Genomic DNA, 564,637 nt, shown 5'->3' on the forward strand with positions numbered 1-564,637 from the left:
TAGGAAAAATATGTTCTCTGCTCTTCACTTGGCCTGAAAGCTGCTCAGGAACATAGCAGTGAGGGCATGGAGAAAAATGTCTGTCCCCACTATTTCTGCAGGCACACGTGAAGGTGATCAACCCATCCTCTGAGTTGTGTGGGAGCTATGAATCCACATGAGTGTGATGCTGCTCCCTGACTAACTCACCTGGTCACTCATCTGGCCTCAACTGCTCATGCTGGCTGCCACAGCTTCCAGTTTGGAGCTCCCTCTAGTACCAGAGAGCAGGTCAGCTCCACCACACTGGTGTCTGAAAAAATGAAATCCTTTCTCAGATCTGTTTCTCTGACAAAGAAAACAAATTTAAAATGGCATAAACCCCAAGATGAGCAAGCTACCACTCAGGGGCTTGACTGTGACATGGTATCAGCACATCAGGGTTTCAGAGGCACAGAGCACCTTGCAGCCCCATCACACAGAGAGTTTGGAAAGCACTTAGTGTATCCAGTCATGGGACTACATCTGCTCTCAGCATGTCAGCACGGCCGTCTGGAGACTCAGCCCATGCTCCCTGCCTGGCCACAGGTAGTGAGAAGAGCTTTTTAAGGAGAACATGTTCAAGGAAAAGTTAGATATCAAACTGAGAAGGCTCATTTAGCACTTCTGCTCTGTTGCTTTGTGTCTTCTTTTTATGTGCTCTTATTTTATCACCATATTCTTAACTAGGAAAGTAACTTAAAAAAAAATCACTTCCAAAATTTTTTTCCTTTTGCTTGGAGCCCTACAGGATTTCAGAACTTGCAAAATGCTATTTCTTAGAAAAGCACGGACGATTTCTGCAACAGAGAAAAAACTTTTCAGATACTTCATTACCTAGTGCTTAAAAATATGGCATTTAATTTGTTGAGGCATCTGTTCTTTCATTACTTAAGGCATCTCTCAGAAAGACTTCTTTGAGAACACATAATTCAAGAGCAAATGCTGGAAACGTCAAAGATAAATGACATAATTTATTCATGGTACATTATCCTTTCTGTCAAGGAGGAATTCATGACTCTAGAGTGAAGCTGAAAGTCCTGTTGCTTTTGGTTATCACTAACTGATCTCAGTCAAGGCACTGCCCTATGGAGATGGGCCCTTCAGGAACATACTGTAAAAACACAAGCCTTGTTCAGAAATAAAGGTAATCTGTGGCAATAGTGAGGAGGCAATAATGGCACTTTAACAAAAGAAACAGCAGCAAGCTCTGGGGCGAGTGAGCACAGAGTGAAGCGCTTGCCCAGCACAAGCCACACACACACCTTTAATGAGCTTCAACACAATGGCTGGCCAGCAGATTACCAGCTTGACTGCTGCCATAGGAAAGCTTATTTTGGACACCACAAGCAAGAGCAACATCAGGAAGCTTGTCATGGAGCAGCAGGTTTACCAATTGCTTCTAGCCATGCCACTGGATGAAAAGCAGTTTCTCCATTTCAAGTGGGTTGGTATTTCTTGGAGGATAGGACTGGGAGAACAGAAGCCATTCAGGACAGTATCATCTGCTCTGGTTTCACTCCAGCTAAAGCTCCGGTGGTTGTAGAGTCAGTGCAAGGGTTTTTCACTTTCATAACCTTTCATAAATTTGATACTACAATTGGAAAATTGTATATGTCTAACAATGAAACAGGTGTGTGGTGAGACTTGTACTGCAATACCTAGAGGAAACTGGTGTTTCCTGCCTGTTTCCCTTTTGTGTTATTGAGCTCAAAGCAAAAAAGAGCAAGTGTTTTTATTAGTGAAACTATAGAAAAAGTTTCTTTAAAAACCACTGGCAAGATCTTTCCCCTTAGGACAAACTGAAGAAACTGCGACATTTCATGCTGCTTCAAAAATAACTAGAAAGGTAGTATGCTTTAGTCTGAAAATCTGAAACATCCGTTCCCTGTCCCAGCTCCTTTTCAGTGAATTTAGAAGTCCAGTAATGTTTCAGAGTTAGCCTGTCTCTTCAGTCACTTCACAGACACAAAGAATTGTAATCACAAATCACATTATGCTGTGCTCAGCTTCCAACAAAAGAGGAACAATTCTACTTGCATTTAAACAGTGTCTCCCAAGCATACATCTCAGCTGTCCCTTGTTTTCAAAGCCATCCCTCAGCTCTTTCTCAAATGTACTCACTTCTCCCAAATGTGATGACTCTGATGTTTTAGTGTTGAACAGCAGAAATTTAAGAACTATTGACTATATTTTTTTTTCCTGTGCAGTGCCAGGTCCCAGTCCTGTACAGGCTGGTGCCCTTTTTGAACTCCATATCCACTGTGAGTAGTTCCACTCACTAGAACTGATAGCCTGGATTAAGCTAACCATATGTGTAAATCTTCCTAGAAGAGGGATTTTATTTTTGCTGCAACAGCAGGCCTGGTTTCCTTCATGAGTTTCTCCTCACCCTTAGCATAAAGACACTGTTATTGAGCAATAGGAAAAGAAGTTTGGTAGGAATGGACAACATTCATGTTTTCTAAAAGAATCCTTTTCTTATGTGCCACCTTTCAGTTGCGGACTATGTCTGGGGCTGAAAGCTAAGACACCCATATGATTTCATGATTCTATATATACACTCAGCTCCATGGACATCAATTACTTTCATTTTAAAAACAATTGCAATGTTACCAACTCTTGCAATTTTGTTGTAAATCCCACAAAATTTGATATCTTTCGAAAAGCCATAGCTCCCAGAACCTTATGACATTTCGACACAGCAACAAGCATGGATTTCTCTCTGGCACATGTATCAAAACAAAAGCTATCAGAGGTTAGACACTGACATTTTAAATTCACTTCCTGCAAGTTACTGATAGAGATTAAAAGTATGCCCTATGGGTGTTTTCATCAATTTGTGCCTGTTTCTGACCAGATAAACCTTAAGATCCTAGCCCTGCAAGCCCTTGTGCCTGCTCAGAATCCCACCTGGAATGCAAACAAACTTTTCCTGAAATTCCGGTGGTGCAGGTTCACAGAGTCACAAGCTGTGATGCTGGCAGTGTGCTGGCCATCATGGGGAAGACCATAGCCCATGTGGATCATTTGTCATTGTAAATCTCTGCCTGAACTTCAGCAAATTTTCATGGCCTGTATTTTTGGAAAGATCATCTCCAATTGCTATGAATAGTCTGGGTTTGAGTTAGTCACTGAAGACGGGACAGTCACCAAAGAAAGGGAGCAGGTCACCCACAGTAGGCAACAGGGAGCCAGAAAGATACTCCAAGGATGTGGGACAAATGCAGTAAATGGCAGGGCATGTTAAGGAAGAGGGAGCTAGCAGGACTTCCCCATGCTATGAAAGGCTGGTTTCCTTCCCCCCTTTAGGGCTGTGGTGTGATCAGTGCTGATATATGCAATGTCTTTGGGCTGAAAGACAGAGAGCTGCATCCTAAATGTATGCCCTCTGACAGCAATTCAGGCTTGTTGGCTTCTGAGATCTGCCTCCTCACCTCCTCTCATGTGGTTAGTAGCTGCCATGGTATAGTAGGGCAGCTGTCTCCCTTGCCACTTGGGAAGCAAAGGAATTAGCATAGTGGCTCCTGAACTCTTCCTTGGGGAACGGGTATTAGACAGCTCCAGGGCAAAACCCTCTTGCTGGCCTGACCTGTATTGTGTATTTGCTTCTAGGCCCTCACCTAATAGGAGCCAGCACACAAGTGTCCAAATTTTAGACTCCATGGGGTGTCTTGATGTGCCAATGGGCTGCCAGACTCCTGACAAAAACTTCGAAGAGCTGAGGGGAGAAGAAATTCCAGGACTTCCTCATAGTTGGGAACGTATGCAGTGGGGCCCTGCCATGCCATTGTGTAGTTGTGGGCTCCTGTGGTCATCCAGGAATACCCAACTCAGCTGCTTATGGGTGTGCCTTTGCCAGCAGCCTCCACACCACCTCTGTGAACATCGTAGCCCTGGTAAAAGATCCACACACCAGATGTGAAGTGTCAGCTGTCCCACACTATGGGGGCACAAGGTGAGATTCTCTGTCCCTTCTCCCACCCCAGGGCAGCAGTGTGACAGGGTCTCACGGAACCCTTTCCCAGGAGGCTCCTGTTGTGGCACAGGCAGGATGTGGTGACCAGCCAGGAATGGCCAGGCAGGTGTGTGGGGCAGTCAGGTCACTGTGACACCCCCTGTGACAGAAACACCCCAGGCATGGTGTGCCGAGCCCACTCTGAAGGGGAAGGAAGCACACCAAATTTGTCAATGATTTTGTTCGAAAGGAATAACTACAGTCAGAGGGTTGGCAGACAGTGCAGTTGAATTGCAGACACACTAACTCACACCAACAATTAAACCCGTTTGAGAGACCAAGATGGGTTACATGACATCTGCTGTTGTCCTACCTCTTGTATTATGTATGGGCCAATTTTCCAGATTTCTGGTGTCGTTGTTCAAGGGATGTTCCGTATTTGCTTAGCTGTTGTTGGCAAGCGTAGTTTGGTTATTTTTGGGAACTACCATATTAAGTTTGGATGTTAAGCTAACCCGTGTTCCATTTCTGCCGGAGACACTACAGTAACAGGTTCAACCAGGAAAAGATGGACAGGGTGACAAGGTGACAGGGCACGGTGGAGGCGAAGGGGCGCAGCCATGGGTCCTGAGGGGCGGCGGGCACGGTAGGACGGGCCTCGAACGTGCCTTTGACCCCGGGTCTCGCTTGGCCCTTGCGTGGGAGACGCGCCCTCGGATCCCCATTAGAACGCGACTGAGCTCGACCAGCGCCGGCGGCCTCTCTGGGCACGGCCCAACACAGGCTCCCCCGACAGAGCCCGGGCACGTCCACAGAGCCCAGGCACGTCCACAGAGCCCAAGCACGTCCACAGAGCCGCGATCCCTCCGCCAGTGCCGCCCGTCTTCCTCCGCCGCCCCGGGGACGCGGTTTGGCCCGCGCGGGCCGCCGTACCGCGGCCGGGGCCGGGGCCGGGGCCGGGGCGGGCGAACGGGCGGCGCGCCCCTGCGCTGGCGGGCTCGGCGGGCGAGTCCCGGCCTGGCCCCGGCGCCTGGCCCGCACCTGGCACTGCGGAGGCGCCCCCTCGCTGCCGCCCCCTCCCTGCCGCCACCGCCCAGGGGACGGCCCCCGCCCCGCCCGCGGGGGCGGCCCGCGCCGCGGCCCCTCCTCGGGGCAGGCCGGCTGCATGGGCAGGCGCTGCGGGGCACCGCGGGCGCCGGGATCGCCGTTCCTGGGCGCCAGGTAGGAGACGTTCTACGCGGCGGGGCGCGCTGGGGCGGCGGGAGGAGGCGCGGCCCCTCACCCGCAGTGCTGCCGCCGCAGGGAGGAGGCTGCCGGCTGTGCTGGCTTGGACGTTTCTCTCTTCGCGCTTCTGTCTCCCCTTCTCTCTGTCTCTCTTTTTCTTCCCCCCGCCCCCATTTTGCACAGAAGCCGGGAGGATAATTCACTGCAGGCTCTGACTGCATCCCTCTTTCCTCCGGCCACCACCGGCTACTTCGGGAAAGGTGAAGGTGTTGGCCGGGGGTCTGTAATCCTTGGCAGCAGCTATAGTGCCTCCTTGGTTCACTTTATAAATAGGGGTGGGGGGACGTGGAAACATCGAATGCCTTTATTATCTGATATCACACACTATGTAATCGTGTGGACTTAAAGCAGAGATAGATTTGTGAGAGTTAAAAACTCCCCCGTGTGTATTCTCGAGGTTTTTCTGCGAATCGCTGTTTAATAGTCAAGTACAGCATTGTGCTTTCCAGGCTGTGAAGCATAAGGTGGAATGGACATGTAAGGAGCTAAAGCAAGGGGGGGGAATATTTGTCTTTGTCATAAGATGATATTGAAGTGCAAAATCTAAATTTTGGATTTGGGAATTGGTGTAGGTGTGTTAATTGATACTAAATAGATGATAATTTGTGTGGAAACCTCTGAAAATAGTAATGCTGCCTCCATCTCTGTAAGCGCTTGCATTCGTATTTCTTGCAAAGAATGAGGCTAGAATTCAATTTACTGTGAATATCATATTGCCTCACGGTGCATCTTTCAGTTTAGATTGCTGTTGATTTGGTCCTCTGGAATCTGCAAAAGGAAAGTCTGCCAGCCTCTGTGAATAGCTTTGCAGTGTAACAGGAGTGGAGTTCCCGAGCAGAATTGCCGAGAGATATGTGAATGCGTGGGAACCAAGCTGAGCACATCGGTGTTTCTGCCTCAAACCTGGGCTCATTCCCCAGGCACAGCCTGTGTGTGGGGTGAACACCTCCGTGGCACCTGGAGATGATGTCAGTCGAAGGGTCTACGATAACGAGTCGGATCAAAAATCTCCTTCGCTCCCCTTCCATTAAGCTGAGGAGAAGCAAGCCTGGGAACAAGCGAGAAGATATAGGCAGCAAGGTGAGTGCTGTGTGGTGCAGCAGTGTGCTTTAACTTTGTTGTATGACTTTCCATCTGTACTGGTGATGCTGCTTTGGGAGACTTGGTATAGCTGTAGAGTGATGCAGAAGAACTAACTGATCTGTGACTGGTCTGTCTTTTAGTTGGGATCCTTGCTCTGCTGCAGATCCTTCCTAAAGCTTGTGCCCCTCTTTTGAAGTATTCTTTTTGCTTGTGTGATATAAACCCAGTCTGTATCAGAAAGCTTTTGGGATTTCCCACACGGTGGTGTGTGGAGTTATTACAGATGACTGACAGGAGGAATGCAGTGCTGCCTCTTCCTCCATGTTACCAGCTGCTAATCTGCATTACTGGGAGCTGAAGATACAGAAACACCTCTTGTGTGTAGCAATTGCTCTCACCCTGCTAAGGAGAGTTCTGTGAGCATGTGGGGAAGGGAAGGATGATATGAAAGATGTGAAACATGTCTTGGAGGTATCTGTTCAGATAGCATCTGTGTTCTACAGATTGGGATTTGCTTTCCTCTGTGTGCCTCAGACCTCCTTTCCTTGGGGTTATCTTCTGTTGGGTATAATTGGTTCTTAAAATCCATCATTCTTCTTGGTGTTTTGGAGAATTCCTGACAGGCACTCACTGACTGGGAATTGACTGGTGTCATGAGGAGAGGATGACTTAAGCCTGGTTTCAGCGAGTGCAAGAGCTGGGTGGCATTGCCTTGTGCTGACAGCAGGTACCTCTGAGTCAGGGCACCTTGTTCTGTCCCTACCACTGATTCACCTGTGACCCTGGGCAAATCACTCAGCCTTTGTGTAGCTCTCTGTCTCCATAAATAGAAAACTTAATCCCTCCCCTTTTGTGAAGACTTGCTAATAAATAAGAAATGCTTGTAATACATGTCTGAAAAGTGTATTCATTGGTCTCAAAACAGTAATGTTTCAAAATTTCTCTCTTGAAGCGAAGAGCGTACCTAAAATTTCAGGGGAAATAAATGACACTGTACCTAAAAATGGTCTTTTCTCAGCATGACATCCTGTTCTCAGAACTCTGGTTCAGGTCAGAGTTTCCCTTAGATGGCTCTTTAATATCAAGGAACACAGTATTCTTCTCTTGCCAAGCAAGAGAAAAACCTGCCTGGCTTCCTCAAAGTTGTCTAGGGGAAAGTCCTTGGTGCTTGTGCTTGACCTCAGTGTGTGCATGTGCATGTATGTACATTTCATGCAGCCTGTGGACTGCTGGTGAAATGTGCTTTGTTAGTGTTTGTTGGTCTGTATTCTGCAGTGACTTCTCCTGGAAGAGACAAAAGCCACTTGTGCTCTCACATATGGTGGGCATTTGATTTTGGCTCTGTGGTCTGCACACTTCTTTTCAGGGCTGGGACCTGCTGCTATATACCCTGGGTATTCTGTGGTACATGTTTCATTTTGCTTTCCTTACATGTGCCTTTTGGGAGAGCTCCATTTTATCCTTCATGCTCTCTCCCAGTGTGCAGCCAGGGCTGTCTGAACCCCTGGGGAGGGATATCATGGATTCATTCTGCATGATCAAATTTGGGTTTCAGGGCTGGATTTTGTCAATCTTATTAGTGAGAGCCGTTAATCAGTGAGGTGCAAAGGAACTGATGGGGAGTTTGCTGGTAGAATGGGTTTGGCTGGCAGAATCAGTTTGGCATTATGAGGAGTTAGGTGCAGGTGTTGGTTTCCTGAAGTGATCTGCTCTGAATTAGCTCAGATGAGTTAGGGTCTGCCATCGGTGGGCCAGCTGGAGGAGCCAAGGTGAAAGGGAGTGTGCCCTTTATCAAAGATCTTACAGGTGTTGGGTATCTGTGGAGACACTCCCTCTGCTACATGTGTGCTCCTCTGCTTTCCAAGGTGAGAAGCAGTTCTGTTTTTCTAAAATAACAGAAACAGCTTTCAGTCTGCTATTTGGTGTGTGTAAAAACCCCTGGGACTAACGGTGACCATCATACACATCATTCCTGAAGGATCTTTTCTGACCTGCAGGAAGGAGTCTTTGAGGCATCTTTGTCTCTTGGACTTTATGAGAAATAACTGCTCCAAGAGCTGTATGAAACTGGTCAGGTGGAAGCATGGAAGGGCCAGTGAAGTTGGTAATCACAGCTGGACGCTGCTTGGTTACATAGGATGGAGCTGGATGGACTGTTGCCCTAAATTAAAGCCTGAAAGATGATATTGTGCTTTGCATATGCAGATGTAGGTGAAGACCCAGCCCTCAACAGCCCTTTGAGTGCCTCAACGTTTTATTGCAACCACGTGCTCGATTTAAGGTGGACAAGCACCCTCGGTGGCGCTACTTAAACTTCCATGAACTGTGGTGGTTTGAGTTTTTTCCCCTCCAGTGGGAAGTGTCCCAGCTCTTTCCTAAAGAACCCTTTGGGTGTGGGAGGCTTGCCAAGCTGTCTCAGTGGTTAGGGCCAGACCCCTCGGGCAGTTTGTCATGCTGAAGAGAAGGCCTGTGAAATTGCCTCCTTTCAGTGAAGCAGCCGTGTACTGCTGGGCTGGCCGTGGGCAGTCTGTGGGAGGCTGGCTCTGCAGAGACCTGTTTGTGCATTGCTGTGGAAGGGGGAGTGTGGGTAAGGAGAGATATTTTGCATGATGGCTGTGCAGGACATGCAGTGTGTTACTTGGGATCTGTACAAGAGAGAACTTGTTTTGTGACTTTGACTAGGACTAATTTCTTGCTGTAATTAATGCATGGTTTTACTGTAGAGCTCCAGGAGATCTCTACAGAAGTAAAACTAGGGAGCCAATAGATGATCATGGACTTTTAAAAAAAGGAAAAGGGAGGGATGAATGGGAGCTCTAAGTAAAGCTTGTTGACAAATGGGATATAGTGTTTGGTTTTGTCACTGCTTTTTGAAAACAGCTTTTGTTTAGTGGGAGACCTGATTTTTGTTGCTGCCTGACTAGCTTTTGTGGTTAGACTTCTCCTTTTTTTGTGTGTGTCTTCTTTTCATGTTCATGGCTTGAATCCACTTTTGCTGTGCTCTCCAGATCTCAAATTTTCGTGTTGAACCGATATAGACCTAGAGTACTGTGACTTAAGTCTAAGTCTTGTTGACTGTTGGGATTTGTAATGTATTGGTGTGGCGGTTGGAAGCTAAAATTTCCTCAGATAAGTTGATTGGCCTGCATTCAATTTCTAGAGGATTACTAGCCCTGCCAGAAATTCAGCCGTGCATCTGGTCACCGTGCTTGTGATTCCAGTAGAGACACGGGGTTAAAAGCTGGGCGCTAAGTGCCTTTGAATCAGCCTGCAGAGCAGCACCATCAGGACAGAGGGAAAGCTCAGGCCTGACCCATCTCCCGTTGTTAAAATGTCCTAGTTGCTGTAGTACCCTGTTCACAGAAGTAATGTACCTAAGCAAGTACAGTTCCTGCAGGGGTTGTTTGTATTGTTGAGCTCTACACTCGTAAATATGAACCTCTTTTTAACTGATGTAGCAGTGCCATGTAGCAGTGCCTGTTTCAGGGGGGATGGTGTGTGCAGGTATCCTTAGTCAAATCAGACTGTGAATGTCAATGTAGAAACAAATTGCTACAAAACCTGCTACAGGCTTTCCCTGAAACAGGAAGCCAGTGAATCAAAGAAACACATTTGGAATTTGCTGCTGTTTTCTTTGATCTCTGCTGTTTTTTCTAAGCCAGAAATATTTCAAGTTGTCTGTTTAAAAGAGTGCTTTGACTAAAACCTGAATTCCTCAGCAGGAAGTCATCCAGCAGAGAGCTGTTGTGTTGTGGTCTCTCCCCTCTCCAAGTGGCATGCAAACATGTGCAGCTGGAGTGCCTGTTCCTGCCCCATGATGCTGAGTTGGACTGGGTGGCTCTGCAAAAACTTACTGAGAGCTTTAGTTCTGAAAATGAGCCCTGACTAAGTTGCTCCTAGTGGGACAGGGTTTCCTGTCCTCCTTTGGTGAGGCATGGTCTGTTCTTACTGCCAGCTAGTAGAAACAAGTACTTCTATGTACTTCTGTGTCCTGCCAGTGAGCTTGCACGGATTTAAGAGGAAAGCAAATCCATGGAAGCTTCAGACCCCTCATGTCTTATCATTCCCAACAGAGTTCTCCAGCTTCTTAATCCCCTGACATCTCAGCAGGGACCACAGGCTGTCCTGGACACAGGAGATTGTAGTCATGTTTCTGGCTTGACTGTAGCTTCCTGCCTTCAGCACACAGTCCTTTTTGTTTGAAAATATTGTGGCTTCCAGCATGAATTGTGTCAGACCACTGCTGGTGGTCTGGATCAGCTGAGAATTGCTGAACCTGAACTGTAACAGAACCAGAAACCAGACAAGTTTAGTTCACTGATATAAATGCACCAAAAATCATCACCTCTTATTAAATCACTTCAGGTGCAGCTAAGGCTTGCTGCAGAGTGTGATTCTTTTAAGTCTTTGGGAACTTGGTCCTGCAGCAGCAGAACCTGCTGGGTTCCCAGGGAGCTGGATGCAGGGCTGAGAAGCCTGACTGTGAGGGTGAGGCAGGGAGCAGCCTGTCTGCTTTTCTTTTGGCAGGATTTGGAAGGGTCTTTTACAAAATGATGGCGCTTTTGAGGAGCTAGTCAGTGCAGTATTGCCCCATTCATGCTTTTCATTCCACTGCAGTCTGAGCAGTGCTCAGCCCATCTCTGGGACCAGTGCAGCCAGGGGCACAGCTGAGGGAGTGCCTGTAACCTTGATCTGGATGTCTGCTACTGTGCCTGTTCTGCTTCAGCATCCATGAATATTGCTTGACCCCAGGTGTAGCTGGGGATCTCTCTCACAGCTCTGCACTGCTCAGTCTAAATGCAGCCAATTGCTTCAACAGTTTAGGGCCTGCTGTTCAGACATAGAAGGGGTTTCATGTCTGTCTCTGGTCAGGCTTAAAGCACAGGACAAAGGCTGGTTGGGTTCTCCATAGCCAGACCTGCATTTCAGTTGCATGTTTATGTATCTGTAGATAGAGTCTGTGGAACAGGTGAGAGTGTCATAGCTCAGGGGTTGAATGCTTCCCTGCTTGGTTCCCTGCTCTGGTCCTCCCTATTCTACCCTTGGATATGTGGTGCTCAGGGTGCCTCTTTGTTTGTGAATAGTTTAACACACAGCATTTTCTTGTTCCAGTCTTCAATCTGTGAATGAGATGCCTTGTCCTGAAACTACAGGGTGATCTGGCTAGCTCCCATGGTATAAACATGAGTGTCAAATGTGACTTACAGAGCATATCAAAGCCAGAGTTTTTCTGCTGGTGAACTACAGTGCCAGTTGACTTTGGGTCTTGAAGTATAATGGATAAAAAAGAATTCAGCATATTTGGTCTTGTAGCCTGCAGTTGTATGCATAAAACACTGTGATACTTTTTGCCAGTCTTGAAGCAAGATTGCTGGCAAGATCCATTCTTCTAGCCACCCCTAAGTCACATGCTGTCTTGACTGTGAAAGACAGCAGGAAAACGTCTCCATGGCAGGAGGAGCATGATGAGGTGCTGGGGTGAAGTCAGCATGAATAACACAAACCAGGTCATCTGCCTCAGAGGTTTTAATAGTTCTTGCTTCCTGTGGATGGTCATAGACTGCTTACCTGTATAACCTTTCAGAGCTGCTGTGGTCCTGCCTTGAATGTTGTTCTTCACCTCCTTCAGATGAGCTGGGCCCTCTGAGAGGGCACACGGGACTTGGCTAACCTGACTGGGGAGGCTCATAGGCAGGTTTCACACTGCTGTCCCTGCTGTGCTGGGTGAGCTGTGCACAGAATCCCCCCTTTTGTCCATGGGCTGTGAAGCGTGTAGTGTAGTGTTTGCCAAAGACCTGGCTGGGATAGTAAGATGGCAGAGATCAGGGCTGGTCAGAGATGTTGCAGGTGGTACATTTGCTGCTTGCTAGTCAGAGCTGTTGTTCACTGTGGTGCTGAGGGGGCTGGTGGAGAAAGGCATCCTCAGACACAGTGGAAAGAGACCTCCTTCAGAGTGTACCATCTGTTCCACTAGCTGCATGCTTAGCTCTCCCTGTGGTGTATCACCTCATGTGTTTCAGAAGGGACAGAGCAATTAAAGTTGATTGGGAGTCAGACCAGGCTGGGCCAATATTTGATTTTCCATCATCAGTGTTCTGTAAGCACCTGTGAAATGACTTGTATATTATTTTACTGTCCTCTGTGTCTAGTGGAAAGTAACTACAGTGCACCACCTCCATTTTTGACTGAGAAAGTGGTGGTCAGCATTTTGATGGCCTGGAATATTGAAGTAGATATTTGGTTTCCTGTTGATCAGGTCCTGGGGAGAAGTTGCTTGATAAGCCTTGGTACAATTTTCTTTGTAAGTGAAAGCAAACAACATATACTAGCTACTCTTTGGCTTTTTTCAAAGGTTTTGATGTTCGGTGCCAGGAATGGTGCTTACATGGCACTCAAACAGGGCTTAGCCCTGACATTAGTGCTGAGTGATCCCAGCTAAGGACTGAATAATTAACTATCACCAAGCCCAGTTTCAGTTACTTCAGGCTTGTGTTTGTGCCTCACAGACCTGCCTCTGCATAGCTGGAAGTTTCTGAGGGCTCTGGTATGTGCACAGCAGGGTTGCAGCATGCTTGCTGCTCTGGTTCCCAGCTCCAGATGTGGGCTGGTCCCTGTGCCCAAAACCCTGCAGGCTCTGCTGAGGTTGTACCCACCAAAGGGTGGCTACTGCAATTTGGAAAACCCTCCTACTATTTCCCTTCACCACAGGGCTGCTTATCCTTGCCCTGAGCATGTTTGTGTGTTGTGCAAGGAAAATGCAACTGAGGCCTGCAGCTGTTGTAATCAGCTGTGCTGTGTGATCTGTATTCAAAATTATCAATGCAAATGTGACTCGTTGCTAGTATTTGTATGACCATAGACTGCAGGAGCATCCCATCTCTCAACCTTGCTTTGATGAGCACTGGACAGATGGGATAAAGTAAACCCAGACCAGAGGAGCTTCAGGTTTAAAAAACTAAAGGGATGGAAGGAATGGAACATGCTTTTTCTATACAGATGTGGTTCCGAACTCCCACAGGAAGTCTGAGGCAGACCTAGAAACTGAGTCTTGATCCTCTAAGGCCAAGTCCTAGCCTTAGTGACAAAGCCCAACCTCTTGGAGATTACCAGGGATGTTTCTCATCTCTCCCATGTGAGGGGGACTTGTGTGCATTTAAGATTATTTGCTTAAAAGTCCACAAACTGTGCTGTTGTAGATGCTGACTTGGTCCTATTGTCACTAACAATTTTAGTAGCTCTGGTGATGATGACTTTCCAACAAGCTCAAGCAGATTAAACACCATAAGAATTAGAGCTGTGGAAACCCCAGTAAGCCTTGTAAATTTGCTAGTGTCCCAGGAGACCAGTACTGTTGTTAGTTACTGTGAGGAAACTGATTGAAAATAGTACTGTAGAGGACTATGAACTACTGGTGTATTCAGAGTTTCCAAGTCAATAGCAATAAAAGTCAGACCTGCTTGTTCTCCCAAATACAGTATTAAAATTCACAGTTGGTCAAGATAGCTAATGTGATATAACATCTAATATGAGATTTCTTACCCAATGAAATTTTAACAATGCCATTGCTTCCTTACAGTGATGCTTTTTAAATTTCTTTATCTTCCTGACACTTTGCACAATTAGTCTGAAATTTCCCCCATCGTGGACTTGAGAGACACTTTTCTCAGGAAAAAGGTAGATTATCTGAGGTTGTGTCATAGTAGAGAGTCATAACATTAAACAAATGTCTTGAGAGCAGGTAGATCAAGGAGTTTCTGAAAGGAGAAAACAACTAAAAGGCAGTGCCCATGGATTCAAGGATATAGAGTTGTAAAGCTTTCTGCTCCTGTTTTTTCTCCCAAGTAGGCACTGTGAAAAGCAGTGCTGCCTCTGCAGAAACCCTTCCCTATTGACAGACAGGCCCAGCACGGGGCAGCTGTTTGAAGTGCCAGTATTGAAATGTTAGCTGCCTCTCCTGTGCTCAGAGTGGTAGCCTTTGAGGTCTCCCAAGGGCTTTGGAACTGGCTGCTCACCTTTGAGTAGCACATAAGGGGCTGCTTGCCTTTGAAGTCTTGTTTGTACTAGGGATGCTTTCATTTACAAAAAAAAAAAGCACCATTGCTCAGGCCAGTCTTTGTACCAAAGGAGCCTGAGCTTGTTGCACAGTCCCTAATGCAATCTAGATGCTGGAGATGCTGCTGAAACATAGAATAAGACTGAGGGTGAAAGAAGTGTCTGCAAGACCTCCCTACTTATTTGGTGGCAGGTCTTGGTGTTCAGAAGCTCGCTGTGCTCTGTGCTTTGGCCACAGCCATGGTGTGACTGGAACCATGAGGGGATTGGGATGGATTCAGAGGTATCTTGAGAGGGCATGAGTGTCAGGGTGTACTTGGTTAAGCACTTGCCTGTGCTAGAAAGAATTAGCAAGCTGAGATCCAAAACCAAGCTGTCTTTATGGTAACACAGTATCAAAAGAGTCTGTTATGTTTCATCAATACTAGTCTTTTCTTCAAGAGTTTCGTGTGGGCTAAGACTGATGTTTTTCATGCTCTTAACCAGTGTTTCTTTGCTGCTGAATTATATAAAGGTAGAGTGAACCTTGAAATAGAGCTCTGTAATTTTCTTTTAAAATGAAGTTAAAGTTTTTGGGTTCTGTGCTCTGCTCTTCAGACTGTCTTTGAGCCTCTTCTTTCCCTCAGTGTAAAACAGACAGGGATACTTTTCCACTTTGTGCAAAGTGTCCCAGCGTCCAGGGCTTTAAAACAGCTGCATAACTCCTTGTGTTTGGCTTTCTCCCAGTGTTGAACTAGATATAATGGTTCTGAGCACAGTTGTTTCAAACCTGCTTTGGGGGTGTCATCCTTCTTGAGCAGCTGGGTCCAAAAGCATTGCTGACTGTAAACTGGAACTGACAAATTTGGGATCTGCTTTTTTTGCTTAAGCCCATCTTGTCCCAACTCATCTAGTTTTCTTGGACTGAATCATGGCCAGATAGGCTTTAGATATGGTTCTGTGTACCTTTCCAAACTATGAGGGCTGGCTGGAGAGTGTTTGCCCAGTGTGTGCCCCAAACTCTGCTATGGGAGTGGTGGTTGAGTGCAATGGATACAAGATGACAGAAAGTGCTCTTAATGAAATGCATGAAAAAATATTTCTGAGTCTGTGGTAGGCCTCAATGAACGTAGCTGTTTCTAGAAGCCTGAGCAGCTTTTGAGGCTGGAATTGGGATTCTACTGTCCTCTGCACCAGGAAGATAATCTTCCTCCCTGATAATCTGTGGTTTGTGCTGCCTGTCTCTGCAGGCTTGCCGAGCTAAGCTGTTGAGATGTATTAACACGCAATCAGCAGCGTGAATAACTGGTGCTGGGGGAGGATGAGGGTGAGGTGCTCTGGGTGAGAGGCAGCTTCCTTCAGCTTCCTTGCCACTGCCTGCTTTGGCTGTAACTTCTGAGAGAACAGGTCTCCTGCATCACTGTTGTGGTGAGTGGGTTATGGACACTTGCTTTGTGAAGTTCTCAGCCCATTTTGTGTAGCAAGCTGCAAATAAGCTTTTTTATGTCTGAGACCTGAAAAAAATACTTTTCTGATGGAGCCATCAATGGAAAAATGAGTGTGGTGCTGGGGGAGAAGGTGCAGTGCCTGGACTATCTCTGCTGTGCGTCGAAGCTGCTCCAGGCCCTTGGAATGAACATCTCTGCCCAGGAGAGTCAGTGTGTAAACACAGCTGTTCATAAAATGGCCAGGGGGCTGATTAATGAATTTCTACACGGCCTGCTGGAGCTGGGGTGAGAGCCAGTGGGCCATGCAGCACCCAGGCCACAATTGCATGGCCTGGTCTGCCTGCTGGCTGGCAGTTTCATGGCTTCTGCCCTGGCTTCTTCCAGGTGCTGCAGCCTCCTGTGGCTGTGGACATGCTGTGGTGTGCTTGGGAAGGGGCACTCTGACCCTGCCTATGGCTCTGTGGGTATCTGGTGCCTGGGGAGGGCCCTGCACTGCCAGGGGCCTCTGGCCCTTGGTAAGCCTACAAAGCTTAGTTTAAACATATGTTTGGGAAAAGGAGACAGCCAAGCTCTCAGTCTATAATATAATAACCCTCTATAATATGCTCAGAGTCTGTGTTGTTTCAGACAGTGCCTGAACCTTCATGGTATAACTCTGGTGACCAAAGTTCTAGGCTGACCATCAAGGCTGGGAAAGGCCACCAGGTTGCTGTGTGTAGTAACATTGCCCTCCATGGTAGGGGATATGGTGCACTGGGCAGCTTCTGGCTTTGCATTTCTGCCAGGGAAACTGAATTGTCTCATTCGTTTGGAAAAATCTGCCTCTTTGGTGAAAGAGAAGTGTTTTACAGGGCACCTGGGGACCTCTGAGGTTACCAGGGGTTGAGAAATACTGCTTGCTGTGGACATTCATGTGATGTTTCCCTGGGAAGAGTGCTTGTTGCAATAAGGCATTTAGTTTTGCTGTCAGTATTTTCCAGAGGTTTAAAACAATTGGGAACACTCATCACCTACTGCCTAAAGGTTTGTTGGCAAGCAAAATAATCTCTTTCTTTCTGCTCCTAGTTTTTTCTGGCACTTAGGGCCTGTTGTACTGGGAAGAGCAACCCGGCCCTCCTTAGCCGGCAGCCCTGGCTGAGGAGAGGAGGAGGCTGTGCAGAGTACTATAACTGTCCAGACAGAGATGGGTTGGTATTCCTGCCCTGGATTGTGGGGAGGGGAGTTGGGGGCCTGAAACATACTTGTGTAGCATTTGGGATTAGTTGAGTTGAGGAGCTCTCATACAGAAGAGATGGCAGAACTATAAATCATCAGTGATCTCTGTAGCTGCAGAAGCAGTTAGGACAGAAAGAAGGGCTTGGAAACAAAATCCATCATAGAATGTCAAAGTGGGTGGTTTCCCTTGCTGGGGAGAGGGTCTTGTCTCTGGACAGCAAAGGGAATGCTGCCTATGCATTGCAGCCATCTCTCTGGTAGAAGAATTTACTTCCAGGTCTGCTGCCTGTGTTTTGTCCCATGTCCTGCTCTCCCACTCTCTACTGCAATTTCATTTGGATGCTTTTCTCAGATCCCCAGAAAGGAAAGTACTGTAAAGAGCTGCCAAGCAGGGTTTTGCCTTGTAGAGTGTACTGAAATGCTGAGGCCTGGTTGGATGATGGTATGATTGTGTTTCTATTTTTCTGTGTGTGTGTGTTTAATACGAAGACCATACTCTGTTCTGGTTCAGTGTACGTTACTTTTCTTAGTGTGCCTGTTAGTACTGTAACTTACAGCCTGATCTTTTCCCCTGCTTATAAAGTGACAGTGGTATTATGTTGCAGCTGTAATGTACACAGTCTTACACAACTCTTTGTAGTGTTTCTAGAGTTGTGATGACCTTGAAAGGTTTAAAAGAAAACTGAATGCAAACTCTGGCACCATTCCTGTGGGTGCTTCAGCATGTGCTTAACTTTGTGTGGTGAGGTAGTATGAGTGTGAGTGGTTCGTTTTACCCAATGGATGTAAAGTTAAGTGTCTCTGTGGCTGATTGCAAGATCAGAGTCTCTGTGGGATGATTCATTTAATGCACGTAACTGTATCTGTGTGCATGCCTTATATGTATATCATGCAGTTGTCTTCATCATGTTTTGACCAGCTCAGCTGCACTTTGTCCAATAATCCATATTTCCTGAATGTGTTGCTTACCAGTCCTGTGAAACATGGAATAGAGACTGTTTCTCTTTCCCTGTTTCACATCCTCCAAATAAGCAGTTGACCAGAGAAATTCCATTTTTATTTCCCCCCTGAAATTGGTTTCCCTTTTTCTCCCCATCTAGAAGCTCTCTGACAGAGTGACAGAGCCTCCTCTGATCTAAGCAAGATGCTAACCTGGCATGTTCAGGAAGGGCAGTTCCATCCCTAAAGTTACAAACAGGTTTATGCAGGATAAAGCTAGGTTATTTATACCCCAGGAGAAGAGACGCCTGTCTTTCCAGAGGCCTGAGATGGTGGTCATTAACTTTTCCACTTCCCATAACCAAAAGTGCTGTGCCTTTTTAGATACTTGTGAAGTGTTGATTATGCTTTTCTCCTCTTTAAAGCTTAGTTCCATTGGGTTCAGGCAAAAGAAAGGCAAGCTTTTTTTAAGAACATGTAAATCACATATCTGTCCCCCCTGTCCACCCTCCCAGTATTTAGCTATTGCAGAGAAAAATGTGATGAAATGTGATTGTTTTTACGTGTGTTGGGAAGACTGACAGAGCTGTATTTGAAGCCTGTGAGAGGGGCAGTCTGGTGAAAGGCATGGTAATTATCATCTCTTGCTTTTTTTGCAGGTGGGCTGCTGTTTGCAGCTTGGCTCACCTGAGGTCATGTCGAAGCCTAGGCTCAGCACTGGCATCAGTCACCTATTAGCTTTCTAGCAAGTGTCTTCCTTGTCTAAGTGTCACTGAGACCCCTGCAACCAGTGCTGAGGTAACAACCTTCAGGTGTTGGGCCAGGGCTCCTGCCCCTTGTCATTCTTGTTTCTTTTCAGTGTGTGAGCTTATGGGTACTGGATTCAAGTCAGATTCATCAAAATATAGTAGCACTGCTGGCATTTTCAGTAGAGGGTTTACAAATAGAGCTGTGCACATCTAACTATCTTCTGTTTGTCCACTCTTAAGTTTACAAAATGCAAGTGGATACTGGCAGATGCTCTGTGTATTGCATGTCTGCCCTTATGCTGGCCCACACCCATGTCACCTCCATGTGGTGTCTTGGCAGTCAGACACTGTATCTTGATGTGACAAGAGCTGGCTGTTAACTTACAGCTATTAATCTGTTGGGGCTACAGTGGAGGTCTGTCAGTGCTGTGCAGGTGGCAGCTGGCTTATTTAGCTTCTGGGTGGATAACATCTAATTTTTTTTTCCTATCATGGTTTGTATTTCTGCAGTTGTAGAGCCTGTTCTGGTTACAGTGGATCAGCAGTTAACAGAGTTTATGGGACATTGTTTCCAATTGCTGTGGTCTAAACATATGTACACCAGCATTGAGTTACTTCTGCCTGGAAATAAGCCACAGAGCTATATTTAAAATATGTTTGAACTGGTGCAATAATGTTGTTGGTATAAATAGAAGAAAGTGGTAGACCCAGGGCTTCCCTTCCTTACAGCTGATTCAAGAAGACTTTCCAGATACTCTATCTCCAGTGGAAAAGGCTGTGGAAGGTGGCTGAAAGCAACAACAAAATGCCATATGGCATGCCTTCAGGGAAGAGCATAAGTGCTTGGGTCTGGAGCATTGGCTTCCTGCTTGAAAATTGCTCGGCTCTTTTCTCTTGTGTTGAAACATCAACATCTGTCAGAAATCCCAGGATTCAGTTTCAACAACCTGGTGGCCCAACACCACAGAGTTTGGTCTGTGACAATCGTAGTTTTTTCTGACTCCAGAACTGTTGCTGAGTTTGCTTGAACTGTCGGACTTTTTCCTCTCAAACTGTTAGACAGGTACTGTGGGTACTTGTGGAGCTACCTTGATCATCATGATGTCACACGTGGTAGGGAGCAGTATTTTGGAGTGGCATCATGTGGGGTTTCGTGGGTGCATCGGGGTGCTGCTATCATCTTTTGAACCATGGAGACTATGCATAGGACTTCTCCCAGGCAGCGCTTGTGAACATAACTCTTGCAATTTAAAAGTAGCTTTCTGGTTCTTTGTTGAGATTGTTTAGTGCAAGTATTTGCTCAGTCAGCTTGGCTGCTGTGGCAGATTGTGCCAGTTTTTGTGGTCCTTTCTGTCACTAATAGATTTGTATCTCACCTAAAGGAAATGTAGGAAATGACCTCTGTAGAAATAGCAGAAAGTACTGATAAGCACTGAGCAGCCAGTTTTAGTCTTTGCTTGTGGATGATATTAATTCCATCATTGAATTCTAAATACTTCTTTTGTCTTTGGCTAATTTTTAAGCAGAGACAGTAACACAGTATTGTCTCCTAAGTGCTCTATTGAAGATATCAACCTGCAGACACGTTTGCAGGTCTTTCCTTAAACAGACTGATGTACTTAGAAGAGAGACAAGACAGTGTACGTGTGGAAATGTTTTTGGGTTTCAGTGCTCCAACAAACAATTCTACAGTCATTTCTTTCTGCGTTTTTGTTTAAGAATGCAAATCATCAGCTGCATTCATTCAGCTCTGGCAGGCCATCAGCTCTGTTTCATCCAACACCTCTTCTCTGGTCGGTGATGGGAATTGCAGCCTGGATTCATGCAGGAGCCAGTTCTGGTGCAGGGGTGACAGCAAATCTTGTATCTAGCAGTTGCCCACTACCTCTCTGCCAGTGTACCACAGCAGGGAGTGGACACAAGCTGCATAGAAGCTTTACAGCTCTCTTTTTACTGGAGAAAAATACAGTTTGACCAGGGTTAGCATGGTGGTCCAGCATAAATGTCAGTCAATAGGGATGTTCTCTCTTGTGCTGCTTTGCTCTTCAAGTGTTTGCCTGGTTATTATCTCCCTTGTTTAAACTGCAGAAATGTACTTAGTTCAGGTATTTCTGAACTACATGTGCCACTCAAAGTTATTTCTTATCCAGACAGACTCTGCTAAATGCTTCTAAGTAGGTGAATGTGTCTAAAGCTATTTACCAGGAAATTAGGAGGGTTGCCCCCCTCCTAATTACGGAAGACTGGAGTTCCATAATCTCTACTTTTGCTTTCTACTTTTTACAACAGCAATTTTTGCTAAGAACTAAGAATGTAAAAGCAGCAGTGCTTTGTCAAGTGTTGGAGCAACAAGAGTTGGTTGTGCCCTGGATCTAGGGCTTTCTGAATTTCTAAACAAGAGCAGTAAAGAAATGGTGTTTGTTGCAAAGGTTTGCTTTCTTGAAATGTGACAGAAACCACATGGTAACAAAACCAAGAGTTTTTAAAGTATGTGGATGAAAATTGTTTCCTCTGAGTATGGTGTTACTTCCTCAGTTCTCACATTTGGTAATTCTACTAGTTATCCATGTTCCTGAACCTAAATGCAAGTTAGAGGAGACTTCTTTTCCTGAGCTACTCCCTCTTTTAGGGTTTTAAGGGACTTAGATGGCTTTTTTTTTTTCTGTTAAGTCACTTTAACAGCTACTCAAATATATCATCTTATCTTGGACTACTGTACCCCTCCTTTACAGACTTTGGTTCCTTCAGGAAAATAAACTGAAAAGGTCCTTGGGGAAAATCACAGGAAGAAGTGACTTAGGGGCAGAGTAAGTGAAGACTGAAAGCAAGTTGAATGAATGACTTAATGAGTTTGTTTAGGATTGCTTTGTAGTTACCTTTATAACCTTTTGTCTCTCTGTGGTTTATTTAGTTGTGATTTCGTCTGTGTGTGTGCACGCAAAAGTGTGGGGATCAATGGTGTTTCTTGCTGCTGTCTTAGAGGAAGAGCATTCAGGTCTTTGGGATGCTGGGTCTATGTCATAAAACTTGTAAGAAAATTGAACTATTTGGAAAAGAGTAAATTGAATTCTGCATCTGCTGTGACTGTTGGATGATGATTGCTTCTCCTGAAGCACCACTTTGCATCTTTGCAGCAGAAGGATGGCTCAGTGGTGTGTACCTGGGTGAGCACATATGAGTTTGCTGGAGTTGTCTGTGCTGGTGACTGAGCAGCATGGGCACGTGACAGGGACACCAGGGATACCATGTTACAGGTGAAGGGCTTCCCTCTGTACTGGAACAGGAGGGGAAGTGGCAGCAGGGTTGTTGAGGAGATGGTGGAAGTCAGTGCTTGTGCTGTTCTCTTCAGTTTGCTTTCTCAGTCTTTGGCCCATGTTCCTCTGTATCAATTCCCCTGAGGGATGTGGTCTCCTTTCTGGCTGACAGGACAAATCTCTTGGGTGCTCAATATGCATGTTGATGGACAGATGTGAAGAGCTTCTTAATTCCAGGACTCACAAAGGGCAAGATGCTGATAAAGTCTATTCTGTAAGAAGCTTATTCTTTGGGGCAGAGGGCAGGGAAGAGTGCAGGAAGGGATTGCCTAGTGCTAGGCAGTGAGTCTTGGCAGGGGGCAGGCAGGAAGCTTAGATGTCTCCTCCTGTACATACTGGTTGGCTTGAGCAAAAGAGAGAATTCTCTTATGCTTTCTTTTGATTAATTTTTAAGCTTTCTTTAAAAATACTGTCCTTGGCCTCAAGCAGGAGAGAAGTACAGGAGTGGTGCAGCATGATCTATGCAATAGATAGCTGCTGAAATTTGTGAGGGAGTAAGATTATTCCCAGTTCTGTTGCTGATTTGTTGCATGTTTAAGACATTTAACCTCAGTGTTTGTGTGGTATTGCCACCTAGTCCTCTTACTTGGTTGTAGATTGCCAGCTGTGTGAGAGTACATGTTGCTGCCTGCTGTGAGTACAGGAGGGCTTTGTGTTTGTTCGGACTTCTTGAAAGTACTGTAAAACTAATAATAAATAGTTCAGACAATGTTTAGGGAGAGATGGAATACTAATCTCTTCACCTCCTGCCTCTTTCCATAGGGATGTTGTCTGTATGATAAATGCTTTGCTCTTACTCTGTCCTTCCTGTTGTATTTATTCCCATCTTAGCATCTTTTAAATTGTTGATATGTAATTTTTTAACATAATTTAAATCAGCTTACAACAAAACCATTTTCTCATTCCCTGAGGATGCAAGTATGTGCTTTCCCCCATAACATCACTGAAATCTTAGGGAGATGCATGCATGGGAGGACAAGGTGTCTTATCCTGGAGCGGTTCAGGAGTTACAGGCGAGATCCTTCAGGTGACAGGAGAGGTGAGCTCTGAGATACCTGCTCTGTGGAGGGAATCTGGGCATGAAAAGGTGGGGCTTTTACATACAGAGTCTCTTTAAGACACTACTTACAGTCTCTTTAAGACTTCCTACAGTTATGCTCTTCTCTAGAAGGCATAGTTGCTTTTATGACAATGTGAGGTGAGTAAGGTAGGGATGAGATATGGCAGTTGAAGACTTTTAGGGCAGAATGGCTGTGTAAATCACTGGTGAAGGATGAAAATTAATTGATTTGGCATGGGGTCATGGGTGAATAAAGAAATTACAAACAAATTATGTGTGTTGCCTCAGGCAGGCTGATCAAAAGGCTTTTCTTCATGCTGTGTAGCTCTGTGTTTCTACTCTTGGACTCAAGACGAACCACTATGTTCCGCCCCCAAGCCTTGTCAAACAGTTCACAGATCCGTTTATACCAAAAATAAGCCCCAGAGAAGAAATTAAGGGGAAGGAGATTGTAACATGATGCTTTTCTTGAAGTGCTGAGTTGTGGCTTTCCTTCTGTGGCTCCCCTCAGCAGGGTTGACTGTGGGGAAGATGTTCTGCTCCCTCTCTTTCTTCCCTGTGTCCAAGTTTAGCTTGAATGTATGTGTTGTTTATAGAGTTCAGCAGGAGGTGATTTAGGAGGGAGTCCTTGCCATGGTGGTATCAGTGTTAGCTGTGTTATGGCCCCTGTGTTTGCTTCAGAGTCAAGAATTATGCGGTGCTGCCACGGTTTCCTTGGAGCGTGTGCCCGAGAAGCTGTGGACTTTAACTGTTGCCTGTTTGCATTTAGGAGCAGGCTCAGCTTAGGGCTGGGACCAAGAGGAGGGCCTTCAACATAGCCACAGAGGGAGCAACCTTGCCAGCCTGTGGCCCACATTCCTATTTGGCTCTTTTTCTTGTCTCTTGCTTTTTGTGAGTGCTAAAGCCTGGGCAAAACAGAGGGGAAGGAGCCTTTCCTATCTGGGAAGTGATGATTAATGATGATGAACAGTGACCCTTATGCTGAGAGAACCGTTTGTTCCTGCTTGATTTCAAACCCTTATATGAGTAACTGAAACTCTGCCCAAGGGAGCTGTATTGGTTTGGTTTTTTTTTTTTTTTTTTTTTTTTTTTTTTTTGCTACTTCTTCTCACTGAAGCACTTTCCTTGCCTATATTCCGGGCCCCGTGCCAGAAAGTCAGAAGTTGCTTCCACTGATCTCCAGTGTTGCAAGTTTGCATTTGTACCTAAAACTTGTATAGGTAGTTCTTGATGCAGGGGAAGGTGAATTGGCTTCATCTTCTACTACAAAGAAAAAAAAAATCACTGGACAAATTGCATATATAGGAGGGCAAAAGCATACCCTATGTAAAGTCTGGTGTCTTGTCTGCTCTCTTTCCTTATGAAAAAGTAATGCACATTTGCAAAGTGGAAAAATCTGGTTCTTGTGAAGGAGTGATCCTGCAGAATTCCAGGTCCCAAGAGCTCAAGGAAGGGTTTCTTTGAAGCCTGCCCACACAAAGGTGTCTCTGTTGTGTTCAATGGGGCTTAACTGCCTGTGGAGCTGGTCCGATTGACTCCATGTGCAGATGCTTAGTCTGGAACAAATCAGGATTGACTCTTTATGTACCAGGAATACCTGTAGCCTGTTTGATGTCACTTTTTCTTTTTGCATTCATTTCATGCATTCATTGTACAGTCTTCACAAACTTTGCTTATACCAACAAAAAAGAATTTCCCATATCAAAGTCACAATAGCATCATGACAACACTGACAATGGTGGACAATTTACACACACTTTTCCCTGTCCCTTCACCACACTTGTATCTCTGAAGCTCAGATTTTCTGAAAGTTTGGCCAATTTCATGCAAGTCTGAGCTGGTGTTGCTTTTAGAGTGAGAATCATGACTGAATGGTAGAAGGAGGAGAAACTGCTGCTTGTCTTGCCTTTGGCTGGAGTTGGTAAGGTTACATGGACCTCTCCTCATCCCTGCAATATTTAGGAAGAAATTGAACTTAGTGTGGGAGTGAGGAAGAGAAAATTAGTGGTCCAGGCTGTTGTTAAATGAAGAAACAGAAGATCATTGAATGATGGCTAGGTTGTGCTGTAGAAGCTGGTAGGAAATTAATCCTCTACATGTCCTCTTTGCAGCCTGCAGGAACACTTGCAGGTGTGTTCTTCTGTTCTAAGTTCTCTCACTATGGTTGCTGGTAGAGGTGCTTTTAATAGCCTCCCACCCACTCCCTGGAGCTGTGCAATGGTATTTATGGCCTGCCTGGGACTGCCTTTCTTCAGGTGCGTGAAGAAGAAGGCAGAGTGCAGATTCAGCACGTAGGCCCCGACAGCTGGGGCTGATGGGTCAGGAATGCAGCCCTGACAGCTGGAATTGGACTGAAGGCGGCCAGCACAGTGAGGAGGCCAGGAGGGGAGAGCAGGCAAGAGAGGCTCTGTGGAGAGATGGACAAATGCACGCACACTGTGGAAAGACAGCCTGTGGAGACCCTGGGTTGCCTGTGTTCCGTTTCTCCCACCTTCATCCCTGATTTGCTCTGTTTGTCTAAATGTCTGGATAATTTTTAATAAATGTGTGCACACCCCAGTTGCAACCCCTGTGCAACACACCTGGCAGAGGCATTAGAGCTGAGACTCAGCACTTCCATTGGAATACCCCCATCCCACCTCTGCTATTATGCAGGTTTACTAATGTAATGTTATGCTCCCCATAACTCAGTGATTCAAAACCTTTTAGCAAGTCAGTTTCTGCTCTTGCCACTCTTGTGCCAAGGAGTGCCATTCATAACTTGTGTTGTGGGAGATTGTTCCCTGATGATCTTAAAGTGGTTATCTTGAAATCAAATTGCATCAAATTGGCAATCGCTTGTGTCATACTATGATGGTCTGGTCAGGTGTTTTTCTGTTTTGTTTTGCTTTGTGGGTTTTTTTCCTCTTTCACTTTATTTTTTTAATTGGTTAATTGTGAGGGCCTGCTTATAGCTATCAATCCTTTTTCCCCATGAATACTGCCTTTAAACTGGATATTGGCTGGAAACACCTTAAATATCAGAGCATATCTGATATCAGAACATATCTGTGTAGTGGATTGCATGAAACCAGTTTCAGGGTCTTGCAGTAGTTCCTGGAGGGTCAATTGGGCAGTTGGTGTAGGTGGGCAATGGTGGCTGTGAGCAAGGCTTAGGAAGCTTACAGTGAGAGAAATGGAGACTGCTGTGTCAGCCGGAGACCTCCTGAATGAGTCGTGTGTTGGAGCTTGGCTTGCTACTGTTGCCTTTTGCAGGTGGAATATTTTCAGTCTTCAGGCTTGTCAAGACATTACTCTTTCCTAGCACTGGTCGCTGCAGGAAGAAAGACCGGCTGGAGAAGTGGGAGAGGATAGAAAAACCTCTTAAAAAATATAAAATACTTACATGTAAAAGAAATTTAGAAGTGCATATTCTGTATATATATATTCATATACAAAAGCAGGGGATCACACTGGGTAGGTGAGGGGCAGAAACCAGCTATGGAGCTGAGTAGTTTTGTTGTTTGTGTGCTTTTGTAAGTCAAAGATCTCCTGCAGTTAATTTTATCCACCCATCTTCAGCCCTTCCCCTGCCAGACCAACAATAAAAACCCTAACTCCCCCCCCCTCCAAAAAAAAAAAATCAGGCAGGGGAACCTGGTCCAAAGCCAGACCTTTGCATGTTAAGCTGAAGTGCAAAATGAATATTTCACAGCTGTGTTATAAAGCCCTGAAATGAAGGCTTTGCAGTGGAAATGCTGACAGCCCCTTAAGTAGAACAGTATGCTGTAATTAGTGCTCTGTGTTTTATGTGCCAAACGAAGCTCAGCAGAACTAAATGTAAAACTTCAAGCCTTTGTTTTTCTGCAGCAGTAAGAGGCCATCAGACAGTGTGTTCAGACGATGGATTAGTGCCTACAACGTGTGCACTGCTCCCTGGAGGTTGGACGTGCTTTTTTGCGGTGGGGCTTGGGGGCAGCAGCAGGGATGTACAAACAGGGCCAGCTGTGAGATTTGGCGCTCTGTATCGAATTTCACTTATGTAAGATAGACAGCTTTCTTAAATGCTGACACTGACAATGTACAGCTACATTTTCACGTATTGGATGCCAGAGTGCATTGATACGACTTTGCTGTGTAGCAGCATGGAAAACACGTCGGAGTGCATGCAGAGGTGCTGAAAACTCTGGGAGCAGAATGTAGAGAGACAGACGTGCAAACCACGGTGCTGCTGTGAAACTCAGGCCTGATGTTGGAGCTCCCTGTGTCAGTGTATTGAACCAAAGAGCGTTGGGGTCTCAAGACTGGGGTCTCAGGTTGATCAGTAAAGGTTTTTTTTTCTTTTCTTTTTTTTTTTTTTTTAAAGACAAAAGCCCAGATGATTATGTAACCACTTCCCTCCCTTCCCCCACCCCCCAAGATTGTTACTTAGTTACAACTGATTAAGTGCTAGGGAAGGCTTTTCGAAGTAGCCCTCGTGGGTCATGTATCTCCGGGATTTCTGTGTCCTTTGCTTTTTCAGGAGCCCGTGGCTTTGCACATGCATTATTAATATGCCTATTTTCAATCAGGAGGGGGATGAGGGCAGGCACATTGTGCAGTGGATGGTAGATGAACTCTGATGGATGTTGTCTTGTCATGCTGACTCGATGCCGCCACTTAATTAAATGGGTTCAAATGTTAAATGTGTTATACATAGGCCCATGGGAAGGCTTTTAAAATAGAAATTGTCTGCTTGTGGACATTTACTAAAGTAGCCATTCTGGAGTGGATTGGAATAGCTGTGCTGCAAGAACTCTGTCTGAGGACGCTCTTGATCATAAATGCTCACAACGGCATGGAGAGAAAGGGGCGCATTGAAATCAAACTATTAATTCACGAATAGGATTTCCCATTCCATAGGGCAGCAGACAGGACAGAATGGGGGATACGTTTCCAAATGCAAAGCAGCAGCAGGTCTTACCTGTGACTTTGTTGAGCAGAGTGACCTCTTTGTTGTTCTCTGTAAATGATCTTAGATCTCAGAAAGGCAGATTGAGAGTAAGGGAGAAAAATGGAAACCAAAACAAAGCAGTATTATCCTGCTCTGTAAACGCTTGCTGTGGCCATGCCTGGAAAGCTGCATGTGGTCTTGGTGTTTGCCCTTTGTCTCAGGAAGAATGTAGGGAACATAGAAGGGGCTTCACAGAAGAGCTGATAAAGAAAATGAAATGGCTTTCAGAAGAGCCATAAAGTGACTTCAAGAAGACTCTTGTACTTGGAACACAGATGACTTGAGGTGATAGTATAGCTCCTTACAAAATCATGAACCACCTAAAGCTGGTGGATAGGGACTGACTGTTCACTGTCTATTCCCATACAAAGATTGAGGCATGTCAAATAAAACTATTAGAAGTGAGGTTTAAAACAAATAATGACAGATGGTTCATCTTGCAATATACCAGACTGGTGGAATTCCTTGCCAAAAGATGTGGTGAATGCTAAGCTTTTATAGACAAAGTGGATAAGCTCATGGTGAAGAACTCTACTGAAATAAGTTAAAAATGGAGAATATCTATTTTGAGACTGGAAGACTGACAGGATGTGAGAAAGAATCAAATTTGTTTTCCTTGATCTTAACCTTTATCCATACATTTCTTTATACTATTCTTTCTGACCTTTCTCCTTTGCTTTTGGCTGCAAATGGAAAAAGAAACCAGGGCTAGATATTGGTCTCTGATCCAAGGTGGCTGATCTCCTGAAGTCTGGAACAGACATATCTGCTTGCTGGACATGGTTTTCTCAGGCTGTAGCCTCCTGCCTAATGCTGTAGGTGTTGGAGTGTGTGGGCAGCCCTGTACAGTAACATCAGTTTTCTCCACTTGGTTGTTATTTTGAGCACTGGAGTGTAGCACAGATCCTTTCAAATACTTTGCTTTTTTTGTTTCCATGCTTAAATAAATTGTGCTTGTAGTGAACAATGAGAATTTGGGCCCAAAAGAGAATGAAGATAGCATAAGAAGGCAGGAAGTGAGATAATCAAGTCAGAAAACTCTAATTTCTTTAGCATATGAGTGTGAGGATGAGGAGCTCAAATACTGTTGAACTCCTAACTTAGTCTTTTGCTGGCCTGGGGAGAATGGTGGTGTGAGTGGCAGCAGGCTATTATTCACCCTGCAGTCAAAACTCTTTGAGGGATGCCTGGTGGCCTAATGCCTAAAGATGGCTTTATCTTGAAAATGTCTCTTTCTCTCTTTTAAGATGAAGGCAGACCTCAGAAATGTGCTGTTGTGCAAACAGGCACAGATACAGGAGCTCCTACCCAGGGGTTCAGTAGTGAAAGAGTGTAGCTGTAGGCAGAGTGCCTGCAGGTCAGGCAGGACTGACAGTGTGACAAACTGTCCCTTTTGGCACCCGTTCTGGTGGAAGTCATTGCTGTGCTGGGTGTGTTTACTACTGCTTTCTAACAGAGTCCTGGCTGGATGTGCAGGCCACAGGGCTCCTGTACTCCCCTGTGGCTTTGCAAGTGTAGATGGTCCCAAAGGAATGCAAATGATGGGAAAGAGGAAAGTGTTTGCAGGTGGGGGTTAAGTTGGGCTGATCCTTCAAGGATTTCTGTGTTGTCCTTATAGCATATGGAAGCAATTGTTTGTGATAACTTCCTCAAAACAACAGAAAGAGCTCACGCAAATACAAAACTCACTTTGAGACCTGGGTGCAGCTGGTCAGACATGGAGTTTTCTGAGAAGCCAGATGAGGCTGGCTGGGGCTGTTCAGATCAGTCTTTCTGAAATGATTGTCTGCACCTCAGTAGGAAGGCAGAGATGACATGGCTTCTTTCCCCAAGCATGGGCTTGCCCCATGCACTGTGTGGGACTGTGCCTGATGGAAGCAAGGGCTGCTGTCAGATATGCCCTTTGACTTCAGGTGGGATTGGGCTGCAGTGAGACCCCTCTTTCTGGGAAGGTCCTGCTGCTGTGAATACCTGTTGGTGCCTTGAGTCCTGCAATTCGGGACTCTGCTGGTTTGGTCCTACCTATCTGATGGTGTTGGGATTTGATGTGGAAGGAACAGGGTGAGGGATCTGCTTAGGCACAAAAATTTCTTTATACACATTTCTGCAGTTCCAACTCACCAAATTTTTGTAAAATGGCTGAATATCAGACTTTGCAAGACAGTTGTTAGCTGCACAGGTTTTGGTGCCTAAGAGTGTATATTGAGCATTGACATTTGAGTAAAAGTTGACCTTAAAGGAAAAGAGATGGGATGGTTTCAGATAGCAAAGTGGCAGTGCAAAATGAGCTGCAGAAGTGTTTTGTGCGTGGATCAATTCAACAGCTCTTGCAAGTCGCACAGAGAATGTTGACTGAAAGTGTCAATTATGCTATTAATAGAAGCCTCAAGATGAAGTAACAAATGCAGCTTGTCAGCCTCCTCTGCTGCCTCTAATTTAGGTACAAGTGGCAGGTTTAATCATGCAGTTGTTTCCAGGTTTGGATGGGGGTGTTGAGGTGGCCCATTAGCTGCCTGTGAAGACCTGAGCAAGCAGTGACATGTCTGACAACTGTAGGATTCAAACTGGGAAAGCACAGGACCTGTTGGTAATGAGCAGTGTCTCAAATCTGCAGGGGAACTCTCCAGGTCCTGTGGCTAGCTCGGATCAGACTCGGGAAGGTGTGCAAAATAATGCATTTCAGACTGGGATGTGCTGAAGTACTGCTTGGGAGACTTGTATGAATGGCAGTGTTTATGGATGTGTAGGGCTGGGAGACTGCCCTTACCACAGGAGGAAGTGGTAACTTCAGAGGTGGATAGTGCAGACCTGTATCGACTGATCTGCCCTTTGCTGACAAATCTTAATACCAGATTAGGAAGTTAAAGTTGATGTATTTTTGCCCTAATTAACCATATTAAGAATTCATTTGTTTTAGCTGGCAAATTGAGAAGAATCCTGTGTTATCTCTTGTTTTTTCTCTCTGAAATGTTTTTAATTTTCAAGTTTTTTGACAAAGTGACTATTTCTTGCCCCTGTGTTACCTAGTCTGGAAGCTGGTCATGGGGAAAAAACTGGTGTATTGTGGGTAGGTTGGTGGAAGTGGAGCTCACAAGTCTCATAAGATCACATTTGGTTACATTTTAAATTTATATGCGTACTTTTTGATGCAAGTTGGTTTTAATACTCAAGTATTATCAAGTAGAGGTGCTGCCTTTGGATAGGCTTTGTGGGGTTGCCTTTCAAGTTCTTTACACTAGAAAGTTTTTGAAGTTAAGACTGGGAACAAAGAAGGGGAAGCCTTTTTTAGAAAGTTAGTTGTGAATCTTTAGTCTAGAGGCAGTTATCTATTTCTGTAGCACTTTTTCTGTCAATATCAGAGGTATGGCCTTGACAGTTGCTTTTTTTCTAAAGGAACAGATGGTCTGTTGGAGGCCAGAAGATACTTGCTGGCAGTAAAATAATTCGACTGGAAGACTGAGCTACTCCTTTTATGTCAAGCTGTGTGCTGACCGTATGAGAAAGGTAGACTTTCCACATCCAAGCATAAAGTCTCTTGGCAAAGCAGCAGGGGACCTCCACTGACTTTAGAGTGAGAGAGGAGGCTGGAGTAAGGGTGACATTGTGGTACTGGTGAGGTGAGGGTGTCAAGGCAAATCAGGTAGTGTTCCTGTTTGGTTTCTATTCTTTTTAAAGACTTGTAGGGGTCAGATTGGGCTTTGGATGTGCAGCTAGATTGATCCAGTTGCCAGGGAAAGGTATGTTTGTTTTAGGGTTTTTTTTTCCTGAATTTGGTCTGATCTTCCTGTGGGTTTCCCCAGGCTGGCAAACAGAAAACAAACAGAAAATTACAAATAGAACATGGTTTTCTGCTGGTTTGGCCTTCTGGACATGTAATTGCCATGCCAGGGCTGTCTGGAGGGGGATATCACTGGGCTGAGTAGGATGAGGGAGGAAGGAGCTGTTCCCTGCAAGACAGGCTCCTGTAAGGTCAGCTCAGCTGTGGTGTAAGACTGCACACTGAGAGGCTCAGTAAATGTCCTTGCAGAGCAAAAACATACCTGTTGGTGAAAGTAGGTTGCTGAATTGCTGCTGAATATCTGCATAGCCAAGGTCAAGCAGTGCCTTTTAGGATAGTGGCAATTACAGCCAGACTGAACTAAAGCCTGCAATGAGCAGTGTAATCACAGCATTGCTAAATTGATGTTTGCTGACAGAATCAAGTAATTGGTGCCTTATCTAGATGGAACTACTTGAATGGCGCATGTCTCTTCCACTTCCTCCTTTGCTGTCAAGAATGCATTTTCTGTACTAATTCAAACCTCTTCTAGTTTGGAAACTGCTGATATTAGCCAGAATCTCAGCAGCAGAAGCAGTGAGTTCTTTCTGCATGTTTTTCAGCTGCTTTAAAAAGATTTGTTTTGAAGTATTGTTAACAAATCTGGAAGAGTAGATATCCTCCTGGCCTTTCCTACTCCTCTCCCCAACCTTGTTCCAATATTAAGTTGAAACAAAACTAGTTCCTCTCTTTATCAGTGGGTTTGTAACTACATTTTTATTTGCATGTTCTTTCTTAACAAAAATCCAGTGGAGTTTTGTAAAAGCCATGTTTTCAGAGATTCTCACTTTGCAAGAGAAGGGGAGAATTTGGTAGTTTCTCATAATGTCTTAAAGTACCTGGGGTATATTATTAATAAGAGGGGAAAAAAAGACTAAGTTGCTCCAGAGATTGGAAAATGAAATCTTCCACTTTCCATGTCACTGTTTGAAGGCAGGCCAAATTTGAACTAACTGAAAGCATGGATGGCTCATGTTAAGTGGTGGCACCTCAGCTCTGTTTTACCTGCTGAATCAAGGTGATTCTCTGTGTGGGGTTATTTCTGGCCCCTTACCTAGTAACCTGAGCCTTGAGCTCAGTGAGACCTTGTGTCTCACCCTGCAGCCAAACTCCTCAGGTCTGGTAAGGTGTGTGGTCAGGGTGGCGTGGGAAACCTGCCCCGCCCCTGCCTTTTGTGCTCCACCTCGGTATAAATGCAAGATGTTCATCTTCAGGGCAGCTATTAAAGTCAGTAGTAATTATTACAATAGTAACTTCTGATGCTGTGTCCATGCCCCTAAGGCCTTAACCAAATATGACTTAGATGATGATAATTAAAAACAGAAGACTGTGACCCAGTGAAATCCTTGAGTTTGGCACAGACAGCAATGCTGAGGAAGAATGTATGCATCAAATATATAATAAATAAAATGAAGCTGTGCAAATGTAAAGGAAAGAGAATAATTTTGTGTCAGTCAAAATAACCCCAGGGCTGAGAACTGCTTTGTGCTCAGAGGTTGAGTCCTTTCATGCCACAAACCAGATTTTGTGCAGTGTAATCCCACTGCAGCCTTTTGCTTTGGGGTAATTGCTGAATCTCCCTGGCCTTCTCTGCTCCTGAAACATTGTATCATGTCCATTTGTCACCTGTCCTTCCCGTTTTGGTGGTGTTTTTTTTTGTTTTTTTTTTCTTTTATCAGCTTCTTACCACAGAGGCCTTTATATCTTCCAAGTAGCTCTTCCCAGTTGCATTTCTTTTCTTTTCTTAAAAATAGTGGAGATGTTTGCCTGAGGGGAGTATGGGGACATTTAGATAACAGGGTCTCTTGCAAGGGTCATTGGTATGCAGCAGGCTTGTGAATGTTTATGGTGTTCTATTTCACACTTCTGGCAAGGGATACCCTCGACCACTCGTTGTGATTTCCACCTCCAGAACCATAGGAAAAATGGACTATTCAGTTCCTAGGAATACAAGGGTGAGAGCAGGCTGAACCACTTGCTACTGGAAGTGTCAACCTGGAAACTGTTTTCAGGAAAGAGCCAAGCTCTAGAGACAGTGGTATGTTGCTCTTACTGGAAGGATGAGAATCTGTGGCCAATGAATGTGCATCCCAGCTTTTCACCAGTACTGTCTGCTGCTTGCAACCCTCTGTTTGCAATGCTCTGGCATAGAGAAAGTAATAAGTGGGTTGATAATGCCTTCTCTGTACCCCAGCAGTATTTTCCTGTGCCTATACTGAAAGTTGAATGGGGTTGCTTTTGTACCTGGTGCTTCTCAGTGGATTTCTAGGAACCAGTGTGAACCAGACCATCAGCATCTGTGTTATGGGTCTATTTGAACTGCACTCACATTTCATGGTACTTCCTGTTTTCTTTCTTGTATGCTCTAGGTGACTTTGGAGAAGGTCTTGGGCATAACCGTGTCGGGAGGCAGAGGACTAGCCTGCGACCCCAGAACTGGCCTCGTTGCTTATCCAGCTGGGTGAGTTACTAACCATATTCCTCAAAGCTAAAATAAACCATGACTGATGCATTAACATAAAGATTCAGGGTGTTTCCACTATCATCTTCTATAGGAAGCCTATTTACTGCTCTTTAAACACCAGAGAATGATGAGACTCAGCACTGTTAGTTTAATTGGCAGGGGAGAGGAGTTGCATTATAAAATTTTAATGAGATCCCTTTTAATGGAACTAGTCTCATTCCTCTTGCTCTAAGCTGGGAGTTAAATACATTTTGTGGACTTTTCACTGTGTTCTGTAGTGTGATGAACATAGGCATAACTCAGTGTGATTCTCAATCCAATAAAAACCTAATGGAGCAAATGATTCTTTCAATGAATTGACAGAAGCCTTCTTGTAGATGTCCTGCAATTTATGACTTGCCATGTTCCTCAGCCAAACGTGAGGAAATATTTCAGGCTAACAGCCTGAAACTGCTTATGTGTGAGTTCTTTGGACTGAAACACATCTGTCAATTGTAGTCTAAGTTCAAATAGAGGTATCCAGAAGGAGACTTTGATGGAAAGCAAAAGAGCTACCTACAGGTACATGGGTGAGGGCTGGAGAGGTCTGCTGCAATGCAGGAATCAATATGAGTTTGTCTCTCCTTTGAGCTTTTTCTGCTGTCAGCAAGCTAAAAGAGAAGACAAAGGACATGACTCCAGGTCATATTGCATGGACATACTCTTAAGACATGAAAGCTGGAATTAGAATTCAAGAACTTCCACATCGGTTGTAGATTATGTTTTCAAGAGTACCATAAATGTGCTAGCAGCATTTAAAGATTCTGTGTTTCTGCCTAAAATGGGAGATGGAGTCAGTGAAACTGGCTAGAAATTTTTGCTTGTCCTGGTGATATCCTAGTTAACCAAATCACAACATTGCTGTGGCTGGGGGAGCCTCTTGAGATCATCTAGTCAACCCTCATGCTCAGTCAGGGTCACCTCTAGCAGGTTGCCCAGGACTATGGCTAGACAGCTTTTGAATATCTCTAGAGATGGAGATCCCACCATCTCTGGGCACCATGTTCCAGTGTTTGACTACTCTCATAGTAATACCAACAAAATAAAAACATAAAAAGAAAGGGTTTTAAAAACAATTTTATGATTTAAATTATGCCTATTGCCTCTTTTTCTGTCAGTGAGCAGTCTGTTAATCTGCAGACAATTTGAGGCCCACATCATTGCTCAGCAGCATCTGTTATGCTTGAACTCTTTGGAGCCAGGCAAATATATTCTGGTGTGTTTTGTCTCTTCCTGTGTATCTTTTCTGATACTGAATATGCTCACACTTGAAATCAGCAAAGAGAGAAGAAAATGAGTGCAGTAAACTCATTTTGGGCTCTTGCATAGCTGAAGGTAGGTTAGCTTTGTTAATAGCAACGTCCTTTGATGAGCATGCCTGACATTGATTTAATCAAGTGTGAATACACCTGGGGTTTCTTTTGGCTAATTAAAAGGTTATGTGGTTCCTTAGGGCTTTACAGGGGAATTCCTGTCCTTACTTGTTGGTGGTAACGTTTAATGGCCTGGGCAGGAATATACTAGGTGTGTGTTCTGAAAGTTTAAAGGCTTGTATGACTTGCTGCTTCTGTGCCATGGCTGGCCTGATACTGTTGTGATTTGCTGCAGTCATACGGTCTCAAGCTAACAATCTAATAATCTTGTTCAGTTTGGGTTTTGTTGGTTTTTGTGGTGTTTTTTAGTTTGGTTGTTTGTTTTTGTGGGTTTTTTTCCCCATTGTGATTTGCAGTGAATGTCTCTTGCTTAGGAAGAATCCTGGCCTTTTTGGTACACTGGCTTCATTTTGTGTATTTTTGTTTCTATTTGAATTAAACAGACTCACAGAGTAGGTAGGGCTGGAAGGGACCACACTGGGTCATTCTGTGCAACCTCCCTGCTCAAGCAGGGTCATCCTAGTGCACATGGCACAGGATTACATCCAGATGGTTCTTGAATATCTCCGGTGAGGGCAACTCCACAGCCTCTCTGAGCAACCTGTTTAGTAAAGAACTGAACTGTCACCTGCACCGTAAAGAAGCTTTTCCTCATATTCAGGTGGAACTTCCTGTGCATCAGTTTCTTCCCTTTGCCTCTTGTCTCGTTGCTTGACACCACTGCAGAGCCTGGCTCCATCCTCTGACACCCTCCCTTGAGATACTGATAGACACTGACTCTCCATTGTTTCTTCCCAAGGCTGAGCAGGCCCAGCTTCCTCAGCCTTTCCTGGTAAGAGAGGTGCTCCAGTCTCTTAATTATCTTCCTAGCCCTTTGCTGGACCCACTCCAGGAGCTCCATGTCTCTCTTGTACTGAGGAGCCCAGAACTGAACACAGCACTCCAGATATGCCCTCACCAGGGCTGAGCAGAGGGGCAGGATCACCTCCCTGGACCTGCTGGCAGTGCTCTTCCTGATGAACTCCAGGTTCCCACTGGCCTTCTTGGCCACAAGGGCACTGCTGGCTCAGTCGTTGTCCACCCTGAACCCCCAGGTTCCTGGCAGAGCTGCTCTCCAGCAGGTCAGCCCCAGCCTGTGCTGGTGCCTGGGGTTATTCTTCCCAGGTGCAGGACCCTGCACTTGCCTTTGTTGGATTTCTGACAGTTCTTCCCTGCCCATCTCTCCAGCCTGTCGAGGTCCTTCTCAAGGGCTGCACAGCCCTCTGGGGTATCAGCCACTCCTCCCAGCTTTGTGTCATCAGTGAACTTGCTGAGGAGGCATCTGCTCCTTCATCCAAGTCACTGATGAACAAGTTAAACAACACTGGGCCCAGTACTGAACCTTGGGGGACAGCACTGGTGACAGGACTCCAACCAGACCCTGTGACAGTGATTATGACTATCTGGGTTCTGTTGCTCAGACAGAACTGTGCATTTACTGGACACCAAACTACTTACATGAGTCTGATGTAGCAGACTGGGCATGGCTCATGCACAGTTGTTTCATGACCTGTTCATGTAACTTGGTCATCCTGAGTTGTAGTCCAGTGATTTCCCCATCCCACTGCTCGTGTAGGGAGGTTTTGCAATGCTGACATGCAGATGCTTTGCTCCTCCAGTCCCACCCCTAAAAGCTGAATTTATGTAACATCGTAACAGCTGAATTTTCCTAAGAACACTTTCAACATACCTAGATTGATTTGGTTGAGATCAAAACAGTTGCCCCAGGCACTGTGACTTCATCCAAGTCAGGTATGCAAGCAGCTATGTGAATGAGCTTTGGCATTCTTTGAGCATAATCTTAATTTGGGTCTTTGGTTTGCCTAAAATAGTTTTTTTTAAAAGATGTGATTGTTTTTCTCAGTTTTCTCTTTCCTGGAGTTTCTGAATCTCCCGGGAAGTTTCTTAAACTGATGAAAGAAGCAATTCCCAATGCAACAAAACTCATTCCAACTCCACTGTTGTGCCAAAGAGCTGAGTATTACATTATTTTTTCCTTCCCAATGTCTTTTGCATATATTATCCTTTCTCTGCTTTGACCCTAATGGGGCTCCCTCTCTGGCAGTGTGAGACAGCAGCTGTGCTGATCCTGGTATGTTTTTTGTGGGATGCTTGTATTATAGGAGACCTTTTCTTCATGTCAGCGGTAAAGGGCTAAAGGCACTGAGTGCTGCAGATATTCCAGGCTACCACTTTGATGTAAGGCCCTTGTCTTGGGAGATAAGACAACATAAAGAGAGAAAATTGTATCCTCTGCAAAGGTCTTGCATCTGCTGCCTGTGGTCACCTGTTTTTATGTTGTTAGTGAAACAAACCCAAAGTTGCTTAATTGGATCTTTGTTTGGGTTTTGCAGTGAGTAACAAAGTTGTTCTTGTGAGGGGAGTACAGAAATGTACCCTTTTTTTTTACCTCTTGTGGTAGGACCATTGCTCTGGCCTTTTTTTGTTTCAATTCCCCTGCTTTACATTTTCCCTGCTCTTCTCAATTTATTCTCTTTTGAGTTTGTTGGGTTTTTTTTGGGGTTTTTTTTTTTTTCAGTAGCTAGTTGAGGCTCTGTTTCCTAGAAACAAGAAGAGAAACAAAACTAAGAAAATCCTCTGAGGATGACTAACATTAAAAAGGAAAAAATGGGTGTGTGAAATGTCTATCATTTAAATTCTAGACCAGCTGCTAAGATAGCTTTAGTCAGCTTATCTGGTTTTGGTGTTTTGTTTACTATTTTTTTTAAGCCTTGTAGGTTGGTGTGACTGATTGATTTTACTTCTCATTGTTCTTCTTTTCTTGGCTCTCAGTTGATCCTGATATCTGGTTGGGAACCTGATCTTCTGGTGAGACGCCTGCTTGAGGAAGCATCCTGTGCTTTTTCTTCTGAGGAGCAGGAACGTAGCACTTTGTGCTTTTAGTGTGCAATGCCTTTTAAACACTATGCTGTCATGCTCTGGTCAGCTTAAGCATCTCTTCAGCTCTGCTCATCAACTTGGAGCCACTCTGATAGATTTCAGGAATTTTTTACATTAGTGTTCCTTGATGGGAAAACTGGTATTTCATACATAGCACGTATGCTGAGTTGATCAGTCTCAACCTGCATATTCTTTTATTCTTTCCTCCTTTCAGCTCTTGAATGGTTCTTTACATACAGCAGCTCCTGCTGTATATAAGGCAGATATGTGTTTAATATAGAAAATTCTCTCTGAGACATAGTCAAAGGAGTTTCTCTGGCTTTCTTTCAGAAATTACTGTAGACAGTACAGACATAGGTCCCTGGCTAGCTCTGTGTGTGTGCACAGTACATTTGCTGAACACATGATTTGGATGCCCCTTTATTCTGACCCATTTCAGAATGAACATCCTTATTTGTAGATAGGAAGGGAGGGACAATAGGAGATGGATGATCAAAGTTAAAATGAAGATACTGAGTCTTTTATCCTGCTACTTTTTGCTGCATGATCTGATTGAAGAGTTAGACTTGTTCCTTCTTCAGCTTTATCACCTTGGGGTTTTAGTTTGTTTGTGGTTTTGTTCTGTTTTTTTGGAGATAGGACAAGTAATATTCCAAAATAAACAATTGTATGAGTGTTCAAATCAGAAAACTGCACAGTTCTGGGTCAAATTTTATTTTAATGCAATTGTGCTGTGCATGCTGCATGTCAGTACAGCAGCTTCTCATGTGGCTGCCTGCACTACAGCAACATCCAGCCACAGTCTCTTTTCACTGTGTCTTCCCCTCTTGCATTCCTCATCCTCAGCTGATTTGCAGAATGGAGTGGAAGCCACTGAACTCCTCAGCCCTTCTGAGTCATATCCCTCCTGGCTGTCAGGTCCTGCACTGACTGGCAGTGATGATGGTCTCTATCACAGCAAAGGGAGGAAGGGGATGAACGGGAAATGAGTGAATTGGTTTTAATCCATCTAGGAGCCTGCTCAACACATGTGTAGCTGTCTCACATAGCTCAGTGGTAAGTCCCACTGGAAGCTGAAAGAATGGAGATTTTTCTTTTCCAGAAGTGATTGTTGGTTTGCTCTCAAATACTTCTTTCCAGTTCCAGTAGATAGGCTGTACGGCTGAGTGGTTTCCAACCCATCCACATGTGGATGGAAAACTTTCTCTTGGAAAGTTTTAGTCATAATTTTCCATCATCATATACATAGATTATTGCACAAGGTAATAAATTATCAGTTTAGAACAATTTTCCTTTACCTTAAGCTGTATATAACCCACAATGGAAAAATAACATTTAGGATAAACATTGTGTAACTTGAGCAGGTATGATGTTGCCTTGCTCATTCTTTCTTACTTAAAGTGGAAAGTTTTGGTCAGTGAGGTACAGTAACAAATTTTGAGAGGCAAATCTTACAGGTGACTGATGGTGAATGAGGCAGAATGCTGTTCTGAATGGGGATCTTTCCAAGACTGATGACCAATTTGGCCAGGTTAGAATTAGTGGTGACATGGACAGTGAAATCCTAATTTGTAAGTTAACGAGTATTCCTGCATTATTTCAGTGCCTGTTTTTATTAATTAATTGATCACATTGCTTGGGTGTCACAATGGGAGTTGCCTTTAGAAAACTCTAGGTGCACAGAAGGAATCCGCTTCCTTATAGAGCCAGTACATGGTACATGTGCAGTTTGAGCATAGCTCTACTGCTCTGTGAAGGTACAATTCTTCACTAATTTTGCTTAGCATAAACACTAATGCTATTGGGCTGTATCCCAAATGCAGCCTGAATTGGTACAGGGATTTTGAAATACTTGGGCTGCTGGGTTGCCAGTAGATAAATCCACTTCTACTGGTGCTGTCTCCTACAAGTTTACTTACCGAAAGCTCTGAAGGCGGAGCTCTGTGGTTTCTTTTTATGATCTTTTGTAAAGGAGAATCCTGTGGTGTTGTAAAGATGTAGAAACCTACAATAAAATGAAGAAAAGTTCTTGTGTATGTTCCAAAGCAGATTTCAGCATCTTTGGTCCCATCAGAGGCAGCTTGCTTTGTCGTCTTTGAAACAGGACAGTTGCCTTTCAAGAGTTGGACCTCTTTCCCCTCATCATGTTCCAGGAATCTGGAGTGTTGTTAATACCTTTCTTCTGTGAGGCTACTGTGCTTAACATGCCATCTGGGGAGATTTTCCAGCTGGCACAATTGTGATGATGGGCTCAGAGATGAAGATAAGAAAATCCCCTTAAGTGAGATCGTTAAACATGATTAGAATCTGTATTGCAGAATGGTTTGAGTAGGGCCACTTCAACCAAACTTGAGCAAAACTTTCTGTGTCAAAAGTGAACAACACTGGGTTTCAAACAGATCTGTTCAAAAAGATGATAAAAAGTAGCCAAGCCCTTCCTTCCCTTTCCTTCCCCAGCAGCAGCAGATTTCTCAGAAAGAAGCAGGGATACTTTGTGTCTCAAATCTTCCTGTGTTAAATACCCACTGGAGAGAAAGGAAGGTATCTGCACTGGGGCATGAAGACCGAGGCATAACAAGACTTTGTTCACTACTTGCTTTTATTAATGCAGATTGGGAGGAGGGGAGGGTTTAGCTGAAGAAATAGCTGTAGAGGAGGGTGGGCTGAAGAAGGCTGATGCAGTCTTAGTTTCTGGCAAGAGAGTGAAGTCTGTACTTGGGACAAAACAATGGAGATACACTTTGCAACAGTGCTTTATTCTCAGGCCAAATAATTGTAACTGATATTTAAATTATCAGAGGTGGATTTAAGGGGGCTATGGCCTATTTAAGGGGGCTATGGCCTCTCTTTTGTTCTCTTGCAGTTGACCCATGACATTCACAAGTAAGTCATGCAGTTTGGAGTAATCTCTCTTCAAATCTACGTAGCAGCTGGATCCAGTTCTGAATCCCCATCATTGCACTTCAGACAGAAAAGGCTCTGCCTGCTGGAGTAGGGGCAGTCTTTCTTGTGTGAGCTGTTTCCACATGTCCATAACAGTTAGACAGGAATTTTTACCTTGTGTTTTTCTTGGTCTCCCTTTTTGGTCTCTCCTTTCTTGGTCTCTCCAGTATGTACTGGAGACTCTTCCACACTGAATCCATGTCTCTAATAAAACTGCTCCTAAAGAGTAGAATTGTTTGCTGAGCAGTTGTGTATTTATCAGTTCAGCTGTAACCTTGCTTGGATTGGCAGAAGAGAAGACAAATAAGCAAACGAAGCAGTACTAGCAATCACCTGGAGCTGTAGGCCAACTCCCCTGGTTTTAGACTTTATCAGAATTGGAGTCAAATCTGTTAAATTGACTTCCAGGCAGTTTTCATCAGCCAGTCCCCTAGTGTGTGTGTGGTTGCTTTTGGTCTCTTGCTTTATTAATTAAAATTCTTTACCTTTGACAACCAGTGGAGAACATAACATTTGGTAGAATCTTAAATAATGAAGTAGCAATGAAGATTCAGACCTTCAGCTAACCTGTTGCCCAGCAGAAAAGGGAGAAAAATAGGACAAAACCTCAAAATAGCTGGGCAGAAAAGCTTCTTACTAAACCGGAGGGAGACTTAGTCAAGTCTGCCAAAAGTACTGCAGCATATATTGAAGACTGCAGCAACTGGGGTGCTGTCAGACAGCTGGAGGGAATGTGTTGGGAGCTGAGCTGCTGAGTCTGAGAACTCAGCTGCTGAATGGGGAGTTGGTTAATGCCATCTTTGCCAGCTGTGGAGTAGCTCTTGAGGTGGACAGTGGGAATCTTGTGGAGTGCTTGGCTTCAGACCTTGCGTGACTTCTACATTGTGCCACTCTTGTTCTTGAAAGATGAGTCAGGGCAGTGCTGATGTTTGGTGTTGCCAGGTCCCTTTGAGGCAAGCTGCTGTTGTGCTGTACACAAGGTGCTGTTCCCCTATGCGCAGAGCTTCTGGGTCCTTGTCCTGAGTGCCACATGCTAATCCAGCCTTCAGGTTACAAGGGAGGGGTTGCTGCTCTGTAGCCAGCCACTACACCTTGGGACAGATAGAGATGTAATGCGATGCTTTATCCTACAGTTACTATTTGAGCATCTGGCATCAGCAATAGGTCTGATATGGCATCCTCCTTAAAGCCTCCAGGTACCAATGTATCTGTTTATTCCCTGTCTTTCAAGAGAAGCCACGTGATATGAGCCCTGTCTCCCAAAAATTTCTTTGTGTACCCCATGCTATCTGGGATCAGCCTGTGCTCATCCATGCTTTTGTAATTCCTCCTTTCTGTCAGGCAGCTGGAAAAGGCTGGATTTTGCAGCTGAGCTCAATGTAGGAGCACACTGCTCCCTCCCTGTCTGGCTACACAACCTCCTGTCACAGAAGGAGCACAGTCTGTGCCCCCTCTTGCAGCCCTCCCAGTGCCAGGACCTGTGACAGGTAGTACCCACTCTCTGCACTCAGGGTGAATCAAAGCTGAAGTCTGGTGGCCCTTGGTAAAAGTTTGCTGCTGTTTGTAAAAGCAAAACAACACAATCCAGAAAACCTCAACCAACCCCAACCAGAGCCCCAAAAGCCACAACAGGAAGCCTTGACTTGTTTAGACTGGCAGATAGTTTTTGATATCTAGATTGAATTGAGAATTTTTCAAGGGAATGATCCAATTTAAATGAAACATTCTGGGTCATGTTTCACAAATATGTTCACAGGAAATCTGTAGAGAAAGGGAATATATGAGAGGAGGCAGATGCCTTTCCCCAGAAAGGGCAGCCTGAGGATCTCCTTTGGATGTGGGAACCCTGCTTTGAGTTGAACACAAAACTGAGTTCAGTTCAGAGGTGACCTGGTAACTCTATTCTTCCTTCCCATTCTCACCTTCAAATATGCAGGGTTGGGTACAGGAAAGTCATAGGATGATAGAATTTGGGTTGGAAAGGGATGTTTAGAGGCCATCTAGTCCAACCCACCCTGCAGTGAACAGACGCATCTTCAACTAAATCAGTTTGCTCATCTATCACCCCTCTGAACAACTTATTACAGTGCTTCAACACAATACTTTTTTTGTTGTAAAAAAAAAAAAATCTAATTTGGATCTATTCTCTTTTAGCTTAAAGCCATTTCCCCCATTTCCTACTACAACAGGCTCTACTAAAAAGTTTGTCCCCATCTTTCTTGTAAGTCACTGTTAAGTATTGAAAAGCCACAGTAAGGTCTCCTGCAGCCTTTTTGTCTCTAGGCTCAGCTCTCAGCCTGTCCTCACATGAGAGGTGTTCCAGTCCTCTGGTCATTTTTGTGGTTTTTCTCTGGACCTGCTCTAACAGGTTCATGTCTTTTCTGTCCTGAGGATTCCACACCTGGATGCAGTACATCAGGTGGTGTCTCACTAGAAGTGTGTTGTTCTGTCTTCTTTATGTTGCTCTATATTTGGAATGATACTGAGGGTTTGTCCAAAGGACAGGATGACTTTTCTGAAAAAAGCCAGCGATAGAGAAGAGCCAGTGTATTGTAGGGCATGGGGAACAGACTTCTTTTCTTTATATTTATAGCCTGTCATGGGACTGGATGATAGAGAAAATCACTTTGTTTCTCTCAGCTTGCACTGTTTTCTAAAAAGTAACAGTTTTCTATTTTCTCCCTTATAGATAATAGGAGTTGGGAATTAAATAAGGACTATATTAAAAAAGGAAAAAAAAAGAGATAATGGGAAAGATGCTGTGTTGTACACCAATCCTTCCCTGTGCTAGTTTGGACACTCTTCTCCCAAGACCACACAGTAACCTTCTCTCAAGGTGGTGAAGCCCACAGAGACACATGGTGCTGCCTTTCAGAGCCTCTGCAGTGCCATGCTCCTGCTCAAAGTCTCACAGCTGGTTCCACGAAGGGGACACGAGCTCAGCTGGCACTGTGGTATGTGCACACACACAAAGTTAAGGACGTGATTATGGCAAAAACCACCAGATGCTACTGGCTCCACTCCTTCTGTGTCCTTGTTTTCTAAGTGCTGAGCAAGACTGGCTCTCAGAGAGAGGATACAAAATGGGGCAGTGGTGGAAAGAAGTGCTCTCAGAATGGTTTGTGGAAGGAAATGGGATGGAGTTTGTGTAAGCATTCCTTCAGTGCTATGTTTTACATTTTCCTTTTTTTTTTTTTAAACATCAGAATACTATTACATGCAAATTCTTTGATTATTAATTACCTTTGGACTCTGACCCTTCAGTGCCACAGCATGACATACAATTGTGTTAACTATAAGAAACTTTTGAGCTTAACTGATGGTGAAGTTGAGGATGGTTTTTAGTGTAAGAATTAATTGTAGGACTCTTACCATGGATCAAAGAAGGCTCCTTGCTTGCACTGTCTGTGTAGGCAGTGTGCATGTGCTCTTCCCACCAGTGATGGAAAATCTTGGAGAGGGGTTTTGTTTTGTATGTGGTGCTGCAGTGGTGTGAGTGAGCTGTAAATGAAGCTGGGTACTGTGGGTAGGGCAATAGTTGGGTATCTTCTGTCCCACACTGTCCCACAGAACTGGTGTGGCAGGTCCAGGCACTGCCTGTGCAATGTTTCTTAGGGGGCCAACAGTATTAGCTGAGTCCTCAAGAACATTAATGTTAGTGTGGATTCTTGCTGTTGCCAAAAATGTTAGTGATGAAGAAAGTGAGAGCAAGGAAATGGGAATGCTGTTATCTTTGCAAGGCTGCAATCAAAATTCTTGTCACAGCAAAAGCACTTAACTGTCCTTGAAATTTCCCTGTGCTGGATTCCCAAGGCTGTGAGCAGGGAAAGGTAGGGCTTTTTGGAGCAGTCCTGCAAGTTTGTTGCTGTTTGGATTGCCTCACAAACCATATTAAGGAAAACTACGTAGTACTTGCTTCTTACTGCTGCCCTCCTAGTTCCAGGGCAAATATTCCAGTTCCCTCCAAAGGAAAGTGCCATCACGCCTGTCACAATATCTACAGCAGTTGCTGTTTCAATGATTGTATTGGTCATTTCTGATTTTAACCTGCCTTAAGAGAAACCCTGACTGTCCTCAATCCTAGAGTGTCAATTGGATTTTTAAATTGGGAGCAAGCTGGTAATAATCCCATGTAGATGGTTGGTTTGTTACTTTGTGCTTTGGTCTCATTAACCAGCACGCGAACTAAAGGTAAGTTGCTATTGAAAAGGAAAACAAAAATGGGAGAGGCTGGGGAAGCAGTCCCGTGGTGAGGGTCATAAACTTGCAGTTTATGTGCAAAGAAATGGAAGCAAGAGAATAAGCATGACTGCTTTATTTGATAACAGAGTTAAACACTCAGGTAGAGCTCTGCAAGTGGGAAGCTTTGACAGGTTTGGAAAGCTCTTGCATGCTAGTGCAATAGGGAAGAGGAGTGTTGCAAAGCTCTCAGTACCTCAGCTATTTTGGAACATAGCCTTTTCTCAGCTTGAGGCTCTGCAACCAGCTGGGGTTTGCCCATTAGCTGAGAAAGGAGGGGGATGGCAGAGAGCACGAGTGCCCAAAAGCCTGTGTACCTGCAGGTAGCAGCCTGCTCTCTGCTCTACCTGCTCTGTGTCTCTCCAGTTACACCTCCTAGCAACCAGTGCCTTGGTGCAGCAACACCACTGGCCTGTGAGCCAAGTCCTGAGCTTGCATAAGAGCAAGGGGGGGGAGTGGGGACTGAATAGCAAAGTCTGGGATGAAAATGAGATACCAGCCGCCTCAGCTGAGCTCCACCCTTTCTAAGAATCTCAAAACAGGCACTGTCTCCTAGCAACCTCGACACAAATCACAGAGTTTAAGTTAAAAGAAGTACAGACAGTCCAAAGGACATATCCCATCACCAGGTGTGAACAACAGGGAGTCACTTCTTTTCCTCTTTCTGGAAAACCTGGCACTGTAGATTGACTTGGGTTTCACTCAGTGTCAGAAGGCAGCAGGTTACAGGTGAATGAGCATCATGTTAGGATAGCTAAGAAGTGCTAAGAAAATGGTGTATTTTGTTTATTGTAAGCATGCCCTGACTATTGCTTAGGAACCAGATGTAGGACTTGGCTCCCTCCCTGCTGCACTGGAAGATGTGCCCTGCAATGCATGCACACATTGGCTTGTTGTGCCCCTGAACCTGCTTCTTTCACCTGGCAGCCAAGGACTGACAGAGCTTATACCAGCCAGTTTCTTGCCTTTGGAGTCAGTTGTTATGCTTTTGCAATGCTGACCCAATACTTTTTAGGAGGTACTCTTAGTCTTGGACTCTAACCTGACAACATTTCTCTGTGACAGGAAATGTAGATATACAAGAAAGCAAAACTGAGTTTTATAATGATTGCTTCTCCTTCTAGGAAAGCTGTCTTTTCAGATCTCCTGACAACTGATGCTCATTAACTCCTCTGAAGAAAAATTGCAGTGCATTTAAAATGCTATGTATTATGCTGAGATAGAGGTAAAGCAGAAGTAAATGTTCATCTTTTTTTAAAGGCAGAGCTGTCACAAGGCTTCTAAAAAAATAACATGGCAGAATTTAACTTTGCCAATCTGGCAAGGTCTGAGCTGTTCCTTCTGTGAGAAGTGGCAAGGCTGGGAGAGGGAACTGGCATGAGCTGAGGATGTTTGGGCCTGGGAGCTGCAGCAGGCTTCCTGTGCATTGTGGTGTGGACAGTTGTGGGGAGAAACAGGCCCCCCCTGCCCCTTCTTTCAGTATCTGCCAGCCTGACCTTGTAGGGTGCTGAGTAGGCAAGGCTGGCAGGCTTTAGTGCCTTTTTGTGGATCAGGCAGCCTGATGCCCAAGGCAACTGTGAGCTTTGCTCCTGCCCAGAGAAGTGGAAAACAACTGGCCATTTGAGCAAGTGATTCTTTAATTTCATGCTTTCCAAGAAACATTTCTTTTTCTGTGTGTTTGGTGTGTTGTTTTGTTTGTTGTGGTGGGTTTTTGTTTGTTTGGTCGGTTTTCTTTTTTTTTTTTTTTTGTTTGACACTCTTGCAGAGATATGGCCTGGATTATGCTTACTGAAGCATTCAAGGGGAAAAGCTGCTCCAGTTTCTTTGCCGCAGTGGGGGCTTTTGCTGCCTACTCTGGAATGCAGGAGAGATCAATAATGGGTCAATGGACCCTGGAGGGGTCTGCCAGTACCTTACACCAGGTGTGACCATCCAGGGAGATGGTGATGGAGAGGGGGCTGGCAGACAAGGTTAAATTTCATTGCTTTTTTTGTTTTGTTCCTTTGACTGATGCCATTTTAATATTGATGCACTTTGTACTCATGGTAAAACAGTTAAAGCCCTGAGGCATCAGCCATGAGCTGTCATGTTGGTCTGCCCCAGATGATTAGTTTGATGTATGGATCTTTCTCCCTGCTCTTGAGTTGCTCAGGCACAATGAGGGAATACTCTGGCTGTGCATGCTGCTGGAAACAGAGGTGTTAGCCAACTGCTTGAAAGCAGGATATATTTTTCCTTTGGGACTTGGTTTTAAAGCAAGACCCATATTCAGCTTTTGAGGCTTCATGGCATGGTGTCAACTGCTCTTGCAGGGAAGTTGGTGCAAACCTGAAGTGTAGAGCCAGATTTCTCTGTATAATCCCAGCTGGGTCTGCAAATCTCTGCAAGGAGCTGCTTGATCCCAGGAGGGTACCTTCAGAGAGCTCCCATCTTCTCTTGTTATACCATTGGGCTGGAAAGCTGAATTTGCTCAGCACGTGATGGCAGATTTGATTATTCAGCTGTAATTTTATTGTAAACTTTGCTTCTCTTTATCTTTTTCTTGCCTTTCCCTCTAAATGGCTCTTTGTCTGTTTTTTAAATTTTTTAGATTTTTTTTCTTGAACTTGTCTTTCATTGCTTTCTCTTCCCTGGCATGTGTGTTTTTTCTCTGAGGCAATTGCTTGGCCTTTGTTATTCATTGGCAAAGAGGAAGCACCCCTTATATATGGGCTGTGTATGTGCATAAATAAAAAAAGACAGGAATTTATTGTTGATATAACTACATAACACTCAAATTAATGAATCAATTTACTTTACCACTAATTATGACAGATAAAAGAAGGACTAATAATGCATTAAGGTAATTCTATATAAAAATATCTCAATAATTGGGATAGTGCAATTAAAACTGTAATACATTTCTTTGTTTCTGTTTGGTTTTTCTGATGTTATGCTCACCCTTATGCTTCTCCTCTGGATTTTAGTCAGTTGTTGAGGGTAAATCTTTGTAGCCCTTCTCTGGGAAGAGTATGATGTGGGTTTTACTGGATTCTTCCTTATTCCAGGGTTCATCTGAGTAATTTTTAATATGTTTGCTAATACACTTGCAAATCTTGCACTTGTACAACTCCACAATGCTTCTAGAATTCACTATATATGATGTCTTTAATGCATGTTGGATAGTTTTTCTTTGTTTTATTTGCTATCCCTAAAAGCTGGGTTTTTTTCAGCTCCAGGTCTGTATGGTTTTTAACAGATAGCATGTGAATTGTTTGCAGTGGTTTGGTCTCCAATGGCAAGCATGTGCCTCCTCTCTTATCCCATTCCTGTACTCCTTTGCACTGTGTCCTGCTTCTCCACTTCTCAAGGCCTCTGCTCTCATACCATGCCTGCATTTTTCTCCACAATGCAGTCATTAGTTGTAAATATCTCAGGCTACATAAAATAGCTGTTGGTCAACGTTGTTTATATAAAACTATGGTTGTACTCCACAAAAGATAAACAGAAGTAAAACAAATCATCTATAGACACCTGGTCAGTTACAGAAATTGCTGTCACAGCTTAACCAAGTAAAACAGAGCTACAAGCAGGTCAACAAAAGTTCAGAGCACACAAACCCAGGCAGCTCAAGGCCTTTGAGACTCAGTAAAAAGTTAGTGGCTTGTTGCTGAAAATGGCAAATCTGGGGCTGTCAGCCAGATACTGATTGAAGAGGGACTGGATCTTGAGAGCAAGTGGAGGGGTGGAGCACAACTGGGGAGCAAGACATCCCCAAAGCAGGTGTCTTGGCTGGTCTGTCAGGACAGCTAGTTGTTCTTTTCTCCTTCTTGATGTTCCTGGGACAGCTGTAACTTTGGGAGATCTCAGCGTATGGAAATAGGTATTTTCCCAAGAATTAACATAGAATTAACTACTGTGATTCTATAGTGTTCATCCTGGAAAAAGTTGCATTCTCTGTCTTGCATGTGAAGCTCTTCAGGTTTTTAGCCATGTTCTGGCTGTTTGTTTCATCTCTCTTGGTCACACCTGGAACCAGCCAGGTGCTGCTTAAGGCTCCATTTCCTAGTGCTTCTCAGTCTTTCTTGTCTGTCTGATCAGCACATTTTCTGGTCATTAACTATCTCAGTGATCCTTTTGTTCCTCCAGTCTACCCATCATCAGTTGCCAATTGCTCGAACCCCTGGGACTGCTGCTCTTCTGCAGTATTCCGTGGGTGTTTGCCAACAGTGCTGAAATAAAATGCAGCTCTGCAACTCCTAGCCCAGTTGATTTGATACTTCGTGTAGGTGTACTGCTGGCATTGCTTCCCTGCCCCTAGGCAAGTGAGTGAGAGAGAGGGAGAGAGAAATGTGCACTCTCTATGTGCGTGTAAATGTTATAGTCAGCCGTGAGCCATATGTATGCATGTGTCTGTGTATATACCTACAAATATATGTGTGTGTGTCTGTACAGGCATTTGTCATCAGTGCCCTGTCTCTTTTGAAGCTTGTCAGATGACCCGACTGACAGACATTTCAGTCTGTGTAAGTACAGCTGCTGCTTTGCATGGCTTCATTTTTCTACCTACCTTTGCTGCAGGCTGGAGGACAGGTGGAATATTCTGCTATGCAGCAGAGATGGCCGGTCCCTGGTTCTGCTAGGACAGGGTTTTATTCCTGGTTTCTCATTCATGAGGATTTTTTTTCCTTCTCCTGGCTTTGACTTGTTTTGAAGGGAATGGTGTTGTTTTGAAGGAGAAGTTCCTGCTGAATCACTGGTGACTAGGTAGCTGTGAGCCATAACAATTAACTGGAAACATTTTCATCTTCCTTGCAACTGTAATGATTCCCAGTTAGTAAGCTGGTTTAAATTTCATGGTTTTCCTCTGAGGCCTTTTTTCTCCTCTGCTTTCCCTACATGCACTTCTTGCCCAAGTCTTTCACAATGTATGTCTGGCTTAGCTCTTTGCCTCCCAGGAAAGGTGCCTCCTTATTGTGCAGCTCTGTAAAGAGCCAGCACTCTCCTGAGGGCACTACTACCATGTCTCTGGCTCCAGTGTGGCTCCTCTGGAGTTGTGTACAACTTGTCCAGTGGGAGACGGGACCCAGGCTGTGTTTCCTCTCTGCATCCATTTCATGTGAAGTGTTTTCCTGAGTCATCACCCTGCTTTGTATTTGCCCAGTGTCAGAAGGGTTGCTAATTTAAAAAATCCTCCTCCTCTTCTGCTCTGCTTCCTTAAAAATAGACCTTGAAATAGCATGGAAACCTCCAACAGTAGGTTAAGGATTTCCACATGCAGTAGTTGCAGGGGGGTGAGGATATGTTGCAGTGAGATCAGCTGGACCTGCTAGAAATCACTGTAGCCAGCCCATGAGGATGGGCAGCACCTTCACTCTAGGAGGAGGCAGGAAGGAAAACTTCTGCAATTTCTCATCTGTGGTCCTGGTAAAGCTGAAACTTCAGTGGTGCCTTGTGTAGGAGAGAAGAGAGGCCCTGATTGATGTTATAGTCACAATCTCTGCTTGTTATTGGATCTTTTTAACTGTTCATGTGTTGAGCTTTTTTAAAGTATTTTTAAAGTGTTTTGGGTGCCATTTCAGATCTGTGCATCTGTTCTCTGCCATCTGCAGCTTGAGGTTAGAGTCACAGCTGGTTGTTTTAAAGATGTAGTCTGTAGAAGCACGTGTAAAGGGCCTGCTGAGAGCAACCAGTGGAAGCTGTCAACTGTGCATGGCAGGAGTTGGTGTTGGCCCTCCCTGTGCAGGGCAGGAGCTGAGGAGAAGCTTTCTGGGCACTCAGCCCTGTCCCCTCATCTGAAGCAGGGCCTGTTCAGGTAGACAGGCACAAACCACATTGGCAGCAGAAGATCATGAGGATGGCAGCATCCCTGTCAGGTGACAGGGAGAGAAAGCTGCCTGTTTTTCTGGATGTCATCAGATCACATAGGTATTGGTGGAGATTTTGCAGGGCTCTCAGCTTTGAGGCTCACTTAGTGTAATGGACAAGGTGAATTCAGTAGGCTGAAATGGTGCTGAGACCAGAGGCTGCCGTTGTCTGTTTGGGGATTATCCCTATAAATCCTTGTCAGTTCAGCTCTGCTGCAATTTCCTCTGCTGCTCTCTCTCCTCTCAGTGTGGGTGCACACTGTTTTAAGATATCTCTGAAAGTCAAATTTCTGGAGGCTGAGGAAAGAGTATCTTAAAATATGACCTGTTCTTCCCTAGGACTGGGCTATTGGAGGCAAGAAATTGGACTTCAGTTTGTCACATTTCTTCCTGTGTTTTTTTGGAGCAGAGCCTATTGTGTGATGTGTTTGAGCTCCCACTCCTGCAGATTTGAGGTGCCATGCAGCCTTTTAAATAGAGCAAGTGTGGTTGGCAATCAGAAATTTCTGCCCTATTAGTTTAGTGACACTAAATATATCACTGACTTACTTTTTCACAGTGGGTTTCTTGTTCAGTATTCATGGCTTTTCATTAGCCTGCGTTGGTTTCTGAAACATGAATTTTGCTGCACTTCTCAGGCTCCCACCTTTTTAGTTCTCTCTATCACAGATTGGTACAGGGAGCTCTGGAGGCTTTTCTGCTCAGGCAGTGACACCCAGCTCTTAACCTCTCAACAGATAGTTCTTTCTTCTCAGCATGCATGTAATTAATACAGTTTGCTTGAAAATACCTATTCAGTTACATAGTCAGTGTGCACATCCTCTCATCACTGCTAACCCACTCCCAGTACTGGCTATGAATTAAAGAAGCTTTTTGGCAGGAAGAATTGCCACATAGAAAATTAACACCAGCTTCTGTAGACACTGCTTTGCTCTGATCAAGCTTGCCATGGCAACCAATGCAGTGTAAAGAAGATTTTGTTCTTATCAAAGTCTTTTTTTCCTCATGCATTTAGTGCATAGGAAGCTTTTGCACTCTCATTTGAATAGCTTTGGGTGAGGGGAAGAGAGCAAGGTATGAGCCAGAAATTGAGAAATGGACCAATTTTGAAGGGATGGGACTGTTAACTCTTTTCATTTATTCTTGCAGTGGCATGAAAGGAGTATATTGTGGGGGAGAAAAAAAGAAAGAAAGCTAATGTTTGTTTTCATGTCTTAATGGAGTTTTCTTTCCTCTGTACAGCATCCTCTTCATAGCATAGGCTCCATGCATTTGGGAGAAGAGGGCTTGGCACATGAGCTTTCCCTACAGTCATGTGTCCCACAAGATAAAGCAACACTGAGTTGGTTTGTAGCTTGGAAAGGAATACTACTGCAGCCTTTTAATTTTCCCAAACACCTTGCAAGGGGAACCTGTAGAGGAAGGAAAAGGGAAAACACACTTCTGCAGAAATTTGATTTGTGTCAGCTTGCTGAGGAAGGAGTTGGCTGGGGTAAGGCAGCTGTTAATAGAGGGATGTTGTGGGAAACAGGAGGACAATGAGAAGAGTAAAATGCCCAGAAACTATAATTTGGTAAGTACAGAAGTGAAGCCAGTAGAAGAAAAGTCAGAAGTAAAGGTGGAGTGACCCACTGCCACTGACTTAGTGAGTCAGATACTTTGTGTAAATGTGATACTGACATCTGATTCCTCTTCACTCCTTATATGATATTTAGCCTAGGAAAATTACTCATTTTTTATATTTTGTGAGTCTTTTTGCTTTTGCTGGAGCCAGTGGAAATTACTGTGACATTCCATGCCTACCTTCTCCTTTCCTCTCCCTCTCCCCCCTCCCTCCCTGTTTTTCATCTGCATATATGATGCACAGTTGTGAAGATACAACCTCCATGGAGGTTTGGAAAGCTCTGCAAGGAACCTTTCTTGTTGGCTGATAGAAATGAGCTCCCTGATGGACAATGCTCATGTTGTTGGTAAAAACCTTTCACACTGCTGTGAGAGCTAATTCTGTCCTTCCCTTGTGTTCTTGTGTCCCTGGATGTCCCACAAGAAAGCGGCATACTGGGAAGGATTGCTCAGCTGAGCTGTTTATAAAAGCTGCTTGCATCAGGGAGGTTTGCTTAATGGATGTGAGGTGGCACCATAGCCCTAGAAATAATGCCTTTCAATATGTATGCCATTGCCTACAGCCTCTGCAGAAACCAGCAAAACAAACAGGACACTTGATCCCAGCTGGCTGATGTATGGTTTGTACAGCAGTAATCCATACAGCAGTGAATAATTTCTATAAATGTCTTGGACGTCAGAATCTACTTGTGGATTAGAAAGGTGCTGTGATCATCAAGCCTTGTGTGCAGCTGCAGAGGAGATAGGGTTTGTGCTGAAACAAGAGGGCTAACAATGTTGATGCTCTCAACAGCTGATGTGTGCCAGGCTCTGTAGGTCTCCTGAGGTGTTTCTGGAGCTAGCCTTAGTTTGCATGTTGGCACTAGCATTCAAAAATATCTCTTCAGACAAAGGTGTCTTGAGCACTTGAATTTGTTTTGAAAGCTTCAGTTTGGGAATGGGGTGGAGTGTGTGGAACAGGTGATGTGTCGATTGTGGAACTTTGGGTTTGAAGTACTTTGCTTTGTCTACATGCACAGTTGGAAGCTGTGAATAAAAAGATCAGTGCTCTCTTACCATTCATCCTTTCCTATCCCTCTGGCTGTAAAATACTGAATGCAACCTTATAGAGAAGTAAAGGTGGAGCATGGTTATATGGGTGTATGCTCTTTGATGCAACTAATTTTCCATGGTAGTTATATTTATTATTTTAACTAGTGTAAGATTAAAGCAAGCATAAATGGAAAGGAGTAGATATATTGACTCTCTTAAGGGCTTGATAGCCTTACTGGATAGGAGGCAGTGTGGAGTACGTGGATCAGCAACCTGATAATTCAGTGTCTCCATTCAGTTTATTTTGCTAGACTGATTTCCTTTGCTAAAATGGAGCATGGCCAGAGTATTAATGGGCTCTGAAATACTTTATTTAGGAAGCTGCTGCAGGTTCTGCTGGACTGAGCTGAGATGTGAGTGTCTGAACAGGCAGTGAAGGCCACCCTGTGTCACTGAGCAGCTTAGGTTGTAAAAGAACCTCCGATCATGGACCGTTAACCTAACACTGCCAAGCCACCACTAAACCATGCCCCTGTGTGCCTCATCTTCACATATTTTAAATACCTCTGGGGATGTCAACTTCTTTGGGCAGCCTGTTCCAGTGCTTGACAAGCTTTTCTGTGAAAAAATATTTCCTAATATCCAGTCTAAACCTTTCTGATGCAACTTGAGGCTGTTTCCTAACACTCTGAGGAGATTAAAGAACTGGAAATAGTTTTTGCCTGTTGTGGAAATGTGTTCTTTAGGATGGAATGGACTAGAAACCTTCCCAAGCATTTTGAGAAGGAGCTAGTTTACAAACTTGCATGCTCCTGACTCTCAGAACAGGATCTGTGCCCCACTGTATGATTGATGGTTTGAGGTTTCCCATCTTGCTTAATAGGGTGTCCTTGGAGTTGGCTGAAGTCTTTGTTGCCCTTGTGTGTGGCAGAGAGGAGAGGAATGGCGGAAAATCAGCATGGGACAGCATTGCAGTAGGGTAGCTTTTGTTGGGTAGCAGTTAATTTAAGAAGACAAGTTCAGAAGACTAATTAATCCTGGCTAAATGGCTTTGTTGGCAAGAAGGTCATAACTAATTACTAAGTTATGTTAATTATTAACTGACAAATCAAAATATCTTCTTTTGCTGAGCTTATGAGTTAAAATTACTACTTTGTGCTATAAATTAGTGCTTGCTCACCTGTGAGGAGATACTGTGATTTATCCCCCTGCCCCTCCAGTTAGTGTTTATTAATTATGGGTCAAACTCAGTGAATCAAGTATAGTTGTCTTAAGACAAAGTTAAAATATCTACATTTGTGATAGCTGCTCTGGCATTAGGAGCCTTGTGGCTCTTGAAATGGTCTGTTGATTTGCCTTGGTGTGTGAGCTGGGTGGTGCTCTTACCACCCCTGTTGGCTCTGGATTTGGCCAAGGTCTGGAGAGGGTGGGGGAAGCCTGCTGGCACACCGGCTGTTCTGGGGTGCCACTATGCTAAAATTCATGATTGTAAGTGGCCAAAAGTTCAGCCCTATAGGTTAATAATGGCAAAACCCTGGACCTTTGTGGTCCACTACACTATTCTAGGAAGTGGCTTGTTTGCTTGCCTGGTTTGAAGATCGTGGATTATATTTTCTATCTTTCCTTTGTTTTTTAAACTGTGTTCACTTCTCTGAAGTCCTGTTTCTCTGCTGAGTAGCTCACAAAACAGAAACTTGACTTTAAGAGCTGCATAAGAAAGTCTTTCTGAAGATTTCATGTCTTCCTTTTATTCTTTCTGGTTTTCTGAGGCTTATTTTAAGCACAATTCATCCCTATTTTAACTCTGCAGGATTTTGGTCCATTAACCCTATCCAACCATTATGGGGTTTTTGTTTTACTTTTCTGATTAGCTGGAAGCTCAGGATTAGATAGATTTTCACATCTGCTAACTTCCTATTTCATATCTTGTGATTTGCAAGGCTTAACCTTCCCTGACTTGTTAATGGAACACAAACCACCTGCTTCTTTGCACTAATCCCTGAGAAATATGTAGCATGGCTTTGACTTGAAACACTCCAGTTTGATTCCCCAGGGTAAAAAGGATCAATTCTCGTTTGAACAAACTGCTTATCTACACTTTCTCTGCTCTTCCACAAGGCTACATCTCCAACCATGGCTATCTGCCCTTTAACTGTCAAGAAAGTTTGGTGCCTTTATTACCTTGGCCTTCAGGGTAAGATATGAGTGGATAGGGGTGTGTGAAATGGCATGGCTGGAGAGTAGAGTAGTCTAAAGGAGGGGAGGGCATATCCTGTGCTCCCTTGGTGCTTTGGATGCTGGCTTTGACCTAGCAATGTTAATGGAGTGTGGAAGGTCCAGCCAAGGACTCTCAGCTTTAAAGTATTGGTGTGTCACTCCTCTTTTCTGCCCTCTTTTCAAAATTGACACTCCTTGTGGCAGTGTAGCCTGGTCAGACCAAAGACCAAAGCTGCCAGGACTAGGTGAGGGGATGCCAGAGGCATTGCAGGGCCCTGTCTCCCCTGAGCTATGCCTGTAGCACTCCTGGCCCTGCCTGCTGCTGGGGATGTGCAGCGGGGCCTGGAAGGATGCGGCTTTCGTTCCAGGCAGCGTGGTGCCAGGGTGTGCTTTGTCCTGGATGTGAGTGTGCGCTGCCTGAATTGAAATGTTGGTGAGCTCTGTAGGTGAGGTTCTGCAGAGGATTTCTGGGGTGCCTCAGCTTTTTGCCCTTCTGTTTGGCTGTTTCAGGCCAAGTCCTCTACTCCCTTAGTCCAGGCCAACTCCTCTACTTCTCCTGTGTGTCCTGCATGTTTCTCCCAGTGATTGATGTCTGTAGCCTGGCTTGTGTTGCCCATGATGGTGATGTGAGTGAAATCCTCAGTGCAGCAAAGGCTGCTGGCAGTGAGCAGGGACATCCTGCAGTGCTCCCCCAACACTGCAGTGGAGGAGGAGCTGGGACTCTCCAAACTCCAGCAGTGTTCTTGAAGAGGGACAGACAAACTCCACAGTTTCTAGTTTAGATGTGGAGTGAAAAATACGGCACAAGGTCATCAGAGCAATTGTTCCTCTATCTTTTTATTCCCATAACAGCATTTTCTGTTGCTGGTTCTTACTGTGCTCTGCTGCAAGACAAATGCTGTTACATGAAGATTTAAAAATGGTGTATAGGATGTTTGTAGAGAATGGGGAAGGCTGCAGTATCTGTGACAGCTGTAGGTTTAGTTGTGGTGGGCTGAGGCATGGAGGCAATGTGCTATGGACAAGAATAGTGGGAGATGGGGTCTCTTTTCCTTCCTTCCCCCCCATGTCAGCAATAGAGGTGTTTTGCTCACAGTGGAGGTGATTATATTGCTTACCAGGAGCTTAGTATTGCTTGCTTTAGCAGTTCATCTTACTGAGGGATATCTGCAAGGCCCCTGAGCAAGCTGTTTATGCAGATAGACTTCTTAGGTCAATACTTTTTTGGCATCGTATGTCTCACTTCTCAACCGGCCAGTCCCTTCTTGTGCTATACTCAGTGGTTTGTGTCCTGTCTATTGTTAAGGTCAGGCACAGAAATTTAGTGCCTTTAACTTCCCAAATATTTTCCAAAAGATCCCGTCTTTCCTTCTTCCCTATTGTCTTACTCTTACACCAGACACACTGCTTTGGTGCCCAGCACACAGGGTCACTTTTATGGCAGGGGACATAATCCATTAGGGCTTTGCGCAGGTTTTCATGGTCAACCTTTCTGTTCAGCTTGAACAATCAATCTCGGGGCTCCTGGAGGGTGGAAAGGTAATTATTTATGGTACTAGCAAATGGTATTCCTCAACATGAGAGAGATGTGATTTCCCTCTGCATTGTTCTTTTGCTTTCTGTTTTTTAGTTAACCTCAGTTCAGTCTGAGATTAGGGGATAAAGCAGCTTTTTGGGACTACTTTTGCTGCTCTTTTTAATTTTTTTTTTAACTTTTCCAGCAAGGATAGCTCTTTGGTTATCTTTATGCATGTGGTGATGTAATCTCTTTGTTTTTGTGTTTCCTTTGTCTAGGTGTGTTGTTGTGCTGTTCAACCCTAGAAAAAATAAGCAACACCATATTCTAAACAGCTCCAGGTGAGTAAAGTTTTAAGCTGGACTTGCTTTCTGTGAGGTGAATTCAAGACTTTTATGGCTTGACTGAAGTGCAGGAGCTGTTGTTGCTCCAGGCTAAATCCCCTTGGTTAGAGTTGCCTTGGGGACAGGCTGCCTGCAGCTTTGACTCCAGCTCCTTCTCACATGAGGTGCTATTGCTGACAAAGTACCACCTCATAAACATTGGATCCCAAGAGGAACTGGTAATAGTCATGACATGGAGGGGATCTTACTACAGTTGCATGGTATCTGACTTTTTTTTTCTCCACCTAAAATGATGACCTCATTATTGAAGCCAGCAGTGTGACATGGTCCTGCACCTGGAATAAAGGTGCAGCAATGAACCTCAACTTCTGGAGCTTTTCTGCTGCTGTAAGCTGCTGTTTGAGACTTGGGCAGCAGGGAATCCCCATGGCAAAGCAAAACCATTATGTCAGGCTATTATGGACGACTTCAGCATTTTTTTGAGTTCGTCCCAACCTACTCCCCAGTCATGATGTATTGAAATGAAATCACATGTTGGAAATGTTTCTCAGTGTTATTTTCTCTCTTTTAGGAAAACAATTACAGCACTTGCTTTCTCTCCAGATGGAAAATATTTGGTTACAGGAGAGGTAAGTGTGAGAGGAGAGAAGGGTGCACCTTGTCTATCGCATTTTGAAGCAGGGCAGAGGGACTTAGAAGAAACAGGCTGTTTTCGCACAAAGGAGTTCCAGTGTTGCCTCATTGTTCAGTGGACCTGCTGGCTTATGGGTGGCACTGGGTGCTCCAGCTGGGAGTTTTTTAACATGTCAGCTTTGGGGATGGATCTTCTGGGGTGTCATCTGTGGGCTGAAGGTAGAGTGAAAATAAGCAAGAGGACACACAGCATCGTTCTACTCTAGCATCAATGAAGAGTACTTGGATGGTCCAGAATATTGGCCTGAGCTTAGCACTGTCCCTTCAGAATTTCAGGAAGTAACTGAAGCCAGAAACAGTGTTGCAGGAAAAAAGAAAAGTGCACCTGGAGTGGAGTTTTAGGAATAGTCACAGAAGATGCTGGTGCCTGTGGTTTGGCATTGTTTGTTTGGCTGGGAGCAGCAATTGCTTTCTCTTTCCCAACATGCCCAAGGGGGAGAATAAGGATGACTATGCTGTGTGTCTGTTCTGCATTAGAAGCTCAAGACACATGCTGTGTCATGAGCCTGAAATTACTGGATGTTAAAAATTTACAGAAATGCTGACCTTCATATGGTTGGGCTTAGTTTGCTCTTGTGTGTGATTAATGGCAGTTTACCACTAGTCCCTGTGCCTCTGTAAGAGATGGGGAAGGAGCATGTGTGAGACAGGTCCTCTCCTGAGCCTCAGCCACAGGGAGGAGAAGTGTGTCACTGTCCTGTGGTTGAGCTGTCGAGGTGGAGACTGTTCTCTCCAGAGGTCCCTAGTGTGGTCACTGTGATGACAGCTGTCATGTCCCTAGGTGGCTCCAATCCTGGACCTGAATCCTGGATGGATCAGACCAAGGGTAGAAACAACAGTGGGTTTTTTTAGATGGAGGCTACCATGACAGAGAAAAAGTTAGCATTAATTTTCCATCATAGATGTTGTGATTAGGGCTTTTTTGTGAAAACATGAGGTTTCATAGCTCATGGTATTCAGTTCTGATGATTCTGGTGCCTTCTTTTATTTTCCTTTTTTTTTAATTTCTGGTGCTCGATGCTTTTCATTAGGAGTAAGAAAAATGGTAAAAAATGAAGTGGGAACTTTTCTTACTAGCAAACTTTTCTGTTTGAAAATTTATTGGGGTAAATGGCAAATTAACATTATTAAAAAAAAAGCTGTTCCAGTTATACTGGAATTTGTAGGGCTTTTGTTGTTATTCTTGTTGTTGTAGCAGAGTTTTTTGGGATTTTGTGGGGGTTTTTTTGTTGGGTTTTTTTTTTCCCCTTGTTGCAAAACATGTCTCCTCTTGCCCTATTCTAAAACCATTTTTTTTTTCAGTATCCTCGCTCGTGTCGGACATTTGAATTATTGCTTAGTGTAGCAGTGTCCCCTGCTGGTATCAGCAGTTGTGTCTTAGTTCATCCCCTGTCCCACAGGGAAATGCTTTCTGACTTCACTTTCTCAAGCTCCCTTGTAGCTGCATTATGCTAATTCTGCCTAATAACACCTTAGTTTTCTGTATGGCTGGCTTTTCAGGGAGGAGAGCATGGAGGTTAGTCCTTGGCTGCCATACATATTAAATGTCTTTTACATATTTCAAATTCATAAGAAAACTCTTTTTTTTCCTCTTTTTAATTATTATTTTTTATTTCTCCTCATGGAGATGTAGAGTCCATGGGGGTCACACAGAGCTGCCTTTTGGTGAGAATTTCTTAAAAGATGAAATGCAAATTCAGTTTGTTAAGGTCCTGGGGTGTATGCTAAGATACTGGGAAATAGTTATATATATGTATGTGCTTAATTATAGCAGTTGTTTTGAAGAGCAGCTGATTCAGCTCATTGTAATATCTTGCCAGCCACCTTGAGACCTGAGCTCTGCGTTGCAGGAGGGAGAGCTGTACCAACTGCAGTTAAATCTGACCATGGCATTTTTCCAGGCCACAAGCAGTTGCTTAGCAGAGCTTTTGAACAAGGCAATTAAAGCATGCACAATTTTAAACTTTTAAAGCTTCAACTTCTACTTGTGATGAGAGTTGCCTCTCCCACACAATCAAATGACTACCTTAAAACCAATCAAAAAGGTACCATTCTGCCATGTTGCCATGGATATGTTATCTTACAAGCTGCTGTTTTGACAGACTTCAATATGGAATCATGAGCAGTTACTTGAGGAAGATTTGCCCATCAAGCACATTTTTTGGCCAGCATTTCAGCTCATCTTGTGTGCCTTGTTTTAATTTGGTTTAATAACAAAAAATTAAACAAAAGAATAGATTTGTCTGGCAGAAAGTGCTGAATTGGCATTTCTGTTTCTCTGGAGAGCCAACATTAAAGCAGAGGCTCTGTTCCCGCCATGTCTTTTTCTCTGACATTACCCTGCCCGCACTCTTTCGGGTGGAACGTGTCTGTGCGTTACCTTGTGACAGAAATGATGCTGCTAGCTTCTCAGAGGCTTCCCTCAGATGGTGTGTGTGAGTTCCCACAACAGCCATGTCATGGTTTTGTATGGCATGACCTGGTTTGATATCTCAGATGTCTGTGTTGTGTTAGGAGCAGAGGATGGGAGGGCTTTTCATTCACTGGGCCTAGGGACAACAATCTATTATAATCCTTTTCACAAGCAGGCTGTAAATTCCCATTACAAACACCAGGGATGTGCATCAAAATTATTGTTCTAGTCCCTGGCTAGAACAGTAGCATTTTGTGAGTAGCATAAGAAGAGGTTTAAAGCAGGAGAGGTGGTATTAATTTGCACAGCTGTTGAAATGCATATACTCCTTAGGTTGTTGGTCTCAACCTGGGCTTTAAAGAATCAGAGGAACTGCTAAACCTATTGGTGCACCTATGGTGAGTGCACCATGTAGGCATCTTTTTCCAAGCTCCTGCACATTTACATGCTTGAATGTGTCAGGACTGATTTTGGGGTTACCCCTCCTGTTCTGTGTCTGTTCCTGTCCCTTCCAGAGCGGACACATGCCAGCAGTTCGGGTGTGGGATGTGGCTGAGCGAACCCAGGTGGCAGAGCTCCAGGAGCACAAGTATGGTGTGGCCTGTGTGGCCTTCTCCCCCAGCTCCAAGTACATTGTGTCTGTGGGGTACCAGCATGACATGATTGTCAACGTGTGGTCATGGAAGGTAAGTTTTCTAGGAGGTTGGGTTGACCACGTGGTGTTGCTAAATCAGAAAGAGCTTCTGGTCTGACTGTAAACTACTTCAGTTTCCATCTTGCTTTCTGTTTTTTTTAAATTCTGTAGTTATTGTTTGGCTTTTGACATTCATAGACACAGACAAATTTGGACAAGAGAGAAAGCTATGGTCCCTTAGGGAAGGTCTAAGTCATTTCCATGAAGGGATATTCTTTATGCTTGGGAATGTGTTACATTTTTCTGTCCAGCCAGAAAAGCCTGGACTTTGAAACCTTGCCAAACCATGGTGTTTTTTAGAGGCTTATTAAAAACTAATTTATGAGGTTAAGGAAGGAAACTCTCATCAGCCAGAGATTTCTTTTGTAGTGTAGTGGATACTCTTGGCTTGTTTTGATTTTTTTATGTCAGAGTTTGTGATACTCTGGTCCCATCCCTGATGGCTGAGAAGGGGAATATAGAGAATTCATAATGGGTGAAAGCTGATGAAAGTTGCTCTACCTGTCACTGGATTGAGGCAACTCTTGGTAGAAACAAAGCCTGTGTCTTATCCTCTAGTAAACATTTAAGCATTTGGTTTTTGTAGATAAGAAAGAAACATTTATTTTTAGTAGACTAGGAATCTTTTGTATTAATAGATGTTCCTGCTACTTCTTCAAGTGCTGTAACCCTCTCTAAAAGAAATATCATTTAAGAAAAAAAAAATCAATGCATCTGTTAAATCTCGCAGGATCATAGAATCATAGAATGGTTTGGGTTGGAAGGAACCCTAAAAATTGCCTAGTTCCAATTCCTCTGCCATTGGGCAGGATTACCTCCCATTAGACCAAGTCGAAACCCCATCACAGCCCTGTCCAATCTGGCCTTGAACATTTCTGGGGATGGGGCATCCTCAACTTCTCTGGGCAGGCTGCTCCAGTGCCTCACCACCTTCACAGTAAAGAATTTCTTCCCAATAGCTAATATAAATCTACCTTCTTTCAGTTTAAAACCATTACTGCTTGTCCTATCATTATACTTCCTGATGAAAAATCCCTCCCCATGTTTCCTGTAGGCCTCCTTTAGGTACTCAGAGCCTCCTCTTCTCTTGTAGCTTCTAAGCCCACACTCATTTAGTATGTTACTGTCATCATGAAATTTAGTCTAATTTAGTCTTCATCACATGTGCTGTAATTTAAGATCTCACTGTTATCTTCTGTGTGAGCTGAAGTTTGTCATTGCTATTTTTTCATATAGCTAAATACTGTGTGTAGTGAGAGAACCTAAGCGTGTTTGTCTGTGTTGCAAATTGAGTGCTCATTCTTTGGATTATTTCTAGTTATACAAATGAAAGTAGTGACTTGGACAGGGTCACAATGCATGGGAGATGTATGAAACAGTACAAGTAGTTTTGCTTTCCCTTGCTTATCTGGGTTTTTCTGTTCACTGTATAATTGTGGGCATGAGAACTTCTGAGGTAAGAATTGTCTGACTCTTTCCTGCTGAAGAACACACACTTTAAGCTTATGCTCCAAACTGGGATGGGAGCTCTAGCTGGCCTTTACTTTGCAGGCTGGACACCAAAACTAGAGATACTTTACCTGACCAAAGTGAATAAAGACTGAGAATACAGGTCTCCTGAAGTGTTTTCCTTCACTTTTAACCACAACCCTTCTATCCTCTGTGCTGCTGCTTTTATTTCCCTATTTTTCCTGACTGGTAGACCTAGTCATTTGACTGTGATGGAAAAGAAAATCCATGTTGTCTGTAGGATTCCCTTGCTTCCCTAAATAAAGACCACAGCAATGATCCAGATGTTGAGGTCTGCAAGGGTCCTAAGCTTTTCTCTGTCCATTGTCTTGAAAGAAGTTATGATAATTGCTGCCTTTCCTTCATTCTGGGTTGGAGGATCCTCCATGGTGATGGTGCAGCAGGCTAGGCTCCCCTTGTGCTGGTTTCTTCATTTCTGCCAGCAGTTTCTTCAATTCTCCCCACAGTCCTGTGGGGTCCTTGGAGTGATGTGGTTTCTGTGCTAGGGCATTGTGCCTGGAAGACTGGGAGCAGCTGAATCCCTGAAAAGAAGGGTAAAGGAAACACAGCAAGAATGAAAAGGGATGCACTGTTGTCAGCTGTGTGCTGCATGCTTGCAAATCCACAACAGACAAAGCAGAAAACTTGTTTATTCTCACTTCTAACTGGGGAAAGGCAGGGAGAGGAAAACTGAGCAATGGTGCTGTGTGATGTTGCTATCTGACCATTCTGCTTGAGCAGTGTCCGTCCTGTTTTCTGTCCCTGCATCTTTTTCCTCCTTTCCCAAACATTGCCATTTTGAGGTGCACATTTGAGGTATAATAGATTTTGCTTTTTCACTTCTAGTACAGGGATGGTCTTTGTGTATTTTGAGTCTTTTGATAAAGTATAACGTGTTTCAAGAGAAAGAAGAATTCATGGAAGAACCAGTACAGTTTTCTCTGTGAAAAGTACCATTTCCTCATCTTGAGTGCAATGGCCTCATTGCTGCCTGGGGGCTGGGGGAGTTCTTCCTTGTGCTGACCTACATGTGCATTTGCTGTTTAGGAAGGGAAATGGGTTTGCTCTGAGCTTCTGGTGATTGTGAAACCCACATGTTTGTCATGGCTCACATACCAAGTTCCTGCAGGCACTAGTGCCTGCTGATTTGTTCTTGATCATAGTTAATGTAGAATGTGAATATAAATTTGAATTTTTAATATAAATGTGAATTAAAATAAATATGAATATAATAATATTAATTTGATATAAATGTGAATTATACTATCTGCCAAATCAATGTTCCCAGCTAATGCTGGGGAGGTTGTATATGGAGGTGAATGGGGAATAGTTTGGGTTACATCTTTTTCCTGCTGCACTGTTTGTACTGGATATGTGCCTGTAATTGAAATTAGTTTCCTTTGCTTCTGAGCAAAGAAATTAAGCAATGTAAACAATTGTGTTTCCAGAAAAACATCGTAGTGGCAGCCAACAAAGTCTCAAGTAAGGTGACAGCAGTGTCATTCTCAGAGGACTGCAGTTACTTTGTCACTGCTGGAAATCGACATATCAAGTTCTGGTACCTGGATGACAGCAAAACCTCCAAGGTGAGAGAGAGTGCATGAAGGCCAACCTGTAAACAGGCATTTCTGTCTTAAAGCAGGGTGGATTTTGCCCCAGTGAGCTGTGGGAAGTGGGAAATTTTTTATTTTTCTGGGATGCAAGGATAGCCTTCCACACATGGCTCTCAAGTGTCATGGGCTGATAGCACCAAAAGCTTGTCTTGCACTGATGTAGGGATGTCACTCATGGAGTTGCATAGCAGCATGCTTATTCTTTAGTAGTCACATATACTGAAGAACAAATAAGCTAGAAAAGAGCTGCAGTAATTTAACTCCTTGGAGCACAGAGGTGGGGAGAGCTCTTTGACATTGGTATGAGCATCTCGAAAGGTTGTGAGTATAATTTTGAAGCATCAGCCAAAGTGTTCAACAGTTTTAGCTGTTGTGTTATTCTCTGGGAGGCAGAATCCACCTATGGTGATTTTTCTGTGTTCTCATGAACAGTTGTAAACATGAACAGCAAGTAAAAGCTCTCCTTGTACGCTATTTACAGTTCTTTCTTTGAATCGCTTCAGCACTCAGGGGTTGATGGTCTAAAAAATCACTGTCTGCCTGAAGTGCCTTGCTGTATTTGTAGCAAACTGTTTTCTGTTGCTAGGTCAATGCCACTGTCCCCTTGCTGGGTCGCTCGGGATTGCTTGGAGAACTGAGGAACAACTTCTTTGCGGACGTGGCTTGTGGAAGGGGCAAAAAAGCTGACAGCACTTTTTGTATCACATCCTCAGGCCTGCTCTGTGAATTCAATGAAAAAAGGCTGCTAGACAAGTGGGTGGAGCTGAGGGTGAGTTTTACATCCTCCTATTCTGCTCAAGCAGAGCAGGAAGAGCAAATAATAAGTGCACTCAGAGGTACAAGCTGACCACAAGCAGTGAAAATAATTGTGCGTCTGCAACCCTGTGATTTACTCTGGAAGGCTGGGCAAGAATAGTGTTATTTCTTGTCAAAGAGATTTTAGTGGTTGTTGAGCCTCTTTCATTCTCACACTCCAGCATTACAGGGACTGCTCTTCTGGCAAAGCAATGTCCTTATGGCAACTCCTGTATGGTCCCTCCTGGCTTGGCTGGGGCAAGTAGGAATTTTAGAAGAACTCTGGTTTCTATCCACTCTGCAATGTCTTACTTGGCTTGTGCATCTCAAATGCAGGTTCCCAAGGTGCTAGTTGATTTGTCTATTCTAAACCACCAGGTCTGCCCATAGTTAAGAATTTGATCACACTTGTTTTCCTTTGAATTGAATGTAACGTGCCCACCTGCAAGGATCCTGTGTATTAAAATCAAGGGAAAAAGTCTGTCCACGCTTTCACTCAAGTGAAATGCCTCTTCTTTTCTTTCCTTTCCTTTCCTCTCTAAAATCTGCCTTTCACTCTCGCTCAGAATACAGACAGCTTCACAGTAAGTTGAAAAAACTTTTTGCATTGAACTCATCCCCTTTTCACCACATTCCATTTTGTGCCATTTTCTGCCATTTGTACAGATCCCAAAGGGACGGGAAGAAAATCCATTTTGTTCTGTTTCTTATCCCCTCCTGACTGGTAATGTGTTGGTGTGCTAGTACAGGGTGAGGTGCTGCTTGCCTGCCAGTGTCGTTGAATGTCACAGAAATAAAAGCAGTGTTCAGAGTAGGACTCAGCTGGAGCAAATGCGTAGCTCTGCTGGCTTCCCATCATAGTGGGTGGCAGAGAAACTGGGCTTTTTTCTAACTGCTTGGGATCTGCAGTGGACCTTGGCTGGAAAGTTCTTCAGAAAGGAAAGATGGATTTTTAGGCTTTTCCTTACTCCCAGGGCTCGACTTCACTGCAGCTCTTCTGACCATGACTCCTTTGTCTGTCAATTCGCTGTTCTCCCTGACGTGTGTCTGGTGACCTTTGACGTGAGAGCACATTTCTCATTTGCTGTCTCTTGTGCTGTGTCCTCCTCAGACCACTGTGGCAAACTGCATCTCTGTGAATCATGACTACATCTTCTGTGGCTGTGCTGACGGCACCGTGCGGATTTTTAACCCTCTAAACCTTCACTTTGTCACTACTCTGCCGAAGCCACACTTCCTGGGAACTGACATCGCAAGTGTGACTGAGGCCAGGTACTGTGGAGAAGGATGGAAGGGAGCGAGGGAAGCTTGTGGGGGTTAGAACTATTCCTCAGACCTTTGCCATCTGGAGCATGCTCTTTTTATGGATTAAAGTTGGCAGTCTGCTGCAGAACTCTCTGAGCTGTTGCAGGCTTGCCCTGTATGACTGGACTACATTTGGATGGCAAGGAGGGACTTTTGCCATGGGACTTTGAGGCTTCTTTTGGGACTTTGGTTGTTCAAGAGACAGGTCTTCCTGGCCAGCTACTCTCTCTACCTATAGATGCCTTTGTTCGTCTCAACAGCGCCCCATGGAGAATCTGAGCTCTCCTGTTTGAGCATTGCCCCAGCTCCTGGAGAAAGCACAAGTTAACCAGGCTGTTGTTCTCTCTTTGTGCAGCCGTCTTTTCTCTGGTGTGGCTGATGCGAAGTATCCTGACACCATTGCCTTGACCTTTGACCCCACCAACCAGTGGCTTTCCTGTGTATACAATGACCACAGCCTATATGTGTGGGATGTCAAAGATCCGAAGAAAGTGGGCAAGGTGTACTCTGCTTTGTATCACTCTTCCTGTGTGTGGAACATTGAGGTACGTTGTTTGCAGACACAGGTGTAGGGTTGTGAGTTGCAGCTGAGAAAGTCATCAGATGAGCTGCCAAATTTGAATGCAAATGCTGACTGTAGAGGGAATTGACTCAGTTTTTCACCTGTGGTTAGTGCATTTGCTACTGGGCCTGGGAACAGTTTTTGGCTGCACTGCAATGGCTGACCGAATGTGTGGTGCTACTGGGAAAGAAAAATCTCACCATTAAAAGGTGAGAGGTGGGAGAGGAAGCAGAATTAAACAAACCTGAATACAGAGCATCCTTTTAGAAAACGCACAAGAGTTTATTGCTGACCTCAAAAAAACTGCTTGAGATCTTTGGTGAGTAATTGCTTCTAAGTCAAAAATATGAAATAGTGATAAAATAGTGAACTCTGGTCCTTCTTAACATATTTACCTGAACATGTGGAAATAGCCTCTCAAGTGTCTGTCATCTTGCGGTCTATCAAGTTGGTTTTCCCTCAGAGGGAAGGAAAGGAAGTATAGGAAACAATGGAGTTGTTAATATGTTGAAATATGTCTAACACTGGTTAGGAGAGGGGAAAGTGGAATGAAAGTTGGAAGAGGTTGAGAACTCTCTTTTTATTTATTAATTGCATCTCACCCTTTCCTTCTGAGTTATAAACTGACAGTAGTAGATGAAAGCTGCAAACAGTGCAAGGTGGTTATTGCATGATCATTGTTTGGGATTTGAGGTGCTCTCTTTGAACTATTAGAAACAAAAGATACTGGTTTGTTGCATGCTTCTTAAGGAGGTTTTCTGTGACGAGGGAAGCTCAGTGAACATTTGTTTGAAGTCAGTCTGAAGCTCTGGTCTGCAAATAGGTTTTTGTCAGAACTGTCTGGCTTTCACCTTTAGAAAACAGAGAGGACACCCCCTTTTGTCTCATTTTGTTTTGAAACTTGCTACCAGTGTCTAGGGTGCCAGATGCCAGGCAATATTATTCAGGCATTGATTTTACTTGCCCTTAGATGTATCCAGAGGTGAAGGACAACAATCAGCCCTGCCTCCCCCCTGGTTCCTTCATTACCTGCTCTTCTGACAACACCATTCGTCTGTGGAACACTGAAAGCTCCAACATCCATGGCACAGCCCTGCACCGCAACATCCTCAGCAATGTAAGATCCTACGTTTGGATCACCTCCTTGTCCTTGGGGTTGCTCTTCTTCACACACAGATTCCCAAGTTAAGGCCTAAATTTTTTTGTATCTCCAAGTCAACCTAGGTTTCTGTAAACTGAGCACAAATCTAGTTAAATATATGAACCTGAAGAAACACAAAAGGAGTACTGGGCAGAAGGACAGGTTGTCTGAAATGGTCCTGGGGATTATTGCTGTTTTCATAAACCATTCAAAGATTCATCAAGCTTAGTCTTTTCCATAAGGGCCATATGTTTCAGGAGAGCTGGTTCTCTTTTTCTGCATCTCTGTGGTGTGTAACCACTTATAAGATTTGTTTGGAAAAGGTGCATTAAATGAAGCAGAGGTTTGGGAAATTGAATGTAAAAGTTTGCACTCACTTCATCTATATAAGAGGGAAGCTAATCATACAGAGCAGTGATTACATATGGACATTAGCTTCTGTTCTCATCTGAGTTGGAAGATCTCTGGACACAGCAGCCCTGACCTCAGGAATCAGGTGGAAAAAATTGCTTTTTCTGTCAGTACTGAGACTGCTGACTTAGATTATCACTAGAAGTCTTTCCTACTCCTGCTGTGTGCCCTAATATGTTGTAATCACTAATCCCAGAGCTTGTCAGTAGCAAAAGAGATGCTGCTAGTTTCTAGCTTGAATCTTTTGAAAGGGGTGATTGTCAGACACAACTGTGAAACTTTCATCCTACAGACTGTAGGGGCTTAGTGCTTGCTCCTAACTAAAAGGTCCTACCAATTACAGCATTGTTGCCAATAAAATATTTATGTTGGCTAGGAGCTCAGTTTCTAAGGCAGATGCTTTGCTTTAATATTTTGTAACCAGTAAATATTTCTGGGTGTATTGTGTCCCCAGGACTTGATGAAAATCATCTATGTAGATGACAACACTCAGGTACTTCTGGACACTGATTACAACTCAGCAGGAAGTGCAGACAAAGCTGATGCACAAGTGCTGGATACAAAGGTGGGGATACGCACTGTCTGTGTGAGTCCCAGCGGGGAGCACCTGGCCTCAGGGGACAGGATAGGCACTCTCAGGTAATCCCATAAAGCTTCTAATGCAGATTGCAGACTGGTCAGGCATGAGAAAATAACCAGGTCTTGCTAATTTTATTAAACATACTGAAATGAGCCATGTTATATCCTAGAATATATGAGTTGCAGTCTCTGAAGGAAATGCTGAAGGTGGAAGCCCATGACTCAGAGATCCTATGTCTGGAATACTCCAAACCTGACACAGGTAAATGCAATTGAGCTTCCTCCCCTTTGCCTATGAATGTAATGTTGAGCAAGTCAAAATGTCCACTATGGTATGTTAGAATTGTCATGCTGAACTACTCATGGATTTCAAATGAGGCTTCAGGTATTGGGCTAGTAGAGCCAGGCTTTGAAAAAGTCTTCCTTCTCTTACTTTTTATTAGAATATTGTATGTTGAGATTGCAGCTTGTTCTGTTTATTATTGTAATGCAAAATTCAGGTGTGTTGCTTTGTGTCCATATATGCAGTTAGCTGCAGTATAATGTTTTGTCTCCAAGAAGACTTGGGAAGCTGTTTTAAAAATGACTTTTTAAGTCATGATCTTGCAGTCTTTTTCAATTTCTAACAGGTTTAAAGCTCTTAGCCTCAGCCAGTCGGGATAGATTGATTCATGTCTTGGATGCTGGGAAGGACTATAGCCTGCAGCAAACCCTGGATGAACATTCTTCTTCCATCACTGCAGTGAAATTTGCAGGTAGCAAATCATGGCCTCCCACCAAAGCTGGATTTGAGCACTGCTATTGTCCCCTTATGGCTGTAATTTTATCTGCTTTTATCTGCTGGACTAGGTCAATTTGAAGCTGCAGCTGGGTCATCTTTTGGTCATCTTTTTCAGTTGCAGTCTTAACAGAAGGTGATACTTGCCTTCTTTTCTGTTTTTGCTTTAATTTTCTCTCCTTCCTCCCTCCTAAGAGAATCTTTCCTCATAATTTCTTTGGAAAACTGTTTTCTGTAATGATTTATTCCCACTAACTAATTTCAGAGAGAACTAATTTAGGAGAACTCTGAACAGTCATTGTTCAAAATAAAATCACACAAAACACACACAGAAAAATAAGTTTTGGGTAAAGTAATTTGTGATTGTAAACCACTGTAAGGCTTTGCATTCTTGGTAATGGAGCACATTTTATCCCTAGCACTCAGTTGCTGCCAATGGTCAGACACCAGTCAGAGCAGCAAGAACTGGCTGTTCTGCCAGGGAAAGGCAGTAGCCAGGGGGGACAGGAAGGCAGGCAAAGGTAGTGGCCTTTTCCACTGGCTGTGGGAAAGTACCACAGGACATGAGCAGGAACAGATCAGGTCTAGATACAGCCAGTAGTCCAGGTCACCAGGCGAATCCATAGTGATAAGACCATGGATTCAAGCAATTCAAGGTCTTGATCAGTCTGGAGTGGTCAGGGTTAAGCTATAATTCAGTGCCTGCCAGGCAAGTCCATAGTAGCAAGGCAAGATGGAGTTCAGATCAGGAAGGTGAATCCATGGATTGGGTCAGGCTTTGGCTCAGTGGGGGTGCATGTCCAGGCACAAGTGTGGCTGCAATGCTGCTGCAGTGTAGCTCAGTTGGGACTCAAGGATGAGAACTCAGCTTGAAAACCACTCCCAGGTGAAGAGACTCACTGAAGCAGGGGCTCCCCAAAGCAACTGTGTGGCTTTTTCAATTTTTTTTTTCTGGAGGATCTCAAAGTCCAGCAGCAGTTTCTCTGACAGATCTGCCTTATCAGTGAGCTGGCCTTGAATGCAACAAGCTGAACTCCCAGGAGATGAGGAAAGTGGGCTCAAGGCCTGGCAACTAAGGCCTTTATGCTCGTCTATGAGCCAAGTGCTGGCATGCTCTAAGTGGGTGCAGTTCAAGGACTTGTGTGGTGTTGGATGCGTTGTCATTACTTGGAGTTTTATTGGGTGTTGCTTTGCTGAAGGAGCTGCTTGGTTATGGAAGAGTCCTAAGGGAAGAAGGAAAGCCTGACCCTGCAGTAAGAAAGGGCAGCAAGAAAGATGTGTCCAGCTCTAAGGTCTGAAAAGTGCCTATTGCCTGTTTTCAGCTTCTACTGTCAATGTGCCATGTTGCCAGAGTGCTGTGGCACACAGAGATATGAGCATATTGGTGAGGGAGAAGACAGAATTGCATCCTAATCTGTTCTGAAAAGCCTCTGTGTTGGAGCTTCATGCTCTCTGAGCATGAAAGACAAGTGCTGTCCCTGAGAAGGGGCTTCTGTTTTGCTGCTTGGGGAGGGGTCTGTCTTAACTAATCAGGACTGGAATAAATGAGCAGTGGTATAAATTGAAACATTTCCTCCACCTTGTATATGTGTTTATCTTTTGTCTCCTGCCTTTTTATTCCAGCCAACGATGGGAAAGTGCGGATGATAAGCTGTGGGGCAGACAAGAGCATCTATTTCCGCACTGCGCAGAAGGTAACCTTATCACAGCTTTTTGTACGCTTCTAATTTATAACCTCTCCACAAAGGAGTTACTTCAAAGAATGATATCAGAGTTTCTGTATGAGCTTGTTGCTATTTCAGCCTCAGTGCCTCTCACTGACTTGATGGAAGAGATTGCATTCAGACAAATAGTTTTGTGAAGCATGCAGCTACTCCCAGCCTGACCTCTCACAGCAGAAATAGAGACCTGTTAGGATATCTGCTTTTCCTTCACTGTCAGAGCTATTGTGAAAACTGGTGAAAGAGTGTGGGCTGGAGGGAAGAGTTTCTTGTGCCTCCAGTCCCAGCTGCTCCCAGCAGCCCCCTGGGAAGGATTGTTTTGTGCTGGCTGTGTGAGAAGACTCATCTGTATTAACTTGCTTTTAATAATGGATTAACGACTTGATTTTGACACAGTTGTTACCCATATGTTTAGACAGGAGAAGGGGTCCAGTTTACCCGAACACATCACATTGTTAGAAAAACCACACTTTATGACATGGATGTGGACCCCAGCTGGAAATATGCAGCTATTGGATGCCAGGATCGTAACATCAGGTTAGTTTCCTTCTCAACTTGAAAATATTTTTTCCAGTCATAAATGAAGCAGCCCCATGTCCATCATTATTCCTCTAAGTTCTTTAATACAGCATTTTCAGACAGATCTGAGGCGCTGTGAGGCTGAACTCTGCCTTTCCTCTCACTGATAAAGAGCTGTGTATGTGTGCAATTCCCATGGGACTTGTGGCTTCTCACTGGGTTGCTCTGCAGAGCAAAGGCTTTCTACTGAGGGAGCAAGCGTGCCTTCCTTGGCACATCATTGAACTGTGGGGCAAAAACTTCTGCACTGTGGTAATTTTTGGTTTTGAAGGTACTTAGTTAACAGCTGTGGGGTCTTGTGGAATACCTGGGACTGTGGGAACCTAAAACGGAAATAGATGTGACTGTCATTGAACAAGTGGAGCCCAGTCTCTATTTCTATCCATTTCTCCAATCTGTCTGCTTGAAAGCAAAGGAGTCTCTCTGTAGTTGTGTCTCTCCTCGTATTGTAGCTGTGTGAGATGTTAAGAGTTTTGGTGATAGCTAAATATCACTACTGGATGTAATTTGTTTTAGCATAAAGTGTCTTGCTCTCTTAATACTTTGCTCTAGTATGAAGGAGCCCAGGTATTTTTACAGCAGTGAGGACTGATTGTTTATTGGCTTGAGAATAAAGCCTTGATTTTAATTCAGATAATCTGCCTTTGCATTACTTTTGGGGTTATTTCTTGAACTATTTAAATGACTGGTGATAATATTTCATGGAGATAATTTCTCCACTTCCTGTAGTTTGGCCCTATTTCCTGTATTTTATATGGAATGAGGAACAGGGAGAGAAAAGGATCCTGGTGACAGCAGCCCCAGAGTAGTACCTGGGCACAATGAGCCATGCTATCTTATGTCATCCCCTCAGGGTTTTCAACATAAGCAGTGGGAAGCAGAAGAAGCTTTACAAGGGATCCCAAGGTGAAGACGGCACCCTTATCAAAGTAAGCTGTTTTCCTTCCTTTTTCAATTTTCAGCTTTTCTGAATGCAGCTCAGGGACAGGAAAATGAAATTCAAATCTGACTACAGTAATTTCTTTTTTCTTTTTCCTTCTTTTTTTTCTTGCTCCATACTTTGTCCTTTACCCTGCTGCTGCTTCCTCCTACTTCCACCTTTAAGGGCTGGTAATATATTTGGGTTTCATCAGGCTAAAACAGGAAGGGAGTCAATGAATGCTGAAGTTGATCTTTGATTTTTCTCTCTGTCCTGTTTCTGAAGTGAGTCACAAGACCGTGCTGTAAAAACAAGTAGAACTGCACCAATATCTGTCAGGAGATGATTTAATCCATTTAATTTAATCCTTTGCTTTCTGCTCCAGAGAGCTCATTCTGGTTTTCTTGACTGGTTTTGTTAGGATTTTTGAAGGGGAAATACCTGTTGATCAGTGTTTGTGAAGTGGATTTCAGAGGGCAAATACAAGGGAAACTGTTTGAGTTGATAAAATAAAATAGTATTGGGCCTGAAAAGCCTGGGTCTTGGAATTCTGGACAAGCATGGTACTGTTTAGGGAGAGTCTGTTCAAGTTTCCCTCTGCGGAGTGCATCCAGGCCTTGGGCCAGGGTAGCACACCTGCTTCTGCCACTCTGCAGGGCTTACCTTGGTAAATCAGGTGTGTTTGAGATTCACAGTGGAGTGGAAGAACTGCATTCTTGTCTATAAAGGGGGAAAGCCAGATGACAAAATCAAAATATCTCTAAAGTTGCCAAACAAGCTTCTTCATGATATTTTTTTTCACTGATAATTTTCTACTGCTGCACAGGTCAGCAGTATTATTTATTATTAGGGACTGGAAGGAATGTCCTATGAGGAGCAGCTGGAGGATTTAGGGCTTATCTAGTTTGGAGAGGAAGAGACTGAAGGGTGACTGCATTGCTCTCTACAGCTTCCTGAGGAGAGGACACACAGGGGGAGGTGCTGAGTGCTTCTCCCTGGGATCTGGTGACAGGATATGTGGGAATGGTTCAAAGCTGCACCAGGGACATTAGGAGGAAGCATTTCTTTACTGAGAGTGTGGTCAAACACTGGAACAGGAGTCCTGGAGAGGTGGTCAATACTCCAAGCCTGACAGTGTTGAAGATGCATTTGATCAATGCATTTAATAACAAACTTTAAACATGTGGCCCTTATGGAGGAGACTAAGCTTGATGAATCTTTGGTCAACTCTGAATTGGTCAGGCAGGAGTAGATGATATTTGTAGCTCCCTTCTAGGTGAAACTATTGATAGGTGTAAATAACTGGGTAAAAAGGGAAGGGGGAAACTAAGTTTTGTTCAGTGTCAGCTCTTCTGTTTTACAGAGAAAGATCTTTCTCTTTGCCTATTATAATTCCCACAATTTTTTTGTAAGCCAGAGCAAAGAAAGTGAAAAACTGATGCTACACTTCAAACTGCTGATAAGCTTAGGTGCTTGATTAGATTTTTCTCAGACAAAAAACCATGAAATGTTCTGGGAGCTGAATTTTTTGTTTTTAATATCCTTTTTGTTTTTTGGTGGGTTTTTCTTTTAATGTGTATCTCAAGTGGGGAATCTCAATTACTTTTACTGTTGCATTGCTCACTTTTAAGACAATTATGTAACCAAGGGATTATGGTTGTTTCTGGAATTTAAACTTTCTTGGCATGTTATTCTGAGATCATTATACACATTGCAGTTTAATGAGCAGAACTCAAACAGTGACACTGGAAGCAAACATCAACAAAATAAACATAACAAACCAGAAGAGCCTTAACAAGAGCCATAACAAACAAAAAGAATTACCATTATTTAATTACCACGTCTCCTTTGAAAAACACAGTTTATCCTCTCAGTTCCTTGAAATTCTCTAAATTGGTGACAGTAACTGTATTTGCTGTGTAGTGCTGCTTTAGATGTGGTGAGGCATTTGCAAGGGATTTTATATTTGATCCAAGATAAAGCAACAAATAGGTGCACATGAAGAAGCAAACAACAAACAAAATAGCTGAAAAATGGGAGTTGCCAATACTGCAGATGTGATAGCATCATTATCAAAGACAGTTTCTTGGCAGCATTGAGTTCTTTTTTGCTTTCACTCCTGAAGACTTGAATCCTTTAATATTTCCCTTAACTCTGTCAGCTCTGATGTTTTTTATTTTTTTATGGTGCGTGTGTTTTGGGGTGGGAGTTTCTTGTTGTTTTGTCTTGATCTTAACATAGAAGAAAGTAAGACCCCAATGGTTAAAAGAAAGTAGGAGAGAAGTAGAAATTTGTCCATTGGTGGCAATATTTTCACAGTCATGAGAGCATTTAATTTAAGTGCCTTCAGTCTCTGATTAGGTTGGAGATAGTCTTAAAAGTCTGGTCAGGTTGGAGATTTTTCCTGGGATACTGGATAGGCTGGTACTCAACTGGACTCCTGTGGGGGTTACTTGCATTTTAGTCTGACTGTCTTGGGTATTCTTCATTATTTTTATGCAGTTTGAAGGTAGCTTCTCACCAGATCTTTGCATTCCTCTGGTCTCCTAAACCAGGTGCAAACAGATCCTTCTGGTCTTTATATTGCAACCAGTTGTTCTGACAAGAACCTCTCCATCTTTGATTTCTATTCTGGCGAGTGTGTTGCAACCATGTATGGACACTCAGGTAAGGCTTATAAACTTCTGGAAATATTTTTTTCTGCTGATGACTATATAGTAGGGTCTGATACTAGTCAAAGCTTTCTGAAGATTTCTCCCCGCCAAAGTTTACCTAATGGGTATTTTTGAATAGATTGTAGTTGGATGAAGTTGTCATATTTTATTGCAAGTTCAATTTTTGCATTTTGCACACAAGCACACACACACACATACCCACCTGTCAAGTCATGTCTTTATCTACGCAGTTTTTCTAATAGCCTATAAAGTAGTCTGTGGGGTTTTTTTCAGTGTATATTTAGTTTCATTATGATATGCCCTCAGCTCCTACCATGCAGGAGCTCTTCTATTATAGGCAAAAAGAGAATTCAGTCTTCATGTATATTTTGCCATGGAGTACCTCTTCCATGTCAAGCCTAGATTCTTGGTTAAATGGTTATGGTAATTGGGGCATATTGATCTGTGAAGTGTGAATTACTGAGTGCAGACAGGCTATTTGGCTAATTATGTCTTCTGTCCATTTGAATAATTCAGGGAAGATATTTTTTTTGTGCTTTATATCTCACAGAGATTGTAACTGGGATGAAATTCAGTAATGACTGCAAACATCTGATCTCTGTTTCTGGTGACAGGTAAGAGGTTTTGCTCATTTGTGGTACTGGCTTATGCCATTTCATACTAGATGTAACATGTCCTTAGGAAAGGTAGATTTTTTTTTTTCAGAGGTGTTTTATGAATTCCAAATAAATCTCAGAGCTTTCTGAATCCTGAATGTGTGCTGTTGGCAAAGCTCACAGACCGTATGCTATCATTTCATGGAATGGGACCCATGTGAAGTATTTCCCTTTTCTGGGAGTAAATACTGTGCTGGAAAGGAGACAGACATGTGACCTGTTTCCTGACCAGCCTTCAGGCCTGTAATAAAAGGCATCTTGGGCTATTTCTGCTAGTAGTGCCAAAACTTTTTCCTGCAATACTCCTGTTGATGAGGTTTCACCAGGTGTAAGAGTCTGTTTAGCAGCAAAAGGGACAGACCTGTCCTCACTTTTTGGTCCTGTCCATAGGGTCCTTTTCCCACTCCCCTGAGTCAGCAGTGGTGCAGCTGACCCCTCATTCAGCTAAATCAGGTCACTACATCAGTACTCCCCTGAGATGAGTTTTCTGTACATTTAGTGAGCTAAATCAGTTCACTAAAAGCTTAAGTAGTCACCAGACTGAGCCCAAGGAAAAAGAGAGAATACATGCCTAATATGATGGTTGTACAGGTGAGTGGAGCCACTATTTCTGGAATCAGTGAATGCTTAAATTCAGCTGAACTGAATAAAATTTTTCCTATGAGAAAGATGGCTCCTGGAGTGCTATTGCAAGTTCAGAGCAACCCAGATTCTCTGTCTCCTTTTTTTCAAATTAATAAATCACAATTGAATTGAAAGAGTGTTTTAGAGGATGAGTTGCTATAGAACATACAATATATCATCTTATATCTCATCACAGAATCACAGAATAATGAGGTTGGAAGAGACATCTAAGATCATCGAGTCTAACCTATGCCCTAACACCTCAACTAGACTATAGCACCAAGTGCCATGTCCAGTCTTTTGTTAAACACATTCAGAGATGGTGATTCTACCAGCTCCCTGGGAAGAGCATTCCAGTACTTTATTATTCTTTTGGTGAAAAACTTTTTCCTAATATCCAACCTATACCTTCCCTGACATAGCTTGTGTCCTCTTGTTCTGTCAGTTGCTGCCCGGTGGAAGAGACCGACCCCCACCTGTCTACAACCTCTCTTCAGTTGGTTGTTTCTGTCTTTCAGTAATAAATAAATAATTTAGTTTTCCTCTTTTGTGTGTTTAAATAGATTAGGGACAAAAGTTGTAAGAGAGAGAGTCCTTTTGTTGTGAACTTCTGACATATTCCAGAAACATGGAAGGTTTGAAGTCCCCAGTGATCCTTGTGATTTACTGCAACATTCTTTTTTGACATTTTCATGAGAAAAAGGGTCATTTTCTTCATTGAGGGTATGAAGGAGGTGGATGAGAAATGAGGAAAGGATTCCTGAAGAAGATTGCTGTGAGGATATGAGAAAGCATCTTTTTCAAAGGAGAGCAGGGAACATAGTCTGTTCACACATAGCAACATGTGCAAAGAGTAGACCTGAGAATAGAGAGAAAAACGGGGATGAGAAAGGGCACAAGGACTGTGAGATTCATGTGAGGCAAGTAATGCAAGGTAAGAAAAAACAAAACAGAATCCCCACCCCAACCCCAGCAAAAGGGGTAGGTGGGTGCTTGCTTTGGCAGAGTTTGTGTTGGATGCTAATGTATTCACAGGCTTGGGCTGTTTGCTGCTTATCTCTAGGTTTGATAACTGTGGGGGTGGGATAATGAACAAGCCAAATTTGCTTTTAGAGTTTTGTTTCCTCTGTTTCAGTATTTTTTCAGCAGCAGATTATGGTTGCTGTTACTTGGAGAGAGCTGCTCCTTGAGAGGAAACAGCTGGCTGTCTTGGGTTGCCATGGTTCCCAGACACAGTGCCTCACCCCTTTCTCCTGATTGAAAAGCTCCAGTGGGAGGATGAGAGTGTGTTCACTGGCAATGCAGTGTCTGTATGTGATTTCAGTAGCTGGGAGTGATGCTCCTGAGCGTGGCACTGGGGACAAGAAGGGAATTTTTAGTTTTGCCTTAAAATCTCCACAGACTGCAAAGATGATATTATGGGGTTTTTTTTGGTGTGATATGGAAATTTAAACCTTTTAAATTGTTTTTTCATGAGAGAGAAAAAATGAAGATTCAGGTATTCAGGGTCCTGACACTTTTGACATTTGCCTCAGGTCAGGGAGACCAAAGTTCATGGTCATTGCTCAAAATGGCAAAGCAAATTAATGTTTACATGCTAAGAAGAAAGATGGAAAAGCCAGTCCTTAAAAAATCTTCTGTGTATTGGAGTACCCATGAGTATACTTGCACTGATGGGTCTTGAAGAACTGAATTAAATCCTCTTTGGATTACAAAGTAGGATGCAAGATTTTATAACTGATAGCCAAAGCACCATCTCTGTTTCTACATCAGTGTAGGTATACCCAGCTAGACAGGAAAGATGACTGAGATGAAAAGAATTAGTTAGCACTGAGGTTAAATTTCAAAGACAGTGCTGGTCATTTTACTTTCTAATAGCTGAAGATGAGATACAGTATTCTTTAATGTGATGAGGAATATTTATTTAAACTGAATTTCTGACGAAATTATTGAAATGAGACCGCATTGTTGGTTTCTTTCTCTCTTGAGTTCACCTACCAAATTCAGTCAAATGTCACAGAATACTTCACAGAACATTCTGAATTGGAAGGGGCCTACAAGGATCATCAAACCCAGTTTTGAAATGAGTGGCCCATGCAGGAATTGAACCCATGGCCTTGGTGTTATTAGCACTGTGCTCTGACCAGCTGAGCTAATGGCTATGTAAATTCTGTGCAAGTGTCCCTACTCACTGTAGGGAGTCCCAGGTTAAATATTAGAAGCACCCTGCTGCAAAAAGTACTCCCACATGAGCTTAACTGCTAATACTGCACAGAGACTCCATGGGATGGTGGGCTTTAGGAAGGCCTTGCCTTTGAGGGTAGGGGCAGTCAGAGACTTCAGCTTATCCACTGTTAGAGGATGCAAGGGACATCTGTAGGCTCCACTTATCCTGCTGACCATGGAGTGACTTGTTAGAGCATTTCCTTCAGCAGCTGGCCAGACAGTCAAAAAAGGTATAGGATCAGAGATGAGTCTGTGTAAATATCTCTGCAGTTGCTCTCGCTCACAGGGAGGCTTTGACAGGCAGATTTAACCCTTTCATCATGAGGCTTGTGATGGGATTGAGTTTCTGTGAAGCTGTTTCTACGTTGCCTCTGCCACAGACAGAAGGGCTCTTGTTTGTCTCTGCAGTAGGAATTAGTATCAATAAACTGAACTGAGACTTGATTCCAGTCTCGCCTTTCTCTCTTTCAGCTGCATCTTCATCTGGCGTCTGAGCTCAGAGATGACCATCAACATGCGGCAGCGACTGTCAGACATGAAACAGAGAGGGAAGCAGGCAGAGAAGTCTCCTCCTCACAAGGCAGCTGGACTCATGAGGTGAGCAGAGCAGACTGAGAACAGGTGGCTGGCTGTGTAGGGTGCAATGTGAAAGTGTGGCACTGGGATTCAACTGTAAGGTTTTTGCTGTCTTCACTGATAGTGTTCTTCCAAAAGTTCTCTTATTTCTCTTTTGAATTTGGTTTTGTGCCCCCCTTCTTTGGATATAGAAACCAAACTGGCATCTTCCAGACAAACTTAGTGTGCTTCACTGATTGCAATATGTATGCAATGCTTCTTGTATCTTAATTTAGTTTAATGATGTGGTCAGAAACTTTATTAAGCAGTTCACCTAGGAATACTGAGGATGGTACACAGAATTCCAGCAGGGAAGCTGTGATCCTTCATGAGTAAAGTTCTTTAGATCTAAGCTGAATGCAACTTGAAGGCTGTTTTCTGTGGTGTCAGTACTGAACTATACCTGTGAGCTCTATGAGTTGGCTATGTTGATCATGATTCTAAAAAAGTCCTTACACTTTTGCTGTTTCTTTGTTAACTATTTTCTGGAGGCTGTGAAAAACTCAGCTAAAATAATTATAATATGACTAATAAATACAAAAATAAATTAAATGAGAAATGCTTCTTGCTAGCTGAATAATATTATTATTTTTTGCTAGGTAAACAACATATCTCAAAACAGATTACTGCAGCCTACAAGTGGAATAGATCTAAATTTATCTAGTGACCTTTCTTTTAAAAGTGGTGCTTCTGTTTTTAAACAGAACAAGATGACAAGGTATTTTTGATTATTAGTCTAATGTGTTTGATTTTCCTATAGTTTGTAAGTAACTGAGACTAGTTGGACTGTAAGTAATGCAGGGGAGAGTCCTGACCAACCTGTTATGAGATCACAGTGGGGGAAAAAAGGGTAAATGCAGATATTTTTGTTCCTATGTCCCAAATGACTACATATGGAGTTCTGGATATAAAAGTACCAAGGCACTGGAGGAATTACCACACTGTTTTTGAGTGTCACGAGGAGTTTCCCACTCCCTTTGGGAGGAAGCAATGTTGTAACAAGTCTGTCTACATAGTTTTGTTTTGGAAAGTCTTGATCTGCTCATTCCTGAAGCGAGTCTTGTCTGGTAAATGCTTTTAGTAACAATACTGGGAAAACTCAGGAAGCCTTTTTTCTAGCCAAAGTTCTGGATATGTCAAGCAATGTGCTTTTTATAGCAGTCTTTCTATTATTCCAGCAGCTGCAGCCTTACCCTACCAAGGCTCAGCCTGTGACAGCTAATCCCAGCCCTGTTCCTGTGAGGTGATACTTGTTTCCATCACAGACGCTGGCTGAAGGGCGGTGCTAGGGCCACGCCAAGCCCAGAACTTCAGTAAACTTGTTTGGTAGCCTCTTTGCAAGCCTGCAGTCTACTTGTCAGCTCTGAAAGCTTGTTTTCAGTTTTGATTGTCTGCTGTGGTCATTGGAGATCAGCAAGACATAATTCCCAGAGCATTTTGGATTGGTACTGACAATGGAAGAAGAGCCTAGTGGACCAGCATTATTGAGGTGGGAGAAGAAAAATTAATGAACTTGAGTGAGATTTGTTTTCTAGGTGTCCTTGATTGTACCTGTTCTGATTGTTTCCAAAACCTGTCTGTATAGATTACAGTAAAGAGCTGAGTTGCAACTTGTGGTGTAAAATTGTTGTCTCAAAAGACTGGCAGTAGTATGAGAAAGCTGCCTGCCTTGTGATAAGTCATTTGTTCTACTAGATCTTCTTTAGAACAGTCTTGCTAGAATTTGGTGGGGGAAGTAACACATTCTGCTAGTATCATGGTATGGGTGTATTACAGGATGAATAATCAAAATAGTGCTGGGGTAACAAAATTGGTCTGAGGAGACAATGGGAGATGAAGATTTCCAATTCAGGATAGTCCATCCAGTTGCAACTGTCAGGGCAGGAATTGACACAGGTGAGTAACATCAGCAGTGTAAACACACAGAAGATGCCTTTTTGGGTCAAACCGGTGCTCCACAAAGCCCAGCATTCTGCCTGGGACCCTGGAAGATGCTATTTAGTGAGAAACACTGTGGGCCCTGCTGTACGAACCTTTGTGGTCTATTTGCTTCATGCTCCATTTTTACATTAGGGATGTTAGGAGGTACATTTCTACCTTTTTCCTTTACTATCTGCACATGAACCAATTGTCCACTGAGTTTGTATAAATTCTTTTTGAGCTTCATAATATTGTCTGCCTCTGCAGCCTCCTTTGGTGACAAGTTCCTAGAGTTCACTGTTCTCTGTGGAAAGAAGGACTTTTTTTGTCTCTGTTAAAGCACATTCCTACTAGTTTTCATGAAACTCTGAAGTTTGCTTCTGAATATTGTGAGTTCTGGTGATCTTTTGTTCTGCAGCCAGCTATTGGTAGTGCCCATGGTTTTGTAAACCTTTTTCATAACCTCTCTTTATCCAACCTGTTCTCTGAACTGAAGAGTCACAGCATTTTCAGTCCCTCCAATAGTTTTTAGAGACTAAAGTGTCTCCTCTGAATGATTTCTCTGACTCACCTTTATGAGACATTGTATTACTTGGAATTGCTCTGACCTGTTAGACCCACAGTTCTCCATAGTGTGCCTGAGAGCCTTTGAGTTCTACCTTTGGTTGTGGTAATTGCAGATGTGTGCTTTTTTTCCTGAACATGGGGAGCTTTGATAGTCTGGGATAATAGAACTTGTACTCAGTTGATATTGCTGGTACTTTTTGGTTTTAAGGCTTTTATATTTTCAGTGAAGGAATCTTGTAAAGGCCATTTAGTAGGGTTTTGGTTTTGATCCAAGTATGCATTTATAGTTTAGAAAATCTTGTCTCAAGTTTTAAGATGATTTTACTGTGGAATGTTTGCAGGGCTTATAGTCATGTTTTAAAAATCACTTTATCTGTGGCTTTCTTTGACTCTTTAGTATAAATAGCAGGAGAAAAAAAGTTATCCAAATTAAATTGTCTAAAAGTTATATGTGTACACTGAAGAAATACTGTGTGCTGTCAGATATATTTGGAAAGAAGAGCTCCTTATCAAATTCTTGGTGGGTCTTGTCCACTCCAGGAAAGCTGTGTTGTTTCCAGAGCTTAGAATGGGGCAGGGTCTTGATGCCTTATCAGAAATGGTGCCTTAGTCTGTGGTGAACTAGTGCAATTATAACATTCGGGAAACTCTGAAGTCAGTGCACTGGGATCCTTCTGTGGGGAAAAGCAGAACAACTTTCCTTTTAAAACACTTCAGCATTTGAGGGGGAAGCAGGAGGATATAATCTGTTGGTGATACCTACCACCCAGGATATTACAGTTTCATAAATACATCCCTAAAGCTGAGGGTTTAAGTAGCACAAGATCAGAGTGGGAATGCTGATGACATACCTCTTTAAATGGATAGTTGCCATTCTTGTCTGCTTTGTTTTGTTTTGAGAAAGCAAAACAGGGTTGGGTTCAGGTCCTACAAAAGCATACAGAGTACCTATTATCAGATGTCTGAATACTAGCACTCCATAATGACGTGTGGCACTTTTAAGTCTATACTGTGTACTGAAGACTTTCTAATTTAAGGTCCTTCCCTTCCATTCACCCTGTACTGTCTGACCCTTCAAAAACTGGGAGCTGAAGAGCAACTGGCACTGCTGACCTGAATAGAACAAGATCCAGGTTGTGGTGAGCTGGGAGTTTTCCTCTTCTCCCAGGCAACTAGCAATAGAACACAGGAAAATGACCTCCAGTTGTGCCAAGGAAAGTTCATGTTGGACATTAGGAAAAGTTTCTTCACTGAAAGAGTGGTTAAGCATTGGAACAGGGTCCCAAGGGAAAATTGTTGAGTCACCACCCCTGGAAGTGTTAAAAAATGAATACCCATGACACTCCATGATATGCTTTAATTGGGCATGGTAATACTAAGTCAAATGTTGGGCTTGATGATCTTGGAGGTCTTTTCCAACCTTAATGATTCTGTGATTCTATGATACTAGAATGGGATATTTCCTCAGCAAAGATGAACGATTACAATTGAAACACTTGCTCTGAGTCACGTGGATCTTGAGAATTGGACATGTCTGTACATGCTATTCTGGAATAGCTGCTCTCAAACATTCATTTTGGTATAATGATGCTTTAGGGTTTGGCTCTTGGGAGGAATTCAGCAAACCCCAGAAGTCTTACTCCTTAATTTTCAAAATGCTCTCATGTTATGCTTATTTGGAAACAGCTTCTGTGCTTGAAAACTCACTGTACATTACACTGACTCCCATTGAAGCATGAAAAAGAACTGAGGAAGAGTATTGAGGAGATGTGTGCAACAGGGAGCTTAGGAGAAAATCCACAGTACATGAGGGAAGGCAGGGAAAGAAAGGAGAATTAATGAAGTCTGAATAGAAGGGTTGACTTGGGCAAGAACAACAGTTAAAACACTCAAGACCTTGTGAAGCTAGTTTTCATTTCAGGAGTATCTCAGTTTCAAGTCAGGGACCTAGGATCATTTTGAAAATATCATTCATTCATCTGTCTCCCTTCAAGTTACAGAACTGAGTTTGAAAAGTATACTTGAGTTGTAAAAAAAAAGGATGTGGAAGAGGGGCATGAATTTTTGCTGGGATAATGCAAGATGACCTTATGTTTATATCAAATACGTTACTTCTTAACTTGTTTATCACTTCCTGTGAAGTATGAAAAAACCCATCTGACTTCCAAATATGTTTTGCATTCTCTTATTCTGCTACTTTAAGGACACTGGAACATACTATTCCCCTCTCCCCTCACCAATTTTTTCAGTCACCATCTTATGGAAAGGGGCCATCTTTCTATTTGTAACATGAACCACACAGATGGCAATCCTCCCTTCTCCATTTAAACCAACGACAGTACACATAGGAGCTTGGCAAACCCATAATCTTGCCTTGCCATATCATCTCATCATTGTGAGGTATTCAACCAGCTAGATGTTTAAAGGTCTAATAATCCAATCCATTTGTCCTAATAAACTCCTCAAACAACCATGATGAACACAAGCAGAAGGATGCTATCAAAGTTACTGATACGAAGTCAATATTGCCTACCATGAATAAATGTAATTAATATATATCATAGGATGAAACATGGCATAACCTCAGACATACTGGGGTGCTTGGGCTTTGTCAGGATTCCCTGCTTAGACACAAGAACCTGAGAGTGACATGATGAGCATACAAGGAGACAGTAGAAAAGATGAAGAGACTGACAAACTCAAATTTCAAAAGTAGATATGGATGACTAAAATGAAGCTTCTTCACTTGCAAAGTCTGCAGGCTACAGTCAGTTTCACTTTTCTTTTTGCCAGAACACTTCAAAGCTCATCTGAAATGGTTATTACTCATAATGAAATGGAAATTGTTGTTCTGCCATTACACAGGAAGAGAAAAGATTAAAATACTTTAACTGCTTCTTAGCATGTTTTAATACTGCCTGTGATCTGTCAGCTGCAGGAGAAGTTGATCCCTGGCCAGACTGCTCTGTATTTGGTGGATGAGCTATTTTTATTTCATGAATAATGCTTGGCACTCAACACTCACCAGTGATATCCTATAAATGTCACTTATGATGAGTTTGGCACTCTAGCTCAAGGCCATGGAGTGGGGGCTACTCAAGTGTATTTGTTGGGGATTCTTCTTTCTTCAATTATTGTCTAAAAGTTTATTTGTTCATTTGATTCAGTGGACTGAAGGAGTGAGCACAGGAAAGGGAAGAGGAGAAGAAAGAGGGAGAGTGAAATTTGATGTTATTGAGTGTCCTTGATTGGTGGTGGCAGTTCTATGCTGGAAGTGCCTCTGAGGTGTGTGTGGTAAAACTTGCCTTGATCGACTTAAACCAAAGATCGGCGCAAGATACGTTTTACATGATCCTTGTGCTTGAAAGTTAAAATAGTCAGCATGGTGCTCTTACAGTGTATGGGCTGTGCCTTCAGGGTCTGCCTGGAGCAATCCTGGAAATGAACCTGTCTCTTATGGGATAATTTGCCATAAATCAAATTCCTTTCAAACAGAGCCTATCTCTGATATTTTTGATGTGTAAATCAGTTCCAGAGAAGAAATGCTTTAGGGTGGGAAAATATTTGCCTTTCAAATATAATCTACCATCTTGACCTTATCAATTGGCAGTGTCCGAAATGGAAGGCCCAGTTTCATTCCATTTGGCTTTCTCACACTTGTTTACTTCTGATTTCTGTCAACCTTCCACGTGTATGAGAACATTGTTGTGGCAGGGTCTGCAAATCTCTGTGCAGGGTTTAGCTTGCCCTCTTTCTCAGAGGTGGGCTGTGCTAGAGCAAGGGCTCTTTGAGAGAGTTGAGGCAGGCCTCCTGAATATGGATGGAGATAAGGTGGAGAACTGGTGTAAGGATTGAAATGGTGGGCAGTTTGTGCATGAACCATAATACTCCTTCTAATTCCTGCCTTCCAGGCATGAGTCCATCTCTGCCCTGTCCTCTGTGCCTGCACTCTCATCAGACAGTGATAAGGATGGTGAAGATGAAGGCAATGATGAAGATGAGTTACGAGGGCTGCAGTCTTTCCATATTCAGTCCAACTGCAACACTGAGAGAGACTCAGGTATAAATGCTAGAGGGACATGAGCAGAGCTGGAGGAAAATGGCATGGATGTGAAGGGAGGACAAGATGAGAGACACTGGCTTAGGGATAAAAAGGTATGGGTAGAAAGAGAGAGGCCAAAGCAGAAGCATATGGATAGATACCAATGGGTAATGTGGAGCTGCTCATTCCTGCATCTGAAGAGGTGTGCAATTCAGAGTTCTCTGTCTAGAAATTCAGTTGTTAAATTGGCAAGTTTCTTGCTAGCTCCAACTGGCTAAAGAAATTTTGAATTAGTTTAGTGTGCTGGGGTCTACAAGCTATTAAAATTCTGCAGAAACCAAAAGAGATTGCCTCAAAAGAGAGGATTTTAGAGATGTCTGATAAAACTTACAGTAGAGATTGCTGTTATTAATTTGATGTATTTTTACCACAGATGGCACAGTGTATTGGAGCAGATTTTTTTTTCCCCAAGCTTTTGGGAGGGCACTGCACTGTGGCAAGTGTTCTGCAGTGGTCTGCTGATTCAATGGAAATCTTACATAAAACTGTATGTCTCTATTAAAATTTTGGTACAATGATTTGGGTAGTCAATGGGAAAGCATCTGTTGACAGTGGTTCAAAAGGCGTAGGAAAGATGAAGTAAGGGGTTGTTAAAAGTGGGACTGCTGGCCAGGATGTCAACTAGGTGCATATCTCTTTACCTTTGCAGATCCAGACCTTACCCTCTCAAGAAGCCTTTCCCACTGGGAAATGAGGAGGGTGAGTTACTAAACCTTCAGACTGTATTTCTTGTTACAAGGAAACTGAAGGAGAAATTCCCAGAGAGATTAAAATCTGCATTTGCACGTGTGGGAAAGGTGCAGCTGTGGTGGGAAACTACTGAGAAGCTTCTCTCTGAAGAATGATTTAGAGATGGTAAAATAGAGCCCAGTTTAAGAGACTAAAGTGTTTGGAGTCTAGAGCTGCGCTTGGGATTTTTATATCAGACTTCTTCCATCAGATGTTATGCTTTTGTCTTTTCATTTTTGATCTGAATCTCATGTGGTGCTGAAGCTGTTCATATACTTTGATCTGAGCAAGACATTTAACTGTTCAACTGTGCAAGAAGCAGCAACAAAAGTATCATTTTCACTTGATGCTTTATGATTAAAGGTGCCTTTCAGGCTGTCTTTTAGACAGTTTTGAGGCTTTTATTGAGATGGACATAAATATATTTTTCTGTGTTTCTTGTGGTTTTTTATCCTGTTTTTCCATCAGCCAAGCTCAGTCTCTAAGAAAGTCTGTGTTTTAATTTCCCTCAGGCCAAAGAGATAGCAGCAATCCAGCGCTCAGAGGCACCGATGAGCAAGGTGCCCCGGCAGCGTGGCCGCTGGTCCCAGCCCAGCAGCAGCATAGAGATGACAGTGAAATCCATGCTCGACCTGCGGCAGCTGGAGTCCTTCTCTGTTTCCCGTTCTCCAAGCCGAGACTCGCTGTCCCAAAACAGCAATGGGGACGACAGAGAAGAGCACACTGACCTTCCTGTGCATGTCAACAAAGTAAGGGCAGTACTGCTCTGAGGAGGGGAACCCACTCTGAGTGCATCTGTCCTGCATCTAGTTGTTATTACGTACATTTATTACTACCTGAGGCCACTCTTTTTATTGTTAAAGGTCTTCTAATGACTTTTGAGGTACCTTATTAGATAACTGTATTGTAATTCATACTCCTGCAATGTGTGATTCTGCTGTCTTATCGCAGAGATCGTATGGGGTCAAGGTTTCCCTTCAATGGCAGGAAGACCTCATGTTTTCTTTTAGCTCTTTGAATATTTATGTCAAAAACAAGCTGAGAAGTTGAGCTTGGAGATACAGGTGTGTAAGAATCTGTGTCTCTCGGGCTGTTGTATGAGTCCAGCCCAGCTAGCTAGGACCCTGGCCCACACCGTCTTACATGGACAAAGTAAAAGACAAGAAGTGCTCTTCTCCACGTGGGGATGAGTGTCCTGTTTATTGGCTTGGGAAGGGACACTTCTGGTTCCAGCGACCACCCATGTGGGACAGAGCAGGTGCCCTTCTTGCAGTGGACTTTTATACCCAAGGAGGGGGCGGGGAAAGAGGACCACGGCCAATGGGATACTATTGAGGAAGGGCGAGGGGAGGGGTAACCAGGGGCCAGACCACCAGGGGATATAGCAGAGGGGTGCATGAGGGAAAGACCATGTGATGGGAGAGGGGAAATAACAATCTACGTGATATAACATACTCAGCACAAATTTCCCATCACCCAATGCAAAACAAACAACTAAATAAACTATTTAGTGCAATACAACACAGGTGTGTAAAAACTTGGTAACCTGTGACCTCACTCTGCTGGAATGCAGTTTCTTGACTCCAGTAACCACTGCAATGTGGCTCACATGAAGCCCTTAGGTGTTGGCTGTGCTAGATGTGTAAATTCTCTTTGATCTTTGTATTGATGGGTCGCAGCAAGTAATGAGTGCTCATCCTCAGAAAGCTAGTGCCTATTTTCCAGTAGCAGTCTGTCCGGTGCCTAGCTTCATTAGAAGTTTTGCCTCCCCTATAACTGTGTGACTGAGAAGAGGATTCAGATTGTTGTGTGCAGTAATTCAGTTTTTGAGCTGAAATGGCCCAGTTTTGTGAATTGTCCAATCAATCTATAGAAAGTAATGGAAGAACCTTCTGCCACATGACTTACACTCCTGATGTGTGATCAAAGAGTACTTTACCAAAGAACTTTAGGGAATTGCAAATAGGAAACAAACCAGAAAAGTACAGCAGTAGTCTGACGAGTTTAGTAAATAAGGAACAGAAAAGACGTAGGATTGCTGTGTTTTCTGATCTCAGATTACTGAACATATTCTGTGCTATAATGCATACTTTCTAGCCCTGCACAGCACTTGCTGATGTAAGGTAAAACACTGGTAATATCTAGTTTTCTCTTTTTAATTAAACCAGGTTGGCAGCTCAATACCTCCCCAAGATAATGGGTCTTGTGCACGACCCCAGGTGATTCGTCTTGTGTCTTGTGAAGAGGGGATTTTCTCTCAGGAACTGGAACCTTCTGAGAGTGAGGAATGTGTAATCTACCCTGAGCAAGATGAAATCCATCCCGCAGACTCTAGCAGGTTAAAAATAAGCTCTCTGCTGTGCATGGCTCAGATGTTTCTGTTCTGGTTTTCTTGCAGCTTGTGTGGTAACTTTGATGACTTGACTTACTGCCTAATTGATGTCAGACATGTTTAGTTGAGAGTTTTGTGTCAGATGGATGCTAGAGGAATATGAAACTAAGAAGGCACCATTAAAATAATTTTCCTCTGAGGGAACTGCACATTAGCAGTCTCCTCCAAGTTTTTTTTTGTTGAGTAAACAACTTGAGAGTAGCCTTTTTGCTTTCTGCCTTATCTGGGTTGAAAATAGCAAGGGAAAACTTGGAAGCTGGAAAACTCACTAGCGACACATATGTGGCAGTGAAATGCCTACCCAGCAGAAATGACAGGACACTTATTTATGAAAATTGGGCAAGAATTTAGTAAACGTAGTGTGTGATTACTCTTATGTGGGAAATAGACTGAATTGCTCAATACAGATGGAATTGAAAAGGACATTGGAGACAGTGGAGACCTTTTTTATTCCTCTGCTGTTTCTTCTGTTTTAATATTACATAATTTAATTTTTCTGTGCTCCCTTTTATTTTTCTTCCCTGAATTTTGTTCTTCCCTTCCCCTCTTAACCTGATGCTAGTAGCTGCTTAATTTCCTTTGTTTTCTGTCATGTTACAGAGGCAGGGCTGATAGCTTTAGACAGATATTCAAACAAGAGTGCATGCCAAGATTTTGCAGTTTAAGCTGCAAGGTTTCGCCTAGCTTATTTTTCATTTTTAACTTTGTGATGATAACATTTGGACAGAGTAGACTCGTGTGCTGCTCCATCATGTAAGAAAGGGAGACCCTCCAGTGATGTTGGATACAGACTGGACGCATGGCAATGTTTACAGCGTATGGGAGCTGCCAGGAGCAGTTGCCATTCAGTTCTGCTGATTGACTTCTGCATCCTAACTTGCCTTGGAGTACGTTTGAAACCAAAGTATTCCAAAAAGTGGAAAATGGAAGTCCTTAGGCATCAGGCAAAAGAACAGTGCTGGTGACATTTGACAAAATAAGTTCCATGAAATCACAACAGAAATCAGTAACCCTTTCATACAAGATTGTATTTTTGTATGATGTTCTTCAGTAAATTAGTCTTTCTCAAAGCCAGAATCTTGTATATTTTGCATCACAGAATTTGCCCAAAGAAGCAGGTCATGAACATAGGAAAAAAAGTGTATTAGAGCTTAAATCTATGGCAGACTGGAGTTTCTCTCCTGTAGGTGTAGGCCTGGTTTTAGTCCCTTTTTCATCATGTAAACTTCTACATTTTTTCCTCACCTGTGCTAGAAATCAAGCCAGAGCAGAGTGCTGCTGGTGCCTGGTAATCATGGGAACTGACAACACCCAGAAAATCAGACAGTCCCCTTGGGACTTCCATGTCCAAGCTTAATGAAATGCAAAAAATATACTGTATTATGATGAGAGAAATCAACTTCTCTTTCTCTTTAAAGCCTTACATTTGTAATAGAAGGTGTTACTAATACAGGTAAGGCCTTATTAAAGTTAAAATGTGCTTCTTTACATGTAAACAAATATGTCTTCTAGTGTTGTATCTTCCTGTCTCTCTTGTAGTGAGTTCCAGGTAAAAGCATTGCCCCATGGGAAACTATGTAGAGGTTATCAGAGTAATGGATGCCCAGACAAACACAGTCCAGACAGTGCCTGCTCTGTAGATTACAGCAGCAGTCGTCTGTCCAGCCCAGACCATCCAAATGAAGGTAAGATGCAAAGCCATTATAAATGTATTTATTTATATGTGAGCTCTTAGTGAGCTGATCTGAGGTCACACTATTAGTCACACTGGCACTGCTGTACAGACTCAAGGGCATTTGAACAGACACCCCAACGAAGCCACTGTAGAAGCAGGAGTTGGTGGACTTTCCTTCTTTCCTTGTGCACCTTTGGCTTTCTCTTACCTCACTAGCCAAGGAGGCAGGTTTAGTACTGATTATGCCATTGGCTAAGCTGTTTGTAAGATACAGTACATTAGAGAATTACTGCATGTAATGCTGACCGACTTTAACATTCTAGGTTCAATTTAGCATCTTTGTTGGTGTGTTTTTTTAAAATTTGGCTAATGTTACTCTGATTTAGTTTTTACAGCACTGGGTTTTTTTTGCCTTTTCCCAGATTCAGAGGGCACTGAGCCTCTAAGCGTAGATGGTGTTTCAGACCTGGAGGGAGAAGAAGGAGAGGAGGATGTGAGTACTAGCATGCCTGAGGGAGAAATTCCTCAGATACCTGATCAAGAAAAGTTCCTCAAGGAGCATTTTGGGACCCTGAGCAACACTGATGGAAAAGGTACATCTCTATATTTTCAGGGGGGAGACTTGTAGGGTCACTCCTGACTTTTGCCCTGTATAAACCAAAACAGGCTTTAAGTTCCACTAGGCTTTCATGGATGTGTGTATATATGGGAAGAGGGGAAAAAATGGAAAACAGTGTAAGAGGCTGAAAGAAGAGTTAATATCTGTTAACTTCATCGGCCTATGTGTTAATTTCTGTAGATGAGATTGGGCTCTGTGTCAGTTTGTATTAAGTATTGTCCCTGGAATCCTACAGAGCTGTTACATTGCTCCCGGACTGGTTTTTCCTGTAGTAAAGGAAGGTACTGACGGCGCGTTCGCCCCGCATAGGTGACACGCAGTGGCCTCTAGTGGTGCATCCAGGCATAGCCAGTGTCACAAAAGAAAAGGCTGAAAAGCTGGGTGGAGAGAGAGAATAAGAGGAGACATCAGAGTGGCAAAGGAGCTGGTTTGTCTTTATCAACCAACTCCAGAATAAAGCATATCTTTTTAGAATTGATAATGGTTACAGGCAGCAATAGCTATGTGAGTTTTTCGGGTTCTTTTTTTTTTCTTTTTCTTTTTTTCTTTTATTTTTTTTCCTCTTTGATGGGTTTGTTTTCTGCTTCATGCCAGTGCCTCACAGTCCTATAGGCAGGATAGGACACAAAGGAAAGCAAAAAAGGAGGAGGCGTACCCTTAGGGAGAGTAGCAGCTTAAGGCAGAGTAATCTAAGTAGAACACTAAAGGCAAAGGAAATACAATTATTTCATTCTCTGTGGCTTTAGCTTAAAAAAAATACCCTTGGATATCAAGGAACACTTTATAGTCTCTATGATAAGAAAATTTACAGAGAATGCTCTGTAAATAAACTGCTCATTTTTCTTTCTCCTCTAACCAAAATTTTTAGGTGGCTCATGTAGGAATCTGGAAAGAACCGAAACCCTCAGCATTTCCTCTCGCTTTCTTTCCCAGTCCCCGGCTCTCAGGTATGGCTCTGCTTGTTTTGAGTGTTTCTGTCTGTGTATTTATACTAATATGAGTAGGTCTCATGCTAGGTTCTGGGTGAAAATAGCTGAACAAACTTCTGGCCTTGGTGTGCCTTGGCACAGCAAAGTGTTAGCACAGCCCTTGGCAGGCTGCTTGCAGACTCTTGTGATTTGGACAGGTTATCCTGGATCACTTTAGCTGTTTTATTTATTCTAATGTAACACTATTGTTTGTTCTTTTCCCTCTTTCAACAACGTGCTTAATTGTTTCATGATTAATGCCTTGGTTGATTAAGTTGGAGGAATTACTAATAATCTAATTTTCTCTTCACTGTTTATGCTCTGTTTATTCTTTTGCATTTCATTCAGCTTGGACAATGAAAGTAGATTTGTCAACTTTTCCTTTGTTTTACAGTCCTTTCTTACTCAGCTTTTTTTCTTGGTCCCATGCCTTCACAGGGTGTTCTGGTGTCTCGCAAAAAGCCTCACTGGGATATTATTCTTCCCTCAACCCTAAAAGGCCTCTGCAAGCTGTTTCCTTTGTTATTAAAAAAAAATCCCAACAAAACAAATAAATTAAAAAAAATTAAAGCATTAGATCAATGTTTTTGTTGATTTGGGTTCATAAATTTTTAAAACACACAAATACTCGTATATTCCTCTAAAATGACAACCTAAAGTCTTAGTTCAAAGGAATTTCATCATATAGGACTAAGCAGATTTGAATACATCTTCTAAGGTTCACCAACTGTGTCCAGATTCAGCATGGTAGGGAAATTTGTTTGTTATTGCTGTATTCAGTTGCTGTAGCTGCTGTCAGGAATGCTTCTTAGTCTGATTCATGTGTATTTGGGAAGAAAACCAATGGTAACTATTGTGTAAGCTTCTGGAGAGCTGCAGTGATGAGCGAAGGAAGTCACTGGTGCTGTAAAGATGTAACAGGGGAGGTAGTTTTGGGGCTTTGAATCTGTTCAGCTGTTTAAACATGCCAGATTGGAAGTTGCCTCCTTTCTGAAGTAAGCCCACTGTGTTTGTCTGAAATGGAGAGGAAGAGGAAATTAAGCTTTCCTCTTTAAGATACTGACCAGCTTTCCTAGTCATTATGCTTTCATAATGTTAGGAAAGCATATTTACTTCCTCTTAGGGTTATCTCAGAATTGAAAAGATTTAAATTTTAGTAAGGTGAGCTGAGAGAAAAGACCTGACTTTGCCCAGTCTTTCCTATGCCTGGAATTTTTCCTTCTCTTTTGTCTTCACTTTTTATGATGTCCTCCCTGGAAACAGCAACCCAATGCTATCTGTGATTGCAGTCTCTAGTCAAGTGCCTGAAGATCAGAGCTTGCAGGGTTGAATAGAATTAGGTGGTAACAGCTTAGGGCATTTTTGACTCAAAAAAGTCCAGACAGGGAGGAGTTCTTAATTCCAGAGAAACTTAATGCATGTTCCTCTCTATCCAAGGGAACACACTTACTTGTTTTAACTGGGATTTCTTTATTGTGTTCTTTAGACAACTGTCACTCTCTTCATCCAATCTGACACTGGTTTCAAAGCCCATCGAGCCACCAACCCAGACCAGTCAGTTTACATCAAACCTGTTGAAAAATGACAGCAGCCATCCTGGTGACGCATCGGAGAGCAGCCAGCTCCTGGAGAATGTAAATTCAAATCGAGCTGCCTGTATGCAGAAGAAGCGCAGATCAGCTTTGGAGCCCAGCAGAGTTGGTATGGCTCCTGGACGGGTTATTGCCTCCTTTCCAGAAGGGCCTGTGAATGCAGTCATGAGGAAGGCACAGTCAGTGCATGACCTCGTGCATGAGGGTAAGCACACACATTGGAATGATGGTACCTGAGAATGAAATGGGGACATCTCAGTGGAGGTTTTAAATTTAGCTTGTCTTTCTGCATTCTGAGCTACAGGCTTTACATGTCTTCTAAATCCTAGGCTGTCAAGGGAAAATATTTTAAATATTATTAATTAAAATATTATTTAATATTTTTAATTTGTCATGCAGATGCTGGTCTTCTAATTATCAGTGTCTGATATTTGTTTGACATATGTGGGAGAAGCACTGGCAAGGGTGAAATAAAGTATTAGCAAAAATATTCTCCCTTGCTGTGGGTGGTTGCTCCAAGCTAAGACTGAAGGGTGGGGAGGAGAGAAAGAGGGAAGAGGCAGTAACTGAGAGCTTACTGTATCCATGCCCACTGTGTGAAATAACTCTATTTTTGAAACAAGTAACTCACTAACTGTTAATAAGTTTGTTTAAAAAACCAAAAAAAAACCCCACATGATCACCACAACAGCATGTATCAGTTTTTGCCTGCTTCTTCTGGCCTCTGTCTTAACAGTCACAGTGGTCCAAGGTCTTCTGACCATACATGTTAAGGACAAATCTCTCTCATGAGGAAATCAGAATTGTCTGAGCAGGATGAGGGATGGCAAAAAAAGAAAGCTGTTGAGGCTTGGTGATACTAACCTGAACACGTCTCACAGGGGCTGAGCTGAGCCATGTTAAATTCCAATTTAGGAATTCACTGCAGGCTCTTGTCTATTTTTGGTATGTTTATCTGTTTAATTTTCACAGATAAGGGGCCAGGAGTGATATCCTCTGCCAAGCAGCGTCCTCAGACTCTTTTGGTGGTTGAGAAGGATCCCAGACCTAACAATTGCAGGGTGTTATCAGCCAGTATGTTGAAGATGGATGGATCTGGAACTCTGCTGGCCAAAGATGTCAGGGCTGCAAAACCAAAGTCCTACATGAACCCCACAACCAGCTTCCGAGCTAAGATGTCAAGGAGCATATCTGTAGGGGAAAATCTGTACCTTGGTTGCTCCACTGAAATGTTGACTGATGGGAGGACTAGCCCTCCAGTGACAGAGAAAATGCAATTTAGTTCCACATCAGATGCTGAGAAGATTAAGCTGCCAGTGAAAGAAAACGTTCCAGTGAAACCTGCACTCCAGCCAGTTGTAAACTGCTCATCTCCCAAGTCCTTCCACAGCAAGTTGGCATCATCAAACCGAGCACATCTGATTCTTGACATTCCCAAGCCATTGCCTGATAGACCCACACTGGCCTCCTTCTCACCCACTACCAAAGCAAAAACCCTGCTTGAGCCACAGTCTCCACAGTCACCTGCTGGGGCCTCCAAAAAGAAACCCTCTTTTCCTGAGGTCCGAACCTCCAAGAGGGAGAATCAAGCTGCTGGGTTTCTCGTTCCTGGTAGAGAGGTCTCAACAGGGCTTGTTAAGGAGAGCCCAGTGGATTATCCAGTCTCGAGGACAGATTGCCAGGATGAGCCAGGGGTCACTAGTCTAAAACTGAGGGAAGTGTCAGAGGGCCAGCAGCTAAGGTCTCCTGAGAGCACACTGCCCAGGGGCAGGGAGCGGATCACCGGCATCGCATGTGTGCTAGACAGCCAACCTGGACTTTGCCCACTAGACCCCATCAGGCCCAGGTCTCCTACAGCTATAACTGCCTCGGCACAGGTCTCAGGTGTGCATGGATACCCATCTCTTATCTTCCCCCTTCTGTCTCCTGTCTTTGTGAACCGCCTCACGATCCCATCACATTTCTTTACGTCCAGCTTCTGGCCTGTCTCGTCCTGTCTGCACCTGTCTCGTTCCATAAACCATCCCCTCAATGGTGAGACACTTCTTCAATCTAACATCTTTTTCTCAGTCTTTAGTTTCCATTTCCTCTGGGTCTTATGTCTGACAGTCCTTCTTACCTGGTTTTGTAGAGCTCAGAATTGTCATGATTTTAGTGATTTAGCTGTACAACTACCTCTAGGGGCTCGAACCTCTTTGTGGTGAATGCTGAAAGCTCATATGCTGGGAATCCCCTGAAGTATGTAGGTCACATTCCTCACCCTCCTCTTGGAGCACGTTTGGCCAGCAAATGAAGGTACAGGCCAACATGTGCTAACAGAACCAAGCAAGCACAAGTAGTACTGGCAGTGAAGCTATGCCAGGCAGCTCGAAGTTTCCTTTGTTAATATGCAAGTGTGCAGGGTCCAGAAAGGTTTGCATACAATTTTCTCCCATGAGATAAAGTTCATGAAAGTGAGCTCCTTGCTGTAGCTACCTGTGAGAGCAAGCAGGTTTTTGTGCTGTTATCACTCTGCTTTGAGGACATGTCTGCAAACTGAGTATGTGCAGGGTTTGAACATAAAAAATGTGCATTAATTTTTGGATTATCTCTAGTTTGGAGAAAAAGATACAAGATGAAAAACTTTCATCTGCTGAAAACAGCTCTAAGAGCTCTTACAGGTCTCAGTTTAAGGTAATTCAGTCAAATGAAAACTAGCAGATAAGTTCAAATTGAAGCAGGAATCTATCCTGCCCTCCAAGGCAGGAAAACCTCCAGAGTTTGGGGCGCTGTTTAGTTCCACATCATCTCCTGAGGTTTTTCTTTTGTGTCACAATCAGAAAGGAAATAAACCTTTCTGAGCTGTGTATTAGAAAGCTGAATGTTAACCACTGCACTGATAGCTTCTACCTTAAGGGGCTATACAGCTTTTATCCCTTTTGTTATGCTGTTCTTACTCATATCTGAGAAGGGATAGCTCTGTAATCCTGTGATAGTTGCCTTCTGTGGTGCCAGGCTGTTACACCATTCATTGGAATGGTGCAACACAATATGGTTAAGCACAATATTTATGCACCAAATCATTGCAGAAGGTTTAATCTGGTTTTGATGCACTGTTATTTTTCTTTTTGCATTTCTAGAGAGATCAAACACCTTAAGATTGAAGCACTATTATGTAAAACAGGAAATGTGATATTTTGTCAAGGGACCTGCAGTTATCATACCATTGCTGCTCTGAAGAATAGTGAGTGCAACTGAAATTTTCAGACCCTCCCCCTACAGGGGTGAGATTTTTTCTAGCTCCAGATGCAACCTGAAGCTGTGGAATCACATTCTACAGCAGAATTTTACTTGTCTGTGCTCTTTAGGCTGAGTTTTCTCTTCTAGATTTGCGAATCAGGCTACATAGCAAATGGTTTTTGGTCAGTTTGCAGAATTAACACAGGTAGCACAGATAAAGATTTTCAGTATTGATTTTATTTTTTTTTAACAACTCCCAAGACATAGCACACCCTGACAGAATATTTAACATATTTAACAGCATCCTTTAGTGAGTTAGAATGATATAGCACTGTGGATCGCAATTTTTTTTTTTCTCAGTAGGCAGCTGTCAGCCTTAAGCTTCTTGCAGACCACATTTCCCAAATTTTTAGTGGTAGATGCTGGAAAAGCTGTTTAGATCCAAGTTGGCTATTGCTGTGAACAACTCACTGTGGCTCCTGGGAATCACGTGGCAGTTTAGATGAAAACTGTAGGGTTGATAGAGACTTGTTCTGCTTCTGACTTGCACTGCTACTTTGGATTTCCACCTAATTTTTCTGTCCTTCAACTTCCCGCTTGTATAACAGCTGCAAATAAAAAGACTTCATTGTACTTATTAAAGTGTTTTGACATCTACAGTTAAGATGCTGTAGATGTGCTTAGTACTGTTGCTGTGTTTAATATTCTCTGCTGATTTCTGAAGAGCTCTGCTCTGCACACCCGAGAGGCAGAAAATGCCTGTTACTTAAGCATTTATATTAGGTTTTGTGATCTTTCTCCTGACTGGAGCCTCCCAGAGCTGGAGACCAGCATAAAACAATGATCAGAGGAGAAATCCAGAAAAGAGAAATGAGAAGAAACAGCTGGGTTTCAAACATAAAGAGGAAAGGAGGGGGGCAGAAATCAAGAATCTTGGATTGCACTGAAGCCCACTGTCCTCAGACTCCATGGGTGATTTAGGATCAAAGGATGCAGATGGAAGGATTTGTTCTTGCCCTTTTGTTCTTTGTGGATGTTTTTTGTTTATATATAAGTAGTTGTTTTTCTAGCTGTATTTGTTCATGCATCATCGAGATGTATTAATAAAATTAGCTTAGGTCCTCTTCAGTCTTTTCAAAGATGGTGTTCTTAGAATTGCAGACATTACAGTGCTAATGTGATGAAATTTTTGACTTGGGTAACTGAAGAAAGTTGAATGTCCTTTGTCCAGGCCTTTGCAAATTGAAGATTGTGTTTGTGTGTCTATGTCTTTGTTCATGGTTTATGTATAACTCGTGAAAGTGTTTATTGTAAAAAGATTGCAGGCCTTCAACTCATGTTTTGGAGATCATATCTGATGGGGACAGGCAGAAGATGCTGTCCTTCAGTTGCTTGCTTTTATTTTTTAGATTTGGATTGTGGTCTATCCCCAGTGTATGTTATGTGTTGCTCAGCAATGCAATTCTGTTCTGAGTTTGCTTGTCACAGCTCCTGTGGAACTCAGTCCTCACTAGAGAAAATTGCAATAATTCAGTATAATCCATCATGCTCTGTGCTTTTAATACACTGTGCAGAAGGATGTGTGAGGGGAAGCTTGTAGATTTCTAACTAAGTAGAAGCTAAATTAGAGGCTCTTTGGATCAGGCCCTCATGCCTCTGGAAGCCCTCATGCAAACATGGTTTTAATTGTAATTGGAAATCACATGGGTAATCTGTGACTGTAAAAAAAAATGTGCAATTTGAGGAAAAACATTGCTGACTTTGGAGAGTCTAAAGACTGGAAAAATAGGGGTGTTTGAAGCAAGCAGCATGTCTAGTTAGTATGAAGGAAAGTTCATACAGAATGTGCCTATTTAATAATTTGCTCAAACCAGCCCTAAATATTGAATGATAAGTTGTGTGTGTGTGATGTTTCAGATATGCATTAAAAAGCCTGTTTTCTTACCAAACTGTGAGGTTGTGGATAGTGGAGTGTCTGTGCCTTACCTTGTGCTTTTATGTTTTCTTCCCTCCAGAGTTGGGCATCAGCATAGAGCAGTGTGAGCACGTGGTGTCCGAGCTCCAGGACAGCATGCGCAGAGCCCTTCACCTCTACCGCAGGGTGAGTGACTGAGTGACCTCACACACGGACTCTGCTATGGTAGCTGGGCTTTACAGCCCACAGGCATTTTATGCTGATGTAAGTGCTTGCTGCCTCAAGGTGTTCTCTTGACTGTGTGTTCAGTGACGCAAGCTGCCTGGCTGTCCACTTGACTGCACCTTCAACTTGAACCAGGAGCTCCTGATTTCCAGTTCTTGGGTTTTCCAATGGTTTGTTATGATACTCTGAGCAAATCAATTAGGTTTCCAGTCTGTTTAGCCTATCTGTAAACTGAAGATTACAGTATGCTCTTTTTCAAAGGGGTATTAGGGAATTAATTAATGGTTATACACTATTTCAGGGATATGAACTATTACAGGAGCTTTGAGTTTTATTACCCCATCTGTTCTTTGTCTTTGATGCCTGGGAAAAGGATTAGCAAATGTGGGATACCATGGGAATCCAGCTGTGAGAAGAACATGCAGCTGTTCACATGTCCCTCTCACCTCTATACCAGAGCTACATGCAGAGCAATATAACAGCTCTTTGTTCCTTTTCTTACCACTGATCTGTCAGGTCTCCTGCAATGAGTGTGAGACTTTGATGGTGAGCATCTTCCACATGGGCCTCTGCAGCTCTGGCCACAGCACTTGCATTAGCTCTCTGACCTTGCTCTGTTCCTGGGACCAGCTGCATTTGGCAGACAGGAGGGACTGGAGACTGTGGCCCTGTGCTGCCGCTGGGAAACACATTACCTCCTTAAGCCCACTATAAGGGGAACACTGCCCAAAAATGTGCTTCCCATCTCTGTCCTATTGGACTAATGCCTGTGGATTTTGTGCAGCTAGGGAGTATTGGATGCATGTCCTGCTATATGTCTAAATAGGCAGTCTCAAATGTTGAAGAAAAGTAGACTTGATTGGTTGGCAAGTCTTTATGGCTTTACTTCCCTCAAGGGCTCAAATTGCTTACTTGGTGCTCTACCTGAACCCCAATGCATTCCTTGTTTTCCCCTCCTCTTTGTTTTCAGGTACTAAATGATACGGAATCTTCTACTGACAAAGATAAAATAGCAAGCCTCCTGACAGAAACATTCTCTTCCATGAAGAAAGAGTTGGACTCTCTGAAGGATGCAGAAGAGCTTCCAAAAGACAAGGAGGCACTGGTGAAGCCACAAGATAACACTAGCCCACTGAATGAGGGATGCGGTGCCAATCTACCGAGTCCCAAGAGTTTGGGCGATGAGCAGACACTCGCTTTGTTGGAACAGTACTCGGAGCTGTTGCTGCAAGCTGTGGAACGACGCATGGACAAAAAACTCTAAGAGGGGTGGCTTTCAGGTGTTTGTGAATACACAGAAATAATTGCAAGAAGAGGACCACAGAGAGAGCTTCAGACCAATGCTACCATCAGCTGGTCTAGGGCTGGTGGAGATACCTTTATAAATTGATTTCCTCAGGCTCCAACAACTTGTTCCAATTCTTAGCAATGTGCTGGCCACAGTTTTAATATTTGTTTCCCAATGGTCTTCAACTTCCAAGACTTCTAAACAAAGTCTTGAAAGAGGAGTTTGGAGAAATTGCCTTGAAATTTCTTCATAGCCAGGAGGTCAGGATGTTTGACATCTAAAAATACAGGGAAAATCCAGTTTATCCAAGAAATTCTGAACTGCTGACTAAAAGCAAAGGTTGATGTGAAGCCAATCCCTTCCTCTCCAAGACTTCATAAGAATCAAGAATCAGACTTTTTATGGGTTTATTTATTAATTTATTTCTCTTGACTGTTGCTCTATGCCACGTTTGTGGCTGTTACCTTTGTCCTTTAAAAAAACTGTCAGTCCCTTTGCCATATCCCAGCGAGAAACAATCTCTGTATTATAAATCCCCAACAGGGAGACAGGCTGGAGTGTCTGTGCAATTAATGAACTGTTCTCTGCTTAGGTCTTTTCTTGCTGTTCTTGCTTTTCCTCCCTTGGTTTTGTTCCTTCAAGTAATCCTGCTGTTGTTATGACAACCCTGTCTGCTTTCCTATTGTGTCAAAATAGTCCCCACACTGTATCTTATCTGCATTCACCTCCAGGGAAAGGCTGTGTATCCCTTGGGCCATGCTTTGGAGATTACTTTATGAATTCATCAATGGTATTTTTAATCTGGAATCTAAATACTTCAGACTGGGTTTTCTGCAGACATTTTAAAAATTTGATTTAGATACAATACAAAAGTTTATTTCAGCCAGTTTTCATGATTAGGAATTGGATATTGACTTTGTTACTATTTATTTTTGGAGAAGTGACATGGAAAAGCTGGTTTCTATCTCATACAGTGTCACTATGGGATTGAGAGATCTTCAGTGCCACGGCTCATCTGTGTCATTTGTTCATTTCACTGTGATAGGAAAATGTTTTCTCCTTGCCTTTACATGAAAACAGAACATTTACATCACAAGAAAGCTGGGATTCTTTTACCTTTTGTAAAGCTATTTCAAATCCCCTCACAAAATTATTTCCTAAGAACTTCAAATGAGATATTTTGGGGTGTGATGACCTCCATTTCCCCTGCCTCTAGCCCCTTTGCTTTTAATGAATTTCTGGTCTGAGAAACAGAATCTTCTCTTCTTGCATTTGTATGTGCAATATTCTTCTTGCCCTGTGGAGCTTCTCTAAACCCATGCTAACTTGTGTCTATTGTGGCTTAAAATTGTCCAGTGATGTTTTTTAGGTCAATGATATAAGCTAAGAAAAACAATTTTAAACCAATGAAATTCTTCAGCACCTTCTCCCTTACTCCCACTCCTTTCAACAACAGGGGAAAATACGCAAAATGTTTTATTTCTTGCATCTCCAGTCTGTCTTGCATTTATTTTAAGGCAGAGCAGTGTAATCTGAGTTCATAAAACTAATGCAAGCAACAAGAATTTGATGGGAGAGAGACTGCTACTATCTGTGGAAGTCAGTCAGAGGCAGCCAGACTGCATCACTTCGTTACAGAGGTTACAGGGTGGAAGCAGGTTTTTTCATTTTACTGTCCTGGCTGCTGTTTCTCTGAAACCCTGTGGCACTTGGAAATGTGGTCTGTTGACTTCTCTTTCTGTGACTGCAGATCTGCGGTGCAGCCTTTTTTCTGCTGGTCTGGCCAGACTGGCATAGGACAACCTGTTTCTCCTGAGTAACTGTAGGGCTGATAATCTGCAGTTCTGTCTCTCCCCTAACAGGTTTGCTGCCTGATCACTGCTGTGTGCTTCAGGACATGGCAGTGTGGGAAACATTTTGAGAGCTTTCGAGCTCCTTCTGCCTGTAATTGAAATCTGCTTAATCATGTTTCAGGTGTTCTTGCTAACCTTTCCTTCCATGGGCTTGTACTGAAACTTTAAAGGGGTTATTTTCTAGTCCCTTCTCTGCACTGTATTCTGCTGAATCAGCTGGTGTGCTCAGTCCCATGGGCAGCTTCTCTTGCACAGACAGGTTTTGCAAAGGAAGGCAAATTGGAAACCAGAGAGGAAATTTCTGGCAGTGCAAAGGTGAGCTGGAGATGCCATGAGTGGAATGTGTGATTACAGTCATGTTGGGTCTGTGATGGGAGTTAGTGTGGGTCAAGCTTGCTTTTGAGGTGACCAGTACCTCCACTTTCAGACTGTGAACATATGTCCTGGTATACAGGGAATTTCTTGCTGTACTGGGGCCACAAGACACTCAGGAAAAATAGCAGCCCCTTCAACCCAGTTATATTTTGGTACTGTTGATAATGGTTTGAGGGTCCTTTATAGTACTTCCTTGTGCAATTTTTTACCATTTTATTATTTAAACATTGAGGTAGTGACAAAAAGGTCAGAGATGATACAGAAGAGCCAAGTGGTGAGAATGAAATGACCATGAAAGTAAAGGACAACAACCAGCAAACCTGGCATAGAGATATGAAACAAAGCTCCTTGGAAATAAGTTGTGTGAAGCAAATCTGATTTTTAAGCTGATCAGAGTGGGTTTTGTTTCCTGGAATGGATTTTACTTTGGATCATGGCTGTATACAGGAAACCAGAGGTAAAATCTGATCAGAATGATGGCGAGAAAAGTGTTGGGTAAGTAGATCAGTTGGAGAATGGTTGTGTAGTTTAACATAAATTTAGAACAGTGTATGTAGGAGACTCGGGAAAACAGTAGAAGTAGAGATGATCTTGGTCTGTAGAACACCATTTGGCCAATACCTGTGAATGATACAATACCAAAAGGCTTCAGGAAAGTAGATATAGGACTTGGAGATGGTGATCTGTAATTGAAGGATGAATGGGAAGGAGTTGGTTTTTAAATATGTTCTGTTGAGCCTCTTGCTTCTTCTCTTGCAACTGTTCTCTAAGCAACTATTTGTTTTCTTAAATGGCAAAGTCCTGAGCTGCTTGTTCAAGGCTTTGATACTTTGAATTGATTAGAAGCCCAGTAAAGGAGATGCTGGTGCCACAAGTTTGTTGCTGAGACGGGTGTGGGGATAGTGTTGCTCTTTTTAATTTAAGACTGATCTAACTAATTTTTCCCTGCTAACTTCCTATTGCTGGCAGTAGGAAATATTCCTAAAACCTCTAGTTAACAGAACAAAAAGAGCATAAATGCTTTGCATTTGCACCTTGTGAACATGTTTCACTACAGGCTGTCCATTGGGCCAGGTAGAGAAATAATGAATGGTAACTGCCTGGGAAGTCAAGAGGCTTGTCGGAGGAGGTAATAAATTTTAGTCTATCCCTCTTAATGGTTTGTGATCCCTCTTACTGGTTTATGTGGGTGTTAGCATAGGCACAGCAAGATACCTGTATTACGATAAGTTATTTGTTTAACATAAAGCCTGAAAAAATAATTTGGATCTACCTATTCTCTTTACATATATTTTCCCTTCTTCAACCCAACATTCCTGGTCAAAATGAGAAGTTTTAGGTTTCTTTTCCATCTTGCAAATAGTACTGCTTTGCCTGTGGAGCCCCTCAGTTTGTTTAAGGGCTCTCTTGAATTGGGACAGTAGGAAGGGCTGCAACCTGAAAGGGCAGCAAACTGTTGTATTTCCTGCTGCAAGCAGGTAACACCTTCATCCTCCCCATTCCTCAGCAGCACTCAGGAGCTGTGTGTATGGGCATCCACCTTTCTTCCACCTCCTCTCTCAGGTTGTCCTCTCCTTTCCCATGCCACCTCCCAGGTGATGACTGGGGCATGGCCTTACAGCAGCCCCCTCCCCAGCCTACCTGTTTTTCAGACTTCATCATGACTCAGAGGAATTGGGACGTTTCTTTCTGGGAGTAGAAACATACCAACTTAATTTTTTAAGAAGAACAAATATGTATATACTTATATATAAGGAAAAGAAAGAAAGAAATACAGGTATTTAAACACCCTTGGTAAATTCATGCATGTATACAGTGTCTTCTCCCCAGCCCGTTGGATGTGCAGCATCCAGGACACTAAATGACAAAAACCTCATGAAATGATAGACAGGTCTTCTAGCAGCCCCCCGAGAGAGCAGGTGGTTCCTTCTCTGGGTAACTGTGGCGTGTCCCATGTTTCAGGTCGTGCGTATGAAGGACATGGGGCGGCTGGGGCTGTGCTCGTGTCACACGGGGACCCGCGCGGGGCAGCCGCGCTCGGAACAAGCCATGTGCGCCCCGCGCGTCCTCCTGCGCCCGCGCTTCGGGCAGGGCAGGCATCTCCTCACCCCTGTCCCCCTCCTGCACTGCCCTTTTCCTTCATTCCTCTGAAACACAAACAAAAAACCCTTCCTGCTTTATTTATAAATGCGTGTTTTTATACTTTCGGCTTTAGGCAAAATAATACTTTGTCTTTTTTTTTTAATTATTATTTCGGAAAAGAATTTAAAATTCCATTTGTTGGTTGGGTTTTTTTTGGTTGTTTTTTATTTTGGTTTTTTTTTGTTTTGTTTTGTTTTGTTTTGTTTTGTTTTGTTTTTTGCACTGTGAGGCTCCCCCGGGAGCTGTTTTTAACTCTGTATCCATTTGTACTTCGTGTCTTAAACTGTTTCAATAAAAACGTGACCATTTGTTACTGAGCTGCGCGACTCACTGGGGCATTGCGCCCGCGGTTCGTTTTCCGGGGGAAGGGGCGGGCTCGGGGCGGGAGCAGGCGGGGCGGTTGCTGCGGGGCCGGGCTGTGCATGGCGGAGGGCGCGGCGCTGCGGGCCGTGAGGGGCTGCCTGGCCGCCTTCCCGCGGGAGGCCCGCGGTGAGCGCCGGAGCGCGGAGCGGGGCGGGGGAGGCCGCGGTGACCCCGCCCGGGGCGGGCAGTGGTGCTGGGCCGGCCCCGCCGCCGCCCCGGGGCCCGGCCCGCCCGGTGCTGCCGCCTCGGCGAGCGGCAGCGGCGTGGGGCCGTCAGCGGCACCCACTGCGCTGCCGGCATGTGGTGGTTCCGAGGTCAAGGTCAAGCAGAAAGGCCCCGGCAAGAAGAAAGCGAAACTCGAGAAAACGGTCCTTTAATGGTTGTTTCTCTTTGTATAAAGTAGCAAAACAAAGCACTATTCCAGCTTCCAAAATATCATTCTGTGGTATCGCCTCTGTATGGGAGGTGCACTTCCTATGGCACAGGCCCTTTGGCCCTTTATCCTCAGGCGCTGGCCTAAGGTTTCCATCCGGCTCTGAAAGCGCCCTAACACTCCCTGGGCTTTAGCAGAGGGATTCTGGATCCGTGGAAAGCGCTGCTTGGTCTCAGCGTGGTGAGGCGCGTGAAGCCCGTGTGCTGGAAGGAGGCGCTTGTCCCGGGATGCTCAGTAACAGTGTTTATTGTTTGCCTGGACAGAGCTGGGCTGGCCGGAGTCCGTGCCCTATCTTGATAGGCCTCCGTCCCCGCTGGAGTTCTATCGAGAGTGGGTGAGTCCGAATAAACCCTGCGTAATCCGCAACGCCATCAGCCACTGGCCAGCTCTGAAGAAATGGACCTCAGCATACCTCAGGTATGAGCGAGCTGTGGAGCAGGACTGGTGTTCAGTTTTGGGTGACCTCACCAAAAACCCCTTGGTTAATCTTTGCTTTTATTTGCAAGTTTAGCCCAGATTCCTTCCTGTTTCTGGCTGAAGGTTCTCAGTCTTCCCAAGGTCAGGTGTGTCTTCCTTGCACACACACTGCCCTCCCAGTTCTGATGCAGCCAGGAGGGTGGATGATGTGGCTGTGTGCAGCCAACAGACTCAGGCTATTAAAACCCACACAGCTGGAGTGGGGCTGTAATGCTCTAAGAACAGACTGACTTGTTTGTGACTGAGCACACCTTGTTTTCTTCAAAAAACTAAAGGGTGAGCATTTTAATAATGACTGAAATTTCAACAAAAAGTCTCCTTTTAAGAGAGGATTTGTGGTTAGACCTAGTATCTGTGAGTCAGATTCTGTGGGGTTTTAAGGTAAATATCTCATGGAACTAAGGACTATTAGCCTCATGGGGTGTGTATCTATCAGTTTCTGTCCACCCCTTCTCCCTGCTCAGATGCTTTTGAACATGTGAACCCGTGGATTTGGCTGAGTTTAACAGCTACAATAATATCAAGCTCTGCCGTGACTGGTGAAAAGAAGTGGCCAAAGAGGACCACTGCATGGAGGAAAAGGGAGATCCCTTGTGAGCGTACCTGTTAGGAGAGAATTCAGAGAGGAAAAAGAAACTAGAGTTGCCTTGACTGCAGGGAGCAGTTGGAGCAGAATGCTGGAGTCATTACCACATAGCAGAAAATCTGATCTAGAGACACCCATCCATGGAATGATAGGCATCTTATTTTTGCTGCCCTTGAAGCATGTTTTTAAAATAACCAGTATGTTATATGAGAACTAATTGCAGGCCTGGGTATAAACCTTTTGATTTGTTTTGCAGGGAGGTGGTAGGTCCCAAGGTGGTGAGTGTGGCAGTGACACCAAATGGTTATGCAGATGCAGTGTTTCAGGACCGTTTTGTCATGCCAGAGGAGCGCCAAATGCCTTTCATGGACTTTTTGGACATTGTGGAGAAGAAAGTGACCTCTCCCAATGTATTCTATGTGCAGAAGCAGTGTTCAAACCTCACTGAGGAGTTCCCTGAACTTGTATGTGATGTGCAGCCTGACATACCATGGATGAGTGAGGCACTGGGTAAACCCTCAATTTCTCTCATATTCAGTAAATATTTTGCATGGAGCTTTAAAGCAATCACACACATTTAAAACAATTCACTACATGGAGAATACTTGTTCTCTTTCTGAATGCCACAGCTCAGTTTGGTTTCATCCTCTTAGAAAGCAGAAGTGGTAAAATACCTAATAGAGTAATCCAAGTTTTGGGGTTGGATTACTCTGAAATCAGTATGTCTGTTGTGTAATGGGACCCTCACAGCTGAAAAGAGGTTGTGTAACACTTTACATTGAGTGGCTTTTCTTTGATCTAGAGTTATGTTTTGGCTTAGTGTTCACAGTGTAGAAGGAGGTTGCTGTTGTTCACAGAGTGCTATTTGCCATGAAATCTGTCATAGTTATGAAGGAAGTTATAGGACAGAATTTTTTAAAAAAGGATGATTTGTTATTGTCACCATATTTCTTCTCTCTAACTATACAGGGAAGAAGCCTGATGCTGTGAATTTCTGGCTTGGGGAGTCAGCTGCTGTGACATCTTGTACGTATCCTATGGCAGTGTAAATCTTCTGGTGATTTCAGCACAAATTTAAGCTGGCTTGTTTTGAGTTAGTGGCTCAGGAGAATGGTGTGGTTTTTCTGACAGGGCAGTGCTATTTTAACTTAAATGCTTTTTTTTGCATTCCTTATTCTGCCCTTCTGCAGCCTCCTGCTGCAGTGTCTCTGGATGCATCTACCTGACATTGTGTCAGGCAAAGCACTGACATTTTGCTTCATTGAATGCATTTGCTACAGCATGATATTGTGACTTTCCACTGGCTGCAAGAGGAAGAAGCAGTCTGATAATAATAGGGAAATAATAGGGAAAGCTGATAACTTTCAGTTTACTGTAGTTTCTGCTGCAGAGAAGGAAATAGCTATGTTATTCTGTCTTTCTCCCCATTTCTCTTTTTTTTCTCAATCCTAGTACATAAAGATCATTATGAGAACTTGTACTGTGTAGTATCTGGAGAGAAATATTTTCTGCTGCATCCACCAAGTGACCGTCCCTTCATCCCATATGGTACATCATTTTGCTGTGCAATGTGTCTGAAGGCTGGAAGGAGGACAGACTAAAACACTGAGAGATGTGAAAAAAGGAAACAGTGGTAACATTTTGATGTTTATGCAGTGTTATGCTTTCAAGTGTGAACAGAAATCTCTTCTACTTCAAGCTGCAGGTAGTTTGTAATACAAATGTTATTCTGAAGCCAGGTTTTCCAGTCCAGTAAAGTAATGAGCTCATTGGTTCACATCTTGATCCTGTGTCCAGTTCTGGGCCACTCAGTTCAGGCAGGACATTTAGATACTGAAGCGAGGCAAGGGAAGGGCATTAAAGCTGGTGAAGGTTCCAGAGAGTAACTCCTATGAGGAGCAACTGAGGGAGCTGGCCTTTTTTAGCCTGGAGAAAAGGAGACTCGGGGGGAACATATGACTCTCTAGAACTCCTGGAAAGGAGGTTGTACCCAGATGGGGGTCAGGATCTTTTGCCAGGCAACCAGTGACAGAAGGAGAGGTAATGGTCTCAAGTTGTGGCCAGAGGAGGTTTAGATTTGACTTTGGGAGGAATTTCTTCACATAAATGTGATTAGATATTGAAATGGACTGCCCAGGGGAGTGGTGAAGTCATGTGCCTGGAGGTGATTTAGGAAAGACTGGATGTGGCACTTAGTGCCGTGGTTTAGTTGATAAGGTGGTGTTCAGTCATACCTCAGACTTGATGATCTCAGATGATCTCAGATCTCATATCTTGATGTCTTTGCCAATCTAATTGATACTTGTGGCAGTCTCTTCAGCTTTAGAATATTTAAATTTTTTAAGTATATTGTCAGTGTTGTAGCATGTCATCTTTGTCTTTGTACAGGTTTGGATTCTGCTTACCTGCTTTTCTCTAGAAAAAAAAAAAAACAGGAAGCTAAAATATTACTTGTATTGAAATATCCAAGTTACTAACTGAATCTCTGAAAACTGAGAAATGAAGAAAGAGATTCTTATGGTGGTGTTGCTTCACACTGCCTATTTTCTGTTTCTTTATGTGCACAGCAGTAGTTATTGTTACAGTGTCATCTAAAAGACAGACAGCTTAACTATACCTCATAAGACTTAATTTTCCCATTCCTTGGCTTTCAAACCATCAGACTAAGTGAATGCAGAGTGCTCTATGATGGAAATATAATTTTGGCTAGATGTGTGCTGCTACAATATTTTATTTATACTGTTTTTATTTTGTTTACAACCTTGAAGTCATAGAATCATAGAATGGTTTGGGTTGGAAGGGACCTTCAAGATCATGAGTCAATGCCCCTGCCATTCAAGAGACCAAATCACTCAAAGCTCCATCCAGCCTGACCTTGAATACTTCCAGGGACAGGGCATCCACAACTTCTCTGGGCAATCTGTTCCAGTGCCTCATGACCCTCATTGTTCAAAAATTCTTCCTAATATATATAATCTAAATCTACCCTGTCTCAGTTTGATACCATTAACCCTTGTCCTGGCCTTGGTAAAAAGTTCTTCTCTGTCTTTCTTATAAGCCCTTTTTAGGTACTGGAAGTCCAAAGTGTGGTTTCCTCAGCCTCCTGTCTTCTCCAGGCTGAACAACCCCATCTCAGCCTTTCTTGGACAGGTGGTGTTGTATGTATGTGAATGTATGAAATATATGTGTGTTATAGGAGTCCTACTTTGTAAAACAAATTACTGTTAAAACACAGAACAGAGATAATGCTTACATTTCATAGTGTGTAGTAAAAAGAGAATTCCATATTTTTGAGCATTAGGTTAATTAATAGAGAGAAACTGTCTGAAGGGAGGGCTTAGAAAACCACATGTGCTGAAGCAATGAAAGAAAAACAACCAACAGTATCTGAAGCAATTGATGAGCCCTGTCAATTAAAATTAGAAATGAAAGACTGGCCACAAGTTACTAATAACTCTTGTGAGTGCTTCTTTGGTAGACTGACCTAAGATGAAACACCTAACTATAGAATGATGTGTAAGTCAGGGGTGCATTTATGCCTTCTGAAAAGGAAAGAAAACAGTTACTGGAACATAATAGGACTGGGATACAAATGGGCTTGGAGGAGAATCAGTATTATTCAGACTGACTGCAAAAAAACTATATTAAAAACTGGATAAAATTTGAAATGGAAAAAGAGAAGGATAGTAAAATTTGAAAGTGGTTTTGTCTTAATTTTTCTTGATGAAAGTGTGACATGCGCTGCTGTTTGGTTCTCTGAATTGTCATTTAATTCTTTGATCTGGTTCCAGAGCTCTATCAGCCAGCAACCTACCACGTATCAGAAGATGGTTCATTTGAAATTGTGGATGAAACTACTGCAGAGAAGGTAAAAAATTTATAGAGAATGCAATTAATACAGTAGAGAGAGTCTGGGACATTGCTGAGCCCTCAAACTCAGCATATTGATTGATATTTAGAAATCCTTCATTATTGGAAAGCAAATGCCCAGATATTTCACTTGTATTTTACTATTTGCAAAGGATACCCAGCTTCCAGAAAAATCTTTTACTGCACACCTGAAACGATTAATATAATTAAGTGTTGCATGGCACCAGACTTTAATAGATCCACTAAAGAACTTTTGAATGCATTGACAACAAAGGAATTGATTTCATGATACCTGAAATAGACCCCTCTACATTCACTTTCTTTTGGCCCTCTACTCAGGTCCACAGTAGTATCACTCAGTGCAGTAGAACATACCTGTCTGAATTAATAAGTTGTATTTTCTTAGTAGTAGCAATATTTATTTGATTAAAATGTTTAGATCTGGAAGCACTTTACAAATCTCAGTAGAATATTAAGCCCTTGCCTTTTGCCTCTGCAAAGTGTGAGTAATGTTACAACAGAACTTGAACTGGGGCTTGTTCTCTGTTTCCAGAGTGGTGTGCATGGAATCTCATTCCTGTAATTCAGAAAGGTTGGAATGCTGAAGTTTATAATTCTGTAGGGCAGAGAAAGAATTATTGCAGGCATGAGGGACTTCTCAGAGAGGAAGGATGTTTCAGCTGCTGGGAGTAAAAATTACACCAGAGAGCCTAAGAAGAAGAAAGGAATTTCTAAAGAGTGCTGCAGATAAAGTATTCAAGTGCTGAATGTAGGGGGAACAAGCAACTTCAGGGGCTGGAGGTGTTTTGAAAGTATGCCACGAGACTGCAGTTTCATGGATGACATTTATTGCCTTTTTCTAAATAGAAATGCATCACCGAAGGAGGCACATCTTTGCATCCTTGACCTATTCCCAATTGCATGTGGAAAGCTGTGTAGCTGTACATGTTTTGCTAGACAAAGTACATGTTTTGTAACCTAGTGAGTTTGATTATCAGTTGTTTTTCTGGAAGCTTGCTGGAATTTTTTGCCAGGGTCAGTACGATATGCACACTCTTTTTCCTTTAGGTGCCCTGGATCCCTCTGGACCCCTTGAACCCTGATCTGGAACTGTATCCAGAGTATGCTCAGGCAAAGCCTTTGAAGTGTACAGTGAAAGCTGGTGAGATGTTATATCTACCTTCTCTCTGGTTCCATCATGTTCAGCAGTCACATGGCTGTATTGCAGGTAAAATAGACAGTATTTCCAGATACATTTTTGAACTATGATGGGTGTGCAGGTAGATATCCCACAGCAAAGCACCAGTGGAAGCAAAAGTTCCTTTAAGGTTTTCTACCTCTCTACAGGAGGGAATAACAATCTTGACAGATCCCATGGGGCTGCCTCCTTGCAGCCTGTTTTGCTTATAATTCGTAGCTTTGTTGACACAACATGGAAGATACTCTGTTTTCTTATGAGCTGAAATCTGTTTTGACCCAGTCTCTTACCGTGCTAATAGAGTTGTGTTTGTGTTACTGTTCCCCTGCACTTACCAAAAGTCTTTGTCATCGCTTTCTTTGTAGGATTTATCATAATCTCTCTATCCCTTTTTTTCTTCTCTCCCCAAGTGAATTCCAGAATTTTGATCGGTGCTCATTTGGTACATGTGGAGGGGTGGGGATGGTGCAAGGTATTATTGTTATGTTGTGCAAGTTTTGCAAGGTTTGAGGAAGAGAATTTTGTAAATCATTACATTCTAGACTTAAAATGTTTTTCCCTTTTCTTGTCTCCTCAGTGAATTATTGGTATGACATGGAATATGACATTAAGTACAGCTATTATCAACTACTAGATTGTCTCACAAAAGCTGTGAAAATGCCATAGCAAAGGTGGGAGACTCGAGCCTGTGATGTCTGTTTCTGATGTGATGCAATCATCAACATCTGTGACTGGAGTACAAATGTGATTCCCCCAAAAAGAACTGAACATTAAATTATGGTCAACAATGCCTGCTGAACACATCATGGATATTTTTCTTGATTTCAGAGTCCAGACCAATTGGCCAGATATTTTGGCTTGTAAGGAGAACTTTGATAATAGGATTTTTAGGCCTTTGCATGTTGCCTTGGTGATGGTGAGCAAAATAAAATGTGAAGGGAGATAATCCAGGTTTTGAAAATCTCAAAATGGAAGCCCTGACTGTTTGTTCAGATCTACAGATTGTTTTCATTACAACTCAAGTGGACAAGGGAGGATCTGCTCTATGCATCAGGCTGCAACAGTCCAGTCTATGCATTCTGCTTAAGGCAAAAGTCTGTCCTGTTGTAATTAATTAAGTTCAGTGGCTGTGGTGTTTTGATGGTGAGAAACTACAATTTCTGCAATAAATAGGTCAGTTTAAACCTTATTTCTGTAATAATTTACTTTTTTTTTTCCAAAGTAAACAATGGCTGAAGGACATCTAGGAGGACATGCAAAAGTCAATCTTGGCTATTTTCCAATAAAAAGCTACACATTTTTAGTGCTGTTTTTTATTTCCTTTCACTGTTGTTTTTAAACATAACTGCATTCTCTTGCATCCTGAGGGATGATTTTAGAGTTGCTCTGCCATATCTGCAGTCAATCTGCATATCACCTGTGGTCTCATGGCATGAGGTGTGATTCTACAGCTTGTAAGCTCACTGATTGTTTCATTCCTTTGCCATTAATTGCTGCTTAGAGTATGGTCAGGCAAGTTGTTTGTACCAGGGGCCTGGTTCAAACAGCCCTAATTCCCATTTTTATTTCCACAGAGTAGGATGGGACTACTCACGGTTCTGAGACCCCTAGGGTAAGACAAGAAGTCTTTTAAATACGCAGACATTGCAAAAATGTAGTATTGTTGTTTATGAAAACCAAAAGCTGGTGTTTATTGTTAGATCTTCAAACAGATCCTTAGAAACATTTTTAATACAGGGGAAATTAATTACTGGGAAGGAAAAAAATTGTACTTGTTTGACTCTGTTTCTTTTGCTTTTTAAAAGAAACATAGTTATAGCATAAAGTTTCATTTTAACTTGCGGTGCTTGTCCAAAAATGGCAGGAAGGTCAAGAGGGATCAAGAGCAGGCTTTGTTTCGTGGTGAGACTAAGATGTCATGCTGCTTAGGCTTTGCAGCTTGTCTGTGTTTACTGTTCCCTGGCAAAGTCTCCCAAGCCTTCCAAATCTGGGATTTCCTGCAGCTGGGGGGGGCGCAGCAATTTCGATATCTCTTTTTGCTGCTTTGGGGTTTTTAATTTAGTTTCTCTCTGTAATCAAAAATAAAAGCACTGGCCAAGAACAAGTGACAGCTTGTGCCCGTGCAAGCGGCCGGTGTCACCGTGCCACCCGAGCCGGAGAGTCTGGCGGGAGGCGTGCTCTGAACTACGGCTCCCAGCAGCCCGTGCCGGCCGAGTAAAGGAAGTGCTCACGATGATTCCTCCTGGACTTTGAGCAGAGATTTTAATCCCGAGAAGGGACAGGTTGCTGAGGCTCGTGTCTCACGCCGTTCAGGCGGTCGGAGCCTCGCCCCAGGCAGGGCCACAGCTCTCAGTCCGGCCAGCCGGGATGGCGGTGCGTCTGTCTGTCCTGCCTTCCCTCCGGTGCCTGTTCGATGAGCCCGTGCAGATCCGTGTGGCCGGACTGCAGCCGCAGCAGGCGGTCACCCTCCGGGCCAGCCTGGTGGACGAGAGCGGGGAAGTTTTCCAATCCCACGCTCTCTACAGGGCTGGGAGCAGCGGGGAGCTGGACCTCAGCCGCTCCCCAGCGCTGGGGGGCAGCTATTTGGGAGTGGAGCCCATGGGGCTGCTCTGGGCTCTGCGGTCCAAAACACCCTATAAGCGGCTGGCAAAGAGGAATGTCCTGACCCCTTTCTGTGTGGACTTGGAAGTGTACGAGGGCCATGGGGACACGAGCCACTTGCTGGGAAAATGCACCAACGAACGATGGTTTTTAGGAGAGGGGGTGAAGAGGATTTCGGTCAGAGAAGGTCGTCTCAGAGCAACCCTCTTCCTTCCTCCTGGTGAGTTTAATTTCATTCTGTTTTTCTAGGTATGTCTGACACCAGGTATTATGCCCCGTGGTCCCTGAATGCACTCGGCAACCCAGAGCAAAGCCTCAGCTAACGCTTCTCTCAGCCTGTGCCTGGCACAGGTACCTGGATCATCACAGCAGAGCAAACAGGAGCAGGTGTTGCCCAGGCGGGGCAGGGGTATGGTGGTGCAGAGAGGGCAGCATTGGTAACACAAGGTGTCTCCTGGTTGTTCCAGTTGAGTGTCTTGACCTCTCTTGCGGCGAGAGCTTTGTCAAACAGCGTGTTTATTTCTTAGCTTTTCTGTTTAGCTGACAGGACAAAGAGGCCCCGGTCCTTGGCAGAGCTGTGATGCGTGACAGCTCTGGCTGTGGGGTGAAGAATGACAAGGCATGTGGGAGCACTGGACTCAGGCTGCAGCCAGCCTAGGCTGAAGAACAATGCCCTCAGCAGCTCCTACAGATCTTCCTGCAGGTTCTGGACCTGTCTCTCTGTGTCTCTAGCTAAGGAAAAGCCAAAGAAAGAAGTCTCTTCCTGACTGGGCAGCTGAACTGCATGGGTTACTTAGGGAGATGGGAGACAAATGGGAAAAGCAAGGTCTTGAATTAAACAGGTGCCATATTTTACAACTCTGTACACAGACAGTGCTGAGAATGGATCCTGTGCAAAGCTGCTTTAAGCCTGAAGTGTTTCTGTTCCTTGAATGCCACTTAAACATGGCTGTCTTGCTCTGTAATTAACAAACAGTCCCTTGCAGCTGCAGCAACACCACATCTTGTAAGGGAAATCTGGCTGTGAGAATGGGCAGACCAGCATCAGGAAAGGAAGGTCCTATTGCTGCAGGAGAACTGAGGAGTTCAGGGGCAGTTACTCAGATCTTACTGATGCCTGAATTGGCACAGGTCAGTTCTGGCATTTGTGAGTATTTCATAACCCCAGTATTTCATAACCCAAGTATTCCCTTCATGGCATGCCTGCTAGCATAGTGCCTAAGGAAGAGCCACTCCTGCAGTAATACTGTTTCTTCATTGATCCTCAATGGCCTGAGGGCTTGTAGGCCAATGCCAGCTCAAATTCAGGAAGAGAGAAGGATGTCCAACATGTGAACACGAGTTCCTAAGAGAAAAGAAATGTGCAAATTCACGTCCTTACAGTCATTTTATGTGTTCCTGAGAATGACACCCATCATGGAAAGCTTCAGAGGATGATTTTCTGATATCTGCTGTCCTTATGTGTGCTGAGGAGACACCACAAAAGGAACATGTAGAGGAATTTTCTTTTGGTTATGTATACACCCTCCTTTCATTGCAGGACCTGGCCCATTCCCTGGACTTATTGATTTGTATGGATCTGGAGGAGGTCTTATTGAATACAGAGCAAGTCTCCTGGCTAGCAGAGGCTTTGTGACTCTGGCTCTTGCTTACATGTCCTTTGAAGACATCCCTGCTATGCCAAAGATCCTTGAACTGAGCTATTTTGAGGAGGCTGTGAACTTTTTGCGTAAGCAGCAGCAGGTAAGAGATGAATTATGGTGCTCTTCCTAAAACTATTTTCCAGTTTGATAATTGGTTCCTAGACTAGAAATATTAAATTGCTTAAGCAGGAAACAGTAATTTTGTACTAGTTTTGCATATTTTAAGATTTTAGAAGGGAAAAAAAATCCATTGGCTTTTTTTTACTGTTTCTGAGATATTACAGGCTTTTGATTCTGAGTAAGTTTTGCAGGACAGTAATAAAACACTCTAACAACAGAATCCTTTACAGTTGTAGCATTGGAGGTGTGACATATCTTAAGAAGCTGAGGCTGTATTTGAACAAGTGTGTGGGACAAGAAAGACATTTTATGGCAATGTATCATCATACTTAACCCAAAAGTGACCAAGAGAAATCAAGTAGCATATAAATTTTTAATGCAATGCTACTTAATGTGTATTTGTTTTGCAAAGTTATTTACTTTCTATCACATGGACACCAGGATTGTAGGCAGTGTGAGAGCAGAATTCAGCCTTGCTTCTTTGTCTTGTTCCTCAGAAAGCTCTGAAACATCTAGAATTCAGTGTGAAGGGCCTTCACTAGCAATAAGTTGATTTAAACAGCTATTGGGCTCACTTAGCCTCAGGTGCAATGAACATTATGAAATTATGTCAGCTGTAGGGGAGAAGAAACTGCATGAAGAAATTCAATGCAAGTAAACCTGGGAAAAAGTGGCTTGGAGAGAGGAGCAGTAAAGACGCTGTACTGAGAGCAGGCTGAGCTGGGATGTGGAGGGAGCAAGGACAATTCGTCTATGCAGGTCACCAGGAGGCAAATGTGTTACAGGAAGAGAAATGCTGAGGATCTGTAGAATTTGTAGTCACTCTTTTGAAGGCTCAGCAGAGAGGGATAGATGAAGGAGTAATATAACCTGAACAGAGAGAGGGAAGGGGCAAAATATGAGTGGCTGTAGTTGGATGAGTGAGAAAGCAGAACTGGAGAGGTTGTGTCAGCTCAGGAAATAAAGAGTAATTAATATTACTGTTTTCATAATTCTGTTTCAGGTGAAAGATACTGGCATTGGTGTTTTGGGCTTGTCTAAAGGAGGTGATCTAGCCCTTTCCATGGCCACATTTCTACCTGGCATCAAGGCAGCTGTCAGCATATCTGGAAGTAGTTTTAATTCCTTTATTCCCCTGAAGGGGGATGGCTTCACTATTCCTGTCCACCCATATGACTTGGGGAGGGTGAAGATTAGTGATGAGTCTGGAATAGTAGATTTTTCAGGTGTCTTAGACGATCACATGGACCCAGCAACTTGGGATTGTCGCATACCTGTGGAGCGGTCCTTAGCCAAGTTCCTCTTCCTGTCTGGACTGGATGACATGAACTGGAAAAGTGACCTCTATTGCCAGGATGCTGTTCAGCGCCTTCGGCAACATGGCCGAGAAGTGGAGTTCTACTCCTATGCTGGAGCAGGGCACCTCCTGGAGCCACCATACTTGCCTCTGTGCAAAGTTTCAATCCACAGGGTGCTTGGGATGTTGATGCATTGGGGAGGGCAGTGGAGAGAGCATGCTAAAGCCCAAGAAGATGCATGGCGCAGGATACAGGCCTTTTTCTGGCAACATTTGATGGACTCAGACATCCCTAAGAGCAAGCTGTAGTGGAAACTGTCATAGATGCTGGCCAGGGATGGTATTTCAGCACTCACTGGATCTTGGAAACTCACCAGAAGTTTCCTGGACTGCCTTCCTCTAAACTCCACTGTTGCATAGTTGTTTATTTTCATTCCCCAAATAATTTCCCATTTTTAGTTGAATTTCAGTTGACTTCTGACCCCAGCTTCACAGTAGATTGGCACCATCTGTGCTGTAGCCTAAAAACAACCCAGCATCCCATCATCTAAATCACATTTGTGCTGAGCTATCTTTGCCCTCAATCTGCCACCATCTCCTTTCATAAGCAGAAATACTCTTACAGGAGGAGTTATCCATGGAATGGTTTAGTCTTGCACCTTTAACTAACATAGATATAAACAGCAATTTTGTTGGACAACACTGTATTGCACTCATCTTTCCTCCTGGTATATTGTTTTCTCCCATTTCGTAGTAAAAAGGTTGCAGTAGTTCTGATCTCAGCTAAGGGAAGAGGCACTCTTCTGGCTTAATCTGAAGTGCTGTAATAATATTTTTTTTTCCTAGTACCTCAAAACCCAGAAGTGAATCTTACCCAGGTTACCCTGGTTGTATCTCCTGCTGACTCCATATAAGTTCCATATTAGGGTAAAGTTTTTGCTGCACCACTCAGTGAGTGCAATGTGCAGTGTATCTGTGTTTGCACAGTTTGCTTGAGATTATCTGGATGAAGCCTTCAATCATCTGTGCACCTGCCAATACATTAAGGAACAATCCTGGTGTGGCCACAAGCTGTTCCTTCACTCGATTGAAGAGGTCATGAGCAGAAGTCCTCACCTCCTGTTGGGAAGACAAGTGATGAAGTCTGTGGTTTTGCACAGGGGTGATACAGATGTGCCAAGTACTTGCTCTCATATGGTGAAAGTTAGTTTGTCTCCATTTTGGGGGGAACAGTAAAGCCACTGCTGCTGAGTTCCCAGGAGCCCAGTGAGGTGGGCTGCCTCAGTGGTCCTGCACTATAGCAGACAGCTGTGGGCTCAGTGACAGCTAAGAAATGCCACTCTTCAAGAGAGGACTGACCTCACCTTCTGGGAAGAATGGGCATTTTCTTACCCTTTACCAATGTCCAAACCTGCCAAGGTGGGGCTGGAATCTACCTTGTGCATTTGTGGGATAGTGGCCAACAGCAGCTACATATCAAATGGCACCAGTGGAGCAGATTCTCCCTCCTGGAGCAGTCAAGACTCACACCCGGGCAGCAGAAGCAAGCAGGAGGTAGAAGTCTCTGCATTGCACTGAGGTAGAAAAATCTTGCCTTTGACAGTGTAGTCCCTGGTTTCCAGTTCCTGCTGAGACAAAAGCCCTGTAGGAGCCTGGATCCTGCTGAGGGAGGAATCATGCCCTTAGTTTTCTTGCTTCAGGGAGGCAATGGTCACTCAAAATGAGCACATTGGGCCTCAGAGGGGTGGGGACTCTCTCATACAATATATTCAGCACAGACTGTCCCTTCAGGTACTTCTGGTTTTCCTGAACCCCCTGTTCCTCAGACTGGTAGATGTGTACCCTGTAGCTGAAGGTGTTGAGTAGTTAGAGTGGGGACATCTCTCTCCGGCTCACCCATACTGGTCATCCATCAAGTTTTATGCTGTTGCCCCTACTTGATTTCTGTTTGGCCCTTGTGTGCCTATGTCCTGCATGGACTGTGATTGTTCCAGATGTTCAGCGAGTGGGTGGGACCTGGCAGCAGAGTAACATGTAACAGCAAGGAAAGTCAAACACATTTAAGCAGTTCCATCTGAGTAAGGAACATTTTCTTTTCCCTAATTTTTCTGTGTTATTGAAGCATTCAGAAAACCCTGGGCTGCTGATCCACATTTTCCTCAGACTCAGGGCTTTAGGCTGTGAGGTTCTCTGTCGTATGAGTAATTAAGTTATTTTATTTTTAATGAACACAGTGGGGTTTATACAAAGCAGTGTGTTGGTTTCCAGCCTGTGGGATAACTCACATTTATTTTAATACCTTCTGAGGGGAAACTAGCTTTCCCAGCCTTCAATGAGCAGTTCAAACATCTATACTTTGATTTACAAAATTGTGACCTTCTGAGAAAATATATTATCTATAGGAAACTACCATTCCAAATAAAAATGCTTTCCATCGGTAAATCAACAGTGTGGTCAGTGATGCTTTCATCCAGTTTTTATGTTGTCACATTTGGCAGTCAGGTTCTTGGAAAACAGTGTTCAAAGTAGAGGACGAAGGGAGCTGACTGGTGACTCAATTGATGACAACAGCACATAGGACCTCTTTCTTTTGTTGCTCTGGAATGACAGCTTTGCTACCCACTTAAGAGCCCTTTATCATTTGGATGACATCTGACAAGAAAGACTGAAAAAGCTGATGTAGCTGAGCATCTCTGTGCCACGTACAGGAAAATATTCAAGGCGACTCAGTTGCATTGAGAATACTTTTAAAATTAAACTCAAAATTGAAACTTATTTTCAGGAAACAGAAACTGGAAACTGATGTCAGACTAATACAAAATAACTGGAAATGGCTTAATTTCAGTAACACACTTCTGCCTGTTCTTAAGAATGTTCTTCAGCACTTTGCTGAAGATTTCGACTGCTTAATGTTTCTTCTGCTGAAGAGATGGTTTAGACCAGTAGGGCTAAGATCACAGGTTTTTTCAAGACAATAATCTACTAATTGCAGGCTGTTGAGTCAAAGTTCTTCATATAGTCTCTCCAGGCCTGCTGAATACAGACAACATTATTCAAGAACAATGTGAAAGTTATTATTTAATTAAAGATAATGGACCTTTAGCTGCAAGAGATCCTCTGCCAAGCACAACTGATAAATCTAATAGAAGTTGGAGGGGAAACTCTGTTCTTGTAATCTGCTTAATTGAAAAGTGCTTCAGATAAAATAGAGTATCAAAGGACTAGCTTGAACTGAAGGATCTTGTCTTTATTCTTAGTCACCCACTGTTTAGCTCTGCACTACATTTCTATTTTGAGAATAAGAAAAGCTTGTGACAAGCCTCTTAAGAATTGAGAATATCCCCACATATAAGCTGCTATGAACAAGTTTACTATAAGAGAACAGTATGTCTTGCAATGCTTTTTTAGGGTAGGATGATTTCCCCAGCTGTCATGGATTCAGGCAACAATGGAGAGTGCTGATTTGCCCAATACATTCTTAAGATTTTCCATCTTTGCATTGAAGACTGACCCTGAAGCATTTTGATACATATACAGTATAATTTGAAGGAAACTGCAGAATGAAAGTAGAAAAAAGGCCTTTATTAGCAAAAAGTGAACCACAGGTGCAGAGGAGGTGAAACATCTTTGAGAAAGTGGCTGTCTCTGCAGAAGTAGTGGGTATTTGAGGCTTCAATGGAATTTTAATAAGGATTATGCTGAGCAAAGGGATTTCAATGCAAATGTGCTTCTCTAAGCCTTGAGCTTCTTCAGGTGAAGCAGTGTCTCTGGGTGGCTTCTGCAAGTGAGGTTTCATGGCCACAGAACAGGAATGAAATGAAAGATGAGAATATATGTTGTGTGGTGTAATTTAGGAGTCACTTTTCTCCATTTCTGGTTTATATTCCCTGTGTGTATTTGAAAGTCTAAAGATATAGTTTTTTTTTTTTAAATTCAAAGCTTAGTTCTGTAATACATTACTAGATGATTTGTTATCAAGCTGAAAGATAAGACCAGTGTTTAATGACAAAATACAAATAGTAATTTTTTTTTTCTATATTTTGCTAAAAAAATTATAATTCTACCATTTCATTAAAAAAACCCTACTATGCTGCACTTTTTAGTGCTATGTACATATTATTCAGAAATGGAGTCTGGAATGGAATCTGATCCAAATGTAGTATTAAGCACAGAGAAAGTGATTCTTTGTTTAAGTTTGGGAAGCAGAAAGATTAATATTTCCAATGAACTAGTGCTCCTTGCAGCATTTACTGTGATATATCCCTGCTATTTTTCATTGTTGAGGACAAAAATTAGAAATTCTGAGTCTTAAAAAATTATCTGTGCAAAATTTGCACAAAACCTAAAAATGTCTGTACCTGACTCTGGATAGTACTTAGAGAAAAATTAGTAAATAAGTTACATTCTATTTCTTTAGGATTGTATCTTTTCAATTACCTAAGCTGCTGAACTTTCAATATTTTGTGTTTAGACTGGGAAGGTATGTTTACATTAAAATCACTTCAGTAAAAGGTGTGGTTTTACATTTTTTTAACTCTTAAAAGAGTACTTAAAAACTCTTGCTGCCCAGAGGGACAGTCATGCATTTTTTCTGGTTAGTGATCTAAGAGGTAATCCTGTGGAAAACAAAACAGAACAAAAAGGAGATTAAAATATTCTGCTGCATCAAAGAAGGAAACAGCAGGAACATGTATGGGGTTATCAGGAGAAGCAGGGGTGAGCCATACCGTGCCAAGATAAGTAAGAAACTAGTACAGTTTTTAGTTATGTCTGTAACAACTAGTCCAGCTGATTGTAAATCATGAATCCATTTCTGTATCCAGTGAAGTGAGTGCTTGGTGGCTCATTGTGTGCTGCCCCTGTTTGCAGTGGATCTGGTCCTGAAGCAGTGAGCTATTTGGCAGTAGTGAGAAAATTGTGAAATATGGATGTCAGATAAGAGATAAGCTGGATAGATAGTTCAAAGGAAATGTCCTGGATAGGAACAGAGCATGTGTTTATCTCTGCTTTCATCTAGAAGAGGAAGTTCTAATACCCTGCTATCATTTTAATATGCTATGAATTCAGCAAGGTAGTTTTGAATCAAGAATCCTGTGCTATCTACACGAGTCTGTCCCTGGACAGTGTCATTCTGACATCCTCAAACATCCAGCACTAGCTCAAAATGGATTATTTTTGGCTGCACACTGCTCTGACTCCAGCCATTCTCCCATCTCTGGGTTATTTCAGATCAGAGATATGTCATCTTGACACAAGAAAACTACTTTGATAACTAATGACATCACTACTGTTGTAGTGGAAGAAAAGGAGGTCAGTGGTCTGTACTTTTTGGTGGAAATATCATCAAATCACTAAAGAGCTCAGCACTTACTGCTTCCATGGCAGTCTGTATACCACTCCCTGTAAAGCTGAGACCTCCTAGGCTCCATTTAGATCAGCACTGTGCTGGGGCACTTCTGCTCTTTGAAGCTTTCTGGGGAATCTTGTTCTTTCTGTGGCTGCCTTCCCTCACCTGAGGATATAATGTCTGCTTCCTTTTTTTCCCCCTATCTTTAACAGTTTCGCTTCTGTCCCACTGACCATGAACCAGGCCATTCCACTTCCAGGGCACCCAAAATCAAAATTGTAACCCAGCTAGACAAATAAAAAATTAACCAAAATAGAGGTATAAATTGTACATAAATTATGCATACAAAGAAAAGAAAGTTAGTGTGCATTCAAGGAGTATCAGTTGTTAAATTTCTCCCCCTCATCAAGGGAAGTATGTGAGTGTGTGGGCATATATAAATGTCTGTTGGAAAGGAAGTGAGGAATGGGGAGTGAAAAGCAAAGGAAAACCAAAAGATTACGGGTCACTTCCAAGTAGAGATATTATATGATTTAAAAATTCTGTTTTCTGTTTTGTAATAACTTGGGGGTTTTCATTTTTTTTTTTGTCCTCTTTTTTTTCTCTGTAGAATGTAGGTTCTCCAGCAGAAATCTCCCTCTGGCAGAAGACAGACATGTACAAGTGAAAGTACCATGGCTCATGTCCACAAATCAGATGGTTTCACTGTGCAGTGCCAGAGGTGAGTGTATAGTGAACCCTGCCTGCTCCAGGATTCCAGGGCTCTGCACAGTGCCCATTACTCAGCCACAGGGTGAATCCTAACACAGGACACAGGATCTACTTGCAAACAAGTCACTGAAATCTGTATTTTGTTTGCTTTCTCAACTAAGGGGTTTTGCAATCAGTCATTATTAGTACACTTACTGTCATTGAGAACGAATGCTTTTATGGAGAGGTAATAAATACTTTCCATTACTGTAGCTCTAGTGACAAGTTATAGATATTTTCTCAAGCTCCTTCATGTTGAGGTCAATGTAGAAACAGAGGAACAAATTTTATTTATTTTAACTCTTGTTGATTCCATTCAGATTTTCCAGTCACTCATCAGACTTGCAAATAATGTAGTTTTTTGTTCTCTAATTGCTAGAGAGTTCTGATGTAAGAAATAGGTTTTCTCCCACTGGGGAGATTAGCATTTAGTTGAGTAACTCTGTTTTATGCTCTTAGGGACTAATGGTAAAAGTCTCCTTGAAATAACCATTAACCTAAAAGCTGGGGTTCTCCATGGGGTTTAAAAGGCTGAAGCTCATGCTTTGGCTTTGCCTGAGAAGGTTCTCCCATTTCCCAGATTTGTGTTCTGGTCAGCAGGTTGCTGTTTATTGGTACATTAGTGCTTATGGTGGGTTCAGGAAAAAGGCTTAAATTTTATTCCTCATTAGACCAATAGGTTTTGAAGTACTGTTGTTTTTCTCATGAGATGGGAGCTTTATTTTACCAAGAGTTACCTTTCACATAATAGAAAGCAAAATTAGTCATTTGGTAATTAACTTCCTTAGGATATATGGCTTAAGCTGTGCCTTGTCTGTGTCTCCCTTGATTCATCTGGAACACTGTGCCCAAAAGAGGAGGGAGGAAGAGCAGATATAAACATAACCTTTCTCTCTTTTTTTTCCAGTTGTCTCTGGCTACTAAGGTGTGTTTTGTATAGCCTAAAAAATACTGTCCACTAGCAGAAGAACTGCTTGGAAAAAGCCAAACCCATTCATCTCCTTACATGGCCTGAGAAAATACTGGTGCCTAATAGTTACCACCCAGTGAGAGTTCAGTCATACTCAGGCCAGAGCTGTCTTCTCTCTCTGCTTCATTTGCTGCTTGTTCCATTTGCTTTCTGGTATTTTTATAATTTCTGTCTGCCTTATTAGCCTTATAACAGACACCACACAGAGGATGATGATGGGCTGAGGCAGGTAATACCTCTCTGCCTTTCAAAATCACACGTTTAAGAAAGATAGCTTTGACTTTTTAAGTAATTTGCTCCCAGTACTTGGCATGTGCAGGTTCTCCCTTCAGCTGGGTGGAGAGGAGAGTAGAAGTTTTTAAGACTGTTGTTATCCTTCTTCATTCCTCTCAGTTCCCCAACCTAAGGCTATTTGGCTTTCCAGTGCTTTTGCTTTGCTTTTCTTCTCCCTGCAGAAGAACATAATTTTGCATTATTAATGAACATCAGTCCAGATCTGAAAGGAATGCAATTTCCTGGGCTCTGGGGGAATCCAGAGGTTAGTCTCATAAATCCTGTGTATACTCTGCAGCTCTTCCAGCTCCTAGCCAGGTTTGACAACAGGGTCATTTCATGTAGTGCTCACGTAGTAAAACACATTGCTTTTGTGGCCTCTCAGCAGTCTGTTCAGGGTAAATCAGTGCACATAGGGTTGTTACTTGAGCAGTGCCTGTGCATGTCTCAGCTGCTTTCCTGCTACTCTGTCTGTAGAACAGTGCAGAATTCTCCTCATGAGGTGGTGTTCCTGGAGGACAGAGCCTCCTGCTACACCCAAAAAACAGAGTGATTTTTCTGAGGGTCACCACATGTACAAATCCCAGAGTCCAGGACATTCTAGACAGAATGTTACTTAGTGTGTGAAATACAGCTCTTCTGGGAGCAGAGGAGTGTTTGTGGATGGTAATGATGGTTTCTCCTCCTGTGGTCCCCAATTCTCCAGTGCGAGATTCCACGTGGAGACAGTCAGGAATACTTTTATCTTTGCAAGATTTTTCTTGAAGGGTTTTAGATTTTCATTGAAGAGGTGTGAAAACTGAAAGCATATCTAAGGATGTTTTCAATATTTTTATGCCTCTGAAAGTGGTAGCAGCAGCCTCAGCTCTGTCTTCTGCCAGTACCATAGAAACAGCAGGCATAGCAGGTACCTACTTTCAGGCAAGAGCCACAGACCAAACCAAAATTCTCTTCTGCAGTTGCCCCCAGACTACCAGAGGTCTGAGCTTCTGCAGTTTATCGCTTCCTGATCCTTTGTTTTATTCTCCACCTATTTTAGTTTGTTTTCCTCCATTAGGTTTCCTGAATTCTGCTTTTCTTTCTTTCTTTCCTCTTGTCTCTCTTTAGAAGAATTCCAGCCTTATGTTGAGTTCTTATTCTCAACAAACTTTGCAAAATGAATTCTGTATCTCTTGTAATACAGATGGTCAGATTGTTGTGATGAGGTATGTTGAAAGGAAATTTATTAATGATCAGATCTCAGGTTTTTGTGTGATTAGTAACGTTTCAAACGACAACATACTTAGCACTGATATGGACTTTATTCCTCTGTTAATCCACTGACTATTTGGACTGCTGCTGCAACCTGAATCCATTCTGGGAGCAGACTGTATCAGAAAAGGAAGAGCCTGATATATTACTGCAAGAGAGAGGAGATTATAAAGATTGTATTTGCTTCAGGGCAGAAGGGCTTGCTCAATGCTTCTGGTAGCTCTTGAGCCTTCATTGTGAAATGAGGAAGAAATGGCAGACCCAGCACAAACTCTTGTTGCAGAGGTGGATTATATCTAAAAATGAAATAAAATAAAATATCTGATATGTCTGGAATTGGGCTTTAAGAATATGGAGATGCAAATGCTGATATGACAAGGATTTCTATAGGGAAATATTACCTCTTTCACTAATATGTGGTTGTACATTTCTGTATGTAGATTAAGTTTGCAAGAGAAAAAGGATATATCCTTGCCAGCCATGGATTTCCAATGTATCCTTGACTTACTGCCATAGGACTAAAAACATCAGCAATCCCTGAACATGGTCTGGATTTGTAAAGGTTTTCTGACAGTGGAATACCTTCTGCTGTCTTAAGCTGGTCTTCTACCCCTGTCAGAAGAAAGGAAGGATCTCTTCAGCACTCTCTCTCTGCTCTAAACACTTCTTGTTTTAGCTCACTAGGTGGCGTCCTGAACACTGTCGCCAGGACTTTTGACCATGAGATTACTATGAGAAAAAATAGCACATATCCTGAAGGACCTCAGATTGTTATCAGTGGGATTTTACACATCTGCAAGTATTAGATTGGTGACAAAGTGATCAACATGTTACAGAAATGGATGCTGGGTGAGTATAGAGGTTCATTTTTCCTCTTTCCATATTCTAGAATCATGATTGACTGTATGGGTAAACATAACCTTCAGTAGCTAGTTGGGAGCTCTTGTTCTGCTATGCCATATCCTGAAGAAAATACAGTATGTCCTGGAAACTCTGATCAGAAACTGAGTGCAGGATGCTTTGGTTTCCTTTGGCAAGCAAAAATTTGAAAGGAAATATGATTTGGGTGTGTAATGGTGGTTGAGGCTTTGGTAGAGAGGAAAGACTGATGGTTTGTCTCCAGATAGAGGTGTAGAGGGAACCTTTTAGCTGTGCATGCTGTCTATGGGCTCTCCCAAAATGTATCTGAGCTCAGAGCAGCTGCCTTGCTGGCTCAGAGCCCTCAAACCTGCTTGTTCCTGGTATGTGCCTGCTCCTGCCTTGCCATGCATTTCGTATTGCCAGCAGTTCAAGACTTGATTTTGTGTCTTCAGTTCAAAAGTGCTGTGGGAGTATACACTGATGGAGGCACATGTGGTTGGGGTATAAGGAAAGAACGAGGCGTCACTAGGAGACGGGATCCCAGCTTGCCTTTCAATGTGATTGCAGCCACACTAACCTTTTTACAGGTATTTCAAAATGCTGGGTAAGCAGTCATTGCACAGCTGAAGCCTGTATTGTTCAGGGAACAGCATATCCATTTGACATACAGCCATTTTATTTAATGTGGCCAGATGGAACAACCCTATTTAGATTCAGAATACAGTGAATTGTAACACTGTTTTTTTCAAGGAAGAAAAATGTTACCATAAATATACAAACTTTACACTCGAGAAGATGGAGAGGAAAATTTTATCCTCAATACATAAAACTATGTAATAATTTATAATAATGCTTCCCAGCTGTAATGGGATATTACAGAATGTATATTTTTAAATTTTTTTTCAGAGTGTACTGTAATTCTCAGCTGCTGGCTAAATGTGTGCTTTGCTTTCCAGGACATATGATTATCTTGGCAGCAGAGAGAGGTTCTTTAGCTTTTATTACAAACCTCTAGTCCTTTAAACTGTGGGCTTCATCCCCTCTGTAGGGTCACCTCTACTCTGGCCTGTCCATGGACAGCACTTCCTTTAGCAACCATGCTGACATTGAAGGGTGCAGTCCATGGGAGACAGATAAGAAAGCTAAGCAGAGACAATGTGGGTGTGAATATAAAAGAAGGCTCGGCTGCTCAAAGCATCATTACTGCACCTCTGTACCAGGGAGATCCTGTACTCTGTCCTCCCAGTCTAGGGGAAAAAGTCTGTCACCTGCGGCTGAGTAAAATTTACAGGTCACAAGATGGCGGCATAATCTCACCAGTCAGGGTGACAAAATTTGAAGGGTCAGGCCAGTAATCTTCCTCAGCTCAAATTCCTGTTTTGAACAGTCAAAGTCCTGTATCTAATTAGCTGGTGCTTCCTAGGCTCTAACTGCTATGTATATAGGTGAAACTATTATATATGTAGGTGAAAATCCTTTGAGAACACCTTTCAAACTAACCTATTTCATTTACATTCAGATGCACTGTGATAGCTTTGACATAAATTGCTCACCAGGAATTCAGTATGGAATAGAAAAAATGACACCAGCATTTAATCTAATTAATCAGCAAAAAAGACAACATTGATAGCACACTGACTTTGCAAAGCCTGTGCAACTGGGAGTCATACTGTTGTATTTTCACTTCCTCTCTGCCCTTGAGAGCAAGGTGCTCTGAATGCTGCCTCAAAATACACATTTCTTAATGAGCATTAGTACTACTGAGTGAATATATTCCCTGTGAAGAGCTAATTAATATATTTTTCTCCTTCTGTTTGAGGGGTATTCTGTATTCAGTTTTCATCTGCTTCTTTGCCTGCCTCTGTGTGTGTCTGTCTTTCAAAGAGATCTGCCCATTCGAACCATTTGTTGTGAGCTGAACCTTTCCAATATGCAGCACCTCATATGGAAAAAAGGACTGTGCTAGGGAGAGATCATTCATCACATCAGTCATCATATTATATAATGCAGAGTGATAACAAACCTACTGAGAACATTCCTAGCAGGAATATTCCCACTTGTGGCTTTAAATACTTAGTGCAGAAATATCTGTAAAGATAAGTGGGGGTGACTGTATCTATTTGGAAGAAAAACAAGCCATGAGAGCAAGGCAAATATATCTCCATTCTCAAAATTAATTGCAAGTTTTGTGATACTACTGCAGAATTAAACCATGGATATTTAGGTGCAACTTCCAGATGCACTTTTTTGAGAATGTTGAATCATAGTTCTACAAGTAGCTTGCATCTGCCAAGTGAATATGATGTTTTGACATATGTGCAAACTGTTCTTATGGGTATTTACTTGCGGAATTTAGACATAGGTTTTACTGGACAATTTTGCAAACTTGAGACTTCTGAACATATGCTGAAATCCAAACTGATCATTTGCTTTGGCTTTGTTTACCTGTCCAGATGAGCAAACTACTAGTTTGCTCTCAGTAGTTAATATAGTTTCAAGCATGCCTAAGACAAATTCAATAAAGCCAAAATGAGAAAATGGTACACTGCCCTTTCCATCAGCGCGTTGTTTCCATTTTGAGCTATTTGCCACATGGTGTCACTGTGTTTTAAGGCACCAAACCCTCTAGCACTCAAGCCTAGCCATTCCAAGTTTTCAAAGTATCCCAACCATGTCGTATTATCTAAGGAGACACTTCAGCAGAAGTGACAAGGTCCCAAAAGCGTCACATAGGACAGCTTTAGGAAGATATTTTACACAAAACATCTGTTTCTCAGCTTCCGTTACCTTCCCTGGAATAAGTCAGAACATTTTTAGCCCAGAAACACTTTTCTCCAAATGTCTGCATTTTGGAACATGCTTGTATAGAAAGCTTTATCTTAAATTGTTGCAAGTTGGAAACTTAAAAATTCATCTGTGCTGAACTCGTCCTAAACTTCAGTTATAGTTCTTTTCTCCTTCTGTCTTTGTGTATCTGAATTTGCAACAGCCTTTGGCTCTGCTGAATAGAGCAAACTTGGCCTTATGGTGCTCAGAGCAATATAAACTGCATCTCCTGGGACCCACAAAATGCTGTTTAATCCCTGCTAGCTCTGAAGAATGCATTGCACAACACACCTGCTCAAGAGAGCTGTGCCAAAAACTGATGTATTGCGTATTTGAGGAGTTTCATAATGTACAGCTATAGCAACAGTGAGAGCAACAGTTGTGTACAGATACAGTACAAGCCTTAGCCAAGGAGATGATATCTGGCTCAGGGTGTGTCAAAAGGCTGCAAAATCTCATGCAGTGCTAAGTATTGGGGTGCACTGTTTCTTTTGTGAGTGGCAAGTGAGCCTGGGGTAGCAGGCCCTGTGCTAACACCTTGGTAGACCACGTAGGTTGGATGATTGTTTTATAGGAAGCATACATGTGGCTTAACACCCACGGAGGGTGCATGGTGCTTTGTTTTGCTGGTTAGCACATTAGGTAATGTGCAATGCTTTCCCTAAGCCAGCTGCTCTGCTTTGTATGGAGCTTACTCTCTGCAGAGCTGCTGAGCGTGACAGCTCTGGTTTAAGATGTGTATTTCTTAGTGATAGTTTCACTATCAATTCTGTTTGGACCAGGAATTCGCTTGTAATATGTCTGTTTTGAGAGCCATGTCTTCGATTTAATTGCACAGTCAAGTCATACTTAGAATTATTAGGTCTACAAAGCATGGTGATCTGAAAATTCAGGTGCCTCAGAATTTCAGTGCAATGGTATGAATTGAGGAATTAGCTGTGTTAGCTGGCCTTGAATGTGACCTGAGATTAAATGCTAAATAAAACCTGGACTGTCAGATCTCACAAGTTACAGTGGAGCTGAGATGCCCTGTTCCTTGCAGAGGCAGCAACAGTGCAATGGGAGGGCTTGGGAGGCTGTTTGTGAGTCCATTGTGTGTACATTTGTGAATAGCAGATTATTTTGTGCTTCCTCTTGCTACTTGTAATGCAAATCCAGCTTAGAAGTGTGTTCCACTGATGGTGATTTAGAAAAACTTACTCAGATATGATTTTGGCCTACGATTTCTTCTATTTCCCCCTCACCCTTGCTTCTGTGGTTATCTTAACTGGAAGAATTTTCCGTTTGCCTCTGTGCTGGTGTGGCCTTCAGTATTGGAACTTCTGAAGAGGATAAAACATGGTATGATTCATCCTGGAGGAAGACCCTAAAGGTGAAGGTATAAACAGTAATGCAGAAGGGCAGATGGGGTCTCCTGTAGGGGAAGGTGGTAGGTCAAGCTTGGGAGTAAGTTGGGCATATTGCCAAAACAATTTGTCCTTGTTCTGGAGATCTTGGAAATTGCTGACCTCATTATCTAAGACACAAAGCGTCTCCTGGTAGTGTGCAGGGGAGTCCTAACGTAACTATAATTATCCTAATGGCACTGCTGCCATGAGGGCATATAAACTATAAACAGGAAAGACTGAAACGCTCTGACACAAATGAGATGCAAATGAGGGGTTGGTACCTCTGCTATAGGAATACCAATAAGAAATGGAAACTGGCTGAGGAAATCCTTCTTCAGTTTGTCTCCAGGAACTGCCTTCAAAATGTTTGCTCAGGGAAGAAAGCTGTGAAACAGGGGAAGGATGGGTGTTTCCTTCCTTTGTGGTTTTATGAACCTCAGACCCTGAAACCAAGGATCCTTCTGAGGAAGCATTTATGTGCTGTCTTGTGCAAGGTATTATCTGGGAATCTCTAGTACTCCATATTTTTGGAAGAGGTGCACTGTATATCAGTGCCAAGGGCATTTCAATGTTAGTTTCTAACACTGTTAGATTAAAAAGCGAGTCTTTTTGAAATAAGGAGCAGCTTGTCTGAAGCTTTTTATGAAGCACAGAGACCATCACTATCTATGGATATAGGTAAAATACAGGTTTCTAAAATATGTTTGATATATAAGGAAAATATTGAATATGGAAAAAAAAAGATTTTAAAACCAAAAACCACCTATGAATATTTAGTTGGACCTACCCAATGTATGCATTTTTCCCAGTAACGCCTGAATCAAGTTCCTCGTGTTTGATTGAGCTACACCTAAAAGAGAATCATCCAGTTTTAATTTAAATTTAGTTATCACATGGGGGGGAAATGTGATGTGGAGGCTGAGAAAAGTCAGGGGTCACCATGTGAAAGGAAGGTGTAGGAGGGAAGATACATAGTTTAGCTTTAACACAGGTTTCAAGACCAGAAATAGAATTTATTGACATTTGTGGCACTGTGGCACTGCGAAAAGGCAAGAGAGAAGTAATTTGTTAAAAGTGATAGAAGTTCTCAGAAAAGCTTTAGACCTTGCTCCAAAAAAGATCTGTAGTCTAAATAGAATGCATGAACACCAACACAAACACCAACACATACGAAAAAATACGAGGAACAGGAGTTTAACAATAATTAAACCTAGGAAAAAATGTGATACATTTGGTTTTCTCAGGGAGCAGAGAGGGGGAAACAGGCTGATGTTTTCTGTATATTTCTTTGTCTGTTTGGTTGTGCTCCAGTTCATTAACTACTGGTGCATCTGAGGTGGCACTTTACTTGTGAATTATCCTATTAATATCAATTAGACTGTTCCTGAGAGGAATGTCTGCAAGTGTCTAAGAAGATCAAAGCTTTTGGCTTTTTAAATGCATATGTTAACTCCTAAATGGATAGCAGAAAAGCTGGAATTGTCTAAGCACAAGACCTACTAGTGAATTACCAGAAGCTGCAGATGAGGAAGATGTCTCCTACTCTTTTTGCACATCTTTTCCAACAGCAAAGACATGGCTTTGAATTTTACTGTGGGTTGTTTTTTGACTGGCTGAATTTTGACTAGATCCCCTCAGTAATCTGGAGTGGTGAGGGACAGGAGACAGAGTGTAAGGAATGAGGGTTTTACTTCTGCTGAGCTCTATACAGCTAGCAATAAAAACTCCAAGATGCTCCATTGTTAGAATGTTTTTCATTAAACCCTGTCCTGACACAGACAGACCACATAATGGCAGTGACTACACATATCAGAAGGAAGGAAGTGGAGCTCAAATTATCATGACCAGAACTAGAATTAAGATATCAAATAGATATATCTATCATAAGAGTCTGAAATGGACTTGCATGTATTCACCTCTACAGTTCTTCTTTCAATTGATGGGGATGAAAGGGGCTGTTAATAGCTGTTAATATCTACTCCTATTTAGGAGAGCATCAAATTGTTTTACAGTATCTTGGTTTCTTGGTTTTGCAATGGAGACCATAGTATCTTCTGTTTGAGTTACCAATAGAGACTACCTAGTACATGAGTATATTGAATGAAAATTAAGGTGCCCTGCTCACTGCTTCTTGCAGACTGTCCCCGGTGCCATGTGAAACCCTTAATTAACTTTTTGGCTTCCAGGTTATTCCCCCCAGAGCTGAAGAATGTTTTGCTTGGGACAAGTGAACAGCATTTAGCTGCATCTGTAATAATGTAATGCAACCATTCATTTAATTTGATTCAGCCATTCATTTAATTTGATTCAGAGCCACATAAGGTTAAACAATGTGGAACAAGAAGCACCTCAAAGCATTAATTCAGAGGGTGGGACACATTTCTGATCTACACCATGACTAGTGGACCTTTTGGTGCTCCCTGGACCTTGGGTAAACTGATGTCTTCCAAAATATAGACACTTGATGGGGAATATACTCAATTTCTCGGTATACAATGTTTGTGTTCATAAATGGAATGTGTATTCTACAACAACAGAATATTTTTTTTTCTTTCCAATATTTGTTTGTCTTTCCTTTGGCTTGCAGCAGTTTCTGTGATCTCAGGTGAACTGGCTGTTGCTACTTCCATTTCACAACAAATTTCTCACTAACTTGCCTAAGATGTACAAAGGATTTATGATGGGGTCAAAGAGCAGGGGGTACATTACCATTTTAAATCTTACTTCCTTTCTTCTCTTTTTACTGTAAGCAAGTTGTTGCACAAGGCATTCCATGCTCCACATATCTGTCCATGTTGTCAGCTGTTTGTGTATGAGACCTGAGGAGGAGGAGGAAATATGCAGTGTGTTATCAGCAGTCAGGTCCTCGCCATTCCCAGATGCAGCGTATGTGAGGAAGCGGTGTCTGATGAGCAGAGCCCATCATACTTTTCTGATGCAACCCTTCCCTGTTTGAAAATGGTGATTGGGTTCTGTACTGCTGGGCTGGCTGGTTCTCCTGCTTCATGGAAACCTGCTTGGAAAGCTGTCGTGCTTTCATATGCCTTGCTGACCCACCTGGCCTGTTCCTCTGGCTACCCATCACTCTGTGATGACAGGACATGCTGGCTTCTCTCACTCACCAGGGGCTACCCCCTAGGCTGGTCAGCAGGTGAATGAGATGCCCATTAGATGTTCTTAGGCTGTTGGTCAATTCCTTTGCTTCCATCTTCCTAGATCTCTTAGCTGTGAAGCTCCCAGCATGCCCAGGGGGCTGCTGAGCCTAAACAGCTGAGCCTAAACAGCTGGCATGTCAGCTGAGACATCAACCCAGAAATATTTCAAAATCTTTCTTATATATGGGAGTGAAATCTTTTTAGGGAGGTGTGCCAACATGATTTCCTCTGTGGAATGAACATTCCAGTTCCCAGCAGGAACATTTGTGCAGGACATTTTACCTTTTTGTGGTTCAGTTTGCTTGCTACTACTTGGCTGACAAATGCATTCAGTATGTGTGTAACTACACAGGAGGGAAGACCAACAATTAGTGGATTTGAATCATACAAAGCAAGGGTCTCTGCCACTTTGCAATGTGTCTATTGGGTGGAGAAGGGTTGCAGAGTACAAATTGTGCGTGTTGCAGGGAGGGCACCAGCAGTGGTTTGTGCTCTGCTGCGTTGGCAGGCTATGGGTGAGCTTCCTGGAGCTGTTTATGGGAGAGGTGATCATCTGAAATCTTGTCTTCCATCAGATCTCTGCCCCTGGAAGCTAGAGTCTCTGAGTGACTGTATCTCCCCCAGCTCAGACTCTTCCTGGCTAGAGCCAGGAGATCTAATTTTGGGCCTTTGGCACATTGATCTGGAATCCTCTGCCAAATGAGGCAGTGCAGGTAGCTTAATTTAATGTTCTGCTCTAAACAGACTCAATGCTTTTCATGGCCTACTCAAAAATTTTTGCTATTGTTGGCCATGTCATGCCTTACCTGCCACATAGACCATGAATGTGGGAGGCCTACAGTTAAAAACACCCTAGTTCCTTGAGATGCTGAAGGCTATACATTTCTCTTGGCCTTAGTATGATTTTCTATTCTAGGTTCTCAGGTTTCAAGAAGCACTTTGTAAAAATCTTCAGAGTTTCAGAATTCCCAAGGTATCATATAAGTTAAGAGGTTAAATAAGATTTGTGCCTGTAAAAATATTTTTTCTACTAGACCAAAAGCATTTAAAATTGCAGTGTTATGCAAGTGTCATGTTTTATGTGCTGCTGAAACAGAGGAATTAACCCTGACCTAATATGCATACACAGAGAGATTCAGAGATAATATCAGGCTCTGTGGATGACTCTGCCTTGGCACAGGTTAAAGCAGCTTTCCTGAGACCAGCTGAGATGCTCACTGTGTTTCAAGTGCCAGGCTGTGCTCACACTTGCCTGCCTTCCCTGCTGGCTTAAGCGGAGCAGGTGTCAGAAAGCTGCTTTCATACCACTGGAATTAAGATGAGAGTGCTCCCAGCAAGACAAATTCCTATTTGCTGTATTAGGAAAATTTTGACTTCTTTTTGTCACAGAAATATTACAAGTTGAGTGGAAGAATAGAAACACACCTAAGCGAGAAATTTTTCTCATCAGAAATATTTTCTACAGGGATAAGCATCAATGCTGAAGGAACTTTTGTATTCAAATCCTCTGTAGAACCCCTGAAGTTGTCTTCTGGTGTCAGAAGTTATAATTCACCAGAAGTGAGTCACAGGGCTTTTAATTGCTGTAAATAAGCTTGCAAGGCTCATAATAACTCTAATGACTAAGTCAAACTCTGGTTATTTTATTATAAATTGTTCATATAGCTTGGTTGATGTCTAGAGTTTTTGTATTAAAAAAAGGGACATAAGTGAAGAAAGGAAAAAATTCAGTTTTTGAATTTGACAGTCTTTCAGTAAACTTAGAAGACCTACACTACCTACGGAGAGGTGGTGAAAAGCCCTGTGACTTTCTGGTAGTGGGATCAGTGGAGCATAATGATCCACTTGCAGGAATGTGCACTGAATTGTCTAATGTGTTTTCCACCTCTGATACTCATTTCCCTTGCAGTTCTGATGATTTAGACAGCTCTCATGGATAATGCTGCTTGTCCATGGTCACATTACCTCTACTGAGCTCAAGCTGAGGTAATGGCTGCATGCCACTACAGAAGGGCAGCCCTGGAAATTGCTCAGGAAAAGGAGAAGAGTAGTTTTCTGTTGCTTCAGCCCCTCAAATGAGCTCAGCATTTTGCCAGAGGAGTTCAGAGCCAGTACTGTGAAGTAGGAGCAGGGCTTTCTAACCTTGGGGGTTGACTGGAGTAAACCCTCCTGTTTTAGCAGCAGCTAGCTCTTAGATTTCCTGCTGCAACATGAAATTTTGCCATTAGGTATTTTTAAGACTTGAACATTTTTGGATATTTACCGAGGACTCTGTGTCAGCATTCACTTGTTAGTGATCAGTGTGCCTGCTATAAAGGCACTTTGCAGGTATTTCCAGAGCTAGTCATGATAAACTTGAATGCATTCAGTTCTCCCTGAACTGGCTGTTTCCATATTTCTTTGCCTTGCCTCTATGCTTGGTTCAGTGGTTTTCTTACATTTGCACTTCATTAAAATCTTCCAGATTACCTAGGCCAGGACTAGCTTTGGCTGGTTGGCTGATGCTAGCTTTAGTTAAGAAGCCTACCCACTGGCAATACCAACCTACAGAATAGCACAGTGAGGATGCCTGCTACTGTTTTAGTCTTGCTATTTTTGAAGGTCTTCTGAGACAATAAGGTACTGGTAGGAATGCATTAGTTGAACCCTTAATGACTTCTGTATTATTTGAAATAAATTATTGTATATCTTTTATTTCTTTCTCAGCCAACATCTAAGGGCTGTGCTCAGGTAAAGGTTGGACCTTGAAAAACCCACATACAGAGTTGAAAGAGAATTAGACAGAAACAGAAAGGAAATGATGCTGTATGTGTCAAACAATCACTGCAACCTTTGTGTTTTAATTACTCTTGCCCAGTATAATAACTTTCAGTAGCAAACATGTCCTTAGTAGACCCTGCCCCAAAGAACAGTCAGTCATAGAGGCTGAAAAACAATAACAGAAAGCAAGAGTTACTCTCTTGATTCTAAAAAAGCGACTATTAAATAAATACAAGAGGTAAGTGGCAACCCTACCTCTTGAAGGAAACCCTTCTTGTGATAATTTGAAGCTGAATACCATAACCATAAGTCAAGTGTTCCTGTCAGCCAAGTGGTGAAGTGTAATACTTACCTAACTCTTCTGAGGTCTTTGCACAAGCAATTTTATACTGACATCAGTGTCAGACTATTTGAATAAGATCTAAAGATAAAGGTTTCAGAAACTGGCTTGAGCGGAATGACATTGAAATATCTTACTCAATTATTATTTCAGTTAGGTGCTCTGCAATCGCTTGGTTTAAAATAAAAGAACAATTTCTAAACATAAACACAGTAGGTTTCAATGTGTGGCTCTACATTGACGTGTCTTGGAAAGGTAACACTGCAGTCCTCAGATACCCCAGGTAAGTAATAAGCAGCTTCCTCCTGTGGTGAAGCTGCAAAGATCACTATCTTGCCATATTTACAACCACACCTGCAAAGCACCTAAGGAAATTAGTAGCTCCCTTACTCTGGCCAGGAAAAAGAGCCAGTGATACTGGATTTACTGTATAAAGTCTTTGTTTAAGATAACAGTGGTTCAGGAGATAGGGAAGAGGATATAACACCTTTTACTTTTCTGAAACAGGGCTGGATGTTGATAGCCAGAAGGACAGTTCATTTACAAATGTTATCACCTGATTGCTGCTCAGATAGACAACCTGTAGTTTTGTTCTAATTAACAGCAGGTTCTGAAAATTGTTGTTTGGAAAGTATTTAAAGTTCTAAAATAATTTCAGAATGGCTATGTTGTTTGCTCAGAATGGGGCAAGGGGAAAACAATGAAAAATTAGCTTTTATTTCACAATTAAATTTTACATGTTTAAATGTGGCATTTCTGAAGCTTGCTTTATAGCTCCTAGTTTCACGTGGTAATTTTGAATTGAAAAATTGAGATATACTTTAATAAACTTTTTGTTGTTGTTTGGATTATTTTTCCAGTAGTTAAAGAAAACAAGTATGGAAAAAATCTTTTGGTGATGAGCTAGTGAAAAAATTACTTTTTTCCCTCAATTTCTGAGAACATTTAAAAAAATGTAGTTTGAATTTGACTATACACATTTCTTTTCCTAGATAAATATAATTTTCCTAATCTAGTCACTGAGTTGAACAAGCTACAGACTGACTTATGAGGCAAAAAGAAAGTGACTGTTATCTCCCATTGTCTGTGTCTGGCAAAAAAATACATCTCCTCAAAATGCAGTCTTCCACCTCCACCTCCTCAGTGGTGTGGCTGCATCTAGCCCTAGAAAGAGCCATCACTTATTTCTATTTAAAATGGGGATGAATGAAATTAAGGGATGAATGAAAAACTTTTCTGAAACAAAGTTATGGGAGGTTTATAGGAGTGTGCTCTGGTAACTGCCATCCTTCCTCACGAAGCTGCTGGGACCAAGGATGGAAGGACTCTGAAGACAGTGCCTCAGTGAGGGCAGTTTTTGTACACCAAAGCTGAGTTTGAAATTTTGCAGGGCCATTGCTGGGGCAAATGATGATCTCCACTAAGTGAAACTTCTGTATCTTTTGTAGGTTCTGTCCCTGTTAGCTTTACAGCTTATGCCACCAGTAGGATAGTCCAGTTCACAATCATTTGGAGTTGCTGCCACTCTACTGCTTGGTTTTTGGCAGCTTAGTAGCTTCCTGCAAGGGGCAGTTAGTGAGCAGCCCACTAGGTAAATTGTATGTAGCTGAATGCTATATTAATTGACTTTTATTTCTTTCGTGCTGAGCTTGCAGCATGGGCTTGCATTCCTTCCATTCTGATTTTGTTTCACACAGTCTCCTGTGTGCATTATCCAAATGCCAACAGGTAGCGTATGAACCAATTTAACCTCGTTGTAATTTGATATGTCTTTTTATCTCTTCCCCCACCCCAGCTTATTTCCAAGTACTTTCTTAATAGTAGTTTGGAAAAGAAGTAAGATTCGGTCACAAATGTGGAATGAGACTCTCCTAATTAACAAGTAAAATCTTTCTAGAATATCTCTTCTCTTAATCTTCTGAACTGTCTTTTACAATCTGCTGCTGCAGGTACAGTATTGTATTTTCTGAGCCTAACTCCACTAGTATAAGCCTGGCATGACTGTCCTCCCTCTAAAAAGGGGAGGGGGAGGACTTTCTGTACCATCTTGAGGTTGTTTCCTGGTTATTATCTAGTTCACTGACATATTCTGATGTGCCCTCTTTGGTTCAGGTTTACCCTTTAGGTTTTGTTGTTCCTTCCTTACGCAGCTGACTTTGTCTTACTTTCCACATGCTGTACATTTTTAATGTCTGCAGCAAGCCCTGATATCACATAGCCCATCTCCTGATGTCCGGGAGAAAATGGATTTAGTAGTTGTCAGTGTGCTTGTTGACAAGAAACACAAAACGTTTTATGTATTTTGGCCATGCTGATTTACTGGAAACATTAAGTTCTTGGAGGGGTTATTGGAAAAATTAGTTCCATAGCTCTCCAAAATAACTTTTGCACCTTGATTGAAAGCATTTTGGGAGCTTTTTTTTCTTCTTTCCTGTTCCATTAAGACATGGGCCTCCCTGCATTAAAACAGCTGTTTTGTTTTAATACGTTGCTCTATTTCCAGGCAGACATACCACTCTTTGAGTGGAGTTCATTGTTCTCTGGCTGGTTTTCCACTTGCCTTCTGTTTAGGAGGTAAATTTGTCAATGTACTACTTTGGTCTCTCAGTTCACTATAGCAGCAGACTGTCTGATCAAAGCTGCAACAGCAGTTCAAAAGTGGAAAACCAAGACTCCTCTCTGAATAGTGCTCTTTTCCTTTATTCTCTGCTTTTTCCTTGTCTTTGGAAATGGGATGTTACAGACTCCTGTGTTCATGGAAGAAAGATGAGTGTATGCACTGCAGTCTTAACTGGTCCTATAAAAATGCCCAAGTGAGGCTGTTAAAGCAGTGTTACTGCAGGAGTCCTGCAGGCTTGCACAGTTAATTGCTCTGAACTCCACATTGCTTTCAAATGAGTTTTGGTTGATTTTTCTGTGAGCTTTGTTACTGCCCTTTGATATACTGCATGTAAACACCAGATCTTTATTTGAGATATTTTTCTTCTTAGTATTTCAAAGATTTCAACCTAGTACATCTAGTCCTCCCTGGTGGTGAGCACAGTGCTACTTTCCAAAGCAGAGTCTGCAAAATGTTAATTGGAGTGGTTGGTTGTCACTTGCAGAAGCCCAGGAGCATCTGCCTAAAACTGATTTTAACTGGTGTCAGTTTTTTGTGGAAAATATTTTACAAAGTGGATGATCCATAGTGTGTTTCTGACTTTCATGAAAAATCTGAAGCCAAGATTTTAGGTAAACCTATTTTCCTAACAATCTATTGTGATTATAATTAATTTTTTTTTCACTTGTCAAAAACCAAATTCATACTCTTTGATGAAAATTAACTCTTGACATTCTCCATTAGTTTAAGGTGTCCACTGGCTGTTTTGTGAGGCTTGATCCTGTCTGGAATTACTATGCCTCAGTGAGTACATACCTTACTGAAAACTTATGGTGGCCTCCAGGCCTTTTCCAAGTCTGGGTCTGTACACCATGAAATTGCAAGTGTGGATAAAGGTACAGACAGAGCTGATTGCCTGGAGCAATGTCCTGACAGGAACCCTGTCAGCAGGTCATGGTAGACATGGGAGAAGTGGAGGAAGCCCTGCCTCTGCCATCTTTAGGGATGCCTTAGGACCCAGCCATCTTCAGGGAGGCCCTGTTGACCCAGCACTGTCAACAGCAAGTTGATGAGGGAACAGGATGGGAAGTTGGGAAATGTCAAGTTATCATATTCATATAAGTAGCAGGTAGAGGGAAAAAGGCCAGAAGGCATGCAGCTTTCCCTTTCTCTGTCAATATTTATCTCAATTTCACCAGCATCTCTGCCTTGGCCAGGTGATCAGCCAGTAGGTATTTCCAGCTGAGGACTCGTGACTTACTGGTTGTCAGAAGGATTCCCAAAAATGTATTTGGAATATATTGAGTCCCTATTGTAGGAAAAGTTGAAAAGAGCACTTGGAAGTGGGTTGGTCTCCCACCAGAGATTGTAATAGGTGAGATTTGGTTGTCCATTCCCTTTGACTTTTTCTTTTTCGTGGAGTATTTGTGGAAGAACTTAAAAGCTACTGAAAATTAATCTTCTGCCTAGATTTGTGGAAGAGGTGAGAGTGAAGGAAGACTTTCTGAACATGTCAGAATCAACCCAAAACCTGTTGGGAGGATGTTGGGGCAATAGCAAATTGTGAGAAATACAAAAAGTGTCAGCCTTTCTGCTCACCTCTGACATTGCAGATCTTTCCCTCTCAGATGTAGGCAGGCTCTCCTCCACACAGAGGAGGCAGAGGGTGGAGCTCGGCGCCTGTATAAATTATATGTGTCCTTCAGGTTACTTCAGCAGCAGCAGCAGCAGCAGCACAACAAGCTGCCAACCTGTTTGTCAGCTGACAAATCTGTTAACCAAATTGGGGTTTCAGTCGCTGCCGCCATCTTCGGCGCCATGGGGAGCCCACCAGCCAAGGTAAGAGAGCGGAGCCACGCGCGTCGCCGTGGCCGGGCTCCTTGCTCTCGGGCCTCTCTGCTCCAGCTCTCCCTGCCAACTCCCTCCTCCCTGCATCTGCTGGGATGCAGAGGCTGCTGTGGTGGGGCAGGGGCATCCCGAGCTTTGCAGCCTCTCTGCTCTCCTCTTTTCCCTCCCAGTAACTGATATGTCAGCGAGCTTCAGTGGAAGCACAGAGCAAATGGGATACTTTGCTTTGTCCTTGGTGTACATGCCAGAGTGAAGTCCCTGAAGGAAGAGGAGGCTGCTCTTGAAGAGTTTACCTTTCCGTAAAATGAAAGTGCTTTAGCCCTCCTAGGTGCTTTTCTTTGGATAGCACATGTTCATTGCTTGCCCCAGCTGAAACAAACCAACCGCCTTATCTAGCAACAAAGCATAATCTATATTACTTTAGCTGCAGGGGAGACATCTAATGACCTGTTTGACCTGTTTAGATCTAACTATTTTTAACGTACTGTTTACAGCTTTTGCAATTCTTGTGGAAGTATTTCATGTCTGGACTTGAGTTTTCTTATTGTAAGTTCCATTCAGAGATTTTAACTGATGGCGCTTAGTATAAGTCAACAGAACTATTAGCTGAAAATGCTTTTCCCATGTGTATCTTAAAAAAAATTGACATGGTGTCAGAATGCAAGGCATGAATTACTTACAGATAATCATTCTTTATGTATCAAATCCTTCATCAAATTTTGCAACAAATAAAAGATATATGGACATTCAAGGGCTTAAAATATAGTAAAAAACAATGTTACATGCTACAGCCTATAGAGATCATTAATGGTGCCATGGTAATATGTACAGACAAATATTAGAAAAATACCAGTAGCTTGAACAGATGGCTTAATGGATAGATTAAAATTATACAAGCATTCAGGAAGAGAAAATGAGTTGTAAATGCCATGTACTTTCTGGATAAAATTTGTATCTAGTCCATCTACCAGTTAGACCCAGACATATCTCTCTTTTTTAGATATGAATATTATCTGTCAGTTTTAAAGATCAGTGTTGTATCTAGTAAGACAGTTCTGGAGCTGATACATGGGTAGATAGCTCAGGTATAATTTTATCTAGAAAGTTTAATGACAAAGTTCTTGTATTTCATCCCAGTGCTGCAACTGATGTTCCATGAGTACAGACAGACTCCTGGTAAATAGGCACCACTGCCAAAAGGTTTGAGTGCAAGCATAGTTTCAGGTCAGAAAGCTTCTGTTCCCAAGGAAAGAGATTAATTCAGTACTGCAGGTAGCTCTGCTGTTGTGTCAGGCAAGCCTGTGTTTCAGTGTGTATAAGGTGGTAAATAGATATGGAAATAAGAATAGAGGGTTTTTTTTTCTTTTACATGAAAAAACCCACATGTTTAGAAATATGTGGATACTTGCAACTATCTAGGAAGATCTCCTAACCTCCCAGTTAGTTTTTTGCACTTTAGGAGAGCTACCAAATTGACACGGAAGTGATTGTCAGTATTAATTTACTACTTATATTTGTAGCAATGTCTTCTGCTCAGACAAGAATAATCCCTCCTTAGAAATTTTATTTTGCAGACTATGGAATAATTTTCGTCTGGCAAAAATACTCAGAAATTTTGTCAATACAAAGCCCTGAGGGACCCATTCACACATATAAAGAGGTGACTGATATATATGAACAGGAGATACATCTCAAATCCTTAATGATTCTTAAAGTAATCCATCAGTGATTACATGAAATTACAGTATATGTTTATAAGGTGAATTAGATTTCCTCACTAATTGTTCAACTTCCAATGATAAAATTTGGGACAACTGTGATTCCCAAGCAAAATGAGACTTTCATAATTTTCTATATTTCTTCAGTCAGTCACTTCTTTTTCCACTAGAACTTTTCATCCCTTTAATTTTAATGAAAGTAGGCAGCTGGTTGGAAAGACAAATTTCTAGCAGTGTTCTCACTGATGGAAGGGCCAATAGCCCATACTAGATGTTAGAGGATCTATTGGAAGAAAGTGCTTTAGAACCAGGCTGGTAATTAAGCATTAAGCTTTCTTATAGTTTATACATTTATAGATTTAATCTCAACTTGGTAAATTGTCAAATTGTTGTTAGACCAAATCCTCAGTATCTAACATAAAATAATGGTAAGAATATGCCAAATAATTACATTTGGTGTGAGATCTTGTAGGCAAGATATTCTACAGCTTCTAGTACACCACTGGAAGAAGAAGTAATCCATGAAAGAAATTATTATTCATGTCTGAAACATATGTATAAAGTTGAGTGACAAATCCTACAGCTATTATCCAAATGCCAGAAGACAGCAAAATCCTCATCTAAAGCTTAATATAATTTGGTGTTATCCTATGGTAATAACTCTGCTCAGAGAGCTGTCTAAGCTTGGTGCAGGGAGAGTGAAACACTGACATTCCAATCAGCCTTCCAACATGTACAAACCAAGGACTTATTTAAAAAAAAAGAGAACAGGGAATTATGGGATGAAGTTCCCAGACTGCAAAAACTTCCCTAGAATACTGACTTTGTAGTGAAGGTGGCCTTGTGATCTTCTTCTAGTAGCAGCATGGAGGGGCAATAAAGACTGAAATTAAACATATAAGCTCTTGGTAGGTTTTTCTTCTTTTACTGCCATCCACAGATTGTTTTGGTAGGCTCCTCAATATTTATGAGCTTTAAGATTTCATATACTCAAAGTTGTCTTTTTGGAATGAAGCCTTAAGTGACTAACTGCCTGTAAACAAAAGATTTATGTGCCCTTCCAGAGCTGATCAACATTCCTATGGAAGGAAATCAGTGAGCATGTTTTGTTACAATCAAGGAGATGGTGGCAACAGATGTGAATTTTCATGTGTTAAGGTTTGATACAGCTGTGGCAATTCTGACAGGCTAGTTTTATCTCCTGATTACTGACTCTTCTGTATTTTAAACAGAAATTACTCCCTCAAAGCTTGGTTTGAGACTACAGAAATATAGTTTAATGCTAAGTACTGTCAAGTGAAAAGAAGTCTGTTCGTTTCTTTTTTTTTCCCCAAGTTTTAGCCTTCCCTTTGGTACTCTGGAGATGCTACTATTTATTGGCCTGGGGTGTAATTGCTTAGGATGCAACAATACACAGGTAGCTGAACCCTGCGCTGTGTTGTTGGCCCCAGTGTCACACTAGTAATTTCCCAGCAGAAATAGGATGATGTGCTTCTGGGAAAGCTGCCTTTGTCTCTGGATGTTTACAGAGGGGTTTTGTTAGTCTCTGCATGCCTGTACAAGAAACAATGTTTCTCCCAAGGAAGTGAACTAAAACCAACAAGACCAATACTGCTGCAAGTCTGTCCACGGCTGTCTGGATAGGGTGTCTGCACTCATCAAATTGCATTAATTGTGAAATTACATGTTGCTTTTCATATTATGAAACTAGCAAATGGTACCTCTAACTGTAATTATTTTTTCTAGAAGGGTATTCTGGTGTACCAGCACTTTCAGACAAAGATGTTGTTTTACAACATCCAAATCAGACCCTAGGGGGTCTGCTCTGGACTGTTATTGAAGAAAATTAGCTCTGTCTTTATCTGATGAAAAAAGGAATTAGCTGGCTTCTGAATGGTTATCACAGGTTGGAGAAACTGCAGTTTTGGGAGAGGGATGGTTTCTGGCTTCCTTGTGGGATTTACAGAGCCCTCAGGGTTTATTATGGCCACATTTTCCTATCTGAATCTGTTTGCTTTTTATCCTGCAATCACACCAGGACTAAGCTGCACCGAATCAGGAGGAGTGAAAAATCCCCTTTGATGTTTCCATCATTTGGCAAATGTTGACATGCTTAAGGAAGGTGAATGCTGTTGGAAGGGGAAGGGAGAAGGAGTGAGGCACTCTGGCTGTAGTGGCAGAGGACGAAAACACAACATCTGTCACATCTGAGAGTACTCTGAAGATGACCTGCAGATACACCATTTTTATAAGTAGGAAATTTTCATCACGAAACGTTTCAAAGCAAAAATTATGCCAACATGTATTTCTTCAGTGAAGGCAGATTCTGTGAATGGTTTGGGCTTCTGTTGAGCAAGGGAGAAGTTGATTACAAAATGACTAAGAATTAATATATTAATTAAAACTCGTCACCTCTGTAATTGTCTACATAATCCAATAATTCACGTAAATGAAAACCACTAAGAATGCTGAGTGAGTGTTCCAGCTGGTAGTTCTATGATAAATAACTATTTGCACAGGAATATTGAAGTCAAATTCTTTCAGCAGGCAACTGGAATAATATGGAAGTGTCCCAATTAGAACTTGTAATGTCCACAATGCATTAAACTAAGGAAGTTTTAAATATGTCAGTTTTAAATTTGGAGGAAAACATACTAGAAAGAGTTCTTGTCACACAAAACCAAATTTGCTTTGCAATTTTATACAAGCCAAGAGACAGAATAAAGTGATTTTATAGATTTAACAAGGGTTTCTCTGGTCAGAGCAGCTCTTAAATATAAATCTGAATTTTAAAAGTATGTAACTTTAAGTGACATAATAAAATTTAATATTAGGCCTTTATTTGAACATGCTAATTCACAGTTCAGATGATATGCATCTTATGTAACGTAATTTACCTCTAAACAAGCCAGAATGAAGCTGAATGCAGGCTATTCTCACCTCTAATAAACATGTCCAATAATAGTCTCCACCTCATTTTAAAAGAATTTCAGATTAACTGTAGTAAGTGACTCTTTCTGTAGAGAGGTTCCTCCTTCCCAACAGTTTGTATCTACAGTGTTAATAATTTCCTTGTCAGGAAAATTAGTCATGTTGCTAACTTTCAAAATAAAATTATCAAATTATTTAGTGATGGTGTAATGAGATTCCCTGTTTAGGCAAATAGAAGTATTTCAGTTGGTAGTTTAAGCTTTAATTTTAATTTATTAGTGGTAGTGGGACTGTAATAACTGCATGTTATTATTTCCTAATATTGCTGACAAGTCATGCTAGTATGGCATGCAGAAAAACTGAAAAAACCTAGCAGAAAATTAAAAGGAAATTTAAATGTATCAATTTGAAAAAAAAATAAAGTATTTTCCCTGCTTCTGTTATTAAGATTGTTACATTTATATATGTGTTCATTCATGCTTCTCAGAACGTCTTTTGAAAATGGCAAGTATTTTCTGAACAGCTTAGCCTGGAAAGCTTTAACTGTTAAGAATCAGGAACAAGTAACTTGAAGTAGTGTTAAAATGATAGCCTGCCTGTGATAGAAATAAATCTCATGTCTGGAAGGCAAGTGCTTCCATTCCCATTATGTATTTTCAGGATGCATAATGATATGGAATTCTGTGATATCATACCTGCAAAGCAGAGCACTTTTTATTTTGTCTGAAGGGTCTCTGCTGGGCCTGTGGTCTGATCCCTCAAAGTCAGCAGGGCCACTTGGTGAGCTTGCCCTATTTACAAGCATCACAGAAATTTAATCTTAGCTCAGATAAAAAGTCAGGTGTTTATAGCATATTTTGGTAAGTACCATGTCCTAGCTTAGGTAGGTCAGCTGTGCCATGACCTGGGCAGGCAGCTGCAATTCCTAATATCCCCTTCCAAAGGCCCCATTCTGAGCTATGGGTGGCACAAGACCCTTGGGGTGCTGGCAGTACAACCATCACTATGGCCATACACACATCAGGTTGCCTGAAAGCAAGTGCCTCTGGGGTGATAAAGAAAGCTTTCCATACCACTGTCTGAGCCTGTGTTTTCTCTCTGTCTTCATTTCCTCGAGCTCCTTAGCAAACAGCCCAGTGTGCTGCTGTGTTTTCATCTCAGTGTGGTGTACTGCCACTTGAAGGTGGTCACCTCACTTCAAACAGACATGGGCAGACTGTCCCCTGTACTGTTCAAAATACATCTTGTTTTTGCATTCTGAGCTGATCAAATTATTACATTTGTTTTCTCTGCAGGTGAAGTTTTGCCCCATCCACATGCTTTCTGTAAGAATCATACAAGCTAAGAACATCAAGTCAAGAGACCTGTGTGAGTTGTGGTTTGATTGTGTTTTTAGTCACCTGCCGAGTTTACACAGTGAGCAATATTCTTTAGTTCTGAAGGTATGCAAGCAACGTATGCAAAGCACAGCAATATAAATACTAATGCCAGGGCTATAATTAGATCAAATGTCTCAGGTATCATTAGATTGGAGTACATCTCTAGTGGCATTTCAGGGAACTGGTGAAAAACAAGACGCCCAGATTAATATTCTGGGCCAAGAAGGGAAGGTAGACTTCATTAGGACACTGCAATCTATGAATCTCCATGGGCAGGAATTTTGCCACGCAGGCTGTGAATTTAGGGACCTTTTATCGAAATGTACCAATTATACACAATAATCAAACATAAATTAGAGAATTTCAAGCCTTCTAAAATACTTTATCTTTCAGGGTATTTGTTGACCAGTCACAATAAACTATATTGATAGTTTTGTTTAAGGACGACCTCTGCAGATCCAGTTCTAAGCCCATGCTGAGCATGCAGACAAAACAGACTTTGCTGTGTACTTTTGTGTTCAAGTGTCTTAATTCATTATCTCCCCTTCACAGCCTCCTATGCCTCCTACTCCAGGTGTGCTGTGGACCAGCTATTCAGCTGCCATTTTTGCAGAGGTCTCCAATGAGTTCCTCAGTTAGGACAGAGGCATTGAGCTGCCTTTTGTCAGTTTTGAAACTTCTGGCCTGTGTATTCCTCTAGTGAAAAATGACTCAGCAAAAAAAAATACCCCATCGCTTTGCAATGATTTACTCGAGTTACAGCTGAGACCATCCATGCCTTGCCATGTAGGACCAAGCCTGGATGTGAGGGAGACCAGAGGGAGTGGTGAATCTCCTGTTGGTTGAATAACTGCCTGCCAAAAACTTCCTGTTCTCCAGTGGCAAGTGCCACATAGCATCATCCAGAGGTGGACACTAGAAAGGTGTTAGTGTGACAAGGCCTGTATTTCTGAGTTTCAATGACCTCTTCTATCTACTCTATTGAAGGGACAGTTCCACTTTCGTGCCAAAACCTTGCGGGGCAATGTTATTCACTGCTTGATACCAGTCTGAAGTATTTAGGCATCTCGGGCTGCAGTGGAAATCTTCCGTCAAGTCCTGACTCCAGCTCTGAAAGACATCATCTGGGAGATTTCCTTTCACACCGTTGCCAAGCCTCACAAAGTAAATGCGCTTCCCCACCCTGGCTCTCCCCAAAGGATGGCTGCTCGAGGCACTGCCTGCACTAACCATAAGGAATAGATATAGGATGGAAGTGAAATGAAGATTTCCAACTTGCTTGTGCCCTCCAGTTCTTGGGCCCATGCTGGTCTTGAGCTGCAACAGATCATCCTGCCTAGTGCCTAACACCTCTCGACAGCCATTATGTCCCCTCCTCATGCTTGTGTGACTCAACTGAGCAAGCCAGACTCTGATCTTGCTGTAATATGCATTCTTCTTTCCTGTAATCATCCTAACAGCCCTTTGTGGAACCAGCTGTAGTTTCAGTTTAACTTTTTAACATCATGGACTGGAATTGTAAGGACTATGCCTGAGGAATGGTCAGTCAGCATAGTCCACTTTCCTCTTTCTCTTCACATGGGAAACGTGGTTCTTAGTGTACCTTGTGTGTGCATGTGTACATTTGCAGTTTGTAGTTACTCAGTAATTAGATGGTTTTCCTTGGTTGTTTCCAAGTGGTGATCTCTTTACTAATTAAAAAAAAAAAGTAGTAATATTTATTAATCTCCAGGATTATGGCCTAGCCCTACTGTTCCTCTATAACATTGGCATCAGGTTTTTAATTTTTCTCTGCTGCAGTGACAGCATCAGACTGCTATGTACGCTTGTGGCTGCCATCTGCTTCACCTGGAAAGCTTCAGACCAAAACCATCAGGAATTCTGACAACCCTGTCTGGAATGAGACTTTCTACTTTAGGATCCAGAGAGAAGTTGAGGTAGTAAAAAAATAGAATTTTCACCAATTTGAATAGCTCAGAATCCCCAGTAGACACCATGTTGATTCTCTGTGCTAAATAACTTAAGAAAATGCTTGCTTAACAGACTGGTTTGCACAGAACAGTAGACAGAAGAAGCAGTACTTTGCTCAGCTATTTACAGACATTGCTGATGTAAATGCCTGTATCTAAGCTAGTCCAGACTCCCTTTGTTGTCACCTGAGTAAAATAAGCACTACTGTGGCATACTTCGGTGCTATATGGGCATGGCTAACTTTGAAAGAGCTTTCTCTCCACTGGTTCTAAGGGAAGAGTAGAGAAGTTGCTGTGGTGTTGACAATAAATTTAATCCTTCCCTAAATTGTGGAATTTGGAGAACTTTGGGAATGAAGAAACTAAGTCTGTTCTTTGGGTGGGTTATCAGTGGGGTGCAGAGCACTGGCATCTTTTCTGTCTCAGGAGAGCGGGAACCTCTGTTATGAGTAGTTGTTTTCTATTTCACAAGTTTCCCAAGACTGGGTGTAATAATATTCTACATTAGCAGACTACTGAAGAAAAGGACATGCTTTTTTATTCTTACTGCTCTGCTAGTGAAACGGTTGCAAAAATAATTTATACTGATTTTTTTCTATAATAATATTTTGTTTCTGCCTAACAGAAGCTCAATAAGTGTTCTTACTTATTTTTTCTACTTCCAGAATATTTTAGAATTGGCAGTGTGTGATGAAGATGCACTCACCAAAGATGACATGCAGTTCACAGTTCTTTTTAATGTTGCTAGAATCAGACCTGGGGAGACAATCCGCGAGATTTTTGCTTTGAAACCAGAGGTAAGGGCTGAAAACACAGGGAGAGATTGACAAGACCTCATTGTCCACATTGTCTTCCATGTTAGGTAGGGTTTGGATCTTCATGAACAGGTAGCCTTATATATCATTATCAATACCTCATCAAAACAGATATAGTTTTGCTTTATTTTTGTGACTTCATTAATTTCTTTTTACAAATTCAGAAAATGAAGCTGCTTCTGTCTCATGCTATCTGAGGGAAACATATTTTAACAGGAAGCATTTGCAAATAATAATTTTGTATCTTTTAGAATCTGACAAAATACTTGCTTACCTTTCAGCTTTATCCCACTTTTGCCATGCTTGGGGGAAATTTCTTCATAAATGGCAACTTATTTATTAAAAACATGAAAACAATTCACTCATCACTTGAACCAAATGGTTCTTTCAGGCTTTTTTCCCCGTTGGTGTTCATGCTGGTTTCCTCCTAGTTGATTCAGGTTTCTCTAGCCCATAGTAAAGGAACGTCTGTCCTGCTAACATCTTTGGTATTTTATTAAGGAGACCATGAAAGAGAGTTGTCCAGTAAACAAAGCTGGGATAGGTCTCTGACAACTCCTGGGCTTGTCTGAGCTATTGCTGAGGTGTTGCTACACACTCATTACAGGAGGGAGACAGCCCATAAAAACAGCTACTTCCCACATGCTGAAAGCTGTTAACATGGATTTTCCTTGTGACCCTGCTGGCTGGTGCTGTGCGCTTCTCAGCCAGTGGGTGAGTCACTGGGAAATACAATGATTCAATAACCACTTCAGTCATTTGCCCAGTTCGTCTCTTCTGGATTCAGCTCAAATGTGCTTTAAATGGTTTGTATGTGAAAATGTCTCTGGTCTTAGTGACATTTCTTGCTGGGCTTTAATGCTTTTCCCCCATGCACATTATCTTGCAGAGAGCCATCATATTTCCTTTTCAATCTAGCTCTCCCTCTCAATCAGAGAGGGAAATATGTATAATTCTACATATCACACAATGGGAGATTATTAATCTTATGTGCCAGACTTTCACAAGTCTGTGGTTTCTGTGGCAATTTCTGCTTTGGAAAGACACAAAACCAAACTATTTTTGGTAATATTAACAGAAGAGATGTCAGGTCTTGAAGTGCTTTTTAGGTGTATCTGTGCTGCCAAATTCTTGCAGCCTTCAATAATCTGTATTTGTTTTACCCATTTCTTTTTAGACAGAGAGGTGCTTTAAGAAATGGGAAAGTTTGGAAGTGGAATTCTGGATGGAAAGAGTGTGAGTAAAACTCCAAAGCTAAAAGGTATAGATCTGCCAGGGAGTAATGATACCTCTGAGGATGAGAAACTTAGAAACTTCTTCCAGCTCTTTCCCCCAGCAGTAAACCTAAATTACAGTTTAAAACTTTTTTTTTTTTTTTTACCTTTTTTAGCTAATTCCACCTTTCAGTATATTTCATACAAATCTTAAACTTTTGTTGAATATGTATATCTAGATCCCGGAGATGTAATAAAATTGTCACAATGTGATAACTTTTACACAAGATGGATGTGAAACTTAACATGAGTGCTCTTCAAATTGTTGTTATTAATTGAACAATGCCTAGAACATTGTGGAATTTCTCAGAGATCATAAGACCTGTCTTGTATTATTATAACAATGTATACATGGAGTTATGTAGACAGTACCAGAAAAGTCACCCATTTAGCAATAGCTTAGCTAAACTGAAATAACATAAAATCAACAAATAATGAAAATAAGACCATCCCCCTCAAAGTGGTAATCAGCATTGTCTGCAGGAGAACAAGTCCCATAAGATAAACTTTATCTGTCTTTTAAATTCTATCACAGGCTTGGGTGAAGAGAACACCCTAAACTACACATTCTGAAATATTTGAGTTTAGCATTAGCCAAAAAGAAAAACAAAAGAAAAAAAAGTAGTCCAGTGAAAACTGGCTAACTTGTGTGATCAGGAGAAGGAACTGTAAGTAAGACAAATAAGACTTCTTATTCTTAAACATGAGGAAACTGCAGAAAAAAATAATTTGTGTTCTTGGTTAATTTCTCCCACAGTGAAACTCAAAATGTATTTAATTTACCTGTGAGAGCTGCCTTTAGAGATGGTATCATATATGATGATGGTAATCATCTCCTGCAACTGTGGAAGCAGTCAGAGTTAGAGACAAGAAAGGTCAGAATGAGAAGCAGTGCTTGGGAACTGGATTCAGACTAGAAATAAGAGGAGCATCTTTCTCCATTCAAGTTATAAGGCATTTGGATGATGACCATCCTTAGGAATCAAACCTAGTTATTTAAATACATTTTACAGTTGAAATAGAAGTTTTAAGCCTGGAAATGGTGTTTGGTGAAATAACCTGGACATACAAAGGTTATGTACTACATAATTTCAGTGGCTCTCTCAGGTATATGAAAGCATTTATGAATGTGTGTAACATAGAGGTGTTGGAATATTTGCCTTAGTGAAAGATGCTCTTAGTAGACTCTACAGAATACTCATGTAATTAAATAACCACATCCATTCAATGACAGACCAAGGTCTTGAAAGGTAAAATATCTGGGACAAAGACTTTTTATTGCTCACCTCTGTGTTTTGCAGTTATACATATATGGCACAGTGGGAGCTAATTCTTATTTGCCATTCATTTGTGATCAGCCATAAGTTATAATATGAACTAGTCAGAAATGTCTTTCCTAATAAATGTTTGCAGAACACATTAATAGTAGTCTTTGCTTTCCCCAAGTCATATGGTCACTTATTAATAGTGGGACATGATTCCACATATACCAATATGCCTTTGTTCTGCTGTAACTTAGCACATAGTTTTAAGCATTAGGATTTTTATGAGCTTTCCTGTCTGTCTTTTTGTTTGGCTGCTGTATTTTGGTTCACATGCTTAGCACAGGATCATGTATTTTGCCTTTTAGAAAACAAATTGTGATAACTTACTATATTCAAGTGGGAAAGGTCGTATAACTGCTATTTAAAAAAACTAAACAAAACACACCAAATCCATCTATTCACACAGTTTTTTTTGTTTCTCACTTGTTTTTATCTTTTCAGTCCTGGCCCTCCAGAGCATCTCATTACCAATGATGTCCTAGTGGTAAGGTTCACATAAGAATTTTTCTTGGAGTGATATCTGCTTCATTTTGGTCCTCTCCTCTTCCCCCCATTTTGTAGAAAGAACACAACCTACCATGATAAATAAGAGCATGGTGTGCATTTTAAAGTCAGAATTATGGGACAGTGCCCTTGTGTTACAGCTCAACTGTTGCCCTCTCAAGAAAAAAACCCAGCAGCTGTGCATCCTTAAAGTCCTCAGCTATTACAGATGTCAATACGTTGCCAAGCTGTGGTTTGTTACTCTTGCAGAACCCCATATTTATTGGTGTTCAAAGTGAAAACTGATTGTGTTTGTCGTAACCCAGCATGGCACTTGGCAGGAAAAACAAAGGTTATAAAAGGTCTGTAGAAGACAATAGTAGGTGTTCAGTGTGCTTATGACTGGAAGGGTATCTAATGTAACAGCTTTTTGGGAAATGAGTTTTTTAATAAAGAGTTATTTTAGCTGTTGAAACACAGAGCTCTGTTTTGTTGTTAGTCAGCATGTGGTACATTACCTGTCTCCTCGGGCTGGCCCAGCAGCTAAGGAGTACCTGGAACTTCATGCCAACTCCTCCAAGCCTGTCATGGTTCCCAGATGCTAGCCCTTGATACCTCTGAGGCAAAGTAACACATATTGTATTCTTTCCCCTTCATTTTCTGTGTGAGGCACAAGAGTTGCAATGACTGGCATGCATTGTTCCTGAAATGACTTGGAAAACTGTCCTGGCATGAGTTATTAAAGGTGAACTGGAGTGACTCAGGTGGAGGGTAGGGTGGAATAAATTCATGATTTCCCTACATCAGGGCCAATAAGAAGATGCTTTGTAGGCTAATCACTGCCACAATACACAGAAACTCATCATCAGGTATTTTCACGCACCCTTCCTAAATAATTGTTAGATATATGTGTTTGGGCACCAGTGTGTTGTACAGAGTTTCCTGATTTTGGGGTAATTTGAATGTGTTAACTGCCTCTGACAATGCACCACTGTATTGACACTCTGACACAGTGCAACTTGGTCTACTATCCTGGAATACTGAGCTCTGAATTTTCTCTTGGATCACTCCCAGCACTGAGACCAGTTCAGCTGGCTCAGTATGGTGGTGGTTGTCTACCTGATGTTTCATTATTTGCACGCAGATATGTTATTTGCTTTCTTCACCCTTTTCCATTTCTTTTACAGTCTCGTGAGGTTTGCTGCTTGGAAGTACATGTGGACATTAATGAAAGCAGGAAATACTTGAAAGGTATGGCAATTTCTCTGTGAACTTAGGACGTGACCAAACCAACCCTATTATAGTCTGAATGAGGGAGGCATTTTAGAGTACAGAGACAAATAAGAATGCTCTAAATTATATATAGGTAGTGATATATGATCTAAATAATAAAATGCAATGCATTGGAATGCCCTGAACTGCCCTGGACTGGTTTCTGTGTCTTTTCCTTGGAGCTATCAAGTTTGGACACTTCCACTTGCTGGTGGAAGTAAGAGAGGATACTGACTCTGAGAGCACTCCAAGCTATGGGGGTAGAGGCAGGAGTTCCAGGTCCTGTGCTGGAGGAGACTTGCTGGTGGGATAGTTTACAGAGGAGCTACCACAGAAAATTACACCACCAGAAAGTTTGCCAACTTTGCTAGCTCTTTTGCCTGAACAGCAGTATTATTCTCTAAACAAACCTGTTTTTACTAGAGGGCAAAAATCTCGTGCTTACGGTGCCTGCATCCCATGAGAGAACCCAGAAGACGACAGAGGACACCGATACTTTCTACTTCCACTGCGTGAAGGCTTGGGAGCCAGTTCTAAAAGTCAGGCTGCAGGTAACGGGCACCACACACTGCTGCTGTTCATACTGCTTGCTTACTTCTGGTGTGACCAAAACAGTAAAGAACTGCACTGTTTCTGCTCTGTGAATACAACCTATGCTTCTTGTTTTTTTATAGAAAGTTTCTGATAAGGAAGATGACAACAGCAATTTAAGTGACACCTTAACAGTACCACTGAAATTTCTCCCTGTTGGACATAAAGTGAAAGTAACCCTTCCCATAAGACATGTAAGTGTTTCATAATTTGTGTCTGGAAAGAAGCGTAGAATAACCCTCACTATTTAACACATTAATATTTAAAAAAACAAACCCCAAAACAACAGCCAAAAAGTATGCAGGGTGGCAGTGGTGGGACTTTTCAGGAGGCGCTGAAAATCTGGATTCAAAACTTCTCTTTTCCCTCCACTCATGTTCCTGCTATCATCTCTTTGTTTACAGAATGTACCACTACAGTTGTACCTCCAACTAAATGCTTGGTAAGAGGACTGGTTTGTTTTTTCTTTTCTCTGAAGGTTTTATTGCTCTTTGAACTGTGAAATCTAGAACAGAGGATCCTTTATTTAGATATAAGGAATGCACAAGACTAGGGGCAAAATGGGACAATATTTGTCATCATTAAAGAGTCACCACAACAGTTCAAAGCTAAATATCCTTGGGGCAAATGAGTCCCACCAAGATGCAAAAAAATTGTGAGAGTTTCAAATGGTGAGGGACTTAGTCACTGGGTATCCTTTGCATTAAAGAATCAAAAACTAAGACTAGAGGCTTCTTCAAAAGGGGCACAGAAAAAAAGGCAGAGTGAAAAGAGAATTTGAAATAATGAAACATCAGAGTCCATGTATTACCCAAATGGCACATGTTCTCTTAAGAAAATGGACTTGTGGCTCTGGTGATATCAAGACAAAGAGGTATAAACTAGGGAAGATGAAATGTTGCATTGTAAAATAATGTGTCAGACAAGAAACAAACAAAAATTATTTTAATATCTTTTTCATTGTACAGTTTCTGTATAAATCTGCAGTACAAATGCTCATGAAAGACTTTGTTAGGTTGAAGTCATCCTTTGCTGAGAAATCGTATGAAGCAGAAATAGAAAGGATTCGGCTTACAAAGCTACTGAAAGTCAAAGAAGCCCTTCTTTGTTTTGCATATTTATTAACCTTAGCTGACAGTAAATCTTACACTGAAACAATAAAGAGACTATGTAGAAGCAAAGAAGTTGATTTCTTTGCAAATGAAAGATACATTTCTGTAAAAATCAGAACAAAGAATCAAGATTTTTAATGAATTCATTAGATTGCAGTTGCTGGAAATAAATCCATATACATTTTAAACACCAGTCCTGTGCCTCTGAATTTATTTGTTGCAGCACAGAAAAACTAGATGTGCGCTTAGGGTACGATCTGTGCCAAGGCGAGCAGGAGTTCCTGCATAAGAGGAAGAGAGTCGTTGCTGGTGCCCTGAAAAGGGTTCTTCACCTGGAAAGAGATCTACATGGACATGAGGTCTGTGCTTTGGAATCTAAGCATGGGGTGTGGGTCTACTGAATTAGGATTGGCACAACTCCCCTTGAAATTTCTAGTAATATTTGCATGTTGCTAACAAACCCATTGATTTGAATGGCACCAGAGCAGAGGTTCTCAGTGTGGCATACCCCAGACTCATGTAAAATTTCAGCTCAAGTATTCATCCCTCCAATCTTTTCAATGGACCAAAAACAAGGATGTAATAATACCACTCTTCAAACACAGTTTCCAACAGTATGGTGCTGCAAGTCGGCAAGGCATGAGGCATTGTGTATGATACAGCCTAGTAAGACAACCCAAACCAATAGGAAAACAAGAGTATTGGAAATTCACCTCACAAAAATACTTATAAAATCAGTGTAATGTCACTTATTTAGACTTACTTTTTTTCTTTCTTCATTCTCAGAACACTTCTTACAAAAAGTAAACATTTTTTCTGGTGAACATTAGAACTTTTTATAACAAGCTGAAGTATGTTTTGTCGCCAAGATACAGGGTGACTTTTTAAGGGAAAACTTATTATCTTACTGGAATTGTATTTGTTAAATGAACACTGTCCAAAGAATCAGCAGCATTCAAAAAACTTCCTTAATCCATTTTAACTGCATTTATTGCAATTTGTTGTTGTTTATAACGAAATCATGCAATTATCTACTTTTAATCATTGCAATTCCCATTATAGGGAGCAAAGGTAAGAAGGAAGGTTAAAATGGCTGCATATTCAAACTCATCCAAGCATTGAGGTTAAGAGTCTCTGGAGGTTAATTTCAGTAGGGTACTGGTAAAGATTGGCTAAGTGGTGATTTAATTCATTGTCCTCCAATGAATCTGCTGAAGAAATTCTGAGAGCTGTAATTAGACTTTTCCAAGTAGCAAGGGAGTAACTTTCTGAGAATAATCCTTGTGTTTTGGACAGGTCCCAGTAATAGCTGTTATGGCAACAGGTGGAGGTCTCAGAGCAATGTCAGCTATGTTTGGCCACCTCTTAGCTCTTCAGAAGCTAAATCTGTTGGACTGTGTCACCTACCTCACTGGGGCTTCTGGCTCAACATGGTATGTATAGAAAATGAGATTGGATTTGGAATGACTGTGACTACTTTTCCACACAGTAGGAGATGAATCTGTTTCAGACTTACATTGTTAACAAGTGAACATAATTCCCTCATGAAGCTCTTACTGTTGGCTCTCAATTATGAATTCAGTTTAAAGAAAATCAGGCTCACTGAGTCTCTTTAATTGATTGAAGTAATTGTGTAAATGTATCAATATTCCAATATCATCTAAATAAATGGATGATTTTCTAACATTTCTGCTTCTTAGGACCCTAGCAGACCTGTATGAGCATGCTGACTGGTCACAGAAGTGTCTTGAGGGGCCACTTAAAGCAGTAAAAGAACAAGTGACAAAATGCAAACTCAACCTTATGTCTATAGACCATCTGAAGTATTATCACAAGGAACTTGCTGAAAGGGCAAAAGCAGGACATGTGCCATCTTTTACAACTCTGTGGTCACTTGTTCAGGAGATGTTCTTGCATGAACGGGTAGGTACATGGTCTTGCCACACATCTGGGAAACACCACTTTCCTTAGAGCCTTACTCTTTGAGGGCACGATGTAATGTGTGTAATAAATCCAAAGAGACTGAGCCATCCCAATGTGGTTTGTAAACTATAACAGAGGGTCTTGTAGTCAGGATTTTTCAGAGTAGATAATCATTTGAAGGTGCCTCTGTCCTAGGATGCCCAACAGCTAGTGACTTCAGTAGGCAAACTCCCAGAAAGAACTGAGGAATTGCCAGCCGCCACTCTCCCTGAAAAGTCAGATTTTTAAAGTCTGCTTCTAGTTTGACATTTGAAAGTTAGAGTAATGTGTCCTGATGTGAATATTAATCTCAACTTTAATAAAGATCCATGGGATGCAGGCAGTCAAGGCACTTGTATATTCTAATGAAGAAGTTACTGGGTACCCAAAAGGCAGCCAGGAAGGAAAGTGCAGGAACATGAAGGAAAAGGTCTCTTAAGAAAACATGACTTACAGATTCCTCTGTGTTGTAAAATATCTGTTATCAATCTTTAAATTTTTACTTGGGTAGATTATGCCAGTGTTATGCTTTTACAGAGGTTTACTGTGATTTTTTTATCTCACTGATTAGCCAAGAAAGTACAAACTCACAGACCAGCGCAAGGCACTGGAGCATGGACAAAACCCACTGCCTTTCTATGCAGTCCTCAATGTGAAAGAGGAGAAGTTTGGTACTTTCAAATTTAGAGGTAGGTGTTCAGGGAGTTTCTTCTGATTCTGGGTATGGATTAAAGAGGATTTGGAGGGAGGTGTCTATGTGGGGACAAAAAAGGGGGAATACATCAGTTGCTTGCCCTCACTCAGTATTCATCTTTTAATAAAATGTTTGTCTTTTTGCAAACTGCTTGGTTAGAAAGAGCATGTCTGCTGGATAGCATCCTAAGCCATAAACAGGACATTAATTAAAAATCAGTGAACTACTATTTTTGCAACAGACACTGTGAGTGAGTGTGGGCAAATCATCTGATCTTTTCCTGCCATGCCTATAAAATGGCTTTGAGGCTTCCTTAGTTTCTAGGGGTGCTGTGAAATGTAATTGTCACTTCCTAAATATGGCACTGATGAGGGTATGAGAATGGAGCGGAATATGATTGCTGTGGTGGGTGTGATATGACATCCTTTGACTGGATACAGGCCACATTCAACAAAAGGTGTTAAAAGCAGTAGGTACTGGAAAGAAAGAAGAATTAATCCCTATATTTATTTATGTTTATAACTACTGTTCTACTGTAATGCCTGTGCAGGACAGCTTGAGCCAGGAAACTGCACATCCATGCCACACTGTAATTTCTAGTGTGATGTTGATGTGTCTTCAGGCTGCTTTGTTTTATCTTGTAGGCTGGCAGTTTTGGGTTAATAGAGCTTTCATGCCAGTCACTCCTTGCAATTCACACAACTCTTGCATGAAGTACAGTTGGTGCTCTTGATTTAGAGAGGCAAGTGTGATCCCAGAATCTTTATACAGAAATAAATATCTAAGCATTTGAACCGAATGTTAGAGCTTTTCTGAGTTGAAAAAGCTGGTTCCTTTGGGTTGTAAATAATATCTCAATTTTTAGGGAAGTAGACAATGGAGCTTGCAGTACAAAAGTGCAGATAGTACAGAGCTGCTGAGACAAGCAAGATCTTTGGGAAGGTTTGGGGGTTTTATTTTTATTGCAGCAAACATGCCTCATGTAAATTCTTTGTAGAGTGGGCAAATTTCTCTCCTTACGAAGTGGCCATACCAAAATATGGAGTCTCCATTCCTTCCGAATATTTTGACAGCGAGTTCTTCATGGGAAGGAGAGTGAAGAAGCTGCCAGAATCTCGGATCTGCTATCTGGAAGGTGACATAGCAGTGCTATGTAGTTAATCACAGCCTTGTAGAAAGTGTGGTATTTGCTAGTCACAGGCACAACACTCCTTGCCAGCACTTCTGCTTTGGGTCTTAAATCAATGGGCTTTTTACCCTTTCATACACTTGTGGTTTTGTGTATCTTCTTTCCTTCTGTCCTCCCTTTTCACCTGGGTAGATTTGGAAAAGTTGCAGCATAGTTCCTGTTCCATTGTCTAAACCAAACAAGATGGTGGAAAAGGCAAGTTGAGGAAATAGTAAGTGTTCCTTCCCTGATCAGTCTCCAACTCTTCAACTTCATAAACTGTAATTCTAGATGAAGCATTACTGGGGTAGAATTGGAAGGAGCTGAGAATAAAACATGTCATCTAGAACAAGTCACATCCTCAAGCTTTGTGGCTTGAGGATGTCACTAACCTTCTCTGCCCATAAGGATGAAGGAGGGCCTTTTGACCTCCAACAACTACTTTGACTGGCCATTTTGCCACCAAAGGCAAAGAAAAAGCAGCTAGCAGAGGAACCTATCTGTCTCAGGCAGATTTTAAGTCCTTATAAGTGTTTTAGTTTTGATACCAAACACAAGGGTAGAGGATAAAAGCCCCATATTTATCTCAGTGTGTAGTCTGATAGAGATTCAATTTCAATGTACGTACCTGGCATAGAGCTTAATGAGGAAGGATAGTTCTTTTCCAAAAGCAGACTCACAGATGGAGCCAATTCTATTTTGAACCTGGACCAGCTGCACTCCACAGAAACAAAACATGCCTGGAAGGAAGAAAATGAGTCTTAGATCAGTTTAAATAATAAATCAGTTTAAAGAAGGCCTTTATGCTTACATGGCTTCACCATGCTTTCAAATCCTACTTTCTCTCATAGGTACACAGGAAACTTTCTACAACATCTTTTGGGTGACTGATACCTCTTATTTTGTTACTCTGTACTATGCAGTGAATGTTCTGTGTGTAGTTACCTCCTGAGAATTAGCACTGAAGTGCTTACACCACAATGTTTGAACTCTCTGAGAACTGCTGCTTAAGTTGTGTCATGATGGGGTCAGGTTGGGTGGGTTAATAATGTGTAGCATGGATATTTACAATAGTCAGTGGTTAACATGTGGTAGTACAGTACTTTTCCCATGTGTTTTAACTTGCAGGTCTTTGGACAAACATCTTTACTAGGAATTTGCTGGATGGCTTGTACTGGTCCTCAAATTCAAATGAATTCTGGGAACGATGGTCCCAAGATATGGTAGATATAGGTAAGAGTTTCTAAAGTGTTGCCTCATTGTGGATCTTCCAGCATGATTTTAATCTCTATCACAATGATTGCTATGTCCTTTTCTCTTCTCTCTTTTCCCCAGAGGCATGCTTCATGTTATTACAAATGTTTTTCATTTAAAGTTTCCTCATGGTCTGCTAAATGGCTCTGCCTGTTACTGCAAATAAGAAGCTTGGCTTTTACTTGTGGGCAAAAGTACAAAGCCAGTGTGTCATTTGAAAGAGTAAAACACAAAAACTGTGCCTGCTTTAAAGAAAACTAAATACCTCTTTGGTGAATGGCATGGGTCATGTGCACATGTTTTCCAGCAGCCTGCAAGAAGCAGGGATGAGAGTGACCCACAGGAAGACAACAAGGGCAGCTAGCCAGCAGAGGTGTCTGACAAGGGCAGATTGCTGTTGTTTTTTTCTCTATTTCATGGTTTCTTCTCTATTTCAGAAAAACATTCTCCTGAGGAAGACGTTACTGTTATTGAGCCTCCATCTTGCTTGTCAGGAAAGTTGTATGAAATGTTTCAGGACATCATGACCAAGCGTCCACTGCTGGGAAAGTCTCATAACTTCCTGAGAGGCTTAGAGTTTCACAAGGATTATATCCATCAGAAAAAATTTATTGAATGGAAAGGTAACTGCAACAAAGAGTTAGCTGCACTGTGCAGGTAACATCTCAGATTTTGATTTTTAGACTTTGGAAAACTCATGTTTGTTTCAGGAAATTGGCTGAGTTGGACCTATATTCACGGTATCTGTTTCTTTAGGGTAACAGGTTAAAATTAACTAGTCCATGGACTGCTCTTTCACTTCCAGAAGATACCTGTAATTTGGGTCAAGAAGTGCTTTTCTACAGGAATTTTGTCACTCTACATAGGTACACTAGTCAAAAGATTTAGGAAGGGCAGAATCTTTTGAGGTCAAGAAACAAAGGGAACACCAGAAGTATAAAATAGCAGGTTATTATGTGGATCAGATGAAGGAAAGGACTAGTTGCAAGCATGTGGTTTTCCATATATTTGGTGTTTCTGCCTGATGAATTTACCATCCAGATACCTCTCTTTAACCCCTCAGAAACACCAAAATCCAGCTACAGAAATTTAACATAGGTTTAGACTTTAAATGTTAAAAGAACAGATATATAGACTTGATTTAAAAATTGAAGAGCCATTTTCTATGGCCTTTGCTCTTTAGGCAGGCAGCAATAGTTTTATCTCAAAACCTATGAAATAGTCTGTGAAATGATAGCAAGGTGATGGAGCTGAGGTTTTCTGCATCATAAATCTTCCTATAATCCCAGCATCTTTATATATTCCATGAACATGTAGCAATGTGGGAGTACCCCACATTATTGAGGTTAATCTGACTTCAGCAAGAAAGCACACGTTCTCTGCCTTCTCTGAGCCCTCCTCTTTGGCAAATTGCATTTTCTCTCCCATTTTAGGCAAGTTACAATGTGTTTTGTCCCTCTCTGCCCTTGCTACACAGTTTGCTGACAATGTGGAGAGATGGTGGTGCATTTCTGTGGGTTAAGGCAGAGCCCACAGTGTGCTATCTTCTTTTAAAATGTTCAGTAAGCAAAATGTCTGTGTCCTAAAAGGGTCTGCACTAAGAAAACAAATGAAAGAAGGTGAAAAAACAAGTAACATAAGAAGAGTGGGTGAGAGAAGGAACAAGAAAGTAGCTTCAGAAGGTGGATGAAGGATGAAATTGACAGTCAGTAAATGTTAAAAAACATAACTGTCCTTATATTTGCTGTCAATTTTGTAAAGACACATGGGTAGAAGCAGATTTCAATAAGGATGTTGAGTAAGTTAGCATAGGAACACTAATGACTATCTCAAGATAGATATTCTACAAATAAAGTAAAATATGTGGAAAGCATGAAATCCAGAGTAGGAAAAGGGAAACTGAAAGTCTGGAGTGGGAAAAATTATCAGGTTTTCCATCTTCTTTTTGCTGCTTGTGTAAGATCAAGCTAAACCCAGGTATGGATCCATGTCTAGGAGTAAGAGGAGATGCCAGGTCTATGTGCAGAAATGAATCTTGTGGTAGATGAAGTCTTAAGAATAGAGCTTTGTTTTAGAGGCTTCCCTGAAGCTCTGGTTATCTGACATATTAAAATAAGACTTTCCTTGCCTAATTTTCTTAATGAGAAATTGAACTAATAATCTGGATTTAGCTTAATGTCTTTTCAGTGGCATTCAGGCTTCAAAGGATATTTCTGAGACAAGATTTCTTGAAAATCTCTATTTGGATGTGGGATGAAAAAGGGGATTCTCACAAGAAAAGTGTCTACTTGTAGTTCACATACACAGTCATGAATAAATGCTGCGAAGTTCCATCTCTGTGATAAGAAAACAGGGGTAATGGAATTTAATCTAAAAATGTTCACCAGGCCAAATAAAACTAAAAAGTGTGCTCTGTTTCTTCTGTGAGGGACTGCAAGCAAATGTCTCTTATTACAGTTGAATCTCTGAATTCTCAGCAGCCTTGAATGCTAAAATAAGCACATTTTGTAAAGACTTGACAGGGAGGGAATGGAAAAATTATGAATTATTACTTCAAGATGGTGTGAAACATTCCAGGCTATGGAACAAGCTACATTTACTCGGCATGGTTTAAATCAACACTACAGAATGAGGCCAAGGAAGCAGAGCAATTGAATGAATTGAAATGCTGAAACTTAGCAACGGTATTTCTGTGATCAACAGTTTCTTAAAATGCCTAAACATAATTATTTGAAGCTCAAGTATTCTGCTCTGGGCTTTGCTGCCTCATTTTGTGAACTTGAGGAACACTCTCAAACCACTATTTTGATAGTTAAAACCGTGGCAAAATATTCCCTGTTCCATGGGACTGAAAGTGCACTAGAGGAACAGTAAAGGACTTGCTGTCTACAGGGCAAGCTGGGGAGGTTGCCAGCAGAGAATTAGGAGTCTAGCTATCAGAAACTGGCTTTAGATTTCAACTTACCAGTTGGTGTAATCCCCTTTTGGCATCAATGTGAGGTTTAATTAATTCAAGCAGTATTTTAAGCTGTAGGTAGGTGATGTTGTATGCATGATGTGGTATTTTTTTACAGCGTGGTTGATAGTTAATATGACATCACTGAAAGCAAGTTGAAGTCAGACTTTTCTACCTGAAAGAGGGGTTGAAGGCAAAGCCTGAGAAGGCAAAAGCAAAAAAAGAGCAATGCAGAAGTGCAATGATGTATTGCATTTGTTAGTTGTGTTGCTACACTGTGAAATTGTTTTTGTTGTTTGCATTTTTCCCAGTTCTTAGGGGGAAAAAAAAAAATCTTTTGAAGTCTATATTCTGTGAAAAATGACTCCCCAGAGCAACTGTGAGGTCAGTGGAGCCTGTGTCTCACCTGTCCTTTGTCTGGCTGCCCCACAGCCTGCCTTTGTGACTGTGCCTGGGAGAATGTGGAAACAGGCCAGGTGTGTCCAGATGTGCAGTTTGAAGGCTCCTGAGACTGCGTTTGTGGGCTCATGTTGTGGAGAGAGGTGATTCCAGTCTGGAGGGTAACCAAGGAGCTGCCCTTAGCATGTAGCGCAGACAGAATTACTCACTCTTTCTTTCCTAAAAAATGCACCACTAACTATATTAAAATGTTTTTCAGACACTGTGCTGGATGGTTTCCCTAACAATCTGACACCGCTGCAGAAGTATCTTTGTCTGATAGATGTTGGCTACTTCATCAACACCAGTGGTGCAGCACTTTTCAAGCCAGAGAGGAATGTAGATGTCATTATATCCCTTGATTATGGTTTGGGACATGTGTTCAAGGTGAGAAAATTAACTTCGTGCTTTGCAGAGTAAAACTCTTCTTGTCTTATTAAAACTTTTAAGTAAGTGGCTGTCTAAATCTTAATCATATATCACCATACCTTGAAGGAGGAAAGAAACTTCCTTCAAGAATGGAACTATAGAAACTGTTAGGCTCTTTTTTCTGTAGGGGATTACAACATATACTTCCTTTAATCCTCAGGGACTTGCAGTAACAATTGTTTGCTGGAGACATGCCTGTGACCTCTCCTGGTCTGTCATGATGAATTCTGAGTGTGACTTTGGGTCATTCACTTGGGATTGTAAAAAATGTTACAGGGTAATAAAGTGTCATTTTCTGACTTGGTTGAAAGTAAGGTTGTACTGTGGCTACTTTGCACTACACATTCCATAGTGTTTCTACTGCACTACACATTCCATAGTGTTTCTAGGGAATGAGTTAAGATGCCATTGTATTCCAGGATACCTGAGTAAACTTGATTCTTTTTTTAGAGCTTTAACTCCATGGCATTCTGTGTCCACAGCAATTAGAGATGACATACAAATATTGCAAGATACAAAATATCCCATTCCCCAAAGTGGAGCTAAGTCCAGAAGAAGAGAAGAACCCAAAGGAATGTTATATATTTGCGGATGCAGAGGACCCCAGAGCACCCATAGTAATCCATTTTCCCTTGGTGAATGACACCTTTAAGGAATTCAAGGAGCCAGGTAAATGCAGTCAACAGAACTGTGCACTGTGCTCTACCCCTGGTATCTGTTACATGTCCCCTGATGGGAGGCAGAAGAGCAGCCTCCATACTCTTGCTGGTTGTTCTCACCTTGAAAAGCATGGAGGACACAGTCCTGGGCAACTCAGTGCCACACTGCCTCCTCCAGCCCTGCTTGTGGCAGATGGCTCATGTCAACTGTCCCTTGGAGCAGAGCTGTAGGTCTTCCTCACTTGTGCCTGACGCCATGTCCTGCCAAGAGAGATGTACAGAGTGCTGGAATTTTTCTGGCACTGGGATGAGGGAGAGTAAAGAAAGGCCCAGAGAGCTGTGGGAACAGGGAGATAAGGGCCTCCTGAAGGACCTGCTGGTGGGCTGGAAAGCAGCAGCAGGAGCTGGCCCTTGGGCCCTGCACCCCTGTCTTCCCCAGGCTGCCTGTGGTGGAGAGTAAGGTGACAGGGGTGAGCTCCTTCCAGCTTTACCCAAAATTCTATCGGGGCCCATAGTGGGACCAGAGCAAAATTCTATTGGGGCCCATAGTGGGACCAGAGCAAAATGCAAGTCTCTGAGGGAGCATTTGGGAAGGGTAGGAATAGCAGCAAAAAGTAAAGGTACTTTTCTGCTCTGATATTCAGTGATGCTCAGTAATATGTACAGTAAGAGCTAAATCAAGAAAATCACATTTAGAAACTCAGTGGATGAAAAGAGCAGATACCCTGTAGAGGGAGCTAAGCTTGTTCAGTGGAGGCTGGAAATGGTCCAAATGGCAATGTAGGGTGAGATCCAACTGTTGAGCAGTGGGTGGCAGGTAAAGCAGGTGAAGATTTTGGAATCTCTCTGAATGAAAAATAGATGAGGTGCTGCAGAGCAGAGCAGCTGTTGCCAGTTTTCTGCTCCAGGCCCAAACTGGTGAGCTCTGACACTCACCTGTGTGTCTCTCAGCAGTCACTGATTCATCCATCAAGCTGACAACCAGCAACTGATGTGGGTGGTTGGAGGAGGGGGTCCTTGGCAACCTGCTTTCATGGATCTCAAGTTTAACAGTGAAGCTTTTTTGTTTCTAGGGGGATGAGAGACATCTTGTGGAACGTGGGTAGTTATTTTTCTTGTTTTTAACTATTTACAGTCTAAAAAGACTCAGCCTGTGAAGTGCCCATTTGCAGTGCAGCAGTTACAGACTGTGCTTTGGTGTGCTTGAGGCGGATGCAGCTTTATCTGGATATGGACAGCATAGATAATACATCTCTCTGAGTATTGTGAGGCTCAGTGAAGCAACATTGGCTATTTTTAATTCAGACACTTCTAGTGGTAGTCTGTGCCTAGCACCCTGAGATCACACTGTTCAGAAACTACTAGGTTAGACTAAGACCTGCTGTGTCTAAAGCAGGTGACACAATTCTTGTGTCTTTTTCATGAGGTTCTGGTTGAAATCATTAGGAGTATCTCAGCAGTCCATTTGTAGCCCTGCTGAAACTCATCTCACATTACATTAGTGTTTTGGGCATATTTGGTTCAGACTGCAAAGAGATAGGCAAAAAAACCAGCGAAAAACTGAAGCAAAAAAATTTGTAGAAACATAAATATGAGACTGCTGAAGTCTTCGGTGCAGGGAATTAGCGAGTCCTTTTAAACAAAAGCATTGATATAACAGAGAGCCTGGATGTTGCCATATCCAAGAGGCAAAACCTGAGGCCAGGCTGGAGTTTGCTGAGAGTCTGATGTAGGATGCTCTGGTGCCTCTGCACTCTATAACAGGCAGTCCTGTGTGGTTGGCATCACAAGGTCTCCTTGTGTGTACTAGGCTGTCCACTCACTTTAGCTGGCAGACCTGCACTTGTCACCACTAATCCAGGGGCAATCATGGACTTTGAAAAGTGTTCCAAGGTGTGTGTCTTTGTCTGAGAATCAGACTTACAGCGTTTGGGAATGGATGTGGACCCATGGGTGTGCCGCTTAGGAATGATGTCTGCAGGGGCAGGACAAGGAGGAATTTGGGCCCACTCTGCTGAGGCATTTCCAGGTCTGAGCTTTAGCAGGAGGGAAAGGAAGAGTAACTGGAAAAACAGACCAGAAATGGCTCTTTCAAGCTGTGGAGTGGGTTTGCAGTATTTCCTGGGGGCTGTTTTTAACAGGGGATCCTGCCAAGTAGATCAGTCCCCTACAACACTGTACTCCAGATTCATCTCACTATGGTGGTTTTCTCTTTCTCTGCAGGAGTGAAGCGTGGTCACTCGGAGATGGAAGAAGGCAAAGTAAATCTGGAGAACAACTGCTCACCGTACTACCTCATTAGGCTAATTTATTCCTCTGAAAATTTTGATAAACTTGTGAACCTGAGCAAATACAACATCCTCAATAACAAAGACCTGCTTCTCCAGGCAATCAGGAGTGCTGTAGAACGAAAGAGAAGCAGAAGGACTGGGAATTTCCCCAGCTACTCTGGATACCCCTAAGCTGGGTGTTTGCCCTGTTCCCCACTGAAGGCTGTGGCAGCACATTGCAACACATCACAGTCATATTACAACATATCACAGTGTTCATTGTTTGCAGAAAACTGACCAAACCTGTACATTTCTCACCTTGCCATGTTCAGGCTCCCAGCTTTCAGAAGGGTTTATCTCCTTCCCCCACATTTTCAGACCACAAGAGTCTCACAATGTGGTCTTTCTTATTAAGAAATTAGGGTCCTGGTAGGCAGAGACCTCCTTGAGGTCTCCTTCACCTCCAGGATCTCCTTGATGTTACAGTATATGGTGGTGGTGATAGTTCTTTGTATGAGCCTGTCCCTTCAACCCTGAGCCCATTGTTGGTGTCCTTTCAATACTTGATTACAGATCAAGTCCTGGCCATTTGCATTCAGTGATGTCCAGATTTTCAGATAGGCTGAGCAACTAGAATTTGCACTGAATTGGTGGGCTCAGCTTTGAAGTCAGGCATATATATATGTGAAAAGCAGCCAAACTGCAGTGTGGACAATTGCACTCTGTCTGGCCTATTTCCCTTGCTGATTTAGAAGTTATTCCTTTTTTCCATTCCCCTGCAAGACTTTGGCACAGAAATGCTGCTCCAGACTACCACAAAGGGGGCAGTTACATTTCAAAAGAGAGGGCAGTAGCAGCAGTGAGTGAGCACAGCTCCTTCGAGCATTGGCTGCAGGAAAAGTTCTGCATAAAGCACATGTGATTGTATTGATTTATATCAGCAGTGCCTTTTTGGATTAAAATGTCAAGAGCCTGAAACAAGTTTTTCATGGCAGAAGTTTGAGAGGAATAATTACCATAGACTCAAGTACATTTAATTTAGTGATGATGACTGAGATGTAAGCTGGTTCTCCTTACACATATAAACTGAATGTAGGACAACATAACTCATGAACAGAGTGCATTGTATTTTCACACAGAGAAGATTTTTCCATTTATAGTCTTCTACCCCTAACATCACAGGCAAAGTATTTTTAATAGGTGCTTCATAAAATAGAGCACAAATTTAAAAAAAATAGGACACACATTTTCCTCCTTGCTCATGGAAAATATTTGGAAAATGACACCTGGCTTTCATTTGCTCTGGAATGCAGTGAGAGCCTTTGCCTTGAGCTAGAAGCTTGGAACATCTTTATAGCCCTCCACTAGATTAAAAAGATCATAGGGAAGGATGCTAAGCAATATAAAACAGAGCCTCACAGAAGCTGGGGAAGTTTGCAGACTTCCTCACACTGAAGGATTTGGACCTGCTTCTGAATTATTTTTTCCAAACACAGCATATTCATCGGGACTTCCAAGGAAAATCTTACATATTTCTTCTGGGTTGGAAATTTACTTGAGATCTAGAATTAGTTGTACTTGAAATCCAAAACCAGACAAAGAATGAGAAAGAGGGGTCTGTCTTTTTGGTATAGACAGACAATACTGAAGCTCTAAAGAGAGAGCATTTACAAAAGACTTGATTGCCTGAAGCCTGCATCTACTAAATGCTGCTTCTGCTGCAATGGCTGAGGCTCAGCAATGCTTCTTGTACAATGTTTACTTGCTGAGCTGAGGAGCACCATCCAGAACTGAGGAGCGTTAATGGCTGGAATGCAGCTGTACCTCGGGATTCAGATCACGAGAAGTTAGCAACTAATCAGATACTGGCTGAAAGACAGAACACAAAGAGCCATTTTGAGCTGGGAATTGATCCAGCTGGATCTGTTACCTTTGCTCAGGAGAGCAGCATGTCCTGGCCCAGCACTGTGTGGCACATACAAGCCCACGTGGCTCTGTGCACACACATGCACAGGGTGTGCAGCATTTCCATGCTCCTCTGGCTGGTCCTAGAAAGCTCTGCTGCTGCCAAAAGATATTGCTGTTGTGTCCATGGGCCACAGAGAACGATCTGTAACCCTTGTGAACCTTGGCAGCATGTACCCAGCAGTGAGGCAGCTCAGCCACACTGAGAAAATTTGATTTTGGTCTTACAAATTGCCCCACAGACTAACAATTGGAGCATGTTTGGTGCATTCATAGTGCTGCTAATACAAACAGAAAGGCCCAGTAAAATGTGAAGGAGCCACAAAACCACAAAGTTTTCAGGTAACCCACAGCTGGTGGGGAATTACTGTTCTGAGGGACTGTTAAATCTTGTTACAAAGGGAGGGTGAGAGGGAGGGAGCTGTAGGTGGGGAAGGTGGTGTGACTCTGCTGGGAGAATTATCACCAGAGATTTTGCCAACACTTAAAATCAGGTTGGGAATTGCTGCCTAATTTTGCAGCCAGAGGCACAGACAGGCATGTGCCCCTTCATTTCCGTGGTGCCTCTGTAGCCTTAAATTATAATAGCTTTTTTAAATATAGTTTTGCATTTCAGAGCCTGAAATTATGTGAGGGCTGTATCATTGCCCATCAGAGTGCCTTTCTGTTTCATTTTGGTTGTCTTTTTGTTTTTGTAACATGATGTGGGTATGGCATATGGGAACATGGTTTAGTGGTGGATGTGGCAATGTTGGTTTAACAGTTGGACTGGATGGTTGTAGAGGTCTTTTCCAATCTAATTGATTCTATGATTCTATGACATTGGAGGAGTCAATATCATAGAATCATAGGAACTTCTCATAGAATAGAGGAGTTGCTGGTTTGATGGTGCAGTAGGAGGACCTGGAGGGCATTTGTGAGGACAGAGGCTGCTGGAGAACTCTGCAGGCTGGAGGGACCTACACCTTGCACAGTCTTATCTGTGCAGCTTGTGGGAAGTGGTGGCTGGCACAGGTTGTCCCTCAAAGCACTCCTGAGCTCGGGTTCAGAGCATGCTGCCCTGCACTGCCCCCAAACCACAGAAATATAAGGTGTAGTTTCAGTGGCGTAAGGCTGATCAGAGACTTGTGCTCAGGACTGGTCCTTGTTCCCTTTAGGGTAAACATGGAGTCTGAGGGCCTCTGAAATTTTGTGTGGTTGCTCCTCAGAGGCAGTGGTTTTGTTTTTTTCCTTGTCCCCATTCTTGCCTGGCCTAGTACCACATGTTGTGGTAGGACTAGGACTGAATAGAGTGCACGGAAACCAGAAAGCAGGCAGGAGAAAGCTGCCTCTCTCTGCATCTCACCAAGAAAGACATGTGCCATACTTATAAACCAGGCCTTGCTGGTCTGGTGTTGTGTTTGCTTAACCACTGAAGATGGATGTGTGCCTGCCAGAAACCTTATCCGAAATGCATCCCAGATCACTGCTCTCTGATGAACATTTTGCTGGAAAAACCCCCCAAAATACAGAGCTTCCTACCTGCTCTCAAACACAAAGGAAATGAGACTGTTCTTAAAACTATTACCTGCTCTTCATAGAAATTACTTGCTTGTGTCTTTTAACTATTTAATAATATATTAAGTAAAAATAAAATATTGCAAAAGAGCACCAGACCCATGAAAGTTCCTAATGCACTTAAACACAAAACAAGGCTTTTTCCAGGTGTATAAGCTCTACCTATGCTAAATGCCTGCTGAGAACCTCACAGGGCTTTTAGTGGTTTCAAGATTGAATGGAAGAAATCTGGAAGATCTTCTGGCTTACAAAGGTATGGAGAACCTGGAACAGAATCTACCTCTGGGGTAAAACCCTCTTCAGTGGAATGGCAAAAGGGGGTGAGGGGGCAGCTGTACTGAGCCACAGCTAAGGCACATCTTTGTTCAATTACATGGTAAGTTTAAAATACTGAATCTGTTTTGTTTGGTTTTTGGTGTTTCATTATTTTGTTGGTTTTTTTTTTTTTTAATCAGTTAAAAATGGTTAACAATAATGAACTGCATCAGTTTCCCATTACTTTGATGTGCTGGGTCTTTTGTTTTTCGTGACAGGCAGCAGCTCCAGCTGGGGTAAACAGAGGAGAGTGATGGACTAGCCAAAAAAATGAAATTATTAGCTCACCTATTGGATGCCTTGGCTCAGAACAGAGATAAGTAGGGGGAAAAAATATGTATTCTTCCCTATGATTACACCATACCTTAGCATGTGATTCTTGCTGCCTGGGGACTAGAATTCCTACTTGCTATCCTACTTTTCTTCTCCTTTTACACTGAAACACTGATTGTTCACGCCTTACTTAAGTTTCAGATTCCATTAAAAATGAGTAATGCTGCAGGACTTTTTTTTCCTGGTAGCTTCATCCAGAGAGAATTGGCAAATAGAGTATGGTTGGTTAATGTGTTGTAAAAAAGATTGTGGAGACCACAAAGTGCTGTAGGAAGTATATAACATTATCTTTGGCTGCACAGACCACCCAAGCATCATAAATCTATTCTGTTGCTATCTGCAAATCTACTTGCACATGGCTGTAGTTAACTCAGAGATGCACCTCATGCACTGCTCACTGCTCCCCATTCCTGTCTCACAGAATTATTTCATGTGAGCAGTCTGGCTTAAAAGTCCCCCTGCCCTTTGGTTTAGTACCTTGGAGTAGATAATACTCAGGTAATAATGGCAAATGACAAAGTTCTTGTACACACAAAAGTATACCAGATGAAATCCTGTTTAATTATATTTAAAGATTTTATGAGATTAAATACATAATTTTAAAAGTTCAGAGGGAAATGATTAACTTAAAACATATTAATACATTTCCAGACGGATGAATTAAGTTATAATTGTCTGCAATTCATTGAGGCAAATGTCATTTTTCTGTTCCTGCTTTTAGTAGAGAGGGAAGCAGTTTTGTTTTATTTCCACTTTGTTCTAGGCTTAGGGTGGTGATTGTGGCTTGTGTCACTGTAGGTCCATCTTCCTTAAAATCTCTGGAAAATTCTGCAGACTCTCTCTCTGGTTTGATTTTGAAGGAAGGTGTTCTCCTACAAAGAAAATGCATCATCAGAAAATCAGGTATAATCTAGAGGAGTTTAAGTCTCTGTATATGTAAGGACTCATTAAGTGCCTAGCTCAGCATCAAAAGTCTGCCCAGCTGTGGGACAAGGATTTCACATCATAGCCTGTAAGGTTTGTACAGACTCCAAATGCAAGAAAAATTATTTAAACAGGCCAAGTTTCTGAATTTGGCTGTAGCTGTCTTTCCCTTGCCTGTGTCTCCCCTGAGCCTCCTTTCCCCAGTCTCAACAGCCCCAGCTCCCTCAGCCTCTCCTGGTAGGACTTGTTCTCCAGACCCTTCTCCAGCTTCATTGTTCTCCCCTGGACATGATCCAGCTTTCTTGAAGTGAGCAGTCCAGAACTGAACAAAGCACTCAAGGTGTTGCCTCACCGGTGCCAAGTACAGGGGGACAATCCCTGCCTTGCTCCTGCTGGCCACATTCCTTTGTGACATTAGTGACAGAGGAGCAGGACTGTTGGACCTCAGGGCAGTCTCTTTGTAGGTGGCTGCTACCTGAGCACAAACAGCACTGACATCTGTTCAGCTTTGCAGCACAGAGCCCTACCTCAGCAGTGAGCCTTTGCTGCTTAGTCTTTCAGCAGAGTCCCTGTCTGGAAAACCCCACACTCTTTTCTGGGAGGTCTCTGTGTTTGAAAGGAAAGTTTGCGCCATCACTGTAGAATGGGATCTGTTACCATGTCCTACAGAGTAAAAAAAAACCAACAAAACAAACAAATAAAAAGTAACATTAGAGGTAGAGTTTGTCACTTCTGGGTCCATAACTATTTTCTCTGACCATCATAGTTATAATTATGCTATGGCTTCCTTCCCAGTAAGCCACTATGTGGAGAGATGTCCAGAAGAGATCTAGATCAGAAGAAAAGCTGTTGATCAAGATCCAAAGCAGCTCCTTAATAAAAGGACAAATACCACACCCCTAGCAGAGAATAACCTGATGTTGGCCACAGTACAATTGCAAGACTGCTTTGCAAGTCACCCTGGACATTCCTCTGCCAGGTCACTACATCACAGGTAGCAGGTGACTTGTGTATTGCTTTCTAACAGAGGCAAAAAGGATGGTTCAAAATGCCCCAAACTAAGGACATCTTGTCATTCTCTTCTCTTTCTCTTACCATCACTTGCTAAAAGCACAGCTCATTCTTGAAGGAAATGAGAACATACCTATATTATTCTGTAGTGATTGCAGCCAGTCTTCCATCAGTGTCTGAGAAGGTGCTGCAAGGAAATACTCTGCCCCATCTCTCAGTCTGTAAATAAGGATAGGAAAAGGTGAATTCCAGTCAGTTTTGCCTTATACCTTCTGTGTTTGTGAGTGGGAGACACTCCAGTTATGCCTCCTAAAAACATACAGCCTTGGGTGACTGTGGGCAGGGAGCTGCACGGGCTTTTATTTGTGCCCTTCTCCGTAAGACTCACCGCAGCATGAAGGCGTTCTCCTTCCTGCTGTAATTCACCAGCCTCTCACATTTGGCACCAGAAATGCTGAGGGACAGGACAGTGGATATACTCTGAAGGGGGATAAAATTAAAATGAAATGTCTTCTGTGTCCTTTCTGCTAGGATTCAATTCCATACCAACCTGCAGGCAGACTACACACCCATCTCTTTATGCTTCTAACTTTAATCCTAGGATCACTGAATAGGGTGAACCACAGAGGAACCATGGACAATTGCATTATATCTTGAAGGCAATCCTTGAATAAGATATGCCTTAAAAGAAGTATCTTTAAAAATTTCCGGAGGCTTATCAGTCTGTTTTCAGTTGTATCAGTTGAATAATTGCTGAATTTTCACTCAGCTCACATTTGAAAGGGAACAGATCACCCCAGCCCCAAACCAAATGCGGCATTTAAAAATTCATTTTTACATATGTAGACACAAAGTTTGCTAGAAAGATTAAAAAACCAAATTACCTTAGTTGCTTCTTTGTCATCATTATAGAAATCAAGCTTTAATCCATCAAGTTTTACATAGAAGGATTTCCAAGACCTTGAGTGTGGCTATATGAATAGAAAAGGTAATAAAATTCAGTTGTGAGGTATATATTTTATAGGAGTAGTGAAATCTTTCACATGCAACTTTCATAGGAAGCCAGGATCTGTTGATATTATGATCACAGAAGTTCTCAGAGTCATTGTTATCTCTTAGAAAAACAGGAGCTGCTATGGTTTCTGTGTGAGTGATTCAAGAAAGGGTCTCTATGTGTCAGAACTGAGGAAATTATATAATCTGGTTCAAGCAAGCTCTACACCATGTGGTCAGCAACATTGCTGAAGGTGGATAATCAAAGTTCTGTCTAATTTTCGGCCACTAAAACTCCACATTTTTCCCTAGCTGGAGCACCAACCCCTGCCTGCTGGTCACAGGCTAATTTTATCAAGTGTTACTATCTAATGTGGCTGTTGAATTCTTCATTTACTAAGCTAACCCCAGTGGAATGCTACTGAGACACGTGCAACAGTAGCAGCTATTTCCAAGCCCAAGTATGCACCACTGAAACTTAGCCTAATGCCATGAGACTCCTCTTGATAAAGGATCCTTAACTTACATTCATATTTTGTTATGCCAGTGAATAAAGTTGACAATTTGGTCATTCAGAGAAAAGGAAGGAAACAGTTCTATAGAAGATTAAGTCGTAGCTTTTCTTGTTGGGGGATATGGAAGTTCAGTATCTCTGAACACCAAATTCTGTGTGCCCAGAAGTAAAAAAACCCTAAATTTCTCTTCAAGAAGATGGAGTCCATACCAGATTCACCTTTTAAAAGAGGTCTTTCAAGTTAAAAATTTCAGAGGAAATATTCTATGGGGCAAATAATCCAAGACAACTTGTTTATGTGCAAACACTCAGCAAAAATGGATGTCTGTAGATTGGTGGTGAGTAGTAGAAAATTTCCTGGCCTGTCATGATTGTTAGGCTACTGCTTTGAAGTGATATTATTTCCCAGGATAAGAATTTAGATTTCAGTTTCATTCAAACCTGTATTTAAGAAACCAATTCTTCAAAGATAAACAGAACCTTAATTCTGTTCTAGCACAGCTAGAAATTACAAATATTGGGAGCATGAGACTGAGGGCTTCTGCTGCTGACAAACTATCACAAAGTGTTACAGGATCATGAAGCTTTAGAGCTTTAGGGATTTTTTGTGGTGTGTTGTTTTTTTGTTTTGTTTTGTTTTGGTTTTTTTTGTGGTTTTTTTTTTTTTTGGTTGTTTCATTTGGGTTTTTTCCTCCTAATTCAGTTGAAATATTGAAACCAGTTGCTATATTGTTTATAATTAGGAAACTGTAATTAACATGTTCATACAGCCTAGACTCTGGTTTATAAATTCATTAACTGTAGACAGACCCTGTTCTGCATGATTCCCATGAAAGGCAAAAATTCCATTGTCTCTTTCTCTGAGAGATCAGGTACTGCCAAAGCCAGTGGACACTTCCTCATGCATTTTAGGGATAGCTGAAGCAAACCCACACTACTCAGCTCCTCTTCAGCAAGAGCTTATCCTGAAAAAGTCAGAGCAGATCTGGACTATAACTCAAGGAGCAATGAAATAACCCAGAGTGATGGTATTTATTTCTACCTGTTGTCTTCGTGGAAGGAGCTGATCGCGCTTCTCTAGGAAACCCTCCATGTTCTGGAGACTTGCAGAAACCTGGGATATACAAGAACAATGCTAGTTAACTTTAAAATGGTCCTTAGGCCTATGTTAAATTTCTGAAGGTATTTTTTAGATAAACTCCATGCAAAGAAACAGATGTCTGGTTCCTCTAGCCCTTACATTGACAGCACAGCTGGAAATTCTCACTACGTTGCAATCGTGTGTTTGATAGACTACCTAAATGAAGAGAATTCAAGTCCCTCTTGAACAATTTACTTATGGAATTTTCTCTATCTTAGTGTGTTAATTAACTAATATTATTTTTACATTATTACTTGCATTCTATAACTTAAATTGTTCAAGTTATTCATACCATCTCCACAACTGCTGAGTTACACCAATGTATAGTGTTGTACTGGTACACTTGGGTATCTAACAAACATGGTCTTCTCAAAAGTAGAGGAGTAAAAGGAAACAATTTTATCTGCCAATGAGGTAACAGTGAATTTCCTGCCAGGGTGAGCATATAGGAGCTTTTGGTTCTAATCTTGCACCTGGTCAGCTCTTTGACAAGTGTGCCATGAAGTCCTGCCTCTCTCTGATTTCTAAACAGAGTGGACACTAAGAACTGCCACCTCACACAGAGGCTGTAGGTAAATCATTCTCTTTGTGAGACATCACCTGTTTTTAAGTGCTCTGCTGAGTATTCAGCAGCAGGAATAGCTTTTAGTTCAGGAAGAGAAAAACAGAAACCAATATAGGTGTTAAGACCTAGGTTATAAAGCTTAGTAAATTAAATTAGTTTATGCTGTACACAGCTGTACATCAACTGTCTTTGTGGAAAGTGTTTGAATTGCAAAGACACATAAAATGCTTCTTGTTTGAATCCAGGAGTGTATCCATCAGGATGCTACTGTATGGTGCTCTTTGTGACTTTGACACAGAACTTCCTGTTATTGCCTTATTTAACTAGCACAGGATAGTGGTTTTGTGAGGAGAGAACCAGAAATTCCTGGGACTTACTGAAGGTGTATTCTTTAATCTCTCCCAAGAGGAGCTAGGCAGCAGTAAGTTTGGTGAGTTATCTGGTGACCTTTGTCCAGGCTCGGGTGGTGTTGCTGTTGGTTTGGTCTGCAGGCTGGACAAAGAGGAGCCTTTAGCATCTTTTTCCTGAGGAGCTCTGTGGTCTGTGGCTTGTGATTCTGACACATTGCTGCTGAGTTGCTGGCTTATAGGAGGAGGAGATAAAGGAGAGCCTAAAGAACTGCGACTTTCCAAAGATGCAGCTTGTGGGCCCACCACCTTTGGTGTAGCTGGAGTGATAATCTCACCAAGCCTTGTCTCAGCTTTCATTTCTGTTTTGTTGCTGCTCTGCACTGCAGGGACTTCCGAGGAAGTGAATTCTTGGAACCTTGTTGGAGATTTTTCAATGGGAGAGAAAATAGTTTCAAGTGGGACCCTCCAGGACACGCTGTGTGCGGGCACAGGTGGCAGTGGTGTTGTGCTCTTGGTCTCTGTCACTTTTGGTGGTGCATTCCTTTTGTCAGATGGTTTTCTTCTCAGAGATGGAACCCGGACAATTTTGCCTTTATCCTTCTGCTCACTCTCTTCTGTGTCCACTTGTTTCAGGAGATTCATCTCTCTCTGTAGGACAGCAGTATTAATTTTTTTTAAAATTGCCTTCATGCATTCATGAATACTTCCCTAAGATTTTTTTTTTTATTTTAAGCAGGAATGGTTTTCCAATTAAACTGTCTCCTGGCAGCTGAGTCTTAAGGCCTGTACTTCCACTGGCATTTTTAGAGGGTGGTTCTAGTGGAAAATTTCAGAGGGAAGGGCCTTTGTCCCTTCACTTAGCCAAATTTCAAGTCACTGAACAAAAGACAGATTAATTTTCAGCCTAAAGCCAAACACAACCACTATGTTTTTCTGGTTGTTTCAGGAAAATAATTTTAAAAACCTCCCCCATAATGAAAGAGAATCTGAGAGGCTCACTGTATTAATATCTTTGGTATTTAACACAATCCATTGTAAAAATCTTAAGCCAGAAGGAAAAAGGCCTATCTGTGCATTGGTCTCCATTTATTTTCAGACCTTTGCTATCCTCTGTCACTTGCAGGTGGCTCCAGCTCCTTACTGAAATCCTGAATGAAGCAAAATCTCTCCATCTGTGTAGCAAGAGTTCACCCTGTTTCTCACACCCTGTTTGCTGGTCCTAGCAGAAGAAATTTTGCACTTCTCCCCTACAGCTTTTTCAAGCTAGCTGGTCTCTTTTGATCCACATATAGATCTTGCTATGTCTGAAATATTTCAGCTTTGGTTTCTCATTTACCCCATCTTTTACATAGAGTGACATTCAAACAATCAATGTCCCACATCATCTTGTTTCATGCACAGCTCATCAGCCTTCTACTACTCACCTTAGTTTTCCTACTGAGCTGAGCAAATTTCTCTTCCTGTGCTGCAAGCATCTTCTCAAAATCATGATGTTTCTTCAATAATTCCTCTACTTCAGACACTGAATCCTGAATGGAAAAATTGCCACATACAGAAGTCCAAAATCAAGTCCATCAGAAGAGATTACACCTAAGATTTTCAGATTGATCCATTCTATTTAGCCAAGTGAGGGTTCTGAAAATTTTGTAACTGGTTGTCTAAACTTTTTTCATTTGTGTATGAAAAAACCTGAATTTACATTTTAAAAAATGGTCTATATCTTGCAGTCTGTTTGCTGTGCAGGAGAAAAAGGGCTCAAATACCAATCTTCCCTTTTCTGCAAGGCCATGCAGTACCATGGCTTCGAGCTATAACTATTTTTGTGCAGATTGAGTACTTGGATTCTGGCTTGTGCTACACACAGTTTGTTCCTGCCCTACAACAAATGCATCTGAGACTTCTTTCATGTCCTCTGCTTAGTTTCTGATACTCACGTTCATGACTTTGTTTTCCAATCTTATAAATTATCAGAAGACAGTCAACAATGAGAAAAAAAATCTCAGCAGGACAAACAAAAATATGGATGCTGGTGTTTTAAAAGGAATTTACAAACTAGCTATAAACGTGCCTGTGTAAAACATTCTACCACTTAATGGGAAGAAAAAGGTGGGAAAAGCCCCCTTTTTCCCTACAAAATGGGGAAAACTTCTTTTTCCTTTTGAATCAAGCTCTCAGCAAGACAGGGAAGGTTGAACCTTCTGCAAGTTATTTGAAAAAATGATCTGGAATTCTTCCAAGGCTTCTACTTCCCCCTGGAAGACACCACTTCCAGGAGCTCATTACCATGTCAAATGCAGCAGCTGCCCTGGGCTCACTTCTGCAAGAGGACAGTGCTCCTGCCCTTTCTAATCTCAAGGGCTCATTGCTGTTGAGATTGTGATTAATTTCAGGCCTGAGCTGGTCCAAGAGCCAGGCCGTCTGCACATGCTAAAGGCACCTAGTGCTCGGTAATGCTGCAGGGTTGTTACTCACCCCATAGGATGGGTCTGAAAGAAAGCTCTCCTTGGCAGCCAGCCACGCTTCTGCTTGTTCAAGCTCTCTGCGGAGCAATTGGATCTCCCAGTTTTCTTCATATAACACTTTCCTCATGTCCCAGCTCTCCTTTACCTTCTTCATCAGCTCAGACAGCTCTAACAGTTTTTCTTCAATCTAGAAAAAGAATATTTGTAATGCCAGGAGTTAAAAAATCCAATCAAACTTTCACATGACAGTCAACTATCTGGCAGTAATTAATCTGCCTTCATGATTTAGAAGATGATCTCTAGATAATTTTGTGGTGTTAGCATAATTTAGAAAAGATGTCTGAGTCCTCTTTTTTCTACTTGAATTAATTTATCATGTAAATTGTGTAGCTAGATAATACAACTTTAGGCATATTCCACATACTGTATGACAAATATTCTGCCATATGATTTCCCAAGACGAAACTTTGTATATAGGCAGCTTGTACTATGAAACTAGTGAGAACTGGGAGATTCAACAAATGCATGCACTTATGGCAAGGCAACAAGGGAGACACTTCAACCGTAGAAAGTTTTCTTGTTCTTTCTACAAGAGAAGTAATGTGATCTTGCATAAATTCTGAAGATGTTTTCAATGGTGTGATCTCTGCATCTACAGACAATGTCTTGGGCAAAATCTAAAGATACACAGATAACAGAATCACAGACATTTTAACATTCTTGCCCCTTTGGACATTTCTGAAGAATTACAGCTCTTCTGGTGAACTCAGGGACATTAGCAATGCAAGGTGATTGCATTGTAATGTAGCACAACAGCCTTAAAATGTGTTTTCTTTTTCTGTGTGTCACATGAAATATGTAGCTTTTAATAGCAAAGAACCTGATTGTCCCATTTAGTTCTTCTGTTCTGAGAGACAAAGCTGCACCTTCTGTCTGTTTCATCTCTTTGTTCACTCTTGTTTGTAAAATATTTAACTCTTCAACACACCTCTACAGACATGAAATGCCCATTCTTCATCAGGTCACCTCCTGCCTGCTGCATTTCTTCATATTTCAGCCACTGCTTCTCTATCTCACGCTTGTACTCCTCGTGGCGCTTGATGAGCAGCTCCGCTCCCAGGACATCATTTGCCAGTTCCTCAGATATCACCAGAGCATGCATCTCGTTGGCCCAGGCCCTACAGAATAGGGAAAAAGGGTAAAAAGGGGAGGAATATGAGTCTGCTGGACATTTGGGAATGCACACATCCCATGGCTGTGGATACATGTATACAGACTTTTATTTGTTCACAAAAGATACAAAAGATAATACTGTCCTGATTTTGCCTGGGATAGAGTTAATTCTCTCCTTAGTAACTGGTACAGTGCTGAGTTTTGGATTCAGTATGAGAATAATGTTGACAGCCCTCTGTTGTTTTGGCTGTTGCTGAGTAGTGCTTACCCTAAGCCAAGAGTTTCTCAGTTTCCAGTCTCTCCCAGTGAGGAGGTGCACAAACAGCCAGGCAGGGGGGAAACAAAGCCAGGACAGCTGACCTGAAAGGGCCAAAGGGATACTCCATCCCATAGAACATCATACCCTGTATATAAACTGGGGGAAGTTTGCCAGAAGGGACCAGTGGCTGCTTAGGGACAGGCTGGGCACCAGTGAGTGGGTGATGAACAATTGTATTGTGCATCAATAGTTTCTGAGAGGGTTATTTTCCTTTTTTTTTTTTAAATTCATCATTAGTATTATTAGTATTATTATATTTCACTGTTTTTCAATTACTAGAGTGTTCTTATCTCAACAAATGAGTTGATTTTTTTGTTTGTTTGCTTGTTTTTAACTTCTGATTCTCCTCCTCATCCCACTGGGAACGTGGGGGAGTGAGTGGCTTGGCTTAGCTGCTGACTGGGGAGGTTAAACCATAGCAATATTACAAATACATTGATGAAGGTTTACTCAAACATCTGGGGGATTTATAATATTCCCAGTTCTGTTTCCATACATAGCCTATTAAAAATAAAGATGTAGATCTGCACATACCAAAGCATTGTGCATTCAAATTCTTGGAAAGAACTAACTGCAATTGCCTAGACTACACACTTTAACAGTATTTTTATACATTGTAAAGGACCACACATGAAAGTACTTCATGTGCACAAAGAGCATTCATGGAAAGAAGCATATTGATAGATAATTTTTAAGAAACATTTTCTACTCCATAATCTCAACTGGCACAAACTTACGTATGATTTACCTGAGCTCAGGATCTATCCCTTAGCATAGTAAATGCCCAACAGTCAGTGGTAACCATTCCACTGTCTTTGTATTTCTACTCTTGTCATAGGTGAACTGTTTCATTACCTATTCCAGGAGATTACCTTTAATGCAGCTGTTTCGACTCTGAGAAAAAGGTGCACTCGTGTCTATGCAGGTGTACGAATTACTTCAGTATCTAACCCTACCTTCCTACAGAATCAACAGCATTTTCAATTGAAATTGTGAAACTACCAAATTTATGCACAGGGATGGAATTCTCCAGGGGACTGTTTAGGGATTGTCTAGGAATTAGTCTAAAAAAGCATCTTTGTCATGCACACTGCGCTGAGGCATCATGGTCACTTCTGATATCTGGTAAGTTCCATGAAGTGCTCTTGAGGAGATGCCACGGATTATTGTTCAGAGATTTGAAAGCAAGCTGCAGAGCACCTGGGGCAGGAATCAAATAACTAACAGCTATAATTTAGAAAATCCTCTATGGGAAAGACAAGAAATCAGGCCCACTGCCAAACTCAAGGGGCCAATACATACATCAGCTCCCTGCAGTCATTGAAGTAGAGCTGGACTTGTTCTGCCTGGCTCAGTCTTGCCTTCCTCTCCAGAAACTTTTTGTCCAAGTTTTCCCAGCACTCATCCACATCTGTGAGTCTCTCCATGATGTTTTCCTTAACTTGAGGGTACGTGCGGCTGAGGTGCCAAGCGTCTCCTCGAATCCGTTCCAGCTCTTTCATGATGACTCCCAGATCTCTCTGGAATGGAGACAGAATGGATTGTAAGACCAAGTCATTACTTAGTTCTACCAAAAGTGGATTTAACAACGCTGCATATATTTTCTACACTCTGGCTGTACAGAGGCTGGAAATATGAATGCCTCTCAGTTTTCCTTTAATGCCTTGTTCATCATCAAACATAAAAGAAACTTCTTTAGACATGAGAGAGATTCTTTTAGTAAATGTGGAGCTGAAGTTTCCCATGGTTCATCTGACACCTTTGCAATTATCATAACAGAGATTTTAGAAGAGAAGTTCATCCTTCAAAGCAAAAGCATTTGCTTTGAAGCATATATTATCATTACATATCATAACATATATAATAATATTATTATATATCATAGCATATAATAAAGAAGCATATAATATCCCAGTGTTAAAAACAGGAGGAAAAAGCCCTCTTCTCTGAGGCATAAAGAATATTTAAGGGTGCAATAAATTTGTCTTGCAAGTAAGGCCCTTAAGAGGCATCAGTCAAGAATCAGTCTCTTTTTTTTTGCCATCTATGCTTTTCTGCTACTGCTTCATCACAGATCCTCTTACCTCTACTCCCTCAAGATGGCTGAGAAGTGTCTGTACACCTGGAAGATCATACCCATAATCTTCTATATCCACCACTGCCTCTTTCTCCTGCATCCAGCCCTTTACTTCATCCACATCGTGGTCATACTGGTGAACTTGATGGGCTGCTCTTAGGTTCTGGAATAACAAAGTAATTTAATTGTAATACTCTACAGCATTTTGTGTCTACAACATGAAGAAAGGTAACCCCAATATGTCAAAATGCAGTACAAAATCACTGGGGACTTTGAGAGTGAATGAAATATCTTCCCCATTAAGTCACCTGAAAATGAGGTGTTAACCTGGGATCCCCAAGTTCTGTTGGACAATGGAAAGAAACAAATGTCTCTGAAGAGAAATTTATCCCTACATAAGAAGAATTATCAGAATGGAGAGCATGAATTGCCCTCTAAAAGTAGCTCTCTACATCACAGAAGTTGTCTTAAAATACTACTTGGAATAAAGTCTACACTGCAAACAGTGAAAATAAATTGAGCAAAAATCATGCTTTTCTGAAATGAGAGTATTAAAAAAAAGTTCTAATACTAGTTTATAGTCAAACTCTATAGCAACAATTGTCATGCATTTATTTCTGCTAACAGACAATAGTGGGCTTGAGCTACCTCATAAGCAACCGGTCATGCAACAGTAGTGAAAAAAATGATTGAGGACATCTGATGATTTATATTGTCCTTAAAACAAACAAAAATGTTGAGTTCTGTGTGTCACCTCTGCTTTTCCATACATATCTGTGACTGCAGTTTCCTGAGGGGGAGTGAGCAGATTTAACACCCAACTGCTACCTAAAGGTAGGGGGTTGGCTCTGTGTCCTCCATCACATTCTCTTCCATATGCCTTCTTTGATTTCAAGAAGTTAACTCAGCAAAAATCCTGGAGAATTTTGATCATGTTACATAAGTAGTTCCATAAAAAGACTGATAACTGGCAGAGCCAGACTCCTGTTAGTGGTAGTAAGTTGTTGGATTGGCTTTGTTTTTCAGGAAACTGGAGTTAGCAGTGAATTAAGGAAAACAATTACCCAGAGCTGATAAGCATCTTTCAAGTATAAGCCTTGCCAGGAGCAGTAGGGTAAGCAGTGGCTATAAAGGGAAATGAATCTAGAAAAAATTGAACAAAATGTACTCATTGCCCCTGTAAACCTTGTGTTTCAACATGAGCAATGCACTGGTTTGGGAAAGAAAGGGCATGGAGGCTGCAAGGAAATCAATGCCCCAGTTTTTAAAGTCTTTCCTACCTCTGTCCTTATATCAATGGCATTGCATAGTTTCTCCCACATTTCATTGATTTGCTTAGTTCTCTTCTGGATGACATCCATCTTGCTGTGGCCTTCCTTATCCAGTTTAGATGCTAACTCATTTAAGGAGACAACTTTGGAATGTCCCAGAGGTTTCATCTCATTTACAAAATCTTTAAACTTTTTCTCCAGCACCTGCAGAATAAATGGGCACACAAATTTAGATAAAGAATTTCTGCCTACCTCCATGAGAGTGGCAGAAGGAATCACTTTCTCTGCTCTGTATAACACAAAAGCTATGCACTGCAATCTACAAGTGCAAATTGTTTGATAAATCCAAATGACCCAGAGTCAGAGGAAGCCATCTTTTGTCTTGATCATTTAACATTCTGTGTCACAGAGAAAAAAATAACCACATCCTGACAAGCAGAAGTTCCTCACATCAAAAGCTAATGAACAGAACTTGTCTACATATGCAGCAGTTCCTAGGAGGAGTGGACACTACTAATTATACCTCTCTGCACTGTGTTCCCCAAGGAGAAATTTATCCTTGAAATCAGCAGCAAGAGATATGAACGCTGCAGCCCAGTGCTTTTGACCACAGTCAAATTTTTTAGGTCCTGTCAAACTTATAAGCAGGGCAAGCAATGGAGTGTGCTGACCTCACCTTATTCCAAGAAAAGGTAACTTTCTGATATAACTAATTTTCTGTTGGAGGATGCTACCTCAGCAAGCCTGTCAAAGCAGACAGAAGCCAGTCTGAGTTCTTGCTGTAGAGATAACAGCTCTGCTTAGTTTTTGTCATTGTAACATGCTTCATTGTCAGCAGCTATATAAAAATTGCAGCAAATATATCCCTGCTTTGCCACACCATACATGCAATACTTTTTATTTTCTTTTACCTCAACATCATCTAAGTCCTGCCCATAGTCATCGGACTCGGCTACAGACAGTTTACTGGAAAGCCATGCATCTACCAGCTGGAATTCTCTTTCAAACTGATAGAGCTGGAGCTGTTCTTGCAGGCGTTTTCTCTGGGTGTCAGACTTCTGTAGGAGAGACTGATAGTCTGCCAGGATCCCCTGGAGCTTTGAAAGTATTACTGAACTGCAAAGAATAAGAAGCAGAAAGTATGTCTTTGCTTTATGGTTCTTTTTAAACACTGTTTTTTTCTGACAGGTTTAATTTGCAACACCTTTAAACCACAGAATAAACCAGATAAGATAATGGAGTGAGTTATGCTGTGCCATTAAACCCAGCTAGCTCAGGAAATTAAAGCAAATCATACAAATGGCCACTCTTTTCCTATACTTCTCCCCAGATATAAAAACAAACTTTCAATGAAAAACAGTGAACTGTCAGGAATGTTCATTTCCTTTCCCAAGCACAGTGGTTTTTGAACATTTGTGGTAAATTAGAGTTAGATGTCTACTCCTGGGAGTAGACAATGGACAAAGAAGCTGATCTGCATTAAATGGTCTGTTGTTAAAAAAAAAAAAATCTCATTAAAGCATTAAAATAATCATCAAGCTTTTGGGGAGTTCAGTGTGTGTGATGATGATGATGGAGGGATGGATGATCCCTGAAATCTAGTTTCTGAATGAGCAATCAAACATAGTTGAACTTTTCTTTATTTGCCTTCTCTGGGCATTTCTTTCAGACCTGGAGGAGAAACCTGTTTTTACTTTCCTACCTCTCTGGACTGTCTTTGTTTATTAAGCTGGCTCCTGTCTCCTGTACTTTCTCGATCCTCAACCTGAAGCTATCCATGTCCAGTTTGGTAGCTTCAAGTTTACGAAGTAAAACTTGTGTGGATTCTTCATTCTTCCCATAATCAGAGGTCTCCAGAATGAAACTCCTCTCTGCCAGCCATGCCTCCACCTCCAACAGCTGTATAAAATACAGGGATGAGCCTTGATACAGCTTGATTTAGGTCAAGACAAAAAAAACTAAAAGCAGTGGTGCACTGACACATGAGTGAAAACAGAGAGCACCTTAGATGTGTTCATCTAATGCAATCTAGCAAACATTGTTCCAAAAAATGTGCACCCAGAATCCAGAAATTGCCGTTACATGTTACTCACTGCCATTTGTTGGGAAGATAACTGTTGCTTCTCCACTGTATCCTTATTTACCAGATATGAAAAATCAAGGCAGTGTGAATTCTGCTTCTTTCTCAGGACATACATCCATTCAACAATATAGGTGCCAGTTGTTTTAAGAAAAGAAAAGAAATTAAAAAAAACATCTCTCAGGAACCATCCTTACCTCATTTAGGAACAGATGGGCCTCATAGGATTGCATAAGCTTTTGTCTCCTCTCTTGAGCCTCTGCCTTCAAGGTCTCTACAGAAGTCTCAAGCTCCTTCAGATGCTCTATAATCTTGTGAGAGGCTGAATGGCCTCCCCTTACCAGTTTCTGTCCTGTACTGATCACTGCTTTGGTCAAAGCATCTCGACTGTTTATCTCATTCTCCAGGTTCTGGAAAGAGTAATGAGTCAAATGATAGACCAAAAATTGAAGCTATGGAATTTTTATTCCAGAAAATGTAGTCATGCAATTCCTTTATAAATTTGCTTTCTCTTCACAAAGGTGGGTCAGAGGTACAAAGTCTGAGTGCATGCTTGGAGTGGAGTGGAGTGGAGGACTTTTTTTGGGGTGAAGCAGTGATCACAGAAATCAAATTTAGCCACAAAGTTTGAACTTTGATGTATATCTACCTCAGAGCATGGAGGGAAAAGGTCCAATTTGCCTGTATGTTATTATTTATCACTTGCGAATGCTTTTGTAGAAGATGCATCTTTGCATAGCAGCTATTGTAAACACTGTGGGTACACCACTGCCAGTCAGCCAACAGGACAAGGAGAGAAGAAAACCACCTCAAACCAATTCTCAAGGGCTTTACTTGAAATTAATTTTTGAAGACTGGTAGATTTTAAAACTATATGCATCCCTCCATATACTCTCCCCTGGGTAGGCCAGGCCCATGCTGTGGTTTTTCTGTGAGCATACATGCATTTCTGTGAGCATACATGCTTTCTTTGGCTGACTGTGCCTGAGCACCCTGAGCACAAGCAAGCCCCACAATTTTACCATTGTTCTGTTTAATTTCACAGCTATGAATAAGCAGGTTCAGAGTTAGACTGCAGTGCACTGTTATTGTAGAAGAGATGCCCTCTATGAGGAGAGGAGTTGCTTTCTCAACTCAAGTGTCAGACTTGGCTGGAAAAAGCTCTGATTCTAATCTTGCCTTTAACTTCCCCCTATTGATTTCAAGATGTTGTTGAAAAGCAACACCATATCTTTTCCAAGCCAACAGCTGTTTGAAGGCATAATATATTTGTGTATAAATGCTGTTTTGCAAGGCAGCTTCTTTTTTTTTCTTCCTTAGGAAGAAGGTTAATACATTTCACTCACAATCTCTTTTGTGGCAACAAATCAAGGAATGAATTTTGCAAATCTGGCTCATTAGGACAAACAATAGAGGTGGAACTAACAGAATATTCAATTCTTGACTGTTATGTTAATTCTGACATTTGCTTGCTTGTAAACCAACATTAAAAAGAAAGTGCAGAGGCTGTAGCTAATAATTTTTGAGAATTAAAAGCTTATATTTTAATCCTGTTTCCAGAAGAATAGTAAGTAAAATGTCAGAGAATTTTATTATGCACTGATTTTATGGTATATATCTCCCACTCTCACAGTTAGTTGAAACATTTTGAGACTTAGCCAATTAACAAAAATTAATCATAACCTAAAGCAGTATCTCCTCTGTTCCTTCAGTTATTTGAAATATTTTCGCAGATTAATTCAGCTCAAGCATTCTTTTCTTCTGTGAACTTAATTACTTTCTTACCATGCCAACGAGCTCATAAATTTTAGGAGTAATTGCATACAAAACAACATTTATGTTATTAATCATGATGAAACAAGTTTTTCATTCTTACTGTTTCACAATGATAGCACCAGATGCTTGGGCTTTCTCTCTTTCTGACTGTGTCTATCACACACATTGACAATTTATAGGATCTCCTGTCTTTCCCAATCCTAATGCAGCTTGCACAGATTTCTCCAAAAGTCATTGACATGGCACTTAAATGGGGTGTCACATGCTAATATTAATAGTAAATACCAATAGCTGCTGGAAAATCTTAGCGGGAATATTTTTTCTTCCACCTTGTATTTGCCAAGAGAGAGTACTCCTTGTCAAAGAACTATCAGGAAGGTATTTATTGGTATTTGAGATGACAGTATTCCAGGCACTGCTTTCTCTGATGGCCCATCTGAACCTTGTGAAATATTTCAGCAGTTGTCTTGAAAGCTACCACTAGAGTGAAGGTCAGCTAGCATAACAATTCCCTGTTAACTCCCTCCCTCCCTCCATCAGAGCTGAAAAAGTTTTTGGGAAAAATATTTTCCTGGGAGCTTATCCTGAGACATCTGAGCAATGAGCTTTCTTGGATGTACTGAGTTTGAAAGCATTTTGTTAGGACCAAAGAACCTATGAAAATATGCACAAGTTTGTAAAATCTATTTTGTATTGAAAAGGCCAGGGTTTGAACTCAGTTCACAGAAAAGCCAACATGACCACAGCAGGCCTGTGGTGTGGTACTTGCACCACTGCAATGATAAGCAGGATGGCATCCTGCATGTTGCCAAGTCATGGAGAGATCCTTGAAAAAGAAAAGGATAAAAATGATCCCTGGCATCCTGACTCCTGTTAGCCAAAGCACAGCAGATGAAGTTTGCTTGAGACAAATTGAATTAAGTGTTCTCTATTTAATTCTAAAGACTGATTCTCTATTTGATTCTAAAGACATGACACTACCTGGTGCTTTTCCTGTAGACTCTGAATGGTTACCAGGGATTGGCCATAATCCTTGGAGGAAGCCATGGGGAGCTTCTCACGAACCCAAGCCAACTCCTCGTCAACATCTCGGAAGAACTGGTACTGCAGTCTGCTTGCCTGCAGACTTCCCCGCCTCTCCTGCAGAGGATCACGTAGCCTTTTGTATCTGTAGGTTTTAAAGATAATCCAGTGAGGACTACAGATTGATAAGGAATGAATGCAAAACACTCATTTCAGAATAGTGTTGAGATGGAAAGAAAAAAGAATATTCAGGGAAGAAAAAAGCTGGCAGAAGATAGGCCAGGCACTCACACACCTCTGCACCAGTTCATCTACTTTCTCTTCTAGTTCATCAGCAAGGAAATGCTTCTCCTTCTGGAACTGCTGAGCTGTGACCACAAGCTCTTGCAGCCGTTCTCTATGGGCAGCAATGTCTTCCTCCAGTTCCTCTTGTTTCTTCAGATGACTGTTCAAAACCACCAGATCATTGTCATTGTATGGTGCTTTCAGGTCATTTTCCACACCTTCCAACCATTTCTCTGTGTCCTCTACATTTCGCTGAAAATGAAGACCCTGAGAACAAGCAAGAAGAAAAAATAATTTAAACCTTTAGGACAGATAATGTGATGTGAAAATCTCAGCCACTTGCAGTAAAGATTGCACACTCTGCTCAGTGAACTTGTCCCATACACAATGGTGGTGCAAATGAAGAAGAGAATTCAGTCATGGTAAAGACAGGAACAGATGCATTGAACATCAATAGCTTATCTTACTTGTGTTGCACAAATGCAGCTCGTGGACATAGCATCTTAAAAAAAAAAAGAACATTTAAAGGGAAAGCTCTGTTTTATAACCACAGATTTTCTGATAGCCCAAGCAAGCATAACTCACAGTCATGAGAATTCATGTGCCTGGAGCTAGAAGAATGAAAAGCAGCTGTAGGTTTCTTTCTCAATGTACTGGAGAAAAGATGCCCTTGAGATAGATGCAGAGTTGACACATTTGAGTAAACACATTTTTCCTCAGTAACTCTCTTTGGAATCTGGATCTAAATCAGCAGCAGAAAGCAGAATGGAGCCCAGCCTACAAATCCTCTTCCCTCCATAGGGATCTCCAATTATCCTGCCAATTCCATTCAGTCAGTCCACACTTAGCAGATTCTTTGCAATAATGGTCTTGAGGAATCAGGTTGGATTGTATCAAGTGACCCACTTGTAGATTAGCCATGGAGCAAGGCAGCTGTGCTATCTCTGGAAAAGACACCAAGATCCAGCCACTGGCATCCCTGTTACCCCTGGCATTACCTTGTAAGCATCCTGCAGTTTGGTCCATTTATCCTGGCAACTTGCTAGCAGCTCTTCCCATAGCTCTTCCATTTCTTGTAGTCTGGACTGAATGGCTTCTGGGGCATAGTGCCTTTCATGGAGCATCTTCTCCCCTTCCTATGTCAGAAGGAACAGGCAACATATTCTTCCTTTGCTGAATGCACCAGAATATATCACTTTTGCCTTCATAATCAAAGTCTACCAGCACTCTTATGTAAAGGGCCAGCTGCAACCTTCACCTCCTGACATAATAGATGGAGGGATTGCAGAGACAGAGAAAAATCTAATAAAGACATAAGGCTTACTGAAATTAGGGCAGAAACTGCACAGCAAGGGAAGCAAGAGGCACAGCAAGTGAAAGGTGCTATACCAGGTTAGTAGGTGTTCTAAAGAGCAACTACTAGGACTATTCCCAATAAAGAAGGCAAGGCATCATGAAATAATGTGAAAGAGATTGTGCAAACAAGTCTTTAACACCAGATAATTTTACCAAGGATTGTAGCTCCAGCCTTTAACCCCCTCTTGTCATGTCTGCAAACAGGGGGATTGAAAAAGAAAAGAAAGGAAAAGAAAAGAAAGAAAAGAGAAAAGAAAAAAGGAAAAGAAAGGAGAAGTGTTTCTAAGATGCAGGTGAATCTGGAGGGGGCAACCTACTTTTAATGTAGTAATCTATTGCAAAATACATCCAGTAAGCACTGTGCTGAAAATAAAATTAATAAACATGTTACAGTCTGTCCTTCCAAACTTATCATTTGCTCACAGCTTCTGCCAAATATCTGACAAGTCTTGTCAGGCTTCCTTCATATCTTGCCTACTAACATGTCTCTGCAAAGGAAGCACTTGAAAACTATCCTTTTTGTTGGATACATCTTATATGTCTTGTTAAGGCTGTACATCCAATCAGATAGATTCTCTGCTGGAAATAAACAAGGATACCTCCAAAGTGGCATTCACCCAGAGAGATGTCCCTAAAGTCAGTGGATTGAATCTTTTATTGCAGGCCCTCATCTGTTTCCATTGCATGCACAGTGAACGTGCAGAGCAAGCTCACACTAGACAGTAAGAGAGGGAGAGAGTGAAGAAAGAGATGGACACAGAAAATTCTTGGTGGACTAAAAGAATAAGCTTCTCAGTACACTCAGAGACAGCATGGACAATCCCAGTGAGAGGACAGTGACTCCCCCTCCCTTGGCTGAGATCACTGTAACTCACAATGTCTGCAGAGTCTTTCATGCCAGTTTCCCACCCTTGCCCAAACCCCTGCTTCTCTCACTGATTTGATGGAGTCCAAATGATTTCTGTTGGCCATGATCTCTGCTTGGAAAGCCTGGTGCCTCTGCAGTTTGGTCTGCAGATTGCTTGGATCCTTCCAGCTATCATCCTGGGCAATGCTGTTCTTCTCGTTAATCCAGGCAGCCACCTGTGGGGAGGGAAGAACAGAAGTAAACAAAATCTTCAGTGTTTCTTCAGTTTCTTCAGCTCCAGCCTGCCAGGCTCTCCTCTTATATGTCTAAAACAGGGAACTGGGAAGTGGGGACCAAAATGAGTTGTCCTTCTGAGGTTCTGCTTCCCATAGATCCTCCTGTCCTTCATGAGGTCACCCCTATATGTTTGTTTACTAGCACTGTTGTCTGGAAAGGGAGCTTCTCCATCAGATAGCCCCCATGCAGTGAGAAAATGCATGGGCACATGTGTGCATGGGGGAGCATAAACAATGATCACCCTATTTCTAACCCACCCATTGTCAGTATTTCACAAAAAAAGAACTAATTTTTTTCTTCTTATGTTTTTTTTTTTTTTAATGATGGCACATTCCCTTTTACTACATTTATTTCTTCTGCATTTTGCTGTTTTCCTATGTACAGTAGATTTTTCATTTACTACACTAGACTAGAGAAAATAATCAAAAAATATCCCTTCATTCTTATCCTCATCTTTCCCAATATTATCTCATTCCAGGCTCAGTTCCTTGATTTTCCTCACAGCAAATCTGTCTGGGCATTCAGATCTATGCAGCACAGCATATTTTAAGAAACCAGAATATTATGAATCCTGTGTAATTGTACCTCAAAAGAATTCTTCAGGAACTTCTGCAGAAGCCTTGATTCCTCTAGCAAATGTCTGCGAGCAGCAGCATTCTCCAGCAGTCTCTGTTTTCTGAGATGAAGACAGATGTGTGAGGTAAAAATCACAGAATTAATTAGATAGATAAGGGTTTTCAAATTTCACATCTAAAACACACATGATCAAATCCTCCATTCCCTAGGAGGGAAATGTCCATGATATGCAGATTCCCTTGATCTGGGCTGTCAGAGAAGATGCCCAGGACACTCTAGGAAAGATTGCGAGCTGACAGATATCCTACAAGTTCTGTGTATATGGTATCTGCCTCTAGAAATCACCATTATTGCCTTTCAGGATTCAAGAGAATATAAACTCAGCATGTTTCTTATGTGGAAATCCTGCAAATGTGATGGTGTTTTTCATGGATAAACTAAAGCTTGGATCACCATCCTTTAATTTTTTTTTCCAATTTTTGGACCTGCAGCCCTTTATTAGTGTTAATGCATATGTGAGATATTAATAAATCATATAAAATTAGAAAACATTCAGTTTTTCTAATCAGTATGTTCACTTGAATCAAAGGGGACTTCCAGTCTCTTTTCACAACTTTTATGTAGCTCTTTTCATCTACCACAGCAGGGAATACAACTGCTTTTACTTCAGCACTTGTTTAAGATGAACAATATGCAAATTGCTAGTAGCAATAAAGTAATTCACACGAGAGGGCAAGATCTGATCAGAAAATTTGCAAATGCCCTAATGGATAATTTGAGTGGGGCTTAAAGATCAACCCCATTAGAGCAGAGAAAAGCAGTTGTCTAGGAAATGACCTTTCTTGATGGTATTTAATGATAGTGAAGTATTTAATGGCTTGGCAGGCCTTCTGTTTGCAGCACTGTCCACAATGAGCATCACAGCACTGTCCCTAAGGCCAGGCCAGAATTAAAGACAAACTGCCTTTTTCTGAATCCTGCTCCCCCTCCACTTAATTGCTTTTTGGAATGAAATACAGCCAATTTGGGAAGACTCCAGTGCAAACCATGAAGTTGAGCAAATGCAAACCAGCTTATAGTTCTCTTAATTCATTTAAAGATAATGATCACAGGAGGAGGGTCTCATTGCAGAAGAGACTGGTGGCTGACATGGGAAGGATTTGACTTTACCTCCTCAGAACAGCCTGGCATCTGCTGCTGATATTTTCTGAGTCATAATGCTTGTTCTGTGTTAGCTGCTGAGCAAATGAAGCCATCTCATTGATTTTCTCCATCTGAGCTTCCAGGGCTTTTTCAAACTGTGTGTGTTTCCGCTGCAGGCTCTCCACACTAGACACTGAGTCCTGGATAGAATTCAATAAAGGGAAGCTGCTTTCAGTCAGAGTTTTTCCATCCAAAACACTGATGATCCAGAAGGTAAATGGCATTTACCCCAGATTTGCAAACTAGTTGTCAAGAAATTTTATTGTTCCTTGGAATTGATTGGCATTGATCTGACACTTGGGACCTAAATATTGTTCCATGCAAGGTCTGAAGCCATTATTTCAGCGCTGGATACTTAGCTTCTCGTGCATATTGTTGTGCTGGTTAGAACACATAACTTCTCAGGAATTGAAACATCAGCCCCTAATTTTAAATAAGCCCCTAATTTTAAATCTTAAATTTTAAGACAGATGCCATGTTGAAAGCAAACGTGGGATGCCAAACTGAAATCAGAGTTAAGGGAACAAATATGTCACAGAAGGAGGTTAAAATTAGAGTCTCAATTTCAACTCATGGAATTTGGAAGAGCTCAGATCCAGATTTGAATTTGAGGAGAACTGCAGAGAAACAGTTCTTGTAATGTTTGTGAATCCCAGGATTAATGACTTAGAGTTCTCCTTTCAGCACCCCTCTGCACTTTAATTATAGAACCAGTGGTGTCAAAATGTTGTTATCCCAGTAAACTCTGCTTCTCCACTATTCTAAAGGAAGCAATAAGCTCACATCAAATGGGTCAGAAAAAACACTAAACTTCTGGGTGCTTACATGAGTCATTGGATGGGAAATTACTCACAGAACATTTTCTGCACATTGCTAAGCTAAATATGATTGGATGAATCCTTCTAAGTCTGTACTGTAATGAAGAGACTTCAAATACCCTGAACTCTGAGATGTTTTTGTAGCCCCCGCAGAGGCAACTAATTTAGTAGCACTACCTGTACAAGGTGTAGGGTGAGCTAAGTGTCAGAATGTATATCCAGCATCCTGAACAGCTTTTGCAGCCCATGCATCAGTCTGCAGTTTCAGTTATTGCAGCGTTACTGATAACTGTGGTAGGTAATTTAAAGCTACACTGGGTATGCCAGCAGTGACAGCAGTGATGACTTGCACACTGCTGCCAAATGTATTTGGGTCAGATCAGACAAGCCAGGCTGAATGGGGCATTGAACAACCTGGGCTGCTGGAGGTGCCCCCACCCATGGCAGGGGGTTGGAAATGGATGGTCTTTCAGGTCCCTTCCAACCCAAACCATGCTAGAGTTCTATGTTTCTGTGAAGTCTCATTTTCCTGCTATACTCAGAGCAGTTGGATTGTTCCATTACTCTTAGATTCCCATCCTGTGTAAAGTACCAAGAAAAGAAATCTGATCCTAAACCACCAACAGGGCAGAGCAGTAACTTCAGAAGGAGAAAGAGCACAGGAAGATTCAGAGCACATCATTGTACAGTCCCTTCTCCTCCAGACTGGTTGCAGAGAAAACTGTAATTTCTCAGAGCACATACCCCTAAGTCCTCATTAGCTAGGAAGGCCTCTTTGCTGCTGAGCCAGCTCTCAATCTGTTCCACGTAGCCATAGAATTTCTGTGTAGGGAAAAAACCCAGCAGTCACAAACAGGACAACATGCTGAAATGCTGTAAAGCAGAAGCTCACCTGACTTCAGCAGAGTGCACTGAAAAAACCAAACTTTCATGATTATTTCAAAAATTAATGTAACACATGAAAAAGCATTGAAACTGCCCATACCATAAGATTTAAGTTCTCATATATGTGATGATTTTAGATGGGATTAGTAGCCCAGCTCTTATTTAAAATACTTGACATTCTTCATTGTAGAATCTCTGTTTGAGCAGAAATTTTTGAAGTGAGATGACTGTTACAGAGAAGTATTTCTGGAAAATTGCAGCCAAACCAGTTATTTTATAAGGAAAAAAAAAGCCAGGAAAAAATACATTATTCTGTCCATGCTAAATTTTTCTTCAGTTTTTTAAAAATACTTGTCTGGCTCCATGTCTTTTTGGGCAGGTTTTAGAATTTGGAAGAATAGTGATGTTGTGTTATAGTATGTGTCTTTTTCCAGATGTATGAGAGTTTGACCAAAATTTGCTAAGTTTTACAGTCTTTGAAAAACGTATTAGCACATATTCCACAGAAATTTCTATGATTTGTAGAGGTAAAATTTCTCTAAGTCCTGTCACCACTGAATGTGCTTGGCCCTCAGCATGCCTTCCAGAAACCACTGAAATATAGATGAAACACTGGGTATTATTAGCACATTTTTCATCCTGCCATCTCATAAATTTGCTGCTTTTATCAAGAAAGAACTGTCAGTGGCATGTGCATCCTCTCTTGAATGTCATTTTACTCACCTGTAAATCTTGTGCCTGAAACAATTTAATATATTGCTCTTTCCATGCTTGGATCAGTTCAGACCAGGCTTTCTGCAGTCTGGAGAGGGACTGGCGAATCTCAGGGGTTGCATAGTGACCGGAATTGCCAAGTTCTTTACCATAGTCACTGAGAGCGTTGAACCTTTCCCCTCGGGCTTCAATCTCCTCCTAAAATACATTACTGAGGTTGATGTCAAGGGCTAATGAAAAGCCAGTTATTCAGAATACAAGCCTTGAGGGAAAGAGCTTGGGCTGTAACTTTCCAGCACTAATATTTGCATGGAAAATAATTAATCTTTGAGCTATGTTACTGGAGGGGCATAGAATTGCCTAAGAGAGAGTAAATGTAAATAATAAATGAGTTTATTGGTCCAGAAACAACTGTTTTCCTACAAATGAAAATTGAGATTTAGTTAGAAACAGATTAGAAAATGCTGAGATATAAATGAACACAATTTCAAACATCCATAATATCATCCCCCAGTCTTCCTACATAAAAGTGGTGCTTTTAAGAAACAGTGCCTAGAACTTTTCCTCTCCCGACAAAGAAGTTTGCATCAGATTTTTACATTAAAGACATGGTTTTATTTCATTTTGTGTTGTTAAAATGACACACTCTTAACTTTTGCACCTGGTCTGAGGAATGAATTATACCCCTATACTGAATCCTGAAGGTGAAAGCATAAAAAGCAATTATGATCCCTGCAAACTGAATGTGGAATTTCTAATGTAAGCAATTACAAAATGAAACTATGGACTGAAATAATACCATGGACTATGGACTAAATAATACCCTGTATTAACTCATAAACTACCTTAAACACTATGGCATGTACTATAAAATTTCTGAAATTAGAAGTGCTGCTTTTAGAGATTTTTGGGGTGGTGGTGTTGCCCATTCATAGATAACAGAGTTATAAAATTGTAATTAAAATGTTTTTGAAATTCACGCCAGCATCTCATGTTCAACACCAGTCCCTCCTATGGACTTTGGTTTGAGCCACTAACCAGAATAAAAAACCCCTCCTTCTTGCCTTGTCTATAATTTTAGTTTGGCCAGCATAACAACATAATGCCTGAATTCCTCCTTTTCTCTGTGACTGTCTCTTCAGAGCCATTTGGGCTCCTTGACTAACAGATATTAAAGACTTAGATCTTGGCACCATTTAAATTTGGAGCACACTACATTAGTGGTTTGTGATATTTTTAATATGACAAAGAATTATTAGCAAAAATATTTTTAAGTGATAGGAGAAAGCATTGTTTAAGTGGATGACTCTAAAGAAGGAGTCAGGGGATTTCAGGTACTTCACACTAAATTCACGTTTAGAAAATTAATCAGAATCTACAAACTATGTTAATAATGGGACCCACAGAGCACTGGGTACCAGTAATTATTCTGTGAACAGGATTTTTAGAAGAAGTAAAGTAATTACAAAGAGAATGTAGCACAACAGTTGAAAGATAGCTATGATTCTTGTGAAAAAGTAAAATATTGACTTTTTTCCAAATGTTAATTAAACTTTCACTCCTTTCAGAAAAGACACCAAAAGTATTAGCCAATTTAGCCACCAAAACATTAGTAAGGTAATTATTACTGGGATATGAAGTGTTTCAGAAGGGAAGGTGTAACACCATTCATTGGTAATTTGCTTTGCTGTGTGGAACAAACTGCTGTTATTTTCTTCTCACGTAAATTGTGATCACATGAAAAAATCTAGCTTGAAGCAAGGATTAACTGGCATGAAGTTCTTTAGCAATATGAATAAGGAGATGAGCAGTGAGCATGATGTGAGACTGAACTCGTTTTTCACCATCAGGCTTGGACAGCAGTAGAGGTGAGAGCTCGCGGGGCTTCTGAGCCTTTTTGCAAAGACACAAGCTGCCAAACACCCCATGGGACAGGTTTGTCAGTATGTAGGTGATTTCTATCCCCAGCCTGGTACTGAAAACAGTTTTTTTGCCATGTTATTGACAGAAGCATGCTGTGCACACAGAAGGATTCCCAGTATGTGCAACTGGAGCCACAGAAGATACTTGCCTTTCTTTCCTGATGCTCCTCTATCATGCTTTCAGCTTCATTTGCGCTCTTAGGCAGCCCCCCTGCTTCCATTAAAGATCTGGTTTTCTGGGCCCAGTCTAGTATCTCCTTCATCTCCAGGTTAAATTTCTGCAGCTGGTACGAGGCTGCCAGCTTCTCCTTCCTGCCACATAAGGTGCAGTTCAGCATCATCTGACATGGAATTACCTAGTTGCCTCTCCCTCCCCATTTGCACAGGACAGTGTCTTAACAGAAGCCAAATGAAGTTAATTCAAGCTTTCCCTTACAGTTCCTAAGAGTTCCTCATGTTAACCAAAACCACAGGAGATGCACACTATCTTGGAGACAACATATTTACAAATATTTTTATATCAGTCCATTAGCGCAAGAGAGGTAAAAAAGGCTTCATATCTGTTGCTTACAGCAATGATTACAGATCAGGATTAAGCCTTTCTTGTTTTGGAAAGATTTGAGGACAAAAAAATACTCTTCAAGCACACTCCAAAAATAATCTTTCACAAAGGCTTAATGATAGATTTAATTTGATAGTCTGGAGGCATTTTAGTAACATTCTTTAAAGGGATAAACCACAAAAACATTGTATTATTTTTCCCAAAGTCACATCAGTTGAACTTCTTGTGTATCAAGTCACACTTTTTCCAATGCAGATGTCTTAGCTGCCTATGTGAAATTCGTAAAAAATCCTTAAAAAACTTTAAAAGAACTCTGGCAAGTAGGGTTTAGACCCCAGGGAGCAGCTTTGCTCCTGCTGAGAGATATTCAAACAACTCTAAGTCTTCACCTTTGTTTGGCCTGTCCCTGGAGTCGGAGCCAGTTGTTTTTCATCTCCTGTTGCTTCATAGTCAGTTTGTCATTTATGGATGGATTCCTTGTGGAGAGGCGGAAAGATTCCAGTTCCAGTGGCTGTGAAGAGATTTATAGTGGAGTAAATTTATGCCATATACTTATATTCATTCCTGAGTTTGCCTTTCAGGAAAAATAGTTCATTTTAAGACCCCAGCTCTCAAAGGCAGGTAATTAAATTACAGTAACAAAATACACAAAGGATATAATATGCAAAAAATAATACACATGCATTTGTGAGCAAACATCCATGTGCAGGCATTGCTTTGTATGCACAAAAGTTAATTTACAATTTAGAAAACAGTTTTGAAGAATTTAGACAAACAGATTGGAAAAAGAAGTGCTAATTCTAACTTCTATTAGCAGTCTGATGGATGCTCATCAACTCAGGTTTAAAGTTGAAAACTTTCTTGCAAAATTCTATCAAGTTGATTAAAATGAAGAATTTTAATTATGCAGAACAAAAAATATGCCAGGCTGGTTTTAATCCTTAAAAAAAGAACATTTATTATACGATTGTAAAGAAAAAGTTTTTCATCAATTTTATATGAAAGGGCCAACAGTGAAAAAAATGTGAATGGTTGTAATTGAATTTCTACTACTGTTCAACAGGATTAATTTCTATTTAGTAAAAATATACAAATATAAAGGAGCTTAGACCCATATTTAATGCTCAATTTAATTTAGTCCTAGATGATGCAAACTGACCAGTTTTTACAAAAGCCAGAGTGGATCAGGCAGGCAATTATAACCTAGGATTTCTGTGTTGGATGTCTGTGTCAGGAAACTACGTGCAGTATGGGGTTTGCATTCTGTTCTGAACAGAAATAGAGTTGCGATTTTGGTTCAGCTGAGTACAGGAACTGGGGGGAAAGATGGAGTCCATGCTTTCCAAAATGTGTAGGACAGTCTGACCTGGCTTGTGGGTGAGGGCCAAAAGGACTTCTCCTCTTTGTTTTTGAACATCAGGAAAAATAATATTTGATAAGGTAAAATAGGATTAAGCGGCACAGTATTTTCATGAGAAGAAATTTATGCTGCACTTGCATTGCTGAAAAATTCCTGTGAATCAATCTGAAGAGTAACAATGATTTTTGCATATCATATTTTCAAGAAGAAAAAGTGAATTTTTTTCAGTATCCTTTGTACTTCCGTACTTCTTACCTCCATTTTGGACTTAATAACACTGATTTCTCTCTCCATTTCTTCATGTCTTCGAATCAGGTTTTCCACACTTTCCACATCTTTTCCATAGTCCAGTGCTTGTATCAATACACTCTGAAAAGGGCAGTGGGATGTGAAAATGGTGAAGATAACACCAAACAAAAGGATCTACATCTTAATTATTTCAAAAAGCTTCCTCCGACACCTCTTTGCATTGCCATCAAAATGTTCTTACTGTCTTTTTAAATATCAGTAGAGCACATTGTCTGCTCTCTTTACAGAGATGAAACAAGAATCCACCATCTCTTTTGAACACTCATAAGCCTGCTTAAAGTCCCTCTGGCCATTCACATGTAAAACAAAGACAGGCATGCCTCCTTGCATTTCTCAATCATTCTTTTCTATTTTTGGGGTTTTTTTTTCCATATATCAAACCAGAAAAATATTTCCCAATAAATTGTTGCCCAGAAATTCAGGTGTGTTATGAAAATATAAAAAATAAAATTTATCCTTGAGATCCTAGGAAATTAAATCCCATAAAATGAAATACATTTTAAAAGTTGTTATAAAAATATCAAGCCAGAAGTCTTGTAACCTTAAGTAGTACCACTTGCCTACTGACTTATAATTAAATAAAAATAATCACTTACATTATGGAAATAACTGGTTTTTATATAGCCTTTTTTTCTGTTAATATCAAAATTATAATTCAGGTTCAGCATTTTTACCTGCATTTTCTGAATAAATAAGATTGATAGAACATTTTTCCATTTCACTTAATCAGAATTGGAAAACTCACCTTCTCAGTAATTCTTTCTGTGATGTCATCTATTTCTCTGATTAAGGCATGAATCTCTAGGGCTCCCTCTAACTTCTTCCTGTATGCGTTCAGGTTACCATGAAAACTGTTCCACCTTTAATTGGAAATAATATTTTAGAGATGTAGTTCAGAGGTAAAGATTTCCACAACTGAGCTTTGTGATGCTCATATTCAAACAAAACCACAGGTTTTCTGAACTACCTCATGTATTGATTTCCCAATTCTCCATAATAGGGGGCTCATCACAGGAATAAAGCATTAGCCTGAGAAGACTATCTGGTTGCATTTATTCCATGTCTTTAGGATGGCATGGGGGTTAAAAGCTAAAAAAGTACTGATCCAGTTTCCTTAAACTCACAATAATCCCCCAATTGATACCTTCATACTTTTGTTTCCTAGATAGGGGGCTGTGGAGCAGCAAAAGCACAAGGCAATTCACCATAACAACTGTGTGAATAGATGGAAGTGTCTAAGCTTCATGCATCTTGTGTGCCAAGTGATGTGAAATGGAGTATTTGACTCCAAGGTTAGAAACATGACTTTGGCACTCCTGGACTAAAAATCCTTCTAAGTTACCTGCTCTGGGAGTCTTGAAAGACAACTCCAGTGTCTGATATTTGGTAGCTGTGATATTAAAGAAGAAAACAAATGTTCCAGTTCCTCCATTTATCTCAGCAGAAGACACTTAATTTTCCCTTCTTTTTTTGCTTTACAAGGAATATTTGAAAGCATACTCACTTCTCATTGAGCTGCTTTCGGCGCTCATAGATTGTCTTTGTTTCTTCCTTGTTCTGTCTTTCCAGTTTCATGGCCAGGGCATTGATAGTCCTGATGTGAGCATCATCCACTGTTGACTCCTGTAAAGTGAGAAAGGGAACAAAGGTACATGTGAAAAATTGCTTGTGACCCAGTTTTCCACTGAGATGTGAAAATCAACACAAGCAGCAACAAGAAAGGGTTTTACCCCAGTAACATTTCAGACACACGGAGTTTGCCCTACTACAACTGCTGGTGTTACCATGTGACTGATGATTAGACAGTAAAGGCAAGAAAGAACATTAATGGCTCTAGATGCAGTAATGATCTTGGTCTAGGTGAAGGCCCTCAGATCCTCAGACCCTCCCTCATTTCTAAGGCAGATATTCCAGCAGGGGCTCATTTGTTGAAGAAACACAGCTGCAGTTGCTGGCTACACAGGTGGCTGCTGTGGAAGAGCTGATGTGTGGCAGATTGCTCCTCTCTCAGACAGGCAGTGACTCATGGGCTCCTGGGCCTACTGACTGTTTTACCCAGGTGAGCTCCTGTCCCAGAGTGCCTTCTGTACTGTAGACAACAGGCTCAAAATCCATACAGCCTTGAGAATCCCAGACAACCTATGCACTCTGTTTTCCTCTAAGTCTTCTAGGAGACTTGCTTCCCATGCACATACCATAGAATGGATAATATTTGCACATTGCATATATTATTCCAGAGTACAGTGGGATAATTTTTATTTTGGAGCACTACAGATGGCCAATGCTGAACACTGCTCCAAGATTCAAAAACATTCTTTATTTTTCTGGGACAAATAAATCACAAGTTTAGCAGGGAGACAATCACTAGTGTAAAGAAGCACAGCTGCAAGATGCCAGCATACTGTTAATGTAAGCATTCACTGCAATGTTTATTTTGTTTATGCTGCATCCATACCAACATGCATGCTTCCACGTGTGCTTTCCTATTATGTACAGCCATAAAGTAAACTAGAGAAACCAGCAGTCAGATATTCTTCAGAAAGCTTGCAGCCTCCTGTCCTGGGAAATAATAGCAGCACAGTTAATAGAAAGTTTGGCAGCCACCAATGCAGGAGGATTACTCCCTACCCTGATCACAGATTTTTCAAGTGGAAAAACCCAGACTGGATGGATGCACACAGTGTGCCAGAAGCAGCCTCCTTCTGTTTGTATCTCCCTAGGAAGCACTGCATAACTGAGCATCAGCTATCAGGGAATAACTGCATAACTGTCCCAATTTTTATCCGCAGGAGTCATGTTCAGAGCGTTATAGGAGCAGTGGCTATAAGCTGATACTGTCTAAGGCCAAGAGTTTCAAGAGTGGCACATAGAAGATCTACCTTAGTTTATGGAAAAACATTCCTGTTCAGAGGGTTATGCTGGCTGGAACACTGGGTTGTTTCTGCCCTATTAATCATCCTTCTTTTGGCTGGTACAAGCTGTAGAAGAGCCCTTGCTCAATCCCTTAGCTCACAGTCAGCTGGTGAGTAAAATTAATGTCTCTTCAATTCACTAATTCCCTGGTACTGAAGCCAAATAATTTGGCTCTCTATCCAAATCCAGTGTGAATGCACTGTCATGAAATTCTGCTGGGCTCTGGAGTAAGGAGCTCTAGGGTTTCTCCCTGGTGTCATATCTACACTGTTACTTTGCATGGAAGAGGATTGTCTCCTTCTGCTACTAGGCAACAAAAGTAGATGGGAGCTACCATAACAAGAATGGGCAAAAAGATAACAGGCAAACAAAGGATAAAGAATATTAGGAGACTACATTAGAGTAAACATTGCTCACAAATTCATAACATGTCTCTTTCCAGACATTTCTGACAATTTCCAGACTAGCACATCAGCACAGTAATCTTTCCTGAGTCACACACAGACCTCTTAGTCCTCATCTGTAGCAGTTCACACAAACAGAGAGAACAGGGGGTTGCTGCAAATGCATCCCCTCAATATGTGGCCTTACAGCTCTCATGGTGGGAGCTGAACACATGACAAGGAGGCCCCTGTTCCCCAGGTTTGGTGCCTAAGTTGGCACATCTCATTTGGGGCAGGAGAGGCAGCTGGCACGACTCAGCACCATGAAAGAGGGACAGATATCTCAGCATTGAAAGGTGAAGACTGCAGCTGTCTTGTCTCATGGCTGTTATCCAAAGCATAAACCATTGCTCTGTTTTACTGAATGTCTGGTTATTAATGTTATGATTCATGAGTAACCACATGTGCTGTATAAACAGAGGCCCCCAGGTTTATGTGCTTAATTTGGATGAAGGAGTACAAGAATGAGACCATTCCTCAGGAGGAGGAAAATGGAGAAATAAAGAATAGAAATATAGAAAACAGGATTTTTTTTAGAGGCTTGTTCATGGAAGGTCCAGATCAGTTCTCAGATTCAAACAAGCATGGCTGAAACCACTATTTTTAAACCACTTTTGGGTGGAAATCACAGTGACTTTGCAGACTGCATGAATCAAACAAAATCTGCTCAAAGTCAGGCTCACACAGCAAGTTTTCCAGTCATTTAATACAGTCTGAAATGTTGTGTTGTGTCGAGTGCCTGACAGCTCTGCCTAGACATCTTCAAAGCAGAAGGCATAATAAGATAAAATTCTGTCATTTTAAATGACTTTTGAGGTATTGATGCTTCCTATCACTTTGGTCTTACACATCCTCAGAGCACTAGAACTGTATTTGCACTAGAACCGAATTTGCTAACTGGACTGAAAAATTACCTGCTGCTTGCAGCCCTGCAAGACATGAGCATGGAAGACACCTCTTACCCCTGATGTTGCTCCACGGAACTCATTCAGCTTTTTCTTGAGCTGGAGGCAGTGTTCATAGTCATTTCCCACATCACCCACATTAATCATGACCTCCTGGGGAAACAAGCAGCAGACAAATATGTAGGTGAAGAGTACAAGAACACAGTTATTCCAATGCTTAACCTGATGCAATAAGTTCTGTGATGTGTCTATAAATCACCAACCCACAGCTTCTGAACTAGTCTCTTCTGATCATTAGATAATTATGAGACTTGGTCCCAACTCCCTTTTCCATTTATTACTGGCTGTGGAAACAACCTCTGAATGAAAGTGATTCTTCACTCCTACAAAGAGAAACTTTCAGATTTGATATACAATTAGAGTGAAGACCGGCTGCCAAATGCTTCAAGTTTTTTCCATTCTAATCTGCTTTCATTTCTCTGTCTCAGTAGAGGTACATGAGATGGCCCCAAATAATCACAAACTCTTCATGTGCACAGTTTACGTGAGAAGTGCTAATATTGCCCAATTGACTCTGGTATGAACAGACTCCATAGAATTTGTTCAATCATTCCTTTCATATTGTTTGTAGAACATGTAATGATTCTTCCAGACAAAAATCACTAGGAAAATATCCTGGAAGATGACACATTTATCAGAATGTCATTGCTAAATAGCAAGACTTTAGTGAGCTGCTTGGGTCAAATACTAAAATCCACTTGCCTTCTCCCTGATCCAGGCTTCCACCTGGTCCACCTTCTGGAGAAATTCTAGGAAGTCCCGACTGTCCTCCAGCATCTTTCCACGAGCAGCAACAGCTCTCTTCAACTTCTCCCAGTGCTCCTGAAGCATGCGGACTTGGCGACGGATCTCTCCTGATTTTGGGTGGCCTTTTGATACCAGGGCTTCTCCTTTCTTCACATTCAGAAGAGGAAATTAGAAATTAAAGTTGCCACTAATTTTTAATGGGATTACCATGTTGCATGACCTTCCTAGGAGGAGCCTTTCACCTTCCTAACCTGGATTGAACAATAGAGTACTACTATAAATTCTTATCGCCCAAATGATAAAGCCAGCTGGAAAGCTCTTACATCTGGAGGGAATCTAGAATCATAGAAAACTGGGATTTAAATATTTCCCTGCCAAGAAAGATATTCATGGAATGGGAGCACCAAGTATTACAGATGACTGTGCCCTTTAGCTATATGATTCACCCAGTTCCAACAAGAATATTCAAAATTGGGCATGAAATCCTATTTGCCTTTTGTAGGAGTAACCATGTCAGGCAAGGAAGAAGTCAGTATATATTTTCCTATTTAGGCTATAAGGAAAGATGGAAGCTCCCTGAATGGAGCAAATAAGGTATCTCCCTGCTGTAAATTAACAGCATTACATTTCCATGGCAAAGCAACTGGGTTCTTGTTGATCCAGTAGGATAATTGATGCAGAAGTGATGACCAAGCCACTCATCCTTTACATTTCATCAATCTGTCTGTCTTTGGGTGAACAGTAATTATCTGTAAAAGCAGTAACAGAGTGAGAGGGTCACCTTATTAACAGCTGTGATGATTTCTTCATTTGCTAGAATCTCTGCCTCAAAGACCTGATGTTTCTGCAGCAGCTTCATCTTGTCCTGCAGATTGCTGGGGTCTTGTATGGAGGGATCCTCCAGCTTCTGCATGCGCTCACTGATCCAATCTTCTGCCTGCAGCATTGAGAGGCACCTGAGTTAGCACAACAACTATGTGGGATCCTGGGGCCTCCTCCCAGGACATGTCTCTATTCTGTCCAAGTGTCTGTACCCGGGCTGGATAGAGTGAGTGCGAGCTGACAGCTGAGGTGGATATCTGGTTTTTGAACTCATTCTATTTTGTTAAAAGCAGGTAGGAACGGAACTAATTTTTATCTGACCATAGGAGTAATGAAAAATTCCTTGAATACCTCAGATTTTATCACAAGACATTAACAGATTATACAGTCTTCTAGATTAAGTAGAGAGAATCTTTGAGCCTTAGCATGGTATATATTTAAAATGAGATTATGACAACTGATTCTGGGGGTTTAGGGCTCTGAGTTTCATCTGGTATCTCTGCCATTGACCTACCTGCAAACTGGGTAAAGATTCTTTAGATTTCAGTGCCTCACCTATAAAACAGCACTAACATTTCCTCATGTCAGTGGTGTTGTGAGACCTAAATGGAAAATGCAATGCAAATAAAGAGGGCCCAAGCACTAGTCAGATTATTTGAAAGGAAATACAACTGTATTTGCTTTTATACTTCATAAAATTCAAAATGGTCTGGTCAGGAATATCAGATTCAGAAAAGCAGGTGATTTATGAGAGCTAACAAAGCAAAAGTTATGTGTTTCTTGTAGGAAATTATTTTTAAGGGGATTTTAAAGTATGCAGAATAAAATGAAGAATAGGATAACAAGATTTCCACAATTTTCTTGAAGTTCTGCTGAACTTTAGCCCTTAGCATTGAAGGAAATATTTTCTATCCATCAAAACCCTGGGAATTGAACCCTTGACATAATGTTGTTACTGATCCTGTTGTCCTCAGAGCACTGAAGTAATGTAATGTTTTGACAACACAAGAAGCAAATTGAAGGGCAGCTTTATTAGTTTCAAAACATCTTGGCTGTCCTTGTGGAACTGTGCACTATGTGCACACAAGACTTGTCAGCTGGAGGATTTTCTCTGTTAATTAATGATTTGAAATGTTGTTTCAGCTGCTGAGATTCCATAAACAATAACAGAAATAGCTCTCACTAGCAGCATGCTCTCCAGAAACTGTTTCGCTTAAAAGCACAGTTAGAGACTCAAATGGGCCATGTCAAACTTGCCCAGGGCTGCACATTGCCATGTGCTGTTTGCCTTTCCAACACCCTCCTTGATGGCCTTCTCCCGTTCCCAGCCACACACTCATGCCTCAGTGTCACTTCAGTGACTCTCCATTTGAATGGAGGCTCATCCATACAATTGGAATGAGAAACAAACCAATCTCCAGGATAAAATGACTTTAAGGTTGGTTTCTCTCCTACTTTTTAATAAGAAGCAGTGGCATTAGTGACAGACTGAACATCTGCACTCTTGGTGCCTTGGTTTATTTAAGGCTTGTTTAAGATGGCTCTAGAGAGTGAGGGATCCTACTCCTGGCCTCATGCCCACATTCAGATGTGAAGCAAAGCTGATCTGTTTTCCCAAGATCTTTCTATGGAAAGATTTGTCTGGATGGCCATTTTCGCTTCATTGAAGGCAACAGAAAAACTGGTGTTGTGCTCAGTATAGGCACAAGACCAGTTTATTTCTATGGCAGTCATAAAAATGTGGGCACTACCAGCTTAGAATCTTACTCTTTCAAAATATCAGTTACTGTAACCTCACAAGTACAAACTGTAAATTACACTGATTTTTTAATGACTGAAGTATGCAAAGCATATAAAGGGATGTGCCTGCTCCAGACATCTAGAGATAACAACTAATTCTCTCTCTCATTCCCCTAAGTTAAAGATCTGAATGCTTTTTTATTCCTATGTACAGGGTGAAAGGGAAAGGAAGTACTACTAATATCATGAGCAAGTTTCTAAGTCAGCATTAAAACCCAGAGCCAGCTTTAGAATCAAAGCTTTTAACTTTATAATATTCCCTCTGCAATAACTTAAATACACATATTTCTAAGTAGCGACTTGCTCATTTGCCTTCCAGATTAGCACTGAGCTACAGAGTTTTTGGCAATAGGGTGTAGTCTGTAAGTCCATCTCACTTCTTTTGAGTGAGACAAAAGCACCAATTTCAACAGTAGAAGGGTGAGTTTTATTTTGTAAACTGCACGTGATCTCTTGAGTTAATGATTGTGGTTCGTTGTACTAATGTGTGTAGTTCTCTATGTCATTGCTTCTAGAGAGTAACTAGAAGAATTTTAATGATGACAGTGATCACTAATTTCTGCTCACACAAAAAATTCTGTTTGATCAATAGAAATTAACATGTTTGCAGGACAGAGAGTTTTCAGGGGAGTGGGGCCTGAGCTATGGGTGTTGTTCTCTTAATAAGTAAGAATAAGCAATGACCTCATTGATTTCACAGCAAAACTCAAAACTCATCTCCAAATTTAACATTCCTGCGGGGACCATTCTCACATATGAACTTATACACACCCAGAATATAATTAAAATTAAATTAAACATTCCATTCTATCCAACAAAGAGAAAGAAAAATATTACTGATTTGAGTAAGATTTTTTAAGATTTTTGTTTTGTAATTCCTTGGTGACATTCACATTCTACAACAGTAGGCAATGATTCAAGGTTGGTGAGGTAAATGAGCACACAACCTGAAAGCAAAAGCTCCCCAAAGAACTCCTGGCTGAATTTATGTGGAGAAAGTGGATGAGAATAGGGAAATGTTCTTCTTTGCAGGGCCGAATCTTGTGCTCCAAGTATGTGATTCAAGAATGAAGGGGGACCCCAGCTCAAGCACTGATTTGACAGTTACAGAGAGATGGAAAGAAATGCATAAGTATTCCTACCTAATGGGTTGATTGTATCTCTAGAAGGGCACTGACAATTTCTCTACCAAGAGGATTTTGGGAAACTGCTCTTTTGAAATTATAACCCCTGTGCAATGCACCATCCAGTCCCCTCTGTTAGTCCAAAAGATGGACAAGCCATTACTGTTGGATTTTCATTACTTTCCTATCATGAGATAGTAAAAGTATAAGAATATAATACAAGTTAATATTTGGGTGTGTAAATAATTTCTGATAAATTTTATTAAAAGGAAAAGGAAAAGGAAAAGGAAAAGGAAAAGAAAAAAAAGAAAAATAAATAAAAGCACAAAGAAAGGGAAAAGAAAAAAGAAAAAGTAAGAAGGAAAAAGGAAAAAGGAAAAGAAAAAGAAAGAAAAGAAAGAAAAAGAAAAAGAAAAAGAAAAGAAAAGAAAAAAAGAAAAGTATAGCTCTGGTTTTGTAAATAACTGAGGACATTTCATGGGACACAGCAGAAGAAGGGGTGGATACCAGACCAGCAAGAGTGCTTGAAAATGTGCCCCTGGGTCTGTGTGCTCTTGTTTATGCCAGCACAGCTCTCAGTCACACATGTTGTGCTGCCCTTTGAAAGGCTGACCTAGTTTGTCTTTCCAACAGTAGTGACAGAGCAGAGCTACTCAGTTACAGGGCTAAGGCCAGAACAGGAGACAGAGAGCAGCATGTTCTGCAGAGCCAGTCTACAGTAGCTCAAGAGCTACACTGAGCCACAGCAGTGCTTTGAAGGTCTTCAATGAACACCCACTAATAAAGCCTGGTGCCCAGGTCATAATGCTTTCCACTTTGTGTTCATCCTGATTTGAAATACATTTTCTTTCCCACTAAAGGAAAAATATGTATTAGCTTGCAGTTTTCTTTTCAACTGTTCTATTTTAGCAGAGCTTTTGATGACTGAAGTGGCTGTAATGTGCACAATGCCACAACAATAGTACAGTAACAGGAATGGCATTGGAGCATCTTTTTGCATGAGTGTGGCAGGAGCTGCCACACCAGGTTAGATCATCCATCCACCCAATAATGTCTGGCAAGAGTGAGCACTTAATCCAATAGAGGTAGGTGGTTCCTCTGCTTTACATCCCCATCCCAGTTTAAAACCCTCTTACCTCTTCCAAGTTTTGGTAGAAAAGTGCCAGAAGAAGGGCAATCTGCAGCTTCTCTCTCCTGCTCTGGGATAGATCCTTGATCTGACGCTTCCTCTCATGAATGACGTCCAGTTTGTGCTGAATCTTTTGCCCTTCTAGCCCATCAGCCTTTTCCAACCTGCTTGCCTGCTCTTGAAGAGACATCATCTGAGGAGGCAACAGATCTGAAATTACTTTTATGTTTCCAAGTGGTGTGAAAGAAACAAAATCAAGCTCCTTTCATAGTTAAAATACCCTCTTTTTCTGTAATGAAGCAAAAAGAGCAGGGAGAAGTTAACCAGCATTCCTCCTCACCCTGTACTATGTTACATCTATGACATTACTGTCATTGGACTCTATGGTGCATCCTGGCTACATAAATTAATTAAAGTTGTAGCTTCAGGAGTTCCTAGGCCACTGATTATCCAGTCCAAGGAGTCATGGAGTAAGCATGACATCCAGGAGTGCTCAGATTTTATTCCTTTCTGGAAACCAGGTGTTGTAATGTAGCTCTCAAAATGAGCAATCAGCCTGGCAGGGAGCTGGCAAGAGTCCTGGGAGTTCATTCTGGGAAACCCAGGCACAGCTGCAGGCTTAAGCTTAGTCCCAGCCTGGGTGAGTTACAGCAGTGGCCACCAGCCAGGCAGATTCCTTTACACACAGGTGAGCAATTCAGGAGCTATTGCAAAGGTGCAGAGAGGCTGCCTTTTTGGTACAGCTGTTGTACCAAATGGATATTTAAAGAATTTGACAACTTCTTTTAATGTTAAAATGCCTACTGCATTTTGTAAAATACCTACTCCATTTTACTTGCTTTAAAAGTCACTACTTTTTTTAAATAAAAAGAGCAGAAACTTCTGATACCCATAATACAATATGGCCTGCTTTAAATATTTCCTCTTGTAAGTCCCCCTGTTCTGCTTATGACGTGGTTTTCCTATCTGTTGCAAGGACTTGGGCATGGAGTGTTTTGACAGTTGTTCTCCAATGCTCTGCCTCTTATTTCCTCAAGCTTCTCCATTTTATCTTTTGTTCAAACATATCAGGCCTATCAGGCATTTCATCCCTGTCACCAATTCAAAGTATTACCATAATTAATAAAAAAAATATATATATAATTTTAGCTCATAGAATTCTAGCTGGTCGAATATTTTTTGTTTTTTTTACCTTCTCATCCTGTGATGCCAGAAGCTTCTCAAAAGCCTCATGTTTCCTTATCAGTTGCTCTACTTCATCTACAGACCTTCCGAGGTCACTGCTTTTCAAATAAACCTATAAAAAAAGTTTATTATTTTTCTCAGTGAATTAATTATCCCATAATCTTGATTCATAAATGGGAGAAGAGGTATTAACTCTGCTGCTGAGAGTACACTTGAGAGTGAAAAAAAGGAACAGGAGGCAACAGAAGCTAGAAATTAATTGTTAGAAGTCCATGGTCTTGAGCAAGAAAGAGAAGCATTAACAGGTCTAGCTAGGGAAAGTGACCTGTCAGTCCTTATTAATCACTAGGTCACAAGGCAGTGAATTCCAGAAGTCTAAGCCATCCTTGTAATCCCAAGCAAGATTACTGTCATGTCTGACAGATGTCCAAATGATTCCTTCTTAGAAGAGTTCCCAAAACAGAGACTTTGCAGCCTGTCACCAGTGCTTTATTACCTCAGCCATTACCGAGATTTTCCAAACATCTGGCCTGAAAATGCATGGTTATTGCTACACCTTGTTACATACTGCCCTCTTGACCATATTCAGGAGATCATTCCTTTTATGTTTGCTTCAGCCTAGAGCATGTTTGTAGACATTTTACATACTGGGGTTTCTGTCTTCTCAAGGTTAAACTACAGTGATCTGACTGATCATTCCATGACAGCTGTGTATTTTTGATTCTGATTATTCTTATTGCTCTCCTCTGGGTTTTCTCCACTTCCACTTATTTTGAGACTTGATGTAACAAGTGGCAACAAGCAATAAAGCTGCCAGAGTGAAGGCTGGGAAGACAACAGAGTTACTTTGGAGCTGCAATCTTCAGCATGTGCCTGTATATGGTGCTTGTCTTTTATACAACACCATGAATTCAAGTTCACCTTGTAATCTACTATGAGCTTCCAGAAACTTTTCAAAAGTCCTGTCAGACCAGCTTGTCTCCATCCTGTACTTATTTAGCTGATCGTTCCTGAAAAAATGTCATAGCTTGCACCTGTACCAAGTGCATTACATCAGTCATTTTTTTCAGGCCATCATTCCAACCTATCTGCATTATTTTTTTTTACTGTGTGTTCTGCCAATCTGATGCAGAAAGACAGCATCCAAAATAACAAATAACAAATGTGGTTTTAAGGAATCTAACCTCTGCATCTTTTAACACTGTGCAAGTGTGCACCTTTTCCAACTAATTCACACAGGTTTCAAAGGCATTGCAGTGTTCCCTTACTCTGTTCTGGTGTTAAGAAAAATGAATGCCCAATTACTTGTCCCGTACATCCTATTACACTCAGTTTTGCCAAATGCAAAAGAATAAAGAATGTAGTTATCAATTATCAAGAAAAAAACTATACTTTTCTGCAGGTTGACAGGAATTTATTCTTTTTAATTAGATGTAATTGATCACAGGCTTTTTTCTTCTTCAGTGATGAGACAACAGCAGCATAAAATCCTCATTTACAGGCTCTGTTGGGACATGAGCAAAGACTACTCATGGATAAGGTTCACACTGAAGTGTCTGTGGCTGGACAGACTTTGGGGAATCAGCATGCTGTGAGTGATGGCATTTATCAGCAGTGTGTAATGTGTGATCCATTTTGTGAGCTCATGGAATCACAAGTATTTGGACGAGGATGAGAAATTCCAATCAATAACTTTGCCTGGGTAAAGTGCAATTAACGGAGATGAAAGAAGAATTTGAGATCAGCTATACAGTGTGAAAGAATCAAGAGGCAGGAAAGAAACAGAATCAGTGAAATAACACAAATGCCAAATGTTTTGGAAAAGGGTTAGTAAAGAACATGGGTAAATCTGTGCCTTTAAGCCATAGATGTGCACAGGAACAAAAAAACATCTAGGGAGTTCACTCTTGCTTTGCAAAGCATCACAATCCTGTAGCAGTCTAACAGGGTGGATTTTTATAAGAGGGAAAATATGTTCTTTGAAAGCTTCTTTAGAAAACCAACCAATGAACAATGATGTTCATTCTCTGGACAACTGCTTAACCCCACAGAGCATCTTCTGCAGGAGAGGCTTCCCAAGTTTGAACACATGTGCAGGGTAATCCACACCTACTTGCCAGGGTCTGACTGCACTAAAAGGCCCTGGATGGACCCCTGCTCCCATCTGGGAACCTCTCTGAGGCTTAGCCCTGAACACCGTGTATTTTGGTGTTTTAAACCTCGCTTTAAAAATACTGTAGCTTCTCATACATTTTGTGGCTTATCTACCATTTCTGGTCAAAAAAGATTTATCTCCAGGACTTTTATTTTGTAGCTGTTAGCAGTGAAACTGATACCTGAAGAAAAGATCAGCTATTAGTTTTCCTGCTTGTATACCTCTGATGGAAGAAAAAGGCAAGGAACAGCTACTGGTAAAGATGGTTATTTTCCTTAAAGAGAGAGAACAGAGACATCTGAGAGCAGGGGTGTGGGGTGATGACTCATAAGCAGCTGCCACCAGAGAGCTCAGTGCCTTGCTCCCACTGAAATCCACTGAGCACAAATGACACTGGGTGCTCAAAGCTCAATTCCTTTGTGTGTTACAGCACTGAGAAAAGGTCCTCCTGACTACTGAAAGCTTTGGACTAAGTCCCCCAAGCAGAAGTTCGTGTAAATGCTCTTGGCAACCAAGGTTTTGACACTGAGTAGGAAAACCGGTGCTCAGAAAGAAAATTGCTGCAAAAGGGAAGTGGCTGCATACATTGCAGGGTAGGTAATGGCAATGTGCTCAAAGGAGAGCAGCTCCTGTAGCACCAACAGTGCTGCTGAGGCAAAAAATTTCCATTTGTATTTTACACAGAAATCTTACAACAGCCATTGCTATAATCAGAACCACAATGTTTTAAGCAATTGTTACACCAGTCTGAAAGCAGAATAAAAATTGGCTCCCATGCCACAGTGCTGGCCTATCACCAATAACATCACATTTTGGCACACTTTTAGACAGGTCTCCTAACTCCTGCTCTGAATGAGACACTTTGATTTAAAAAATAAAACACTGCATAGCTCTCCTACTGGGTCTCCCACAGATTACAGCAGGTATAAACTTTCTTTCAAGTTTGTTTCTGTTAGGAATCATGGCCCAACATTGGGAATTCAATATTCAGCCACAAAAAGCACAAAAAACTCAGCCACTCACTATAAAACAGATTTGTTTTTTTAAAGTGAAGACTTCCAAAGATGCTTAAAACCACAAAATGGTTTTTGAGATTTCCGAGATTTTCTGGAATAAATTTTCAAGTTGCTAACATTGTAAACCCTGGAGCTATCCTTGTTTCTGGAGCTTTTCCTTATTTCTGAGATCATTGCATAGCTGCTGCATTTTTTGTACAAGTTAATGCAGAATTAAAAGCAAAGTCCAATTAAGAAAAAAGTAATTTTAAATAAACCAATACTATTTACATAATTATGTGACAGCATCTGCCAGCTCTAGCTTTTGAAGAAATACTGAATGAAACATTTCAGTCATTAACTATGTTCCAACTTGAGATTGGATGCCACAATTTCACATTTATATGCACTAGAAAATGACACAGCCCCAAAAGAAATTTGTATTCCAAGAAGAGCAGTTTTTATTTCTCTAGAATAAAATATATTTTAGGTATTTGTGCAAATCCACTTCCTTCTGCTTTTTCTCTTCCAGGTATAACAAGCTCCACAGATTTTGCCTCTCACTGCCTGTCATGGGCTTGCTGCTGATATTGCTGGAAAACCACAGAAAATCATTCTGTTCTAACCATGTACTAAAAGTCTGAATTATTATCAGTTTTAAAAACCTTCACTTAGAGTATGTAAGCAAGTCCAAACTATCTGCCGAGACAGAGAAGAATAAGGTGTGGTTTGACTTAATTCTGATAAAAGTAAATACTAAAAATAATAATGAAAATAATCTGAAATTTGCTTTAGCAAAGTAAGTAAATGTTCGTGATACCATGACTATATAAGGTTCACAAAAATGTTTTACTATACTTCATTTCAGTAAAAGTTGTAAGAAGGTATCATACTATTACAAGACAAATAAAAGATACTAAAGTTGTTTATAAAAAGAAAACCTACATTTTTTCTACCATGGTGACATCATTGGCATCTGTCCTCACCATTTATATGCAAAATTCTAATGCTGAATGTATTTAAAATTTCTTTCCCTCCCCCTACTGCATGTTGTCTCCTGGGCATAAGAATATAGTTATCTGCCATTGGAAATATATATGGGAAAACACAGAGATAAAACTGCTGTTTTCCTGATGACCTTCTTCAAAATTTGCAGTACTGATCCCTACCCTGTAAGTATTAGGTGTTATACCAGAATCTTACACCCATACAACATCATCATTTAAATATTTACTTATGAAATATTTGTCTGAAAGCAGGCTAAATTCCTCTAAAACTCCCCATAGTTTCACTGCTGGAAACTTTGGTGGGATATCCAAAGTTGACGTGCTGTGGATATTAAATTCCCTTTGCTTCTTTTCCCTCAGGAAAGGGTGGTACCTCTCCTTTTCTAAGAAGGGAAAAAACTGATTTCTTCCTACATACTTAAATGCTTTGGCTTTTGAAAACAAGCCTTGCTTTTAAAGTTACAAACCCAGCAATTAACCATTTAGAAATACAGCATAATTTGACAAGTAAGGAAATGAAAACAGTAAAGCAGAAAAGAACTAAGAAAAACTACACTGAGGATTTTTTCCCAGGTCCCAGACTGACTACAGAATTACCGAATTGACTAGGTTGGAAAAGACCTTTGAGATCATCAAGTCCAACCTAGCAGAGAAGAAAACCAGCTCTTGGCTCTAAAATCTTGAGTCCTCAAAGTGCTGAGCACTACGGCCCAATCATGCAAGGCCTGTAAGCAGTTGCATGCTGTGTTAACAACTCAAATGGTTAAAATGAAACTCTTGTTAAGCGCTCGATTAGAGCAGAGTCCTTATCTTCACTCAGCTGGATCAATCTGTAGCTGCAGCCTTGGTGACAGCAGAACACATGTGGCTTTCTTGTCTTGCAAGTCATCTCTAAAGGAGTTGGAACATGGCATGGATGCATACAAAAATAAATTCATATGGCCTGGTTAAACACATCTTAGATCTTCTGCTTGCAAATGTTCCTAGAATGGAATGCAAATCTTCACCACTCTCCTCCCAGTTCCAAAGGATGCAATGTTGACGGCAATAGATGGAGACCCTGGACGCGCTGTGTCTCTGTGAGATGAAGCTGTGGTGGGAGCTGGCATTTTTGTCACAAGCTTGTCAGGACATACACTTTTTACAGTGCATGTTTCCTGGGAAGGCCTCAAACCAGATCTTGTCCAGTGGCTAGAAAGCAATCCTGAGCAGCAAACACAGTTTACTGATAGAGAGAGGCCAGCCTGAACTTCCACAGGGTGAAAGGGTGGACCAGCTCTATCTGAATCATGTGTTTTGATAAAGATTGTTGGATTTGGGCTTCTTCTAAATTCTCTTACCACCTGGATAGGCATAGCAGTCCAAGGAGTGGCAAGTATCAAGGTAATTTTGGAAACCTTGTGGTGAGCAGGTGTTAGACCATCACGTGGAGTCTTCCTAAACTCTGGCCTAGATGAAGGGTAATTCTGAAAGACAATCAGCTCTGGACTTAAATCCTTACTCACGATCTCATTCCTGCTAGCTGAACTTTCTCTTCCAGTCAGCAAAGCTGGGGACAGCCATATCTCTCTGGATAAAGTCTGCTGGGGAAGGCCAGGATACTTGGAGGAAGTCACATGAAATCTTGTGATTTGCAGAGCTGGAGACCCACCTGAAGGGAAACCTTGTTTTGGTTTCTGGGATTGTGTTGAAAGACCAGAGGGAGTTTCAGGCACCTTCTCTAATTGTGGCATGAGCAGACTTGAATGAGCATGACTGCTTCCATGGGAACCTGCTCGAAAAGGCTTTATCATCAAGCTGCACGTTGAAATGTAAAGCTTCATTGAAGTGTGGAGGTCTGACATTTGGACATTGCACTGGCTACAGCAATGTTGTTGGCATGGCAGTGAATCACAAGGTTCCAGGGATGACTGCAGATTTTTGCTGTGGAGCATAGAAGCAGATGGAAGAGCAGACAGATCAACATTTAGGCGTGATGTCCAGCTTGATGGAGCTTTGCAGGAAATAACATTTGAGGGCAAAGACAGAGCAAGCTTCAAGGGATCACTGGTTCCAGGGGTAATATGATGAGCACTTTTTTCTCTTCTTGAATATTGCTTATAAGATGCAGATGTTGACTGAGTGCCAGACCTCTCATATCCATGGTCCCAAGGATCCTTGCAAGCACTGGAACATGTGGATGTCTCATCAGAAGGACTGACACAGGGACTAGTGCTCCCAAAGCCTTTCCTCTGGTCTGTGTGTGCCAGGATGACATCTAGCCTTGAGCAGTAAGACACACTGCTAGGTGGTGAGATGGCATTTCGTGGAGCAAGCTTGGCAACTGATTGACCAGTGGGAGGATGCCAAGCTGGCACTGACATCTCTTGAAAAGGCTTGTCCTGCACGGCAGATTCAAAAGAAGGAGGTGGGGTCGTTCTACAGGAAGAGAGCAGCACTTCCACAGTGGAGATGTAGGTTGCAGATGAAGGTTTGCAGCAATGGTCCCTGTATGACATTCTGAAGCTTAGTCCTAAATGATGCAAAATTCAAAGCCACAGAGCTTGCCTTCCCCCCGTGCTTAAAATCAAGTCCTAATCCTTTTTCCTTTGGCACTGGAAATTTCCATTCTTCCTCTGAAGCAAAGGAATGGGAGATGAATAAACATTCTCCAGGAAAAAAAATGCGAACAAAAAAAATCCACATTCAAAATAAAAAATCTCAGCTCTTCTAAAACTGCTACCACCTCTTGTCATGTCTGCAAAGCGATATGAGTGTGGGATGGGCTGAAAGATAAATTACGGAGCATACGGCTCTGCTCCCTGAGTGTTCTGACAGTGAGACTGCAGACAGAGTAGGAGGGAGCCAAAAGTGCTTGCCAGAGACAGCCTGCAAACTCGCTGTTATTTCATCTGTGGAAAAAAAAAAGCAGCTAACCTGAGCAGTGGATCTGCTGCTGTGAAAAGATCAGAACAGAGTAGAGAGTATTGGACACAGTTTCTGCTCAAAGTAAAAAAAAAAAAATTCCTTCTTTCCCTTTTTCAGCTGTTAATTGTCTGCACTCTGCATGACAAGATCTCAGTTTGCAGCTCTTACAAGAGATTCCTACAGAAGTTCCATTTGATGGCACAACTGACTTAACAACAATAAAAAAATTAAAAATTGATTTTGCCTAATTTTCTTCACATGTACTCTATTTTCCTTAGCACAGAACAATGGTAGATGATATTCTGCAGAAATCTTTTGAAGGCTTAAGTAACTTGGATGTAATATAAGATGCTGGCTTAAAGTCAAACCTGTCACAGTGGCACAGACAGCGAATGAAAGAGCAATTCTTAGTAGTAATTCTTAGTTTAAAATACTCCTCTCTTACCTTCTTCCTTCGCCTGTTTCTTGCTTCTGGTCTATGGCATATGAAGTACAGCCAAAATAGGACTGAAAAGTTATGGCATGCTTCCTTACACAGGCATTTTGCAGACATAAGAAGTGAAATGCATGTAACAGCGTTAACTCAAACACAAAAGTCAGAAGAAAAAAAAAGGGTGGAGAGATTGCTTCTATTTGTTTGCCTGATAGGAATCCTTTTTGAATTTGTGTTTGCTTTTGTCCTTTCTGAAAGCAGCAAATGATGAAATTCCTATTGGGAAAATGGTTTGAGAGTCTTCAGCTGATGTCCTGGCTGAGTTCTTTTTTAAAAATATGTTTGAAAAAAGCTGCTTTCCTATCATCCTGCTTGTCTGTATCACTATGCAGCCACATTTTAACTCTGTATAGTAGTAACAGAGTTTAATCCAAAAGAAATAGATTTCTCTTCCAAGAGTTCTTCAACTGCAGAAAAGTGAAGTACAAGTAGTGACTAAGGAACATCACTCTGCTGTCAAATTGTTTATTCTGATCTATATGGCAGATGGCAGCAGCTGCAAAAGACAGCTTGATTGTAAAGTGTGGTCTGTGTGAAGAGCTGTTGGAAGGGACAGCCAAGCATCCTCACTTTACTGTTCCACCTTCTGGATGCTTAGTGTCAGTGAGAAAAGCCGAGCACCAGGTTCCTTTGAAGTTCATAAAGAGGATACTGTGGGAAAAAGATTCTGATAACAGAACTGCTCTTCATGGTCCTCAAGGTCACAATCTTCATTCTCAGGCTTTGCTTTGGCTGAAGAAACTTCTGGTCTGATCCCACCAGGAGAATTTACCTAGCTTCTGATGAACACCAGCCCTTCTGTGGCAATCTACGTCACAACCTATGGCAATGGCAAATTCATCTGAACAAAGAAGTAATGTGAAGTGCCACTGACCTGTAGAGAAAGTGCTGGGGCCATACCAGAAATGCCAGGTGCATTACCTCTTCATATCCTTTCATGCATGAGTAATACAGACTTTTGCAACCAGGAGTCACAACTGAGGAGCAAAAAATCACCTACCCACAGTAGTTTCCCACACATTTACCCCTGCATTACACAGAGCAAAGCAGATGCTGTAGTGATAGTGCCTCCGTGTGTTGGCTGATATCCGTTTAATGAAAAGAGAAAAAAATACAGTGGCCAAACTTTTGTAGTGTTTACATTTCCCCTGATAAGCTCCCATGCAGGAGCTTAACAATGATGTACCACTGCTTGGTAGGGAATTGAGGTAGATATAATGCAAATCACATCATTTGCTATATAAGCAACAAATAGTGGGCAGAACTATGTAATATTTTACACCTAGGTGAAACTTTCTGCTTCACGGCACAAAATCCAGAATGCAGGTCACATTTTCTAAAAGAACCAATTATAAAGAATTATATAGACATGCATTTCCTTAAGGAAGGAGTAGCAGAAATCTCCAGGCCCATGTGCTACAAAGGGTTAAGTATCACTGCATGGCACAGCTCAGAGTCAGTTTCCAAAAGGATTTAGTGCCAGTATTTAGTGCCAGTGGAAAGCACTGGTGGAAAATTGAGCTCAGCGCAAAATAAGAGCCATTATATTTTGCTCTCAGTGGTCTTGGAGAATTAAGAATTATTTTTCCTTAATGAAAAATGACCCAGAGGTGCAACCTCCTCCAGCATTCCACCAATCCTTCAGTTTGGCAACGGGCAACCCATTGATGTGGTTTGTATGTCAAGTCTCAGCACAATTGCAGCAATCTATCAATTCATGAATTTTCAGAGTGATTGCACTCAGTTTTGTAATAACAAATGCCAGACCTCAAAATGGAGCCTTTTGAAATAGTTACATGAATCAAAGAAAGTGCAAGGAAGACAAAACATAATTCAATAATGCTGAAAAAAAATCTATTTCAAGACCTTCAAAATGCTGATAATAAGAACATCCTTCTGTCTCTTTGCATTGATTATTTCTGCCCTCTTTTTTTCACGAGACGGCCTTTTTCACTAGCTCGTTTTTCTCAACTGCATCTAGCAGAAGTTAATGCTCCTTTCATAGTTGTTCTACACACTCCTATCAATGCCCTTGCAGAACTCAGAAGTCAATTCACTTTCCTGTATTATCTCACACTGCTGACATCCATTTTCCTCCAGTTGCATTTTCCCAGCATAACTCTCAGCCTGAGCTGAGAATTCCAGCAACACCTGCAAAGTAAAATTCCTTCAAACCCTCTTTACAATTTCCTTTCTCTTTGAATCCTACCAAATTTGTCAGTGGTTAAGCAGCTGGCAAGCTGAGATCTGTTTGTAAAGCGGACTAATATTGGACTCTTGTCTCCCTCTTCTGTTGTGATGCTCATATGTTTCCTCTTAGGTATATTTGCAGTGAATTATCTTTCAGGTAAGGATCATCTACTTGTTTCTGTTCCACACCTCAGCCCCGTGAGAAAGGAAGGCTTCTTGCACATTGCTACAGTCTCCAAATGATACCACGACACAAACAATACCAATAAAAGAGACTGTCTTTTCTGTACACAGGCACAGGGATTTCAAGCTGTAGGTGAACACTAGTGTCATTTTTAGTTTGAAAGAGTTTACATGCTTGAAGATTTTAGCTGCTTATTCCAAGTTTATAATTTTCTCACCTCCTGTGAGTTCAGAAGCATGTCAAGGTGATCCCAATCCTTGTAGAACATTTGTTCTTGGTGTATTTTCTCCAGCCATTCCTTCTTCTGTCTCCATGCATTGTATACATTTTTCTTCTCTTCTAACAAAGCCTGTAGCTTTTGCTGAATCTGAAAAAAATTTCCAATTAAAAACTTGTGTTGGTCTTTATATCCCATAATCCGGGTAAATTGACAGAAGAGAGGATTACGTGGAGTGGTGGATAATGCCTTTAAATGGCACAAATTTATTAAACAGAAAAAAACCCCAAACAACTAGAAAAAGTTCTAGCACTTCTGTTTGGGCACAGAGATAATCAAAGGTGCCTCATTTCTGCAATGGAGAAGTGCTTCTTAGAGCATATATAGCAGTCCAAACCAAGAGCAAAAAACGTAACTGTTTCTCAAGTGTGACTTCTAGCATCAGATCCTAATTCTTCATTATCTTTAAGCATTAAGAGTGCTATTATAGCACTTCAAACTTTTATATGATAGATATTAAAATAAAAATTATCAACATAGCATAATTTTCTAGTGAATTCATGCCACAAGGCTAGACTTTATTCAGCTTTAAACACTGTATATCCACATGCCTTCTATGAATGATTTTTTTTCCTGCCTTTTTCTACAGGCAAAGGACTTTAAAGTCAGCAAGATTTCTAGCTACCATAGTCATACAGTGCAATATTCAGCAAATTTTCAGGAAATAGCTTGGTGAGATGGGAGAGTAACTTGCATAAACTCTGCATTTTTCTGAAGGTATTCAAGAGACATGTTAATGAATTATCAGGGGAGAAATGAGCTGGTAGGTACTGGAAAAGAAATAAATGCTTTGAGAATCTTAGAAGCTATTTGTCTTGAGTAAACTGACATTTTGATTTAAATCTTTCATTTCCAGGGAGTATATTTTACTAGTGTATTTTCTAGTGTAATGTTTTTCTACAGAAAAGGTTTCAGTCAATCTTTAAACTCTCTCATATGTGTTTTCATTCTTTGGTTGACAGGATTTTGTCCAGACTGTCCTGGTGTAGGTATACCACTGTAATACAAAGTGTAGCACTTGTTTGAAAATCAAGTTTGGGAAGTTTGTAGAGTTGACTCCGTGGCTCAGAACATGGTGAAATTCTTGAAAGAGTCCAGATTTGCTGCAGGGGGCCTTTAGGAAATGCCTCTACACATCTGCTGCTGGAGTTAGAAATGAAGCAGATGTTTTTGTGCCCAAGATAGGTCACATACCGAGGCAAATGTAGGTCATGCACAGGGACAAGTGAGTATGTGACTTGTATCTCACAGTGTGATAAAATACAGAACCATAGTTACCTTGGGGTCCAGTGCTGAATATGTATGACTGAGCTCAGAGGAGTTTCAATTACCTCTTTTGATGGCATTTCCTCATCTTGCAAGAGGGACTGTCCTAGCTGTACAACGTGACTGTACTTCTCTTCTCGTGCCTCGATCTCGGCCAGCAGCTGCTGATGCTGGGTGAATCTCAGGCTGCTGGTAGATATGTCCCGAATAGACTCCTTGGCTCTCATTTCCCTTATTATTTCTGCTGTCCATAAGAAATAGTCCCATACCTGGAAGCCCAGAAAATATGGAAATTCAGGTTAGGGCTCAAGCTTAGGTCAGCAGGTAGGAAAATCTAAGGCTGACTCTTTAACTTTAAGAAAATAATAGGTAATAAAATCATAGATAAATAAAATATTTCATTAGTGCTTGCAGTATTTCTATGAATTTCATAAGGATGGATAACACAACTGCAGGAATTCCTATATACTGTGTTACATGATTTATAGTATCATAATCAAACTGTCATATCATATCAGTGGCAGCATGATATCATTTATTGCCCTTTAATCCATCTTTATTAAAGTATTTTCTGATGTGATTCCCTCATAAAGGATAAACCTACGTTTATGTGGTCACTGTTAGGTCATCTTACATTTCTGTGAAAACTTTTGCTTATACAAGTCTATTGGAAAATTAGATAATGCACATATCCTAAAATGAGAATGAGAATTTTCAGGAAAAAAACAAATGCACTCTAATAGAACTGGGAAAAGGGTAAATTACAGGTCAGAAGAAATTGCATAAGCATATTATGTATGTAGAACTATAGGACTGAGATTGGGAGGAACAAGTATGTCATGCTAGTTTACTTTCAAAATCTGATGAACCAATAAATACATTTGCAATAACTCCAAATGAATGAAGCAATTCTGAGCATGAAAATGCTAAAACAAATCCCTGAGGTTTATTTTTAAACTGTGATTGAAGAAAACTGTACAAGTAAAAATACTTTGTTCTCTGTATGTCTTTTTCTCCATTTGATTCTATACTTCAACAGTCTCTTACTTTAGGCATCTTATTTGAATCTGCAGGAGGAGTTTTACTCTTATGTCAGTAGGTAAAAACTAGGACTGTGAGGAATATACAAGGGTTTATCTATGGTGATTAAAAGTTGTTATAGTTTAGCTATGTCTGGATTAACTTATTCAATTTTTAGGTAGTAAATGGTCTTTCAGGTTTATAAAATTTATTTTAAAGTACTATTATTTATAGTAAGTGCTGAAGAAAAATTCTCTTTTATTGCAGAAAACTAGATTTTTTTTGTTTATCTTTTAAATGGTTGCTGGCTTTTTCACTGAAGGAAAATATGTAATGGAAATAGATTCTTGGCTGCTCCATTCTACCCATAGATTTCTGTTCATATAATGAAAATCTTGTAAAGACAGACAGGAAAAAAAATCAGAAAAGCATCACAAAATTGAAACTGGCCAACCTGGGGTCTTGACTTTAGCCTTTAAAGCCAAGATACTGCTTTTTTAAAGCCAGTGAACACAGCTACTAAATGACTCTTTAAAAAGACTGTGGTCCTTTTAAATGGGCCCATGGTAGTGCACACCTGTTGGCATAATTTCAATTTGTAGAACTAATTCCTTCACACAGCTGGATGTCACTCTAGACACTGACATTGCACTTGGCACTGCAAATGTCTAAAACTCTCTGAGATTTTTGAGCTAAGCATTAGGAAAAAATCCATAAGCCTCAGGATATATAATGCAATGGAACAAGTCAAGAGCCAATAAGAGGTTACTGGACTACCACTGCAGCAATATTTAAGGATAGAGTAGGCATCAGTCTGCAGGAAACTCCTAAGCAGAGCCTGACTCTGATTGTGCAGATCCTAGCACAAACTTCACAGTAAGAGCCTCAGATCTTTGAGAAATACTTTGAGTCTTTGTCTACACTCATCTTCCTTGACAAAGTTCCATGGAAGATCTGAAGCCCTCTGCTGTACTGTGTGTTGTCAGTTAGGTTCAGCTCTGCTATTTAATCACATTAAAATTGTAGTTGCTAGGGTGTAAGGAGATAGACTAGATGATGGTGCAGAATTCTCATTTTATAGAAATTGATTTTTTTGTTTGTTTGTTTCAGTTAACCTGTGGATGATTTTTAAATGAAAAGGCCCTGTGGACAGCAAATGAACAATATAATGGAAAAAGTGCTCTGAGCAGCTATGACTAACATTCAATTTGTGCACCTCTTGGCACAGCTGAAAGAGGAAAGGCAAAGTTGCCTCTTTGCCTTCAGCAGTTTGGGTGATATTCTGCAGCAAAGCTGCTCTAACAGTAGAGTTTCTGAAATTTTTACAGTCATATAGCCATGGTTGCATAATCCTGCCTTATCCCATCTGGGCAGCAAGACAGGCTTACCAAATTGCAGAACCAGCTCTTCACTTCTTCAGGAATTATTGTCACATAAGGAGGTGAAAATTGAGAGGATTGGGAATACTTTTTGCCATCAGTCTGACATCAGAGACAGGGAGTTGCCTGAGGCATAGTCCCATCTAGGCACATCACTGAGAATATGGTCACATGGCTTTGTCATTTTGTTTAATGATGTCAAGAGTCATGGAGATCAAAGGACACACTGGCAGAGCAAGACATGAGCTATAAATTTGTCATTCAGACCACAGGCTGCATCACACATTTCAGACAAAATTCAAACCAAAGGTGTTTTGCATCATTCCAGCAATAAAAATTAGAATAACACTCCCAGAGGATGGGGACAACTTAACATTTTTTATCTGAAGTCAAAAACTAAATCTATGATGTAAGCTATGAAGTAAATCAATAAAGAAGTGAACTCTGAATGACTACATTTTAATGGTCAAATCCACCAAGATCCACCTTCTGACGAAAATGCCTCCAGGCTGAAGACTTCAAGAATCCAATATATATGATAGAAAAATACATTCTAAAAGTTTGCCTTGTTCTTCCTATGAGTCCTAGATACTGTTAGAAAGACAGTGAGCAAATGAACTTTTCACCTACATCAGTAGAATCACACTAATTTTCCCCATCAACAGTTCTGCACATGATGGTGGAACTTGTAGCAGTTGAAAAACAAACCAAACCCTCAAACCCCCCAAACTGCCATAAACATCCTTTATCTCTAACTACATAACATTTCTTTGTATAAAATATGACAGGTAATGCTAATTTAAACACTTATAAGAGACTTAAAGTGGATTAATTGAATATGCAGATGCTTCTCATGCTAAAAAAACCAACCATGTACACTCTGTTGTGGTCTTGATCCCAGATCAGAACCCTAAGACAAACTTGCAGCAAGTTTTTTCCAGGTGAACATACTCTGGACACTCTCTGCTTCCCACTAAAAATGGAAGCAGAACATGAACTACCAGAAGTATTTTATTCTTCAACTGTTCCAAGTGTAACTATTGACACAATAGTTACACTTGGAACAGTTGAAGAATAAAAAAATGTAAATGCATTCTTGAAATCTACATTAGCAACTCCTTTCATGATATAAGGGGGTACTCTTGCTGGTTTAGCACCTGCAGTGCTTGCAGCAATAATCTACTGATCTGCAGTGGCGTAGCTCAAGTGCCTTCACTGAGACTACTGACATTTGCAGAGTATTCCATGGCAAATCACAGCTCAGTGACCTCCTGAGTTCTTTGGACACAAAGCAACTGTGCATTGCTGATTTTGATGCTATGCTGATATATCCATGTCCCTGTTTGAGCAGCTTGAGAGGTTAGTGCAAAAATCAGTGAGTTGTATTTGATACGTTCTGTGAGGTAAGTGAACCAAGGGTTATTGCATGCCCTGAGAGAGAGAGAGAACAAACTTTTATGCATTATAAATGGGACAGTAACATCTCTTTCTGTCACTCTTACTCAGTGGAAATTGCAAAGACTTTGAAAAGATTACTGCTACTCCTGCAAAGCGGTGACTGCTTCTGACAGCTGACAATTATTCCTTACACCTCTGGATGGAAGCTTCTATTCTTACAGAAGGTAAAAAAATCCTTATCCTATAGAAAAGACCCTTATCCTCTAACGCCTTTCTAAATATTAACGAGCACGAAATGTTTGATTGATAACACAGAGAGCACTTGCAGCCTTTTCCAGTTTGGAAGTGAACCTCTGATTCACACCCACTGCAGGCAACCTTCCCTGAGTAGTGAGGGACAAAGGGCACAAGTGCTTACATGTGCCTGAAACTCATAGAGCTTGTAGGCTTGTTCCAGGAGTCTCCTGCGCTGCTCCACTTTGGACTTCAGGGCCTTCCAGTTGGTCACTATTGCCTGCTGCTTTGCCTTCAGGTCTTCCACCTGCTTCTTGGAGCAATAGGGGAGCACCTGATCTGCAGAGTGGATCAGCTCCTGCAGCTGTGCACAGGGGGTGAAAGAAGAGGGTTAGAAGGAGAGCATCATGGAGATCCTGCTAATATTAGAAAAGTTCTGATAAGTGCTATCTTTTCTGTACATGAAAATACAATTCAAGCAACATTTTCTGACTTAAACATTTTCTGACTTTCTCATATTTAAAAAAAAAAAAACAAAAACCTCTATAATGTCTGTTGTATGGAGTAATAGTGACATCCAGTGTTTGTCAAGGCTCATCACAACAGTGATTTTTCAGATTTGTTTTCCCTTTTTTACTATACCATTTATTATATGGATAATGAAAGTAGTATTATAATTGCTGTTATAATGCAAGTAATAGCAAACTAATTTTTTCCTCATTGACCATACAGCTTAACTGTGACTACATTCTCTTCATGCATGTCTCATGTTTTTTTACCATTGAAAGTAACGAGAAGTTGATGGGATCAATTCTAATGTTACTGCCCCAGGGCAAAAATATTTGTGGCTACTGATAAGTAATTACTTCAGATATCTCAGTAAGATAACTTCAGTACTCTCAGTATAACTCATGCTGTGTTTTACACTGTATATACTATTGTATACTATTACATATATTATACAAGAGTGAAAACTCACGCTAGTTTTAATAGTTTGTTGAAGCCAATCAAGTCTCCCATATGCAAGGTACCTGTTCTCATAAAATTTTACATATTTGTAAAATTTACATTTATTTACATTACATTTACATATTTGTATTGTGAGTGCCATCCTTTTTCCTCACAGTCCAATTTGTACCAATATTAATTTTCTCTGCACATAAAACTGATTCTGGATTTTTCCTTATAATCACTTGGAACACTTTGAAGAAGACAATAAGCATATCACAAAGCCTGGCATAATCCTACATTTCAAACCATGATCAAAAATATCCCTGTGAATTACTTCAATAGTCATATTGAACTACTGTCAGCAGTTATTACAGTATGTGCCTTATTTGAAAAGTTTTAATTACCTACTTTATCACTGCTATCAGACCTTGACTATATTAAAAAACCCAGAAAATGAAGGAAAATCACTAGAGATTTCCAGGCTTTCTGTGAGAGACTGTAATAATTTGGTTCATAATACCAAATTATTATTATGCTTATCTTGGAAAGCTGAACTTTGGCTACACATTGAAGACCACAAAGGACTGCCATTACCTGCTGCTCATTCCCAGAGAGCTCGTGCTCCAAGGCCACATGGTTTCGGAGCTGGGTTTGCACACCTCTCATGTCCTTTGCAACATCATCTGGAATACTTTTGGACTTCTCCTAGAAAGAAGAAATCAGAGAAAGCTTTGGGTTTTTTCCCGTTTCCAAGCAAAACTCACTACGAGCCTACATTAAATAATATTGGGTACTCTAACTGATACTTCAAACCTGAGGACATTCTGAGATACTCAACTATGATAGCTAAAAGGAAGTCAGAAAAATCACTCCTAGTAACTCACTTCTAAATATCTTAATGGCTAAACTATTCAAATGGACTGTTAGAAATGAAGGTTTGTGTCTTTCCTTGATCAGAAAATACAAGAAAATTTCTTACAGGCTTTGAGTTGGGAATCAGTCTTGAATACTTACTGCAGGGACCGCGAATTCTTAAAAGTAGCATTAACAAGCAACGGTTTCAGTCCATTCTTTGAGACACAGGTGGTCTTCCCGTGAACCATTTTTAGATAAAATTTTGGTTATACATGCACAAGAAAGATTACTGTAAAGATGAGAGAAATGGAGGGACCACTACATAAATGGAAATGTAAACATTTTTTTAATTCAGCAAAGGTTCTGAATGGATGTAGTTGTTACCCAGACATGCATTGGAAATGTATGCAAAACAAAAAGGCATTTCAGCTGGACAACGGCACTGTCACTAAAATTATTAGAAATTTGTTCCAGGTCAGTTTAGGGAAAATTAGCAGAACATTTCTTACCATTGAAGAACTACATCTCTGCAACAGAATCACAGGCTAGTTTGGGACACCAACAGAGTATCTTGGTAAGGTGCTATAGAAGGAGATGCATGTTGTAGTTGCCTGTACTATGAACACCCTGGAGCTGTGACTCAAGCAAGGCCTTCTAGTACTATGCTCCTCTGAGAACAGCTTTCCCTAGTAGGCTTCTGACCAGGGTACACAGGAAGGAATGGATGAGATGACTGCTCTCCCTCCCTGGTGTGAAGCTGTTAACAAGATGCAATGCAAGAAGGGTGTAGTGGTCGCCTGGACCAAACTCAGCATGGGGGTAAACCAACAGCTGGTCTGTGAAGTGTTTTTAAACCCTTACTTGTCACTGTCTCAGCATTAACTACTTCATCATTGAACTTAAATAAGCACCAGGTTCTGAAAACCCCAGGTGGTAAATGGTGAAATATTATGTTTGATTTTCTCTTCATGACAGGGGAAGAAAACAGGAATAACATGGTTGAATAGGGCAGCCTCTGCCAGCACAAACAAGTAGAAAATTCATCACATGTAACCAAACAAAGCCCTGTTGCCTTGCAAACAGTGGAACTCCTTGGATCACTGCCTCCTGTAAACATCTGCATTAGGGAAACCACACCTCTCATTACAGCAAGGATGTGGTTTCTCTGTGAAATTCTTCAGGATGTTCAGATAAAACAGAAGGCTGAAGATTTTTTTTGGGAGACTTCTCCCCCTAGTTTTCATGCTGGGACAGTTTGAAATTATTGTCAGTACTGGGCACTGGAATGAGAGGAAAAGATTTTTGGCTCAGCTTTTCACTTCAGATCGCATGATTGCCTGACAACTTTCCAGGCTAATGGTCACTGTAATCCAAACAAATGCTTTTTTCAGAGGAGAGTTCTTCAGCACACATAAAACTACAACAGTGTACAAAGAACCACGATGGTAAGGCAGTAGTTTCTTAGGCCTGATGACTGCAAACTACATCACTGTATGCATTGCACTGTGAGGCACCTTAGTGCAAATCCTGATCTTCTCAGCTTTTTCCACAGATCAGCAACTCCAGCTCCACCTTGTTTCACCAGTGATTCTCATAAGGTAACCAGTCATGTGTCTAAGATTTACCCAGGATTTGAAGTCAGCAGTAAGAATGCTGAGAATCATAAGAATATTCCACACAAAAAAAAAAAAAAAAAAAAAAAAAAAAAAAAAAAAAAAAAGCTGAAATAAAGTTTGCATTATATGAGATTTTCCTATGAATTTTTACCTCAATATGGGCCAGAGCATCTGTCAGATCTTGGTAGCATTTGTGAATAGCCTCAGGATCTCTCAGCTGCTCACCTCGTGATCTGGTCATTTCCAACAGTTCCTCCCAAGAGTTCCTTCAAGGTAGAATGGGGAAAAGAACAATGTAAAACATTTAAACTAGGAATAAAGGAGACCAACAGTCTAAAGAAATACTGAAAACAGAACCTGTTCTTGCTTAGATTTTAGTTCCTGCCTTTAAATTCTGTGGAGTAATTCTCTGAATGGCAGCATGTCTCTCACCCTACTCTGTCCTCCTGTTTGCTCCAGGAACTTAAAGAAATTGTCCTATTTAAGAGTTCCCCCCTCAATTGCACTTTTCAGGTTTTATATGCAGTACTTGGAGTACCGAGCATATAATCATAGAATATCCTGAGTTGGGAAAGACCCACAAGAATCATTAAAATCCAACTCCTGGCCCTGCACAGAATACCCCAAGAATCACACCATGCATCTGATGCATTCTTGAACTCAGGGTGATGTGACTGCTTCCCTGGGGAGCCTGTTTCAGTGCCCAACCACTCTCTGGGTAAAAAACTTCTTCCTAATATCCAAGTTAAGCTTCCCTTGACTCAGCTTCAGGCCATTCCCTTGGTCCTGTCACTGATCATCACAGAGAAGAGATCAACCTCTGCCTCTCCTCTTTCCCTCACAAGAAAGTTGCAGACTGCAGTGAGGTCTCCCTTCAGTCCTCTCCAGACTGAACAGACCAAGTGACCTCAGCCACTCCTCATATGAGGAGCTTCCCCTCAAGGCCCTTCATCATCCTCATGGCCTCCTTTGGACGCTCTCTAATAGCTTAATAACTCTCTTACATTGTGGTGACCACAGCTGCCTGCAGACACACTTTTCCTTCGGGCCAGTTTGGACTGATGCCAGAACTAAGAAGCGCAGAGCATCTCAATGTTATTCTGCAGAGCAGTGATGGGATTCAAACTCAAAAAAAAGAAGCAATAAAAAGCATCTAAACTCCAAGCCTTTCAGCTGGTGATCCTGTTTCAAAGGGCAAAGGAAGTTCACCTTGTAAAACACCTCCAAAGCAATTTACAAGAAGCCAGAACAGCAAGTATGATGTTTATTTTTAAATGAGGCTGGAAGCAATTCTGTGTGAGCAAACTACATAGTTTGCAATTAGAGAATCAGGAGGACATGCTTTATCCGTTCCTAGTTTCTTGTTACTTCCTCCTCCTTGAGAGCAGATGGAAAGGAGAAAAGCATTTTAGACCTAACAGAATGCTCCTACCTTAGTTGTTTCTGCATCTGCCGAATTTCCCAGGACTCAGAATACCCTTGGCTCAGCAAGTTGTCTGCCAGCTGCTGGAAAGCCACAACTCTTTTCCCAGCTGCTTCCAACTGATGTCGGAATGTATCGTATTTGGCAAAAAGTTGCTTTAGAAGGGAAAACAAGAATAAAGAGAAAACCCCTTTTGAGTGCTCTCTTTTTCCAAATGTACCTGCTCAGCAGAACACAGCCATAAAACATGTAATAAGCTGATAATGCTTAGAGATAGACAAACTTCAGAGAATGACAGGATTCTACCTTCAAAGACCATGAGAAGCTTCAAACTCTTAGCAAAACATGAGGTTTGTGATGCAGATGGGAGGCATAAACATGATTACTGGGAATAGAAATAAGCATTCTATGTGCAATGAATTTCAATTATAAAATTATGTGGTTTTACTTAATGAATGCAAATGTGTATTCAGTGCTGTAAATGGATAACGTAGTCTGATTTTAAGGTTTAAGACACAAGCTATTTTGAAATAAATAATAAATATTATGAAAATTAAGATGAACAGGTGAATTGTAGTGATTTCTAACAGGCTGACATTGCAGTGATTTGTAACAGGCTGACATTAGATTGGTTTCTATGCCACGTGAGAGGTCTGTATATCAGCAATCACAATTAAAAAGGAAAAAAAAAAAAAAGAAAAAATCCTAAATGGATACCATACTGAAATATCTACTTACTAAAAATAGAAAAGATTTTCTCTCTGAAGGTGTAGACATTTTAGCATGCAGGTGTTTCAGACAGCTCAGACCTCATGGTAACAGGATGCAATGCTGCCTGTTCTTCAGTCCTTCCCATCCACTTCACCCTTTTCTCTTCCCATCTTCCAGTTATTTATACTTACTTCTTACTTTATCTTTTAAGTTTTCAAGGACAACCTTAGTATCTGTTTACAGTCTCACTACATACAGTTTATTTGATTTTTTTAATCTGCTACTCAAAAAGCTCACCAAAACATGTTCATAATCATTTCCATAGTCTTCAGAGCTGGCTGTTTGTTTCTGCTGAGTGATCCAGTCTTCCAGATCTTCATATTCTTGTAGAAACTCATGCAAGAGAAGAGTTTCATCGAGTTTCTTCCCTCTGTTGGGGGAAGGAGACAAGATAATATAATTAATAATAAAAGAGAAGGGCTATCAGTAACTTTCTTCCAATGAATCCCCAAAACCTCTCACCATCAAAACGCATTCTCTGTAATGAAAGAGCTGATTATTTCTCAGATTTGGAAATGATGATTTTAGGATGGCAGCTGTCAGACAGGTTTTGCTTGGGGTTTGTTATTGCTTTTGCTGGGTTTTTTTCTTTCCATGAGAAAGAATCCCCTTTATTTTTTCCAGATCTGTCCTGATCTGTCTTTCTAAAGATAATTGAATTACTTGTGAAAATGAGAAGGAATTATTTCCTGAGCATCAGGAAAGCAGATGCTATGAAAGCCTTTGGATGCAATTCTCATATTGCCTGTTTGGCAGAATTGCTCCAACCTGTTACATATTTCCAATGGTCTAGATTACTTTATAATTCAGTCAGACACGTTATGGGGCTTCCACAGCAAAAAAAAAAATAAAATCAATTTTCCATCTGTCAGCCTGCCATTGTGCAAATATTGCAGAAAAGAAGAATCTGGCTTCCCAGTTTGAGTCACAAATGTTCATCATAAGAGATGTAACTTGTTAAGAGTCCAGCCCAAGGAGAATGCAGACAGGAGGTGCAAACCAGAGCACCAATAAGGTGGCACAAAATACAGGTTAATATTTAGAAAAATGAAAACATTTCTGTGTTCAACACACAGAAGTGTTTTGATATTTCTAGATTATTTCTTTTTCTGAACTTTTCATTCACATGTTTTTCTATAGATGCTTTTACTTTTTCAACTGTAAACAAGATTAAAATGAAAGGTAAAATACCAGAATTTTCTTTAGATTTAGATGTTCTAGTATTCAGATTAATTTATTTGTTATTCTGCTGGCAGAATCCTCTTCCTTTTCTGAGTGAAATTTTTGTGGGGGAAAAATCAAAGTTGTTCAGACATTTTTTCCTTTCTGAAAACAAACTATAAGTGTTAAAATCCTTTTCACAAGCCAACTGTCCTGTTGTAGATATCTTACTGTAACAATAACTGAAAGTGAAATTAAAAGTAAAGGATTATTCAAGAATAAAAGCCTTCCCATACTAGCACAGTCACTGGGTATATAAATAAGTGAATTCATTATTGTGTCTCTTACGATATGTAAAGATCAAGTAATTTTAAAGTAGCATTAAGGGAACATTCTAAAAATATTTTTTCCAATTGATAGCAGATTCTAAATACCACAAATGCAAGCCAGAATCTGGTGCCTGAAGTCACTTTACGAGAGGATGATTAAAGATAAAGAGGAAATTGGTAGATATAAAATCCTTAATATGTAGCAAAACGCCTTGAATAAATTGTAGAAGTCTTGTTTAGTAAAATGAAAAGCTCATAAATGCACAGAATTATAATATAGGAACAAGCAATTTCCTAAATAGAATTGAAAAAAGAGGAGATAATATAATTTAATTATAAAATGTAGAAGTAAAATAAAATTAATAACAAGAACAATATTAATTATAATTATAATTATAATTATAATTATAATTATAATTAATTATAATTATAATTATAATAAATTACTTATTTTTAATATAATGAATATAAATTCCAGTGAAGTAACTGGAGATATCCTTTATTGATTTCAGTGGGCTTTGAATCTAATCTAGGATCCAAGGGGGAGTTCTGGTTTGTACCTTGCTGCTGCTAGCTCCTGCAGCTCCTGAAGTCTTGAATGAACTTGTTCCTTTGGTGCATCAACCTCAATATACTGGATGGAGCCCACAAGAGGAAGAGTTTGAGCACTTCCACTCAGTTCTTTCAACAAATCTTGGTAAATGGCAATCTCATGCTCCAGTGCCTGACAAAGAAAAACAGTGAATTGAGAGCCAGTTGTCTGAGATAGCCACTGCCTGCGAACAGCCTAGGGTGTAGTGACTGAAAAAGAAATATTTTTGGGAAGGATGGGACATTTCCAAGACTTTCTAGCAACATTTTAAAAAAATTGTACAGAAATTCAAACCAATTAAATGAATAAAGACAATTAGAATTCCCTGATGGAATATTAGGTAGAGAAAAGTATTCCTGGATTAATACTTTATCTGTATCTTTGATTTTAGGAAAAACTTACAAGGCTTCTGCACACATCTGTTGAAACTGAAAAGCAGATAGTCAGATTTGGCCTCAGAGGAATATGAGAATATTCACCATCCTCCTTTTCCCCCAAACTACATTTTACCAACCAAGTTAGTAAACTGCACTGATCTCTTCTATCAATCTACCCATATGTAGATATATATCGATGCAAAATGTTGTAGATGCCTGGGCACTCAACTACCAATAAGACAAACAATTTTATGACTGCAGAGGGACCAAAAGATCAGGCTAGCCCACAGAATTTAGGCAGAGAAATACCTTATGTTTCTTGATGAGTTTCAGTGTTCCATCTTCATCTTTACCGTAGTCCTTGCTTGTCACAAGTGGATATTTTTCTGCTATCCAAGCCTCCAGGTCTGATATATTCATTAAAAACTATCAGTTAAAGAGAAAACAAATAAGCTTCAACTTTCAAAACATTAATGACATTTTTTTCTTACCTAATAAATTCTAAATAGATGGTGCACTGTAAGACTTACTGTAATGTTTTATTTAATATTTAATTCACTATTCTCTGTGAAATCATAAAATAATGAAGAGATCACAGATGGAAGATTTCAGTGCAGGAAAACTAAGTGTATAATATCAGTGGAACATTTCTACTTCCTCTACCTGAGAAGTTCAAATCACTGTAAGAATCAGGCTTCATAAAGTCTACAGTTCTGACAAGTGTGTTCATATATAGAGGAAATAAAGGCCAGATGATCGAATGGAATATACTTTAACTGGGGCTGTGAACTCCATGCAAATGCTGTTTATTTCTACAAAACTGCATGTACCACCTGAGTAACTGACCTCCTAAATGACCCACTGATAACAGAAAACTTGGATTATCGATATAAATATTTGCATGCCATTTTTAATTTTAATTTTTTTAAACAGGATAAGTGTGAAGGTCCAGAAGCCTATTGAAAAGAATAAAGTCAAACTCCTAACTTGTTCTGAGAGTATCTGAGAGTATTTGAGGGCATCTGTTCCTCAGTATCATTTTATTGCCTGGAAAATTGTTGCATGGAACAGGTAAAGAATCCTCTTTTCTGATTTCCATGTCATAATTCTCCAGTATGAAGGGCCAGTTCAGGATTCATTACATCAATAAGCTGAAGCCTGAGACTGTGTAAAGACACAGAGAAAGGAGCTACTACTGGGAGAAATGTGTGTTCTGTGCACAGCTATATGGGATGGGTATAGAACCCAAGGGAACCTGTAAGGCAGCAGGCGGAGAGTGGGAGCTGCATTCAGCTGTGCAGTCCAGACCTCTATTCCCATAAGTCTGGCCTCAAGCAGCTGGAGAGAATACCAGTCCCAGCAAAGCTGGGTTTTTATTCACTTTAGCATTATGGTCCTCTTGTTTGTCTGAAGAAGCTACTGTGCAAGCTCATTGCTTTAATTTGTACCTCCTGGAAGCCAACTGAGTGCTGCAGCTGCTTCATCCTTTCCTCAGAGGATGTCTCCAAGCCCTGCCAGGCAGTTAGAAGCTCCTGGCATTTCTCACTTATTTTCTGAGCTGATGGGTGCTGGTCTACAATCATTGTCTTTCCTTTATCCAGGACCCGCTGGACTTGCTGTTTGTGGGCATTCACTTCTGCCTGCAGTTCCTGGAAATGAGGGAAAAGAAAAAATAAGAATAAAGGATATGTGAGGACAAGTAAATTCTATGTGCTCCTAATCCTAAGCAAAACTGGCAGCTGGTGACAGTGGGCAGAGTATAGCAAGTGGACACCAAGTCTTATTCCTGCAGCCTTGGTCAGTGGCGCCAGCCCACACACATAATGCTCTGCTCTTGATACTGCCATCGAGGGAGGAGGGAAGGGTCTGTAAGGAAGCAGCACACATCCCCTAACTTCCCTACACCAAAGTCCTCTCTTTACCATGCTCCTGACCCTTCCCCTGTCCAGCAGTCAGGGAGATTTGGGAGAAGGAGCAGATCACAGGCCGAGACAAAAAGCTGGTGGAATCAGAAAAAATGTTGAGCTGGTGATGCAAAAATAAAATATCCAAGATGATGAAGGGGCTGGAGGATGATGCAAAGAGAGACACTGTCATCAGTACCATGAAAACTATTGGACTACTGCTCCATAAATCCTCCCCACCGGTCTTATAAATGTTCTCATGAAATTTGCAATTAAGGTGCTACAAAATCCAGCATTGCTTGTGGTGCAGGACAGCTGAGGTACCACTCTGGCTGTGAGGAACTGCTACAAAGAATCAAACTCCCCAGAAATTAATATTAACCTGTCCTTATAAATACAGTGACTGTAGCTTGTCCAGACCATTTTAAAATCTGTAGAGATTTAAGATAATTGCTAAATGCCCATTATATGCTCTCCTAGAAAATCCAGTACACACAAACTTCAATATACAATTTATAATGAAGCCATAAGCAGAAAACTACAATAGTTTTATTTTGTTTACTCTTTTCCATGTAGTGTCAAATGCACTAGTTTTTTTTATCCTTTTTTAATGGGAAGAGCTATGCAATTTCTCACATTAATAATTCTCCATAATATGACAAATTTTGCAGTTCTCACAGGAATGTTGTATTTGTTCTGAAAATCATCACCACTCTGCTGATTTGCGTCAATCCACTGAACCATTTTATCTGGACCAGAGATGGAATCAGTGAATATACTCATTGGAAGCTTTGACTGTGCAGGGGTGGTGCAGGTTTGTAGGCTGAGGTGAAGTGCAGTGGGTAACCACGCTATAAAAGACTTGAATAAAGGAGGTACCTTGTGCTTTTGCAACAGGTTTTGAGCCACATCCAAGGACTTCCCGCAGTTGGTGGAATGGGCAATAGGCAAGCGCTCATTGATCCAGTTCAGTTCCATGTCATGATAATGGTAGAACTCATAAAGATCCACAGCAGCTTCCAGCAACTTATGCCTCTCATAAAGAGGTGCTTGCAAAGACTCAAACCTAGGGGTCATCCATTAAATACATGTTAAAACAAAGCTTTTTCCTCATTCTGCCAAGGGAATTAGACAACAACACCATCATGGAGATTTTGAAGCACTGGACACTTTTGCAAATAAATTTCAATGTTTAGTAGCTGCTGCACATACAAGGATTCCTTGGCAAGCAGACCTACATGATAACACTAAATGTAAGCAGAGAAAAAATTATTTACACTTTTAAAGTCCTAGGTTTGTCCTGTGATGTATTGAATGCTGGATCACTGTACCTCTTACAAAGCAGTGGATGAAGTGGGGATAAGAAAGGGACTAGAGGAGGAGTGCAGGCTGGCAAGGAGCAGTGTTCAGTCATAAAGGTTGAGGTGGGTCAACAGGCAGCTGTGTAGGTACAGACCAGGTCCAGCTGGAAGGAAGAATCTTTCCCAAGTATGGGTTAAACTTAATCAACCAACAGAATTTTTTAGAAGGTAGAATAAAAAATGCTATTTGTCACAAGAGGTGGTCAGGAACAAAAAACAGAGGGACACTGTACCTTTTCAGATATTTCTGTGTTTCATCCAGAATCCTCTGGGAGTCAAAGTGATTGGTGGCCATTTTCCTCGCATGAGATACAATGGCATTCATTTTCTCTGCCAGCTCACGTGTCTCATTTTCCAGCTGTCTGTGCTGCTTGAGTAGATCACGGCTGGAGCGCAAATCATGGCCTGTCTCAGATTCCTGAAGAACTTTCTCAATTTTCTCTATCTTCTTTTTGGCATCCTGCCAGGAAAAGATTACAGCACACTCATACTGTCCTTTCAACACTTTCTTTCACTCACCCCCTCCCTATGACAGTTTCCTGGACACAATTTTTTAATCCAATTGTCCTTTCTTGGTAATATGATGTCTGGATGTCTCTAAGAGACATCTTCAGGGAATATTTTGTTTTGTGAACTATTTTGGAGTACTCTTCTCTCTGAAACACTAAAACACATCATTGAAAACAGTCTCTTTGAAATATCTTCAGCAACATAATATAGAAGAGTTACACAATCTTCAAAGACTTCAGATTATAGCTGTAACTCAACAGCAGTTCCATTCATAGTGGTCTCACAACAGCTTCACAGCATATTGTCCTTGTTATAAAATTTGACTGGATGACCATGTGCTTAATATAGTGTCATGCCTGCAGCCCCAGACTGCCTCCAGGCAAGCAGTTATGTGTGCATAGCACTGACCCCTACAGAGTTTGGGCTGTTTTCCCAGTACAGGATGGCCACACAGATCCAGTGTTGAGCCCAAGTTCAACAGCCTGATGCTTTGCTGGCTGTTATTGTGCTCATAAATTTGAAGTTAGCTTGGACAGTATAATATTGGGGTTTCTTTCCAGGAGCTGTAGACGAAATGGAGACCTTAAAAACCACTTCTATCTGGATGGTATTCTCTTTTATGTGGTGTCCACACAATAGAGGAACCAGACTCCTAGGCTATTCCTCCCCTCTGTTCCTCATGACTTCCTGACCTGCAGCAGTTCCATGAGCTGTTCCTGCTGTCCAGCTTGTCTCAGTTTGTCACCTCGCTCTATCATCTTGCCATACAATTCCCTCCACTTCTTCTGAAGCTCTGACATCTTCTCCTGGACAGAAACTGCAGCATAATGGTTGTCTTGAATCAATTGATTTCCTTTCTGGAGAAACACAGTGCATCACTTTATTAGCAGTCAGCACCTATGAATTTCGGTACAAGATGGAAAACAGCTCCAAAGCTGCCTTCACCTTTATCAGTGTTGTAAAGTGCTCCTCATTAGCCAACATTTCCTTCTCAGCAGCCTCATGCCACTTCAGCTTGCGTAGAACATTAGTTGGATCTCGATAGGATTCATCTGATGCAATCTTGTACTTCTCTTCCATCCATATCAAAAGCTCAGCAGCATCACGATTAAACTCCTTACAGAAAACAAACAGTATTAAATTGATTTAACTAATGAAGAAGTATAGTCTTGAACTATAGATGAGGTTTTAAGCCATCCTAATATCTCTTGGTCTCTTTTTTACCACATTTACTAATCTGTTGCCTGTAATTGTCAGTGAAGTTTTGCATTGTTGATAGAATATTTTAACCAGAAGAGAACCAATCCTCCAGTATAACTTCATATCTCAGCATAGAAACTAAGCTTGGTGCCAAAACTTTGATTAACTGCACTAAGTTATTAAGGCCCAGAACAATAGTAAGTAATGAACAGAATAAATTTAACCAGTAGACAAAGCATTCTGTTGATACTTTTTCATTCAGAATCTCCTATTTTTAAAAAAAAAATTCTATGGTTATAGCTTTGTAAGTTTTATTGCCAGTGCATCATCTGCTCCCTGGAAAACAAAGCTCTGTCCCATAGCCAAAGAGAAAGTGAGCTGTAGTAGGAATGCTCAGCAGTTTGAGTTTTTGTCTCATATTAAGACAAAGGGTAAAATTCCAAATTCACAGACGCCTGACCAAATCTGCAGTATCAGTTACCTGTAGTTGTAGGGAATCCAACAACCTCTGTTTTCGCTTGGCATTGCTTTGTATCAGTTGCTCCCACCTTCTCCGGAGAGTGACCATTCTCTCTTCAATTCTACCATGAAAAACAGAAAGTCCAATGCTGTACTAATACTGGTTTCCCTTGCTTATGCTGCAGTCATGACTGTGATATAAATGTAATCTAGTTTCTACGACTTTGCTGACAGGAAAAGGGGATATAAGGCCCTGTCCCATCACCATGTTGGGCTCACCTGGAGAGCAGGTATTGCTTGCTAGCTGGTCTGGATTTTCCTCTTGTATGGCTGTGTCACATTAGTGCACTGCAGCCATACACTGGAACACTGAGACCTCCCTCTGCTCTGAATCTTCCATAGTTATATAATTGTTATATTACTTATAATTAACTAATAACTTCCACTTTGGTGTAAGTGCAATGAGGCTTTGGAATGGTTTTCTAATGGTAGTAGTGCTGGCAAGAAATCAGATCTTAAGGGCAGTTTTATAATTTTGTGGACGGAGTGTTCAAGACATTATCACTTATGATCACAAGAGCACAGTCTTCTGATCCAAGAGGTCCATTCTAACCCTCTATTTCTAATTCTTGTTTGCAAAGGGGACCCCTTACTAGATCCTAGTGGCTCTAGCACAGAGAAAGGAATTATAGGTTAACAGTTCAGCTTGGACAAAAACACAAAGGAGCTGCTCCTGAAGAATTTTACTTGTGAAGTCTTCAGTAACTTTTTGAAAGCAAACCGTGTTTCTAATATGTGATACTGACAAATTAAGGAGTTCTTTTTCTGTAGGCATTTAATGAGTTCACTCTAAGGAAGCTTTATCACTATGTATAATTTATGATACAAAACAAATTGTTCTAGTGTTCTGCCAAATGCCACATTTAACCTCCTTGTCCTAAGAGCACAGGAAATCTATTTTTTGAAAATAATTCCTTTTGGCTCCCTTATCCATCAAATTGTGGATTGGAGGTCAACTAATTTCTCCTCAGAGAAAATTTTTCATTTCACATGATCACACTGGATCATTTATTAAAGCTAAATAAAACAGCAATGGGTTTGGACTCACACATGAGATGCAAAGTGCCTGCTCTCTAGTAGGTTCACCCCATTTTCATTGAGCGCTTCCACTCGTCTCTTCAGTGCCATCAGCAGTTGTTCAAATTCCTGATGTTGCTTCAGCAGGCTTCGAACAGCATCTACATGGTCCTACATTTGAAAAAGAAAATTTGATCAGGACTTTTCTTGCCCTTATTGTGTCTGTAGCAGTGAAAAAAAAAAAAAAAGTTGGACCTTACTTTCCTCCTTCTCTCTCAGGCAGGAAATAGAGTGTACATTTTGCATGAACCCAAGGATGTTCAGGGCTACAAACAAGCAGCAGGTTTGCATCATATCTTGGTTTCTCTGTTCTATATTTCCATCATGGTTCCATTTTCACCTCTTAAGAAAATCTGCATTCTAAATTTATGTCCCCAGTCTGGCCCATGTAGGGATATGCATTACAAAAGACTAACTTGTAAAACTTTATTCCACTCAGTTGATCCCAAAGTATCAATGTTTTGGGTTCAGCTGAGAACATAAGAGGCAGTGAGAGACCACAACCTCCATCTTCACTGATTTTGTGAATATTTTCTGCATTTGTTTTTTGCTTCATATGCTTTAATATTCTTAAATTAATGAAATAAAAAGCTTTTTTTAAAAAAAAAAGTTGCATTTATACTTGAAAAGAAATTACTATGTTTAAGTGGAAGCCTTATTTTTTAATGGATGAGTCAATTTTATATAAACCATATGACATGCACAAACAGCAACAAATCACAACCCTAGCTGTTTTAAATTTGTTTTGAGGGACAATGAGCTTTGTTCTCATTAAGGTGAGTAAGAGCATATGAATGTTAATAAGATCCCGAAAGTCTAGTTCCCAAGCATGGAAATGCCGTGATCAGAAGAATAAAGAAGCCATTTTAATAGAGAAGGTTGTTGCTACTCCCTGGATGGGGAGAAGAAGCAGGAGGAAACAAGATCAGCTGGTGTCCATACCCCAAGGTCATCCCCCCGGAGAAAGGCCTCATGGCCAGAGAGGGCTGCATTGATACGGTCTCCCTCCCTATTGAACTTCTGCAATTCCAGGCCATCCTGCAGCTTTTTCCATCGCTTTTCCCACATTTCCTCCAGCTCTTTGTTCTCCTTGGCAAGTCTCTCCATGGTCTGGTGGACATCTCGGCTCCTGTTGTAACTGGGTTGTTGGTGGACTACTTTGCGCCCAAGCTCTTCAAGCTGCAGAAATCTTCCCAGAGTTCAAAAAGAAAAATGAGACCTCACTGCATGAGGGAATACGAATTCTCTTTCATCACAGCTCTTTGCTCTCTTGGCAGCACCCATACACCAAGTTTCCCTCCCTTCCTATTACCTTTTCCCTGCAGGTTATGCACTACAAAGTGCAGCTGTTTTATTGCTCAGGGATACATGCTGGAGGCAGTAGGTGAGATTTCCCCATCTGGACTGAAAGCCCACATAAGCTGGCTTTCATATTTAAAGGGAAAGGAGGGCCAACAGTATCTGGAAATTCATAACAGTGCAGAAGAAGAACTGAAAATGATGGCAAATGGAAGCATAAGGCCTGAGAAGGAATGGGGTACTGGAATAAAGTACAAATGGCACTTTTTGAGAGTGTCAGGAGAGCTTGTGGAATTCTACTACGGCAAACACACAGCTCTTCCTTCCCCCTCCCCCAGTCTTCAGGATAGGTATGCAAAAGCTGACAAGATTTTACGTTTTGCAGTCTCCTTTTGTCATGAACATTCAAGCAAATGTGAATAAAATTTCGGTATCACCTTCATGCACAATTTATATACATGATTTACATGTTTCATTTTCACAGTACTGTTGTCATATCACCCCACTCTGCCCACCCTGCTAGAATCTCTCTACCTCTCATTCTGAGAGCCAATTTCTATCAGCAGGTCTTGATGTTCTTTCAGCAATTGCTCTGCAGATTCCACGTCCAGACCCATTTCTTCACTCCTCAGTTTCTCCTGAATGCCCTCTGCCCACAGCAGGAGCCTACGGCTGTCTTGCAGGAAGGACTGCTGGTTTTGGGCCCACTGCAGAATGTCTTGCTTCTTTTGGATCTCCAGCTTGAGCTTTGCCAGAAGCCTCTCCATGTTTTCTACCTGCTCAGTGATGGCCCTGCTCTCTGCAGGGTTGGTGTCCTTGATCCTTCAATAAAATACATTCAACTGTATGAACACTTAGAGCTTAAACCAGTACTCTTTAAAAGGAATGGATTTGGATATTTAGAGTTCCATTAAAAAGAAAGTCAGCTAAGGCAACTTATCCCCATTGTGAATGTACTGAAAACTTAAGTAAAAAACTTTAATATTTCAAATTTATTTGTGCAAATTTCCTTTGCACAATTATCTGCTATTCTCCTACCATCACCCTTGCTTCCTCTAATTACCCTCTTTCAGGACCTAAGTGATACCTCCACATTTTGAAGCAGGTAACTAACACTAGTAAGAGAGGATTTTTTAGAGCTACAAACAATCCTGTGGTATTCATCCTTCTACAGCTGTGAAGTCTGGAAAAAAACACCTCCTCAATCACCCAGCCACACTCAAGAGAAATCAGCTCAGTCCAGCAGGCAAGTGAGTTCTTTGGTTTTCTAGAAAGAGAAACTCTAAAAGCTGCTCTTTCTCTTTATAGCCATAATTTGCAGCATGATCTTAAAGAAGTAGCAAAGAAAGTGAAAACATAAAGAAGGTTCCTTACGATTTTGCAACACTCCTCAAGTATTCAATTTTCCTCTCTGTCACCAGGACCTCTCTCTCAATTGTGAACAGTTTGCGCTTGTCTGACTCCAGTCCAGCAGGCAAGTTCCCTGGTTCCAGATCCCTGAGTTGGACCGTCTTGTCTTGCAGTAGTACCCCTATGCTCTGACAGTCCTGAAGAAATGTCCTCACATCAGCCACTCCAATCAGCTCAGAGCCTTTCTCCTCCTTCAGTTTTTCCATGGATTGCCACCTTGAAGTGAGATGATAATTTGTAGCCATTGTTATAAATGAACTGTATCTGCTTTCTGTTCAGAAAGAGTCTTGTATAAAGATTACATCAGGACTTAAATGTTTGGGATGGGTGGGGGTGAATACCAGCACTCCCTCACAACATCAAAGTTCATATCAGTGTCATCTCCAAAATCGGGACCTGCTCAGGTGACCAGAACACTCTGAACACGATGCAATTAAATAACCATGGTCAAAATCAGGACCTGTCTATGCCCACTGAGTGACATGGTAGCAGAATGCATTCACAACAGATACCAAATACTCTTAGTGAAGTCAAACATGGTTTGATGCTCCTTTCAAGATTTGTGAAGTATGTCCTCACCCTGATGCTTAAGTAACCAAATCAGTGCTGCAGAACTACTCTGAATACAACATCGTCACCTGTGGATGAATTCACATTGTGCTTTTACAGGCACACAAAAATTTCTACAGTTTAAGCAATTTGGTACCAGGGTCCTAGGAGCCCCCCTCAGTCCTGGAGACATGGCACTGAGCTCAGGGCCAGCCTACAGCCAGCTGAGGGCTGCCCCTTTCCCGTTGGTGGCACTGTTGTCTAGAAGGGTCTAGAATAGTCAGCTTTCCAATTATCCCTGTTACACAATCCTCTGCTTATCAGTAGCACTTTTACCTGATGTTGATCTTTTCCATCCAAGTCTGGATCTCAAAATATTTGCTGGGACTGATCTTCCCATATTTAGCAGCTAAGTTTTCAATGTCTTCCAGCTGGCCTTTGCCTGCAGCCAGTTCCGTTAAAAATCTCTAAAATGGAAAAATACAATAATGAAGAACATGAGGTTTTTCTGTTTCTGTGGACACAATTCTCTATCATCTCTTACATCCACTCATATCCCTCTTCCACAGGTGGCTTCTTCCCTTGCCTGCCTTCTCCATGCACACATGTGCACACAATTCCCCTGCATCCCCCTGTCCTCCCTGTTGTGCACACTGTGCACATTTGTCCCACTCCACTGGGATGCAAGTGCACTGATGGATTTTTTCATAATTTGGTACTTTTTAAAGTGATGCAAGATAAATGACAGAAAGAATCCTTGTGTAGCATGGTATTTTTACAGGATACCGTGTTCACAGGAAGATAAAGGGACACAGTCACATCAGCTTCAGTAATTTGGCATAGTCTGTACAAAAGAAATATCTGGCCTATGCATGACTCTCTAAGTTGAAATTAATGAAAAGGCTCTAAAACATAATTTCTCAACTTTATCATTTTTCTTAAGGTAAAATTGATTAAAAAGGTGTCATCTGGGAAGAGGAAAAAGGGATACCTGGTATTTCTGCTGCATGACCTCCACATTGTCTGCTTGTGGTTGAAGAGTGCGGAAAATGTTCTCTTTATCTCTCATCCATGACTGAAATTCTTCGCAAGAGCTACAGAAGCGATAATATCCAATCATCTCCTCCAGAGCCTTTTTTCTGTTCTATAAGAGAGATGAAGACTTAACTATTGTTGTAATAACTCCTTACCATTTGAAGCAACAGAAAAAAGATCCTTCCATTTAAGCTACAATAAACATAGTATTAGTACCTTAGCAGTTTTCCCAGACACTGCTGAAAGAGAACAGAACATGAAATTTTAAGATCACAATATTTCTTCCAGAGAAACAGTGGTTTAAAAGCATAAGAGAATAATTTGGAGGGTGCTCAGCCTCTGGACAGTAAGGAAAGCTGCTGTGCAACCTGCTGCTGCTTGCTGAAGGCATAAGGCAGCAGTTTCTAGAATATGTAAAAGTCACATACAACATGTTTGTGTCAGTCTTTAGGGCATGATTAGAGCAGGTGTGAGTGAAGAGTAGCATATTAACAAAATACAGGTTGCAGTTTATTTTTTCTGGTGTCAGGCAAGAAAGCCTGGTGATTGAGGAGCTACAAGAAGCAACCATTAAGGGGGGAAAAGAAAAGGATTACACAAAAGAATCTGCTTTTCATGGACTAAAATACTGGAATATAAATGGGAAATTTGCCCACATAAAATCTGTTTTGATACAAAACTTCGATGATAATCTCAAGGCTTGAAGTCCTACAGGAATTAAGAGGATTGAGGCACATTATTAAACTGAAAAGCAGAAGCCAGTAAAGCAATTAATTTCAATTTTTCACTGGTTTGGATTTTTTCATGAACTGCACAGCAGAAGGGGATATTATACCTCAGCCATGCTCTGTAGATGTTCATAAAGTGAATCTATTTCTTCTTGGGTCTTCCAGATATTCTCTGGAAGAAAATGATCATCCAGACTTGAGGTTCCAGTGGATGCAGTTTCAGATGTTGCCCAGGTTCGACTGAATGGTAGCTTAGTTATCTTTTGGTTTAAGTCACTTGGGGCTTCCCTCTTTGTCATCTGTTAAGAAAAATTTAACAAAATCAACGGATAAGAATTTCTGATTTGGATAAAATTTCACTTGGAAGGAAAATTTGGATTTGCTAGTTCAAATCACAGCATTGTGACCCTTTAAACCAAAAACTTACAGTATTTTTTGGGAACTGTTTCCACTGTTTTATTCTGAGAAATTAATTTAAAAACCTGAAAAATATTTTGGTTTTGTTTAAAGAAGAAGTTTAATTCAGCTCATTTTAAAATGTATTGATACAGTAAAAATTTTCATTTTCTGCCCAAATCAGAGTTGCTTGGTTGGAGAAGCTTTTTTTTTCAGGAGTGCCAACAAAGCAAGGCAACTGACTGTGCTCATGGTTCTCTTTGTGGTGATGTTTCTGTACCTGAACACCTCCAGTTTCAAAATCTGTGAGTGCCGTAGTGAATCAATACTTCTATTTGTGCATCAACACCATCTTGTCATGTGCTTTTTCACATTTCATAGCAAAGTAATAAAATATTTTTCTAATAAAAATTAATGTTGGATTGATGAGGTAAAGGAAAGACCACAAGAGATGCCCATTGCTCTCAAATTTTTGGGCTAAACATTGAGTGAATATAGACATTTAACATAAACTATGAAATGTGTCATTCATTCATATCCCCTGAATTCTGTTATTAAATGAACTGATTTCAGGTAAAAAGTTCCCTTTCTAGTCAGTGAAAAAGAGGGGCATCTGAAGAGCTTAACTTCATCTCATTTGTCTTAATAATAAGGGATGGAATGAGCTGCTCCTGGAGTTGTGGGATAGTTCTTCTCTACATTAGGGTACCAGAAGAATTTGTAAGGATGTTTTGATTAAATGTCTGCTTTTTAAAGATTATTAAAATTAATAATTTTATGAGAATGAACAGTGAGAATGTATTTCTGAGGACCAGTAGAGGTACTAACATGGATGAGAGCATTTCTAGCACTTGAAAGAATAGTAACTAGGTGTGCTATGAGCAGACAAGTAACTTCTTTTTTGCCTAAAAAATTTCCCCCAGTTCTAATTAAAAACTTAATTTGGAATATTCTATTTGGGTAAAATAAATAAAAAATAAATAATTGAAGAACAATTTCGCTTACATTCTTCAACACAGTGTGACACAATCCCTTCCCTACTTACTGCAGCTGGAGCCTGCTGTGCTGCAATGTCAGCCTGCTCCTTGAGGCGCCTCATCTCGGAGGAATAGGCTGCGATCTCCTTCTCCAGGCGCAGGTGACGATGCAGCAGCGCTTCGGCGCTTGACTCATCTTTGCCGTAGTCCTTGCTGGCGAGAAGGGGCTGCCTTTCTCGCAGCCACGAATCTGCTTCATCGATGTCAGCAAAGTACTGAAGGAGCACAGGGAGGAAAACACTTGCATTCATGCTGGAAGTATTATATCCAGCTCCTTCCTCTTTGTAAAATTATGAATAAGGGGAAATTCCATTAGGTCTGTAGCCATCAGGTTACTTCCAGGTGTTGTGACAGCTATGGATAAGGTAACTCTAAGCTCGTGATGTATTTCATGCTCACAACACAGCTAATGCACAGAATTATAGTGAGTAAAGAGATTCAAGGATTGCATATGTAGCTGCTTAAAAACTCCTAACTAGCTAAAACTTTGTGGTGCATAACAGCAGCAATAAAATGTATGATGCTGTAGGCATCACTATGTAAGACCAACAGATATTTTCTAATTGTTTAAGGAACAAGCAATGAACTTGGTCTACAACAGAAGTTTACTTTTTTCCAGAATTTGCAATCTGCCTGGCTATGGTTGTAGAAGGGTGAAACATGGGTTTGAGACATAGAATAAAGTAACAACAGGAAACAAAGAATGCCCATAGTAATGAGGGACAAAGAAAAACAAAAACACCATAATTGTGTCAATAGAGAGAAGAGAGAATTTAGACTTTCTTCAGAAAACAGCTGTTCAGTTTTGTTCAAACATTTAATGGAAACAACAGAGCAAAATCTTAAGAAGGAGAAAATAAGAATACCTGAGATAATGTGATATGATTTAAGAATGTTGCTTTTATACAAATTCTTTATTTGCAGATGTGTGCATGTTTGTGGGAGTAAAATTGTAGGTCAGAATGGAAGGGTCAAACAATTTGCAGGATTTGTGAAGTTCACGGTCAATCTAAGTCTAACAATGTGTTTCTTTTGTTGGTGGTCTTTGGAAGTTTTTTTCATTTTTGAAATATGTCACACAGGTACCTGATCCACCCTCTAAAAAGACTCTGCATTAGCACTGTCATGTGAGTTATTTCCATTAGCACTTTTACCTTTAAAGCATCTCCCAGCTGCTCAAATCTCCTGTGTGCCTGGCTTGCAGGAGGATTGAGACTTCACTGCCAGAGATCTTTTTGAAGACCAACAGATGAAGTCTTTCCTGCCAGTGTTGTCTTCTGCGTGGGGGCATGGGGCAGAACTGAGCTACATGCATGTCCCACATATCACACACCCCAGTAGAACCTCTTACCTGTTTGATGAGGGCTGCTGCCTGCAGGCGGCTTTTGCGATCAGCAATCTCATCTTGGAGCTGCTGCCACAGCTTCTGGAGGTTGTCTGTCTGCCTCAGAATGTCGTCCTGGCGCATGGGGTTCTTCTGGCTGAGCTCCCAGCCCTTCCTCATCACTTCTGTACATATGGCCCTGTGTGAATTGCACTCTGCCTCAAGAGCCTAGCACAAGGACAGAAAACATGTCAGCACAGCTCATTCTCCACCAGCCAAGAGAAAAGAGTGGCTCCTACTCTCTGCTGCTGTCATGCAAGAATTTCCAAGAGCCCCATGTCTGATATTTTCACCATTTCTCTCTTTACCCTCATCTCTCTTGGATGGGAAAAAAAGGTGAGAAACACAGAAACTAGCAAACCTTTTTTTTTGCCCATCAAAAGTTAGCTAGTATGGAGCTCAATGTCTTCACAAGAAGGCCCACTTCTACTTCAGTATGAAGCATATTCCTTCTATACTCTTTTATTTCTCCTCTTTTGGAAAAAAATGCCTACTCTATACATTTTTTAAAAATTCCAAACTCTGAAATAAGATAAAGATTATCTTATCCTTAAGATAAGGATTAGTTTGACAGCATTCTTATAAGTGCTGCACTGACTGAACTGAAAGACATGGATGATCTAAAATCTTGCTTTAATACAAAGACAAGGCGCCAGCAACAAAGTAAGATACCTTGTTCTTCTGAATAGAGGCTGTGATCTGGCTGACATCTTTCCCTAATGTTGTCATTCTTGCCAGCTTCCACTTCTCAGAGATCCATGATTCTTCCTCTTTGCAATCACGGAAGAATTCAAAAAGCTTCAAGGCTTCTTCTAGCTGAGATTTACTGAACCAAGGAAACAAACAGTATGTGACTGTCAGAATTAAGATTCCATGAAGACAGTGGTAGATTGATTGAAGAAATATTTAAAAATTGAGAATTTGAATGCCTTTAGTTCCTCTTTGTCATATATTAATTTATTCATGGAATAAGACAAAAGAAACAAAATTATATTTCTTCTTTCTCCAGGAGATGAGGAGATAACCATTTGCTATTCAGACTTCTCATAAAGCAAGTTATAATAAATGCTGAGAGTGAATCTGTTTCTCATCTATGAAAGTGAGTGATCCTTTCACAAGTGCAATCAAGACACTCGAGTTGCTTTTGTTATGTCTTGTTAAATGGAGAAATGACAAAATTTCAAATGCTGGGAAGCTGTGCCTTCTCATTAAAGAATGGCACATTGGGCATCCTAATCAGGAAGAACAGAGCCACAAGCACAGCCCTACCGTGACTTGCTCTGAGCTGTGAGGTTCTGGTACAGCTGACGAAGCATCTGAACTTTTGCATAAAGCAATTCTGATTTAACTGTGCTGTCCTTGCTGATTTCTGCTGTTCTCTGGGTGATGTGTGTCAATCTGTCATCATAGGAAGAGATCTGCGAGTCAACCAAGTTGTGATTCTGCAGCAAATCTACTACTTCAAGGAGCTGCTTCCCACAATCCTGGGAATTCACCAGCACCTACAAAGTGAGAAGAAAATATTAGACAATTTCAGAGAGTCCATCCAGGATCTCAGTGCAAATAAATCAGTTCAAAGGTTCCTGTTGTCTCTCATAGCTTCTAAATGTCCTAGAATGTCAGATAGGTAAAGCTAAAAACCTGCCTATTTAGAGAAATTATACTTTTTTTTTCCAATTCCAGAAGCTAATGGCAACAATCCAGAGTTTTGATCTGTTGCAGTGTAAATAATGGGCTCATCAAATAGGCATCTAAGATATATCTTCTGATGAAGCACTCAAGGTCTCAGGATTTGTGGGTGCAATGAATATATCTTTGCTATAGACCCAACTGTAGGCAGATTGATTCACAGTCTGTATTTGAAGAATTCCACAATATCCCATTCTATGATATGTTCTAACTGCAATGTTCTTTCGTTTGAGGAGCCTACTTGCCTATGTAAATAATGAAAATAAATACTTTATAATAGTTAATTGGTGACTGGTGAGAAGTGCTTATCAGTCTGTCTCCTTCCTAATTGTATCAATGGATACAACTATTAATCCTAGGGTACTATCTCTCCTTACCAATCTTTTCCCATATTCTCAGACTATTGCTGTTCCAATATTACCATTAGATATTCTTTGCCTACTAGCAGTAGGACAGAAATATCTGTAACTTAGCGATATCTCTTATCTTTAATTTGAAATTCATAGCTTCATATACCATGCTGACTCTTTCAGCTTGAGTACAAAGCAACCTGTAGTCATGAGGATTTTTCTGTCTTCAAGGCAAAGAATGTACACATACTTCCTTCCATTACAAAATCAATATGAACCCAGTTATTTCTCATGCTGAAGAGTTTGTGCTTTAACACTCTGGTAACAGTTGGAAATTCTTGGTAAAAGCAACCACTGTGCATTTGCAGTGGAACTTTTCTTTCTCATGAGCTTATATACCTGTAAGGCTGAGCTAATTCCCATCTGTAAAATTACTGCAGGAGCTTCCAGAAGCTATTCAGAAGAATAATGTGGAATGGAAACAGGAGTGTGTTTATTCCACTTTTGCTTTTGTACTCGTAAATTTAGAAAATACTGTTTCACATCTTTATATTACCATATAACTTGAACCTGTAGTACATTCCATGTAATAGGATTCCTGGCTTTCCTATTAGGGAAATCCCCTAGAGCAAAGCCTGTTTTTCCTCGTGTAGTTATCTGTGATGATGAACCAAAATGCTCAATTAGACATCTAGGTAAAAATTGTCTATTTTTTCTAGTAGCTGATAGACTTATCTCCTGTTGGCAGCAGCCAGTCCCTGGAACATGGGGACACACATTGGCAGCACTGCAAGTTGTGTGCTGCTGGAGAGGGCTCAGTACCTGCAGCTCTTTCAGCTCCTCTGAAATGGCATCTATGTCCCTCAGGAGGCCCAGAATTTCCTGCATGGTTCCCAGGGATTGTTCTCGTCTCTGCAGCTGATCCAGGAGGTCCTGCCATTGCTTTGAAATATTCCTTTGCCTGCAATGGAAGGGAAAGAAATTAACAGTTTGGACCAAAGACCTTGGGCATCACTGGAGGATTCTCAGTGCTTGCAGCTTTAGAGGAATTAAATGAACACACATGACTCTTGACATCAGTGTACAAGGACAGGCCAGGAACACAAAACAGGTCAAAAGAATGTTATTATAGGAATTTTGACTAGCACATCAACTGTCATTGACTTCTTAAAATTTAGACATTATTTTTAAGGATGTTCATAAAACATCCTTTTATTTGCTACAGTGTTTTGCTTGATACAGTGGAAAGGCTGGAAAATAAAGAAGTGTTCTTTAAATGGCTGCTTAAAGTAAAACATTAATCTAAACCACATCATAAATCACAATCTGATCTCATAGTCTGATTTACTATTTTTAAACTGATTTTCTGAGTTTTCACAGAGGGTCTTGATTTTGTCTGAATTTAGAAAAGCACCATGAGAGAAGTTGTTTGTATGGCATTCTTAGATACTCACAAATCAGGTTATATAATAACCTGAGATAATCAGAGAATATATAATTTCTCTCCAAAATGGAGTTAATCTGAGAATACCATGCCTTAAACAATTCATATCTCCCCAAATTGCAGACTGAAATAGAAATGTGTTGGTTTGGGGAAAAAATAGTATCTCTCTAAGCATTTTTTCATGGCAGATAGAATATTTGGTAGAAATTTGTAGGTATACTTTCATAAATAACAAAAATACCTTAAAAATATTTTTCACTCTAAATTGGTCTGAGGCTTTGATCATTCAAGGAAAAAAGTTAGAATTTTGAAGAAGATTAAGTGTTTGTCTTATCTGCTGTTCACAGGTAGAAGAAATTGCTGACAGTTCTACTCATGAGGAGCAAAGATAGGATTCACAGTTATGATTCATTTCCTTCTACCACACCACAGAATTTCAACTAATATTGACCTCCACTACCACAGAGTTTCTCAGCCATCACTCACTTCTGCAAGATTTGATCTTTGCTGTGATAGTTCTCCTGGCTGATAACGGAGGCCATTTCATCCAAAGCTGTGAAGCGTTCCCTCCTGGGCAGCACATCTGCCACAATGGCTTCCAGCTTCTTACTGGCAGCCTCCATCCTGTCCACACTCTCTGGCCAGAAGTCCTGCTTCCCGATCACTTTCCTCATGTCTTCCAAGTAGGACTCACGCAGGGCTGCCTTCTTCAGGAACCTCTGGGCTAGCTGTTCCAGCCTTTCCAGCCTCAGCATCTCCTTCTGCAGTGCTTTTCCACGGTTGTGCTCTGACTTTTCCAGGATGATCCAGTGCTTTTCCACATCCTGCAGCATCTTCCCCTCTGGGGGCAAGTATGGCCGTTGATTGTTGGCTCTCTGCTTGGTCCTGATGTTGAAGAGATGAGCTTCAATCATGCCCTTCTCTTGGTATTTGGGGGGTTTCTCCACAGTGCGGAAGGTTTTAAAGTTAGCCATGAGCAGCCACATTTCCTGAAGAGAGTTGGGGAAATGATGGTCATCCAGTTCCACCACCTTCTGTTTAATCCATTTCAGGAGGTCAGAGACCATCTGCTCATACTGGAGCTTCAAGTCATCTATCTCCTTCAGGAGGAACACAATCTGAAATGGGAATATAAAATGACAAGCCACATAAGAAACAGAATGAAGCATGGTGGGTGAACAGAAAGCAGTGCCTCCAGCAGTCATCATATTAGCATATTTTTATATTGATGTGCTAATAGCTGTCACATCTGAGGCTAGGTGAAATGCTAGAACAGCCTTCCATAAAACACAGATAAATCAATATTATTTAATGTTTCATTTCAGTTCTTATTTAAGAAAATATTTTGGAATAAACAGCATGGTTCACAATTTTTGTTTCACAATTGAAAAAAAAACAGATTTTTTTTACCAGTCTCATTCCTCAACCCCAAACAACTCTAGGCTAATCTGTAACTACACCCTTTTAGCTTCACCACTTAGGATTTAGGAGACCATCTGACAAGATCCTGGTTCTCACATGCACACAGCAGACTGTGGTCAAACATCTCCTTCTCCATCTCTTCTGTTGGAACTGTTTCTCTTTATTAAAATTACTAGAAAACGTTTTTTGGTCAAACAGGGCTTTAGTAGGGATGTTAACTCTGATTTAATACTAACTTTTCAAGACCAAGACATTTATCTGTTTCATTTGTGGCCTGACTTGCCTTTATTTCAAGTTCAGGTAAATACTGGAGCAAACATCTAGAATTGAATCCCTAATGAAACAAAAGGTGTTAGAATCAAATTATCCTTTCTTTCCATTTTACATTTTTTCCATCTTTGTCTTTTTACTTCATATTATTTTTTTCCTCACCCTAACTTAGTAAAGACACAGATCTTTATTCCTACAAATGTCAGGTGTAGTGCTGAATAATGCTGTCTCTATCATTCTCCTGAGTTTGCCTGCCCCAGCCAGGCAGATTAGTGAGGGAGATGGCACTGGGAAAAGACCCAGTCCTTCCAAGTGGTAATCTGCTTTTGCTTACCAGAAAGTGCACTTGGCAATCACTAAGTGCTGCAGTTTTGTAAGAGCTGTAAAACAACACCAACTTTAGTGCAGGAAAAGCAGCCCATGACATCAGGGCTCCCTTCTGAATTTTCTGCCATCGTACCCAGTTCTTGCTGAAAGACCCAAGCAAATGCAGATCTTAGACCTCAGGTGAGAGAGGAAAGGAGATTTGCCTTCCAGAGCTGTTTCTCTCTGCCATCCTGGTCATACACTTAGTCTGAACCCAAAGGCTTCCTTGACACATTCAGGCTTCCCTCCCAATCCTATCAGCAAATTCAGAGCCATCTGTTTGAGGGGTATAAGGACATGAAGAGATTAACATCTGTTTCCTTCTCCTTCTGATTGTGTGTGTCAGAAATGCGGGACGATGGGAATGCAATATTCGAGACAGGCTAAAAATAGGGAAGGAGTCAAAGGGAGAAAAAGGAGCAGGTAAGTGGAGAGAGAGAAAAGAAAGAATAACTATAACTATGAAAAAAGGAAAAAACAGTGGAGCACAATGAGAAAGACAGAGTAAGCAAACTGCTTACTCATAAAATACAAAAGTTATGGCCTGCTTGCTCCTTACAGTTCCTCTAATACATGCTTGTGGACTCAAGGACTATTTCATGTTTATCAAAAGATAAATAATGCTTCCTGGCCAAAATCCAGTGACCCATGTGTAGAGCTGTGGAGTCCTACTGCCCACTCTCCTGACTGATGCCCAAGCTTTGACTGAATTCCAAATCCTGCTCTCATCCAATGCATCTCTTTGGAGAACATGCTGCTCTAATACTTATCATCCTAGAGTATCTCTAATTGGTAGGGACCCCTAAGGCCCATTCAGTCCAACTCCCTGCTCCTTGCAGGACTACCTAACATTGAGTTTTCTGACAAAAAAAGCATCCTCCAGAAACTCCTTCCACACTAACAAGCTCAGTGCTGTGGGGAGCCATGCTACAGGATCATCTGATCCTTGACCCAGACCACATTTTTAGCTGACCAAACCCTGTTTTGCAAAACCTTTTCACCTTGTCACCACCAGGGAAGTCTCAGTGTGAATTTTTGTTCCTCCCTCTAAGCAATGTACTCCCCCTCTCAACTGCACAGGCAGTTCTCTGAATCCGGATGTTCATAGGACCCATCCTGGATGTGTAGGTTTTCTGCAGGCTACTTCTTTTGTAGTTTTGTCAAAACAAGAACAGAATTCTCTGGAGATAGAAGACAAATTCTCTCAAAGGAAGTGGTCTTCAGAGGAACAACTACAAAATTCCTTTAGTTTTCCATCAGTGGGATACAAGAAATTTTTAATATAGCTCATTTTTATGTGAGGTGAATTGTATGTGGAAACAGAAAAAAACCCATAACTTAGCTAAATTTAATAAAAAATTAATAAAAAATCAATAATTTTTTTAAAAATTCAGCCAATTTAGCTAGCATTCTCTCAGTTTTATTTGGTGGTGGTGGTGGTGGTATTAAGTTGTTTTGGTTTTGTTTCATTTCTTTGGGCTTTTTGTTTGGTTGGGTTTTTTTCATTTTTCACCTAAGGAGTTAGAAAGAAAGGATGAGGATTTTCAAAGGAGATCAAAATCCAAAGTAGCTCTATAGAGGAAGGGATCATCATTCCTATTAAATGAGAAAACTGTTGATTAGGACTGCTTTTGCCTAGTCTTAATCTTCTTCAAATTTTATTGAGATCTCTATGCCTCAAGCTGCCTTGGAACCCTATCTATTCTCAAACAGAAACCGTGAGGTCAAAAAGGGATTGATTTTCAGTGAGATAATTGCAACCCTCTTGGACATCAGAGAGTGTACAGGTACAAGTCTCAAGGTACCATGTCTTTCAGATGGCTGTGCCTTTTGATTCAGTTAAAATGATCCTGAAGTTGAGCTTGCAGAAACCCCCCCACAGTTCCAAATTAAATTTAGCTTTACCTTTTTAACTTATAACTTCCAAAGATAGCAATGCATTTACCTTGTTAAGTCTCTTTTGTATTGTCTGGCCTTGTTTCAGCCTGGAGAAGTAGTGGTAATAGAGTGACACATAAGTCATGATGGATCTCTCATCTGGATAGGGCACTGCCACATCCTCAGCATCAAGCAGTTTGCTGATTCCAAACTCTTTCTCAGCAACATCAAAGGCATTGTTCAGGTTTTTAATGGGCTGCTCCTGCCGCAGTGAGCTATAGTGGATAAGATCAGGCCTGGGCAAGGAGAAAAAGAGGGCATGGAGATGAAGGAAGATTTATGTTTGTAGTAAATTCTTTCAGATCATAAACCGTAAACTGTTTATGAGACTAAGTTAATAGTCATGTAACTGTTAATTTACGTGACATTAACGCTGGAATTACTTTGACCCTGAACTTCATTTAAGAGCATTGTCCCTTGCCCACATAGCAGGAAGAAAATTGTTTTCTATGAAATTGAATTACCACTCCCAACAAATGTCTGCCCTTATTTCTCCTCTTCCCCAGTGGGTGAAAACCAAAGCCCACTAGAGAGACAGTTGTGAGAAGGGAGGTGACTCCCAGCTGGGGAAGTTCCACAATCCCACTATGGTATCCCCTGTAAGATATAGCAGAACTGTTGAGGACAAAGAAGTGTTCAAGGTTATCATAGATGGTTTTTCTCTCCTGCTTTTGGCTATTTCCTTCACTCTTTTTCAAAGGGACAGAGAAGGGAGAAAAAAAGAGACTGAGAAGTTGCTTACTCTATTACAATTGAACAGGAAGATATACATGCTCCAAAGTTCATACAATAAAATCACTGGCTGAAAAAGATTTTAGAAAAAGAGCAAAGGGAACATGACTGAGGGGCTAAGACCAAATGGGCAGTACTGTTCAGATACATGATATTCCCCTGAAAATTCAATATTATACCCAAGTAAAGGAGCTTCCAAGCAGGAGCTTTTTGTTCTTCCTTCCAAGGAGAGAGAGAATTTAAGAAAGAAGAGTCTTCAGTAAGAAAGGGCAGAGAGTATCTAACAGTTTCTTGACAAAAACTTGTAATTCAGACCCTGGAACAACTTGTGTCAGAGCTAGAAACAGCAATGAGCAACTCTGCCCGAACTGATCCATCAAATCTTACCTGTGAGCATGTATGAGTGCATTGAAGGCCAGCCCATCACTCCAACTTTTGGAGAAGTCCTTCACACTCACATTGGAATAGCTGGCAGTTTTATGCTGACACCATAGCAATAAGGCTTCATTGGCAAATAGAACATCAGCTCTACCTCCAAATTCTTCCTGTGAAGAGAACAGGGAAAAGAAAAATTGGTGTCAACAATATATGAAAATATTATCAATGAGTTTACGCTTATGTTCCCAAAGGTCACTTCGTATTACTTTTGTTCAATTCACAGATCCACTCAAAGTCATGGCTTACAGACTGTATCTGTCATAAAGGTAGAAAAATTTAACATAAAAATAGAAGGTTTCAACTTAAAAAAAAAGTGAAATGAATGAATGCAGAAACTATAAGGTAAAATGTAGGTGCTGAATTATTTTAAATGTTTCTCTTCTGTAAGGTCTGTAGAAATCGGGCAGAAAGGAAAGTTCAGTTTATTTGTTTATTAATAAGTTTATTATCCTTAGCTGTGAAATAGAACTCAGAAACAAAATATTATGTGTTCAGGTCTAATGTTAGAATTGATCAACTTTGATTTCATAATACCCTTATAGAACCTTGTTTTTCACGTTCTTAGAGTACACGTTAAATGATTTTAAAAAGCATGTGCTTCTTCAGAGCAGTGTCATGGGACTCAAATCTAGAGAAAACTATTGACAGAGAAATTCAACATGAAGTCAAAAGTTGGTAAAAAATTTGTAGGGTGAAGAACATGAATGTTCTATCTCCAAGTCACTGTTTTGTCCCTTTGAAAAAAAACCCCCACAATTACACAAGCAAAAAGACAAAGATACAGTTTTACCTTATCAAGTTTGATAGATGAAATCTGAAATCGAAGTATGATGATCCAGATAAGGCCCAGGATTAAGGTTCTGTCACCATCTACAATATTCTCAGGACCAATCACTTTTACTTGTACCTGCTAAGAAACCAGTATCTGTTCAGCATAAATGCACTCGTGTCCAGCTTGCAGTGTAACAAACTGTTACTAGAGAGAGTGTTCAGGTCCTTTTCTTAAGCAAAGAGGTTTAATGTTTACATCTTTTCATCAGTCCACAGACGTGCAAGTTCCTATATCAGCTCATGATGAATTTCAGCAAAAGCCTAGCAAAGGGATAGTGGTCTCAAAAATTTAAAATTCCTATATATGGTTTTGAAAACTGGTGGTTAGGGAGTGGAAAGAAACACATTTCTCTCCTCCAAAGGAATGGAATATTAGCTGTTTCTAAAACACATTACTCAAATAACAACAAAATTAAATTTGATTAATTTTTTTTCTTTTTAATAAAATCCCTAGTCTGTCTTCAGAGGATATGTTCTTGTATACTAGAGGAGGAAACCACAATGAACATGAGGAGGCTATAAGTAATTAATACCATACATAAACTGTTGTGATCTCTAATATCAATATTAACTTACCTTGGATTTCAGAAATGTGATGGCTTTGCTGTTGTTCTCTAGAAAATGTACTCTCATCTTTCCTTGGCTTGGTTTGGGCAAAGCTTCTCCAGAGAGCAGCTCCAGGAGTTTCATGAGAGAGATGCCATCCTTCAAATCTGTGTAAATATCTTCTATCTCAATCTTTACCTGTAAAGACCAGGTACAGACTCCAGCTTAACATTTGGCACAGAGAACCCTCTACTTCTAAAATGAAACAAACAACACCTTCTTGATGTTCCAGTGAGTCTTCTCTATGACAGTGCATATATCCACGGAGTGAGTCTTAATTCAGAAAAAATGGATTTGCAGGAGGACTTACATTAATTATGAAAGTAGTCTGAAGTTAAAAAACCCCAACAACCAAACAAAAATGCAAACCCTCAATAGAGTAAAAAAGGAAAAAGTAGGAGATTTTGAAAAATAAAAAATTGAGCATTTTCAAAATCAAATCTTTTGGAAATGATGACATTTTTTATTCCAATTCAAGTGAATCTTTTATTGTATCAGAATAATTTTACTCTGAGCTGTGCATTTCATTTGAAAGTTGAGCTGATAATTCCATTCAATGACTCATCTTATACTCCATAGGCTCAACAAAGTTTGTCACGTCCTCCTTGGACCTGCACTACAATTCAAAGTCTCCATATTTTTAGCCAGAATCTCACACTAAGTGAAAGGTTAGGATCATTTACAAAAATGTGCTTTATTGCTGCCAGTAATGAGGTCACCCTGTGCTTAGGTGATACAACATGACACAGTCTGTACTCTGACCTAACAAGAACTTGCCTTGGGTGTTTCCTTTTGGCCTTATGCCACTTGCCATCTAGAAGTGACATTAAAACCATACCTAAGAATAAACCACACCTAAGAATAAATTATTGTGATTTTGCGATTACAGTAAATCATCTTTTTAATCAAAAAAAGAGAGAGAAAAAGAAAGAGATAAAGAAAAAAAGAGAGAAAGAAGGAAAGAAAAGGGAGGGAGGGAGGGAGGGAGGGAAGGAGGGAGGGAGGGAGGAAGGGAGGGAGGGAGGGAGGGAGGGAGGGAGGGAGGGAGGGAGGAGGAGGAAGGAAGGAAGGAAGGAAGGAAGGAAGGAAGGAAGGAAGGAAGGAAGGAAGGAAGGAAGGAAGGAAGGAAGGAAGGAAGGAAGGAAGGAAGGAAGGAAGGAAGGAAGGAAGGAAGGAAGGAAGGAAGGAAGGAAGGAAGGAAGGAAGGAAGGAAGGAAGGAAGGAAGGAAGGAAGGAAGGAAGGAAGGAAGGAAGGAAGGAAGGAAGGAAGGAAGGAAGGAAGGAAGGAAGGAAGGAAGGAAGGAAGGAAGGAAGGAAGGAAGGAAGGAAGGAAGGAAGGAAGGAAGGAAGGAAGGAAGGAAGGAAGGAAGGAAGGAAGGAAGGAAGGAAGGAAGGAAGGAAGGAAGGAAGGAAGGAAGGAAGGAAGGAAGGAAGGAAGGAAGGAAGGAAGGAAGGAAGGAAGGAAGGAAGGAAGGAAGGAAGGAAGGAAGGAAGGAAGGAAGGAAGGAAGGAAGGAAGGAAGGAAGGAAGGAGCCATTATCTTTTTTAAATGTACGTGTTAAGGGGAATATTTACATGCTAAGGCGGGAAAGGACAGACAACAGGCATGCACCTTCTAATTTCTGATCAGTTACTAATTAGCTTAAGAGATCTTTTCTCCAGAGAAAGGAAAAAACACTGGAAGTATAAAAAAGTTAGAGAGTGTTTAAATCTCTGCTGTGTATGGCATAAAGACTTACAACTTGCTGCACTGATTATCTTAATAAAAACCTCCCTGTTAAGTTGCTAACTTTATTCCTTTTTGCATATTTAATAACACTTAAAATTCTGCCTATGATATACTACAATAAAAAAGTTAAGGCTGTTTTATTCTGTGACACTTCCATAATGAAGAATAGTTCAATTTGAATTTGTAAAAAGACAAGCTTCATATATCTGCTTTATGTCTCACCCAGCTGTTGTTTTAATAGCTTTTGCCTCATTCTTATAAAGACACCAGTCACAGATAGCTTAACAAATTCAATCCAATATCATCCTTAGTGCTAGACTTGAAGTAGTCAACAGTATAATTGAGAACACTGCAGTGTCCTGTAGCATGATCCAATCACCTCAAAGTTTGCCTTGGAAAGCTGGGACTAAGCTGCCAGGAAGACCCAGATAAGCTCTGCGCGGTCTCTACCGTATATGGCTTGGAAAGCTCTCACAGGCTTTGCTCCCCAGACATTTATGATACATGAACAAGTACATTGCAGGAACTTCAGAGTGGCATTTTTATCTCTGAACTTGAAAGTATTTTTAAAATGAGACAGTAAATGTCTACAGCTAAACAGAACTAATTTCCTACACCATAAAAACCTAACTTTCTGCAGGTGGCAAAACAAGCGTGTGTTTTGCATTTGTTCACTCCCGTTATGAAAAATAAATTTGAAAGTTTGTTGTACTCTGCAGCTGCCTTTGTATGAATCACAAACTCAAAACATTACACTGAAAAAACACATCTGGTACTGAAACAAGGTGATGAGCTACAGTGGACCCAGTGGCCTGGTCCTGCTTGGTGTCCCCAACATCCATTTTCATTACTGTCTACTACAGACTCCAGAAAACGGAATTGTTTTGGATAACATCATTCCTTTCTGTGACACAGCTACATCATTCCTGCCTGAAACTTTATCTGCAGTAAGTCTGGAGCCTGGAATATGCTGGCATTACCTTGCACACACGTATCGACTGCACACTGGCTCTGAAGATTTTTTGAATTCTGAGAGCTACAGAAAACAAACTGGTCTGTACTTGCATGGCAGTATGTCTGAAATTCCCAAAATTAGGGCTACCTTTTCAGATCCTTTGAGCAGCAACTTGAACTGAACTGATCAGGCATAGCCCAAAGTCAGACATTTTGGCCAGGCAATAAGGAATTGAGCATTGCTTGGAGAAACCCTGACATCTGCAGATAATTTATTTACAGGTAAAAGAAGCAAATGAGGATTTTTCTCTGAGAGGATCACCACTGTACAATGGACATCACAATTTGATGGGGTTATACAGTCTACATAATGAACCCTGATTTCAGAGAAGACTGGTACCATGGACAAAGGAGACAGATGTGAGGTAAAAGATAGACAATGGAGCACTCTGGTTGGTCAAATCCTTCCTTGCTTGCATGTGACAACATCCAGGAAAAAATACATTAACAATAACATTAAAAAGGATACAGTGGGAAAATAAAATAAAACAAAACCCAGAACAAAATCTTCAAATTGAAGGAGCTACCTACATTATTCCTGGAGAAGACATTGTTCATCCAGTTGGTGAAGGTTTTCTTTTGCATGGACATACGCTGCTCCTGCAGCTTTTTGATATGATCTTTTTCATATTCGGTGCCCATGGTCACCTAGGAAGCCAGAAACCTCAGTAGGCTGCTGAGTTCTAAAAAAATCTGCCAGGCCACCTACAAAAAACAGTATACACCAGTGTATATAGGAAACACAGCACCAACAGGTACAAGATTCAATACCACACCCAGTGTATTACCTTCATTTCCTTTAGCTTGCACTTTGCACTTCAATTTCACCAACATTATTTTTAACTTGCTTGATCTCACCCTTTAAAAATATATCTTTAGCTTCAGGATGAAAATGTGACATGTACCTGTGCAGCTTTATTTTCTTGCTCTCAGCCTCTACTCAGTCTCCTTGACCCCATGAGGACCACTTCTACCTGTAAGCCATCAATAACTTCCTTGGGTGTGCTGAAAGCACCTTACAGAGACCTGATCTTAGACACTGCCAGAAGGAGGAATCTGCAAATCACCTCCAAAGAAAAGAAAAAGTGTGTTGTGCTCTCTGAGGGCTGGTTGAGATTCTGTTCTTGGCTTTCATATCACAGTATTTCCAACAGAAATCAGAGCTGCTTAGAAAGGAAATTGTCTCTTTCCTCTCACAGGTTCAGCTTTTGCACATCTGTCACAGTAAGGATGGTAACACAGGTCCATAATCACATGAAAAAGGTCCTAGCCTGGATGTCAGGAAACATTATTCCTCTTCCCTACTCTTGTCTACCTCATCCATACCAGTGAAAAGTCAGGCTTGTAATTCCTCACAGCACCCAAGATGAATATTCAGAAAGATTAGAAAGGAGGACTCTTGCCTTTAGTGTCTGTGACACAATAAACTGGATTTCAGCTCAGCTGAATATCTCTTTTGAAGACACTTGGCTTACATTGTAAATTGTAACAGCAGCCTTGCTGTTCTGAAGGCAAGAGAATTATTTTAAAAAATTAAAAAAAGAAAAATCAGTGCGTGATTCATGGCTATGGACATTTTTAGTGACCACTACTTCTATAATGATAAGTATAACCTGGATATCAGCCTGGCTGGGAAACCAAGAAACCTGTTATAGTGATGGGAGAGGAGAGAGGTGTCTACTGCTGTCAACCCACTGCAAAGAGAGAAAAAAATGAAAAATTAAAACATCTGAGACCCTGTGAGAGTGTGGAGCAGTGTGACATACTTCCCAAAATTCCATGTTTGTTTTGCAAAGGCAAAGTTCTGAACAGTTATGGGCTTTGTACCCACTTAATTCATAAAACATAAAATATTGAGAAAGAAAACTTTATCTGTCCTAGCATGAGAAGACAGCAACATGGAACCAGTAACAGCAGCCATGGGAAAGTCCTTACCTGATAGCTTTCCATGCTCTGATTAGTATTAAAAAAAAATTTGCCATTTTTCAATATTAAGAGGTGTGGAAAGTGCAGAAGCAATGATTTGTTACTGCATTTTTTGTTATTTCTTTTTGGGGCAGATATTTCTTAACCCTCAGAGCCTGACTTCCTCAGAACAGGGACAGCATTGAAGCCTGGTGGTTCAGGAACCACACAGGGAAGGGTCATCACTGTAGATGAAAGCCTAATGAAAGGAAGAATTGAGCAAATCTGATATAGAATTATGGGGAACATTCTCAACATTTTCTTATTTTGTGGGCAAGTTCAGCACTGCCTGTTTTCTCCATTTGAAGAGCAGATATTCAAAGAATTGCCTTTCCCTGCTGGAGAGGTGACATTAGCTCACTCCCATGTAATAATCCATATCTGAGTAACCCATAATGCCATTTCTGAGTTTGCCAAATGCTTCTCAGAACATCTGCAGGCTTCTTTTTTTTTTAAGGGTTCCTATCCAAACACTGCAGTCACCCTGAATAATGATAGAACTGGTTTCATTTAGGTACAAAGGAAGATTATTTGTTGAGCTACTGCCTCATGTAACAGCTCATCTGTTTCATCAAGTTAGAAATGCTCCCTGCATGGGTAGATGGTTACCTAAAGGACACATGCATAATAGATTATCTGCATTTTCAGGACGCATAAAGGGTGCTAGGAGCTAAAACTAGTCATAGTGGTACATTACAAGAAAAGAAAAGATCAAAGAACATGAAAAAAATGGACTTACCCAGTTTTGGAGGAAGTCCTTTCTGACATTCAGCAGCTGGTTTTTCTGAAGAACGACTTCCACTGGATCCACTCCTACATTCACCTCACTGCTTTAATGCAGAGTGACCTTTGCTTTCAGGAGCAGAGACCAAGTATTTATGATCTACCCATGAACCTCTCATCTGATCTGAAAGAAATTAACCCATCAGGACACAATGAGTAAACGTTGTCACTGGCCTTGTCCAATTCTTACACTCAAAAATTATAAATGAAAGTCACCAAAATTGCTGTAAACCCATTGAATAGTCATACATAGTTCTGAGGCTCTAGTAAAGAGCATCTTGCACAATTGAACTGGAGGTTCTGCCCTTCTAAAGAAATTCTTACCTGGAAAATGGAACCTGACAATGGACTCAGGAAATGAAAGCACAGCAGAGAGTACAAAGATCAGAGCGATAGCCAAGTGGTTAAACTAGGACACAGCAAACGAGAAGGTGAAACTGTGAAGTGTTAGGAATTTGCTCAGCACTGCTTTGAGGACACTTTTATGCACAGATACCTGCTGCTGGCAGGGCAAATGGAGTCAGTCTGGCAGAGCCAGCTGATTCCAAAGTTTACTATTCAAGGCCTTCTCATTAATAACAAAAGGGAAAATAATTCTGGTGACTTATATAGATAGCAGTGAGTCCTTTCTGGCCTTTACAAGGTGACACGTGCACAGGACACATTTACCTGGCATCATTGCCAGGAATCAGAAAGTTTCTGCTGGGAGCCAGTACTAGAAAATGGGCACGCATCTCAAATCAGAGGCTGTAAAAAATATCAAGCTCAGAGCTGAGATAAGGGAATAGCAGTGTTTTCCCTTTTAGCAAGTGTAGTTTAGCTAGCCTCCAAAAAGGACAGGAGGAAACATAAAAAGAAATTAGGAACCCACCCAAACTCAGGATAGATAAAACTTTGTCAGTTAATTCTATGTCTTCATATGCACACTAGAGAAATATCATATATAATGTCACATAAAACTGCTAAAAATAAGTAAGTTAAATATTTATATTACAGGTATTTCCCAAAATATTCCCTCAAAATTCCTGGACTCATGCCCTGGACTAGCCAACTAGTACTGTAAGCTGTTGGTTTAAATCTGGCACAGGTTGGTTAGGTTTTGTGTGTTGAGAAAATGTCCTTGCTCTTTTCAAATAGGAGGCAGAGGACCAGTGGGTGAATTGGTCCTGGATGCAGGTATTTATCCTTATTGCAAGTTAATTATTATCTATATAGTAAAATGTGTAAATCACTCTCTTTCCTTTTTATGATGATACAAGGCAATCAAAGATATGGTATAAAATTTCACTAACTCCTGAATATCTACCTAAAGTTCAAAGTTAAATGGTGGACACTTATGTGACAGTGATAAATAAAGCCATTTCCTCAGTTATTTATATCCTAACAAAGTAAGAGGAAGGGCACAACAGTATTTGCGTGCAGTTTCCTGGAGGGATCAGGAAAAAATCACCCATCTAGGATAATTATGGGCCCTCTCTTGCTGCCTTTTCAGAGAAGGAAAGCCTTTCCACTGACCTCAGGAAGAAGGGCCCAAAGAATACCCTTCCCGTGCCTTGTTTCCAGCCTGAAGTGGTTTTCCATGATGGCAGATGTGTTTCTTTGCTTCCTAACAGGAAGGATCCTGATGTCAGATCCCCCTCTACAAAACAGCCACCAGTAAGATGTGTTAGGATTTCTTACCACCCTTTCTTATCTGCCCACAATCTTGTTCTGTTTAAGAGGAAAACAGAGACTATGGAGATCAAACAGACCTCATGGACAAGCAGCCTGTCCCCAAAACTCCACCGTTCCCAGCCCATCTCCCACTGCTCCTCCCTTCCTGGCAACACCACATAAATCAAAGAAGGACATAACACTTTCTCTTTGAATTCTTTTTCTTAAATGTCATCATTGTTCTCCTCTCATAACATGCATGTGAATTCCCAGCCCCTCCCTAAGATGGGAAGAAATGTTTAATTCCCTTGCCATAAAAAGCACAGAAATGGTAGTCACAGGGATGCAGATTCTGAGTTTGCTGCTACCGCTCCCACCCCTGATCTCAAGTGAGGGCTGATCACCATGAGCTTCCCCAGGGCAGCACAGGCTGTGCTCTCCAGGCAGCAGCACGGCTTCCCCTCCTCATTGCCTTTGCCCACGGGGATGGAGCAGTCTGCCAGAGAGGAACACACACACACACACACACACACACACACACACACACACACACACACACACACACACACAGAGCTGGGTGCAGGCACCTTCCTGTGCTACAGCATCCCCAGCAAGGCCATTTGTAGCTGACAGTCCTGTTACTCAGTGAACCCCTCATTGTACCAAGCTGCTGCAGCAGCGCTTTGTGCTGCCACTCAGCAAAGCCAGCTCCGATTTCAGAGCCGTGTGACCACACGCATTCCTGCCCTTTGGGTGGGGCCGGGTCTATTCACATGGCTCAGGTGGAAGGTTTGGCACAATCCATCACCCTCCCTTACATAAGCTGTGCACACACGCCTTCCTGAAGGTACAGGAAAATCCTGTCTGATCCCTGCTAAGGAGAGGGTTCCCCAAATCTCAAAGAAAATAAGCATGTTAAATGTAAACATGTGCATGACAGCTTAGCCCTTTATCTCCCATTGTGTTTCCAGCCATGTTGCTTCCATAAGCAAGAGTCCCAAAACATCTGGACATTGACTCCAGGAGTATAAAGGCAGCCCCCTCCTGGGGCTACAGTCTTGTAGCTCACAGTGTGCGAAGCAAGCAGAGAAATTATCCTGGGGCCAGCAGTCTGGGTCCCACAGATGGCCCTTTCCCTCTGCCACCCTCCCCAGTGCCAGCAAACAGCTGATGTTCAGTTTCATTAACGTAGTGTGGACACAGGTGAACTGAACCATGATCCCAGAATGTTTCCTGACCACATCTAAGCACATTCCTAACCATGCATTAAACATAATCTTAGACCTCACTGTGGCACAGAGGAGCTATACTTTGGATATTGAGAACACTGGGGAGGAGCAGCAGAAGCTGTTCACTCATTTGGGAATGGAATACTAGAGCTGAAGAAAAGTTGGGAGGAGTTAGTCAAAAGCAGCTGAGGAGCGGCATGGCAACCTCCAGCTCAGTCTGCAGAGATCCCCTGCTTTCACAAGCCTCTCAGCTGAACTTCTGTCCCAAAATAGCCACATATTTCCCTCAGCTTCTTTCCCCAAAGGACTTCAGCATACACACCCCCAGGCAGCCCCCTTGCCCTGCCCCCTACATACCTGCTGTCACCAGCCACCCCAGGGTGCCGCCCACCTGCAGGCAGCGGGGTCCACGGTGGATGGAGCTTCTCTTAGAGCTGAGCTCTGCCTGGGAGGATCTAACCTGGCATCCCAAGATGCTGGGTTGTTATAAACCTCAGCCTCCTCGTGCTCTAGTCTAAACTAGAAGTTGCTTTTCTCTTTGAATAGTTGGCTAGCAGTGACATGACATCAACAGGGAGCAGAACTCAAGCAGAACAGTTGAATTACATCATCCAAAGGAACTGGAGCCCCTCACTGCATTTGAAAAAGAGGACAGCTTAAAGCAAAATCAGATGGATTTATTTTTCCTGGCATGAAGAAGTTCAGTCATCTTTTTGAAACAGAAAATATATGTTTGCTTGTTTAGTCATGAGTTAAAGACATTTTCTCCTTGGAGCTGTTTATATTATCTTGAAATTTCCCTTCTGTTTCTGAACCTCAAATAGTTAACATAAGAGCTTCAAAGGCTTTTTGAGATGAACACATGGGACAAAGGACTCTCAGTCTCTTTCCATTTCCTACAAACATAGATAAAAGGTTTCAAGTGACAAAATAGCTTTAATATTTTGAGCATGAAACTGAAACTGGGCCTTAGAAATCACCATGTTGGCAATGCCAGATCTAACTAGCATATTTTTATCATTTAAATGAGATATTTCCATTTTTTTCACTGCTACCAACAAAGACTGCTGCATGAGAGTGAAAATTTTTATTCACAGCTGTATTTTAGGGGGTTGTTTGTATATTGGACTGATAAAGCTCTTAGCTCCATTTGTTGATGAAAGAAAACTGTGGGATTCACATATGGAAGTGGCTCCCAGCACCCTTAGTGCCAGAGCGCTGCACCTACCCCCAGGGACAGTGCACACCATGGTGTGCTCTCAGGTTTTGGTCCCCCACGGCCCTGACCAGCAGATTACTGACTGCAAACCAGCCCAGCTATCCCAGTTTCCTTGTGAAGGTGTCCAGTCATATGGAATGGTTGAAGGTCATTGGCAAAAACACTGTATAAAAGGTTAACAAAAATGTATAAACAGTTACCATTAAAGGTGCGAATTTTAATAGATGCGAGTTAAGACACCCTAATACAACACGAATAAAAATGGCAATTACTCTCCATTGTAGGCAAAAATTACCAAGCCCTGAGCTTACTGGTTATATTTACATTGTTTGTTAATTTCTTACTTTCTGACTAGACACAAAATAATGCATTTTGAGAATAAACCCACAGAATTATCTGAAAAGAGAATCACTAAGCATGAGCAGCATGTTTCAGCAGTTCCTTGTTAAAAAAATTGAAAAATGGCGAACATAGAAATCTTACAGTATATCTGAAATACAGCACCTGGTGACAGATACATACCATTCATGAGCTATTTTCACTACAATGAAATCTTCAGAGTTTCCGACTGAAGTGGAATATGGGTTGTTGAGCTAGCAAGACCTTAGAAAGAACATGGACAAGCTCCATCTCAGAGAAAAGAAAAGGTGGGAAAACAAGTTAGATGTGGCATTAGGGAGCTTCCAGTATTCACTGGACCAGAAACTGAGCCCCCAGTCTATCAGCAGGTACAAATCTGTGCTAGCATGAAGTCCTCCAATGGGAAAAGGGAGAGGATTCTGCCTCAAAACCATGGTTTCCATTCATATTTTTCCCTCAGGTCAAAAAAGCTGCATAGATTCAGGACTTCTGAACACACTGATGAAAAACCACCTCATCTTCCTGACTGTGTTTTGATCACAACAGGTATGGATATTTATTTCCAGGTCATTGCTCTGATCCCTGAGTGAAAGAAGGCACTTTCAGCAGATGCATTTGTTCACCTGTCTGAGCAGGGCAGGGCAGCCAACCTTTTATCCTATGTTTTCCTAGCCAAGTCAGGCAGGCAAGCCCAAGGGCCAAGCCTTCAAAAAGTCTGCACTCACAGTTAGTACTTGCAGCATGGCAAGGTCAGAGAAACCCAGAGCAGTGTCTGCTCCAAAGACCTTACAAATGCACCAGACATGGGAGCAAAAAAGGTTTGGAGAAACTAAGTGGCACCCCAGTACTCTTATTTTTCAAGGTTAGTACTGGCACCCGAGTAAAACCAGAAATGTTTCACAGTTTAATAGTGCCAAATATTAGAAGCAACAATTGCTGCAAAACTTACAAACTGGTAGCTTAGACACTTGTCTACTTTTCCTATTACCCAAATACGAATTGTGGATTAGAGAGAACAACTGCTGAAGTGTGCTGTAAATATTTCAAGGTCAGAAATATCTTATATGCAGAGCATGTAAAACAACATTAAAATAAAACCCCAAAGAGCAACCTCTCCCACCTCCAAACACCACTAAAACCTCCCCTTCTTCAGATTATTTTTTACTTTTATAAGGAGCACTTCCAGCAAGTCGCTGCAGTTCAAGCTCTAGGGAGCTTCCAGGAACACACACATTGTTAGCACGTGAAACATTTGCTTTCATGTGACACATGGCATCAACACTGCTACATAGCAACTCCACAGCAGCTGAAATCTGACCACTGTAGGGGCCATGGCTAAACTCTAGCATCCTGATGGCACAGATACATCTCTGGAAATGCCTCAAGTAAGATGTGTGCATAGAGTAGAAAGAAGGAGCTGGAGGATCAATTTTAGCACAATGTTACAGTGAATGTTCTATTGATGCCATTGGTTATTCTCAAGTAGTAGGTAGCATGGTGTGGAAGATGTCTTTGGATTTTTTGGGACAAACACATCAAAGTGCTTTTTGCTAAGCTGTTATTCAATCTACTCTTACTTTTCAAGGTTAGTACCCCCACTGAAGTTAAAATACCACCTCTCAGATCAAGTTTCAAACTTTCAATCCACACAGAAAGTTTTAGATTTATGTTCCACCCTTGGACTTTGCAGTACTTCCACGTTTAGACATTAGGAAGTTCCAAAATTACATTCTGCTATAACATGCTAATTACAGAGAGGTGCTGGAGGTTTGTGGGAGTTTTTTTTAATTCTTTACAGATAAATTTAATTCTGGAACCAAGCCATGGCACAAGCAGTAATTTCAGCAACAAGTTCAAGGGCACAGAAAAGAAATAGCCAGAACCTATTATGGATACATAAACTGAGGTGGGAAAATCAGCAGCTTGCCAAATAGCTACTCTGCCTATGAGCCTTAAGTAGCAGGATTACAAAATATGAGTCACTGAAAGATTATCTTCCAGAAAGAAACATACAAACCAGAATCTCAGGTAGTTCAATATTAGTTTATTAAATCAGCAATTTTTATCACCGCTTTCTAAAAATGATTACAAAGCATATTAAAATATATTACAGTATCTGCAAAGAATTTACTGTGTAATAAAAGTGCAACAATAATGAACTTACAATTTTGTTTGCCTAATTGGACAAACTGAAGCACACTGCACAGATCAAGCCTTTCCTCAAAAATCAGAGTGCCTTTTAAATGAAAACAGTGTTTAATAAAAATATTAGAAAAGGTGAGCATGTGAAATAGAAAACAAAGTTCATGATCATTCCTCAGTGCTATGTTACACATATCCATCAAACCATACACTTCAAACTCTGCTTGAGATCCAACAATTTAAAGAGCCACTAAAATGAGTGCACATTATGAAGGGAAGAAAGTGATGGAAAGAAAAAGAGGGTGCATTTCAAGTGCTGGCAATAAACAGTATTGAAAGCCAGGGACCACATACCTGCTGCTTTGAGACCAGGTTCCACACAAATCCACACCACACCCAATTAACAAATGGGACCTCACCCTGACTTAAAAATGTTTGTAAACTCTCCAATTTCAAGCTGTCACAGCTTGCAAGTCTCTCAGTGTCCTGTATAGTAGTTAGGAACTGTAGGCCCACGTTTTCTGTTCCAATCTGCTATAAAACCTCATAATTTCTGAAGGAATAGAACTAGGGTTGTAAATCGATACTGTGTTGTGGAATAGTTGGAGAAAAAGTAAAAGCAGCAGTTTCTATTTTAGTTTAAGACAGTAGGCTACATCAGTGGGCACAGATTTCACAGGATGAATTACAGACAGCTTTGAATGATCTTGCAGAAAACATTATTAAAATCCTAGGCATAAAATGTCCAACCAACTCAACATTGTCATCTTTCTTCAGCAGACATTAGCAACAAACTGAACACCAGAGACTGGTGTTCAGCAAGAAACTGCTGTTAAAGTAACTACTTAGAGCATACTATTCTGAGAGAAGGCAATCCTGCTCACTTCCCATGCTTCTAACACACGGATTCACTAACTCCACAGAACGTTATCCAAACACTTGTGTGTGGCTGGTTACCTGAACGGGCTTGCAAACAGCCAGCAAGGGAAATGGGGGAGGCCCATGGACCTGTGAGAACGTAGTGAGAAGAGAACCCCTCCCCTGAGCAACATCAGTTTAGTTGTGCAAAAAACCGCTGTTTAAAGTTCCCATGAAATGTATTTTATTCCTATCATCTAAGTTCACTGTACCACATACCTAGATTTATGTGGTACCTAGGTACCACACACGTAGAAATAGACTTATGTAGCTGTGGATGCCAACCATGAAACACTCCTATTTCTCCAGACAGCTGGAGAAAATCCACCTCTACTCCTATACATGCTTCATGCATTCATCTTCCAAATTCTACAGGAACACAAAACAAAATACTACAACCTCATCTAGGCAAAATACATCAAAAGGATGTATTTCAATTTGTCTGCCTTAAGACCAAGCTAGCATAATGTCACAGAGACTGAGGAAAAGGCTGTGTTCTCCATTTTACTACCAACAAAACTAGAAAAATAGAATAAAACCACTGAAACTATCCAGCTCTTCTCACTGAAGAAGGATATTTCAAATGGCATGGGATCACAGGGCTCCAATGTGTCTGGAGCATCACCTCTGGAAGCTGCATGTGGTGGGAACTCAAGCAGGAGTCCCCTGCTGTAGTCCTGTGCTGCTGCAAAGCAAGGTAAGGCAGAGTGGGAAAATCAGCAGCTTCCCAGATCCTCTCAGTTTTGCCTACACTCCAGTAGTCACAATACATAAGCTTGCATTCTTTCTCCTGGTGACTGTCCTGGTTAAGCTAGTCACTAGTACTAAGCTGGTCAGTAGTGTATGAAGTGGTAATGACTGCAGACACTACCCAGAAACAGACATATCTTACTACTTCTGCAGCCATTTTCTTTTTCTTAACACCTGCAATGTCTAGAGACTACTTTTTTTCAATCAAAAATAAATTACACAGAAAGTAGCTCCTCTGCAGATGCGCAGTCACACAGGTAGACTCAGTGTCAAGTTTCACAGCTCTACTGAAGTGCACAGAGATGCACTAAGATTAATTTGGCTCCTAATTTAGGTCTAACAGAAATAAAGTTGGTATGCTTGAATGATAGGAAAAACACCTTAGAATAAAAAAAAAAACAAAAAAAACCAACCAAACAACAAAACACCCCAAAAAATCAAGTCCTCAGAACAATTCAACTATGCCAGGACATCCTTGATACAGGCCCAGAAACCTGGCAAGGTAAAGGTGGCATTCTGCCATTACTTAAAATAGCATCATTGTTTTCCCCTGCAAGTGCCCTGACAAAGTTAATGGAAATTGCACCTCAGAATAGAACAGATACAGAAAGATGAGAGGTCCAGAAAGATGTGAAGTATCAAACCTGACAACCTACAAATACATGATTTGAAAAAAGAAGCTGACATTTTTCTTAGATCACCCACAAAACTGAACATGGAAGTGTGACTAAAACCTTAACTGGGAGATAATATCCAAACTATTTCCTCCCCACCCCTTCTACAAGGATGTTAAAGCACTTTTTGGCTTGCCCTGTCTCAGAAGGCATTACTGCTGCCACTTACTGAGACTTAACAAGAAAGTGCTCAAAACTACAGTGCCTTTGATGTGTAGGATCTTTCCTATTACAAATGGAATACAAGTCAATTCCTGCTCATACACATAGACCAGAACTGGCTGCTTTTGATTTTAGGAAAGAACTGGCCCTCCCTGAAAGACTCAAGTTCACAGGGCCCAAGACTTGCCTTCTTTTAAGGTACTGATAAAAATCAATTGTAAGCAGACAGTATGTTCAACTTTGGTTGTGTGTTGTTGGAAAATAAATGTTTATTAAGCATCCATTCCTTTCATGGATTGTTTTCAATAAAGGAGTAATATTTGGAGGGATGAGTTACATTTATTACAGTCAATGTAACAGTTTCTGTTAGCCCCTCCATCCTTCAAATCTGCTACCATGAGAATTGAATCTCTCTTTTGTGGTTGTCAGCTACGTGTTGGCAAAAGAGTTAAAAATTTCTCTTAAATATATTATATATTAAAAAATACACAGACATAACTGTATAATTAGCTGTAAATAGAAATTAAATACCAATGAAAATATTCCGAGACAATTTGATGTGCTTTGAGGAGGCTGAATTTGAGCAATACACATTTTGTGAACAGAAAGTGAGGCCTAATTTCAATGCAAACATGGTTTTTTCAGCTTAAGAAACCATTCTGCTGTCACTTTGAACCATTCAGAAATTCATTGTCTGCAGAGAAGCTAAGCTTAAACTGCAAAGAAAACTCTAAATACAAGGAACAAAGGAGATCTCAGTTCTTCTATTGATAATACTGACTATATAGAGTGCTGTGTAAAACTGAAGAAGCTGTTTTTCACACAAGACACAATGACAGATCGAAAAAAAATTTACTGTTTTGCAGTTCTAAATAGAATCTGAAGTTCTAAAACACGTTTGCTCATATTCTGAGCACTTACAAGACTCTCCTCATTATTCTTCTATCTTTTTCTAATTCCAAATACACAATAAAAAGAAAGAAAAGGATTTCCTTTTATATCAGCCTTTTCTTAGACTATAGAGATGCTTACATTCACTCAATGGCTTAAGCACATTTTTAGCATCTAAATATTCCTTGCATATGCAGGTGAATTTAACATTTTGAGCTTCAGTGTGCTATTTAGGATAGTCTGGATACAGGGTTGATAAGTATTTAGGTTTGGTGAAGGTCAGCAAATTTTATGCATGGTCTTTTCTGCTTTATGGTTGTGAAGGCAGCAAGACATGGACACAGGACTACAAAAACATTTTCACCTTATGACAGAGCTATTATAAGGCACTTGTGATAAGCATGTCTGAGTGAAGGTCAGCAGGGACAGCGACACGAATGTTTCCCTGCTGCCATGCTTATAACTTCAGTAGCTTGAGTGAAATGTGCTGTGAGGTTTAAGGATCTAAGCTTAACTTCAAATTTTGGTATTTTCAACACATTTCCTGTGGGAATTTCAAAATCCTCACTCTTCTCCTTGTATTGTTCATTCTGCTGTTTGGAAAGGTTTCCTGTGAGATGGTGGCACCAGGTGCGAAGGTAGTGTGCCAGGCAGTTCATATCCATCCAGTTTAATCTTGATGAGATGTTTTGCTAATGCAAACTCTTCATCATCCAACATCCCATCGCCATCACAGTCTGCAAGTTTCCAGATCTTCCCCAAGACGCTATTGGGTAGTTTAGAAGTCACCATCTCCTTCTTTGCACTAATCCCAGATATTTTGCCATTGATTGGTGACAGAGTGTAGAAAATCTCATCATAAGCAGGTTTATCTTTGGCAACAACCCACTCCTCTTCATCAGCTCCTTCCTTAGCGCCTTCCCCATACCCATGGCCAAAAGGTCCTGCCATGGTGCCATCGAACGCTCCACCATGTACCATCTCTGTGGGCATGTTGCTCTCTTCCTGTCTGATTAGGCTCATCAGGGAGGCAATTTTGTTGGCCAGCATGTTATCCACAGTTTCAATTAGCTTTGGTTTCAAAGAATGAAATTTAGTGAAATCACAATTCTCCAACTGCTCCTGTGAATGATACAGTGACAGTAGTTAAAAACGATTCCAATGCATTAAAAAGTTTAAAGAATGGGCTTAAAATTAAAATAGTCACGTGATAATTCAATTAAAATAAGTATCTTTTGAAGCTGTTTCTATAGCTGAAACTCCTCTTGATGGAGAAACAAAACACATGTACCAATATATTTCATCAAACACACTAAGACAGTTTTGCAACAGTGTATGAGTTTATTTATTAAATTACATTTATGGTGCAAATTTCCAAGTGCCGTGGATAAAACCACAGCGGCTGATGAATGTTACCCACAACTTTCCATTTGATGATTTTTTCCCAATCAAAGAAAGTGTGCAAGTAAGTCCTCAATCCTGCTAGCACTTATGCAAGAGTTCAGAGTTAAAAATAAAATCAAATGTTTGCAGGACTGATCTGATTTTATAGATTAGACTTCTTGGCTGTGGTTAGGTAGGAAAAGGTGTCCTTTACTAATAAAGAAAAGCTGAGATAATAGCAGCAATGTTTTATAGCAGTGCTGCCAGAACTCATGAAGTCAGATGCTCCCTGCAGAATTTGTGGAGTTTTCATCCTAACACCAGTGAGATATTTACCTAGGTAATATGTACTATTCCCACACAAGCCCAAGCACGTTTTTCCCCACAGCATCAGAAAGTTAAAAATGCTTCAGGCAATTATTAAGTTTTTTCTACATGCAAAATGCTTGCCGGGAAGAGAAAGTTACAGTGGACAAGGTTAAAAAACCTCCAGCATCACCATCACCACCTCCCACCTTTGGTAAAATTATGTTAAATTGCTTTAACAAATCCCTTCTATCACCTCAAGGAGCTACTCCTATACATATCAAAATGATCATGACATGAACCCAAGAAACCTGGAGCACAGGGTAAAAACAGTCAACGAACAACTCTGTTCAGGTGACATTTATACACAATCACCTGATTGACAGCACCTGATCAGAATAAATGTATGTAGTAGAATAAATCTCAGGAATCAAAGATCAACTTGCTATTGGTTTTGGCACAATTTTGTTTTCACACAATTTTGCTTTCTCACAATTTTGCTCCTCATTACAGAAGTGACTGATCTCCTGTACATATTTGCTGCCATCTGCTGCTGAGGCTTAACTGATATGTACTGTAAATCTGAAAGAGTTTCATTAAAATTTTGTTTCAATATTCAGATCTCTCATTCTCTCACTCTGCATCACAAGCAAAAGCAGCAAGGGAAGAAAGAGTCAACTTTTGCAACAAGATCCCCTTTCAAAGCCTAACTCATGAAACGCTTCCACCAATCCTGCCTGTGAAAACTTAGCTAAAATACATCTTATGCTTCATCAATGATTTGCTATCTCATGCCAGTAGTTGATTACCAGGTTAAATACTTCAGTTTATGAAAGAAATGTGTGTCTTCATATAGATAATCAGCCAGTCATCACTCCTGATGATAGCTGTGCAAGCATACCACATGTGCTGTCAGAACGATACGTCTGGAAAACATTCTCCATCACACTCATGACTAGTCCATGGTCAGAGCAAACTGCAGGCTCCTCATCCCTTGGTCTTCAGCTTTCAAGCTGTATTATCCTCTAATTCAAAGGCCATTTAAGAAGTTTATGATCTGAGATACAAAAATTGCCAATTGATGCTTGAAATCACTACTAACACTAGCTGTTTTTCCCTGGGATATTTTCTAACTCATCTCGAATCAGAGAACAGAAATAAATAGACAAGAAAGTGACAGAAAATTGGTTGAAAGACTGCAGAAAACCCAAAAGAGGAAGAGACAAAAGGTATTTTTAAATAAGTTGTGAGCATAAACTTAGAACTTCTCTCTCTCTCTCTCTCTCTCCTTCATAGACAGGAAAAAAGCCAAAGACTGTTTTCAAAAGCAAAAGGTTTCAAGCTGGACTTTTCAAGTAACACATTGCCTTTATTAGTAGTCACTAGGAAACAGTATCAGTAAGAACTGGAACACAGTAAAGTAAAAAATGAACTTATGACTAAAGATATCTTCATCTACACAAATATTTGATACTGTCATAAAAATGATAAATATAACCACATTTAGGATTCAAAAGAAGCCCCTTAAGCTGTGAGTGTTCATTGCCATTTTATTTGCACAAAGTCTTCAGTATTTCCTGCCAGGAGAGACCAAGTACTGACTAAAAGGAGAGTAGGTCAGATTTTTTTATTCCTTATTTTCATAGTCTTTATGTAGTCCTGTGTCACTGAATGCACACTTAGCAAGTTACCATTCTTTTTTTGGTCTGTACCACTTCCAAGTCACTCTAATGTCATATCAGTCAAATGACTGTCATTTCAACTGCTCTACACCCTCAGCTGTAACACTGAGATACTCTGTTCTACCTTTTCCATTTTTGCAATCCTGCTACAAAGTTAGCAATTATTTCAGTGGAATGGTAATCTACCATCTTACCTGCATTTTCTTCACTTCAGGGAAGTCCCCTGCTGAAATATGGTATTCCCTCTGCAGCTGAACATATATCTCAGGCAACTTGTTGATCAGTTCCTTCTTCTTATTCTCTTTCCCAAAGACAGAGGGCATCTCTTTTTTCAGATAGCTGATGATATAAGCATGAACCTAAAAAGAAGCAAAACCGAAATCAAAACTACTGTTTACCAACACTTAGCAGTAGTTTTCCTCACCTAAGTCATAAAAAGAAACAGAAATATGTTTCCCTAAGGAAAGATATTATCAACTACTCTTTCTGGAACTTCATGTTTACATGAACAGTTAGCTGCCTTTTAGTTATTATTAGCTTTTGCTGCTTTCAGCATTCCTTTGAGGGGCAGACAGAAAGGAAACACATTTCAAGGAAATACAGATGCACACTTGCTCTTTTAAGAAGAAGCTTGGTACAGCATTCTATGAGTACCAACAGCAAGAGAAAAGGCAAGACCACAAACCCCACATCCTGACAGAGAGCTCCAGCCACACTGGTCCATCTGTATGATTTGTAGCTCATTTGCCACAGCAGCCATTGTGGGTATCAATGGGATAATTCCTCCAGCAATCCAAGTATGCTAAGTGGCAGAGCTATCTGTTCAAAGTGATATTTCATTCCTACCTATTTACTGACAGAAAAGTGAGTACCTATAGTCTGTATTTATGTAGCCACCTATGCAGATGACAGAGCAGCCAGTTTCAACAGGAGCAGCATGCCATGGCTGCCTTGTGAAGCCCTAGGGAGAGAAGTAGAGCCTTTCCAGCTTATAAGGAAAGACACTAATTTAGGATGTCTTTAAACACATTGATTCTTGCATTGCCATCAAAATATCCATCCTGCCCACCTTCCTTATGCCTCTATTCTGAACCATTCATCTCCTCTCCCACCACCTTTCCCCACCAAAAGGATCTGCTTGGCCACAGAACAAGTGATCAGCTCCAGAACAGAAACACTGGTTGCACTTCCTAACAGAGGTGAGCTCACCTATCCAGATCATTGTGTGGACATTGATACTTATTTTGCACACAAGAGGGAAGGCACCAGGGCAGAGCCTTCTTTTAGAAGTAATGCTGCCCTAGGCTGTGACCACTGCAGGACCACAGCAGCCAAATGACCTCCACTACAAGATGTCTTTACATCTGGTCCTTGTTCATTTTAAAAGAATGTAGCTGTCCACAAATCAGAAGTTAGTTATAAGTTTCACACACACAGAAAAAAGAGTTAAAAATTAGGTATGTCTATCAAACTGTTGAGCAATAAACAGGTGAAATTTTGAAGACTGGGGGAAGACAAATTACCATTAAAAAGCATCAGCAAAACAAGTGATTACTTCAGTGTTGTGTAAGTATAATACTTAATACCTACCAAACCATGACAGACAGTGTGTTTTATAGCATTTTACACAAACCTTACACAATCTGCACATGGCAATTGCCCATTCATTTCCTTACTTGTTTAGGAAGAAACAGAAAAAAAATATTTGCTTTTAAAAGAAAAATGATGTAGCCAGTTTTTATGTGCACATCTTAAGTTCACAAATTTCACACAACATTTCCTTAAATCTAAAAAGAGTGCATGCATTTTAATGGCAAATTTACATTTCTGTAGAGGAGAAAAAAACTCCAGCATAAAGAAACATAAACCCTGAAATTTTCTAAGAGTACAGATGAAAGTATTTCTCCAGAATTACAGAATGGATTCAGTAAGGGTATTTTTAAGAGAGTTTATAAATAATTGTGAGTAATTTTATGGATCTTTTGTTGAAAATAATATTTCTATCAAACTCAGAAAAGTATGTTTATAATTCATAAGCACTAACAGTTTCACATGTGTATTCTAAGTGGCCTAAGGCCAGCCAGTATGCACATGTGTTTCTTGTAGATAAGAGCAGTCTCCATCTCCAAAACAGGACAGTGAGTCACAGGACTTAAGGAAGAAAAAAAAAAAGAAAAAAGCCTAATGCCCAAATCTGACAGCCTGTTAAGAGTTTGCTTTTGTTTCTATTTACTGTAAATGCTTTAGAAAATATTAAGAAGAGGACAGCACAGAAATAGGGTAAAAGAAACCCCACATTCAACACTGTAAAAAGCTCTTCTTGGTTGTCAATACTTCGAGAGCAGTTTGGAAGGCAGAAAAATGCCAGTGGATTACATTGCTGCTTTCCTGCACATAAACAGTTTTTTCCCCTTCCGGGACTATCTAACATATCCCTAAGACCACTGTGTACTGCGTTTACCTTTATAAATTTTTACTTTACATTTCATAGAAATATCTAAAAATTACTCAACTTACCCTCCTTCAATGCCAAAATGATTATAGCAAATGAAAACAAAATGCTGCCAACATTTACAAAACAGATTGGATCTGAGGTTGCTCTGGGATCAGAGTGACTTTTAACATAACATCATTGTGATTTTAAATGGAAGTTTCAAAGAAGCAACTTCTACAAGGTGCCCTAAAGCTCAGGCCACAAAACCCCCCCCCCAAACCAACAGCTCCCCTCATTCCCTCCTCCAACCCCCAATAATAACCCCACCAAAAACTCCTGAAACTCTATCTTCATATTCAGAAATTTAAATAAGCCAACACAGGAAGTGGTACATATCCCCAAACAACTATTCATATACCGATGGATTTGCAAGTCCTCTTCATTTCTGATTAGTAGTTCACATTAAAATATATTTCAAGGAAAATGCATTCGGTTTGATATCTGCACAGGAAATTAGAGCTCCTGTCTTCTACCAATAGCTTTCTCCTCAAGTGACTATCTTTTCCTTGAAAAAGTGACAATTCAATCCCAGATTAAAAACTGTGCCAAAAAGATGTTTTATAGCAAGAGAAAAATTGGCAAGGTTGAGAACACACTGAGAGCAGCAGAGACTGCTCATTCAATTTTGTTCTCTTCTTACCTTTGCAAGTCTTGCCCTTTTAATGAGATCATTGAGTTTCCTCACAGCAGCCTTCTGTGGGAGACTCTGGATATCCTTGAAAAGATCCTGTGCCTCGGCTTCAAAGAGTCTCCGGTTGTCTGTGTTTCGGAGAGGATGGGCCCAGAAGGAGCCAATGTAGACCCGCAGCACCTCTGGCGTGTCGATCACCTTTCCCAGGGACCACATGAGAGCACCGTAGACCCTCATCAGCTGCTGTGTGTCCACTTGGTCAGCCTTATTAAGGACCACTCGGATCTTGTCATCCTGGCCCCGGAACGACTTAATGGCCTCTGAAAACTCATCAGATATATCCAGCTTATGGGCATCAAAAAGCAGGATGATTCGGTCAACCCTCTCAGCAAACCACTGGAGGACTTGGCAGAAGTCGTAGCCTGAAGGAAGAACACACTTTTATGGTCTTACCATTCAGAAAAGTCTTGGAGAGTCTTGGAGAATGTAGGGCTGGGGATAGAGAACAAGAGGGTAACAGCCTCTACCTGGGGGCAAAAAGGAGATTTATTACTCAAGAGGACAGCATCTTTGGACAGTGAGGTCAGGACAACTGTATCCTGCATTTCCTTGGATCAGTCTCACTATTACCACCTTCTGTTTTTATCACTGCCCTTTTTTCTGTTTCACACCCACATCTGCCTCTTTCCAGGAGTCTGGTTCCAGCACAGCATCCAAGCTAAATAGGGCTGTGAGGCTCTCTTCATCACTGCCAATATTGGTCACTTTGGTAGTACTGCTTATCTCAATTAGCAAGGAAAATGGTTCAAATGCAGCATTTAAAACCATTTTCAAACTCATCTCTCCTTACCTTGCAACACTTGCCATTATTTTTGCTACAGCAGACTAAAAAGTACAATTTACAAGTAATGTGAGTACACTGCTGATAGCTTTGAGGACATGACATGTTACAGAACATGAGCAGTGACCTTCCTGATCACCTGAAACAAGCTTTATCACATTCTAAAGGAAAGCCAATTCAGAGCACCTGTCTAAATGCTTTTACAGGTTCAGCTGGTACCTAATCCCCACAACAAACATTATTCAGGAACTCCTTACTCAGAAGTGACACATCTAATCCGCAGAGTCACCACTGGTGATGAAGCTCTGGGTTTGGCATGGATGTGACTCATCTAGTATGAGTAAGGAACAGCTAAGTATGTACTGGGAGCCTTTTGCTTTAAAAAAAAACAAACCAAAAACAATTTCCATTTTCCTCTGAACTCTTTCTCCATACTCTTTGAAACACTTCCCTCACACTACTCAGTCATGAATGAAACACCCCTTCCCTTCCTAAAGGGGCTCCTCCCTACATCCTGCCGGACACTCATTTTTCCAAATCCTGCAGCCCACGCAGACATTTCTGTCTGCAAGGGCATGAACATCACCAGTGATGCTGCAGAAGCAGCACAGGGACGGACACTACCCAGGGGACAATGCTGGCAGACAACTGCACATTCTCCTCCAGCCACTTACACTGCCCCTGAACTGACAGGCAGGAAGTTTCTGGCACATCCTCCTGCCAACAACAGGAGTGGGAAAGGTGTGTCTTGAGACATCTTTGAATGCTGCCCTCTGTGTATATTTTTGACCCTTCAAGAAATCAGCTCCTTCATCTGTGGCCTGGATGCTTTCCAGATCTAAAAATAGAGCATGCTGGGAAATAGCGCATGTTCTCAAATTTTACTTAGTCCCTTTGCTGTTTTCCTGCATGCTAAATGAAAGCTACTATTTGAGTCCTCTCTTGGACTCAGAAGGCTTCAACTTACTCCTAGTGATACCTGTCAAATTTTAATATTGTACAGATGTTACATTCGTTCGTAGGTAAATAGTTAAGCAGTAGCTAGTGAGATGGGAAAAAAACACCAATAGCAAAGAGACATGGTCTTACACTGAGGCCTTGTAATGTTAGTCTTCCATCAAACATTTTAAATAAGAAAAGATGTAGGTTACCAATGTTAGACAGAAGCTAAACTTCTAGAAAGCAGAACCCTCTCTGACAGACACATTCAGGGGTAGCAGAAAACACCTTGTACAATCCTGCTTACATTTACACACAATAATTTAGAAAGTCCTCAAAGCAACTCAAATTCAAAATGTGCTAAGTTAGACTTATAGCATAAATATGTCTAAGTCAGACTGACTCCTTCAAGAAGCAGGTCAGACAAACCTTGCTATTTGCAGCATCACAGGACAACTCAAGTTTGTGGCCAACAAAACCACCTCTATGCAAACTGCATAAGCAGCCCAAAAGCCATTTACATGAAATGTATCTGACCATGCAGTATTTCAGCCAAGGTTGAGTGTAGGAATTTCTGATCATGATAGCATGGAGTATGTGTATGCAATAAATGCATAGGCACTTGTAAATAACTCCTTGTATGGTGATGCCTAAGTGTATGAAACCTTTATTTCACCGTCCCTCAAAGCTTGGGACACTGAGAGAGCAGTGCTCTAAAGCCAACTCCCAAAACCTCATATTTGGTACAATGACACTTTAAACATGATTAAAACTAACAGCATACAGGAGAACTACACTTTGATAAAAGAACTATGACAAGGGACACATTCAAGACAATCTTTATCATATGTAAAAAAATAATCAAATTAAAGCCTGTGAAACAGGTAAGAGTTTGAGGTAATCACTGAACTATGTCAAATTAGGTGGAAGTCTATCATATCAAAGGGCAGGCCAGCTAGGCTGTAACAATTGATAAGGCACATACCATCCTGACAAGGAGTTTCTGAACAATAAGGGAACAAGAGCCATGTTTTGTTAAATCCCAGGAGCAATTCTAGATGGTAGTGAAGAGTCATGGTCCTTCAGGCAAAACAGGACTACCAGTGAAACATAACCTGGAGAGAAACACAAATCTGTCCTGCACTTGAAGTCTGAGACTTCCACAGCCTTACCAAATGGTCTTGAATTTGTTTACACAATTGTTCCCTTTTTCAGTGGCATATTAATGCAATACTCTAGTTTTCTGCTTATTTCATGTTTCCTTCCATACTGTTATGAAAGTGGCAACAGATGCTGCCATATATAATTTTCTCTTGATTTAACAAGCAAAGAAGGGGTAAGTTTTAACTTGAGGAGGAAAAAGGGAGCTGGAATCCACAACGGAAAAGCAGACCACTGCTGATTTTATCAGACTGTGTAAACTGGGATCTAAATATTTTGTGGACATTTTATCAGAAGATTTTTTCAGGACTAAAGATCATTAGTCGCACTCTCAAGCTTTTGTCCAAAATATGAGTGCCAACATGCAGTATTTGTTTTATTTCTGGTTTCACAACATTCAAGTCTTTGCTTGCAGAGATGTAGAGCTCTCATGCTGTTCATCTCTACTATTTCACCAACACATCACATAAAGGAATGCCATGACTATGAGTAATAAAGAGGACAAAACATCACTGAATAAAGAATCCAGAAGCATCTGGTAGACCAGTTTATTAGGTAAGCATAATTTAGATTATAGTTCTAAGAAGTTAGTCCCTTATTCTATCAATTTATTATAAAGACAAGACTACTGTTGCATAGCTGCCATATATTGTGCTTTCACCAGGATTTCCTCAAAAAATTCCAGGTGTGATATGGTAAAGAATTGTTTATTTCCTCTGACAGAGACATGAAACACAAGTTTCCATTTCTTAAGCAAAGGCCTGAAAACAGAGGGCAGCATAAGCCACACCCTGCATCACTACCATTTACAACTCCACAGAAAAGCTGCATGCACTTAAATGGAGCTGAAGAATGCAAGGAAGAAAGTTGTTTACATTATGCTGTTCTGTTTAAATACTTTCTCAAGACAGGCTAATGTTTAAAACAGCTTGATAAACAGTGCTCAATTCTCTGCAGAATTTTCATATTATTAAAAATATTCCCATTTGCTCTTTCTCCTTCTACCATTTGACTTCCTCTTTTGACTGTATTATATTATGGCATGACTGAGCAACCTTAAGAAGCGGCTCTAGCAGCTGTGCCCACAAAAACCCAGCTTATTTACAGCCCCATCCCTGAATTTTTCAGACATGACCAACCTACAGCTATTATGAAACATTTCTTCACTCATGAACTTCAATAGTATATATAAGAGTCATTAATACTTCATGGAAAGCAATTAAAATGATCAAAATAAGGCTTTTTCTCGGGAGTGACAAAGCACTAATTAGTCAACAGACCATGCAACTGTAGCCATTTGCAGCCATAGCAGCAGGATGACAGAAATACCAACCCCCACCAGCTTTCAAGAGAAAAAATTCCGAAGCTGCATCCAGCCTTAAAATATGGGTTGTACAGGGCTTGCAGTACAAAAGTACATACAGTACCACTAAAATAGACTTCCCAGAGATTAGGATGCTGATTTGTCCAGTAGAGCAGAAAACATTAAGTGAGCTTGGTGCTTATAAAGCTCTGCAACTCACCTCTGCTGATGCGCTGCTTCTCTCCAGAGAGAATGCCAGGGCTGTCAATGATACTGATGCTCTTCAGGACCTCGTTGGGTAGCTGAGAACACATGAACCTGCAGGAAAGCAGGGAAAAAACCCATCAACAATAGCTCTAGCTCACATACAGATTATTGCTTGAGAGCTCCCCATTACATATCTGATTTTAGAAAGACTCAAATGAGACTCAAAACAATTTCTGAATCCTGGCAAACCTCTATGTTTCGCAGGCAAACGTGTTTAACAAAAATTATGAAGAGAGCTTCTCAAAAAAACCCCACAGGGAAACCTTGTAAAACTGTACATCTAAGTGCTGATAAGACTTCAAATTTTGCAAGAGCTGACAACTTGGGCTGTAAATGCAACATTAAAAAGATTCCATCAAACCCATTTTTGGAATCTTTTTTAGATTCCAAAACGGGAATCTTTTTTAGATTCCAAAACTAGGACCAAATTTAGTACACACAAGAGAAAATTCTTGATGTACTCCAGCCTATGCCTAAACTCAAAGACCGAAAAGGGGAGGAAGCAGAAAGCCATACTGACAATATGTTTATGTTATGGTCCAGTCCCTGCCCCATCTCCCTCTTGCCTGATTTAAGAGTGTTTGAGTGATCCCTACTCCCTAACCCACCACTCTCCTCAGCTGGAGCACCAGTGAAAAACACCAGTATTTCTCCCACAAACCGAGCCGAAACTATCACACTGCCAGAAGCAGGAGTTCAAATTACACACAGTATCCTCTAAACAATAACCTCCTGCCTCTGCAACGGGAGGCAAATCAATGGTGGTATTACAGAAGAATAAATAATTGACAAGGACTCAGAGCTGTGCAGAACACGTGGTGTGTTACTTGCAAGCTACAATGATGCTTCTGTGACAGTTAATGGCTGAAGAACTTCACTGCCCTTCATCATAACCTGCCTTTAAGAGATTTGCATAAGAGTTTAATCTTCTTATCAGGGAGCAGCTGAAGATACAAATGAGCACACAGAGTAACCCTCCTCCGGCGAGGCTGCCCCACACAGGGTTAAGCTATAGCCTCAGGCTCCAAGATGGGGCTGCCTTACATCAACCTATGGCTTCACTAAGCACAATGCCTCAAAAAACAGGGTATCACAGACAGGAAACTGTAGCTGTGCTGAGGTTAAACAAGACTTTTAAGGCCTTGGATGATCTGAGTCAGGAAGAGTTCAACCAGTCAAGTAGCAGATACAAAATGTAAACTATATCAAAGTCTAGATGGTATTTTATACAATACAAACTATTCAAAGGAAATTGAAAAGAAAACAAGTCTTAACACCTCACTTCACCTTATTCTGCAAGAGACCTTGTAGCAATGAACCTTTAACAAAAGCACACAGTGTGCCTTCTTGGATAAAACAGAAATGGCAGCATCACCTGCGCCTCTCCCTGAAACCCAAAAGGGCATATGGAAACAGCAGCCATCCAAGCCTGATAGAACCTGAGGGTATGTAAACATAAATTACATTATTTGAACTTGCCAAAACCTAAAGGCAGTGCTATGTCAAAGCAAACACATTACGTGGAAGCATAATGGATGTGCATAAGTGACAAAGAAAATACATTTAATCATGTGTACCATTACAAAAATACATACACCACTAGTATGTACATCATGAAGTAGCTTTCATATATTTAGAAGTGTGAAGACTGAATGTTAATGTATGTTTTTTCTTATCACTCTCATCCAACCTTAGAAAGCCCAGTGCTTGTTCAGTATCACCAAGATGTTTCTAGACCAATCTTATGGGAAGAAAGGCACTGTTATGCCAGCTGAACAATACAGCAGTGTCTTGACTCAGGCACCACCCAAACTGGGACAGCTGGAAAAGACCATGCAATAAAATAGAGAAAATAGAGAATTACAGGCCTCAGAAACGCAGACACTGCCATTTTTGCAGCAGTCACTACTGGCAATGGGAGGAGATGAGTAAACACATAGGAAATAGAAGCATGAACTCAGAATTAATGCTTGTTAGCTTTTAGAATATGTCCATCAGATGAAGATGAAAGATGGGTTAAAAATCTTGCCTCCAACTAATATTTTTGACAACTATAATGATAGTGGTAATTGAATGTCTCTTTTCAACACTGAGACTTATTTCTTAACATACCACTTCATGCAGGTCATGTAAGTGCTACATCACAAAAACCAGAACTACACACTATCCACCTGAATGAGAGATTTTTTTAAAAAGTGTTACAAAAACAGTTGTATGAATGACTGTAATTTCTTATGACACATCAAAATAGACCAGGACCATGGATTTCTTCTCAGCAGCACTAATTTATTTGCATGGTTTTCTGCATGTAAATTACTGTATAATGCAGTATTCTTCCCTCACTAGCATCCAAGGGCACACTAGGTCCTGTCCCTCTTCGGTTTCCTCCCCAGCTTTTCTTAAAAGTATACAGGATAAGTAAGAGTTTAATAGAGGAACACCTCCCACAATCAGTGAGATACAGGGGGCAATTAGAAGGGGTCATGGAAAAAGACAAAAGCAAGGTAACATCAATAAATTAATGCAGCTAATTACTAAGTACAAGCCTTGATTGTGATACTGTGTTCTTGTTTGCTTCATTTTTTCCATTACCTCAGTCCCTGCTTCCTGTCATTTGGATTGTTAGACTTGGATGAAAAGGATACTCAACTTCATAGTCTAAGGGTTCATAGCCTTAAGTTCCTCCATAAAACAAAACCTCAGGATTGGGAAACTATTAAAAAAATTAAATGGGGGTGGGGGGAAGTAGAGAGAAGTCTATTATGGCAGGTGTGAAAAATGTAATATTGGACAAAAAGAACTGTCAGCATGGCAAATGAGAGAAGGAAAAGTAAAATATGTACTATGATTACAGGTAACCTGGGAGGAACTCAAAGATACTGAAGCCTAAGACAATTTCATCTAAGCAAAGCCACAAAGAGAAAGGAGTTGGTAAGTTTTGAAAAATGCTAGGGAAAGATAAGCACCCAGATCTCTGTTGAATAGCTAACGAGTAAGCGTGAATGTTGAGGAAGATAAGGGTGCTCAGAGTACTTCAATACAACAATATCACAGTCACCAAAAGAACTAGAGTAATTTGGTCAGTTACTTTGAAAGTACATCTTTGTAGCTAGCCAATAATCTTGCTTGCAGTCAGAACCTGACATAAATAGTTAGACGATTTAGGCAAAAAATTGCATTGCCACTCATCCAAACAAACACATACCATTATTAAATGTTCTGTGCAAATAATAAATATTAAGCAAAATACAATTCATATAATTTTTATTATATTAATTTTTTGTAGAGAGAGCACAATGGTGAGGAAAGGGAGAAACAGAAAAGTGAACTGGAAGACAGAATTTAACCAATCATCTCAAAATTGTTATTTAAAATGGGACTTGACTACAGTCTCCCACAGCACATATTCTTATCTCTGCAAAGCGATAGCCAAGCCAACTGTAAGCAGCTATAAACTTTCTTCTTTGAATAAGCACAGCAACAGATAAAATTGTACATGATGAACTTTTAACACGCATGCCAATATTTATCAGCCAAACAGGAAATTGTATTGTTAAAAAGAACCAATTTAGATTAATTGGCTTGCAAAGTGAGGCCTCCATGTCAAGCTACCATCAAATACAGGAAGAAAACAAGGTGATTGCTCAGACAATAAGAATAGAGTTATTAGTAACTAACTTTCAACTGAAAATATTCAGCATGCTATTTAAGTTTACTATCAAAATGTTCACAGCCCCTGAACAACTCTTCCCTTTTTACAAATACACAGCAAAAACTAACACTATCTCCCTGATCTATGGAACTACCTGAACACCCAGGCAGTTAATATTAAACACTTAACAGCTTGAGCTTTTATTTTATCCGTGGGACACATTCAAATCTTTTCCTTCTTGTATCTCTTTTTATATATCCCAGCAATTCATAATTTCAAATAGCTATATCCAGTGAAATCAGTGCAAAGGAATAAGACAGCACCAAAGGGAAAATAATTGTTTCTCTTTTTTTTTTTTTAATGGTAGTTTTAAAAAATAGTACTAACCTATCAGTTTTATTGAGTAGAATTTTTGCATAAACTTATCCTGAGTTCCACCTGGAGTCACAAACAAGTCACCCAGTGGATCATTTCTACAGTTTTCTATGAACTGGTTTTAACAACTATTTATTATTCAGATGACTGAATAACTCTGTCATAATGCCACCCTACCTAGTACTGCCTTTTTTCATTTAATTCACCTGAGCTGCCAGCATTCCTGCTTGTATTTCAACATTTATTCCATGTTGTTCAAAACAGAATGTGCCAAAATTTAAATGTAATCATCAGAAGACAGAAAGCAAGATGATCTCACCTGTTCAGGAAAGCATTTCCAAAGCGGCCGAGTTTCCGAAATGGCTTCTTAGGATCAACAACCAGGGCATTTCCAGGAACATTTCCTTCTGTTTCTCCATACATTACAGCAATAAAGGAATCTGTGGTAGGCTCTGGACCAATCCTCATGCCTGGAAAGTCTTGCTCAAGCAGGTACCTGGAGGTAGAGAACACATAAATGTATTTATACACAATTGCTATATTTATACTTAAATATTCCAAAAGAATGAATGATTGGGATCCATGGCAAAAGCAAATTTGCTTGAAAATTCCCAAGGATATGCACATTCTCTAAGATTAAGATTATATTTTTCCTTTATTTCATTATTTCTGTTAACTGGGGAAGGAGGAAGAGAACTGACTTAGTTTTTCACTACATCTAGGTAAAAGGATAAAGTAAATCCCTTTACAAATAGTGTGGAAAGCACTCCCTAAACTGCAGCACCTCAACTATTTAAGTGGATGCTTCCTACCAAAGATCTGAGTGCTGTAGGTTACCCTACAACACATGACTGCTTTTCTGAGTGTTTCCAAGCCTATACCAGTGCTGCTGGTACAAAAAGGGAATGGTTTGAAGCTGCAAGTGAGCAGATTCAGTTTGACAGATCCAACCCTTTAATCAACTTGGTGTGATCTCACGAAATTTAACTCATCTTATCAGAGGCAAAGAGAACCACTATGAGGCAATAAAATTTTATCTCTTTCGGAGTGAGGAAATTTTTTCCTTCTTTTTACCTGAACATCAAAAATTAATTGTTAACTAAGTCAGACCTGCAGAAATTTAAGCCTAACACCAAAGTACTTCCAAAAGGCATCAAGTCAAGCAGTGCTCTACCACCAGAAACCATCCTGCACTTCCCTTTGAGTAGTCCACTGACAGAAGATATGGCACAAACTCAGAGGGCCTTGACTTTCCAGACAACAAGGTCTGAAATTAATTTAGTGTGTATTTAAGTATTAAAACGTAATGGAACCAGGGCATTTATTTACATAAAATGCCTGTCTGCATCCCTTCATGGATGGCAAGTGCAAAGAAGTAAAAGCAACGCCAAGTTCTTTGAGCAAACCTCCCTCTAGCACACATTCTATGACAGCTGCCATCCTTCACAGAGACACAGACAGCTCTGCTTAACTTTACAGCAAGAGTGTTATTGTCCTCAGGCACAACAGCACCATCTCGGCGCTCCAGACTAAAACAAGACATTTTCAATGTCACCCTGCAGTTCCTATAAAAAACCCAAAACACCACAATTTTAATCAAGTATATTTTAGCCATTTACATAATCAAAACAGGATTTACATGAGAATTTTTCTTCAGGCAAAGGTGGTGGTCCTGCATGCAGCGACAGCACTAATTACCTTTTAGTGCATTTATATTAATGCTGCTCTTTTAATAAAGGTTTATTCTGGACTTAATCTAACAGTGCTATGTCTATTCTGCTATAGCTTCCTAAATCAATACTGATTTGAGAGGACTTGCTGTTTGCTTTTGCTGCAAAAAACATTTTACATAGTATCTATACTTGCTGAACAATTTCTGTTTTCAAATAAAGTACCCAAGCATTCACAAACTTTATAGATCAGTGCAGAGAAGCTGAATTTAAGAAACTAAATATATGTTACATATTTCAAAGACTGTTTTCCATGAGCCTTAGCAAATTGGCTCCAATTCGCTCAACCTATGATCAGGGAGCATGGAACAGTTATTTACATGAGATTTCCTGTAGCTTTCTGCTTCCAAAAAAAGAAATTAAAAAAATACCAATACTAAAACTTGTGAGGAAGGAGGAACATAAGAGGAGGAACATAAGAACAATCATGCCAGAACATGCCAATCTGTTTTATCTCTAGAATAAGCTGTACCTAATGCACAGTAACAGGGAAATAAAACTGACCCCTCTCCAAAAGCAAATGAAACAACACTCAAACCTCTCTGCCCACACACGTTTGTAAAATGCAGCAGATCCTTCATTGTACAAATTAAATCATTAAATTATCTGAATTAAATGAAGACAAAATTCCTTTAATTGCTCATCAGTTGAAGCCCTCATGGAAATCCAGGGTTTTCAAGTGTTGTGGCAAACAGCTGAACACCTGAAACGCCAAAGTGTGTTCCCAGCTCTTTACAGAACACCATTGCACACCAGTTCTCTAAAACAGGGTGCCAAGGCTAATTCACAAGAGCCACTAAAAATTTCCAGCTTGGCATTATCCATGGCTTTGATTTTGAAAAATCAATCATACTTTTGTCTTCTAAAAAGAAGTTTTTAACTTGCCACGATAAAATGTTCTATTTCAAACGCTGCTTTTCCTCATTTCCCTTCTTTTAAAAGACAAAGGGTCTCTCTAAGAGAGAGCTCTGTAAATAAGCTCTTCTATAGATACAAATTGTCATTGCCAGGCTTCTACTGACAGAGGTAGCAACTCCTAAGGTGACAGACAACATATCCAGAAGATGCTCCAAGAACAGCAGTAAAGAACATATATTGAATTAAATGCACAGGAGTGAAGTCCCACATCCCAGGTCAAGGAAAACTACATGGTGGGATCTAAATGCAGTAGCAGACACCTCCAGGGTAACAGGATAATTGCCATCTATCGTAAGCTCATAAATTATGGCATGATTGTGGAAATTCAGTGGAGACAGTTTTTAGATGCCTAAAAAAGTAATTTCATTGCCTGTTCATGAATTTGCAGTAGCTTTAAAGAGTTACAGGTATGGAGTATCTTTCATGATTTCCAACATCTCTTTCTGATGCTCTGAACTTGATAGCGCAAATTCCGATTAGCATTTTATTGAAATGACTAAACCAGAATAAAGTGCTACTGAACTGCAATGATACTCCCAAGTTAATGTCATAAAGGCAGCTTTAAAAAAACAGACTTTTATAGCGATAACAATCCAGGAAGGCAAGACCTCCTTCCAAATACCAAGCCCCACCCAACAGTCACAATGCTCTGCCTGGTACAACTATTAACAGACACAGAAATCCCTTTGCATCACAGGTATTTTCCATTAAGATTGGCTCACAATTGCACATCAAGAATTAGTACAGACTAAAATAAACCTCTTCTTGAGCACTGGCTGTGCTCAAGTGTGATGGGTTTGGCTGGGACAATAACTACTATGTGGCTGTGTTCTGGATATGTGCTGAAAAGTGTTGACAATACAGGGATATCTTCATTACTGCTGAGCAGCACTCACACTCAAGGCCTTAAGAATCAAGGCCCTTTCTGCTTCTCACCCCACTCTGTGAACAAAGAGTTAAGAGGGGACACAGCTGGGACAGCTGATCCCAGCTGACCCAAGGGATGTCCTGTACCATATGGCATCGTGCTTAGCATATAAAGCTAGGAGAAGAAGAAGACACTTGGAATGATAGCATTTTCTCTTCCCAAGTCACTGCTATGTATGATAGAGCCCTGCTTTCCTGGGAATACCTGAATATCTGCCTGCCCACGGAAAGTAGTATATGAATTCCTTGCTTTGCCTTGCCTATGATTCTTTTACTGTACCTACTGAACTGCCTTTATCTCAAGCCATGAGTTTTCTCAGTTTTACCATTCTGATTCTCCCCCCACCCCACTGTGCAGGGTGTGAGTGGCTGTGTGGTGCTTGGCTGCAGGCTGGAGCTGTGGGGTGGGCTAAGGCACAACACAATGTAGCACTCTTCTCAGTGTGAAAGAATAGTTTAACTCACCCACACAAAAGCTAAGAGTAGTCTTCTGTAAATTGAAAAGCTGTCAATATTTCTGTACCAAATGCTTCATTAGCACAGGAAAATACCTGGATTTTCAGCATCTGCAACTACATGCTCTTCTCAGGAATTTTCAGCAGAGAAGTTCAAAAAGGTTCACAGGAAGAATGCTTAAAAATAGCCAATGCCCCAAAGATAGTCTAGATCAAACAACAGACATCCTGTTGATTCTTCTCTCTTTGTTTTTACCTGGGCTATAACCTTTCAGCTTTGCCAATAAACATTCATCTAGGTTCCTCTGCAAGATGTATAGCCAGACTATGGGGAACTAGCTTCCAAAGCTCCCAGAGATAGAAAAGATTACTCACAGTTGCAGATACACGTTATCATCTGAAATCTAAATGTATTAGCTAGGCCACACTAATGCTTAAAAGCAAGTGAGCTGGACAGAGAAGCACTGAACAAGGATACCCTGTGATGCACTGGGAGATAAATGGCTCCTTTATAGGGCTGCTCATCTCCATACTACATACTGCACCAAGTATTAAGGGTTTTTTTAACACAGCAAAACTAGATATTTGCTTTAGTGTAAGAATTCTGCTCTAAATAATCCAAAGCTTTCATGTAGAGCTAGTGAAAAAGTTACAGCCTTCACCCAAAGAAATTAAGAGGCACCTTCCTCCCACTTCATCCCCAAATAAACAGATGCAGCTACACAAGTGATTGCACACTACTTGCAGACTCTAGACATTATGCAAAAGGGTGCTTTCACAAAAGTCAGCTCTGGCTGAGTTAAATAGCAGGAAGTTTACAATTTTTAACCTCTGAGTAATACCTGTGAGCCAAGTAAAAGCACAGCTTGCCAATCTGAGGAATTTACTTCTGGTTTGTCTCATGTTGATAAGCTCTTTAAAAAAAAATCAGTCTCCTACACTTCTAAAACAGAATGAAAGAAGCTACTTATTCGCATTGACTACCTCCTATCTCTTTTTCATACAGTACAATTCTCCTCTCCCATCCCCACTTTCCCCACTTTTTTTCCTAAAAGAGGCATGAGAAATTGAGACAACTACAGAAATTGCAAGATAACAATTGGCTCTCATCATACTCCCACTTCATTAAACACAACTGGACAAGCATTAACATTTGGATGTATTTGTTTGAATTGTCAGCACTGTCAAATAAGTGAATAAAACTATCACCACACTACAGCTTAGACAGCAAAACTGACTGGTTTCACTGCATTGCTCCAAGTGCCAAAGCGGATAAACAGCACTGAGGGAAAAAACACAAGAGCTGTTAGAAACCTGGAAGTGTTTGTTTCCATATCTTAATCCCCAGGGACATTCAGTCAGTGGTACATCAGTGTTTTCCATAAAGACTTAGTGGAAGGAACTGGGTGGATGTGGATGTGTCAGAGGTATGAAAATGTGAAGTTCTCACGATAACGTCTCAATCAAAATAAATCCCAAATGAATATTTGACAGCTAAACATAATTATTATGTTCCCACATAAACCCAACAGTAAACACTTAAGTAGACCTAATATGCCCTCCTGACTATGAAGTCAAGAAATGTGAACAAAAGGCAGTTTTTAATTATTTATTTAAAACTTAAAATAACTTTTGCTTATTAAAAAGTTTGGAGGAATAAATCCCCTATAGTGTTACTTCATCCTAAGAAAAATAATCTAGAACAAATACAGGATTATAACAATCTTGAGAGGGTATGACATTTTTCCATGGGAGATTCAGACTACCAGAGGATGAATTTATTTCTGGATGACCTGGACACTATAATATTTTTCCACATCTTCTTCTAGGTCTTGAACACAGCATGCAAGAACTTCTCTTTTTTTGCCCTTCTTTTTCTCCTCAAAATTGGATTCTGAGTAGCAGTCACTGTGACACTATTGTCTAAGTTGCTGCCCATATTCAGTGGAGCATTTTTTCATGCTGATTTAGCCAGCTATTATCTATGCTATAGAAAACACTGAGGTAAGCAGTGTTGATCATAGTGAGAGCCTTTAGAAGCAATAAAAGATATTCTGCTACAGATTTGGCCTCTGTAGTCAATGCCTGTCTCCTCCAATACCTTGTACAAGATTAAACTGCTCTGCAAGCTACCTAAAATGGGCACAGCAGAAAGGGGGAAGAGGATAAAAAGAAGGGCACATCACAGTAGAAGCCATATCTTGCATCAGGTCAGGTATTTTAACAAAATACATGAGAAACCATCTTTGAAAACTTCATCTCTGTCAAAATTGTCTAGGCATCTTCATCTGGCATCGACAAATGCTTAAAAAAGCTGGTAAGAGCTGTAATAAAGTATAGGTCCTTTCTCATTCAGACTGTACATTAGTATCAATCAACCCTTTAGCTCAGCATTTTATTGTTAAAGTGATTTTATTGTTAAAGTTACTCACAAAGCAACAGTAGCAAAAATACACCTGAGGCACTGCAAGAAATACTAATGTTTCTCAGCACAGTACTGACTTATACTTCAGTCAAATATGGGCAGCTATAAAGGACAGAAAGGCTGAATGTCCATAAATCCAGAACCTGTGTTCTCAACCAGGGCAGACTCTTAAAGGAGGAGAGACCCTGAGTTTTCTATGAATTGCAAATAACAGAACAACGCTGCTGACAGACAGCACGAGTTCTGGTATGGACATATTTCTGACCATTCTGCCTCCCTCTGTATTACCTGTGCTCTCCTCATCCCTTGTCCATAAGCCAAGTCACAACACTTATCAGGAAATGTATACAGACTAACAAGACAACTATAATTTTAAAGAAGAAAATGAATGAATAAACCTAGAGAAACATTGGCAAAATCCAGATCAAAAACCCCTCCCCCCACTCACCATCTTGTGACTGTCTGTGGAGATCCTGAAACTAAGTTTCTTTTCTTTTAATTACAGACCTATTTATATTTTAAAAATATTCCTCTGAGCAACACCTCTTTATGCGTTTGTGGGAGTTCAGTAATAATCAGGAAAGAAACCATGTTCGACTTCAAGCTTTCAATTAGCTAGCTGTAAAACCTGAAAAGACACATGATTAGTTCTGTAAACATCTGAAAAGCTCTCAGGTGATTAAAGGTAAACATCGATCTTCAGGGGAGAGGGGAGGAAGGTATTTTGCACTGCAAAAAGAAAACAGTGCTACAGAAAGGCTGCCTGTAATCTTTGGAACTGAAAGATAAATATTTGTAAATTTTACAGAAGGACTATAATGAACTTCACATATAAGCAGGTCAAAATGTGAACCAATGATCCCTCAGTGTCTCTTGCAGAGTTGGGCAAAACAGTAGACTGATTTGTAAGGGGCATGTGAGAGGGACAAACACACTCAAAATATTTACAGATTCATAGCATTGTGCTTACCCGAGATATGCTTCAGCTTCCTAAAAATGAGTTACTAAGAAACTTATAAATAAGAAATATAAGAAAGACAGAAAATACTACAACAGGAACAACAATGTTAAGGAGCCTTAGTAGTGATACTGCTTGATACTGCTTCAACGTAATTGATCAAAATAAACACACATGGAAGATTTTCCAGATACCACGTGTTTTTTGCCCAGAACTCTTGTCACCTTACTCTTCTATGATCACATCCGATCTGTGCATTAAGCTACTTTTGGGAAAGAAAGGGGAGGAGATAAGGTGATCCCCCATGGCCGGTGCAGTCATACCGTTTAAACACGCAGCCCCTTTGAAACAACTTAGGGATTAAAAGAACTAAGAGGAAGTAGACAACAGGGTTACACTTTCTCAGCAGAACATGAAATGGAGATAATATTCTTGAACGGGAAGCAAGCGGCGAGCTACAGAGCGTGTGCCAGGGTGGGGAGCGGCACACCCTCGACACAGCTCGGAGGCTCTCGGCAAGCCCCGCTCGCCGGGAGGGTCGAGGCTCCAGCCCCGCCGCCTGTCACGGGCACGGCGCTGCCCGCACGGGGCGTGGGAGGGATTTACCGCAGGCAGCGGTACCATGCCGGGCAGGAGCTGAGCCAGGATGACCGAGCGGGCGGCAGGGGACGAGGCGCGGGCGCCAGCCGGGCCCGCGGGAGCGGGGCCGCGCACGCCGGGGGTCACCTACCGGATGAAGGTGGTCTTGCCGGTGCTGTACTGGCCCACCAGCAGCACCATGGGCTTGTTCTCGAAGTCGGCCTCCTCCAGGGCGGGCGAGTGGAATTCATGGAAGCGGTAGTGCTCCTCCAGCGGCAGCAGCTTGCGGAGGTAGAGGTCCCGCAGCCCGCCGGTCACCGTCTGCACCACGTCGGCGCCGCCGCCGCGCTCCCGCCCGCCGCCCTGCTTTCCCAGCCAGCTGAACATCCCGCCGCGCTGCCACTGCTGCCACTGCCACTGCCACTGCTGCCACTGCTGCCGCTGCCGCTGCCACTGCTGCCACTGCTGCCACTGCCGCCGCTGCCGCCGCGCCTCCCGCGCACGCAGCCGCCGCCGCAGACCCGCCCGGCCCCGGCGAGAGGCGGTGCCGGCAGCGCTGCCGCGCTCCACTCAGCGGCCGGGCTGGGCGGGGCCCCGCTCCCTGCCGCACACACCCTGGGAGCCGGGTGGGTTTGGGGTTCTTCTGAAAGGGAAGTTCGTCTGGTGTTTTTTTCGAATCCGATGGTTTTTCTTTTTTTCTTTTTTCTTTTTTTTTTTGGCCACAAGTCCGTTTCTGGAGGTTTAATTGTGCCTGCTGCTCTTCTGCGCTAAAATCTCAGCCCCTTGCGATGAAGTCCGGAAACACTTTGACAGCTCCGATCTGAACGTAGAATGGCCCAAATGCTTTTCGTGCTTTTGTGATGATGGTTGCTGTCTTTGGATGCAAAAGAAATGTGTGACTAAGCGCCGTGGTGTTTAGCTGCGACATCAGGCAACTGTTTTAAACACAGTGAAAAATCTTAGTAAAACAGGGAAGTCTTTCTGTGAGACGTGTGTAGAAGACACGACCATTAGTTCTAACCCTAGGTCCTGCCACCTTGCCCATTGATTTTACAGGAGATTTTAGTGGAGGGTAACACCGGCTTCACTACAATCTTGGGGAAATCAATAAAACAAGTATTTTTTGTCCTCTGACATTAATGTTTGTGCTCAGTAACTAAAAAAAAACAAACAACCAAACAAACAAAAACTTGGGACCTCCGTTAAAAGCAAAGGAGTGGAAATTTTTGCTGAAACTGTGTTTAAACACTGTATTACAAATGTGCCTTTTGTGTGACACACTTATGGCTCCTTCAGAGCATCCATATCATATAAATCCCCTTCTGCTGGTCCAGCACATCTACTGTTTCACATTTTTATCTTTGTACCTTTCTCATCTTCATTTCCATATTGAATGCTGCATTTTCTCGATATGCTCTGGGTCTTTTCTAAATACATCAGCAAGTTTAGATGTGCTCTTTTAATCTCCTTCCTCTCTATGCTGTTCCTCAAAGAACAGATGTTAGACTTTAGCAATGCTCAGTTCTGGGCATTTAACCTCTTTGCCTTTTCTTGGTTCCTTGCTTTGCATTTTATTTAGGGCTGTGCGTATATTTTGCAACTTTCTTGTTGCAATTTCCATGCTGAGTCCGAAGATTTTATACCATTTCACATAGGGTCTTGCTGACCAGTTTCCTCAGTTTTTAAAATCTCCTTTTCATAGTATTCCTTTAATTGTCATTCATTTTCTATATGGCTTAATTAATACACAATTAAGTTATCCTTGTAGTTACTTACACCTTCTCTATTTTACTTCAGTAATTTCTTTTAAATTAGTCTTGTATCACCACATCTTTAGAGGTCTGACTGCTCCTAATTATTAATTATCTGCAAAAATATCTGAGCTGTGGAAAACCTAAGTACTGCAGTGTGGAGTGAGGTTCCTTTCCCCTTTGTCTGTGGTGCTAAATCCAGTATTTAGTGACTGGAGAAGCTTACATAGCTCACATGCCTTACAGGGCAGGTATGATACTGCCTCAGACTGTCCTCCGAGTCTCTGGGGATTCATGATTCAGTGCAGGACTGAGGCAGATGCAGAGCCATTGTATTTTTTCAGTCCCTAAAGATTTTCCAGTGAATGTCTCAATCAGTTTTTTGAATGCATAAAATTTTGTCACCAAGAAAACTTAATTACATGTGTGCAGAACTACCTCAGTCTGTTTTAAACCTGCTGTTCACTAGTTTTGTCTGATCCTCTCAAGGTCTTGTGATAGAAGAGATGTGCACTGACTTCATGCATCTCTCTTTTCTGCCTTTCACTCCTCCTGTTCTTTTTCTGGGTTGCAGATTCCTCAGCTATTTGTACCTTGGGTGGAAGCAGTTCCACCTCCTTGATCAGGCCTGACATTTTCCTCTGTATTCTTCTTGAACATAGAAAACTGAAATACTGAGTAATTATTCCATGCAAGATTTTTGAAATGGGGTAAAGTGCTCATTGTTCTCCATGACCCTTTCATGTCTGCTGGAAAGCAGCAGGAAGGGCAGGGAAGTGTTTGCACTCACACACCTCTTTCTGCTTGTCTTCAGACTTCCTGCCTAGATGCTTCCTGCTGTCGGTGAAATAATTTTTGCCCTTCAGACAATAAAGCTCTAACTGTATATTGGAACCTGGGAGTGCTTCCAAATTCCCAGGTCTGGCTGTGTCCTCTGACTACATCCCGTCCCATACTATGATGAGATCCATAACTGCAGATGCAGTCTTGTTTGCTCTCTCGTTTCCATGGGAGATAAACTCTGGGCATACAGTCCAGGAGCTCTCTGGGCTCCTGTAGCAAGCAGCTAAGTGTTCACTGACCTAAGTGGCAAACAGAGGGGTTACATCTCTGTGCACCACCTAGGAGGAGACCCTCAACCTTGAGACCAAAGGCCATTCCATTTCTGGCCCACAATAACAGGATTTCTTGACAAAGAATACTACAGTGGAATTCAGGAGTGGGGAAGCCTATAGGAAACATGGGCTTGTGGATACAAGATGTCTAATAAATAAAACCATAGCATTGAATTAAAAAAATTAGAAGAAGAATAAATGTAGATTTTACAGATTCCATCTGTCAAAAACCCAGACTGCTTGCTGGAAAAGAGATATGTTAGTCTCACAACCAAAGCATCAGAAAGTTGAAAGTTGATGCTTTGTTAACTTCATTTGCTATACTCTACAGCAAGTTTAAAAAAAATCACATTTGCATGAGTGATATTAGGTACACAATTTCAGTTCTGCTTTGTCTGTGTTTCTTGTGTTTTCGATGTAATAGTCTCAATCAATCCTAAAGAACGTTTGATATTATCAATAGCATTTAAATCCAGCTTGCTAAAACAAATTAACATGAGTTGGTTCTTGTATAGATGGGTTTTAGTTGTAATCCTAAACTCAAGGGGTTCCAGAATCTTGCAGTAGCTTACATCTAGGTCTGGAGCAGGTACACGTTCTTCAATAATTCTTCAGCAGCTATGAAATGTCTGCATGTTTTCTTTGTCTTGCTATTAGAGGAAGAAGCACCTAAAATAAGGGGCTGAAACATGTATTTGATAGGAAAGCTATTTATTTGCTGTAACTTCTACTCAGAAGTAGTGATTTATTGTATAAATTCAATATTTATTTACATTCACATAAAGATTTCTTAGTTCACAAATGGCTTCCTTGATTTTTTTTAGAGACAATGGATTTTGTTCTCTGCTGCATTTCTGGACCGGCAATCCTGTTTCTATAGCACAGGTAGAACACAAACAGTCAGTGTAAACTTCCTCACACTTCCTCGTCCACACAGTATGGCAGGTCACTTCTGCAAGTACAGTGGAGCAGAGCCTCACCTAGCCATGCTCCTGAGGTTGTCAATGAGGGAAGCACATGAGTTCATTAAGGAAGAGCTGGTTTTTTGAGTTTATTCCCTCCACTGACAGACAGGCTTAACATTTTTGATGACAAATGAAGTGCTATTCTTAGCATTCTTTGGCTTGTCTTCACTTCCTAATAAAATTCCTTTTCTTCTTCATCAATAGGATAATCCTTTATTTCATATTCCCTGGTGCTGGGCAGCCAGCCAAGTGCTGGGTTCCCTCTCTGGCAGGCACAGGCATGCCATGGCCATCGGGTTGTTTGTGCAGCGCTTGCTCTTTCTTGTGCTTCTTTTTCCGCTCCACAGCTGTACGCAAGGCCTGAAGAATCAAATCTTTGTTGTTCTGGACGTTGTAGTAACTTAGATTCACCAGTTTGTCAAAATTTTCCTCTGAATAGCTCAGATTGTTTATGTAATATGGGCCACAGGCATTGGTAACATCAACCTCGCCCTCTGCCATCTCTGAGGGACTACGCTTCACACCTAACAGACAAGCAATGGCTTGGTTAATTTGCAAAAAACAATTCGGGTCTGGGTGTTTCCCAGGCATGCACAATTAGTGGATCACAAACCTAAACTAAATCAGTTTTTTGCTCGACTCTGAACCGATGGGACACGGCATACGAACAGGCTGAGCCCCTCTCTATCTATCTGCTAATACATAGAATAAATAGGTTCTTGGAAGGGAAGAGGTCAATTAATTTTGTTGGATTCTGAAGATTGCTGGATTCCATTATGTGCCTTTAACTGCTAAAGGACAGCTGAAGATCCCACCCCTGGGGCAGAGACCTGAGGAGGTGGAGATCCACTGCTGTGTGGTATCCTGTAATCCCACATCAGGGTTTCACCCCAGCCAGCAGCTAAGCAACACAGCTGCTTGCTCAGTACACAGGTGGGGAGAGAACCAGAGGAGCAAAGGGAGAAAATGTGGGTGGAGATAAAGGCAGTTTAATGGGACAGAAAAGGAAGAGCAACATAATTCTCATTCCAGATCCCAAACAAGAACTATTCCAGCTGCTAGGAAGAAAATTAACTCTTTTCCAGATCAAACCAGGTTCACATATGTTTTTATGCTTCCTCATCATTTGCACAGACCCTTTGGTTTTCTGACAGTTGGCATGAGGGAAAGAGAGCATTAGCAACCCAGAAATGGTAGGTAATACTGTCAGAGAGAGTATCAGAAACATGAGAAGTTTTCTGTCAGCTTCCAGTGAGACCATTACATGGCCAAGAGGGCATTACTGTAGGAGACAAGCACCCTCCACAGTCACAGATACCTGTACCCTCTGAGCCATGGCAGGGGAGTAGGCACTGGGAAAAGTCAGCATCTCCCTGACAGTACATCATGCATTTGGGGAATCTTTTCTACCAACATGGATCTAACAACATCAATCAAAGGGTTCTGATTTTCCTTGAGGGGTCTCTCAGTGTCCAATAGATGTACTCCTCTCAGCTTTGCAGACAGAGTTACAGTGAAGTGGTGCCACTCAACTGAAGCAGTCTAAGTGTCCCACAGAGAATTCCCTTTCTACTTGATTATGGAATAGCTTAAGAGTGCAGAAGTTAAGCAGTTTGAGTATGCCAGTTTTACTTGTTTACTGCCCAGGCTCTAAATTCCCCTTCTGAACAAGCTGATGGATGAACTGCCTATGGAAAAACTGCCTGTTCATGTGATTATACTAAAACTTCACATGCTGTACAATTTAGATCTGGGCCAGGGCATGGTACTGAAGCCCTATAAATTAAGCTGATCTCTGAGTCTGTCACTAACAAAAGGAGACATCCTTTTCCAGCCTCACAGGACCTTCTGCAGCATCCATCCTGCTGCTATGGAGGTCTGGTCTCAGCTGCAAGGTATCAGTCCTCCCAAAAAATCTGCCTGCACAGAGCCCTTTCATGCCAGCTCAGATGACCCTTTGCTTGAGGGGGCATGACGAGGACCCTTCTCTCTCTTTCTGTTTAGTCTCATCTTGCAGCTACCAGCTGAACTGGTTGGACAACACAAGTTTGCCTCAAGTGTATGCAATAGGCAGATATTGTGCAGGTCTTCAAATGAATTTTCTTCATACGTAGCAACACCCGTTTTTAGACTCGCTGATAATTTGTGTTAACATTTAACATCTGCACATCATCAGATGTACACCTGATAGTAGATAACTGACTGAGGCTAGGCATCCCTCATTTTTGGAAATTAGTGGGGGGAAGAAGGCCAGCAAACTCCCTCACAGAGCAACACACAAGAGCAGTTCAGTATAGAAGAGCAGAACAGAAGCTAAATCTCAGTTCTCCTTCTACTTCTTTCTTCTTTTTTCCTTTCTTTAATTTTCTCTACAAAAGGCAACTGCAGAAAGCAACTTTTGGGCTATCTCATCAGTGGTGAGAGCTGGAGTAGAATGGTGTGTATACATGCATAAATACCTTTAGTCTATTTGAATCCTGTTCAAAACCCCAGTTGTACATCTCAAATGTGCAATGAAGTCAATCAACAAAACAAAAGTACCATATTATCTTTTACAATTTACTTAATATAAAAGGATAAGGATTGATACAATTGGGACAATAGTTTCTGCATTTGTTTTGGTTTTAAATTGAATGTACCATGTACTAACACAGAACTTATGGCTTTCAAGTATACTGTGGGGCTTAGAAGTGAACTCACAATCTGAGTTAGGAATTTTAGCATCTGGAGAAGGAGTAACTGAGGCCCTGGTAGCAAGAGAATATTATGGCATGTGGGATATGGTACCAGGACTTAGAATTCATCTGTTTAGAAGTGACTGGCAATATTGCTATTGACACTCTTTAAATTTCAAAGGGAACAGACACTGTTGGAATGGCTCAGTGTTGTACTTTCATCACTTCACTGTGCTTCACTGTTACATTTTCATCACTTTGCTAGTTCATACTTTTGTTTTCTGCCTAACTGTAAGCCAGGAAACTATTTTAAACAATGAAATCCACAGACTCCTTGGAGCATTCTCTAACAGGAGAGGATGACAAGTATGAGAGGAAATTACCCCTGCTAATTTCTGCTACAGCAGATAAACAAAACATTGTTTTCCTCAATTAACTGCAATCTGCTTATGAAAAGGCAAAAAAATCTGAAGAGGAAAATATGTCCAAAGGCTAATCCCACATGATCCTCTCCTGTCCAGGAAAAATCACATATTTTAAGTTTCTTGATATGGTTCATATCTAAGCAAAGAGAGTTCAAGTTTGTAATCTGAAAACCAGATATTATCCAGTAAAAAAGAGGAAGAAAGTGGCCACTGGCTGTTAATGTGATGGGTAACTGTTAACTTACCAGGTGCTTTGTATTCCCTGAAGGTGTCATTTACTAGAGGGAAAAATATCACAATAGGTGTTTCTGGGCTATCTTTATCACCAACAATGTAGCATTCCTTCAGATGTGGAGTTTCCTGATCATCTGGCACCTTTGTAGGGAAAGGAATTCCCTGTTTCTCGAAGTATTTAGAGGCATCTTTGAGGGGCTTGTTGCCACAATAGGAAAACAAAAGAAAAGAAAACATCAGGACATATGGGAAGAACTTTGAATTTGACCAAAATCTAATTTCACTGGGAATATTTGTGGGGCAAGGGACAGGTTCTGACAGATTATGGTACATATCCAATTTAGGTCTAGGTTGAGGTTGTTTATGGAGCCAAGCCTTGGAAGGCCAGAGTTAAGTGAGATGGATCTGACTTCACATGTCTCTGAAAATCTACACTGGCTATGTTTCACATTTTGTCCCTTTAGACAACTTTTTACTCCTAAGGAATTTAACATTCCTAAATGCAAACTGTTGTTGCATTTATTTGCATATCTAGTCTTCTACATCAAACCTATTGTTGCAGTTATATTGTCCTGAAGGTACATTTTCCCTTGCACAGGAATATGTATGATTGCATTGAGAAATATTAGTCAATGTTTAAAGGCAATTAGCTTCATTCATTCTACTTCTGACTGCCTTCAAATCAGCTAAGACCACTTACATGTAAAAAGGGGCAGGTATAGTTTACTAAATTATTACTTCCTGATAACATTTGTTCTGTTCCATAAAGATATGTAACTCCCAGTTAACAGCAAACTGTTAACTTATCAACACTTCCCAGATACTGGGGAAAAACAAAAGTTTCTATGAGTAGAGGACCAGCCATTCTGGGAATTCAGCGATAAAACAGAGAAGTCAATGAAGAAGAATGTGCAAGACTCACCCCTGTCTGTGAACCTGAGCTGTAGTTGAAATGCAAAATGACATCCACTTTCCTTTCTGGCCTCATAAGGGGTGGGTAACTGGTAGCAAAGGCAAATGCAGTATCAATCAGGATGAGGTAGTCTGTTGCTGTTGTCAGGTGGTTGGGCTGGGAGTCCAGCTCACAGTCTAGGAAAGAAGCAAGTTTTTTCAGAGAAAGTGCCCAATGCAAGGGAAATGCTGAGGAAAGCCTACTGTTAACAAATAGGGATTTCAACTTTTCTTGGGTCCTAGACCTACCTATCTAGCTGATGGCTGCAGTTCAGTAATTTCTCAGTTCCTCATCTGGCTTCCTCTTTTCACTCTTTACTCTGCAATTTCTTTGGTTTTCCTCTGACTAAAAGGGATTAACTTGGGGCTCAGAAGAGTAGACAATTCATCTTGTGTGTGACTCTGATCAGGTTGGTGTGGGTTTTTTGTTTTCTTTTTTTTTTTTTCTTTTCTGTTAATATGAAACAAATTAAAATGGCACCTCGCTCTCTCTCAACACAGTAAAAGGACTAAATGTGTTGGGTGCCTTGCTCACTATGAGAACCAGCAGACAGCTAGAATTTTACATGGAATAACTGGTGCCAGACTGAACAAAAAAATTCCCTACCTGGATGACAGGGAATACTGTTACAAAGGTTACATCTTACTTAGATGTAAAAATGTAACAGGAAACAAAGCTCCCTGCCACATCCCTTGAGCATGGGTGACTAATTGGGACTCTTCTCACCTATCAGTTGTGGGACTTTATGAATTTTTTGAAGAACTTAGTTTGAAGTCTCTCCTGATGACTAATTTTATCTTTCAGTGACAAACAGTGTCAAATACTGTCAGAACAAAACAAAAAAGCAGTTAGCTTGATAGCATTTAAAGGATTGTTTCTTTTTCACAGGGATGGTTTAAACGGTAACTCAAAGCAGGGTGTTGTTACCATACCTTTCCACTTGGAAAACTCGCTCTCTAGGTAGTTGTTGTTTATCTGGAGGCCTTTCAGGAAGTTATGGATTTCTGAGGCTGCTGGACGTAACATTGCAACATCTCGGAATATTTCTGAAAAGCTGTCAGGAGGACAAACCACTCGAGTATCAAGCTCATTTGGTCTTGTAGGGAATAGGGCTTCATCATCTGCAGAAGAAAGAATAACAGCTTACATATGTGAAGTCAATCTGTGCAGTCACCTCTTAGTTTAGTATGTTTGGAAAATTTGGACTTCTTTCTCTTTTTACTTGCAGGATTTTCACAAATCTCATGGGTTTTTTAGCTAAGCTTTGAAAAATCCCTTTCTTCTTCTCACTTCACAGTGATAAAAGTTTTTTTTTTGCACTGCAAGACCCCACCTACTACAAATTTCTTTGCTCTGCTATGGTTTTATCTATTAAATAGAAATTTCTTTGCTCTGCTATGGTTTTATCTATTAAATTGCACTTAACTGTGTCTTTCTTTGCTACTCCATGCCACATATTCTCTCTCAGACACATAAAAAGCCACCCAATAACAATCTCTCAGCCACACAAACATAATTAATGTTCCTCACTAGCAAATACAGAATCCTTGATTTAACAACCAGAAATGACTCCCTTGCAAGTGCTAGAAGATAAAATAAGTAAGCCTTTTTGAAATACTTCTCTTCCTTGTCATCTTTTCTTTGTAATGTGTTTGTCTTGAGTATTTGTCCTTGAAATCTGACCCTGCAGATCTTTCTTAATTTTGTATCATGTTTTGCAAATCTCATCCTTATGACTAGTTTGGAATGACTTCCAATAGTACTGAAGTTTGTGTCAATGATTTGTAGACTTCAGAGATGCAAGGATGTTGTTGCTCCCATTTCTCTGACGCTCCAACTTCTGAGAGAGGAGCTAGAGGGTTGTGGAAGGCTATGTGAGCATCCTCCATCTACAAGGATATTTTTCTCTAGTTTTACCCTTCTGCTCAGAAAACATCTCATAAGAGGGTCATTGTCTCTTTTATTTTTCTGTGATGGATCCTGGGGGTTCTTTTCACATACAACTGAAATAATTGCCATATGTAGTACATGGCATGAATTTCCTTCTGGTTTACATGTGGATAATGGAATTGCCTGAAGAGAATGTTCTAAAAGGGCTTTGAAAAATTCAGTAAGAGAGCAGCAGCACAGAGGGAAAAAAAAACCCAAAACCAAAATAATCACATAAGAATAGCCCACCTATGTCAGTAATTTTGTCTCGTGTCCATTTGTGCCAGAAGTCTTCTGAATTAACAGATATATACCAAGCATCCATGAGATTCAAGGAAAATACACTGCTCCAGATCCCTGTGGCATAAGATGTATTTGACAAAAAATAAAGGGGTTGCAAAGGAATTTGATATAAAACTTTCAAATAACTGTGTCACTGGACACTTCAGGGAACGGGGGCATAAATGTCCTTTAATCATTCTAGAGAAGGTAGGAAGAAAGTGCCAAGGTGTAGAAAGAGGGTGGTGATCTAAGATGTAACATGACATCCACTTTCCTTTCTGAACACAGAAGGGAAGACCTGTGTCCTTACCAGAAACTGCAGCCAGGGACAGAGAGATTCTAAGTTGCTTCTTTACGCCTCATGATTAGCTGTAGTGAAATCTCCACACAAGCAAAAAGTTTCAACTTCTCAAAAAAACCCCTGAAACTTCCTTTTTCCTTTATGGAGTTGGTGGAAGTAGAAAGAACAATGAGGCAAGAGATTGCTTTCGCAAAGGGAAGAAAGGTTTCCTTACTGCTTTCACTTTTTTATGCAAGATGGAAAAAAATTAAAAATATTACAACCTATTTGCACTCTGAAATGGAAATTTTATCTTAAGAATTAATCAGGGCTAGATGTGGAAGGAACTTTGTAGATAAAAAGGTGCATTTTATAGACTCAGGCTGCAGAAGAAATGGATGATTTAACTTAGCAGCAATGATACACAACTTTTGTTGCTGTCAAATCTATATATGTATTGCAAAGGTCTCATGTCAGTACATATAACCACAGCTGAAATCAATAAATCTGTTAAGATGAATAAGATCACAGAGAAAATGAAAAATCCTGCAGATTGTGACCTGTTATCAGTTCTGGTATTTTACCATATAATTCTCCTGGTAGATGAAAACACACTAAATGTTTAATTTCAGAAGAGGGGTTTGTGCAGGAGCAGATTATATTATACTACTTTTTCCCAGAACAAGAAATCACCTTCCAAAAAGCAGATTCTGGATTCTGGGACTTTCTTCATCAGGCGACCCATGAAGAACTCGCTGCCAAAATCTTCTGCAGGAATGAAGGCACCATATTTTGGGAATCCTACCTCATAAGGGGTGAATTCCACCCATTCTAAAAGAAAAGGCATAAGACAGACTGATTACAGCAGCAGAGGCATAATTATTTGAATAAAACATGATATTGGCCAGGTTAAGGCAGACTGGTTTCTAATTAATACCCTTTGCAACAGACATTTGTTCACTGTACATTTCACAGTGGTGAACATGCAGAACAAATTTTCCTCTTACATCTGTATGTCTGTATAAACTTTTTGACAGTTTCTGTGCATAATGTGCACAGAAGTGCAGAAGTACATAGTGTCTTCTGTTGTCCTGCCTTTGACCCTGGATACTGAATTATACAAAGGTCTTAAAAATATTAACTATTAAATATCTCCTTTGATGTGGATTAGCCTTCAGAGTATTTGTGCATTGAATTGATATCCTTATCTAATCTTAAATTGACCACAATTGGGATTAAATATTAAATGCAATTCTGGAGTGTTGTTACCTCTAAAATCCTGGTCGCTGATTTTATCCTTCACATTGAGAGAGAGGTAGATGGGCAGGGGATTTTGACCCTGATTTAGCGCCTGCTGCTGATCTGTGAGCTTATGGCAGTCCTCCTGTTTTGAAAAATGACAGTAGCTCAGGACAATTGGATGACACAAAGAGCCTCCCACTTAATCTAAACCTGGGTTCTGACAATGCAGTGCATACATGACTCCAACTAGGATGCTCCACAGTTGCTTAGTTTAGAGAGGTGCTGTCATCCCTATCCTTGTCCCTCACTTGCCCCACCACTTCAGCACAAAAATTATCTAAATTCATATGTTGAAAGAATATGGTAAGGAGAAAATGCTATTATCCACATTTTTTATTTCACAAAAAATGTCTGGGAATGTTTGAAAAGCACTCTTGACAGAAAATATTTCATTATGAAAGAGTAAGCCCCTCTCTGACTGCCTAGAAAAACACCTTTTCCTCAGAGCTGTGACAGAGACAAAGCTCATGCAGAGTGTGCAGCAAGCCTTGGCCCTTCTGCTGCAGAGCTCAGGCAGGGTGGAAAGGGCAGGATGGTTAGGGAGCAGAACCAAGGTTTGGGAGTGTGCTCCTACAAGCAGTGCTGCAGGTGCTCCCCCTCAGCAGAGCCCGTGGAAGGATGGCTGTGCCACCAGTGCCACCAGGCTTCCCTTGGGCTACTGTTGGCCAGGGGACAGGGCTCTGGGGACACTCACAGCTCCCTGCTGAACACAACCCCAGGGAGTCTCTACCACTGTGCTATGGCCAGGCAGTAGAAATGTGGCTGTATGGGGGGTTAATCACATTACAGGGGGAATGTTTTCTCATTCTAAAGCATAAATGGCCTAGTGGGACAGAAATATTCATGAAGATTAAAATAGAGCCTGAACACAGCTCTTGATGGAAATATTTGCAGGGTGATGTCTTATTATCAGCTCAGAGATACTGTCTTTGGGTTTGTGATTTTTCTTTGCCTTGCCTTATTGTGCAGCTCTTTTAAAAGAACAGCAGGATTTTAATTCAAATATTTACATGTGAATTCACAGGATCACAGAATGGTTGGGGTTGGAAGGGCCCTTAAAAATCACTTAGTGCCAATCCCACTGCCATAGGCAGGGACACCTTTCACAAGACCGGGTTGCTCCCCATCCAACCTGGTCTTAAACACCTCCAGAGACAGGGGGTCCACAATCTCTCTGGGAACTCACTACCCTCATAGTGAAGAATTCTTCCTAATACCTAATCTAAACCTACCCTCCTTCATGTTAAGGCCATTTCCCCCTTGTCCTACTACTACATACCCTTCTGAATAGTCTCTCTCCAACCCTCTTGTAAGCCCCTTCTAAATAAATTAAAAGAAGTTCATACTGTAAGTTTCCTGTTATTTCTTTTCATTCTTTTCATCCTTTCTGTACCAGGTGTGATGTTAAGATCTGTATAATACAGCCAACAAGCATAGTACAATGGTATAATGGTACAATGAATGGTACTGCCAAGGCACATGCTTTAGGCATCTATATGAAAAACAAACATGCAAAAAAACTATTTTGCATAAGGGTGGTCAAACATTGGCATGTGTTGCCCAGAGAAATTGTGGAGTCTTCAGCTGTGGAGATATTCAAAGCCCATAGTTTAGGGTAGCTGGCCCTTCCTAATTCTGCTTGGACAAGAACTGTAGAGGTCCCTTCCAATCTCAACTGGTTTTTGATTTACTGTCTTTCCTCACTGCTGTATTCACTGGATATTCAAATCTGAAGAGAAAGGTGCTGTTATTGTACCTTATCATGTAACATGGTTTCAATGATGAGTCCCCACAGGTCTGTGAAACACAGCTGATGTCCTTCCTGTTTCCTCTGGCACAACTCTTCCAAATAGTATTTCAGACGATCAGGGGCAAAACAAGTAACAAACTTATTTTTAAGTACATGCTTTCGGGCATCATTGAGGGTTTCCTTGAGATCCTTTTGGGACCAGTCAGGATCTTCATACAAGTTTGACATGGTCCTAAAAAAAAAAGAACAAACAAAAAAACCCCACAAGGAAAAGTGTGAGTTCTGAAACAGAGCTTTGGAAGTTATGGAGGTTTGTGTATTATTGCCTTCATTTATATGAAAAAACAACATGTGTTTGGTACTATCCACATATTTAATTAATTGCAAATGTGGGAAAATACCTAGTGAAAGAAACAACAACAAAATAAAAGCAGAAAAAGAAAGCCTTTTCTAGATAGTTAAGATCATATAACTCAAGATCACTCTTTGACGTCAATTATGGAAAATTCCTGTGTTCTTATCTTGCTCTTACCATGTTGTTCCAGATAAACCAGTGATATATGAGACACAGTCCAAGACATTCATTTCCTGCACACTGAGGAGGTGAGCATACATGGCTGTCAGAGCTCTGGTTCCACCTCCTGTTGTCATGATTGCCACCACAGGTACCTGTTCAATCCCAAAATACATGCATTTAGTGACATGGCCTGAGAAGGGACAGAGACTCTGATTAGAAGGAGAAATTTACAGCACTGATAAAGTAGTGAAAACATGCCACCAACGTGAAGAACGTGAAGTCCAACGTGAAGAAAAACCTGAATTAATAATGGGGCATGTAAGGAGTAAGAAATACTTCATATTTTCCTCTGTCAAGCAGCTCTGCAATAGAACGTGAAATCCATTATCACATTTTCAGTGCTCTGTTTGAAAACCATTAACACAGAGCAGAAAAAAATTAGAGGAAGTGTTACCTTCTTTCATCTGAATCAGATTATTATCAGACCAGAAAATATCAGTGCTGTCTCACAATTTCCATGTGGGCAGTAATAACTTCTCTTCCCCTGAAGTTTGCTGAAACTATTGTACAGTTATTCTACAGGCCATAGTAGAAATGTCATGACTGATGGATTTAAGAGCACAGGCCAGTTCAGAACCCCTGAAACCAGAGGCTGGTGACACCATTCCCTTTTAAAGTTTCTGGAGGGAAAGAGGAACCATGCTCACTCCACCTGCTACATATGTATTAACAGTACTAGGTATGCAAGTGAGCTGCAATTACTGGCTTCTGTGATCATACAGAAATCCAGGGACTTCTGGGCAGTCTTAGAAACAGAATTAATTTATAAGCATGAATTGGCTTCTTTAACAGTAAAGACAGTTACTGTGCATTGGAGTGAATGAATGTCATATACAAATCAGAAAAATATAGAGAGATTGTATGTTCTGCAGGGACGTACGGGCTCTACATCTGAGGGGAAGGGAATGACCCATGGCTTAGTGCTGGCATTGAAAGGCAGAGTCTTGTGTCTGAAAGGTCCAGCTGTGCAAGAAAAGCTGAACTCAGTTTAGGTCTAAACAAGAAAAATTTATCATGTCTGCTTCACATTACAGTCATAGGTGCATAAATAAAAGAAGAGACACCTGATTTTCCCCTGCCTTAAAATTTCTGTTATCAATCCTGTTTGCTGAGCAAGATGAAGTCAGACTGGCAGCGAGCTATGCTCAGACAACAGGACCCTAAATGGGGGCACAAATGATACACAAAATAAAATCCATTTTTAGCCGTGAGGGAAAGAAGTGCTGGATCCACTGTTCAGATCTGGCCAAAAAGAAACTTTGGCCTTGGCTCTGAGAGCACCAAGCCCTTCTCTATATTACAGGGCAGACTGCTACTGAACTCAAGGCTAGATTCTCTAGCTTCAGGGCTACAGGCTTTTTATTCATGTTTGTGATGAGTACTCATTCCTTCCCTAGAATAGAGAAAAGAAGTCAGCCACTGAGAAAAGAACTCAGCTATAGCTTGCACATGAAACTACAGGGTTTCCAAAATAATGTGACCATCAATGCTATGTTTTGACACTTATCTGTGCAGAAAGCAGAGAATAATTATGTCTCAGATACCTCATCGTCCTGCAAGTCCTCTTCCAGATGGAGAATGTCCTTCAAAGCAGCTGCAACCACCTTCTTCCTCTTGCGAATGAAATCCTGTTCCTGGGCACACAGATCAAACCCCAGGCGTACATCTAGGTCTTCCTGGCTGCAACAAGGATCAGGTATCATACATCACATTTGTAGTCTAAGCCAGCATCTTAATTGCTTTACTTCATAAATAGACATGCCTTCACTACCAGGTCTACATAAAGCAAAGGAGGAAGATATTAAATGTTCTGTTTTTTTCTTGGAGAAAAACAGTCCATCTGCCTTTGAACTGAAAGGAATTTTTTTCTCCCTGCCAAAGATGCCTGGAATTAAATATGGCTACAAATGGCAGCCGTTCCTTTTCAGACATAAATCCAGAAGCCTGCAGAGGGCAGTGTTTCAAAGGTGGCTTTTAAAAGTTTTGTGAACTTCCACTGATACCTGAGAAACGTTCTACTGAAGTCGTAGATTTGCATGATCAGATGTTCTTTTGATGCTTAAAAGCTCTACATTTGTGGTTTGAAAGCTGCTGTGAAAATCTTGCATAGGCTTCTAAGGAAGAATTCAAATGACAGCTGTAAACTGTGTGTTTATTTCATAGTATATTTACTGAAAATAAACATCATGATGGAAAAAGCACCTACTTTTCTGGAAATTCTCTTTTGTTATAATATGGAACATAATGTAACATAGCCATCTTATATATTTTACTAAGGCCTGAACAATATTCCAAAACACACAGTGTGTTTCCTCCTTTAGAAATAAGCAATCACTTCACTGAGTTTATTTGCATGTATCTCTTTGAGTAGACATTACAGCAATAAATGCAGGTACATTTATTATTTCATTTTTTTTTTCACATCTTAGAGTATCCAGGCACTCTGATTTTGATCTTTCAGTGGAAGAAAACAGTTAAAGGGAACTTTTGGGAAACAGAAAATGTTTTTTCAATCAGCTTTGAAATGTTGCTTTTATTGAGAATCTGCATTTGGCAATAAATAGTAGAGATATCAGCATGTCTACAGTAGCCCTTGCCATGTAATATTGATTGCAGCACAGTATGAATAGAAAATTGGTGTTTTCTTTATAAAACCTTTTTTTAACTCCTCTCCCATTACAAAAACTCTATTGCTGAAAATCTTTGCATTATGTACTGAGTGTATTTTTTTTTTTTAATAGTCTGAAATAAGGATGGACCAGCATCCAGGACAAAGGCAGTAGTAACAAAGAGATTGGAACTTGATTTACAACTATCTAAATACAAAGAACCAAGGGGAAAACAAGGCGAAAACCACAGGTGTCTTACCATTTTTTCACCTTAAGGAGCAAATCAAATTTTCTGTGCTGAAAATTGAAAAGTAAAATGATGAATATTGATATTTTGTTTAAAATAGTCCCATTCCCCCACTCAGACCGAGACACAGATCTTTTGGGTCATCATTATACCTACAAAACTCTGAATCTCAAAAAACTGAGATCTCTTCTCAATATTTCAATAGTAACCAGAGATGTGCACTGATTTAATAGATAAGACTTTAGTACACTATCATCTGTAGTCCCCATCTTTTCTCTCTCATAAAACTCAGTGTAGCTTGCCTGGTACTAGTTAGCTGCACAAATAAATACCAGAAGAGCTGCAGTGCTACAGCTCACCTCCCTGGAAGGATCCAGCACTGAAGATGGGTGCTGAAACCAGAGTCTTTCACACAACAACGTCAGGTACAAGGGGAAGCCCGAAAGGCTGAGCACCCCACACAGTGGCTCAGGTTTGCTTCCTGGGACAGTGTGCCAGGACTCACCACTCTGTCCCAGTGCACCCAGTCACCTCCAGCCTGGTTAGTACATGGACAGTACAAGGAGCATGAGCAACAGCTTAGATATTTTTCTTCTTCCCCCTTTTCCCATGGATTTCCCATTTTATTTTGCTTCAAATAATTCACTTCACTATGCATTGCCCTAGGTTGGAGGGAAGTTAGAAAACAACTGTCTGTAAAAAGAGAACTGGCCCTTGGTTTCTGCTTCATGCAAATCAGAAAGAATTTTAAAAAGCTTGCAAAGGATTCCTCATGGCCAGCAGACACTCACCTCACCAACTACTTCCTGCTCGGAGGGGAGTGACTTCAGAGGGATTGTCAAGGGGACACTTCTCCTCCTTGGTCCACATGACATGCAAGCACACTGAAAAGGAGCATGGAGTGCTTTTTGGTTAAAACAGAAATGTTCTCCTCTTGCTCCCTATTCACACATAAATATCAGGTCATAGAACTGTCTGTGTTGTCTACCATTTTCTGGGGTAACGTACAAAGGTGGGAAGCTTCCTCTTCTTTCTGAGTGCAACATCCAGGGAGGGTTGCTTGTATCTGGCATAGTGGAAGAAAGTGGGATCTGGGAGAGGGGAGCGGGAGTCACAGCCCACTGAAACTGTCTGAGTTTCTTCAAAGGATCCTCTCACCGTAAATGTTAGCTCATTCTCTAAAACAATGAGAGAAAATGCATACACAAAGTTACTTATAATTGTAAAAAAAAGAGAGAGAGGAAAAAAAGAAGCAAAAGGTAGCTTTGAATAAATTCCTTCTCCACTTCCTTTGTATTTGGAAAACTATCTTCTAAAAGTGATCCAAACCCCAAACATTTCAGGTGACTGTGTCATTATAATGTGCTGAGCAAGGAGTCAGATGGGAACGTGATATGGAAGGCACTGAATTTTAGGTTGCTGCTTTTCTGTTGCAGTTTCATCACGACACAGTGAATACAACCAGGTACTTTGCATGGTAAATCATCCTCATCCCAGGCCAAATAATGAGCTGAAGTTCTCAGTCCCCTAAAATAAGATCTGACTCTTATGAGCAGCAGATGACCCTATTAATATGAATAGTTCAGCTAATCCTGCCAGTGTGCATTATGCATGCTCTGAGGTTGCCTACCAGATCCAGCCCCTCAGGGGATGTGGGCAGAGGAGCTTCTAGACTCTGAATCTTGACCAGGGTCAGGCAGGAGCCAGCTGCTGAGTGGCTAACCCCTGCAAAAAATGAGGTGTTTCTGTGCACATGCGTAAGTTGAAGTGACAGAGATCCTGAGCAAAGTTAATGCTATAATATAACTATAATACCTGAGAAATTAAGCTTCTTCAAGGTTCAGCAGTACTGCAGCAGAGGTTTGCAGAATCTCAACTTGGGTTTTAGATACCTTCTGTATAATCATCTGATTCTAGTTGTTTCTAGTCTGGCACGAAACTCCCCATGAAGTCAGAGCCCTGAACTGCTGCAGGACTGGTGACATTCCCTACTGCAAATTTTGTACAAATCACCTTAGATGTGACCAATTAATGCCTGAGTATTTTGCTGATGCAATGTCCAGGCCTTGTTAGAGACAGTAAAATCACCAATAATTATTTTAAGAAGTAATAATCTTACCTGAAAAATGCTTCTTTTGCCTCCTGCTGTCCAAGTGAATTTCCAAACAGGCTTCTTCACGACACTATGGTAGGTGTGATGAGGACAGATTAGATAACTCACTAGCTAATTATTATCTAATGAGTTATCTAATTAGATAGCTCATCCAGCCATCTCACCACCAGTGCTGACAGATGTTGAAAGGATCATTGTAGGAAAGGTCATTGTTTGAAGGGGAGAGGCCTGCTGTGTTGGACACTTTTGCCAGATACAGTGAATGTGAGAATTAGTTTATTGTTGCATAAGAAGATGGTGCTATGCTAAACACGTTTTCATTTTCAATGGATGCAGACAAAACAAGGGAAAATTATAATTTTGATCTTAGAAGGCACCTCTAAGATCATGCTGTTCTCCTTAAAGATAAAGCTCCTAAGAGAAAGTATCACTAAAGAATGAAGACCTGCAATGTTTGCCTCACTGACATTATAGTCAGCTGTGGTAAGGAATGATGTGGTAAGGAAAGAATATAAATGAACAAAACATTATTTTACCACTATTGCCCCATTTGTGATGATGGTTTCAGGAGTACCCTGGCTGGAAAACAAAAACAAACAATATATATTTTATAAACAATATGTTCTGGATACTGTCCTGAGCAGGACACATTATTCTCTCTAAATTTTTTATTACTATTTTTTTTATTACTCCTTCTTGTGATTTCTGTAAGAATACTCCATTGACACTAGATGACACATAATGACCCAGCAGAAATTATTAAATTTCCAGGTGCTATAAGGCACCTGGAAAGTCCTTGCAACAGCCTTAGTAGCACAGGCATGACACAAATTGGGTAGCAACATTCTCCTCAGCCATGAATTTCCCAGAAAACACTGTCCAGTGAATCTGCAGACTTACTGCAGTGGGGTTTGCCAGCCAACTCTGAACTATGTAGTTAAAAATCTTAAGAGAAAGTCACAGAATTAAAAATTCTCAACTCTTCTCCACATCATGGCATTTTCCCTTTCATATAATGATTTTTAATGCACATATTAAGTCTGGAAAAACTTGTCTCTGGCTATTAAGGTGGTACTGGATCTACAAAAGGTTTCCCTGCACTAATGCAGAACTCCAAGCTGCCAACAGTAATGAGGTTTTACTCACATGGTCTCCAATAAAAACTCAACTTCCAGCTCCTCCTTCCCCTGAAAATAAAAAAAGAAGCTGTCTCAAGTAGCATGTGTAGAGGTTACCAAAGTGACCTTAATTTTTGCAAGCACTGTGTCACTTACCTTAAATGAGTAAAAATATTCTGTTTTGTACTTGCTTTTATCATTTTATTAAATGACAGAAGCAGCTTCTTCTTCCCAAGGAACTCAATCGTACTTGAAGAATGAAGGGTCTTTGGTGCTTGTAAATCTCCCTAACAAACCTATTTCACACTTTCTTCTCTGCCAGCTGCCATGTGCTGGCAGAGAAGAACACGATATGCTAAGGCTTAGTGTTTAGGAAAATATTGTGGAAACAGGCCATTTCCCCGTGCTTGCATTGTTTTGGTTTTTATAGTCTTTGTGAGGATTACATAAACTGTTATTTTCTATCTGGTTATTGAAAGTGCAAAGCTTCCCTAAAATTGCATCTGCTCTGGGGCTTGCGAATTTGGCCATGACCTGTGCAAAAGGAAACCAACAGGAATTTGAGAAGGCCATCTATTTTGTCACTGATGTGCAGTTTCCAGGATGTTAATAAATTTTGCTACATCTTTACCACCAAGCTGGTCCTGGTGGTAAAACCAGAAGAGACAGTACACCTCTTTAACAGAGGGGAGAGAATGGACATCAAGGCTGTCTGACAGAACTCTCACCTCTGGGGTTAGTGGGAATGCTGTAAAAACTCTTTCCCCAAGGGGGATTTTAGCAACATCAAAAAGCACAATTGCATGGTCGTCATCGTGAATGATGTCATCATCAGAAACAGTAATTTCCAGAACATTCTAGGAAAAGAAATGAAAAATATCCAGTTCACTGGCATGTATGGCATACAAGAAATATGACATTCTGCAGCTCTTCCAGGCTTAGTGTCTGCTTTACAGAGAGGAAATAGAAAATAATTGATGAAAAAGTGTGAGAAGGGAGAGTAAGAAAGCAAGTATAAAGAGCCAGGTCTTAGTCTTATCAATTAAAGCTGAACTGAGATCTCTTTTGAGTCAGCTGTTATGCTTTTAAATAGATCTCATAAAAAATGCAATCTGCTAGGGAGGAATATGGATTACCAAAAGCCCTATATTGCTTTATATCAGCAGGGGCAATAGAGATTACTTCATATCAATAATCACTCTTCTAGATCCTTGGACCTGCTGCTTTCAGCCACCTGTTCACAGGTATTTGAGTGTAGTTCAATTATCAGCAGCAAACTGAGTAAAGATCTTTATCATACAAGAATTTGGCATCATCTCCTGCCGTTACTTCATGTCCTTTTAGAGAAAATGAGTTTTTCTGTTACAGTGTAATTTTATATTTTCATTTCAGTTTCCCTGTGTTGTCACTGTCATGGGTCCCATCAGCCTTCCCCAAGGAGGTCAGACTTTCATTACCCATATGTAAATAACAACAGCTATCTGTTAGGAGTAAATTGGCTTCCAGCAAAGCCAGAATTGCTTTGCTTCAGCTTGTGTGGGGAATTTTAAGTAAACTCAGAAATGCACTAGAAGATACTTCTAGTTTAGGGGTTTGGGGCTAAACTGAAAGACACTGCACAGAGATTAGATGAAAAAGAGAGGTTTTGGGTTGCTTACCTTGACTTTTCTCTGTATCCAGAAGTAGAAAGTTTCATTCCACACAGGATTTCTGCAGTTTTTGATGGTTTTGGTGTGGAATATCTCATCTGAAGCTGTTGGCAACCAGAGCCTCACATAGCAATCGGATTGGCTTACTGTAGAAACACAGGCAGAAAGTATCTGGCAGAGGAGGCATGATACAAGAAGTGGAGACATTGAAATGTTCTATCGCTTAAACATGGGTGAGAGATGACCAGTTCTTTCTGATAAACATTGGCCAAAACCAGGAAGATAAAAATCACACTGCTGCATAAAATTATTTTGTTCATCTCAACACTATTTTTAATAAGCAGTGTATTCAAACAATTATGCATAATCTTATACATTCAAATAAAAAATACAGTCCTAGCCAACAAATAGAGTAGTGTGCATATTCAGAAGTCTTATATTGCTCCATATTAACAAAATTTGGCAGGCGAAACCAAGACAGAGGCAGCACAACATTAGTTTCAGACCCTGAGAGGGATTGCACATAAATTGTCTCTGTAGCAGTTGAACTTTGTGAGAAATACCAAAAGAATCAGATTTAAGTCTGATTCAGATAGTAGATGTCTGACATACCTGGTTATTCACTCTTTATGACAGAAAATTAATTACTGCTGTGACCTTGATCCTCATCTCCCTAGGCGAGGTAGGAAAGGAGAGGCCTACCAGCAGTACAATTGCTGCTTCAGGAGCCTTTTCCATCAGCCTTGGTGTTTGCTGATGCTAGAAAGACCAGGAATCTAATTCCTACTTCACATTTCTTTCCACATCTCTTCACTTCAGGAAAAGTGAAGTGGCGGAAAGGATTTGCATCTTGTGGATGGAGGAAGTGGAGTGAGGCTGCACTTGCTCTAAGTTACCATCTCACATAGATCCTGAACCAAGTGAACACCAAAGAGATTCTCAGACCTTGTACAGGAAATTTTCCAGTGGCAGCTAGAAGGGCTGATCCATCCTGCTCTGTAAACACAGGCTTTTGCCAGAAAAGAGGAGGAGTCTGGTGCCATGGCAGTCAATAGAGAGTCAACCTCACAAGCAGGGAGAAGAGCACCTACCATCTGTAAGCATGGTACAGGTCTTGAGGCAGCTCCTCAAGGTTTGAAGTGAGTTCATCCCCATGTCTTTGTTCAGAACACATTGCTTTGGGGTATTTTGCCTAAACATAAGGTGTTTATTTTTAGGGGCCTGAAATCCAGAGACCCTGTGACTGTGACATCCTCAGGGGAAGATGCCTGTCGATTAGGGAGATCCCCATGTAACACTTCATGATGTATCTTGAAGGCGTTTCTTGACACTGTCAGGAGTTTTCTCTCTAGAAGGTAGTAGACTTGCCTGTCTTTGAAATTATTTCCACTGAAAACAGAATCTCAGATTTTAGCATGATGGAGGTGACGGGATAATATGTTGACTTTGGCAATTACCAATACAATACTTAGTTTATTAGGAGTGGGAGGGCTCTGTTTGTTGATCTGTCTGATAACTGAAAGTTCTTCCCTCTCTGTGCTGCCCGACAGCCTGCTGAGCTGTGATGTACTAATCCTGATAAATGGTATCACTGCCTCTGATCTACAGAGCCTGTACAATAGCCAAGAACTAAATGTGGCTTCAGGGCACCTGGAGCATCCCTCCTCTCATTAATGCCAATCTCAAGTGTTTCAAAAACATGAATCCAGCATCTCCAAAACTGCCAAAGCTGATGAGAGGGGGATGTAATTCAGAAATTAACATTTCTGAACTGATTTAATGCAAAGTCCTTCACAGGAGGAGGCAAAACCCCAGCACCAGGATGGGCTGAGGGCCGACCAGCTGGACAGCAGCTCTGCAGAAAAGCATCTGTGCATGTGAGGTTGAACACAAGCCAGTGAGCTGTCCTGCGGCAAGCGAGGCCAGCAGCCTCCTGAGCTGCATCAGGAGTGCTGCCAGCAGCTGGAAAGGTGGTCCTTCCTCTCTGCTCAGCACTGACAAGGCCACATTTCTGGGTTCCCCAGTACAAGAGAGGTAAGGATATGCTGAAGTGAGCTGAACAAAAAAGTCCAGAAAGAGAACGGAGCAATGGATCATCTGCTCTGTGGGGAGAAGCTGAGAGAGCTGAGACTCTTCAGCCTGAAGCAGAGAAGGCTTATGGGATCTTATACATTTGTGTAAATACCTGATCAGGGGAGAGGAAAATTAATAATTCTGAGTCAGACCCTCCTCTGTAGTGCCCAGTGAAAGGTAAAAGGACACAAACCAATATGCAGGGAATCCCACTGAAACATAAATAAAAATTTAACACCACCACACACTGTCACAGATTGCCCAGAAAGGTCATGAAGTCTCTATCCCTGGAGATGTTCAAAACCCAAATGAATGTGGCTCTGAACAACCTACTGAAGCCAATCCTGTGTACAGCAGGGGTCTGGACTTCACAATCTCCAGAAGTACCTTCAAATCTCAGCCACTTTGTGAGATTCTGCTGTAACAAGGCTAGTTGGTCACAGACCTTGAATATGGGGTGAGGTGATACCACTAGGACAAAGAACATTCTCTTCCTGGGAAGAAAGGGGACTACGCCACATCTGATTTTGCCACAATTCATCTACAGTCCCTACCAATGTGCAGATGTTATTGTTTTCCATAGGATTCCTGTGATTTTCTGTGTTTTCCTTTAATTTTACAGACAGTATTCCCATGCTGTGGTTCTAACTGAGCTTAAGTATTTCTGTAGAAGGGGCACTTCACTTGAACTGAGGCTAAACTGTGAGGCAAACAGTGAGATAAAAAAAAATAATAACAGGATAGTTGAATGTATGCTGAATACTATGATAATTATGATACCATTATTATATGGAAGCCCTTGAAATGACTAATCACCTTACATTGCTCTCTCTTATCCCTGAAAAAACTGAAGAGAGCTACTGAAAATGTTCCAGTTTATTCATTGCTACCTGAGAGCTAATACAAAAAAATTCTATTTACATTTTCTTCGTGCTCCAGTTGTAATGCAGTTGCTGGGCTTTGTTAGCAGTTTCATGCTATGCCAGGCCCTTACTTTAATGCACGTGTTGCAACTTCCCTGATGACATAATGTCACCTCATGTGAATGCTGAGACATTTGAACTCACAGTCTCTCTGAAAGTCAGCACTAAGTGACCCTGGTGTCCTTTTCCAATTTGCAGTTTCTGACTCAATTTTTATGATGGCGAGAATCCTTCTCAACTCTGTCTGACAGCTAAAGATCAGTTAAAAATACAAGACCAAAAGAAGAAGTTCAGAACTGCAGGTATGTGTGCTAGTCTGTGAAAGTACAGTTCTGTGAGGTGCACCTGAGATGAGCCATCATGTGCTAAAATCACTGATCTCCATCACAGGTAAGGAGAAAATTACAGTGCTGAAAAGCAAAGCATATAAGAAAAACTAGTTTCATAGGAACAATGAAGGTAAACTACAAAATCCTATCTGTCCTGTTACTGCATTTCGTAACACCAAAACAAAGAAATAATTTTCTCCTAGTGAAATGTTCTTCACCTGCACAGACAGGTTCTCCTTGAATCCTAGTTTACTTCAGTTCACCTAAGAGGAGGAGGAGGAGAATTGCTCCCATTTCTCAATTGCTGGACATGATCTTTGGGAACATTTTCCCTCACCAGCTTAGTACAATACAAACAGTATTGAGGATTTACCTCCTACTGCTATCTCAGAGGGGATTTGGACTCAGCTAAGAGCTCTACCAGTATTCTGGTGCAACACTCATTTGTAAGCACAATATTGCTCTCTGTGGCTTACTTGTGGAAATAACAAAAGCTCCTAGGTGAACTGTGCTTAATCAGTGATGTCTTTGACCAGGGATGAACAGAGTCCTCTTGTGAATGAGCCCTTTACCCAGTCCAGCCATTTAAGTCAAGTGGCAAAGTACGATTTTCTCCCTGGAGCAGATTCAGGGGGTTCAGTATGTGCTCCCAGCTCAAAGTTTCATACCCTGGGTCACCTCCTGTGCCACTGTGCTCCCACTGGCACCACTTGCTTTCCTGGGACAGGGCCATTAGTACCACCAGCACTAGCTGTAATCTCCCTATATTTTTTTTTTCACTTATTTTCTGTAGCAAAAATAACCCTTAATGTCTCTGGAGAATGACTCTGATTTGCAAAGGTTCCAAGTGTACTGTTGCAGAACTGACTCATTTCCTCTGAAGGGATAATATAAAACCTTCCACAAAATAATTTCATAAGACCTTAGAGGACATAGTCTCTGAGCTCCTCTTTTATAAATACACGAGATCTCTCTTCATTCAAAGGGGAAAAACCAAAGGAAGATCTGAAAACAGAAGGAAGAGTTGAGGAAGAGGAGTGATTGTTCTGACATCCCAGCTAAGACTAACAGGTTTGTTTGAACAACTGAGAAGGTTTCTACATGCGCCAGTTTTCTACATCAGAAAATATACTGGAGTGCAGTCACGTTTCAGCCCAACACTAACTTTCCTGCCTCAGCTCTGACAGCCTCTTGATCTGGCAAGACTTCTCTCAGAGAAGTTACTGTGTCCCAGAAAAGAAAGCACCTGTCAACCTGAAGCTCACTCTGGGTAATTTCTTACTGGGACACAGAGCTCAAATTCACCCCTGCAGTCCAGGGAAAGCATTGCAAACACTCAGCACCACTGAGGCTAAATGTGTCAAGCCAGACCTGACACCACCACTCTTCACCTCAACTGTGTTAATGAGCCTGAACATGCTCTCCAACAGCAAAGGTCATCTCTTGGAATGTGGAATCAGCTGGTACCCACGTAGGCTGCCACTGCTTCAGACAGGAGTACAGACAGGTCACACAGACCTCTTTACTCAGATCTTCAGGATCAGGTGAGATCCAGTGGAGTCCAGCAGAGCTTTGCTCTTTCACATGGCACTAAGTAATGGTGGAGAGATGACATAACTGCAGGTCTGTTCACCTGTGCTAAGGATCTGGAAGATGTTTTCTTCCACTTCTGTTGCCTCAGGGCAAATCCCCTCTCAATGCCTGGGCTTCAGGCATGCCAGATGGGGCAGATCCCCTCACTGATCCTCTGTTTGTCTATGGGGCAGGTGTCAGATTCAGCCACGGGGTTTAGAGGCTGCCATAAAACAAACACTAATGATGGTGAAAATGGGGCAGGCTGGGAGCTTGGTGCAGCTCTATGTGGCCACCCAATAACTTACTTGTTTAAGGAGAGCAGCTGGAAAGTGTTGGAGAGTCTGTGCCACCATGGTCCTCCTCTCCCATCACCCAGCTCCTTTTACTTTCTTTTGGGAAACACTGGAAGGGGTATCATCAGCAAGAAAAGAAGCTAATAGACTATTGTCCCTGTCATCCTGACCAGATATTCTTCCCACATATGGGGAGCTCTGTAGAAGAAGTGACACTATGAATAGAGTTAGGAAACATGAGCTTTTGTAAAAGCTCTAGCACTGACTTCCAGCTGAGAAGGAGCAAATGGACACACCAGTGACCTAAAAAGTCACTATTTTACCAAAGGCTGCATGCAGTCTTGGACTGAGGAGGAGAACACCACTGCAAAATAGACACCAGACTGCAAGAGACTCAAACTTTAATGGGATTTATTCCTTTCTTGTCCCAGTATCACCTTCACAGCCAAGCTGCATAGAGCACTGGAGCCTGGTGATGACACTCAGTGCCTGCAGAGCAGCAGGATGAGTGTAAGTGATCTGATCTGGGTGCCTTTCTCTCTAGTGCCCACAGTGAGATCAGGAACTGCCAGAAATGTTTGAGTCTGACCCATGATTACTAATTGGCATAAAGGTTAGTTAGGAGTACAGTGAAAAATAATTAGCTCAGGTTTGTCAAGAGCATTTGCATGGTAAGATAAGACAGAAACCAATTATATGTAGCACGAAGCAGACGCTGGAGAGGAACATCACTCGTATGGAGGAGACCACAAAAAGGGTGGGGTGACAGCAGGGATATGAAAGGGGCCAATTGACTCATTCAGGAGGAGTGAACTGTTTTCCTCTTGGTTTAATTTTTTTATTTGTGTGCCAAACTCCATCAGCATGTGTTGTCTACAGGCAAAGGTGTAACACAGGCAAAGGTGTAACATCAGATTTCAGGATAAACTTGAATTTCATCCCAGGCTTGTGAAATACACATCCCATGAATCTTGAGGTGCATATTTTTAAAAAAACCAGCCAAGATTAAGTTGGGTGCACGCGATCATGAGGAATATCAGTGGAAATATACAGAAGTAGTGTTTCCTGAAGCCAGGATTTGGCAAGTAAGTCAAAGAAAAATGTAGAAACTCTATGACCAAATGACCTGGTGTGACTGCACTTGCAACAAACAGAGAAAAACATGGAATGGAGCACTGCACATGCTGAAAAAGATGGGAAGCCAGCATTCAGGTAGAAAAAGCAAGTCAGAAGTGGCTGCACTTGATTGAAAAGGTGGCTTGTTCCTGGATTTGATACAGGGAAACTGAAAATTTAGGGAAGTCTGACATATGTTATTACAAGAATTGCCAGTCTTCCACAGATATTTCACAGTCAGATAGCATCTGTATCAGATGCTTCTGATCAGTTTTCCAGGGGAAAGATCATATTGCTGAAAAAAGGCTATCTAAATATAATTTTATTATTCTCATTAGCACACAGAAGCAGGTCTAGTTATTTTAGTTTTCCAATATTTCAAATGCATTAAAATGTTAAAATAAAAACGCTAAGCTAAAAGAACATCAATAGCAGTGCAAAATCAAGCACTTGAAAGGTACAATCTATCTTTTTTGAATTGTACCTAAGTTTTTAAATTCCAGAGTATCACACTATTTTTCCTGTGAGACTTCAACTTCTTTGAAAGCAGAGATAGGTTGTTACTTAGTCAATAAAGAGCTATCTGATGTTTTTTTATCTTCCTTGTTCAACAGCATCCTGGTATACAGCACTTCATTCTATGACATCTTTAAGAAACAGTCTCCAACAGGCTCACAGATTAGCTGGGGAATTACTGACAGAAAGAAAAGACAATTTTCTTCACCCACTGGTCTCCAAGCCTTATTTACTGGTAATTAACAAAAGAATCTGAAAATACTTCCCAGTGTTTCTAGGCCTTACCTAACACCTTAATTAAAATCTCTCTACAATACTAGGAGATTCAAAATGAGCACATCATCTAAATAGATAAGAGAGAAACAAAAGGTATTGGAGAAGATATTCTGCTTTGTAGACAGGGCAACAGAGGCACAGAATGTTTTGATGTATAAATTTACCTAAACTTCTTATGCAATAAGTCCATGAACAGAGCTAAAAACTGAGCCCACATGTCTTAAGCTCTAGTCCAGGGGTGTACATTTTGGTGATAATAGGAATTTTCAAAATGTCTACAACTCACTAAGTGAGACTTCTCAGAAATCTCTCTGTCCTCAGGATGGAGGACAAGGTCACAACTGTAACCCTGTTTTCTGAGGATGCAGCATCATTTTACTTTGTGTGATCCCTTTGCATAAGCAGCTGAATCATGGTTCTTATCTAGTTCAATTTTCATTCTAGATCAAAGGTGAAACTAAGAAAAATTAAATCAACAGTTCCAAGGAATGAAGGTGAGGTCTTGCACATATATGCAGTGTTTCATAGCTCTCAAAAGGAATAGAAATTAATTTGACCTTTTCTGCTATACTATAATATTCCTTCTATTTTCTGCAGCCCAATGTACAGACAATGTGAACAGACCACTTCTCTCCACTTGACTGGAAAATTCACAAGGGCGACATTGACATCCATGGTTTTGAAATGCCAAAGGGAGTGAAATACGAAGGGATGGTGAGAAATTTTATCTGTAGGATTTTGCTGATGGCTTCAGCAAACTTCATCACGATCTCCCAAAAAGGAAAGAAAATATAAAACAAGAGGAGAAAGAACAGTATGATAAAGGGATATGCAAAACTGTGTAATTAGTGATGTGCCAAGTTCATGAGACACATGTAGGAATGGCAGGAGAAAATTTTCAGAGAAAAATCTCTGGGAATGTGAACCACCAGGCAAGGGCTGGTGGTCCAAGTACCACACATTTTCACAACAGTTTGCATGTACCATAGTCCCCAAAAGATTTCTGTTAGACATTTTTCACTGGGGGGGCAAGCTGATGTCATGATGCTCAGGACAACCAAAGAATTAAGAGGGACTGGTGTCTAAGTATGTCAGCTCTATATTCCATGCATTTGTCATGGATATGTTATATAAAAATTTCTGTCTTTAAACTGGTGTTAAGATATTTTCAAGCCCCTGAAACAGCCAATTTGTCAGACAAATAATGTGGGAAAAAACCCAATAACCAAATAAACCTCTGATAATGCAAATAGATATTATGTGGCATAAAATGCCTTCAACTGTGATTTCTTACCTAGTATGACTTCAGTGTTTTGCATTTGTGCAATATCTAGCAGAAACAAGAGCTGATACAGTAATTTGAGAATGATGTAACATCAACAAAAAATTGTGTACTTACAAAAATCTGCCTGATGAGCATTTTTCAACTTTATGATTCTTACAGTGAGCAAGGAGTAAGGTGTCATTTCTTCCTGCTGAAAAAAAATAACAAAGGAGATGTATCTTAATGTTTTGAATATATGTATTGACTGTAACACAACCAAACACTGAAAAGAGCCAAGGTTGTGCTAAAGCTGTCTCTTTCAGTTGGCATCACAGCAAAAATATAATAGGCATCAAGATGCACTTTCTTCACAAACTTTGTTGACCCCTAAAGCCTGTAGCTATCTAAGCACAAAGAGAAGGTGTGGAAAGAGGATGAATAGGAAAGTTAAGTTGGTGTAAATAAGCTGAAAAAGTTCATTTAGCCAGTAACATTAAATTGTTCACATGACCATCAGCAGCCAATATGAAGACAAAATTCAGTGAATCTGGAAATCAGAAATGCTTCAAATCTGGTTTGTTATTGGCCAACAGCCTGTGTTGTGCTGTAGGTAGAATCAAGGCCTACACAAAAAAGTCTTCTTTTAATGCAGTGCTTGGATAATTAGAGAGAAGGGGGGATGTTTTTAAATTTTCTTGCTTGTTTTTAAAACAATAATTTTCACGAGAGTGGGATGACTAAGGATGAGTGTTAGCACCTCAGGGAATGTCTCAGAACTCCACAACACATGGCTTTGGACAAACAATCCTAGTTTGCTTTGTGGGAACAGAAGTTTTCCTTACCAAGGATGGTTATCTGATTGATGGACATGAAATAGTTTTGACTGCAATCCTTAATTTCAAAGAAGGTTATCTCCAATTCCTTGTTGAAGGTGCTAGACCTGACCATCTGGGTCTGTAGAAGTTGTGACAATCACATATGCTTGATGGATTTTACATCTTCAGAGAACATACCCATCATGTCCCCTAGCAGCAGCTAGAGCAAGCAGGGTATCAGCAAAAGGAAGGAGAAAACAGACAACGCCTACTATGGCTGCAGCACAGGTGGTTATATTGATTCTCTAACTGTGGGAACAAGTTGGGAATATTTATCAAAACAGCTCAAGTTTATAGAAAGGAAAGAGAGTTGAATCATGATTGTCCTAAAGAGACTGAATGCAAAGGGTAAATCAGCACAGGGGATGGCTCCCTCTCTTACTGTTTAGGAACAGAAGCAGAAGAAAAGAAGGAATATCAGATTGTATTAAGTTCTGCAGTTAATGTATGATTATAGTAGTAAGAGGTCTTTGTTTGGTAGAAGTAACATAAAATGACTGCAGTGGATGTCTAAGGATGAGGCTTTGCAGGGGAAGAAAATGCAAACAGCCCTGAGGTCTGACTGCAACTGCTACATGAAGAGCTTTAATCTGCATACAAATATGTTATCATCAGATCCTGAACTGAGTATCTCCAACAAAAGGGGAAGGTATAAATAGTATATCTATAAATAATATGTATTTTAAAAAGTCACCTTGAGTTAGGCTATGAAATAATAAGGAAACTTTTAAGGACTTCTGAGCAAAGCACTAATGAAAAAAAAATTATAGCATTAAAATGAGGCAGATTCAGGAACAGGGAAGTGTCAGTTTGCAGTTCTAGTAGCAAGGATCTGTGTAAGTTATAAAATGGCCAAACTTATTATAATGTGACTTGTGTATGTGCAAAAAGATATTCAGACAAATAATACTGAAGGCACAGCATATAGTGGGCCAAGAAACAGATGGCCACTTCAGTGACCAATAGGTAGGTGGCCACTGATATTCAGAAAGAGCTCAAGGAGAAGTTCAGATAATGCAGAAGACAAATAGATCAGCAATTCTTAGTAAAGTCACAACATGCAACATCATCAAAAAGAAGGGATGGCTAAAGAAAGAAGCTGTTATAAAAGCTAATGACCAAAATTTGGAAAAGACAATCTGAAGTGAAATAGAGCAGAGCTGGTTGAAGGTGATGAAATTATTAGGAGATATTTTCTGAGGGACTTCAATTAAAATAACAGGGAGTAACTCTTGAGTGAAATGAGAAAGCACACACAAACGTGCTGCTACTGTGACAAAAGTTATAGCCTGATAAAAAGGTCAAAGTATAAGAAATCAGTGAGACAAGACAGTACATCAGCTGAAGTGTGTAGAGCGTTGGACCATGGGGAATCCCTCATGATAAAATTTAGCTTAACCTCTCAAATAGTTTCCAACTCTATAGAATGAAAGACGTGAAGGTCATCAAAGGAAATTGCACAAAAAATGCAGTAATTTCCAGGCTATGAAGTTAAAAAAATGGCAAGATTGATGTTTTTATAAAACACTGGGTACTTGAAAGGCACATTAAATAGAAGCCAGTGCCTAGTATAACCATCTTGCTTGCCCATGAGCTCAAGCTTATGATGAGGAATTGTACCAGAATGTCTTCAGTGAGCTGACTGTTAAATGCTAACACTTTTTGCTGCGAGGTACAGAAGCAGCACATCAAAACAAGTGGGCTAAGTGCCAAAAAAAATGCATTATCTTCATAAGGCTACAAAGAATAAAATATCTTGGCTTCTGGGTGTGTGTATTCCAAAACTGAAAAATAAATTAATCATTGTTGCTCAAAGTCATATGTAAGGCACAGGATATTTTACCTGGCTGTGTTCTAAACAGGGGAGGTAAGATCTCAGCTCCACACAATTGTGAATTGTTATTACATTCTCCTGAAAATTTAGCAGTGGAACATATTTGACTTTGCACTATAGGTAGGGAACAGCTAAATTCCATGCACAGCCCCAGGCATGTTTTACTAAACCAAACCCAGTAGTTATTCAGTTTATCACACAGTTATGCAAAGCCCTCTCAAATTGAAACAAGTACCTAGGCAAATGTTTGAGCATTTGCATTAAGGAAAGTTTATACCTGTTTACTTCTCCTGGAAGTCAAGGTCTGCTACAAGCATGTTATCATTTCTAATAGCTCTCTACTAATGATTATCTATGTAAGCTATGACTTAAAAAAATTGAGGCAATTACCAAAGCTACCCAGAAAACTCAATACCTGTAAGAGGCAGAAATTTGCCGGTTTAGACAAGTCTGTGCCTTTAGTGCCAGTTTTCTGCCAAGATTTATTACAGAGGAGAGAAGGCATTCAAAACCAGAAGGTAAATAAAGAGTGTCTGAGAATGTCTTTGTTGTTAAATGCCTGTGCACAGCAAACAGAAGTTTCAGAAATTCATTTGGCAGGAAGAAATTATGGCATGAATAATGAATTGAAGCTGTGGAAAGAGCCCCACAGCCCCCTCTACACTGGAGATTATGGCCACAGGATCTTTTTTTTTTTTTTTTTACCTGAAGTAGAGCATACTTCAGGTATGCTCTAAAACATATGCTGGATTCTAACAATCTTTATGTAACTGTAACTCCATTAGTGGTAAAGAGGGTTTGGTTGCTCTTAGCCATGGATATTCTAAACCAAAACAGAACTTCAGTATGAATACATTAAATCATTACAAAACTGCTAACGAGATTGGATCATCATTTTCCCCCAACAGCTGCTTTTCCTGCTTTAGTACATTCTGTTGCTGAGCTTTAGCATACACATACACATACACACACACACACAGAGAGCAAATTAGGAACACCTGAATGCCATGTCAGTTTTGGTTGTGCTACTTTGCCCTTACAGCAAGTTTCACTCCCCACTGGTAGTTTGCACCTTTTGTACACTAATATCCATCTGTAGGAGCTGCCAGCATGCTGTTAACAAGACATCAGTTTGATCAATCAGTTTGATAAGGTTGTGACATACAAAGGCAAAACAGTGTTTGTAGTTTTCTGTTCATTTGGTACTCTGGTTACATGAAAAAAACCAACCAAATATATATGAGCTATAGATGCTTGAATCACGCATCATTTAAAATGTCATCAAAAGTAAGTTTTCCCTTGTTTTACTTTGAGGCAGCTTGGCACAATGCCAGCAGCAAAAATCATCACTGATAGAGCTGCTATGTGTTTGATGCAACTTTGTCTCTGCCAGAGGCCCTGCAAACGTGTCCAGAGTTGTTCCTTCGTTGTGAGGAAGTGCACAGGGATCAAAGCGGGCATTTGTTCTGAAAACTGGCAATAATGACCAAACCTCAATGGTTCACCAACAACCAAGCTCTGACTTTCTGACTATGCCAACATTCTCCATTTGTTCTGGGTAAAGCTCTATGAAGTCAATAGGTAGCATTAGAAAAAAGCCAAAGTCAATCTCATTTTAACAGCAAATCAAGAACTTTTCACTAAGAGATTTCCCTAAGGAGTACAACTATGGAAATAACACATTCTATGTTATTAATACTATGCAGATGTTGCATCTAAATTAAATTTTCTTTCATTAAATATTCCTATTTCTACATAACTACGTGAATCTTTAACAACCAACTATGGGGCGGGGGGGGAAGATCCTACCCTTCTCAAAAAAGTATTGGTTTAGTCCCCTATTATTTTAGTTTGTAGAAATATGGTACCTTAGCATCATCACTTGGGGCTACATAGTGCATCATCCATTTTCTTTCTTCATTTTCCAAGGGGCTTGATTTTCTGCTTGAATGCTGCTGAGGGAAGAAGAACAGGGGATGAAAAAGAGAGTAAAGATCAATTTTTTTTATTTAGTTCGATTCCCTACTGTAGCATTCCAGTGTGGAACATGCAGTTTGCACCTCCTCATTGTAGCTAATAAAATGAATGTACCAGTTCTGTGCTATATGGACAGATTCTGACTCCAGGTCCTGGTAACTGCAAATGTCCAAGAAAGGATAATCTTATTTTCTTGGAAATTTATATCCTATAGCTAATAGGGGACTCAACCTGTTGTAGTCCAGGGGCAAATCTGAATCAAAACTCCAAGACTCCTGCCAGGGTTGCTCTGTTTTCCACTTACCTGAGATAAGGCAGAGGTCGATGCCATCAAGATCGCTGCTACATTAAAAGCAGCTGCTGTGAATGGCACCTTAGTACTGGGCTCCACAGGTGCCAGTGTCTCCTGAAACAAATTTACAATCTTGACGAAGTCTCAGAAGTTGCTGAACAGGTGTTTTATTGCACTGAGTCAGAGCTCCACCCCTCCACGATTTCTGAAACAGGAAAATTTCCCACCCACATTACTTGTCCAAAGAGCAGCTGCTGTAAGGTGTGAGCCTTCATATCTGCAGGTCTTGTGGCCGAGCAGAGCCTGCTGAGGGACCAAATTGTTCCCAGCTGGGGCTCAAGGAAATGCAGTAGCAGCTGTAACCTGACTGATGATATGATAGAGATCATCTACGTGAGATAGCCTTACAGTGACATTCTAAAAGTGATGATAGCAATAGCCTAATAAACACATCAGCATATTTTCTCCATGCAAACACCTGTATTCCATACATGATTACATCCATAATAAAAAATAAATTTAAAAACAGCTATGGAGATGATTGTTAGAATGAAGACATTTACATAGGAAGAGAATGAGAATTCTTATGAAGGAACATTTTTCCCTGAAAAGTGCTGTTGCATCATGATTTCTGTGTACACACTCGATTTTCTTGTAGTGTTCCATCTCAAAAGAAATAAAAGAAAGTATGATAAGTAACATTTCTCTGCTCCCTAAACCACATTGTATCATTTTTCCATTTGAAATGTCTTTCTTATTTCTGGGCTCCACATTTAATACAGCATGCAGCTTAACAAATTTAAATGAGATTCAAACATTTCACCTTGAAAAACCATTAAATATTTCCACAAACTACAATATCAATTTCTGATGCAGAAAAGCTCCAGATTTCTTACCAACAGTATTGAAATTGTCATCTGGCTGGGTGTATTAGGAGATTATTGGAATTTAATGGACTGATCCAAAAATTTTTTGTTGGAATTTTTTTAATCTAATGAGGATCTGCATGTGTTCAGCACACCTCTAGGAAGCTCAGTGATTAAATTTTCTAAGACATTATGCAAGCATTATTAGGCCCATATACATTTGCATTGAAAGTCCTCCTGAATGATTAAAATTAGTGCTTATGAAAGAACATGAGATTAATAGGATGACAAAGCATCCTGCTTCCTCTTAGAGATGGGCAAACGTGTGAAATCACTGCCACTCTGACTGTGGGTATGAGTTTTGTACCAGGACCTTGACTAACAGAAACTAGAGACAAACGCAATGACTTCTAGAAGTCTCATTACATATTTTTCTTATGTGAACAGAGGAAACAATATAAAAAGTTGTTCTTACAAGAAGAACAAGTTAAGACAATTTGATCATCTTACGTGGAGTATTCCGTCCTTCCAAAAGTTTGATTTCTTAGGTTTCATTTTATATCTGCATTATCTTTTTTTGTTGTTGCTTTTTGAAATAAGCACATTAATTTTATCACGAAATGCAAGTGCTAAGTTTGCTTTTAACTTCCTTTCTCACCTTCATTGTATTGAAATTTTCTGGAACTGCTTAACTGAAGCCAGAATTGGATAATCTACAGCAGTAAGTTAAGGAGAGTCACAAGTCTCTCCCATTCCTTGGCTGATGCTTTACTTGATGTGAGCACCTGCATTTCTGTAAAAAAAAGTATTAGAATCTTTTTTTTTCCTGTGAGAATGGTGACAAGAAGCCATTTAGACAAAAGTGATTGTAAACACAAAAGCACACACATTTTCTATTTCTTCTGCTACTACCTACCTGTGTCCCTGGCTGAAGTACCTAGAAGAGTTTCAGCACCTCAACTGAGGAATGACGACATTTGTGACGGCTGTCAGATCGAGGTCATGTTTCTGAAATGTATGGAAGCTAATGGGTGTGAGGTTTTTACACGAGATCCTGTTTTCATTTCCCTTGTCATATTGCACCTTTGCTTTTAAGACAAAAGGAAATGAGGTGGGGGAAGAAGCCTTCAGCATTCCTTAGGAAGCTGACTAAAAGTTGCTTGTTGCCTGGAAATTAACTTTTCTTTCCTGACTCAAGCCTTCCCTATATGAAATTCTTGTTCTTTAAGCTCAAGTCAGAGGTGGCCAAAGGTACCTTTGACTCAAAGCTGGCACTGGTATTAAATTTCCTAAATTAGTTCAAAGTTCAAAATTGCTTTTTGCTATGAAGCACTATTCTTTTGAGGCAAACACATCCTTTTCACAAGGTGCGCACTGAGGATATACTTGACTATGACTTGACTTGACTAAGTCATCTGAAAGTTAAACTCATAGTAGAAGTTATTTGTGTTTTCTCTATATTGAGTCGATGAAAAAAAACCATGGCAACTGCAAGTAGTGACTAAACACCTCCACACTGGATTGTTCTGGAGAAGCCTTTATGTCGAGACCACACTTGACATCTAACTTCTGAACGTCTGAAGGTAGCTAAGATGAATCCCACCCTGGGTAATCAGCATGTCCTCTTCAGTCACTTGTTTCCAAAGTTACTGATGCTAAGGGAACCTGACATTGAGGAGCCTGGTTTTGTTGTTAGCACATGATTCACCCTGTTGCAATGTGAAGCTGCAAAACACCCTTGGGCAAAAGCTCCATTATAAATGAAAATCCTCTCTGGTATCCCCAAAGAAGAAGTTTTGTGATTACCAAGGTGGCAGAGAATGCAAAATTCAATATGGCTAGTACCAGTACAAACTTCCAGCCATACTCAGGTTAAGGATCACCAAAGGCCCCCATGGTGGTGAAACAGGCAGCCTGACTTGGGACTGTTATCCATAAAGCACAGGCTGTGCAGCAGTAGCTCATGTCCTGGAGCGTTAAGGGAGTAATATCAAGCAGGGTTTTCTGTGAAATTCCAGGCTGCAATCTGCAGGAGTTCAGCAGCAACTTTATAAGCCTCTGAGACAAGTTTGGGATAGATGGGAAATCTCAGAGGGAAAGACTGACACGGGAGGGCTGCAACAACTCTCTGGGGAAATGCACTACTGACTCGTGGGGCAGAGCCCCGGTTGTCAAATGATACATTTAGTGCTGCTCAAAGAACAGAGAAACTTTGCTGGGCCATCCCAAGATACAACACTTACGGCAATTTGGGGGTCTATCTGCCAGCTGATGAGCTAGTGGTGAGACACAGTTCACCCAAAGCTGCCCTGCCTTGAAACGAATTTAATTTAAAGTTTTTTTCTGCAATGATTTCTTTTCCCCTAACTAGTCTGATGGTGTCTTAAGACCACGATAAACACATTCTAAAACTACAACTACAACTGAGTTAGGAATTCAATATTAATGCTCAAAGACATGGGTTGGATCCAATTTAATTATTAAAAGATTTATTAAAGTGACTGCTAAGGACAAATAAAAAATCAGATAGATTTTGTGTTTTCTTTCCACTTTAGTCAATCATTCTTCACGATTGCTCTCTTCAGACTCTTTCCCATCCTTTACAGCTTCTCTGCAGCCTACAGACTCTTCATTATGTCTCACCCCTATACCATGGGCTTTTGACATCAGGTGCTTCAGCACATTTTCCTCTCAGATTTTTCAGACCACCTTTCTGAACATAGAGGAAAGGGAGCTTCACTGAAATCCCTTCTGGTTTATTCCTGATTACTATCTTTACTAGAAACATCCATGTTCTGTTCAGGGAACAGGTGAATGGAGCTAATGTGCATCAGTATGATGCTTCAGGCATTGAAAGTATTATCACATTGTCGTCCATCTGAACAAAAGCAAAAATTATCAAGTCCAGATCATAACAATCCCCACAAGAGCAATGCTGAATGTCGTTCACAAGAATCAGGCTTTAATATGGCAATGACTGTGAGACTGTGCCTGATTCACATAGCTGCTTCTGGTTACTCATATGGTCTTTATTTGAACAAGATAAATATATATGTCATAATGAGAAAGGTATACATAAACATATTTATCTGTAATTCAAATATAGATTAATAGAATCTTTCAGGTTGGAAAAAACCTCTAAGAACATTGAGACTAACTGTTACTTTAACGTCACTGAGTCTAGTGGTGTTACTTTAACACCACTAAATCATGAAGGCATTAGAATAGAAAAAGGGAAATGGCTTGAGAAAATTTGGACCATAAGGTAAAATCAGCAGAAAAAGGAGTGCTTCTATTAACTTAAAATATTAACTTGATTTTAAAAGGTCTCTATGCTCCTCCCCATGACAAATAGTTTAGATATTTGTTCTTACACATACGCTAACTTTACTCAGACTCAGAAAAAATGTGTATTCAGAAAATATTTCAGAAACTCTCCCAGAAGTACTTAATGTCCTGGACAAATAGTGATAGTACCTCATATTTGCAGAGTTATTTGGTCTGTTTATTCTTTCACAGAACATAATCTCTCTTCTGATTTGACTCATAGAAGACCTGTGCATATGCAAAAATGCAATACCTCTTTATTATGGAGCTTATATATCAATTTCTTAAATTAGTCTTTATTTGTAAGGCACACCCTGCCACGAGTATTCTAGTTCTAGACATTGGGACTGCTAAAGCAACTTATCCAGAAATAACTGGCCTCTAAACCTTTTCAGCTGTAGTGGGTTAATGGTCTCTTGCTATCTTAATAAAATCAGCAAGTGCTGGAGAGGTATTCCTTTGAGTTTACTATCCTTGTCTAACATATGTGACATCATAGGCTAACACCAGCTTTAAATTTCCAGTGTTCATTGCAGTTAGCTCCAAGGGATAAAGTACATTACAAAAAAGCTAGTTGATACATAAATCTGTTGGTCACCAGAGCGCATTTCCTGACTATAGAGAGAAAAAGGCCATTTCCCATGAGAAGTGTTTGAGAGTCCCAGGCAAGATCAAGGGAACCCCAATGCAGTGACAGGTTCGGTCCTGATTCTGGCCATTCCTCCAAGCCTTTCCCATTGTTAAGCAGGCTCTCTTTTACCTCCTCTGTAAAAGCGGCCACAGCACCTTTCTGAGTGCATTGCCTTTCCAGCCAAGAGATGTATAGCCAGCATGCTTCAGCACACATCAGGAGACTGCTTTTCTCAGCATGGCAATGCCTCATGATTTGGTATGATGAAATTCCTAATTTTTCTGTCATTTTCCATGTTACAAAAGATAATAGAATGGTGCATTATGAGACCACAGCTCACATCTGATGCAGATGTCCCCAGTGTGAGAGCCCTGGTAAGAAAACACAAGCTATGGGAAGAGGACATCCTTAGGGAAGGCATACCCAGAGGAAGAAAGGCTGCCAGCCACTGTGGGCATTTCCCACCCCATTTGCTGGCTGAAGAGGAAAAGGAAGCACAGGGTTAGGTGATGTACTCACTCCAGCTCATCTTGCAGTGCTGAAATTCCTTGTGTCCCTTCCTTGTATGAGAAAGGCCTGGCTGTTGCAGAAGCTCTCACATCCAGTATCTCCCTTGTGTGCTGTTCATTCATTGAGCAATCTGAACTCATGCGCATGGCAGCCAATCTTGCCCCATATACAACATGTTGTCACTGGGAAGATGGAATGATAGCCTTTCCAGGGCACCTGGTAGGTCATGTAAGCAGTGCTTAACAAACCCAGGCTCCGTTGGGAGTCAAAGCTGCCCCTTGTTCCATCTGAGCTATCACCGTGCCTCATGCCAGCTGCCCCTGGGATGGGGTCTCCGTGATGCTACAATACATGACTTCACATCGGCATTAACAAAAAAGTGCCATTTCCTGGGGACTCCACATGGCTTCACAGTTGTCTCTGGAGCCAAGTATGGGAGAATTTGGGACTGGTAAGCAAAAGAGTCTCACCATCATTCCACATGCTCCATCTGAATAAAATACAAACCTGTAGGAATCTAGTGTGGCCACTTACTCACAAAAGGGCTGATCACAAAGATTAAACTATGTCGACAGCTCTGTATGGAACAACTTTAAAGAAACCATTGCAAAACATCTTAAGGAAGTGTTTCAGAAATGCGTAAGGAAAGAAACATTCTCCGGGAGATCAAGATAGGCAACTTTGTAAGTACATCCTATTACATGTGAAATTAGATCACCATTGCAACATTATACTGTGCTAAAACTCACAGACATCAAAGTCAAGCATGACTCCTAGGTCAGGTCAAGAAAACAGATTAAAGAAGAACAAATTCTTAGTGGTGAACATTGCTGAATAGCCATTACAATAAATGTAAGGGAGCCACACGTTACTAAAGCATGTGGAAACCTGTCTAAACAGCTCTTGCATTAACTCTCACATGTGTTTGATATTTTGACCCTGTGTGATGTAACAACTAAAACCTACTCAGTTAGATCACATTGCACAGATACAACATGAAGGGAAAATTAATTATTTGCTGCGTTTCTACCAATCCAAGACAATAATAAACTCATATGTGCAAATAAAAAGGAAATGTTTATGAAGAGAAAGCAAAATGCTATCAAAGTTTTGGACTTATTACTTCATATAAAAAGCAAAATAATTACTAATTATGCAACTAAATCAGGAATGATAATAAAACACTTGTATTCTATGTTCAAAAAGATGACACTACATGTTTCATTAATGAATAATGAAAATGATCACATAGTCAAACAACATGTAATAAGACAGAACAGAGATCATTCTTACCAATTAGTTTTTAAAACATTGTCTAGGATTCTTTACTATCTATGCTTCAGCTATTTTAATTCTTGGTATACTGCAGAACTACAGAAAAGATGTGAATATTGTGCCAATTTTTAAAAGTAGCGAAATACCTGTGTTAAATGAAGAATTGGTTTCAAGTTGCATACATTCATGACTTTTATGCTTCATACATTTTGTACAGCATTTGTTAATGTTTATAATATATATATAACTTTTAGCATACAAAGCGATTATACACTGAAAACTGTGCTCCACCACACAAGGGAGTGTTTTGCCAAAAAAAGATTGTTGATGTGTAATTAGTTGGCCTTAGGACAGTCATTAACTAGTACAATTTACTGTCTGGACAGCAAATGGTTCCACCCAATCAAATTCCATATATATGTGTGTATAAAAACACTGGGGAATATTTGGAGTAAAAGATTATGTCTGAAACACTTTGCATGAAGGCAGAAGGAAGAGACCTAACTCCCTTGCATGTGAACTGAATGCCTACCCATATGGTTCAGTAAAGTGCTTAAGAACCATGTAGCTGTGAAATAAAAGAACAGGGAAAAAGGATAGGAAAGCTGGTGGAAGTTGATATTAACAAAGGGATATAACTGTGCCTTTCTTTTTCTTTTAATTTTGTTTTTCATTTTCTTTCTTTTTTAAACTTTGTAAAAGTCTTACTTACATTTGGACTATGCACAGAAATTCTTTAATTTCCTTATTTTAGGTATGTTATAGAGGTGGTACCACTGTAAGACCAAAACATGTGCTGTCCTATGGATGCATTGATCTTGCAAGGCGGGTTACTGAAGCTGCCTTTAAGTGACCAGCGTGCACCAAGGTTGCAAAGGATGTCAAAGTAATTACAGGATGTCCTCCCAGAAATGTGCATGGCATAGCAAAATGGCAATGAAAGGTAACTGCATGAAAAGAGATCTTTCTGAGGTTAGCATTAGCTAGAGGTTCCCTGTAAGGTGATGAGCAGTTTTGGTAAGCTCTGATCTATCTCTGGTAGCCAGTCAGTAGGAAATAGTGTTTTTCAATATGAAGAAACAGATTTTGTTCTATCCTGAATATCACATTTTTTAAAGTTTATTGTGCAAAGATAGTAAGATCTTTTAATGCAAAGACTGAAAAGAAAGTCTGTATTAGGAAGGTAGAGAATATTTTTTCTAACTGATTTCAGAAGTAGTCCTCAGTGATAAATATCACTGTAAAGTTTTCTTTTGAGGAATTTTTAAGAGTTTTCCAGTCTCAAACTCTATTGAACATTCTCATGAGTGCTTTGGAAGTAAACGAGGCACCCTGACTCGCCAGATTTGCAGAAGAACAAAGATCAAGGGAGTAATACTAAGGACAGGGAAATCAAAGAATTATCTGATCTGCTTGATAGACTGGCCTGATTAACCATGGTAAAATTTAATGCACTGGAGTGTGAGTTATGATTAAAGAGCTGCCAAATGTATGTTTTAATTTCCTCCCCCATACAAAAGGGAAGACTGGAGTGTGGAAAAAACTAACTAACCAGCTCATGGAAGACAAACAACTGGTGAGAAACCTTTAATAGCAAATGAGGACAACTGGATTCTATGTATAGAAACTGGGAACTCCTTTATATGTAAGAATATAAGAATAACAAAGCAATGTTAATGTCTCAGTGTGTAGCAGTAATGGGAAGGGTACTGGAGTCTGCATTTGATAGCGGACAATGAAGAATTGGAGTGAGTGCAAGAGAAGAGAAAGAGCTGGATACGTCAGATAAAGGGGGGGTTTATAATCAGAATTTGAAGGGTTACATCTACTGGTTTGACAAAAAGAAGGCTGTGATGTAAAATATTTTATAAAATTGATCCTAATAAAGAAACAGTGGTTATGCAATAGCTTTTAAGGTACTAGGAGAAGATGTAATGTGCTAATATCTGGGCTCTGACCAAAATAAATGAGGCTAGAAACAAGGTGCATACCCATTGCTGGAAGATGATCACTGACCACAACATAGCTCCACAAAATGTGCTGACTTCACCATTCCTGATATCTATAATAGAAGAGGATAATTTTTCTTCAAGATAGACTTTGGTCAGCCACAGATAATCAAGACTGACATTTCAGTAACTGCATGGCAGGAAGCAGTCTGACATCTATCAAGTCTAACAACATGACCTGATGGTACTTCTGGCTTTTATAAGCCATGGAAAGAAATCAGATTGATAATCTAGTATTAAAAAGCTCATTTGTTATTTTACTTGTTCTTCCACAGCCTAATAGTAATTAATCAGAGTTACACAATTGAATAGCTCTGTACAGTGTTATAAAATGGACTTATCAAAGAAGTGCAAGCTGGTAGGACCATTTAGCAAGCAAAAGTGGGAAAGCCCAGAAAGCTGTCCCCTGACATTCTGCTAAAGACTTATTATGTACTTGCAAACAAGGATTGCAAAGACAAAGGATGCAGTCAAGCTAGGTATCTCTCCAGGTTTAGCTTTACATCCAACAACTTTGCAAGCATTCTTCACCTCTCTTAGGACCTTCCAGACTTATTTATTGCACTCCCTGCTGAACTTCCTCTTCAGGTTTCACATGCAAAAGGTGTAAAAAGCATCCCTTAAACTTGTTGAATCTTGAGTAAGGCCTATCAGAAAATGTCTAAAATGAGACATTTTTTTAAATGACCACAGTGGATTCAAAAAGCCTATCCATTTGATGGGCATCCTAAAAGAAAAGGCAAGCACAGAGCCACATACGATATACCCAGCTCCCCACTAGCTTGGGAATGGCTGGAGCTGGAAGCATTGGTGATACCTGTAAGGAAATTGCATCTGCCCTGCTTGTAGCTACAAGAACCATCACCTGAGATGTGCACACCTACCTTGCAAAGAAAGTGAACTGGTCATGAGAAAATCAGTCCAGCCTCACTACAACAACACCAATTCTCAGACTTTAATTCTGGAAGGATAGGTGCAAAGTAAAGAATTGCTGAGAGGCAAAAACCTGTTTATAATCTACAAAAAAATATCTTCCAAGAATTTACCCTGGTCAAACCACACTATTAAAGCTACAACTTTTCAGCAGTACAGAAATAAAAGCATGATTATGTCCAGAGAGCTCCCTTGTAGGAACAAGGCAAGCATTTCACAGGCACCCCTCCCTGTCATTGACACTTCTTCTCCTCTGTATTCTAGAACTGAGAGCTGCACAGAGCACTATTGTCCTTGGCTGGCCTGTCATTGCAGAAACACTGTGTCCTGCTGCCTCTGCCAGACTGATGATGCTGATTAAAGCTTCAGAGTAACACAACTCAGCCAAGCACAGTGTGAATATCTTTATCTACTTGTTTGGAAAGCAAAGATAAAATCCTCCACATTAGCCTTGAAACGCACCTGGCAGCCACAGAGACCACCCCAGCAGCAGCCCACCCTGCTACCAACACTGCCATGTAAACCCAATACAGGAAGACACAAGATACTCCAGAGACAAGTATAAATAGGGACAGGAGTGGCTGGAGAGCAGCCCTGCAGAACAGGGACCTGGGGGTGCTGGTCAGTGGCAGGCTCAGTATGGGCCAGCAGTGTGCACTGACAGCCTGGGATGTGTCAAGCACAGCATTTCATATTCTAGTCTGTATCTTCTGCATCCCAAGGAATTTAAGTGTTACCACAGGTGGTTTCAGTAAGCAACAAATTGTAGATAGTCTACTGTTATGTACTATGAGAAACTCAATCTAAGTTTAACCTTTAGAAGTAACCTTCTAAAAGCACTACAGCAAAAAAACCTCAAAACCCAAAAGTCCACAACCCACAGAAAAACATATAACCATCCAAAACACCAACCCAAAACCTGACAAACCAACAAGTCTGCAATTGACATTGCAGACTGCAATGAAGTCTCCCCTCAGCCTCCTCTTCTCCAGGCTGAACAGACCAAGTCACCTCAGTCACCCCTCATGGGCTTCCCCTCAAGGCTTTTCATGGTTTCAGTGCCCTTGTTTGGACACTCTTTCATAGCTTTATATCTTTCTTGTCACATTGTAGCATCCAAAACCACACCAGGGACTAGAGGTGAGGCCACCCCTGTGCAGAGCAGAGACAATCCCCTCCCTTGTCCGCCTGGTGATGCTGGGCCTGATGCACGCCAGGACAAGCTTGGCCCTCGTGGCTGCCAGGGCACTGCTGGCTCATATCCAACTTGCCACAGACCCCCAGGTCCCTTTCCACAGTGCTACTCTCCAGACTGCATGTGCTTTTCTCTAAGCATGCAATGTGCCATGATCCCAGTCACAAACCTGTCCCAAAGGTTGCTGCTTGTCTCAGGACCACCTTGCAAATACAAAACACAAGCCAAGTTAATAAAATATGCTTTTAATGTGGTCTGCCCTGAAGATGTCAGGCTTAAACACTTAAAGCTCTTTCTCAGGGCAATGAGCACCATGTTTATTATCATTTTAACAACTTCTTCTTTGTGGCTCCCCATCCTCTGTACCATACAACGATTCATACTCCATTATTGTAACTGAATTGCAGCAGATTTCTGCAGTGAAATTCTTTGGAGAAAAAGTTTTTCTTCAGTCTTTTTTGTTCGCCTGAGATTACCATTTAGTGGAATTGAGCAGGAATGCTTTGAAGCCTGCTGGCTAATAGTAAGAGACCTTCAGTCTCCCAGCAGGTTAAGGGACTTAAAAGTACCCTGTCTTGTCTGACATTATTTCTTCATCTGCCTTTTCCGTGCCACTGCTGTGTGCAAGGCCTGTAAAATGAGGTCCTCATTGTTGAGGATGTTGTATTCACCCAGCTGAACCAGGCAGTCGTACGCCTTCTCAGTGTACTGAAGAGAGTATGTTGAATATGGGGAACAGCAGCCGTAGAGATCAACTTTGCCATCTTCCATCTCTGACTCTGAGCGCTTCTGACCTATGAGGAAGGGGTGAGAAATCACTGCTGAGAGAAATCACCCTGGTGATAAGCAAGCAAACTCTTAACAGAGGAATGAAAGGAGGTGTCTCTCCACAGAGAGAGTTCACAGCGTAAATTACTTGTTTGGCTTTAATTTTTTAAAAAACCAAATAATTCTTATTCAAATTAGCAGCTCAGTCCCTGGCTCAAGTGCATACCAGAGTGGCTTCACAGGATGAGGGGAGAAAAAAGGGTGATTATTCTTACATGGTTCTGCAGCCTAGTTCTTACCTGTACCTGAAGGTACCTACAGTATGTATCTAAGGAAGTACACATTAGTAGAAACATCAAAGTTACCTGAAAGATAATTACCTGCAAGATAACTAGCTTAGGGATGGAAACACCACAGCCCTTGCATCAAATCTCACATGGTTAAAAAAATTAAGCAACAGAAATGTTTGATGTACTGAAAAGAGTCAACAGTGAAGTTCAAGAGCTGGAGTGTTAAATATACTCCTTTTAATAGGCTGTCCATGATGTAAAACTTCTTTTTAATATGTCTGAGTACTTGCCTGGTGCTTTGTATTTTTGGAAGGTATCATTAACTAGCGGGAAAAATAGCAGTACTGGTGCTCCTGGAGTCTCAGCACCATCAAAGAGGTAACACTCCTTCAGCTTTTTCCTGTCTTCTTCACTCAAGTCCACCCTGGGAAAAACGATTCCCTGCTCAGAGCAGTACTTGCAGGTCTGGTCCAAAGCCTGGAACAGAGCAATACTAAGACTTCAAATAGGATTTTAAGGCTCAGGATTTCCTGGAGTCCAGTAACAAAGTAGACATTTTCTAAGTTGCTTGTGCAAAAGCTCTTAACCCCTAATCAAAAGCACTGTGACACTGGACAGAAGTTTTTTTTGTGATTTTTTAAATGTTTTCCTGAGTCTTAGCAAAATACAGTTTATCTACAAGAAAAACAAATGAAACTACGTGCAGCCTATAAAAGATGCTTTGCCCTTCATCATTAAGCTAAAAATGCTAAAGGTTAAGACTTTTAGTAGGACCAATATAAAAAGCACCTAAGTGGTAAAAATTATAGGTATACACATATTGAAGAAGACATAAAGACTGTTTCAATTACTCTCACCTGTATCTGGGATCCTGCACTGTAATTTAAATGCAGGATGACGTCCACCTTCCTCTCTGGTTTTAAAAGTGGCATGATACTTGTATTGATGAAAAATCCAGTATCTACCAGAGACAGGAATTCATCTGATTGTGTCAGCTGGTTGGGAAATGTGTCTAACACAGTATCTGAAAGAAAAAAATATTCTTGCTGTAAGTGCAAAACTTGCTAGCCTGTTTTTCCACCCTTGCACAATGTCCACAGAGCCTTAACTGGTTACAGTCCTTGGGGAAGGGAGATTTGCCATATCCCTTCTGCTCTGCCCTCTCAGCTCCAGTCACATGCAGTTTTGGACCTATAGTAACAACATTCATGGAGGGGGTTTACTGTGCCTCCCCACCGAGTGTGTCTTGGAAGAGAGGAAGGACCTGGTGGCCCAGCCTCCAGAGTTGAGGGCCACCAGCAAACCACTGACATGTAAATCAACACCACTAGGTCCTGCAGCATGATCAATCACAGATTGATCTAACAGAGGTTCTGCCCAAACCTGGGGCAGAATCAGCCTCCAACCCCAGTAATGTCAAATTTGGGGGATTGTTTTGTTCAGCTGCTTTATTCTCTCCCCAGGCCCACAGGTCTTACCTTTCCACCTGCAGAAGTGGGTGTTCTCCAGGTAGTGGTTGTGGATCTGGAGGCCCCTGAGGAAGTTGTGCTCCTGGGCGAGGCAGACGCGGTCAGTGAGAGCGGCGCGCAGGGCGCTGCCCAGGGGCCCAGGCGGCGTGGACAGCCGTGTCTGCAGCTCCTGGGGCTGCATGGGCAGTGCTGGCTCCTCCTCTGCGGGGAAAAACTGGTAAAGTCCACCTGCCCAGAGCAGGGACAGCCCTCAAGAAGTCAAGCTAAGTAATAAACCCTGATGCTCTCTCTTTTTTAAAGGACCAACAAGCATAGGTGACCAAACAAAACAGAAAATGAGAAGCTACTCTCACTAGACAAATACCACTTCCTTACACAGTCTGGGCTTGGATAAAAACCCCCAAGATACAGAGTCAAGCAGCAATAAAAGTCCGCTCCAGACATACACATATTTGTGGAACAGGCTTTGGAAAAGGACATGTATTGAGCTTCTTCGTATTACTGTGGCTCCCAGTTGAAGCAGTCAAAATCATTTTGCTTTATTAATAATTTACAGATCAATATTATTATTTCTTAACATTTTAATCATCTACCAGCATCAGTGTTGACCCCTGATAGATCACAAGACTGGAGATTTTTAAATTATTTATTTGTACTTTGCAATTAAATTATTTATTTGTACTTTGAGTTATATGAGACATATAAGTCCATTTAACAATAAGTACACAGTGAAAAAGAAGTATAGCTGTTTACCTATATTGTCAATATGGTCCCGGGTCCACCTGTGCCAGAAATCTTCTGATGAATGGGACAAATTCCAGATATATAACACATTGAATGAAAATAAACTACTCCACATGCCTGTGAAAGAAAACAGCTTTCTAATTCAAACATTCAGATATCATGAATCTAAAACTGTTTTGATGAAACTTGTGAAGTTTGTTTTTTGTCATTTTGTTTTAAAAGCATGGTGTGTCATTTTTATTTGGCTGCTGGGTTTTGGACCTTATTTTTGATATCCAGTTTTTTGTCAATGTTAGACAAAAAGATCTTTGTGGAGATCTTTGTGAATTAATGGAGATCTTTGTGAATTAATATGGAATTTTTATTTTTAGGAAAAACTCTCAAGTATCATGAAGCTTGTACAAAAAGAATGAATGAAAGTTTGCAATCCAAGAGATTTGATGTGAAATTATATTGGTAAGGGCATAACTACAACACAATCTTACAGCCTCTGCTTTTGTAGGATTCCCTTTTTGAGAATAAGCCTGTTAACACACCAAGGGTTGTGTATATATATGGATCAGATTTGACCATGAATTTTTGAGCTTGAATAGCAATTTCTTTGGTTATCCATTAGGGCACAAGTTCTCACTGTTTCTTCATTCAGGGAGTGCAAATGTGGGACAATCCAGCACAGACTGAGGTAAAATAGTACAGTGTCTCCTTCTGCTCAGTCAAGTGGCCAGTCAAAGAGAAGTTTGCTTGTGAAGTCAGTCACAAGCTGACAGCTTGTCTATTTGTCAGGAGAACACATAGCCATATTCTGCTGCAGCCAACAGCAAAAATGTTTTGAGGATGGCTGTGTTGTTTTCCCCCAGCCTTGCCCAGGCACTGTGGACTGGAGCCAGGGACATGTGGCCTGCTCCTCTGGAGCTGGAGGGCCTGGCACACTCAAACACCCTCTGATGCAGAGAATCAGCATAAAGGCTAATGTAAAATGTTTATAGGGAACATGCCAAATACTGACCACCTGTGAGACAGGCAATAGGCTCAGAAGTTCACCCTTCTGGGGTAGCATGGGCTGAACCATAGATTCACAGGGACCTCAATTTTATTGTTGTACTGGAAGCCATACTATATTTTAATTCAAAACTAGGTTAATAGTGTAAATAACTACTGTAAATAACTGATTGTCCCTCTGAATTTTCTTCTTTACTGTAAACTGAATCCATTATAGTAAGTATTAATTTGGCAAAAATATATTTATCCTCTCTGGCGAAACTGCCGTCTTAGTCCTCCACCTATTAGAGTGTAGTTTATATAGCTCACATTAAAAAAAAAAAAAACAACCAAAAAAAAAAACCAAAACAAAACCCCCAAACAAACAAGCAATAAAATAACTTGTTGTTTTTAATAGCTTACCTTCCAAGAAGCAGATCCTGGATTCAGGGACCTTCTTCATCAATCGTCCCATGAAGAACTCACTGCCAAAATCCTCGGTGCGAACAAAAATTCCATATTTTTGCAATCCTACCTCATATGGGGTGAACTCCACCCATTCTGTAAAAAAGAACCCAGAGAAGAGAGAACAATGTTTTATTACGGCCCTCAAAATATTTTTTGAGTCTAATATTTCGGACCAATAGCAATGAGTTATAAGCATGCTACAACTGAAGACTCATGAATGTGGAAAGACTTTGGAATATTTTTGAGTCTGTTGCATAGACAGTCAAACTTTTACCTGACCACAAGGGTATTATATGAATACACATCAGCTGAGATTCTGGTCTTCAAATAAGAGGGCGTTTTTAGGCTGTCTAAAAAGACTGTTCCATGATTTACCACCTTAAATATAAAGATAAATGACTCCAAGAAGTCTCATAATTACCTTTGAAATCCAGAGTGCTGTAGTTGTTCTTGACATTGACTGCAGTGTAGATAGGAAGTGGGTTCTGACCATGATCAATGGCCCGTTGCTGATCAGAGAGTCTGTGGTTGTCTTTCTGTGATTCCAGAAATACGGTTACACTGAGACAAAAATTAGCATGGCAATATTCTCTGCATCTAAGCTTGCAGGGCAGAAAAATTCCTGCCTCTAATGTATGATGTGTGCTTGGCTTATCTTCTGAAATGTTCCATAAATTTCAAAATTCCCATAGACATTCTGCTACTGAAAGAGCTGCACCCATCCAATCTGATACCAGATTATTTGATGATAGATTAAGATAAAAATGGAAAGGAATAATAAAGAGCAGAAAGCAATACTTTTGATATAAAACATGTTATTGCATTGTGCTGCAGCTTTATGGAAGACCTCACACCTTTCAAAACTCTGCAGGTCCTTTTGTTAACACCTCTGACCGGTATGCCAATATCTGCAATTTTGTTATTTCTAAACAAGTAATTTGCAGAATTTGAAAAAAATTCTAAACTGTACTACTATTTCAGTAATACTATTTCATTTAACTGAATGTTAGTCTTGGAATTTTCTCAGAAAAACATATTCAAAATTTCACAAGCAAGAATGCTGATTTCCACCATGGATGAGTATCTACAAGTCTGGCACCAAAGTTTTGGAAATGGCTGCATATTTGCTTGCACAGTCTCATAAACTGCTTTTCTCAGAGCCAACAGAAAAAAATCTTCTCTAGAAATAAATCTTCAGAAAATGGTAAGCCACAGTAAATGCTGCTTTGTGATATACTGTACCCCATCATGCAAAAAAGATTCCAGGACAAGCCCCCAGAGATCTATAAAAGATGTTTTGCGGCCCTCTCTTTTCCGCTGGCACAGCTGCTTTTTGTAATACTTCAAATGTTCCAAGGAGAAGGAATTTATTTTGCATTTTGTCATATGTTTTCGAGCCTCACTGATTTGCTTGTCGAGATCCTTTCGTGACCAGTCAGCATCTCTGTACAAGTTTGACATGGTCCTAGGAAGAGAAATACATGTTGAAGAGGGATAAAAAGCACACCAAGGCTTGAGGTAGGCAATAGCTACATTTAATGTTTCGGGTTTAAGTTCTTGATTAATGCTTCCTTTCTTCAATTCCCTATGAAACTGTCATGCTCCCTTTGAAGTCACAGTCATTACTCCTTTCAGAACAGCTTGAACAATTTTCTATAGACCATTCTTAGAAAAACGCTTGTTTTCATATAGTTGCAAATTATGTGACTTTCCCCCAAGAAAAGACTTTATTCTGTCAATTTTGGAAGAAGATCAAGAAGTAGGACCGCTGAGAAGTTGTTATAGGTAAACTACTGTACATGAGCCCCAGCCTCCTTCGGCACTTTGGTGTCATGAGGGAGACTCCAGCCACGGGCTGCCCAGTGCCACTCACCATGTGGTACCAGACAAGCCAGTCAGGTAGGTGGCACAGTCCAAGATATTGAGCTTCTTGAGCCCCCTGAGGCTGCCATAGAGTGCGGTCAAGGATCTCATCCCTCCTCCCGTGGTCATGATGGCCACCACCGGGCTCTGTGCAACACAGGGACAGAAAGGGCGGGCGTCACACAGCAGGCTGCACCTGACCGCAGAGTGATACATAAAGCCTGGCACCACCACCTGTGCCCAGCCACAGACTCCTTTCTAAATTAATTTTACTGAAATATAACCTACCATTTATTTTATAAAGGAGAACAAGAATAGAAGCAATGACCATTAGAAATCTGACACTTGTCTCCAATGTGTTCAACAGAGATGTTTGGCATGAAACAAATAAAAATGCATTAATTCAAACCAAAAGAGACAGTAAGAGAGAAAAAAAATCAGTTAAAACAACAGGAATTAAAAAGAAAAATCACAGGCTGAAGAAAGGAGGGACTATCAATAAGGATAACAATAGTAAAGAGTGAGGAAGAAGCCATTCCTATATAAGGAATATCTGGTCTGATTTCTAGGAAAGGTGTAGCAGGAAAAGGGTTAAACTCAGGATAGCAACTGCAAAGGACACAAACAGCAGAGTGAATTTAGAGGTATAGGGCAGTATTGGAGGTGTATATATAAGTTTTAAGATGAGGAAAGATCAGAAAAACTTTTAACCGTGAAGAAAAAGAGGTTGTATTATGCCATTAAGTTCCCACTGCTAAGCACTGGTGATATGTTTTAAATGTTTTCCCTACAGACCTCATGGTCCAGCAGATCCTGTTCCAGCTGCAGAACCTTCTTCAGAGCAGGAATAACATAATTCTTCCTTTTGCAGAGAAAGTCTTGTTCCTGTATGCAGAGGTCAAATCCTAAACGCACATCAAGGTGGTCTGGGCTGAAGCAGAGATTAGGTAAAAAAAATATTCCATTTTAGTGTTGGTAGACAAACTAGGAGTTTCCAATGCAAAGAAATTAACCTGGTCCACAAAATACTACATTTACAGGAGGTCCCTTTCCTACACTCCCAAGCAAGTATACAATGCTGCATGAAAGAAGGATAGAAAAAAGGACTGATAAATTTCTAAGCAGCTATCAAAATAAAACATAAGGAAAGATATTTCTGCAGCTAATTTCTGAGATACCTGCTGTCTGGATTCTCTCATATTTTAGTGAACTGAGAGCTATAGGAAAAACTTCTCATACTTTCTTGAATTAGGGAGAAATTTTTCCTACTTCATAATCAACAATGCCATGTGATAGGCTGCGCTCTAGCCCAGTGTTAAAGGTAAAAGACTGTGCTGACCATAACACTGGGTGGCATAATTGACTTGTAATATTATTTTTTCTATTTTATGCATATTTTTTCATTATCCATGTCTCAGTATGGGTTATCTAGATGTATTACACTATACTACATGCAGTTGCTTCCAGCTCATGTGAATGCCATATCACCTGGTCACACCACCTACAGTCCAGCTGTGCCTCCTCCCCAGTAAAGAGCCTAGGGTGAGGTGAGTTCAGCTTAGTAAAAGTTAACCTCCAAGAGTGGCCAAGTCTCTTACCAGTCTTCTGCCTTCGCATATAAACCGTATCTTTTATCCTGGAAAGCAAGAATGTGAACAATGAGTGCTGACAACCTGCTTCCTCCCTGCAGCCTGAGGAAGAATTTTGTCTTGTGCTATCCTAGCAATGTGGGTATAAATCAGGTGCTCTGAATAATCAGGAGCTCAAATAATCCAGCAGCCTATGCAAATTGACTGCAGTGTTTTACTGAAAGGGAAGCTGTTCAATAATTTTTAATGTTGTGCAGTAAATGTAACATCTGAGGATAACTGCTGTTTACAGAGTCATGATAATGTACACCTTACCCATCTCTACTAACAGTACCTCTTAGGCAGCCAGCCAGGACTATGATTCTACACAGCAGTATTTGTTCCCCTCTTTCTGTGGCTTATACTCCACAACAGCCATGATGCCTTTTATTCTACATGGATTTTTAAAACCATGAATCTCAAAGTGTTTTGTAAAGCATCGTCAGCATCAGCAGGAGTGTGACAGTCTGACGCTGCCTCAGTCAGTTCAGGTGCCCCACTGGTGTGTGAGAAGGGGAAGAGCAGAACTTCAACATTCACGTGAAGTATGGATGGAGTAGCAAGATGCCCCACCTCTATTCAAACAGAACAAGGTACCACCTGGCCTGATTGCTGAAAGACCCATCACTGTTAGGCTGTGGTATTTTGTCTGCAGGCTTTCATTGTTAGAAAGTACCATGGTAATCATCAGGGGATGCAGATTTCCATATCCAGGTTTCTCAGCCTCTCCCAGTAAAAAAGCAGGCACTCACCTCTGCTAAGATCATGTTTTTTCCACTTGGAATGGAATGAAGTTCCACATTTGGAGAGCTTGTATCATACACACATGAGTGCTGAAAAAATACAAATAAACCCAGGTTTATATTGTAAGGAATGTCAGCTCTCTGCCCACAATGCAAATTAATGGTGTCTATTTATGGTGTCTACTATTTTACATGCCATTATTATGTTTTTTAAAGCTCAGTTGTAACATACTGAGGAGGGAGGTCCTTTCTTCCCTGGTAGTGTAACATCCAGCATTGGCTGCTTGTATCTGGCATAGTGGAATTTGGCAGGACAGGAGGAGCTGAAGAGCAGATTTGACCCCAGCACAATGTCCTGGGTGCCTTCATAAGAGCCTTGCACTTTAAAGGAGAATTCTTTTTCTAAGGAAATGACACAAAAGCAGACACAGATTAGTTTTCTCATCAAAACTGGTAACAAAAATTCATACAGAGTCTATCACAAGGCTCTTCTCATGTTTTGGATTTGTTGGGGCTTTTTAATTCTTACATTAATCCAATTGTGCTCATAATATTAGCACATCAGTTAAAAATAGCTGAGGGAGAAATAACCTTACTTGATTTCTTCTCTTTTTTCTTCTTTTTCTTCTCAACCACCTGAACTTCTAAGCAGCAGATTTTGCGAGACTGTAAGATGTGAGCAGTAAAATACATCATGGCAGGGAATTTTCCCATATGACATTCTGTTTCCTAGTCTAAACAGGACACAACCAGGGAAAGGCAGGAGTGCAGTGTGGATGAACAGGGCTTGCAGAAGGGAGAAGATGAGGACAAAGTGAAAAACAGTACTTTCAGGATCCCAGGGATGTAAGGATTGTTTTAAACACAATTCATGTGCAAGCAAAGATAATAAATGAAAAAATGTCAGGGATGGGAAGTCCCTGTGTAAAAAGCACAGTTTTGAATGTGGGGAATTATATGTGCATGGGACAGGACAAACCCTCTCCCTTCAGCAATATGGGAATTTGGGAGGAGTGATGTCTAAGGAAGAATTCACTGCTGCACTGCTGTCTCAGACCTAAACCATGTGTTTCCTTTGTAACCCTGAATGGGTGCTGGCATGGGGGATTCCATGCTGTTCCAGCCACAGCATCTCCAGAGGTGTCATCCACAAGGATGTGTCATGCTGAAGTGGAAAATGGCAATGTTTCAGTGTTGGCTGTCTCAGTCAAGGAGTATGTTGTCCTGATGACCATGAGTCAAGTGAAATTAAGTGTGGCAACAGGAGAAGAAAGATGATGAAATACAACACTTACCACTAGCACTCCATTAGTAATGATGGTTTCAGGAGGGCCTGAACTAGGAAACAGAAACACAAATGCATTTACAATAACTCATTAAAATTACAGTATAGTTCATGAGCCCCACCCTTCTCCTGATTTTCCTCTTGCATATTTTTACCTGCATATTGGATTTGAAAGAAAAGTCCCAGGAGACTTGTTGTACAAGTTTCCTCACTCTACTATGTCAAGGCACAATTGTCATCCTACTGGCTCATCTGGTCCTGGAGCTCAGCAAAAAAAAATGCCAAAGGTGCTCTGAGGCCAAACCATGTAGCGATTTTGTGCTGAGTCCCAAGCTAAGGCCAAGGATGGTTTCAGGGAATCCACTTTTTTTTTTTTTTTTTTTAAATCATGCTTTGTTGGACAATGGAACAATAAAGGTACTGGATCAGAAATCCAGTGTATTATTCCATGCTGTGTTTCAAAGGGAGCTGGACCCTCTCACTGATCTCAAACACAAACGCATAACAAACCAGCAACATTCTGGTCTTCAATAATGTTCACTACATTAGACAAAGAAAAGGTTTTAGGGTGTTCTCCCTGTTTGCCTGAAGTTCATGGGAGGTCATCCTGGCATTCACCCATTTGTCGACACAGCTCATAGCACAGATTCCTTGGGAATGATGCACTCTGAACAATTAGACTAAATTATTTCATGCCTCTGAATTGCTGTTTCTTTTTTTTTTCCAGATAATGTTGCCTTTCATGTTTACTTACATATTATCCAAGGCAAATCCCACCTCCAACTCCTCTTGTCGCTGGAAAATAAAGAAAGGAAAATGATTTTGGTACTAGTTTACTGGCAATTTTCATAATGCAAGAACTCATTCTCACAATCTGGGTATGCATGCACTGCTTGTGACCAGCAGAGCATTCAAAACAGAGGCACACACCACCTCACATCTGTGTGTCTTTAGCCTCAAGATTCTCTACTGGTAGGAAGCTTGTGGATGGCTGTCATAGCAGTTTTTAACACAGAATTTGTTTGACTTGCCTGCTTCTGCTGGGGCCTATGGCACAGACCTAGGAAGAGATGTCTCATTCTGAGTCTGCCAGCAAAAGGAAAGGGGACATACTGAAGGGGAGAGCCAAAGCCTTCTGGTGTCAGGAAGAGAAATGGTGACATGCCAAGCAGTTGTGGAAGAGGAAAATCTCTTTGTCGGGCAACAAGTTGAGGGCTTTGGGACAGAGGTAAATGAAGGCCTGGTCTGTGAAGTGGTGAAAAGAGTATAATCCTCAGGGGAAAGAGGGCACAGTCAAGAGGAAAAAAAAAGTGGAGACACAAGGGATGATGAACAGCAAAGTGAGATCATGCTGTACGCTACTTTGTTGCTCAAATTACCCACTGAATTAAAGACACCAAGAAGTTAATAATATAGGACAAAAAAGTTTACAAAGGCTTGAAGAGTATGAGCTCTAACTGGTGTAGCTGTGCAAACAGAAAAAAAAAAGGCTTGGATATGGCACCTGTAACCACTCAAAGTGATCAGCTGGGTTACAACTAGCCAAAGTTTTAATTTCACCAGAGCTTAGTGAAGTCCACACACTGCTCCTTTGGTATTTTGCAAGGAACAAAATTGTCAAATAAGGCATTTTAAGACAAAGAAGTGCAGTGTGGAGCTTGGGTGTGTGTACATAAGGTAATTCCTCAACTGAGGGACATATGAGATGCACAAGAAACTGGAAGGGAATTGGAAAAGGCGAATGATAGACAGAACATACTGGGAGATGGGATGTACAATTTCAGTCTCCCTGGACATTCAAGACTGGATTATTTCTTGCTGCCAAACTGGGTGGCATGACTTAGACTTTATTTAAACACCCGTGCCACATTCCATAATTAGCAACTAGTCTGGCTTGGCATTTAGTTCTGATCACAGAGCTTTTACTTCCTAATTACTAGGCTAAGGAATAGGTTATGACAAAAGCATCACCTACTGGCATGGACACCCTCCTTGACCCTCGATGGGGACAGGTTCAGCAAAGTAACAACTTTGCCAATACACCTGAAATTTATGAGCCTCTGTGGCCAACACCAAACCCTTCAGTGTGCCTACAGATCCAGGAGTAAAGAGGTTTTCCCATGTCAGAGTGAAAACCACCTTATTTTTATGTGGCTAGGCAGCTGACACACAACAAAGAAAAAAGGCAAAATTTTACAAATAACATTTTAGACAGAAAAGCTAACAAACACAAATTATTTTGCCAAGCCATTTAGTTTCTTATTCGGGACCTCACCTGTGAATCACACTTGAAGTGCATGAAGACTTCCTCTCCCAGGGAAAGTTTGGCTATATCAAAGTACACTGTGAAGAGGTGGTCATCCTGAGTAACCACGTCCTTATCATAGAGTGCCAGCTCCAGCACATTCTGGGAAAGGAAGGAAAGGACTTTAGAAATATGTCAGGTTTTATTCGAAGCAGGAGATCCTGGGGACAACTGTTTTAGTCAGCTGTTGTGAGAAGTGGGAGGACATAAAGAAAAAGAACAAGAAGGGAAGGAAGTGGAGAGGAAATCAAGTCCATGTCAGCATCTATGAGGTGAAATGAGAGGAAATCACAGACATTTCAAATGCCATATTCTACCTATGGCTGAGAGAGACAGTAGTCTTTCATGGCATGGAAAACCATCACAACGATGAGTTATTCTCACATCTTTCTGCATCTTTCCTTGCCTCATGAGAAAATTGCTTATGTCCCTTTGCAAAAGGATAAAACTTCTCAGTAGCTCCCTCGGTCAGTTACCAGAAATGTCCCAGTTCAGTACCTTGACCTGACTCTGGATCCTGAAGTAGAAGGTTTCATTCCAGACTGGATCTTTGCAATTCTTGATGGCTTTAGTCTGAAATTTGTCGTTTGAAGCAGTTGGCAGCCACAGGATCACGTAGCAATCAGTTTGGCTCACTGTATTAAAAACACAAACACATCTAAAATGAGCATTTGCTCTAGAAGAAAGAATTAATTGAAGAATATGAAGTTCTGTTTTCTATGATACAAAATGACATATTTGTTCAACGTATTTGTTCTGTTTTCTATGATACAAAATGACATATTTTTCCAACATAAACAATACAATTTAGGTAGGAGGAATGGAGAAAAAGGAAGGGTGACATTACTTTTCTCTAAACAAATGTGATCATAAATATAAAAAAGACATTAAACATGAAGGGTTTTCTCCTTCTTCTATGTCATCAAACAATAAGTTCAGCCAAGGATAAAAAAATCCAGGACAAATGCAGGAAGAATTAAGGAAAAAAAGTGATATCTTCTCATTTAGCCAAACAGAACATTAAGAAAAAGCTTCCTGATTTCTGCATAAGTAAAGATACAATCTTCTATTATATTTTGGTTCCAGGCCAGCAGAAGCCAGAGGAGTTACAAAATGTAAAAACACCTGATGGGCTTCTATCTGGGAATGCTGGCACACAGAGAATTAGGGTACAGAAGTTTGGATTACTTAGCATTGAGAAAACTGAATACAAGCTAAATTTGAGACAAGCCTTCTCATCTTTCAGTATTTACTCAATTAATGCAACCATTTTGTGTTTGTCACATAAATGTACTGCAGAGGAAAACATGGGAGATCTTGCCATATTTTTTTGCTTTCAACAGATTGCAGAGCTTTTACTGTTCCTTTTGGGGACACAGAGAAATGTGCGTGATAGGCACAGCTGTAACCTAATGGAGTTAGCTCAAAACAAGGGCTGATGCAAAGAAGAGCAACATACTCTATGTTCACTGTTGGGCCCAGGACACCAATAACAGAACTGTCTCCATTCATGGAAGAAATCTAGAAAGCACCTCTTCTTGGAGCAGGACTAGCTAATCACCCACAGAAGTGAGAGGACCTCCATGAGCTCCTCTGTAGAACACTATAGATACTTACAGACATCTGCCTGGTGGATATTTCTTGCTCTTATGACTCTTACAGTCAGTAAGTAACACAGAGAGGATTCTATCTGCAGGGAAATAAACAAACATACAAAAGAAAGGAATGAATGCTAACATTAGATAGCATATTTAGAAGACAGAAGTGATAAAGAGAGATAAACTCCCAACTCAGGAACTTTAGTTGAATTTTCAATTTGATTATGAAATGGCCTATACATTGTTTTCCTCTAAAACATCTAAATCAAGTACTAGACTGAAATACTTCTTTTCTTTTAGAACATGATATGAGGATTTACCTTATTAGAGCATTTATTTGTTTCTTATCTAAAATCTGGCCACACAAAGTGCTAAGATTCAGCACTTGATTTTAAGATCTGAGAAAGAGATTGCTGCTTTGTGCTTCCACCATGCTACTCACTATGCATGAGTTTTTAATTTACAGGGATATAGCTGCCCTCTTGACCTAAGGTCACCTCTGACTTCTTGTGAGAAATTTCTCTCTAGTTTTGAAGTATGTAAACTATTCACATCTTGAGCTTCTTTGCAATGTTTTGCCTAAGAAGTGTAAACAGTGTTTCACACCTGATAAGAAACTCCTGTTTTTTCTTGCGGCTTCCCTCTTTCATATTAGACCATGTTTCTGACCTCGTGCATGACTTCTTGGCCTCTCACATTGCTGTTCTGATCTCATATTGGAGATTTGAGTTCATATCTTCTCTCCCTTTACCATAAAATAAACAAATAAATACCTTCCAGATAACTTATTATTTCTACTGTCGTGGAGAGGGGGGAAAAGACACAACATACTGGAATATAAATTCACAGGAAAATTTTGTTCCAAAAGACCTGAAAGACACTTAGCACAGGGCCATGGACAGGTAAAGAATTCACTTATATTGCAAAATGACTATAAAAGACCATTGCCAGCCCTGAAGCAGCATTTGCATGACACTAACCTCATCAGACCCAATGAGAAAGAAGTGTGACAGAGGCAGTGCAGGAAAGGAGAGCAAGACTTTGAGTTGGACTGTCTGAGCAGAACAATTTGGTATGTGATCTGTTACTAATGTCCATTCACAAAAAGGGAAGTGCCTCAGTGTTCATAGGCTTAATGGAATATACATCCATGTGAAGTCTCTCCAAATGTTTAACCTGAGTGTTACAATGCAGGCAGCCAGGGCTAATGAATACAATGATGTTGAGATTGGGGGCAGTCAGAGAGTAGTCTAATGAAGAAACAGTAAAATCAGCCTTCAAGTAACCAAAGTATCCTGCTCTGGGAAAAGACACCGAGAATATTTGTGCTGTGCAGCTGCACACCAGGTCACTGGGTGTGCAAATCAAGGGTATCAAACCCCTGCAAAGGGTCCCAAGAGTAGCTGTGGATCAGACTACCAAGGGCACTTGAATTCATGTCTACAACCTAACTCCTAAAGGCACAGAAATGAGGCAGGTACAGAAAGTGCTCAGTAATTACAGAACCAGTAACTGATGCTGCTAGTGACTGGCTTTGGAGAAGGCAATTCCTGGAAGGGCTCAACTCAGTTTCATGGATCAGATCCCCTGAAGCCTGGATTATCTTCGTGGTAATCCCAATGCGTCAAGAAGGCATTCCAGATTGAATAAAATACTCAGGTATGTGGATGTGCCCTGTCATGACCAAGGATCCTTGGCTCAGACATCACAGAGCTATAAATAACAAATGACCAAAATCCTGTCAGCTTTGTGAATTTTGCCTAAAAAATTTTAGGTGTTTGGTGTGCTCTGAAACTGCTGCAACCCCTGAAGCGTAGAGAGTTGTATTGCAGGGTGTATTTTCTCATCTTTGGGTTTTCCATCCAGCTAATCAAGAAAAGGTTGGTTGTTTCTTAAACTGTGAGCACAACACCTGCTGCTCAGCAACTTTACTCATCACAAAACAGAACAAGGGAGATTTCCTTATTATTATTAAACGGCCTCAAACTAGAGAGAGGAAAGGTAAAAATCTTTTCTAGCACATGTACACATCTAGTCCTCTCATTTCCTAGAGAGATTTCATGTCTGAAGGTTCCTGGAAATCTACTAGTTTTTACCAGAGGCCAGAAGAGGGATTAATTCAGGTGTTGAAAATCCACTTTAAGATTCTGCCATACTATTATGAGAATAAATGGCATAATTTCCCAGCTCTTGCCTTCTACACTGGCAGGAAACTTGTCCTTGTGCTTCAGCAAGACACGTACAGAGAAAGCCAATTGAAACCCATCATTTTAAAGATATCAGTCTTGTTTAAACAGACATTGTTCCCCATGTGCCAAGGACAGGAAGCCACACTAGGAATTTAACATGAAGCAAGACCATGTAAGTAGAATGATCAAAGTGATAAGTGGGACAGTGTCTCATGGAGGGAACTGAATAGGTTACAGTAGCTAATTACATTGTTTGGCAGATGCTGAACCCTATCTGCCTTCACTCAGCCTCCGCCCATCAGGAAAGTCCCTTTTACAGTTTCCTTTTGAAATTCTCCTTTCCAGTACCTTTGTAAGAGAAGTCCACTGTTTCCCATCAGGATTCAGCTGCATAGCTCCGTCTCCTTGTTGAGAAGTTTGAGTGATTAGCTCCTGGAACAAGAAGGGCCAACGTTATCCCTGAAAAAACCATCATTTCTCTTAAAGGCAATCCTGTTTGGGAATGGAGAACTTCAGAGCCACAGGGACAGGGAGCCCATGGTCAGGGCTGGCTGTAGAGCCCCAGCAGGACCGGGGTTTCCTGCAATGCTCAGTGCCTGGGCTGTGCTTGCCCCACTAAGCCTGAGCAGAGGCGTAGCAGCCAGGTAAGGCCCGCCCTTCATGACACAAGGGGAGGGAAGCAGCTCCTGGCCCTGGCTGTTAAAGGAACAGCAAACCCGTCTCCCATAAACACACCCTGTTATTAATCTTTCATCTTGAAGTATACCTCCATGTTACTTAATACTTCTTCTAAAGTTGCATATATGGTGTCTCTCAAATTTATAAAACCCCTAAATATTCAAAATACTCCCCGTTGTAAACAAGCTCTTACTCCCCAGGTAGTTTTCTTTTTCTTTCTGTGAATTACTGTAACTTTAAAAGTTTCAATATTGAAGCCTTGACTTCCTTCACGCTGCACAGAATAATTATAGTCAATGGTAGGTCAATAAAGGAGTATCATCTTTGCACTACTTGCAGCACAACCACTTGAGATCCCAGATGCCTTGCTTTGCTCTGCACCCTTCTTACCTGAGACAAAATCCCATCTTGGTCCATTCTGGTCGTGTTCGCACACACGTTCAGTGTTATCTGTGGCAATGCAATCTCACATCTCCCAGCTTCCACAGACACCAATGGTTCAAATGTCCCAGGTGCAGGTGAGCAACTATTTTATAAACTGACTCAGAGCCCCACCTCTGAAGGGTTTCTTAAAACCAGTTACTCCCCTCCCATTTTCTTATGGTAGGAAGCTGAATCTTGTGGTCAAATAAGTAGGAAAAAAATACCTTTGCCCATATAGCAGGTGGAAGTATTGTGTTTGAGTCACTTTGCCCTATACTGGCCAATGGCAGGTTTAAAACTAAACACAAGAGAAGGATGCCCACTTACCTGAGCACTGAAATTTCAACTTAGCAAGACCTCAAAGCCCACAGAAATATATACTCTGCAATAAGATACAGCAACAGTTTATAAATTGAATTTAGGTTATCTGTGGCAGTAAGTAGATACAATAAAACAGCTACTGAGAAAAAAAAAAAAAAGAACACTATTGCTCTCAGACTAAGCTGGTTATTGCAAAAAACAGTTTAAGGCTTTCTGAACTACAGGCCCCTACATTCCCAGGTCTAGGCATGCAGAGCAGCACACCCATATGGTGGTTTATATCTACTCAGCCATGGTCCAGCAGGGCTGGTTCTCTCCTCAAGTCATTCCTTCCCTCTCCTTTCCTATGGCTTGTTATAATTATTTTTGTGTTTAGATGTAGAGTTCTGAAGCAATGACTTTCCTTAGCTTAGCTCCACAGTCATGAATACTTCTGCACCGTCTTCTAGCTCAAACTGACTCTGGACGCAAACTAGCTGCATTTAAGTGCCCGTGTCTGACCCAATGAAACCTGCCAGCAAAACTCAGCCCTGACCTCACTCTGCCCTCCCCAAAGTCCTTGGCACAACCTGTGGCACCACTGCTGGGGCAGGGCACCTGCCCCTGTCCACACACTGCTGACCCCCGTGCCATTAAAACTGGCACAGCTCATAGCTTGCTGGAAGAGGATTAGAAAAGACAGCCAAAGACTATTGCATCATCAAGGGATCATAACAGATCAAACTTCCTGGGGAAAGGGATTCTTTTGGTTTCCCTGCTTCCCCAGTACATAATCTCTGAGCAAAAAGATGCTCATTCCCTGAGCATTCTTGAGCTTACTGATCAAACACTGCCACCAGTCAGCACAGGTTCCCTTTGCACATTCCCATGCAAAATAATACCAACAGTCATTACAGCCAACTTGGTAGAATAAATTTTTGCCATAGGGTACAGTATTTTGTGATGTAGTGAAGGGTGGTTTTGTCACACATGGCATGTTTCCTCTGGGTGCCAGCTCAACGCTGTATCTTGATGAAATGTATTTTTCATTAGGTCACAGAAAATTGGCAGCATTGGCATGTCAGTCATGTTTAAAACAGTGCTTTACTATAATGTCTCATTGGAGGGCAAAACTATTAACCAGACTGTTTATCAGGACTGCACCTCTGAGGCTCTCACTCCCACAGTGCCAGTGGCCAAAAAAACTCTCATTTTCATGGACAGTATTTGCAATCCACATTAGAGACAGCCCTTGCATGAGGGAGGGACCATGGTTCACTCCATACTCCTGCAATCTGTCTCTGTGACATTCCTTTATCCATGATGCTCACAGCAAGTGTTTGGTATGCTTTTTGCAGAGATAAAAACAGTTTTGTTTTCCAGGAACAAGGAATGTTCACACAGTAAACCTGAAGCATATTACTGAAATGCCAGAATATGTGGAGCAAGGCAGAATTTTCATTTTGCAAACAAGCCTTTATTGTCTTGTACTGTATACACAAAATTTTTGCATGGAAATAGCATTTCTTCAGAACTGGAGGCGGCAAGAATTTATGGCAAGAACCTGTTTACTTTTTCACAACAGGGTTTTCAGGTAAAAATGGAGGCAAATTCCAGTATTATATGCAGAGCACATAGCATTATATTTCTGACTATGACTAGTAAAACTACCATATAACAAAAAAACAAAAAAATCACAAAAAAACCAACCCCCACCCCCCCCCCAAAAAAAAAGACGTGCATAGTTGTTCAAAACCTGACAAGTTTCAAATGTTAATATTTATGCCGTGATCTTTAGGCTGGCAATATTGGGCTACAGTTGCACAAAAATGTAAGCTTTGTTTTGACATAATAAATGACTATTATTTGACTATGTTGGAAAAGTCATTGTGAACCAATTTGTAAAGATAATTTGTCATCACTCCTTGCTAAAATGAAAATCCTCAGAGTGTCATTTTGTAATGAGCCAAACATGTTATTTGGCTGTGAAGGAACCCTGTTATTTTCATGTTGGGTTCCCTGGGCTGACGAGGTAGGCAGTCTATTAAAAAGAAGTTATGTTTCAAAACAAAGATGTTTTGTAAAATATTAATATGAAATGTTTCAACTTACCCAAGCATTTTCCCTGGTTTATTTTAGTCCCATATTATAATATGTAGTTGATACACTTTTTTTCTGACTGAATAGACTCTTTGTTCAAAATTTTCCCAGTTGTCTCTAGGACACAAAACTTATTAATAAAATGTGTTTTCAATTTGACTTGCTCCTGGAATGCAAAAGTTGTTATGGATTTATAATTTTTACAGATCACCCTCAGCACAGTTTAGTATAGTTTAAAAAAAGGCACTTGCAATAACAGGGAAAAGGAAGGAAGTTTATAAATGCAAGCACACAACAAATGTAATTGGTGTTTTTGTGCTAGATCCCATGCATGGTCTTCAGCTTGTTTTAAGATGGTCTTAGTTGTTTCAGACTTCTGACTCACTTCTACTCAGTTTGCATGGGCAGAACTAAACAAATAAGAACAAATAAGAGGGTTTTTTTTAAATAGGCATATGACCTAAACTGTTACACTGAGTAACACAGCAAAGTTTTCATTGTCTATTGGAAGTAAAATATTTTCAAGTACTTTCTCTTTTTAATTTAAGAATGGTATTTTATTATGAGAAGTAACTCAACAGGGAAAACAAGATCCAGGGTGTTTTATTCTGAAAGCTTCAAATTGAAGTGTTAAGGTTTTATATATTTTCTCAGGACAAACCGATTAAAACTGACATAAATCAACGGGGAATTTTGATGTGCCAAATTACACTCTTTGTTTTAAAAAAGAAAAAAAAAATACGTGAAAAGTCTTACACCACTTCCTCCTGAAGTTGCTCCTTCCATCACATATGATTCATTCAGAGCCCAAGAGAGCCCAGGATGTGGATGTGAATCGTGGGGCTAGTCGTGAGCACATACTTGTCCCTCTTTACGTTTCCAGCCTCCGTGGCTGCTCTTTGGGACACTTGCAAAACAGAGTTGACCCAGGGATCCAATACCAGCTTCCAGCTGTGTCTCAGGTTCTTTTTGTTTTCCAAGGCTGGTCGTACCTTGTGTTCCACAGTGCAGAATTGTGGGAGCAGAAGTTTATACTCCCTTCTAATGGCCTGTAGGTGTGTTGGCTGTGTTGTATAACTGCAGCACTGTGGCAATAAAAAATTGTTTTCCTTTATGTCAAATATTATAATAAGTTAGGCTTAAAATCACACTACTTAAAAAAATCTACCAAGAATTTTAAGGCAAAGAGTGTTCTACAGATAACCTTAATTTATGGAACAAAACATAAGTAAAAATTTCCCACACAATGCCTTTGCTTATAGAGATCACTTCTTGGGAATGGAAAAACCCCAGCAAACGACTGCACCAGCTGGGGTGGTTTCTGTAGTGCAGAACAGCCAGTGTTTGAAAAAGCTATATCCCTTCTGGGTCCTAGAACATGAAAAACTCCTCTGAGAAGATAAGGGCAGTTGGATGGGCAATCAGCACATCTTCTGCCTCCTCCTTTGCATCGCTGTCTGCAAGGCCTGCATAATCATCTGAGAGTTGTTGAGGATGTTGTACTCGCTGAGATTGAGCAGCTTGCGGTAGTTCTCATCGGTGTATCTGACGGAGAACATGCAGTACGGGGGAACAGGAGCTGGTCAAATCCAGCTGGCCTTCCTCCATCTCCGAGCAACAGCGCTTGACACCTGAGAGAAAGAGTTGTTGTTGCTGTGACATGATGTTTATCTTAACCAGTGTCAAACTGTCCATAAGGTGTTAAAGAGCACGACTTTTCCCCTGAAGAAAATTCATAGGGTTTAAATGCAAACAGTGCAGGTCATATTCACCACCCTAGTCAAGAGAACATTGTGAGTCTGAAGTAAGGAGGGCACAAGGGAGAAGTGAGGGGTGGCATCACCATGTTCATCTACAGCTTACTCAGGAACATTTGTCTCATTAAAGCCATGGATCAGGCAAGGATGTCAGCCTGAAAGGGCACTCCAAAAGCCAGTGTCCATGCACTGCAGCTGGGATTTCTACGAACCTCAGTCAAGGAAGATTAATTGCTAGTAAGAGAATAGAATTTAAGTGAGAAAGGAGCAACAGAAGCATGTGGAAACAGAGTTCCTTCAATGCTGAATAAGGTCCAGGGCATCTGCCACCAGGATCCATCTCTGCCTTTCTGATTTTTGTGTCACACAATTCCACAACAGCAGTATTTTGGGCTTAACCTCCCTGCTACCAAGGAGCAGAGCAAATACATCCTAGTAACCTGCAGTAAAGAAGAGGTGTACAAAGAAGATGATCTGGCAGAAAAGGAGTGACAGGCCCTGAAAAGAGCTCAGTCAGTACAATGATCCCTGGGCTGATGCTGTACCAAAATGAGACCCACTAATCTTAATCTTACTGGAGTTCAGCCTGAAAGCCAGGCTTTCTCCCTCATCCCTCATATGTAACACTATGGTTCCTCAAGTGTAGAATTAAAACCTGAACATTAGACAATATATGCAGTGGGAAATAATCTGAGAGAGCTATACCTTTCATAAGAAAAAAACATTTGGAATTGGGTAGGACCACTTCAAGTAACAAATGGGAGAGAGGTGAAGGTAGACACCATCCAGCAGACACAGGCTGTGCTGGTTTTCTTAAAGCCACAATGAAGACATGTGTGAATATAATAGCTTTGACAGGGATGGGAAAACAAGTTCAATTAGCTAAAGTGCTCCCCCATGAACCCAGTAAACAAAGACAGCCAGCAGCAAGGAAGTTTCTATCTGAGTCAGGGAAGCAGTGGTGTCTTTTGTTTAATGCTTTGCTACTACTGTAACTTACCAGGTGCTTTGTACTCTTGGAAGGTGTCATTCACGAGGGGAAGAAAAATCACAATCGGACACCCTGGCAAATCTGAATCTTGGAAGATGTAGCACTCCTTCAGATTTTTCTTATCTTCATCAGTCAAAGAAATTGTTGGGAATGGGATTTTCTGCTCTGAGTAGTATTTACATGCCTTATCTAGAGACTGGAGGATCACAAAAATGGTCAGCACTGGAAATTAACTTCACTGTGCAAAGACCCCAAATTGTCATCTACTATCAAGGTTTAGTGACTCAGACTCATAGGGCAAGTTCTGTCTTATCAAGGGTTACTCTATATATAATTACCACACATAGTGACTACATTGCTAATCATAAGCTCTAAACAAACACAATTTCAGAATTAAAGAATTCACCCAGTGCACAGCTTTTTAAAAAAAATTGAAGCAATTTGCAGAAGTTTAGGGTAAAGCATTAGTTTTAGCAAATGAAAGAGCCTGTGTTAATGCATTGTATAGAATTAACTAGAGAAGGAAATCAGCAAGAAAATGTTTAAGGTATCTTATACGCTTGGAAGCCAGGAGATAAGAAAGTTAAGTTTGAATGTGCAATTTTATCTCTGCCGGTGCAGTCATTATGGCACAGTGTTAATTGAGATTAATATTTTACTGAGAAAATCTGAAGTATTAGGCTATGCTATATATTTTCCTTGAAATGTTCAATAAAATATCATGTAAAAATTTGCACTGTATTATTTACTCTGCACCATCTAATAGCAAACACTATCAAGCAGAAAAAGGTTTCTACTAAAGTACTTAAAATTGTAGCAGCCTTTTTTTATAAGTTTACCTAGACAATGAATGAGGCTGAAATAAAACTTCATTACATCTGTCTCATCCAACGTACAGATGGGTAAAAGATCCAAACTTTTTTTCTGCCAGCTAATTAGCTCTATCTCCACAAAATGGGTTTTCTGCAGGAAGATGCTCATCACTGAATTTTACTTGTAGTGTCTTATTTGTCAGCCCAGAAAGGATCTCCTGCTAATATTCAATTAACTCTTTTTATATTCTAACTTAAGTCAAAATAAATAACTTCTCATCTTTATGAACATTCCTGTGCATGGTCTGGAATATGCACAGGAATATTATTTTTTATTATTTATACTGCTTGATTCAGTATAAAGCAGAAGGGGCTCCTCCCATTATTCTAGAAAAGACCATGTTGACACCCCCTTGAATAATTCAACATGTTCATAAACCAGCAAGAAAGAGTCCAGGAATGGCAGGAAGAAATAGGAACAGTATTAATCACTACAGTGAAACATGTAGGGGAATGCAGGTGTTGTAAACAAACGGCTGATAAAACCAGCAGTTCTGGATGCTACAGGCTGGGCATTTACAAGTAAAAGGAGACAAAGCACATGGCAACAACAACATCCTCACCGATGTATGTGATCCAGTAGTATAACTTAGATAGATGATGACATCCACCTCCCTCTGTGGCCTTAAAAGTGGTGCACTGCTGGTATTGATGAAAAATCCAGCATCTATCATGCCCAGCTGATCAGGACTCTGCATCAGCTGGTTGGGACGTGAGTCTAACACAGTGTCTAAAAGGAAAATATTTTATGAATAAGAATAGATCTGTGGGTATTTTGACTGGAAAAAGAAATGTAAGGTGCAACTGACCATTCCAGAGGCCTGGTTTAATTTAACTGCTATGCTACTAGATCATCAAACAGGCATGAGAAGGACTGCAAAACACCTAAATTCCTGTTCTGAAAAATCGGTGTTGAGTTTCCAGGCAATATACTGGATTAACATGGCACACATATTAATGCCAATTAGCTATGTCTAATAATTAACTGAAATCTGCCTTGCTTCATTTCAGTCATTGTTTCATCTTCTATCTGCCATTGCTTTGGAGAACAAAGTATTTTCAATCCTTTATACATTTGGACTTATGCTTCCCACTCAGTCCCCTCTTCTTTGGACTAGAAAGCCCCACTCATTTCCAATTTTCTGTTATAGGCAATATTTTCTTGGATATTTCAGTTGCATCTGAAGTTAGAAGTATAATAAGCTTTCTCCTATATTCACTCTGCTCTCTGCCACTTTAAATTTGGCTCTGTCACCTTCAAGTCTACCTTTTTAGTCTGGACTGCAGAGGTCTCAGCTGAAGCAAACGAATACAAACATTAAGTCTTCAGTACCTGACAACACTGAAGTCTTAGTGTGTTCTCTCTATTCAGAAAATAAATGTTGTCCTGGGAGGATTTTTATCCCCTGCAAGTCTGACAGGCTTCTTTCCTAAAGTACCCACCCCAAAACTCCCTGAAAAGGATGCCAGTTAGATATTAGTGGCCATCACCTTTCCACCGACAGAAGTGCTCATTCTCCATGTAGTTGTTGTGCAGCTGGTAGCCCTTCAGGAAGTTGTGGTGCTGGGCCACGGAGAAGCGGTCGGTCAGTGCACCCCGGAGGGCGCTGGACAGGGGGCCAGGGGGGGTGTACATGCGAGTCCTCAGCTCGTGGGGTCTTGTGGGCAGCACCGGGTCTTCATCTAGAGCAGGGGAGAAAAGCTGGTGAACCTCTTGGTAACTTACGCTCCTTTCTGGCTGCCCTGGCACAAAGGAGTTCTCAGGGGTTCTTCTGGGATGATTCCCTAAACACACACAAACTCTTCTGGAATGGAGGGAAAGGAATGGCTGCTGGACAAAACTCTGCTGATGGTCTTAAGCTTTGGGCTGAAGACAGTTCATCAGAAGCAACCATTAGTGTTGGAAAAAGGACATCTTAAGGAAATTAGGCAATTCAGAATTTGTTCTGTCAGAACTTAAATATCATCACAGGAAGATAACATGAAACAGACACAAGCACGGAGAAAATGGGGCTGATGAATACGCTACTGCTCAGCCAGCTGGGCAACAACAGCAGCAAGAGGGTCCATTGCAACAGTGACAGCTGCAACCCAATAATCACTCATGGCTCCATGAGCATATGCTTAATCAGCACAGTAAGAGCACTCCAGGAGAACCTGGGGCATACATTCATATTCAGAAACTATGGGTACTTTAGGGGGTGGGTACATGGCATATGGGTGAAAAGCAGAAATATGGCACAAGGTGTGGTTTCCAGAAATGACAATGTGCTTTGTCAGCCTGAGAGGCTGACAGTGGAGCAGGAGAGACTTGGTGGTTTCCACGATTGCACATTGTATTTCTGTCTTTTTCAGGATGTCTGTAATTATAGTTACTATCATATCAAGAGATTTAGCAATAAAATCACAGTTTCTGTATTGCTTCAGAAAATACCCTCTGGGCCTCATTTATCTTTGTGTCAGTATGAATACAATGCAGTAATTACTGTACTGAGTAATAAAATAAAAACCAAGGAAATTGATTAATCAGTTGATATTAAGGTTTATTCTCCTCAGTAAAAAGTACCATATTCTCTGCTGTTGGTTCTTGGTTCTGTATGGTTAAGTGAGAGCTGTAATGCCAGAACACTTCCTGAGAAGTGTCTCACCCCTCTAAAACTTCCTCTGAAGGAACCAGTAGAGCTTTAGTAAATGTTTAGTAATTACAGCAGCTTTTCCCTTTTTCCCTGATTACCCTCTTCCTCTTACTCTATTCAGTGTGAGAAGTCACTATCTCGTAGATCCTATGATGCCAGCTTCAGCAAAGGTGACAAGATGATGCCAAAAAGGAAAATAAATGACCATAAATGAAAGGCTTAGTAATTTCTCACCAACTTCATCTATTCTGTCTTCTGTCCATCTCTTCCAGAAGTCCTCTGAACTGTGGGACAGTCCCCATATTTGTAAAAGGTTCACAGAAAATATACTGCTCCACATACCTGTAAAAGGAATTAGTGAACACAAGGACATATTTTAACAAGAAAATGCCCTTTTCCATCTATTTTGACCTCCTGGCTTAATTTTTAAGGGGCTTAATGCAAATATTTCTAAACTTCTATGCTATTAAATTCCTCTTAACTTTCTGTATCATTGATTCACATCATGCTACCATCAACTTTGTGCTAACCTACTGCGTGGCTCTGCCACATGGTAAGGAGAGCAAAGAATGTGAGGCAAGTAAAGGAGAAAAAAAGACACACTTGCTCAAGAGGCAAAACGAATTCAGATAACACATACACCACAAACGCATAATTTCAATCCCCATCTTTCTTTCTCCAGTTTGTCTTTTTCTGTACCTACTCTGAGTAGTGACTCTTTCAACACCCTGAATTGTTTCACAAGGGGATGAACTGGCTTTTCAGATGTTTGTTTGTAAGACAAGATCTCACACCACAGTTTGTAAAGGCTCACACATGCAGCAGGCTCCAGCTCCACTGTACACTGTTTTCTCCATCCAGGATTACCCCTCTCTGCCTTGCCACAAGGGCACTGGTGGCTCTGTTGACAAAACAGAGTGACACCATACCACCAGTCATTGTAAATTTAAATCTGACTATTACAATTGGACTTAGGTTGGAGTGCATTCAGAGAGGAATCAGAAGAATAGGCAAAAAAGCAGAAGTTACTACTTACAATGAAAGAATTAATGATCTTCATCTATTCCATCTCTAAGACGGACAACTCATCTACCAAGACAGTGACAAGAAACTAAAAAAAATTGCTGTTTTTTTACTGTATTCTTTTGGATAAACTACCACTCCCATTTCCCTGCAGGCAGTGTCCAGCATGTTAGGACAGAACTATCTGCCCATTGGTTAACAGCACTGCACCCCTCCAAAGTGCCTCTGTGCCAGGAGAGCACTATACCTCACCTTGAAGGTAGCAGATGCGGGACTCGGGAGCTTTTTTAACATGCGGCCCATGAAGAACTCGCTTCCGAAATGCTCCGTGCGAACAAATGCGCCGTACTTCAGCAGTCCCACCTCGTAGGGAGTGAACTCCACCCACTCTGCAATAAATACAGCCACAACAGGACATTTAGAGGGCTCCCAGACAGGTGTGGGGAGAGGGGAAGCTTGGGCATACATTGGTCTGGGTTATATTTAATATGTTGCTTTTGCAAAGCCTCACTCTCAAACACAGATCTCCAGGGAGGTGTCTGAGCTTGGGTGTGGTGGCGATGAGGAGGTAGGAGCAGTTGTGCTGATCATGGTGGTGCTGCTGGTGGCACAAGTGGCACACTGGGGGCATGGCAAGGCTCCAGGCCTTGCAGACCCCATGTGCACACACCAGTCCAGGGTTTTCCAGCACCTAGGTAGTTTTGCCCTGCCCTTCTGTACACCATGTCCAGGTGACCAGTACTTCACCAATACAGTTAATTTATCTTCCCTAAATAATTGTTTATGTACAAAGGTGGGTACTCAGCTCCTCAGAAATTATTTTTTCTGTAAGAGACCAATGATACTCTCTGTGTGTGGTACTAATGGAAACACAACTAGTTCTTGACTTTCTTGGATATCCTCTCCAAGTGAAGTGCAGTTGTCCGATATAACTGCAGTGTGAGTGAAAACTGGGACAGAAATGTCATGGACTGTAATTTCCTTTTCATTTCAGAAACGGTTCATTTTCTTGCCTCAACAATTAAAAATTTGATCTGAATTTTTCTCTTCCCCTTCTCTTCCTTCTGATCCTCCATAGGAAAGAAACACAAACAAACAAAACAATGAGAAAAGCAACAGATTCAGTTGGGAGCCTTCCCAAACTCTACCATAACTATGTGGGCTTCTTCATACTGAAACAATAACTAGCCATTGAGAAAAAGCAATTATTGGATAATTCCAATATTTCTCAAAATGGCCTTTCTGGCAGAATTTCTACTGCGTAAGTTGAGACAGGGAAATGCTGCTCCCCAAAACCCTTGTATTAAAATTGTAAGGTATGGAAGCGATGGTTATTTCTCCAAATAGCAACTAACACATCAGGATTGTTTTCTCCAAGTGCTACCAAGAAGAGAAGAGTGATAACATGAATTCAGCTGCCGATTTTAGCCTGAGAGGATCTGAAACAACATCCTTACCTTTGAAATCATTGGTGCTGTAACTATCCCGGACGCAGACCGACACATAGATGGGCAGTGGGTTCTGGCCATCACACAGTGCTTCTTGCTGATCTGAGAGCTTGTGGGGGTCTTTCTGGTTTTGAAGAAAAAATGTTCACATGAGAGGAGCCCATGGTGAATTCACTGGCCCAGCATGGAGGATGCACCCTGGCAGCTCCACCACACAGAGCACTGCAGGTACCCCCACCAACCATGACAGACCAGGGTCCCAGGCTCCAGCCTGGCTTTGTGCATGGATTCATAAAGAGATGAGGAGGGAGACAGCTGTTTCTGCACATGTCTATGACTGGGCGAACCAAAACCACTACAATGTGCTATTTTGTTAACACAGAGAATTCCCGTCTGTTTTGAGGTACATTCTCTGAAAGGATGGACTAATTTCCTCTCCATCCACTACAGGAAAAACACATGGTTCTTTAAGAAATGGAATAGCCATCATACCCCATCGTTTAGCAAGTACTCAATCATGAGACCCCAAAGATCTATGAATGATGTCCTGTATCCCTCCTCTTTCCGCTGGCAAAGCTGCTTGTTGTAGTACTTCATGCGATCCATAGAGAAACAGCCCATCTTGCATTTTGTTGCTTGTTTTTGGGCTTCACCAATATGTGAGTCCAGGTCCTTCTGTGACCAGTAGGCATCTCTGTATAAGTTGGCCATTGTCCTGGAGAAAGACAATGAAGACAGCAAACGTTAAAAGGAGAAAATGACGACTGGACATTTTGTGCTTTCAGAACAGAAGTTTACATTATGGATTCCCTTCTGCTCACACATACTCTGGTTTAGCTGCTCCATCCTGCAGAATGAGCACTTCAGAGTTTCTATGACTGTTTTTTAAAATGGCACTAAAAAAGAGGTGGGGTTTTTATGTTCTTAACCCTTTTTTTTTAAGCTTCCCTGGCAGAAGCTTAAGGGATAAAACTGCCAGGTGTGAACATAGATATATTTGTGAAGCATCAATTAGGCAGAAAATTATAATAAATTTTCTTTGCTTGTTTTTCGGAACCTTAAATTCATTCATATTAGCTGCTGTCTCTTGCCTTGACTCACTTAATCTTATGATATCACTATGCTTTATTTTAACATTGACCTCTATTTTTTAACCAACCTCCTCTGCAGAGGAGACATTAGGAAGCAGTAGGTCCTGTGAGCAGGGAATAACACTGCCTAGGGAAACACAACACTGGCAGGTTGCAGGGTCCAGTGTTCACTGTCCAGCAGTTTTTTCCAGCTAGAAATCACAGCCAGTATCAGAGATTAATGGGACCACAATAGCTGGGATTCAGTGGAGAAAGGAAGAGGCATGACGCTATGGGCATCCACAGTTACATTCACAGTAACTACTTATCTGAAAAGCATCTTGATGAGTGCAATTGTCATATGCACATTTAACTGCTGCACATGTGGAGTTGATAAGCACAGTAAAGAGCTGCTTACAGAAAAAGCATGCACTAAATCAAGCTAGTACTCAATGGCCTGTTACTGAGAAACTTGTTTATATTATGTTTGAAGAAAATCCTGATCTTGTCTGCTTTTAGAAGGTACTCTCTGCAGCAGTGTGACCCTCAGAAAGCCTGGTCAGGCATCCTACTCGAGCTGGCTTACCACGTGGTGCCGGACAGCCCACTGATGTATGTTATACAGTCCAGGAGATTTAACTTCTTGAGTCCCATGAGGCTGCCATACAACCCTGTCATTGACTTCAGTCCTCCTCCTGTCGTGATGATAGCCACGGTGGGGACCTGTAGGGCAGAGGGAGGATGGGATGTTCATGCTGACAGCATTCAACATTGCAGCCCACACTGCAATGGGATCTGGTCATCACAGCCAGCTCAGGTCCTGATCTCAGACCCCAGGTCCCTATTCAGAAGGAAAGACTCCAAAACCCAGCAACAACTGCTACTGCCACTTATTTCCCTTTGGATAAACATGGGTTCAGAGATTAACCCAAACTTGGATTCTTGGCCATCTCTAAGGCAAATGCAGGCACAGATGAACAAGAATAAACCTTCTGTGGAAGCAACAATGTATTATCTATGCATCACTCACTCCACTACTCTTACTTCACACACTGACTACTTCTGTATGAAAATCTGCATGCCAATCCCGTGAAGAAATACTCAGTTCACAGCTACTGTGAAGTTACCCTCAGCAATGCTGTTATTATTCAGTATCTTGAAGTTATTTTAAAATAAATTATATTATTTTAAGGAATTTCAAAACTGCAAGAAAGAGAAGATATAAGAGGCACTCAAAGATGTTTGTCCTAAACTCTCACAAAGTAGTGAAACTGGAATAAAGGAAAAAAAAAATCTTTGCCGTGGAATGCATTCAGTATTTCTGAACCAAGGTAGTGACAGCTCAGCCTGACAGGAATGAACACACCTCAACTATGAAAAATTCCAAATTGATAGTAATGAAGGATGGTGACTGCAAATGGTGTTTTCAATAACAAACCTTGGCAGCAGAAGCAAATGTACTTAAGACACATGGACCAGCTGGTACCTGCACAACAGATAGGTGTGGCCTGTTTTGCTGACCACTCATCTACAGGAGTACATGAAAACACTTGAGATTCAAGTTCTATCCCCTCAGCACACACGTACTTCTTGATCCTGCAGATCGTGTGGTAGGTGAAAAACATTTTTGAGAGCACTTGCTACATATCTCTTTCTTTTCCCCAGGAAAGCCATCTCTTCAGAACATAAGTTAAACCCAAAGCGCATGTCCAGGTCCTGGTGGCATGAACAATTGCTAAGATAAAAACAGACACATATATCAAATATTAACACACCCATATGGATCTTAGGATGCTGATCAACGATAATTTACAGCACCCTTCCCTTCAAACAGGATGATGCAAAATGACAGGAGCAAGAGAGAATAATTTTACTATTTTTAAAAGTATGAAACTCGTGTCAATTAGTAAGACTAACTAGTGCCATCCTTCCTAATTATTGAAAACTGGAAGAAACAATGTACAGTGTTTACAAATAAAAAGATATTTATATAAATATTCTACAACTGAAAGATTGACAAGCTTAGAAAATCCATGGAAACAGTAAAAAGTGAAAGTATTGACTCCCATTTAATTCCCAATTCCCACTGATTCCCATGTAGCAGGTTATTTCCTCATTCAAAATCTGAAAATAACACCCAGTTTCCAAAGGCTGGCATATTGAATGTGAATGAAAATTCTCCTTTTGAGGAACTGGAGTGGGAACGCACCCCCCTCTAGCGGTGGGCACGGCTGGGGAGGGTGGCCGCGGAGCCCAGCTGGCTGGAGAGACCTGGGTAACATCAGCCCCTGGATGGGCAGAGAAGGGTCACTGGGCAGGATTCACCCCTGCTGCTCTGCTGTGTCTACACCTGCACAGGCTGTTTCAGGGATCAACGCTGGAAGTTCTATTCCACATCAACCTTGACAAAAATTGTAAGGCACATCTTCTTGCAGAGGAAGATTTCACTGGAGTCTATTTTGAAATTGAATAAGACATTGCTTAAGGCCCCACAATTGTAGTTTATTTCCCTGGGCTTTTTTGATCTTCTGCTCACTAATCTCCCTCCTGGTTCTTCCTGCCCTGCTCCTACAAGACATCAATAGGCAAGAGATGGTCATGGTCAGGTCAGAGCTACATTGCCAAATGCCAGGGGTTTGCTTTTTCTTCCAGTGACACAACCTCTCTCTTCTACTGGGTCCATAATTCCTATGAAACTAGTAAAGAAATTTAATTATGAGCTTTCTCCACCACCAAATTTGGATAAAATCAAGTTTGTATAAACTATTATAACCTTATTTGTAAATTAATTCACACAATGGGAATTGAGTTAGGTGGAGCTGCAAAAGCCAGTTTGTATTGTAAATCACGATCCAAACAAACTGTTTCTAAAGTTCTCTGAAAATAAAATAAATAAGCAGAAGCTGTTTTTCCTGTTGTGGTATAACACTGATTTTCCTGTTATCATTGACCACTTGCTGTTTTGAAATTAATGACAGAAAACTCTGTTTGATTTCAAAATTATTCTTTTCCTTTTATTTCTTAGTGAGACACACACACAAAAATACCAGTTTGTCCAATTCTATGTGTTCCATATAGCTATGGATAACCTGAAGTATCTCCATGTTTACTGATGAGTATTAAGAAGCATGTCTTCAGATGTCAAACCACAAGTTAACTTGTTTACCTTACTTTCTACTCAATATATAGTATAACTGGATTTAACAGAATACAAGGTTCATCACCACTGAATATTAACAGTAAAGCAAAAATAATTCTTAATTCCCTATTAAACAAAAAGTTTACATCTGACTATTCCTTTTTTGTCATTGTCAGCTAGCTTTGTTATTTTTGTGAATTTCAGAGACTGACATTGACCAAAGAAAATATTCTGTGGTCAGAATGAAAGGGATAATGCTGAAATAAACACATGTTTATTTAATGCTTTATCAATGGATTAAAGCCAAATCTTCCTAAGGCTAATTATGTATTATATATTATGCATGTATTTTATGTTTTATTATAAGTACATTCTAGTTTGCAGACTGAGAATGCTTGTTTGTATCATTTCCATGCGGCTGAAACAATATGAAAATCAATGAACCAAGTATAAAGGAATAAAAGAAAATCTCTTACCAAGTTTTTGCTGTCACATTCAAGTCAAATCTTTTCTCCTGGAAAGCAAGAATATGTAATTTTTAAATTTTAAATTTTCTATTTTCCCTTTCTGTCTTGGGGTCAGAGCTTGATTTATAACCCAGTAAGGTCTGGCAATGACAAACTTCAACGTCTGAGATCTTGGCATATATTTCCAAAAGCATTCACTTATTATTAGTGGAACACCCCTACCTACAGATCCTAAATCCTCCCATGTTGAAGAAACCGTTAAGCATCCTGGTATAAGAGGTTTCTGAGACTCACACAGTAGGTCCCATTTCCTGTACAACCCATAAGCTTCCTGCAGCACCCTGAATTACCATTTTTGTGCCTTTTCCATTCTTTATGCTGTAGTACACAGCACATCTTTGACATCCCAGCCATAGTCTCACAGTGAAGAGACTGCAAAGTCTGCATTTGCTTCTGCCCACACTTTATCCTCTCTTAAAAATCATTATTCCAATCTTCATATCAAGTTATAAAATGTGCTTTGTTCTGAGAGGATATCTTAATGGCTCTTTAAAATCAATATTCTCATTATATTATTTAAAATACATACACTATGACTAATATTTTCAGCATATTTCAATATATTGTCCTCTTAAATAGATGGTTGACTAAGGACAGGTTTATTGATGTTTTCCTATTTTGTGCCCAAGGAACAACTTTTCAGTTTGGACCCTAAGCAAAGGGGGAGTCAGTGAGTCTTTGGGTAAACAGGGGGAGATGTTCTGAAGGAAGAACATCTGAAGGAAGTACGGTATTTTCTTACATCCTTTTAGGTCTCTGTCTCCACTACTGGCACATAATGGAGATTAATACTGGGACAACCTGTCTCTGTGGAGAAAACATCTGGAGAAACAAAGCTCCTGTTTTCTCAAAGTCTAATAGAAGAGCAGAATGTTTCTGACACTCTTAGTGGCCATCTGGGACAACCTTATGAGGAATGGTCTCTATTGGAGTGACCCTTTATTACCAACATATTACCAGAATGGATGCCTACCTCTGCAATGGTTGTTTTCCTTCCCATGGGCAGTGAGTTCAGCATCACGACTGGGGAGCCCGTCTCTGTGCTGTACCTACAGGACCACTGGGAAAACAACATGCTTTAGGATACAACCAGGAACGGGTTTACCCTCTCTCCTTCCTCCCGCTTTCTTGAGAGCCACTCAAAATCCCTCCACCACTGAGGCCACTCCAACATACAGGGTGGTAGCGCCTCTTCTTTGGCAGCATGACATCCAGCGTTGGCTCCGCGTACTTGATGTAGTGGAACTCGGTGGGACACGCTGGGCTGACCACTCCGTTGGGGCCGAGCACAATATCCTGTGTGCCCTCAAAGGAGCCCTTCACAGTCAGGGAAAGCTCTTTCTCTAAAGTAGCAAAACAAAGATTAATATGATTAAGCAGAAAAATGTGCTCGCTTGATTGAAAGTGGGGTGAGGATGGCATAGCTTTGCCCAGGGCAAAGTGCTGGTACTACAGGGAAAAGAGCAAAGTGGATACTTTTCTGACAGAAAAGGGACTCAGAATATTCCTGCTGTGATATAGAACTGGGATTTCAACTTTATTGTGCATTTAATAGGCCTTGTTAACATATATCTAGATGAGGTCATTAGAGTCTATAACAACCTAATGTGTTTACCTGACATTAACTCTACTAAATACTCTAAGCACTATTTATTTCACAAACACATTAGATGGAAGGTGCATCTTCTCATAAGTAAGCATGCAATTACTGGTAAATAGATGACAAAGCAATAACCTTACTTGATTTTTGCTTCGTCTTCTCTGCCACTTCAACTTCCAAGCAGCAAAGTTCACGACACTGTGAAAGACAGAATGCAGGATTTTGTGAGAAAGATCATCACATCCCATCCTTGTTACAGGGAGCTGTGTACCCCTCAGCTTGGAGTCACTTGGAGTTCTGAATTCCCTGGCATCTCCGGGCTTTTTCCCATTAGCTGCTGACTAAAGAAAAGGAAAAGCTTTGGAGGGAGTTGCAGGAATTGCATGTGCGACAATGACTTAAGATTGAGCACAGTGAGAGGAATTTAAAAAGAAGGAAAATTAGGACCGTTTTCATGATAGTAGCATAAATACAAAGGGTTAAACTAGGAAATAAATAAAGATATGTCACTGAGAGATCAAGAGTCAGTAGTAGGAAGGGTTTTCTGAAGAAGCATTGCTTTTAGCATTTTGGGGGTTGATTTTTTTTATGGTGCTTACTCTTCTTCAACATACTGTGTTTTGTCAAGTCAGTATTTCACACAGAACTTACCCAAGGGAAGAAAAGGTCTGGGTAGATTATCAATAAGTGACTTCACAGCCTTTTTGTCATTGTGTTCTGATAGACAGTAGTACACTTTTTGAAGTACTAGTACCAGAGAAAAATTCTGTCTCTGTGTGTGTGTTTGAGTGTGTGGTGTGGTGTGGTGAAGTAAAGGAAAAATTAGAAATAGGGAAGTATAGGACAAATGGGATATCTCCAATGAACAGGTAAATAAAATGTCCCATTCTGAATGTATCTAAATAGGAAAGAAGAAAGAAAGAGAAAGAACTGGCCTACTGGCTTCTTTAACCCCCACCCTCCCTTTCCCTTTACATTAAGGAATCACTTATAGAAAATATCTTGGGAAAGACACATACCACCAGCACTCCATTGCTAGCAATTGTTTCATGAGGACCAGATCTAGGAAACAAAAACATGGATTTTTTAAAGTTAAACAAATCCCATTCATCTTTACCCAGGATGTTGCCCTTTCTTCCCACTTAAAAAAACAACAGTCTGAGGGGACCCCAGCAAGCATGTAACAAGCTCCTTTCCTTGCTTGCATGGACTGAGCACTGCTCTGAGGAGACTCATCTCTGTACCAAAGCTGAGCAATGTGTAACATGGTTATTTTTTACAGTGCAATCTCATGATCATCTAAAAAAAATCTTCTGTTAGGCAGTCAAATTTTTCTCACTGTAACATGTGAAATAAATGTATTTCAGCTGATACACCAGCATGTCCTTGTTGGGAAGACAGTTACATGTATTTGCTGGCATGCAAATATTCTGAGTTGCAAGGGACCCATGAGGATCCACACCAAGTCCATCTCCTGGCCCTGCACAGGAGAACCCCAAGAATCACATCATGTGCCTGAGAGCATTGTCCAAATGCTTTCTGAACTCTGGCAGGCTTGGTGCTGTGACCACTTCCCTGGGGAGCCTGTTTCAAAGTGGCACAGGGCAGCCAGTACCAATTACATGGGAAAAAAACCCAAACACTTTCCAGATCATTCAAGTGAATGAAGGAGATGTGAAGTCAGGACATGGTGTGGAGCAACTTGACTTCTGGCCTTGGCTCTCCAATAGTATGAGAGCTGGCCTTAGCTAGTCACTTTATTTCTGCCATGCCTTAGTTACCTTGTGGCAACACAGAGACAAAAAGGGTGATTCATGGGTGGCAGGCTGACCATGCTGGAGAAGGAGCCTTACATCCTTACAAGAGTTCCCATCCCATTGTGATTGTGTTAGGCAGAAAGAAAACACAATTACTAGGATTCAAAGAGTACTGCAAGGGAAAACTGAAGGAATTTCAGATACACTGAAAACCTAACTAGGAGTTTCAACACTAAAACTGTGTCAAATACATAACCTGAAACAGGCAAGGAAAAATTGATAGGCAGGAATGCCTACAACACTCAGAAAACCTTCTGAAATGTCCCCAGGTAGATAAATCATAGAATAGTTTGGGTTGAAAAGGATCTTAAAAATCATCTAGTTCCAATCCCCTGCCATGGGCAGGGACAACTTCCACTAGACCAGGTTGCTCAACGCTCCATCCAGCATGACCTTGAACCAGTTCCAGGGATGGGGCATCCACCCAGCTCTCTGGGTAACTGGTAGATGCATCGTTGAGAGCAGCTAAGCTACAGAACATGCTAATCCATCAGGTGTTGGGGACTGCAGCAATAATGTAGGAGAAGGCTGAAACTTTTTTACAGAAATACCCAAAGCATGACTTCTAATACTGTTTTTTTGTTTTAGCATTAATGATTTTTGCATTTTTAAAATAATCTCTTTATCACTTACGCAACCTCCAATTTGAATTCAACCTCTAGTTCCTCCGTGGCCTGAAAGCAAGAAGAAGATATTAAAAGAAGTAGCTACATAATGCTTTGTCCTTAGTCCAAGCCCAAGTTCCTGACAGGCAATACTGAAGTTATTGGTTGCAATGAGTAGCCTGTGATAAATACTTCAGACTGGGTGGCCTCAATCTACAATTCAGCCAGATGATTAAATGATTCCTTCCTCATCTCCTTCTGACTTCACAATATCACCAAAACAACCTATATTTCTTAGTGTGAAGCTGCTGCAAAAAAACAATTTGCAACTTCCTTTATTTTCTGAATTCCACCCTTTTCTTCCAACTATTCCTGGCACTGTCCTGCCATGACTTACAGTACTTGCTATTATCTTGGAAATTAAACATACTTTACACCCATTACTTTACCATAATAAACAGAGAACAGTGAGTGATTCAGAATTCCTATTATGCAATCCCAAGTAAGGCAGTGTCGATGTGTACAAGCTGATTGTGAATGACCTAGTTTGGATACCAGAATTTGTCCCTGGTAGCAAGAAATTGTATGTGAGATATTTTGCTGATCTTATCCTTAGATCTCAAAGGGAATCAAGATTATTTTTCCCATTTTATAGATGGGAAACTGAGAAACAGAGTGAATTGTCATCCATTTATAGAGGGATACACACAGGGGCAAATTCATCTTCGCCTTTTGGGGTGAAAGCAGATACAAGCAAAGGGGTGGGGCTTTATGAATTATGGGAATTACTCAGGTTATGAACTACATGGTGAAAAAAATATGCAGATTATTCACCCTGCAAGAGCTGTATGGCCTTGGTGTTGCTCAGAGGTAGCTCGCAATTAGATCCCTCCCCTACCTACTGCACTGTTTCAATCCTATGATCTTTAATAATTTAAAAATATTGCAAAGAAGAGTTCAGACTCTCAAATTCAGATTTTTTTAACCACATTTTTGTGGTTATAATTTGAATGGCAATTAACGCACTCATTACTGGGATGAGTAATCCATGGCAGGTTCTGAAAGATTTTGAGACTGTTCTGTAACTCTCCACTGGTTTCCCAGTTGCTTTAGTTGCTTAGTTGCACTTACATTTGGGCTAGGTTTGAAATATAGGATCACTGTTCTGTCAAGTGGAAGTTTAGCAGTATCAAAGAGTGCACAGAGGAGATGGTCATCTGGAGTAGCAAAATCCTCATCATACACTGTGAGCTCCAGCACATTCTGGAAAAAGAAGGAGAAGAATTTTGTTATTGTTTCTCAGGCTGGACATCATTAGCTACAGGCAAAAAGTATTGCTGAGGATAAGCTTGAGAAGAAAAGCTGAGAAATTAAACATCATCGCCCTTTACAAAAACATACTTGAACTGCATATTAATTCTTGTCCAGTTCATTTTAACTGCTGTAATGAAATACCTTGGCTATACCTATACAACAGCTTGGGTAACTCCCAGATTCTGCATCCATCTGGCTCTGACGGGTCTCTTGTTTCCCTAAAACTTCAAAACTGAGCTCACTTTCTGGCCCTCCTACATAGCACCATTGAACAGGCACAGGAACTCTGTCATCTCTGCTGTTAAATGCTTTGAGCAGTCCTTTATTGTGTGCCATCTCTTAAACAATTCCTGGGCATGGTTCAGGAGATACATACACGAAATCTTCAGGCTGCTTCAAGCAGACAACTTTGGTTCCTTACCTTGACCTGACTCTGGATTCTGAAGTAGAAGGTTTCGTTCCACACTGGATTGTCAGAGTTCCTCACGGTTTTAGTGCGTGACCTTTCACACGTCGCAGTCGGCAGCCACAAAGACACATAGCAATCAGCCTGGCTTACTGGGCAGGGGAGAGGCAAAACAGTTGCTAATTGGCAAAGGCAGCAGAGCTGCAGGACACTGGAGAGGTTACTGCAGCAACTGGTACCAAAAACAAGCATAAGTTATTTAAAGATAGAAAAGTCTCATGCAATGTAACTTTCCAGGATTCCCTTCTGAGAGGGAAAAAGCACTGACCACAAGATGACCTAGAAGAGGAAGTGGCTTCTGTTCTTCCTTGTATGAGTTACAGACAGCACTGATATTGTGCATTAAAAAAAAAACACTGAGAATTTTTTCTTCTAGTCAGCCACTTCAGTTTCTCAGCCAACAAGCTTTCCTGTGCTCATGTGTGCATGCACACACACACACACACACACACACACTCACCCTGAGCTGCTCTCTGATAAGAGGGGTTGGGACCCTCCTCCAGTTTTGAGAACAACTGCAAAAGGTCTTCATCTCTGCCTTGCCCTCAGTGATGTTCTTTGTGAGGGTTTGTGAAAGGAGCTGCAGAGCTACGCCTGGCCTATGTGATGGCAGAGTCTTCCTCCAGAAGGGGCTCACTGAATTAGACATTGGAATTTAACTAACTTCCACCTACAGGAAGAAGGGGGACCAAGTCTCTCTCCCAAAAGGTACCAGAAAGTTAGTGAAGAATTTTACATCCTCTTTCTCACTTAAATTATGGTATATCTCAAACAGCTATAGACAAAAATGCCATTTACTGTGTTTCTTCTTGGAGGTTATGCAAGGTACTTCAGCACCTTGAAAGCCTCTCTGATGCAGTTCTCAACAAAAAAAAAAAATTATCAGCTGTTATGTAATGCAAAAGGTGACTAGCTTTGAGAATTATGTCCTGTGATGTGAGACTTTTGAGAGAGACGTGATGGCAGCAGTAAATGGAGAAGATCCTTCAGCAGCAGGTAAGGACTCTGCAGGCAGAGCAGGGAACAGGAGCTTGTACACTGACCTGTGGGGAAAAGCAAAATCTTGCCTGTCTGCAACAAGCCTTTTTTCTCTTCTTCTTTTCCTTCCTTCTCCACCAAGTTTTGCCCCATGTCACCCTACAGCTACTGACTCTCAAACTGGTTGGAGGCTGCATTTTATGCTGTTGAAAGTGTTCAAGAAGCCTTGCTGCCTTCCTGTCCAAGTGAGAGGGGAAAAAAAATCTGTAACTGCTTGAAAAATGATATATGAATTGTGATAGGTCAATAGACAGCTCAATGATTGGTTTTCAACTTTTTAACATTACAGTGCAGAAACAACAACAACGAAGTTTAATTTTGTCAACTGTTTTTTCTAAAAAAAGTTGTTGAGAAATGAACATATTCCTACTGAGTAAAATAAGAATTCCTCCACTGGAGAAGTTTGGTTGGAAAATATTGAGTAGGCCCTAGCCTTCTGCCTGTCTTGCTCTACTTCACATTTCATATCTTAGTTTGGCTTTAAAAATGAGATTCTGACAGCAATTTCACTGTACTTGTCTAGAGTCATATCATCCACTTTAATTCTACCTTCCCACCACTCTTGTTTCTTAGCCTCCTTGTGAAAAATGACTCCTTATTCACCTTCTTTGCCTCTTTTGTTTTGTAGCAAGAGCTTCCATGTCCCCCTCAATAATTTCACTTTCACACTTAAGGACTGTAGACTATTCAGTCCCTCTGGATGTAAAAGTTGTTTCAAGTTTCTGTTTCCTCAAGTGTTTTTTTTTTCTTTTATCTTAATCTGGGAAATTCCATGCAGACAATAATGCTTTGAAGAATTTTGGAATTTCAAAAATACGTATTTGAATAATCTAGAAGTAATGCTACTGATTTTAAAATGCATTAAAGGTGATTTTTTGTAACTACTATATGACTTTGACTTTATCATTTCAGATCAATGACTGATGCCTGTTTGGCTGGCAAGCACTTTATTCTGCTGATGTGATTCATCATTCCTGTATATCTTAACTGTACTTTGAGATACAAAGCATATCAAGCAATCCTTTATCAAGCAATCCTTAATTATATGAGTAGATGCAGCCAAACTAGTCAGCTGTGTATTTAATGCAAAAGGTTGCCTCAGTTCTGCTTGCACAATCTGTTTCTACATCCTCATTATTTGCCTTGTTGCCTGACACACAGAGATCTGAGATGAGTCCCTGATGAGACCTTTTTGTGTTCTTGCTTCACCACACATGTGCCACCGCCATGGACCAGGAGGGAGGTGCAGAGCGTGCAGCCCAGTGATGTGACCGATGATACAGCTGTTGTCTGCCTCACTCAGAGCTGTGACACAGGGAATTCTCTGATCCATCTCCCAGAAAAACACGTGACAAACACAAGGTAATGGTACTGCATGGTAAATCCAGATCTTTGTCTCAGAAAATCTTTCCTGACTCTTCATGTGCAAGACATTATAGAGTCAATCACTGCTGCTCACAGCAAAACAGGAGAATCAAGAGACTTTGGAGGGTTACGCTCAAACTCAAGCCAAGCTCATGCTCAAACTAATTTCGGCATCCTTTCACACAGCTCTATTTACTCAAACAAAACAAACTGTCACCTTGTCTATTTTGTGTGGAACACCTCTCCACAGCGCACATGTGAAGAGTCCATGTTCTTGTACAAAACAGTGGTGTTTTCCTTTCCAACTTACTCCCTTCCCACCACTTTCCTGCCACATGACTCACACTCTTGCTCAACTGCAAGTCTGCTGCAGAAGCCTTAGAAAGGAACAAGCATCCAGCCCTCAGTTAGTATGTTTTTTTAACTGTCCTCAGGGTAATTAATGATGGCATTAGCCTGCTCATAATGATTGTAAAAAGCTTTTCCCTGTTCAATTCCTCTTTGTCAGAACCAAGACTGAGGATGTTGAAAAGGTTTGCTCCTCCCAGCCACATTTCCCAAGGTGCTACAACCCATCAGCAGAATTACTCCTTGTTTTTGAAAATGGAGAATAGAGTCTTTCATCTACCTGTGTCAGAAACTCTCTTTGACAGAAAGTACTTATTCCCAAAAGCACATTCAAGTCTTGAAACCAGTCAGAAAGCACAGGGAGAACAATGAAACAGCAGCAAAGACTGGACTTGTTTATAATAATTAGTTTACATAAACACTGGGCTATTTCAGAAACACGAAGAAAAGGCAGTTACAAAATTATAAAAGATATAATTTGCCCGTTTCCTGAGTTACCACTAAGAATGGAGACACTTACAAGCATCCACTCGCTGGAGATTTCTCATCCGGATGATCCTTACGGTCAACAGGTAGCAAGGAGAGGATTCTATCTAGAGAGGAACAGTAAAAGGGGGGTCTGAATAGGCCTTTGGTGGGAAAAAATTACAAATGTGCAAACTAACTGGGTGCCACAAAGCACAAATACAGCTGGTAAAACTTGGGCCAATTATCTCACTATTTTGCAGGATGAAGCTTCTGCTGTCTTAACATTTTATATATTTCATTGTCTTTTTGCTTTGTTACTCTGAGGTTCCAGATTGCTCATCAGAGCAGAAAAGACTCTGAATTCCAAAAAGGAATAAATCTCTGACAATTTACACAGCCTGTGAGATGCTTGCAAAACCTTTCACTCTGAAATTGCTGAGTCTAGTCTACAACATAACTACAGTAAGTCTCTTGAACAGATTAAATGAACTGGTGGGCACCATGATGAAGTTGTCAAAATGCCATCAATCTTAGTCAGAGTTACAGTCAATCCCCCTAGTAACCACACATATGGTCCCATAGCATTGAAAAAAAATGCTGTGGAGAATATCTGTTGTTGTGGATTCCTGTGGGATAAACCCAAAGTACCACTTTTTAAGAGGTGTTTTTCTGCTTCAGAAACATTGATTTACTGCAATTTACAATTGTACAAGAAAAAGAGTAATAGTAATGTGAGCTTTTGTAAATCACAACTATGAGATAAGCCAATGGCTACAAATTGTTTCCAGAGGATTTAGGATCCAAAGATTTAGGTATGGGTTGCCTTTGGAGAAAAATAAAACATACTACCTTCCTCCAAAAAAAATATAAAGACTGAAAGTGCTAAACTTCCTTTGTTCCCTTTAAATATCTCGGCCTTAATCTTCTATAAAACAAGTCTCTCCAGCTTTTGTGGCTGCAGGGACCTCTTCCTATTTATTATTAGAAGATAAATGTGAGTTCCTTCTTCTAAGGAACATAGTTTCCTGCTGGCTCATTCCATAAACCTGTCTCTGGCTCAGAGCTATATGCAAAAGGTTATTTTGACCAAGCCAATAAATAAATCAGCATTTCCTGTGGCTGTGACACATGGTTATTTCCTCACACTCCTAGAAACATTTCCATCTGCATAAGTGGTTACAGCAGAGCCCCACAAATCATTTTTTTTGACAACTGCTATTTTTATAAACAGGTTTCCTCTCATTTAGGAGCATCCTTCTATTTCTATAGCACTTAAGAGACTTCCTATAACCATTATAAACAACCAGACAAAATAGATGTTAAGACAGAAACTGGAAGAACCTCACTTAAACCAATTTTTTTTTCCTCAAGAGAACAGAGAAAAAAGGGTCTTATTTACAGATGGAAAGATAATTATGCCTCTTTCGTCACAACAAATTACTTTTCCAATATCCGATTAGAATCCTCTATTCTTTCCTCTAACATATCGTGTTATGTTAAAATCTTTTTACAGAGTTCTTAAAACCCCTTGCTGTTTCCACCCCTTTTATATGTGCCTCAAGAAATTGATGGCTTTTTTCTTTTTTTAGTGCTTCTTCTTGAAATTCAACCAACAAAATCTATTTACCTTCTATTTTAATTGTTCTCAAAAATTAGACCACACCTCTAGACTGAGAGCAACCCCTCAATGTGCTAATAGCATCCAGACCAAATAAAATTGATCAATGGACCAAGGTACCCCAGGGATAACAGCGCAATCTCCTCCGAGAGTCCGTATCGACGGGGAGGTTTACGACCTCGATGTTGGATCAGGACATCCTAGTGGTGCAGCCACTACTAAGGGTTTGTTTGTTCAACGATTAACAGTCCTACGTGATCTGAGCTCAGACTGGAGCAATCCAGGTCGGTTTCTAAAATTTGAAGACAACTGGTGGAAGGATATGTCCTCAGAGCTACCCTGTGCAAAGACACTGGTTCAGATTTTAGAAACAGTATAGCCCATGTTAACACAGTTCTACACCCTGTTAATTTACCCTTCTTCTCAGATGGGTAATGAGCAAAGTGGATCACCACACTCAAATGTTAGGAATGAGCTTAGGCACCTCAGCATATGCCCTAGAAGGCAGAAACTCATTTTTCCCTAGATTCTGCATAAACATGGGGGAAATTGTAGCAGGCATTTATCTCCAAAGATTGTGTAAGGTGGTGCCAGCTCCTGGATCAGCTCTGGCAACACTTCCACTGACAAGTGGCACTGCTTGAGTGAGAACCAATGAATTCATTATTTGCAAAGCAATTTCTGATTCTTAGATAGTAGAAAACTTGGGCTGGGTTTCTTCTTTTAAAGAATATTAGATGGTTTCTGCCATCTGACCACCTTCTTCCTGGTTCCCATGCAACAACTTCCTAACATGTTAGCCAGATTTTCCCTATCGGGCATGGGGAAATCAATAATTAGAGACACAGGAATCACAAAAGGATTTACTGAAATGTTACTGAAAAAAACCCAAAAAAAAAAAAAATCAGTGGCTTACAGAAGCTGCAGTAATCAGGACCTGTGCTTGCACTAGGGGAGAGGCAGATGCCACCCGAGGAAAGGCAGGAGCCAGGCGTCAGTTCTGACAGCCCCAGCATCTGCTGGTGGTGGTAACAAGGACAAGAGGGAGGGTACAATGCACCCGGGGATCAGGCCTTGCCAGTTCTTCTGCTCCCAGGAGGATTTGCTATTTTAATTAATTCCGGTAACATCTTAAACAAAAGAAATGTATTTAAATAGCAGCTGGGACAACTATAACATGATGTACCAGGCTCTAGTTATAGAGACAAAGAAAATAGCAGTCACACATGTATAAAACAAGAGACAGAGGTTCTGTTATTCTGTTTGCTTAACACCTATTATGATATCTTTACCAGAAAAAAAAAAAAAAAAGCTGCTGCTTTTAATGAGGTTCCATATACAGAGAGGTTTCCACCACAGCAAATTGCCAACTTGTCAGCTTGTCTTCAATTTGGTGTTTCCCAACTTGTGCTCATGTGTGTGTAACATGCAGTATGCATGCAGTATAGCACTCTGAGGTGCCAGTGCATGAGTAGGCTGTACAGTGCTAGTTTCTCTGAAGTCCCAGGGAAATGAAGTTTTACTGGGATTCTCCAAACAGCAGCTCCATCTAATGTAAACCAGACCTCATAGTCTCTTCTTCTGATTTTATAGCTCTTCCCATAAAGAAGAGCAACATGGTATGATACTTGGCACTAAGTTACTACATTGGTATAAGTCAGAGATTCCTCTGTCATGTGAATGATACCCACTTTCTCCCAGCTGAGGAGTAAGAATTTGAAAACAGAAATTTCTCTGTCATGAGCACTCTGGTGATGCAGGCTGTCTGCATTCCTGGAACATTTGTGCCTCTGCAGTCTCTTTAAAGTTATGCTTATATTCAGATGTAGGTATGTGTGGCATGCATCCATCTCAAGAAGCACTGCTGTAAATTACTCCACTAGTTTAGCTGTGTAACACATCCTGTCATAAGTGGCTGTGGAGCTCTAAAATGGCAGGAATCCTTAATGAGGCAAGAGTCCATGAGACCAGAGGGTGACTCTACTTCTTTACCTTTTTCTTTTTTTTTTTTTAACTTGCTTTTCTCTCAGTAGCTTTCTTTCTTCAGCCTTTCGGCTTCTTCATCTAACAGACTCTGCCAGCATGGACAGCTGCTAGCCACATCTTTCCAGCTTGTGATATCAATAGTATGAACATTTAGTCCTTCACTTACTGTATATTACCCCAGTCACACAATTCCACAACAGTACAGTCAAATGTGTGCTGGGTGAATGCTTTTAAGGTTTTTTTTAGTGTTGGGTGCTTGGTTTAGCATAGATGTTCCATTAGATAGCAGAATATTGTAGCTGCCTTCCCAAAACAGAGAACAGTCATCCAATAACACTGATCCAGAGAAGAGAACTTACTTTTGAATCTTCGTGAGCAGTCAACACATTCTCAGACTTGATTGTTCCTCTTTTGAGATTGGTATTTATTCCAAAGCAGTTATAAACTAACAGAAGAATAATGCAGAGAGCCTGAAATTTACATTCAGTTTGTGTGTTTGAAAACTGTATCCTCATCAATAAGCAGGTATCCTCCACCCAGATATTCAGCTGCTGATTTTCTACATGAAATGTGGAATGTGTTTCACCTGGTCTAATGAGTAGGTCATCTTTCTCATGCTAGGTGCAAAACTGTGACGAGGAAGCAAAGAAAACTATGTGCAACAGTGTGCTGGTACTATTACCTATTCCAATGCAACTGCACTACGTACTATTCCACAAACCATCCTGCAAAGATCAGACAAGATTTAAAGTACCTCTAGCACAATCAATTTACTTTTACAATAGCTGAAAAAGCCATTTCTACACACCAACCTGAAAAAATGTGTGTCATCTATGGAACCCATGAAAAAAAACTTCCTCTCTATCCACACATTTTTCCTGCAATCACCCAGTAATAATTCCTCTATGTGTTTCTATGTCATCTACTAGCTGAGCAGCCTTTCCTGGCAAAGATCAATACCTTGCCTTGTCTAAGGTATTCCTGCATTCCTGGCTCAGAGAAGCATTCTGCTGAGATGAAATCACTCCCAGGATGTTGCAGGGCACTCCTTTCTTCATCTCCAAGTGCTAATTTAACTAGATAGTAGCCAGAGACCAAATCATTCCTTGCTGATGGTGCATCTAGAGCTGGTGGTGTGTGAAAGTCTATCTTGAGCCGTCTGAAAGTCAGGTCTCCTTAAAGAGTGTGTGTGAGTTTTTTACAGTTGCAGTCAGGATGCTTCAGGCTGTGAACATCACTCACCAATCTCTGCCCCAGCTTGCTGCAGCCATGGGATGCTGTAGGGTGTGCCGGGATCCCCCGTGGCAGGCTGCCCAGACCTGCTGCTCTTGGCCACCTCTCTGAAGTTCTTCCTCATTCTTGACAAAATCAGGCTCCACGATGGAAAAGATGCTCTAATTGCTTTCTTCCTTCACCTCCTCCAGGCTGGGGAGGGCACCTCAGCTGAGAGCTATGTGGCTATGTGTGGGCATGCAGGTGATGCTGATGATCACTGCTGCCACAGCAGTGCTTTCCACCAGCTGTGTGTTTCGTGGGGTTTATTAGTAACATTTCTTCTTCTGATCAGACCACCTTTTCATCAGGAGTAGCAGAAGTCTTGGTTGGATACCAATGAATTTAAACTGCCAACACCCAGATGGAAAAGCCCCTTTCAGACATACAGCCACAGTACCTGGTTCCAGCAGGGAAAATTTTTCCACATCCACAGGAGTATGACAGGTATGTGCAAGGTCATAAGAATTGTATCCTTCAGATGATTGCTTCCTCATACATATATCCATCATTGTACTCAGAAAACTTTGGAGGAATGAGACTATGCACATTATACTGTGCTTGAAAGACATTTCCAAAACCAAAAGCTTCAAATACTGATCAACATAAGATGGATACTCACTGCACAGTGATCCCATAAATGCAGACATGTATAATTATATTTAATAAATAAAAGCATTATTTATTATTTATCTTCCTTATTATATAAATCTGCAGAGATGTTTTATTTGATTGATAACTCAGGCTAGTTGCATAGCCCTGTTAATATTACCTTCACCTTTTAGTGTTTGCACATGTTTAACAATCAGACAGACTCCTTCAGATTTTGAAAAATAGGTCTATTTGAAAACGTCAACTGTTCAACTGAATGTTCAAAATTATTTCCATATGTAAAACTGTATCCAGAGCAATAGGATAGTCCACTCATTAAAAAAAAACCCAGTGCCTTTTTATAGTGCTCTGCCCTCCCTAAGTAGAACAAATATGACAGAAAGAAACTAGGCTGAGCATGAACCATCTGAGGGTTGAGACTCTTTACACCTAATTCCAGAGAGCTGTAAAATTAGTGTTTATGTCTAACAGCTGTTTAACATTTCTGGATTCTCATCACATTACCACAGGACATGCATCACACTGAAAATCTCTCTTTCTGTCTACCAATTCTCAAGGGCATTTATAGGGCTATCTGAGGTACACATGTTTTGCACTTTTCCATACTGTCAAATATGGATTAGACAAGCCATATTTCAAAGTTTTGAGCTGATGGGAAGTGGCCCCATTTGATTCTGTGAGGTTCATTTTTTAAGTGGGAAGTGTGCTGGAACATGTAATTTCAGCAGTCTATATTTTAGGCAACCCCATATCAACACTTAGCGTGGCAGAGGAGGCACCTGGGCTCAGACCAGCTTCTGCAGCTGAGCAGAGCTGCTGCTGGAGCCATGCTGCTGCAAGCACTGTGGGCCTGGGGGTGGCTCAGGAGTAGACTCCGGCCTTTCCAGTGGATGCTGAGCCTGGGACTGGAGCTGCTCTTGACAGCAGGCTCTGGCCCCTGTGGGAGTCCAGTCCACGTCCATGCCAAGGAGGCTGGCCCCAGCCCTCCTGCCTGCCTCCGCTCCCGTTCACATTACCAAGCCCAACCTGCACCAGAAGCAGATGTCACATCTTGCTCTGCAGTGTGGCAGCTCCCCACCCTTCCCATGATCTCAAGAGCTGCTTCCAACTTCCAAAACCCAACAGGAACCAGAGCTCCTGTTTTGCACAAGGGTCAGAGATTAACCTGTCCCTCTTCTGTTTAAGGGCTGCAGCTGTCCCAGTGGCACAACCCTGAAAGAACAAGGAGCCCATGTCTGGCAGGGAAATGACGTATGACTTGACCTGAGATATGATGCATCTTAGCCTTATTAAAACATGGCTCATGGTGAATTTAGAACAATGCATCCAATTGTTCCCCTCCCCTTCCTTCACATGCATTATTATATGAAACCTGCTGCAATCTCAAATATTTTGGTACAAACACTAATGTCTGAAATACCAGAGCTGGCTCTGCCTGTTACTGTAGCATGGGCCTAAGTACCAGCCAAGGCCCAAATAATACAGATTTCTTAATGCAGATAAAAATCAGCACGTTGGTGTAAAGACACATGCAGTTGCTGGCAAATGCTGTCAGAGGTTTCTAACAGACAATCCCTCTGAGCAGGCAGAGACCCTCATGTTTAAGTCTTCTGGTAGTTTCAGTGATGAAAAATTAATATTTGAGAAAAAATTAGGAGGACAGAAAAATATATATGCATCCTTTACATAAATGAATGATTGTTGGTGTAGCCAAATAATGATCATACAAGTGCATAGGCTGAAGTGTGGAATTCTGAACACATTTGAAAAGAGTACCGCTGTAACCACATGCAAAAACAACTCAGTCCGTCACCAATGCATTGTCATGAATTTTGTAATTTTATAATGTAAAAAGTAATCCTTCAGTGTGAGACAGTGATCTAGTGGTCTAGAAAAAGGTTATGGATATATCAGATGATTCTTTTGGTCTGCTACTGTCACATCTGTCCCCTTAAATTTCACTACTCTGAAATGTCATTGATCTAAGTCTATATCCTGAGCACACAATGGAAAAACAAACACATCACTGTGTGGGATTAAGAAATGGAGACAAGGAGTTACTTGTCAAATGTGTAATTATCCTAAGTAATTATAACCCAGGAGTTCAAATCTTTTTTTTTTCTCTCATTGTGCTTTAAAGTTCCTGACCCCTTGTGAGGAACAGATATTATACCAAAAATTGATCAATAATTTTTTCCACCTGTTTTTACTATCTACAGAATTTTTCATCCCAGACATGGTCCAGAATATTAGTATCTTCCCTGGCTAGAGATACGAGACATTGTAACTTAAATATTTGCAAGATGAAATGCCACAAAGACCCTAGACTTATTATATAATACATTCTGTGAAAATACAGTATAATCTTTTAACACCACTATTTTTTTTTTTTTAGTAATAATCCTAATACTGGGAAAACACAATAGCTAAAATTTGAAGAGTGCATGTGAAAAAACAAAAAATTCAGTGAATAAGAATTTGTTTAAATTTGAGCATCCAAACTGCAGCAGAACTACGCAGCTTATCACAAGGCTCACCTGTCTGCCTGTTCACAGTATGATTTTAACTTTCAGACTTTTCAGTTTCATTTTGCCTCAGTAGAACTTGTCAGCATAGACTATACTGCAAATTTCCACAGAATTATCTGCCTCAGAAGCAAACACTTCATGGGACAAAATTGTTATATGAATCACTCGAACTTCTCCATTGACAGATAGGAAATAATGCCCAGACTCACCACACAATACCAGAATGAAAACTCCCATCAAAACCAGTAATTTCTAACAAAAAAAAAAAAAATCTTTGACTGGCACTGATGCCCCAGAAATAGCCCTAGCACATTCAAGCATCACTCCTTTTACAGAATCCCACTACAGTTTCTTTCCTGATGGAGCGCAGTAGTTGTGAAAGATCAGGGTTCAATAATCCAGGACTCCCTCCTAAATTGCAAGGATGGAGATCGTGCTACCAAATCCATTGCAGCAGAGCTGCAAGGTCTCACTGTTACTTTTGGCCCTTTCAGTTACAAAAAGTATTGTGGAACAGAAAGCTCACCAGTGGATTTCTTGTACAAGTAAGTGAGACATTAATATACTAAATATTCAGTCTGTTCCAAAGAAAATATAACAAGGAATTAAACAATTATGGAAACTGAGCCACCTGGTCCACTTGAAGGTGTCTCTGCTCATTGCAGAATTTGGAACAAGGTGACCTTTAAAGGTGCCTTCCAACCCAAACCATTCTATGTTCTATGAAAATTCTAAATGTAAGAGGAATAAAATGATTCAAGCAATAAATTTAGGGGCCTTTCCCTTGTAACACTCAAGCTGCTGCCATCATTCTCTATGCTGCTACCACCTGAGCCTTCTCCCCTTTTGAGAAAAACAAAACCCTTAGCAATCTTTGGTTCTAAATTATCTTGTTCTTAATACCTTGAAATCACCTTGGTCTGCCCCAGTACTGTCCTCTTTCCTTTTTTGCCATTCACCATCTCCCAAGGAATTGAGGCCTGAGTTTCCATCCTGAAGAAAGGAAGCAAGAAACAATAAATGATAATGTTAAAACAACAGCAGCAGCATTATCAGGATAGATAATTAATTTCTACTTGCAACAATTTATGATGAAACCTCGATTAGAAGGGCTGTTGGTTACACCCAGCTGTGTTACCACACTCGGATTAATGAACAAACCACCACATGTTTTGGTGCACACTGGCACAAAATCCATGTCAGGGGTACCCTTTCAAGAGAAAATGAAGGAAGACCATCACAGCTGTAAGGTACCTAGAAGGTGTCTCTATCCAGTAAAAAAGGTTTTGCTTTCTGTTTTGAATGTGATTTTTGGCAATCTGCTCTTACCGATATTAAACCTCAGTTTAAAATACTCCGGAACATCATCTGTGATTTTGAACATAGAATGTGATACACCGCAGTTGCAAAATTTTAAATCTAATGTTTCAATCTTTTTCAGGAAAGAGAAGTTCCAAAATACTTCTACAGTGTAGGGTAGAAGTTTTGAAGCACTTCATGGAGCACCATTAAAGGACAGTTTCTACAAAAAAAATGTTGAAAATGTTCTGCTTCTATGTCCAAAGCTTTTCCTGAAGTGATGTGCCTTCATCCAGACAGGGAGCACATAGAACAGTGCATAATTTACTGCATTTAAAACTAAATGCAGATCTTGAAACAATGCAGAGAATGCAAGAAAAATTTAAAAATTCAGAACCAAAAAGGGCATGTGTAAGTGAAATTCAATTCTCTTTTCCTGGTCACTATCCTGTCCTTATCTCATTTTCAACAATAAAAAAATGGGTTTGACACATTATTATACATGCCAAAATCTTGCTATTTATATAGAAATATGAATTTTTTAATAAAAGTAGCATTTAATTGCAGAAGAAAAAAAGCTGATAATTCAATCTCCTGAAGAAAGTTTCTCCCTCTGTTCATTTTTTCCCCTTCTTATCTTTTTCTGTCCCCTACTACTCTGACTTCTCTCATTTTGTCTATGAAGATAAGATCTTTGGCACCAGTGGCTTCAGAAGGAGTTTTTCCACTGACAGCCTTGAAGAGAAAATTTCACCTTAAACTCCTTCAGGCAGAGGAACTGCTGTATAGTCCCATCAGATAGCAAATTTGCACACTGGCTTGAATACAAACACACTCACAAAGCAGGACTTTGTTTTCTGTCAAATGCAGAGGACATTAAGTGAAACTTTAAAGCTGTTTTCTTACCTCTAGTGCATTTGATGGTATCATGGCATTCCCTTTCATGTAGAAGAGTTCTCCTGGCAACTCCATGGGCTGCAATTCTTGAGACATATTTGCAGAATATACTTCTGGCTCCTCCATGAGCAGGCATCCTTTAGACATGTTTTCAGGATATAGTCCTGGCTCCTCCAGGGGCTGGAAGCCTTTAGACATGTTGTCAGGATACAGTCCTGGCTCCTCCATGGGCAGGAATCCTTTAGACATGTTTTCAGGATATACTCCTGGCTCCTCCATGGTCAAGAATCCTTTAGACATGTTGTCAGGATATAGTCCTGGCTCCTCCCTGGGCAGGAACCCTTTAGACATGTTTTCAGGATATAGTCCTGGCTCCTCCATGGGCAGGAACCCTTTAGACATGTTTTCATGATCTACTCCTGGCACCTCCACAGGCAGCAATTCCAGAGATATATTTTCAGGCTCTACTCCTGGCACCTCTGTGGGCAGCGGCTCTAGAGATATATTTTCAGGATTTACTCCTGGCACCTCTGTGGGCAGTGGTTCTAGAGACATGTTTTCAGTATCTGCTTCTGGTACCTCCACTGGCAGCACTTCCCAAGACATGTTTGAAGGATGTACTCCTGTGGGAGTCAATGACTTGTTATTTTATAAAATTACCTGAGGCCCCACCCATCTCATCTAAGTAAAGGACTCCCCTCCCACTGTGAAGGCAGTGGAGCACCAAGGGTAGAGTACTCCAGGGAAGGACCTTGCAGCACAAGCACAAAAGGAATGTGGTACCTTCCTCTGGCTGGGAACCTCTCCCAGCCTGCACCTGCCCCATGGGTCCTGCCCTGCTGCCACCCTTCTCTGTGTGTGGAGGGTGCTGCCACCGAGGCCTGCTCCTTCAAACCCACTTCTTCCCTGCCCTGAGCAAGGACAGCTCCTGTGGGGGAACTGGACCCTGAAAAAGGCCTGTGCATCTAAATAACTGGCAGTGACTTCCCTGCATGCTGGCACAGTCCTGTGCACTTTGGTCAATGTCTCCCCACAGGCAGTGGGGGCCTGAGCCCAGTGCCTGCAGAGGGGCAGAGCCCTGGAGATGGCCATCCCCAGATCACTGCATGGGCATGCAGCTCCCAGCTCCTCCTGGGCTGCTCCTGTTCCCTCTTCCCAGGGGAGAGAGGCCATGGTGTGGGTGCAGGGCTGGGGCTTCATTTTCCAGAGATGAGCTGTAAGTGGAGGAGGTGACTGACAGGCTGGGAGCAGCAGCACCAGGGTGTGACAGGACAGCAGGGGAGAAGGACACTTCCAGCAGAGGTCTTGAAGTCAGTGCCTATGGCTCCAGGCATGACCCAGGACCACTGCTGCACCCAGCACTTCCTCAAATATAGCAAAAAAGGCACAAAGAAATATCTAATAGCTGTGCAAAGCAGGTAAGAGTTATGCTTTTATACATTTTCCAGAGAAAGGCAGTTGAACTTTAAATGTCAACTGTGGGAAACTCATCCCAAGATGAATGCAATATAGGATCCAGTGGTTAAGTTTTATCACTTTTATTTTACAGAGATTTGTTCAACCAAAGAACATGAACAAAAGAGCAGCTGAACATCTCCAGGCTTACCCAATGGAAATTACCATCTTCAACACAGAAAAACAAATGAATAACAAACTAGAAGCTCCAGTAACAGTAGGCTTTGTCATAGCATCTGCATTCCCAGCATGAAAAGTAGCTCTGGCCACACTGGAAGTACAAGAGCATCTTTTGGCCTCAGGTCACAGACACTCGGAGCTACATCCTGGAGAACTCCTTTTGCAGCTTAATTTAGAGAACAACAGTCATTTGGGGATTTTTTTTTGGTGTTTGTTGTTTTTTGTTTGTTTGTTTGGGGTTTTTTTGTTGTTCTTGGTTTTTTGTTGTTGGGGGTTTTTTGTTTGTTTGGGGGTTTTTGTTTGTTTGTTTGTTTGTTTGTTGTTTTGGGTTTTTTTCCTTTAAATCTGGTCAGAAAATAAGACCTGGTTGACCTTGGAAAGCCTGCTATGGGATACTAAAAATACCAGGATACTTCTCATTAGAGCACAACAACTTTCCCAAGGCTGGTTAGTTCAGAGAACCATTAGCGTAAGTGAGGATAAGTGATGGAAATCCCTCTAAAGTTGGTGAATCTTAAGAAAGCTGAGATTCTCTGTCCTCAAGAAAGCCTGTGGACAAGAAGGATGGATCCTATATACAGACTTCCATGTCTGCAGAGTGAATTCCCCATTACAGGCACACTTGGCTATCTATAATAATCTGGACAGCCTTCAGCTAAACCAAGGTACTCTGCTCCCATCTGAGTCACTCCACAGGAGCAACATAAAGAAAGAAAACTGCAAGGTTCTCATTAACAACTGAACTAGTGCCATCTCATTTAAAATCTGAACGTTCAAAGCTGGATGGTTTTCAACTTGGAGAATGAAAAGCAGATGCTTCAAGTGGAAATATTTTATGTCTTTACATTGCATATTTCAGTAATTTAAGGATAGATGAAGGAAAATAACCCACCTGTTTCAAAGATCTAAATGTACTTGCTCTGGCAGCAAATTGCACACTACTCCTTTAGCGTAGTGATATCAGAGTCTTATCTGTTTATCACACAATGTGCCAAAACCAACACAACCCTTGTACTTCCTCCACTGCTTAGGTTTCTTACTCACCCTGCAACGCAGTTTGCAGAAGCATCACTCACCTGGCAAAGGAACCTGTATTACATCTGACTGCAGAGACAAGCTGTGGAGAAATGGATCTACATGATAAAATTTTCAACAAGTTCAAATGTAGCTTTGCAATTCCTTTTAATCACTGTCTTGGACTGGACCAAAACCACAGACAGCCAGTGCCCTCCTAAATGCCTTGCAACAATATATGCTTGCCTAGCCTCGAACAGGCCAGGCAAAATGAGCCTGAGATTATTCTAACAAGGCAGAAGCACTACCAGGACTGGCTGTGACCACCTCACCACTCTCAGACATAAAAATACTTCTATGCAAAAAAACAGCACTGGAGAGCAGAGTTAGATGGGAGTTCTGGCTCACCTGCATGCTCTTCCTGCAGGAGAGGAGTGATGTCTTAGGCCATCACTTGTGCAGTTAGTGAAGGAAGGAGATTTGGAGCAGAAGAGAAAACTCATGAGAGACAGGGGCATTACTGCTGTTTGTTATCTTACCCCTGCAACAGGTAAAAATGAATCTTCTGGGAAATAAATTTTAAACTAAAAAGTTTAAAAGTACTAGAATGTATTCTTGTTAAGCTCATAACAGAAAAGTATGGCACCTTGTATCCATTGCATAGATGCATCAGCATTTGTATGCATCTAGCATATATAACTAGAGCAAACCACTGACACTGAGAGGTATTCCTTTCCCAGTAGGGAGGTTACTATCATTAGTGATTTTGTACATCTCTGCACTCACAGTTAAACATCTGTGTACTTTTCTTTCGTATTACAGTTACTGATGCATTGGATAAAGCCCAAAACCTACCATACCAGTTTTTGAGCTGCCTAATTGAAGTGTAAATTTATACTCTGTTTTATCTCTCTCAGATTTTATGCATGTTACAAATGCACAGTCCTCAGTGGTTACCTGTAAAGTGAGAAAGTCCTCTGTGCCTGGAGTTCTCTCACTTTAGGATGTTTTTCCGTACTTAGAGAAAGTTTCCCAGGACTTCAACTCTATGAGAGCAGTTCCCAAAGGTTTTGAATCACTCCTCATTCTCCACATTTCTGCAGACTACATGCAAGTTTATCATATCCCCATGAGCTGAAAACCAGCACAAGTGCAGTATGATGAGCACAGTCTTCCTACCTGTGCCCAAACCCAGCAGTGGGTTACAGGCCATCAACTCCTGCACCAGCAGAGATCATGGACTAGAGATTGAGTGATTAGAAAAGGTGTTTGTTAAACATCTGTGAAGGATTTTCTGAATTATTTTCTGTAAGTGGGACCAAAGCATTTAATCTTCAACAAATCCTAGGCTATCATTTAATCTGTTAAATGTCAAAATGAATTTATAGTTTGTATTAACAAAGTAGATATTAAGAGAAATGCAGCTCAAGGAGGAATTTGGAGCATGAGTTGCTTTTAAGACTAGCTGTCATCCAGCTGAATAGCAGAAATTGCAAAACTGAAGAAAAAACTTGCTCAAGATTTAAAAGTACATAATAATGTATGTAGAAACTTGCAACTCCTTATCTAATAGTCACAAAGGATGCTCCATTTCCTCAGCAGAAGAAAAGAAATAGGAAGGGAGCAAACTAATAAACAGATTATTAGCTGGAAGAGAGAAGGCTGCAATAAGCAGTAGTTGGCAGGAAAAGGTAGACTGCTAGGGGCCAAGGAACCATCTTTTCCCAGTGTTTAAGGGCAGAAAAAAAGAAGAGAGAGGTGGGAGCTAGGAAGTACTCATAGTGTGCATATCAAGTAAGCCCAGATGGTCAGAACCATGGTCAGAACCTTAGCAGTAAGATTTAGTGCCATGAAATTTTCGAGATTAGAGATTTTTAGTTGCTCTTTTTTTAAAGGACCAGCTTTGAAAAAAAAATAGATGAGTGATATACCTTTATCTCTGTTTGTGTCTACCACCTTCTAGTTCCTGATTTCCTCTTTATTTTCCTCTATTTCCTGCCATATTTTCTTTGTGATTGACTTTTTGGATTGCAAAGTATGTTTTCTTTCTTTTTCCATCTCAATATCTCATAGCTAAAATGTAATTTTTCACTTTTTCTCAGTTATTATAATTTGTTTTTCTTCTATCCTTTCTCCCTCTTACCATCTTAATCGTACTTAATCATTCTTAATCTTTCCCTTTCGTCTCATATCTCCTCTGTACTGTAATTGTTTCTTCAGAAGCTTCAGATTTGAATGATGGAGGTTTGGTCATATTTGGAACAAGCATGAATACTACAAGAATTAGGGTAGCTGATATCAGGCTGTGACATCTGGATGAGATGTCCAGCTGCATGGAGAAAAGGAGATAAATGATAGTCGGTTGGAGGGAGTGCAAAGACCTCAGGACCCAAGGAGGAAAAAAATGAGACATGACAAGATGTCACATCACAGAGTTTTGATATCATGAACTGGAGGTGTGGGAGAAGCACTGGAGAAGTACTTTATAAGACTTTAGGAGTGCTGGGCTCCAGTGGGAACCCTACAAGGGAGAGATTTTCTGGAGGAATTCAAAGGTACAAAGCTTCAGTGGCATGGATAGCACAGAACTCTCAGCCATTTTAACTGTTGACCAGTATACCATGACCAGGACATGAGGAAATAAGGCCCTTATGGCCTCCTCTGCAGTATTATCACTCTAGTAAGACAGTGGGATATTGCACATGGACAGCAGAGCTGTACATGTGAGCAGGTTTTAGCACAGGGTTTCTAAGACAGGAGTCCTGTTCTACCACCCACATTCTCCTATATCTGCTTTGGCAAACACATTTCCCATCACTCATGCGGTGCAACCTGTAGTCTCACGAATGACTAGTTCATTTCACTCAGAATGTTTGCAATAACCTCTTGTTTGATCACTCCTTGCACTATAGAACAGCACAAAATGCTGCTGCCAACCATCCCATTAGCTCCTATTTCTCCAGTGGCACTCACCCAGTAGGACTGCCCAAGTTCTCACCTGCCTCCTGAGGAGTTAAAGAATCCCACTGCTGCTTTCCTTAGGTTCCTGTGGTCTGAGTCACCTCATTGAGCTGCCCAGTTCTTCATGCACCTTTGTGATAATCAGAAGGGCTGGGGCACAGCTGCAATTGCATGCTAATCCCTTCACTGACTATAGATAATGAATAGGTAAGAATGAAAAGACAGACACAGAAAAGATTCAAAACATATTAATTACAACTAAGGAGGTCATCATGTTAGTGTTTGTAGCTCCTATTACCACATGAACCAAGAGCTCTATCTATTAAAACATTTAGGAAAAATCAAGTGAACTGCTTGCTGGTATTAACACCATGATACAGCATGGGCCTAGATTTTTGCACTGCTTCTCTCCCCTCTAGTTAAGTTTTCTTCCTCAAAGGGATAATTCCATGAAGTCACTCCTCTTTCCTGTAAAAAGGGACACTCCCAACCTGTAAAACCAAAAAGCGTTTTTAAATGCCCACATCTGCAGCTGTTACCTACATTCCTGTAATGCTTCAGTACAGCTCAGAGTCAGAGCATAGGAAACATATCCCATTAAATGCTGAACCACAACAAAACAATGCCAGCACACAAAGCCACACAAAACTTCCCTGCTGGCCTGCAAGGACAAATGAGAAGGATCTTCTGCAGGTGTTCTCCTGGAAGGTGGAACAAACACCCTGGCAAGTGCAGCAGAGAACACCTCAGTGGCACAATGAGAGTAAATGGGGTTTATTCTCAGTAAACACTGTTAAACCAGCAAACAAGAGAACATCAAGGGAAGCAAAGGGGTATAGTTAAAGGCAGGAATAGGAAGAGAGAAGCAGGCTTCTTGAAATTTGGTGTCATCAAAGACTTGGATGGCAGGGGTAGGAACTCCATTTGCCGCTCTTGAAGGTTCCTGAAACCTCAGCTGTAAGATGAGCAGGTGGGAGAAGTAGCAAACACATGTGTCACTCCAAATGGGGTTGTCATAATGATAACCAGGGAAGCCTGGGAGGGAAGTAGAGCTGGGACAGAGGAAAGGCAATGCCGAGAGGGACGGGGTGACTCAGCAAGAGAGATCACAAAGAGGGGAGACCTTGATGAGCACCAACAAGTAAACAGCCATTTCAGCACACCAGAGGTTTGAACCCAGGCTGCAAATTGGATGAAGGTGTGAGGGCCTGGGAAAGCAGCTGGGTAAGGACACAGCACCCCTAAGGGGGCTGAGGTCATCAGAGGTGAGCATGGGAGACCAAGGACAGCAAAAGATAAGAGGAAGACAAGGCATAAAGGAATGATTGAAGGAAGAGAGACAGATCGTGATAGCAAGAAGGAAGAGAATTTTTCAGCCTTTTAGAAGTTCATATTTCATTTTGAATTAAAAATTATTTTCTATTTTTCCTATGATACATTATTCATAGCTCTGTGTTTGTTTGCCAATACATGTTACTTCAGCACAGACAAGCTGCTGTATTTTATTTAAATTTTAAGTAATTGAGGGCAACCGATACTGACTGAAGCATTATATCTTTTTATTTTAGATTAGTATCTTTGTTTCAATGAAACAGGTTTACATTGTACTTGTCTTATTAAAATTCTTCCCGACGCAATTACTTTGGTCTTCATCTGAAAAATAAGCAGTTTCAACAAATTACCTTGTGCAATTTATAGTAGTTACATATATCCTGACTTGCCTTTAGACAAGTGGGGACTGACAAAGTAATGTGATTACCCGTGAATTACCCATGGATATCAGTGTAAAGTACTTAGCTTGCCTTCTGACCACAAAACCTGTCTCTCAGTTTTTGATGTTTTAATTCTCACAGCATCTCATAATAACAAGAAACACTGTGAAAACCGCTGAAATTAACATGATGTGGATACTGAGCTGGATCATCTAAATGCCATGAAAGGTCAATGGAAAGTTGAGCTGTGGATTAAATAGTTATACCTGCACTGGAAGAGCTGATCCTGACTCACATTATGGCTTGAAACAGTAGTTTCCAAGAGATTTTCAAAAACTAAGTACTGCTGGTGTAATAAAACTTTTAAATTTAAAAGTATAGAAAATGTGTATTTTTCATGTGAAGTCCCAGATTATCTATTATGTTTAGCTTGGTGTGTTATTTCTAGCAAAAGTTCCTTGCTGATATTGTAGGAAAGTACAGTTTTCATGTTCTTTGAAATTGTCCACATTTATCACGTATTTTTCTGTTGCACTAGATTTTGAATAAATTAAATATCCATAGCTCATTTGTCTTCACTTCACATACAATTTCTATTAGTATAACAAATTTTGAAAGAATTTGTGCTGCTGCCCCAGATTCATGCATTTCAAAAACTTTTCAATAAATCCAATGTTTTCTGACCTTCAATTTGCTGCATATACATGTATATGCATGAAAAAAAGTTCACCGGCAGTGAAATCCAACATAAATAAAGCACAAGTCTAATCATTATTTTTGTTTGATTGGTTGATCTAAGATCACCATGTGGTAGAGAGGAACCACAGCCTGAGACAAGTCTTTACTTTCCAAAGTCTACTATGCTCATTTGAAGACAACTCTTGATTCTTCTCCAGAGAAGAATAAAAAACCCAAAATCATGCAGATATCTTTCTGAAATTCAGGCGAGTGTTTATTTTTTGTGCTGTCGTTTCTGCTGTATGGCTGAATTCAAAGCCTGGAGGATCAGATGTTGGTTGTTCTGAATGTTGTAGCTGGTCAGTTCTATCAGCTTGTCAAACTCCTCCCCTGTGTAGGTAAAGCTGTTTAAGCAGTAGGGGGAAAAAATGGTGGAAACATCCACATTGCCCTGAGCCATCTCAGCAGGGCTGCGCTCCACACCTGACAAATAAAGAAACATCATCAGTGGGGTAGAGATATGGTTCCACCTCCTACTTTCCAGTCCGGCACAACATTACTCCTTGCTCCCTTGGAATTTGCATTTCTCTCCCATGGGAGGCACAGCAGGGGAGGGAGGAGACCATGCTACACCATGACTCCCATTCCACAGCCAAAGGGCTGCCAGGTGGTGGTAGAGCCATCCCATGGCTTACCAGGCTCTTTGTATTTTCTGAAGGAGTCATTCACCAGCGGAAAAAACACCACAGTTGGTGCCTCTGGGGTCTCTGTATCTTCAAAGATGTAGCACTCCTTTAGATTTTTCTTCTCTTCTTCAGTCATTTGGATTTTGGGAAATGGGATTCCCTGCTTTTGAAAGTATTTGGAGGCTTCTTCCAAAGGCTGAATTCAGACAGAAAAGAAAAAAAAAGTCAGAAGTTCTGCCACACTCTACCACTTTTCCTAATGCATCCATCAAAAGACCTCCACAAAGATTTGGGAACAGGGTTCGCTGTCAGTATTTCTGCTCTCTTACATGAGATATTAAGTACTATTAACAGAACAATTCAATACTCAGCCTCCAACTTGCACTCCTGATTGGTGTTCTACCTTCTCCTCATTAGCTTTATCTCTACAGGATAGGTAAAATGTCCATGACTATGGGAAGGGTGGCCTAGCAGCTTAGGATACAGAAAGATGCCTCTTCTGGAGAAGATCCTGAAACAAGTAGAATGGGCAAGAATCTGAAATAGTACAGTTTTTAAATGCAAAAATCACAATTTTTTTTTTACTTGGCATAAAGTATTTAAAAGCCCCTGCCTTAGATGCCTTAGGATGGTTATGAAAAGTGATGTAAGCAAACAGTGATCTGGGAGGAAAGAGCATCTTAACTAAAAGGTTAATCTTGCAGGTGTGTTAGCAATTTTTGAAAGTAGGATTTTGCTTCCTGAGTCTGGTTGGCATTTATGAAAATTTTAGTCCTTAAGAATTTCTGTCTTATCCATATCTAGTAACAGGAATTATAGACCAGATTATTAGATGGTATCTGAAACAGCAAATGTTGTCAAAGGACAATTCTTTTCCACAATTTTGAACAACAACAAAAACATCCAGTTACTGTTCTAAAAACAACCGGACAAAATATTTCTAATTATACAGCATGTGGGTAACTTTATATGAACATCACAACACAACCATAATGAGTTCATCAGCAGTGGTAACTAGAACTAGATAAACAATGTGAATGAAATCTAGATAGCAAAATGGAGATCACAGGAGCACACAGGTCTAGGAAATAGCATTTAGCTATTAGAGGGTTAATTCAAATAAAATATTTAGAAATCTGATATTACTTCTGTTCTCAGGGGATTTACCAGCATCACTTGCAAGACCTAAGTGTCTCCACAGGGAGCTGTAGACCAAGGATACTTTTCTCCCATAATCAGTTTATTCTACATAAATTATTCTGAATCTTTAGGAATTAGGGAGGGCTAGAAGGCAGCAGTTGTTTATCAAAGAAAAGAGAGTGTTTTTCACACCAAGGTCTGTGATCCAGAAGAATAGTTTAAGTGCAGGACAACATCCACTTTCCTCTCTGGCCTCATGAGTGGTGGGTAGCTAATGTCGATGTATCCCGCTGTGTCTGCCAGGCATATGAACTCTGCTGTTTCTGTCAGCTGGTTGGGGAAATGCTCTAGTACAGTATCTAAAAGGAAATATTTGTTATGATGAGTGATTCACTGAAGAAACAGTACATCTGTTGTTTGACTAATAAGGAAAAATTGGGAAAAATGCCTCTTGGCTATCCATTACATTTACTTTTTCTAAAAGATCCTTAAACACTGCAGATGTTCAGCCTTCACACATGAAAGAAAGACCTGTTCAAGGTAAAAAGAGAGTTCTTTCACTTCTCATGTTGCTATCCTTCCACCCCAGATAAGCAGTAATTTTCTTTCCCTGGAGTCAAGGAAATTCCTGAAGCTGATTTGACTGTATGAAATTTAAACAGTTATCTTGAAATATTCATTTCCGAATGTCCATAATCTGCCTTCTCTTCACTGATGAAAACACCAACCATCTAAGAAGGTAAAAAAAATTATATTCAAGAATGTTTACCTTTCCATCTACAGAAGTTTTTGTTCTGAAGGTATTCATTGTGCAACTGGAATCCCTTCAGGAAGTTGTAGAACTTTGAAACCATCACCCGCTCTGTCAGGATCTGCCGAATGATGCCCATGATGCCACATTCAGGGGTGACCAAGTAAGTCTCCAACTCATGTCTCCTGTCTGATGGAGAAGGCTCTTCTCCTGAAAGACAGAGATGAACAAATTGTTGTTTTGATACAGTTCTTTTCAATACTTAAAATAATAGAGGGCATCTCGTATAGCTAGGGAAAAGGTCCTAATAAGACATTGCAACATACAAAAAAATCAATGTCAAAATAGGAATAACAAGAAAATCAGTCTTCAGTAAAGCCTATTCCATGAGAAACAGAGTGGCAACAAACTTGCTAAAACTGGAAAAAGTGATCCATTCTTTGATAGAACTCACAGATAGATTTCCTGTGTGAAGGTTAGGGTAGATTCAGAATCTGGACCTGTTCCTTTCAAAATAATAAAAATCAGCTTTGCAAGGAAAAAAAGCTGTCAGGAGACTGAGACATCCAAAAAAGAACAAAGAAATAGGGTTGTGCTAAACAGTACCTCATGAGATGGGGAAGAGAGGCAATGACTTTCTATCACATACATTTATTGATTTCTTGAGCTTAGGGCTTTGCAACACTTCCACGGAGAAAGTGATAGAAACCCGTAAACCAAACTCACTAACTGCCTTTAAACACAGGAAGGACAACCAAGGCCTCTTAGAAAAACACAGGCTTATATCAAGATCAAAGAACATTGAAATGGCATTGCATGCAATTGAAGTCTTCAACAACAATGTATAAAAAGCACTAGCTGCTGAGGCAGACAGAGCACAGCACAGAGGTGTTTGTTACAACGTGGAGGTTCACCAAAGGGCCCCTGGCAAAGACAATCTGCTTAAAACCTTCAGTAGTTTTAAATTTGCGTAAATTCAGTATAAGAGAGATTAATGGAAATAATATTGCTATGAATAAATTCAGAGAGGAAACCTAGTTAGATAGAGCTGACAACATGAAGCCTCTGGATTTATGAGGCACCAGCTAAAACAGAAACAGAAACATAACTAACCAGTATCAACAATGCTGTGTTGGGTACACCTCAGTGAGCGCCTCTGTGTAGGATTTGACGAATGCCAGGCATCCAAGAGGTTGTACGAAAAGACATTGCTCCATAGGCCTGTGCAATGGTAGAGAACAGGGAAGCTTCTTCAGAAATATTCTAATGGAAAATATCCCTTTAAAAATAATCTCTCAGCTTTGCAAGGAGTATTGGAAAGCCTCAAGGTTTCCAAATTATCACCAAAACCTATATGAAGCTCTTTTCAGCAATTAGCATTCTGTTGTCTAAAGAGGAGCCTAAATAGTTTAAAACATTGTGTGAGGCTTTCAGCCACTGTAATTCCTTGCCACGTACAAACCAACATTTTCCATCCTATAAGCACCTGTCATAAGTGAGCAAAACCATGCTATTTCCTATAAAATAAGGGTCTGGTCTACAAAATATGTTATATACAAGTGGATAGTCAGTTAAATGTTTGTAAGCTGCTTCTGGACAGTCAAGAATCAAATGTTTAGAGTACAGTCTAGGACAAGTCTGCAGAAAAGTTCTCTAAATAAAAGACATCTTTGCTGTCCCTCTAAAATTTCTCTCTGTACAAAGTCTTTTGAGGGAGACCCTTCTCCTTCTATTTGTTGTTCTCATTCCCATCGTGCTTCTCCCACTTTTGCCATCCCATGTAAAAGAACATCTGAAAGTGTCTTCACAGTGCAGAAATCTCCAGAAGTCTCTTGGATTTTGAAAAGCATCTCTTCCTCCACATCACTGTCACAGGCCCCCAGAAGAACTCTAGCAGAGAAGGCAGGGCTGTGCTTTGCCTTGAAAATCTCTACCAGTGAAAGTTTTGCAAAAGCCATACATTGTACAGGATGCAATAACTTGAGTTGCACAACAAAATAATTATTCATCCCATAAATTATTAAGAGAAATACAATTCCCTTTAAAACATGGCTTGTTTCTAGAGTGAGACAGAAATCCAAGAGCCTTCTTTTTTAAAGGAAGTCCTTGTAAGAATAGACTCACTTAGGAAATATTAGAAATGCATAATCAAGAAATCAGATTGGGGCTCTCTGGATTTACACTTAGTTGTCAAGGAGAGTTCATTTGCACATAATGACTGGCCAGTTTCTGTCAAGACAACCTCATTTCCCGGCAGCTTGAGAAGCTTCTGTCTAACCCTGCTACAAGAAGACATCTCTGGTTTCTCTTGTCTTGGCGTCTTCTCACTCTGTAACTCCTCCTGTTCCCTTACCCCAGGAGTTACACACTGTTCCTGCATAATAACGACTTTCAAACATTGTTGTCTCCTCAGAACTTGTTTATAATTACATGGCAATGTTGCCCTAACCTCTTGCACTGAATTTTCTTTGTACCTATATTGGCTGAAGTAAGGACTGTGATGAGGGATGGTGTCTTTTACTGGGCCATCAGAATTGAAGAGTTCTTATGCACCCCAGCCTTTCTTCTGGAAACATGAGGGTCTTGTATCCCTGTAAGCTCATCCAGTCTTTCCAGCTCTAGCCACTGCTCTTAGAAAAGGCCTTTCCTCCCTGTAAATGACACCTTGCTTTTATTTTTATACTATCAAGCTGTAGCTAATAGCACATTTTAATAGTAACCCAAGAGGGCATTGCATGTGGTATCACTAGATGGCAACATTGCTTTAACTCTCCACCTTATCCTTTATAAAGATACACGGGTGGCTGAGGGATCACGAGGCTCAGGTGCTAAGGCTGAGAACAGAGTTGAGCCCAGACTGGATGTGTTGGGTGTGCTTGCTACCTGGCCACCTCGGGTGTGGGCACACTGCCCCACTGCTATTGAGGAACTGCAATGGAGGCTCAACATGCTCAGAAGAAGGCTCTGTAGCCCCACCTGGCTCTGTGACCTACCTCCTACCTCTAACAGGCCGCAGAGAGTGTTTAATGGAAGAGTGAAAGAAAAAAGGGAAGAATGAAGGGAGTTCTCCAACATACTCTCCAGCATCTCAAGCTCCTGGATTTAGAATTTCTAGTACTGGTAGCTGCCTCTGAACTGCTGGATTTCAGAGCCACCAGTGGTATTTACTATTCATTAATTTCTCCTGCCCTTTTCAGATCTATTCATACTCTTGGATCCTGTGTTTTCTTCTGAGTCTTTTCCCTCAAACAACTCTTTTCTAAACTCATAACATCACTGAAAGCTTTATTAGCTATGCTAATAAAGCTGTAAGATTTAGTGCTTGTATGACTGAGCACAATCTTTTCTTTCTTATGCCCAACTATTGTCTCATGTTCGGAATAATATGATTCTGGACTCCTCCTGCACAATACTGACATTCACAGCTTCTCTGAATACCAAATAAGGAATACCATGTGGTGTTGGTGGTTGTATGGATTATTCACTTTGTAAGTTAGCCATTTTTTACCTGTATCCTTGGTGTCCTGTTGTGTCTTGTGCTTATTTTCGTGCAAAATATCTGTTTAAGAGCAGATGGACCTGTTTGCAGACAGCTTTACCCCAGAGAACCAATGTACAAAGGGGCATAGTAGTAAGCAAAATTAAAACAAAAATTGCATAAAACCTGCAAAACTGTTTTTCATATATTACTGGGTGCTACCCAATTTACTCAATTAGGAATGAAAAATTTCAATTATTTATAATGGTAGCAAAATTACAGAGGATTTAGAATACTATTAAAATTGCAAAAGTATCAGTAGCAGTTCACAAAACTACTCTAAATTGCTGTATTTCATAATAAACTCAGTAACAACACTGCTTTGGCATCTCAGATCATACCATTCATAGACAAATTTGACTTTGGGATTTTGGTTTCAAAGTACAAATGTTTTTCATGTGGAAGTCTGCGGCTGGTTGGTTCAAAATGAACCTAGCCTCTTCAAGCAGCCCTGAAACTTCAGGCATGAGCATCACTATTCAAGACAAGAGCAACAGTGAATAGTGTGGTTTGAAATTTCCTCTCAGTACTTTTAGCTCATCTCCATTGTCTAAGGAACTCAGTCGGAGGGGAGAACTATGGTGTACTATTGGTTTCAGTCCTGCATGATGCAGGGCACTGGTTGTAATATGCAAGGTTTGCATTATATTAAAAATATAATGCACTATATTAAAAATAAAGAACATATTTATGCAATTCAAATTTTTGCAGTAGACCACATCACCTTTCATGAAGCAGATTCGGGACTCAGGAAGCTTCTTCATCAGACGACCCATGAAGAACTCACTGCCAAAATCCTCAGCACGAATGAAGGCACCATATTTTAGGAACCCAACCTCATAAGGGGTGAACTCCACCCATTCTGCAGAGACATGAAACAAACTTTTAAATCATAATCTTATCCCTACTTCCCTGCTAGAAGGGCTATGAAAAGGCAAAAAGGCAGCTGCAGGATCAACCCTGTCTGTGGGGTGACCACAGACTGGCCTTCCTCAGGGTAAAGATTTATCATGCAACTAGTGTCAGCCACTCACTCACTGTAACCTTTTGCAGTGTTCTTCATTCAGAACTTTCCAATGACTCTCTCCAGAGAGAACATAAAGGAAGTTTACACCAAGATGGGTCAGTCTGAGTTACCCCACGTGTGGAGCTAAGGCTTGTAAGTATTTGGCTGTCCTTAAACACCTCCCCAGGATTTCTCCTACCCTGCAGAAAATAAGTTCCCTCCCATAGCCTAGGCATAAAGTCTGGAAATGGAAAAGGAAGTTAAGGAGGAAAAGAAACTGTTTATAAATGCTATGGGTCAGCTATAGAAGAGGTTGAAGTACTGATAATGCAGATAGCTCAAACACCAAATGAGCCCATTTTTGCCATCACCTTTGAACTCTGAAAGGCTGTAATCTTCTTTCATGTTGAGGATCATGTAGATAGGTAGGGGATTTTGACCCTGACTCAATGCCTCTTGCTCATCTGAGAGCTTGTGGTTATTTTTCTGTGAATTGATGAAAAACAAAGAGCAAAATCAAGGGACCTTCTTGGCATAGTTTATGGGCTTCCAAGAGTGCAGAAAAAAAACGTAGCTGTTTCCCTCTTAATTTTGCTATTCTCTCAACTCATTTTGTGTCCAAACATTTTTTTAATCAAGGAGTCATCTAAACATTTACACATCCACACAGGCCTATTTAATTACAGGTAGAGTTGTAGGACACTTGTAGGATACCAGCAGAAAATGACCTGGGGGTGTTGGCTGACAGCAGCTGAACATGATCCAGTGTGTGTCCAGGTGGCCAAGAAGGCCAATGGCATCCTGGCCTGTGTCAGCAATAGTAGTAGTACCAGGGCAGTGATTGTCCCCCTGTACTCAGCACTGGTGAGGCCACACATCACATGTTCTATCCAGTTTTGTGCCCCTCACTATAAGAAAGACATTGAGGTGCTGGAGCATGTCCAGACAAGGACATAGAGCAAAGGCAGTGGAGCTGGGAAAGTGTCTAGAGAAAAAGTCTTACAAGGAGCAGCTGAAGGAGCTGGCACTGTGTATCCTGGAGAAAAGGCTCAGGGGAAACCTTGTCACTCTTTACAACTTCCTGAAAGGAAGTAGTAGATAAGTGGAGATTGGTCTCTTCTTCCAATTAACGAGTGATAAGACAAAAGGAAATGGACTTAAGTTGTGCCCAGAGAGATTTAAAATGATTAGGAAAAATTTCTTCACTGGAAGCTAGTCAGCATTGGAACAGGTTCCCCAAGGAGGTGGTGGAATGACCACCCGTGAAAGTGTTTGAAACTTGTGCAGATGTGGCACCCAGGGACATGGGTTAGTGGTGAACATGATAATGATAGGTTAATGGTTGGACACAGAGGCCTTTCCAACGTTAACAATTCTAAAACCCCTCTGTTAATCAGCAGAAATCATCTGCTGGATAACGCTGGCATGCCCTCAGGCATCTGTCCCTGGAGCTTCATTTTCCATACAATAGTATTCAGCAGCTGTTAGAGAAAACATAGGAAGAACATTACCCCATCATCTAATGCTTTTTCCAGCAGAAGCCCCCAAAAATCAACACTAGAGATCTGGTATCCCTCTTGCTTCCGCAGTTTTAGCTCCTTTGCATAGTATTGCAAGCTCTCCAGGGAAAAGCAGCTTAGCTTGCACTTGGTCATGTGTCTGCGGACTTCACTAATTGGTCTTGATAGATCCTCGTGTGACCAGTCAGCACTCTGATACAAACGTGACAAAGTCCTGGGGAAAAGAAAGGAAGTGCATTATCATATGCAGAGAAACTTTCACTTTTTAGACTTAGATTTATGGTCCACATCAAATGAACTAGCTGAGTTTCTTCTTCTGGGAAAAGCATCTTCTGGGCTTAGTACACTATTGAAAAGACTTTTTGATTTAGAGGAGTTCCCCAATTCACTAGTGAAACTTGAAGACTTGAAAAAAAGCCCCTCCTTGCTAAAAAAGTTTATGCACAAGGCTGTGATTTGCATGCCGGTGACTCAGTAGGAAAGATCCTAGAGCTGAAACAAAGCAGCACCTAGGCCATTCACTGGCTTGGGCGATGTGCTCCTAATACAGCAATAAAAAAAGCTTGAGACTGCCTTTCTTTACAAAAATGAAGAGAATAAATATCTCACAGCAAACTAGAGAGGTGATGAGTGATGTCTTCATCCAGGATCTCCTTACCATGTTGAACCAGATGACCCAGTGATGAATGAAATAGCATCCAAGAGACCCAGCTTTTGAAGACCCAACAGGTTGCCTAACAGAGATGTCAGTGCCCGGGTGCCACCTCCTGTTGTCATCACTGCTACAACTGGTACCTGTTTAATCATCAACACAACAGTGGTAAGCAACACTTTGTTTACCAGCACAAGTGATCAGAGCTAAGTGAAATGTAGCATGCCAGTCCCACAAAAAATTCCAACATTTCACCATTTCCTCAAGCAGGGATGAAAAAAAGAAAACGGTGTATTTTGCAGAGGAAAAAAACAAAACAAAACAGTTTTGAGGATTTTGAACAAAATAATCATTTTTGATTGTAAATTTTTACACACTGGCTTATCAAAGCTTATTTTTTCAAGGCATTTCAATATTAGACTGCATTTTCCTTAGCAAAACATCTTCTCTTGAAAGGTCTATTTTGATAACAAGCAGAGCTTATCCTCTCTCTAAGTCAAGCATAATAGCTAGATTACATTTCATACAAAGTACCTAGAGAATATAATTGCAGTGATGAAACCTAATTGTATGGAAATCTAAATCGTGTTACAGGAAGACAAATTTCTCTAAGAAACCCACTGAGAGAAGAGGAGCCCATTGACATTTTCCACACACATTTCCAGGCAGTTACATCGAAGAAATACTCAACAGTTTCCTGATTCAAATTGAACATTTCAGGTCAAAGCAAAGTATTCTGATTTGGATTTTCCTGACTATAAGGAAACATTCCCTTGCTGGAAAATCTGAAGTACTTCTCCTAAAAATTCTTATACTTAAGAAACTGCCTGGGTTTTCTCACTATTGTGCCAATGAGAAACAATGTAGTAATATGTTCAGTTTGTGAGCAGGGACATAATTTATAATGTCTAAAACCATGCTGTCATATATTACCTAATATGACTTTGGTCCAGCTGTCCTAGACAAAGGAGAAAACACAGGTGAAAAAAATTAACCAGCTCTCAAGTTGCTTCTTCATTTCTCAAGTTCCTGATCACAGACCATGCTCCTTCCCTAAAGCACCACCCATCCTCACGCTAGCATTGACATGAACAAATACAAACCCTAGCTCAGACAAGCAGAATAGAGAAAAAATGCTTAATGTCTTTGTTCTATTTGAGGAACTACAGCTGAAATTATGAGCACCAGAGGAGAGAAGATAAAATAAGACATTTCTCATCAGTGGGTATTATGCATCACTTTAACTGTTAGATTTTCTCCCTCCAAAAATCTGATAAAATACATTATGAGGTCTTGGTGACTGACCGATCAGCTAAAACAGTCAGACTATCCAGGTCTATAATGCACAGATGAAAAAGAAATAGAGAAAAAATTCTGATTTATGGCATTATGTTTTCAGGAAAAATGTGTATCAAGAGGGTTTGATACTGGCTCTTCATCTAAAATAGAAAATGTAGAAAAGCATTCCTCAATGCTTTACATGGTGTAGTGAATGTATCAGGGCTAGTTAAGGAACAATATGCAAAAGGCTATGAGCATAACATTTTCCTGTTACATAGCATGTTACAGTCCCTGGGGTGCTCCCCATACCTCATGATCTTCTAGGTCTTGTTCTAAATGTAGTGCTTTTTTCAGAGCAGAAGCCACAAACTTCTTCCTTTTCAGCAGAAAATTTTTCTCCTCTGTACATAGATCGAACTCTAAGCGAACATCTAAGTTTCTGGACCTGAAGCAAAGTCCAGGGTTAAATAGGGTGTGCACAATCACTTAAAATTAATACCTGGATGCTTGCTTACAAGTTGCAACTTTATTATGAGGCTTAGAAAAGCTGCTACTGTGGCCCCACAAAAGCACATCACAGATGGTATAGATAAGGTAGAGAAAAGGCTGATGAACTGCAATGTAGCAAAATCTGACAGAAAGAAATTTTTCCTTATTTCTACACTGTTTTTCAGTAAGTGTCTAAGATAAATACTGCAATCCATATATGGATAGTATAAACAGTGGAATATTTAGGATTTCTTGCCTCAGGACTGCTAGATTTTATAAATATAAGTACTTTGTATTTTTTACAAGCAAGGAAAGGAAAGATAACTTTTTCTAAATATATAGCTCTACATATGTTGCAACCAGAAAACATTATTCTCCCCATCTAAACTGAACTTCTGTATAGCAGCATAACAGGAAATTTCACCTAGCACAGTTAACCACCTTCTGGACATGGGTAATGAACATAGGTGAATAAGGAAATATAATCATTGACTAAATACTTTCCCTTAGTTACAGAAATAGGCTAGGAGGCAAAAAAGCATATTTTTTTTCACAATCACAAACCCCTAGGATAGAACTGCTTACCAGTCATTTGACTTCACATGTAAATTGATTGTCTCATCCTAGGAAAAAAACCAAAACACAATATAAACACTGGAGATCATTTTACGTTCTTTCTTTACCATCAGCTCTGAAGACCTTCTCTTTTTCAAAAAGCCACATTGAGCCAGAAAGCCATAATAATCAGAAAATCCATCAAAATCTTAAAATTTCTCCAAGTCCACTTTATTTTTTTTATATTGTTTTATACTAAAGATAAAGAGAGCAGTACACAGTAAAAACCAACACCAGCTCTGCCAGTGTGCTCCATCCTGCCTCATCATTTGCATTTGCTCTGATCTGCATTAGTGCCTGAGGTGATCACAGAAATTCCTTTGTCATGTGTTTGGCTGTAATTTTTTTGTTCTGCTAGGTTCATATGAAAATGTACAGGTCCACGGTGTTAGGAATTGTTAGGAAGCTAAGGGCACTAACAGTTACATATCTAAATCCCTACCTTCCTACACTGATCTAATTAACTCATGCCCAGTGATCTTTGGTCTATAGCTTAACATTTATTCTAAGAAGTTGGTATCAATCACCTTTGCTACTGCCACTTTCTCACTGAATGGAAGTGAATCCAGAGGAATAGTGAGCGATGCATGGCAGTCTTTTTTGTCTTCACCTGAAGTACACTGAAAAATAAATAATAATGTAGAGAAATATTTAATGTATAAACTATACAAAAACACTTTTTTCAAATGGGGTCCCTGTCCAGCAGTTTTCAAGTTGACATCTAATATTTGTATATCTTAGGGGTTACAATGCTGTTTCAGAGCTGAAGTTCATGAAAGAACTTCTTTATTAAATATACATACTCTTTGCATTTGCCTCAGTAAGTGTAGAAAACCATGAGTTTACTGTGCTTACTCAAGCTAATGATGACATACCGAGCAGAAATGAGGTTTCTTCTCTGCTAGAGCCATGCACAGCTCTGACAGTCTGTACTTGATGTAATGGAAGTTCAGGGGCTTCAGAGGTTGCCAGAAAGAGCCCAGCGACAGGGTCTGGCTCTTCTCATATGATCCCTTCACTGAAAACAAGAAGTCTTTTTCTGAAAAAAAAATCCAAACATGAAAAATACACAAAGAAGTTAATGACTATGATCCCAGAAATGGAACATTAAATGGTCTTTCAGAACCTTCAACAATGCTTAAAAGCTTCCAAACTCTATTTATCCAGCAAGGGAACAGTACAAGAAGTAAGAGAAGAAAAGCAAACAAGCAAATCAAAAACAAACCACGAAATACCAAAAAGCTTATAAAGCTGCAGTGGATGTTTTAAAAACTCAGATATATAGGCAAATTGGATAAAACCTAAGTTGGAATAGAAATATGTATTTTCTTCTACTTTACAGCATTTATAAGATTCGTTCCTTTAATTTCAAATTCCAGTTTTTATAGTTAGTTAGCACAGACTGTGACTGTTGGATCTGTGAACCTGCATATACACTCCTAACTATCCAGTTCTTGTGCTCAAATTGTAAGAACAAAGTATAAAAATCACCAGATAAGAAAATGACAAAACAAACAACAAACAACCAAAAAACCCAATACACACAGACAAAAATCCAAACAAAAAAAACCCCAAACAAACTAAACAAACTAAAACCAAAAAATAATTGAAAGAAAAAAAAAAACAACAAAAACAAACAAACAAAAGCCCCCAAAGCAACCAACCAACCAAGATAAGTCAGTTAACCTAAAATAAGGGGGTTTTGCTTCTAGTTTGAAGTCTAACCTGAAGGTTCTTTTTTTGTCCGTTTGCTGTCCACTAGGACTTCCAAGCAGGAAATTTCACGAGACTGTAGCAGGGATAAAAAAATGAGAGATTAAAGTATATAAAACATGCCAAATCTGGGTCACTTCATTGCTATCTCTCTTTGGTCACCTGAGTCCCTGGGGTCTGGAAAACAGTCCACCCTCTCTTTGTTAGGCTGATATGAGTAAGACTTTGTCCCTCTGAAAATATGACGGGTTTCAACTGAAAGAAAAATTGGTGTGGTGGTTTTGGACAGGACTGGGAAGAGAAAGGAAATAACAGGGGGGCAAATGGGAGTGTGCTGAGACCTCCTGAGAGTAAACTGATGGGTTGGCCAAATCACAGGGATGTCCTTGCTTCCCTGCTTTGGTGAAGCTGGACAGTCAAGTGCTACCTCCTCTAAGTACTGAGTTAAGGGCAGCTGAGAGAGCAACTTCCATATCATCCTGTGGAAGTGGGGAGAACAGGATGGCCATAAGGGAGTCACAAAAGAAGTTTCCCAAAGGAATGAGAGTAGCACTGAGTCAGTGAAAGACCACTTCAGGCATTGTCAATAGGCTTGATATCAGCCTGTGGTGGTGAACAGGTCTCTGAGTATCCCAAATGAGTGTGCACATTCTTTCCTAACACATCCTCCCACAGGGAGCAGCACAACAGGATGGCTACCTGTGTTTGACCCCCATCTCCCTCCCCTTCAGCCCTGCCTGCAGTGAGGTGTTGGGGCACCTGCCAGATTCACCATTCCTATCACTATTATGAAAACAAAGACAGAACAGCAATAGTTTAAAATTACCACTAATACACCATTAGTCACAAGCTTTTCAGGAGGGACTGGACTGAAAGAGAAAAAAAAATGCATCAGAAGTAGTAACACCTAAATACATCCTTAAATGAACATCAAGGAATGATACCTTCTTGAAGTTTGTCTTGCCCAGCATGATCTCAAACATGTCACTGATTTTTAATTTAGGGACACATCTGAAAGGTGGTTTTCCCTTTTTTAAAACCATAATGGTAAAGAATAGTTGTAATAAGTATGATGACTGCAATTCTTATTATCCTCCCTCATTCAGCGAGTAATAGGATAAATTAATAATTAGGATGATTCTTGGTAGATAAGGAATACAGAGTTTTAGCCAATATGCAACTAACTTCATCAACACCAGCCATGCTGAGTATTTTAAACTTTATTATACTAAATGCTACCATATGTTTTACTGCTTCCAAAGGGGCATTTCCCTGTGGATGTTACTCACATGCTCTCTGATGTAAACTCAACCTCTAGCATCTCCTGCGTCTGCAAAAAAAAAATTTATTATAAGCATCTGAATTCATTTTCTTTCTCATTAGTTATGGCTGTCAATTATTATTCTGGCTCCTGAAAGAGTTCTTCAATCAAATCAAATTTCCTTCCTGATCCAGGATAGGGTGTGAGGAGTGAAAGTATTTGAGTTAGAGTGATTTTGAAAGTGTTCTCCCTCCCTTTGTTAACCAACAGTCCTCAGGCCAAACTGCCCTATTCTTTTTGGTGGTGAGGCAGAGTAGAAGGGCAGACAGTTCTGCAGCAGTAACTGTTGGCTTAAAACTGTCCAAAGGCCTGGCTTTTAACCTCTGTGTAATGTTATCTGAAGAGGGATACTGCTGAATAGAAGAGGGCATTTGCAATTCTTCTGATCAAAAGGACTCCTATAACACGGACAACACATTGACCAGTGCCCGGAGAAGTTAAGGCAGAATGCCTGCCAAAATCACTGTGCAGCTGAATACCTATATGTACCGTATAAGAAAAGTCAGTGAAATAGCAAATCTATGGAAGTATCTAAATTGAATACCCACATCCCATGTTGAAGTCATCATGTAAGTGTTCAGGCACACTGAAACAATGAAATTGCTTGAGCAACTGGCCATCAGCTGGTTTTAGCACTTCAGTATGGACCTTTGGATTTTCAGGTATATTCAAAAGAATAACAGGGCAAGGAATCAGTTTTTAAGTGATACTGCATCATCTATGCCAGAGTATGCCCAAACTCACAAGTGCTTGTGCCAGGAAAAGAAATTCTAACAAAGAAACTTTGTGCAATGGTGATGAAGTTTTGTATTTCCAACAAAACTCGTTTGAGCAACAGAGTCCAGAAAGAGGGGAAAAAAAGGCAACTCTGGTGTCAGAAAAAAACATCTGCTAAGTGGTTTGATGAGCTAGCAAAAGCCTTCGGGATCATGCCCTTGTCTACTTTGCTGATTGAGGTTTGGAAGGTTCTTCACAGGGTATATGAAGTGCATACCTAGAGGCAACAAACTCTCCTATCTACAGTTGCTTTAAAAGAACTTATTCATGACGTAATATCAAAAAATTATATTTTCTTCCTGTGACCAAGGCAGTTTTATCACTCACCTTGGGATTTAGCTGAAATGTCAAGTGAACTCTTTCTCCAAGCTGGATTTTAGCAACATCAAAGAGAACAGTGAAGAGGAGGTCATCTTTAGTGACTGCATTTTCATCATAGACTTTAATCTCAAGAACATTCTGTGAACAGAGGTTCATAATTAGGATCCTTTGTTGAGACCTTACAGAGACACAAAATGATGCTGATGTGCTCAGTGTGTTAAGGAAAACAGGGAAAGCATGGGGAGAAGCGAGAGAGCATAAAGAACCTTTGCATCCACACAGAGATGAAGAAAGATATTCTGAACCTAACAGAGAGTCAGGTTTGTTGTTTAGTTTTCCTGCAGAGTAATTTAAACAACAAAAGCTAGTAGAATCACTGAATATTGAAAACCATGTTTGGCCTCCAATTTGGTTTGAGGTCACCATTTTTTCCTGATTTGTAGGAAACCAGCTAGTTGTCAGGACTTTGTTGTTATTGGTAGATTAAAATCCTTGGATATAAGCAGCAAATAAAATACATTAAGAATGTATTATATAATTACTTCATGGTTGCATAATTTTATCCTGTAAATTATTAAACAGATCACATGCAGATAATTACCATGGAATCTACAGAAAGCAATATGCTTCTGTTAAATTGCACAAATACCACTGTATAAATCTCCTCCTCTCCCTGCTCTGTCACCGGCCTGTTTGGATGCAGAGGAGAGGGTAACAGCCCCTCCTGTGCCTGATTAGTAGCTCAACATGGGCTGGTTCAGAGATGCCTCCCAGGTGCTGAGCCTTAACTCAGTGGGGCAATAATTCAGGCCTCCGTCAATATATTCAGCAACTCATTTTCATGCAAATTACAGGGAGCGCTTATCTCAGATTCTTACTTATGCATCAGATTTAACTTGCTAAGAGGCTTGATGTTTATTAAAGACACACAATTGGGTTCATGGTCTCACACACAAACACATGGATAAAAGAGAGTGAGCATGTGAACTTTGTTGTCTTAGAAGTTCATCATTTATCTCAGAATGGTCCATACCTAACTGTAATAAGTGATTGACTAGACAAATAACACCGCAAGAAACCACCAAGGGAGAGATGGCAAATAACCTTGAGTTTGCAATTTACTGTCAGAAGACAGAAATGCTGTTGACCTTTAAGGCCACCTATATAAAAGTATTGCACTGAGGTCAGCCCTGTCTAATAGAACACTTGCTAATAGAAACATACTGTCAAGAGGCAGAGACAAGCAGCCACAGCACCTTGGTTTATAGGCCAGCCATAAATAGCCTATAAAGGATTATGGAAAGTGATGGAGAGGATATGCCTAAAAGCAATAGTCTGCAGTTAATAGAAAGCAGGCTTGCACTGAAAACCAGATCAGTTTTCCTAGCTGTGATACTGCAATGGGATATCCTTATCTGGCTTAAATGCCTGACTTATTTTCTGAATGACCAACTGATTTGCAGTCCCAGCTACTCCCAGCTGGCCAGGAGAGGCATGCACAGGGTGCTGGCTGGCCAAGGGAGATCTCTAGCCATGCCCCTAGCATGCTGTATGGGAAGCAGCCAGGGGTGTCTGGGCAGTTCACTGTTTCTAATTCTCCTGACAGAGAATATGAGGGCATCATCACTGGGAGCCAGGTAATGAACAGAGACAGCCCTTGGCAGGCTGCGTGCCACCAGCTCTAAGGGTCACCCTCCTGGAGCTGTGGGAATTGTGCCTTTAGCACAAGCCTGGGAAACCCTTTCTAGCCAACTGTTTGTCAGACACTCATCAAAACACTGCTGGTCCTGGGAAAAACCAGCACAAACATGCCCAAACCATGCCCCGTCTCTTTTCTTCCACAGTGACAGTATTATATGGTTTTACTGAGCTCTGGCTACCATAATTTAGGAAGATGAATACCTCAGCAAAACACAAGACAGGAAAGAAGAAAATAACTGGATCAGCAAACTGGTCTGCTCAGAGGATAATGAGCACAGGAATTGCAGCATGTACAGAGAAACCTGCAAGAGCCTTATCTTAACTGCTAAGCTTTGGTTGTCTCAGATCCCCAGGATACATTTTTGCAGCCTACGCTCAAGCCACAGCCTCCACCACCATGCTGCTGTTGCCACACACTGAAAACTACTCCAGCTAATGCCACATGTGTTGTCTCCTGCTGCAAATTTACTGAAATTAAACATAAGGTCTTCCCAAGCACTACTTCTGAAGAACTAGTTCAAGCAGCTTCCATGGCCAAGGTATTTTTTTAGCTGTTCTGTGTGGTATTGCAGTTTTGAAAAATCTTTCAGGAAGAGCAGGTGCTCCTGTGCAAGAGTTGCAGATCAGTGGGCGTTTGTTCCCATGCTGCAATGTTTGTCCCTTGCCTTTCACCTCCCTAAAAACCCTGCAGGGCTTCATGCAATTGTGCCTCACTGGAATTTTGAAAGAAGCTGGAATTTTTTTAAGTTTACAGGGAAAGCACTGGCTGTAGGCCACAGATGGGCAGACGTGAAAGGTGAAAGTTACCAAACAGGGCCAGTACCACCTAACTGTGGAAGAAAGCCTGAGAACATGCATCATGGGCAACTTCTGCAGTCAAAGGCTAGAGGGATTGTTCACTGGAGATCCTGTGGTGTAGGAACACATTGAGCTATTCCAAATGTTCCTTTGGAGGATTTTATCAATTCTTGAGAGAGCCAAGGGACTGGCCTGCTGATTTGCCTCTTTAGAGAGTCCTGATCTGGTCCCAGCACTAGGAAATGAACAGTGCAAACTGTAAAGCAGAGATTGATTGCCCCTGGTGTGAAACAAGCTTGGTTTGCTTAGCCTACCACTGATCTTTGTGGACTCCTAGACACTGATGTTGATGCTGCCTTTTGGAGGGAAAAGACAGTGGGACTTGCAAATCTTCTTAAGCTTCAATATTTATCATTATGATAAAAGTTCATCAAGCTCTCTTTTGCAAACTTCAACGGTTGGTTTGTGACTTTTTTTTTTATTTCTGGTCATTACAAAGGAATAATAAAAAAGTACTGCCCTGTGATGCTTTCACTACCTAGCTCATACATATCTTTTACACTATTCAATTTACTCTGAAATTTTCACATTTATTAGTGAAAAGACATGATTAAAAACAGAAAAGAAAAAGTGAAAAGTGATAGAACACCATAGGAATGATTATGAAGTATCTTGGTTAATTTTTACATATCAGAAAATTAAATTTAATTTTGCTGCTACATTTTATTCCAAATCCCCCTACCAGCATCCTTGTAGTCCTTCACACATATTTATTTCTGGTTTTATTTTGCTGTACATATTGATCACACTATGATATCTCTGCCCCAAAAGAAAAAAAAAAATGCACTCTGCATCTTACCTTTACTTGGCTCTGGATCCTGAAGCAAAATGTTTCATTCCACACTGGATCTTTGCAGTTCTTAATGGTTTTGGTCCGGACAATCTCCGGGGAAGAAGTGGGCAAGGAAAGGCTTATGTAGCAATCAGTTTGGCTAACTGTATTTGAAAAGGTATGTTCTAACTAACAAATTACTACAAATATCTTAAAGCATAGCTTTATAGCACTGCATGTATACAGCAAATTGCAAAAAGGAGGTGTTTCAATAATTTTTCTGACAGCTTTTTATTCAAAACCATTCAAGACTATTTGTTACCACCTGCAAGTGGGAGCTCAGGTCATGAATGGCGATTTAAAGAAACTGCTGCAATACATGCAACTGGCAAGAAAAGAGCAAACAGAGCTAGTTTGACATAACAAACCCATTATTGATATGTGCCCTGTTGGTTGTCAATGAAGAGATTTCTGTGATGGAGAAGAAAATTGCCTACACATTTTAAGAGAACCTTTTTTCAAGAGCAAAATACTTTCTTAACCACCTTTCCCATCTGGTCTGTTGCCCCCACATATCTGTAATCCAGTCCATGTAATGAGCTGTCTCACCCAACAGGTGATCACATACCTTCACCATGAAAAACAATATGCAAAAATAGCAGTGAGCTTTTATCTTACTGTGATTTAAACTCTGAGGCCTGATAGAGAAGAAAATTCTAATTTCTGACAAAGGTGGTAATGTCACAGAAGGTTGCACAGTGAGCTACAAATATGGCATTGAATCTTAATACCCAGCAGTTGCTTTGGGTTTGTTTTGTCTCCAGACCTGTCTGGGTGGGCACAGAATCATAGAATGGCCTGGGTTGGATGGGATATTAAAGACCACCTAGTTCCAGCCCCCCTGCTGTGGGAAGGGGCACCTCCCACTAGACCAGGCTGCCCAGAGTGCTGGGCACTGCTACATGGTGTGAATGAATTGTCTCCTGCGGTTGCCAGAGTTCTCAGGTGAGAGGTGAGTTGGGTACTCAGGTATCTGTGCAACTAACGTCCCCTTTGTGTGTCAGTCTGATATATGTGGAGAATTTGGTGGTGGTTAGGAATGCCTTTGATACCGCTAAGGAGATAATTGATTTTTAGCAGGGAGCAATGCAGGGCATTTGCTTCTAAGAGTGTAAAACAGTTGCCTTGTGAACCTATGGTAACTACATTTTGGACCAGATCCCAAATACACAATGTTAAATGTAAGTGCAGGTGATGAGATTTAGCACTGAGATGCTTTTGCATACACTTTTAGCCCTGGAGAAGAACATGTGGATGCTTGCTCAGTGTCTTCCATGTTGTACTCTCTTCCACTCTTTTCCTCTCTCCACTATAAAATGCTTTAACTCTCACCAGCTATTAAACATACACAAATTGAAGAGGATTGAGTTAGGCAGCCTGGCATATGAGAAAAAACTGAAAGACTTGAGTTTGCTAATTAAACAGCAACAAAAATGTTGTCAAATAATCAGTTCTGTAATGTCCAAATAATTGATACAAAGAGGATAATGATCTGTGTCTGTGTGAACAGAGGCAAAAATTAGAATACTGCTCCAGCTCTTAGAGGATTAACTCTAGCAAGAGAGATTTTATTAATTTTTTAGGTAACTCACTTCAGACTGTTCTAGTACTCAGACATGTATGAAACTGTGACAGACAAGCTAAATTTCATCCTGCTTCAAGAGATGAGGACCAGCCCAGGTGAACCTGTAAGGTGTCATATAGAAATGCTGCCATGTAATTTCCATGTTTTTGCTGGAAGGCAGAAAACAGGATAATCATGTCAGGGCAATTATAGTCCACGGAAAACAGCTAAGCCATTTCCCTGCCAGGGTAGACTACCAGGGAAAGAAGCAATAGGACAACTTTATATGGTACACCAGCCCAAGGGATCAATTACCAGATAGCTGGGTGCTGTCTCCAAAACAACTTCAAACCTCCTTCTTTGACACATATGGAATAAGACTGTAAGTTCCTTGGAAGAGTTGCCCTCTTTTCATTCTAAAAAGGTACACTGTCTGAGGAACAAGGCCTAAATCCATACATAGAGTCTCCAGGTACCATCACAATACAATCATCAAAATGAAACAACACAAAAAGCAACACAACATAATGCAGAGAAGCCCATGCACAGCTTAACTACAAATCATGCATTTCTGTAGGCATTCCCTTTTCAGACTTTTTAAAAGTATTGCCACTCTTTCACTGTTCCCACCCTCAGATAATCAGCCAGTAAGACCGAAAATGTTGTGTATTTTTGGAAAAGAGGTATTACCAAACAGTCAGTTTTTCTTTGTTCCGCCTGAGACCATCTTAAGGTGATAATGTGGTGCAATCTCAGCTCTATCGCTAGCTAAGATTTTTAAGAAGGTTCTTTCATTTCCTTTTAAAAATAAACTAGCCAAAACTAAGTCTTGGTCAGACATCAATGCAGATACAGAGGGTAGTTAGAGCATCTAAAGAAACCATTTTCAGAAGAAAACATCATAGAAACAGATTTGGAAACAGGCTGCAAGCACAAATGCTATGGATTTCAAAGAAAACACGAGTGGGAACAAAATCAATACCAGAAAGAGCTGAACCACCAAATCAACATTCACAAATTTTCTTTCTTCAGAAAGTGTTCACAAGAATTGTGTTCACTCAATAAGGGAATAGAAACAAAATTGTTTTAAAAGTTTAGCTAATACTTTTTGTTTCCTTAAGCATCATTATTTTGACTCAGAAATGCCTCTGACAAGGCATTCTTGGTCAAGATTGATCCTAAACAAGTAAGAAAAGATGAGCACTTTTGTCAGGAAAATATTGAGGACTACTGTCAATTTAACTACAGAATATGATGCAACCAATAGCACCAAAATTTGGGAGTGAATCTTACTTTTAACCTTCACTGGCTACTTACTGCAGCAATACTTTATTGTCTCCTGCTGAGGGTACAGTCATAGAAAGTGCCCAAGAGAGGAGCTATATTCCCATGGGGACATTCTCATGTATCTTCTCAACAGTGCAAACAATCACAGCCATATCAAATCTAGCCTCTCTACTTTGCATTGGCCTCCCACATAATAGCAAATCACATCTGGGTTCTTGGTCCTTATCTACAAGGTAATCAGTGTCTTCCATTCAGCAAAAAGGTTGCCCAGAGCTCCAGAGAGCATCACTGATGAAGGACCTCAAGCTCTGAGAATCTTGCCTATGGGCAGGGCTTTCCCTGGCACTACTCCAGGTGTTCAAAACCTCCACAGTGACCAAGATGTACCACAGGCCTTATTGCATTGTGCCTTTATTGTACCAGTCACCTCAGCAGTGTTCATCTATGTCCATTGGTAAGGAGGCTAAGAGAGAGACATGCATAAAACAAAATGTGTCTCTGCTCAGAGGGCAGAGAAAGAATGAATCCCTAATGACAGATATCAGTCACACTGCATAATACATAAATGGATGAACAGCAGATGCTGCTGTTTTTGATGAAATGGGAACAACCAAGACAGGTACTGAGGTGGAAAAAATCTATTGGGATTCAATGAACAAAAATGTATTTTTCATAATAAAATATCAAACTTGAGAAGCTGTACATTTGCCCTGTGTTCTTGTTCCAGCCAGAGCAGGGTTAATTTTTGCAGTAGCCAAGAGGGGGTATGGCCAGGACCCAGAGATTATTGCCCAGAGATGGGGGAAGGGAGTCTATTCATTAATATAGTCGCTGTTACTGCTTCCTTTCTTATATTATTGCTGTTTCCAGTAAATTGTTCTTATCTCAACCCATAATCTTTACCTTTCTTGGACTCCAAGTCTCTTCTCCAGCCCACCCAGCAGGAGAAGCAAGTGGCACTTTGTAGGAAGAGTCTTAGTGGGAGCACTAAATTGGGAAGTACATTTCTAAACCACAACAGCCCATCCATCAAACAAATACCCCAAAAAATCCTGAAGCAATTCCTATAATGAGTAAACCTTTATTATCAATCTTCTGTTATTTATGAATTATCTGTTATAATAATTGAATAATTTAATTATCAATATCTGTTTCTTATGAAGTCTTTGAATGTCCAAATAGGAAGTAATAGTACTGTCAACACAGGTTTATTGATATTCAGTTTGTGGTTAACGTTTAGTGCCAAGCTAAGTATACTTTGGTCCTAGACTCAACACACAACTGTGCAACAGTAAGCAGGATATAGAGTAAAATATGGTCCTTATCAAGGCTGATCAAAAATTCCAAGGTATAATAATTTCAAAGAAGATGTGGGAGACTGTAAGTATGGGAAAAGGCAATGCTCAGCTCATTTTCTTAAATGGTGAGAAGGTGTTACTCAGCTCAGCCCAAGGAAATGTGTAAACAGAAATCCTATTCAGGAATCAAAGAACACACTTCGTAATTATCTGTTTTCTGAGTGCAAACTAGAAAGGTACTTCCTGAGCAGAGTCTGCCACTGCCTTTTAACTCTGAAAGCCAAATGGCAGAGGAAGAATGAAGGATCTTGAATCACCATATGGACCTGTGACCTCTCAAAGCACCGTGTGGTTCTGCATTGCTGCCATCACCACCTACTCATTCCAGCCTCTCTTCTCCACCTAAGCTTCTGCTTCTCCCTTGTTCATTTCCATTGCCTCCACCCTTTTCAAACCTGTTTTAAAACTGGTTTTGACATTTTAAAATATTTTTAAATATTTTGAAAGCTGTTTCAACCACTCTTTAACTAGAAGCCCCCCCTAAACAAGATGATAATGAAGCCTACTAGGACCACAGTACCATCACAGTCCTTAAAGTTCATACCTCTTCAAGGAAGGACAGGAGATGCAATGCCACCTGCACTGGTACAGTATTAGAGCACAGTAGCTGATCTCACCTTTCCTTTTGAGACAGAGATGAGCATACCATTTACCTAAGGTTCTTTACTTTCACCAGTGTCTCAGTCAGTAAATCAGTTCAACTTCCTAATGGCTCTATGAGGCTTCTGGTGTCCTTGCTGAAGCCCTGGCTCTGAGTTTCTTTGAGAAACTCTTCTGCTTTAAGACTACACTAAGAATCTAAAGGAAGATATGAAGGAGCATCACACACAATACCTTTGATCACCAGAACAGTTTTCTGTTCTTGCACACAGAAACACACAGAAGCCAGCATGGCTGTAAGAAGATGCATGTACACCTACATACAACCCATTGATACCTAGCAGAAGAGATGCAATTATTTCCACAGCTGTAAGGAGATGTGCAGAGCAAGTAAGGATCTCCTTGATTATAAATAGCACTGTCCTTTTTAGTGGCAGCTTGTGCTGCTATCAAGGCACAGAGAAGACTTTTTGTCTCCACACTATTTACCATAAATACAATACAGTAAAATTGTATATAGTACAATATACACTACATTCCATCATGGCCACCAAAGACTTGAAAAAAAGGAAAGAAAAAGGAATTAATCTTCTAGATTAGAGAATACAAAACAGGTAACCTGAGGGAAACTAGGTTTATATATGTGTTTATTAACAATGAACTCAGCAAGAGCATGAGCAGGCTTGGGTCACATGAGTTGATGAAACCAAAAAGAAGACTGAATAGAAAGGAACAGAAAAAAATGCAGCTATGAAACTGATTCATGTAATACTCACTGAGATTATCCATTCAGTTGGTACTCCTATTATTAACTGTGGTTATGACTTTATTACAAACATCAATCAAGACCAGGCCTCCATTTCAACAGGTACCTCAGTAGTTGTGCAATAAGTTCTTGAACTTGATCTAGCAGCTTACAATTACAGTAAAAAAGCCCTGCTCCGGGATATGACATCACAGGGAGGATCTTCTTTGTGATTACTGGCTGTTTTTATGCCTGTTTCAGTTTCCTAACCAGTTAGGAAATCCCTGTTTACAGGATTTGTTGCAACCTGGCAGTTATCCACATAACGACTTCTCTGTCCTTGTGCAGATTCTTCTTGCCAAGCATTTGTCTTTGGGCTCTTTTAGGCTTCCCTCTCCATTGATGCAAAAGCAGCCTGTCTGAGGAGGCAGTGGCATCAGGAACCTAAATGAGGTGCCCTGAAAAGACACTAACACTCTTTTTAAAAGGATCACATCCCAGAATTATTCTTAACCATTGCAAACATCAATGACCACAGGAAGAAATTTCACCCTAAAGTGAGTGTGCCATTAGCACTGGCCAGCCCAGGCAGCTGCCTGTTGGCACTGACCACATTGCCTGACTGCCCTCTTTGCACAAAGACTGCTGCTACCTTCTCATACCAGTGGTACAGTCAGAGGTAAAGTAAAAGGTAATGTACACAGCACGCTGTGGGCGTATCTTCAATCAGTCCTTTCCACACACACTTGTTTCCTCTGGAGAACATGGCTTTGAGAGGGGTTTTGTTGTTTTGATGGTGCTACACGGGCTTTTGGTGATATAAGGAAAAACATTGGTACTACTACCTTGCAACTTTTAAAATCAATAGGTAGGGTAGCATTGTGAGCTTGCTATGAAATTACATAGCAACAGGCTCAGATTTAATAAGGCCCAGATTTAGTACTATAGCTAAAGAGGAGCCTAAAGCTTTATCGATTGAGAATGCTGATTATCTTTTCATACTAAAGAAAACAAAAAAAAAAAGTAGCTGTAGACTCTTCCAGGAAAAACTTTTTGTAGCCTTGGACTTTTTGAAATACTAATTAGTATGTGCTACCAATTCTAAAGACTTTTTTTGTTTTCTGAATGGAGTATTTCTGTTAAATACATATATGTAGAAAATGTTAAGTTTATATTTCACTTGTAGCCCATGAAGCAAACAGGTTTCTCTTCCATAGATGCCAATTTCCAGTGTAGAAGATATTTTATCTCCTGGAAGATCAGTGAACCCAGCCACTGAGAAAAGGGGCATGAAAAACCAGATTTGCCAGCTGTGCCAGCCCATGGCCTGCTGTGACTGCAATGGTGGCAGCCTCTGGGATCAGTGAGTGCTGGGTGTGCTCCAGTGGGACTGTACACAACAAGGCAGGTCGGGGCAGCCAGGCTGAAAACAAGATCTGCTCTGGGGAATCTACACAACACACATCCATCTCTTGTTATAAGCAGCATATAGAGTGAAATGCAGTGGTACTTGGGCTGGCAAACAAGTCTCTCCAGAGATTAACTGTGCCATGGTTAAATGGTGGAAATGCAGAGCCCGGCATAAAGCTGGCTTCTGTGAAATAAATGTGGGATGTGAACAGAAAAACTGTGCCCTCTTCCAGTGATCTTCTCTGGTGTACAAGCTTTTGGAAAACAAGAGCATGGAGAGCCCAGCACCTCAGCTTGTGACTTTTGCTCCTGATGCTGTCAGTGACTCCCCATTTTTCTGGTGCCACAGGTAAGCCCTGTTTGACAGTTGCAAAGAAATTGCACCCTCCAGGCAGATTTTGCAGAAATGCTGGATGTATTTATGAAGATTTGTGAGAGCCACAAAGCTGTGTCAGTTTTAAAGCAGTCATATAATGATTAGCATTCTGCAATTCTTGAGATAAATACAAGGGGGCGGTTGTCTTGTTGTAAGAGCTGAAATATCTAATATGCAAAAAAGGCCTTTTCACACCAGCCTGAAAAGGACCAGGTTTTCTCATGCAGGCATTTCTGCTGCCCATGCAAGGCAAAGAGAAAAAAGAAATGTCTGTAACTATTTAGTTAGCAATATAATCATATAAACCTCCCCAAAGAATAACATCCTGAAACTGGGAATGGTGTTTTCCTGTGAAATTGAAAATAACTATCTGTGTCCATAGCAAAGTGAAATGACAAGTATCAAAATAAGATCCCTTAATGGCCTCCAGAAGCGAATAATCTGGGGTATGACAATTAAATGCAAACACTACTGTTGACTCAGAAGCCAGATCTCCCAGCCACAGACCTCAACAACCACAAACCTTTTGAAAAAGTGGGGCAGGAAAAAGCATGGTTCAGTGTTTGCCGTACCCCAAAGCATTTATTGTAGGCCAGTTCTGGGGACATGTTCTCAGTTCAAATGAGACTTTGGACTGGTCTGGTATCACTGTTCTTTTAAATTTTCACTAGGAAAATTTAGCCAAACTCAAACATGCCTAGAAGTTGCAACAGCTATGTCTTCATTATACATACTACTTAGATCATAGTTACCAGATAACCTTCATAATTAGCGAGCCATTCCTTCTGGTTCATAAGTAAACCTTATTCCTAACAGACTTTAATGCGTGTTAGTAGCCTAATCCTTGTTATTACACTTACACCATGCGCAAACACAACCTTTTGTCTGATACACAAGGAAAAGATTATATGTGATTGCCACAGCTAAGCATAATAAAAAATAAGTCCTATGTTGTATGTCCATGTGCAAGAAGACATGGACACTGTGGGTAGCAGCCCCTCTGCACAAAAAGGGCCAATTAGGTGTGCAATGCCACAGCTGAAGGAAAGCAAAGTGTACTCATGCTTGACAGGCAGTCTTCCAAAACCAGATTCTGACTCCAACAGAGCACCAATGGCTCTTTGCAGCTGGAATTGTTTGTGTGCCATCTTTCAACTCTCTGTCCCCATCTCTGTCTCTCTTAACAACTTTAAGTTGTACAGAAATAGTAATTAAAACAAATAAATGTGAGCAACATAAAGAAGTGTATTACACTCTCACACTGGTTTTCTTATTCAATATAATGCTTTTTAACAGTCTCATTTCTTGTGCTGTGTGTATCACACCATGTGGCATGGCTCTACTAACAAAATTATTTGCTCTGAGATAGTGTATGTACACAGGGGAGATAAAAACTCACTGACTGTCTGCTGTGACACTGGTAACTTGGTCCTGATTCTCAGAGGGTAAATAAAATGTGATGCTCTCTTGCACACAATAAAAAAAGCAACTGGCATGGGGAGTGAATGAAGCAGCTCCTCTAAGACCCTGTCACCTAGCGCTGCTTCTTCTGCCTCTTTGTATCAAAGACCTTCTTCCACATTGGCTTTGGAAGCAAATCTCCAGTGTTATAGCTTCAAACCTGAAGTCAGGTAATCAATCATCTGCTCAAAATGAAGATACAGGATAAATCCTAATAAAAGATAAGCCACTAAGATAAATAGCTATGGATTTCTGGAAGTTCTGTTGTCTGTAAGAATGTAAAGATCATCATTTTGAAACATTTTGAAGTGCTGAGAAAGAGAGAAACATCCCTGATTTTAAGGCAACATGTACACATTTGGTTATCAGCTCTGCAGGTGGTTGTCTTGATGCTATTGCCTGTCAGGGCAGCTTAGAAATTCCCTTGGAGTGGTAACATGCCAGAAAACTGTTCAGCTGAGATAGAAATGACAAAGAGGAAATTGAAACATCCTTTCACTTTTTTCTAAAGAATTACAGTTTTCAAAAAAAAGGCAATATCCCTGTGCTAGACACAATGGAAGAAAACCAAGAATTTAATAGGCATCTCCATGGAGGCAAATACAGGTGCTGTGTTCACTTGGTCTTATTTGATACACAAAGATTTATACTCACTTCCTTTCAATTTTGTTCCTGACTTATTTCTGAGTCAGATATTTGAGATATTGACCTTTCTTTCTACTACCTGAGGAACAGCTGATATTTTTCTCTCTTCACTCCCCCTTTTACCCATTCCAAGTCCTCATAAACATTTCAGTGGTATTTGTTTATCCTGAAAAGTCTAATTCAAATACATTTCCGTGTATTTGAAATTTTGACAGAAAAAGAAGCTGTTTGACAATAAAACATATAGTGCTCCTTCTACCTTTTATTTTCTTTAAAGCAGAAAGAAATTCAAAAACTGCAACTGAGAATTAATACCTGAATTTGTTCATCAATCTGGCTCTGAACCTTGTTAGCAGTTGAGGTACTTTACAGTACACCACAGTAGACATTTGTTATTTCCATTAATAATAGTAACATGCTATAAACCAAAATGTATTGTTTATATAAAAATGTATTCAAAGCATAGTCCAAATTCAAATATTCATCAATATTTGAAACCATGGTGTCACTTCATACACAGATACTAGTTACAATGCCAATAGCAAGCACACATTCTCTGCTTTCAGAACCAAACCACTAAAAAGTGCAAAGAAAGACTGCAATACTCACACAGATCTGCCTTTCTCAGATTTTTCATTCTTATGATTTTCACAAAGAATGAACAGCAGGGGCATTCATCACTCTGCAGAAAAATGAAAAAGTTTATTACCTGCATTAACATTAAATTGTTTATGCTTCATAAAAGATGCTCTCCCACAAATTTCTGTTGCAATTTTCAAAGCCATGCAGCAAAATTGGACAATGAACTGCTTGCACTACTTTGGAAGTTAAAACCACATCTACATAGAGTTTAAAAAGTGGAAAAATTTTGAAGGACTACCACTGTGTATATATGTCATTGACAGAAGAAATAATTTTTTTTTGTGGCACTGTCTAGTGAGTGAGGCACCATTAACACAATGCAGCACAACATGAAAAAAGTAGATGCAAGAAAACAGCTTTGGAAGAGATGTTAACAAGACTTCCCCAATCAAACCAGATGCTGGATATTTGCAGAAGGATCATTAGCTGAAATGTCAAGTGCAGAAGGAAAGGCAAATAACAGACCTGACTCAAAATAATTATAAATTCTTGCAGATTTTACTACCTGAAACTTTAGCTATTGCTTCACTGAAAGCATTACCTAGTTCCTCTCCCATTCTCTACAAGCAAAATGACTCCACCAAATTCTTTAAGGGAGTTATGTCACTCCTCTCTTTTTGTCCAGTTAGGAATTGATCCGGGTGAGAAGTTACAAATTCTCCCATCACTCTCAAATTATGATAAGCTGACCTTGGTATGTTTTTATGTCTAACTCCAAAAGATAAGGGCATGTTTTAATGTAATCTGTATGGGTTTAGGTTCCGGGTAGAAAAAGTCTCCCCTCACTCCCCTATCTCTAAGAAGTCTCTACTTTTATTCTTGATGCTGTTTCAGTGGTTAAGGGAAAGGGGAAGAGCAGAGAGGACAGTCTCTTTCCTTGCTTTCTATGCATGCTTTCCACACAAAGACCATTGCCAAGTTCTGTTTAAAAAGATGAATTTGTAGATGCTTAGTGTTTCTTTGACTAGATTGGTTAGACGTTCATGTGTTATTTCTTAAGCCATGGGGATGCCCCATTTGAGATCTGCAAGCATCAATACACATTTATCTCAACACATATCCATGTATATGGAGAGAAGCTCTATAATCTCCATTATACAACCAGGGAAGCAGGGCACAGAATAATCAAATAACTTGTTCATAGCAAACTGAAGGTTCATTTCAGAACTGAGAAGGAGACAGAGTATGTTCATTCACTGGAACCCAACAGTCAGTTTTAGGGTTTTCCCTTCCACTTATGTTCCATCAAACAAATAAACAAACAAAAGAAAAAAAGACCCCTGCCCCAACTTCTGAGACAGATCCAGATTTTTTTTGTGCATAAGTCATGGACAAATATGAAACTAAGACCATCACTATTAATCACTGGTTTTAGGCAGTGACCTTCCTGTGTGCATCACTACCAGGTGGTTGCCAGCACAGCTACCTGGACACCATATATTTTTATAGTCACAGCTGGCAGATGCTGCACTGTGAAAGAGCACAGCTTACATAATGCTTGGGTCAAACCACAGATTCGTCCCAAATTCACAGAAAGCTCCTGTGAGGCACTCAGAAGGTTCCCAGCCTCCGTTTCAACCACCCATTGTGGCTGAACTTCACTACCAAGACTGCCTTCCACGAGGCAACTAATACCAGCAAAGGTACAAGTCATCCTTACATAAATAAGTAAATACGTGCATGAACTTAGAAATAAAAGCTCACAAGTCCTCTTCTCCTGACCAGAATCCCAGCCACAAACACACCTCAGGCCATCTTCAATTCCTAGAGCTTTCACACTCTTACCTCAGGAGCACTCCAGTATGAGCCCATCCTGCTCCCAGCTGCATACAGGTCAGAGATGGATTGTCACTTCACTGTCAGAGGCAACAGCTGTGATTCACAAACTACCTCTGCAAAATTTAAGGAGGCACCTGCTGAGGAGCAAGTGGTATATCCAAGCCCCACCTTCCTCATTGCATGGACGGAAAAGTATGAGAAGAAAAGGGGAGGGAGTTTGCTGGGTTTATTTGATAGCTAAATACCAGAGGTGTGTATTTGGGGAAGGCTGTACACACCAAGGTGCCAAAAGTTATCAGCAATTCAAGATAAGGGTGTGATAACACACAGCACTTATGCATGGATATCTATGTTCTAGAAGCCTCAGCAATTACCAAACCAGAGAAGATAATAGTAGCTACATGTAGGCACACAGCACCACAATCAGCAAACAAAAGTATCATAAATTAAATAACTTTAGAAGGCCTTTTCTTCAACCAAATTGTATTTATTTTCCTTTTCTTGGAGATAGAGGGGCTGAAGTTGCTTATTAGTAGATGTTTTCCCTATTTAATTTGTATATTTGTTAGTGGGATATAAATTTTCCTGCTTTCAGAAGACTTGCACAAACACAAAACTTCAAGGCACACATTGATTCATCTTAAATATTAACATCTTGATATTTTAAACACAATGCAGTGTCATCCAATTGTGATGTAAAAATGACACCAAAGTCTTCAAATTTCTGACAGAAAATTGTGCAGGAGCAGATCGGTAGCCATTGTATGGGTCCAGCTACTAACATGCCCAGATGTCTGATATGAAACCACCTCTTCAGAGCTGCAGGAGGTGATACTGTATGCTCAGAGCAGCCACAACCTGTCTTCTCCTTCCACCCTCACACGCCAGGAACATACGCAATAGAGTCATTTCTGACCTTACAACTTTTTTTCTGAATGAAAATTACTTAAGCAAGCAACCATTTTAGGGTTAGGAATCTACCCTCAACAACCTTTCAATAAAAAGACATGCAAAAGAAGTGTGGCCAACAGGTTGAAGGAGGGGATTCTGCCCTTCTACTCTGCTCTTGGTGGGGTGAGACCCCACCAACAGTGCTGTGCCCAGCTCTGGAGTCCTGGCACTGGAAAAATTATGGACCAGTTGAAGCAAGTCCAGAGGAAGGACATGAAGATGATGAGAAGGCAGGAACACCTGTTAATACCCAGACTACGGAAAAATATGTTTTCCCCTTAGGGAAACCCTTCTGCCCCACACTCCCCACAAAAAATTCCACAAAAACACACACACAAAACAACACAAAAACCAAAAAAGCACAAAAAAATCCTCCTAAAATGCCACAACCAAAAAAACTCAAAACCCTCAACAAAACACAACCAAGCAACACTGAGAAGCTGTGCTGGTTTGACCTTGGCTGGATAGGGGGTGCCCACCAAACTCACTTTATCATGCTTCCCATCCTTTTCAGCTGGACAGGGGAGGGAAAACTTAATGAAAGGCAAATGGATTTAATTAAGGGCAGGGGGAGATCATTCACCAATTATCATCAAGGCAAAACAGATTCAGCTTGGGGAAATCAGCCTACTTTATTACAAATCAAAGCAGAATAGGATAATCAAATAAAACTTAAATCATAAGACACCTTTTCTCCACCCCTCCCTTCTTCTTGGGCTTTATTTTACTCCTGATTTTCAGTACTTCCTCCACCCCAGCAGCTTCACTTTCTCCAGTGTGGGGTCTCTTCCACAGAAACCAGTCCTCCATGAACTTCCCCAACCTGAGTTCTTCCCAGAGGCAGCAATTCATCACAAACGGCTCCAGGGTGGGTCCTTTCCATTTGGGTGCAGTCCCACAGAAACACACCCTTCCAGTGTGGGTCCCTGCCAGCAAACCTGCTCCAGTATGGACTCCTTTTTCCATGGGCCCACAGGTCCTGCTCCTTCACAGGCTTCCCACAGTGTCACATCCTCCTTCAGGCACCCACTTGCTCCATGTGGGGTTCTCCAGGGATTGCAGGTGAATATCTGCTCCACCATGGGCCGCCAAGGGCTGAGAGGGACAGCCTGCCTCACCATGGCCATTGAACAACCAGTTAAATAGTTATTTAGCAATTGTTTAGCACAGGCATCAGGGGAATCACAGCTCCAAAGTCCAGAGCAACTCCTCCTTCACTGACCTTCCTATCTGCAGGCCTGTTTCTCACATGGTTTCACTCCTCTCAGTTGATGTTGCACAAGGTTTTTTCCCATTTTTAAACATATTATCCTGGAGGCAGTACAACTGCTGCTGATGGGCTCGGCCCTGGCCAGCGGTGGGAGAGTCTTGGAGCCAGCTGGCACTGACTCTGCTGGAGATGGGGGAAGCTTCTGGCAGCTTCTCACATTGGCCACCCTCATGGGTGCACCCTCTGCTGCAGGAACCTGGCCCTGCAGAGTTAACACAGCAGTGTCCAGCTGAGGTAGGGAATGACTGGACCACGCTGTAGTGGTGTAACACCAGCCAGAAATTAAACTCTAGATAAGCCACCCCCTCTTCTCCCTCCCTTCCGGTAAGGGAGGGACAAAAGGAGAGATTTATGGGTTGAGATAACAATTTATTGAAAGCAAAAAACAGTGGGATAAGAAACACACAGTAACCGCACAAATATTAGTAACAAAAGTACACAAAAAGAGGTGTTCACTTTTGTGTTACCCACAAAAGATGTGTTCACTAGCTCAACTTTGTACAAGGAAGGGAAACAATGGGCCAATCTCTAGGCCTCTGTCACCTCTCCTACCCAAGGGTTCTCTCTGCAGAAATTTTCTCCACAGGAAGTGCTGCAGGGCATGGAGCTGGAGAGAGCTTGTCCCAGACATTGGCTGTCAAGCTGTCAAGGCTGTCAAATGCCTCTGTTTGAAGAAATTCTAGCAGTGGGGCCAGAACTGGCACTTGGGACAAAACAAGTGTGAACATATGAGGCACCATGCCAGTGGCTGAGAAGCTACCTTTTCTGGTTTCCTTCAGATCACCTGAGATTTTAGGGTACATCACAGATTCTGAGATGGGACATACAAAAGGTAAAGTAGGCCGTACAAGACATTTACATTCCTGTTTCATTGTCTCAGGAATATGTGTTTTCCAACCAGTATGAGGCTGGTAAAACTAGGAAGGAGCACGTGCTCACCATCACTGAAAAAGTACAGAGGCAAAATCAAACAGAGTATCTAATTCTGCCAAAAATATTTCCAACAAGGAACAACAGTTGAGAACTGAAAGTGCACCAGTGTTCCTCAGAGCTTGCAGAATTTACAAAGCTGCTGAAATGCCCAGAACTTTGCAGTCATGGGAGGACTTTGACAAATATAATGATATCGTCCTTGGCAGGCATTAAGGAGTCAGTCATGATACCCATTTTGACAGTTCAGGTACTTTAGTTTGAGCTCATGAGTGGCTGCTCAAATAAAACAGTGAGCAGGATTTTAGAATATAAGGCAGATATTATCTATGTACCTTGTTGGAAAATTTGTGGAAAGAAATAGCTCTTCTATAACTCTTGCCTACGTGTTTAGGCTCTGAGGGACTCCTGTAAGGCTCATCTTGGCTGACCCTTGACAAACTCGTAGATTCCAGCATCTGCCTTTCTTTCACAATGCTTCTTTATGTAAAACCAGTAAAAATCAACTTCTTAACCAGCTCCAGATCTAGAAAAGAATACTTCTCTCTCTCCAGTTACCTCTAAGGAAGAATTCACCAGAAACAGAAGCTCCACATCCGTCTCTGCTGGACTTTTCTTGGCCTTAAGTGTGCTTGAGTATGGGATACACTGTGATGCAGGGAGCAGAAAATTGGTATCTTACTGCTTATCAACACTGTCTCCAGTGTTGAATTACCATACATCCTGCAATCCCTTTCACATGCTCTCTGATTTCATAATAGTTCAATACACTGTACTGAACAAGTTCCAGATGATGCTAAAGCAAAATTGCATTTTGGGGAGATAACTGCAGAACATATTTGTGATCTGGGACAGGACACAGTTGTGAGAGGAAATAGCAATAGTCCTTCAAATCAAATTTCTAAGTTTGATTTAATTGATAAGAATAGATGATCAAAGACCTAAATGGCCACTGATCCATATCTCTGTTGTCCAACACAAATTTGAAAAATTTAACACCCTTCATAAAATATTGATTTCATGACAATTTATGAGCAAAAAGGAGCACCTGGGAAACAAAACTCTTTAAAGCTAGAAGCTCATTTCATTCAGGTTGTTAAAACTAAGTAAAATGTTTTAAATTGATACTGCATGGCAATCACCTTTGATGTCTGAAGAGGGCTTTATGGTTTTGCTACCAATAGTCCCAATGCCAAAATATTTTGCCTATGAAAAAATATTAGCAGCTAGCCACCAAGACCATAAGAGATTGCAGACAAGGAGAGCTAATGCTATTGCCCTATCACACACAGCTGAATCTTCATCTTTTGAACATCACAGTGAGATGGTATTAACAACAGAAACTGCTGAGTTTAATACCACAATTCTGGATAGGATTGAGAAGGTTACTTAGAAAGCTATGGCCCCTGTCAAGAATGGTGAAGTATTTATCACAGGTATGCTGTCTTGGTAAATGCTTAGTAAGGGACAGGGAAGTGCTGTTCAAGCAGAGGGCTGTGCCTGTGATGCTGGCTGGCTCAGGGCTTGTTTCTTCCATGCCACAGCCGTGCGCAAGGCCTGAAGAATCATGTTCTCGTTGTTCATTATGTTGTAATTAGCCAGCTTCAGAAGCTTGTTGAAATCTTCTGCTTTCAGCGAGACCTCCCTGGTTGAGTATGGAGAGGAGAAACTGGAGATATCAACTTTGCCCTGTTCCATTTCAGCAGCAGTACGTGCCATGCCTGTCAAGGGAAAAAAAGGAATGTGTTTGTATAGTCCCACAGAAATACCATACTTTGATAGGTCAATAATAATTAGGGAGAGATCATAGATGCAATTACTAAGAAGATGAGTGCCGTGCTACGATCTCTTGATAAATCTGCTTCTGAACAAAGCCTATTGGAATAAAGCAAGTGTCATTTCCATTGCAATCAGCACCATCTACTGGCCAGCTCATGGCACATCATTTTGTGAGGTCACTCCTGCTCAAGGGTTACCATGCAGGTTCTTTGGTACAACACAAACTAAAAGGAATAGAGATATACGGGACAAGAGGAAGCAGAATATTCGTTGGCTTGGAAACCATCTTAAAAGCAAAGTCTCCATCTCAAATACTAATCCAGAAGGACCCTTTATGTACGATTGCTTGGATATTCCGGCATATTAAACCAGCATCTTAAATGGCCTAAATAGAAGGCATAGTGGCCCTTCACAGAACCATTCTATATTGTGATTCTCACCTAGATCTGGGTGTCATAAAACCACACATAATTTAAAAAATATACTTTGTTCTATTCACTAAAGTAAACTCTCAGAAATTACAAGAGAAGATTAGTTTCCATTCTTCTAGTTGAGGAACGCATTTCTTCTATTCCCTGAATTGCACCAAGACACAAATAAAAATATGCACAAGACTTCACCAGATTTTGCAAACAGTTTGAATCGTCCCATTTTGCAATCTATTCACTTGTTTGAACAAGCAAACAAAGGGAGGCTCTGTTGGGTTGAGGGAAAAACACCCAGGGAGTGGGAATGTTCCTTGAGTCAATAAAGTTACCTGGGTACTGTTAACTTACCAGGTGCTACATATTTTTGAAAAGTGTCATTCACTAACGGAAAATAAAGCAGCAGAGGAGCTCCTGGGGTGTCTGCACCATCGAACATGTAGCACTCTTTCAGGTTCTTCTCATCATCTGTCAGTCCAATGCAGGGAAATGGAATTTCCTGCTCTGCAAAGTATTTGCAAGCCTGCTCCAGGGGCTGGTCAACAGCAGCAGCACAAGGAACAGAAAAAATAGGAAGGTTCAGACTGCTGCCAAAGCCCAGCAGTTCATGCAAAGTTGCACAAAACAGACTGAGAATCAGACAGCAGAAATAACATGGACACCTGCAGCCCCAAGGACTGCTTCTCAGTTGCCTGAGGAACCATTTGGAAATAATCTTCCGGGAAAACACCTAATATCAAGATGGCAAAGAGAGTTTAAACCTGTACTAAGGCACATCTCTAAAATGAGAATATGATGTAGAAACAAAACAGATAAATTCAAATCACTTTATAGACCATTGATTAAATGAGAACTGAGTGAGAAAAAATGTGCCTCTAAGCAAAACTATATTTGCAGTCTAAGGCAGTAGGAGTCCCAGTACCATTATCTGTTTATATAGCAGGATAATTTGTGCATTGACCTCAGTAAACTTTAGCAGGGTTTTAAGACCAATCTACCCATGTCTCTAACTTTGAATTTTAGAAAAAACATGAGATTTTCAAATAACATGCTCTAGACCTCAAAATATAGCACTAAAAATATTCATCAGAAAGCCCGTTTGTGGTGACCAACTTTGTTAAAATATCTAACAAAAAAGTACCACTCCATTTGGAATTAAGTATTTCCAAAAGATTTCAGACTACAAGAAAGAAATATAGTTGAAGATATTATCATTTCCACTGAAGTACAAAGACAAGTATTTTTCATGTGCAATTGCACCATTTAAATGTCTTCCACTTGAAAAACTGGCAGAACATTCACCACTGAACTTTGTGGTTAAATACTAAATACTGCTTTCAAAATGTATATAACCATCTTAACCAAATTAGATATCTGCAAGAGCAGCAAATGCAATTGATACCTCACTTCAAGTCCACCATTTAGGGAGAAAAAATATATTTATTAAAAAAGATAAAATAGAGATGAAGAAACCCGTTACTCACTAGGCTGTTCTTGCTAGAAAATCAACATTAAAATAAAAAAGGAAGAAAAAACTCATGCATTTATAAGCAAAATGCAGATTAAATTCAGCACTTGAATCACAGACATTGCCCAACTATATTTGTGGTGTTAAATATTATATATAAGACCATAATAAACATTGCAGCAAGGCTTTCTTAACTTCACTTTGCCTGTTTGTATTACACTGGTGAAGAACTTGGTGATGTTTCAAAAGTAATTTGAGAAAAATACACATATTTTCCTCTCTAGAAATGTCCATTCTTTTTCAAAGGTTTGAAAACAGCATGTTACTAAATTCCACTAAGTTCCATGTTTCATAGACACCTGTTTGAAAGTAGTGGAAAGCAAAGCAAAAGCTGTTGTGAAAGAAAATCAGTTTTGAGACTTCTCACCAATATCTGTGATCCACCTGTGTAATTTAAGTGTATGATGACGTCCACTTTCCGCTCTGGTCTCAGAAGGGGTGGGTAACTGGTTTCAAAGAAGAAAGCTGCATCCACCAGCTCCAGATGTTCTGAGTTGCCTCTCAGGTCATTGGGAGAGGTGTCTAGCAAAGTGTCTAAAGAATAGAAGTTTCAGAGCTATTAGCAAACTGCAAAAAGACATCTGTCAAGTCAGAAGGCAAAAGGAAGGTAAGCTTCCCTCCCATCCAGGATTTTCCCTTTGCGCTAGAGTAGGTAGCATGCAGCAACCTAAAGCTCCTTCAGCCTCTCCACTCAAATTTTGTTGTGTTTCTAAACCCATGAACTGCACTGAAACCTACACAGATGTTGCCTTATATTCAGAACCCCATCCTAGGAATTTTTATTCCTGGGAGGACTTTGAGTACCCAAGGACTAAATAATTGAACATTTGTGTTACTGAAAGTGAAAGGTGTGGGTAGTTCCTTCATTCTCCCTCTTCTCTGTGAGCACTAACAGGTAACCACAAAACCCACTCAGTTCTCTTCAGGACATGCAAACATCCCACTAATTCCCAGCCCCTGTGCCTGCCCCAATGAGATATGTAGGCAGGAGAGCCATCCACACCTTTCCATTTTGTGAAATGTTCATGCTGGATGTACTCATTGTGCATCTGGAAGCCCCTTAGGAAGTTGTGGTACTTGGAGACAGCAGGGCGATCCGTCAGGATGTCCCGGAGCGTCGTGGAGAGGCCGCTCGTAGGAGTGAAAACGCACGTGGCCATCTCATATGGCTTCTCAGGCAGGTCTGGCTGTTCCTCTGGAGATACACAGCGTAAATGGCATGAAATTGAATTATAACCATAATTAAGCAGAGGCTAGAGACAAAGAGGAGAAAGGGTCACTGGGTCTTCTGTAATCGTGTGTTCACAGCTCAGCATTGCATTATTTTCCCTATGGTCGGCTGTGAGTTCCAGTTAATTTTGTGACAAAAGCATAAGCCTGTGTTTTCTAAACTCTGGTTGGTTACACATGACAAAAAGAATATTTTTCTTATCAAATAGTATGATATTGGTACACACTGAAGTAACTCACTTTTCCAAGCGAACAACAAACAGGGAAAATAATTTTATTAATATATTTTAAGGGATTACTGCTTTTAGGTTAAATATTAAATTTAAAGCTTATTTTGAAAAGCATAGAAAAATTTCTGCATTTTACTTTCAGACTAAATATTTTTACTTTTAAAAAGCTAGATTGTTCTATTTGGTTCAGTTGTGGACACCTGAATTCAACAAAACTTGCAAATGATTTATATAAACTCAAACATGAGACTTTGGAGGTTTTTTATGAAAACATAGTCCACAGAAATGTGGCCCAAGTCTATTCACTGGCTTTGCTTGAATTTTGTCATGAAGATGCTCATGAGTATTTCCAAGGAATGGTCTTTCAGCATGGAGCTGCTTCTCTCAGCTGCTGTAAAAGCTCCACCACATTGACCTTGTTTGATGTCTACTAAGTCTTTCCATTTAGTCAGATTTTGAGGGAGGGATGTGCTGTGCAGAGCAATGAGATATTGAAACAAACCATCAAGCTTCTTTCTGGCTAACAAATAGATTACATGAGGCTTTGACACAAGTATTTCTTTCCCAGCCTTTTAAGGACAACACTTTAGAGACTCCCATATCCCTCCCTATCTCTTTTATATCAAGGCCTGTCTGATGGTGCCTTTCCTTCTTGTCACAGTCTCACTATTCAAGCAAAGCACTGACTATTCAGTAAAATCAAATAACTTCATTTTTCTGGTATGTCCCATACCCAAAGACTGAGAGAAACAGGATGACAGAAAAGCTCAAAAAATGGGAAATGTGAATGCAGTTACCCTATCAGAGGGGTCTGTAGGAAAGTATTTTGGTTTACCTATTTCAGTCACTTTGTCTTGGGTCCACCTGCGCCAGAAGTCTTCTGAATTGTCAGCTGCATGCCAGGCATCCAAGAGATTTTTGGAGAAGATACTACTCCACATTCCTAGAAAGTCAGAGAGGTATAATAAGCAATGCAGACATAAACACGTGTTCTTTTAAAACTGCCTTCTGCTCCTTCCCCAGCTGTTCTCTAACTTGTTCTTATTTCTATCCAATTTTTGCATAAGTTTAGACATCTGTTTCAGTGGTAGACTCCAAGTGCAAACTTATTTCAGAAAAAAGTCCAAGTCTTTTCCCTGTCACCATGTTTTACCTGGAATTTTTTAAAATTCAATTTTCATGTTCCTATTTTGATTTCCTTTTTCCTTTAATAAAAAGTATTTTTCAGACAGCTCCTTCTTTGATCCTCCTCTTTCTCACCCCACTGATTTCTTTTCAACATTTTATTTGGCTTCCAGAGAGTATAATAGATTTTCAGCTTTGAAAAGTTTTTGCAAGCTACAGGAAATGATGATGCCTTAAAAGCACTCACAAAGTTACATAACAACTTCTTTGCCATTTTAATTTATTTTTCTCTTAGACCAAATGATAAAACCACATTTGCTGGCAAGGGCAGTTGAATGAGTCTCAGGAAACATAGAATCATAGAATATCCTGAGCTGGAAGAGATCTGCAAGGATCATCCTGGCCCTGCCTAGGACAACACCAAGAATCACACCCTGTGCCTGAGAACATTGACCAAACTCTTTTTGAGCTCAGGCAGGCTTGGTGCTGTGACTTCCCTGGGGAGCCTGACCCAGTGCCTCTGCTGCCTCATGATAACAGCAGTTTTTTGGGTACAAATTCCTGAATCATTGATATTTTTATTAAAATCTTGTCACTCCCCCTGGTTGGTGAGTTACCTTGCATGAAGCAGATTCGTGACTCAGGGATCTTCTTCATCAAGCGGCCCATGAAGAACTCACTGCCAAAATCCTCTGCACGAATGAAGGCGCCATATTTCAGGAAGCCCACCTCGTATGGCGTGAACTCCACCCACTCTGCCAACACATGCACCAAGGTTAGCTCCACTATAGAAAATAGCCCTGCTGCCAGGTTTGGAATGAGCCTCTCAGACATTGGCTCTCACAAGAAAACTGACTCAGGATGTGTCCTGAGCAAACCCTGCCAACAGCCGCTGCTGAACCAGCTATCATACTGTCCCCAGGTTTGTGAAAGAATTTTGTCAGGGCTGGAGAAAATTCAAATTCTTCTTTATATTTAGTGAGTACAAAGTTTTCTCATGGAAGGTGGACTAGAACTCACATTGACTTCTATTGCCTTTAGCCAGCTAAGAGAAACAGAGTAACAGAATAGTTTGGATGGGAAGGACTTTAAAGATCATATAGTTCCCATCATGGGCCAGAACATATACTCAGCAAACTTAAAGCTCTAGTGAATTACTTTCTTGAAGAATTAATATAATCTCTGAGACTTTGTCACAGAATTATGTTGTGTTATTAGTCCAAAGTTAATACCTGAAAATAGACAATTGTATGCCAAGAGATCTTACAAATTATTGAACTCTTGACATGTAAAGAGTAACTGGACATGATACATTTCTGAACACTGCTTCTCTGGGCTTGGAGTGAGAATTTAAAACAATTCATCATTATTTACTGTATCCCCACAGTGTATCTCCCTCGGTGAAAACCTAGTTCTTTTTACAATTGAACCATTACCTCTGAAATCTTTGGTGGCAACTTTGTCCTTGACATTAAGGGCAAGGTAGATGGGCAGTGGGTTCTGACCTTGGTTCACTGCCTGACGTTGATCAGAAAGTCTGTGGTGGCTTTTCTGGATTTGGAAAAAAAAACCCAAAGAGTTAGCTTATAATCAGTTCCTTAAAAACATGAGCTTATAAAGACTAAGACATCATTTTCCTGAATTTGCTCCTAAATTTCCTTCCATGTGCTTGAATAACTGAGGACAAGAAAGCAGGAACAATTTCAGTTAAGATAACCAGCCATGTTCAGCTTTCAGTATACAATGACAGCAGTGAATCACTTCACATTCTGTTCTAGCTTGGTATGGTTAAATGTAAGTTAGAATATACTGCATATCTGGGTAATTCAACTGTTATCGTATACTTCATCTGTTAATGATAAGAGCTCTTCAAGGTAGCACATTAATGATTCTTCTAATCAAGATTTCTTTTTTTAAATACTATATTGAAAGTTAAAATCCACAGAGGAAAAGTCCTTGAGCTGTCCAATACTAATGACTTATACAGGAAATGGAGGTTTTGAGTATACTTCAGCCAAATTAAGTTCTAGCAAATTTTGCTATGTAGCACTGAGGCTGGAAACACTGTGTGGAATATTATATGAAATGAGAATATTTAATATTATCTGTTTCATCTAGACAAAAAGTAAACCATGTTTACATAATTTTGAAATTTTTTTTCAAAAAAAACTTTCAAACTTTTTTCCAGATATCATCAGTCTGGAGAAAGTTTGGAAAGTTTTTGCTTGTATCATTACAATAAAATTAGAAATTGAAGATCCTGGGAGATCAAATTCAAAATAGTTGAAAGGCACTCACTGTAGCTAATATATCTCACTAGCTCTGGATCTATATACTTTCTTATCACTAAGTCACAAACTGCTGAACTTAATGGGTACATCTGCAGTACAATCAAGTTAAGATTGCACCTTGTGCAAATATTGCAGCAGTGGAGAGATAAAAGCATAGGGCCATGAAAAACACCTAAGAACCTTAAAAATTTCTTGCACAGCAGTAGTGTTAATCAGCATTATGCTTACTTTTGAGCTAGTCTGAGCATTTCTGGCACATTCCATCACACTTCAGGCTCCAGTGTAGACATACACTCTGTCTCCAAGATATTAATGTAAATAAGCGGTGTTCTGCCAATGCACCAAGTACAGTGTTACTGACCAGGTGTCTCTTCCTAGGGCTCTAGTTTCTTGAAATAGTTGTAAACATTAATTCAACAACTTTATGAGAAGAAAGATGTATAGACATTACCCCATCATTTAACATGGCTTCAATCATGAGCCCCCACAGATCAATAAAAGATGTTTTATGTCCTGCTTGGGTCCTTTGGCTCAGCTCTCTGTAATAATTCCTCAGACTTTTCAAGCAAAAAGCCCCCATCTTGCACTTGGCTGCTTGCTTCCGTGCTTCAATAATTACTTCCCCAAGATCCTTACGTGACCAATCAGCATCTTCATATAGCTTTGTCATTGTCCTGCAGACAGGAAACACAATGGAATGCAGGGAGAAATTAACAAGATGCTTTTGAAACTCAAAGAAAACTTGAAAACCTTGTAGAGTTTTGGATGCATATAATTTTATCTTTTAGTTACTCTTCTCTTTGAGTTTACTTTGAGCAGAAATGAAAGTCTAAAGGCAACCAGTAAAAAATCATTTAATCTGAGATGCAACAAAACAGCTGTCAATGCTGTTTCTGTCAAACAATAAATAACAATAAAAGATCATTTTCCATAGGATTAAGGATGTTTACACTTCCAATACAGTCACCTCTTTTGGTTAGGGATAGGTCACAATGCACAATAATTCTTTCATAGGTGATTCATGGCCCAAAGATGGAAGCAATAACTCAATTTATCACTTTTACCCTTTCTGAAACTGAGACAGAACATAGGCTTTTCTTAACACAACAAGAGCCAAACAACAGTATCAAAACGATTCCTCACCATGTTGTGCCAGATGAACCACTGATGTATGAAATACAATCCAGAACACGCAACTTTTGGAGACCCAAAATGCTGCCATACATGGCAGTGAGGGCTCTTATACCACACCCTGCAGTGGTCACAGCCACTATAGGCACCTGTTTGACACAAAAAAAGAGCAGAAAGTATAGATGAAAGAGTGGCATTAAGGCACAAATAATGCCAAAAGATTACATCCAGACACTAGTAAGATAAAACACATAAATTAAGAGATAAAGCAACATTTCTCTATACTGTACATCCCTGTGGGATAAACTAGGTCTTGGCACTTCAGAGAGGATTTTTAAGAAACACAGACCAAACTATTGGTTTGAAATGCCTTCAAATAATTCACTTGTAAGCTGAGTGGAAACACAGATTTTGCTCATCTAAATAGACAGTTGAACTCTCTAGCTGAGATCACACTGGTGGCAAAGTGCCCTGGAGGATGAACTGATGTTAACAATCCTCACTCCTTATCCAGATGGAGGTAAAAAAATCATCTCTCATCTCCAGGCTTGAGGGAAAGGAGAGAGAAAAATCCCCCAAAAGTGGCCTTAACTAGTTACCTCATGCTCTTGCAGATCTTCCTCCAGATGAAGAACGTCCTTTAGTGCAGCAGCAACTACCTTCTTTCGGTTTTGCAGGAAATTCTGTTCATCTGTGCAGAGGTCAAACCCCAGGCGAGCATCAAGGTTTCTTGGTCTGAAACACAGACCCTGAGTCCTGAGACCAGGGCACAGATATTGTTGTATTATTAGTCACTGTGGACAACTCCAGCTGTGCTTGTGAGTGTTTACAGACCAGTTTGTGGACAGTATAATGTAATAAATGGGAAAAAAACAGCACCACAGACAGGCCTCTACTAATGCTGTGGCTGAAAATGAGAATGTAAATAGGAAGGCAGAGCAAATCATGACACACTGTCCATTATGGTATCTACTACAGATTTCTGGTTTTATTTGCTCATATAATTTGTTTTTCAAGTTTCAGTAGTGCTGCCATGCATCCTGTAACTAGATACAGGCACTGCAGCTGTGAAATTAGAGAAACAGCTACCATGCCTTGAAGTTATTTTGTTTGTATAATTCAGAAATGTGATTTCTTTGTGGAGCTGCTTTCTCCATCTTTGGGCATAGTAATCCACACAAATCAAGACCTCTTGCTGAGATGCGCTAGCAGCTTGGAAATTTGGAGGACAGGCGACCCATTATTTAATTTGCCATCAATTAAAAAGGAGAGCCTCACAAATAAAAGCCTACAACCCATGATGAACTCACACATCTGCTGCCATCTGAGCCTGCATTGACCGCTGCTGATTTCAAATGAGATTTGTGTAGGAGCAGATGTCCCCCAGTTACAGAATCAGGTCTTGCTGGAGACTCACTTACCATTCATTTGCCTTTGTGTACAAGTCAATTGTCCTGTCCTGAAAATTGCAATACAAACCGTGTAAGCAAGCTCAGGCTGTTACTCCTGCACCTCCCTCCCCCACTCCACCTAGGGCCTAAGTTTCACTATCTTTGAATTCAGCAATGTGGCTGGAGAATCTGGCCAGCAATGGCCTGGACTGTGAGAGACCTTCACAAGTTCCAGCACAATCTGGGTTGAATAAAAGTAAGCCATTCACCCAAGCTAGGTGGGCTTAGGGCTCTTCAGCTTCTCATAGTTTAACATTCATTATTTGGGAAGGTTGTTGAAAGCTGGGCATCTGAACTATACACATATGGACGATCTCGATTTTATCTTCTACTTCAGGCATTCACTTTGCAAATATAAGTCCTAAGTGCCATACTGTTAGGGTGCATACTAAGTTGATAAACATACATATTAGACATGTCCTGAAGAAGTTAGTTTAAACTCAGAACAGGATTTCACAGGGCATGCCTGGATCCACTGCAAAACAGAAGAAAAAGTAACTATTGCATAGTTGCAGAGCGACTGTCATTCACACTTTATACCACAGCATGCTGTGTCTGACAGGAACTGAATCACTGAGCTCTAAGACTAATCATCCGCCGAACTGAGTGGTGTTGGGCTGTTTTCTGTTAAGAAAGACTTGTTCTCACCTCTCCTATTGATATTTTCTCTTGTATAGGAAGCGAGTTCAGAGGTAGAGTCACAGATTCGTTCATGTCCCTTTCATTTTGACTTGATATAGACTGGAAAAAGTGGTAAGAGAAAAATAAACAAGTTACAGATTCTACCAAAAAGAAAAAAAAAAAGAGAAAAAAGGTAAAAGCAGTCTCCCCTGTCTCACATACATGCTCTAACCAATTCCCAGCACACACAGATCTGCACACACACTCAGATCTTGGAGGTCCCCAGTGAAAGAGCTACATGTTAGTGGTGCTCACATACCCTGCTGAGGCGTCTGCGCCGCGGCAGAGCCACAGTGAGCGCCGACTGGTTGTACTTGATGTAGTGGAACCTGGCCGGGGACGTGGGGCACAGGCAGGAGCTCAGTGTGTGCGTCTGGGTTCCTTCATACGACCCGTCCACAGTTAATGCAAACTTTCTCTCTGAAGCAAAGGTGTTCAAACTTAAGCTCTTCAAAAATAGTAGATGATTTGTTTGCACAGTAATGTAATAAATGCTTTCCTAAAGTAACAACATCAATTTGATACCCAAATTACAGGAAGAATAAATAGACTGATTTATCTGAGGGTTTTAGAGATGGTGTACAGAACGTGTCATATAGTGACTATTGATATAGCACCATTGCACTTCCAAATACATGTGATAGCAGATACTATGGTTCTGTTCATCAGATAATGATTCACAGCCAATAATAGTTTGGGGGGACACTCTTCTGAAAGTCTGAAATGTGCAAAATACCATATCATTACACCAGAATAATGTAGTAATATTATATGCTATTTTATTGCTGAGATACTTTGAAAATTTTGGACTTTTGGGAGAAACGTGTTTTTTTTTAATCAGACCACAGTTCTCTTTGATATCAGTTAAATCTCAGTCCCTCTATCATGTTTCTCTTTCCTTCAACCTGTAATATTTCTTTTGAAATATTTCTAGCACTTAAATAATGTCTGATGGTTTTTTTCCTTTCATGCAAAAAGCATCTGATATGTCTGTTGAAGTAATAAAAAGTGGCCTTTATGTAGAAATCAATCCACAAGGTTCAAGGTAAAATATATTCTGTAAAGCTACACACTCCAAAGTATATATTCAGCCTTCAAAAGAATTACCTCACTTAAACATTTTCAGTCACATCTAGCAAACTTTTTCTCTGAGCTCAGCTGGATCATCCAGGTGCTTAAGCAGTGTGCTGGATTGGGGTCATCATGAGATGTCAGAAGAAGATACTTGAAAAATTGCGTAAGAGGCACACAGTTCCACAAGTATGGGCTTGACATGGCAGTGATACACTGCTTTAAGTGTTCAGTAAATGTCTTTCTCAACATACTGTGTCTTGTGTTTCACCCAGTGGCATGTCTTATATTGTTATACCTAAAGTATTCTATGAAGTTAGGAGGTAAAAGAGGCCCAATTCTCATTCTGCCCATTACTTTGTCCCAGAATCCAGAGACAACAGGAGTTACTTCAAGTTTAGGACCCAAAAAACCTCAATTCCTTGCACAAATGCTTTGGAAAATTGTAAATATCTGGCAGGGTGTCACTGCAGAGGAAAATATTTTCTGGGGAAATTAGACCACATGCTCATGTCACCAAATTCAGGAATAATCGGTATATTTTTGATCAACTACAACCATCTCCAGAGGCCACTGGCATCAGTGAGATTTTGTCTTGCATCCTAAATAATTTTAAAACCAGCATATTCAAGTGTGAAACACGGAGTGCTTCTGCCATTAAGCAGCAAACTGATTTGCTCTGTAAGTCAGTGAAAGGCTCACCGATAGTGTCCTTCCTCAGCCTCCCATCGTTCACCTGCACATCCAAACAGGAAACCTCACGGGACTGTAAGAGACAACAGGGCAAGAGACAAAGGCATTCACTGTCAGCAGAGCTCGACCTCATCCACTACACCGACCCATGCCGACAGGGTCTTGGGGCATAGACCTCAGGGGAGAGGTGGTGCCAGCCTGTAAACCTACTACCAGGTCTAGGGAGATGGGATTGGACTTCCCCATAGGAAATAACAATGCACAGAGATGAGGAAAGAGAAGGGATCTGCTCACTCTGCCTGCAGGAATGGCCCTGCAAGGGCCTGGGGGAGGATCAGCCACAGGAGAAGGCTCTCCAAACAGGGTGCCCAGCTCTCCCTGAGCAGAGCTCAGTTTAGGCAGAGGTGAGCACTGGCAGCACCTCACAGTCTTCACTGCTCTAATCTCTTCCCAGCGCAAACTGGGACCACATGGGACAGCCAATGCCAACACCAGCTTTAGGCTGTGTGTGTTGGTCTTGGTCAATGCCTCCATGTCATCACAATGGCCTGCTACCTTTAACACCAGCTCTGCAACAAGCATTCCTATACAGAAGGGAAAAGGATTATGAAATAAAAATTACCACTAGAACTCCATTAGTAATAATGTTTTCAGGAGGATCTGGACTGAAAGACAAAATGGAAAACAATCAATTCAAAACCAGCACATTCTTATTTTACTCTTTTACTGACTCTTCTTGAAGCATTATTTCATTATCTTTTAAAGAAAAAGTCCATCTTTGTACAGGCAGCACAGATAAACAGAATCAGAAATTCCACATGCATATTCAATCCAATTTGCCTCTCACAGGTTAGTCTGAATTTTGCAACATTTGTGGACATCCACCAAACAGAGAAGTTCCTCAGTGTATTAGAGAGGATAATTTTCTGACACACTGAAGACAATGGACACAGATGGCATAATCACACTGTTGCCCAAAATTGTTCGGTTCAAACTGTAGAATCAGAGCTAAAAAGTTGCTGAATCCATCCAACATGTGATAAAAAAAGGGGGGGAAAATACCATTTGCCTTAAAAATCAGCAGCACAAGGACTGATCTACATGTTTATTCTCTCTATAAACTGTACAGTCAGCAAAGAAACAGAAAAAACCCTAGTTATGACAGAGCAAACATCTGGGATCCCACAGTAAAGAGGGGAAACTTAAAACTTCCTCCTATGAGGAATGCGCCTTTCAGCTTGATGAACAGCTGCCATCAGCGATATCTCTATGCTCCCACTAGCATCTGTGCTTGCTTCTCTGTGTGTCTGGATGCCCAGTGTAGATGCATGCATACCAGGCACCACCATGCATTCTTTCTTCATTAAACACTTTACCCAAAGTTACCTTCTGCTCTATTCAGATGTTGGCAGTGTTAGGGGGCTGCAAGTGTGAACTAATTTGTAGCAGTACCCCTGTGTTTCCATCTTACACCTCCAGCTTTCGTCTTACACACCTGCTCTCCATTGTGAATTCAACCTCCAGCTCCTCTTTTCCCTGCAAAAGAAAATTAAGGCAGTCACCACAGCTTGGTATCCTGTGGAGAGAGATACCCTACAGGAATCTGTGCCCTTCAGGGGTCTCTATAAACCTTTTGTTGCTTCACATGCCACAGACTTAATTTTCTTCATGTTGTATCTGTTATACTTCTAGTATCATATATTCCTAGCATCTTATCCACTAATTTAGCTGACTCCTAGTGTAGGCCTTGCAGGACAAATGGAATCCATACTGCAGGGCCTCTTGGTGGCTGCTCCCCCCTGCTCTCTCTTGGCATGTTCTCTACACAAGCATATTCTCACCTGACCACACCCTCTTTACTTTGTCTTTGAATTTTATCCATACCTGTGGATTCAGCTGGAAACTTAGCTGAATGTTTTCTCCAAGCTGGATTTTGGAGACATCAAAGAAAACAGTGAGGAGATGGTCATCTTCAGTTACTTTGTCCTCATCACAAACTTTAAGCTCCAGAATGTTCTGGGGAAAAAAATAAATAAATATGAAGGGTTTAACAAATATAACATGCTACATATATTTCATTTTAGCAGAAGAACCTTGGGAAAGAATGAAAAAGTAGAAATGTTGCAGTTGCTCTCTGTGTACTCTATTGACTGTGCAGGCAGATACAGTCTTAGCAAACCATCAAAATATAAATAAGTACAGTAAGAGAGTGCAGATACTGCACAAAGGATCTCAGAAGGACCATATGGTGTGCTTGTTATCTGGTAAGAATAGCTGTTGGAGGTGTCTGGAGCAGTCTTACCTTAACCTGGCTCTGAATCGTGAAGTGGAAGGTCTCGTTCCATGTTGGGTTCTTGCTGTTCTGGACAGTCTTGGTGCGGAACTGCTGCACTGAAGCTGTTGGCAGGCTCAGGCTCACATAGCAATCAGACTGACTTACTGTTGAAGACAGGAAAAGCAGGAAAGCAGTGGTCCAATGCAACAATCTAGTCCCCTGTAAGGTGGGCATTTCTAAGCTCTGTACACAAAGCAGTACATAGAATTCAGGCCTGGCACTAGCTAAGATACCATCAAGCTGCTGCTAGAAAACCATCTTGCTTTACTATTGTGAAGGCCTGTAAGTGTGTTCTTCTTAAGAACTACTATTTTATAAGTCCTGTGGAAAAAAAAAAATAGACATTCAAAATACTCAGTTGTGTTGCTGAAGTGCCATCCATACACATAGGGGCACACACAGAGTAGCTTCACAGGGCTGGCCACCGTGGACATTAGCAGCTGTGACAGGGGCTGCACATGGACAGAGCCCAGCTCCTACACACTGAACTTCCACAGGTAAGCATGAGCATGACTTTATATGTCTAGAGTAGGTCTGGCTGTAAGTTCTGTCTTGTCTACTTCCTGAGCATCCTTTCTTTCTTCTAGGACCTCTGACTGCCAGTGCAGAGGAGGCAAGAGCTTGTTGCATTTAAGGTTCCTATGAAGCCAAATTTCTGTCACAGAAGGCACATCTTCTACCAAGGCACCTGATTTCAGTCTGCTTTTTTCCCTTATGAAAGTTAAAAAAGGAAACACTCAGCAACAGAGTTTTTCAAGAAAATATAAAGAAAAAAATTCAAGAAAAGAAGATTAATCACCTGTGGAGATGAAAATATTGAATTTAATCTTCTATGAAGAAGATTATAAGAAAAGCATTGAAATGTCAAACAGTTTGATGGATGACATTTGCTTTGAGAAGCAGCTGTACTGGAGCAGAGTTTTCAGCAATAAAGCTGTATTTAAAATATGTATTGCCTAATGTCACTATTTTCACCTACATCTCTGTGCCTCAGCCAGAGTGGCAAAGGTATTTGCAACACTTCATGTACAGGTGGAAGCTTGTCTGTTCTTCCCGGCCCAGAGTGAGCTGACATCGCTTCTTTGCACAAAATTGCATTGCTCTGCTGTTTCCATTCGGGGCATGTACAGGTCGTAAAGTTCACCTGTTAATTTTAATGTTTCCAGATGTAGGCAGGGCAGCTTCAGTGCTTTTATTTTCCTTTCTCAGCTGAAGTGGCCAGTTGTAAAGTGCAGCTTCCCACCTGAACTCCACGTAGGAGCTTTTAGTTGGAAGGAGTGGTTAGCAGCAGTCTGCAGGGCTTGCATATCAACAAGCACTTTCATTCTGAGGTCAGAAAAATCTACTGGCAAATATATTTGTCATCATTATTAGGAAATAAAAAAGCAAGCATGAATCATTAGATTAACGATCTTGTGGACCCACACTCAAAAGTCAGGGATGGTCTCCCTACAGAACATGATCTCTTAGTTAGGGACAACAACCTACACAAGTGCCAAAGATAGCATGGGGAGCATTGCCATAAATGCCAATCCCATTAGTAGAATTATATTTCTTCTTTTGGTGATACCACATACTCAAACATTCCTGCCATCACATAGCAGACACACCTTCATCTGAACAGCATCTGAATAGGCCTAACTCCTGTCACACTTCGTTTTACTAGCAGACTTGACTTTGGGAAACACAAAATAATTGACTTGACGCCCCACGTGTAACTCAAGAATTAACAAATCAGCCCTTTTTTTTGCCCCTGATTTCTCTGAGGCTTAAGTAATCTTTTCTGAGTAACTCTGAATGAAAGAAGAGTAACTTTGACTGATTAAATAGTTTTCATATATATTACAATATATGTTTTCTTAAAAAAACATCAAAACACATAGAAATTAGCTGAGCTTCTAACAATTCTAATAGCTCCCAAAATTCTATGTGCATAAGGAAATGTCCCTACAAAAATCTTTTTTGGTGCTTGGGAAGCCCTGACCCATATTAGCACAGATTGCTGTTGGCTCATGTCACCACTAGGAGAAGGATCAGAAGGATCCAAATGGGTAAGTCTATGGGTAGACCAAAGTTCATTTCATTGGCATTTCCCAATTAGTAACACATCCTCTGATTTCATCTGTTGCAAAGAACTCAGTAGTATTTTGAAACTCCATCAATTGTTTCTTATCTGTAAGTGGTCACTGTCTGCTACTGCATGTATCATCCACCTTTGAGAAACAACTACCTGTCAGACAGCAGAGCCCTGACTTCTCATTTAACCTCTGACTTTCTCGGGGAGATTTCTGACAGCCACTAAACAAGCATGCTTCCCTCTTCCCTGCTGTAAAATGCATTTGCTGATGCCTTTTGCACTTCAGACGTAAGTAACCTAATTACCTCTGTAACCAAAGTAACCTAAGTAACCTCTGTAACCTAATTACCTCTTGTTTGTAAATTATTTTCCAGCTGTTAAGAGGGAGGCATTTACAACACCCAGGAACCTTTTTTACACATCTTGGACACCTCAGGCTGGTGTTCTGCCTGACCACCTCCAGTTATAAGCAGGTGTGTGAGAGATGGCACTTCGCTGCCTATCCTGTGCCCTGTCTGGTGGGTCTCACTGCAATATCCCTCTGCCTTTGCATGCACACACACAAGGCTCCCACTGCCAGCCACGTGCGAGCAAACCCCCACCACCCTGTACGTCAGCACATCGTCAACACATAACTACAGCAACCAAGCTCTGACAGGATACACAGAGCACAGCATCACACCAGGGACCTCTTGGGTCCCTCCCCTCCACCACGACACATTAACAGCTGTCAAACATGCTTGGGATGGCAGCCATGGTATTCCTGTGAGGCAATATCCGGCCAAAAGAAGGTGTGGCAGCAGGTATTTATGAAAGCATGGATTCCTCCTCTAGTTATTACACTAAATGTCTAATTATCTTCCAGGATAATAGCAGGCAGGACTGGATCTTAATTGTGTGTAGGAAGCATTACAACGACATGACCCATGCTAAAAAACAACATTGCCACAGTCCCATGCTGCATCCCAAACAGCAGGACACCCACACATCTGGCTCAAGCTGAAATCTCATCTGCCTCATCAAGAGGTCAAATTTAAGCAGGGCTCAACCGAACGTTTTCTTTTTAATTACATCTCCTTTTTTAATGTTAACAGATGCAAGCTTCAGCCCATCCGTAATCTGGGCAGAAGCCTCAAGCATCCTTCTCCTTATGGACTGCCTTTAGTTCCTCACTGTTTCTGGGAGGTAGATTTTTCATGATACTTAAGGTTTAGTTTTTTCTGATTGTGCTGCTGAAAGGACCTGAACCAATAATGTGGTCTCTAACCTTGTTTGCCCAGAGCATCTCCTTGACCTGGTCTTCCTGCACTTGGATCCAGTCAAGTCACAAAATATAAGCTATCAACACCAGGGGAGAGGAGAATTTTTCTTCTTTTATGCCCACTTCATAGCTAAGTAGGTACCTGACTAAGGGCAGGGGGACAAGTCAGCAGCGCTGTCTTCCAGAGGGCAAAATACTAGATAATTGATGGCATTGAAACTTTTAATACTATCTTTTAAATAGGAATGTGGGCTACTTCTGTGGCCTTACAGAAGGCAATTTACAGGCAGGCTTATCAGAATTTGTTCTGTCCAAGGAGATCAGTTCCTGTCCCCAGGGATCATTCAGTATTCATCTTCTAATAGGTAAACTTCAAGAAAAAGCTTTCACACTTTCTCCCACCCTCCCCTTAACTCTGGGTGGAGCACGCTACAAGTATCCCTAAAACTATATTTATGTAATATCATTTACATCCCTCTTTTTAACACACCTTTGTTGAGATATTGCTAAACAACCTTACTTGTTTGTCTTTATCACTCCACATCCTCTGATTTTATAATCATATTTCATGCAGCACCTAGGACAATAGGCTGCTGGTGTGTAGTTGCAACTGCTTAAATGGTGAAGTAAGAAATAACAATGAAACAATAACAACAGAGCAAGAACAGAACACCAGAGGAAGTCTACATGTTCCTGCAATAAATATCATGGTAGAACACAGTTCCTCAAACAATAATGTATTTTACTGACTATAATTTTTTCCTGGATCTCAAGGGACTTTAATATGAATTGATCTCATATGTGGCAGAATTGCTACTGCAATTCTGTAAAAAAGTTTTGTTGAAAATATAAAATATAGTTAATCGTTTTATAAAATATAGTACCCAAATTTGTCTTATATTAAAGAAATCCAAAACTTGAAATTTCCAAAATTAAAAAGCATAGTTAAAATAAAAAACTATAAAAGCTTAGAAAAATATCATTTTCTTACTAAGAAAATAATGAAGAATATTTTTAACTCTATACTGGTCAAGGTCCATTTAGGCAAGGGCCCACATTCAATGTGCACTGAGGGGTCTTGGGCATTTTCAGGAAGCAGAGAATGATGGCTTAAAATTCCTTAACTTAGTATCCCCATGCAGTAGCCTACTTTCACATTCTTTAACCCTTAACACTTTTGTTTCCTTGCTTTTCCATTTGTTAACACCACTTAAAGACTTAATTTCTCTGCAGCATCTTGGTTTTTAGTCCCCTTGCCCACTTTTTTCTGGGAAGGAACTTGGTCTTATCAAGGATGGACATCATGCCTCACATTTATAAATGGGTGTCTAAGGAGAGTGTAAGAGGGAAAACATAATTTACTGCTCTCTCAGTCCTCACAATTTAAGATATAGAGACTTCCTGAGCCTACTTTAACTGGATTTTCTTTTTTCTTCTATGAACTTGTCCAGACTCTGCCTGCAACCTGCATAAGCTTTGGCATTCATGATCTCCTGCCATGGGGAACTCCCAGGCTGAACCACAAAAAGCCATGTCCTTCTGTTTGTCCCAGAGCTATCGTGGTTGCCCAAGGTGAGCAGCTGATCTTGAAATTTGCAAAATCTCAGGAGACAAAGCTGTGTATTTAAGGGTGGGTTGGATTGGTGCACATCCAAGGCTTGCCCCATTAGGGAATCAGGATGCTTGCGGAGGACACACCCAAATCTGGGAACTGGCAAGCAATCACAGGTCCGGGAATATCAAGAAGCCCAATGGGCCTGATGAGCTTGTGGGTGTGCTCAGTGAGAAAGGGGAATGTGAAGAACACAAACAAGGCACTAAAGTCACATGTGTTAATAATGATATCAGATATGCATTAATACACAAGTGGAAATTTGTGTTATAAATTACACACTAAGGGATCAGTGGGAAGGGTGCACTAAAAAGATTTGGGGTTTAAAAAGCAGAAGGAAACCCTTTAAATCGTCTTAGTTAAAAGTACTCTCTTATGCACTGAACTCCTATTAAAGATCTTTTACTATCTATTACATAAGAAATGGTAGTGATGTTTTGAGATTCTCTTGTTACGGATTAATTTTCCCATCTCTATTACCTGGAAAACAGAGCAGATAGACCAATAATAAAGGTAACCTGCAGCACCAGGTTGGGAGACCTTTTAAGCACTAGATGAGTATTAAACAAAGTGATCTGAAAACTCTACAGAAACTTAGTGCAAGGTTAGGCACAATTGGCAAGAGATAGAAGAAGCCAATTTAAAATGTCAAAAATCAGTAAGGTGAATCAAAAGTAGGTGACACTTGCAATCTTGCTCTATCTATAAAACTTTGCAAGAAAGAGAAAGTAATAAAAACAGGGCTGAGAAAAGGAAGAATGAGAAAAAGTATTAAGAAAATGGTCCTATACAGAAGTCCACTTTGGTGGTGATGGAGGACATGTGCTTCTGAGTTGTAAGACTGCGTCAAGCTAATCTCTAGAGAACTGTAAAGATGACTGAATCAACTCAAAAATACTCCCCTGGTTTTACAAAAACCAGCAAAATTTTGTTTGCATTTTTTTATCTCAAGACTCCCGTTTTGCTGCTTCTCAGTGGAAGTCCTATAAAGTTATGGACACGCAGCGTGCATTAGCTTTTACATTGTCAGAAAAGCTAAGCAGAGGTTAAGTTAATTCATTTAAGCTTTTGAAATATAGGTTTCTTTTATATTATAAAGATCCTGTCATTGAACTCTGTGACTTCTGTACATCTGGCTGCATAGAAAAATAGGTCCTCAAACAGTTTAAATGCAAATCTTTCTGATAAATACAGCTAAAAATTTTCACACTCAGTAAAATTAAATGTTACTGGAAATAAGCAGCTTTCAGTCAAAAATAGATTCAACATTGAAATAAATAAGCAAGGCAGTGCTCCCTGACTGGTATGATTTTCTTTTCTGACACAATGAACATCCATAACAAATATTCACCTTTTACAAGTGCGTGTCCTCATTTTTTTACGCAAAATTTTTTCCCCTCCAAAATCACCTGTCACACAAACTTCTCCTTTAGAAAGCTCTATGGGGTGGTGGGACATGGCTTGGACTGGGAAGCAGAAAAGGCTGAGCATTTCACTCCCTGTCCCATGCCCTGGAAACTTTCTAATATTGAATAGGACACCATCAAAACAAAATAAACTCCATTCAGAAAAAAAAAAAACAAAACAGCCTAAGCATGAAAATGAAAAGCATTGATCTAGATGAGAAAAAGGTTGAAAGGAATGTTGGTAAGCTCATTGTAATGCAGACCTCTTAATAGAACATAATTATCTAAGGGAGATAGCTAAGGGTTACAATTTTTCCACACCTCTTTTTTCAGCTCAGTGTGCATGTTTGTACATTCAAATAGGTTTTAGTTGTAGGAAGGGATTTTTCTCCAGACTATAACTGAGCTCCAAATATGCTTTCCATGCTGTAGAAGTAGTCTAATCAGAAGGTTCATATGGATTCTTCTTCCCCATACATTCATCAACACAAAGCATCTTACTGCTCTTCTCTAAAAATCAGAGTGAAAAACTCTTCCTCACATATCTTTGGTCTCTGTACAAACTGTTGCAGAACTTGAAGCAAATAATTATGGAAAGGCACAAAAACATCTTGTCCTGGATCTTTTTAAGTGAACAACTTTAGCTTGGTCCTGCTCATATAGAAACTTTCTGCACTCAGACCTTTCTATGTGTATAAATGAACAGATGCAAGACAATCAGCCCTCTTCTCAGATAGGAGGAGGTGGTTATCATTCAAGCCATTTTTTCTAATGTTTCACAGTTCAGATATTTATGGACCATTAATAAATATTTGCATAACTGTAATTCCTGGGCAGTTTGTAAAAGTTTTTAAGAATAGAAAAAGCTAACTGTGAGCCATGTTTAGGCATGTGAGCCATGCCTTTTGCTGAATGAAATTTGATAATCCATAAGAGGTGCCAAGTGTGCGGTTCTGAGCTCACATCAAATATTCTTTGATAGGCCCGGGGTTACACAGGCTGGACATTTCTGTAAGAAGGAACCATGGAAAAAAAGTTCTTATTGCAATCTTTCCTGTGAATAAAAGAACATTTATTTGCAGATTCAGATGTGAAATATTTTATGCAATCTGTGCAAACATGTTCTGCATTACAACTGGTGGCTAGACTTCAGTGTTATATGGACAAAGTTAAAAGAAAAACGTCTTCTAACTGTGTTGCCTCATCTTCGGCATACCAGCATCACACATCTTCTATCTCTCTCCTTTTAAATGTAGTCTGTAGTGTTTGTGACACTTGATATATTCAGAGTAGTTTTACAAGCATGAGGATGCTCCAGGGGTATAGCCAAGATACTCACACAAGTCTGCTTTCCTGGCATTTTTCATCTGTATGATTTTTACGGTGAGCAAGTTGCATGGAGACGGTTCTGTCTGTTGAAAAGCACACAAAATGCATGGGATGAGAATGCAAAAAGGAAAAACAGAAGTATAGCATGAGATAGAATTGAATTAGTGTTTCAGTTCCAAACAACAAAAACATTTCTGAACTGAGGTTCCTCCTTGTGCATTGCCTTCTTCCCAGAAGGTTTGTGACCACAGACAAGACCTCTGACGTCCTCCCTTGTCCATTCTGAGAACACTTGTGGTAAACCTTCAGCTTGAGGTATCTGACACTTACAACCCAATCTCATAGAAAGGTGTGATAAAGAACCTTGCTGTGTTATTAATACAGCTGACACACATCTTGGTCTGAGAAAATTCACAGGATGTCATATATATCCATTATATTTCACAACGAACAGCAAACAATCTAGCAGGGCAGGAATTAGTAACGATATCATGGTGTAATGATGCTGCACATCAGTTGATTTATAGCTACATAATTACATTCTTCTGTCTGATATAGAAATAGAAGTGCTGGCTTTTAAAAAATGAGGACCTGTAAAGCGCCTTCCAGAGACTATCCCAAACTTCTCAGGAGGAGTGAGTGAAAGGCACAAGTCTGTAGTTAATTACTTCTCTGTGAATAATTCAGCTCACTCAATCTTCCTTTAAGCAAAGCTCTGAGGAATATATCAAAGGAAATATTTGCAGCTTTTGGTACCTAAAGGGGGCTTTTAAACAAAAGGGAGAGTGACTTTTTCCACAGCTAGTTATAGGATGAGAAGGAATGGTTTTAAACCAAAAAAGATATTTTGATCAGATATTAGAAAGAAATTCTTTACTCAGAGGTGCTGAGGCACTGGAACACTTTGCCCAGAGGAGTTGTGGGTGCCCCATCCCTGGAAGTGTTCAAGGCCAGGTTGGACGGGGCCTTGAGCAGCCTGGGGTAGTAGGTGATATCCCTCCCCCTGGGGCTGAGGTTGGAGCTAGATGATTTTTAAGATTCCTTCCAACCCAAGCCTTTTTATTATTTTGGGAAACCACCTAAACATAAAGGTGGCTACCAAAAGACACTTAACAAACCTGAAGGTTGTTTCCTGTGAGGAAACAACACACTACCTACAGAGCAGGGAGTATCACTGCAACAAATACATAGATCAGTATATAACAATACATTACCATTCATTCCCTTATGCCCAAAACCTGCCACACTTTTTAAGAAAGCTGTATTTAACATCTCACATAGTATTAGTTTTCTTACTTTCCCTATGCATTAGTGATAACTCCTTATTTTTCCTCAGTGTGTTGTTTTGCCTAGCCCAGTTAGGTGGAAGCAAAAAGGTATTTTTTAAAATTAATTGGGAATCTTCAAAACAGTAAATTACTACATCAATAAAGTTTTTGCATTTCTGAAGGCCAAAACACAAACTAGTCACAAAACCCAGTCAGAGGGAAACCCTGCTTTGCTCAGGATAATTCTCAGAGCTGAAGATACAAGAGGTGAAACATCCCCTCCTGGAGCAGGTCCCCTCTGCCCCCAAGGCAGCCTTCTCAGCCCATTGCAGAGCCTCCTCTTGCCTTTTCTTACCTGGCTCTTGCTGTAGAACAGCCCCATCGTGGTCCTTTCCTGTCGGAGCCAGGTGTGAAACGTGCTAGTGGATGTGTCCGTAGGAGTCTCCGGCAGGCAGCTCCGTGTGCTTTAAGCGGCCAGGAGCCGGCAGGCAGGTGTGTGAGTGCCTGACTCAGCGCAGCCTCACCCCGCCACCACCACCTGAGCAATCCCGGCTCCTCCTCCTCTTCCTCCTTCTCTCTGCCCGGGAGCGGAGTGCGGGCTGCACACCTGCACCAAAGTCTCTGCCTCTGGCGCTACAGAAGGAAGGTCTCCGCATTTATTGTGAGAGGGAAATGAAGACTGAAAAGTGATTTTCCCTTCAAGGTTACAGGCATTGAACAAATGGTTTACACTTTTAAGCATCCTCATCACTTTTTTGAGGAGGCCACAATGCTCTTGCCCACAGGTGAGCTGTCAACCTGCAGTCCCTTGTGGGGTAGTGACTGGCAGCAGCCCGGGACCAGGACTTTGGCCAAGGGCATCCAAACAGACCAATGTGCATACAAAAGCCTTTTTATAGCTTTCATTGCTTTTAGGGAGTCTGTGTTCTTTGCTTAAAGACACATATGGAAGAAATTTTGTCATCTCCATCTTACCTTCCATTTTGCTCTGTTCAGGCAGTAAATTGTCTTTCAGCCAAGCAGATATTGCACTGACAAATACTGCATGAAACAATTCTCCAAATCACCTATGGAACCTGTGAGAGAGTTTCCCTTGTAAAAAAAAGCTTTAAAAGCTCACTTACTTTCTCAGACATATTGTTACTTTGTGCATCTGAATTAAAATGCTTCTGTGAGCGACCGCTAAGAGGATATATTTGGGAGCATGAAATAAATGTTGAAATCAATGTTAACTACTCCTCACGTTCTCACATACTCTTTATGTCTTCACATTTATAAGACTTCACTGCACAGGACACTACACAGCATGTGAGGTGGTCCCTGCCTCATTGATGGAGTAGACAAAATTATTACACAAGAAGTAAAAAAATGGGAGTTTGGATTTTGGATTTGTCTTTTAAAATCATCCCTGCTATTTTAAAAATTAACAGATCAGTCAATTTCAAAATAATCTCATTTCACTTTACAATGAATTGAGAACCCATTGATAAAGGTAGCTTCAATGACATGACATAATTTTATTTCCTAAAATATTTGGCACTTTAAGACATTCTAACCTAAGAACTAGATGTCACCCAGACAAATTTTGAACACATTAAGGATGGGCAACTAACAGATCACAGAAGCAGCAGTAAAAGAAAGTTAACCCAAAAGGAAAATATTCCTAGAGAGATGGCAAAAGCTCGATTACAAGCCTGCATGTTTTTATCAGTCATCCTGAATATCTTGAAATTAACAATTATTTTTATATGTATAACAATCTCTATTGGTACTGTGTTTTAAAAAGACAATATTGAAACACTGGGGAAACTGGAGAGCTTGCGTAGTAGGAACTCTCAGAGAGGGAAAGGCAGCCAGCAGGACACAAAGAAAAGCAGCATTAACCAGTTTCAGGCCGCATATTGCACTTACCTGGCTTTTTTCCATCCTGTTGTTGAGCAAGTTTGCCCTGTAAAACAGATTGAAACATCTTCCATCCTACTTTGTTTCATTTCCAGCAAAAAGGTCTAGGAAACCATGACAGTAAACTGAAAGATATCTCTAGAAAGAACCCAGAAGCATCCCATGAACTAGCTATTCTAGTGTACTGAAGCAGAACCACAATTACAGCTGCCTCACACTTGGAGGGACAATAATCTAGATTTAAACTTACAATATTGAACCCAAAATCAGGGTTACACTGTGCTCTTTCAAGAGTTTTGGGTATATGAGCACGATGAACATGCTCATAAGTGAAAAACATTGCCCTCTCATTCTCCCCCTCCACTCAAATGGCTCTTAGATGGCCCATCAGATGGTTAATTTTTTAGGAATAAATCAAATAATCCTTTTCTACCATTCATTACCTAGAACTTCATTCTATATGAAATAAATTGTCGTTTCTGATGATAGTCAAGACTATCCTGATCTCAACACTAACTCTGCCCTGCTGACTGTCTGAATTTCCTCACAACAGTGGAAATCTTTTATTAACAAAAGGAAGCTGATCCAAAACATTTTCTGAGCTCCTGTGACTAATCCTTTCATGAATCACAGCTCCACAGTGCAAGGCTGATGTTGGGAAAGACTGAACTTGTGATCTGCCTGTTGGAGAGTTGTGAGAGAAGTCTTGGCAACTAGAGTACCCTAGAAGACCCTAGTCCCCCTGGAAGACCTCTAGGATTTTTGATAATGAGAAACCAGTATCTCAGAACAATCCCTGCAAAGACCATTCTTCTGTAAGTGTTGAACAGGTGTGAAAGCTATGAAAGGGTCTCTTGCATTGCCCTATTCTGCACAAACAGCTAGCAGCCATTTTCCATCTTAGGAAACATTGAGAGAAATCACAAGGTCATCCTTCAGGAACAGTGAAGGCAGGTAAAGATGAGTGAGACAGGACAATCAGCAGAAGCTCCAAGAGAAAAGTGAAGGAAAGTTGGGAAACGCGTCTGTTGGATCGGCTACTGCTTAGGCTAAATCTAAATGGTTCTGGGAACAGCAGCTCAGAGAGGACATGTTTGATCTCCTGAAACAAAGATGATCTAATTCAGGGGTAATTCTTTATTGATGGTGAAAAGTGAATAAATTTTAACAACACTGATACTAACTTCAGAAACTTATATTCAAAGACTTGTGAAGACAGTTAAATAAAAAATCTCATAGCAGACAGACAATCAAGTCAGAGAGGACAACCTTCAATAATTAAATAAGCAAGAGCAGCCCAATGAATTAGTTATTTACAAAAAAAATTACCATTCAAGGGATTGTTGTCCTGTCACACAGAAAACACACCATATAAATACTCTTTTGATACAAATTTTAATATGCCACATAATTCATTATTATCTTCCACAACATTATAATAATTTATATTGAATATATGTAACAATTAGTAATGTAACTTGGTAAAAAAACTAAAAACAAATTTACTGCTTTGAAGTTTGTTTTGGACTAAACCACTGGTAAATTCCAATCTGTTTGTCTGAAGAGCCATGTAAATAGGGTGGAGTCCAGAATGTCCTTAGGATGATGTGATTTCCACTGCAAGTATCACTGTTAAGAATCAAACATCTTGACCTCACCAAAACACAGACAACCCAAGAAATACCACGTGAAAGACTGAAGATAGTGTGTGGTGGCTAAAAATTCCTCTGCTTCCTCCGTGCCACTGCCAAGCGCAAGGCCTGAATAATCAACTTCTCATTGTTCAGGACGTTGTAATCTGTCAGTTTCACCAGTTTGTCAAAATTCTCTTCACTGAAACACACCTCTCTTGTTGTAAATGGGGAGAGGATGCTGGAGACATCAACTTTGCCTTCAGCCATCTCTTCAGGACTCCTTTCCACACCTAAAGGGACAAACCACAGGGAGATGCACCAATAAGTCTTTATTGCAGTATGTGGCTCCTATCAGTATTTACATAATTACAGGTAGAAAAGGGAGACTTGGAAGGAAAGATATAATTTGCCAGAGGCAAGTAAAAGTACTGTGCCAGTAGCACTGTATTCTTCAGCCTCTGGATCAAGCCTCTGTCCAAATATGATTTTACATCATTTGACATTTACATCACTCAAACAGCTTGAAGTTAGAAGAACATTAGCAGCAGCAATGCTAGACCACTGCTGGGACAACATAGACTTTTTTACCCAACTAGAAAAGCACAAGCAAAAAGGAAAGCAGATACTCTTATACTAGACAAAATAATAGCCACCTCACTGAAAGATCAGGAGAAATAATTGCACTCAGACAGAGGACATAATTCAATTAAAATCAAAGATCTCTGCCCACTCAAACCTCAGTCTCAGAGATTACTTTTAAATATGTGTTTCACATGGGTTTCACACCAAAACCAGCAGAAGGTTTTTCCTTGTCTTTTTTGGAAGCAGCAGCGCATGACAAGTCCATGTCTATAGAGTAAAACATCTTGTGTTGAGAACCTACCCCTCAAGGTGTAGAAGTATCAGAATTTTTGCTTTCATACTACCTCTTGTGAAATAAGTGCCTGCGTTTTAAGAATCTCAAGTGCTTTAAGAGAGATTCTGGAGTTCATATAGTTCAGATGTCCTGAGACAGAGCAGTTATTTTTTTCAGTGATGAGACCCATGCTGGCATTGGAAAGGTCAGAGATGACAGTGACAGACACATTAGATATGAAATTGAAAGAATTCACTAGGAAAACAACTTTTTATTAAAACTGCTATCACAGATGACTCACCAGGAGCTTTATATTTCTTGAAAGTGTCATTTACTAGGGGAAAGAAAAGCACTGTTGGAGCTTGTGGACTGTCAGCCTCTTCAAACACATAGCATTCCTTCAAGTTTTCCCTGTCTTCCTCACTTATCTCAATTTTGGGAAACGGAATTTCTTGCTCCAAGAAGTACTTCGCAATCTGATCCAGAGGCTGGATGAAAGAAAAAAGATATATATAAAATGAATACAATCAAAACTGATACAGAGACCTGGATATTTTAAACTGCAGCAGCTAACAGGAATATCCCAAGGTTTGAATCTCCCTCTGTCAAGATATTAAATTTCAGATGGAAACAATCATAACCACACCAGACATTGCAGCTTATCTTACTTTCCACATTGCTTTAAGCAAAACAAGAAAACGGTCACTGTCTCTGAACTTGAAAATTAATCCAAAACCCACAGGTCTGATTTTATGATTCCATTGAAAGAAGTTCATAAGGGGAAGGCAAAGAAACTACAAGAATGGAGAAGGAACACATCAGTCCAGATGACTCTGCATCATTGTCTTAACTTCTTCATTATTTACCACTTTCCCAGTCTGTCCTCTGCATAATTGATGTTCCTTGATAATGACTCCCTATTAATAAACCCACTTACCAACATATTTTGTGACCTCATAAAAAATGTTAACAGCTATATTTACTATAAACCTATGTTTATTTTTGTATTATTATCATTATGTATGCAACACTAACATACTATTTTAAATTATGAATCAATCTGGCATTAGCCCTACATTTCCATAGGAGTGGTATGAGATATAAAGGCCAAGACAGGTTTTCTCATTTAGTCAGTTAAAGTGTTTTCAGGGATTTCCATTGCCTTTGTAATTTGTTCGGTACAAGGATAAACAAAATCAGTAGCAGAGTTTCAGACTACTCTATCAGTTTGTAATATAATCCAGAATATAATCCATCAGTTTTTAAAAACTACTGGATCCATTGCAGTGAAGACCTTGATGATTTTGAAATGCCTATATCCATCATCATTTTCTAATATCCTTTTTAGTTACTGAGAAATCAATTGCCTAATGATCTAAATAATAAATTAGATAATAATAATCATCATCATCATCTAATTCACACTCCAATACTGACCAATTGGTAGAGACCAAAAGACCATGAAGGAAAAAGATTTCAGATACCATGGCTTTCCTTACCAGTGTTTGGGACCCTCCGCTGTAATTCAAATGGAGGATGACATCGACCTCCCTCTTCGATCTCAAAAGTGGTGGGTAGCTGGTATTAATGAAAAAGCCAGTATCAACCAGGGAGAGCTCACTGTCTGCTGTTTCCATCAGTTTATTTGGGAAGGAGTCTATCACTGTGTCTGAAACGTAATTATTTCTCATTACTACAAATAAATCACAAGAATGGATTTCTCCTCTGAAGGGAGGTAAAGAATAAAGAATCAAGAATTTTGTCCTCACTCTAGCTGTACTTATTTACAGGAGTAAGTGACATGCTACTGCTTTTTCCTTCCCCCTTCCTGAGCGCCTCATGTTGCTTTAGCCCTAGAGGGGTGATCTCTCGTGCTGTCTTAGGCTGAGCTCACTTCATCCACAGGAACACAATCCCCAGACAGCCAGATACAATTTCACTTTTGAACACCTCCCACCAAAACTGAAATGCTGTTCAAATCTGGCTTTCATGTTTTCCATTTTTAAATGGAGAAGTGGCATTTCAGAAGTCAGTCTCAGCTATTTGTTGGAAATCCTAAGTGAATTCTGAAACCTAAACCTTCTTAGAATATTACTGAAAAGCATGCTGGTTTACTGTGCCTTTCCAGGTAGAAAATCCTTCACTCTCCAGGTACTTGTTATGCAGCTGGAAACCTCTGATAAAATTGGGATACTGTGCAATGGTTGGACGTCCTGTTAAGACATCTCGCAGAGTGGAGGAGAAGACACTCGAGGGAGTGAAAAGACACGTGTCTACTTCATAGGGATTCACAGACAGAAAGGGTTCTTCTGCTACAAGATGGAAAGAAGACATTTTAAGTTTAGGATAATTTTCTGAAATGACCAATATTTTGAAAAATGGAGTGACTAATAATGACAGGTATCATCATCCCCCACTCCAAAGTTAATCAAACATAGTTATAAGCCCTTAAGTCTATGCCACCAAATAAAATTCAGCATTAGACAGTGAATTAAATGACCAGCTACCTGCAGGCAGCAGGCTGCCAGGCAGTAAGGATCACCTTCCACTCTAAGCTTCCTTTAATGATGCCCAGCTCTACTGTAGCATATGGTGGAGGGGAGAGAGCAGTCCCAAAATATACAGGAGACCTGTCAATAGGACACCTTCAGAATGCACATGAGTGTCACCCAGCCTCAGCATCAAGTTAGGAGACCAGTCACTACAGGTTCCCTGCTCAATTAACAGCAAGAGCAAGCTTTCCCCATGGGTAGTTCAGTGGAGAAATCAGCCCTCTGCAAGAGCCATTTTCTCTACCCATATTATTACTGGCCAAGGAGGAGCATATCCTAATTTAACAATCTCAAGATGTGTTTTTGATACAACATGATTTCTATATGTCTGATAGAGACTGGTTTTGTGTCTCTATGACCTTCAGGAAAAGGTACAGCTTTTATACAGCTTTTCCAAAGAAGCTCAATTTAGTTTTAAATCAGGCAGAAAAAAATTCTTAGTTGGCATCTCTGCTTTTCTTTCCTCATCTTTTACTCTCTGACTTAGACAGCATTTCTTTATGTATTAGACATCTTCACAAAACACCAGTAGTGAAAAAAACTTTAAGTCTCACCTATATCTTTTACTCTGTCTCTGGTCCACCTGCACCAGAAATCTTCTGAATCAGCAGCCAAATTCCAGACATACATCACATCTATGGAAAATATACTACTCCACATGCCTATAACGTGAAAGAGGAATAGAAGCTGATTGATGGAGTGGCCTTGGAAGAATCTTAATTGATACATACCTTCAGTTCTTCCCATTGGATACTTCCTTTCTGTCTGTACAGATGCCTTTGTGGGCATACTTCATGAGTACATCCTTGCTAGTGTAAACTCACACCTGCTCAACCTGTCTGCTGGTGTCTTCCCAGTGGTGTTCACCACAGACCATGTGCTTGCCCATAACAGCTGTCTCTCCAGTAGACCAGCTTTCCCCAAGGCAACAGTCACCTTGCATATAGCAGATCCGAGTCTCTGAGAGCTGCTTCACCATCCTTCCCATAAAGAATTGACTTCCAAAGTGCTCTGCACGAATAGATGCTCCGTACTTCAGCAGACCAACTTCATAAGGAGTGAACTCCAGCCACTCTATGGCAACAGCAGCCAGACCATGAAAAAGCAACATGTTAGACAACATGTTAGATGATACTAAACAGAAGAGCTCCAGGAAGCAAACCCAATGAGAAAGACACTGGCTAGTTCACAGCATGCCATTCACCAGCCATGGCTGTGTCTGTATTGCCGGCAGTACTGATGTCATGAGGTCCTTCCACACTGTGGCAGGGCAGTTCCAGGCTATGATAGAGCAACCTCCAGCAAAAAAAGCCCTGGTCTGAATGAAACCACAGGCATTCCCATAATAGACTTAATCTTACCCCAAAGTATATGTTGCTCATGCATAACTTGTTGCCTTTAGAGCTCTAGTGGCAGAGAGCTTAGCATTCACTTGGTGTCATGTACTTTGCTGCTCATGTTAAACAAATACTGTGAAAACTAATACAGGAAATAGTGATTTTCCTGACATTGGACCCAAAAATTCAAAATGCTTTCTTTAATTGTTCAAAATAAGACCAAATGGAACCATATAATAATTTGTTTCACTCCAAGGCTTTTGTGATAGGATAAATTGTGAATTTGGTTGTTTTTTTTTTTTTTGTTTTGTTTCTTTTTTTTTGTTTTGGTTTGGTTTGGTTTTTTTTTAGTTTTGGCCACTATTATCTGAAAATTTATAGACTTTTGGGGGGGTTTTATTTGCAATTAGAATTAAAAGACTACTGCATTAATAAAGCTGTTTAAATCCACATCATCTTAGTTTAGACCATTTAAATTATAAATTTGTTAAGAAATCTAAATCATAACCATTACCTCTGAATGCCTGGGCACTATAGTTGGACTTGAGGTTGATGGCCACATAGATGGGCAGTGGGTTCTGGCCATTATCCACTGCCTGACGCTGGTCCGAGAGTCTGTGCTCATCTTTCTGGTTTTGATTTAAAAGGGTAAATGGAATGAGGTGTAAAACAACTTGCACTTCAAATAATATAATGTGAATTATCAGCCCTATCCAGCCTTATCTAAGTTCTCCTTTCCATTCCTAGGTAACTGGATTGTTCCGAAATATCTGTCATGGGAAATTCCAAACTTGGCAAGTATCCCATAAGAAGCAGCTACACCCTGTATGGGTTCTCAGATTTTGAGATATGCAGAGAAGTTGATTGTAGATTCAGCCAGGAAAAAAAAGAAAAACAACAACAAACCAGTTCCAGGAAAAATCATGCAGCTAAGTGAAAGGTAACGTTCTTTCCTTGGCTAGGTCTTAGCAAAGAATTTATTGTATTTTAAGGTATTCTGCAAATATATACATATTCAAGAATATATGCTATTGCACATGACAATTTAAAACTTTATTGTATAAACTTCAACCAGAAGGAAACTGTTTAAGATGCACTATTTTTAAATTAACAAAATTTCTTAAAACTTGGTGCCATATTTAGAAAATGGTCTTTCTCACTATGTGAACCATATGCAGTCTATACCTAGGTCACTTTATAAATGCATATCTTAATTTATGCTGGAGAAGCAAATTAATTCAAATTTTTAAGTGCCTCTTCTAGTCAGAATATTTTATGTCCAAAATGATTTATTTACAATTCAAAATATTTTTTCTCAGGATACTTCTCTCTTTAAGGAGAAAGAACCCCTTTAACTGGTATGACATGGCTCCTTCAGTTCAAGGTCAAGCTCTCTTTAAATCTAGAACAGTGTTTTAATAATGGATCTGAATTTATCATATTTAATCAACTGCTAAACTAATTATTTGCATCAGTATTAGTGAATGGCATGCTGGATTTATTTTCTTCTCCACTGTATCTATAGAAGCTCAGCAGTTATGTGAAAGAAAGGAGCAATACCTTATCGTGTAGCATGGATTCAATGACAAGACCCCAAAGGTCTATGAAAGAAGTGTTATGTCCTTCTTTAGTCCTCTCCATCAGGTCATTGTAATAGTACTTCAGACAATCCAAAGAAAAACAGCAGATCTTGGATTTGGTTACTTGCTTGCGAGCTTCCTTGATTGCATCCTCCAGATATTTTTGTGACCAATTAGCATCTTCATATAAGTTTGCCATGGTCCTGAAGAAATGTTAGTAGAAAATAATGGAAGAGAGCTGTGGTTTGCTTTCAGAAAACAGATGTGCAACCTATTTGCCTGTTCCTTAATTCTTATGGCGTTCACACTTAAAATACTCTCATTTCAGGAGCAAACAAAACCTCCAAGCTTTCCGGGTTTGGATGTAATAAAATGGGCTCAAAAATTACCTTGAAATTCAAGGGAGAAAAGAAACCAAGACCCAAGGCTTTCAAATTCAAAGGTTCCACAAGTATTCATCTAATCTATTTCTTGGAAGATAGGCAGTATTCTAGGGAGCAGTCACTACTACTCTGCTCTGGTCCTGCATTTGTTCCCATATATCTGCTAATGACTTCTGCCACCAAGACAACTGGGCAGTTTTGGGCATGTCCTCATATGACCATTCTTACCTGTCCCCTTGAAATCATAACACAGACAGGTACATTCAGATCTCCACCTACATACAGAGAAGTTAAAAGAAAAACCTACCATTGAAGTTTGGACTTACATAAAGTGACCCACAACTCAGTGAAAAAAATTCTCCACTTCCAAACAGGTGTAGAGGAGTGGGGGTACCTAGAACCTACTTGATTAAATACTTCAGTTATTTTAAGTGTGGCATCATCTGCTCTATGCCCACTGGGAGAAGAGAGCACTTCACAACAAGCCACTGTATCTGCAGTCTCTCCAAGGTCAGTAACTTGATATCATTTGTTGGCCTTTTGTGACAATATTAATTCCTCTAGCCCCAAACACATCTTTTACCAGAGGGAGATGCACTGTAAATCCAAAATGGAAGTGAGAATAACCAGCAAATGGCAGGCATAAATTCTTCTTTCCATCTTTCTTCAATTTCCAGTCTAAAGACAAATTCATTGTATTTAGTCTAAGGTATAACTAATACAATATGAAAAGGAACAGAGCATTTAGATGAAGATATTAGGCATAGACTGAGTCAGCGAGCTGACAAAAGCAGTTGATGAGTGTGATGATTGATCTCTTACTCAGTATGTTTTGTTTCCTTGCTCCAGGTGGACAGAGAGTAGATTGTGGGCAGAATAGAAATGCTTTTGCCTTGCTAAGTTCCATATAAGCTAACAGCTTGGTAGAGAGTCAACAGTATTGAGCAGAGAACACATAAAGCTTGTTTGCGTCCCTCTCACCATGTGGTACCCGATAAACCCCCGATGTAGGAAATGCAGTCCAAGAGGTTGAGTTTCTGGAGGCCCAGCAGGCTGCCATACATCGCTGTGAGTGATCGCGTTCCTCCCCCGGTTGTTGTGATGGCCACCACTGGCACCTGGTCAACACAGCAAGGCAGAAGGAGCAAAAGCTGTGCATGAATTAGACACAAACAGCCCTTACTGCAGAAATCAGATAACAGGTCACAGGCATTGATACAAGCAGGGATGCTACTTGGGATGGAAAGGGTGTGATTGCTGCAGAAGGCTTGTTTGCCACCACCTGACTGCTGCAAGAAGGAAGGCTTATGTCTTACCCTCTCTGATGGGGTGAGAAGGTATTTACTTAACATACAACTGGAAATCAACCTCACCACCCTGGAATTTTTCTCAAAGTGTATTATTAGCAGCTGTCACAGAAAAAACACAGGATTTACCACACTGGTGCCAGGTTAGGGATCCATGATTCTGCCTCTAACAATGACCAGTGTCACACAGGAATGCACAGCACCCTGTAATCAGCCAGACCACACAATAGCCAAAGTCTTCCTGGCCCCCGGCCATCAATTACTTTATGTCCTGAAGCACAGTCATTGATAGGGTTTCCCCTTCCATAAGTCAAGTGTAATTGAAGAGACAGACTATTCTTCTCCTTATCTTTTCCTGATCTAGTACACCCTCTGCTTCCGTTAGCAACCAGAGTGTGGATGCTTACACACCCCATGGAAAATGTCTATTTATACCTTTCAAGTATCAGCTTCTAATTTGATAAAGGAATCTGTGTTCCAAAGTCAATGAATAGAGCCTGAAGGAAATAATTCTCCTCCTCTATGAAAAAAACAAAAGCTCAGAAAAGTGAGAAAACAGATGTTCTTCGTACACTAAACTCTTTTTAAATATAGGAAATTTTATAAAATAATGAGGAAAATCTCATAATCTTAGCTAAAGTCAGAATAAACTCCAGAAATTATATTCTGGGGTTTACATTTTCTAACCTATTTTTTTATAAGTTAAAACACTAATGATTTTTTTTTCAGTTCAAATATAAGTCAGCTAATAAAGTAGAGGGGATATTTTCCCATATTTCTGAAGTTAAACACATGAATAGGAGAGCCACAGTAATTAGACCTTTCAGAAAACCCTAATTAGACCTTTCAGTTTTCTGTGTGTGAGGAAACTCTCAGACAGCTTGTAAAAATGGTTGAAATGTTCTTTTCAGCTTTGTTGAAAACTTTGTTTCCTGTATTATTCTCTGTTCTGAAATGCAAATTAATATTTTTGAATAATATTTTTGACAGCACTCTTTTTTTTTAACTGTCAGCTAAAGAGTGTTCTTGCTGTTGGTATGTATGTACTTTCCTGATTGTAAGCAACCCAGTTAGGCATCAGCAGTTGCAAAGCTTATGACTCAGTTACAGGGCAGGAACAGGGTCTAGAGTGATACAGCTAAACTTACAAACAGCTATTTCATCTACAACTCAGTGATACTGTAAGATCCACTCTTCTTTGCCAGATTGATAGCTTTATTCTATCCCTCATTTTTCCCAACAATACAGCTATTTTGCTGCAGAAACCACTCCAAGAATTTTCATTCAGATGTCTGTAAAAATTTTTCTTTCTTCCTCAACACCCTTTACACACATGCCATGGCTACCACCTCGTCTGTGTGTTAAGGCCCTCTATTTTGTAAGCAGCATTGCCCAGCTGTTCCATGTCTTCCCACTATAAATTTTTCTCCTGAGAACCATGACCAATACCCAGAATAAACAGGAAGGGGCTGTTTGAGGAGCTGCTGAGAAGTTTTTGGCTCCATAAAGACATTATCCTGCCTCCCTCACTCTGCTACATTAACAGGCCACTGCTTCTCTTGCTCATGCCTTGCCCTGGGTGACCATGCCTGGCCCACACCAGCAGGACTAATTACACTGGGATTTTATTTGTTGTTTGAATTTGTAAGCCAGGCCTTGATCCCCTGAGAGCTGTTGCAACCAGGGATTGTATTGGCTTGCCTCATGCTCTTTCAGATCCTCTTCCAAATTAAGAATCTTTTTCAGAGCAGCAGCAACATATTTCTTCCTTTTCCGCAGGAAGTTCTGCTCCTCCCTGCACAGGCTAAACCCCAAGCGCACATCCAGGTCTCCTGAGCTGGAACAGACAATGGGACAAATCAATGCACACATCATTTATAGCTGATTTCAAGATCTGTAGGGCAGATAATAAAAAAAATCATCTGTAAAATAAGTTACTTCCAAGTCTGCATATTGATAAAGGAAAGAAGAAAAACAAAACCACCCCATTTCTACTGCCAGCAAGAAATAGCAGTGTGGATGAAGAGGAGTTTCCAAGGTACTTTGGATCTCTTGTGAACATGGACAAAAAGACAAGACACACAAGTCAGGGAAAGATCACCAAAAGGAGTAATTTCAGAAGTATTTTTTTTCTGCACCCATTCCTGTTTATCACTATGACACCCTGGAAAAATCAAGTGATGACATTATCACTTGTTCTCGGGTTTTGACAATCCACTAACAGCATTTAAATTGAGGGTTCTAATGAGTTATATGATGAAGCTTGAACTGCAGGGCAAGCATCACCCCCAGCTCAGTCTCTTGGGAATTCCAGCCTTTCACCTGTGTCCTGAACATATTCCTAGATAAGTATTCACAAGCTTCGTCCTGCAATAATACAAGAATACCCATCACTTTTTTTTCACATGCGCAGACACATGAAATTTTGTCCCTTGAAAATGTGAAGCACAAGCAAAAGAAAATTCAGAAAAAAAGGTGCAAATCCAATCAAACTGCAGCTAATGTTATGTGCCTACAGCAACATTAATACACTTATTACTGAGAATAACACTAAATATTAACCAAATCTTCTGGATCACATCACCCTCTGGTGGCTGCAAACTCTGTCCTGAAAATAATTTTCACCAATATATCACAAATACGAATGCTTCAAGATTAATGATAATAACCTTTCTTCTCCAGAAAATTTGATTTATCATACAGTGTAATTTTGAAAAGAGAATAAGGTCAAATGATTTACCTTACAAAAAACCCAACTCTTTGAGCAGTAGATAACATTTTTTCTTGTTCTCTTTCTATATGTGTGTCTGTTAAATGTACAGGTCAGATATTTGTTATGGGCTGAGGTTGTACAGGTTGTTGCCTTAGCTCTCCATTTACACAAAGTTTTCTCGTGCTGTGAAAATCCACACGCTTTCCTTCTGTATCTCATCCTATAGTGGGGGTGCTGTGAACCACAGGAAGTTTTCAGCTCTACCATAAAATGTCACAGTCTTCAATTTTACCTATCACTGGTGCAATTCTGTCCCTGCAAGTGGGTTGGCAGAGGTGCAGCTGGTCAGGTCTCAGCTCCCATTCTGCCCAGTGAAGCAGAAGGGGCAGAAGCCAGGCTATCCTATGTTTTTTTTGGTGATTTGGCAAAGTTAGAGACTGCTAGAGGTTATTTCACCCCATGTGCAGATCTGACAATTGGCATAAATGGGGAATAAAATAATAAGTGAATGGTACAGTTTTATTTATGTGTGAGAACAACAGGCATAAAGCCAACTAATTTACTCTGAATGAAGGCTCAGAGACTCCTGCAGAACTGCACAGTGCTGTAAGTGCAGCAGACTTGCACTTACCTCGGGCACCACGTGAGCACAGCACTCAGCGCTCACGCAGTACGTGTTCATCTCTGCACCTATCACAGAAAAAGCCTACAGAACTAGTTTACAGCAGTCCTGGGAGCCAGGACTAAAAGAGGCTATCTTACCATTTTCTTGCTGTCAAGCACAAGTTAAATGAATTATCCTGGAAAATGAGAAAGGTAAAGGTAATTACTACCAAATTTTAAAACATTCCTTTCCTTCAAGCTCGGGCAATGCTCAGACCAAGAGAGGTGGTTCTCAAATAATAAATCACATGGCTAAGGACATTATTTTTATACAATTAACCAAAGCCTCACTCCCTGCCCTGGAATCAAATTTTCGCTTCTCTAGTAAGCCTGTATGTGTTTGGGGCAGGTAGTGTGCCACAAGCTTGCATGTTTACACCATTTCCCAGTTTGCACATTTAGAAGGGGCAACAAGAATGAGAAAAGTTACCTTATCAAATTAAAAAAAAAAAAAAACAACAAAAAACACCACACAAAAGCACCCCCAATATCGATATTAAAACAAACTAAAATCTGAATTAAGCTCATAATCTGGATGGGTCTTTTTTCAGTTCTTCACTTGTATCATACCAATATAAAAAAAAAAAAACAATGTGGTTTTGAACGAATGTGCATTTTACAGTCATTTCTTGTTCCTTGAAACCACTTAATTCTAACAGTAGGATGCAGGTTTGCAATGACTGTTGTATTATTAAAATTATTGTTAACATGTTCTTCCTCAAAGTTGAATATAGCAACCTTAAATTTTGTTAACATTTTTAATGAATAGCTGTACAATTTTATACAGTGATTTTGTTTACTTGGTAACTTTATTTCTAGCAGGACAATATTAAGGATATTTTAAATTACGTATTTCAAAAGGTTCACAGCACTCACCTCTTCTAGTGTTATTTCCTTCTGTAAAGGGAGTGAATTCAGGGGAAAAGAAAGGACCCCAGGTTTCTCTGTTTCATTTCCATCAGCCAGCTGAAAAAATGTAAAAAAGCAATTGGGTATGAACACATAAAAGGTTTATCATCTCTAGAACTTCTCCACTCAGAAGCCCAGTTCAGTTTACTGGTTCTATTAATTTCTTGTTCTAATTTCATTTGAGTAATAATAACAAACAGAAGGAGAACTTACCTCTTCTGGTAATATGATATCCAGTCTTGTCTGGTCATTTATGATGCAGTGAAATATGATTATATGAAGGCTGGGGCCAGAGTCCAGCAAAATCTTCTGGCTTCCTTCATGTGATCCTTTCACTGTAAATGTAAGCTCTGGGTCTAAACAGAGAAGCAAGGAACAAACAGAATTTTAACTATTACAAGCAAACACACATAACTAATTTAAAAACCCAACCTTCACTTCTTGTTGAATTTTTCTTACACCACAATGACTAAGTAGACTTCAGGTGGCAAAAACAGACTGAAAACTGATCTAAAATATCTTGGTGAATCTACATAAATAATGAATGTACAAAATTCACAGATTTTTAAAATACTATTGCTTTCTATGTGTTAGATGCTTTCCATGAATAAATTAAACCAAGATTTGGATTTAGAGGAGTGTCAGAGGCATTTTGGATTATTCATGTTGCATAAAAGTCATTTATTTGATGTCAGTCTGTTCTGGTTCATAGTAAACATTTTATAATATTAAGACTCACAAATAAATCTATAAACCCCCAACTCAATCAGACTACTTGGCATGTGCCCCCACACATCACAAAACTGAAACAAGCGGCAGGCTGAGTTTCTTGTACAGAAAAGCCTTTATGTTTACAGAGAGGTCATATGCTGTTCTCCTGCAAGATCAGGGCCAAGAGACATATAATTTTAGGTCACTAACCTTTCTTTCCTCTGTTACATCTCAGTCTGAAACTTCCTGTAATGCACCTGAGTCATTGCTACCATTTTCTTCATAGAAGTCAATTTTCCATTCACGAATTAACTCAGAACAGTCATGAGGTTTTGAGATTTCCCCCCAGGAACAGCATTACAGAAGCTATGGTTCATTTAATTCAACTTAAAAACTAGTGAAGAATCCTGTTGTATTTGTTTGAGCTATATTTCATGGACAAAGTACTGTTTTGGTGACTCTATGGTAGCAGAGGGCTTCCCTGCAATTTGCAAAGACCCCTTTGATACAACTTTGCATTTAAACTTAGGTTGTTTTTTTTTTTATTAAGGCACCAAAGGGAGAAGATTTCTACATATTAGTTATAAGATAATTTTTAAAGATCCCACTTAGAAAAAATTGTTTTGAACAAACAATAAATAAAAAGAACTAACCTCATTTTTCCAAGTTTTTCAGTCTAGTATATGTGGCTCTATTTTTGCATCAGTTTAAAATTTTCCTCATAACTAAGCACTTGATGAACTTGAATTTTGACAGATACAATCTTTCTGCAAGGTGGGGCATGGCAAAACTAAGTATTATATGACACAGATAGAGTAATGTGCACAACAGATTATTAATTTTTTTCGACATCTGTTATAATGGCTGAATCACAACACAAGAACAATAGGCTAATGAAGCAATAACCTCACTTGTGGATTGCTGCTTCAGCTTCCCTGTATCCACTCTAACCTCCAAACAGGAAACCTCACGTGCCTGCAGCAAGAGAGGATGAATGATGATTGAGAGAAGTGTAAATGCCATTGCAAGTGATTCATACTGTTCCCAACCAACCCCTCCGGTTGATCAATGAGAAAGACAATTATTATCTATTACTACGTCTTCAGATACATGAGGACAATAATGATATGGTATTTCTTTCCAAAACTGTAATAAAGAGAAACAACTCATGAACTGCTTGAACTTGGAGAGACAATTAAGCAAAGAAGATGAGCCCTATTCAAAATAATGAGTGTATTAACATATGGAACTATTTTTATGAGCATTATAACACTTTCTTTATTAACTCCTGATAGTTCTGAGCCTATCATTTATAGAAGAAAGTAGGCAGCAGTACTGGGTTTGGGACACAGCTCAAAGTTTCCAGAGTTAGAAACATGAACATTTGTTATTCAGACACAAGAAAGATCACAATAAATATGTACTTTACCACTAGTACTCCATTCGTAATAATGCCATCTGGGTAGTCCAGACTGGAAAAAAAAAAAAAAAAAAGGAAGATAATGTCATGGTTGGGAAAGCTCAGACAAATGGTTAACACATTAGTTCTTACATGACCTTTGACATTTCTGACTTTAGCATTCTCACTCAAAAATACTTAAAAGCTTAGGATTAGATGATGAGCTGAGTTGCAGTTTTTTCCATCCACTCAGAATATGAAGCTGGATTTATACTACTGTTGTCTTACACATTTACTTCAATAAACCATGCAATAAATACTGGTATGAGACATATTGATTTTGAGGACAGCTGCAGCTGTTAAATCCATCTTAATTCTTTTGAGCATTACACAGTTTTACCCAGGTTTTTGTCTAATACAACTGCCTAGCTTTCCACAATTTATAAAAAAATTTCCCTAATGGCAGGAAAAATTGTATTTACCTCTATGAAGTGATCTGCAAATCACACATGAGATTGTAATAGATCACTGTATGTATAGATGTGTTTCCACAAGTAAGAGCAGGGATGAATTCACATACTGCAGCCAACAATTTCTATATTCTAAAATATTTTCCATCAGAAATATCAGGCAGTGTCTCATTAAGGATATCTTGTAATTTAGCATTTCGTTAAATAACAGATCTAAATTCATATAATCTCTCAAGAACTGAGATGTCTCCAAAGGGAATATGTACATATGTGTAGACTATTGACAAGGACTGAGCACTGACTCCCTAATCTGCTGCAGAGAGTATGAGCTGTTTATTATTGAGACTTTGCAAGCCATGGATTACACATTTGGAGTTCTCATATAGTTCTATACTTGATATATGTATTTTATCTCAGCTGAAACCAAACAATACAATTCCTTTAAAATTAGATGAATGACATTGTTTTTATGCACTTAAAGTGAAAACAATTAGGTTTAAGTATAAACACACATGATAGCATTCACTCAAAATTGAAAAACTCATAAACAGTTTAAAGTTTTGTTTCCAAGTCAGTATTTTCTTTAAGAGAATATTAATATTTCCTTTAAGAGAAAAACGTGAACTGGCTAAATGCACTACAGAAAATTCAGGAAAAACTTTCAATTATAAAAAACATCAACAACAAACTCAAGCAAACACCTCTGGTCAAAAACCCACAATCATAAACTTTAAAATTTTGTAAATTTTTTTGGAAATGTATTTCTAAAGAGTTCAAAGAACATGGTCAGTAATTGGTGAAAATATACTCAGTGTTTCCATCTGTATACAGGTAAATGTGTGCAAGCACCACTCCAGTTTTGTTTCAGACACAAATTTTTGTTCTTAATTACTATTTTGTAGTCAAATAGTTGTAACATTACATGACATATGGTGCCACCATCCTCAAATAACTCATTAAAAATCAAGGAAAGCAAGAAACAGCATAATAGATATTAGAAGACCTCAGCCTGCATAGCCTGGTGAAATGAAAATGCAAAGACAGGTGAAGATATCTGTTCATGGAGGTAAACATCCAGTAAAGTGTAGTATTATTTGAGTTGCTGGTATCAGCAAAGGGTAAAGTTAGGTTCAAAGTTAGGAGGTGCAAGGCATGGCCTTCAAACAGGGTGGGAACAGAGCAGAGCTTGCAAGACCCCTGGGAAGAACCAGGACACCACAGTCATGAAGGACCAATGGCTGAGATGTTCTGTTGGGTTGTCACCTCTGCTGCCACCCCTGTAAGGAAGCCCAGCTGCTGGTACTTGTTAGTATGGTGGACCTGGTGGTCCATACCTTTGTTTTAAGAAGAGCAAGGGCACTCATCCTTCTCTGAATCTTAGAAAATCAGCTGTGGCTAGAAACATAGCTGAGCTGGGTGCAGAAGAGCTTGGGGATCTTTGAATATTTTTGGCAGGGATCTTTGAATATTTTGCCTACCTTTGGAGCACTGAATAAGTTCCACTAGTTGCGATTAGCTGGCAATTTCTCTGATAACTAACCTGCTATTAGACAGCTCTCATCACACAGTGTTATGTTCCTGTTCTCTTCTCCATCACAGTTTGTGATTTGTGGGCTTTTTTTATTGCAGGCCTCAGTTTCACTAGGAGAACTGGGAGTATATTATGACCTGTAGCAGGGAAAGACAAAAACAGAGACCCTGGGCATCCTTCCTCACTCAAAGTCTGTTGCAGGAATGCCTAAGGTTGCAGTGTACTCTATGAATCCAGGGATCATTTCCCATCACCTGGTATACATCAAACTTCTGCCTTCTCCTTTTTGGATTATGCCTGATATAATGGAATGAGTAATTTTGAATATGAACTTACAGTCACACAGATTCTTATATTGCAGTTCTCATTTAGGCTACTACGCTCCATTTCACCAGAAAATCTGAATTTTTGATACCTATCTAAAAGTTTTGAATTCTTTAATGTCAGATCCAGCTTTCCCTTCCTTTAGTAGCTTCCATAATAATGCAGACTACTTTTCTGAGCTTTCTGACAACCCAAGAGAAGCATGGGGGATGGTACTGTTTCAGTAAAGAAAGCTGTATTCACCTCAAAGGTTCTTTCTTAACTTAAAACTTTTGCCTTCAGTGCTCCTCCACACATAAATACAAACAGTACATTTGGCCCCCAGCTGATGGAGACTCAGCCTGGGGGTTTCTCAGCAGTGCCCAAGCCAAATGACTGGCATGATCTGCTGGCTCCCCCTTCACATGAGGGGGATTTCTCAAAATAACACAGCAGAACTACAGAAAGAAAAAAAAAGACTTTTATTTTCTAAAAATCCTGCTTTTGCCATATTTCAATAATTAATATTTAACTTTTATACAGCTTTTTATACACCTATTTACATTTGTTTCTGTTAATTGGGCTTTGTTTTAAGCATAGTCTTTCACATTTGAAAAAAAAAAGGGAGAGGGAGCAGAGATGAAAGGTTGTGTAAGAGTAGTCCTTCATTCTTCTAAGAGTTGTTAGAGATGCACTTCCTCAACTTGAGACATCTGAAAGATAAAAGAGGCCAAAAAGAGGATCAGCAGGTACAGCAAATACCCTGGGGCTCTTAGACCTTTCCTTGGAAACTCAAATCACCTTGCAGTTCATCAGAAGCCTCTTTGTGGCCCTCAGTGTCAGGCGTGGCCCTTAGTAGAAGTCGGAGGGGAGCGGGATGTTGAGCGAGCGCAGCCACCTGCTCCAGCGGGACCCCGTGCCTGTAGCAACACGGATGGGCTCATTCTGGTGCTGCACCCTGCCCGTGGAGACACAGGAGAAAGCCCAGGTTACCACTGATAATCACCAGAGAACAGCTCAGAAAGCACTAAAGCACACGAACTAGCAGCCTGTGTACAACAGCCTTACCTTTTCTGTCGCTGCTGCCCAAGCGCAGCAGCTCTCCCGCCAGCTGGGCTCCTGTAATGGGCCCAGAAAACATTGGGCAGGCATTTGCAATCCCTTGGCTTGGTTGCTGGTGAAAAGGTACTTGGAGGAAGGAACATGCCTTCCTCTCTGTGTCCTTAGGATCAAACATCTGGCCCTCAGTGCCTGCCACTCTGCAGCAGAGAGGTGAGCATTTGCTGGTACTGCAGCAGTGGCATAAGGGTGAGGCAAAACTAGAGAGGGTGTTCATCTTGCTGTTGTGGAAACCCACTAACAAAATGAAGCTTTTCTTCTATTTTAAATAAAATATAGCAGGAATGGATGCAGGAACAAATTATCGTACAGCCTTCCAGTGTAACATGAGGCAATTGTTATAGTGTTGTTTTTGGTAGAGGTAACACAAAACACAACCTTTGCAGTGAAGTTATAGGCAAACAAAACTAGGAGTGGCAAAGCCACTAGCGTAGGTGCAACCCAGGAAACATTCTTGGCCTGGGGTTACCCATCATGTGTGGTATTATTCACCTGAAATGCTGGAAAGAAAGAACAAGCTAATGTAATAAAGCTTGCAATTAGTAAAATCTAGAACAAAGATGGGGAAGAAATTTAAAACTGTGGATAAGGAGCATCAGGAAAAATTGCTGGTGGGAATAGTTATGAATTTCAGAAATAAACTGCCATATCACCCCCACAAATGTATGTGTTTCTTGTTCCCATCACAATACAGGATTTCTAGAAACTATCCCACATGCTTGGCTGTACTCCTTGTTATCAGAGGGCTCTCTCCCACTGAAAATTATCTCTAATCTCTGTCAACACTTCTCCCATCCCACACTGGCAAAAAATCTTGCCAAAACCGGCTGAGCTTGTTCAACACAGAAGAGGTTGGTTTGGGCCCATGGCTTTCTGGTGACCCATCTCAACTACTTCATTTGAGTTGTTCAGACCTTTCCAGGGCTCTCTAGTTTATCAATGCCATCCATTGTCTACAATTTTAATGGACAAATCCTTTCATTAATTACTCCTGACATCACACATTCCAAAGTGAGGGGAAAAAAACCACCCTCTCAATATCCTCCCAAGACCACATACTTAATCGATGCAGATGTGGATCCACATCCAGCCCTTATTCCAGACTCAGTTGATGGGAAGAACAGCACTGACCACCACACAAACGCAAGAAATGTGAATGAGGGATAGCAGGGGAAAGGTCTATCTGCCTTCTGGCATCAAGCCCATTTTCTCAGTCCTACTGTGAGCTCACAGGGACATTCCCTCCCTTATAATGCAGCACCTTCTTGCCTTTGCATGTGGAGTTCTTCATGCCATAACTGTTACATTGGTCACTCAGGAGCCACACTATGAATGAAAAACAGTAGATCAGATGCCTTCTTGCTGGAGCAACTGAACCATGACTGTTATGCTTTTTAAAACCTCTCCCTTGAGACCCCAAAGGATTATTTTTAATGGTACAGTTCCAACCATCATCTTCTAACCAGTAGAACTCCTACTCAGGCATCACTTGTAAAAATTGCCCATTTCTGATTTTATTGAATACAACTCCAGGAAAACGCAGTCGGCTGCAAGGTCAGTCAGAAGAGTTTGGCACAGAGCTGGTGGCACACATGCTCCAAGACAAGTTCCAGCCTCTGTTCCCATACACAAACCCACTTGTGCACAACATCCAAGCCAGACAACCTACTTGGACCTCCCCCATTAAAGACAGGATTATCAAGAGTGTGATTCTCCATACCAACTCCATAACCCATCCTGTAACTTGCAAAAGGAGGACCCTAGACAGGATATCTGCAGTGTCTACTGGAGCTTCCCCATTGCCATTACTGATGTTGTGACACTCCTGCAATGTGACAAGCACCATTTGCCTTGGTATTGCTGGCCTTCTGCCAGTTCTGGTGCACAGTAAACAACAAACAATCCACCCTGATGAGTCTCCATGAGTTGTAAAAAGAGATTTTGAGACTCTTTCAGCTCTGATAGCTTTTGTGTATGTGAACACTGAGATCTTTCCTTCTCCAGTTCTTAACACTGGGCTACTGTCCTTACACCAGCAAGTTCTTATTTCCCCTGCTGTCAGGAATTCAAGGTATCCACTCAAGTATTGTCCTGTTAGGCCTCCTGAAGTGGCCCAAATGCCTTGAGAAGGCTCCAGCAGTACCATGTCAGAGCAGTACCTTCTCTAAGTACATCCTCTAAATAGTAAAACTCCACCAACATCTTTCAAGCCTACCAAGTGAAGCTGCTGCTGTCCCTCCAGCTTTCCTGGTTCCTCAGCCTTCAGACTCCCACAGTGGTCTTTGGACCTTACTTTATGCAGAATATTTGGTTCCTTTCTCTACCACAACTCCCCATGTGTAGCTAGATGAACTGAGCAGATGAACTTATGGAAGTGCACTTTATAATGTTGTGGATTTGAAAAACCAGATTCCCCAAGAAGGGGGTAATTAGGGCATTTAGGCTTGGCACTGCTAAGGGTCAAAACTTCCTGAATATTTTCATTGTCCTCATACTTTCTTGTGTATCTCATTGTCTTAATGAGAAAAAAAGAGAACAGGAAGAAGTTGCTGCCCAAGAGGCAGAATTCAAACAAGGAAAAAAATCGCATTTCAGATATTTGAAATCCAAAAGCATGTGTTCTAAAATTCCAGTTTACTATACTTGAATGAAAACGTCTTGCTACTGCTTTTAGAGACTGCAGGTTTAAGAAGCACCATCACATATGAAACAGATTTTTCAAACTATTTTTATACTGAATATAACACTTTATTAAGAATTTAGGACTACTCACGTGTTCTGCAGTGTGAACTCCACCTCCAGCTCTTCACGTGCCTGAAGAGAGGAGATAAAAGAAAACAAAGACTGATTACTTATTTTTCTTCACAGCTTTCATCATACCAATTTCATATAATTTTTTAAATATGCATTTAAAATAGAACTTAGTAAAATTCCCAGAATGTAAGAAAACCATAGTTTTGACTGAAGATATTCAATTTTTAGATATTGAAGAAGCAGTTGCTAAAATGATTTTTTTAAATCTAAATGCTTTATAAGCACATCTGCATGCTTAAGAACTGCTATTCTGCTCAAACAGCCATTTGTTCAGATTTTAACTCCCAAAACGAAAAGAATTATCCTCTTTAATACCATTACAGTCAAAAGGAGCTGAAAATTCAGAATTTACACCAAGAGCCAACTAACATCCCAGAAATATTCAGAATGAAGACTGGATAACTAGTTATAGGTGGTTCCTGCATTTTCAGCATAGATATTTGTTCTAAACAAAAGCTAGCAAAAAGCACAATTCTTAGAATTGCAGCAAAATACAGTTTAAATATGAGGTTCCCTAAAATGAAACACTGTAAAAGGATCTATTGGGATGGAAGGAGAGAATTTCCTTTTGTTCTCACCAATTCCATCGCTCACCTGTGGATTCAGCTGGAACTTCACGCGGACAGTACGTCCCACAGTGAGCTTATCTATGTCAAAGAGAACTGTGCAGAGTTCATCATCCCTGGTGACCGTGTCTTCATCACACACCTTCAGCTCCAGCACGTTCTGCGCAAAGAGGTTAAGAACATAATGGAGTTACTGCTACATCTAAGAGCTCCGTAAGGCAGGAAAATCTCTAGACTAGGTTTTCTTTCTTTGCTCCTTCGGTTTTATGGGAAGGAGAAAAATGAGAAAGGGAAAGAGAAAAAGGAGAGAGACTTGGGTTTATTAGATGTCAGATTACTGATAACTCTTCATACAAAAAAGAAGCAAGTTTGTTGCTTTTCCACAGGCAGACAAGACAAACAGATCATGCAGAACATTCATGAGTTTGTGATAAATTACTGCATTAGATGTTTCTACATTTAATGCAGTAATTTAAATATTTTATGGCCTTTGGTTCTAAGTGTATAAAACAGTCACAGGTACATAAAAATGGCTTAAAGGATTTTCACAATATTTAGAACTGAGTGGTTTTGCTATTTTTATGCAATATTTTTCTTGGATTTTGCTTGTTTATGTCAAGATTTGGGATAGGATAGTAAGGCTATATTCTGAAGTACATTTAATTCCTTCTTATTGCAGTATAGTACATGTCTAAGTAACAAATATGGGGAATAGAACAACACTAAGGGGAATGTAAGCAACAGTTTGGGTTTTTTTCCCTAAGGAATCTTTAACATCTTCTGTGTTTGGAACTAGCTATGTAAGTATTGGTTTACTGCAGTTCTGTGTAATCTAATGACTAATGCAGGCACGAAATGGTGAAAAGAATTGATGTCAGTTACCTTGACACGGCGGTCAATCTTGTAGCAGAAAGCTTCATTCCAAACGGGGTTTTTGCTGTTCCTGATGGTCCTGGTCCGAACCTTCTCTGCTGAGGCAGTGGGCAGCCATAGTGTCACATAGCAATCTGAAAGGGTGACTGTGCAGGGAGAAGATGAGCACAGTTAAAATGTGAGAAAGAATTTCTGCACAGTGCCCATTTAACCCTAATAAGACAAAGATAGTATAGCTGGGGCTTTCTTCCTAAAACACACAGGATTAGGTGTAAATAATACAGTGAAGCACTAACAGGAGAACAGACATCCTCACACATTTGTAATGCCCATTTCCACCTTTTCACTCTTAGTTAGACATACTTTTTTTTTATTTTAATGTTACTTTATACTTGAAATTGTGCCACCCTCCACAGACAGTATATGTTGCATTTAGCTTTATCTTCATGATTATCCAAATGGCTGTGACAGGCAGCACACCTCACAACCTTCCATCTGGGCTGTAGAGAGACTTGTTTGCTATAATTTCTTCCCCAGATTTTGTACCTTAGCTTAATGAAAGCCTTTGTTAACATGCTAGCTTAACTGAAGAACAGATTTTTTTCATGAAAGGTGTTCTCGCATCAAAGCTGGAAAATTTGATTTATCACAAATCAGAATGTGCCTATTCCTTATTCATTCATATATTTGACAAAGCTTTTAGAAGTTGTGTGCTCCTCAGCAGTTCTAATAGAAATAAAATCCATTTAATCACCATAATTAAATTACTGTGTGTTCAATTCCTTCCTACTGCTCTGTCTGCAGACTGGAAAGATGTTTGCCACCACCCATGTTTGGGAAGGAATCCATGAGTGCTAATGAAGACATCAGCTTCTCCTATATTCTGAGTCCTCAAACTGGAGGGAGCACTCCCAGGAGTGAGACTTAACAGAAGCATGATACAAGTACCAATGGCCTTTCTCTCACACCTGTAATGCAATCTCCCTATTCCACATTAGCAGTGCTCAACCAGTCACCTGGTTCTTACAGCAACCTTGTGAGTCAGAGGAGGCCAAATGATTCAGCTCATAGTCAAACCCTGCATCATGCTCAAAACGTGTAACAGTGTTATTACATTATATTAAGAGCAATTACTTCATGTATTTCCTTTTTATCTTTCCATAACAGTCACAGATTTAGGTTTTCCTACGAGCCAAACCATGCCTTTACTGAGTTGTTAACCATGCTATCACAACCAGCAAAACCTGGACTGTGATTGTGGGAAAGAAAGCATTTCCAGAAAGAGACCTAAGCCACACCTGATCAGGAGACTGTGACTGATCAGATGTTCAGCAGAGGCACAAATGCAAGCAGATGAAAATGCAAATGGTTAATGATGATTAAACGCTATAGTTTCCATTTTCAAATAGGATGAGACACTGATTACTTCACAGTAGCACTATAAGAATTACACAAATAAGTACACTCAGAAAACTCTAATTTCTTGGAACTGTTCAAGACCATTCCCCCCCCACATAGAGCTTAGATCAACCTGATCTGGTGGAAAGTGTCCCTGCTCATGGCAGGGGGGTTGTTTAAGGTCCCTTCCAACCCAGACCATTCTATGATGCATTGCTTTGCCAAAGATCCCATAATGCAGTCGATGTCACGGTCCAAAACATAGTCTAGATTTTCAGGCCTCTACTCAAATTTATTAAAATTATCTTGTTCTGAAACATCAGTAGGGAGGAGTACTTTTAAAGTATTTTTATTTTTCACTAGTAAATTAAATAGGAACATGTGTGAATGAACAAGAAGAAATGTTCACTTCAATAAATAAAGCACAAACACTCATGAGAAAATATAAGCAAGAGAAATAAATAGTCACAGGGAACACCGAGATTTAACCAGCAAAACTGGAAAGCTACAGTGGAGGAAATAAATGCTAACTCAGAATTGTAACAAGTATCGCACTTTTACCTTTAGACACAGGTAGAAAAGGGACATTTTCCTACAGTTGAAAATAATAAGGTTTCAAGGAAAACTAGCTGAAATATTTGCCTTATTGATTGCCTTACAGAAGATGTAAACACTGCCTGAATACCATTCCCACTGGAGACAAAAAAATGGACAATAATACAGTTTTTTCAGACAATAAATTTTCTGTTAAGAAAATACTCTTAATGAAAAGCTTACAAATCTCTCTGCCAGATACACTTTAAATAAGTGTTTGGGATGCCCAAGTTCTGAATTTGGGGCATCTCAAGGGGATCAAGATATGATATTCATCTGCTCTTGAAGCCAGAACACCAAGTAAGAAAGCCATATGGTGTGGCAGACATACCAACAGGTTTAGCCAAAAAAGATCCTGATGATTCACTGTGAAAAGGAGTGACTGAGCAAGTTGCTCTGAGAAGGACATCCACAAGGAAATGAAACACAAACAGGCAGTACAGGAATACAGAAATGCACACTCAGTTGTTTATGTGGGTTTGTAGATGCAATTTCAGTGGTGGCCTGATTAGATCACATATTTGGTTGTCACAAAACACCTTTTAGGCATTTTAAAATTTGGATTTTGATAAATAAAAAGTTGGACATACAGCTATAAGCTCATGAAATGTGTGCTTCTATACATTAAAAAAGAACTTTAAAAAAACCCTAACTTTACACCTTATAAAGTGTTCTCACTTTGTCTAACAAACAAAAGAAGAAAGAGAAATAAGCAGTAATACAGGAGTATTACATTGTGGAAGATGCTTAAGTAACCCAGAATACCACATATAAGTGCAGCAGAGATTTCTTCCCTGATAGTGATCATTCAAAAATACTGTTGTAAAGCACAACTTCTATGTGATCTAACCACATTCCTCCTGCCAGAAACCACCAAATCCAACCTCTGGTGAGTTTTTCCCTCTACTCTTGACCCATCACACAAATTAAAGTCTATATCAAAATATAGATTGCATTAACTAAAATTTTCTTACAAACTGTGATGGGCTGCATGAAATTCTGAGCATACCAAAAGAAAATTGATTTTGGCCATGTTCAGCAAGATTTTAGGAAACAGTGTGGACTTTTTTTTATATCTTTCAAATTTATTCATGTGGCTTTAGATTTGAATTTTCTAATTCTCTTTGTCTTTATTTCACCTTTTTCTTTTGAAGTCTCAATTCTAGATATCCTTTTTTCACTTCCCTTCACTATCCCTCACTTAAACTCCTGTCAGGTGCTCAGAGTATTGCTCTGTTGATTGTTTTTTTCTGACTTTTAAATGGCTCCATTCTGTAGGTTAAATAAATTCCAAGACACAATGGATTTTATCATCAGCTCCTGGATATGTACAAATTCTGCAGAAGTAATAGAATGTTTTTGCTTGTAAATATTTTGTTTTCATAGGCTTTTCTTGCTACTGCTGATTTTACATCTGCATTGCCAGTTCTCTCCTTTCTTCTATCCATAAATTCTGTAGGAAATACTCAGGTTTCTTACTTAAAAATACAAGCATTTTCATTCTTTTCAGAGCAGATCTCAGATCAGCAGTTAGGTCAGAAGGTTAGGAAATATATCTCAAACAGTAAGATATGAAAAAAAATATAAAATGCATCACCTTGCTTAAGTCCCTTTAAATTTAAAAGGAGAAAGCAATGCTTCAGTATTATAATATAAATGATTCTTTGACACTTACAGCAATATATGCTTTTATTCCTACAAAATTTGAGAACAATAACATTGTCCAAATATTTTCTTTAAAAAGTTCTAAGAACCATCCAAGAATAGTAGAAGTACTCACGCAAGTCTGCCTTCCGGGCATTCCTCACTCTCAGTATTTTTACAGTGAGCAAGTTGAAGGGAGATACCGGTACCTGCACAAAAATTCAGAAAAGGAAAAAAATGAAAAAAAAGATGACATTATTATTCCAGCCTGTAGTCACAGACTACTGTAACCCTGAAATTTTGAGGACGTAGACAGTACAGTTTTCAAGGTTGAGACAATACAATTCATCAAACCAAGTAGAGCAGTCAAAAATCTGTACAGATTTTTGGCACAGAACTCTCTTCAGGCCTGAAATAGAAGTAATATATTTCAAAATCACTCAAGTTAATGATAGGTGCCAAGAGTTTGATTTGATAAAGATCACGTCTTCAGATCACAGCTCCCTTATTATCACAACAAACACCCCTAGAGCACACTCGTGGGTGTCTTCACCTCTCACACACCACTGCCTGCAGTGGAACAGGTTGTCTCTGGGACACCAAATACTGTCACAGGAGCTGTGAAAGTAGAACTGTCTACCATGCACCAGCACAAGCTCCGACACCAGCACAAAGTTCTGCAAATAGCCAAAAATAGAAATGCAGCTGACATGAGATACTTCTCTTGAAGACTCTGGTGAACCTCTGATCTTCAGCTCTGACCCCCAGCAGAAAGTTACAAAAATCATCCCAGAGTTGATCTTGGGAATTAACTCACAACCTCACTAGATATCAGAAACCTTGAGCTCAGAGATATCAAGTCTATAATAACTCATAACCTCCATGGCTCATACTAATGAATCTTCATATTCCTCAGGCTATAAATTAACCCTTTCCCCATTTCACCTTTGAGATAACTGCTTAACTTCTTACTCTCTCTCACATACTAATATCTCCTCTTTCATATATACTATCTTTCATTTTAAACAAATTTATGTACAAATTATGTATTTCTCTCAACACTTGCTTAAATTGATATTTAGCATTCCACTTACTGATTCTGTTTTAAAACAAAAACAAATTTTAATGTGCCCCAAATTTTATCTAATCTTTCTATCTATACCAGCTGGTGAGAACAAGACACTAATACACTCTGGGGAACAAGATACTGGAAAGCAGTGCCCCAGGAAACGTACAGGGGGGTCCTGGCTGTGGCAAACTGGATGTGAGTCAGCAGTGCCCTGGCAGCCAGGAAAGTCAAGCTTGTCCTGGGGGGCATCAGGCACAGCATGGCCAGCCAGGCAAGGGAGGGGATTGTCTAGCTCTGCTCTGCACTGGGGTGGCTCACGTCTAGTGCTAGGGGCAGTTTTAGTTTTATGCACATATTGTGGCATATTTAGCCACAATACAAGAAAGACTTAAAACTCTTAGAGAGTGTCCAAAGGAGGGCAACAAAGATGGTGAAGGATCTTGAGGAGAAGCCACATGAGGAGTGGCTGAGATCACTTGGCCTGTTCAGCCTGGAGGAGACCGAGGGGAGACCTCATTGCAGTCTGCAACTTCCTCATGAGGGGAAAAGGAGGGGGAGGCACTGATCTCTCCTCTGTGGTAACCAGTGACAGAACCCACGGGAATGAGATGAAGTTGGGTAAGGGGAGGTTTAGGTTGCATACTAAGAAAAGATTCTTCCTCCAGAGGGTTGTTAGGCACTGGAACAGGCTCCCCAGGGAAGGGGTAACAGCACCAGCCTGACAGAGTTCAAGAAGAGTCTGGACAATGCTCTCAGGCACACGGTGTGATTCTTGGGGATGGTGCTGTGCAGGTCCAGCACTCTATGGTCCTTGTGGGTCCCTTTGTACTCAGAATATTCTGTGATTCTACCTCTACCCATAAGCCCTCTCTCTCTTATTTTCATAGATATATTATAACCTCACAAAGCTAATACAGCATCCTAACACAAACACATGGGCTTTATTGCTTAAGGCAGGCATCAGAAGTGCCTGTATTAATCATAAAGCAGGAAAAGCAAAAATTATACACTGATATTAGTAATAACATATACCTTGCTGTTATTTCCTTCATACAGGCTATACATTTTGCCAAATTATGTCTTTTCAGCAGTATCACAGGATTTATCCTGAAGTGCTTCACAATGCTTTGCCAGAGTGTCAAGCAACTGGGACCATAACATGACATTGGACAATAAGCCAATGTAATGAAGGAGGTCCTAGTCCTCACCAACGAAAACCTCAGCACCTCTGAAAAGTCAGCAGAGAACATAAACTGTCTCCAAGAAATAACCTGAGTAATCCCCAGAGGATCGTCTTGCACTTCCCTTTGAGTTGACAAGGGGCCTGAAGATGCAGAGCTGAGGGGCAGTGAGACAGCAGCAGGAGGCTCAGAGCAGTCACTAACATGGGCACATTTGTTCTACATTATCTGACCTGTCCAGTCTCTCACACAGGGCAGTTTTACAGAGCACAGTTTGCAAGCCCTGGGATTGTCAGGTGTGGGACATTCCAGTTGTCACAAAGACTGTATCACACCTCTATCTGCTCCATTGTTCCAAACGTGTCCACAAAGGATAACTTGGATAGACTTGAAAGAAAAAAAGTTCTTTGGGGGAAAAAAACAAACAAACAAACAAAAAAGGATTACAGTCTCCAATCCCAAGCAACCAAAAGATATCAGGCCCAGACTATACAGCTGAAGTGCTACAACTAATTTTCTATATGAATAAAGTAGTAATGGGTAAAAGTGAAAAGCCCTCCTAGACACAGGGACCAGCAGCCAAGGCTTGTCTATCCCTACATCTACTGACATGATTTTTACATTTATGTTTTGTCCCTGCTTTCCCCATCCAATAAATTGTAAGTGTTTTTGACCTCAGAAATGTTATTTCAGAAGATGGGGAGCATCTCTCTTATCCAGAAAGGAGGAGACTTGCATTCCTTGATTACAGAAAAATTGACTTGGGCACAAGTTCCCCATTCCATGGAAATTCTATTAATTACTGGGCTTAACACCATTTTAAAAGAATAACCTTGGCTCAGCTATTGGAAAACAAGCACCAAGACCTTTACTTTGTGAATCTCAAGTGAATAGTGATATCTCCCTGCAGCCAAGTGCCATATGGGGATAGGAACTGTGAAAGTTGTTCCCAGCTGTCCATGTTACCTGGCTGTTTATGCAATTTTCTGCACAGCTATTACAATTCCATTCTGATGTATCTTACTCTCCAAACTTATGGAAATGATCCTCAGTGCTCAGCTTTGGGTTGTGGAGTGCCTTCCCACACTAAAGTCTTGAAAGTCCAACCTTACAACTCCTAACTTTATGGTGCCTGAATGCGTTACCAAATCTAGCTGTCAGCCACTTACTCAAAGTCACACAGAAAAACTTGTCCTAAACTGGATAATCTCCTAGCAATTGGCAAGGACTTCCACATCCTTGCCTTTTATGTGATGATGACCATATCACAGACTGGGTAAGTTCTGAGGCCAGTTATTACAGTCAGTCATTACACACTCTTCAACTTTCGGCTTCTATATTTATTTCATCTGAGACATGAATCTTACCTCATAAACCGGAAACACAAGCCAGGCATTTTAATGATCACTTTTGAAATTACTTAAATATATGAGGCTGCAAATGCAAGACTTGGTCACACTGTCCTACGTCAGATAAAAATTCAATTAAGTCCTGTGGCACACTTGTGCAATCCTCACATATCTAGTCTGAGGGAAGGCAACAGTAGTGTTCACATAAATGAGTGCTCTTCCATATGAATCAATTATATAACTGGTCTCTAAAATTGCTCCATTTTAGTAAAGTTCCAAGCTTAAAAGTCTTTCACAGAATTTTTTTCTTAAGGAGAAAAGGGTGAAACTCATACAATATTCCCAAGTCACGTTAAGAGATAAGGCAGTTATCAAAGTGCGTCTGTATCTGGGGGAAAGCACTATTCCCTTAACTTTCTCATCAAAGAGGAATATAAATCTCATCACTACTTAAAAAGCTATGAAAAGCAACAAAGAAATCACTCACCCTGTCAGAAAGAGTAACAGGGCTTTAAAACAGATCACTGCCTTGCTTCTGACCTGGGTCAGGTATGTGGCACCTTTTAACTTCAAAGAATTTTGGAGCCTCAAAGGCAGGCAGGATTTCACCTCAGGCAAAGTCAAATGCATAAGAAACACTTTTCCTTGTACTGCTATTTTGTATGTATTTCACTCATTTTAAAATACCCTGTAGCTGGGTCTTATCAAGTCAGTAGAAGTCCCCACGTTTGTTTCAGGATAAAAACAAATGGAGCAGCACTGAGTCAATGGCTGCTTCTTTCCAAGAGCTATGCAAAACTTCTGTGGCTTCAGACTGCAATTTTCATGTGGCTTTTTTTTTTCCCTTCCTGTTTGCAGCTGCACAGCTGGACGTGTGTTGGAATGGATCCAAATCTGAGAAACCAGGATTCCCATAGTTCAATGTGTTTTGTTTCCTCAAGACCACACCAGTAATTTATGTGATCTAAAAAGTATTACTCTTTTGACTGTCAGCATGAGGGCACTAACAAATTTTTCTTACGAGCTATTTTACATATTCTTTCTCATGTATATAGCTGCTCAAATTGAAAACCCACACATCCTACTAGTTACCCTGAAACTCACTCTGACAACGAAAACACATTTCCTTGACTGAGCCACTGAGTAACAAAAAAGCAACTCAGGTATACTAGGCTTATGTACTTACCATAAATACCAACTTTCATGAAAAAAAAAGGAATAAAGTTCAAGTCCTTCCTGAATTTTACCTCTGTGAACCTTGGAGATTCAGGACAGAAAGAAGGGACTCTGGGTCCTGCTCTAAATTGAAGGTACTGTATTCATGTCATGTCACCCTAAATACTTTGAAGAGAAAAGTAACAATCTAAAGCCATGCAATTGTACAGGTCTTGCACCTAGGGACCTACTAACAACGTAAAAAGCACTACAGATTAAAAAAAAAAAATCAGATTGGTCTTCAAAACACAGGCTAGAACTCAAAATACGAATTTTTATGATTCTAGCACACCTCTTAGGGCTGTATATACAAAGACCTACATAATTTTAGAAGCCAGTTTTTGAAGAAATTCTGCAAAGTCTTTACCACAGCATTTCACTTAGAACAGAGAAAATATGTGACTCTCAGGCACAACCAGGCATCAGAGACTATCAATAACAGCAAACCTCCACAAGGCAAACAGAATTTACCACCATTTAAAAGATTCTCTGTATTACTCTGGTTTCCCTATCTGGATGCAAAGCTGGGGAGTGCCCACATCACTGACGGAGGGGCAAAAGCCCATCTTGCAGACAGATCTCCAAAGAGTTTCAACTGATACTGGCAGCCCCAAACCCACTGCAAATGCCAGAGGACAGCCTCATCCTGCTGTCAATGCCTTTGCTCCCATTCACTGGCTCATAGGAGCTTATCTGATACATTTTCCTTTATGCTAATACCTCTTAACATAAATGTCTGCTAATTGCCCAGCCATTTTTAATTTGCCTGTGCAAAGAATTCGTCCTGAATTCAGCCTTTACAAAACACCTTTTGCTCTTTTTTAGCCTTCAGAGAAGTTTGGGCACTACTCCCACTCTTCCTGGGCTGATAAGATCAAGCTTGTCAGGAGACTGAACTCACCACATTTATTCCACCGTTTTACCTGTGAATGCTGTGCTGCACAGAGAATTGCAAGCTCTAGGATAGACCATCACACTGCAAAGAAAGGCTACAAGGAATACCAGAACACTAGGAAGACCCATATAAAAGCTCTTCTTATAAAGGAATAAACTGTAAGAAAATGGGAATATTTCATCCAAAGAAATCAAAACACACAAGAAGGGAGTGATTAAAAATTTGATAGAGTTGAAGCACAAACCAGCCCAGATAAAGCACAACACATAAGCATTAGACACCAACAGCAACCAGACTACTTAAAGCTTATGGAAAGCCATGGCAATACTCCATCTACAGAGCTGAAGCCGCAGCTCAGCTTTTCAACACTCAGTAAACTTTGCAACACAGTTTTCCCCCGAGCCATTGAATTCCTAAAATATTTTCTGGTGATCTACATTCAGCACTGGACAGTATTTAATGAAGGGCTAGCTAATTGCTACCTACCGTTCTCACCGCTGGTGCTGAGGTGCTCGTAAAAGTCTAGGAAAAACAACACAAGGCAAAGTTAAGAAAACTAAACTACATGTTAAATGCTTACTTTAGGCTGACACGTCAAAACATCTCACATTCAAGGATACATTTAGAGCTATGCTTTTAGCTGCATCATTAAGTGCTTTACTGACCACCATCACAACTCTCTTCCAGCTTATTTCATCGTTTTTACAGGAAAGCAGAAGCACAATAAGCAATATTTCTAGCCCTAAAATGTGGTTCGAAAAGACAAGTGTGCCATGAGGTTCTGCAAAAGCCTAGACTAGGAAAGCCATCCTTGCAACAAGATCTGAGGAACAGCAAACTCGATTTCCCTTGACTGCCCATACAACACAAACCACTTGTTCTCCTCAGTGATCAACTTCACTGGAGCACCAGACAATTTTACCCACTTTACACTTGCTATCACCTTGTTTTGCTTACCTCACTTGTACTTAAATTTGATCCCATTGCAGACCCAGTTGCATGTAAGTCCAGTGTTAAATGTTACTAAGTCGTACAGCTGGCAGGAGCTCCTCATGCAGGTTAGGGGTGGAGGAATAGGGATTTTATGATGAGGCTCTCCTGCCCCACCCCCTGATTATTTCCAGTCATTAGGCAGTCACCTCCCTGCTTCCTGCAGCCTATTAGAGCACCTCAACTCAGTCAGCAGAATGAAGAGCAATTCCTTTTCTACCCACTGTGATGTTCAGGGAGGGTGCTGAAGCCCCTTTCTGTCCAGGTATTGCTCTCTTGAAATACTGGTAATGAAAAATTTTGCATTTATGCAACAGCTCTAACCCCCAAGCAAAGTGCTTCTGACTAATTAAATCACAGCTCTCGGAGTATCTCTACACTGCCACCATCATGCTGTAAGGTAGTAGAGATGTCAGCAGCTTCTTTCGAAATGATAAATTCAAATACCTGTAGCAGTCTTCCCATAGCAGCACAGCTCAGGCAGGTAAGTCCTGCAGTTCAGCAAGGTAACTCAATTGTGATGCCACAACTGGATGACTGCAGCACCCCCAAAGCTACTTTGAGCATCTCTGTGCTACATTTAGCAACCTCAACACATGCTGAATGTTCTTTGCCTGGATATTTATTGTATATACAGAAAAAAATGTTAATCCATGTTCAGAAATCTTGCAGTTTGATATTAAATCAAACAAGAGGGAAGGGAGGAGCTATTAGCAGCAGGTGAAACTTGGGAGTGGAAGGGTGAGGCAGGAGAGAGAGTTGTGCTCTCCTGCAGGGCCCTGGGGAGCACAGCAGTTCACCCACCCTCAGAGCTTACTTCCAAAGAGGTCTGTGTGTGCTAGCTCTCACACTAAGTCCAGCAGACACACTGTGAGAAACTCCAGAGCACAAAACCCTCCCTGACTGCTCTACACCCCGGTGTACAGTGACTCAATGCCTTGTAAAGTGTATCAGGGTAGTCCTAAACTAGCATGCATGTGCAGGCTGGTAGATTCTGGAGCATGCAAGAGCAGACTCTGGCTCTACCAGACTCTTTCTGCCCTCTCTGACAGATGATAGGAGGCAGCAGGTACCCAGTCTTGCATCATGAAACTGAAATGATTATTTTAAACCAATCTTACTTGTATTGGTGTTCAATACAAATTCACTTGATGCAGGCAAAGAAAGCAACCTTGTAAACTGCAGCAGATGCCACTTTAGTGCACTCCCCTGTGCTATGGAGGCTGGTATCAAAATAATTCTGCACAGAGGAAGAGAGGAGGTGTCCAAGGAACGTCACTGGAGTAAAATCCTCTTTTCAGATACAAGTGGCTTCCTTCTATGTTTATGTCTGGTGATAAACATATGTGATGCCTCTTCAGAAGATCTTATTCAAAATATACAGTGGTACTCTCTGGTGGTTTCCATCTGAAGTATTTAATGGCTAGCTGCTTGCTTCATAGGCACACTTTACACTGTCTTCTCAGAATCAAAGGAAAATGGCTCATAAACATGAATCTACAGCTTCTGAAATGCTCCTTAAATCAAAAGATATTTCCAATGAACATGTGCATCTCTACCCCAAAGACAAAATATCTCCTTGTAACTTCTCTCTTTATATCTGTGTTAAATCCTTAGGAACAAACTCTGGTGAAGCAGTCACAGCTGAGAATCACTTGCTTGCCTTCTCACACAACTAGTTCTTTCCAGCTTCTGAAAGAATGTTCCCTGGAAATATTCCAGTATTAAAATTTAAAGTAGGAATTTATTTTCTTTAAAAACATCTGCAAAATTTCTTCTATCAAAGGAAAGAGGGTAGGATATCCAGCTCACTTTGCCCAAGTTGTCCCAGCAGATATATACACCTATACACATTTATATCATCCCAGCTGTTTCACAGCCAAACAAGACTCCCTGACACTACATTCTCTTACCCATACTGTTTTTAAGATCCATACATGAGACAGCACTTCACAATTTATAAAATTATTCCAGAGTCAGTGCATCTTACCCACTAAATGATTTCCTGATGTTTCAGACTGTTTTCCTCATCTCAAAACAATGTCACGGTTGCCATTCCCAAAACATGTTCCTAAATATTTCTCCCTCTCCTGCTCATAACAACCATCAGGTTTTTAGCTGGCATTTTCTCCCTTAACCCCTACCTGTCCACATCACACAAGAAGGCTTTGGAATACACTATGTTTTAAAGACCTGGCAAATTTATGGCAGGCAAGAATAACAATCTCCACAGTTTCTCATTCATGCGGTGAATACCTGATAGAACTAAGCACTGAATGTTCACAACACGTCTGACAGTAAGTCCTTGTCAGCACTGAAAAACTTGATGGCTTATTCACTGATGTCTATTACACCACTTACTTAAAATAAAAAATCATGAATTTGCAGCTTGTCCCACTGGACTTTTACAAGTAGAAATGTCCCTAGGATCATAATTTCAAACATATTACAACTTCCAAGGTCATGTTGGGGTTTTTGCATTTTTCATTAGATCTTCCACAATTCAAGGACAATTTCAAAGACAATCATTAAGCATGCATTAAACAAATTCATATCTGAATTTACCCAAAGTCTAAAGAGCCATATATTGCCTCTTTTTAGCAATCACATTTCCACATTAATAATTTTAAATTGCCAGAGATCATCATTTACATACATCCTACTTACACTCTTACTTGGATTTTTGAAGATTAGAGAGACTGTGTAACTGATGACAGAACACTCAACAGTCTCTTTAAAGCTCTGAACAGTAACAAGGAGAATAAAAAGGAAGATGTCATTTTCCTCTGCTATCATGCACTTTTCAAGTGCACATTTCCATGCACATGATTTTGCATCTATGTATTAATTAAGGCAAGGTGGAGAAAATATATCATTCTGATCTAAACTGGCCAGCTGCAAACGCTAGTTTCCCCTTAATTGTATAATTGATGATTGTATATCTGACTGCAATAGGTCACAGGGAGGAATAACAGCTGCTTTCAATACTCCACAATTGCCTTATGTGCCACTTTGTCACCTTCTGATAATCCAGGACTACAGAAATGTATGACTAATGGGGGACTTCATTTTACTGCAAGTATCCTTGTACCATCCTTGGGATGACAATGGGAGCAGTCATCATTTATACACCCTGAACATAACAAGAAGGGTGAACATTCAAAGCACGTGCTAGAGGTGTTAAAAAATGATAGCCAGATGTCACATTAGAAAATAATTACTCAATATTAACAAATTTAGCAATTAACAAATTAGGCAATTTAACAAATGTAGTGTCAGATCTGTAGCTTGGGATTTTCCCTGAGCTTTCACTTTGTTTTCCTTCTTTTTGTATAATGCTTCCACAAGCTACAAAATCTACTAAGACCTCATCCTGCCAGTCAAAGAAGAGCAAGCAGCTCAAGTCCAACTCTAGTTACACAAAGACTTGAACTCAATAATCTCCAAAGACAAGGTGTACGGTACCATGGATGACAAGCATCACTTTGCTATCCTAAGGTGTTGGACTTTAGACTCTGAAAAACTTAACTTTGACTTCATAATTTTTGGCCTGAGGTTAATTTTAAGGAACTCTTTGGAATAAAAAACAGAAACACCAAAACCCAAAACCAAACAAAATATTCCCCCCCATATATATATATGTATATAACATTCACATTAATATGGTTATTATGTTGGCATTTTATTTTCATGTTTCCATGTACCACACCTTCAAAACACCTGTTTTTCAAAACTCTATAATATTCTTTTATTCATTGGAGAGAGAGATCATGCTTGGTGGAGGATTACATTTTTGCTTGAGACACTATTCTGATTATGACATATATGAAGGAGGGGTTGTGCTTTCAAAAGACTATTGAGAAACTGCATTAAAACAACTCCACATGCCCTTGATATGTTTTGGAGAGATAAAATCTCGCTCGTCCTACTCATTCACATGAAGTAATTGGGCTGCTTTTCCATTCAAAAATCATCGCTAAAGCGTTCGCCCATCTGTTAATATATGCAACCCTGCCTTCAGATTTGTTGCAACAGAATTTCAAATGCAATCCTCATCTCAAAAATCAGTAGCTCAAAACCTTTGTCTCTGCCCTTCCCTGTGCTCTGTAGATCTGAGCATCCAACAGCACCTCTCTTTACCTTTGCAGGAGCACTCAGAGGTTGCCTGACCTTTCCAGGTTCATTCAACACTTCAGGCACTCGTGAAGCAGCTATTTCACTGCCCTAACCCCAACAGACCACAGGTTTGAAGAATACCAGCACCAGCCTGTGTCAGCTAATTATCCAATAATTAGGCAAGACGCACAGCCCAGGACCTTTATAGGGAAATCTAGAGCCAATTTCAATCTGAACCAATTCTCAGAATATCAAAAAGCCACCTCATATTGCCAGCTAATTAAGGAGGTAACTTCATCTACAGTCAGCCTAAGAGATGTTTGAGCCCTAATAGAGACTGCAAAGATTCACAGCTAATTGTTTTCAGGATCATGACATTACATTCAGCAGAGCTTGTGTGACACAGGTCACAAACAGGTGTTTACCAAAAGAAAAAAAATTCTTGCTGATCTACCTGGGTCGTAAATAGAACAATTGCATCAATGCTGAATCATTTTGAAAAATCCAGCTGATATGTCACTGAGCCTAAACTCAGATCCATCCTTAAAAAATACCACCAGTAATAATGAATGTCTCTGTTATTTTTTGATTAATAGCTGGCAAGCCACTCAAACAAACATCTCTTCCCCTGTCCTTTTATGCTGCCTTTCACCATCACATCACAGGCAAGATTCTGAATTATCTCTGTAATGTGAACATCATTGATGGTCTTTAACAGAAGCAGCCTTTCCTTCCCCAAACAAGAAATAAAATCAGTCCATTTTGGAGAAAACTCACAAGCCACCAAGGCAAGACCATTAAGCTTGGCTCTTTCAGCTAAAACATTAGTCTCATGCAGTGTTAGGTGCTTGGAGCCAGATCCCAACACAAGCACCAGCATCTGTCTGACTTAAGTCAAAATACTGAGCTGCTAAGCTAGACTATTTAGGCAGCCTAAGATTTTTAGTGGCTTTCTAAATAGGCCCAGACTTCTGAAAACAGACTCCCTTTCCTCAGCTCATTCTAAGCCATCCTAATTTTCCAGATCAGCGGCCAAAAGCACACATCATCACCACACCTTGGGTGAGTAAAGCTGAAGGCCCAGCGCCAAGTGTTGCAACCACCAAAACCCAGTGGGTGGAATACACAGGCACACAGCTGAACTGCTTATATTCATTCTTCCTGGAGCTCTAGTAATGAAACTTGAAAATCTTAAAAATACTGAAGAGATACTTTGCAAAAGAAAATAATCACATTTTTAAACCTCCATTTCATTATTGTTTAAAAATATATTCATGAGCATAACTGAGCTGTCAGAGTGACACTTCCTTTTCTTCTTTACTCACAGAAAACTATTGCAGTCTTACTAGTGACACATAACATCAAATTATCCTAACCAAGGGCAAGAAAAAAAGATGAAACACTGGCTTTCTGCATAAGAGGGCCAGTGAAACAGAAGGATCTATCAGTAACTGAGGAAAGTTGTTGGACTCGACTGCTTTAGATCTACGAAAAGGACACATGAAGGTTACTGCCAACAGTTTCCTCTTATGAAGGGAGACTTACTGGTTTGATTGATATTGCAGCAAATCTTGACAGACACGGGTGGTGATATCTCCTGTTAAATGAACTGATGCACAGAAAAGGACTGGCTTAGAGGTAACAATGTTATAATGTTATCTCCTGAGTTATTATTCCAGTTACCTGCACCCTTGAAAGCAGAGTTTCCTTCCATTTTTTATTTTCCACAGTTGAAGTGACAGCTTTGCTTTCAATTTTCCTCAAAGGTTATTCACAAAGCTCATTGTTCACTCAATATTGGATTTCAAAAGCATCAAAAGCAAGGTATCAAAAGCAAGGGTAACTTTTTCCAGAACAACTCGCTAGCTGAGCTGAGTCCCTAGAACTTAATAAAACCCCCAAACTTAAATTATTTCAACTACAAAATTCTTATTTTTAATAAGATTATGCATGGCTACTTAGTATTTGAACAGTAGCTATTACTCTGCCATGCCCCAACAGGGCATGTATATTTTTCCATACAACAATCAGAAGTTCTAAGAAAGACCAGTTAAATATACTTTCTTAAGAAACCATTTTTCTAAGACAAGTACCCTGTTATTTGGATAGCAGTGGGAATAAAACTGTAGCAGCAGCTACACACCAGCCATCTCACTGTTGCAGAAGTCAAAGGAGTTGGTATCACAAATTCTGTTGCCATCGCAAACATCTGTGAGCTTGCAGCAGGTGAATATTTATTAGTCCAGTACCAAAACATTTGTGTATCTCCTTCTGATGATTTTTTTTTTCCTAAATACACTTTAAGTGTGTTTACTCGAATTAGGTGATGAATAGTTTTTAAGTTGCTTCTTTCGCTGCACTGCAGTTCGCAGAGCCTGGAGAATTAAGTGTTTGTTATTCAGGATGTTGTAGCTGCACAGGTTAAGCAGCTTGTTGAAATTCTCTTCAGTGTATGTCAGCAGGCCGGTGCCATAGGGAGCAGCACAGTTGGACACATCCACTCTTCCCTGCTCCATCTCTGTGGGACTGCGCTCCACATCTGAAACCAGAGCCAAGCACAGCAAAGGTATTGAGGAAAGTTTCCTGGATCATAGAAAATTAGAAATAATAAAATTGGAGTGGATACATGTAAAAGTATTTATAAACTGAAACTGAATTTGCCAAGTAGGTTTTTTTTTTTCTAGTCAAACAAACATTTCTTCTATTGCTGAACTAAAGGAAACAATCTGGCAACTTTTCAAAAATTATAGGTATCAAAGCAGCTTGTTACCCTGGCAAAGCCTTTGCTTCGTTAAATGTTTTCAGCACTTTTTATTCTCAATTTTTTCATGTAAAAAAAGTAATAGGAGAATTCCAACTTTGTTAACCAAGTAAACATTATATCTCTTCATGAGACTGTGAGGTGACAGCGTAAGCTACCAGTGGATATAATTTACTAGCTGTATCCTCTTCTTTATTATCAAAGTTACATGACGTGTTTCAGGTGCCAGAGGGGGTTTCCCTCAAGGTACAGCTTCTCATGTTTTTATTTTTAAACCTCTTCATTCCAATCCCTGATAAGCTGCCCAATACTGTATGCATCACAGCTGGACTGAGACTATAATAACTTAGCCAACTAGGAAGCTTGCCAGTGCCTTGTTTTGGAATAGGAACAAGTTCAATGGATCAACTGGATGAGACAATCTCAAAAAATGATTACTGCTGTCAACGTACTCGGTGCCTTGTATTTTTGGAAGGTATCACACACCAATGGAAAATAGGCCAAGATTGGTGCCTCTAAGCTGTCCTCAAACACATAACACTCCTTCAGGTGCTCCCGGTCTTCCTGGCTCAGCTCTGTGCTGGGGAATGGGATCCCGTGCTCCAAACAGTACTCTGAGAATAGATCCAGTGGCTGGCTCAACAGAGAGGAGAGATGGCAACACAAAGAGAGCTTGAAGTAAGACCACCAAACCGCATAATATTTTGCTGCAATAGGCAATCTGAGATTGATTCATATGTTTATAAATAATGCTAACCATGCACTGGAACAAATGTATCATTTTAATTTTAATATATCCTGGGTAACAGAAATTTGGTTGATTTGCTAACACTCTATATTTTTAAAGCAGGGTTACTATTTACTGAAATGTATATGACATTCAGGTCAGTTTCTGTGATTTAGTGAGCACAGTAGAGGATTTGGATAGGGAAACTTTGATTATATGTGGCTTCTCAGATCACAGGTTCTTAAATATTTGCATTCAGTGCATCTAACTATGTCTTTATGTCCTCTTACAAATAAATGGCATTAATTTGAATCATATAAGCCTGTCAAGGTTTCTTCATTTGCAGAAAATAAAACCCTGACTAAAACTCATGACACCAAGAGTCAAATGTAAAAGCAAAACTTTTCATTAAAAAAAAATTAAAATTATGTACTGTATATTAATTGCATTGTAGAAGTCATTTAACTATTGAGGAACTTATTACCAAGACAACGTTGAATAGGATATCTTCTGTATGTCTGTGTTCATATGCCTGTCCCAGAAAGACACTGAAAAAAGCCCTAATAAAGGCAGTGACATTATGGTCAGAGTTGTGAATAGTACCACTGATATGATCATTTAATTTAATAAAAACCAGACTATTTTCTGGAAGAAAAAAAGAGAGAGAGACAAAAAGCTGTGGTGGTAATTCAGCTGCTGGAGTCATACAGATAAAGAATCACTGCTTCAAAACATCACCAGAGTCTGTGATCCTCCGCTGTAATTTAAGTGAAGAATGACATCCACTTTTCTCTCTGGCCTCAGAATGGGTGGGCAGCTGGTGTTGATGAAGAAAGCTGTATCTATCAGCTTGAGGTAGTCACTCATTTCATTCAGCTGGTTGGGAGAAGAATCCAGCACTGTGTCTGAAAGGCCAAAACTTCTATTATTATTATTATTATTATTATTATTATTATTATTATTATTATTATTATTATTATTATTTACTGCAGGCTCAACTCTCTTTTTTTCCAAATTAGCATAAAAGAGGAGAAAGAAAATACAATTGATGCATACTCATCTTTGACACAAAGCCCACAGTTACATATTTGTCTGTGACACCATTTTAGTATTTATTTACTAAATAAACTGCTCAACTCTGAGATCAGCAAGATGGAGCAGTTCTAAGACTCAGCTTCATCCAAAGTGATAAATTACTCTTCTTTCTCAAAATGTGTAAATTTGTGGCTATTTAAATTCTTTGGAAGCTTCAAGTCACTGTTTGATGGCTTTTCCTAGGAAGATGAGAATTCAAGCAAACATGCTGTGCTTCCTCCAAGACTGGAACATGACCAGGAATAAATCATCTAGGGCTTGGCAAAACCCATTCCACAAACATGTTAATCAAATAATATTAATCAAAATTTACCTTTATGATAAAACTTATCAAATATTTTTCCTCAGCAAGTATCAGCCCTCAAATCTCCTTCAAAGATATAACTAAAACAATTTCCAATTACCTTTCCACATGCAAAAGCTCTCATTCTCCAAGTATCTGTTATGTAGCTGCAAACCCTTGAGGAAATTGTGGTAAGTTGAAACCACTGGCCGCCCGGTCATCATTTCTCGAAGAGTTTTGGAAAGGTAACCTTTGGGGATGGATAAGCAGGTTGTCTGTTCATGAGGCTTCTTGGGCAGAGCAGGATGGCTCTCTGCAGGAAGAACAAGAAGAGGGTATGTGTCTGCATTTGGTCAGAGTGTTTCTCTGATGATAATAACAACCAAACCACCCTGGCTCCCAGCCCCATCTGTGACTGGGTGCACACGTGGACGTGCAGAGTGTTCTGGGCAATGCGTTTCAGTGTCACATCATCACCTTTTTCTTCCCTGTCTGGTCTCTCCCTCCCCAAAGGGCTTTGGTAACCCTCTCATGACTAACAAAGTTCCCCAGGGATATTGCACAGTGAGCAGGACAAGGTTTTTTCCTGTTTTGCAGGACAACTGTTGGTCTCCTGCTTTTCCTTCATTCTCAAGGGCTTGGTGTCCCATAAGCCAGAAATAGGACACAAAAACAAACCCTTTACTAAATGTCAGGTTTCACATTTCAGAGAGGTGTGAAGAAAATGCAGATGCAAGAGAAAAGTAATCTGAAGAACTAACCAATGTCATGCTCAGTGTCTCGAGTCCATCTGTGCCAGAAGTGTTCTGAATGACCCGAGAGGTAGACAGCATCCATAAAACTCTGGGAAAATATATTGCTCCACGTGCCTTGAAAGTTAAAAAAAAAAAAAAAAAGGCTCCATACTTAATATTAGTTTGAATATTTAGAGCACAGCTATGGCAACACACCTGAATCCACTCTCTGTTCTAGTTATGAAATACTATGAATTTTCCTATAACTATCAAATGCCACGCCATTCCACACAATGTCTGGCTTACGACCAGGCCATTTTCGAAACTTGGCTGTCTATAAAAGTCAGGCTGTGAGTTTAAATACTTCAGATGATCAGTTTGTATGTGGGCATGCATGAGTTCTGTTTAGGTCATTCTGCAAGACATTCAGCAAATTAGTCACATTTGCCTCAAAAATTGGTTTCCTCTTTTATCACATTTGGCTGGTTCATTTGAGATTGAAATTGTATCAGATACATTCTCTGGTGTACTAATACTGCAACTTGCAGACCACCTCTGTGTAGCTAGCTCTTAAGGTGATGTTTTCTTAAGATAGTAATTACCTTCCAAGAAGCAGATGTGGGATTCTGGGATCTTCTTCATCCGGCGACCCATGAAGAACTCACTACCAAAATCCTCGGAGCGAACAAAGGCCCCATATTTTAGGAGACCCACCTCGTAAGGTGTGAACTCCACCCACTCTGCAAATAAGGCAGCAGATTTATTGCAACCACATGTAAAAATCAGCTTAGAGATTCAGAAGCTGGAAGAACAAGGACTACAGCTTCGCCATGGTGGTGACAGACAGTTCAAACCACCATGATTTGAAACAAAAAGGTGCCCTTCAACATATATGAATGTAAAAGCTAAAATCATTTCCTCTGCCAAAATCCATTCAGCCTCGGATTCAGGTCCATTTCTAAGAAGCAAAACCTGGGGCTGAAAGTCCACTGATTGCTAAGGCCCTGCACACAGTGTGGCATTTTGGGTTCCTCTGAGTCAGCAATGATAGCAGCTACCATTCATTCTAGAGACTCTCATAATCACTGCCTTGAGGATAAAAAACTCTGACCAAATCCCCTCCCCACACAGAAACCTTGGCTGGGTGCACTGGGACTGCAACTGTGCCTAGGAGCAGATGACCAGGTCCAGTTGCAGGATCTCCTGCTTCATTTGTGCTGGAAATGCTATGGGAAGAGTGATCAGGATCACTGACCAGAGCACAGAGCCCTGCCCCTCCTCAGATCCTTCTCTGACTGCTGGGATCTGACTCCTGCTCTCACCCCTCTCCACCTCTCCTTTCTCCGCCCTGCCTTGCCCTCCTCCCCACTCTTCACAGCTCTCTTGGACTATGCTGCCTCAGCAAGACCCAGCAGCTGAAAGGGGCTGTGCGGGGTAGGTGGGGATGAGAGAGAAAAGAGCAGCAGTTGTGGCTCTCAAGGCTGCCAGCAAAAAGCATCTCCATGCCCCCACTGAGCAGTGTCTACAGCACAGGTATCTCCCTTCCACAGAAGACAGAGGAAAATAAATTATTTAAAAGATTTTTTGGCTTGGACTTACAGGAAAAAGTTTTGGCATTCAATCAGCCTTAAAAGGAAACTCTTCAGAGTTATAAGAGGATGTATGATAATCTATACCTTTAAAATCCAAAGTGCTAAAGTCATCCTTGACATTGAGGGACAGGTATATGGGGAGTGGATTCTGCCCCTGATTGACTGCTAGTTGTTGATCGGAGAGTTTGTGAGTACTTCCCTGTTTACAAAGAGCAAAAGTCATTGTAAAAAGATGAACATGATGCATGGACTTACTACAGTATCTAAGCAGGAACTATCAGTGAAGTATCTGCTAAACCTCAGCAGGTTTTGTTCTGTGTACTTGAGCTGTTTGGCCACACAAGTGTGTGCATGAGTTTTCTGCCATGAGCTTTCACCAAGACATTGTGCTTATGGGAGCTTTGGCAAGGGGGACAGGGCAAAAATGCAAGAAATATGTCTGTACAGTCACTGGGATATGACTTGCTTTAAGGAAAGAAAGATATTTAGTCTACCTGGACCCATTTCCTTCCATACTGCTTATGGATATACATTGCTATGCCTGAACTTAGCTCTGTCACAGGCTTGTCTCCTCTGGGTGTTACTAGAATTATCACCTGACCTGAACCCCAAACTTAAAGATGGAAAATCAGTTTCCTTAGCATCTTGAATTTTTGCATGCTCTGACACCTCTTCTAGATGCTCACTTTAGGGTTACTTTGTTACTTTTATTCTAAAAAGCCAAATATTAAGTCCTTCAGGTGTTTTCAGAGCCTTTTCTCTAACTGAATCAACAACCTTAGACATGGGAAGTTAGAAATCCTGTGAAATAAGAGGGAGAGAAAGAATATAAAATACCTGATGATGCAGCATACAATCAATGAAGAGTCCCCATAAATCTGTAAAGGACACCTTGTGCCCCTCTTGCTTTCTCTCACAAAGCTCATTTTCATAGTATTTCATATGATCCAAAGAGAAACAGTGCAGCTTGCTCTTGGTCACATGTTTCCTGATATCACCAACTGGTCCTCTGAGATCCTTTTGTGACCAGTTTGCATCTTCATATAACTTTGACATGGTCCTGGATAAAAGAAAGGTACTGAGGTTCATCACAGGGCACATGACAATTCATTAGCCTCTAACACACATAAGCATTTTGTTCTAGGCTACACGAGGTTCTTGCCCTCCAACTTTTACTTGGAAGAGCATTTCAAAGCTGAGGCAGAGTTTAGACTGTGTAATGATTTCTTTTTTTTCCCTGCACAAATACATTTAAAATCATCCTGGCTTGTTTGTATTTCAGAATCAAAAGAGTAATAAAGCAACACGTATAACTTAACTCGAGCTTTTGCTAGAATTACCCTTTGATTGTCCAAGCCACCTCTTCTGTCTGAGGCCAGTTCCCTCAGATGGGTCAGACCGTCTGTGAAATGTTAAGCTGGAGTTTAGCAGTGACTATTGCCCTGGCAAGTGTGAGAGCCCTCCTTGGGTGTGCAGCAGGTGGGCACCTCAGGCTCCTGGCACACATAAGGGCAGCCTAGAGCTGCCTGTACCCAGGGCTCAAGCAGATTCCAGTCATCCCCTCTCATCCTCACCCCACTTGTTCTAATTCTGTCTCACATACTTTTAGAGCAGCCCTTCAGAGGCAAAAAGTTTTAAATACCCTCAACCCCTCCTAGTTTGTGCAAGGCAGTCACCAGTGAGTGCATGAGTGACACTCTTGAGTGTTTCTCAGGGCTATTCTTTAAAAGTCTGCTTTCTGCAGACAAGTAAGAGTTGAGCCAGACAAATATTACAAAAGGACTTTTGAAGTGTTGCATGCAACAAGATAAGTTACAGACAAACCATCCTGGCTTGTGCTCTTTTCTTTTGCTTCTGTAAACACTTCAGTGCAGTTACAGAAATACTGTCATTCTCATTAGATTTGTTTCTTGTAGGAGGGCAGTACTGAGTGATCCCATGAAACAAGTCCAAAAGGAAGCCAAGTGCCCACATCAAGCTGAGTAAATTCATCAGTAAGGCAAAATGGTTCACCATGTTATCACTGCTAACAAAAACATAAGTACAATCCCAGCTCTCCTTACCATGTTGTGGCAGATAAACCACTGATATATGACACACAGTCCAAAACACCCAGCTCCTGGAGAGCCAGGAGGCTGCCAAACATTGCTGTCATGGATCTCACTCCCCCTGCTGCCGTCACTACTGCCACCACGGGCACCTGCTCAACACACAGAGACAGGCACAGAGTCACTCATCACCAGAGGAAATACAGGAATGATGGCCATGCAGAAAAAAAGTAACAGCAACACCTGGTTTTGATAAATTCACCCTCTTCAGGGCAGTGCCTAGGTGTGTGTTTGAGCTGTATAAACTTTGGTGGAATTTAGCGTATGCTGAAAGCATTTTCCTGGTCAGTGATGCTTTGGAAAGCCAGGAGCTGTAAGTACAGTTGGTGTGGGGAAATATATTTTCAGATTTTCTCAGTGTATTTAATTTTTCCTCAGCTCTTTCCCTCAAAATACCTTTTAAAGCTCTCAGTATAGCTAAGGTCAGAAGAGCAGCACAAAACCTGCCTGCATAATTTATTCTTCTTCTAAGTATAAATACAACATATGCTATTCTCCAGGCAGATACTGCCCAGCTTTATAGGTTTATTTTAACATGCTCTTTCCAACGCAGATTACCTCTACCTTCCCTGATATCAGTGCTATATGTAATTTAGTTTTACTTTCCTCAGGAATGCATCAATCCTGTTATCCTTCCTCACTTTTCTGTATGGTAAAAACTGATACAACAGACATTCAGTTTTAGGAACATATGATGCCATTACCTTTAATCTTGTCTTCACTGTATTTTACCATCTACTTGTGGGTTTGGGGGGGGGTATTAATTTGGCTCAAACCCCCCCTTTATTCTCATTTAATGACAACAAGTCCTATTCTACGTGTTACTTAAGTTCATGAGCACTTAGCTTGGTTGAAAAATGCACACATCATAAAGGGTTGGGTGTGCTGGGAACTGAGCAGAGCAGTGGAGGAAATACCCCACAGGCACATTGTCCCAGACTCTTGCCCCAAGCACCACAGCCCCATAACAGATCATTGTCTTCCAGTAACAGAGCAGCTCCCTCTGAGTTCAGGGATCCCCAAGAGAGAAGCAAGCAAGAGGTAACACCAAAAAACACACAGGACAGATGCTACTGTACTAGTGTGCTATGGGAGAGTTGCAGCCTTCCCTGTGAACCTTGTGGCAGCAGAGAAGAGGTGCCAAAGAGGAGAAATGGTCTCAGTTTAAGCAAAATTTCACCAGGTTTGGTTTTACACACCAGCATGTCAGCAAATACAGCTTTTGGCTGCCCCTGAGGGAGGACAGAGGTTAGCAGAGAATAAAGGAGCTATAACTGGCCTCCGAAAAGTTCCTCTTTCATCCTCTGTGCCAAAAATTTGGATACGGTCTTAGGTGCAAGTGACAATCTGGCCGATACTATTTGGTGTAGAATATGTGGAAGAGCTGCATGGGTAGTCATGCAAGCATATCACATCCACTTCTCTCAAAGTGGGTCATTACCTCGAGTTCCCAAGGTGCTGTCCCACATACCTCATCCTCCTGCAGGTCTTCATCTAGATGAAGAAGATTTTTCAGGGCAGCAGCAACCACCTTCTTCCTTTTGTGGATGAAATTCTGCTCCTCCACACAGAGACCAAACCCCAGCCGCAAATCCAAATCCTTGCAACTACAACACATGAACAGCACAAGGGATTACCTGCAGCCATTTCAGTTGGAGACACTCAGCAAAACCAACAACAATAAACCAGTTTAAAGAAATTATACTTCCATGTACATGAAAGTCCCCCTACATAAATGAAAGCAGGTATATGGATATCCTATGTGCTATATTTGTGCCTTCCTGTGGAGATTTTAGACCAGAATTATGTCCTGAAGAATTTCACACAATCATAAGGAAGTCAAATAAATAAAATCAAGTTATGTCACATTGAACTCTGGTATTTGGACACCTCTTCACATTCTCCTGCTGTGCATGTGTTTCCTGAAGCACAAAGGGGGCCTAAGTAGTTATTGAAACTTAATACACTTTAGTTAAAAGAGCCCTAATACCAAGTTAGGCTTATCTCTACAAAGAATTTGTGCTCTGAGTAAGAAGGTGTCACTTAAATTTATCCCTTCTGTACATTATCATAAATATCATGTTCATGATTCATTTTATAACCTTTATTTTCACAGGGTTCCAGTTTCAAAGGTTTTTTCCAGGGGAAAAAAAAAAAAAACCACAGAAACTTCTCTGTCTCTTCTCTGGATATTATTCAATAAAACCCTCTGCTTTACCTTCTCCTGTGACTAAGGCTTGCAATGGAGCTAACTTATCAACAGGGGGTAATGTTGTCCTTCAGAAAATCTCAGCAAGCCCAGTCAAATAAATTATTGTCCATGTGTTTCATTGAAAAATGACCTGTAGAGGTCTTGTAAATGGATAAAGGTGTTAGACACGTTAGAAATCTGGTATACATAAATATGTACTTATTATAGATAAAGGTTACAAGACAGAGGGATGTTTATGTTACAAAGCATCAGCATTAGGAAAAATATTGTGCTGGTTTATACCCCATAACTAACTACCACCTATCCTATTCTAAATTCTTACCAACCAATTTAAAAGCTTTAAAAGCTTTAAAGCATTTTATTAACCATTCCCCATATTTCAGTCATTTTTATTTCCTGTTTTGAAATGAGCTGCTTTAAGATGTAGCTTCCTATCATCTAACAATGATATTATGAAAGAAGAGGAGGTGACCTAAGTAATCATTCAAAAGCAATAAAAGATTTACCTATTTTCCTCATTCACAGACACTTCATAAGATTCCCCCTGAAAATCAATAATGAAAGCACCATAAATTTTAAATAGAATTGTAATTTTATAGAAGTAGGTTTTACAGTATTAGCAATTATTCATATATATAGTATAATGCTAAATTTTTGGCCTCCTCTCAAGCATTCAGCACACAATCTTTTAAACTACTTTTAAAGCAGCCAGAAATTCTGAATATCCTATTTTCCCTACAAATCATAGTTATATTTCTAAGTGTATGCAGAGCTAAGCATACAAATAATACATTTTTAGTAACAAATACATTTTTAATAACAAAATTACATGACCAGATATCACATATATACAGTTTACCTTGTTGAAAGAATTCCAAATACTGTCAGAGGATACTCACTCTCATCACTGTCACTTTGTTTCCCAAGTCCAGAGAATGGAGAGGCACAGCCAGGGGACTGCTTATATCCATTTCCCTTCTACCTGAGCCAGGCTGATTTAAAGAGGGGGAAAAAAATTATAAGAAGAATATTATTTATAGACTCTAGACACAGAAATACCAGAAAAGGGTTAACTCATGATTATTCTCCCAAAATTTAGGTTAGGTGTTATCACCGTCCATAAGCAAAACATACACAACAGAAAAAATGCTCCTTTGGCAGAGTCATGAGCAGTCTGGGTTGACTGTGCTTGATGTAGTGGAACCTGGTGGTTTCACTGCTTCCTGGTCTGGAGTGAGTACCTATGGAAATATCCTGGGATTCTTCATAGGATCCTTTCATTGTGAAGGTGAAATCTCTCCCTAAGAACAAGAAGCAAACCACAGGGAGATGTTAACTGTGCCTAGTCCTGAAATTAGCAAATAAAAGTGCCCCAAGTGACACTTCAGCCTTAGTGATGCAGGCTAAGCTAAAGTTAATTTGGACCACAATGTTTTCCTTCCACTGTGACTAGTGTGCAGTACCTGGCCCTTGAGTTCCCCTGGACTGCAGGGGCTCAGAACTGACCAAATCTCAAGTCTGCAATACTCAGACAACAGATCCCAAGAGCTGATGGCAGAGTCTGGGCTGTCATCCCTGACTCCTCGAGGCCCAACCCTCCATCCACTGAGAAATGCAAAGGCATCTGTTCTGAGTATTTCACCAGCCTCGAGGGGAATTTTTAGCAGGCACTTTGTACATTATTGTTTGTGTGAAAATGTGTGTGAATTGATTTGAATACCCCATAGCAGGTGTAGTATGCATGTTACCATCCTACATTCATAATTAGGTTATTATTGTTCTACTTATCGTAAATCCCATTGAATTGCTTTGTAAATGCTAAATTATGGGATGATTGAGTACTGCTGAATCCTTTAGACAAAGGATCAAGTCTGAAGCTAAGTTTGGCAAGAGGGCCCACTCTGAAACTCACAACTCTGTGAGGATCTCACTCCTGGCACCCTTTCCTTTTCCTTCTTTATCCTTTTGCATCCCTGGTCTCTATATAAATCATTCTAGATTTATTCTAATCTGAATTTTCTTTGCATGTTTCATGCATTTAGTAGTAGAGCAAACTTTGCCATCAAACTTTGTCACATTTTTACAAACTTATATTAAACCTACACTTGCTGATACCTCTGCCAATGATTAAGTGACCTAAACCATTTGTGACACCCTGCCAAGTGACAGAGAGCGTGTGTTACACTTGTGGATGCCTCTGGCAGCATTTACATCCCCTGAGCTTTCACTGAAGTCTTTCTCCTCCTGAGAGTTGTGTCACCCTTCTTTTAATTTCTGTTTTCACCAGAAAACAGACGTATTTCAGTTCCATCCACACCACAGTGCTGTTTCCAGATCTCCCAGCCACCTCCACAGTTTCTCTTAAGCTACAGAGTCATGTCTTCTTCTGAGGACTCTCACTATTAGCAAGTAGGTAATTCAGGAAATACCCAAGAAGCCCTGATGCAAACAGAGACTAAAACAAACCAAATGCTTATCTTGATTCAGCTACATTTCCCATAGCAGAAAAAGCAGCAACAATTTAAATCAGCAACCTCACTTTTGTAAGAGCTCTTCTTTTTTGTTTCATTCACATGTACTTCCAAACAGGAAACTTCACGAGACTGGAAGAGAGAAGCAATAAAACCACTGGTCACAGAAACAGTTCTGGATTCTCATGAGGTTCTAGGGGTCCTGTAGAAACACAATGCTTGGCCATGATGGTCTGTGAATGTGAATAATTTGTAGAAACTGAGTATCTTGTATAAATCTTGCAAGCAGTACTGTGGTTAAGGAAGCCAAAATAACTGGAGATCTGTCATTACATATAAATACCATTCAGTCCCCAACAGTTAACACAAGAAAATTTTCTCCCTATCTTCCAACCACATCCTTCAATTCTGCCCCACCATAAGATTAGCAAACAAAAAAAAAAAAATTACCACTAGTACACCATTAGTAATGATCTTCTCAGATTCACCTGGTCTGAAAAGCAAAACCGAAAAGATTTATTTAAAAGTGTGTATTTAAGCAATAAACTTTCAAAAGCACAGTTTTCTGAGCTCAGTTTTTCCATCTGGCAAGTACCATCAGCACTTCTGTCCTTCCCCTCTATCTTGCAGCCTCTGCCAGATCACATCCCATACTTTCCCAAGGATGCTCCTTCCTTCTTATCTCTGCTGAGGAGTATCATCTCTCCTTAGGCTGAATCAGAAAATAAACATTCATTCTCAGCTATAAAGAGTAAGTGAGACTGTCACTCAAATTTAGGACAGAAAAGCAATAATGGGGAAGATGCTGAGATGAGGTGTGTGAGCTCAGGTACATGGAGCCGTGTCCCCAGTGCTGCATTACTACTCTCTAAAATGCAGTTTTCTGATGACAAACTCTACAACATTTATGTTTTACTTACATATTTTCCAGTAGAAATTTACTTACATGTTATCCAGTAGAAATTCCACTTCTAGTTCTTCCTGATTCTGAAAATAGGACTTTTTTTAAATTTATGAATGAAGAAATATTTTCCTCTGATATGACTCTGACAATTTATTTATAACTCTCTTTCCCTTCCCACACCCTGTACATCATAATATAAACAGATAGAGATTTCTGTGGCAACACTCTGATTTCATCTCTCCACTGCTCTACTGTTTACAAACCAGCTGTACCATCACAAGAAAGAAAATATTAAGTATCATTGAATAGGGAGCAAGGGTCCTATTATTAATTAATTAGTAGGATAAGACATGGGTCAATCAATGCTGAGGAAGAGAAGAATGGCAGGTGAATGATGTAGGAAAACATAATTAAGAATGAATGGACTTAGTGCAGTAAAAAGATACGGAGTATGCCTTGGTTAAAACAAAAGAATTCACAGAATAAAGTCATTAAACATTAAAAAAGGCTGGGAGAAGGGACCAGCTTGAAAAATAAAATCTGCCAGGGGAAGGGAAGAAGAGAGAAGACTGAAGCTGTAAAGGGGAATCAGGGAAAGAGATGAGGGGAGACAAATCAAGAGGAAAAGAGACAGGAAAAGTACAAGAATGAAGCAGCAATAGCACACCAACTGCATAAAAGAGACTGAATAACTGTACTACTCCAGCCACTTGCTATGGGATACAGCCAATCTAGGAAATACCAGACTAAAAAAAAGTATATCAGAGAGATCTTCTGGATCACCCATAGGGAGGAAAACACTTGTTAACAGTGATATAAATCTCTTTCTGGCAAGTGATAGTAGCATTTTTTAATTTATATTCAGAATAGCTAACATTTATTGACAAATATCCCTTCTGTCCAGCTGCACATCATATTTTAACATTGTGAATTGACTGTGAAAAACATGCCAAATCTGATAATGCAGCTGCCATGGGAAAATCATCTTTACAGTAAAGGTGCAGAACAATTTTGTATTTACTAGTTCACATCAGTAAATGAAACATCTCTGATGGCTTCTCTGATAGCTGCATCTGGGGCATGTAATGCAGGAGCAGGTAGCTGTGCTTGCTAATTTCCTCCAAAGTCTTTATTTCATGAGAATTACAGTGGTTGCAAAGTTGTAATAGAAGGCTGATGCACGGATTTTAGAAAGCAGTCACCTTACACAGATGCAAGACAGACTGTACCAAATATTTAATTATGCCCAGACTGTATGATCCAAACTAACTGATCCTCTGTTACAACTTTGTCCAAAGAACAGCAGAAACAAGGTTCAGAAGAACCTGGCTCATACCATCTGCCCAATTCTGCTTGCCTTATGTTCCTACCCTTCTTATGCTGTTTTACACTCACACAAGTTACATTTCTAGTAAGTCCCACTCACATATTTGTGGGTGAAAAATCCAGAGCATAGCAATGGAAATACTTGTTAGGTCACAGAGAGCATGAGGCACAGCAAAGCAACCCTGCTGCTCTGACATCACCCATCTGACCTCTTCAGCCCTCCTTCTGAGATACCTTGGTAGATTAAAGAAGTCATTATGGGCAGAAGCAGCACTACAGCCTGTTATTAAGATTGCCCAGCCTGTTGCATTACTAAGATACTTTCAAAAAAATAAAATAACCCAAAGTCTTCTGAAAATCTGTATAGAGACCATGATCTGTGATGCCTCATGGGGGCCTGATTCATCACAAACTGAAGAAGGGCAGCTTGACCAGGATGTTCCTGAGACAGCTCACCTGGTCTGACCCCCACCACTTCCACCTTGCTGATGGGCTAAGACAGCTCTGCACATGCCTCAGAGCAAATTCAGGGCTTGAATCACACCTGGCATTATCTCAGTCACATGAGGGATTTTCTGAGCTAGGCTGTAGCCGGCTGGAACAGGTTTAATAAGCAGTCCTCAGTAAGGATTGGTCTTCTAAAACAGTAGTTAATAAACCTCTTCAAAGCCATAGTAACATAAAAAACAGGCAAGAGTGTTTTCCAAAGAGCCTGACTGACACAGTGGTTTATAAGTAAATGGAGCATACCAATTCCGGGGAACCGTAAACTGAAACTCTTGGCAAAGTGTGACAAAGCCCTGAAGTTGTTGAAAAAGTTGAAGAAAAAGTTGAAAAAAAAGTTGAAAAAGCCCTGAACTACACCCTCCAGAGAAGGTGTTACATTGTGCAGAAGGAAATCTGAGTACATATTTGGCTCTCTTTGAAGATGAGTGTGATTTCTCCACCTCTCCTCTCAGCAACTTCGTCCACTCAGTGTTTCATAAGATACTCTGTATCTTTATTTTGGTTGTTTATACAACTAAACACTGTATTTTTGATACACACGCAGCAAATAAAACTCTTACTCTTCTTCACTCAAGAAAAAAAATAAAATACTGATGATATTCTCATCCATGAAGGCCTGCCTCTCCTGTGCTGGCTCAGCCCTCTAAAATAAATTTGTAGCAAAGGAGCATAAGTAGACTTGCTGAGATTTTTTCTTGAAGTTGTTTAGTGGAGGAGGAAAAAAACCCGAAGAGATTATCACAAGAATTAAATGCCTTATTTAGAGAGCACATTATCTGAAAGAACTGGCCAAAATCCCCAGTGAAGCTGAGAGGAGATAGCCCTAGTGAGCTACTGGCCAAAGGGTAAGAGCAACTGCCTGGAAACAAGGACAGGTTTGTTCCCACCCCTGCTCTGTCAATCTCCTACAACAGAAATGAGAACTCCTAACCAGCAGCTTCTTCATTTTTGACTCTTTTTCTCGCTGATTTTTCAAAATGTAGTTTTGAAATTAAAAAAAAAAAAACAAAAAAATAGGAATACTAGAAGTATTTTGCATCTTATTCCAGTCACAACAGGGGGTGTTTGTGACCCCTCTCCTAAAATCCAAGCATTCAAACTTTTTTTTAGTAACATCCTTTTAAACAAAATCTTTGTGTGTGAGAACCAATTTAACGTTCAATAGAGGTAGCAACTTGAGACAAAATTCTAATCAAGAGTATTATTTTCTCTAGCCCCTCACCTCTGGATTCAACTCAAAACTCAGGTGAACTTTTTCTCCAGGTTGGATTTTAGCCACATCAAAGCGAACAGTCATAAGATGGTCATCTGGTGTAAAAGTGTCCTCATCACAGACTGTCAGCTCCAGGATGTTCTGAGCAAAGAGGCAGAGAAGGATGTAAATCACATGTTCTGGGACTACTGAGCCAAAAAGGAAGGTCCAGCAAGAGCCAGCATTCAGCCCTCATGTCCATGTGGACAGACTCCTGTGATAGCACAGAGCTCAGCTCACAGCCCAGAGAGCAGAGTCAGGGACTAACCCTAGAGAGGTAAATCATCAGATTTGGCAACCAAAAAGAGCTCCAAAAGAAGAGGAAATATAAGGGACATATATGATGGTAACATGCACCAGACAGAGCAGAGGTTACACGCACTGTTCTTCAGATCGTTTGTGGATTCAAAATCACTGCCTTGAGAAATCAGGGCATTTTGTCAGAAAGTAATAATAAAGGGAAAATTCTTAGCCCTTTAAAATGAAAGTTAAAGCACACTACCAATCTCTCAGTAGGATTTGGTCCCTTAACAGTTCCTCAGGGCTCAGGTTACCATGAGAAGATGCAGCTCTAGTAAACTATGAGAAACTGATCCAGTTTGGGCTTTGTATCACTTTCACTCTGTTTACCTATTTCTGCTAACTCTATAAACACTTTAACAGTCTTTTACAACTGTTCTGGTACACAAAGAATCATTCAACATTATTCCAGATATTCCACAACCTTATGAGCTTAAACTACTTCTTTCAGTCAGGTTATCCATGTAAGTCTCAAGCCTTTCAAAAAGAGTTTGCCCACAGCAGGTGAAGATGCCCCCTTTAGAAAGCACTTGCTCACTGTCACAGATCCCACCTTTACTTCACTCTGTATCACGAAGTGGAAAGTTTCATTCCAGACAGGGTTTCTGCAGTTGTGTACAGTTCTTGTCTGGGCTTCCTGACATGAAGCTGTTGGCAGCCACAGCTTGACATAACAATCAGTTTGGCTCCCTGTGTTAACAACAAGTTGCACAGTTACTACAGCAATACTTTGTTATTATTTGATTTGCCCAGTCAGGGAAAGAAAAGATTAACCTCTTGGAGACCTAGATGTTTCATTAGACCCAAAAAAACTATTCTGGGTCTAGAGTTATTTAACTTTTCTATTTAGATATCAGTTTCAAAAAAGTCAATTTTAAACCACTAATTCTATATGATAACAAGAGCCAAAGTATTTTATTTCAACAGTGCTGAACTAAGTACTCTGGCTCTTGTGATTTTTTTAACTCCTATTTTCAAATACTTGCCACTTCCTAAAAAAATTCATGTACAACTTCACTTCTTCAAGTGGCACTTTTCAAAATTAAATGGAAATTTTAGTTTGGAAGATTTTCATCTATTTGTAATGCTAAAGTCATCCAACACCAACAGAACAGTGAAGCCACAAATACATCAACATCCAAAGCAACTGGTTTGATTTCTCCTGTATCTTTCACAAAGATGTTCCTTCCAAAAGGGAACTGGGCAACCTGGAAAAAGGGGCACTGAAGAGTTAGGAGAAAGGGAAATATCACAGAGCAGCTGATAAGGGAAGGACAACTTCTTCAACACAGAATTTCTAGTCTATTTCCTTTCTGATTTTAAGTGTTTTCTAAATTATTTTGAATTTAAATGAAAATAAATACAACTTCTTCACCCAACCCCCCCTGAAATATTACTCCAAGCAACAGGTGTACAAGAGCATTAAAATCAGGTGAGAGTAATTTTCCTGCTAAGCTATAAATGTGTCATCAGTGATACTTACACAGATCTGCTTTGCGGAGCTTTCTCATGCCGATAATTTTTACAGAAAGCCAGCACAACTGAGGCACTTCTGGCTGCAGAACAATGAGAAAGATACCTCCATTATTAGCAATTAACTCAGATATAAATAACATTGTTTATCCTTCAACACCAGAAAGGCCAATCTATCATTATATTGCAGTGAATTTGATTTTAACTATTTAAGACATTTTCTGAGAAGAAATACTTTCTTGTGATTTGACATTGAGTAGAGATAGCCTGTCATTCACAGCTAGGGCCTACATTAATCAAAATGAAACCTCATTAATACAACAAGCAGAACTGATACATGAGTATTAACCAGGGGGTTTATAAAGAACCAGAAGTGTAGAAAGTGGGAATCACTAAAGCTCTAAACAGTGTTAGAAAATAGAAAGATGAGAACACAAGGTAAAATTGGCAGTGTGTTAGAGAATGTAATTAAACACAAATAAGCAACAAAAAGCTATAATTGTATGTAAATGAACATACACCCAAAAAAAAAAGGCACAAAACCGCAAACAGACAATTCAGAATGTCTTGGCTTCATCAGGACAAACTTAGGCTGACCTGATTGATCTACCAAGGAGAAGCTCTGAGGCATAGCAATATTGACAACCTGTAGTGTAGGGTTCTACAGGGGAAGAAGGTTCTTGAAGGCTCCACAACTCTCTCCATTTTTTCTGTTCTCTCTCCAATCCCTATCACAGCTACAGAACCCTACACTCGGTTACTGGGAAAACAAGACAGTGTTGAAGAACGTCAAGAGTAAAATACTACACGCAGAAGCAACAGCTCCATTAATTAAATTAAAAGCAGCACTTAAATACCCAAAGAATCACGATTTCTGAGAAACTGCCTGCTTAGGACCTCTTTGTGTACCTCTTTATTTTGATACTCCCCATCCTAATAGAAGCAGACTGAACATCTAGAAATCAATAAGCCACCAAGCCGAATGTTATTTACAGCCTCCTGGAACAATTCTCAACAATTTTCTCTCAGAAAGTGTCATTTGAACAAAACTAGAAGGTCTGAAAGAAGCCCATCCACCTCAGCATAATTTTTGGCAGCAGTGTTTCTGGAGACAAAGGATGAAAGAAGTACGTGATCCAAATTGCTGAAAGCTCAACATTTCATCCAAATACAGAAGATTAATATTTCTTCCTCAGCTTTAGTACCATCCATATCCATGAGTTTGGAGAAAACTTATTCATGAGATGGCTTAAATACTAAGCAACTATACTGACATGAACCCAATTATTATTCCATAATGCTAGCAGTTAGTGAATTGACTGCTCTCCTAGATCTAAGAAAGAGTTAGCTTCATTCTTTTCTACTGAATACAGCTAAGAAACAGAAGGATAAAACTCAGGGTCAGAAAAACATATCATACTATTTTCATTTTTCAAGTTATTAAATATATTTTTGACTACCCATTAGTCATAGAACAGAATAATTTGTAACATATCTAGAATGCACCATATTCAGTACTTTCCAAAACCAATTCATCTTCATAAAAATCAGTATTCAGAAAAGTGTCAGACATGGAAGTAAGCCATTTTATTTGCTGATCTGCCTCCATAAAGTAAAGGAAAAACAATTTAAGGACTAAGCCTTGGGTGTTATGAGGTATGACTACCATCATATAATCATACCACAGTAAAACAAGACTAAAATCTAGCTCTCCCAGTTCCTTGCCTAACATTTAAACCACAAGTTCATTGTCTTCCCAACCCCTAAGTCACAGTGAATGCTTTGGACTCTAAACAGCACACTCCCAGAAGAAGCAAATATTCCCTTAACTATCTGTTAATAAATGTCACCTCTCACAAAACAGTTAAGCTTGGGAGAGACTGGAAAGCTGACAGAAGAACTGCAGGTATCATCAGGGCCATGCACTATCCTTTCTGCCCTGCAACTCTCTCCTTGCAATCCAGAAGCTGCGTTCCATACAGTACCTCATTTTCAGCACTGCATGGCCTTAGATGATTCCTCCTCCTGATTCCGATCTTCCTGTGCGGATTTGCGCGGATGAACCGATCCTGGAGACAAAAAGCCAAAAGAGGGCCAGTGTTGATACCCAGCAGTCAGTAATTTTCAGTTTCTGCTCAGATTCACTATGGAAGGAGACCCGAGCATGTCTCCCATTTCTCCTCTTCATGATGGGATATATCCATCTCACCAGGACCATCTACCTGCTGCTTTTACTAATATATCTGCCTACTGTAAAGGCATTTGACATTTAAGGATCAAAATTCCCCAAGCATTTGCTTTTGATCAATCTCAACCAAGACCACCAAAAAGATTCTTCTGCCCCAGCAGTGATTTTCTCTTACCAAAGGTGAATAGGCTGATGATCCCATGGGTATCTTTGTTTCATAAAAGGCACCACTGTAAGGCTTCAGTCTGTGTGTCTCCCAGCTGGTAGGTGCTCCTGGACCACAGCTGTGGCCAGGAAGAAGCGTTGTATAGATTGACTCACGGCTCCACCTCCCACTGATCTCAAAAGCACAAATGATGCACTTGTTCTGTGCCACATAAAGACTTTTTTTTTTCTTTTTTTTTTAACACCACAGTGATTTGGAGAAAAAAGGAGACGGGTCAAGCATTTTATCACAGGGCAATTCCAGAGGTATTATCCACCACCATAAGGTCTGAATAACTGCACACAGAGGAATCTCCTGGGGCAGTTCCAGCCCCCACCAGCTTCTCCAGTCAGATGCACAACAAGGATTTTCACCAAGTTCACTACAACTTATTGTCATGAAGTGGAGGACCTCATAGGCACTGGCAGATAGTTAAAGAAAACACCTTGTAGCTTTTCTTCTGTCTTATTGTTTTGCATAAAGGTTGTTAAGGTGTCAGTAGAGTCAACAGGAGCTTTTGCTATGGAAACGTTTTTTAGCTGAAGCGCTGCTTTCAATTAAATGAATTTAGAATCTCATAAGCTTTAACAAAAATAACTACATACCATTTTTTCAAAAGACTTTAAACATCCCCATTAAAATTGTCAAGTCTGATATCGTTTAAATTTTATAGTAACTTCCTATTATTTTTCTGTAACAGCACTCAACATATAAAACCAAAAGGACCTAGTACTCTTATGAAAATGCAAAAATAGCACAGAAGGCAGCTATCACACTCAACATTATTAAAATCACTAAAAACAGGTGTTATTCAATAGTAAGAAATTGCAGTTGAAATAAGTTTTTTTAAAAACTCAGAATTTTTAGAATTTTAAAAAATAAAAAGTCAGAGTGAAAACCCTCTTTGAAAGCAGCAGGACATCTTAGGAAAAAATAAAAATCTGATTTTCCAACCCTTTCTAATAAAAGTATTTGAGTATTCCAACTGTGCTATAAAGAGCTACCTTAGGTGAGACCTATCTTAGACAGTTTCAAATTATTATTTTAATTAGTTTTGCCTTTTAATAGATTCAAGCATTCAATGCATGAATGTTTCTGCTTTAAGCTGTACTGCCACTTACACAAAAAAAGCCAGATGACTTCCCACCTAAAGTTTTTTGTTGGGTTGTTTTGTTTGATTGTGGAACAGGTATTACAATAGAGAATTATTTCACTTTTTTAATACAACAACATTTTTGCAGTAATGCTCTAAATGGAAACAAGAAATTCAGCTCACAGGGTTACAAGAGGTAACCTTGTGCTAGGGTTACAAGAGGTCCCGGAGCCGCCATTCCATCACTGAACTTGGGCACTGAATTCATTTTGTGTCTCAGTTTGATGACAGTGGATTCTCCTCACACTTGAGGGACCAAAGTTAGCGATCCACTTAGATAATATGCCATGCTCCCCACTTAAATTCCACTCTTTCCAGAAGGTCCACATTTGGACCTTTTGTGGATTTCATAAATCAAATTAAGCAATTAACTGCTGAAGCTGCTATGTCATTACACTGTCCTTGCTTACTCTGCACATAGTAAGAGAAAAGAACCCAACTAAACAACTCTCCCACCCAGAAGCAGATGTAACCCAGCAATAATATTAAATTACTTGATAACTTGACACTGTGCATCACAAACCACAGTGCAGGTGAGTCACAGTCAGGAAGCCACAGGCCAGAAGACAAGGTGGCATTTCACCAATACCATCACAACAACAGCAGCCCACAGCACTGATATGAGGTCTGGAGTCACACAAGGCCCTTGGACTGGGCCACATAACTTGCAACAGGGTGCAGAGGAGCAGAGAGCTTGCAGCAGAACCAGCCCAGGCTTTGCAGCCTCTTGAGAGGCAGCTGCAAGTTCTGGAGATGCCCATTTGCCACCAAGATCCCACACCAGTTTTGACACAGGCTCAGAATCAATTTTCTCTCACAGAAAACAGAGACTGATAATCATTTCTCCAAATTCTCACAGGGTTTCTACAGATATTTGACATCAAATATTTAATATTTAATACAAAGCAAAGGGGAAAATAGCCTTCAGAGTCTGGCTCACAAGCTTCCCAAGACTAGTAGCTTCTGAGAGGAAACTGCCATGGTAAAGAGACAGAGACTTCTTGGTCTGAGCTCTGATACACCAATGCAGACACAGGGTCCAACCTCATTTCTAAAAATACTTGTGCTTTGATCTTCATAACCTGCTGAAGCAAAGCTGTTGGGCTGTTGATTCATTTGTGACAGCAATGCTATTAATGCTCAAGATGTGCATCCAGACACTGAACAGAGTATTTGCCACTTCGATATTGATCCAGTCACTGATCAGAAGACTGTGCTTGAATATACTATTTTACTTTTCTCTTAAATAATATCTCTAGGTATCAGACTTCATTTACACGACCCAAACAAGCCATCCCAAAACTTAATAATAATCCTTTTTGACCTAGAGTCTGACAAAGACAGAAGTGACAGCAAATTAAATCCTTAAGAAATTAAATCTTCATGCATTTTTCATTATAAAGCATTTGGGGAAAATGAAGAACAAGGGCATTGAGCTGCATTTCCTGTTTTGATAACAGAGAAAATTCCACAGGAAACATCTTTCTTGTGAGACAATAACAAATAAAGTGACTTTCTATTGTCTGCTGCACAAGAGTTGCACAATTTTACAATATCCCGTTAAAGTTTTGTTCTAATACATTATTCAATATGACTACAAAAAAAATGTTCACATTCACGTTGCAAATTTAGGCATATCTAGTCACAGCACCCAGAATACACTTTCATCTTCAGCTATGACCACAAGATATCACCTGATATTACTGACTCATAGGAGACAAGGTGGTCCCATATTAGAGGCTCTAAAGTTGCATCTACACCACCAGTCAAGCATGTGATTTGGTGCAGCCAAACCTTGAGTTTTGGGCCTCTCACTACAAAAAGGACATTAGGTTTCTGGAGCAGGTTTAGAGAAGGGCAACAGAGGTAGAGAAAGGTCTGGAGTGTAAGCCAGATGAAGAGCAGCTGAGGGAGCTGGAATTGTTTAGCCTGGAGAAAAGGAGGCTCAGGGGGGGGCCTTATCACTCTCTACAACTGCCTAAGAGGAAGTTGCAGCAAGAGGGGCATTGGACTCTTCTCCCAAGTAACACACAACAAAACAAGAGGAAATGGCTTCAAGTTGCTCCAGAGCAGATTTAGATTAGATATTAGGAAAAAAACTCACTGAAAGGGTTGTCAAGCACTGCAACAGGCTGCCAAGGGAAGTGGTTGAGTCACCATCCCTAGAGATATTTAAGACACGTAGACCCAACCCTTAAGGACATGTGGACTCGGTGGTGGACTCGGACACGTTATACTAACAGTTGGACTACACGATCTTAAGCATCTTTTCCAGCCTAAATTGTTCTATGCTTCTACATGTTCTTCAGACAGCTTGCAAGAGAGACTGAGTCTTGTAGCAGCACTCAGGTAGGCCTGATACTTCAATATGGTTGGTCATAGTCTCAAGCAGAGGGAATTAGAACTTGGAACATTTTGACCTTCTGCTTTAGGTGAGAATCAAGAAAAATCAGAATCTTTCACTCAGGATGATTCACGTTTTACAGTACTGATTTCAGTTGTTGGTATATTTCTTCCATTCAAAAGCCATGCAAAAAGCCTGGAGTACCTGGCCTGTTAGTCTGGGTATTGTACTTATAAGAAGTAGCTTGTAAAAATAATACTTACAGTGGATCATATTCATTTCCTTAGACAAAAAGCAGCTGTCAGTGAGAAGGACCACTCCTTCTGCCCACATTTTCAGAACTGTGGTCTGCTCCTATGTTTCTTTGCTTCTATGTTTCTATGTTTCTCCCTCGGAGGAGGGAGAAGGAGACATTCCTCTTAGCAAACTTTCAGATGTCAAAGTGGCTGCATAACAGGCATCAGTCTTGACAGCACCTCTGCTTGTGACTTACAGGCAGTGCTTTATAAAATTAATGCTTAGTGGAAAGATATTTTAAGAGCAGTAACCTCCCAAGTTGTGCTCACAAAGTCATCAAAAGAAAAAGAAGATTCTCATGCTTATCTCCTTCAGGAGTAGCAGGTGATGTGGATGAAATATATAGCATCAGTAAGGCGGAGTTTTCTTCTTGTGTTATCACTTGGTCAGGGAGCGAGTCCAGTTGCCAGCCAGGAAAAAAGACACTAGCAGAATATTCAGAAGGTTGGTTTGTTCTTGTCTTCTTTATGTAAGGAAATTGAGAGATCTCAGCCCTCCAGATACAGGCAACCATGAACATCTGTCTCCATCACCATCCCTTTACCCCACCCTAGAATAACTCCTTAGAGTAAAACAGAAGTTTTGACCAATTTAAATTCTACCAAAGCTGTATTGGTGCCACAAAAGTGGGACTTTAAGAAAAAAATCAGCTATTCAGATAAACTTCAGTAGTTCTACAATTCCACCTTACAAAAACACAAAAGCCACCAAGAATTTCCAAAATACCAGTTTTCCCATGATTCTACTAAACAATAACTGTTTACAATATTCTTAAGTTCCTATGGAATCATCACAGATAATGACATTTTACCTTTTTGGTATAATTTACAGTGACATATTAAACTAATGAGCTCATCCTATTACAGAAGTGTGTTTTCCTTATTTGCTAAAGGATTACCACACTTTAGTTCCAGATCAACCACAGCTTGCTTAATGAAGTCACAGTGTAACATCCCATTAATTTTACTTTTCTCTTAAATAATTCTTGGGAGGTGCAAGCCTCTACCTCCTTGATCCCCAAATACCTCAGTTTTGCAGAACTGAAGGAAGCTACAGACTATGTTTGTCAGAGGAGCATCTGGACCAGATGCTGTGGACAAGCAGGCATGTCAGACCTCCAAGAGAAAGCAGCGCCGCCAGGGTGGGGTGGAGATGAAGATCAGGAGCAGGCACCAGAACTCTCCATGACAGCGTGCCACTGCCCCCTGAGGGCTGACTGTAGGAAGAGAAGGAGCACACAGAAACAAGGATTTTCATGGGCCTCAGAGATCCTACTGAATTACCTAAATAATTAATGAAGCAATTTCATTGGGCTGAAAAAAATGTTGATAATCAGTGGATCTACCAGTATTTCAGAATACTGGTAAAGTATTCTTTACTGCAAAGACCATGGTTGTCTCCTTGGATCTGTGTCACTATCAGTGAGGGGGGCACTAATACAACCTCAATTCTCTATGTAGCTATCTGTTTTTACAGACTTCTAAGGATATTTCTTTGATAAATAAGTCAAATTCTGCTGGAATTAGCCACAGGTTAAAAAACATTTGAGTAGGATACACATGCATAGGGAATAAGGTCTCCTAAATCTTGATGCCTTAAAAAAAAAAGCCGTGAAAAAGAAAAAAAGAGAGAGAAGAAAAATTACAGTTCCTTGGAAATTTATTTATTAAGAAGATTTAATAAATATTTTTATTATTATTTTAAAATAATCTTAACTGTTTTCCTAAAGAAAACAGAGTTCACAAAATAAGGCTTCTTGGAATACTGAGACAATTATACCTGTCCAACAGTTACCTTTCAATTAGCAGCCAATGCCTGATTCTCTGACAGAAGAGAAGTAGGGGATTTTGCCCTCAATGCCTGACCAAATTACAAATACCCTATGAGACTCAGATAGAAATCACCAAAAAGTGAGAAAACTCAAAATAGCTGTAAATTGAATGGAGCTGACTTCCATTTCCTGATGCATACTGTGAACTCTACAACCTCAAGTATCATAAAATCATAGAATGGCTTGGTTCAACCAGAATACATGTTTGTCTGACTTTTCTCACACACATTTCTTCCCAACATATTGCTTTAACACTGTTGACACATTATAAATTAACTTCTGGTGTAATACTATCATTAAAACATCATATGCATCATTATGCAGATTCCAGTAATGGTTCCACAGTAAAGCCCAAGGTGAAATTTGCAGATAAAACTTGCTTAAACTTGCCATGTTTCACAATGGACTAATGAATGCAGCTGTCCAGATGCCATTTTCCAGCACACCTCATTACAAAACAGGGGCTAACTTCTGCAAGCAAAGCATTCACAAAGCACTTGAAAAATACAGTCCCACCCACTCTGATCCCTGTCAAGCTTCTCAGTTACAGCTCTGCTTTTAAATTGCCACAATTTTCTAACAGGAAAAAGTCAAACACACACAAAAAATCCCAACAAAAGTGCAAAAACAAAACAAATGCAGACAACACCAAACACACTTAAGAAAAAAACCAGAGTGAGTTGGGAAATAATCTTAACAGCAGGGAACTTCCATTGCTCTGCCACATTGGTAGCTGCCCCTGTGGTGGAATGTTGAAGGAAAAATGTCCCCACGCCCTACATTTAAATCATCGATGTGTCTGCAATGAGTCTTCTAATTCTGACTAGGGCTTGACACTGATATGGTTGTGCAGTGGTCACACTATACTTTAGATTTAGGGGTTTATAGCTGCTTTCCAATAAAAACCTTTAGCAGCAGAGATGGAAAAGAATGCATTGCAAAGATACAGAGCCTGGTTAACTTCACAGAAGTACCACAAAACCTTCTTTAATTTCTACATGTTACAAAGCAGAAGGAAATGCTTGTGATGGTCAAAGTGGGCAGGGACAGTAACCATAATTAGACTTTTATAAAGATATTTTTCCCCCATTGGGGCTATGTAAAGATTTGTTTGTTTTATAGCTGAAGGTCTCATACAAAATTTAATTACCTTTATGATACTGTGGGACTTTTTAAAAAGAGAAAATAAATTGAAACTTTGTCTATAATTTTCTGAGCAGCATTTTTTTACCACACCTAGCTGATCAGGCTTTACAGCTCTTTGTGTTTACCCCTAAGGTAAACTCAGCCTGATATTTACATCAACACCCTTGGGCTGAAAGTACATAAGGTATGAATCATAGTCTCTGTGGAATCCTCAATGGAAGTTCTGGTTTATGTGACATTATACAACTCTTAGCTGACATTATTGTGATGGTCAGCAATGCAATAACTAGTTCAGAAAACAAACAACCACAACCAAAAAGTCCACCACCTGCATGTGCTATTGAGCTTCACTGAAACCATGGATAAAAAAGTGCAATAGTCAAAAATGTTAGCATGATTACAAACTCACAAAATTACAGAAGATGGGGTACATGAAAAATAATTAATAATTCATGTTTTATCTATATAATTTATATAATGTACATATTTATATAGTAATGATAATCATTTATGAAGCCTATAGTTTGTAACAGAATGTGTTCCCACATGTCTTCCTTATTACTAACCCCATTTCTAATTGACATATTTTGCCTTGAAATTGAAAACTCCCTCTATCAGATATATTTGGAGGAAATAAGCTTGTACCAAATACCATTTTACAGCAAGCCTGCTAAACGTAGCAGGCTATTCTAGCTCAAGGTCTTGTCTTATGATACTCCAAGATTACAAATGCAGCAGGTGATGCCTTGTTGAGAAGTGTCATGTAAGAGGGCGCTACTCCCTTTAAAGGAATTGAAAAATGTGACAGGTATGAAGAAGCACCCAGGTGTGTGTGTCAGTGCACAGACTGTACTCCACTCCTGCAGTAGGATTTATTCTAAGGAGAAAACAATTCAGGCTCCCGTTGCTTATATGGAGCCTAGGGAGATATCAGCATTTCCCTTCCTTCCAGTTGTTGAGCCCTGATCACAAAGATGTGAAACAAGAGAACACTTCTTAAAAACATTGGCATACCTTTGTATAAATCATTTGTTCTATGTATAAATCATTGTTCTGCTTCTGCTTTACATGTCCACCAATAAGTTAGCCTAACCATTCTCAATGTTTTCAGAGATTTCACAAAACTCTTAAACATTATTTTTATGTTCAGCCCCAGTTTATTCCTTAATATATTTGTTCTCACACCACCATTGGCCTTCTAGCTTTATCTCCCTTCTCTAAGTTGATTACATGTAGAACAGACGAGTCCATTCTCAATTGTTACTGGGACAAACAAATTAACCTACGGTCATCCAGTGTCCTGTCAAATGACAGGTTTTTCCTTTCCCATACCTACTCCTTCATCCATGCCTCTGCTGTGAGTTTATTTTCCTCAAATATGGGTGACATTCCAGCATAAAATTGGTCTACATAAAACCCTATCAGAGCTTCGTTCAACAGTATTTCTTTTTTCCACTGGAAATGTTTCATCCTCCCGCACATAACCTTTTTCAAATCCAAGTCATATCAATATCAACTTCTGATTAAACATTGGTTCCTGTGTTTGTTTTTCTTCCTTTTGAGGTGTTTAAAGTGCCTCAACTGGCAACTGAACTAATCACAAACATGTGAATAAAGTCTAGCCTGGTGTAATATTTGCCACATCAAAAGCAACAGAGTTAGCAATACTTCTGTCCCAGATTAAGATTTTTAGGTGCAGCTCCAGATAAATTTTTCATCTACTGGAGTTGATAGACTCCAAAGATTTTGCACTGGACAATAAAAAAGTAAAGTTCAACATAACAATATTGCTTGGCTATGAACAAATTTGGAGATATTGGAGAAGTGGAAAAATAAATTCAACCATTCTATTCCAAGGTACAGCACCCTTAAGAAAACACCACCACCTTTTGTTCTGTGTTCCTGCATTTTCCCAGGCAGCTCTCTTTCTAGGACACCGAGACCTTTACTAAGACTCCTGCTCCACAGAACTGGCTTAAACACTCTCAGCAGCAGGCCACCAGTGGTTTTCCCTCTGCTAATCCATCACAAGGTTCTGCTCCCTTCTTTGCCCTGAATTTCCTGTTTACCTGCTGCTGCCCTGAGCAATCTAACAAAGAAGCACATATTTTACCTTCACAGCATTATGGTGCTTGCATTTCAAATTTAATTCCTCTTAGAATCACTGCAGGTACAATAAGACCTGTATTGTATCTGACCTGTGTCAGAAGTGACTGGAGATGCTATCAGAAGATCTGCTGCCACACAGAAGTTTGTCTTTAACACTGCAAGGGCGGACAAAAAAAGCAGATATTTTCATATGAAGTAATTATTTTCTTATTAAACTATGATATCCCATTAGTTATTTTATGTTGTTCCTTCACTACTTCAGGATTCAAAAATCCACAGCAGGAATTATTATAAAAATCTTCCAAAGTTTTTTTTTTTAAATATAAGAATTAATTGCTGATACAACAGCATCAACCAGTGAACTTACAAAATCTTAGTTGCTAAGCACTTAGCAGAAAAGAAGAATCAGCTAGAGCTTATCAGCTATGTATAACATGGTCATCATCTGCAGAGGAAAAGAAACTCATATTATTGTGAATGCAAAATGATCCTTATCTGTGCAATCTAGCAAGCCCACAAAAGGAAGACGACCTTACCTGCAATACCTGTTGATGTGAGTAGATGGTCTTGCAGATGCAGGCAGTGTGCTCTTTTTCCATTGTAATATGGATCAGATCAGAGGCTGAAGTACCTAGTTAATTCACTTAGTCCAACTTAAAACCAAGAAGTTTTAGAAACTCTTTTTAATATTATCCTGCTGTAGGGACAATTGAAGCAAGGTCATTGTGATTCCATTGTGAGTCAGTTGAATTCACCAGCACAACTTCCAACTCTTAGTAAGATAGCAAAAAACCACAGTTCTTGACCTTGAAAACTTAGTCACTTTCAATTTCTCAGTTGAAACAGGTTTTCCACATTTTTAAGATTCTTTAGGAAGTAACTGGTATTATCTTGCTCATCCTCCCCTTGATTAGGTTGTCTGTAGTAAACAGCAAATACAAAGATTTCTTTCTTGGCTCAGCCCCCGATTTTCATCCACAAGCTATCAACGTAGTTGTCTGACAAGTGTACTTAAGAAAAACTGTGAAGAGCATGTGAAAAAACTAATATTTATTAAAAGAGAAACATATGAAAAAATGTATTAAGAACCATACTCATCTAAAAGCCCTTAGATAATTTCATAAGACAAACCTCCTGTCCTCAGTTTTAAATCCAGAATCCATACATTCAGCTCAATGTAAAAGCCATAAAACTAACAGTGCTCATTTGCCACTGTTCTGCATTACATCTTTTCCAACTGCATAATTCAGTGCTTTTCTCTAGGCTTTATGCAAAGTGAGGTGAATCCCATCCCACAGCACAGCAGCATTTTACATTATTTTATTAATTCACATTCATAAGGTGTGCCTACCTTGACTACTGACATTTCTAAAATATGTAGACACAAAAATTCCTTCAACAAAGGCCTGGGTGAATTACAAGCTGAAGAGTAGGGAAAAAATATCTATTTCAAACCCTTCAAAGGAGCCTTCCTTCCTCTTACACAGAAAGAGAAAGCTGAGGCTTATGGCATTTTCATCATGGTTTCATCATCTCATAATGATCAAACTATAGGAAGCAGTAACAAAATCCCACAATGTGTTTTTATTGTTACATATAAAAAAATTTATTTCCTTGTTTACCAAACAATTTTTTTACCAAAATAAGATACTCTGCACAGAATTTCTAGGAGACTAAAAGCCATTGAAATCCTTGAGAAGGATAGGAAGGAAATTGAAACCATGAATTGCAAAATGGGAAGCAGGTAATGACTGTTCAGTCTTGAAAGCACGTGGGCATCAGCCGTAGCAAGGTGAAAGCAAAAGGAGGCATTTCCTCTCTCAGTGTGTCATTTCATCTGTGGAGCTCTTCTTCAGATGATGTAACTTGTAAAAGTTCATTAAGGGAGGTTCATAAGCAAGAGATAAAAGTACAGAAGGAAACTGTTTCCTCAAACACCAACGCACCTTTGACAAAAAAGAGGTGCATCACTCAGTAGAGGCTGGAAGATTATTCTCCAGAAGCTCAAATGGTTTGTGTAGACCTCTCAAATCATCTGGAATCAGCCACTGTGATTGGAGTTACTGAGCTGAGTAATTCCTCACTCTTCCCCACACAAGGAAGCAACATCCATGTTGCACTGTACATTCCTTGAGTTTTCATCAGAGCACATAACCTGGAATGAGTTTTCAGTGTCGGGTGTACTACTCCCTCGCCAGGAAGAGAGTTTCCAGCCATTCACTATCACTATTCTGTCTTGAACCTCACGGCTTTTGTACACTGCAGCCTCTCTGTATCCTCAGCCTTGGAAACTGCTCATCTATTTGACTTATTGGTGACTTTCTTCAACTTCCTCCTTTGCAGAGCCAAGTTTAGGGTTTTGAGGAGAGTGTCCTTGTTATTCAGAACATTGTAGCGATTCACTTCCACTAACCTGCTGAAATCATATGGCTCAAAGGTGAAGTTTAGTGTGCGGTAAGGGGAATCATTTGACTCAATGATAAAGTCACCAAAGGATTTCTCTTCTTCTGACTCACGTTCAACTCCTGCAGCAAGAAAGAAAGAAAAAAAATCATGAAAAACCCTCTGCTGTGGTAGAATCATTTTGGTTGAATTCAGCTAGGAGGAGATCAGAGATAATTCTGTTGAAATTTAACTTTTTCCCCAAATCTCCTCCTCAGAGATATCAGCTCCTTCCAAAATATTTGAAAGCTAAAGGGACAAAGTATTCTCTTTCTATTTCCACTTGGCTCCAAAATACTAAAATACATTTTCATTGTGATAAATTTTAAGGTCATCTTTTATTATTATGCTCAAAATAAGGAATATAAAGCTCAATTTTCCCCAGAAGTGCTGCTCTACACTAAAATGAAAGACAAACCTCAAGTTCAACTGGCCCTAGGCGTACCATGCCCCTTAAATTTAAATACCAGTCTTAAAAGATGAACAGCAAAGTAGTTTACTGCAAACAGTAACTACTGTGGGGGAAGGGGTGTTGTGAGCCTCTTCTCTCATCCTGCCTTTCAAAAAACTAGTGGAAACTGATTCTACCTTAAATGTAAATAACAATTTAACAACTAAAGAGTAATATTAAGAAGAATCAAAAGAGGAACATTGACCTCACTGAATTTTCCCCATCAGCACACACAAAGAATTGTTAGAAGAGTGCTTTAAGAGGCAGCTAGTTTACCTGGAGCTTTGTATTTCTGGAAAGTGTCATTCACGAGTGGGAAATGGAGTACAATTGGAGCCTCTGGATTATCATCATCCACAAACATGTAACACTCTTTTGGCTTCTTTTCATCTTCCTCTGTAAATTTGATTTTTGGAAAAGGAATTTCCTGCTCCTCACAATATTTCTGCGTCAGCTCTAGAACCTGTTATCAGAGGAAAAAGATAATTGCAACACAAAACCAGCAACACTTCTAAAATCATCTAACTGCAATCCTCAAAGGGAAAGAGATTTTCTTTAAAAAAAAAAGAAGTAACAGGAACTCAGCTTCAAATCAGCAGAAACAACTTCTAAAGCTGGTAATATAGAAGAATGAAGAGCAGAACTGCAACAAATATCAACAGATTGCAGCAGAAACTTTTTATGCTTTCCTACTTCTAAATCTATTCACCTTGACTTTTCTGCAGTTAATAATAAACACTTGTATGTATAGAAAATAACTTGTTTGTATGAAGAAAATCACTAATAGCCACTCTTTCTTTAGAAGGACATATCTAAGTGACAATAATCTTATGGGCCAAACAAATAGTCTTTTTTTACTTAATCTGTTTAGGCTTCTGAAAATTTTTGAATCTTCTTACAGTTGTCAACTTTCTATTTTCTCATGACCTTCACAGGAAAAAGCATAGCAAAATAACCTTTGAAATATCTTTCCATAGGAAGACAGGCCAAGAGAGGTGGGCCTGTTCAGCCTGGAGAAGAGAAGGCACCAGGGAGACCTTGCAACACCTTCCAGTACTACAGGAGGCTTACAGGAAGGAACTGGAGAGTGACTTTTCACAAGGACATGTAGTGATAGGACAAGGGGGAAACAGCCCTAATCTGAAGGAGGGTAAGTTTAGATTAGATATTTGGAAGATCTCACCACTGTGAAGGTGGTGAGACACTGGCACAGGTTGCCCAGAGAAGCTGTGGACACCCCACCCCTGGAAGCGTTCAAGGCCAGGATGGATAGGAGTTTAAGCAAACTTGTCTAGTGAAAGGTGTCCCTGCCCATGATAGCAGGGTTGAAATGAGATGATCCTTAATGTCCCTTCCAACCCAAACCATTCTGTGATTCCATGAAAGATATATGGATTTGTTTTCATTTGTTGATTAGTATTTGTATTCAGCTTCAAGTGATCTGCTGCCACTGAGTATGATTCTGTGCTTTTATGTTCATGTAATAATGCTCAGCTACATCTCTCACCTCAAATGGAGCTTCCCAGGAAAAATTGAATGACAGGATAACATCCACATCCCTCTCTGGTTGAAGTATCAAAGGAAAGGGAGAGTTGATGGAAAAGCCACCATCCACTAAATACAAGTTCTCTTCCATGGGAGTCAGCTGGTTGGGAAACACATCCAGGTGACTATCTGTAAGACACTCCAAGTAACTATATCGCTTCATTACACATGTATTGGCAGAAGAAATAGACAAAGCTCATATTAGTGTTATAAGAAGAAAAAAGACATTCAAACATGCACTTTCATCTGAGACAGACTTATAAATTCTGATGATCAGCTTGCCTTATATGACAGAACAAATACAGTGGATCAAAATTTTTGCTAAGGTGTAAGAAGGGACATATGCCCTGGCTTCAGCAGAACAAAGTCAAGCTCACTAACATTCTGTGACATTGGGATATTATATAGTGTGTTAATATTTTTTGATAGTCAGAAACACACAAACTCCTTTACCTCTCCAAGTCACAAATTTCTTGATGTTAACATAATCTTTATGAAGGTACAATCCCTTCATGAAGTTGAAGGTTTCTCCACATGTGACCCGGGACATGAAGAAATCCTGAAATATTTGTAACAAGGGGCCCCCAGGAATAACCAAGCGAGTCTTCAGCCGTGCTGGGTCTTGGAAATGGAATCTTTGGCAGTCATCTGCAGAAGTCACAGAAGGAGGCAGAACATGCACAAAATGCCAGCTCCAACATTTCAATTAGGCCTTTTTGTACAATTTTTAACCAGCTGTCCTAAGGCTGAATTTGTCCCCTAATAAGGGTATTGTAATGAAATTTAAATGAGATGCATATTCCATAGGCGGGTGATTTACTAGCCCTGTTTAATGGGAAAAGCATTACTCATAAAACATTGCCCATATTAATTTCAAACCTACACAAAGAAACCTTTGTTACCAAGTGACAACCACTTCTTAACCACTTGTTACATAAGACAAGAGTCAACCACACACAGTAGCATTTATAACTACACAAAACAAAAAGGGTTGGGGTGTTCTGGGGGAACCAGGGCTGGAAAGGCAGAGGAAAAAAAAAATCTCTTCATCCGCTAGTTACTATATACTAACTATGCACATGAACAAGTCCCAGCCTCTAAAACACTTTTCACTGTAATGGACAAATGGAGATCAATGAATAAGCATACAACCAGCTTATCTAATACTACAAAAAGCAGACTATGAGGGGAACCAAAAGCCTCTTTTTTTCCATTTCCTGCTTAGCAAACCAGCTTCTATTCTTCCTCTTCTCAGGATTATGATGCCTGCACTTTAATATATGTTTAAGACAGCTCCCAGAACTAGCCCAAATTTTAGTCAAAGTCAGATACCAATTCTTTTTAAAAGAAGAGGAAGTATACTAAAGAAACAATTTCTCTTCACTATAAGAGTGATCAAAGGGAATAACACACAATAAAAGAGATCTCTCCCAATCCACTCTTTGTGCTAATCTTGAAAACTACAAACAGCACATTTTTGCATCATATTATTTGTGATCACTACAAAAATCAGCCATCTTTTGAAAAGCCCAACTATTTTTATGTATGTTCTTACCTACAACTTTGATAACATCTTTGAAAGAATCTAGAAAGCTCAGTCCTATACCAACCACCTTCAGGCAGATATCATCCAAGCTTGCAGCAAAGGCACTGCCCCACATTCCTGCAGGAAAATGCAGAAGAATTTAACACTCAAAAGGTTTCTCACAGAACCAAAAGGCCTATAATTCGCCTGACATTTTTCATGAGAGAGGGCTGTCACTTGATTCTCTACTATTCTAACAGCTCTAATTAAAACCTTGGTGTTAATCATGTGACAAATCATGATGTTACGATATAATGCAGAAAATTTTCCCAGAGAAAAGCATGGAAAAGACATTAAGAGAACAGGAAGATCAACAGTAGACAGGCAATTTTTGACAGGCAGCTATAATAGAGTCATCTTGCAGACTCAGGACATCAGAATGCAACACTGTGAACCAATTATGAACCTAAAGCTCTGGAGAAAGACTGACATGTTTCACTTCTTCAAGTTCTTTTGGAAGGGAAAAAAGGCATGGACTTCATGTTCATAAGTCCCCAAAGCAGCAAAGTTCCTTTCCATCTCCTTATATGATAATTTAATCATTATCATAAGATTGCACCTTGTAGAAAACAAATCCTGGGCTCTGGATGTTTCTGGACAAGCCGTCCCATGAAGAACTCGCTGTCAAAATCCTCTGTTCGAACAAAAGCTCCATATTTGCGAAATCCAACTTCATGGGGAGTGAACTCACACCATTCTAAGAACAAGCCAACAGGATATTTACTCATCTCAGAAGAAACATGAGTGAAAATATTTATCTGATATCTGTTCACACAGGGGAGACAGACGGGACACTCCCCCCACTTTTCACAATCACTATGGATTTCTCTGCCCCTCTACTCTAGTTTCTATGTACATATTATTAACAAAAATTCTTGTGAAGGCTTTCATTCCATCTTGACTTTACTACTATGGAAACAACCTGCATATTTTACTTTTTATTTAAACCATTTTGATGGCTCCCTTTTCCACCCAAATTGAAGCCACATTATTTTTTTCAGCTTTTCCCTGCACTACAAACCATCTCTCAGGGCCTACTACAGTACTGGCTTGAAAACCCAATTGACCCACTGCATCAGACTTCACTGTTTGCTTAGCCAAGTGCCTCCTCATGCTTGAAAGATTCCCACAAAGAGCTGAAAAATAAGGGTCATCCAGTCCAACTCCTGGGCCTGCATAGATCAACCTGACAAAACACGGCATGCATCTGGAAGCATTATCCAAGTCCTTCTTGAGCTCTGGCAGGCTGGATCAAATTGAATTCACTGCCATACACACAACTCCTCAGAACAAAACAAACAAGTTCCCTAGTGGTACACAGGTGGACACAAACATTTGTGTTCCTGTCTCACTCATCTATCCCCACTTGTTGCATCATATTTAAGGTTTCACTGAAAGACTACTTTTCATATTTTTACTGTAAGAACTCAGACCACTAAAACATGAAATTTTGATGATGCATATTACAAGGTGGCCAATCCATCATTTTAGATTAATCCTACAGATATTTTCTATCTAAGACTCTAAAAGAAAGTGGTTTCCTTATCACCAAGGCCTCTAATTCTTTGATTCAGACAGAGACACATATATTACAGGAACATTCTCAGCTCCTGAAAATTTCAGGCAGTTTCTAGCAAAACCTGTGGAGTGGCCAACAGTTCCCAATCTCATTTCTCCATTTTAGCCATGAAGAAGACATTAGCTATGAGGATAATCGGTTTCTTACTGCCTCTTGCACTACCACCTGCTGCTTCAGCTGTATTTCCTGTTATCAGCTGCTCACTACCCAAGCAACTGGATAGATGAAATAAAGTTATGGACTTCAGCAAACAAAAATAAATGTCCATGTTCATACCTGCAAAGTCACCACTGCTCATATTGGGTCTCACATTGACAGCTGCATAGATAGGATAAGGGTTTTGGGCCCATTTCACTGCTTCTTGCTGGTCAGATAGCTTTGATGGATCTTCCTGGTCACAAGCAAGGAAGGAGGAGCCCACTTAAGTCAGGTAAATTCTGTACCCATAGTTTGATAATTGGTAGCTGTTGCTTAGCATTTCTGATTAACAACACTACTAATTCTAAGTCCTTTTTCTTCTCCACTGTCCAGGTATATGGTTAGATTTGTCCAAAATATTTCTGCAGCTTTAATTTCTGTATTTAATGTTAATAATAAACTAGTTATCCCTCTGATTTACAATCTCAATTACACAGAAAATACTGCACAATAACTCCATTCTGCAAAACGAACATCATTCTGCCAGGCTTAATGTGCCCAGTACAATAGCTGGTATTTTAATAACAGTCATTCAGAATAAAAACTGCATTCTTCTGTAACATTGATCCATATGAATTAGAAATTCTTTACTAAAGAAGATACTATGTTTATTCCACAGCACTGCCTATACAAAGATGGAGAGTAATTGGTTTCTAGACTCTAAACACATGGGTCAGCAGAGTTCCCACTTGAAAGACAAACAGCAGTACACATCCAAACATGAATTTTTTTACCTCTTGTTGTAGGAAATATTCCACAATAAGGCCCCACAAATCTGTAAAGGAAACCTTCCGTCCCATGATCTCCATTGCATTCAGCTCCTGGAAATAGTATTTGAGTCGTTCTGGGGAAAATGCCCCTGCTTTGCTGCTGGACACAGCGTCCTGAGCTCTTCTGATTGCATCTTGAAGGTCTTTCTGTGACCAGTCAGGGTCTCGATACAGTGTTGATAAACACCTGAAAATGCTTTTATTAATGTCATCAGTAATAAAGGCCTTCCTGTAAACAATAATTTTAGCTAGTTATAATTGGTGCTGCAGCACTTGAGAAGTCTAGCTAAAAGAGTGAAGAATACATAAATAAAAGATCTCTGAACTCTAAATTGTGCTGAAAACCCTGACACCTATAGGACATCTTTGTTCTGATTGCTAACCTGCCTTCCAAAGACGTTCCAAGCATCCTATGCTAGCAAGCCCATAAACATATGTTAACTCCAGAACAAAACAACCATGATGTGCTGGCTGATGGCAAGGGTGCAGTGTGCAGCAATAAAGGCCGTGGCCTTTACCAGAAGACAGGTCTGATTGAAAGAGAAGCTAGTTTGGACCATGGACTATCTGTGCAAACAAGATGCCCACATTTGTTTGGAAGTGTCTCTGAATCACAAGGGGCAGGAGAACTAGGTACAGAGGAGTTAAATTAACACAAAAAGCTTGGAAGGAAGGATTACACTGTCAGGTTGCACAACTCATCTACGAAATAATTTCACAAAAACAAGGGATGACTTCACCACAAACTCCAAGAACTGAGCAACTGAAACATTCTAGCCACATCTAATATTTCAGCACATTGCTCCAGTCCACCAAAGGGCAAGACAGTGCTATGCCCCTCTTCAGCCTCTATGCCATTTTGGAAGGTGATGACATGGTGACCTGCATGGACATGTTTCCAGTGACTTGCACCACCTCAGTTATCTTCTCGGCAAGAGTAGGGAAATGAGGAAGGTTTTTAAGTCAGTGCTCTGAGTTACTACACAGCAGTCTTATTCATATAAAACATTCTAATATTTAACTGTCACACCTGCACAAGCAGCAGATTCATAATTTTAGCCAGTAGCTGGATGCGTTGGACATGATACTGGATGTCTTAGACTGTTCAGGATCACCAGCAGAACTCACAGGTGAAAACTGGTAAAATCCTTGATTTGCTGTCTGCCAACAAATGTAATTTTGGCCTTATTTTGCATCAACACTACCATTTCACCTCTAAGTTTCTGAATGAAAACTGCATGTAGCTTACCAGGTGGAGCCAGAAATCCCACAGAGGTACGTTGCAGCATCCAGAAGGCCCAGCTGCTGCAGCCCAGCAAGGCTGCCATAGAAGGACGTCATTGCTCTCATCCCACCTCCAGAGCCCAGCACGGCCACAACTGGAACCTACGGACAGCACACTCAGGAGTCACAACCACAGCCTTTTGATGGCCAATAAATTACAGAACTAACTCCATTTAAGTCTCATTTGAACAAAAAATAGAACATAAAAAATAGAGATAAAAATTCTAATAGAGATACAAAATAGAGGTATAAACTCTAACAAAAAATAGATATAAACCTTCATTTCTATCCACATTACAAGTAATTTTGGGTTTGATTTCAAGCTGAACTTCTTTCTCTATTTTGTAATTGAAATATATTGCTTACTATAAAGCATAGCACAGTCATCTTAGGAACAGTCACTTACCAAAATTGTTATGTATATTATCACACACTTACTTTCTTACAATACACATGTAAGAGGCAATTAGTCTTGTAACAGAAGCCAAATACCACTAAGCAAGGCATGAGGATATGTAGATGTAAGTTTCCTCAAATAAACAATTAAAAATCTATTCCTGTAGTGTCAGTTTCATTTTAAACATCCTGAAACAAAATTTCTCATCACAATTCCAAGCCCAAAGCAAAGTACATACATGCTGAAACTTCAACCTTTGTGCTCCAAAATACACATACCCCCTCAAAATTTAAGAAATATAAAAACATTTAGACTTCAGAACTGAAATGTACCAGAGATCTGTCTCACACCATAGTGAATGCAAACCATATTTCTTGTTGGTTACAAACAAGGATTCCTACATTGCCTAATTATCAACCAAGCCTAAAGAATTTCACCAATCTCACTACAGGACTGTAGTTTGATTGCTCAATACCTCATCTTTTGGAGGGGATTCTTTTGAACAAAGAGTCTTCCTCAATGCCTCAGAAACTACTTTCTTCCTTTTGTCCAAATATTCTCTCTCCTCTTTACAGAGATCAAAACCCAGACGTATATCGAGATCCCAAGTGCTGAAACAGAAGTTAAGAAAAAAAACCTTGTAATTTTGGAGGATTTGTAAACAGTATGGAAACGCAATTTTTGTGAACACAGAATCTAGGTGCAGGTCTGAACTGGATCAGATGAAATTTTAGTGTATACATCAGCTATTCTGTACAACACCTTTTGGAATTAAAAATTAAATTCTCCATATTGTATTTCGCATTTAATGTTTAAATTCAAAGCTTCTGTCAAACAGTACCTCAGATTAAGCTTCAGGAATTTCACAAAGGAAGAAAAGATTCTTTGTAAGTGAAGAAGATTGTAAGAGGAGCAACTGACATCACTGTATCAATGTGAACATGAAATGAGGGGAAGAGGGATTTTAAAACAGAAGATTCTGAACTTAAGAGGCAGAAGGAGGCAGCTAAATACCAATGAACTTGTTATGAGGCTGTAAAACAGGAGCAGGATCTTCAGCAGATGACTGAATACCAAATGACCCTATCAACCTACAAGCCAACTTCTTGGTTTTCTGGGGTTTTTTTCCCCTTTTTAGTCCTTTCTTGCAGCCTTCATCTATTTTATAGTTCAAGCTCTTCACACACAAATGTCCTTTCCTATCTCTCATTACATCACTTCAGATATTCTGGTATACCTCTGCATGACAAAACTACTTAATATTTACATCAACAGCTATTTTACATTTAAGTATTAGGAACACAAAATTTGTACATGTGTCAGCAGGATTGACACCTGTCCAATATATAATACTGCAAAGTAAAGAGTCACAGCCTTCCAAAAATTATCAAAAAAACCTATCAAATATATTTTTCTTTAATCTATCCCAAGAGATCAGTGGAGTGAACAGAGCTCCCCAGAACAGCAAGGAGAGTCACTCAGTTCCTTTATATGACAATAAAGGCCTTTCCTGATTTTCAAGTGGGGTTCCCACTCACCTCTCTTCAGTTTTCAAACTCATATCCAAACTTTTTCCCTGTGAAAAGAGAGAACACATCTTGAAGTTGACAGCAATTATACAGATGGAACTACAAAACAGAAGTTATTAATTATTTCTTCTACAAGTGTCTTGTCTTTTTTCTCCCCCGATACTTTTCTTCCACACCCTGAAAAGACTTTTTTCTTCAGAAAGTAATGAACTTTATACTTCATGTTGCAAGACCCAACCATGAAAACACATTAGGAAGAATTGCACTGAGTAATCTCATTACTTCATTCTAAGACATCCAAGAAAACAGCACTCCTGAGAATCAATCACATGTTGCCTAACTTTCCAAACACCTGGAGGCAATGGAGGAAAAGGTTATCTCATGCACGTTAAAGCAAGAGCAAAATATTGACATTACCTCTCCCAAAGAAATGATTCTATCAACTTTTTCTCCAATAGGAAGGGAATTAACTGGTATAGACCCCAGTCCCAGAACAGTAGTGTGGTTTTCAATATCAGGGTTAACACCATCCTAATAAAAACAAAATCTTATATGAGATTCACAGAAAAAAGTTTAATAAAATATGATTTTCCTACATCAAAACAGCAAACAATTCTTAATATCAGTATAGCTAAATATTTACCAAATGTCCAAGGCTTTTTGAGGCCATTCTGTTTTCTGCCTTTTTTTTTTCTCTCACTCATTTTGTTGTTGTTGTTGTTGTTTGGTTTAGTTTTAGGGGTGTTTTGTTTATTGTTATTGGGGTTTTTTTTAATATACCTGTCTCTGCCATAATTAAAAAAATTTCAAGTACAAAATTTCCCCCACAAATAGTTTTGCGCTGGCATGTGTCACAAAACCGACAAACAAACTTGCATTTCCATCTTCCAAGCAAGATTTGGAAAAGATACCAAAAAAGGCAGCAGCATTACACATACATCAAAAACACCACAAAATAAGAAATAAGAAATAAGGCAGTTTGTAATTTTAAAAGCAGAGCAAATTAAAGCTTGCCAGGAAATATTTGGGTTTTCTGTCATGTAGCAAGGGGCAAGATCTCATAATGCAGAGCTGTGTGCAGATTCCTAAATGTAAGGAGGTATATAAAAAACCCCTCATATCAGAGGGTCCCAAAAGCCTACAGAGCCTCCAGGTGGGCTGGAGCCCACACACCAACCACAGGGTTCAGTACCCAGGAGGAGACCACACCTTAGAGAAAAACTAGGCTGTCACCCTTCTGACACCAAGAGCTGAAGTCAGGCCAGGAACCACCCACAGACTTCACAGGTGTCTTCTGACCAATAACTACTGTCCTGAGACCAATGTCCCTCTAAATTCACTGTCCTCTTCCTAACAGGGGCAAATAACATGCATTTAGGTACAGGGCAAGCAACACTACAATGTTCCTGTCAGTCTCCCACATCTGATGAGAGAGAAAAGGGCAGACTGAAGACTTTTGTGGTCCATGCCACTTGTTGAAGGAGTATGTTCTCCTAGCTACCAGAACTGGTTGGCAGAGGTTTACCACCTGGGGCAATCTCCATAGTTGACCTCTACAGTGTTTTTTGCTTGCCTGGCTCTGAGTTTTTGACTACTCAAGCCCAGGTGTCTCTGTTCAGCTCAGGTTTGCTACCTAACAAACCCCAGGCAAAGCTGTTCTTCCATATCCTTGTGTCCTCTTCTCCACAGCTGCCTCTACAGTAGTCAAGATCATCATTTGCAATCACGCTACCCAATTGCTTGTTGGGATAAAAAGCATCATAGAATAAAGAGTTTCTTTGCTCTTATTTTTGGAGAATGCACTTTCTCTAGGTAGTGACTGAATATTCAAAGTAAAAGACAAAGCTAAATAAACCTCTGCAAGTGGCAACTGATCTACAAATTTCTAATAGAAAAGAGTTCCTGTAGAATATCTCAACAGGTGAAAGTAAAGATGTCTGCATGTAGCAAGCATGTGCAGAGTAACATTTTCCTAATCCTTGAGTTTGAACAGATGTTAAATCTTTGGAGAGCACAGACTCTTAAGGTAATTTCAGCTTCTTACACAACGTCAAAGATCCAATGCACAGTCTGACACTTTTAAAACAAGAAAAAAAAAAAAGCCAGTGTGTAAAAAACAACAATCGAGAAAAACTTCTCTCTCTGTAAGCCTTATGGAATCAGCATGGATCCTTACCTGTAGGACAGATATGGTTTGCTGCAGCTCCACTTGCAATTCTGAACACATTTCTTTATCCACATGAAAGACAAATGAGGTTCCACAATCCTTCTCATTGTCTGGTGTCCAAGGAATAGACAACTGCTTTTGATATGCCCCTGGGACAGACACCTTGACCTCACAGCCTCCTGTGCATTAGAAAAAGAAGTTTTGACCACAGGGGCCATTTGTTGAAAATCAAGCACTTACTAAGTGCAGCTGAGACCATAAGTACACAAGCAAAGACTCTATTGTGGTACCCAGTAGAAAATACCCAATCTTACTAATCATTGAAAATAAAGGCAAAATTTACTTTAAAAGCCAATTTTGTATTCAGTAAACTAAAATGCACTGTATAGACAGAGAATCAAGTCTCCCCTCTCTCTCAAGGAACAAACATGTTGAAGAGTAGTCCTGACTTAAACCCTCCAGACAGCCCTACCTTGCTGTTTTTCTTTTGCATTTTCCTCTTTGTTGACAGTGCCTTGAAGACACAAGCAAGGATGAACCTGTGAAAAAAAGAAACCAGCTCTGGTCACACAATTTTTAGCTCACTTCTTTGTTTGAATTTTAAATCACCTACTATATTAGTTGTAGGTTTACAGCTGCAAACTGCCAAAAAAAACCATCAGGCATTGTTTTGTTATTTCAAATAAAGCAGCTTTCTGTAAGTTGGCATCAAGTTTAAAAATTGAGGAAGATTTTTAAATCAACAAATGAAAAAGAGAGAGGCAGATCTTGGAGAGAATGGGAGCTATTTGGAAGTAGGGCTGTAATACTCAAAAATCCTTCTCCTCTTTCTACTAAAAACTTATCTTCAGGAGTAAATCACAACATGGTTGATTCTGGCTTCACACTCACCACAAGGACTCACCACAAGGACTCCGTTGGTCAATACTTCTGTAGGGGCATCTGAGCTGTGAAAGCAAGAGGTTTATTGCAAATAACAACTGGTTTTAATTTTGCCTCATACTACTTTACAAACTAATTGGCTGAATAAGCAGTGGGATGAAAGGTCCTCAGTGTGGGAGATCCAGGGAAACAGCAAGTATATTTCCCTTCATAAAATAATGGGGGCTTGGAAAAATTGAAAAAAAATTGTCTGCAAATATAAGCATGTGCTATAGGATCTCCACATCCCAGTTATTCTGATAACTTAGAGAAAAGCTGAACTTAGATAGACTACCAGATAGATAAAGTATATATTAGTGTATTTTGCAAGGTTAACTGAAAACTTTCCGATCCCAAATAACTAGTCCAGAAAGTGTTCACTTACATTCCATGAAGTCCAGCAAATTAATTTTTTTTTTACCCCAAAAATGTTGGTGACTGGAGTAATTAAGGATAATTTTGGTCAGCCATTCGTGAATCCACTCAATCCCCATAGAGAACTATAAAGTATTATCCTTTTTATGAGCAAGACTATCCCCACACAGAAAAAAAAACTGACAACATATCTGCAGAGCACAAGTGCAATCAGCTCTTCAAGTAAGACTCACCATTTCTCCAAGAAAAACTCTACATCCAGCTCTTCCTTAGCCTTTGAAAATAAAAGTCGGATATTGGTGACCCTTGATCCTGAATATATAATTAGGGATATTTTTCCAGGAGATTAAGCTTTTCTCATAATTCAGTAACCACTGAATTATGGCCTATACCAGCCTTGAAATCAACACACTCACCATCCTCCCATTAATCTCAAAATCTCACCATCCACGAGCCATTGAAGCCACCACTAAATACTTCCTGACCCAAGCAGCTGCTTCTGCCCTTGTTCTCTAGCATAGTAACATATTTTAACTTCCTGTTAAAATAAATGGGTTTGTTCCTTTTATAAAAGCTCTAGCTAGATTTTGAAATGACTAAATGTAGCCTTTAAATTCTCCTCTTCTGCTGGACATGCCCTATATGACCAGATATATCTACATTTGAAGACACAAGTGCACAGAAGTCAGAGGTGTCTCTCAGATCCATTACTCTGCTAATGGGAGAAAAAAGCCTCCTCTGGCTCAAGAACCACTGCAACATCATCTCTGCAAACAGCTTCTACATGGGGTTTTGGGCTTCTTCCCATCTCTTATTTCAGCAGCTTGCACTCTTAGCTCCTTGCTGTCTTTGTCCTTTACAGACTTTGTTCTAGCCAAAGTCTTTTCTCCTCCCATGGCATACAGAAAATACGTGATACCAGACCTAACACAGTTTTTCAAGTAACAAACTAGAAGCTGTTTTGGGTAATTTTCTTTGCTGAAGTTGAAATTTCCAGTCTCTTAATTATAGACCAAGATGACTTAAGCATTCAGGAAATGGATAGAGCTACTGGGAGCAATGGAATTACTAAGCTTCTTTCCATGATCATAAATGATTTGGAGCGCCTGTGGCACTGCCTAACACATCCCTGTGAACTGCACACCAGTTAGTCTGCTTCTGACCACACCAGCAGCACTAAAGCCCAATTTCTCAAGAAAACACATCATTAGCTCACCTTTAATCCAGACCTATTGTAGCAATGTGTTTGTGGCATTACAAAATAGATCAGTCTGTTGATGGGGTTTTTACCCATGTAAAACAGGCTGTCTTGTGAGTCCACGAACAGGTGAACAGGGCTTGAGAGCAGCTGATCACCAATACCATCTACATGAAGCAGAGGTTAAATGTACTGAACATAATCCAGGGAAAATAAGCATCTCTTAGGCTTTTGACTTATCAGATATAGAGGTAAACTTTGCAGCAATAAACTTGTTTTTTTCAAACAGATGACGACAAACTAAATAAGACAGTCCCTACAATGATTACTGACTGCAAATGCCTTTCATTTTAAAATCAGTTTTTCTTCCTCTAAGTCTCATGAAAAACTGTTAAAACATTCTGGCTTCTCCCACCCAGATGAATCAGGGACAGGCACTGCCAGGACTGTGCAGGATGAGCTGAGCCAGGGCCTCACCTCAGAGTCCAGGCTGAAGGTGTGCAGCAGGGACTCCCCCGGCCTCATGCCCCCCACGTCGAAGACAACAGAGGTGAGCTCATCACTGACAAGGACATCCTTGTCACAGAGGGTCAGCTCCAGAATGTTCTAAAAGCAGAAAGAAACAAACAGCCTACGATGAAGAGGCAGAAACACTGACAGACCTGGGTAGCTGTATACAATGGACGCTTTGTGCATTAATCAATACCCTTTCCCAATCCTAAGGAAAATTCAGTATTTTCAGCAGGGCTTACAGCGTAAAAAAATTAAGCAAAAAGTTAAGCAGAAAACTCTCCTAGTTGACACCATTTAGCTAAAGCATTTTCTCAGCTTCCCACCCAGAGGGAGGCCCCAGGTGAACTCATGTGGCAGTACTGTCCACCAGCTCCAGGCACAGATTTGCCCAAGGAAGCAACAGCAATTTCCACTCTTTCGTGATGATTTAGTCCAGGTTATAGGGACCAACCACTTCCTGCTCAGCACTGTCTCAGAGATGGTAAATTCAAGAGAAACTGAATAGATACAGTGAGGACATATGGCACCCAAATAATAGTCTTGCAGCAACTAGTTCTCAAGGAGACAAGACTGAACTTGAAATGTTGCTGGCAGTCTCCAGCAGTAACCAGGCTGAGGTCTCATGAGCCTGAAGGGAAAGAAAAAGATCCCACACCCTAAAGTTTAGCTTTCAATTTTCTTACCAGTCAAGTCAATTACAATTCCACATTGGTCACCAACCATTGTGGAAAAGTGAGGGGGATAGTTTCTTGCAATAGACACCTTATTCCAAAGCCAGGGATGTTACTCAAAGCTATAGTGACTCACTAAAACTGATCTTTTAAAGTACAGTTTCCTTCCCCCTGCCATAAGCGTCTGCTTTGAGAATGAATGCTGACAATCTGAAGACTTTGTTAAATACTGTATTAGGTCCTACACAGTTATTAGATGCACAGTCTCTACCCAAGAATTTGAATTTAGTTTTCTCAATCATCAGAACTGATGGCAAAATTCGACTGAATGAACTAAATCGCAGTGAGTAGAAATTTAGTTCCTGTGAAAGAAGAAGCAAACATCAAATAGAAACTTGCTTAATCAAGGAATTTCCTTGAATTCCACGAGGTAGTGCCATAACTTCCCTTTCCTGAGATGCATCACAAGGATGTTTATGGAAAATTCTAGCTGCAATTTACTTGATAGAGCAGTTAACCACAGTAGTTTGTATCACTGGACATGCATGGCACAGCTTTTTGTACCACTGAAGACAACTGTCACCTTACAAGCAACACTAGTTTTGAGGGTAATAAAGAACCCTTGATTTTGAATGAAGTATCAAAAGCAAGTCAGTACAAAAATACAAGCAGTCCAACCGGCTCCACACAGTGTCCTTACCTTGACAGCGCTGTGGATCCGATACTGGAAAGTCTCATTCCATTCCGGGTTCTCAGAGTTGTCAACAACCTGAGTTCGGGAGACACTGGGAGATGCAGTGGGCAGCTTTAGTTCCACATAGCAGTCTGCCTTGGACACTGCAGCAGAGAGTGAGAGACAGGCACCAGAAAAGGTTTATTCAAACATACTCTTTCCCATGGGCTCCTCATTTTCTAGATCTCATTCCATCATAGAAAAGTGCAAATTTAAGGCTAGACTTCTAAAGCAAAAGCCTTTAATGAAGTAAATGTCTTTAAAGAGGAGCAAATTTAATATTAGGTGCCTATATTTCTTTTTTCTGGTTCATCAAAATTATAAAGACCTTAATAAAAAAGGCTAGTATTTAAAATGAGGAAGATCAACTTTAAAAAAAAGATTACTGCTGATACCAGGGCTATTGCCTCCTCTCCTATCCCTGGGCATTACTGAAAGAGCTTAAGCCTACTAAAGTCCAGGGAGACAACATCCACTACTGCTGTACCGTTGTTTAGTCAGGCCAGGAGCTGGACTGTTTCCATTCCCTGAAAACAAATTATTGTCTCAGAGCCCTTCTTTCTTCCATTTAGGACCCCTTCAACAATGCAAGTATGGGGACCATTCTTCACTCCAGCTGAATAGACAGGCCATAGAAAAGAACTCTTCACAACATTATTCTAGCTCTCAGCCTCTCAGGAGGCTTTTCTGTTCCCTGAACAGCTATTTTGCATTCCAGGTAGTTCAATGCTGGATGTCAGACATAAACTTAAGGTGGACTATCTTACTTGATTTAATCTGAAGTAATTTAATATAAATGAGTTTTAAAGATCCAAAGGTCCCAAATGGCCCTGAGATCTTTACACTGGTGTGTAAATAGGAGGGAAAATATACAATGCTATCAAAACCAGGAACAGATAAAAAGCAGTTTATCTTGGAATCAGTTAACCATCTGCTTCCTTTAAAGTCTGCAATGACAAACAAATAGCAGGTACATGAAATAAAGCACTACTACAACTGAGAAAATAATCATTTGAATGCTAGAATTATAGACTTCTGCTTCCAGTTTCAGGAAGACTGCTCAGCAAGGGTGAAACTTGCCATAACCAGAAGGCTGAATCCAGAGAAAGGAATATAGAATGGGCCACAGTAGAACAGGAAAAGGAGCAGGGAAGCAAAACCTTACCAGCATTTACGTGATCTTGTTCTGCAAAGTAAGAACAGCTGCAGCTGCTTAATCTGCAGATTGGCCTCACAAAAAGTTTTTGAAATTCAGATAATATACTTAATACTATATATATAATGCTTTACATGAGAAGCTTTTTTTGAGACATAAAGTCAATGAAGTGTGTGTAGATAAGAGGGCTCCCTTAACAATGCTCTCTGTGCTAGAGGTATGCACCAAGGAACCAACATGTTTTCGTAATGCCTTGAGTAAATACTTACACACATCTGTGCCCTTGATGTTTCTGGCTCGGAGGACTTTTACTGTCAGGTTGTAGTAGGGATGCTTTTCCCACTGAAAAGAGAGAAACAAGCTCAACATTCAGCTCAATTGCAATGCCTGCTCTGTAACCACACTAGTATTAGACCAGAGAAATGGATCAGAAGTAGCCAGCCCAAAATGAGCTATTAATGAATCAGTTTGGGAACACACAGCACTTGCAGTGTCCTGGAGGACAACTAAAGGTGCCCAGAAGGAAACTCAATTCCCTTTTGGCAATGCAAGAGCTATGTCTTAGGGTAACTTCTCATAGACTTCAGAAAGTAAGTCCCTTATTTAGGGATTCCTCCAATTATAGATCAGTTTTTAATTGCTTTGTTAGTACATTCTTGCTGTGTGAGAAACAGGTGCTAAAGCTGCTCAAACACATCTATGACAGCTCGTTCAAGAGAACTGGCCAAGGGCATATGAATGCTTGAGAAAAAGCAGACATGGCAAGAATCTTAAGAGCAGGGTCATAAAGTCATAAAGTCATAAAAGGCACATGCTGTTTACAATGAGAAAAAAACCCAAAATGCTTGCCAAACACTTCATGGCAGTTTGAGTTAGAAAAGACAAAACTTAAATTCATTTTCATTCTGGACTGTTGACTGGTATCACCATTCTAAACATGCACATCACCTTACCAGCACAGATAAAAATGTAATCCTCACTCTTGAAAACTTCTGGGAGACTATTTTTGGAAAGCAATATTAGTATCTAAATGCCAGGGTGTGAAGTGGGGAAAAAAAAGTCTGACTGGATCCTAAAATATCATGAAGGAGAAGTGGGGGGAGGGCAGGCGACAAGAGAAAACAGCTTGAGGTGATTTAGTACAGAGACTACTTACACAGAAGTAATTGTGTAAGGCTCAGGATCAGAATGGGATATTGCCTCATTTTCATCAGTTATGACACAATCCTGGCCAGCTAAGAACTTTTCCTATTCTTAAATCACATTTTCAAAATGCTTTTCACAAATGGTCATTACTTCACATTCACAATTTTCAACACGGTTGGCTTGAGACCAGAGTTTAATTTTGAGACCAGACTCAGAGTTTAACTCTTGAGACCAGAGTTTGTAAGTATTCACTTACAAATAAATTCAACGAGATCTTTACTTACAACAAAATACTGCAGACTGACAAATGAGGCACTGGAAGAAGTTGCCCAGAGAACCTGTGACTGGCCATTCCTGTCCTGGAAGTGTTCAAGGCCAGGCAGGAGCTTTGAGAAACCTGGTCTAGTGGAAGGTGTCTCTGCCCATCACAGGGGGGTTGGAACAAGACTTTAAGGTCCCTTCCAACCCAAACCATTCTTCAGTTCTATGATTCTTGAAATATTATATAAAAATGTAGGGCCTACATATCACTGAGTGGGATCTCATAGAAACCAGTGAATCCTGAACTGTTAAACTCTTCTTGAATGTTCCTTACCTGATAAATTGTACTATGTTTGTTAAGCAGTCACATTCTTGATGAGTCTTCCTTATTTTTCATCTTATGGAGATACTTGCCAGCTTTTGCAAAACAGGGTTTGAACACAATAAAACCAAAGCATACAGAGTATACTGAACATTTTTGTGTTAAGCAAGCACCATCCATCCTGACTAAAAAGCAAAGAGCAAAAACTACAAGTCACCTAAGATTTCTCACATGCACGTGCTAAATTAAATTTGTGCAAATAAACTTCAGTTATACTGTTACTAATCTTAAAGAGACTTATTTGCAGAAATGACTTGTTGAAGATATTCATTCCTTTATTTGTTTCTGTGAACAAGACACGCCTTCACAGTGAATTTCACCATGACTTCCACACTTCAGATGCTAGTTTCTTTCATCTTTAAACCTTTCCTAATCACCTTTCTTTTATTCAATTTCTGAGACTAGTTTCTCAGGCAAAGGCTGACCACTTTTCTACTTCATCAAGTTGGGGAATAGATTACAGATAGAAGTTCAAGATTGTGTATTGTTATTCTCACCAACTTCCTGAAGTTCCTGCAACTCTTCTGTTTGTTGAGACACAAAGCTACATAATCATACCCCCATGGCTGTGAAAGCAATCTTCATTCACATAGCATGGCTGTTGCCTGGAAATCAGACACTATCAGAGCAAGTGCAGAGTACCATGAAGATAGCCTAGCCTTCTTTTATTCAACACCATCTGTCAAAAATGTACTTAGATGCTCAAAAGAATGTCCTTTCCAAAAGTCTCTAACACTTTCGATTTGCAGCCAGTCATTACACAGCTAAGGATACGCTTTCCACATTCAGTTTATAATTTAAGGGTAATTTAAGGGCATACAACTCAACAGAAATGTCACTGTGCTCCTAAGCCTGTGTGATCATGTATGCCAGAACCTCCTCATATGGCTTTTTTACTTATCTTTTAGCAAAGGCACAGCAAGGTCATAGCATGCTGCCAGGTGAGTTTACAGAGTAATGGAGCATGGGAGTATCAGATATGCCTTATCTGAATGATCAGGGAAAAGGCTGACAAGAAATCCATGTGGGAAATGGACAACAAATACTGATTACAGCTCTGCCTGTAGCACTCTGCATGGCAGCATACCAATGTATGTGACTGACAGAAGCAGCTAACTTCTGCTTTGCATAATGATTTTTCACAATCACTGCTTTTCCAGAGCTCAGGAGTACACCTGAAGAGAAAAAAAAAAAAAAGTCCCCTTTAAATCCTAAATGCTAAAATGAGGGTATGAGGGTATAAGGCTGAATTTTCACATACTTGACTTTGCAAACTGTCTGTACCTTTCATCTAAACTGAAGATGCTGATGCAGCTGGAAGTGACTGTAGAACAAGTCATCCCAGCTATAGGCCCCAGTAATCTTTACCTTCATGTAGTCCAGGATACCTGCCTTTAAACTGGGCAGTAAGTGCTGGGATCCACCTCCACAGGTCTCAGTGAAGGCAGAGGACTCTTAACCATAAGCCTGCCAGAATCGTTACAAAATCGTTGCTGTCATAGCAAATTGAAACACAATTTCTAAGACATATTTTCTGTTCTAAGACTTATTTTGTGTTCATTGGGAAAATTAGGCAGCTCAAAGAAATGTCCAGTTTCCCAGTGGAGCAGTTCCTCCCCATCTTGTTCCTCCTCCCAAAGAAACACTGCTGCACATCATTCCCTTCCTTGTGGCCAAAGTGTCACAAGTCTGCTTTTAAACCCCAAGGCAAATCCCTTTCTGTCCTGGGCACCCCTTGCACTGTCCCTCCTCCCTCAGGAGACTCACAGAGCCAGCCCTAAGAGCCATGGTCTTCTGGCAGGCAGGATTTACAGTCAGCCAGGACATGAGCAGTGCCAGCAGCTCAGTAACACAACAGCAGTGACAAACACCAGGTTCACTGTCAGTTTACTGTTGTTTTTAGAAATGAATCTAAGGCTAAATTCTGGAAAATTAAAGCAGTCTGATCACGTTAAATTTACCTACAAAGCCAAAAGGGTGAACTGCTGCCCCACTCCTTGCTCAATTGCTATCAATTAGTCAATACAAAAATCTCTTCCTACAGCCAGCAAAATTTTGTTAAGTAATGTTTATCTTTTTTTTTAATTTACATAGCAAGTGCCTGAGGGAAAAGATATTCAGTGGTTTACAGGTTAATGGAGGTTTACATGAGCCTCTTCTAACCTGATCTCCCAAGTACTAAACAATAATATTAAAAAGTCAACAAGTTTATTTCTTTCATACAGCAAGCAGAAGTGCAGAAAGCTATACAAGCAGCAAGTTGTCTTGTGACAATTAATGGTCACCTTAATTTTAATTGTATATTGAGGGGCTGGTGTGATAGGATACAAGGGTGATCAGCTTATAGATCAAACCTCCAGTCAAAAGCTCCTTCATAAACATTTAGCTTAATTCAAAATTGAAGTTATTAGCCTGACCATTCTTATACAATGAAATTATTTCACTCGAGTTAAAGGATAAACACCTCAAAACCACTTTATCTGTTGTGGTTGCACTGCATTATGAACAGGAGCTGAAGCCATCATTAGTCTTTGTCTACCTGAGACTATTAATCCCTGTAAGGTAAGATAGAAAGCAGAACAGAAGGCAACTGTAGTCAAGGTTATTTTGCAAGAAAACACATAAGCATGATTTTGTCTCCACTGATGAAAAGTGCAGTATTCTGGACTCCCCCCAAAAAAGTACTTGACATCAGCTCAATTCTGCTCCCCAAAACCTAAGGAAATACAGATCTGCTCTGGATTTCCTCAGGCAGAATTTAATAAAAGCTTGAAATCTCCATTAACATGATCATGAAGAGAAAAGTGTGGGTAACAATAAATTTTTCATTCCTGCAGAAGTGCAGGACAGGTTTTCCATACATGCAGCAACAGAGAGTCCCTCCTGAGCACATCAGCCATGGAATGCCATCTCAGAGCCAGCACCACGCTTTCTCTTACCCGCCAGTGATAGAAGCCAGTGTCCCTCCTCTCCTTCCTTTGGAAAAGCACTGCTGCCAGAAAAGGCAGCACTCTGGGTGGAAATGGGCCCCGAAGCACCTCATGGAACATGGGGAAAATGTCCTGCTGTCTCTGCAGAAAATCTGACAGGGAAACCCAGAGCAAGGCGAGTCCCAGACGCCCGGCTGCAAAGCACTGTTTGCCATAGGCTCATCTGAAGTTTTGCGCAGGACTGGGCTGTGCTCCAGCTGTGAGAAGTGGAGGTGTGGCCCACACTTGCCAAACAAGCCAGCTCAAAACCTTGCTGGCAGGTTTTTCCAATGTTGCTACAAGATAAGGGCACAAAGCAGCACCAAACAGGGAAGCCCTGGGCAGCAGGAAGCACCACTTGGTGATCCAGCCGCGACACCTAAACCCCAATCCAGATTTTCTCTGAGAGTTCCAGCAACCTGATGTGCAACTATGGCCATTTCAAATCCTTTTCAGAGCTTCAGCACAACCTACCAGTATTTTTAAATAGAAAAAAATTCCCATCTTACAAGCCTGAAGTAAAGCAAAATTTGTCACTGACTGTAGCTGTTCAGAGCAGTTTCAGGGAGGCCAGAGTGGAGACACCACAGTTTGGTCTGCCATAAGATGCCTCAGGGAACATTGACTCCCCACCATATCTCTCCCCTCTGAGCAACCTGCAGAAGTCTCCCCTTTTTCTTCATTTCTATGTAATACAGTCTTAATTCTTCCACCAAACGTTCTCAAAAAACTTTACAAGAGACAGGACATATTTTTTTAAGAGTCTATCACACCTGAAAAAATAATATAATAGTGAAGGAAATAGTTTGCTAAAAGCAATTAGCTTATTAGCAGCTGCTGACAGTTGTTTTGCTGGAGCATTTTATCAAAGAGTTGAAATTCATAAACTGGAATTGCAGACCAAGTACCAAACTTTAGTGCTACAACAATTAAAAGTGGCAAAAAATGTATGAAAGCCAGTAATGCAGCATATCATTAGCTCCATGCAAACATGAGAATGTGACACAGTCTCAGCAAGGTCCCATTCATTAATCATTTCCTGTCATTAGCATCAGTCACCAGGCTAGAATTTAGGAAAATTAATAAAAGCACAAGCACTGACATTTCAAACATGAACAAGTCAGCACTAGGTGGGAGCCATTGTGGTGAATTCACAGAATGAAGAGTCAACACACAGGCAAAAAGCAAACATAATGCCATTGTGAAACAGGCAGCAACTGCCCTAAAGCCCTTGTGTCCTACTAAATGGTACAGCAGACAGTGGGCTGAAAAAGCTATTCCTTTGCTTTTCTACTCACCACGGCACTGACGGTGAAGGACTGAAGCACCACTCCTAGGATGGAAGGCTGAGAGCTGAGGCTGTTCAGACTGGATAAGAGAAGGCTCCAGGGATTCCTCATAGAAGCCTTCCAGTATTTAAAGTGGGCTTTTGAAGAGAGAGAGTGACTTTTTGCACTACCAGAGAGTGACAGAACAAGGGAGGATGGTTTGAAAGAGGGTAGACTTCGATTAGATATTAGGAAAAAACTCTACTTAGAAGATGGTGAGGCACTGGAACAGGTTGTCTAGACAGTTGTGGATGCCTCATCCCTAGAAGTGTTCAATGCCAAGTTAGGGTCCTGGGGAGTTGAATCTAAAATATCTTTAGGATTCCTTTCAACCCAAATCATTCTATGACTATCACATTAGGTTTTATTTATCTTCAAAAGGATTGTAGAACCATAAGTTTACTTTTTTTTTTTACATTTAATTTAATACAGCTTGACTATAACTTACAAGAAAATTGAGGTCACCTCACAGTACAGCAGCATGGAGAAATCACACTTATTCTAGTTTATTACAGGCAGTGGATAAACCCTCTACTTTGTCCTGCGTGCCCAACTGCACATAAATTCAGCTTACCTGTCTTCTGACACTCTCTCCTCTTCCAATGAAATCTCACTCAGCACAGGGATCTCACTTTTACAGAATTTCTCTTGAATCTCTCAAGAAAAAATGAAAGCTCTTTAGAACATATGCTTGAGAATTGTTTCATAGTCAACAACAGATCATCCATTAGCAGTGTGCAGTTTCAGCCATCCTCAGACACTGCTGTCAGCAAACTTAATATCCAAAGATAAACTACTTGGTTTTGTTATTTCCCATCAGACTAAGAAAACAAGCAAGCACAATGGCATCAAAAGATGAGGCAAAGAAATCCTCCCACCCGGGTAATTTTACTTCTGCTTTGATTAGCATGCCCACAGGGGTAAAGATAGATTCTACATTGCAGTTTTAGGGTTTTTTTATCAGAAAGCATTAAATTACATCATCACCAACTATATTATATAATATTTTAAATGTGTGCCGACTATCACATTAGCAGCACCAAGAGGAGAGCTGAGATGCAGTATACAACTAGATGAGATGAAAATTTGAAAGGATGCAAGCAAGGATAGGATTTGATTTGTGTTTGTTGAGGATTTTTTTTTTAAGTTTTCTCCAGAAACACCAGTATACTTAGTTGTTCAATTTATTCATCAGTGACTTAGATGAAGGAGCAGATGCCTCCTCAGGAAGCACCCTGATGACACAAAAGCTGGTAAGGGTGGCTGATACCCCAGAGGGCTCTGCAGCCCTTGAGAAGGACCTCGAC

The 564,637-nt window shown here is 40.7% G+C and overlaps 12 protein-coding genes and 2 pseudogenes across 19 annotated transcripts; 4 read left to right on the forward strand and 10 right to left on the reverse strand.

The window, feature by feature from the left end:
* The first annotated feature begins 5,005 nt into the window (after positions 1-5,005).
* On the forward strand, positions 5,006-106,870 carry MAPKBP1 (mitogen-activated protein kinase binding protein 1). Of its 4 annotated transcripts, none has more exons than XM_036383280.2 (32): positions 5,012-5,197; positions 5,997-6,340; positions 34,258-34,349; positions 58,399-58,461; positions 59,036-59,093; positions 62,086-62,256; positions 65,222-65,359; positions 65,973-66,155; positions 66,748-66,765; positions 67,293-67,453; positions 67,842-68,031; positions 69,019-69,165; positions 70,055-70,239; positions 70,350-70,441; positions 70,809-70,934; positions 72,581-72,651; positions 73,094-73,215; positions 74,111-74,186; positions 76,732-76,843; positions 77,402-77,465; positions 80,829-80,954; positions 87,371-87,519; positions 88,211-88,260; positions 88,803-89,039; positions 90,459-90,628; positions 92,222-92,367; positions 92,780-92,950; positions 93,845-93,923; positions 95,431-95,741; positions 96,509-97,420; positions 100,771-100,856; positions 101,866-106,870. In XM_036383280.2, exons 2-32 carry the CDS (start codon positions 6,224-6,226, stop codon positions 102,157-102,159), a joined length of 4,917 nt encoding a protein of 1,638 aa, XP_036239173.1. In that variant the 5' UTR covers positions 5,012-5,197; positions 5,997-6,223; the 3' UTR covers positions 102,160-106,870. The 4 variants fall into 4 exon arrangements, with proteins under 4 accessions (XP_036239177.1, XP_036239176.1, XP_036239173.1 ...); XM_036383281.2 differs by having other exon boundaries at positions 6,002-6,340; XM_036383283.2 differs by lacking the exon at positions 66,748-66,765 and having other exon boundaries at positions 5,011-5,197.
* Positions 106,871-106,964: 94 nt separating this feature from the next.
* JMJD7 (jumonji domain containing 7) lies at positions 106,965-114,783 on the forward strand. Of its 2 annotated transcripts, none has more exons than XM_036383588.2 (8): positions 106,965-107,042; positions 107,613-107,766; positions 108,669-108,922; positions 109,382-109,438; positions 109,865-109,960; positions 112,204-112,280; positions 113,351-113,510; positions 114,058-114,783. In XM_036383588.2, exons 1-8 carry the CDS (start codon positions 106,976-106,978, stop codon positions 114,144-114,146), a joined length of 954 nt encoding a protein of 317 aa, XP_036239481.1. In that variant the 5' UTR covers positions 106,965-106,975; the 3' UTR covers positions 114,147-114,783. The 2 variants fall into 2 exon arrangements, with proteins under 2 accessions (XP_036239481.1, XP_036239482.1); XM_036383589.2 differs by lacking the exon at positions 114,058-114,783 and adding an exon at positions 111,471-111,562 and having other exon boundaries at positions 113,351-113,485.
* Positions 114,784-115,617: 834 nt separating this feature from the next.
* LOC118686964 (acyl-coenzyme A thioesterase 1-like) lies at positions 115,618-121,583 on the forward strand. Its single transcript, XM_036383587.1, has 3 exons — positions 115,618-116,301; positions 117,622-117,824; positions 118,848-121,583. The coding sequence occupies exons 1-3, from the start codon at positions 115,848-115,850 to the stop codon at positions 119,448-119,450; spliced, it is 1,260 nt and encodes a 419-aa protein (XP_036239480.1). The 5' UTR covers positions 115,618-115,847; the 3' UTR covers positions 119,451-121,583.
* PLA2G4B (phospholipase A2 group IVB) lies at positions 119,459-173,822 on the forward strand. 4 transcript variants are annotated; one of them, XM_036383584.2, is made up of 22 exons: positions 119,459-120,720; positions 125,099-125,209; positions 128,409-128,581; positions 149,454-149,526; positions 151,338-151,474; positions 152,173-152,304; positions 153,500-153,558; positions 155,363-155,405; positions 156,592-156,655; positions 157,100-157,227; positions 157,351-157,461; positions 157,672-157,709; positions 158,603-158,738; positions 159,676-159,812; positions 160,080-160,302; positions 160,913-161,030; positions 162,033-162,170; positions 163,332-163,436; positions 163,895-164,080; positions 167,072-167,238; positions 167,763-167,949; positions 170,163-173,822. In XM_036383584.2, exons 4-22 carry the CDS (start codon positions 149,475-149,477, stop codon positions 170,399-170,401), a joined length of 2,400 nt encoding a protein of 799 aa, XP_036239477.1. In that variant the 5' UTR covers positions 119,459-120,720; positions 125,099-125,209; positions 128,409-128,581; positions 149,454-149,474; the 3' UTR covers positions 170,402-173,822. The 4 variants fall into 4 exon arrangements, with proteins under 4 accessions (XP_036239477.1, XP_036239479.1, XP_036239476.1 ...); XM_036383586.2 differs by having other exon boundaries at positions 119,459-120,695; XM_036383583.1 differs by lacking the exons at positions 119,459-120,720; positions 125,099-125,209; positions 128,409-128,581 and having other exon boundaries at positions 149,469-150,701.
* Positions 173,823-174,917: 1,095 nt separating this feature from the next.
* On the reverse strand, positions 174,918-265,780 carry SPTBN5 (spectrin beta, non-erythrocytic 5). The gene is made up of 67 exons (XM_036385005.1): positions 265,670-265,780; positions 262,366-262,533; positions 261,749-261,868; positions 260,908-261,065; positions 259,796-260,024; positions 256,279-256,910; positions 255,171-255,309; positions 253,579-253,811; positions 252,982-253,135; positions 252,277-252,477; positions 250,934-251,140; positions 249,600-249,791; positions 248,721-248,873; positions 248,066-248,196; positions 247,145-247,396; positions 246,305-246,592; positions 245,414-245,660; positions 244,443-244,582; positions 243,357-243,456; positions 242,621-242,791; positions 242,368-242,532; positions 241,399-241,625; positions 240,684-240,870; positions 239,349-239,549; positions 238,210-238,326; positions 237,492-237,655; positions 235,679-235,811; positions 234,680-234,825; positions 233,399-233,513; positions 231,371-231,481; positions 230,010-230,189; positions 225,860-226,063; positions 224,469-224,618; positions 214,328-214,432; positions 213,143-213,328; positions 209,042-209,197; positions 208,216-208,407; positions 207,511-207,606; positions 204,697-204,815; positions 203,938-204,052; positions 203,139-203,252; positions 201,913-202,034; positions 201,111-201,273; positions 199,049-199,237; positions 198,185-198,262; positions 196,590-196,762; positions 195,429-195,519; positions 194,636-194,782; positions 193,342-193,479; positions 192,354-192,610; positions 192,017-192,203; positions 189,457-189,669; positions 188,882-189,078; positions 188,091-188,295; positions 187,189-187,383; positions 185,916-186,071; positions 185,134-185,351; positions 183,328-183,517; positions 182,350-182,526; positions 181,302-181,406; positions 179,905-180,525; positions 178,864-178,935; positions 177,199-177,285; positions 176,703-176,794; positions 176,448-176,533; positions 175,831-175,966; positions 174,918-175,251 (listed from the first exon to the last, which is right to left on the reverse strand). Exons 1-67 carry the CDS (start codon positions 265,778-265,780, stop codon positions 175,077-175,079), a joined length of 11,679 nt encoding a protein of 3,892 aa, XP_036240898.1. The 3' UTR covers positions 174,918-175,076.
* Positions 265,781-274,371: 8,591 nt separating this feature from the next.
* Positions 274,372-301,297, reverse strand: EHD4 (EH domain containing 4). The gene is made up of 6 exons (XM_036384498.1): positions 301,062-301,297; positions 293,238-293,414; positions 288,845-288,942; positions 284,390-284,802; positions 281,450-281,614; positions 274,372-279,006 (listed from the first exon to the last, which is right to left on the reverse strand). The coding sequence occupies exons 1-6, from the start codon at positions 301,295-301,297 to the stop codon at positions 278,470-278,472; spliced, it is 1,626 nt and encodes a 541-aa protein (XP_036240391.1). The 3' UTR covers positions 274,372-278,469.
* A 3,657-nt stretch (positions 301,298-304,954) lies between these two features.
* Positions 304,955-341,735, reverse strand: LOC118687330 (cytosolic phospholipase A2 epsilon-like; annotated as a pseudogene).
* Positions 341,736-347,557: 5,822 nt separating this feature from the next.
* Positions 347,558-363,726, reverse strand: LOC118687471 (cytosolic phospholipase A2 epsilon-like). The gene is made up of 20 exons (XM_036384462.1): positions 363,649-363,726; positions 361,131-361,203; positions 360,012-360,148; positions 359,484-359,615; positions 357,963-358,003; positions 357,219-357,261; positions 356,520-356,589; positions 356,156-356,325; positions 355,933-356,013; positions 355,151-355,188; positions 354,348-354,483; positions 353,563-353,699; positions 352,932-353,154; positions 352,111-352,225; positions 351,645-351,782; positions 350,253-350,360; positions 349,509-349,700; positions 348,888-349,054; positions 348,321-348,507; positions 347,558-347,766 (listed from the first exon to the last, which is right to left on the reverse strand). The coding sequence occupies exons 1-20, from the start codon at positions 363,691-363,693 to the stop codon at positions 347,558-347,560; spliced, it is 2,442 nt and encodes an 813-aa protein (XP_036240355.1). The 5' UTR covers positions 363,694-363,726.
* A 4,496-nt stretch (positions 363,727-368,222) lies between these two features.
* LOC118687928 (cytosolic phospholipase A2 epsilon-like) lies at positions 368,223-400,103 on the reverse strand (annotated as a pseudogene).
* Positions 400,104-407,771: 7,668 nt separating this feature from the next.
* LOC118687386 (cytosolic phospholipase A2 epsilon-like) lies at positions 407,772-438,598 on the reverse strand. Its single transcript, XM_036384323.1, has 20 exons — positions 438,572-438,598; positions 436,754-436,826; positions 426,666-426,802; positions 423,314-423,445; positions 422,178-422,218; positions 421,715-421,757; positions 420,901-420,964; positions 420,051-420,214; positions 419,703-419,795; positions 419,146-419,183; positions 418,381-418,516; positions 416,797-416,933; positions 416,130-416,352; positions 414,990-415,104; positions 414,337-414,474; positions 411,188-411,295; positions 410,093-410,284; positions 409,516-409,682; positions 408,193-408,379; positions 407,772-407,980 (listed from the first exon to the last, which is right to left on the reverse strand). The coding sequence occupies exons 1-20, from the start codon at positions 438,596-438,598 to the stop codon at positions 407,772-407,774; spliced, it is 2,424 nt and encodes an 807-aa protein (XP_036240216.1).
* Positions 438,599-443,198: 4,600 nt separating this feature from the next.
* Positions 443,199-467,021, reverse strand: LOC118687331 (cytosolic phospholipase A2 epsilon-like). Its single transcript, XM_036384255.1, has 20 exons — positions 466,995-467,021; positions 465,382-465,454; positions 457,654-457,790; positions 457,236-457,367; positions 456,847-456,887; positions 455,974-456,016; positions 455,361-455,424; positions 453,847-454,007; positions 453,555-453,647; positions 452,877-452,914; positions 452,055-452,211; positions 451,468-451,604; positions 450,776-450,998; positions 449,470-449,584; positions 448,651-448,788; positions 447,744-447,851; positions 446,452-446,643; positions 445,816-445,982; positions 444,272-444,455; positions 443,199-443,437 (listed from the first exon to the last, which is right to left on the reverse strand). Exons 1-20 carry the CDS (start codon positions 467,019-467,021, stop codon positions 443,199-443,201), a joined length of 2,469 nt encoding a protein of 822 aa, XP_036240148.1.
* A 3,085-nt stretch (positions 467,022-470,106) lies between these two features.
* Positions 470,107-502,626, reverse strand: LOC118687332 (cytosolic phospholipase A2 epsilon-like). Its single transcript, XM_054515196.1, has 21 exons — positions 502,564-502,626; positions 502,093-502,128; positions 496,034-496,106; positions 492,271-492,407; positions 491,417-491,548; positions 490,782-490,822; positions 484,616-484,658; positions 484,098-484,161; positions 482,689-482,831; positions 482,443-482,532; positions 481,666-481,703; positions 479,892-480,027; positions 477,865-478,001; positions 476,481-476,703; positions 475,435-475,549; positions 474,520-474,657; positions 474,138-474,245; positions 473,152-473,343; positions 472,531-472,700; positions 471,333-471,519; positions 470,107-470,465 (listed from the first exon to the last, which is right to left on the reverse strand). Exons 1-21 carry the CDS (start codon positions 502,588-502,590, stop codon positions 470,257-470,259), a joined length of 2,439 nt encoding a protein of 812 aa, XP_054371171.1. The 5' UTR covers positions 502,591-502,626; the 3' UTR covers positions 470,107-470,256.
* A 6,386-nt stretch (positions 502,627-509,012) lies between these two features.
* Positions 509,013-528,847, reverse strand: LOC118687318 (cytosolic phospholipase A2 epsilon-like). The gene is made up of 21 exons (XM_036384242.1): positions 528,821-528,847; positions 528,443-528,526; positions 526,468-526,540; positions 525,538-525,674; positions 524,655-524,786; positions 521,642-521,682; positions 521,146-521,188; positions 520,764-520,827; positions 519,359-519,525; positions 519,124-519,216; positions 518,731-518,768; positions 517,484-517,619; positions 515,968-516,107; positions 514,742-514,964; positions 513,989-514,103; positions 512,915-513,052; positions 512,340-512,447; positions 511,700-511,891; positions 510,939-511,105; positions 509,926-510,106; positions 509,013-509,251 (listed from the first exon to the last, which is right to left on the reverse strand). The coding sequence occupies exons 1-21, from the start codon at positions 528,845-528,847 to the stop codon at positions 509,013-509,015; spliced, it is 2,538 nt and encodes an 845-aa protein (XP_036240135.1).
* Positions 528,848-538,763: 9,916 nt separating this feature from the next.
* On the reverse strand, positions 538,764-562,180 carry PLA2G4F (phospholipase A2 group IVF). The gene is made up of 20 exons (XM_036385077.1): positions 561,973-562,180; positions 557,514-557,586; positions 556,056-556,192; positions 554,649-554,777; positions 553,207-553,247; positions 552,582-552,624; positions 552,150-552,216; positions 551,687-551,856; positions 549,928-550,041; positions 549,520-549,557; positions 548,457-548,592; positions 547,550-547,686; positions 546,265-546,487; positions 545,609-545,723; positions 544,313-544,450; positions 543,724-543,831; positions 542,622-542,816; positions 542,131-542,297; positions 540,900-541,086; positions 538,764-540,255 (listed from the first exon to the last, which is right to left on the reverse strand). Exons 1-20 carry the CDS (start codon positions 562,081-562,083, stop codon positions 540,026-540,028), a joined length of 2,559 nt encoding a protein of 852 aa, XP_036240970.1. The 5' UTR covers positions 562,084-562,180; the 3' UTR covers positions 538,764-540,025.
* Positions 562,181-564,637: the final 2,457 nt, after the last annotated feature.

Source organism: Molothrus ater, chromosome 6, assembly GCF_012460135.2.
Source record: "Molothrus ater isolate BHLD 08-10-18 breed brown headed cowbird chromosome 6, BPBGC_Mater_1.1, whole genome shotgun sequence".
NCBI lineage: Eukaryota > Metazoa > Chordata > Aves > Passeriformes > Icteridae > Molothrus > Molothrus ater.

Bases quoted from the DNA above. Each gene is read 5' to 3' on its own strand.
- MAPKBP1 (XM_036383280.2), top strand. From the start codon at position 6,224: ATGATGTCAGTCGAAGGGTCTACGATAACGAGTCGGATCAAAAATCTC. The intron at 6,341-34,257 runs GTGAGTGCTGTG...TGTATGCTCTAG, and splicing joins GAGAAGATATAGGCAGCAAG to GTGACTTTGGAGAAGGTCTT. The intron at 70,442-70,808 runs GTAAATGCAATT...AATTTCTAACAG, and splicing joins ATACTCCAAACCTGACACAG to GTTTAAAGCTCTTAGCCTCA.
- JMJD7 (XM_036383588.2), top strand. From the start codon at position 106,976: ATGGCGGAGGGCGCGGCGCTGCGGGCCGTGAGGGGCTGCCTGGCCGCC. The intron at 108,923-109,381 runs GTAAACCCTCAA...CTAACTATACAG, and splicing joins ATGGATGAGTGAGGCACTGG to GGAAGAAGCCTGATGCTGTG. The intron at 113,511-114,057 runs GTAAAATAGACA...TTGTCTCCTCAG, and splicing joins GTCACATGGCTGTATTGCAG to TGAATTATTGGTATGACATG.
- LOC118686964 (XM_036383587.1), top strand. From the start codon at position 115,848: ATGGCGGTGCGTCTGTCTGTCCTGCCTTCCCTCCGGTGCCTGTTCGAT. The intron at 116,302-117,621 runs GTGAGTTTAATT...CTTTCATTGCAG, and splicing joins AACCCTCTTCCTTCCTCCTG to GACCTGGCCCATTCCCTGGA. The intron at 117,825-118,847 runs GTAAGAGATGAA...ATTCTGTTTCAG, and splicing joins TTTTGCGTAAGCAGCAGCAG to GTGAAAGATACTGGCATTGG.
- PLA2G4B (XM_036383583.1), top strand. From the start codon at position 150,497: ATGACCTCTTCTATCTACTCTATTGAAGGGACAGTTCCACTTTCGTGC. The intron at 150,702-151,337 runs GTAAATGCGCTT...TCTCTGCTGCAG, and splicing joins CCGTTGCCAAGCCTCACAAA to TGACAGCATCAGACTGCTAT. The intron at 159,813-160,079 runs GTATGTATAGAA...TCTGCTTCTTAG, and splicing joins GGGGCTTCTGGCTCAACATG to GACCCTAGCAGACCTGTATG.
- SPTBN5 (XM_036385005.1), bottom strand. From the start codon at position 265,780: ATGGGCACCGAATATGAAAAAGATCATATCAAAAAGCTGCAGGAGCAG. The intron at 224,619-225,859 runs GTAATTGAAACT...AATTTTTTTCAG, and splicing joins AGGAAATGCCATCAAAAGAG to ATTCAGCAAAAGCTACAGGC. The intron at 189,079-189,456 runs GTAAGGATGGTT...TATTTTATACAG, and splicing joins CCCATCTGTTCCTAAATGAG to CTGTTGGAGGTGGAGGCATG.
- EHD4 (XM_036384498.1), bottom strand. From the start codon at position 301,297: ATGTTCAGCTGGCTGGGAAAGCAGGGCGGCGGGCGGGAGCGCGGCGGC. The intron at 284,803-288,844 runs GTGAGTTGCAGA...TTCTTCCTTCAG, and splicing joins GAAGCAGCGCATCAGCAGAG to GCTACGACTTCTGCCAAGTC. The intron at 281,615-284,389 runs GTAAGAAGAGAA...GCTTCTTTTTAG, and splicing joins AAAGGGCAAGACTTGCAAAG to GTTCATGCTTATATCATCAG.
- LOC118687471 (XM_036384462.1), bottom strand. From the start codon at position 363,693: ATGCAGCTGAATCCTGATGGGAAACAGTGGACTTCTCTTACAAAG. The intron at 356,326-356,519 runs GTAAGGTTATTT...TCATTTCCTTAG, and splicing joins GAAAAAAGAGAAGAAATCAA to AAAAAGAATTCTCCTTTAAA. The intron at 347,767-348,320 runs GCAAGTACTCAG...CCTTCCTCATAG, and splicing joins CCAAAAATACAAAGCACCAG to GTCAGAAGCGCTCAGAGTCA.
- LOC118687386 (XM_036384323.1), bottom strand. From the start codon at position 438,598: ATGGGCTCATACTGGAGTGCTCCTGAG. The intron at 420,215-420,900 runs GTTAGACTTCAA...TTTTTTTTTCAG, and splicing joins GACAAAAAAAGAACCTTCAG to AAAAAGACTTCTTGTTTTCA. The intron at 419,796-420,050 runs GTATGTCATCAT...TTTATTTTTCAG, and splicing joins AGAAACCTCATTTCTGCTCG to TGTACTTCAGGTGAAGACAA.
- LOC118687331 (XM_036384255.1), bottom strand. From the start codon at position 467,021: ATGGGGCTGTTCTACAGCAAGAGCCAG. The intron at 452,915-453,554 runs GTGAGAACAAGT...TGCAATTTTCAG, and splicing joins AGAAAATATCAATAGGAGAG to GACAGGACAATTGACTTGTA. The intron at 449,585-450,775 runs GTAATGTCTATA...TTCCAAATCCAG, and splicing joins AAGCCATGTTAAATGATGGG to AAAAGCCACCACAGACTTTC.
- LOC118687332 (XM_054515196.1), bottom strand. From the start codon at position 502,590: ATGGGATCAAATTTAAGTACAAGTGAG. The intron at 475,550-476,480 runs GTATTGCTCCTT...AATCAAAACCAG, and splicing joins AATCCATGCTACACGATAAG to AAAGATGAGCACAGACTCTC. The intron at 472,701-473,151 runs GCACAGTAAACC...ATTACGTTTCAG, and splicing joins AGGATTTTCTACCTGGAAAG to ACACAGTGATAGACTCCTTC.
- LOC118687318 (XM_036384242.1), bottom strand. From the start codon at position 528,847: ATGGGATCATCAGCCTATTCACCTTTG. The intron at 513,053-513,988 runs GTATAGATTATC...CCTTATTTGCAG, and splicing joins TAGCACTTTGGATTTTAAAG to AGTGGGTGGAGTTCACACCT. The intron at 511,892-512,339 runs GTTAGTTCTTCA...TTCTTCCTGCAG, and splicing joins AGACACTGAGCATGACATTG to AGAGCCATCCTGCTCTGCCC.
- PLA2G4F (XM_036385077.1), bottom strand. From the start codon at position 562,083: ATGTTCCATGAGGTGCTTCGGGGCCCATTTCCACCCAGAGTGCTGCCT. The intron at 552,625-553,206 runs GTGAGTCTTACT...TTGCTTTCACAG, and splicing joins GAGTTTTTCTTGGAGAAATG to CTCAGATGCCCCTACAGAAG. The intron at 542,817-543,723 runs GTAAGAACATAC...TGACTTCTGCAG, and splicing joins AGATGTTATCAAAGTTGTAG to ATGACTGCCAAAGATTCCAT.